This window comes from Amblyomma maculatum, chromosome 1, assembly GCF_055883805.1.
Source record: "Amblyomma maculatum isolate TAMU_Amacu chromosome 1, ASM5588380v1, whole genome shotgun sequence".
NCBI classification, from domain to species: Eukaryota; Metazoa; Arthropoda; class Arachnida; order Ixodida; family Ixodidae; genus Amblyomma; species Amblyomma maculatum.
This window is the reverse complement of record NC_139344.1, coordinates 211393601-211946571: the sequence shown is the minus strand read 5'-3', so window position 1 is coordinate 211946571 and position 552971 is coordinate 211393601. Positions and strand designations below refer to the sequence as shown.

At 46.9% G+C, this 552971-nt stretch overlaps 8 protein-coding genes and 3 long non-coding RNA genes across 15 annotated transcripts; 5 read left to right on the top strand and 6 right to left on the bottom strand.

Moving 5' to 3' along the window:
* The first annotated feature begins 9616 nt into the window (after positions 1 to 9616).
* LOC146205527 (uncharacterized) lies at positions 9617 to 15794 on the top strand. The gene is made up of 3 exons (XR_014704203.1): positions 9617 to 11099; positions 11333 to 11398; positions 15141 to 15794. It is a non-coding gene; the product is annotated as an uncharacterized LOC146205527 (long non-coding RNA).
* LOC146205526 (uncharacterized) lies at positions 15307 to 21154 on the bottom strand. Of its 2 annotated transcripts, XR_014704202.1 has the most exons (4): positions 20739 to 21154; positions 18077 to 18278; positions 17581 to 17700; positions 15307 to 16622 (listed from the first exon to the last, which is right to left on the bottom strand). XR_014704202.1 is itself a non-coding variant. In XM_084590241.1 (3 exons), exons 1-3 carry the CDS (start codon positions 20780 to 20782, stop codon positions 17635 to 17637), a joined length of 312 nt encoding a protein of 103 aa, XP_084446367.1. In that variant the 5' UTR covers positions 20783 to 21154; the 3' UTR covers positions 15307 to 17634. The 2 variants fall into 2 exon arrangements, 1 of the variants encoding a protein (XP_084446367.1); XM_084590241.1 differs by having other exon boundaries at positions 15307 to 17700.
* A 9849-nt stretch (positions 21155 to 31003) lies between these two features.
* Positions 31004 to 32419, top strand: LOC146205525 (uncharacterized). Its single transcript, XM_084607373.1, has one exon. The coding sequence runs from the start codon at positions 31004 to 31006 to the stop codon at positions 32417 to 32419; it is 1416 nt and encodes a 471-aa protein (XP_084463499.1).
* Positions 32420 to 33011: 592 nt separating this feature from the next.
* On the bottom strand, positions 33012 to 34756 carry LOC146205524 (uncharacterized). The gene is made up of 2 exons (XM_084607370.1): positions 34387 to 34756; positions 33012 to 33784 (listed from the first exon to the last, which is right to left on the bottom strand). Exons 1-2 carry the CDS (start codon positions 34754 to 34756, stop codon positions 33012 to 33014), a joined length of 1143 nt encoding a protein of 380 aa, XP_084463496.1.
* Positions 34757 to 48717: 13961 nt separating this feature from the next.
* Positions 48718 to 96159, bottom strand: LOC146205523 (alanine--tRNA ligase, cytoplasmic-like). Of its 2 annotated transcripts, XM_084590239.1 has the most exons (21): positions 96029 to 96159; positions 94042 to 94290; positions 92931 to 93119; positions 91829 to 91974; positions 87275 to 87472; positions 83631 to 83775; positions 79110 to 79249; positions 78164 to 78305; positions 75524 to 75623; positions 75295 to 75419; positions 74653 to 74797; positions 73055 to 73215; positions 69881 to 69997; positions 65305 to 65442; positions 60634 to 60774; positions 58907 to 58983; positions 57330 to 57519; positions 57105 to 57158; positions 56772 to 56894; positions 56493 to 56681; positions 48718 to 48979 (listed from the first exon to the last, which is right to left on the bottom strand). In XM_084590239.1, exons 2-21 carry the CDS (start codon positions 94285 to 94287, stop codon positions 48752 to 48754), a joined length of 2994 nt encoding a protein of 997 aa, XP_084446365.1. In that variant the 5' UTR covers positions 94288 to 94290; positions 96029 to 96159; the 3' UTR covers positions 48718 to 48751. The 2 variants fall into 2 exon arrangements, with proteins under 2 accessions (XP_084446365.1, XP_084446366.1); XM_084590240.1 differs by lacking the exon at positions 92931 to 93119.
* Positions 96160 to 147250: 51091 nt separating this feature from the next.
* On the top strand, positions 147251 to 148941 carry LOC146205522 (uncharacterized). Its single transcript, XM_084586923.1, has 2 exons — positions 147251 to 147557; positions 148473 to 148941. Exons 1-2 carry the CDS (start codon positions 147322 to 147324, stop codon positions 148546 to 148548), a joined length of 312 nt encoding a protein of 103 aa, XP_084443049.1. The 5' UTR covers positions 147251 to 147321; the 3' UTR covers positions 148549 to 148941.
* A 4426-nt stretch (positions 148942 to 153367) lies between these two features.
* On the bottom strand, positions 153368 to 154304 carry LOC146205521 (uncharacterized). Its single transcript, XM_084607362.1, has 2 exons — positions 154120 to 154304; positions 153368 to 153530 (listed from the first exon to the last, which is right to left on the bottom strand). The coding sequence occupies exons 1-2, from the start codon at positions 154302 to 154304 to the stop codon at positions 153368 to 153370; spliced, it is 348 nt and encodes a 115-aa protein (XP_084463488.1).
* A 24313-nt stretch (positions 154305 to 178617) lies between these two features.
* Positions 178618 to 478847, bottom strand: LOC146205520 (LIM domain-binding protein 2-like). Of its 3 annotated transcripts, none has more exons than XM_084590235.1 (13): positions 478709 to 478847; positions 374254 to 374364; positions 317159 to 317610; positions 218307 to 218382; positions 217830 to 217932; positions 216157 to 216329; positions 203434 to 203499; positions 200149 to 200283; positions 198961 to 199050; positions 195492 to 195615; positions 195030 to 195080; positions 193890 to 194029; positions 178618 to 180921 (listed from the first exon to the last, which is right to left on the bottom strand). In XM_084590235.1, the coding sequence occupies exons 2-13, from the start codon at positions 374266 to 374268 to the stop codon at positions 180640 to 180642; spliced, it is 1707 nt and encodes a 568-aa protein (XP_084446361.1). In that variant the 5' UTR covers positions 374269 to 374364; positions 478709 to 478847; the 3' UTR covers positions 178618 to 180639. The 3 variants fall into 3 exon arrangements, with proteins under 3 accessions (XP_084446361.1, XP_084446362.1, XP_084446363.1); XM_084590236.1 differs by having other exon boundaries at positions 200161 to 200283; XM_084590237.1 differs by lacking the exons at positions 195030 to 195080; positions 374254 to 374364; positions 478709 to 478847 and having other exon boundaries at positions 317159 to 317409.
* Positions 478848 to 498091: 19244 nt separating this feature from the next.
* Positions 498092 to 500052, top strand: LOC146205519 (uncharacterized). The gene is made up of 2 exons (XR_014703202.1): positions 498092 to 499491; positions 499963 to 500052. It is a non-coding gene; the product is annotated as an uncharacterized LOC146205519 (long non-coding RNA).
* Positions 500053 to 528341: 28289 nt separating this feature from the next.
* Positions 528342 to 532152, top strand: LOC146205518 (uncharacterized). Its single transcript, XM_084590234.1, has 3 exons — positions 528342 to 528647; positions 529205 to 529278; positions 529534 to 532152. Exons 1-3 carry the CDS (start codon positions 528372 to 528374, stop codon positions 529706 to 529708), a joined length of 525 nt encoding a protein of 174 aa, XP_084446360.1. The 5' UTR covers positions 528342 to 528371; the 3' UTR covers positions 529709 to 532152.
* Positions 532153 to 539312: 7160 nt separating this feature from the next.
* Positions 539313 to 540096, bottom strand: LOC146205517 (uncharacterized). The gene is made up of 2 exons (XR_014703201.1): positions 539876 to 540096; positions 539313 to 539402 (listed from the first exon to the last, which is right to left on the bottom strand). It is a non-coding gene; the product is annotated as an uncharacterized LOC146205517 (long non-coding RNA).
* Between the last annotated feature and the right edge of the window lie 12875 nt (positions 540097 to 552971).

Here is a 552971-nt window from a genome sequence, read left to right as displayed (position 1 = left end):
TACTGTTGTAGAAATGTTAAAAGGAATAGTGTAATCTTTGGATGAGCAGCAATATTTTTTTTAGTTCGTCCTTCGCTCGCATTAAGTAGCTGAAAATCTCACAGAAAACCATTAGGGAACATTTTTTACCATAGCGCATAGACGTTAATAGCGAAAAACAACGAACCTCACGAGTGGAAAGGAGAGAGGGGGGGGGGGGGGGGGGGAGTCTGCGGATATATTAATTTTTATAGTGGCATTTTACTTTATATGAAAAAAAAATTGCATTGATAAACAACTTCTCGCAGAAATGCGCGTGTACACAATTTCTGATCATGTTTTGCATAAAGTATAGGCGCCGCACAGTCAAGCCATTTACTACAAGCAAAGTGACTTTCAAAGACAGTAATGTTTCGCATTCAGCGCTTCACACAGAACAGCGACCTCTTATCACTGTGCGAACGTGCTCATAAGTATTTCATGCAATAATCAAGGTGTACAACAGCAAATGCTAAAAGAATGTTAACTAGAATTCATCAGGAAGAGAAATGTGTGTACTGTTCCTGATTTGACAGCTCTACCAGAAGTTTATGCACTGATAACGGTTAGGTGCAAGCTCACTAACGCAACATAGATGTATTTTTCGCTCGGAGGGGTGATACCACGTTCTTTGCAGATGATCCAGCGCATTATCTTTGCCGCATTATCTGTACACAAAGTGAGAACGCCAATACAAGAGGGAAAAACGATAAGCTTTGAACTGTTTACCGCTATATCTGAAAAAAAAAAAAAAAAAAGAGAGAGAAAAAGGTGCGTCTAGTCATTGTTGCATGCAGATAATCGCAAAGAATGTCGCACTCACCTTGGTGCAGGCTGCACTGACACCAAAGCAACAGGGCTATAAGATTAACATCAGCAACAGAAATCTTATGCAGTGTAGCCAGGAAAGTCCGCAGCGAGGCACGCATTCTACAGCCGTAAGTTAATTAGGCAGACATCGGTCGGCTCGAGCAGCGAGAACAGTGAAATATTTATGAAAACGCACAGTTCCTGCCGACGTATAGAAATATTGACCGACGAACGCAACGATAGAACCGAATATATGCACGGTATACGCGCACTAATACAAAGCCGCTAAAAAGCACCATCTACAAAACAAGTGCCGCGATGAAATGAAGGAAGAAAGGAAACAGAAACAAATAACTGTAAAAAAAGAATGTGAGTATAAAATTAATGCCACAATTATAGGGTACGTCACGGTTTCAAAACGGAAACAAAGATGAAGCAACGCGCATAAGGCTGCGTACATTCGCTGTTTCTGTGGAGCTCATTTTTCTCAACCAAGAAATTGCAACTGCGATACAAACGAAACCAGCAGAGAGTAAAAACAAATAATTGATGTCGGCTCAACTAAGTTAAGCCTGGTTATGCGTAGCGAAAGCTACCGAACGGATTGTTCACAAAGTCAGACTCGAACGTTCTCGTCGCCGATGCACTGGCTACCAACCACGTGGTGTGATCGGCGATTCGGCGCGCCTTCGTGACGTCTTCTCCTTCTTCTTTCGAATTGTTGTTGTTGTTGTTGTTGTTGTTCTCATAATAATGGCGCTTACCCACAAAGGGGATTGACTACAACCAGGCGGTGATTTACAGTTTCTGAGATTTCATTCTGCAGAACTGAGATTAGAAATTTGAGCAAATCCTGTCCAATGACAGTAACAGTTGAGGGTGGTGCACGGGCTTGGTGAAATATGAACTTTAATAATAATAATAATAATAATAATAATAATAATAATAATAATAATAATAATAATAATAATAATAATAATAATAATAATAATAATAATAATAATAAATCTTTATCTAATGTCCGCAGGAACAACCATGTGGTCTTCGTGCTGCAGCACACACAAAAAAATGCACACATAAAAAATGCACAAAAGTGTCACGCCGGAGAAAGAAATCAATGAGTAGCATGTCTTGTATACAGGGTGAGAGAATTGTTGAGCACATCACGAAAGAAAAAAATGATAGAGAGTAAAAAACAACAACAAATAACTGACATTGATTATAGTAGTGTAGAAATATACATAAAATAAACAACCACTCGAGGCGCAACAAATGTGTGGTATCTTTAACACAGGCTAGAAATACAGGGAAATACAATAAAGAAATAGAGTTGAACGCGGGACAGCAAGGTTCGAATATAAAGTTTAAAGTTAAAATATAAATAAGAAACGGATAAAAAGCAGTTCAATATACAAACAGCATTGAACAGGAGAAAAAGCAAAAAGTGAAGTAAATACAATATTTAGGCTAGAAAGTGGAAGTTATATGTGATAAAGTACTGGTTAGAATACAACGCTAAGAACATCCAATATAAATGAACAGAGCAAGTTTTGGAAGATGTCAAGGTGAGGACAAAAATAGTTAAATAACCACTGTGTTCTATCCAGAGGGGAATGGGAATGAAGAGACGGAGAAACTTGAAATGGTCTGAATTCCCTCATGCTCTTTCGCGGAACGCGCAGTAGGATGTACTCTTAAGAGCTGAGGGCACATAATGTGGCCATGAAGGAGTTTGTACAGAAAATTTTATCTACTCTGGCACGACGGCAGTTAAGAGAAGGAAGATTTAGTGCGGTACTCCTGGTGGAGCGAGAGGAGGAAGTTGCGCAACGAAAGGGACATCGAAATATTCGCAAAATATTTTTGCTGTACTCTGTCAACCTTGCTCAAGTTCGATTTGCAAGTGCCATTCCAAACACCCGACGCGTACTGCAAGAGCTGCAAGCATATGGTACAGCTTTAAGAATGGAAGGGGAGTACGCAACTCTCTCGAAAGTCTTTAGACGAATTCGAGTGTGCGCATAGCCCGCTGAGCAATGCATTCAGTATGAGAGGAGAAGTTGAGGGTGTGGTCAAAAAGTACACCAAGATCATTAATTTCATCAAACCTGCCCAACAGCACAGAATTCACAGAATAATGGTAGACAAAGCTGTGCGTTTTACGAATAAATGAGACAACCCTAGTTTTTTGGTAGAATTGAGGGTAAGTCCATTCTTCGCACATTAGTCAGAAAAAGCAGATATAATAATAATAATAATAATAATAATAATAATAATAATAATAATAATAATAATAATAATAATAATAACCAATCAATCTTCATTTAATGTGCGCAGGAACAACCACGTGGTCTTCGTGCTGCAGCCCAAATAAAAAAAGAAAAGAAACAAAAATGAAAATGCACAAACATGTTTACACACACAGAGAGAACACACACACAAAAAAAGAAATAATACATGAAATGAAACTGAGACGAACAGTAACACGGAAAGTAAGCAATCAATGAGTAGCATCACTTATATACACAGTGAGAGAATATTTGAGCACACCAGGAAAGAAAAAAAAAAAAAAAAAAAGAACGGTAGATAGAAGAGAAAAAAAACAACAACAAATAACTGACATTGAATTATTGTAATATAGAAATATACATAAAATAAACAACCATTCGAGGCGCAACAAGTGCATGGTACTTAAAACACAGGCAAGAAATACAGAATAATACAATAAAGAAGTAGAACTGAACAAGGGACAGTAAGATTCGAATATAAAGTTTAAAGTTGAAATATAAGTAAGAAACGGATAAAAAGTAGTTCAAGATACAGACAACAATAATAATAATAATAATAATAATAATAATAATAATAATAATAATAATAATGTTTATTGCCACTTTGTAGATGATACAATATGGTTCAGGCCCGTCATAAGCCAACAAGAGGCTTGAGGGACTGGGCCCGGCAGTTACGGCCAAGACTACAAAAAAGGCAGTAGGTATAGCAACGCTTCTCGCTACACCCAAGCGAGAGCAAAAAGAAAAAAAAAAGAAAAAAAGGTGGAAAAAACAGGTTAACAGCATGAGTATTGAGAAATTCAACTCTAAACCCAGAGTAGACGTCAATATAAATATAAATGAATTAACCAATATATTTGTAAGCATAACTTCACTCTGACAAAAGAATACAAATATCAACAAAGGGCTTCCAGATGCATCTTTAGGCTACGCATAGAAGTTACCGCAAAAATTTCATCCGGTAACTCATTAAAGATTTCAGGTACATAAGCACAGCGCCTTGCTTTCCCGTATCTAGTTACACTCCGTGGTAAATAATAACGTAATGTTTTCCTTAACTTCCGTTCAGGAGTATTAATAATTAAAAAGTCGGAATTCCAAAAATGCCGGTGAACAACGGTCTGCACAAAAAGAGAATGAAATGACGGAAGGCCTAGGAACTGAAAGACGTCCGTGCCGGAAGGTATGTTACAATTGTATGCAATGCTCTTCAACATGTTTTTTAATATACTGTCAATACGGCAATGCCAGCGTGAAGGACATGGCCCAAATGTAGTTATGCCGTATCTGAGAACACTGTACGCGAGTGCATGAATTATAGTTTTTTTTACTGACATCGGCGCCAAAGACTTCATATTGAAGAGTAACCACGTAACTTTCCGTAGCTTAGCACACAGATATGCCAAGTGGTCATGCCAAGATAAGCTGCTGTCAAAAACAACACCGAGATATTTGATCGAGTTAACATATTCTATTGGCTTGCAACAACAGGGGAGGGAATCATGATCATGCAAGAATACTAGTCTATCTATAAGTAGTGTCTTTAAAGGATTTCTGAAACATATCATTTTCGTTTTGTTTATGTTCACCGAGATTCCATTATCGGAAAACCATTTCATGACATAATTAATGTTTTCCTGCAACACATTCACTGCCGTCTCGTAGTTTATATGCTTCGTGAGCAGAACTGTGTCGTCAGCGTACTGAAAAATCAAGCACTTGGATGTTACTGAGCTCAGATCATTTATAAATATATTAAAGAGCAATGGAGATAGAATGGATCCCTGTGGTACACCCGCTTTTACAGGGAGCTTTCCACTGTGTTCCATTTGGCTGTTAATTCTGACTACTTGTGAACGTCCGCATAAGAAATTCTTTAAAACAGCATAAAAAGGACATCGAAAGCCCAGAAGGTACAGTTTCTCTAATAAAATAGTATGATTAACCGTATCAAAGGCTTTCTTAACGTCTAGGAAAAGAGCACAGCTAAACGTATTTTCATCGAAAGCAGCGTACAACTCATCAGCAAATTCCTCAAGCAATAATGTAGTACCTCTTCCCTTAATGAACCCATATTGACGGGTTGAAATGGCACCGAATTTGTCTAAGAAGGAAGTCATACATTCAAATAGGAATTTCTCTAGTATCTGTGATAAAATTGGCAGGATAGAAATCGGTCTGTAGTTGTCGATAGCATTCTTTTGTCCTCCCTTGAACAGCGGTTTTACGATAGCAGTTTTCAAATCTTCAGGTATTACAGCGTTTTCCAAAAACCCATTAATTAAGAAAAGCAGTATGTCCGAGAGAGCGGTAAAATTCCGCTGTATCAGTGCAGCCGATATACCATCTATTCCGGCGGGCTTGTTTTGTCGGAAGCTAAACACTAGCCTGGCAAGATCCTCCTTTGATAGCCTTGGAAGATACGCGGAAGCTGATGAAGAATGTTTTAGAGTACATTTAAAGCTTTGCCGTGTTGCTGCCATTTCGGCCGCTAGCGTAAAATACTTATTGAAATCGTCACCTTTCGACACAAGTTCGTCTACCAAAACGTCCGAACAAGACAGGTTCCCATCGTTTCCCCGAAGGTGTTTAATCAGAGACCACATTTTTGCAGGATTTTTATAAGATCGTTGGAACTGCTGCTGAAAGTACTGCCGTCGTGCGGATCGAATAAGTGCTACAACCCTGTTTCTGGCGGTTCTGTATTCAGAACGAAGGTCATTGTTATTAGGAGCACGTTTAGAGCGTTTCCAAAGCCAATCGCGATTTGCGATTGCCCGCATGATTTCAGAGTTTAACCAGTTGTGATTCCGCCTTTTCTTACGCACTAATTTCCGAGTACACGTTTCTTTCAGCTGGTCAAGTTTATTACAGAACTTAGTGTAAACTAACTCCACCGGTTCGCCTTCAATTAAGAGTGCCCAGCTAAAGGACCCTATCAGCTTATTCAATCTTCTTTCATCTGTAATTGTGACAGCATATTAGCATCCCTGCTACTTGATGCAGTGGTGCCAGGCAGCTTATATTTCGGCGAAAAACGACAGGCAGTGAAATAATGATCTGCTAAGCGCTGTGAAATAAGACATGCGGACAAGGTGTGATGCAGTGCACGAACAGCGATGTGATCAAGGCAAGACCTCACCAGTCGACCGTTCATGAGATCTTCACGCGTAGGGGCATTGATCATGTTTTCTATTCCAAATGCCGAAAGAGACGACAGGTAATCAGAAACAGGAATCTTAGTTGGGCATAAAATGTCAATGTTCAGGTCCCCTGCCACGCAGAACAAGTCATCTGCTTTGTGTTTCAGAAGTGTCTCTTCGAGTTCAATGACAAATCGTGTTATGCTAGCACATGGTGGTCTATACACAGCCAATAATGTAAGGGGCGCATGCAACAGATCTATCTTTAAGGCTAAACATTCCGCATGTGCAAACGAGATGTCGACAACAGAAACATCGTACTTTTGGTTCACAAAGACAGCAATGCCTCCACCACGGCGCACTGCGCGTGTGGCAAACCTAGCACGATAACCATTCACGGTGAACAAATGTAAACAGGATTCCGGTGAATTAATCTCGGTGACAACAAATATGTCCACAAAACCTACCAATTCCTCTGCCAACATCTTGAATTGTTCCCAATACTTGCGAAGACTACGAATATTGAAGTTAACCAACGTGAATTCCTGACCTGTATTTCGGCCAAGGTTTGCCCTAAAAGCAGCAAAGTCTGTAAACTCTAGTGGATTTGTGAAGGATCCGTGATTCATTTTATCTTATCGATATCGGAGTCACAAGTAACTCGAATGAGAGCTGCGGTTTCGTCTTTCTTTGCGAAGATTTTGCCGCCTCTAACCCAAACAAATTTGTAGTGTTCTTTCTTGCCTTTAGTCCTTGCTAGCCAAAACAACCTCCTGTTGCCCTCTGTCAAATTTTCATTGAAGTATAGCTGGTCCGATGATTCCGCATCAGAAAGGCTCTGGAGTTTGCCCCTCGCTGCGAACCAGCGTTCTCGAACAGCAACAGAAGAGAATCGCACCAAGATAGGAGGCGATGATTTCTTGCTTGGAAGACGGTGGACAGCCACCACTTCCCCATTACCAGGCTTTTCCAGTTCAAGTTTCTCGGCCAGCTCGTTAAGGAACTTAATCAGATTTTCACCTCTCTCCATTTCCAAGCCATGAATTTCCATGTTAGCGTTCCTGCTATGCTGCTCGGAGTCGTTAAGCCCTTTCTGCAGTCGCTGAATCAAGATTCCTGAGCGAGCACCTTTTCCTGCAGTTGGCATATTTCTTCATTACGAGCCGAGGCTTCTTCCTTATCAGCTTTAAGTTGTTCGGCCACTGCGTCATACTTGGCAGAAAGGAAGCTTACCGATTCTTCGACATCATGAACCGTTGTACAAAGATTAGTGAATTCTGCTTTTAGCAGAAGCAAAGAATCAACTTTTGCATGAAGCTATGGCATGCATTCGACATTTCGTTTAATGTCTAATCTCTGTCATAAGTGCTGCAAGTACCGTCTTTGCCAAAAGTAACCAGGCTGCTCCAAAGGCTGGCGGAGCAAGCACGCGGCCGTGTGGCGGCGTTGCGCTTGCTGTGGCTTATCGGTGCTCGTCAGCTCCGAGGGTACAACAGCTAACGTAAATTCGCACCCTCACTCTCGCCTGTTGGATGAGAAAAACTAGGCGCGTATGATGTGCGCGCTGCGGTTTCACGCGTGCAAAGCCTGGTTTTGCCCAGCGAGGGCGCTCAGTATAGCGACAGAGCTATTCGCACTTCTCGGCAACTGCGGAAAACAGAAAAGCAGGTGATAGCAGACACCGTGAGGTCTTGTTGTTCGTCTAGGTTTGCCAGACAGTGTCGCCCTGAAATAAGGGTTCCGCGAGCGAGATAAGCATCATGTGCATATAATATGGCTAAGCGTGAGGAAGGTTTCATTTTAGTTTTTTACTCAGACCAAAACGTACCTACAAGCAAATGCAAAAATTTGTTAGAATCAATCATTGCACATATTTTTAAACAGCCACCCCAAGGGGCTAACACAATTTTGCAAGTCTAAAAGAGAGATAAGGTGGCTTGAAAGGGTTCACAAGCTTTCCCATATCTTTGTATCAGAGTTACGACCCTTAATGTGGCGCTACTTAAGGCACCTTGAAGGAAGCATGTTAAAATTTCGAAGTGCGTTATCATTCTTTAATGCACAGGCGCATCAAACACGTAGCAAAGCGCAATTCTGCTAGTGCGTTTCAGCAGCGGATTACAGAACACAAGCACGTATAGTTATACAGCGAGAAACGTGACATTTCTGCCTCAGGCAATTGCCGAGAAGAGCGAATAGCCCTGTCGCTATACTGAGCGCCCTCGCTGGGCACAACCAATCGCAGCCGGCACATGATACGCGCCTAGTTTTTATCATCCAACGGGCGAGAGTGAGGGTGCGAAGTTACGTCAGCTGTTGTACCCTCGGAGCTGACGAACACCGATAAGCCGCAGCGAGCGAAACGCCGCCACACGGCCGCGTGCTTGCTCCGCCAGCCTTTGGAGCAGCCTGGTTACTTTTGGCAAAGACGGTACGTCAGAGCTGTCCGCTGATTCTGTCAGCTGCTGCGAATTTGAGCCACTGCGTTTTTTGCTAGTACGGCAGGTTTTGCACACCCAAACGTCTCTTTTTTGCGGGCCCATCGTACTGAACGTATTTGGAGCGATACCTGAGCAGTTCTGTCCCAAATGATACGGCTCTTTACAGTCCATGCATCTCATAAAACGGCCGTCATCCGGCAATGTATTCTGACAGACAATACACTCCTCGCCCTTATCCATATCAATGCAGCAAAGTTCAGAAATAACACTCAGCAGTCGGTGGCATGAAAAAAGAAAGTAACAAAGGAACCTCTTAAAAACACATGGGTATCAGCGTTCGTTAGGCGGTGGGCGCGCTAACCGGACGGAAGCAGTTGCAGTTCCCGAAGTCCCGCCGCAGCACCGATACCGCTGCCGACTTGTGCAAAAGGAGGAGCAGGGGCGGAGCAGGCACTTTTCCGTTGGGAGATATCTAGCAGTGCACAGCTCTCACGCGCACCAACGTAAACCAGGGTGACCGGCGTGCAGGACAACTCTCAAAGAATGAAGCGGTGGGCGCTGTTACGACCGTGCATCCGCATTTGCGCGCTCTATTGTTCGCCTGTGGGCATGGATAAGTGTTGTGGATATGTGGTGATGGTCCAATGGCTCTAAGTGAGCCTGTTTCCAGGAATCCTGTTTTGTAAGCCTGTTTTGCTTTGTGGACACCCTGCAAATGCCAAATTGACCCTGTCAAGAGAACGTCTGGAAAAACACAAAGAAACGTCCCCCTGCGGGAAATGCAGGAAGTGCTTTCTTTCTTTTGTTCACCCTTCCAGTCGAGAAGCCCTATCGTCCAGTGAGGAATGCCTACTTTCCAAAGGAGACGACAGAGTGACATGTCCGCTGACGGGCGACGTATTACGTCTCCCGGAGACGTACAGACGTAGACGTATCGGACGCCTACTGCGCATGCGTGAAAACTACCGATACGTACAGGCGCTGGAGACGTACTCCGGAGACGTATGCCGCGTGACGTCCAGCTTGCCGTAATCTCGCGAGATCTCACGAGATTTCAGCAGCCAAGCCAAGCGCCGATGGGGTGGTGCTACGAGTGCTTGTAGAGTGCTGCTGTGCGCAACGGGCCACATAGTTCTCCCGTTTTCACATTGGCGTCATCAAATGCTGTAATACCCTTGCCCCGGCCGTGCCAAGAAAACATCATGCGCAAGCGTTTCAGTGTGGCGGACGACCAGCAAGTAGCTCAAGATCGCCACCATCCTGTACACTGTACAGCGCAGGGAGAAGGCGCCGTCGAAAGAAGTTGCAACGATTTCTAGGGATCCGCCGACGGCGAACGAGCGCTCGCTCCGCTGCGCAATAAGGGCGTTCGCAAAGGCCTTTGCAAGCCATCCAGCGTCAGAAAAAAAAAAAAAAAAAAAAAAAAAAAAAATTCTGGTAAGTCACTACTCACTACCTTCTCTGTTCAGACGATCGGACTGGACAGCGGACTGTCCGAGCGGAACAATTAGTTATCATATGTGACGAAAACGGCACTTTCGAGTAGCTCGGAATGGCAGTGACTCGGCGCCTGCCGATCGCGTGCGCTCCGAGTAGGAGTGATGGTGGATGATGCTTTCCCACAATACATACGGCCCGCCCGTCTGAACACCGCCTAGTCGATTGCTGGGGAATAGCAGCGCAAAGTAAAAAGCCACTTAGGTTGTGCGAATTAGATACATGATATTTCAGCATTTTTGCTAAGCATGGCTCGAGTTGCATAATATAATACACGTCGTGTAGCTGCTTTTGTTTACATGTGCATGTAAATGTGCACAGCCACCAGGAGCCACAATAAATGAAAATTGTTTGCAAGATGATTTAATTTATCTTCTCAGACAATTGTCTGGCACCATTAACTAACAGCACATGCTGAATGCAGTGCCAAAGCCAAATACTGCAAGAGGTCATTTATTTTATTATTATTTTTTTTTTTGCCCCAAGCTTATGAACTTGTGTCCCTGTGTCAGCACGTGAAATGAAGTGCGCCAATATTTTATGCTGTTGGACAAAACATTCAGGCACTGGAAGTCCTATTAGCATTTACAAGTCGCAGAGGCTGAACTGGTTTGCTCATTGTGTTATAAAAACACCTGAAACTTAAAAAAGGATCCTTGTTAAGGACCATTGCATTGAATGAAGGCAACAGTGTCTGCGTCGTGGCACTTTTCTAGTGTCCTGGCGCAACTTTCAGCTGCACAATTACATCCTGTATTATGTTGGCAAGTTAATTACCAATCATCTGTGTCTCATATGGTTATTCCCTTTCAGATGAAAATGAGCCTGCAAGTGCCTGAATGACATGGTGCCCAGAGAGACTCATGATGATGAAAGCAATCATTACAACTCCCAGAATAGTAAGCGACAACACTTCTTATATTACTTTCTTCAATGTTCTTGTTGAACACGTTACAGCTATTTACAAAGCACTGCAATGCTCAGTCTTGATTCTCTTACTGCTGTGTACAAGGTCTAGCCAGAGTGCTAAAGTAAGTTCGTGCATGTTGTTATGCACCGGAAAACAGCCCAAGATCTCATGGCTGCAGAAATAATTATTTCTTTCATTTGTTTGCTTGCTTCCATGGCACAGCCACAAGTCTGCACAGTGTGGAGCCGCTGCTGTCAACACCAAGCCTGCAGTCAGTGCCCCTGAGGGGTGAGGACATATTTACGTTATTTTGAGCAGCACCAATTTGTAAAAAGTTTTATTTATCTCAATGCCTTAGCAACTTACTGTAGTTTAAAACTCAAAACTGCTTAGTACAACTGCACTAGAACCTAGTTGTTAGCTTTTGCATTCATGCCAAATCTATGCACGGACCAGCAGCAGCAACAGTGCATTATACAAAATGCAATGGTCTATGAAAGCAGCGATAAATGAAATAAATGAGTAGGAAAACAAATTATTCACAAATTTTCATGTTCATGGTGCACACTCATGAGACCATCGCAATGCTTTGTGTATTGTTATGCTTGTCTCAGACTGTTTTGAACCTACACTCCATTTGGTGGCATGACTGAGTCTTCGGTTTGAGGGAAGAATGACATTTCGAAGATGAGAGAACAAAAACAATAAAATTTGATTGCACTTCTCCAGACTTATGTACATACTTCAAAGGTCTTAACAGCAAAAGGTCAAAAGCAAGTTCATAGCAATGATAGACTATTGAGCCTCTTGCCCAGGGCCAGTATTTTTTTACTCCACAAGAAGCCTTTAAACAATCAATCCAGCCCTCTCACAGAACTTTGGCCAATAAAACACGGCACATCTCTCTGGGTCAATCAGCCAGTCAATCAAACAGTATTGGTAAGCAATGTTCTTGCAGTCATACCTTGGGAACAGGCGAGGAGACATAGAAACTTCCTTTTTCACTTCGATAGCATTGCAATAGTCGAACAAGGAGTCTGTCTGCCAGAAAAACACAGGGCATGTCTGATGTCACATACAGCGGATCAAAACAGCATCTGTAGAACTCAACTAATGGATCAGTGTAATGGTTTTATGGCCATGTCCCTTCTCCCAAACAGCCACCGTATCTTCCTGTGTGGTGTGCCCTCAGGCACCCCTCTCCAGAATGTATTCATCATCGGGCAAAGCGTGGGAAGTTCCCACATGCTTTTTCTTTTTGCGGCTTCACACTTTTGTGTGATGTTTGCCTGGACGTGTGATGCATTTCCAGCTCTTAGGTCATTGCACCATGACCTAAGAGCATAATGTGCATAATCAATGCAAAAGCTCAGAAGTAATATTTTATAGAGACATTTCTACTGCAATTACCCATTTGGTGAATTTTATTTATCCTCAAGAAAAGGATGGCAAAATTATATTGTTTACTCCACCCTCCACTGTGGTCTTAATGCATTGGTTGATGTGAAAAAATGATTCAATTTGTTTTCAATGTGCATCAGAAGGAGCGTTCACTGACATAAAATAACATCAAATACCATGGAAAATCTTTTGCATATGCCAGCAACAGGCAAGTCCTAGTACAGATTGCTGTTTAACGTGACACTTAGTATTCTCTGCGAGCCTACAATTGTAATGTTCCGGCTCTCATTGCTGACAGCACGATTAAAAAGAAAATTTCTTTCTGGGAAAATAACTAGCGTTGTCTTTGAACAATTTATATTAAGTTTGTTTGATTGAAGCCACAACAATAATGTTAACAGGAAGGCTTTGCTTTGCTTTGTCAACGTGTCTGCATCTGTGCCGGTCATAATAGAACAGTTATCTGCATGTGGTGGTGGCAAAACTAATAAATATCCAACAGGCGCAAGATAGGTGTCAACTTATCTGCAAAGATGTCGGCCTGGAGTCCTTGGACATGGGCGACATCAGCTAGTCGGATTAGACCTAGCAGAGTTTCAGGGCGTGAGCTCGACAGTAGTTTCCCAAAATTATTTTTTGTCTCTCGATTTATATTTTAGATTTCTGAACACGCCCATATCATATGTACCAGATCCACCCTATATATGTATGACAAATTTAATGGATATGTTGATGTGGGCAATGATGTCTTTGATGAACACTTTCAACAACAGTGGCCAAAGCAGGCATCCTTGTGAAACACTGTTAGTGACTGTTAGATCGTTCAAATGGTGATTACTCAGGCATGCTATTTGTGTTTATTCTCCTCTCCTTCGGGGCAAGTGCCAAGGGATATACCCTACAACCTGTGTGCAATTCTGTTCACAACTATATAATCACACCAGGTAGATTGCTACAATGAGAATTCACTGCCTTTTCTTTTCCTTTCTTTTTTTTTTTTCATGAAATTCTAGTTTAAGATTCGTAATTATCAAAATACTCAATTGCTTGTCCATGAACCTTTTGTACTTGCTATATACCATGGCCTTTTTACCCGCCGTGGGTATGTGCCATTACCACTAAAGACAGTCATCAATGGGTCTGATACATAGGTCAGGGGTGGAAGCAGGCTCAAGCATTTTGAAGCAGCTTTAGGAGCAGCGAGACAAAAGTTTTGGAGCAGCTTTGGAGCAATGAGACGAGTTTTGGAGCATTTGAATTATGTTTTGAAGCAGGTTCCTAAGGTCCAATGCCTCTGATGATTGTAGTAATTGTTTTTCTCTTTCTGACAGAAAAAGATGAGCTCTTCTTTTTTACGCAAGTTCAATGCCTCTCCAACTTCGCACTCATTTCTGACAAGACAACGGCCAACAACTTGGAACAGACTAGCAGCAAACAAAATGCTTGCTGGTGTGCTTTATAACTGAACACCTAGTGTGACCTTGTGACCTAACGCAGTTGCCTATTCTGACCTGACAGATTCAAATGTCGAGTTTACCACTTCAATGCACTCAAGCAATGCCACTAATTTGGAGCTCAGATTAATGGGCATGACATTTCTGCTCTCTATCTTGTGCATATCCCGTTTTGATCCTATGCCTGTGCTGATAAATTCCTGAGCAGTGGTCAGTAGTGCCTTCAGGAAATGTAGATAGCACTGAAGGGTAGCCTTAGCATTTTTACTTCACTACCTCCTTCCAATAGTTTTATCATTTGCTTGAGCAATGCTGGGGCTCATTTTTTAAATCTTGGCAATAGGCCCTGTATGGCTTTCCAACACTCTTGAGACGCTTCCTAGTGAGTGACATCTTTGGTGTACCAACCCATAACGATTCAAGTATGATTTTGTCTGCCGTAGGCCCGACAAGCTTGTTACTGAAAAAGAGGCTCGATAAGTGCCTGCTTGTTCTTAGACCACAACCATTAGAATAACTCATGTGGTTTTTCCAGTCGGACAAGTTTCCTTCCGAACAACTCGCAGTAGTTTGCGCCTATCTGCTTCGCTTGCTGCTCTTGCTTCTCCCTCCACCGGCGATTCAAAAAGCTGAGAGGAGGTGCTACGGCACATGCACAGTGCATTTTTTTTGCAATTATCTCCAATCGCCAGTGACTCATATTAAATTTACTTGCAAACAAATATTTATTATGCCACATGCTTCCTCCCCTTACAAAAATTTCGTTTGTATTAAGGCCAGTGCTAGATGCGTTATATCTTTGCCACTGGTGCAAAGACATTGTTTGCGTGTTGCACTAAATTTGATGGTAGAACATTAAAACAGCCAGTTTGGAGCAGTTTTGGAGCAATATTGCATTTTGGAGCAGGATAGAGCAGGAAAAGCAGTTTGGGAGCAGAATGGAGCAAATGGAGCGGCAATTCCACCCTCGATAGGTGCATTCACAAGAGGAGACTGCTGCACTTCTGTGCCATGATATAGGGGTATGCCATATGCCCAGACATTTCATGAATAATCATGTGCGTAGTTATTCACTGCAATACCAGCTGGAGAGCAATATTAAACAACCTCCAGCTTTCTCATAACAGCTTTAATTTTACAGTAATTTCTGTGAACACTGCACCTTTTCATTCCAGGAAGGCAGAAGAATACAACACGGATTTTTTATGCAGCACATGGTGAAGAACACTGCCCCGTGTGAAGATGGACATGTGAAGATCAGCTGGTGAAATCTTGGCAATCAGTTGACAAGATGCTGATTGCGCTGATGAAAGAATGAAAGTTATTTATGTTGGCACTATATCACATTGCAGATAGCACCAGTTTATTTTGTCCAAAACTCTCTCGACCATGTTCACTTTGCCAAATAAATCCCAAATACATTTTTGCAACACAAATGCTGTCGGTGTGTTTCTGTTCTTGCATTTTATGGTGCATAAGTAGCTAAGGCTACAGTTTTGCAAATACAGGTCCAAAATTATCTGCAAAGGGCATTACACTAATTTTAAATTGCATATTTTAAGAAATATTTGCACTGTTAGAATTGTAAACATATGCAATGACTCGAAAAAAAAAAATATATGTGCTCTCTCAAGTGAGCCTCAGCTACAACGTTGAAAACACTGTTAGTGGCCTGTGGTCACCACTTCACCAAAAGAAATTCAAAATGTCCCGTCACATAGTGGTAATTGCTAAAAGCATATCATAGGTCAGTGTTTCTCAAATAAGGGCTCACGAAGTGATTTTCAGGGTCCACGAAACCCACAGCTGCAAAAAAAAGAAAAGAAGAATATGCGTGATAGCTTTGGCCTGACTAGACACAGTTTTGCAGGGTTAAAATCTAGGAGATCCAAAGGTGACTTTAGTTTATGAAAAAAAAAAAAAGAGTGCAGAAACAGAGGGAGAGGGCATCTGCGGCATTCGTTGATGCCAACGTTGGTAAAACTCGAGCTCTGGCTACACTACTGGATGGGGCTACAATGCAAAGCGTCTCGGGCATGACGACAACATGACAGCTCAATGAGAGTACAATTAACTCAGTAGTGTACAGAAAACTCTGAATAATGACTCTACCAGCACATGCGATCAATGAATATATGAGCTGTAAATTAGCGGCATGAAGTGAAAAACCATAAAATGGCATCATCACTTTTTGCATCTGGTAGCACAGGTTCTCGCTGAAGCCGTCAGACGGCCTGACAAAGACAAGCTGTCGTGGTTCGCCAAAGCAGATGGCACTTCACACATACAGACACTTTTATAACTCAGATGCCACCTTTCCTTAATCTAGACAATACACAAATGCACACACAACCGTTTGGGTGAAACACTAGAGATGGCCCACGCAGCACAACTCAAGTGCAGCGTTCAGACTGGTGGTCTAGTGCATATTTGCAGTCACAAGCATCTCGTGCCACTAACAATTCGAAGTTAGCATTGGGAACAAGTGAAGCCGTTGGTCCGGAGCGTAGCTGTCGGGTGTTCACCGGTAGACGGTCACGCAGTCAAAGGAGCATGGGAGACAACGCCGAACCAAAGTCATCGCGTCCTTTCAGTTCGCCAAGTAGCGAGATGGCAAACCGAAGCTGTCATATCGCTGCACACTCAGGCAAAAACCCCTGCATTTGAACACGAACACTATCACACGCCACCCTAAACGCCACCACGCACACACCATGTCATGTTGAACACTGTGAGACGAGAACAACGAGAAAGTAGTCATGCACTGCTGCAATCAATCGAGATAAATATTGCAGCATCTCGCATAAAAAAAAAAAATTCATAAAGCTGCATCTCGGCATAACAGCATCAACAAATGAACAGCATAAATCTTTGGGTAGCATTGTTGCATGCAGTGATGCTCATCTCGGAAATGGAGTAACTGTTCTAGAAAACACGGACAACAGAAACAGAAGTGGACATGGACGCACATAGGCTCACAACTGTATTTTACTAACCGAAAGAGGACATATGTACAGCAAGCAAAAGTATAGCGTTGAGCATGCGGTTTTGTGCACTTTATATGTGTCATCTTTACTTAGTAAATCCAGTTGTGAGTCTGCAAGCCTCCTGTCCACTTGTTTCTGATGTCCAAGTTTCCTAGTGCATTTACCCTATTTACAAGATATGCACCACTGCATGCTGCAATTATTGCTGTAAGGAATACAGAGATGAATTCTGTGACTGTTGACAAATGCCTCAACTATGAAGGTCACTGCTTGCCATGCTTGTCTATATTTTACTGAGAAAGTAAGCCTAAAAAAAAAAAAAATGTTCCAAATTTTTTGACCGCAGGACGTAGGCCGACACTTATGTCTGAAAAGGCACAAGGTACTGACTAACTGAGGCAGACACAAGACAAAGTACATAGGCACATGACAACTGTACAAAGACGTTCGGCAGTTCATTGCGCAACTTTATACATGCGCCCTACCTGTTACCATCTCAAAGTTTGGTTCTTGAAATAGTCAATAAAAGCAAAATCCCGTGCTATGCTGCCAAACCCTTCCTCTACAGCTTTCCTAACACTGCTCATTGCCTTGTTGAAGGCAACATGATGAGGCTGCAGTACGGCACCTCCAAACAGCTTGTAGAGTAGAGGCCATCGGGGGTAGGCTGCATCACTATAGATCACATATTTATGACCCATGGTGATCTTCTGCAGGTTCTCAAAGTGCACCGTCTCCTTGAAGATCCCTAAAAGATAGCAAGAATTAAAAATATAACCAATGTGGGTCTACACAGGTGCCTCTGTTCTTTTTGTATAATGAGATGTAATTACAGTTGCCAGTTTTTAGATACAATTTTTTCCTACAAATTTATAAAATGCCACATGCTAACACAATCTTGCATCACATACTTAAGTGCCACGTTTCTTTACAGATGAAAAGCTGTTTTTCATGAGGTGGGTCATTGAGTACCCTTTCCCAAAAACCAACTCAAAAAATATAAAAGTACTTGTGGAATTTTCGCAGCAGAGATGTTAGGCTTTAATTTGGAAATGGACTCCCCTGAATATGAAAAACATATTACAGCTAGTTACTGCAATGAAGACATGACTGAACAGGCTTACCTGCATCGTGACGCCTGCCTTTAAATGGCCCACTGGCAGACTATGGCATTGGTACACATTAGTGCCTGATATTTCTGCACAGGCTCCACTTGTGCCCAGAGAAGTCCTCCCTTTGAGCCACAGAGGGTCGACAAATTTGCCTTGCTGTGCCATGATGAAGCCCCAGCAGTTGAGCACGGGGGCCTTCCTTTGCATGCACCGCCTGAGGAGGAAAAATTGAAGCGGCTGCAAGCAACGATCGCTTATAGAGTCCCTATAAAGTGGTCATGAGAAAATAATCTTTCAGTGTGCACCTTCTTTACTGTGCCGTAGCATAATACTTATTGCATTGCTTTTGGAAGAGTTCACTAGCGTTACCTCGTACAGGCCCATCAATTTTAAGGTGAAAATCTTTAATGGCTCATACTGTCGGCATTCGTTTGTTTGGTCACACTATAGCTGTCAATCAAATGACGTCATGATGATGCCATCAGAAAAAATTTAAATCCTGTTTCCGCTGGGAGCCGAACCTCTATCCCTCGCATCCCCATCCGAGCGCTTTAGCCAACTGTGCAACGCTCGGGATCGTGAAACACACATCAAAATTCTCCTTGTCTACAGTAGCGATGACAATGAAGTTGGAATTAGCAGTGATGACATTAGCAATGATAATGACTGTGCATTTAATTCATAATGATGAGAGCAAACGTGATGCATTGTGTGCACCAGCAACGCTTAGATTTTCACATTTCTGCAGTGTAGATTCCGCAGTGCTCCCGGATTTTTTCAACACTATCATCGACACTTGATTATTATTTTTTTTTTTTTTCAAAGCAAGCGAAATTCAGAAACCTACACTAGTTATTTTCTTCTTCTTCTTCTTTTTTTTTTTTTTTTTTTTTTGTAATTGAAAGACCATATATACATCTCACTTTTGCAAACGGTTTGACACAGTAAGGATATAAATAAAGACCAGGAATTTCACAGAAATCATGTGCCAAATCAAAAATGAGCCAGATTCTACTGATGTGCAGATGGAAATGAGCCAAATCTATTTTATTCTTGACAGCTTTCTTTCTCAGCTTTAGCATGATAGGGTGGACTACTGCAAGTGTAAATTCAATTATTGCTTCTCCATAGCTACTTCCTTATCACTGTCTAGGATATGAAGAGATCACACGAAAATCTGAAGCCAGAAGATAAAAACACTGGGAACATAGGCCTGCAGCAGACGAAGCAGTTTGTGCATAAAGCTCGCAAAATAGCTTATAAAAGACTACATTTAGTTTAGCCTGTTGGCAGCGGCTTTCTGCATTTAGCAACATAAGCAAATAGCCGAAACTGGCAAGAAACGACAATATTTGCCGCTGTCTTGTCGCTTTGCATCCTATGTGCATCTACCATTCCCCGGCAATACAATGGTGCACCGAATTAAAATAGCTCTTCATTAAACACATTCCAACTAATTTCTACCAATAGAAAATAGCCTCACATCTTTGCTTGAAGCAGAAGCCCACTAAGCAGTTATTTGCTCACTTTAGAGCAAATCAGTGCTGCTGATTGTGTGACAATGAATACTACAACTCTTCATCAGCTGTATTCACAATATGATCATTTACAGGTATTATTTTCACAAAGAGACCAGAAACGACTCTGAAACAAATTTCATTCAAAGTAGGGTCAAATATAGATTTTCATATCGATAAGGGCCAAATCCAAAATTGCTTACATTGTTTAAATTATTGCATAAAATTTTATGAAATTTCTGTGTTGAGTATTTCTAATACATGAAGCAAATTAAAAAATAACTTGTGCTGGTAAAAACCTTTTGCGTATTTCTCAGTTTTTGTTTCCGTGGACTTCCCTAATTTAATCAAAAAAAATATTGACTTGTAAGTGTGCTAGTGTTTATGTTGATGACCTTATGCTGTGCTAGTAGGCAAGATAGAAAAGCAGCATAGCACTGGTTGCATTCGGGACGTTAAACAGTTTCACTAAATTTGATGTCGACAAGAGAGCACCTTCCCGAAGCTCTACAACCGAGTTGGAGAGCAGGGGTATATATATATATATATATATATATGCCTTTGCACAAGTGTGCCTAAGTTAATTGACGTAAAAAAAAAAAAAAAAATGAATGATTACAGCAGACGTTCGGTGACTGATGTTTTACAGTAGCCAAAACTGCTCGCCTGCTAGAAACGACACAACGCCGTTACGCGCCAGAGAGCATTGGCCCCATGCAATCATCCCTAGGAGCATGAGCGCTGGTGCCTTTCGACTACAAAATGATAGGGTTTTGACGTAGTTATATCGAGTAGAAGGCTCGGTAGCGTTCATGCACACATGGAAGCTGATGGGGATGATGTGCAATGAGTAGCGCGAGAGTGCGTAGCAGTGTGCACGCGGGATGATACGACATCCCGCCCCGCTTCTCACAAGGAATTTATCTCTTTAATTCCGCTTGAAAGCGGTCGCACAAGTGTTAGACTGTTTTGATAAGCTCTGAACCTCAGGATTAGCGCTAATTCGCATTCAAAGATGACTACTGAAACGCCACAGCCAGTCAGCTTTGCTTTACATGTTTCGGCGGGCATATTTATTTGACACAGAAAGCACTGCTATCAATAATTTGGCTTGTAACCGTCAAGCCACCACAGCCACCACACCATGCGCTACTTACCTCGGAGAATCGCTGAAGAGCTTGCAGATCAAGCCACTTGTCATACCGTAGAGTAGATGACCGAAGTAAAAGTCGAGCTGTGCCAAGGTGCCTCGGAGCTAGAGACTCTCTTTCTAGAATCTAAAAATCCCGTTGAACACTGTGTTGTTGTTGGCGCCGATGTTGAAGGGTACCACGCTCACGTAAGTTCCTTCGAGGCTTTGGAATATCGCGCTCCCGTTGAAATCTATGCATGTCTTCAATTTCATCCCATGATAGGGTGCTTAAAAGCTGCCTGTCGTGAAGGGTGAAGGATGCTGTCGGCATGATGTAACGTAACGTGGGCAGGTTGCACCGATAGCAGGAGCAAATTCTAGCACACGACCGAACACCAGCAAACACGAGCAGTTGTTTCCTTCCTCCATGTGAGCACCAAAACAAACGGATTTAATGCAACTAGGCTTGGATTGTTCAGGCTTGCTGCAGGTGGCAAAGTGGTTAAAAGTGAGCTCAAATTAATAATTATTCAAAACACAGCTAATACGTCAACATGATGACTTCGGGGGATCTGCATGTGACATTTTTGTGACATTATTTGAAGTATTTATTACAAATAACTTCTATCTTTTTTTTTTATTGGATAACCATCATCATCATCTGCATGTACGTCTAGCGATACGTCTTACGTATGGGCGATACGTACAGCTAAAACGTGTTTTGCCCGGTGTCAGCCGAATACGTCTACATCAATTTTCACGCATGCGCAGTAGGCGTCCGATACGTCTACGTCTGTACGTCTCCGGGAGACGTAATACGTCTCCGGTAAGCTAAATCTCTCTTCTGTCAGCTGCTGCGAATTTGAGCCACTGCGTTTTTTGCTAGTACGGCAGGTTTTGCACACCCAAACGTCTCTTTTTTGCGGGCCCATCGTACTGAACGTATTTGGAGCGATACCTGAGCAGTTCTGTCCCAAATGATACGGCTCTTTACAGTCCATGCATCTCATAAAACGGCCGTCATCCGGCAATGTATTCTGACAGACAATACACTCCTCGCCCTTATCCATATCAATGCAGCAAAGTTCAGAAATAACACTCAGCAGTCGGTGGCATGAAAAAAGAAAGTAACAAAGGAACCTCTTAAAAACACATGGGTATCAGCGTTCGTTAGGCGGTGGGCGCGCTAACCGGACGGAAGCAGTTGCAGTTCCCGAAGTCCCGCCGCAGCACCGATACCGCTGCCGACTTGTGCAAAAGGAGGAGCAGGGGCGGAGCAGGCACTTTTCCGTTGGGAGATATCTAGCAGTGCACAGCTCTCACGCGCACCAACGTAAACCAGGGTGACCGGCGTGCAGGACAACTCTCAAAGAATGAAGCGGTGGGCGCTGTTACGACCGTGCATCCGCATTTGCGCGCTCTATTGTTCGCCTGTGGGCATGGATAAGTGTTGTGGATATGTGGTGATGGTCCAATGGCTCTAAGTGAGCCTGTTTCCAGGAATCCTGTTTTGTAAGCCTGTTTTGCTTTGTGGACACCCTGCAAATGCCAAATTGACCCTGTCAAGAGAACGTCTGGAAAAACACAAAGAAACGTCCCCCTGCGGAAAATGCAGGAAGTGCTTTCTTTCTTTTGTTCACCCTTCCAGTCGAGAAGCCCTATCGTCCAGTGAGGAATGCCTACTTTCCAAAGGAGACGACAGAGTGACATGTCCGCTGACGTGCAGGACAAGAAAGGAGCATGACGCATACAGCCATTAAGTGATTTCCCAGGAATGCAGGAAAGATTTGCAATTGTCGAAAACGGACAATGCTGGGAGCGTATGCGGCGCCCACGTGCACTTGGGTTTCTGAGAAGTAAACCCACTTGTCAGAACCAGCCTGTGGTTTCTTTGCTGAAGAATAGAAATGTACCTCCTCTCCTCGCCGTTCCCAAGCTTTTCCCGCCAACAAGTGATCACGCCCAACGAATTAATGCCGGACCAGTCAGTGCTTCAGACCATCAGTGCAGTGATGTGTTCGATTGGATGCCGATATCTGAGGGGCGTGCCCTGGATTTGGTTGGTCAGCATCTTCAGAGAGGGGCTGGACATAGGGGGTTTTAAGGACGCTGCAGAGCACGAAATGTCGCTCTGGGCCCTGGGTAAACGGCTCATCCAGTCGCTTCTCGCTATGAACTCTATACGTTTGCCATTTTGTTAATATACCCTTCTTTTTCATGTAAATAGTCCTGTAAATAAGTTTTCCCAAAGTGCCATTAAACCTGCTTGTACATATTGTACCAACGTCGAAGATTCAATCCTTCATCAACCCCGAGTCTCTGCACGCTACCAAGTGAAGGCCGGGTCGACATAGCCCCAGCGTCACGACAGCGCGCTCACCGGACGAAGCAGTTGCAGTTCCCGAAGTCCCGCCGCAGCACCGATACCGCTGCCGACTTGTGCAAAAGGACGAGCAGGGGCGGAGCAGGCACTTTTCCGTTGGGAGATATATCTAGCAGTGCACAGCTCTCACGCGCACCAACGTAAACCAGGGTGACCGGCGTGCAGGACAACTCTCAAAGAATGAAGCGGTGGGCGCGCTCACCGAACGAAGCAGTTGCAGTTCCCGAAGTCCCGCCGCAGCACCGATACCGCTGCCGACTTGTGCAAAAGGACGAGCAGGGGCGGAGCAGGCACTTTTCCGTTGGGAGATATCTAGCAGTTATAATAATAATAATAATAATAATAATAATAATAATAATAATAATAATAATAATAATAATAATAATAATAATAATAATAATAATAATAATAATAATAATAATAATAATAATAATAATAATAATAATAATCAATCTTTATCTAATGTGCGCAGGAACAACCATGTGGTCTTCGTGCTGCAGCACAAATAAAAAAAAATAAGAAAATGAAAATGCACACACAAGTTTTACACACACAGATAGAACACAAAAGAAGAAATCAATTGCACATGAAATGAAACTGAGACGAAAAGTGTCACGAAAAGAAAAAAATCAATGAGTAGCATGTCTTTTATACACAGTAAGAGAATTGTTGAGCACATCATAAAATAAAAAAAATGATAGAGAGGAAAAAACAACAACAAATAACTGACGTTGATTATAGTAGTGTAGAAATATACATAAAATAAACAACCATTACAGGCTCAACAAGTGCATGGTACCTAAAACACAGGCCAGAAATACAGGAAAATACAATAAAGAAATGGAATTGAACGCGGGACAGTAAGATTCGAAATATAAAGTTTAAAGTTAAAATATAAATCAGAAACGGATAAAATCAGTTCAATATACAGACAGCATTGAACAGGAGAAAAAGCAGAAAGTGAAGTAAATACAATATTTTAGGCTAGAAAGTGGGAGTTATATGTGATAAAGTACTATTTAGAAAACAACGCTACGAACATCCAATATAAATGAACAGAGCAAGTTTTGGAAGATATCAAGGTGAGGGCAAAAAGAGCTAAATAACCACTGCATTCTTCCCAGAGGGGAACGGGAATGAAGAGACGGAGAAACTTTAAATGGTCTGAATTCCCTCATGCTCTTTGCGCAAACGCGCAGTAGGATGTACTCTTAATAGCTGAGGGCACATAATGTGGCCATGAAGGAGTTTGTACAGAAAAATGTATCTACTCTGGCACGACGGCAGTTAAGAAAAGGAAGATTTAGTGGGGTACTCCTGGTGGAGCGAGAGGAGGAAGTTGGGCAACGAAAGCGACATCGAAATATATTCGCAATTTTTTTTTTTTTTGCTGTACTCTGTCATATGTAACACCGAGGTACTTTAGCACACCTGAGGTATCACATTATGCCAGTAAGTTAGTGGGATGTTAACTTGGTGAGCCTGATTAGAAATGGGGAAAACTAACAAGCACATTTATGTAGAGTAAATAACTATAGACACCTATTTTTGGTGGCAATTTTCTTCTTGTTAATGATGCGTAATTACTGTATATCAATCCGCACGTAGTTTTCGTTTACGACCGCTAAATAATTTAACACTGAATTTTCTTTTCTCACCAGTTTCGGTTTCGTTATCCGAGAGATGGCTGTGACGTCAATATGTCTTGATGTTTGGCATGAAAAAAACAGCGATATAATTGGTCATTCTTCACTTGTAATGACTCCTGTCATAGAGGCAGGCTGGCTTTATTGTTATAGTGAATTCAAATGACACAGCAATGATTATATCGCTGTATTTTTATCCCTCGCCTAAACTTGGCTGTGACGTCGCAATCATCGCTCGGCTGTTGAAACCGAAATCGAAACAGATGAGAAACGAAATTCGATTATAAATTATTCAGCAGTCGTAGGCGAATGTGACGTGGTGATCCGTGTACAGTAATGTCCTAGACATCATTACAAATGATAAAACACGGACCCAAAAATGAGGTGTCTTGGTCAAGGGCACCTATAGTATGACTGCAACACCCTGTAAAGGGAATATAAGTCATCCACTGCTGCAAAGAAAGCGATGTCATCAGCATACGCGTATCTACACATCAGGAGTTGTCGGAATAGAACTCAGTAAGAGACTGGAAGAGAATCTCACCTTGGGCCACCCCTCGTGTTTGTCGCAATTTAGGTGAAATACTTAGATGGCATCCTCGAGGCACTGCAGATGAAGTTATATGATATTAGGAAGATAGTGAGAGACCGGAAGGCGTGGCGTGACATGGTCCATAGGGTCACGAAGAGTCGGACACGACTGAACGACTAAACTGAAACTGAGGTGAAATACCCCACGTTGACATCAGTAACATTTCCTGTCAGTCAGGAATGGTGACACCTAAGCAACAAAGTAACCTGGCAAGCCTAGAATTTTCAGTCTACGCAGCAGGGGCCTATGTTCAACACTGCCGTACGCATTATGGATGTCCAGAGTAACAAGTGCAGCATATTGGTGATGACGGCGGGCTAATCGGACACGGCTTTCTAAAGCAGTATGCGCACACCATATTGAGCAGCCCGGCCTAAAACTAATTTGACAGGAACTCTGCATTCCACCTTTCTGTGATGAGGGGCATGAGTCGGACATGCAGCACACGTCCCACCAATTTCACCAGATTCTAAGCTAAAGAAATCGGTCTAATATTATCTAATACTAACCCTTCATGTTGCTTTTCTTTTTAAGAACAGGGACAACTTTTGATAAACGCCAAACATCCGGAATTCATGGGGTCCTAAAATAGTAATTTACAAGCTTCAGTAAATCACTGGGTGATTCGTCAAAAATTAGTTTAATCATCCCAGAGGTGACCCAGTCGGGGTCAGGAGCTCACAATTTGGGGAGCTGATAAGTAGAGACATTAACAAAGTCGTCATACTGATTACCTATTGTGAGGGCACGGGGAACAACCGCTGAAAAGCGACGCTCCAGACCTCTACGTGTTTCTTCTAATGACTCCATTTGACCGAGTTCTTCTCCTCCATCTTATCTCTTCCCTTCTTTTGTGGCTCGAAGCAACTAGTCGCCAGGGTTACGGCGCATGCCATAACCACTACTGCGTATACATCGCTGACTAGCCTAGTGTAGCTTTCACTACTACTCCTTCAGTTAACAGAAGAAACAACATTTTAGAGCCATAAGACGAAGAATGACAAGACAAAGCATGGAGTGACATGGTTGTGTCACCTAATTTCGAATATGGATTAATGTTATAGACAAGTAGAGCTTCATTTGCACACAGGCATAAATAACGACAGTTTCCGATTACTCCTTCTACACTCGCCAAAATTTTACTGATCGCGACAAAGCAATAAATCGCATGCCAATTTTCGCAGCGCAATGTACGTTCACATGTAACACAAAACGGGCCGTGAGGTGGGGCCCGCTGTGGGTCCAATGTGGACAGCCAATGCGGGGTCGTTGTTGGACTGGTGGAACTTAGCAGAACAGCGAACTTGGCGAGCTTGTGAAAGGTTTAGCGTAATGAACAGTGCAAAAGAGCCAGGACGAGGAAAGAACAGACATACGAAGCGCCGTGTGTCTATGTTCCCTCGCTGGCCCTACACTGCCCCGATGCGGGCATACCCGATAACGAAAGTCGGTTATGTGTTTATTAGCCCTTGCAGTCCCGCATACGACCCATGTGGGTTCCACAGGGTCCAGCCCATTTGAACTCGCCCACATATGTTCCTCAAAGCGGGTCTTTGTAGGCAGCTACCCCAGCCTCAGTTGCCCATGTGATCAAGACCCGAAGCGTTCCACCAACTTGTGGTATAGTACATGCATGGGCAAACAAAAGCGGGGCCCGCTTCGGTGGGCTACCTATGTATGGTTCGTTGTCGGTCCCGCGTCGTCCGATGTGGGCAGCACACCAGATATTTTCTGGCACTCTACCAGGGAGGTGCGGACTGCCAGCAATATGCCACTGTTGGGACTCCGCCATCCACATTGCATCGGCGATAATGGAACTAGTGCGAACGGCCCATATGTGGTGCTTGCGTCTGTTAGCAGGCGAAATGCATTTTCAAAACTCAATTTGTGTCTTTAAAAAGAGTTATTTTAGAGCACCACTGATGTGTATCAATGTGAGAGTTAGAAGGTAGATGTATATTGTAGTAGAGTAGGATGCATCCCTACAAGTGTGTGGCCACTTTGCGCAATTTGCGTGGCATGCGAAAGTGAACACGTATATAATTTTATGCAATGAAGTAAAGAATGTTAAATTCATTATATCAACACCTACAATCGCAACTTAGTGAGCCCCAACGCGGTGGCCGGCTCAGTGGTCAGGACGCTTGACTGCTGATCCCAAGGACGCAGGTTTGATCACGGCCACCGGCAGCTGCTTTCCTATTCTATCACTCAGATTAGTTGAGAAATTTTACTCATCGTTTCATACCCCGACTAGGAAGAGGAAATCGTGGCAGGAGAGGAGAAAACCACAGATGACAAATGCGATGCGATCCAGCGTCAGCTGTCAGACGACAAATTCGCATTTTTAATTTTCTTGTGTGTGGTTTTGTGGAAGCTCTAAGGTTAAAACTGCCTTTTAGAGCGTTAGCTTTACTGCGGCGATCATTTGCGGGTTGCACGTTATTCCTGGACCCAGTACCTCATGAGTTCCACAGATGGAGCCACGAGCTTGTGCGCCGCATGTTTAATCTCGCGCTGGGCAGCAAATATCGTCTTCATCATAGTGCCTAGGCACGAGAGCTCTATACTACAGCAGAAACCTCTCACAGCTTGTGTAAAAAAAAACAAAAAAACTGCAACACATTTTTGCCCTGTAGAGTAAACATCGTCGTCTTAATGAAATTCCATCTGCGTCGTTCACTTAACGTAGGTAAATTCTCCATACATAGACATCTCGCTGAAGACAGAGACCGCATCCGTGCCAGACAGGCGAGCATCGAACAAGCCAGACTAGCCCGTTGCAGAGAAGCTTACCAAGCGCGGAGGCGAGACAAGATCGAAGCGGAAAAGCGACTGCGGTTCACTCGTGAAAGCTTTTATGCTTGGGCACAGCAAGCTGGAACGTGCACATCATCATTCAAAAATTTGCTCTTATAAAAAAAAGAGCGCCTCAAATCGTGAAATTTCTCTAAATTCCTACTTCTGCCGATGCATGCACGAACTTAATCCGCAATCAAACCATCCGATACTCGGCACATAAAGTCCTCATCCCATATTCAATCAACTATGTCATAAAACCAATCAGTTAATTTTGGCGTGTCCGTCTTTACTGAAATCTTTGAAAACTCCCTTCTAGCATCTGTCAATTGCTGCCCGTCTCTTCGACAATCAACCGCAGAGCGCGCATGTGCCCATTTATTCCCCGAGGGCAACTGCCAACGTCAATTTCATGGGTATTTAACGAAGAATGCGCTCAGTGCATTTTAGTAGAATGAAGCTGAGCCCTCTTAGCAAGTCGTACAACGTAACATCCCATATGAGTCCACAAGGATGTGTGGTGTAAGGGAAGCGTCAAGTGCGTTAGTGCTTTAATTCGCACTTCAAAGCTGTAACTGTTCGTGCCGACCACACTCAATATATCAACGAGATGACTGACCGGAGATGAAGGGGAGGCTATTAGAACGCATCTCGTTCGCAGGGGAACCCGGACTGCCAGGTCCACCGCATACATGAGCTCAGATTATTTGGCGATACTCTAGATGAGAGTCTATAGGGACACTACAACGGTCGCACAGGCCGATAGGGACCTGTCATCGCAGCAAGAAGGCTGCAGGCTCGTGACGGTTCGCTCACTATATGCCGTCTCGTGGACGTGGCAGTACCCAAATGTCCTACCGTGGGCTGAACTGGTTCGCTTTAACGTTCGCAGGTGTAGCCTCCGCTACGTGGTCTGTGGTCGCCGTCACTTGTGGGCCGCGTGTTATACACCCGTGGTGGAGCCCGCTTGTTTCAAGCCGTAAACGGCTTCTCGCTGGTGTGAGTTTGGCGTATCGCGTGGACGCGTCAGTTCTTAGCAGGCACGCCTTGAGGTCAATCCATGCCTACAAGGGTGAACAAGAAGCCTCATCCGAGCCGAGGTAGCCCTAACCTGGTAGGGCAGGGCTAGGTGGCGTGACCTCATGCCTGTGCTTCCTCCTCTGCACAATAATTGATCTAGGCATTTTGTCAGGATTATGGGGTTCGGGCTAAACCCCAGTGAAAGCGAAGCAGAACACTACAGCGACAAGCGCAGCCACAGCTATTCTGTTCCACCGCTGGTAGAGGGCTGGAAGCTCGCAACACCTCGTTTGGTTTTCTCTTCACTTTGATTGCAAGCGTTCTCCAGAGCTCTGTGCACCACAGCTTTGTCTGAAACCCCGTCTCGGCTGCTCTATTCCACAAGCGACTGGGCGTAGTGCATGTAGTACCGGGGTTTAGCGGACGTGACAAACTTCCTGCATGTCCGAGTCGACGTCAATGGTGTAATATGCAGTCGACAATCAAAATAATCTTCCAGTTCAGATTTTTCTGACATTTTGGTAGTATTGCTTCAAACTTCTTCTTCGTTTCCTTCGTCGTCTTCTTCCCCGACCTCCCCATAATACATTCAGGGTTTGGCTTCCATAGAACCCTGTCTAACTGCCGCCGTGGGTATGTGCAATTTGCTCTCAGGAAACAATAACACGTATTCCCATTTCACAGAGGCCAGAACAACAAACCTCCTACTCACGAAAATGCATACAAAGCCCAACAGAAGAAAGTAAGTAAATGAGTGCTTCTCGGTGTGATCAATCCCACTTGTCGGTATTTGTTATTCTCCAAAAGCACAACCATACTTATAAAAAATTATTTGGTCACTTGTACACAACACGGTCTACTGAAATGGTGAAAACCTAAATGAAGTGACCAAGCGTGAAAAATAAAAACACAAATATCAAACCATTGCAAAAGGGAAAACAAAAAAGTTTTTCAGAGGTGCTTTGTTTTTTGCCTCACAAGTCAGACAGCCGGAGGTGAATGGACTTGCCCAAGACTACAGTGGAACTCAGGACGTGAACTTGCGAAAGATCGCTCACAGCAGTGACAGTTAACCTGTATAAGTACGTCTGTTTAGGCATGTTGGTTATAGCGCATTAACTTAAACCCTCGTATGAATACGATAATACGAATCATTTGCAAACTTAGATACTCGTAACTAGATGTGCCCCTGAAAGGGCGCTGCGGAGTTTAAAGTGTCTTTTCCAAGCATACACCCCTAAGAAAGCTGGGTGCTATACCTCCAGCAGCCAAGGCGGACCGCCCAAGCTATTACGAAACTCGTCGCCTCCCACCATCTTCCCAAAAGTGGAATGCCGCTTCCTGCTCTCAAATTGCCCCATCTCCTTTTCTATTTCACCGCTCCCATAAATGTGGAGACTCTCTCGACTTTGCCCCCTTCCAACGGAAGCAGGTGCGTTGCGTAAAGCGACGGCGCGAATCTGGGGAACGAGCTATAGAGTTCGCGCTCTAAAAATCCAGCCCTTTGAAGCAAAGACGGCCGTCTAAAGAGTGATTACAAACACCGATTCTAGCAGCACGCCAGCTAATTACTGCTTTAGTTGTTCCCCATGTACATGACAAACAAAAAAGTACAACAGACGTAGAAGGAGTTTCTTCTTCCTCCAGAATGTCCGTGCCGCGGACGGAGAAGGTAGTGAAGGATGAAGCGCAGTGTGTCTCGTGAACGCGTGGTGACACGTATCGCAAACGGACCCGTCGCATAAGAGCCCGAGGAGCCCGTGCGCACGGTCGTTCTAGTCTCGTTCTCGCGCGCAGCTCGGTCGGTCTGTCGGCGCCCTGCTTCTTGGAACGTAGCTCCTGCCCCGAAGATGGCCAAGCTCCCGACTCTGCTGCTCCTGGTCGTGGCGGCGGCGGCGGCGGCGGCGGCCGCTGATGCGCCGACTGCGGCGCAGCCTGCGGGTGGGCCCACGCACGACGGCAGTGGCGGCGGACTGCACCGGGCCGGGCTGGCGCAGGCTGGCGAGGCTCCCGGAGCCCTAACGGGGGCACTCCCTCCTGGCCAGCGACACAGCGCAGCCAGCCTGTCAGCTCTGGCGGCGCAGGGGGCTCGAGGCGGTAAGCGCGACGACTACGAGGAAGAGTACGACGATGACGACGACGAAATCATGGACATGTCGGGCGCAGCGAGGCTCAAGAGGGATGAGCACATGGACAAGCTGCAGCCGTTCCTGAGGGACATCGAGAAGCTCTACTCGCGAGGTTTTCGACGCTCGCACGTGCTGCGCAGCAAGAAGGCTCACGACGGCTGGGCGGACATTGTCCACATCCAGCACCATGAAGACCAACAGCTCTTGGCCCCTGACGTCCAAGACAGGAACGCCACCGTGAATGGAGAGCCGCAACCGAACGTCTTCCTGGCAGGCCGCAAGCAGGTCAACATCTCGGCTCTACCCTACCTACTCAAACAACCCACGCTGACTGTTCAAGCCAGGGACCTCAGCCACGACGACAAGGTGTCGTTCTACATGTCCGTGGCGTTCGAAGACCAGGTGGCGTTCCATTGGTACCTGAACGGCCGCCCGCTCGAGGAGTACGACAGCATGCAGATCCTGGACATGAACACAATCGTCGACGCCGGGAACAAGAGCACCCATTCCCGAGTCTCGCAGATCGAAATAGAGCATCTCCTCAAGCTGCCCACAAGCACCGGCAAGTACGAGATCAACTGCACGGCTACCGTTGACTACACTCAGTACAGCCTGAAGTACATAATCGAGCCCCAGCTAACCGACGACTGTCCACCAGCGAACTGCTACGACCGTCACGCCATCTGTCGGAACGGCAAATGCGTCTGCGACTCCCCCTACCCGGTCAGGCTCAGTTCCGTGCACACCACCTGTCGCACAGAGTCGTTCCTGGAGACCCCTTGCCACCATCACGAACAGTGCCAGTACACGACGAACAACAGCGAGTGCCTCGAGCAGGGATGGTGCGCCTGCAAGAGGACCTTCGGGCGAACGCCGCAGCATGTATGCGTCAAGAAGACAGGCGTCAACGCGCGATGCGACACCGACAGCCAGTGTGCAATGTACAATGCCACCTGCATCCTCAGCCATTGCACCTGCAACTCCGACTCCATGGAAGAAAATGACCACTGCATCGTCGTGAGCCGCTCGGTGAACCACCTCCACTCGGCCACCGCTGCCATCAAGCCTCGTCTGGCCGTCGTAGCTCTCGCAGCAGCCGTCGCCCTCGGTGGATTCTGTGGTCTGCTTGCCTCGTGAGCCTGCATCCCCACGCTCAGGAAATAAATTCCCTCTGAAAGTAGTTTCGAGTACTCTCTTGCCGGCAAGCCAGATAGCTTGCGCGCTACCACCGAGCAGCTGCAGCTTCTTGGCAGATATGCATCATTTTGCAGAAGCTAGTTGGAGGTGCTGTACAATGCACATATGTGATGAGAGGTTACGACAGCTGAGAGCACACAAAGGCGTAATACAGCAGCACCATTTATTTTAAAGCTCGCGGCATGCTAAGTATAGACAATTGCTGCGGACGAGCCTTACTTTAGACAGCACCTCAGTGCCCCGAGTACCACGGCTGCGGTAAGTAGAAAGCTGCCTTTATAAAATTCGTCATAGCGGCCGTGCGCAACATGGCATAGCGCCTCTTTGTTGAACACCGACATCTCGAACAGGTGTGACTGCGCAACTTCGCTCCGAGCTATAAAAGGGGTCTCTGAATACGTGTTCCACACAGGTTTATACGCACCACACACACATGTCCCGCACCATCAGCAGCATCGCCTCGAACCGAGGTCCAACCATGTGAGCCCCACTCGTCGCAGTTCCTTCAACGCTGTGACCCACTGGCCGGTCTTTACTGTGCTAACCTTAACAGCGCGGCTAGAACGACAAGCAGCGCCATCGGGGAGTGACTCACTCCCTTGCCGTATGGCAGTATGTTGGCTTCCAAATGCTCGGCCAAATTGACGCAGCGGTCATTGAGCTCCTTCTTATGGCTAAAGCAAGTGCAGTGATTTAGGATGCACGTGGCATCGTAGTCAGCGCACTCCTCTTCCGAGTTGCAGCGCGAACGCGCCCCGACCTTTGGCACACACTTGTGCCCTTCAGTACGACCGTAGCCCTTGAGACAAGCACACCAGCCGTGACTGGTGCATTCGCTGTGTTCGGTGGTGTTTAGGCACTGTTCATCATACATGCAGGGTGTCTCCAGGTACGCCTCGCTGCGGCACGTCACGTGCTTGGACAGAAGGCGAACCTTGTAGTAGCCATCGCAGACGCACGTCGAGTCTTTGCAGACGGCCATGCGTTCGGCGCACTCGGTGCCGGTATCCTGGCACGCGTCGCTCAGTGGCATGGTCACGTCCAGATGCACCGTGGCCAGGTCGTAGTCGGTGAGCGTGGTGCAGTTGAACGTGTACACACCGGTCATGGTGGGCAACCGCGTCACACTTTTGATTAGCACGCTCGACACGCGCCCCTCTGGCACCGTCTCTTCAGAGAGAGAGTCGTAGTCCTCCAGCGGCTTGCCATTTAGCGTCCAGAAAATGGACACCTGGGACTGGTACGCGACGCTGCAGAACAGCTGCACGCTCTTGCCCATATGCACGTCGTAGATGTTCGGTTTGCCTGAGAAGGGAACAATTGTGCTATAGTGAAGGGGAGGCTCCGGTAAAACTGCTCTGCCGATATATTTGCGTATTTATAAAGCTATAGTGCGCAAGAGCCTAAAGTTTACTCAGCCGTAACCTAGTAAAATGTCCATTCTTGAGACCTTTCGCGAGTTAGAGCAGTATTTTTTTTTTTTTAGTAAGCGAAACCAACCGAATACCTCTGTGTCGAGCAAGGAGCTTTGCATGTTCTAATCAACTACTGGTCGTGCATAAACGAACCCTGTCACTGCACAAAATGACTATGCACTGACGGCACTTTCCCTTCCAGCGAAGAAAGGTCACGCCAACGAAAAGATCGAGGAACTTTCGCCTTCAGCACGCACAGGTGGAACACTCAAACGAACATATGACACAGCACTGTAAGGGATCGCATAATTAACAGCCTGTTTCTTACGCAATATGACATCGACTTTGCGCGAAAAAACACACAAAAACTTGTCCATTACACGAGTTCGAAAGAGCAAACTGCAATGCATGCATACTTTCAAGTACGTTCCACAGTTGAAGGTGAACGAAGAGCGCCTGCAAACGGTGTGAGGTCGTATGCGCGATGTGTACCTTTCTCGAATTTCATGTTCTGCGGCCTGTTCTTGGCGGTGAGAATGGAGCCCCCGACGGGCGACCCCAAGCGGTGGTCGGTTCTGCTCCTCGGCGACCGGGACACCCTACCAGCCAAGCTGCCGAACACCGGCAGATCCTCAATCGGCCGAAATGGCACTCGGCGCCGGTGCAGCAGGCCCGATGAAGGCTGTCGTTCGAGGATGTCCCAGACTGATTTGCGCAGCTCCTCAGAGATGCGCGGGTCGTGCTGCCACGACATGTTCTGCAGGAACTGTGACAGCTCAGCTCTGGGTGCCCGGGCCCAGTGGACTCCGCCCGACGAGGCCATCAACAGCGGCAGGAGGACCGAGAATCGCAGCGACAGCATGGCGCGGACGGGCCGCTGCTGGACACTTTTTCTACCTCTCCGTTAACGCAGCGAGGGCGACGAAGAGTCGACCGGCCGAAGGCGCGCGCGCAATTGCTGCTGGCCCCTTGGTGCCGATCCCGCATGCCAGTGCATGGGCTCGTGACGAATTGTAACTAAAGACGCCTGGGAGACCCTTCTGCGAAGCTCAGACCCAAGAGCCCAAAGAGAAATTGTTCGACTGGCCGAAGATGCCGCCGGAGTCCAAGAACTACCGGCCTGCAACTAAGGCGACTGTCCCATTGGTACCATGTAATGCTGTACAGACAGAAGCAAATGGTTTACGCCTCAAAACGACTCAGTTTGAGAGACGCTGTAGTGGAGGACTCTGGAAGCTGGGGTTCTTTAACGTGTACTGGCAGCACAGCACACGGGAGCCTTGCTTTTCGCCTCCGTCGAAAAGCGGCCGGGATTCGACGCCGCGTCTTTGTGCTAAGCAGTCGGGCGCCCTAACCACTGTATCATCACGGTGGGGCGACATACACAAATGTAGAGAGCGTGGTTTCTTAGCTGAACCGAATGTGCGTAACGCGATGGCTCATATTAGCACAGCTTTTTAATTTGCAGTTAGCTCGCAAGGCGTAGAAGCAACTTGAAACATGGGCACTTGTACACGAAGGCAGATAACTAGCAAATGTGTATTCATTATTTACACGATTATTGATTTTACAGGAATTAGGCTGCTGCGCAAAAATTGACAATAAAATGAAAGCGGGAAAATAGATCTTGATGGAACTTTACATAGTTAGACCGAATAGTCGAGTGAAAGCTCTGTCACAAATATGAGGTCATTTCCAAACGTTCTTTAGCTTTTCAGTGACAGAAGTCACAGTGTGTGTCAATTTTGGCTATTATTTTTCGGGTACTTAAGCTGCCTCTCTCACGAGCTTAAGAGATCCGTCTTCAGAAACATTAATTAATGCTTCTCACGACGAATCTCTCCCCTAATGAACTATTTATTTATCACAGTTTGGCACAGTGTTATGATTGGGGTCCCAGCCGAGGTTCAGCAATGCCACCTAGATCGGCCGACGACAGGAACCATGCGGGTCCGACGAGCGGAAGCCACCGAAACTGCCGAGTCAGCGGCGATGATGGCCACCACGTGTTGCGGTGATCAATCACCTCGCCGTGTAGGAAAAGGTGGGTGTGCAGTGACCCGTTACGTATTGTGGCAGGAATACCAGGAAGTCTTCATATGTGTTGACGAAAGCAGAGGCACGCAGATTTTCGCCAAACAGAATTGTGCAGGCGACATTCCGAGAATTAAGTATTGTGGCCTTTGCCAGGGGCGGACTTCCCTGACTGTCTCTTGGTGCTGTATTTCCTCTGCCAGTGCCAGATTGCGATCGCCGCCAAGGAAGTTCACCAAGTGTGCAAAGCTCAAGTACAACTTCCGGCAGTGGGAGGCACCCAGAATGTTCGCCAGTGTCTTACTGATTGGACTGCCCGACATGAACTCCATATAGCTGTAAGAGGAAGGCTTGTATCCACCAGCAGATTTGTTCTTCTCTCTTGAGTTGTACATACTTCACTACAAAAAGTGTACATAAAAGGCGTCTTTTCTTCGACCCTCCTCAATCCCTGGCTGCTCCTGCCTCAATCCTGGACAGTCTGCGATGACTACTTGGCCCCCGAATTCAGATCACATCAACGGTTATATGTCTCTCATATCCTCAAGTTCGCGTTCACGTTTCTCCATATTGGATTGGCAGGATTGGCAGAAGCATGTGGTCGTTCCCATCGTACCCACTCCTGTTTGCAGTACGTGTATAACGTAACTTGGCTTCCGACAGCCGATGTGAAGGACGTGGCTCACTTTCCATCTTGACTGTTTATCTAAGACAATGCAACTGTATATATAGTGCACCATGCGACACACGTCACCATCACGGTTATTTTCTATTCAACTGCCAAACACGTACATACTTTACCCGAAGGTCAAGATGATGACCACGTACCTTAATTGGTGGACAATGGTCACTATGACAGCTCATGACTAGACACGGCACACTATATATATACTCTCTGTAATGCCCCTGAGGGTAAATAAATAAATATAGCACGGTATTGCTATGTTAGTACATAAAAGCTTAAATGAAAAAGCTTCACAGCTCCTCGGCATTTCCAGTTGTTGGCGTAGAGCGCGCTTTAAAATACAGTTGGGGAGGAGGGGGGGGGGGGGGGGGGGGGGTTCTACAGTCGTAATCCCACCTCCCATCTATCTTCAATGCAAAACAAGCAACGATTACGTCAACGTCTCTGCTTTTACTGTGACGCAGCATAAGGAATTACCTGTGATACAAGCCTCATCATAGGCGTTAATAACACGCTAGCACTAACACCTTTGCTCTTTTCTTATTTGGGCAGCAGCTTTCGATCTTGGCGTCTGCAGTCAGCGCCATCCGTTCAAGTAACTTTGCTTGCCTTCCGCGACCTCAGCAAAGTGCCGCGCCATGCGAGTCTTTATTGGAATGCGCAGGCCCGTACAAATTTATTCGCAGAAGTTTCAGGCTAAGTTCCCAATGCAGAAACGGCTGTAGCCAGGTTGTAGCTGTTTAATTTTAACGGCGATTTTAAATCGACGACCTGGAGCAACTTTCCGAATCGACCGGTAAATGAGCATTATTTCTTGGGAACGTGACTAGCACAAAAACCGGCATAAAAGGCGGACCCGCATATAATACGAGGTGTAATTTCGGGATAGCAAAAACGAAAAAAAAAAAAAATGTTTTTATCCGCGTATATGCGAGCGAAGAAAAATCAACAAAAGTATTTATTTGTATTACACATTTTGCGGTTACCTCATGAGGCGTGCGCGCTCCGCGCTTTCGCGTCCAACGCAACCCCGCACCAGGCGTCGAATAGCGACCCTGCATGTATACATGTGCCGGTGCTGGTTCGCTCCTCCCCTTCTTGCGCCGACAAGCTTCATCGGAGAATTTCACGCACCGTGAGGCGAAGAGCAGCTCACGTATCATTCACCTCGCAATCGCAAAAGCTACATGGCACCTTATTATTGTAAAACCGGTATCTTCCAGCTCGGACAGGACGGCAGCACACAAGCTGCCGGCCATCGTGCGCCGCGCTTGCCTGTTGGCGTCTAGCACCGCGCTCAGGCGCCCGGCGTGTGCGCCCAAGAAGTGTTCTCGGATTCGGAGATTCGGGGCTTTCGCGATCGTCGTCCGGTACGTGTATCGCATGCCAAGAGTCCCTTGCTAAATACATCTTTCTGTATAAAATTTTTTCGGTACCTCAAAACGCTTTCGGTATCCCGTATTTCTCAAAAGCGCGACCGACGCGCTCCTTGGCAATACTGGCCGCGAGGATCGTGGGGTCAGCGTGGTGAAACCGAAACCATCGAAAGAGTCAGCCGTCGCCACCGCTAGATAGCGCCTCTTCTCGCTGAATGTCCATCCGGAAGTTGATGCAGGCGCAATCACTGTTCCTGAAGCTCTGAGTTTTAGAGATAACAGAGGCCGGGTTATGGTGGCTAGAAGGGGGAGGTGGCGCCAGCGCCGGCGTATCCGCTGAGAAAGTGCGATCCTCTGGTTCAAGCGCTGCCGCGAAGGCCGCCGTGGCGCTGCGGTCAGCTTGGCGATTCAGTCACGCGATCGCGCGCGTGTGCAGGTTCGCGCGCGGTGTATGGGCGGTGCGGCAGCGTTCCTGTCTGTTCGCGGCTGCCAGCGTGATCTCTCGTTTATGACCAGATGTGTTGCGCTGCTGACATGTTAATGTGAGGGCCTAATTTCGCCGAACAGATGAACTCCAGCGAAAAAAAAAAAAAAATCACAGTACGTCCCTCCCAAGCAAAATTATCCAATTTTATGTTCTTACCAGGCAGCACTTCTATGTTAAGGCCCAGAACTGTAAGCGCAACGCTAAGCAGGGAAGAATGAAAGTGCTGAAACTTAGGAGGGTTCTCTAAGTTGCATGTTTATTCAAGGTCGAATGTAATATATATTTTTTTATTTAACGGGAAGTGATATCCTTGCCTCCCCATTTCTTAGTGCCAAGCGATGGATGCAGTGTTGATAATCAATGTTTAATGTTTTTTTTTTCTTTCCAATGCACAGAAGCATGTGTAAATGTACCTGTTATTTTTAATTACCCTGAATGTTATGATGTGCAGTACATTGCTATTACTACGATGTGCAATAAATTTTTGCTATGCTTCGTTTTGCTTGTTTGGATCCCCAATCACATTTTTTAGGAGTAATGCTGACGCTTCGTATCCTTGAAACTGAAGGAGGTGGAAAACATCGACCAAAGAACAGCCAACCTTTTTTCTTTCATTTATTACCCCTTTTAATTTTCTTCTTACATATTATTTTATGCCTTGGGGCAAACAACGTTGTGGAAAAAAAAATGCGACCGCACGGGGCCGAAACATCCTTCCATCCTCATTCTCTTGAAATAGTGCGTAGTTGGGCGAGTTGGTCAGACATATCTTCAAGGTATACTGCGCGCACACAAAACAAGGAGAAATGTACACAACAAGCGCAACAGCTGCGCTTGTTGTGTACCTTTCTCGTCTTTGTGTTTTGTGTGCGCAGTATACCTTGAAGACTCATTCTCTTGGTCTGTCTTCTACTTTCGACATGCACTATCTCGATCCGACGGGACTCATTCAAGACCTTTCAACTCCTGGAACTGAAAGGATAGATATGCCCGTATTCTACACACCAGAAGTATTGGAGTACCAGCCGATCGATTTTAATTGTTTTGTTTGTTGGGTTTCATGTGCCAAAATTACTCGGGCTATGAGAGACACCGTAGTGGAGGACTCCTAAATTTTGACCACCTGGAGTTCTTTAACTTGTACTACCATCGCACAGGACACGAGCGCCTTGCTTTTCGCATTCAGTGAAAAGCGGTCGCCGCGGCCGGGATGCGATCCCTCATCCTTGGGCACAACAGCCGAACGCCCTAACCACTGCACCACCACGGCTTAAAATTGAATTCTGTAAAACACGTTGTTGGGCTAGTTGGTGCATTGCATGAAGTAAGACTAACCGGCCAAGAAGACTCACACAGGAAAAATCGACACAGAAAGAAAGAGACTGGACTTTCTGTGTCGATTTTTCCTGTGTGCGTCTTCTTGGCCGGTTAGTCTTACTTCATGCAATTGAATTCTGTCAGCCGTAATCAGGTTCGATTCGAGTTTAATGAGCTAAACCATTACCTGCAACAACATCACTGAAAGGCCGACGCGTTGCACACACGGCGGGCATACGTATGTTCAAGTACCGTGGCTGAAGGCGAGCGGCGCGTACCATGCATCGCACTACGGCCAACAGCGCCACCTACACCCGGCTTGAAATGGAGGAGCGGCTTCCGTCCGCCGTTGGCGTCACCTCCCCCTTCTAGCCACCATAGCCGGGTGAATAAACTGGCGGTGGAAACCAGCAAAAAACGACTGGAAGATTAGTGACAAAAGCAGAGAAGTGACATAATGTTAGTAATGTAGGAACAAAAATTTAATAAATAGAATGATGGTTTAGTTAACCATTCTAAATCAATAATTAAGATATAGGGAGAAAAAATGAGCATGATAGCTACTGCTACCACCCCGTTTCAAAGGGGACGCTCCTATATTCCATCCATCCATCCACTCGAATCTGAAACATCGGTAAAGTAGTAGTTAAATCGTTAAATTACTAAATGAAATATACAGAGATAATAAAGTTGGGAGGTATGCAAAGGACGATAGGCAAGGATGTCCGCTATCATTGCTGTTCATGATTTATATGAATATGGAAAAGAGTCTGCAAGAAAACAACCTTGGTTTTAATCACGGATGCAGGAGAAACGCTTCCAGGACTAATGTCCGCAGACGGCATTGTTCTAACAGCCAATAGCCAGGAAGATTTACAAGCATATTGGTTAATAGATGTGAATACGGGGGAGATGCAGTCAGATTTACCTTCAGTGCAATTAAGTCGGATCTGATGATATTCAACAATTTCAATGATAAAAAGCTTACATTACAAGGCAGTGAGGTACCAAGACTGGCAGAATATAACTATCTCAGGGTGTGGATAAACGAAGGATAGGTATACATGGAAAAACATGAAAAGGCCACCAAGGAGAAGGGACAAGGGATGCAGCGATAATGTACTTAGCACAGGGCATTATGGGGGTAAAACAGATATGAAGTACTTAAAGGTATTTGGAAAGGAATGATGGTACCAGGGTACCAGGGCTTACCTTCGGGAACAGTTTTGTGCTTAAAGGGACACTGCAGCACTTTTTGCAAAAGTTGGGCTTTCAGCAGAAAGCCGTAGTTTTTCATGCTGCGAACTCGAATATCAGATTAAAATTAGGCAAAAGAAAGCAGAAATAGCCTTTTTTTTTTTCAGCAGAAATACGCAGCCCGCGCGACGGCACTCACCGCGGGCCGCGCCACCGGCCGGGATTGGCCAGACGTCGCGTGACGACAATCTGAGGACCGGGGATGTTGCCGATGCGGCTCCTTCGCTGCGCTGGGTTGATCGCAGCTCTCTGCGGCTTTGTGAATGTCAATTCGGCATGCCATTTCCACACGAATGAGCATCGGGATTTTTACCGCATGTATGCGTACCAGATATGCCCACAAACGATGCAGCACTTCCGTTGTGGGGAGCGTAGATTTGGCATGAAAACTTGCTTTGGTTACAGTGAGGCATTTTGAAAAGTAGTGTGTGTCATTATTAGCAGAAACTACATGGCCCTCAGCGAAACCTCGGCCCGCATATTCCTGGGAAGGAAGGGCAGCGAGCAATGCCCTAGCCGACTGCCTCCATCTCAGGCCTCCCGCCCCGCCCGAAAGGTCATTGTTGTGAAAAATGAACTCAAAGCTTGGTGTACCAAATCCTGCTTTGAATGCCAGTCGTGATACCTTGGGGAAACGAAGAATTTTATAGAAAAGGTGAAGCAGACACAGCTGCCACCCGACAAACGAACAATAAGCGAGGCGCGGTTTCGGAGCTCTGCAATGCATAAGAGGCATTGACGGGGCCATTGTGCTGGAGACCAAGTGAAATGCGCGCAGAATGCTGCTTGAGTCATACGACATTTAGCAGACGTTGAAAGCATTTCCTTTTTATCGTACTGTCACAATACACGTTTAGTGAATTGACGGCTGACGTATGTTGAAAGCCAAGCTGCAGCCCCGCGCACCCATACCTAAATGAAAAAACCCTGTTCCAAAATGTGTTTTCTTACAAGAGCTTCGTCGTTTTCATTTCCAACTTAATGTGCATCCCCAAACAAGACAGGACTATGTAAAATGACGAAGCAGCAACGGGTGCAAAATCGCAAGGCCATGTATGAACAACTTCGATGATTGAGTGCTTGGACGCACCGAAGGAAACCTCGCTCTTTGCGCTCCTTACCTGAATGCGCCTATACCCAGCTGAGCGGTACATCCATTATCTTCTAATAATGCTCCCGTAAGGGTTCCAAGAACATATCAGGCACGTGCCGTGTTGGAAAAGATCTCGCAGTCTTCATAGCCTAGCTTCGACACAGCAGTGGACTCTTCTTAATCATCTGCTAGTTCGCAAAACTCATCAGCGTGTGCTACCATGATGAGTTGTCCATGTTTAGCACAAAAGCCGTTGCGCGAAGCTTTTGCGCAAAAAAGAAACAAAACAAAAACTGTCACACGCGAATACCCATATGGCGATGCTGTCTGACCGTCCCATCATGAGATTGCAGTCTATGAACGGAACGCAGATGGCTGTCCCGACTGTTTTGTACAAGAAAACAGAAGGAACCGCGTCATGGTTCAGATGCCTTTTTGTCAAAGCCCTATAGAAATTTCATTAGGAACAAACTGCATGTAGTCACAGTTACGAAAATGCTTCGAGTAGAATGTTTCCTTTGGTCGGCTTGAATTTATCTTTCTTCTCAGCAACGCCGCATTGCGCCGCGAGCTTTAAATACAATGGAATATTACATCGTCGCGTCCACAGCTGTTCGTGCATCCGAACACATGCAGAGCAGTGTTGTATCAGAAGCACGACACTAAAAGTTGACGTGTTTTGTATGCCCGCAACGCACGCAAAACGAGGAACAGCGCGCACGCTGCAAACCCCTTCCGTTGTATCTGAATGCCTGTCTCCTCCCGATGACATCACGACGGACGGAGAAGCGGGGTTTCTCTCTCCGCTTTCCTCCTCTGTAGCAGTCGGGCGCGGAGCGGGAAATTTGAATTGCGCGCTTTCAGTCGACGACTGAGCAGGTGTTTTATGCATAATCGAAAAAAATAACTTCACAGGCATGGTCAACAAATAATCTACTTCAAAAGCCTATAGTATTGGTACATTTGAAAACCGCTGCAGTGTCTCATTAAGGGCAGAAATTCAGATGGGGTTAAAAATGAATAAAAGATCTCTGGGAAGGTTAACACATGGAGACAAACTGATCAGTACAGAGAGACATGGGCTGGGCGTCTTTTGAGGCACGAGAGGTTCGGAGCAAAATATTGTACCAAGAAAGTATGTAGGAAGGCAGGACGGAGAAATAAAGAACTTTAAACAATAGGTAAAGAACACAGAGGCTGAAAACTGGAATAATTCAGTGGAAAAGATGACCCTAGACATATATAGAAAATGAAAAACTCTGATTAAGAAGGAAACCTTCAACGGCAACTTAAGAGGCAGCGGCCTTCTCTTTGAAGCTATAATGAGGATGTCTTAGAGCCTGAAGCTACAGAAGGAAGTTTAATGAAGAAGATGAAACTTGTGCTTTTTGCGGTTAGATTCCCAGAAAAAAATTCACATCTTATACTAGAGTGCATCAGTATCCATCCAGATGTCAATGCGGACATTGTTCCTCTGGCCGAGGCCCTGGAGTTTAGAGGTAACAAAGGAAGTGTGAATGAATCGATGGTAGAGGTTAGCACGAGACATTTGGAAGATTGGTGAATAAATAGCAGGGAGGGGACGCGTGGAAGCTAAATCGAAATTAAACAAGGGTATTTAAAGATAACTTGTATCTAAAAGTAAAGTCGTTAATGTTGAAGAGTAATCTAAGGTAAAAAGCATAAAGAAGAAAGGTTGAGCATGGCGATGACCATCACCATGTTTCAAAGGGGACACTCTTAAAATTCATCTGTCCATCCAGCCTGATGCTGATAGCACTGATGAATAACAATGCCGGAACCAAGGATTTAGGCTGAAAATGGTTTTGGGCCCACATATAATACGAGACGGAATCTTACATAAAAAATCGGGGAAAAACCTTGTATTACAGGTGGTTTTTTTTTACCGTCGTGGTACAGTCGGAACGCAGGATCTGAATTCAAATCCGCCAGTAAACACGCTCTTCGGTTTAGCAGAGTGAGAACACTTGCTCTGAATTGCCCACTGAAGTACGACATAACAGGCTGGCTAAAGGTACGTCGGACGGATGTACCCGATACATTTTTCCATTACCTTCAGGTCCAATCAATATTCCTGAGCAAATGTAGCGCACTCAACAGCATGCCGAACTTCAAGAGAAACTTAGTGAGATCAAGGAAAGCATTTTGAATTCTTTTTTTATTTAATCTTTGCAGTAGATATGAATTAGCAGTGTAATATTTTGAGTGAAAGATAAATATGAAGTAGGAAAAACAACATGCCAGTGATGGGATCCAAACTCACAACCTCCAAATATTGAGTCCGGTGCACTTACCAACAGAGCTACAGTGACGGCCGCTTAACCTTCTACTTTTATGGGTATTTACGATGCTTGTAAACTAAGCTTGAGAGTGTTCACCAGCATCGCCCTCGTCCATGCGGCGGCAGATATGAAACCAGGGATTTCCCCAGAAACGGAAATTAAGGGAGATGTCTGAATTTCTAGTGGAAGGGCATGGATGGTAAAATAGGAATGGTAGTCTTTGTTACTTTAAGTGTGAAATGCTTTTAGCCCCCGCTGACGGCAGCCTTGAGGGGACGTCGAAATAAAACCGAGAGCCAACATCCGGGCACCGATTCTCCTTCATCCAGGCACTGATTAATCTTTATTTGGGCACTGAAATGCAAACATCCAGGCACTGAATGAGGTTTCACGAGATGAGTTTGGTCTCTCAGGCTTCCGCACCCTCCCCAAGGATGGCACCACGGTGCCATGCTGCCATGCTTCATGCTGCTGCTGGCTGTCGCAGCATCAGCAACATGAAGAGCATTCAAGCATTTGCAATCAAGTCCGTCACTGTGTTGTGTCGTCAGTTGATGGCGTTTCTCCCTTTAGCAGACGGCTGTATAAACGCTCGGAGAGCACTTCAATGCGTTGCTTCTTTTACGTTCTTCTCATACCGGAGTTTCTTCATGGCCATGTACACATCTGCATTATTCTGCATTTTGCTGCCACGATCGAAGAGCTAATTAAGCCAAGCAGTGGAGCCCGAGGAGAGGTAGGAAACATCTTGCAAAAGATCGCTTTGCAAGTTATAAGCCACGGCAGAAGACTGCCTGTCCCTGCCGACAACGCCATGATTATGTGGCCATTCACAAAGGTGACAAGGCCGCCATGGACAGCAACTGCCTACCTAAAGTTGCAGAATTGCAGGTGACTGCTTCGACATGATAAGAAAAACCTGCAAGAGAGGCCAAGCATCATCATCATCAGCCTGATTATACCCACTGCAGGGCGAAGGCCTCTCCCATATTTCTCCACTTCGCCCGGTTCTGAGGCCAAGTGTGCTGTTCTGTAAAAAGAAAAGCTTGTGGTATGGTGTGCTGTACACTAGAAACATTTCAAGATTATGAATAGCACCAACTTTACTTTACTTTCTTTACTTTCCTCACTCAATTCTACATCTCTGTAAAAGCTTTAGACTGCCTGGTCATCATGACTACATGTAGGCACATAGGCCTGTACAACCTTCATTTTATACTGCTTATTAAGCTAAGTACAATGCCTGCAACCCTCTCATTAATGCTATAGAATTCATCTATATTACCAGCTATATTTTTATTGACAAGGAAGCCTACTCCTAGTACTAGTCTCTCCAGTAAACCTCGATAACACAATACATGTCTGCCCTTCAGTGCAGTACTATATGCCTCATTTGGTGTTCTAACCTCACTAAGCCCTATAAGATCCCATTTCATGCCCTAGTTCTTCTAACAGCACAGATAAGCTATCCTCACTAGCTATGGTTCTAGCAATAAATGTTGCCAGGGCCTGTTTGCAAATGGCGGCCTGTCCAGAGCCAGAGATTCTTAGCACCCTTAGCACTGACACATAGATATAAATTTACGGCTGCTACACACAAGAATTTACTGAACATGTGCAAGCACAGGCCCTTTGCACGTCACATTTACTCAGCAACTAAATTGGCCCTAGCCCTGTTGCTTTGAAGTCAGGGCGACTGTGATATTTGCCATACTTTCTTCTAATATGGAAGTTGTGGTTTCTTCCACCACAAGCCAGCTATGGGTGATGCATCCGTTCATGTGCATGCTAGTCTTTCGGCGTTACAAAACAAAATTCCACATAGTGTATAAAAAAAAAAAAAATAGTGGCTTAGCTCTGGTTAACCCTAGTTGAATTGCAAAAGCAATGGCAGAAGCTTTTGCCTGCTACATTATTCCCCTATCATTCCCTATCCTTTAAAAGTATGACGCGAGAGTGTAAGCTACCAGCCCACATATAAAGTCACGCTTCAACCAAGCCGTATGGACGTGCCTGCGTGTTGTAGAGGTAACGAGAATGCAAACGGTTCTGGCAGGTTGATTCTGATATCACCCTCCCATATGAAAGGAGCAACCCAAGTTGGCAGCTCCTACCCATGGCATAGAGGTAACGTGAACTCAAATGTCATGACAGGCTGATTTTTTTGTGAGGAGACCGTAGCTACGCCTCTTCACGGCGCCTCTTCACTCGAGGTCTCGCTTTGGCTGTCGTAGTATTGCTTTCGCAATAAAAGAAAGTCACGGGTTCAAGGCTGCTGAACTGAATGTGGAGCGAAAGCTTTGGCTGCGGGCAACCAAGCACTGCATCGAACACAACCAGCGTTCCATTGAACGCATCAAATTTCACCGGCGTCTTATGTGGTGCTGGCAAAGGCGTTTATTTCATCTAAATAGGGGGCCACTTAAGCTCCGCCTTTAAGGGTATGATGCGATAGCGTAGGCTGCCAGCCCACATATAAAGCCCCGCTTTAACCAAACCGTATGAATGTGCCTTAGTGGCCTATAGGGGTAACGTGAATACCAGGGTCCTGGCAGGCTGATTCTGACATAACTGTCCCGTGTGAAACGAGAGATCTAAGTTGGCAGCTCCTGCCACGGTGCCACGCCGACGGCTTGAAAACCTACAGTAGTATAGCTTTCGCTACAGATGTTCATTACGAATTAAGGGGGTGCCTTCCAAAAAACAAGGGGGACTGTTCATCCCCCTAGGGTGTGTAGGGAATTCACTGCGTGCAACGTCCTGCATTACTGCGATAAAACATGGCTATATTACTTGCAGTAGTACAGGAGTTTCTATATCCGTGGTTGTACAGGACTGCAATAACTGCGGCAATCGGTCTGGATCCTATTTATAGCAATGAAAAAAGTGGTTGTTTGCCAATTGGAACATAGGGAAGAGGTTGCTATCAGAGTTGGCTGCGTCGACATCTCTGCCAGAATGCAGTGGAAAATGCTCCTCAAAGAAGGCCCTTCAGCCATTGGCAACGACTAATTGTCATAACAATAGCTGTTAATCCCGTTCCATGAATGCACCTGCCATTCACCTACGAAATTTCCGGAGTCCTCCACTACGGCATCTCTCATAGCTTGAGCCGCTTAGAAATGTTAAACCCAGTGGCGTCGTGAGGGGGGTGCGGGAGGTGCGGGAGGTGCAGTCCGCACCGGGTGCAGCGCTCAGAGGGGTTGCAGCTTGGCAGTGAGAGGGAGGAAGGGGCGGGGGGCGAAATGAATTATTGTGGAAAGATGCGAAAAGGCGCACATCGGTGCCACTGACTGGTAAGTGTGATCTTCTCGTAGAACGAATTATTCTGTTGTGAGTGGTTGAACACGCATGCCTTAGTTTAGGCCAGAGACTCCACACAATTTTGACGTTGGACCGGGCCTGTGTACGTGCGTGTACCCTAGAAACACCAGCATTAACCCGATACTCATCACAAGCACCTGCGCGGGAGCGTGTTAGACGACACTTGTCAGCGGCTGCGCCGCTGCATCACCTCTGTGTATATGCAGTTCACTCTCCTTTCCCAAGCGAGGACTCACCGGCAGTCTTTTGTCTTTTTCATTTATCTCCTGTGCCTCTCTCGCTCCTCAGCCCAGTCACGCATGCCTCGCACTTTCAAAACGCCGAAAAGCCCAGGATGCCTGTTGCTCAATGGAATGGCAATTGGTCTGAACACCACGCACCAGATCAAGCATAACAGGTACATACATAAGAATTACTAAAACCTGCGCACTCCTTTACACACAGTGAGTACCTGGGGCTTGCAGTCCAACAAAACTGAGAAATAGGTTCCAAGTGAGCTAATAAGACTCGAAGAGGGCAAGGTGGCAATGCACAGCCCATGCTTGCAGCCAGGCATAACAACAAAATCCGAAAGAAGTTGCAGCACTTCATTTCATGAACTGCACTTCCAGACCTGGTGAATGCAAACTTCCCAAATCAAGCGGGTAGGGGCACCAACGGCAGCTTCTTTCAAGTCTGTCCCCTTCAAGCGCTCTAGGCATTTTTCACTGGCGACAAAATTTGCATTGCACACAGAAACGGCACCATGCAGAATCAGTGGTGTCCATAAAAGCAGGTGGGAAGACACCTTCATTCAATACAAGCCATGTGATGAGGGCAGCACTCTGACCAACAAAATGCATCCAAACCTTCACCATTCCCACCTGCAACCTTTTACATCAATTATGACTAAAAAATGATTTCATGCTTAATAAAAAGCAATAAGGCCGCAGTTCATTGGCAGGTCATTATTTCAGCAACTGAACAACAAACTTTATACTTTCAAAAATGTACATTTGATTGTTTTTGGCTTACTTGCCTACAGTGAGCTTTAGCAAAACGAGCAGCAGCTTCTTCAAGCATCTTGATGTTTAAATCTTCAAACGATGCCTTCACATTGCAGTAAGTCTCAGTAGTGTGTGACTTGGAAGACAGGAACTTCTTTAACACAACATAGGGTCCCACTGCTTTTACCCAAGCTTCTGCTTGAAATGTGCTGGTCAAGAATTCCTGCAAATAAAAAGCGCATAAAAGCATAAGCAAACCTTGACTATGAGAAGGTATGAGCTCCAAAAAGAAGACCCCAAGTCTACTTTTCACTCTTCAGCCCTTTGCTCTCCACTTAACATCCCATAACATGTACAGATCATTGCTTTTTTTCACTACTGGTCATTTCATTTATTTTCCTTAAAGGCCCGGTGAGGGGCATTACATAAGGGGTGGGTATATTATTCTTAGGCGGCAAGTGTTAACACGAAAAATGAGCATGAAGATTGTCAGCGAAGGTCGCGGAGTACATGATGGCAGCAATGTCTCTGGGAAGGTCATTCCTGTCAACAATGGTACGGGGGAAAAATTAGGCTGCAAAAGTAACCATGTGGACACGTGGACGAGAAACCTGGGAAGGATGACAAGTGCGATGAGATATGCGAGTTGGCAGGACGATGTAGGGCGCGCAGGAAAGTGAACTGTGATAAAATTTGTAGAATAAGCAAAGGCTGGCGATGTGACGACGAACTGAGAAGAGTGATAACCCTGATTTATCTTTCAACCCTGACACAGTGATGTCGTAGGAATATGAAGAATGAATGAACCTGGCTGCTCTGTTTTGTACTGCTTCAAGTGCGCTGATAAGGTAAGCATGATGCGGGCTCTAAATAGGTGAGGCATATTCTAATTTGGATCTGACAAGTGTTTTTTATGCTAGCAGTTTTATATGATCGGGGGCATGGCGGAGATGACGTCGTAAGAAACCTAGTGTTCTAATAGCAGTTGAGATAATATTAGTGATGTGTGCACTCCAAGACAAGTCGTTACACAAGGTGACACCTAAATACTTATATGATAGACAAGACTGAAGCTTTTGTACTGTTTTCAATAAGGAAGATATATTTTGCCAATAACTTAATAACTTGCTTTCAGGACACGACCCTGTGGTTGTGAACTAATTTTCAAAAATGCAGGCCATATATCAGACATGCACTGATCCTTGGAGCTAAATTTCTGTTCCCACAATAAACAACACAATTGAGATGCAAGCAGTGAAAAATACACCGTGATTCTGATGCATAACATAAGCTATTTAAGAAAACTGCTAGATACACACACATACAAGCTTCATCTCGATGATACAAACCTGATGGGGTTGCAAACAATGTTCATGTCATCCAAAATGAACAAAATCCGTACGCAGAAGTGCAGGAAATGCACTCACACAAATGTGTTTACAGCTGAGGAGATTTATTTATGTCTCTGTGCCACCGCTCACTGCTCGCAGTAATAGCAGTGAGTATCGTGCAACTAGAGATTGGGCATTGGCAATGCACGAGCTGTGCACCACCAATCATAGCAAACATTGCATGCCTGGCAGTGAAAGCATTGGCAGTGCACAGGTCAGACTTGACATATGAAGGTGCGGCTGTAGCTGGCCTGTTCGTATCATACATAGTGGGGTGGCAGAGTGTTCAGAACATCCGAAACTCTGCATACTGTACACGAGGCACTTCGGCCATGGAATTCACTTCATTTCAAAACTCACACCAACCATGGCCGTATCACTAGATTCGACTGCATATTGTAAAGGAGTGCACCCAGCAAACAAAGGGAGAAGACTAAGTGACGACAGAAGATGGACCTTCAAAGGGATGGGTACATATTTTGCTTCAGTGTACTTAAATTTAAGCAAAAGCCTCATATTTTCAGTAGCACATAATGACCAAGTGAAGGCAGTAAAATTCATTGTACCCTTTATGGCGAACGATCTCCCATCGTTCCCTTTAAAGTCGCCTTTCCCTTGTGGTAGCTACTCTAGCTATCACGAGATGGCGTCGGTGTTTAATATTAACTATCAAAAGATTGTGCTAGCGTAGCAGCAGCAGGAATGCCACCAGAGGCCAGTTGCTGGTGAGGTGAAGCCTCGTGGGACTTTTCCCACCTGCTCGTCCTGTCCGGCCTTGGAGAGTTTCTCCCCTGCCCTAGTGTGGCCGAACATTTGCCCATAACTTTGCTGGTGAGTTGGACGGCTGAGATTCATTAGCGTGTTTTATTGCTAGCTGGCATTGTCGGCGTGCGCTCGGTAGCGCATGCCATCACTGGGTGGGGCCGGTTGGATGGAGAGTCAGTCGCAAATAAGTGAGGAAAACATATTTATCCCCTAAAACCCCACACCTTATAACTTGACTGCAAAGACTATGACATCATGTTATTGGCATCTAAAAAAATATAGGTCAGTTTCACATCACCAGCACTAAAGTCCCTGAAACTTAAAGATTCTAATAATAAACACACTTTGCATTCAAGATTTCTCAAAGTCTCAAAAGACATTCAAACGCCAAATAAAAATTTTAGAGCAAATTTTAGAGCAGGAGAAATGCCAGAATATTGCAATGTGAGATCTGGAGACAAAAAAAATCACCAACATTGTGCAAAAATATTACCTATATTATAAAATATATTGAACATAATAAAGCAAGGAGACTGTCAAGGAATTTTTTTTTTTTTATGTTTGATATCAGTATGGAGTGGCTGTAGCACAGATGGAAGGGAAGCAGCTTAGGTGTTTCCTTTAAAGGGACACTGCAGCACTTTTTGCAAAAATTGGGCTTTAAGCAGAAACCCAGTTTTTCATGCTGCGAACTCAAATATCAGATTTAAATTGGGCAGAAGAAAGCAGAAATAGCCTTTCTTCAGCAGAATACACAGATTGCGCGACGGGGCTCACCGCGGGTCGCGCCTCCACCTGTGACTGGCCAAGACGTCGCGTGATGACATTTTTAGGACCGGGGAAGCAGCTGTTGCGGCTCCTTCGCTGCGCTGTGTGCTGATCACAGCTCTCTGCGGCTTTGTGAACATCATTATGGCATGGGATTTCCAGACGAACGACCATCGGGATTTTCACCGCATGTATCCGTACCAGATGCGCCCCCAAATGATGCAGCACTTCCGTTGTGGAGAGTGTAGGTTTGACATGAAAACTTGCTTTGGTTAGAGAAAGGCATTTTGAAAAGTAGTGTGTGTCATTATTAGCAGAAACTAGATGGCCCTCAGCGAAACCTCGGCGCGCATATTCCTGGGAAGGAAGGGCAGCGAACAATGCCCTAGCCGACTACATCCAACTCAGGCCTCCCGCCTGGCCCGAAGGGTCATTGTTGTGAAAAATGGATCCAAGGCTTGGTGTACCAAATCCTGCTTTGAGTGCCAGTCGCCGTGCCTTGGGGAAATGAAGAATTTTATAGAAAGGGTGAAGCAGTACACGGCTGCCACCAGACAAATAAACAATAGGCGAAGCGCGGTTGGCGAGCTCTGCAATTCATGCGAGGTATTGACGGGGCCATTGTGCTGGAGACCAAGTCAAATGCGCGCAGAAAGCTGCTTGAGTCATAGGACATTTAGCAGACATAGAGAACCTTTCCCTTTTATCGTACTCTCACAATACACACTTAGTGAATGACCGCTGATGTACGTTGAAAGCCAAGCTGCAGCTCCTCCGCACCCATACCTTCATAAGAAAACCATGTTCCGAAATGTGTTTTCTTACGAGAGCCTCGTCATTTTCATTTCTAACTTAATTTGCATCCTAAACAAGACAGGACTATGTGAAATGACAAGGGAGCAACGGGTGCAAAATCACAAGGCCCTATATGAACTTTGTGGGATTTGGGCTTGCCGCGGCTGCCCTTTGCGCGGCCACTGCCCGTTTCCCTGTTGTTCTCCTCTTTCCCTTCCTCCCGCCTTAGGCGGCGGGGAGATGCTCGGACAACTTGTCACTGTCGTCTGAACATCTCCCCGCCGCCTAAGGCGGGAGAAAGGGAAAGAGGAGAACAACAGGGAAGCAGGCAGCGGCCACGCAAAGGGCAGCCGTGGCAAGCCCGAATCGCAGTTTTTGTGTGGAATTTGTGTTTCTGTTAGTGTGCCATCGTCTGTGTGCTTCTGTCCTCATTTAATTTGTTTTCTTATAAAGTCCTTTGGCATAGTTTTTGCAAATGTAGGCAAATATTTAATCGGATAAAATTGTTCTTGGCTGGAACTGAGGCGTAGTGTGTATGGATGTATTCTTTTCTTATTTTTTATGCATGCATGGGGACCTGCCGCGCTTCCGCTGATGGGTAGGAGGGCAATTAAGGAGAGGAGGATGTGGGATTCGGGCTTGCCACGGCTGCCCTTTGCGCGGCCGCTGCCCGCTTCCCTGTTGTTCCCCTCTTTCCCTTTCTCCCGCCTTAGGCGGCGGGGAGATGTTCAGACGACTTGTCACTGTCGTTCAGCCACAGCTCTGCCCTGGCATCCCAGAGGCTGTTCTCATTGGCGCCTTTTGGCGGGAACACGGCACCGCTTCGACGGCCGTGGTCACGCGACCGTCCGAGTGGAGCTCAGGGAGACCCCTTTGAGACATCGCAAGGTGCGTACGCTACTGTTCTTGTCTGCCGGCCTTTGTCCGCGCAGACCAGTGTGTACTCGAGTTCGTCAGCACCAGGTCGTACCTGAGAGCTGCTCGAGCCTGTCGATCGTGATCCAACGATCCGCGACAGGCGTACCTTGCGGTGGTTGCCCACTCTTTCTCAAAGGAACCCTTTGGTCACTGCGAGAGAGAGAGAGATCACAGCACGCCCTTGCGTGCTTGCCGCGCGCATTCTTTGTCACTGCGTACGCGCGCTCCCTCGTGCGCTCCCGAGACATGGTGATTGAGTCTTTGTGTACCGCTGGAGGACAGCGTTGAATAAACGTCTTCTGTGTGACTAGGAGGCTTGTGTGTTGTAGCGAAGCGCTCTCCTCCCTGCGGAGGTTAAGCGCGCGCTGCGGCGTGACAGTGTGCGCGTGGTGACGGCTGATCGGGGCTTCGATCCGCGCGACGCTCGAACCCGCGGTGGTTGGTGGCCTATGACCACGTAGAAAACCACAACTTTGATGATTGCTTGCTTGGATGCATCGAAGGAAACCTCGCTCTCTTACGTGAATGCACCTACACTCGGCTGAGCGGTACACTCCTTATCTTCTAATAATGCTCCCGTAAGGGTTCCACGAACATATCAGGCACGTGCCGTGCTGGAAAGGATCTTGCAAATCCTTCACAACCTAGCTGCGGCACAGCAGTGGGCTCTTCATATTCATCTGCTAGTTCACAAAAATCATCAGCGCGCGCTGCTGATTAGTTGTCCATGTTTAGCACAGAGAGCCGTTGCACGGTGCTTTTGTGCAAAAAAAAAAAAGAGGAAAAAAAAACGAGACACCCAAATGCAACCATGCGCCGATGCTGTACGCCCATCCCATCGTGAGATTGCACTCCATAAACGGATCACAATCAATGCTAAACGCAACGGTTCACATACAAATGAGACCTGAATAGTCAGAAAGTAATGGAACTATACAAGCCCTACCTTCCTTTTCTTCCTTTAATAACCGCGGTTTTAGGAAATGGTGACTGTCCTGACTCTTGTGCAAGAAAATAGAAGGAACTGCGTCATGGTTCAGCCATGCCTTTTTGTCAAAGCCCTATAGAAATCACATTAGGAACAAACTGCATGTATACTTCGCCTCACGAAATATCTGCAGCACTGCGAAAAGCAGAGGAGCCCTTACAATTGTGCTTCTAAGTGCCTCTCGCCCCTGCGCACTATAATAGAGAATTGTGCTCCTACTGTCACCCCCGCCAATTTGGGAGGCGAGAGGAGCGTAGGAGCACAATTGTCTATTGTAGTGCGCGTGATCCTGATCGGACCGGGGTGCCTCTGCCTTTCGCAGTGCTGCAGATATCTTGTGAGACGAAGTATAGTCACTGTCACGAAAATGCTTCGAGTAGAATGTTTCCTTTGGTCGGCTTGAATTTATCTCTCTTCTCAGCATTGCAGCATTGTGCCGAGAGATTTTAACACAATGGAAGATTATATTGTCGCGTCCACAGCTGTTCGTGCATCCTAACACATGCAGAGTTGTGTTGTATCAGGTGCACGCCACTAAGTTGACGTGTTCCGTACGTCCGCAACGCACGCAAGACGAGGAACGGTGCACGCCAAAAGTCCCCTCCGTTGGTTCTGAATACCTCCGGCTCCTCACAGTGACATCACGACGGACAGAGAAGCGAGGTTTCTCTCTCCGCTTTCCTCCTCTGTAGCAGTCACGCGGAGAGCAGGAAATTTAAATTGCACGCTTTCAGTCGGTGATTGCGCAGCCATTTTATGCATAATCGAAAAGATAATTTCACAGACATGATCAAAAAATAATCTACTTCAAAAATCTATAGTATTAGCACATTTGAAAATCGCTGCAGTGTCCCTTTAATAAACTCTGAATGTAAATACGTTCCTATTCAAAACCTTTTTGTCTGGACAAAAGAAAGGAAAAAGTGCTTTTTAATGATATAACTTCTCCCAGTCAAAATACAACTGAATGAATATGCTGCATTCATTAGAAACTAGCAAGTCATGTTCAGGCACAGCAATAGCATAAATGCAGTTGTGCCTATGCTGCATCTACAAGGCTAACAAGAAAACAAAAACAAAAGAAGCCTCCGTCATTGGTGCAACTTTAATGTGTAGCAGTAGGCAGAGCAGAAGTGTCAGCCCTGGTATCAATGCAGAAAATGCCTATATGTATCACTAATCCCACTCGCTATCTCAACTGAAATCACAATCTCCCATTGCGGGTTATTGCAACTTCAATGCACTGTCAAGGTCAATATACCAAAAACGGAACAATTCCTGTGTAGAGGCTTTAAGAATTCCTGGTAGCAATTCCTCATTTATGGGCCTTTTTTTAATACTACTGCCAATGACAAGTGAAATTTCTCTCAAATGGATTACCTCCGGCTTGTGAACGTGCAATGAACTGCATATTGAATTTCGCTGATGTGAAGCGGTGAAACATTGGCCCATGCTAAAACACACCAATGTGACACTTGCGAAACAATGACAATAAAACTGGTGATTACTGCCTAAAGAAGGCATACCAAACACGCAGCTCGCACAGCTATTTTTCGTTCAATCGACTGACCTTAAGAATTCTTTTTATTATTTTTTGAAAGCAGGAAATAGTATAGTTTTTGGCTGCTAGAAGGATTCTTAGCTGATTGCGCTGCCTATTCTCGTTACTCCTCACCAAAGCACTACCAGTACTATCCATAGCCAAGGTTCTCATATGTTTAGCCCTGATGAGTCCTAGTGGCTTTTAAACAGCATCGAGAAACCCAGCCAGTCTTGGCTACCAGCACATGTTGCTTAACATGCATTCAAAGAAATGGACGCTGACATACAACAGCTTATAAATATGTTAAATAGTAATGAACAACTACAGTCTAAGCGGTCCTTAGGTGCTTAGACTTAGGTGCTTGGAGAACCCAAAAAGCACTCCAAGGAGCCCAAAAGTTCTATGGAACCTAGACTCAGAAAACACCTTTGTTTAGGCATAGGCACTAGCACAATGCAATTATTCATGCATGTGCCGATTTGATACTTTAAGTGGTATATCTCCTTGGTGGCAGCTTGCCACTATTGGTGCCCTTCCCTCACTAAAATAAGGAAGTGTTACAGTATACCTGAGGGACGGCACAGTCAATCCGAAGTTCGTCAGGGTGAGTATACACTGCAACAAAGTATGGCTTAGGCATGCATTTCTTGTATGCCAGCTTAGATACAAGGTTTCCATCAGCGCAAAAGTCAAGGCAGGTGACAACAAAGCTTGCACTCTTCGAGTTTTCCAAGGCTTCATTCAAATGAGCTAATACCTGAAAGAGGTGTTCAAAAAAAAAAAGATTGGTCAACTCCAGCAAGTTAATAAAAAAAATAATAAATAACAATTCACAGCCAGAGCGTACCCTTGCTTCTCCAAAACTTCGATTGTACTTTCGAATGATGCTGTCTATAGAACGCTCCAGTTTCAGAAGCTCCGACTCAGCTTTCCTCCGAAGCAGCAGAGATACTTCACGTGCAGCTACAACCTGGTTCAATGCAATAACAAGTCAGAAGGATGAGTACGATTTCTAAAAACGTTGTCCCCAAGCTATATAGAGACACCTAGTACACCCTAAACATTATTCAGCTCTTGATAAACACACGAAATACAAATATAAAATGAAATTTGTTCCGTTGCTTATTGTATTAAGGCACATATGACAACACTTTGGTGAAGAAAAAATGACCTAGCCTACCTTTCGGATATCAACGAGTTTTCTCTTGCAAGCTGCCATTCTGATGTAGTTATCCTAGAATGAAAAGCATAAATAGAGACAACATGCTGCAGCGCACAAGAAAGCCAAGTTTAGTGGTCCAAGTAGGTAGTCATTAGCTTTCTTACAAAGCAGTTAAATACAAAAACATACGCTCGATTTTTGAGGTAACGAGTAGAAAGAAATGATCTTCTGAACAGTACCTACCAAAGGCATGTGGGACAAAGTGTCAACCTCTTCAGCAAGTTCACACATTTGCCTCTGGGTACTCTCATCCTGAGAACGCACAGCAGCAGCCAAGGGTCCAGCCACAGCGGACACAGACCTTACCATGGTGCCCAGGGATTGGTGCGATGTCACCACAATATCACCGAGGTCAGACAAGGATGAGACGTGCCTTGAACCAACGTGAAAAACCACATTAAAAATTCTCAAAACAGCACTGATGTAGTTCATAAGGCCGGGCTCTCATTCCACCCCCCTTATGAATTCTACTTTAGCAGAGATCATAATGTCAAAATGTGTGTGTGTTTGTATAGTTAAGATTTATGCTCAATTGTTCGCGGCTTAATTAATGTTAGCAGAAGAGTTAACCAGACAGGAACACAATCATTTGCTGGCTCATGCTTTATCTCTTGCATAAAGCCTACAATGGGTCGACGAAAGAGTTCATCGTCCGATCATGGAACATACCTTCCAATGTAGAGCTGGCCATTTCTAGTTTCTAGCTAAACTCTGAATATCGTTAACACAAAGAATGTACATTGTAGATCTTTGTAGACAAGATTTTTTTTTACCATCACTAATTATACTTGCAATACAGCACAGCAATTTATTCCTTTGTGTTACTGACACTTTTAAGTTACACCTTTTAATCTCTGCGAATCTACTTTTAATTCCAGAAACTCTCATTGTGAACATTACCTCACTCTTTATTCAATAAAAAACATTTTAAAACCACAACACACTTTATTTATATCCACTAACTCTTGGGTGTTGACGGTTTTTCTCATGAAGCCGAGCTTGGCCACATAGCCAGATAGAGCAAAATGTGGTTAGGTCCAGCTGTAATGGAACCGTTCGAAAGTTATTAACTTGAATTTTACTAAATACTTTTTTACAATAAAAATCTAGGTCACCATATAATTTCCTGTGCGTGATAGGAAAATGCGTGCAAAGAGCATCCATACCACTTAAACCAGTCTACATGGCTTGACCGTAAAGCATTTTTTGCCAACATAATCCCTCAAGACAGGGAGGTGCAAATGTGAGCATATTACTTTTTCATGTGTGCCCATCCACCATGCATCAGCATAAGAAATGGTCGAGATCAAACTTCTTTGTGAATGACCAGTCATTCCCCATTTTAAAAAATTGGTCTCTTTTTCCACCGCATACTTCAAAACGACTCGAAGCGTTCTTCATGCTTCCTATGTTGTGTTGGCAATTTTAATTCAAGAAAGCTGAGTCGGGCTTGCTTTTATGTCGGTATGCAAGCTGAGTGTATTCTATACAACAATAATATATACCGACTCGTATCCCATTTAACTGATCACACCCAGTTTGCAACAGTTTAATAGCCATAAGCCACCAAATGTTTCGGTCCTCTCCAGAGCCTCACACAGCTTTCCTTTTGGGTCCCTCTTTTTCTTGGCGTTTCTTCTCACTGTAAAATTTAGTCATCCCTCAATACAACACCATTTATTTGCAGGCTAATTGATGTTTTACACCACATCTAGAACTCACCCAGACATAGCTCAAAACCATCATAGAAGTGCACTTACGTTCCACAGCAGAGCTCTCGAGAAAAGGGATCTTCATCATCTCCAATGCTTATAACAGAAACAGTGCTGGGATAAGTCTGGATTGAATAGAGTTGGGAAAAAAAAATATACAGGTCCATGTATATAAACTCCCCTGAACATGGCCCAAAACTACTGTTGCCATTCAAAGGCATGTATTGTGATAAATAAAATGTGGCTTAATTATTTCATTTAAATTGAAAATAATATAATGACCCCATTACCAAATTAAATTTAACTCAAAATAAACACAGCACATTTTTAGCAATTCAAACTCACATAATTAGCACTTTTGATTAGTTAAAACAAATTTCATAATTATGTTTGGCCAGGTATGTTTCTAATGCATTTTAAAGACACTTCATTTGTACCATGGTTTCGCTTTATTTAAACCTTTTATCATGCGCTCCAACGGTCCCAACATAGAAAACGGCGACATCCATGTCAAGGTTTGTGTCAGCGCAAACCTTTCCTTTATATATTATCTTTTATTTATTATTTTTATTTTTTATTTACTATTGTTTTACAGCAGTCCTGCTTAGATGTTCAAGACAATGGTGATGCAGTACTGCTAGATGGAACTATAAAATGGTGTGCACTTTTTGCTCAACAGGAAACTACTACGGGTCCTTTTTTTTTTAAATTAAATTAGCTTCGATTTTAAAGGGGTTTTTTATAAGTATTTTTTTTCTTTTTGTAACCATTGCCTTATTTTACTTTCTGACAATTACTTCCAGTCACTGAGGTCCCCGTTAAAGTGGTTTTGCTCAATTGGAAACCCAGTGTAATAATGATAACTTTTTTTCAAACATCCAACCAACTGGAACTGCTGGTTAAGTAAATATATCCATGTTTCCCATCAATAATTTATGTTGTGTTAACATGCTTAGTTATGGCTGCACAGAGATAAGGTTCCAAACTAGTGTGCTGGTGAACACTCTCAAGGTTAGGTTGCAAGCTACATAAATACCCTCAAAAGAAGCAGGTTGCCCAGCTGCCAACGTAGCTTAGTTGGCATGTGGCTTTTCCTTCTACAATGTGATCATTTATTTTTGAGACATTGAATGATTACACTATTATTCCCCTTGACTGACATCACCAACTTACAAAATAAAAATTAGTTTTCTCAGTTTTGTCAACTGCTGACTTCTTTCACATGCATATTTTCATGCACAGACATCCATAAAGCAAATCACATTTCGTCCTGGGTGATCCTGAGGCCCACTTCAGATAATTAAAGCTTAGATTATTCAAACAAAAATTTCTGGCCTCTTGGAGCCTGAATTAATGAGAGTACAGAGTACACCAAGCATAATATTTTAATCCTACACACTGCAGCAGATAGAATAAGACTAATGCCCATAAAAACACACAATATGAGATGCTTAATTTGATTTTTATTTCTTCTTGTGCCATACAATTACCAACATAGGCTGAGCCCATAGCCTTCAGCTACAGGTTCAGACCGTGTTTGATAATTCGCTGATCTACCTTGAACAAGAAAGCTCAATACAGAGGTGTAGCAAGAAATATTTCATTGCTGAAGCTTCAGTAGGCTGAAATGTGTCCATACCATACAGCAAGAAAGAACCCATGCCAACTGGTTAAATTTTAAGAAAAGGGGCTGTGCAGAAAGAAAATAGTGGCAACAGCTAAACCTATGATTAAAGCATAATGAGTTGAAGTATGTAAGCATTATGTAGCCATACCTCATTTGGAACTTTTACCAGCTTTGGAAGAGCCAATGCATCTGCTTGTGGCATAATCCTTCTAGTAACAGTGCAACCAGCCTGAATCACTTCATGGCAGGTATCCTGAACCTTTTCAATCTGTTCATTCGTCAAATTTTTCTGCAAAATAATATGCACAAAGCTCAAGAAGGGGAAAAAAAAAATCAAACAACAACAAATGACATATTCTGCTACATATTAAAAAAAAAGCCAAACTTAACATCAATACATTCTCAATTACAGCCCTCTTGTAGCAATAAAGAGCCTGACCTCCTTTTTCTTTGTTGATCTTTAGAGACATAGCAACAAAAACCATTTTGGTTGGTGATGCACATGCATTGCACAAAGAAAAAGTGAAAGCTGAGAAAATTATAATGAAGGTCTTGTTTGCTGCATTTAGTGCATTGCATGTTCTTGCTTTTGGTAAGGAAAATACCAAATTACAACACTCTGACCTGACCTCTTTGTAATGATATTAAGATGATGCTCCTATGTTGGAAACCCATCAAATGCAAAATATGCTAGTACCATCACAAGCTCAACTTGTTCAAAATTTCTGATGACCACAGATAGACAAATGTCCTCTTCTAAATGTGCAGTGCACATTATGCGATAATTCTTGGTTACAAGACAGATGAAGACTTGATGATTATGAAATAGAGACTGAGAAATAAATTTTGGCCAAGTGGGCCATTTCATTTGCAAATAAAATACCTGCAGTCCCTTTCAACTGATACTGACAAGGCATGATTTAGCAATGAATTCAAATGTCCTTCAGCAGAGAGTACTCTGTCACTGCAGCCTGTATTCAACTTCCTGCAGAAGTGGCCCCCACTCTATAAAGCCTGACTGGCACTGCTTTCATCATTGAAAAGACTACTTACTTCGTGCATAAAATGCAGCCACCACATTAGTTGCAGTAGCTAATAGTTCCGTGACATAGTAGTCATTAAAGGAACAGCTTCTTTTTCACTGAAAATATTGTTAAAGCTATGGCCAACATCAGCTAATTAACAGCTTGGATAACAGAGCAGCTTTCATGTAAACATGGCACCTGACTGCCCAAGACCAATACGCTGGTGAACATAGCAAGAATGCCATAAGTCAGTCACAAAGCATTCTTATTACAAGAAATCAGCTTGGTGTATTCAACCACTGATAAGTTTGTGCCAAGCATGGATTGAACAGCATTGCGCAATTCAATGCAATCAAGCATATATTCCACTTTTCCCTTCTCCCGCAAGGCCCATTCAGTTCTCTTCTTGCGATTCAGTACCTATTGCATTCAACAATAGTCGGGCAAAACTCAAAAATGAAGTGACAAACGTCCCTCGAAAGAGGTCCCCAGCCAATGGTATAGACCAAATGTCATGACATCATGGTTAAAAAGTTGCCAGCCACCTGAAATGCCACATTAGGCAGGTGCAAGGCCATTAGCCAAGGTGCCACAATAATTGATCACTACTGGCTTGAGAGCCCCCTTCAAGTGGTGTTTTCCACTTCGTTCTCGAGTTCGCCAACGCTTGCACTCCTTTTCCTTTGCTGCTGCCTGCTCATTCAACTAGTGTGTCTGGGAGATGGAAATCCAGTTCCAATGGGTTACTATGAGTGCAAACCACAAAACTAACAGAATACAGTTGTGCCTCGTTAATACAACCCCCATTAATATGAATGACTCACATTACAGATAATTTTTCTGGCAACCAAACTTTTTAAATGTATTTATGCCTCGTTAACTTGGAAGCTCATGTCCAGGCCATGGAAAAGGGGAAATATGCATTTTTGTCGCGTTAATATGGACAGTGACGAGAGCAAAATCTGTACCTTCCTAACAAGATGTTTCATTTTCTGCAGTTTGAGTGCAGGCCAGTTGGGGAACGCAATTAGTGATCATCCTTTTCTTTTATGTTTTCATGCTTTACACCGCGAAGTTGCTCAGCAAATGTACCTTACCACTTTTCATACTGCACACAAGAAAGGCTGCGAATAAAACCATCTCAGCAGCTTGTGCAAGGTAGGAAGCCAAATTGAGCTGCTTCCAGCCGAGTGCGCTCTGAATAGTTGTTGTGGAAGCTAACTTGTTTCTTCTTTCATACGCCATTAAGCTATCATAGACTACTAGACACGTCACATTTCACCACATTAGTTCCGGGGCAATGAGCTGGTAGCGCCTAAAATGTCTAATTTCAACATCATTGGCCCCTCTTATGCATGAAAGCTGATATTATTCTTTGACTGCTTTTATTAATAATAATAACAGGTTCACAGGAAAAGAAATGCGCTATATCCATCCCACTTGCTCTGTGGACACCTGAACCGAGCCGTAAAGAAAGGGAGGAAGGTGGGATTGAAAGTGGAATGAGAGAAAGAGGAGCTATACTGGAATTCTACGGAGTAATTTCAACCACCTGGGGATCTTTAACGCGCACTGACAATGCACAGCACACAGACGCCTCTTCGTTTTGCCTCCATCGAAACACAGCTGCTTGTGGTCGGGATTGGATCAGGGCACTCCAAAACAAAAGTTGGGCATCTCATCCACTGCTCCAGCACAACGGGGCAAAGGCACTTAAAAGGCTACATTTTCAGCTCTCGTTGTCCGTCGCAGTTCCGTCCACCAAGGGAGATCATTCTCACAATGTCGACCGGTTACTATCAGAGGACGTTTAGAAACTCTCGTGTGTTATCGTAGAAAGTGTTGTTTAAAAATAATGGCAGGTGAATAAGTGTCAAACTGTTAATAGTAGTCTTTTTAACTTACTATCCCCAATAAAGCATTGCGATGGCACAAAATTGTTAGTCTTGAAAAAATTCTAGCCCGGTTCCTTAGTGGCGCCACCTGACACAGTTAATGTGCACAGCAATTTTGTTTGCATCGCATCAATGCCACCAAATGGCACCACAGGTCTAAAAAGTAACTGCACTAGCGTATGAACAATCATTTTGCCTTTTGCGTATCCCATTCGTAAAGTGCAACCAGTTCTGCTAAGGCGCTAAGAGCTCACATAATGGCGTCATCATTAGTGAAACCTTCCACGAGTGCTGCTGTCGATCGCCACAAAAAAGAAGACTGGATGCTCCCCTAATCATCTGCAGCGACTGTAATGTGACGCCAAGAAATTGCAATGGTTGCCAGCCTTTATGTGCAGACTACTTGAGGTCTCAACTGTTAATAACCCACTTCAAGACACTACTAAAAGTGTATCTTGTCACGTCGATGTAACCAGCGTGAATTACGTGCGTTACTTCAGTTATCTCATGCTGCTACTCACCGTATAGCGCGACAGCACAGCAACAAACATGTGATTAAAACTAAGTTTCCTCACAATCTGTACTTTGTTTATGAGAACAGAACGTGGGCTAGAACGCATGCATTCCTGCAGTGGAATAATCCAGCCATAGCACGGATTAGACCAACATTTTTCTTAAGTTTTTTTTCGCGATTCCTTATTACAGATGGCTCACTTTATGAAGTTTGCTTTCTCGACGCATTTAGCATAAGCAGTGCTGCTGACAACCTTTTTTTCTACAATTTCTTCTCAGCTGAATCTACATAATGTTTCAAAGTATTGAGATTCCCAATCAGGTTAAACGAAAGTACATATTACTTGATGCCTAATTAATACAAGTGAGCTGCATGAATACTCATGCAATTTGCAATGAGCACCAAAACTATGTCTCTAATGAGTAGCAAGTTTTCTGCTTTTTTCACTGAAAATCCCTTCATTTAAAAGCAGCCCTTTTACAACTCACAATGCTATGCAGTTTTAATTCTAAGACAGAAGTGATCCAAAACGGAAACTGGCAAATGTACTACAGCACACTTACTGGATACCACTGCCACTTTTGAGCCTTCCTTATATGCACATTGTATGCTGCACTTAATGAAACTGTTTACTGAAACTATATCACTGCCAAGAATTTTGTGAGAAAATGGTTTGCACATGGCACCATGGAATAGCACATTTTTAGAACTTTAAACTATGGGTAACAAGGTACACTCATGGAAAGAAGTTTGCCCCATGTCAGTTTGTTATAAAAATGTATTACTACCGGACAAAGTAAACATCTTTATTGAAAATCCAGGAAAAATGAAAGGATTTAGTGCTCTATCCACCTGAATTAACAGCAGCTAATTGGGTAGCAAAGTAACACAGAAATATAATATATATATATATATATATATATATATATACCTGCCTCGAATGCAATTACAAGGGTCCTCGTTTACGCGACAATATATACTAAACATCAGACAATATTCAATGAAAATGCCAGAATATCTTTTCTGACATAGCAGTGAGAGTAGTGCTGGATAAAGACAATTCACGATGAAAAATTTCATACAGCACAAAAACCAAGCAAGGACTAGTATGCACACACCAGCTCTGGTATGCATTCGTAGCTAAATAAACACCACAGATATTTTCACACAAGTTTTGCACAAAAGTAGGTCACGTAACTCACTTTCAATAACACCAATAACTCTGTCTATGAAATCCAGCAACTCGACTGGTCTTTTAGCAACAGCAGTGTACAGACATGTAAGTACACCTAATTAAGCCTTAAGTGCCACAATTAAATAATCACATAGCATCATGCTTCACCTATAAGTAACAAATAATAAGTAGTAAGTAATAAAGTTCTCACCTCAGAAACAAAGTCAAACCGCAAGTGCTTGCTATCAACCAATGATGACCTCTGTTCAGTAGAGCCAAGCACCTTTCTTAGCGCAGCATTCAAGCAGTGCGTAGCAGTGTGATTTATCATGCACTGAGTGCGATGTTGCTAAAAAAAAAAAAAGAGAGAGAGAGAGAGAGAGAGAGAGAAAGTAATGTGAAGAAGATAGAGAATGGGAAAAAGCCCCTGAATATGCACTAAGGGTCAGAGGTGCACAAGCACTGAACATAAACAAAAAATAAATGAAATTTTATGCAGCAAACTTGACTGATGAACATCACGAGCAAGTGATATACCTGAGCCAACAAATGCCACCAAGTCTGCCATCACATAACAACAAAGAATGTGCAAAAAATGAAAATAGTTATAAAGCTTAAGAAAGTAACACTATAGTGATTAAGTCACAGCATCAACACTGCATTAAGCCAAAGTTCCAATTATGCAAAAGCTGGCTTCAGGTGAAAAACAGTTAGAAGCTGTGCACGTACAAAAACATGGCATCAGCCACTGGCAGCTTTCAAAAGCTACAGCAATTACCCCGAGAGAACTACCAGCTTGAGGCCTCGCAGATTTAAAAGACTACCAGTAGCATGGAGGAAGAAAAGAACTTAGGAGAGACCCTGACGTCACTTTTTTGAAGCCGGCGCGGCCGCGCCGCAACCAGACGCTGCAATGCCTCTCCTCCTTCTTTACCCTCCGCATTTTCTATCTCCGCGACACTCGTGTACCTCGGGCCCTTAGCAACGCTGTTGCTAGTGGCCCGAGTTTTCATAGCAACAGCAATGCCGTTGCTAATGGCCCGACTTGGCTGACCCTAAATTTTGAAGTCACTTCCGCCACACTTTCTCCAATGCATTGGGAATGGCAAGGGCCTCTCCTAAGTTGTTTCCTTCCTCTATAACTTGTAGGGAAAATTTGTTGATGATGACACTCCTCAATGTGCTCGCTATCAATCCCAAGGCATTCCTCATAATTAACAAAGGTGCATTTCAGAGTCTGTTTAAACCTTTCGTCTCCCGACATTCAAAATGTCGGATAAACGTTACAAGTTACGATTTTGTCGCTAATGCAAAAAGATGGAGAACAGATTTATTAAGAAAAATCGTAAGAGCATAATTAAAGTTCGCTAACTCTAATTATTTCCGCATATCCAAGGACAATAAAATTCCATACAAACTCAATATTCAAGTGCGCATAGTAAATCAAGAGCAAAATTCAAAACTGCTATAACACTTGCCAGAGCAGCATTTCAACCCCATAAATTTTACACTGTTTTGCCATAAGGATTAGCTTTTGCATAGGTTTATCTTTCAGCAGGCTTTGCATGTCTGCTAACTGACACATTGACCTTCCATTGGTACATATCTTTAAAACAGTGAGGAATCATGCCAGCAAATCTTGTAGTTCCATGAACTGAAATGAAAAACATTTACCCTTTTGCACCGTACTGCAGCTCAACAAAATAACAGTGTCTTGTCATGTGTACATAAAAGAAATTATACTCTAACAAATACTTTACCTCTAACTTAGAAAATTAGTAGTTGCACAGAAAAGATGATGATGATGATGGATTTTAATGGTGCATGAGAGCATCTGTAAAGCAAATATGGTGTTGCTGCATTTTAATTTTCACACATGAGCTCAGGGGCAGATTTATAGCTCACTCTTTTAGGGGGTGGTACCATTTGATTCATATATTTTGCGGACCTTTTCATCCAAAGAAATGGGGTGCAGCACGTTTTTCCCCGCCGTAAAACTTCTTGCCTGAGGATAGCGGTGGGGTTGCAAACAGCACTTGCTTAATATTGGTTTATGGTTTATGGGGCTTAATGTCCCAAAGCAACTCAAGCTATGAGAGACGCTATTCAATTCCCACCTCATTTTCACAATTCAAAGCATTTCAACCTCCTGAACATTCTGAAATTACGAAATTTCCTGTTGATTGAAGCCTGTGCCCAAATGTCATGGCATTTCCAAGCAGTACTCACTGGTTACAGCCTTTCAACCTCGTCAACAACTCACTTCCTCACAAAATCTACTTCCACCACGCGGTAAAAGCACATATGCAGTAATGTTAGCCATCGAGAACTCCTATGGAGTTGTCACTAAAGCACTTATATCGTTAGCCATCGAGAACTCCTATGGAGTCGTCACTAAAGCACTTATATCGTCTGTGGTCATGACGATAAGTGACACTACCTGAACAGAAACGGGGCTTATGAAGTGTAAGAAGTGGGTGAGGCTGTGATGTGAGTACACTGTTTCATGGTGATCAGTTCCATCTTCCGGAATTTCCGCTAACCAGAACCTTGAAATTAAAATTTTCAGTCACGGAGCACAAGCAAAAAAGTACACTATAGAAACAAGTACCTATATGTAGCACATTTCCCAAGCTGTCTACAGCCCTACGAAAGGAAAGGGTGACCTGGGCCAATCAGAATGACGTGCACAATATGACTGTATTCCTGCCGCATCCTTACACCATGGTGCACAGGATTGTAGGAACGCATTCATGTACTGACCGGCCCAGGTTGCCCTTACCTTTCTCAGCGCTCCAACTAGCTCTTGTAACGGAGTACAGGACCAAGTCCACGCAACTGCATCTTGCATGAAGTGACCCATCTGCTGGGTCTGTATCCAGAGTTTGCGTCATCATGGAAAGCGTCACTATCTGCGTAACATCGAGTCATCCGACTGGTGAAAGCATCGAAACCGCATGTCACTACCACTTCTGGTTCCGGCGCTTCCACCAATCAGACGACGACGTCAGGGGGATGGTGACACTGTTGATAACAACGCAAACTCAGAATATGAACCCTGTCCTCACAATGTAGTTTTCTTTTGTGTGTTTGGTTCCCAATAAAATACGGGTTCACCGCGGGGCTCACACTGAGACAAAACTGATACATGAAGGCTTTCTGGGCTACATCCCATCAAAAGCGCTGCATTTGCTGCGGCATTCTTCCGACTTATTGCCTTCGGGCATTGTGAGGAAGTGTGGAAGGGCTGGTTCCGTTCACACTGTAACCAAAACTGCCACTCATTGTATGTCCATTTTGTGAGGCTCTTTGCTGCACACTGCTAGCAATGCAATGCGTCATGCCTCACCAGTAACCAACCTCTAATGCCACTTCAGATACCTAGACACCATGTTCACGCCAACATGCAGTACTGGACAGCAGCTTAGGAGTGCCTCAACACTTATTCACTTTGTTTTCTGTAATTCATATAAAGCTTTTTTCACCAAAAACAACTATTTTTTTAAAAAACCTTTACCAAATTTATTAGTCAGCAAAATAAAGTTTTGCTAGCCAATACACGCTCCCTCATTCTAACGTCAGATAGGCCTAAAGGTAAATTAAGTTATGCTGATGATGAACCAAAAACAGTTAGAGAATAATGCGTTTTACTACACATTTGTGCTTTGCTATGAAGTGCTAGTTTTTAATTCAAACAACCAGTATCCATAAAATATTCCAAACTAGTTTTCATTTTTTCTCATTTGTTTTGCAATTGACCTTTTTTCAAGTAGCGCTACTGCGCATGCACGAAGCCTCCTCGGCCACCATTTTCTCCGGGATGCCACGCGGAAATAGGGGGAGGACTTTACTGCACGTGCTTTTCCAGGAAATGACACCCCTCGCTTCATCGATGCGATGAACTGCTGCACAATAATTGCCTGCAGTGCTAGCATCTTCTAGACCTTCGAAACGAACACATTATATTGTCCCCACCTCCCCCAGCTTGCCTCAACAGGGAAGACAGAACCAGGTTCGCCAGCTTCCTGTTGTCATTGTCATGGTTTGACAGGGGGTGGGGAGGAGGGGGGCTAGTGAGTCAAGGTATGCTCACAGATGACTCACGCATCTCTGCACAGACTAGTAGAGACCAGCCCTGCACTCAACTACCGAATGGAAAATAAGCCCACCCCAATACTAGGAACGAATTTCTGCACAAATTCTCAGTAACCCGTACCGTCAATCGTACTTCGCCTGCAAGAGGGGTGCGCTACTGGAAAAAGGTCCATTGCACCCTTAAATGCCTACCACAAGACTGGTGCTTAAAAAACTGCCATCTAATGTTTTTTTATGCCACAATACAGTCTTTCATAAGTAACCTAGTTCCATATTTAGAAAGCATCTATTCCAGTATGCAATTTGCTTTATTTCCAGGTAAAACGTGGGGGGGGCCACATATGTGGGTATGTGTGCAGCACAGTAGATCTGCACACATACCTTCATTGGACTCCAACCAACTTCACCTGCAACAAGTCTAACTAAATATGTAACAGCCTACTCCTGATACCAAAAACAGACAATTCTGACACAGTCTTACCTCTTGTAACCTCACCACAAGCAAGTTAACATATGAAAAGGAAGTGCACAAGATATGTTACCACCAAAAATAGGAATAGAGGCCTAATGACACACAGAGCTGAATAGACGAAAAATGACCAACACTAAAGAACAAAGCACAGCGCTAGCACACAACACATTACCAACAGATAACAAATGAATAAAATAGTAAATTCTAATCGGTTTCTCACTTGGTCAATGCACATTTCTGCCACATCCTCCCTGTGGACTGACCCAGCTGTGACCATTCCTTCGTGAAAGACAAAGCCCCCGCAGTCTTTCACATTCTGAACGGCAACTTCGCCATTCTGAAAAAAAAAATAATAATAATAATAATAAATAATAAGTTATTGTATTGTGTTGGTATGTGTTGGTAACAAGTTTACTTTCACCCTGGACGTTGCCCATGCCAGCTGTGTTGCCTAAATATTAAACTTTTTTTTACATAGTATGGGAATGACATCATTAAAGAAAATCAAAGATAGAAGCGAACAATTCCCCAATTGGGTGGAGTAGCTGCAGCTTCACTACAACCGCATGCTAACTGAGGAAAGCCAATGGGACATGCCCAGGAAAATTAGACATGCCATAATTTTTTTAAATACTACCCATCAGAGCAAGTTAGACCTCAAGAGAGGTCAGGGTGATAGCAATGAGAGTTGCCACATCTGATGACGACTATTCAGATAGCCCCATCTGGCATACACTTCAAGGCAAAATACAGGTAGAACCTTTGTAACGAGCAAATGTCTCAGAGTGATTGATACTAGTAGTATGTGAAACCTCGTTAGAATAAAAGCTCGAAATTCAGCAATCTGAAGTTGTTTTCTTCATATTGTTATGGAGAAGAAAGATGAAGCTGGCAGTGGCGTGGGCAGGAGTGACTGCACTAGGCCCGCCGAAATTTATTAAACGTCTCACAGCCATCGGTCATGTTCTGTTTCCTGTCCTCACTGGCTTGTTGCCCAGCCCATAACAATATTTACCAGTGTTACAGAACTCCCTTCAATTTATCATAAAAAGCACATGTTCTCAGCTTCTATGAAATGATTCTACATGCATTAACGTTTTTCTGCAAATTCATATGTCTGCATATTGGCTATATTTACTGCAAACTGATGACAGAAAGGAGTGAGGCAAGGCTGCATACTGTCGCCCTGCCTATTTAACCTATATGCAGAGTACATCATGAGGAAGGCCGGTCTGGACGGGTCTTCAACTGGAGTGAAGATTGCTGGAAAACGTATCAACAACCTTAGATATGCGGATGATACCACTTTAATGGCAGAAAGTGAAGTGGAACTCAAGAGACTTCTGATGCGCGTACAAGAAGAGAGTGAGAAGTTTGGGCTTAAACTGAACATTAAAAAGACAAAGATCATGGCGTCTTGCCCTATCAAGTCCTGGAGCATCAATGGACAAGAAGTGGAAGCAGTGACAGATTTTCTGTTCTTGGGCTCTAAGATTACCTCGGAAGGAGACTGCAGCCATGAAATTAGAAGACGCCTGCTTCTGGGAAAGAGAGCAATGGTTAGCCTTGACCGCCTAGTAAAGAGCAGAGACATTAGTCTGCCAACCAAGATCCGTATAACTCGTGCTATGGTCTTTCCAGTTGTGATGTATGGATGCGAGAGTTGGACTGTTAAAAAGGCTGACCGCCGAAGAATTGGCGCGTTTGAATTGTGGTGCTGGCGAAGACTCTTGAGAGTTCCTTGGACTGCCAGAAGATCAAATCAGTCGATATTGTCGACCATAAACCCTGACTGCTCATTGGAGGGTCAAATTTTAAAGTTAAAGCTCAGCTACTTTGGTCATTTGATGAGAAGAGAGGAGTCGCTGGAGAAAGATTTGATGTTGGGAAAGGTTGAGGGTCGCCGGAGAAGGGGTAGGCAGCGAACGCGATGGTTAGATGGCGTCCTCGAGGCACTGCAGATGAAGTTATGTGATGTTAGGAAGATAGTGAGAGACTGGAAAGCGTGGCGTGACATGGTCCATAGGGTCACGAAGAGTCGGACACGACTGAACGACTGAACTGACTGACTGATGACAGCTGCCGAGTTTGCACAGCCCGGCAGCAAGCCTTAGTCAAGGTTTTTTCAACGTTTCATCAGTCTTCAGTTCAAGTGATGAGTTCTTTTGCATCCGGTTGCATTCGTCTGTACCGGCCATAGGCACACTCCACACACTCCCCCTTCCACCCAACTGCTGCATCTGAAAGCATTCGGCTGCACCAGCCATCTACACAATGAAGTCGTATTATATGGGTGCCAACAATGAGTGCTCACAACAGCAATGCCAACAATATGGATTTTTGCATAATGAGGCTAGCAAGGTTTTTGCCTGAAAAAAATATTAAGATTTGGGAGCAAAATATAGCTGCACATTACAATCGGAGGCATGTTAAAATCATGCAAATATGGTATATGGTTCCAAGATTTTGCAAACAGTTCGCAGAGAGAATGTGATAAACATTCTCCCCCTTCTTTTTTTTTTCTAGATTCCCTACACTACGTATGTATGTGGCTTCTTGTACTTCTTGTAATGTTTGTTTATGGCGTTGTTAGAAATATCAACAAGTTAAAAATAAGCACATGAGTACCCCTCAGAGAACATGCAACATACTGCTTTTTTTTTTTTTTATGGCAAACAGCAGCCCTATGTTTGTGCCCGACTTTATTCATGAACAAACTTAAGTTATTGCTTGCTTATTGCAAAAATAACTTGTTAGCTTGTTTTTAATTTCTGAACAAAGGCAGGACTTCAATGCACCAACTACAAAATGCTACAAGTAAAAATCGTAAATTGAGGGGTTAAATTTTTTAAAGCCACACATGGGCTATGAAGGATGCCACAATGAAGGGCTCCAAATTAGCTTAGACCATGCAGGCTTTTTTTTTTTTTTTTTTTTCTTGCCTTCCATCTCCATCGAGACGGTGATCACAACCGCAAAATACCACAACTGAATTCCCTGACAACCTAAATCAAGTTCGGCCCAGCCCTTCACACCATTCCCTCCCCGTTACTGAAGCACTTTAACAAAAGTTACCAAGACAATTGTCTGAAAACTAACATTTAGCATCAGCAGCCAGATGATGCTAAAATTTGCGACATTTATAATCACAGTTAAACCCACATTACAGCACTTATTATTAGTTGCATGCAAGTGTCCTTCGAATGTGCTTATGCCATGTTATGGTCGCCAGCATGAGATTTAAGGTCAAACAATATAATTCAAAGAAATGGTTAAAACATCCTGAACGCTGGTTAAGTACAGAGCAGAGAAGCGTAGCAATAGTTATAAACCAAGAAGAAGATACGTTATACATCAGCCAACACTTTAAGAATAACATAAACACTGCAAGTACCTTAGTTTTGATGCGTCCGGTGTCAGAAACTTGGCCACCACTTTCAAAGTAAAAGTTTGTGGCATTGGTTACTATAAGACACTGCTCTCCATGTCTGACAACGTCAACGTCCCGGCCATTAGAAAATATAGCCTTGACAACTGCCTTTAATGACGGGAACTCTGAAATGAAAACTAATGTTACTTGCCTGGACACTGAATGTCATACAATATAGAATGTGTTTCAGGGCCAACCAAGTGCAATGCTTTGAAGCCAATAAAAAAGATGCAGTCACTTACAGAGAAATGAATGTGCCACATTATTAGTGTTGCACCTACGTCTTTACATGTGCCCATTTAAAGTAACCTTTGCAGTAAAATATATGCGCGTTTTGGAAGGTATTTGTTTTTAAAGGTGTAATAATCAAACATGGGTTCTTTTCCAGCAAGTAGTATTAAATAGTTTTTTTTCTTTTTTTATCAGACCCTAACAAGAAAATCATCACATAAGGACACAGTGAGTAAGACAGCTAGGACCAAACCAGCTGACTGATAGCAACTGCATATGAGATTTAAGAAAGTTAAACCAAAACTGCAATGAAGAGGGAGTACAATGTTTCATTCACTGACAATTATTCTGGTTAAATGGATCCCTCACGCCTTACAGACACCAGTGCGTGCAAACGAAAGCTGTTACACCAAGAAAAGAAAAGAACAAAAATGCGCTCCACTTGCCCATTTGACTCGCCAGGAGATAAGATTGGGTGGGCGCATACATTACAGCTTGCACAAAATTGTTGCTTTGCCAAGGCAGGCCACAGCCATGCATTTTGACGAAGCTGCCCTTCAACGTACACACCATAAACAGGCCAGGGGCAACAAACTCAGTAAAGGAAGCTCCGCAATGTTTCTTTGTTGGCAAGCCTAAAAGGCAGACTGGCTTTCCTCAGCCTCGCCCCCTGCTGAGATTTTCATTTTACATTTTTTGGATAAGTGTGTCGACTAGCTTTTCTCTTCTGTCGTTGCCTTCTCGGTGTGGTTTGAACAGCTGCGCTTGCCTCCATGAAAATTTGAAACTGAATGCAAAGTGTCCCCTCTAGTGTTGCTCTAATTCGCCTTTGCTTGCTTTCATGCCTTCATTTCAGTTCCTGTGCTTTGCGAAAAGCTTACAGCATTTCACACATATCATATTTTGGATCAACCTCCCAAGTACAAAGGAACTCGGTGCAAACTGGACGTCCAATCAATCAGAATGGAAAGTGCCCAATCTGGTGTCATCCCGTTTCTCCTGCCAAAAATTGCCACTGCGTTCCGTCACCATCAGGTTGAAATATTCAATTTAGGTCACACAATTTTGCACACTTTTCAAAGGTTCTGAAAGTGTCTCAGAGATTAACTGTCACCTGCACAAAGCCTTGACTATTAAGTTCACAAGTATATAACATGTAAACTTAACTATTCAACAGGGTCTCTAAGTGCGCGAAATGTTCTGATATCTCTCAGGCGAATAGGAGCTTATTTTTTAAATCATGCACTTTTCTTTCTTTCAAAGAGGACACTGCAATTGAAGTGAGGCCCAACAACACTGTTTGATGCAATGCTAAGAATAAAGGCACTTACCATAGTTACCATCACATGGTGTGTAGGAGTAAATGCCTTGAATGTCGGTTGGCACCACACCCAATTCTCTAAGGTGTTCAACGTGACCAGGCAATTCCTGCAACGACTGTTCAACATGTTGTGCCTGGCCAGATGCAGATTTTTCCTGGAACAAACAGACAAGCACAGGTCTCAGCAATGGGCTCTCATGCAAGCATACAGTCGAATGAAGAATTAAAATCTGCCCTCTGAGAGAATTTTAACTGCCTGTCAAATCATGCTGTGATAATTTTGCAGCAATTCAAATTTCAAAACTGCCAGTGCTGCAAAAAAAATTTCAGAATATCATAAATTCATTGTAATGAATTCAGTAACCTCGTATAAAAAATAAATCTTGTACATTACACAAAAATTCCCTACCATATTTCGGTTATCAGTTAGTGACAAATCACAAGGCTATAACCTGCATAGCCCCCTAGTGATCCTATCAATGGTAAGGAGTACAAGGTGCAACATTTGTTAATTCAATACACATAAAAAACATCTCTGACCAGAGCGAAACAAAAAAAAAATGCAGTGCTTATAACAAGAAAATTTTCTTTAGATTTCATTAGGCACAGCAATAACACTGCAAAAAACGAGCGGTCGACTTTATATACCAACCTGAAATTCCTTATACAGCTGAGAGAACAGCTCCCAGTCAACAGACATGCCTCTTTCTACAGCCAGGTCTGCAATCAGGTCCCTCTGAATGCCATATTGAGAATACAATTTCCAAGCAGTGTGTCCTGAAGAAGAAAAAAAATAAATTACATGCATATCTATAGAGGTTTTACAAAACGACAGACCAACTGAATGCAGCAATGATGAATAAAACAAAGCATTGAGATACCAGATATAACATCGCTTGGCTTTGCTTCATTCAAAGCAGCCTCTGCTTTACTCATCTGCCACAGGTACTTGTCTTCTTCAGAATTCACAACACTTTTCACCTGTAAAACCATGAACAGTGCACACTGTTATTTAACAATATGCTTTATAAATTGCAATAAGTAATTTGACAGATGGTACTGTTTTGACAAAAATGTCCAAATAATGATTTGGTTTTATAGGGTTTAATGCTCTCCAAAGCGGCTCAGTTTATGACGCTATATCGAAGGACTCTGGATAATTTTGACCACCTTGGGCTCTTTAACGTGCACTGACGTATCACAGTATGTGAGTTCCTTGATTTTCACCTTCATTGAATAGTGGCTGCCACAGCCAGGATCAAACCAGCATCCTTGGGTCCAGAAGTTATGCACCCTAACTACTGAGTCACTGCAACAATGCACATGAAAACGATGTATGAACTACAAATAAGCAAAAGTATTGCTTGATATAGTATGGACCCTTTGCAAAACTTTGGAAGTCATCTCCTTTGTGCACAGTGCAGGTGCCTTCACCATGGCGGCCAAACCTGTTCTGGGGGCCGAAATTCCATGTAGCAATGGAGACGACTACAGTCGAACCCGGATATATCGAACTCGATATATCCGTTCGATATATCGATAATTCGAGATACAGAAATCGGCTTGAGATGCCACTTACGATTGTGAACAATGATACTGTAACTCACATAATGAACACATAATCATTGGAAAGCGTGATAGCTGCAAACGCCGTTTGAAGCGAACAATGCTAAAAGCCGGTGTCATGATCACAGCTGTCCATGTGCTTTCCGTTGATTCATAAATGCAAGAATGAACGACTCTCGCAAAAAAAAAAAAAAAAACACTTGTTAACGTTTGCAGCCGTCATAGCATACGCTACGTCGCATATTCAGTACAACGGCAAGGATGAACGACTCTCGCAAAAAAAAAAAAAAAAAAAAAAAAAAATCTGCCGCCTCTTAGCGTCCACAGCTGCCGTAGCTTAGACAAGTTCAGCATGACGACACGAGACGCACATGGCATGTCAGCCGCTACGAAGCGTCTGCCACGGGCTGAGCTTGTTGAGCTGCCTTGTCTGTGCATGCGTAGTGCGTGCTGCTGCAAACGAAGACCGGGAAGAGAGAGGAAGGGAAGAGATAAAGCTCGGCAGAAGAGTGGGCACACCCTTGCACTTCGCTCTATCACGTTTTTCCCCTCTCCCGAACACCACGGCTGCATTGATTCCCTCTCTTCCGTGTTCCCTCTTGTTCCCTCGCGCACATGGCTTGCAAATGTCACGTGCTGGTGTGCAGCAAATAATCACCGAAGATGCGCGCGCCTTCGCAGAAAAGGGGCAGCGCCGCCCTAGACCAGCCGTCGCCGAACTGTGCCCTCGCATTCCTTCCGTCCGTGACTTGAAAATGTCACGCAGTAAATGGCTGAGGGTGATGTGATAGTCTTTGGGGAAGGCGCATCGTCCAGTGGGTGATGCGGAGTTCGATATATTGAACGACCAGTACAATTGAGTTCAATATACGATGCAGCTTTCCTATACTTTTACATGAAATTTTGAAGGAAATATTTCGTGAGCTCGATATAACCAAAATTCGATTTATCCGGGTTCGAGATATCCAGGTTCGACTGTATTATGACAATTCCAAGCCATGCCCATCTGCATGCAGTCGTACGCCTTTTGTTGCCGTCGTGACATGACATTGCTTCGCAAGTACCCATTCAAGCCCTTCCAGCACCAAAATTGTGAAGAAGTGGCTGGCCAGGGTGTCATTACCATGGCAGCTGGCTGTGCCACCATGGTGAAGGAGTTTCCACAATGCAAGAAAGTTGACTTACGAAGTTTTGAAAAGGGTCTATCAACAATTTAAGCACACACCACTAGGTGCACAAGCATTGTTGCTGATTAGATATAAAATAAAATATATTGTACAATGCAGAATTCCTGATGGTTGCTTGATGGCAAGAGGGATGAGCTAGAGCATAAATAACCTCGTTCTGTGCCCTAAAAGACTCCTGAGCATTCTGCCTTTACATAAGCTGAAGTACCAGAAGCAAATATGGTAGCTGCAAGGCAATGCTTATCCCTCACAATATGGTCCACTGCTCAGCCCACTAAACCTGTTTCCTCCTCACTGAATAAAACACTATTCCCCAAAAATGTGATTTCACCCTCGCTGGGTCACATCCACTCGTCACATGTGATAATTTAAGAGCTTAAACTCCATGTTACACTCATCACACAGTACCATAAACACTAATAAGGATACAGTAGGAAAGTATAGAAAACAAACAGGTTTGAAAAGCTTGACCATGCAAGATAAACTGAAGTTGCAACTGTCAAGGTAAATTTGGTTTGGTTTGGTTTGTGGGTTAACGTCCCAAAGTGACTGAGGCTATGAGAGACGCCGTAGAGGACTCCGGATATTTCAACCATCTAGGGATCTTTAATGTGCGCTGACATCGCACAGCACACGGACGCCTCCTCGTTTCGCCTCCTTTGAAACAAGACGAAGAGGCGATGTCAGCGCACGTTAAAGATCCCCAGGTTTGTTTAAAAAAGAAAAATGTACTAGCTACCCCAGAATCTATTTTATAAATGTACTTACCAGGTCCACATTTATGCCTGGGTACACATCCCCCAGAAGAGAGGTAACATCATCAACTAAATGTGCCAATGTTCCTCTGTCACACTTCAAATGCCACATAACCGCATGAGATGCTTTGCGAATAATCCTTCTCAATTTGTTTCTAAAGGTAAAGAAAAAGACAAGAGTCCAAAAATGCACATTTTAGTAAACGGCACTGAAAAATACAGTGAACTATCCACAATGGATATGCACACTCAATGAAGGATTTATAGGGGAAAGTGGGGAGGACCGCCACCGCTGAAAGTAACTAATTTTCTGCAGGAAAGTCATGCCACAGCCCATTATTTTTTTGGCAAAGCGAGATTGACAAACGCACTGTGCCAGCAGCATCCCCCCCCCATTTTCAGCAGCCCTCTCAGAGACAACAAAAAACTCACCACTATGTACATTATAGACTCGATCACTGCTGCACCGCTAAACCACAGCAGGTAACTAACATTTTACAATGGCACATAGTACTCTGTAAGAGTTCCCAAAACACCTAACATGTAACCAAAATCTTCCCTGTGCCATGCAGTTGAGCTGCTTGAACTCTAGAAACCTTAGACGGCAACAGAATAAATATCCTCATCACTGTATGAGGCATCCAGCTAGACAGGCAATCCTACCTATGCTAGGCTCACCACCAGGCAGACATCTCCTGTTGCCATTAAAATATATATATCTCTCTCTCTCCAGCTAGACAGGAATGCAACAGCAGACACCTTGCACAGCTTGCTCATGGCTGTCATATGTAAAATGGCTCGGCAACTTTCAAAAAGCACTGTAGTATGTCCTACCCACAGGGAAGTAGCATTAATGAAGGCACATACCAACCAAGTAAACACACAACAAATTTTCGGTTCTGTTTATAGTCATTCATTTCTCCCATAAAAAAACCTGGTCTGCAAATAAAATGGCTCACCCTGCATCTGCATGCTCTGGAAGAACGCCATCAGATATAGCCACTGTAAACATGCGGGCATGATCTACAGCAGTGCGGTAGGCAACGTCTACAGAACAGCTTCTGCCTACAAGGCCACGATAGGGATCCACTCTCGCTTTCTGAAATGACCAGCACTTAATCACAGCTTTATCAAAACAGCTTTTTCAAATTAAATATTCCCACAAATTATAAATAGGCCACAAGCCATGCAAAGAACATGGGAACAAGCTGTACTGTTGTTTAGTGATGTAAACATCACTCATTTGAGCATCAAGGTAGCACACTACACATGTTCCTCAGCTTCTAATGTTATTAAAAGGACCGTCAAATTATGCAAACCGTCAGTGCAAATAAATAAGATGCAAAATGATGCCTACTACAAGAGCTCATATGTCTGACTTTCTTGCACTCCCTTTAGATACTTGTACTGATATATTACATAACAATGACCTCCTACCTTCAAATTTTGCAAAGTTTTACTAGAAATTTCTGCTTTTGGTTCACTGATGTCAGTTAATTCAAAAGCCACATAAAAAGATGCATGGGTCATAACAGGCCGCAACAAAAATCCACTTTTTTATATGCAACATCTATGAGTAAACTCGAGGTGCTTTTTGCGCCATTCAGAAATCAAGGTATACTGCCCTCCAACACAAAGAGGGAAGATAAGATGATAATAGAGGAAGTAAAATTACAAAAAAAAAAAAAAAAAAAAAAGAGCACAAGCAGAGCCAAGCCATGAGAGCAGTACTACGTAAAAGGAAATGCATTTAGGAGAACATTAGTAAAGAAAAGAAAAAGGATTTTTCGAGCAAAAGCACTAAACAGGAGGTTCAGCGCCTAGCCCAATCGTTTAAAGTTTCTACGTCTGCTTTGTGCAGGAATTCACTGAGAAGAGACACAGTTACTGTGCTTTTCTCCCCCCTTCCTTCTTCTCCCCCTCCCCCCCCCTTAAATAAAGAACAAACTAAAGGTATTTATTTCAATTTTTTTTAGTTCAGTTTATAGGGTTAATGTCCCAAAGCGACTTAGGCTATCGGAGACACTAGTGGAGGGCTCCGCAGATTTCGACCCCCTGGAGTTCATTATGTGCACCGATATCAACATGGTACATGAGCACCTTGCAAACTCCGCGTAAATTGCAAATTGCAAGGAAAGAAAAAGCGCAGCATCCTTAACACTTCTCACTGGAGACCTGAGTGCACCGTATGAGCAGGAAAGAAGGTGGGAGGGGAAAGAGAGAAAGAGGCATCATAGTGGAGGGCTACGTATAATTTCCACTACCTAGGGACATTTACACACACCGACATCAGTGCCAGTTTCTCCATGCCAAACCGCTAAGCAAGACCATGCCGAACTTGCTTTTGCACATTTTAATCAGCTTAAGCAGAGATAAACACCGGATAATTTTAAAAAAACTAGCATGTTCACATGCAACCGGGTGAACACCTACACCTTAGAATGTGTAGATCACATGTCTTGAGAAAAACGCACTGGAGATGCAGACAGAATAAATAAATCCAAGCACAAAAAAGGCACCATCTAAATAAAGCATTTCAATATTTCTTAGTGAGATCATTCATATATGGTGATTCACGCAAGCAAACATGCCACAAACAAAAACGCAGTGGCCAGGCAAGGACGTTCTCATGTTCAGGTGCAAGCGTGTTAAGCTGCAGTAACTACACCATGCCAGATGGACATGGAAGAATGATAGCAGTTACATTTATGTACAAATCATACAATGAAGGCAACAGAAGTCCCGTGAGGATCCCGTTAGTCCTATTATATTGCCATAGCATTGCGTGTAGCAATCTCGGCAGTACTTTAGCTTTGGCGTCATTTAACACTACCTCGAAACAAACGTCAAGAAAATGCACATATAACACAAATACAGTTGCCGACCAATTTTTCGGACTTGGAGGGACCTGGGAAACTGTCCGAATAATCGAACAGTTCGAAAAATCCGTGAAGTTGAAAAAAAAAAAAAGCTTTTCTGCAAAAATTCAGCTTTACAAATCACAAACTTCGGTGCTCCCCATGTTTCGTTTATATACCGATAATAAGGAGTAATAGCACAGTGCAATCTGCTACTGTGATCGGCCTCCGTGCGCCGCCCATGAGCACGAGCTCATATGATTTGATATGGTGGGTGTGGCCACCAGTGCGCGCACGCTGACTGATGCAGACACGGGAGCGGCAGGTGTGCGTGTCACTGGGAAACAAGCAACTCACTCAAGATGGCCGCGTGTGCAGTGGTGCTCTGCAGAAGCGGATTATGCTAAGCTGTAACCACTATAACCCTCCAGTTAGAATATCTCGGCCAGTCATGCTTTCGTCATGTCCATGCCACTTCACGACGTACTGTGACGCAGCTCGTGCTGCGAATGAATGCACGCACCATGCGAAGCAATAGGATTCAGTTTCCATGGTTAAGACGGTTTCGAAGACCACGAGATGGATCCCGTGGGAAAAGAGCAAGTGGAATGACAGCTTCCATGAATCGAAAGCCCCGGACCCACCCCTTTTACCACCACGGGTGGCCACGGGCTGAGGCGGACGGTGCTCCCATCCCACTTCAGTCTGAGTGCGCGCTCTTTGTAGGCTGCCGCGATGGAAAGGTCGAGCATTCGCTTATTGCCACTGCCTAAAATGGCAACAATGAACAAAGAGCCAAGCTAGTGTGTCCGAATGACTCTGCGGTTGTGGTTGTTTGCAAAAACAATGTCCGCTTGCGTCTAAGTAATGCCGAAAAAAATGAGCCTTTGGCCAAAAAACTCTCTCCACAGTATTGCTCGAGCCAAATTTGGTCTGAAAAATCGATCGTGAAAATGTACACGCTCCTATGGACCACGTGATGGTTCCTGAATAAAGTCCAAAATATTGTGCAAGTCCGAATTATTGGAGTCCAAAAAATCAGTCGGCTACTGTACTTGATTTCAGAAATGTGTGTGGTTAGTATATGAAGACAAAGAATAAAAATGACAGGACAGGGGCACTTCATTACTTTCTCTAGTAAGCGTACACTTAGTATTTCAAAGATCATCAACCAATAGCTCATGAAAAGTCTAACGAGGTTTTAATTCCCTGCATGCATTTATAAAGCAACAGAGCTTTAATGACCAATGATGTTCCAATTCACCATTACAATAATAGGTAAGCAATAAGGGAACCGCTCTTCCACATAGTGGACACGTTTCAAACAACTGCACTCAATTATGCACCACTCCAGCTGGCATAGCCAGAGTTTGCTTGCTACCAGTGTTGCCTGAAGACTGCCAGTTCAATTTGACATCCAAACATACTGCCAACTATGACACATACAGTATTGCTGTCCCTGCGACACGGCCTGAACATCCTCAGTTTCTCCCTCCTCTTCACTTTCTCTTTTACTTTTCAAATGCTGTGCTGTGAAGCAGAAACAACAATACTTTGTCTGTCACTATGTTTGGACGTTAAATTGTTGGATGTTAAAATGTTTCGACACTGGTAGCAAAGTTTGACAATAGGTTAAGTTACACCAGATAGAATGCTGCCCTCAAAGAATATAAAGTGAAATCTCACTGATAATTTTTTTTTTGTTCCCGGCCTATGCCCTGTAGATGCAATGCCTTTTCATACGGCTAATATGACCACATTTTCATGTGGGTTTGCATAATATGATCGCAAAATATATGTAAGAATCGAATGATTTTCAATTTCTAAGAAACAGCGAATAAGTTTTAGCATGGGCGATATTAGCCCCAGTAATGAGCAACACTGGTGGCAGATGTTTCAGTACTAATTTCGCACACGCTTTTCGCTGATAATTTGCTTTTTTTTTTATATAATTTTTGGTAGTGAGCCCGCAGTTTTGTGCCCTGCTTGTCATAGCGCTGACCTTGGCAGTTTGCCAAGGTGTTGGCCACAGATAACATCTCCGCGTGTTTATTATTTTACCAGATCTCCTGTGGGAGGAAGGGGTAACTTCGCTGCCAACTTCACTGACGCTCTCAGTGAAGTTGGCAGAGGTACTCAGTTTTAGATGGTCTTCGAAGCTTTGTCTCTCTTGAGGGTGCAGAGCTAAGCGATGAAACAAGAACTCATTTCTAGGATTTAAGAAAAGCTTGTGTATGGACACTGAGAAATGATGATGATGAAAACATTTATTGACATTGGCTTAGATTAAGGGAAGGCTGGTCAGGTCCCTAATGACAAGTCCAATGCAAAGTGAAAGATTATTCAAAGTGCGGTAATAAAAGTAAGTTACGTGACAGGTGTATTTAATTGACAGCCTTTTGGGGCCTGTTCTGAATAACACGATTTTCAGACAATACATTTTAATTTTTAATTGCTTGCACCATATCACTGAAATTCCATACAGCAAAAAAGAAATAGTAGTGCACCTTCGTAGCCTCATACACAAGAAAACTGAAAACGCTTCACATTTTCTGGCATAATTTGATAACAAAAGAGCTTTAGCAATGCAATTTCAAACCAAAAAGAAAACTTTCAACTTACCTTTTGCAATGCTTCAATGAGAGGTAAAAATAGGTCTGTGTCATAGTTTGATTTCACATTCTGGAGAAGTGCAGCAAGCCGTTCAAGTCCCATTCCTGTGTCCACATGCTTCTTTGGCAGTGCATGTAAACGGCCACTGGCGTCCCTAAAGAAAGCAATGGTACACTTCTTATATATTCAGGACAATTTGCCTAACTTCTCAGTAAAACCATAGCAGAATACTCCAAAATTGAGGAAAACCCAAAAAATCTATGGCTGCTAACCCTGAAATCAATCCAAACTTTGTATTAACGGTATGCACATTGTAATTGCTTGTGTTTCTGCTTATTTCTTTAAAATGCCGCTGCTGCCAAGCAATCCTCTTGAAATAAATACAGTCCCCGTATGCACAATAGCAGATCTCTGAAACGATTTGCTATAATTCACTCATTTCCCTTAACAGTGTTTAGTGCAAAACACTTTAAAACATTTCCTACTTATACATATATCTCACCACTTGTAACTTAGTCATCTAGTCAATCCGCCTTTTGCGCGAGTTTTCTGCGCATGCGCGAAGTCGTAGCGGCGACCGATGGAAACACATTGAGCGGCGTCGACGGCGTTTCTCGGCGCCGCCAGTGCACGGCGGCTGGCGGCACCAGGCGGCACGGTGGCCGTCACAGGCTTGGCAAAGCAATGCCAACCACATCTGCCGCGTACGGTTGCCACTCTCTAAGCGCGCCAAGATGCAAGACGCGGTTTTTCAGGTTTCCTTCGCCGAGCCGCGGTCAACACGACGTGAAGCTACAATTAGGGCCACCAAGCGTCAATGGCCGACCTTAGCTACCTACTGCGTACTCTCGACTGTGCGAAAAACACTTCGTTACAGGTATGTATGCATCTAAAGGAAATGTGCATAATGAAAAGTATCTACCGGAGTTTGCACCAAGCCTGTAACCCACCAGTGATAGCCGCAATGAGCATTTGTTCAGCGCGTCTGATGGCGATGTATTTTGTCGCTTGTTTTCTTTATGTGCGAAGGGGCCGGGTAGCGCAGATATCACAGGTGGCTGTGTGCGCTAGACCGTAATATTTAGCATGTTTTATCGCGACTGCTGCCTGACTAAAAAGAAAAGAAAAATTGGGCGTTTGTTGTGATGCACCGCCGTTCGCGAGCCGAGTGTTTGAGCTGGTCATGAGGCTCGCGAACGGCAGTGCATTAAAACGCCGTATTTTTTTTCTTGTTAGGCAGTCACGATAAAACATGCTAAATATTACGGCCTAGCGCACAGAGCCGCCTGTGATATCTAAACTACCTAGCCCTTTCGCATAAAGAAAAGAAAGGACAAAATACATCGTCTTCAGGCCCCGGCGCAACTAAAGCAATCACGCACCGAAAAAATCTTCATTGCAGCTATCCCTGGTGCGCTACAGCCTGGGTGAAAACTCCAGTAGGTACTTTTCATCATGCATATTTCGTTTAGATGCATACATACCTGTAGTATCTGTGTTTTTGCCGCTCGGAGCATATGACGCACTTGACACTCTTGCACAACGCACAGTATCTTTTTTTTAAATTAAAGGCTCGCCTTCGTGCAAGCCAAAGCATCCGGATTTTGTTCCTTTGGTGTAACAATCAGATGCACTTCGTTAGGGAGCTTGATAATCGTCGTCTACGTCCAACCGTTTGCAACGGCAAGGAAACCGCCCGGCACCATAAATGAGTCTCCTGGAGGGTTCATGCTCGTTCACTTGCAGAATGGATCGCTCTGGACGTAGAACAGGGTTGGTTCCTGACCGAGATGCGCATCCGATATGTAGGAGATTCACATGTACGTCACCAAGTTGTTAATTCCGCAGAAATCGCGGCGGAGGCAGAAATGAACGTTGGAGATCCTTTCACAACAGAATGACCATTCTCTGTGCACCGAGAACCTTTGCACCACTGCGACCACATCCGTTCTGACTCCTGAGGCCAGAAACCGGCTACAGCTCTGAATCATCCATTGCCAGAAAAATGCAGCGCGTTTCCTGCAGTTGTGCATTCCGGCCGGGACAATGCCCTTTTCACGGGGTGTGTATATGTGCCTCTCTGCCGATCTTCGTGGATGAAATCCTATAGCTGCACGGTTGTAGATGACGCGAGGAGGAAGCGACGCCCATTGCACCATGCCGGCGCCGCGATGACCGCATTGTGCTCGGTAACTCAAGACACCCCGCGCATATGCGCCGCTCAAAGTCACAGGAGACGATTCCACCTAGCTCTGCAGCATCAACAAACCCCTGGCTGCTTTGCCCTTTGAGATCCCTTTCTCTCTCTGCCCCTACGCTCTCCTGTCTGCCGAAAACCTGCACGCTGAGAGCATCTCATTCTGTCACGTCGAACACGGCCCGCGCTACACGCTCTTCACGGCCCGCGCTGCACGCTACACGAAGATAGTATATGCGTACGTGCGTTATGAGTGGATTGTGAAAATGCTCTACCTTCCCCCATACTGCGTGAACATGATATGCTGCAATCACTGTCACTACTTTCCGCTCCGAGGCCAAAAAAGGGGGGAAGCTTTCGCTTTCTACCAGCGTTGGCGTGGCCATTTCATATGGTGCGCTTTCGCGTTGTCTGCTACACTGCCGCTCAATGTGTTTCCCGCCCGCTCCCGCATGATGGCGCCACATCCTCGCGCAAAAGGCGAATTGCCAGCATGTCCTCAGAAGAAGCTACCTCTGTACTACAAACTACTTAAGTCAGCATACGAGATCTTCTCCTCATTCGGTTCCAGGGACCAGATTGACAGCACAATGTCCAAATCTAAAAAGCTTTAACACTGTGCAACACTTGCAGCTGTTTTCTAGACTTTACGCTTTTATTTCTTGGTCTGCCAAATAACATTCTCAACTTCTCAAAGATTATCTAGTCCGTCATTAACAAAAATTCCATTCAGTGGCTTAAAAATTCAGCCTGCTCCTGGCATGTCGGGAGTTCCAAATGGGTTCAATTAAGACACTTTGTTTTTTAAGAATAACATAACTTATATTAATAACACAGCATTAGGTATATAACAAAAATCAGGCTATTGATGTTGATTGAAGGCAGCACAATTTTCATAAAAGTCAATGCCATGAAGGCAGTGCAACGTTTTGTGCATACTAAGCTGACGCCAGCAAACAGCAAATGCATTTAAATGTCACAGAATGCAACCATGTACAGTGCAGTAGAAAAGGCATTATTATGATTAACACAAATGATTAATCCCCTTTATATTTATACTTTCAAGATTTGACTGCATTATGTTGGTCAACAAGGATTCCATGCTTTAATTCTCCTTCTCATTTTATCTATCTTCACTGAGTGTCTAGATATTCAGGGATGGATGTACACTTGTTGACTGCAGGTTTTATGTGGTGCACATAGTACCCATTTGCCTGCTTTTTCTGACAACTTCTTTGACTTCTGGCAGTTCATCTCAACATATTTCTTATTAATTAAGCTAATTTACACACTTCATTATGAGCGTTCTGTTAGTTTACACATATTGCTGCACACACATGCGTGCCGTCTTTTTTCTATGCTAGCACTCTCGAAATAATGCTCTGGAGGCAAACGAAGCAGAATATTTGAATCAAAAATAAAGCTCACAGCTCACAGCTCACGAAAAAACGCTCACCTGTCAAACTCAATAAACACAAGGTTCCACAGTTCCACGACGTCACTATATCCAGCATTAACTCGATGCTCAGCAGAACTCAGGTTTGGCTCAGCTAAATCAATGTGTATTTCTGTGCAAGGACCACATGGTCCAACATCAGCCATCTCCCAAAAGTTATCTTTCATCCCAAATGGAAGCACGTGTGTTTGTGGTACACTGAAAGTTGAAATAAATGAATAAATACATGATACAAGTGAGCCGATAAAAACAAAGGATCCTAAAAACTTCATTTGCAATTGCCGTCCTTCCTTAGAAGTGAGGGCGTGTTGGTTAGACACCGTAAATCAATGAGCATAGAGCAAGAACAAAAACCCGGGGACCACGCTTGTCCTGTTTTGTCGTTGTTCCCGGTTTTTTGTTCCTGCCCTATGCTCTTTGATTTACGATGTCCTTCCTTATAGTGGCAACCATAAACTTATATGTTGGGTGTCAAATAAATAAGGATCCATACAGACACACCCGCCCCAAAAGTACACAAAAACATTTTTCCCATTTTCAGAAAAAAATCATTTTTACATCACCAGGAATAACAAGACATCGCTTAGCACTACTACCCCCATGTGACTAGGCAAAATAAAACATCAAGAGAAAGGCATAAGCTTTGCAAAAAAAAAAGCACATATTTTTGCCTGACAAAAACACACAGGCACTTGTTACCTTAAAGGGCCATTCACCACCATAAGCATGAAAAATTTGTTGCTGTGAGGTATTGCCTTCTGCACGAGCGGCTGCAAACATTTTTCTTCACCCTCCTCCTCCGATTTTAGTGGGAGGCGTACAGTCATGGGCCCGCTTTGACAAGTTTTCTTTTCCTTGCTTTTTGCTATCCGAGCATTTCCTGGATGCAAAGGCAGGCGAACCCCCCCCTCCCCCCAGGTGAACTTTTGTTCATGAGGCTGCCCCAGCTAAATGGGTGGCCAAATGGCCAAAGCGCAGACAAGAGCGCTCTATCCTGCATTTCTTAGATAAGCAGGCTGGTGCACGTACGTATGTCTCTGTGTGTTTGTGCATATCTGTGTTTGTGTACACATTTTCTGTGTTTCAACTTACGCGAGTGTATGAGCGGCACAGCACACTGAATACTCTGAAGCATATATGGACTAAAAAAGAAACTAGAATCCTTCTTTTCGTGTGGTTGTATTTTTGTGCGAAAATGAAAGGAGCAATGGAAATGCATGCAGCAAGCGGCTGACACAATTAGTGAGCTACCCTCCCCCCTTCACACGTCAGTTGGAGAGACAGACCAATGAATGCTGTCCAAGCTGGTATGTCACAGATGGGCCAGCGTGGAGAACAAGAAGGTTGGTTTTCCGAAAGAGAGCACGAGAGAGCTTTGAACAGTATTTCTGCAGCTTTCCACCACCCACATCGGTACAGTATTTTTCAGAGCCTATCTGCGATACCTCAACAAAACACTGGCCTTGCTTGTTTAAAATGTCATACCTTGGTCAGCGACACTTGGGCCTCTGGAAACCGCCTAACTGTAAATTTATTACAGTGCACCGGTGGCTGTAAGGCGTAGTCTCCAAAACACATGAATACAAGCAATTTTTGAGAAGACTCACTCATCAGCCATGTTACAGCCATTCCAATGAAGGAATCTCACCATGCTTCTCTACTGTGCTCCTCTCCCAGTCATTTTTTCTTACCCATCAGGGCAACAAGCCTTCGAAAGTAAAATTCTGCTTTCTCTTCCCTTTTAAAGGAAGGTGTGGAGCATGTTAGCTGTTTATGCCATAGCACTGCATCGTTGTTTTTGGCTCATTTGTTTTTGTTGATAACGGAGTAATTACTTATTGACATCCATCCAAGCACAGTCATACGACTACAAAGGAAAGCTTTACAGCTTCCTCAGAATCTTCAGAGTTAAAGAAGAAGTCACCCTAGTCAGGGGTTTGAATCCAGGAACATCGCCTGTCCAAGGCAGGCAAGGCAGTCGCTCTGCCAACTGAGCTAACCAGTACAGTCTGCAGATCAGATGGTAGGGCAAGAGCAAATTCATTAACTTGAAGTGGGAACAGTGTCGGTCCAATGTTGTAGTCCAAATGGTCCAAAATATTGGACCATTTGTTTTTGTTCTTTTTGACTTTGCTTTCCAGCGTATTTACAAAGGCACTTCCCTATGCTTGTTGCAGTGAAGACAATGTCTCAAGGTTCATTACAATATATATGAAACATGACTGTCAGCAATAAAGAGTAGGACATGTTCATTTTTGTTTTCTTACTCTGTTTTCAATTATAATCTTAAATATAATCTGCTTCCACTTTTGTTTGTATACGCACATTTGTTAGATGTTTTTCTGTTGAAAATTTTGTCATAATGGTTCCATATTCTTTTGTTATTAGTTTCATCCAGTGTATGTGCGTTGTCGCTTACTGCCATTTAGAGGTGCCTGGGCCCAGTCAAGCTGCTTTAATCAGCTTTTAGCCCTTTCATCTCTCTAAGATGTACTCTCTTCCCGGAAAAATAAAGTGAAATTGATATTGAATTGAAATTGACATACACGAGCAGTTTTGATCTGAGACAGTGACTCCACAGCACAACCAAGCAGGAAATAAGTGAGACGAATGATAAACGAACGGCAGAGTATCCACATCATGCAAGAGGCATAATTGGAACAGGAAAAGAAACTAAAACTTGTTTTGATTTTTTACACCAAAATGAACTACACAACAAAAAATAGCAAGAGCAACTATACTTGGGCTATGCCTGTGGACAGCTTTCTGTGGCTCTGCAGCCAAGGTTATGGGGGTGTGGCTTTCCCCACTGCGTTAATACAGCAAGTACTTCAAGCATACCTGGCCTCAGGTACAGTTTCAGTTTCAGTTCTGCCTTTAAGTTGAATCCCTAGTTTTCATGTCACCAACTATGCAGAAATGTGTTTCTTTATCGTGCTGAAGGCCAATGTAAACGAAAATTCACGACTAAGCAACAGCCCAGACGACGTACATCATCAAAGTAAGCGCATAGTAAAAGCTTACAAAGCCAGCCAAGAGATGCAGTAGGTGCAGCCCACATACACTTTGCAGAGTCCCTGAAAGTTTCCACAGACATCAGCATGTACTAACAGTAAAATTCTCTATACTAAAGTTGCAATGGTCAGCACTGTAGCATAATCCTGATGTAATAATAATGTGAATAATTACGTCATGGTATAAAATTCCAGAGCTCGATCCGCAAAATTTCTTGAGAAATTCTATACTTCTGCAAAGTGAGATGGTGCGTGTTGGCTCTGTACCTTTCACTATACAGCCACTGGAGTTTCTCCTCAAGTGTAGATTATGAGATGCCGCCCACCGTTCACTCATGAATCAGAATGAAAGATCAATAAAATGTAATGTTGCTGTGTCATCACAACAAAGCCTTGGGTGCCATAGAGAGAGAGAGAAAATTTGTAACTCCAGAAAAGCATTATAGAGCCCTCATGGTTGGGTCCTCATTCCAGGACTCCCACAGCCTATGCTGCCTGGCTGGCCCGTTCAACTAGCCAAAGCTGGTCTTCCAATTCTCTGCTGGACAACGCAGCCTCTCATTGCTCCGGTGTGGCGTTGGAGATTATGGGTACTGCACCTATTTTCTGACAGGCCTATGCTATGTGACAAAATGTGTGACAAGAGTGGATGAGGTTTCTTGAAAAAAGAGCACAGATGGGCTCCTAATGTTCAGCTGCGTACCTCGCTTGTTTTCATCTTTTATTTGGACTCTATATGTTCCAAGAAAAGATATGCGCCAACTACTCCAACAACATGCATTCAAAGGATTTCTCAAGGAATTTGGTGCCGTTACATAGAGATATTATTCACCAGAAATTTTGCAGCGATGGTCAAAGGACAGCTCCACTCGATTCTGTCCTTGTTAGAAGAAACTGATATTATAGCTCTCTCTGGTCATATTGACATTTGCTGAGCAGTAAACCATGTATTTATTGTCAAGAAAATTTCATTTAAAAATTCTGCCACCATTCAATTAAAAATTGTGCCCTCTACACCAAAAAAGGAATCCAAGATCACCATTTTTAAGTTAATTACTACGTCGCCTGGCACCTGGGATTTGTGCCTTAAATGCTGTGTTAGCGCATGCTGTTTACTTGTGAAATCGGCCAGTGATGGTGACACCTATATTTTACTTTTCTGGCATTTTCTAGCTGAAAACTCCTCTGTTTTTAGACAGAATGGACTCTCTACCATTAGGATGCAGTAATCTATCAATACAGGCCCCTCCAAGGCAAACACAGTAAAAATGTTTTTGCTAATAATGTTATGCCTTTTCCTCTAATAAATGTCATCAAATGTAAAGACTGCACTGCTATGGCTCCCAATACAGGCAAACAGTTATTTAAACCAGTAAAAGGACACTTACATCAAAGAAGATTTTCGAAACAATACAATGGATACCATTTGCAATACTCCACACAAACAATTATGCAACAAAATTTACTTCAGCATAGTTTCTTTCTGAGCACAAATACATCAAGAGCAGGACAACAGCTAATTTCAATATTAGTCGCTTACCCAAGCTCTAGCCACACCTGACGACACTCTTCATCAGGCTGCAAGGCCAAGGCAGGGTCACCAGCAAAATATGTCACATACAGCCTCTCTTTGGGAAGGTGATAAACCTTTGTAAGTAGTTCCCAAGCCATTGCACATGCCTCTTTCTGAAAGGGTGATTCAAAGGTAACTACAGTATTCGAGAAAATATGTTAAAAAGTATTATAAAATAACAGCCTCAATAACCAGGCTACAAAATGCACACAACTCACGGAAATAAAGGTGATAAATTTTCGAAGAAACGAATGTATAATTATTACAGCAGAAAAAATACCCACCTATTGTTTCTCTTTAGTAATTAAAGTGCACAAAACATTTATAAGCCTACTCATGATAATGCACATGAGGCCTAGTAATATTAGAATGTTTGTTTAGCAATGAACTGAAATCACTGAAATGATTAGTTCCAGGTAAAAAGAAAAGGAGCCATAATAGGTAGCATGTAAGACGGCTGCATTCACTTTGAAAAATGAATTTGAAAACGTATGCGAAAGATAAAGAATACAACTGGCATGCAAGTTAGAATATTTTTTTAAAGCAGCCAGAGGCACATGTCTTATGCAGGCAATTTGCACGAAAATAAGCTACAGTGGTTTAGGAAGTTACCTAAGAATCATGGCTGCAAATAAGCAACACAAGGCATTGTTAAACTAAAGCTACAAAATAAAAAACTTTGAATAAGAAAAATTGCATGTGTAACATTAAGAGACAGAAAGTGTGCAGAGTGGGTCAGAGAAATAACTCGAGTGGCATTCTAGTTACTTCAAGTTATTGACATGTAGCTAGCCAAGGACCAGGTTAATTGGAGCGATATGGGAGAGGCCTTCTCCCTGGTATAGCCTGGCTGATGATGAAAAAAAAAAGATACTCTGTGAACTCGCGATCAAAAAAAGAAAACAAACTGTGTTCAACTGCCTTTGAAAACATGCCGATGATAACCCGCTCATTTCTGAGGCTTGAAACAGGATACGTACAAAGAAAGTTTTTTATACACACTATTAGTCAATTTTGAACAGACTTGTAATCAGGTAGCATGCAAACAATTGCATAAAGGTTGCTTTGCCTTAAAGTAGTCTCCAAAGGACCAGCTGCCAAGCATTTCAAAGAAGGTGTGATGTGTAAGGTCCTTCCCTACATCATCCAGGTCATTGTGTTTACCACCAACTCGGATGCACTTTTGGTAGTTTGCAGCCCGCTGCAAGTTACATAAAGGGTTGTTGGGCTCTACTGTGCCCAAAAAAACTTCCTTAAACTGCAAAAAGAAAAGAAAAAGTATTGAATGAGGTTTGTGCCGAAAGGAGAGGATACTTAAAAACCTTCTTCACCGAAATTTGTAAACTTTTTGCACCTGATTTTCTGTCAACTCATACAAATTGGAGTGAGAATGCAAAAAGTACCAGACCCTATAGCACAAAACAAGAATATTAATGCTACATGTTATAATCAAAAACACTAAACCAAACTACAGTTACCCCAAAAGGATGTAGTAGGAGCCCAGTGGCACAATCATAGATGGAGGTGTGCGAATATTCAATGTTTTCAAATAGTGAATTAAATACACTTCTGTTTGTCTTAAAGGAAACAACGCATATTCAAAATTATTTAGAATGAATTGAATATTATCTCAAATTTTCAAATTGTTTTTGAATAACTGGCATGAATTTCAAATAAGGCCTGCTATAGTTTTCTTCAACAACTGTTTAGAAAACTAGCCCTGTTTGGAAGTCACAGAGTATGTGACTACAATCAGTCTGCACCAGACAGAGGGCTCAGCACTACAACAAAATCCATTCGTACGGCTAAGTTTATAACACCAATATGTAGCTGCCAAGGTCACGTGACAGGGCAGGACTCGGGCAGGTTTCACAAACCTTGCCTTGATGCCCAACCTTGGAGCCCATGGTTCACGTGTGGTTCTCGGCCATTTCATTTTGCTCATTAATGCTCAAGCATATCTCAGTGGTTTACTGTAGGTGCAAAGCAGATGATTGAAAATCATCTATGCAACACCATGTCTGATGTTGCATACCTGGGAATAATGATTTGCCCGAAATAAAATGTGGACTTCTTACCAGACTGCAATGGCAAATCAGTTTACACTGTAAATCAAAGAACATGTGATAGCTAAGCAACCGAAAGTTAAAAGAAGCTGTCAAATATAAGGGCAGGCTTACCTGGTTCATGCCCGAACTAGTAAAAAGAACAGATCTATCAGCAGTCGCTGGAACAACAGAACTCGACGGTACAAATTGATGAGCACGGTCCCTAACGAAATAGTCGACGAAAGCCTGGCGAGCTTCACGTGCGCTGAACTTTTTCATTGGACAAGTGCAAAAACTACTAATATTCTTAAACCTCAGCCTTGTCAACTGCATTCCGTAGAATGTCAGTGCCTTCCCCATCTTTCTGGTTGGCATCATCACCTGAAAATAGGAGAATGTTGCAGTCAGGTAAGGTACCTCTTAACGACGCACATAAGAAGATGTGCAACAGTTGCATATTCCATATAGGGGTGGAAGCAGGCTCGAGCATTTTGGAGCAGCTCAGGGAGCAGTCATAATGGCATTTTGGAACAGCTTTGGAGCAATCGAACAAGAGCTTTGAAGCATTCGAATTATGTTTTGGAGCATGTTTCTACAGTGAAACGCCCTTGATAATTTCAGTTTTCTATTCCCGACATACAAAATCTCTCTTTTTATTTCCTTTTATGCGACATTGAGTGCTTTTGCAGACTATGCAAGTACCTCTGACACGACAAATGGCCAATAAAACATGTAATGATGTTTAAAACAGCACAGGCTCACCTAAGCAACTATTTGGAACAGACTTGCAGCAAACGGAATGCTTGCTTATGTACTTCATAACCGAACACCAAGTTTGATCAAAAGCTTTTGCCTATTTTGACTTGATACATTCAAAGTGAGTCTACCATTTCGATGCGCTCAAGCAGCGTAACTAATATGGGCATTTGCATCAATGGCACATTTCCACTATCTTGTGCATGTTCTTTGATCCTACGCCTGTGCTGATAACTTCCCGAGCACTGGCCAGTACTACTGCATTCAGGGAGGACAGATGGTTCTAAAGAATAGCCTTTTCCTCCTTCAGCTTCTTTACTTTCCTGCAGTGCTTCAGTTTTAACAAGTTGGTGATAGGCCCTGAGTGGCCTTTCAACGACCTTGGGAAGTTTTCTAGTAATTGGCACCTTTAGCACTTCAAGCATGCTTTTGTCTGAGGCCTGACATGCTTGTCATTGACAAGGACGCTCGATGGTCAAGTACTTGCTTTTTAAAGCAAGAGCATTAGAAGAACTGTGTACATTTTAACATCTAAAAAGTTTCCTAACGATTCCTGCTATGCCAACTAGGTAGTTAGTGGCTACCTCTTCACTTGCTGCTCTCACCTCTCCACCGGTGATTCAAATGCCTTGAGGATGTGCTATGTCACACGCACAGTGCTTTTTTTTTTTTTTTTTTTTTTTTTTACAATTTCCTTCAATCGTTTGTGGGTCATATTAAATTTACTTGCAAAAAAATAAAAAATTATGCTTTACACTTCCCTAGCTTGCGAACATTTTGATTGAGCCCAGTGCAAGAGATGTTATACCTCAGCCACCAGCGCACTGCTATGTTGACCTAAATGTGATAGTAAAAAATTGCAGCAATCAGTTTGGAGCAGTTTTGGAGCAATATCGTCACTTGGAGCAGGATGGAGCAGGGAAAGCAGTTTGGAGCAGAATGGAGAAATTTGAGCATCGCTTCCACCCCTGTCCATACGAACAACTTAAATCTGCAACTGTCAGTTCTATACACTAAAGGAAACGTGGAAACAGATAAAATATTGGGCGCTCATATAAGAACAAAAGTGAATGGATGAGCGCAAGGTGAAGTCACTGTCACAGCAGACTTGCAGAGATCAGTAAGTAAATACGTATGTACGTTCCATGAGGTGTCTACATGAAACAACACGATTTTGGCTTAATGAGGACGTATGTAATGAGGTGCGACCGAACCTTCAACGCGTACTAATTCCTGTACATCACTAGTAATAACTGCCGTGTTTCTCGCACATTGGTGCGAGGAAAATCCAAACTACTACTACTACTACCGTCGTATGCAGCGTTGTATTTCTTTTTCAACGTTCAGACGGTATGTAACGTACCAATGCTTGCCGCAAGAGTAGCAGTTTCACATCCAATTACAGTAGGTTGAGGAGAAACGGATTCGGCACACTACGAAACCACGCCATCCTGTAGGAAGCCTCGCCATTTCTGCTACAGTTGTCATGGGAACATGAAACGAGCATTAGCGCCCCTAGCGACGCCGCAAGCGAAGCCATGCCAAGCCGCCTCCGAGCAAGCGGCGCGCCCGATTTGAATGTAGTAACTGTAGAATGTACAACGTTTAGAATGTAGTGTTTTTTAATTATAACTCTAAGGGGTAAATCTCTTAAGAACGAAGCGGTGGTTGGGTAGGTTAGCTTTGCTCAGTCATCTGCGAATAACGATGATGCAGCGTCTACGGCAGCGGTGAGGGAGCAGCGAAAAATTGTCTGCTCTTGCGCAGCTTGTTGCAATAGTTAATCAACGGGCACTTTTACACCTTACACCAGTGCGACAGTGTGAAATAAATGTAGCAACGCTGCGTTTATGTAATATTAATGTCACAACGCTACATTTTCTTAAATAAGTGCAGCAAAGCTGCATTTATTTAAAAAAAAAAGGTTACGCGGTGTTATTTGCCGTGAAGTCACGGCTATGCGACGACGTTGGCGAGTGCAGTGACTCGTTCTGTAGGCAAAGGTCAGGGCCGTTCGCATTGGCTGTGCAGCGCTTACTTGTTTTCGAGCGTTATTCGCAATATTCAGTCAAGCTGTGGTGCGGTTGGCTGCGCCGCGTGGCCACCTGCATGCACTACATAACAGATACATATGTCGTCGGTTCGAATCACTACCGCAAACTATCCTCCAACTTGACAAGCAGATGTATGTTAAATGGAAAGCGAAATGGTGTGACACCATCCGGAACTCTGCGCAAAGAACGGCTACGTCACAATTTTTAAACGAGAGCACGTGCGTGTAACTGAGTTAAATAATGTGAGCCTGCAAGAGGTGTTTTTTTTTTTTTTTTTTTCTGCTGACTTTCTCATTGGCCCCGCCGCGGTGCTGCAGGGGTTAGACGCTTGAATTCTGTTCCCGAGGATGCGGGATCAAATTCCGGCCTCGGCGGCAGCTTTTCGATGTAGGCGAAAAGCAAGGCGCCCGTGTGCTGCGCGATGACAGTACGCATTAAGTAACCCCAGGTGGTCGAAATTTCCGGTGTCCTGCACTACGGCGTCTCTCATAGCCTGAGTTGCTTTGGGACGTTAAACACCATAAACCAAACCAAACCGATTTTCTCGTTGCGACCGCAACGCGGACGTCGCCTTTTCTGCGACACGGGACCTCACGCTATCACACAAAGCAGCACCAGTTTCCATAAGTTTCTCGAGGTGGGATAAAGGTGAAAACAATGGGCAGCAGTCGTGGAGAGCACAACCTCTCCGCCGACAGGTCGATCCTCTTTGCGGATAGCGCCGCACTTCTACAGTGAAACCTGATCAGTTCGTTTGCGGCTCGTAATACGTATATATGCATGTGGCCGAATTCTGCTCCGATCACATAATAAAAACTGTCATAAACCTGCCAATCAGCCCCCATTCGTATTGGTCAACAGGTCCGTAGGTCAGAATCGACCAATATAGAGCGCGGCTAGCTGATAGACTTGTGACAGTCTTGTGACAGTTTCGTGATGTGCTTTAAGCGTAATTCGGGCCCTGGCTGCTCTTCGCTCAGGCGATGAATAGGACAAGAACGCCTGCATCTCGTTCACTTTTTGTCGCGCTCTCAACGTGGGAAGTTTATACGCGATATTCGGTGTTCGTGTAATCTCAAGTCGCTCTCAGATCCAATTCACTCGCAGTAGTCCGAGCGTATGTTCGTCAAGAAAAGAACGCAAAAGCTGCTGCCACTATGCGCCTTAGCTAAGGAAGATGTTGCCGAAGCAGTCGGTTTGGCAAGCAGCACGACCCTCTAATTTCTGTCTGGGACAAAAACGGACAAAAACCAGATCAAAGGGACGTGTCAGGAGACGGCTGTTTTGTTCCCTGATCGCCGGCCGAGCGGCCACTTTGTGTGTGTGTGTGTGTGTGTGTGTGTGTGTGTGTGTGTGTGTGTGCGTGTGCGTGTGCGTGTGCGTGTGCGTGTGCGTGTGTGTGTGTGTGTGTGTGTGTGTGTGTGTGTGTGTGTGTGTGTGTGTGTGTGTGTGTGTGTGTGTGTGTGTGTGTGTGTGTGTGTGTGTGTGTGTGTGTGTGTGTGTGTGTGTGTGTGTGTGTGTGTGTGTGTGTGTGTGTGTGTGTGTGTGTGTGTGTGTGTGTGTGTGTGTGTGTGTGTGTGTGTGTGTGTGTGTGTGTGTGTGTGTGTGTGTGTGTGTGTGTGTGTGTGTGTGTGTGTGTCGAAGACACTGGCGCCGTCGAAGACACAGCCGGGGCCATAATTCACGAAACCCGGCGGGCCTGCACCACATGTCGGCAGAAGAGGTTCTTGGAAACCTAGCGGGCACAGCGATGGGCCTAACAAGACGCGGGCGCCCGCCTGCCCTGAAATTCGAGCTTACGAGGGGGCTGCGGGCCAGCACCGGGGACGCGAGGAGGAGCGACACCACCGAACGAGCGCCGCGACTGCCAGGCTCCAAGGGTCCCCGCAAGCGGGGGGCCCCTCTAAAGAAAAAGAGGAACAATTGTGAATGCCTGGAGAGGGAAAGACGGCCAACCGTCCTCGGACAGTAGCTAGCAAGACGCCGAACGAAACGGTCGTCAGTTTGAATTTGTGTAAAGTTTCTTTCATATGTAGCCATTAAATCAGTTTGTTAAGTTTCACCGGAGTTTTATTCTGTGACCGAATTATCTCAACGCAGACACGACGACCACAACGATTAATACGACTGACCATTTCAATTTAGTGAACTTCAACAAGAGACTCGCAAAATATCTGTCCTAGATTTTAGATTGCTATGCACAGCACTTGGTGTCGATTAGCGTGCGAATGTAACTGTCGAAGCTGCTAGCCAGCGAATACTTAAATAAAAAAAAAAAATCAATTCTTCACTCAATGCTTGCGATTCAAACTGATAATCTGGGCATAATTAAGTTATGCTCTCGCGTAGTTTCTAGCACCTGCAAGAGGACAAAATTATGATGATCTCTGAGGCCCGCTGAGTGCCGCACTTGCGAGCGTGCCTTTCACAAATAGAAGCTGTGCCTTATAGTAGACGTGACCACTGAAAGCGGCATACAGAGCTTCCCATGGTGTCACATCTCGCCGTGCTTGAAAGCAAGTGCCAGCTTCGATCCTTTTCCTGAATGCACATTATCTTCGCAACTGGCGAGCCGAGCCAGCACCATAGTAAAAGGCCTGACACGACTCCGACGCAGACCCGACGACGACACCGACGATCGACCAACCCGTCGGCAGACCATGGCGGCAGATCGCAAGCTGTCACTCTAGGCCGACAACGACGCCAGCGCTACTGAAAACATGCAGATGTCTTTCCTGTGTGACATATGTATTAAAGCCCTTGACGCCAACAAAACCCGTTTGCCGACTGTTGGTGGCTGGATCTTTGTGAGCTCTGCCACCGAGCAAAAACATTCTCAAAATGCGAAGCCGATTCTATGCACCATGATTAAGACGAATACCGGGTGTTTCAGCTAGCACTTTAAAAAATTTCTGAAACTATAGGGGGTCCAAAATGGAAATACTTGGTTCACGGCAGACGAAATATGCTGCAATATTCATTTAATTATCTGGTTAATTATATAACAAACACTAATTAAAATTTTAATCATCGCAGTTACGCGTTTAGTCCCAAAGGGGAATTGAAGCCATGAACAAGACGATGCCATAACAGTTTTTAAAACGAATAAAAACAGATTTTCTAAAGCACTGCATTGCGAGGAATTCAATCCGACTATCCGCGCGCAACTGAAATTGGGCGCACGACACACGCAGGCAGCTGCATCCTTCCGTGTTATTTTTCTTTTTCCAAAGCCAATCTAGAGCTGCCGATCATCCTGTCAGCAGCATTTTTAGTTGCATGCTACGGCAAGCCAGTTTCAACGCTATACGTGACACATCCCACAAGAAACAGTTGTCGCATAACTTAATGTGCATCAAGAATTGTGTGCGTGGGCAAACCAGAACTGGCAGAACAAATGGCAGCCGGCCGACCCTGCGAAATCTGCCGAAGGATTTATCCCTGCTACTGCACTGCAATATTTAAAATACGAGCAGTAAATACTCTCATCAAGCTGGGGAGGAAGTACCCAGTCCACAGTTAACAGAACTCCTGTCACTGGATTCGGAAATTTCACGTTGCAAAAAAAAAAAAAAAAAAAAAAAAAAAAGAGAGAAAGAGAGAGAGAGAGAGAGAGAGAGAGAGAGAGAGAGAGAGAGAGGGGGGGGGGAACAGCGTATCAGCTGAAACCATACATACACATTTCGAAGGAGCCTGGTGTACCGCTTACCACAGTAGGCTATGAAACGGGCATATTTTCGAGCCTTCATAGAGGAAAATGTTTTTTTTTTTTTTTTTTTCTATTTACGCTTTTCCATCGCCTCTTGGATGCTTTCAAGTAGTCAAAAAGCATTCAAGGGGCTTGAAATATAAATTTATATTTCAAACCCCACTTTTTTGAGCCCACTGCCGTGAACTCTATCTGGTGGTATTCGGTCTCGGCCCACGATTGGTGATGCGCTGGTTTTGATACGGTCGGATTTATCAAAGCGAATTAAAAATAAAATAAAGCCTCCCCTCCCATGCTGCTTAGCAATAAAGGGACCAAACTACCTATACCTTATGAAATACGGAGCAGCTTTAAACTATAATTTTGCATTCAGAATAATAAAATAAATAAATCGATTAAGGAAACTTGTGTACGCGAACCGATGCACTGCCACACCGCCTCCTAGCAAACGGACGCACGGCTGCTCCAGTTGCAATGCCTCTGCACCTGCGAGCCGGCCGCTTCGGAGAGACCAGCGGGGGACCCCCTTGCCTGCGCCGACGCCGACGCGCGGAACCTGAGCCGTGCGTTGCCTCGGAACTGGACCGTCCGCGGACCATGAGCGCGACCAGGGCACGAGAAGCAATGCGTTCTTTACAGGCGCTCGCGCTTCTCTCTTCCTTCTCTTCCCCTCTCTCCCAAAGCACAATAAAGGTAGTCTCCACCCAGCAACCGAATCGAGAGGTTCCTCGCTCAAGGGGCTCCGACACCCCGAACATAACAGAAACGAAGAGTAATGACAAATGAAGGAAAGTGAGAACAAGAGAAGGCCGATTCGGCGGGAGGTTTCGCAGGTTGCCTCGATAGTCACATAGGAGTTGGGGGGAACCGTCGATAGACTGCTGTCTCGCGAGCGACGCGGCGCCAGCGCTGACCGTCTGTCAACTGTTCGCGTCGGCACAGTGTGACCCTGACGCAGACATCACAAAAACGTGGTGTTGAAAGACTGAATCGGAGTCGTGCCGTGCTAGTGTGACTCTGCAGGGCTGAACGGAGAGTGATGGAAAATTTGAAAGGCTTCTTAAGCATACGGCACTTGCATCAAGAGCAATATGCGAATCTGATTGTTTAGATGAACCAATCAACGATGTACGAACAAGGCGTAGCGTTGTCACAACGTCGAGCAGGAGAACCTGCGACGGTCAGGGCAAGACGCATTTCACGTACACGCGCAAGCACTTGAAAATACTGATTAAATGAAAATATTTTGTCTCTCTCTCTCTCTCCCGTTGCGGAAATAAAGTTTTCACCACCACCATGAAACTATGCTATAAATGGTTGGTCATTCGTAACTTTCCGAGAGAGGCGGAAAAAGTGGAAAGTCAACAAATCTGCAGTCACGTACTTACCAACTGTCTCCGAGCGGTTAGCCAGGTTAGTCGACCTCTCTTCACTGCGGCGTTCGCTTTCGGCAACTTCATTGTCGACATCGTCGTCAGAAAACTCGTATTGAAACACTTGTTCGACCATGTATTCCTCTACATCAGTAACCGGAGCCCAAGAACCAGGCAAAAACCCGCGAACTCGTGCCATGTTAACTGAGGCTTCGGTGCAGTCTACGATAACGGCTAATCAAAAAAACAGTTTTTAAATTGGCGCCGTGGCGCCGTCTGTAGAGTAATCACGAAACGATTACATCGTTTATTTCAGCAGGCACGAACACGGAGGAAGGAAAAAAATCTAGGAGGGAGCGCGCGCAGCCTCCGCAAGCCAACCTCCTCTGACGCCGCTCCCTTCTCTCTCTTGCGCGCAATGATTCTTGGGAATTTATCCAACATAGTTGCCAGACTCAAAAGCAGCAGGGTACATGGTATTTTTTAGTGACTTTGGATGGTCCCCGCCTTCTTACTCGGAAAGCTGTGCTGCCGTCTATAGGCGTTTACATGGAGTTTCCAGACGGCCAGTTAAGCCACCATGGGAGCTCAAAGCATTATGGGCCGGAGAGCTACCGAGTGCAGAACTACAACTTTTGGCCAAAACTAATGCAAAGATAAACGTTGTTCTAGCGTAAATAATGACCTAAGATTGAATATTGTGACTATAAATTACAAAAAGAGAGAGAAACATAATGCCAGTGTGAGATTTATCCAATATAAGCGATGGCTCTTTCTCCTATTGGCTTAGTTTTGAGCAGCACAAATACCAATATTTCGCACTTAATAGGCAAACTTTGAAATAAAAAAATGTTATAAAAATATTTATCGTTGTGCAATCACTTAAGGAAGTTTTTAGTGGCATTTCGGGAAACAGAAACCATTTATTGGCGACGTCTGCTTTTGCGCCTTCGCTACTATGGCTTTCGCGGTCTATGTACGCACCTTCAGATGATGACGATAACGAAAAAGAAACATCGCAGTAACGCCATTCCACGTACTCGAGAAAAACCGACTGTCCCGCAACAAGTAGCACACCGGCCCATGATTCTCAGCGCGCCCATGGTGGCTGAAGTGCAGCGCCCTCAGCTTTCCCTCTAGGGTCCCCGCAGAAAGCCTACCAGAGTGGTCTGCCGTAAGTTGCGCGTTTCGTCGTAACACATAAGTTACTTTGTTTACAATTGTTGCATTGTACTCCGTGTTTATAGACCAACACCGTGTTTACAAACAAAGGGGGCGCTCGCGGCGTCGCAGCCGACTGGGGGCGAAAAATAGGGTTAGCGCTCTTAGGAATACAAAAACCGAAATATTTCAAAACTGTTTTCTCATTTCACAGGGCACCTGAGATGTCGTTATTCGGTACAAAGCAACTATGAACATCCTAGAACAGATCACGAAAGTATGAAATCTCATTACGAGGCGAAGTATTTTTAAAATACCGCGAAACGTATGGGGGTGCAAGTTGGGAGGGCGACCCGTAGAAATACATGTAAAGACAACTTACCGGAACATTTTTCTCATTTCGCAGAACATCAGAAATGGTGGCCGGTCGTTAAACGTTGACCAGCGCTTTGAAGAAGTGTGTGATAAAGTATGGTGCGTCATTGCGGAGGCAGTCTACTTTTAAAACTCCCCGAATAACCTGTGTTATGAATCCAGACACCACCAAAAGGCAAGCTGGGTGTAGCGAATCGCGCAGTTCTGCTTACAGTCTGATATGCTGCCGCATAGGATAAATAAGCTTGATAATACTGTCGCTCCAGTGATACGTGCTAGACAGAATTATATTTAAAAAGCAGTTGTCAAACGCCATACGACAATATGAACCGAACGAGGTTCGCGCATTGCAGCAGACAACAGCGTAGCTGGCGATACCCACCGCGGCCGCCTCCAGCTCCGGAGTAGGGTGCCTCGATGTAGCTGGTATCGAGGCACCCTAGCTCCGGAACGTCTGCTAGCGACAGCGCCGGTGGCGTATTGCCGTCTGCAACTGTGCGCAGTCAGTTTATCGTGCAGTGAACTGTCCCTCAAGTCGTCAGACTTGCAGTACTTGCAAGGGAATGTAGTGTGCCATGCAACATGATGTCGGAGCGGGATACAAGACGTTCACCAAAAAATGATAAGGGTTCAACGCTGCTGAACCGAGTAAATGGTTGCGGTAAGTTGTGTTTACATGTGTTTCTATGGGTCGCCCTCCCAACTCTCACCCGCATACGTTTCGCGGTGTTTTAAAAATACTTCGCCTCGTAATGAGATTTCATACTTTCGTGATCTGTTCTAGGATGTTCATGGTTTCTCTGTACCGAATAACGACATCACAGATGACCCGTGAAATTAGAAAACTGCTTTGGAATATTAAGCTTCCATGTATTCCTATGGGCGCTAAGCCTATTTTTCACCTCCAGTCGGACTACGCTGGCGATAGAAGCGCCACCGCATCGTGCTTACGTCACAGATCGATCTGTGACGTAAGCACGATGTGGTGGCGCTTCTATCGCCAGCGTGGTCTGACTGGGGAAATAGGCTTAGCGCCCATAGGAATACATGGAAGCGAAATATTCCAAAGCAGTTTTCTAATTTCACGGGTCATCTGCGATCTCGTTATTCGGTACAGAGCAACCATGAACGCCCTGGAATAGATCGTGGAAGTGTGAAATCTCATTACCGAGGCGAAGTATTTTTTAAAACACCGCGAAACGTATCGGGGTGCGAGTTGAGAGAGCGACCCATAGAGATACAAGTAACCACAACTTACCGCAGCATTTTGCTCGGTTCAGCAGCGTTGAACCCTTTTCATTTTTTTTTTTTTGGTGAACGTCTTGTACGACGCCCCGATGTCATGTTGCATGACACACTACATTCTCTTGCAAGTAATGAAAGTCTGACGACTTGCGCGACCGCTCACAGCACGATAAACTGACCGCGCACAGTTGCAGACGACCCTGCACCACCCGCTGTCGCTAGCAGACGCTCCGGAGCTGGAGGCGGCCGCGATGGGTATCGCCAGCTGCCAGCTACGCTGTCGTCTGCAGCAATGCGCGAATCGCGTTCGGTTCATATAGTCGTATGGCGTTTGATAACTGCTTTTTAAATGTAATTCTGTCTAGGGCGTATCACTGGAGCGACAGTATTATCAAGCTTATTTACCCTATGCGGCAGCATATCCGACTGTAAGCAAAACTGCGCGATTCGCTACACCCAGCTTGCCTTTTGGCGGTGTCTGGCTTCATAACACAGGTTATTCGGGGAGTTTTAAAAGTAGACTGCCTCCGTAATGACGCACCGTACTTTATCACACACTTCTTGAAAGCGCTGGTCAACGTTTAACGACCAGCCACCACTTCCGATGCTCTGTGAAATGAGAAAAATGTTCCGGTAAGTTGTGTTTACATGTATTTCTACGGGTCGCCCTCCCAACTTGCATCCCCATACGTTTCGCGGTATTTTAAAAATACTTCGCCTCGTTAATGAGATTTCATACTTTCGTCATCTGTTCTAGGATGTTCATAGTTGCTTTGTACTGAATAACGACATCACAGAAGCCCTGTGAAATGAGAAAACTGTTTAGAAATATTTCGGTTCCATGTATTCCTATGGGCGCTGTTACGTTTCTCCACCGAGAAGTGGGACAGCTGACGCGGCCACCGCATAGCAACAGGCAGAACCGCGAGCGGATCGGCCATTTCGACGCCGTTCATCGGCCGCGCAACGCTTCCTCCCGCCGACAAGTCTCAGCGTGTTCCTGCCACGCGCCAAATGTGTGTGCGTGCGTGTGTGTGCACAAGCTGGCCAAGCCTGGAGATCGAGGGAAAGTGCGTCGCCCTCTCCTGTCTGCAGGAGGTGGAGGAGATGAGGTCGGAACACCTGCGATTGAGTCATTCGTCGTGAACCAACATGTTTGGCTCTCCCTTTCCTGTGAGGGTTTACCCTTTCCCTGTGAACTGGAAAAACTATAAAAAGCAGCGGCCGACTCCTCTGAGATAGAGACTACTTTGACGCGCCGTTGGCACGACGCTAGACACCAGCTGTGTGAGAGTGTCTGTAATCTCTCCGGGTCAGCTTCACTGCCCGTTTCTTCCTGATGTTACAGTAAAGGTTGTTTCGTTAAAAAAAACGCCTCGTCTTTGCTGGCACCTTTGATGCCGTCCGCCGTCCACGGAGCCGCCAGGCCAACGCCACCGAGGGGTGCACACCCCAATCCTAACAATTGGTGAACAGCGGTGGGATGACGACGACCAAGCCGTAACCGTGGTTGGAGGGACGAGCCAGGCGATACCGTCGTCCAACAACTGGTGAACAGCGGAAAGCGGAGAGACGAGGACGACCAAGCAGTGACCGTGGTCGGTGAAACGAGCCAGGCCTGACCGAGGTGCAACATCTGGTGGGAAGAGCGGAGATGTCCGATGCGTGACTCGTGAGTCAAAGCAGCTCAGCGGAAAGGCGGGAGCAGTGCAACGAGCCCTGTGTGATGACTGGTTGCCTGCAGCGGAACGACTGCGTTGGATTCTTGGCTGCGAGGTTTGGTGAGTGCGGGACTTTCTTAGTTTTGCCAGGCTTTTGTTAAGTAGAGAACAGAGCTGGTAATTGTGTTGTCGTTGTTGCTGGGTTAAGTGCAGCAAGGCAATAGTGGGCAGTAGAGAAGGCAGCATTCGGAACAGCCATGGGTTTGGATTTGAAGTCGTTGCGCAAACCGAAATTGCTGGAGCTTGCGGAGGAGTTGGGTCTGAATTTGTCAGACAAACTCAGAAAACTAGAAGTGTTAAAGGCTATTCTTGAGTTGGAAGCTGAAGATGACGAGCTTTTGGAATGCCTTGAGATCATTGACGAACGTCAAGAGGATCGTGTGCGTAGGGAACGTCACGAGAAAGAGGACGCCCTCGTAAGGAAACTGATCCAGCTGGAGATTTCAGCACATCGAATGAGCGTGGAAAAGTTTGACGCTTTCAGTGCCATTCAGCGTAACGGTTCGATACCGCGAGACGGTACGCCACCATTCCTCATCGCCGAGGATATGGTAGATTATTTGGCAGACTTTGAGAATGTCTGCAGAAGTAAACGCTTCGAGCGAGATAGTTGGGCGCAGAAGTTGGTAGCTCTTCTTTCCGCTGAAGCGTCGGAAGAAATCAAGCGATTGGTTGGCGACCGCTTGAAAAATTACGATGCACTAAAAGAGTCATTGCTGATACGATATCAGATAACGCCTCAGGATCTTCGGAAGAGATATGAGAGCGAGAAACATTGTAATAAGGCATACTTTGATTTGGCCTATCAGTTGAAAGCCGCTGTAAGCGAATGGCTAGACAGTGCGGAAGTTCCGGAGCAAATCGAACTGGCACCGGAGTGTGAGAAACAGCTTGGGGAAGCGGCCGAGCAACGTGACCGCAGTAGTGAGCCGACCGATTCTCGAACAGAAGAGCATCGTGTTACCTTGGTCGAGCCACTAGCTGAGACGGTTAGCACAGGCTTAATCGGCGAGAAGTCCGAAGTGACGCCGTTAAGCGAGGTGAACTGCATGCCGACCCAAGTAGCTGTAGGAGATACAGTTCCATCAAATGAGTGTGGGGAACTGATAATAGCTGAACCGCCTCTCGAGTTAAATGCAGAAGCTGGTCTAGACCATGGCGGAGATGGAAATCAGCTAGAAAATGAGAAACTTTCAGTTTCCGAAATCAGCTGTGTCGTAGAGCAGGGCGCGCAGAAAAGCGAATTGCCAATCAGGGAAGCTGCGCAACCCGCGAGTTGTGATCAGCCAGGGCAGACCGACGAGGAGTGCGCGTCCGCTGTAGAGAGCGAGACTTGCGACAGCGAACGACCAGAGCAGAGTCAGAATAGTTCGTGCTCCGAAACCACGCTAGGTTGTATTCGCGAAAGCAACCCCAGTGCGAACGCGGACGTGGCACACATGACCCTCACGCAATCCGAAGCGCCCCAGCTGTCGAAGGAGCTTGATCGTGCGCCGGTTAACGCTGAGCGATGCGGCTCATCGGAGGACCCGTGTAACGTGAGTGGCGAGCCAGAGGAAATGCCTAGCTTGAGGGCTGGCATAAGCGGTTGTTCGGATTTGACTGAAAGTGAGTCATGCGATGCAGCCGCGGCGCCGCCAGAGGAAATGCCTAGCTTGAGGGCTGGCGTGAGCAGTTGTCGTTCGGACTTGACGGAAAGTGAGTCATGCGCTGCTGGCCGCGATGCAGACGCGGCGCCGCACTTTGACCACTCAGACGACACCGGTGTCCTACTAGCTCCGGTTACCGCTAGCTTGCCAGAGCTCGCGCCGAAAGAAAGTGGGACTGGAGTGTTCAGGTGCTGCCACCGAAAAACGCGGAAAGGCAGACGCGAGAAAGAATGCTGCCATCGTAAGGAGAGCAAACTCAAACGATTGCAAAAAGAAAGCAGAAGGCTAGTATTCCAGCGCTGCCGACGAAAAACGCGAAAGGCCAGGCGCGAGAAAGAATGCTGCCATCGTAAGGAGAGAAAACTGAAACGGTTGCAAAAAGAAAGCAGAAAGCCTGTGTTTCAGTGCTGCCGCAGAAAAAAGCGGAAAGGCAGGCGAGAGAAAGAATGGAGCAAGTGTAAGCTATCGCGAAAGAGAAAGCGACTATCCCAAAGGCACAAATGCGCCCGTGCCCAGAAAATGCGTGACTGGTGCGCAACACGTAAGGAGAGGGATAGGTTGTTCCGAAATGTGAGTGATTCATGCTCATGTGTTTCTTCGCACAGAAACAGGAAGGTACGGTTGTTCCGAGAAACGGACAGCCGAAGCTTTAGTGAAAAGGGTGATCTCAACGGTAATGCCGATGGCTTAAGTCGGAGCCCATAACGTGAGAAGAAGCCTCAGTTTTCACTTGGTGTTTTTCTTCCTGGCATAGGATTTTGAACATTTGTATTGTATTATCTTTGTTTGAAGTGCTGTTTTGAAAATGCGATTTTCAAATTTGTGGACGCGTTCCAAGTGCTGCTAAGCTGCCCTTTAATGTAGATGGGGGCATAAGAGGGAAATAGTCTGGCAGAACTTAGTGAAGTTTGTGCCGTGCTTGCTGGCTGACCGGTTGAGTTTTTAGCGTGGTTGTGATGCTGTAGGTTGTCAGAAATCTCTCCTGAAGACAAGTTGCAGAGTGCCTTGGAAACCCGGACTTGCCAAGGAATTCTTCAGGCTGACTGGCTCAAGAGAAACAGAGTCGGATGATCCCGGCTAGCAGCAACATCCCGATCCCTCCGGACAGCGGATGCAGTCCCCTGCCCTTCGGGATCTCCCTTCCCCGGCGGGGCAGTCTGTTACGTTTCTCCACCGAGAAGTGGGACAGCTGACGCGGCCACCGCATAGCAACAGGCAGAACCGCGAGCGGATCGGCCATTTCGACGCCGTTCATCGGCCGCGCAACGCTTCCTCCCGCCGACAAGTCTCAGCGTGTTCCTGCCACGCGCCAAATGTGTGTGCGTGCGTGTGTGTGCACAAGCTGGCCAAGCCTGGAGATCGAGGGAAAGTGCGTCGCCCTCTCCTGTCTGCAGGAGGTGGAGGAGATGAGGTCGGAACACCTGTGATTGAGTCATTCGTCGTGAACCAACATGTTTGGCTCTCCCTTTCCTGTGAGGGTTTACCCTTTCCCTGTGAACTGGAAAAACTATAAAAAGCAGCGGCCGACTCCTCTGAGATAGAGACTACTTTGACGCGCCGTTGGCACGACGCTAGACACCAGCTGTGTGAGAGTGTCTGTAATCTCTCCGGGTCAGCTTCACTGCCCGTTTCTTCCTGATGTTACAGTAAAGGTTGTTTCGTTAAAAAAAACGCCTCGTCTTTGCTGGCACCTTTGATGCCGTCCGCCGTCCACGGAGCCGCCAGGCCAACGCTACCGAGGGGCCGCGCGCCGCAGCGGTACGCTACCCAGGCGCTCGCGACCCCAAATGTAACAGCGCTAACCCTATTTTTCACCCCCAGTCGGCTGCGACGCCGCGAGCGCCCCCTTTGTTTGTAAACACGGTGTTGGTCTATAGGCACACTTGTGAGAACTGCAGGTGGCCTTTTCATCTTTGCTTTCGTCAGGGAGACTACGAATTCGACATAACATTGCATGCCTGGGGAGGCTTCAGCGTAACAATGTGTATTTGAGGTCTGCATTTTCTAAATGAATCAAACGATTTTCGTCTCGAACAATTTAGCGAAGTTTCACCTGCCCTGACAAACAAACGTTTCGTTTCTCGATGAGTGCGCATAACAGGATATTCACCGTTAGAGCGACAGCCCCGAGAGGTACATCCGTGTAGTTCTTGCATCCCGGCACGCAGCATTTCATATGGCAGTACTTTTTGTTGGGCTAGTTGGTTTGATTTCATGCTTGCGGGACTCAGCGCACAAAGACAGAGCACACGAACACAGCGGACGACAGGACGAAGCGATGATCAGCGCTTCGTCCCCTTGTCCTTCTTGCTCTAGCGTGCTTCGTCTGATCGCCGAGCCCGCAAGCATTTCATATGGCGCAGCTGAGAGAACCCAGCCATACTTCGCGAAATACACGGGCGCACTGCGCGGCTGCGGCAGCCCCCACGGGATCAGCCCGTCCCATCTACCGCCTGCTCGCAGCGCGCACATCAAGTTTCTAGTGCAGGCGTCGCGTAGCGAAGGCCACGCGAAGGCATTCCTTCAGAACAAAGCGTGCGAAACCGCAACCGAAACCAGCTACCGGCTACCGCTTGCCGTATCACGTGACGGCTAATTTCCCATGATTTTTTTCCATTATATTTTTTATGACTAGGCTTCACTTTTCCGCCGCGGTGCTCCCTCCTGGTTTTTTTCCTCCTCCATGGGCACGAAGCAAACTTGTTGAACTGGGGAGTAAATAGCCCTGAAAAAGTTTTATGCGCTAAATATTGTTAAAGCAGTCGAATATCACCTTCAAAGAGCGTTTGCTCATTCCCCAACTAATCATTGCAGCTTCAACATAAAACAACGGCCCACTCCGAGGCTGGATGGAGCAGGCAATGAAGTGCGCATGCGCAGTACCCGAGGCAGCTAGCGGCCCGAGCGCGTCTCCCTTCCGCTAGTTCCGCTCGCGCGGCGGCTGAATGGGGCTCCGTGTTTATGTTCGTGTCTAGCTCTTGAATTAGTATCGTACGCAAAGGTTGGTCGAAGACGGCTGCCTCCAGCTCGACAGTGGTGTCTGAGAGCGCTTTCAAGGGATTGTCCGGACTGCTGTCCCACACTGCCTTCACAGTCTACGAGGACCCCTGATTGTCGTTGTTGTTGCGATTGTAGGAAGAAGGCAAAGAAAATGCACGGGCCTGCTACTGGCTCTGTAGCATGAGCCACCTCCGCTGCCTTGTGCGGAGAGTAGAGAAAATAGAGAAGAAGAGGAAGAGAGACAGAAAGACGCGCGTCGCAACAGCCGTCGTCCACCACCGAAGCGATGACGGGTGCAATGACGGCCTACAACAGATAAAAATTCGGTGGCTGGGTAGCCCCCGCCGCAAGCGGCTTTGACCTACCCGTCCCAGCTCCGTAGGGCCAGGAACAGCCACCCTTCACAACCTCCCCTGATTGTCGACATGTGGACGCCTGTGTCACGCAAATCTCGCAGTGAAGAGCGATTTGACGCTGCGCGTTATGAAAAACCGCTTAAACCTCACTCCCACTTACTCAATTTTTTTGAGACTCTGAGTAGTGAAGTTTCAATAAGGTGGTTCAGACATTTAGAGCACGTTTTCGTTTTTATTTTTAGTTAAATGTGAAGTTTTTGAATGAAGAGCAACTCGGTAGCTGTGCCCAGGACACGTCAGTCTGGGCGAGGCTTTTGTTTTCTCAGTCAAACAAGGGCTTCATATCAGGCCCGCTAGTGAAACGACTAGATTAATTTATTTATATATTTTTTACTAATTGCTACAGCACCTATTAGGCATTATCGTAGGGGGGTTAGTTTCAAGCATAAAGAAAAAAAAACAGAAAAGCGGAAGCTAATTGCTACAGCACCTATTAGGCATTATCGTAGGGGGGTTAGTTTCAAGCATAAAGGAAAAAAAAACAGAAAAGCGGAAGTAAAAGCATACAATCAGTTCTAAAGCAAAAAAAAAAGTTTTCAAAAGTTTAGGCTGCCCCTGGTTTTACGAGTTGCCTTTCCATTCCTTCACAGAGGTTTGAAGCGGAAGTTTCATTGGCGGCGATGCAGCGATTTCGCCGTGGCACCAATTTCCACCGTGGTTGCACCGCTCTCTCCACTTTCACTCACGCCATCCTCCCTTCCCTTACGGCGCGGTTCAGGTGTCCACAGGAGTGTGACAGATACTGCTTCTTTTCTTTCCTATGAACCAAATAAAAAACGGAAGCAGCCCTGTGTTGTGCGATGTCACCTTGAACAACCTTGAAGGTCAAAAGCATATACTGCGCCTTTCCCTTCTTATAAACCTATAGACCAAGGACGCGGGATCGAATCCCGGCCTCGGCGGTAGCTTTTCGATGGAGGCGAAAAGCAAGGCGCCCGTGTGCTGTGCGATGTCAGTGCACGTTAAAGAACCCCAGGTGGTCGAAATTTCCGGAGTCCTTCACTACGGCGTCTCTCATAGCCTGAGTTGCTTTGGGACGTTAAACCCCACAAACCAACCAACCAACCAACCATTTTAGTTTCGATTCCTGGGTGCAGCCATCTTAGTTCGATGGTGGCGCCCTGTATGAATCAAACTGGGAAAGTCCGCTCCGGCTCCCCTTGACGCCATCTTGGGCTGTGCTGTGCGTGTTGATGCTGCAATGCGGCAGCGTAAAAGTGCTGTTTCGCGGTGCTCGTGAAAACTATCCGACACCTTGGTGCTATTCTGTGTTTTGTTTGAGTGCGCCAGCAAACCGTATACCATCCGTTTGGCATGGTGGCAACTGTTGGAAACCGCACTAGCGCCAGGGCGACTGCGAAGGACTGCGCTCGACTTCCGCAGGCCGAACTCGTCAGAGTTAACTGTGAGGGTGTATCTGTTGTATCTTTCACGGTACATGTATTTTCAATTATATTTTATAATCGTAATGGCAACTGTGCACACAAACACACAGCGAATGAAGCATACGGGCAGCTACCGAACGCGAAATATACAGATACTACGCAAGATGCTTTCCAGTCATCGGCGCATTGATTTAACGTGAAACGCGACCCATTTCATATGGTGTATTTCCTCTCGACAGTGCATATTTATATTCGATGTTGTGCTGCTATGCCCAGCTTTCCGGGACACAGGTCTTTAGTTCGGCAAACTGACACCACGCGGCGTACCACCGTGAACTCCTCCTTTCCCTTTTCTTCTGCCCTTCCCTCCCTCACCTAAGGGAGGGCACGAGTGCCGGCCAGAGCTGCCGGGCTCAGCGGTGGGGCTTTTTTATGGAGACTCTGCACCTCGCACTTATTTTTTTTTTCGCCCCCCCCCCCCTTCTTTTTGGACGCTCGACCACCGACCACCACAACCATAGGACATGCGTGGGCACGGGGAGACGAAGCTCACGCGCGGGCACCAGTCCCTCGCTTTCTCGCCACTCGCATCGTCACGCGGTTGCTCGCCCCAGCAGTCTCCACTGTCCGAGCGGAGCAGCGAGGAAGTCGAGTCGGCAAGAAGGCTGGCACAACGACGATCGCGTCAGCGCTGCACTGGTGCGTTGTATGTACAGTCCCAGCCATAATAATATGGAGCATGCCTCGGCGATAAAAACTCTCGCCACGCGTAGCCTTGCGAATATTAGGAGGTAAATAATGGCATATATTAGTACATGCCGCCGATGCATACACGGGAAAATTGCGTTTCAAAAGGAATAAAAAAAACAATACCAATTACGGCTCCGAAAATTATTCACATTAAATTACAATTACTTTCGATATGTAATTCATTTAGTCTCAGATTACTTTCCAGTTATACATAAAAAAATCAAAACGAAAACTAAGTGAACGAAACTGCAACCGCTCTCCAGATCGCATTTATTACCACTTTATTTAAGAAAAGAACAGTAGAGGCTTTCAAAACGTGCGTGAGGTGTGGAAAACCGCAGTAAGATATTTTCCGTAACGGCAATGAGCCGCCGAATCCATACTGCGCCGCAATATTAAAAATGTAATGCCAATTCAATAATGCCGCTCGATGTCCCAAGAATTCGTCTAATTTCAACTTATAGCTTGAAATTTAGAGGTCACTGTTTCGAATTCCACAGCTTGCATACGATTTTTTTTTCTTCTTTTTATAATAAGTTTTCCAATGACGCTGCATTATTTATTTCGCATTGATGAACTCTACCCCCCCCCCCCAAAAAAAAAAACAAAAAAAAAACACACACACACACACACGCACACCCCTTGTTTTCATTTTTGTAGGAGTAGAGAACGTAAGCAAACAAACGGAAAACGAACAAACAATTAAGGAAGGAAGAGAAGCGGACGCCAGGCACGCGGAGTGCGCGTGGGAAAAAAAAAGAAAAAAGTACAGAAGAAACGAAACTGTTTGGGCGGCCACCAACACACGAAGGGCGCGCGGCGGATGTGTGTGCACACACATTCCTGCGGTGTTCATAGAGGCGATCATTGGGACACCTTTCAATTCGCTCTACACACTTTTTCCACAATATATCGGTATGATATATGCCTCTGTGACTTGAAACAAATTTTTGCAAGTTAGCGCTCGCGTGTATCCTGTCCTTCCTGGCCCTCACCATGGATGTGCGCTTATGATTCCATATCATGTATTACAAGCAAGCCGAAACTGATAGCCTCAAGAAGGCCCCGAGTCCATCCCGGAGCCCCTAACCATTTCATGCTTGCATTTACTGTCGATTATGGGAGAGGCAGATAATTGTAGACGTCATCGTTCACATTTTGTTAATTTTATAAAGTCGAATTCCGTCATAAAAGGCGTGGATATAACAGGTAGTCGGATATAAGAAACACCGTTCACCCAAATGGATGGCTGCCATATGAAATTTATTAATTGCACCTTTGCTTTAACAGACATTCGACGTAAAAGACAGTCGGCTATAAAGGACAAGTTAGCCTTGAATTTTGGTATACTCAGTCTCGCTTGTAACAGACATTTTTACATTAGGTGCGGCACCATCGATCGCCAAGTTCAGTTACAGCTGTAGTGAAAACAAAAAAGAGAGACACGCTTGCGTCATCACGATTAATTACAACCTCAGTAAAAAAAAAAAAAAAAAAAAAAAAAAAAAAAAAAAAAAACGCAAGTCAGTCGCCTATCAAATGACTAAAAGAAGCACCTGCAGTGGGAATGCAACGTAGATGAACTCCTCAGGCTTGCCGCGAGGAGCACAAGCGCGACTGCACATGCGAGTTTCTGCGCGAGCTTACCGGGAGTGCCGTTGGGTTCTCCAATTATTGGAGCTTCCTATCAGGGATATACCGTAGATGTTGTGTCCGCTAGTTAGAAGAATACAGCAGGAATTGTCAATTACGTTGACTTTCAGTATAAACAACAGTCTATCTGAAGAAGGATAGACAATTAGGGATTGCTTCACATTGGAAAGGTACAGCGCAAAAAGACACAAGGCGAAAAGAAGAAGACGGATAGATGTACGCTGACTCGCAACTAAATTTATTGGAAAGAATCACATTTTTATACGTCTTTCAAGCGATTACAAGAAGCCTATAGCACTTGCGCGAAGCCCATTGCAAGGGGTCGAAACATATCACACGTCTAAACACCGGATGACAGATTTTTGGGGGATGTTTTCCTCCCATCTCCCGTGAAGAATAAGGCCAATGTTATGAATTTTCCACGAACGACACCTCCTTATCTACTAATATAACCGAAGGCTGGCTTAAACATTGCGACTGTCTTTTTCGGGTCAAGTAGGCTTCCATCAGCTCTCTTGTTGTTTTATCTCGGTGTCGAAATAAAATCTTAGTGTTCGCAAATAAATTTGGGCAGCAGTTTTTTTTTTCTTTCTCTTTTCATATTTTACACAGTTGGGACAGTTCGTCTTGTGTCCTTTTGCGCTGTACCTTTCCAATATGAACAATCTATCCGGTAAATGCGAAGAAAGTGATCAGCTGGTGTTGCTGACGTAGACACACCGTTGTGACTAGAAAGCAAGACATAGCCAAGCCAAATAAACAATAAATAAATAAATAGATAAATGAATGAACAAGACAAACTGCTCTGGTTGGTATTCCACCATGGTTTCAAATTCACTCAGAAATGCCCTGTTGGCTTTTTATTTATTTTTCATCTCAGTAGCGACATTCACAAGTTTGTTACTCACAGCCGACGTTACCAGTTGACAAACAAGCAAAACTTTCCGAGTGATATTTCTGCTGGTGATGTTTTATAGTTCTGGTTGCTGCTAGCACCTTGGTGGTAAGCTGGCTACATTCACAATAGCGTGGCGCTGTGTTTTTTTTTTTTTTACTTGAGTTCGTGTAATGTTACGAGACACATAACTTTCTCCGTAATTGGGAATCGCTAGCTGCGGTGCCACGTCACATCGCGATGGCACTTTGCAATCGCTGCAAACGCAGTTCGCAAATATATAAGAAAGTTCCGAAGTGTGTTCAGTGTGTGGTGGTCCATTAAGGAAATGCAGTATCTAAATGATAGCGATAATAACGCTTTTGCTAAACGACATACATTTCCTTTTTACGCATTTTACCCATAGGATGCCTAGGTCTAAATAAGGTCTGGTTATAAAATGAGATTGTATATCCTGCTTACAAGGGACCGCTGATATTGGAGATAAAAAACTGCTCCCCAGTGCACGTACCTTATAAAAGGGCTCAACTGCAGTCGTAAGATTTGCAAAAGGAGTCTCCAGGAGGTTGAGAAGTGATGCACCCCGGGAAAGAAGGGCACAGTGACACACAGTGTGCCATGTCTCTCCACGCAGGGCCGTATATTTTCGTTGTGTAATACCAACTAGCCCAAAAGCGCCACTTTAGTAAACTCAGATTAACACCCGAGATCAGAAGCCAAATTAAAGTTTATAAAAATAATTATGCAGTCAATGATGCTGAAAGCAGGGATACCAAGTGTTTGGGGAAGCATCTTCGGGTGAAGGAAATGAGGGCGTCTAACGGACCAATATCAAAAATCATTCAGGGGAGCTGCAGGTTGCCGCTAGTATTCTATAATTGTTTTCACCTGCCTTTGCTGTGGCTGAGTGAACTAGCTGTTTTATCGACGTAATGCTAGTACGCGTTTCGTGTCTGGAACTTAACTTTTCTGATATGAACCAACCATCACGGATAGCTGCGCTCTTCACGAATTTTGTGACGGAGGTGAGACACTCCAGTACAAGCTGAAGAAACAACGTTTTTTTAGACGATGTCTCTCGCTTTGTGTAGGCTGAGCGTTCGTGAAATGAGCTGCCAGCAGTGACAAAAAACACTCTCGAAGTTTTTCGGAAACTTTGGCTTTAGTGGACTGTGGTAGAAACACGATCTTCAAGTTTAAGAACTCAGGTCGCGGAATTGCCGACAGGCCAGAGTAATGATAATCCCCCCATAGACACCACCACCACTGCTCTCGCAAAAAGCTGCACAGAGCACGAGTAGGATTATTCCTTTGTTCTTTTGCATAGTTGTCAAACAGATGCATGTACCCTTGCTTGCGTTCAATTGTTCAATTGTTCAATTTTAATTTAACGGTTCCAACGACAATATAAGCATGTAAACTTAATTCAGTATTCCCCTACGACATTACGTCATTACTATGTTTTGCTGAATCAAACCATGTCGCTTGTATAAATGTAGGCTGCACTTTTCATGACTCCAGTGGTATGTAGTCCTAAATTTACAATACAAGGTTCTTCTGAAGGCTAGAAGTAATTTTGGCACTGTGTAGCTAAGTGTCGTCCGCGGGTCCCTCGGTTGAGGGAAAAGGAGGGGAAACTACTGGGGTCGGGGTACAAATGTCTTTCCTTCCGAGCGCGCCGTCTTTCTTCCCCTTCCTGCCGAGCCGGTCTACAGATGTTCCGGCCTTGAGCGCGAGAAGCATCCAACAAAGGGGGCGAACAGAAAAAAAAAAAAACATAGCCGGAAACCTGCGAGCAGTGTTTCGGAATGTACGCTCGCTGGCACGTGCTAGTTTGTTTTCTCGCGGATCCTAAAGGCTGGTTCACACTGGCGACTCGCGGAGGTCGCGCGACACGATTCGTCACGGAGAGGGCGATTAGTCACGGAGGAGAGAGTCGCTCACTGGCCGATTTCTTGCGACGCGACTTGAAGTCGCAGAACTCCTCAGCCAACCCGTGGCGCTTCTGCCTTCTTCCTTGGGCGGGGAAATTCAAGTGTGCATGCGCGCATGCGCACGAATTACTGCGCTCGCTGTTGTTGGGCCCACATGTCAAGGATCACTGCGAGAGTGAAACGTACTAATTCGGGTTTGTACTCGTACACTTTATCATGTGCTCGACGCTCTGGCATGATGTGATTTCGTGATCTGCTATTGCGCGAGACCGCAAACAACAGCGCGCACACCACCGCCGCTTCCGTCTTCGTTGAACTACAGCGCTTTTGACTGTCGAAACAGCCCTAAACATGAGCATAACCATAAGATCTAGTTCCTCGCTGATAATTGCACATATTCATACCCGAAATGAGTCCGAATTAATCTACCACTAGCGCAGCACCAGAGTCCGTAAAGGCGCGAAAGTTGGCTCTTGGTTCAAATTTCGTTCGGTGAAGGGGTCGTCGTAAAGCGAGTTGCATGCCGGTGTCACGGCCGCTCGATGGAAGCGCCCTGCTACATCACCCGAAACCGGCGGGAGGCGCCTACTTCCAGTCGCCACCGCCGCGGCGCCACCGTTCGGGGACAGCAGCGCGCGGAGAGCTGCCCCTGGCTGCGCTTTGAGGGAGGCGTCGGCGTGGTAGAAGCGCTTTATTTCAAGGATATAAGAGCTCCGCTTCACACAATTTGGCAACAAGAATTAGTATATACTGTCATGTCTAGTGTGACCATGTCAGCACTTAGCGCTTGCTCGGCAGGATGTACACTGGAGTGTACCCCGGGAAACTTATAGTCACGGTGGTTGAAGGCCATTCGAATGGAGAGCTCTCATTACCGTGATGTTGCATCGGATCCAGTTGTTCGTCACAATAAAATGTGACCCGGCTGTGAACAATTCGAAGCTGTTCAGCTGCCATGGTAAATTAATGCATAACCACTTAACTGTGTCGCGAATTCCGTGTCTCATTTTCATACCATTTACTCATTCCTGCATACAGCTTTTATACACAAATTGATGTCAACCTGTTCTAAGCTGCCAGCGCTATCCAATAAAAAAATGTCCTACTATGAGCAACCTCTGTGAAAATGCGACACGTAACCAGCCTTTCTATCTCATTGTGACAAATTTTACGGTGGAAATATGAAGATGTTTATTAGATTAAATCTAGATGATAACCTGGGATCTTCGACTCAGTTGGAGACCTTAAACTTTTTACGCCAGAACGCTATCCGTCATGGTTTCCCGCATTTTGCATGACCGGACAAAGCACGCTTGATAGAGCCGGTCTGCCTCAAGGGGCTACGTATATGCGCCGAAAGTTTTTAATAATATTTTTATTGGCTGCTCGCAAACCCATACAATTTTGCTGGTTCGTAATTTTCAATGGAAGAACGCGCATCGAGTGTTGCTGTTGTGAAACTCTCAGCTGTGATCACAAGAATGTTCACGCGTCAGAGCGCAACTGCAGCCGAGATTCAGCGAGCAGCCAAGTATGCTTATTTAATGGCCACACAGAAAAAGGAAGAAAATTACCAATCGCAGACGGAAAACCTTTCTTGAGAGAGGTTTATGCCATAGCCATACACATCGCTCCACTGTTGAGTTGACATTTCCTGCCCAGCTCGCTATCAGTTGGGGCAGCAACTTAACGATACTTGCATAGCGCCTTAGCATGGGCACTATCATTGTTTTTATAGATTAGCTGCAGGTACTGTGTACAGTGAGAAAACAATGATGAAACCAAAAGTTTACACAGCTTGCTACTTCACCGGACCTCTTCAGACTTCATCATCCTGTTAATGAAGGTGCTCGTAAGCTGACAAAGCTTGATTGCTTCCTTTGCGGGGTACATTAAGCCTCCATTGTCCTTGGTTTTCATTAACCTGTAACTGGTCCAGTTGACTATATTTCCTGCAACAGGCTCTTGCTCGATTGACATGTCGCCTCAAAACCATTACCAAATATCGCATAAATTAAGCAACAACCTGGTAGTGATAAACAAATCTTGGGGTTCTTAAGTCTCCTTGAGGAGCCTCGTTAGAGTGCCCGCACTTTGCTACCTGCTTATTCCGTATCCCGTAATTGCTGCCTCTGTCTCATATCATTAGAATGCAGCCTTAAGCCACCGCATTATATGAAATAGCACCCTACACATAGCGATAGTATAAGGCCCCTCTTTACCGCAGCCGTACGAACGTGCCCTATAGGAGTATAGTGTGCCTGACTTGGGATCTAAGGGTCCCGCTTTCAATAATTCCCATTTCACCCTTACATCTTATTGACTCTCTGGTTTGGCAGCTCCTGCCACATTGAACATGTGATGTGTTCTCATTGCGCCAAAGGTGTCTGGCCATATCACCAACTAAAGTGCCTCTTACCAGAGAGGTTTTTTTCCGGCTGTCTGCCGACAGAGCGGGCGCCATATTTTCTGTGGAACGTGGCTTTTCATTTTATCGCATCGGCTCAAACAGTCTCAACAGTATAAACAAATGTTGTATGCACAGGTTCCTTTACTTGCAAGGCCACTCAGACTAGCGTGGCAAAATTTAGAACAAATTGCATGCTTATATAAAAAAAAACCTTCGTAGCTTTTTCTGATATGTCCTCGCAACATAACCTGCGAGAAAAGCTTCTGGTGCTACCTCATCGTGTTCATCTGCTTCAAAACACATAGTTAAAAATCCTAGTTAACTGGCCAGCTCCCTGGTTAGTTAAGCAACGTGACGGGAACACAGGAAAAGAGGACGACACAACTAGCGCGGTTATGCCGTCTTCTTCTCCTGTGCTCCCGTCGCGTTGTTTGCACGGTAAACCTATAATTAATCACCAACAAGTCCAATTGGGCTTTTTAACCGCAACGCCGCTTTCATTTCAGAGGAAGCGAGTGAATTTCCACTCCTCGCTGCTGTCTTTGCCTGAAGCGAGCTCAGCAGATAAAATTAGAGGGTCTCTTAGATGTCTCTTAAGCGCAGGACGGCGAAAGCCTACTCTTCTCCTATCATTTGCCTCTCATCGTTTGCCACAGTTCGTCATTTCAAGTCGTCGTTTGATATATTGGTCGTTTCTCAGTCATGATGAGTCTGCCTGAGTAGTCATTGTAGCCCCTATCACTCATAACTAAGCAGGTTACTCATTTAGAATCAGCAGTGGTCATTACATGTCGTTTCACATATTGATCATTTCGTTGTCATTAACCGTAATGATGAGTCATGCCTAGCTATTATAGTCATTACCACACATTGCTAAGCACTTTTACTCATTTCTAATCAACTGCGGTCATTACATGTCGTAGTTTGATATACTGGTCATTACAAATCATTTTAGTCATTATTCACCATTATTAGTTATTAGCATTAGTCATTAGTCATTATCTCTATCAATGTCTATAACTTTTATTGATTACCTATCACCATCAATCATTTTCATTCTTAATCTCCCTCCTTGCACGTCCGCTTTTGCGACTGGCAGACCAGTGCACAAATGCGACGCACAGGTAACAGGCACAGCTTCTGCGCATAGATTTTCGTTCCATGGGCCTAGAACGGCTTTCGCCTTAAAAAACAAACGCATCCAGTCTCAACGTTAACGTGCTTGCACACGCGCGCCACAAAAAAAGTTTGCGTTTACCACGCAGACGCGAGGCGAACGCGCTCAGAAAGGAAGCAAACCGCGCTCTCAGAGCCGGCGACCCCGGCGGCGACGTGTCCCCGAACAATGGCGCCCCCAGCAGAAATAGCGGGCGCAACTGTAAACTCCCCAAGGACGCGCTTGCCCATTGACGGCGGCGCGACGCAGCAGGCCGCACCCAGTGCGCTTCCATCGAGCGGCCGTGCCGGTGTAAACACTCGTTGTCGATCGGCGCTTGTCGCGGGTCGCCCCCTCCGTGACGATTCGAGCCGCGCGACCGTTTTGGTCGAAAAGCGACAGTCGCAAATGGTCGCATCGGTCGAAAAGCGACTGCCGCGGGACGATCGGGCACTGCTCGAATTTCCAGTCGCGCGACTACTAGTCGCAAACCATTTCACCAATCAGCGAGGCCCCGGAGTACTCGATCGAGCACCTTCTCAATGCAATTAAAGAATACTCCTACCTTTTCAACAAACGGCACCCGGAATTCAAAGGCAGGGAGAAGGAATATATGGCCTGGGAGGAGATTGGAAAGATGTTCAGACTATCCGGTTAGTACCATGAACTTTTGAGAAATGGGTTTTTCACGCAGGTGCAACATAAGCCTGATGGGAGGAGGGTTAGTGTTTTCGTAGTTTTATTTTTGTCCTTTTTTTGTAAAATGGAGTCTCACATTTCAGCGGGTTCACAGTGGGCGGTGAATTGAATTCTATTTTCAATATTTAGAATCTTGTTCGAATATTGTTTGTTATGGCTGTCGCTGGTCTCAGTGCCTGTTTCCCTCAGGGTTTGCGCACGTTCTCCGGGGTATGTTTTGCGTTCTGGACGAGGTTGGTGCAATGGCTGTACTGCGTGGCCGAGAACGATTCCGTCAGATATATAACGTAGCCCCGACGGACTTTTTTTTGAACTTTGACGTTGGTAACCTTACATGAGCTTCTGGTTTTGCGCGAGTCTGACAGTACACACCCCTTCATGGATCACTGCCTTGTCGTGGCGGAGAGGCTTACGAAACTCGATGAAGTCGTGAGCTCTGCTGTGTAGGGCCACCCAAGATAGACAGGTCACGGCAGAGAGTTCTGACAAAATGTGATTCACTGGAGAAGGTAATGGCAACCCACTCCAGTATTTCCTGCCAAGAAAACCCTATGGCCAGTCACAATACCATTATCGATATGGCGCCGGAAGATGAGCCCCCCAGGTTGGAAGGCGTCCCACATGTTACTGGGGATGAACAAAGGGCGATTCCTAGTAGCTCCAGGACGAATGAAGCGGCTGGGCTAGAGCCAAAAGGACGCTCAGTTGTGGATGTGTCGGGAAGCGACCGGAAAAGACGATGTTGCAAGGAGATACATCAGTAAGATCTATGACTCAAGGTAAACTGGATATCGTCAAGCGAGAAATGGACAGATTGAACATTGATATCTTGGGTATCAGCGAGCTCAAATGGACCGGAATGGGAGAATTTAACTCCGGCGACCATTATGTCTTCTATTGTGGACACGAATCCAAGAGAAGGAATGGGGTCGCTCTCATAGTAAACAGAAGAATGGGCAAAGCAGTGCTGGGGTACAACCCCAAAAACGACCGAATGATTTCACTTCGGATCCAAGGTCACCCTTTCAACATAACAGTTATCCAAGTCTATGCACCGACCACTGCTGCTGAAGAAGCTGACGTTGAGAGATTTTATGCGGACCTACAATGCCTTTTAGACCGCACCCCATCATCAGACGTCGTTTTTCTCATAGGAGACTGGAATGCTAAGGTCGGGAGTGAAGAAATATCCGGAATTACAGGCAAGTTCGGTCTTGGTGAGCCAAATAAAGCTGGGCAGAGGCTAGTAGAGTTCTGTCAAGAAAACAACCTGACCATAGCGAATACTCATTTTCAACAGCACAAGAGGCGCCTGTACACATGGATTTCACCGGACGGTCTGTACAGGAATCAGATCGATTATATTATTTGCCGGCAGAGATGGAGAAGCGCTATACAAGCAGTAAAAACAAGGCCTGGGGCCGATTGTGGCACCGATCATCAGCTTCTTGTTGCCAAAATTAAGCTTCGATTGAGGAAAACGCAGAAAACTAGAAGGCCTTTCAGGTATGATCTGGATCAGATTCCATTAGAATATGCTGTGGAAGTGAGGAATCGATTTCAAGAATTAGATCTGGAAGACAAAGAGCCCGAAGAGATGTGGACTGATGTTCGTGATATAATACAAGAAGTTGCTACTAAGGTAGTTCCAAAGCAAAAGAAATGCAAAAAAGCAAACTGGTTATCTGAAGAGGCTTTGCAAATAGCTGAGGAAAGGAGGATGGCAAAAGGTATGGGGGAAAGAGAAAGGTACAAGGTTCTCAATGCGGATTTTCAGAAAATAGCAAGGAGAGATAAGAATGCCTTCCTGAACATACAGTGTCAAGCAGTTGAGGACAACAGCCAATTAAGGAACACAAGAGCTCTGTATAAGCCAATCAAAGATATCAAAGGAAGCTTCTGTGCTAAGCTGGGCGTGATAAAGGACAAACGAGGCAAGGATCTCACTGAAGCCTCAGAGATAAAGAAGAGGTGGCAGGAATACACAGAAGAACTGTACAAGAAGGACCCGGATGTGCAAACCCAACATAGGACGGTTGTGATTACTGATCTCGAGCCGGGCATCCTGAAGAGTGAAGTTGAATGGGCCTTAGCCAGCCTTGCTAAGAACAAAGCTAGCGGAATTGATGGTATTCCAGCTGAGTTGCTTCAAAACCTCAACCACGACGCTGTTAACACACTGCATACATTATGTCAAAAGATTTGGACAACCCTGCAGTGGCCACAGGATTGGAGGAGGTCAGTTTACATCCCCATTCCAAAGAAAGGCAGTGCCAAAGATTGTTCCAACTAGCGCACGATCGCGCTTATTTCGCATGCTAGCAAGGTGATGCTAAAAATCCTGCAAGGTAGGCTGCAGCAGTATGTGGATCGGGAGCTTCCGGACGTGCAAGCTGGGTTTCGCAAGGGCAGAGGAACTAGAGACCAAATTGCCAACCTTCGCTGGATCATGGAAAAAGCAAGAGAGTTCCAGAAACCCATTTACTTCTGCTTTATTGATTATGCGAAAGCGTTTGACTGCGTAGATCACAGCAGATTGTGGCAAGCTCTCCAAGAGATGGGAGTTCCGATTCACCTCATCTGTCTCCTCAGGAACATTTATGAAGGGCAAGAGGCCACAGTCAGAACTGGGCATGGTCTTACTGATTGGTTTCCGATTGAGAAAGGGATGAGGCAAGGCTGCATACTGTCGCCCTGCCTATTTAACCTATATGCAGAGTGCATCATGAGGAAGGCCGGTCTGGACGAGTCTTCAGCTGGAGTGAAGATTGCTGGAAAACGTATCAACAACCTTAGATATGCGGATGATACCACTTTAATGGCAGAAAGTGAAGTGGAACTCAAGAGACTTCTGATGCGCGTACAAGAAGAGAGTGAGAAGTTTGGGCTTAAACTGAACATTAAAAAGACGAAGATCATGGCGTCTTGCCCTATCAAGTCCTGGAGCATCAATGGACAAGAAGTGGAAGCTGTGACAGATTTTCTGTTCTTGGGCGCCAAGATTACCTCGGAAGGAGACTGCAGCCATGAAATTAGGAGACGCCTGCTTCTGGGAAAGAGAGCAATGGTTAGCCTTGACCGCCTAGTAAAGAGCAGAGACATTAGTCTGCCAACCAAGATCCGTATAACTCGTGCTATGGTCTTTCCAGTTGTGATGTATGGATGTGAGAGTTGGACTGTGAAAAAGGCTGACCGCCGAAGAATTGACGCGTTTGAATTGTGGTGCTGGCGAAGACTCTTAAGAGTTCCTTGGACTGCCAGAAGATCAAATCAGTCGATATTGTCGACCATAAACCCTGACTGCTCATTGGAGGGTCAAATTCTAAAGTTAAAGCTCAGCTACTTTGGTCATCTGATGAGAAGAGAGGAGTCGCTGGAGAAAGATTTGATGTTGGGAAAGGTTGAGGGTCGCCAGAGAAGGGGTAGGCAGCGAACGCGATGGTTAGATGGCATTCTCGAGGCATTGCAGATGAAGCTATGTGATGTTAAGAAGATAGTGAGAGACCGGAAAGCGTGGCGTGACATGGTCCATAGGGTCACGAAGAGTCGGACACGACTGAACGCCTGAACTGAACCTGACAGTACACAAGCTTGAATTCGGCTTTGCATGCACGAGTTGGAATGTTTAGTTGCACATGGTCCTATTTTGAGTCATTCCTGTCATGTTATCGTTATGTTGACAATGTTGTACAGCTTGAAGTGATGGTTGCGTAGTGTTTTGTGAATGTTAGTCGAAGTAACTGTCATGCGAGCGTCATAGAGAACGGAGGAAAGGCGGCAAGGCTCATTGCTGCATCTAGTGCAGTGAGTGTTGTGCTGTCTTTAACGACCGTTTCTGTGCTTATTAACACACGAAGAATTTACGAAGTGGAGCATGAGATCATATTCTGCTTGATTGAGAGCGTAAGTGCGTGGTGAATTCTGAATGTGTGCCTTGAGCTTGCTCTCCACCCTCAACTCTCGCGGTGTGGGTAAAAAGCACTTACACCAGTGTGCGCGCTCATCATTGCCATCAGGCCGGTGCATTCCCAATCTAAAGGGGTCTTGTTCTTGACCAACGAGATTCATGTAGTCGCAAAGTTTCGGATGTCCATGCTGCTTTCCGAGAACCAAACGGGAAAAATAACAGTGAAAAAGGAAAAAGTAAAGCTTTCTAGTGCGGTGCTGTGAGCTCGGCAGGCACAGGAAAGGCAAACTGAGGACTGCCGGCGTATTTTTGGCCGCCATGTGGATGTTGGCCGTCTACGCGGATTTTTCGGTGTGGCGCCCAGGGACCGCTTCAGCGGGAAGCTTTCTTCCATTCTGTTCATTATGCGTTACAGCCTGCCCTGCGAGACTCCCTTATACGATGGTTATCGCGCGTAATTTTTCAGGGCTGTCTTTCCTGACAATTACTACGGCGAAAACCCAGCCATTTTCAAGCGTAAGCAACGTGATCTCAACGCAAATACCTCCATAATATAGCTCGTCAGAGTGCTGTTATTGCTTAGTGAGCTCTACTGGTCTAGTAGATCTCATTACGCCTTAAACGATGCTACATACAGTCTACCTCAGGGGTCTTTTCTAGTATCTTTATTGTTATTAATACATACAAACACTATTGTTCATAAAGTTTCACGCAAAATTCACTTGCACGCACAAGACTGCATCATGTGCAGCCCGACACTCAACGAATACATTTGCGCCATACAGTAAACGATCTAGACAGCTTCCACCAATTGACGCGTCACGGGGAAATGGACGTTCAATTGAAATAAATGCAAATATACTTAATTGACTAAAAAACGCATATCAAGAAGTTCAACATACGGTTTAAATTCCAATCCTTTGGAAAAAGCTTCCGAATCTAAATTAATGGGCGTGCATACTAAAATATGACATTTCATGAAGAACTCATGTCGAATATTTAACTAGCGAAGCATACAGGATATTGAATTTCTCGGCAAAAAAGTTCACACAGCCTGAGATGTAACGAGCTGCTGTACCTCCCACTTATTACAACAATTCTTAATAGTGTCAGCACAGTGTAAGATCCACGTATGGTAACATTATCAGACTCTTAGAACGCACACAGAACCCTGTAGCCGTTTTTTTTTTTTTTTTTTTTTGTTAATGGCTACAAGTTTCAACACAACGTTTCAGCTGTGATGGAATCTTTTGGCTGGGAATTTTATAGTACTGCTATTAGTAGGCGGATCTGCTCTGTTTTGATAAAACTGGGTTTGATAAAGCTATGTAAGCTGCTAAGATCTACTAAGAAACTCCCAGCCAAACTTCTGAAACGCTTTGCTGAAAATTGTAGAACACTGGGTTACGCGGTTTATGCGTTCTAAGATATCTGATAATGTAGCCATACGCGAATCCCACACGGCGCTGACATATTCAACAATCGATGTGTGAGGTGCAGCAGATATTTTACATGTGAGGCTGTGTGAAATTTTCGTCAGGATATTCAATACCATGTGTGCTTTGCTAGTTGCATATTCTATATGAGTTCTCCATGAAATGTACTCTCTAATATACACTCTAGGGCATTTAAATTCGGAAGATTTTTTTTAAAAAATTGGAATTTAAACAGTATGCCGAGCTTCTTGGATTACGTTTTTTAGTCAGGGGAGCATATTTGCATTCATTTCAATTGAGCGTTCATTTCTCCGTGATACGTCATTGGTGATGCTTTCTAGATTGTATAGATTGGTAGAGCTCAGTAAATAACAATAGCACTCTAATGAGTTGTATTATGAGGGCATTTGTTTTCAGCTTACGTTGCTTACGCTTGAAAATGGCGTGGTTTTTCATTGTGGTAATTGTCAGGAAAGACAACTGTAGAAATGACGCGCTGGGACCACCGTTTAAGCGAGTCACGCAGGGCAGGCTGTGAGTAATAATGAAAAAGAAAAAAATGAAACAAAGCTTCCCGCTGAAGATGTCTCTGGGCGCCGCGCCAACAAATCCACGTGTAGCGCCAACATCCACTTGGATACCAAAGATAGGTCGGCATGCCGTCCTCAGTTCGCCTCTTCTGTGCGGCCCGACTGCCCACCACACTGCACTAGAAAAGTTTGCTTCTTCCTTTTTTCGCCATTTATTTTTTTTCCGTTTCTTGCTAGGAAAGTAGCACGGCCATCAGACGCTTTCTTACTGCATGAACCTCACTGGTCAAGAACAAGATACTATTATATTGAGAATACACCGGCTTGATGATGAGCGCCTCGCAGGTGTAAGTGCTTTTTACTCACGCAGCGCAGGTTCGGGGTGAAGCATGCCCAAGGCACACAGTCAGAATTCTCCACGCACTTACACTCTCAATCAAGCGGACAATGTTCGCATGTTCCATGTTTTAAATTCTCTGCGAGTTAGAAAGCACAGCAACGGTCATTGAAGATAGCACAACAGTCGCTGCACTCGCTGCACTCGCTGCACATGGATGCAGTAATGAGTCTTGCCGCCTAGCCTATTACCCGTTCTCAATCACACCCTCTTGGCACTTATTTCGACTTAGTGCTAGCATTTACGAAACACTACGTAGCCAGCACCTCAGGCCTTAAAACGCTGCCAACATGCTGATAACATGAGATGATTATTCAAAATAGAACCGCGTGGATCGAAAACGAGAACTAAACATTCTAACTCTATATGCAAAGCTGAAGTCAAGCTTTGACAGTGTCGGACTCGCGCACGACCAGAAGCTCATGAAAGGTGACCAGCGTCAAACTTCAAGAAAAGTCCGTCGGTGTTCCGTTATATATATGACGGAATCGTTCTCAGCCACGCAGTAAAGCCACTGCACCCACCTCGTCCAGCACGCACTGCACACCATGCAAGGAGCACGTGCGCAAGCCCTGGGGCAAGAAGGTGAGACCAGCGACAGCCATTACAAACAAAATTCGAACAGTACTCTAGATATTGAAAGTAGCAGCCAACTGACCGCCTACTGTGCGCCCACTGAAGAGCAAGACTCTACAAAAAAGAACAAAAGTAAAATAACGAAAACACTGACTCTCGCCCACCAGGTTTACGCCCAACAGTAGGATTCGCTTGAAAAGAAACATGCCCTTCCCAACATGCCCATATTCCGAAACGCTGCTCGCAGGTTTCCCTCTCTCTTTTTTTTTTTTTTTCGCCCCCTCTGCCTCTCGCGCACAAAACCTGAGCGTCTGTAGACCAACCCTGCAGGAACAAGGCGCTCGCAATCCAAGAAAGACAGCGCGCTCGGAAGAAAGGGGCTTTGTACACTCCGACCCCAGTAGCTCCCCCTACATTTCCCAGAAACAAGGGACCCCCGGACGACACTTGAAGAGAGGGAAAATTACTCACGCAGCTTTGGGATTAACTTCACTGTAACCTTGTACTGTAAATTTAGGACTACATATCTCTGGAGTCATGAAAAGTGCAGCCTACATTTATACAAGCGACATGCTTTGATTCGGCGGAACATAGTAAATGACGTAATGTCGTAAGGGAATACTGAATTAAGTTTACATGCTTATGTTGTCGTTGGAACCGTTAAATTAAAATTGAACAATTTAACGCAAGCATCTGTTAAACAACTATGTAAAATAACTAAGGAATCCTACTCGTGCTCTGTGCAGCTTTTTGCGAAAGTTATCCTTACTCTGGTTTGTCGGCAATTCCACGACCTGAGTTCTTAAACTTGAAGATCGTGTTTCTACCACCACACACTGAACACACTTCGCAACTTTCTTATATATTTGCGAACTGCGTTTGCAGCGATTGCAAAGTGCCATCGCGATGTGACGTGGCACCGCAGCTAGCGATTCCCAATTACGGAGAAAGTTATGTGTCTCGTAACATTACACGAACTCAAGCAAAAAAAAAAAAAAGAAAAAAAAAGCGCCACGCTATTGTGAATGTAGCGAGGTTACCACCAAGGTGCTAGAAGCAGCCAGAACTATAAAACAGCACCAGCAGAAATATCACTCGGAAAGTTTTGCATTTTCGTCAGAAGGTGGCATCGGCTTTGAGTAACAAACTTGTAAATGTCGCTACTGAGACAAAAAAATAAATAAAAAGCCAACAGGGCATTTTTGAGTGAAGTTCAAACCATGGTTGTATAGCAATCACAGAAGTTTATTTGTCTTGGCTGGAACAGAACCACTTCTGATATGTTTTGGTCTTGGCTTTGCTATGTCTTGCTTTCTAGTCACAATGGTTTGTTTACGTCAGCAGCACCAGCTGATCGCTTTCTTCGCCTTTACCGGATAGATTGTAGTTTATACTGAAATATTACGTAATTGACCATTCCCGCTGTATTTGTTCTTCTAACTAGCGTACACAGCATCTACGATACGCCCTAATAGGCAGCTCCAATAAAAAAAAAATGCGGTTTAGCTCTAGTTAACTCTAGTTGAATTGCGAAAGCAACGGCGGAAGCTTCTTTTGCCAGCTACATTATTTGCCTATCACGATCTGTAAGTGTAAGGTGCTACATTATTGGGGACGCTTAAGCTCATTCTTTAAGGATATAATGAGCTCTGAGTGAGCTCTGAATTTCACGTTCGAAGTAGAAATTAGACGAATTCTTGGAAAATCGATATTTATGCACTCTATGTACCGTCGTACAGATTCCATATCTGCTCTGATGGCGTTCAACAACATTCACGCACTCCACTCAAAGCGAAAGTTCTTACGCCAAAAAAGTTTTGTACTTGCTACAGAATCAGGTAACAGCGCAAAAAAACATGGACGGGACACAAGAGCAAGAACACACAACGAGAGTTGCTGTGTGTTCTTGCTCTTGTGTTCCGTCCTTGTTTTTTGCGCTGTTACCTGAAGATGCGAGCCTGGCCGGGCTCTGGCTTTCGGGTAAGTCCGAGCTTGTGCAGTGCTCGAAACCCCCCATCCGCGTGGAACAGGGATGCGAACACAGTGCGCGGGTGGCATTCTTCGCTTGCTCTTGTTTCTTGCACATAGTTTTGAATAACGCAATTAGTGCATATAGTTCTGCGCTTGCTTTTCTCCGTGCTATTCTCCTACTAACCTCTTCAGTCCCTTTTATTTACCCCTGACCGCAGCTCAGGTGCTTACGGAGTAAAACAGCAGCTTCTACGGTCGACAAACAATTTTTTTTTTTTCGTGTTTATCCTTCTGTGCAACAGCCGCTTCAGAACCTGCAGCGGCTCCTTTGGAGGCTTTCAGTGCCGTGAGTGAATTGCCGGTGCAATGACTGTCAGTCATCCTGTTTTAAGCAAAGCTTTCCACTGAAAATGTACTCCGCTTTCCGCTAGTAAAAAGCGAACGTTTGGACCGGTCCTCTTTGGGTTGTCGCGACTGCTACTGAACAAACAGATTCTCCCATTGTTCACCACTAGAGCAAAGATGAGGCCGGCCGCTCTCTCCAAACGGTCGTACCCTCTTTCTGCCTGACTATTCTTTGCTCTTGTGGGACCCTAGTCGCCCGCTTAGTGTGAAGAGGGGGACAGAAAGAGAAAGAAATGGGGAGTCTTCTTACTAAAGAAGCCTCGCTGCCTGTATTTTTTGTGCCCGTTGGCTCTGTGCCGGACCAAGCTTTCGCCACTGACTCATTTCCGCTGGCCTGCGCCCCTCGTGGGTCCTACAAAGGAAGAAAGCATTTGCAGCCGAGACAGCCAATAAAACTGACATCTCTTGATTTAAAGTCCAGCTTATTGCTCGCCTGACGAGCCTGAAACATCGGAAGCCCAAGTAAAGAATGCGGGGCCGAAACGTCTGCGCTTGACCTGAAGCTACAGAACTGGCGTACAAACTTCCTCCTTGCAGCTACCAAGAATTCGAGCACGCGACCAGCTGCAGAAAGAGGTCGCGTGCATTTCCTTAACTTCACGAAGGCTATATTAAAAAAAAAGGACAAGAAAAAACGGAGATGTCTGTTTCCGCAAAGTGGGGTTCGGACACTTGGGCCACTGCGGGCAGGGGAATCGCTTTTTTCTTGGAAGCGTATTCGCACATTCTGAGATTCCCTGCTGAACGCATGGTAAAGGGGCTCATCCTCGGGTCTTGGTTCATTCTTTTTTCGCTTTAAAACCCAGCTACGCCCGTCACAGGCACCAGAACAAAGAGCACCATACTGTCGCTTTTTTCTTCCCTGCATCGCCATTCGTTTTATCAGTTTTATGTGACTGACATGGCTGCCTGACTTGGCCTTCCCGATTACATATATTGATGTATGACACCAAGAGTCAGAACAAATGCGCGAAGAGAACGAAGGGTGCAGCATTCGAGTACTTTAAAGGGCAACTACGGTGGTTTTTCGTCATTTTGTGTTTTTGATTGAATTCCATTCCTCGGCATGTCCCGACTACAACGCAAAAAAACGTTTTTCGAAATTCCAATTAGAAGTATTTTTAAAAAGCAAAAACAGCAAATCGAAACCGAAACTGCTTTCACGGCCAGAAACGACGTCCCAGTTGACGAAATGGTGACGTCACACTCAGTATTAGAAAAACACTCGTACGTGCGTTGAATGGTGAAAATAAAGTATGGAAATCATGACGCACTGCATAAAATGTCTGAGGTAGTTCAATATAAGCCCCACAATTTCATAATCACGCGGGAAGTGGGCAGTAACGCCGGTATACTGTTTGTGACGTCAGAAACTCACTGTTGCCCGCAGAAATACTCTCAACTTAGGCCATGAAAACGGCATATTTTAAAGTCGCGTTGCGCGCGAACGGATTATCGCACGGCGCCCAAATTTTGTACAATGCGTCAGGACGGAGACGAAAACCTACAGTAAAATTTTTGCTACAATATTCGAATGCCAAAAAACCTCCGGAGTTGACCTTTAAGTAGGCACGATTTACTGCCAAATTTTTGTGGGTGGAGAGGGCGCTTCATGTACACATACGGAGAAACGAAATGGGACATGTGGCTGAATCGTGCTTTTGGGAGCAGCGAACGTCCAGTGTGTATATTTAGATCCTCTAAAGAAGCATTCTAAGCTACACACGCCTGCCCTCCTTGCTCATAGCGTAGCACAGGCGGCGCACTAAATTTGAGACCAAGAAAACTCTCTCTGGTCTGTGCAGTGGATAAATAAACATATACATATATTAGGCTCCAGGGCCGCGTGAAACACACACACACACACACACACACACACACACACACACACACACACACACACACACACACACACACACACACACACACACACACACACACACACACACACACACACACACACACACACACACACACACACACACACACACACACACACACACACACACACTTGCGATGCCGAAAGCTAAACATTTAAAGTCAGTGCGACTGCGGAGACGTCTCCGGCGAGGAAAATACACCAATCGGGTACAGCAGGACTGAAGATAGAAGAAAGCACTCCTGTCCGGCAAAAAAGGCGCCAAAACTACGCCCGAGGTTATTTAAGACGGCCTGACTCCTTTGTCCGCTTATTCTTGCATGTGATAGTCTGCCGTTCTGTGCCGTTGTTTCTGCACCATCTGGGGAGCTCGAGACACAACATTTGAAACTCTCAAGGATATTGCTACATTGCTTGACATAAGCTGCATTGGCTGTATACAAACCGTGAGCATATTTATATTCAAATTACGTCAACTTTTGCTGACTGATATTCTTTGCTAACCGACGAGAAGTTTGCCTTCCTTTTTTTTTCTTAAAGCATTGCTTCATTTAAGTGTCCTGTCTGTTGTGAAATGTTTTTAGCTACATTCATATTATAGCGACATCTGTAGTGGACTGTTTAGGTTGTATAAGTAACAGCAATACATTGTAATGACGCGGTGATTCTGACTGCACAAATTTTGTTTCCGATTGTTGCGTAGGACAGTGTGTAATAAAATATTTTATGTTCGCACTATATTGCCCTTTTCAAGAGGAACTGCCTTTTTTTAGTAAAGCTAGCAGCTAGCGTAACGGGCGATGCGGTTGACTGTGACGGCATGGACAGAGACCTATCCACTAATTCGAGTGCCTCCTGTAAAGGGTATACAGTAGAACGAAATGTAACTTTCAGAGCTTGACATGTTTGTAAATCATAATTATGCGCGTTTTATTTATAATAAATAATCTATATGTGCACTCATTTTAAACATGTTTGTTTTATTGGCATGAAAAAGTTTAAAAGTTGTGCGTCAAGAACTTTAATTTTTACAAATTTGATTGTGCGGCTAGGTTGATTGTGATTGGCTAATTTGATTGTGCGGCCACGTTGGAAAATGTTTTTCCGCTAAAAGAAGGCCAGGATAATATTCATCACAGTAATACAACAGGCCATAATGTTTTTAAAAGAAATCGAAGATGGTCGAGTGCAAAGTCTAGATGAGTTGGCTTGGAATGACCCCGTAGACTCTACAACCCGCATTGCGCACTGAGCTTTGCGCAGGGACCTCATTAAAGAAGCCGTAACTATTAGTGCAGTGAAATTAGGCAATAAGTTTTTAGTGATTATGAAAGCTGATGTAGAGGATAATATGTGGACAAATTTTAAGAAATACAAAGTATTTTCATTGTCCGAATTGTCAATTGCGCAGCGTTTGTTGAAGTTAGCCCGATCATAACGCTTAATCGGAAACGTTAAATAGGAGCGCTGGCAGTTTGATAGATAAGTTTCATGAAACATAATGCGCATTACTGCTGCTTTGTAGTAACTTTTTTTTTATTTAGATACACAAAATAGCAAAAAAAGAAGTCGTTTCCTTGGGTTGACGTTTCGTTAAAAATGTGACGGTGGCTAAAGGTACGTCGGACGGACCCGATCAATAGTCTTAAAGGCCCACTGTCCACCCTCCGGTCGAAAATATTTTCTTCCCCGGTGACTGTGAGACTTCGCCCCTAGAACGCAAGGCCACAAAATGTTTTTAAAAAGAGTAACTAATAACGCAGTTACAGCCACAGCAATCACCCGATTCTATCATGCCTCTCTCCTTCCGTTCCCTCGCAAAGGTTTTTCACTCTCCTGCGCGAGGTCGTCTAGCCTCCGCAATACAAATTCCCCTTCCTCCTCCGCGTTTGGCGGGAGGTGGGGCGTGGCTCTCCGCGAGCGCGAAAAAAAAAAACGGTCGAGGGAGCGCGCGCCGCTGGATTCAGTCTGGCCGTGGCGAGGGAAAAGCGCGCTGCGAGCGGTAGACACCCATCCTTCTCCCGTCAGTCAGCGAGACGGACCAATGGACATCGTTCCCGGTACGTACGTCATTATCGGGGCCCGTCGGGCCAGCGCAGGAAGCGGTGAAGCTGGCTTCTCAAAGGAGAGCATGAGGGAGCTTTGAATTGTATTTTCGATGCTTTGCGGCGCGCGTGTCGCTGTAGAATTTTGCACAGACTATCTCCGGTACCTGATCGAAACACTGGGCTCCTTTGCTTAAAAGGGCCTTCCCTGGTGGCCCTTTAAGAGCAGAGCTGAAACTTCGGCCCAGTCTTCGGCTAACTATATATTATATAAATCCCGGAATCATTTTGCCGACGTGCTTTTGTTCACGTTTTACGTATTTTTTTGTACCCGTTCTCATTAAGTAACGCACCCTGTCGCCGCCACCTGCCGGTAGATGGCGTGAGTAGTACATGTCCCAGAAAGCTGGGCATAAGTTCGTTTCGCAATCAGTAAGTGGTTGCGACGTGCTCGCAAGTGCGACAACTGGACTCCCGGGAATCACCCGCTGCTGGCAAGCCCACAGACCTGCAAGGGAGCGGCGCTCGTCTTGTATGGCGGCCACATCGTGACTCTTGAGGCGTCGGACTGCAACAGTGCCCGGTGAACAATTTGGTGTTTGTTTATGTATAACTCTCTCGTGTTTCATCTGTGTTGTAAAGCCTCTATGTTATTGAATACCTCTGCACTTGCATGCTTAGCGTTTGTTATTCTGTGAACCTCTCGTCTGTGCATTTCAAGTGATCTTGTGTATTCCTTTGTATCGTCGCTTGCTGTGCATAAATTGTGTTTCGTTTGTTACTTCTAACTCCGATCCTTACTCTGGTTTGAACCGGCGACAGCTGGGCACCAAACGTCCACCCCTTTTTGTCACTACAACGTAGTTTCTGGCTGAGCTTTCCCCGCAGGTCGAGGGCATCTCCTTTGCGACCGGAACTGCTACCCCCACTCACTCTAAGGGTGTCAGGGAGTGTGCGCACCGTTAAGGGCGCATCTTTAATAATACCCTCTAATTATTAACGGGTGACATCGGTGTTTCACCGTTATGTTATAACGCTGTACTACCAGCGTCCACCTGTACTACCAGTGGTTACGGCACTCGACTTCTGTTCCCAAGGACGCGGGATCGAATCCCGGCCTCGGCGGCAGCTTTTCGATGGAGGCGAAAAGCAAGGCGCCCGTGTGCTATGCGATGTCAGTGCACGTTAAAGAACCCCAGGTGGTCGAAATTTCCGGAGTCCTCTACTACGACATCTCTCATAGACTGAGTTGCTTTGGGACGGTAAACCCCAGAAACAACAAACCGCTATAACCACGTAGTGTCGTGAGGAACTTCACAGTAAGCCCACAACACAAAAGAAATCAGCTTATTCTAGTTTTCCAGGCCTTTTTTATGACCTAAAGAATCTGTACCCATTTCCACCTTTTCACGGCCCTGTTGCGTTCAGGGTGCTTCGGGGTGGAAAACCCAGGAGAACAACATAATTTCTCTAGCATCAGCTGAGTGAGTTGGGCCTTGAAATTTGTTCCCTGATTCGAACAGATTGTCTGTAGAACCTCTGTTCGACTGAAGATTTCTTACAGGGCATCACACATAACCTTTGCAGTTAAGGAACGAAGGCATACTGCTTCCGGCCATCTCGTGCATGAATCAACAAGGTACAAAACATATTTGTGACCCCTGCAGATGGCGTATCAAGAGGCCGTATGACATCTACATTGACAACCTGAAAGGAATGTTCAGGCCTATAGTAAATGGAGTGATGGGTATATGTTGTCAGTCGGACGATGGTCTGAGCGGATTTGGCATCCACGACAAGACTGACAGTGCTGCGAAATCTCTCTTCCATGCCGGGCCAATACAAGTTGTACTTTATGCGGGCCTTGGTATTTCTTGGACCCAGGTGTTCGCGCCACGGCAATTCATGCGCCAAGGACAGAACTTCGTTCCGTTTCTCTCGGGGAAGCATCAGTTGTCGCACTTTAGTAGCTGCTATTGAGTCCCAATGGTGTAGCAATCTTTCACTACAGAGCATACCCGTGTTTCCCTGCTTAGAGTCCTCCTATGCCTTTATCATCGGAGAGCAGTGGTGCACGAAACTTTTCCCGCTGGCTAGACAGCGAAACTGACTGTTCTCTCTCGCTTGACTCTGCTTCCACGTGGACCCTCGACATGCAGTGCCTCACAATTCTGATTTGCTGCGTTTTTGTCTGTCGCCCTACTTACTGCAGTACTCGTACTCGTTGTGTGCCGCATCGCTGACAGTCCACCCCTCCGCCAGCTCATCAGTGAGGGCACTACTATGCATATCTTTTGATCTGCGACTGCTCCTGGCCTAGGTATTCCTATAGGGGTTGACCCTAGCTTCTCCTGAATCGAGCTGCCGAAGGCCGACACTATAGCTTCACTGCCCCTGATGGTTCCATCAGCGCCTGTGGCAGTATGCTCTCTGGTATTGCCGTGATTTTACTACCCGTATCAATGACTGCCTCTGTGCAGACGCCTCCACACACAAGGTCTAGAAAGTGGAGCTTTGATGTGGCTGTACTCAAAATTTGCATTGAAGCTTCCACTCCAGGAGTTGTGGGAAACGATCTCCCATCATTCCCTCTAAATTCGGCTTTCCCCTGCGATAGTTACTCTAGCTATCGGTGGTTAACATGCATTAACTATCAATAGATGGCACCAGCGTCGCGGCAGCTGTGGAGCCATGGAAGGCCTCCCCTTCCTGCGCACGTCGGAAAGCCAAGCGGCCCAAGTGGCCCAAGCCTCTTCATCATCGGGAACTCGACGCGAGCGGACGTATCCTCGCGGCACTCCGCACCGCAGTCGGCGGCATTGCGTGACTTTTCCTGCTTGGTCACCCTGTCCGGCGTGGGAGCATATCCCCTTCCCTAGCGTGGGCGAGCATTCGCCCGTAGCCCTGCGGGTGAGTCGGACGACCTAGATTCATTAGCGTGTTTTATTGCTAGCTGGCGTTGTTGTTATTGCAGCAATAAATGCCTGTTTGTTGTCAACACGTGTTGTTACTTTGTTCCCAAGAATACGGCCCGCAGTGGCCGCCGTGCGCTCGGTAGCGCACGCGATCACTGGGTGGGGTCGGCGGTTTGGACTGTCAGACGCGACAGTGCAGTCTTTGGCACGCTGACTGTACTGGCGCCATAATCTGCATGTTTTGCAGCCCGGCCTTTACCCTTAGGCTCCTCAAATGTTTATATGGTCTTTGATAACTCTTTAGGCTTCAGTTAACTCTCCTTCGCGAAGGCACACATGTTCACTGCCCTGCGAGATGAGACAGGCTTGCCTTAATGCGATCGGGCACCATGGACTCTGCGCCTTTTTTGAGTCGACCTTTATAGCCTGGATTCAGTATGTAAGCTGTTTTCACGCAAGATGTAAACTGAGCCTACGTATTTTTTTTTTTTTTTCTCTCTCTTCGTTGCTTTCTCAAACCTCTCAAGGTATTCAGTCGAAGTGAACCGCTGCTTTTACTCCCTTCGAGGTTACGAAGCAGGTATACCGGACTCGCTCTGTTAGTGTCGGTACAATTAAATGCACTCGGCTACTGTACGGCACACTGAAAGTTGTGAACAAGTCCTCCACCTCCTCAAAGCATGGCGCATCAGCATCGCGCATGGCATTTTGTAGCATTTCAGGACTTTCGCATATGCGTTATTGAATCTGGGCTTAAACCTCGCTCATCACTTCTTCCGGACCCAAGCGGTGATAGTCGACAGTTTGACAGCCGCAGCTTCATCTGCTTTAAGGGCAGTCGCTACCGAGATTCAGTTTCACGCATTAAAAGCTTCATTTCCACCTTTAACTCCATACAGCGAATGCCAATCCTCTCTGGCTCGGCTCCTGTCGTTTCTAGGGACAATGTCTGTTTCTGGTCGCCGGTCTGTAACGTGCTGTCCACTTTGTAATCTTTCTGCATAGTCACTGCCTCGTTCTGATCGGTACGAATTTCTACACCGCCCTTTATAGTGATTGCTGCTCCTGGCCAGGATTCGACCGCGATTCCTTCTCAGGATTAGATTCGCTCTTTTTAGCAGCTCATAGTCTCATCTCGAGCATAAGCTTCACAAACCAACCAACATGTCAACTTCAACAAAACGCAAGAAATCCCAATCACCCGGCGCATATCTTTCTGTTGCCTGCCGCCCAGAGCCCGGATGGTTCGTCTGTTCCAACAGCGTCGGTATACCAGCCGATGTGGAGTCGTCCCTAGACGGTTCCTCGCTGCACCGTGTCGGATGCATAGAGCTGATACACAAACTCGGATGGTCGGATGGTCTGTGGTTGGCGCTGCGATGCCTCATCTTGTAATGAGACGTGCCGAAACCTGTTGAGTTGCGCCAGTAAAATTTGTGATGTTCGTTTCCCTTGACAGAAGGTTCCTAGTATAGTATTCTAGTTTACTAAAGTTCCTAGCTAAACACTTCTAGTTTATGGCGCATTCCAATGGGCGGACGGAAGCAGAGGCATCGAGCAGGGAGAAGCAGCACAGTAGCACGCCGAGTGCGGGAATACTTGTTCCGCCACTGGAACGATCCCTGCGCTCCGAGAGCAGTACGACACGTGACCAAGCGTAGTCATGTCATGTGACTTCCCTCACACTCGCGTTTGAAGACGAAGTAGCTGGGACCATACTGGGACTGTTCTACCACTGGATGAAACTGCTCCCACTCTTGTTCTCCCAATGCAAGGCGTCCGCTCGTGTTATATTCGCCCACTGGAATCCGCCATTAATTTTAGTGTAGTTCGGCGGGGAAGGAGAGCAGGAGACGCACTTGAAGATGCTGGGCGCGAGGACATACCGTGGCGCCACCGCTCGGAAGCGCCCGCATGACGAAGTAGGTGGGATAACGCACGTTGAACTGCTTCTGTGGGATGCGTTCCTAGGCAGTTCAGTTGCACGTTAGCATCACGTTTATTTATTTATTTATTTATTTATTTATTTATTTATTTATTTATTTATTTATTTATTTATTTATTTATTTATTTATTTATTTATTTATTTATTTATTTATTTATTTATTATACATCTCGTCTGGGCCTGTATAAGCTTATTTTGAGGTATGAGACCCACTCATTCGACAAGAAAGCACTTCATCGAATCAGAGTTATCGAAGTTGACGAGCTTTACTGCTACGACGACGTGCACCGGCTGCAGCATTTCTGCTGCTATGAAGAAAACAACTGAAGCTACCACACAACCAGTCAGATGTAAGCAGTCATTGCACAGGTAATGAGATTCCTCTGCTAAGCAGAGGACTGTCAGGAGCCCGACAGATGCTGAGCGCCTTCACGCAGCGCCGGCGGAAGCGGCACCGTTTGCCTGCTCCCTTGAACGTATAGTATAGCGAACAAGTTTGACAGTGGGGACGGCATGGATTAATTTTTTAGCAAGTGTGAAGACGTGCGTTCCACGCAGCGAATTCTTGCGCACTGACTATCATCATTGGCACTCTTGGTTAGGGCGGAGATTTGTTTTCCCCGCGCGAATTTTTTTTTTTTTTTTTACGCATATCTCGAATCGAGACATCAGCAGGACAAAAACATATCTTGATCAGCTTGCCCCGCCGCGGTAGTGCAGTGGTAAGACGCCCTACTACTGTGCCGGAGTACCAGGGTTCGATCCCGACCACGGCGGTTGCGTTTCGATGGAGGCGAAACGGAGAGGCGTCCGCGTGCTGCGCGATGTCAGCGCAGGTGGTCGAAATTACTCCGTAGCCCACCACTACGGCACCTCTTTCTCTCTTTCCACTTTCACTCCCACCCTCCTCCCTTCCCTTACGGCGCTGGTCGGGTGTCCACAGAAACACGTGTGACATACTGCGGCTTTCCCTTCTTGCGAACCAATTATTATTGTTATCTCGATCAGCACATCACAACATGCATGTAATGCTCTATCTTTCGTTTAATCACGGACTATGTCATTTGAAATTACTACAGTACTGGAGACGCTGCCTGAGACAACTCACCACGCATACCGCTGCCCGAGGCGGCAGAATCTTCTAGTTCACTTCAGTGAAACTTCCGTGTCAACGCGTTCATTTAAAATAATTTGAGACCTTATCATTTGAGGCAAGCACTCGCAGATTATGACTAGCAGCTTACCAGTATCGCTCAAGAGGAAAGTATACAACAGTTGCATCTCACATATGGGGCTGAAACGTGGAGGCTAACAAAGAGGATTCTACTTAAGTTGATGAACGCACAGAGCGCTATAGAACGAAAAATGGCAGCAGTAACGTTAAGAGATAGGAAGTGAGCAGAGTGGGTCAGAGAAATAACTCAAGTCACCGACATTCTAATGGAAATCAAGAAGAAGAAATGGACATGGGCAGGACATGTAGTGCGAAGAGAGGATAACCGATGGTCGCTTAGGGTAACAAATTGGATTCCAAGAGAGAAGGAAAGTGTAACAGGGGGCGGTAGAAAGTTAGGTGGGCGGTTGAGGTTAAGAAGTTCGCAGGGGTCAAGTGGATGCAGCTAGCACAGAATCGGGTTAATTGGAGGAATGTGGGAGAGGCCTTCGCCCTGCAGTGACGATGATGAGGCAGATGCTATAGCCTTAAAAACTACCGAATTATTATCCACATGCATGTCCTTTGTTTACGTCCTCCATTTAAGACATTCGCCCCGCAGTGCTGGTGTAGTGGTTATAGAGCGCTCGACTGCTGTGCCCAAGGACGCGGAATCGAATCCCGGCCACGGCGGCTGCGTTTCGATGGAGGCGAAACGAGTGGCGTTTGTACGATGTCAGTGCACGTTAAAGATCACCAGGTGGTTGAAATTTCAGGAGTCCTCCACTACAGCGTCTCTCATAGCCTGAGTCGCTTTGGGACATTAAACCCCATAAACCAAAGCAAACCATTTAAGACATTCACTGACTACGAAAACTCTCTCCCACTAATATTGGCTTTTGCTTGACGCTCACAGGTCACGAGTTTGCTGTATCTGCATTACGTAGCCTCAACGGCAAACCATTTGTACGATACTGCAAGCGCACTGCGCAAGGGAAAATGCAACCTGAAGATAAAGATAATCGAACGGAAAAAAAAAAAAAAAAACGGGTAGGACACTAAATGAAACGAATGGTAGCACAGCAGGATATCTTGCGAAACGTTCAAGTCCAGGATTCTAGGAAATAATTTTTAATTGTGAAGTAACTGCGTGATATTGTACAAGCATAATACTGTACGAAGGCATTAATAGCAAAAAGCGGAGATCTGCTGGTGTATTGATCGTTATACAATAGAATCTTACGATATGCGCAAAAATTGCATTCAGAAATAAAGTTCCCGTTGAAAAATGTGCTTGTCCAAAATGTATAGGTATGCATACAACCTCCAGGGGTGACAGTCAATGATAACCACTCCCCTTCAAGTCTGCCTCAAAAGCCGGGTGAACTTGCCCTATCCCCCTCACGTACGCCTCACTCGAAGAGGAAAAAGTGATTTACGCGTACAGGGTCGCCCACTCTTAGTGCGAACACGCGAGCACGTGGCGTTTCTCTTCAAAGCGCCATTGAGTCCTACATGGCCACGGAATGAAGCTGATTGAGTGGTGGGCCATGCGAAACACCACGCTCCGGATCCCTCAATGCCAGCTCTACTTTCTTTCGGTATTGGTCCGGGTTGGACGTAACAGTGCTTAGGAGAGAGCGACCATCTCCTCGCGTATTCGAGTGGACAACCCCTTACATGCGTGCGAGCGTACTCACGGTGAAAGCCATATATATATATATATATATATATATATATATATATATATATATATATATATATATATATATATATATATATATATATATATCTCGCGCATGCGAAAAATTGAGAGAGGCGCCGGCCTTTTGCATCTCCGCAATTCCATATTGCGTTATTCCACGCTGCTTAAACGACTGAACCATGCATGGAATTTCTTTAAAGCGGTGGGCAGTCTTCACTGTCGGGTCAGTACGGAAGAGATGTGATACTAGGAAGAAAAGAATAACGAGGCTTTTTTTTTTTTTTTTTTTTCAAAGAGATTAGCGGAACGAAAACCAAAAGCTTTTCCGCCACTTGAAACTACAGGCGGTCATCCAGAACGCCAAGAAGCCTGCGGTACCATTCGGAGTGCGGTCGCCCTATGCGTCGTTTTGAGTCCGCCAAAAGAAAAACAAGTTTCTTTTTTTCTAACCTCATTTGTTTCCGCTACCTTTTTTTTTTTTCTTTCTTTTCAACTGTCACCTAAGAAGCCCTCATGGTTTCGCCTGTCCCCTGGCGTTTTCCTTGTTTACTCAAGCGGACTACGCTCTGAGACCAATGTCCCGCTCCTTCCTGCGCTACCGCATCCAGGACTCCCGTGGCAGCGTCCATCGTCTTCCACCAGGCCCAGTATAAATGCAGTGCAGGGTTCCGCAGCGCAGTTTACGCAGCTTGGCATCCGAGTCGGTGAGTGGCCCATCTCGTTCTGCGCGTTACACCAATAGCAAATGGCCCTGTATCCGGCAGCCCTTCGGCTTATCTAATCAGATCAGATCAGATGCCGATCCAATACACATCGGAGCTATATATATATATGGTGCTCCTGGTTCGCACGAGTGTGTGTGTGTGTGTGTGTGTGTGTGTGTGTGTGTGTGTGTGTGTGTGTGTGTGTGTGTGTGTGTGTGTGTGTGTGTGTGTGTGTGTGTGTGTGCGTGCGTGTGTGTGTGTGTGTGTGTGTGTGTGTGTGTGTGTGTGTGTGTGTGTGTGTGTGTGTGTGTGTGTGTGTGTGTGTGTGTGTGTGTGTGTGTGTGTGTGTGTGTGTGTGTGTGTGTGTGTGTGTGTGTGTGTGTGTGTGTGTGTGTGTGTGTGTGTGTGTGTGTCAGATGGAGCTTATGGTTGTATGTTGATGAGTATGTGTGCTATAATGAGCCACATTTAAGGGCGTAGTGATTAAGCGAGCAGCAAAGTTCATGTGCACAAGGATCCGGGAGCTGCCCAACGGGAGTAATTAAAGCTGTAGCGTCATACACTTAAAGGCGGAGCTTAATGTCCCCCTAAAACTGCTTGGTGGGAAGGAAGGGGATGGTAGCAAACATTCAAGAAGACTAAGAAGAAGACAAAAAGTATTTTTGTATAGTTTAGTCTGCGATAGTGGCAATAATTTGTCGTTTCTGATTTTTTTCAAATTAGTTACAGGCTTAGGGAAGAACATTGGATTTTATGTAGCAACAAAGTATTCAACATTTTTGAACAAAATTCAAATGTCTTCTATCGCTTCCTGAACAAGAGCGGTCGCTCACGCATAGTGCGGACTCGCTCTTCACGCCAACCGATGATCAGAACGCATCCCAGTGTGTTCACCAACATGTCCCTGCAGTCAGTCGGTTTTCCTTGAAAATTTTTCCGAGATCAGTGCAGAATATGCACTGAAGAAATGCGTAAGCCTGAACGTCGCTGTGTTGTCCGCGAGATATATGCGTCAGCGGGATTCCGCGAGTGACAGATACTGGTCCTTTCCTTTCCTGTAAGCCAATTATAGAAAGCCGGTGAACTTTGATGAGAATTCAAAGGAACGACAAGGGGCGTTCCAATGAGACACGGGACCGGAAGCTGAGAACCGAAACCGAAAGTTGGCTGGTGGCCATTTTGGATCCAAATTACACACCTAATTGACCATAATTAATTACTTAATTAATCCACGTCAACTATTTTATCACTTTCACACCTTTCCTTGACGCTCCATGCTATAGTACCATTCCTTTTCCGATATACCAATTAGTTCCTCTTTTACAGCTCCGACAAGGTCGTGCCCATGCGAAACCGCCTACATAGCTACATACATAATGCTTACGCATTGATAACAGCGTGCTATCTAAGGGTGAGAGCCAGTTTTGGGTTTCATTTACGTGCTTTGGTGCAACCGTCATGCAAAGGCCGCTCCAGCCAGTAATGTTTCACTGTTGAACGCAGCCTGGTTTTCACTCTTGTTATTTTACTGAAGGAGCGTTCGATATAGTGCACGCTGTGACTGGAAAGGCCAGAGCTGTACTTAACGGCTTTTGCGACAGCAGAGAGGAATGTATTGGCCTGTAGCAGAAGTTTAGAGTAAGGTATTTCTGAGAAGAAATACCTTGCGGGACTGAAGGTCAAGCATGCAAAGCGAAGCGGAACTCTGGGTTTTACCTGTTCTAGTATTAGAGCTTCCGCTCTAATAGGCCGAAGGGCGGCCCATATTGAACACCTGGCTTTGCGAGGCTGCTGCGAACAACAGCTCACATGCGGAACAGGAAAGTGTTGAGGCATGAAGATCCTCCGCTTCTGCCCGCAGAGGGGGGGGGGGGGGGGGGGGGGGGGAGAAGAAAAAGGTTGCTCTAAAGGTGAAGCGAAAAGGGATACTGACACCGTGAAAGCGAACCAGATCTGCGCTGAGTTAATTAGCGAGACCATGACTGGAGATTGATAACTAATTAAAAGTTAAGCGTTGCTCGAAACAAGAAAAAGGGCTGCACAGCAACTGGTCAAGCGATCAGAGTTTCGCGAATTGTGTCAACCATATATTGAAGGGTAATATTTTTCTGTATACGTGTACTCAGCCTTACCGAAGCGCACTAGCAAATATTTTAAGCTAAATATGAACAACAGTGCTTTGTATTGTTATGGGGCTCCTGCATGAGTCTAACAGAAATACACCAAATTATTCAAGGAAGCCGGCCAGCAATTTTTAAATTTAGTCTTTTCGTGGTATCAAGCCGGATGCTGCAGCACAATAACATATGTGTGAACAGACAACATAAAAGAGGTGACAGTGTTAGATAATCAGCTGCTTGACTAATTTCAGATGATTGAATTTTTAACTGCCGCAGTCGGGCGCCTGTTTGTAATTTCCAGCCTTTTAATTCTAAATTTTCAGACTGTAATTCGTGGTTGCAATTTCTAGATTTCTAGCAGGCCGCGATCAATAACCATACCAGTTTTTAGAATTTCGAAGGCAAGATTCCCCACTGGGGCTATAGCTCAGTAGAGTTTGGCTATCTAACGGCAAAAGAAGCGCGCTTTTGATAAGGCCATGCTGTACGTAACACCCCCCACGCGGTCAATCAGCGGCGACTGTCCTGACTGCGCTGTGGTGCTTGCCGCTGCTCGTTACTCTGCACCAGCGAGCAGTGACAACGCCCACTACACCGATAGCGTCGGATTTTTCTGCAAAACCGGACATTTAACGTTATCGCCGAGAAAGGGAGGTGGGAGAGGGAAATTTTGCAATTTGTGGGTCGTAGGTGCTGACACACTCATAGATGAGACACGTGGACAATTAAGTGTACAATCAGGCACCTAATTACCTATTATTGAGCTATTCATCACAATATTTATTGCAGTTTCATCTGTTCATAGCCTCATATCGTTTCACAATGCAAAACTTGAGCTTCAAAACATATTCGTTGGCAGTGCTTGTTCAAGGAATATTGACGTCAAATTCAAGTTGTTCTACGTCGATAGACTACTGCAGACTGATGACAAAAAGGCTACTTTTGCCGAAAACGCTAGAAAAGGAGATATAGGTATTGCCAGTACATTAATTTTTCAAGGCAGTTTTTACGCGTGTCCCTGAAGCTATGGGCCAAACTGCCATTCACTTTCAGTTGTTCATTTTTTTTTTTTACGTTACCCATTTTAATCGAGTGGTAAGACAAATATATTCCGTCTCAATTAGATGCAATCATTCACCGCTATAATTGCGCATTTTTTGGCCCAAAAGAAACATCGACGCAGTCAAAAAGAAACTATCTATTTTTACATAGAACAAAAAAAGGATGGCGCTGTCTTCGGTACCAGTTTGGAGACTAAGCACTGCGTCACCGCAGAAGCCAAAATACGCAACGGAAGTGCAGTGCTACCACGTCGTCTGGTTGCGTGTGTGCAGCCTACTATACCGCCACCGGCGAACGGCTGCACGAGTGTCAGCATCCTCAATGCACCAGCGGTGCAGTTCCCACAGGAGGGGCCCTAGCTGGGTCGCCCTGCTGATGCTGCTGCTAGCCTGCGTCCACGAGAGCGAGCAGGGCAAATGGCTCAAGGTGGCCGGTGCTGCAGCGTTGCTGGGGGGCTACAGGAGCATAATCCCCATCCCGATACCCATCCACTACGGCCGAGACGACCACCACCATCACCACCACCACCCCCACCACTACCACCACCACCACCACCCGTAAGCAGCGCAACCACTAGCACCTGACTACCTCGCTTATCTGCTTGATCTTTTATCAAGATTCTCAAACACGCGCTCCGCGGAGCTGTGTGATGAGCCCCACCGGCTCCCGAAATTTCAGACTTTGTTGCGAAAGCACACGCCAGTGTAAAGAATAAACAACAATACGAGCTTGAGACCGCTGCTTTATAGAATTTTATTTGCCTCGAGGAAAAAGAATAACTTGCGCTATGAAAAGGGAAAGTATAGTGCGAGGCAGTTTGGGCTGCGAAAATGCAAGTGGAATAAGCGGAGTGCGGATCAGTGACTGTATACGAGAGAGGTCAATTCGATTGAATGATATACAAGACGTTGAATATCCTAACTTACCGAGGCATACGCACGTAAAAGTGCGATGGCACTGAAATGGAAGTTGCGGAAGGAGTGGAGAATCTACCTCCGGAATTTAAGTAACCATGCATTAGACATCTTGGGTGGAATGTACCGTTAAATGTAGTGGCAAATAACCAACTCCTTTTGCAGATTTCATTGTTTTTGTTTCTTAAAGAAATACTTCCCTGCGGTTGCAGGCCGACATTCATCCCTGTGCGGTGTTTTCCGTTAAACTCATCGCCAGCAGCGATCAGGAATGTGCATTGAAGGCGGCCACGGTTGGCGCGCACGCTAATAAAACAAGCGACATTGAAGAGGATTGTAGTGATTAATTTTCCTAGAAAAATTTGGCGAGGTGAACTTACGGCTACTCACCCGTTATGAGGGTTCTTGTATGAGTGATTCATTTGTAGCGAGTGTTACGCGTTTTCTCTTAAATGCGCTCTCCTTGCCTCTTTCGTTTGCCTTTTCGTTGTACTGCTTTTGATCGACCGTGTACTGAGTGTGTCTCTTGTTTCTTTTGAATTCCCATATGCCACATAGGACGTACCATCATCACCATCATGGACACGGACACGGGCACTACGGCGGTCACGGGGGACACGACGGGTGGTGGTGACACCGTGCTCCAGAGGACGAGTTATACGTCCATCAGGATATGGCTTGGTGCAATCAGCGCACGCTGGCCTCATCTCACCTCGTCAGAGTTGCACGAAAGCTTTTGTAAAAGCGTACATTCATGGTGCAACGTTTCTTATGAATCGAAGGCAGGTGGCTGTACACTGACATACAGTCGGCCCAAGGAAGAACAAAGAACAAAAAAACTGATAAAGTGCATGCGTCAGCTTCGCTTCCTATCTCGAACACGTCGAACAACTACGTGGCAGAAAAGATTCGATATTCTAGATATTCTACATGGAATCGTGAATGGTGAAAGGCAATTCGGCTGCCATGCATGAAGGCCTGAGGAGTGCATGAAGCGCATTCTTTTCCACAGAAGAGCCCCAGTAACTCTGGCAATAAAACTTTCGAATGGATAAAGCCTTCCCAGCGTCTTCTGACTGCCCCCTGTTTCGCATTTATTGTCCAATAAGCGCTGATAATTTTCTATATATTGCGTGCGTGCGCGTCTGTGTGCGATCTCTGTAAGAGTGACTAATATATCCCAGTGAAGTACATGTGTGTGTGGTATTTGGGCGTAAGTTCGTACGTATGGCGCTTGAGCATTTTCCGGTTCATTGTTTCTTTTTCTGCAGACTTTGGCAGCCGGTCCGTCGATTTGGCGTGGAAAAAACCTTGTGCAGGTGTAAGCATGGCTTGAACTTAGTGATAGAGCGAAAGCTGGTGAGTGTTGCAGAGAATTTTACTGCGGACACCTGTATTCATTGTGCCGTCGCCACAACATTCAAACGAACCTTCTGTCCTTGCAACTAGCAACTGGCTGTTGTCGTTGGCCTCTACCAACTACCAAGTCTCCTTCCTCTTCTTCTTGTTGTTCTTCTTTCCTGCTTCAAATCCTGACCCAGCTCTCGGTCTATACCACGTGACAGTTGCTAGGCAACGAAAACGTGATACGGTGCACCGACGGCTTTAAAATCTACCGCAGTGTAGCTTTCGCTACAAAATAGCGCCATCCATCGCGCGAGTAACAAGGAAGACGGAATGAATGTGTTTCAGGGAAGCCCGCCACGAATAAAAAAAGTGCTTTTTAGATTAAAAAAAAAATCTGCTTCTCGGTACAGTAATACAGCATTGGTCGACATCAGAAAGAAGTGGATAACATTAACTATAAATTTATGAACTAATTTTTTTTAAATCGATATTTATTGCCTCAGGGCATAGGGTATGAGATGAAGGATGAATAAATGATTAAATGAATGGAAAAAGGTTGGCTGATTTTATGAAGTCCAGGAGTGAGCGATGATGAGGTCCCTGCGTCCAAGCGACATATGAGGCAGGATTGGTTGCTGAAAGGCCAGCTATCCTCAGGTGTCGGATTCGTATTTTTGAGTGCTGGGCAGTCCCGCAGCAAGTGGTGAATGTCGGCCTCAGCACCTTCGTTTAAACAGATCGGGCACCCTGGGCGGGGATATAAGTGTCGAAAGTATGACTACGTCCTAGTGACAGCTGGTGTGAGGGCAACACCGACCCAGATCCTCCTAAGCGCAACCTCCTCTGCACGGGTGAGACAGCGGGGAAGGGATACCGCACACGGAGGGACAAGTGGACGTGGGCGGCGCCGGAGGTGTTCCTTTCTTGATAAAAAGAGGGTAGCGTCGTCCAGTTCAAGGAGCCGTGGGATTGATGCGTCTTGGTTCACGAGGCGGGTCGCTAAATCAGCTTGACTTTGGGAAGGCAGCAGGTCCCGTGGGACCCACTCAATACGTACTGACTGTGGGATGCGCGCCGCAAGCTGGTGGATGTCTTGGTAAATTTTAGGGCACCGGCTGACACGTCGGAGCAAACGTGCTGCTTGAAGTGCGTCAGTGCGGATGACAACGTGGGCTGCAGGGAGCATTGTTATGGAAGCCACGGAGCAAAGTGCCTCCTGAACTGCCACGAGCTCAGCGCAGAGAGATGTAAGTGGTTCCGAAAGCTGAAACGTAAAGGTCTGATTCAGGCTAGGTCTCCGTGGACAGTAGATTGCTGTTTTGGCTTCACAGCCTTGTAGGCTTCCATCCACGTACACTACAATGGAATCTTGAGGCAGGTGAGCATCTTTCTCTTCAAATTTCTGGCGAAGCAACGATGCCGAGTTGGCAGACGTTGGTCTGCGGATATCAGTTGGCTTGTTGTCTCCTAACTGTACAAATTTCCAGGGAGGGAGAACTGGGGCGCAGGTGGCTGAAGAACAGTATGTGACGTTGCATACGCCCTCAGTGCTTGCGTGGAATGCGACAAAGTGGCCTTGAGTCTGCGAGCATCACGGCGCTGCTGCACCAGTTCATCGATGGTGTTGAGCTGCGCATTCTCCTTTGAATGGTTAGATTTTAAGCACTTACAAGTAAGAGCCCGGTTTTGATTAGGAATTTGTAGGTGGTGATTAGTAAAGGCCATATCATTTTCTGTAATTTTGAGAACGCAATTATCATATGCGCTGTGGCTCAACAAATTAAAGCACTTTCACGCGCTATTTGAAAATTGCGCAGTGTGCGATGAGCTCACACGGCATCGCTCACACGGCGCCCCTACCACGTCACTCCATGGCGTAGCGCCGGGGTTAATCGTGCTTTTGAAATCCTAGAAACTGATATGACTGTTACAAATAGCCAGCTACTATGTGTCAGTCGATTCTTGTTGAAAAACCTTAAGTTAATTAATGTTGAAGATCCTTTCCTAACTAAGAAATCCCAGGAAGCTACTGATGTATGTTTGTAACCAGGTACGCGTCTATATGTAATAATTAAAAGGTCAAATATTAGAGTTTGGTTACCCAACTTCCGTGTACTCGATTCCTCTTTAGACTGTTGTTTGCCAGCAATTATAATGCCGCGAAGGCATTATAAATGTTACCCCGAAAAACATATATTTAAATTTTAGTGGCTGGCTTCCTTGATACACTCCCCTCGTTCGTTTTTCTTACTCGCGCGATGAATGGCATATGAGAAATGATGCGGACTTTATTGATAAGTGCACTTACCGTGACAGGTTTGTGCGCCGAGGATCTTGACATTTCAGGCGGGAAACAGCTCGTCTCTTTTGTTCAAGGCTTCGGACCTGTTTAAATGAGGCGCGGTGTACTACGATGAGCCTCAGGCGGTTTTTTTTTTTTTTTTCCTTTTTTTTGTAGGCCCATTCAGAAAGTGGTGATGTTTCCAAGCTGCACGGTTTTGACAAAGCTCTACCACGAGAATTACACATATGGGCTTCCGGTCAACTTAAACTGACGTGAGCAGCTCGGTGACGTCCGTTCCATCGACATTCTCGAATAATCCATATGCTCTTGCATCTTACGCAGCGGCGTCACGTATAGGAGGACAACAGTACTGCAGCTGCCGGACGAGTTCCATGCGTTACAGAATAGATAGGGTAAGTAGCGACAAGAGGTAAAAGAAGAGGTACCTCGCCTGTATACCACTACAATCTTCCGCGTACTCTGTAGCTGTCGCTGAAACAGCCTCCATTCAGCTAAAGAGGTCTTGAAACGCTCGTTAATAGAAATATAGAGCACCGTATTCAGGTTAATGTAACGCTAGGGTCACTTTTGCCGCAGCGAAACAGGGGAAAAAATGCTGCAAATAAAACATTGCCCCTCGAGGGTTCACTTTTTACTTCTGTAGCGGATAAGACGCTCAAGCTTCGCCTTAATAGTAGACGCAAGGCGTTCTTAACATCGGCATTTCTAACGCTTTCGAACAGCGAAACAATGTAAAACGATTAAATATCTGTATTAATATTAGCTACATTACACGAATATTTGTACGGAAAGAGTAACTGAGCATTGTAAAATCGTGAAGAGCATTGATTGACTAAATAACTGGCAATGGAAGGCGACATCCTGGGTTACTGTTTGTCTGAAATGACCGAAAGCAAGCCCTAAATATTGTAATTCAGGAAGCGAGCGATATACAGATGACCGTGCACTTAGTGACGTCATGCACCCAAGGTTGCCCATATAAATTTCCCGAATTGATGAAACGAAATGGGAAACCTTAAAACTCATTTGAATTGCACCAAGCATCGAAGCGCTTCGAAATTTGGCACAAATGACCACGTCACTAAAGAGAAAATACCGGAAAATTTCCTGTAGAATCCAAGGAGGTGGTAAAAGAAACACCGGTGCATGCCCCTTAAGAACGTGATTTTATTATTAATTCAAAGTGTTGAGAACCTCGAGTTTGGTTTTAAAACTGCAGCTTTTAATAGACACAAATCGAATCTCGACTAGGGGGTCTCAAGACAAATATTTCACCGTCAAGTTACACGTCTAAGAAAATTACCCTTTGCTACTTATGCAGAAAGAGAATTAGGCCTACTCCTCAGGATTTGAGACTGGCGACTGCTATGCATGAGCCACGGCCTCCGACATCGGGTATAAAGGCAGGGTTTGCTGAACTTCCATTTCCATGTATTAGATGGTATGTATGAGCAATATGAAGACTGTCACACGAATGTACCGCGCAGCAGCGCTGAACTGTTTAATACAAACCGCGCATATAGTAGGCCGCGCATAATGAAAGTGTCAAAATCGTGCGTATACTCTGCTTTGGACTAGATGGTTGGACTTATTCGATATGGAGCCAATCTGAAACTATCCGAAAAATTGAGAACATGTTTTACATTTGTTTCGAATAATTTCTTCATGCATTAGACTCGTTGTTTGACCTTGAAGCAGGTTATATATATGTATACTCAGGACAACCGGGCAGTGTAAAACGCAATTTAATATACTTTCCTCCCTGAAACAGCCATTTACAGACTATTGCTTCATTGAGTAGTCAGCGTGCATAATCACTATGTCTATGCTTCTTTGCGTGACCGTGGGCACGCCCATGGTGCTTGTGGACAACTTTGTGCGAGCGTTGATGGACAGGGATTAACTTCTTGTGATGGTGGTGGACGCTGTGAACGCTTTGGTGAGTGTGGTGTCGCTCTTCGTACCTGCGCAAACAAAAACCGTGTCGTTAACACTGCAAAGAAGGATTATAAAACTTAGCTCGGCGTCCTCCTCGATATTATTGAAATGCAACGGAGCTTTTCACTAACGAGACACAATCGATTTCGAAGTAGCACCGACTAATCATTTTCGCGCGGCAAATGTTTGCGACGCGAAAATAGAAGGCTAACGACGATACAGCTTCATGCGTTAAAACCGCTTGGGTATAGAGCATCCTCTTTGTATGAACGCGCAAAGAAGGAAGGCAAATAGGTTGTTTAGTCTAGTTCCTTTATAGTATGTGTTTATTGCCGTAGTTACACTCGAACAGATGGCACATAGCTGATACTTTCAGCCGTATTTTTACTTTCAGTAATTTCATACCATTTTAGTTTTTCACACCCATCCCTGCAAATTGCTAAAGGCTGGTAACACAGACGCAGTGATTAAAGGCAGAAATCGCGAAAGATAACACTTCCTGATGAAGCGAGCCAGATTTTTACAACTTGTGTTAAATGTAGTGTGTGTGTGTGTGTGTGTGGGGGGGGGGGGGGGGGGGCTGCTTGAGAATGAATTTTCGTAGCGTGCACTCACGGCACTGGCAAGAAGTAGTGGACGGGGTAGTAGTGGCGCTCCTCGACAGGTATGGGCAGGAGCATGGGCAGCAACCGGAGTCCCCCGCTGCTGGCGGCAGCCAGAGCCGCCTTGAGCCACTTGCCCTGCAGGCTCAGCGGCACCAGCGCGAACAGCACCAGCGCCCGCAGCCACTGGCCACGCATCATCCACCTGATGTCGCACTGCTAGTCCGCCGCCTGCGAACACACCACACAACACAGACCGATGCTGGCGCAGTGGCACGCGCCACGAAGTATAGTTGAGAAGGGTCTTAAAAGGACAGTATCAAAATACGACGAGTATAAAAATACTGCAGCATACTCTTGCAGATCTCACCATATGGTGGCAATAACGAAGATAGAATTCTGGGTTTAGGCAAGAATTTTCATCTTAAATTGGTCAAGAAAAATCAGGTCTGAGAGGATAGAAGCGCATATTGCTGTGCACTCTTGTTGCGGCTAACATGGCGGAGGCTTCAAGCGTTGGAAGCAAATATAGCACATTATTCATAAACAGCCAACAAAATGTAGCTTGCTTTCTCTCTTTCAATTAATAAGAGCTACTTGCATTATTTAGTCTTGCTTGGTCCTCTTTTGAAATACTTAAAAAAAAAAAAAAGGAATCATACAACCGACGCCGTCGTTGTACGACTGAGGAATGACTGAGGAAAGAAAAATTGTCAAAAAAGTCAGTCCACTGTCCCTGGACTTAACATCCGCATTTCCTGCACTGAAAACAATATTCAAGAGTTTGGCTTTCCTTGTGTATGAGACAGCATTGCTCGCCCAAAGCAAGCGGGGCAGGCACAGAGAAAATGTGCCTTTCAGCGCCATTTATTTACTTCTCGTTTGTACCAGCCATATTGACGTTGGAGTAGTGTTGCGACCTTATAAACCTACTTTAGCTGATGTTGTAATAAATTTCAATCTCGTTTGACACTATATGACCTTCTCGACCAATCCTGGTTGCCGCTGACAGCAACGGCGCCGACACCGGGTTTTCCCCTGAACGGGACCCTTCACGCGTAGAGTTAACACTATCGTTCACAGGGTCCTTATAAGGTGGCGCTGGTGAGCACCCCCAAGGTTCGATTACACGCGAAATAAACACCTACGAAGGTAAAAGATTCAACAGCCGTCGCGGTAGCTCGTGCTTCATCAGTAGGTATATAGAGCACCATATACGCGAAATTTGGAGGTATGTTGTTTCGGACCCACCTGCGGCATCGTTTTTGTTTTTTTTTCTACCTTCTAATCATCAGCCATAAAGGGACTGCGCTATTATATTTCCCCACCAGCACGACAAAATAAAAAAAGAGAATAATAAAAACATCCCTCTACGTTTTCCCTGGTTCCGTTGACCGATGACATATTTGTTACGGCTAGATTTACGCCTTGTTCCTGCCAATCACCGCGTGAGCAGGATGTGGTGAGGTTCCGCAAAACCAATGCACTGTCATCGTCGACAAGCTGGGCTCCCCTGTAATTCATCGTCTATATCTAATATATGAGAATGAAAGATTTATGCAGCTGATTTACACAGTGGTGACGCCTTCGATCGACACCTTATTAGTGAAAAGCGACCACGACATAAAATAAAGACATAAAACCTCGTTCATCGCCAAGTCAAACAACTGAACCTTAGCGCTTTCTAAACAACACTGTGGGTATAGACGGCAGTTTGAGATGTCCGTGCTCACAAACACAATGTTCTTGAGGATCGCCATAGCACAAGAACTCTCAGAAGTGAATAACTTGCGCTGTGGATTCGTAGTCACTGCGACCAAGCCACGTGTTAGTAGGTGTTACCAAAGCTTGGGCAGTAAAACTTGTATCCTTATCCTCTCCACCATATTCTTTCCTGTCTGATATGACTGGTCTACATCGATGGCGTTCAGTGAATGATTGAAATGAATGACCCATCGTCTCCTAAGCGAACGGCAGCGGCCACGCTTGCGGTCGGTGCTGATCCACTTATAAAATTAGGGCCATGCACACACTTCAAATGAAGCTCACCTTGAAATATAAGGGAGAACTTTCAGCTTCGATGCTCACTGTATCCAGAGTACGCCTCGAAAGATAACTCAGCTTTGCGCTCCCCGTCCTTTTATAGACGAAACGAGTGCGGCCCAATTTCTCAACGGACGAGTCCTATTCACCGTTCCCAGTTCTTTGTCTTTCCCTCGTTGAGTGCAGAGAAGGCTCTTCTATAAACGACAAAAGGGACTCTGTCATTTACATTTTTATTTTCAACGAAGAAAGCAGAAGAAAGTTCCGTGGAGAGCACATGTGGTGGCGCCTTCCACGAGGCGATGGTGTGGAAAGCGCTTGAAGACGCTCGCGACCGTGCGACAGCCTCTATGCACGACTGCACACTTCTTCTTATTTTACTGTTGCTTGCACTGTTCTATATTTGGCAGCATCTTTAAAGAGCTGAATGCGTAAAAAAAAAAAAAGTGACAATGACAAAGCGACAAAAGGCCTCCTTCAAAAATAAAGATTTTTTTTTTTGCAGAAAGGCGCATAATGATCCAGGTTGATTACGGCGCTTGTCGGTGCTTGCCTCGTGCTTCGAACAGAACAGGAGGATTACTATTTTGCAAGCTACAGTAGGGTTAGCCTTGCAATCGTCTGGTTGCAGTTGTTTCTCCCATGCTGACACTTAAATAGCAATTAAATACGAGAATTTGTGGTACAGTTCTGTGACCTGGCAGTTGTTTTGCACCATGCACACAAGCACCCATAACTGTCCGAAATAAACGTTTTTACTACTACTACTACTACTACTACTACTACTACTACTACTACTACTACTACTACTACTACTACTACTACTACTACTACTACTACTACTACTTGCCGGTCGGTAGACAAGCTTTCGGAGATACTTTCATACTTTCAAAGCTAGAACGTAGAACAGTAGTCTTCGAATCGAGAGCGTGTGCCCCTGGTTTAACGCTGCAGGAGCGCGCCTAAGCTGCCTTCGCATAGCCAAAGAAAAAAAAAAAGGAAGTGAAAGTCCGCCGCAAAGAAAAGGAAGCGGCCAAGCAGGCGGCCATTCTTGCTGCGACGCCATGGTCAGCGTGAGTGGCAGCCCTGTAAGCACCATCCCGGAGCCATCATGGGAGTTCGGCAGCACTCGTCGACGAGTGTTCACGACTAGCAAGTCGCACGACGGCGAATATGCGGGGCCTCATGTGGAATCCCCACCTGTACTCAACATAAACGAGCAGCTGAGCCGAGGTGAGCCGCCCCCCAACAAGACACCTAGCGGCGAGGTTGACCCACAGGAAGCCAAAACACCTGGACTGTTCCGCCTCCTCAGTCGCATTCAAAACGAGCTCCGAGCACGTTGTGGTCCCAAGCAGGGCGGCCGACGCAGTGTATACGCTTTGGCTATCGGCCGATTCAACAAACTGGCATCATGGATACGCGGGCTGTGGCTGGCGCGCAAGCCGAACATCGACGGACCCGAGATCTACGACATGTACAACACACTGCACTCTGACGAGGAGTGGTCCACCTCGCTAACGGCCGCCGAAATGTCATTGCAGGGAACGACTATATTCAAGGACGTGGCGTTCTGAATTGCCTGGACTTTGTCAGCCATCCTCTCCCAAATCCTCAGAATGAAAGTCAAGAACTGCTTGCTTCCAGTGCCAGCTCAGCATATCGCTAGTTGCAGTTCCAACACGGACGTTTCCAGCTGTGTGCCCCCCCCCCCCCCTTTTTTTTTTTTTCCTGCGCGCGTGAAAAGCTCCGGTGTTGCCTCGGCAATTGGCGGCCGTGAAAACATGAAGTTGTGAGCAGCTGTGACGGCTTGTGAGACAGTAAAAGCTTCTGCCACGAATTCAATGTGTCATGTTTTGATTTCATGAGAGCTTAGTTTACCACACAAGCACAAGCGATCTCTCGGTAACACAGCTTTGCTCACATTGAGAGAGCTTCTGAAACGGCATGTACCACACTTTCAGGGAACTCTTCAAGTTCGATTCGCCCATAAAATTGCGTAAGAGACACTGAAGACGACGAAAAAGTACGCAAGGAAAGCGTAATGCTGCATCAACTGCGTACTTTCTTGATGCTTTGCTTGTCCCGGGCTTCGCGCAGTTTTCTATTGAACATAGATTGCTATTTAACGGACCAGATGCGAGTCTAGGAACTAACAGTCGTTCACTGTGGCCGCAGATAAGGGCGGTACGGACCCCAACCTGAAGGTGGTGGGAGCCGTCAAGGTAGCCATTGTGTTGTGCCTTAGGAGAAGTGGTTGTCTCCCCCTTCCCCTTCCCCCGTCCCTAACCTTCCCCTCAACCCATTCCCCCTGGTCGCCAAGAGTGCCGCCGCAGCTACAGGCCGGCATAAGTCGCGTCCAGTATCCCTTCCCCTACATCATAGTCACCCCCACCGCCCTCTCCCTGTAATAGAGGATGTTATACAGAAAAATGTTTGTGGGCACCGCTTGGGAATGGTTGCCTCGATAGGTGGAACATTACCAGCAGGGTGATCAGATCGCACTGTAGGGCACTAGTTCGCGCTCGTAAAAAGTAAGCTGATCCGCGTTGTATATGAGGCGTGAGAAGGGCAAGGCGACTACAGAGAGCGACTCCGGTAGTACAGAACTTAAAAAGCTGAAATTGATAAAAATCGACCATGATCCGAGGCGTCGCGTATTGCCCCACTGATCAATCGCAACAATACAGGGAGTCCTCCTTTTTTTTTTTTCCTATTTTATTATATCAAACAAGCCAGATGCATCAAAATTCTCGAACTTTTAATTTCGTCTGACGCTTAGTCTTTTGTTTAGGTAACAAGTAAGGCGGACTAGTCCGTTTCTCGTTTGTTCTCAATGTAAACGGCTCAATCGTCCCTGGGATTTCAATTTTCTGGATTGCAGCGGTACGGGTTGCTTGATAACGGGCCAACAGCGAGGACATAAACTGTTTGTGTACTGGTGGCGGAGGATTTATTCCAAGAAGGCGTGGAGTTGCAGCTGCTCATGTAAATTTGTAACTCATGGCTACATGATATTAGGAACGTACTGTTATCAAAGTCATGGAAGGTGTGCCCTCTGAAAGCTGTTTCTGCACTCTATAAAGAGTTGGTAATTAGAAGACGTTAACGAGAAGGCCTTCCACAATCGCTTTTTTTTTATATGTAGGGCCAAGAAAGCCGGCATAACGAAGTACTCCCTAGTGTCCAGGCTCAAGGACTCAGTCGTGATATTATACTCAAGAAAATTGTGGCTTTTGTCCCTCAAAGAACCTTCCGGCATGCGTCTACCCATTCCTATGGCGTCGTTGATATTCCCCGAGGCATGGTAGCGGGACAATGTGGCAGATGAAAAGGGGGCTCACTACGCATTGATCCGACAAACCGCGCGTCGTCTTGAGAATCGGTCGGCGCCGTTGGCTGAAGGGCTTCCTTTGAGAGGTGACCGCCGCTATCATCTTTAATTGCATCCGGTGGAGTCTGTGAAGGAGGCATCTGTAAGTGCCATGACAGTGGATCTCGAGATAGCGCGCTCTGGCCCCGCAGCACTCGAGGGACCACTGCCCCGACCGGAAGAGTTCAGAGTACTATTGGGAAGGGTGTACTACATGATGATGGGTCGACAATAAAACGTGGTACAGTAAAGTAGGGTTAGATTGGCATTGAGACATTCAAATTTTCCAGTAACGCACGGCCTATAGGTGGAAGGTGACCATGCGGAGGTATAAGGAAATTTGTGATATGATGCGGCCTTGTTCTCGAAGCTGTTTTTCAGGCGGATGTTAGTAATATGCTGTTGCTTGTGGACTGCAAGTTCTGTAGGAAAACATTCTTTTACTTCTTTTACTTTATTCCATGTGTCAAGGGAGGGATGAGACATATGTGTTCTGTGAGATGAAGATGGGCCCAAAAATCCAAAATTAAATTATTTAATGATGCTATTTCTTCTCAGAAGCGACAGGTTGGGCTAATTTCTGAATTAAGGACTTTTTTAATGCATGAGTTAGGGAATGTATCGGTTTGAAGTTTTCTCCACACCACCTGTTGTTGTCTGGATAGTGAGCTGGTAGGTGGTGGGTATGGTTTTCTCCCGAGCATGTAGTGTGTAATGTAATCCTGAAATGTGGTGAGGGACTCTCCAAAGGGCTCCAGGTCCAAGGCGACGTCCACAGTTCGGACAGCTTCTACACTGAGCGTATGTATGGGCTGCCTTGTTGCCTTGCTGCCTGGGTTCTCGCGGGTGCTGGTACCCGAATCAGATCAATTTCTCTTATTTTATTTTTTTTTTAGTTGTCCAAGCTTGAGCAGTGTACCGAACGACGCTAGAGATTCTTCCTTTGACATAGTTTTTACAGCATGCTTACAGTCGCTCACAGTGGTGGTTCGAGTGTAGACTATAGACGCTGCGATGGCGATTTCTTACGCGGCAAGGGAGCTGCAGGTTGTGAGGGTTTCCTGTTACTCTTGCCGGTCTTTCTATCTTGAATTGTGAGACCCCGCAAACAGTAACCCTATGCGGGTTGTCTTCATTACGGGCAATGTCTACATATAAAACGCCTTCGTTTTTGCAAACTTCCATGCAAGCTCCCTGCCTTCCGCTTTCGCTGATGGGTAGGAGGGCAATTAAGGAGAGGAGGATGTGGGATTCGGGCTTGCTGCGGCGGCCCTTTGCGCGGCCGCCGCCCGCTCCCCAGTTGTTCTCCTCGTTCCCTTTCTCCCGCCTGAGGCGGCGGAGAGAGGCTCGGACGACTTGTCACTGTCGTTCGGGCCACAGCTGCGCCCTGGCGTCCCAGTGGCTGTTCCCATTGGAGCCTTTTGGCGGGAACATGGCACCGCTTCGATGGCCGCGCTCGCGCGACCCTCCGAGCGGGCCCAGAGAGAGAGACCCCTCCGAGACATCGCAAGGTGCGTACGCAACTGTTCTTGTCTGCCGGCCTTTGTCCGCGCAGACCAGTGTGTACTCGAGTTCTTCTGCTCCGGGTCGTACCTGAAAGCGAAGCTCGAGCCTGTCGATCGTGATCCAACGATCCGCGACAGGCGTGCCTTGCGGTGGTTGCCCACTCTCTCTCAAAGGAACCCTCTGGTCACTGCGAGAGAGAGATCACAGCACGCCCTTGCGTGCTTGCGGCGCGCACTCCGTGTCACTTCGTGCGCGCAGGGGAGCCTTGCTCCTCGCGCGCTCCCTTGACACGGTGACTGAGTATGTGCGTTTGTGTATAGGTGTATGTGCGTTTGTATATATATATATATATATATATATATATATATATATATATATATATATGTGTGTGTGTGTGTGTGTGTGTGTGTGTGTGTGTGTGTGTGTGTGTGTGTGTGTGTGTGTGTGTGTGTGTGTGTGTGTGTGTGTGTGTGTGTGTGTGTGTGTGTGTGTGTGTGTGTGTGTGTGTGTGTGTGTGTGTGTGTGTGTGTGTGTGTGTGTGTGTGTGTGTGCAGGTTGTGAGGGTTTCCTGTTACTCTTGCCGGTCTTTCTATCTTGAATTGTGAGAAGATGGAATTGTGTGCCGCTGGAAGATGGCGTTTCAATAAACGTCTCCTTTGTGAACTTGGAGGCTTGTGTCCTTGCAGCGCAGTGCTCTCCTCCCGGTGGAGGTTGAGTGCGCGCTGCGGTGTTTCAGTGTGCGCGTGGTGACGGCTGATCAGGGGCTTCGGCTCGCGCGACGCTCGAGCCCGCGGTGGTTTGTGGCCTATGTCCACTTATAAACCACAAAATACATGAAACCGAAAGATTTCAAAGCAGTTTTCTCATTTCACGGGGCACCTATGATGCTATTCCGCACAGAGCAACCATGAACACTCTAGAACAAATAGTGAAAGTATGAAATCTCATTACCGAGGCTAAGTATTTTTAAAACACCGCGAAACGTATAGGGGTGCGAGTTGGGAGGGCGACCCATAGAAACACATGTAAACACAACTTGCTGCAACATTTTTCTCGTTTCGCAGAGCGCCAGAAGTGGTAGCCGGTCGTTAAACGTTGTCCACCGCTTTAAAGAAGTGTGTGACAAAGTATGCTGCATCATTGCGGTGGCAGTCTACTTTTAAAACACTTCGTTGTCTAGAATCTGAGTTAGAAATGCATTGCAACAACATTCCGCGTCTGACATCTCTGTAAAGCATATTTATCAATAAATATGTGCGTCGCGTTTCCAGACGAACCCCCACGTCTAGGAAAAGAGTCGCCCAAGCGGCTTTTCTTTTGCGTTTTTTTTTTTTTGTGAACATATTGTACCACGTCCCGGCATCATGTTGTATGGCAGAAGAAAAAAAAAATTACAAGGGCTGGCGGTTTGCACGAGCCGCGTAAGGCAGTAATGATGCCGTCGAGACATGGTTCATTTTGTAAATCGAGAGGAAAAAAAAATTGACCACGATTACATTACTTCCTAATGCAAAATTTGAGCGCAGATCATCAGCTGTTTCGCCTTTTCGATAAATTGAGGCAAATATTTTGAGCAGGACACGTAGGTACAATTACGGACTTTTTTTTTTTATTTTTCACACGTATTCTTTCAAGAAACACTCCACTAACAGTTTTTGGCTGTCATGAAATAAGCTTTGTGGTCTGAGAAATGAAGAGAGCAATCGAGTTATCGGGAGGTTCCGGGAGGCAGCGCGTGGGCCCATAGGAACGTTGCGCGACGAACAGATAGCAGCGACTCGCTGACGCCGCCAGCGAGTGAAGCGAGTGAGAACGGGATGCACGCACCGTGATCCACTAAGCGAGCCGGTGTTTCGGCAACTGGGACGTTTCTGCGCACGTCTCGTCTGTGTGTTCCTTTTTTGTCATTCGTATTACGCGCTGTTTTACCACCATGAACCACCAACTCGCCCAAGAAACATCGCTTCTAGAGCACCCTCGTCGCCACTGAGGAAGGATGGGGGGGCTTCTTTTTCTGCATGGCGGCGACGGTGTTCTATGCAGCACGTTGTCTTGACTCGCTAGCAGCGTCAGCGGCATCAGTCAGTCTCTGCTAGCGCTGCCTCCCCCCCCCCCCCTCCCTCCTTTCCTCGGTTGCTGCGCGCGCTCCTGCCCCCATCGTTCGCCGCTGATCGTGTACCCCCCCACCCCCCCTTCCTGCGAGGCTCCGGTTGCCGAAGCGCCGGCTCGAACTGGGGGCTATAAGGGGGGCTGAACTGGTTACGAGGCCGCCGACGCCGCCACGAAACCCAGGAACGGGCGCCAAAGAGCTGCGCTCTAAAACGCAGAATACCGGGCACAACGCCATTGCGTATTGAAAATATCGATCGTGGCTAAGTAGACGGTATTAAAATTAATGAATATGTAGTTGCGTCGCGATACATGCATGCGGTAAGCAAGTTGTAAGCAAGCATTTTGGCAGGCTCTACAAGGTCTTGAATATTTGGGGGCCGGGTTTTAAAAAATTCCTATGCAAAATCTACTACCCCATTCGAGCTGAAATAAGGTTCACAAAGTAACAAAATATGGTCTACGTTATCTGATAAGTGATTCAACATCGGTACTTACCTAGATTTTCCGGAATCGATGGAAAACTGCTCTCGGTGGCGTGCACAATTTTTGCAGAAGAGAGTCGAGAAGCTGCGGTCTAAGCTGCGGTAAAGTCCTTTGAAAATTATCAAGGGGCTTTAAGCTGCGGTGACATGGTGTGCCATATGTCGAGCGGCGAGGCAACCGCAATCTCCGGCCAAGGCCGGCGCTCTCCCTCGAGACCGCCCGTGCTCCGGCAAGGCCGTTGGCGCGCTTGCTTCGAAGGTGCAGATAGTCTGCTCGTTGAAAATAATGACACAAGGAAGAGTCACCGATTCTCTTACTAAAACCGTAGTGGAAATGCTACATCAGCAGCATTAGAAAAAATAATAAATGTAAACTCGTCGCTTACTCTTTCGCTATGATTCCACTGCCGTCTGCTTTCGACTGTTGGTCTGTTCTGACGACTCTTGTTCTGTTCTCATGCCGAGGGAAGATCGAATTTTTTTGTGTTTACCCTATAACGCATTGTGTGCTGCAGAGATATGCGTTCATTTTCAGCGATAGAAAAGGCGGCAGCTGTGTTGTTGAATCCGGGTCAGTTCGCTGCGTGCGCACAAATTTCAAGGTAAAATTTCGCCGTCCTCCTCCCTCTGAAAGGTCACTGCTAAAATGGAAGAAAATGTTCGAAGAAAGAGGCTGTCTCAAACAGAAAGAAGTGATAAAGGGGGAACACATCGCAGCATTGCAGATGCCCTTGAGGGTGCATTTTCTTCGGACCCGCAGATGTCCTGTACGCGCGCTGCGCTGTTGTTCGGAGTGAGCCTGTCAACGGTAAGTCGCGCGATAAAACGCAAGGGCTTCTATCTGTACAAAATGCAAACTGTGCAATCGCTCTCAGAAGACGACAGAGACCATCGGCTTGAATTATGTCACCCGGAACAGCAAAGAACTCAAGACCGGGGACATCTGAACTTTTTATTATTCACCGATGAAGCCATTTTTCACCTGGATGGAAGAATCAACAAACAGAACACACGGTTTTGATTCAAAATATCGTATGCCTCCAGGGACCTGTATGCCTCGACGGTCAGTGAAGCGACTCGGAGAAAAAATCACATACACTACAATGTTTGTCATGCCCAATAGTGTAAGAACACCGGCGTCAGCCTGGAGAACTTCCAAATGTGTTTCAGACGTAGCAAATGGGTCCGGGTGCACAACGCCGTCAGTGTACAGCTTTTCATTGTAGCGCTGTTTATCTGATTCCGACAAGCTTTTCACGTAGTCCGACATTGCTGCATCACACACTACATTGTCTTGCAAGCACTGAAAGTCTGACGATTTACAGGCCTCTTCACAGCACGATAAACTGACCGCGAACAGTTGCAGACGACTATGCACCACCGGCGCCGTCGCTAGCAGACGCTCCGAACCTGGAGGCGGCTGCGCCGTCGTCTGCTGCAATTCGCGATTCTCGTTCGGTCCATATTGCGTTTGACAGCTGCTTTTTAAATGTAATTCTGTCTAGGCTGTATCACTTGAGCGACAGTATCATTAAGCTAACTTACCCATGCTGAAGCATCAGACTATAAACAAAACTGTGCGATTCTTACCTTCTTTTTCTTTCTTTTATTGCGAAAGCAATACTACGCCAGGTTTCGCCTTTTCGCCGTACCGGAGCCTACCCTTTACGGTCGGTGGTCGGTGGTCGGTTATGTGACAACTGACGTCGTACCAGAGCGAGAGACAGGGTAGCAAGTCGGCTTTTCGAATTGACCTTGCCGTAGCTACACTGCACGGTCGAGCGGCGGCGGTGGTCGATCACGTGACTACTGACGTCATACCAGAGAGAGAGAGACGGAGGACCTAAAACCCCTCAATAAACTAAAAGTGGCGCCGTCTCCTCTCTCCTCCTCCGGCGGCGCCGCTCCTCCTCTCGCATTTCGACCGTAGCTCCACCTAGGGGGTGCGCGACTAGCGCGCGCTCTCCGGAGCAGGCGCCGGTCACAGCTGGCCGCGCGCGCGCCGATCGAGGCGGCCGTGCGACGGTTAAAGCGCTGGCGCCGGGTCTCGCCAGAGAATTTCAGCTTGCATTTTGTCGCTTTGTGTTCAGGTTAAAATATTACTCACTGCTGAAGCACAATTACCGAATGTTGACAAGGATTTCCCGCCAGAATAGTTTCAGCTGTGAGTGTCTTACACCACATGTACGCGATTTCGGCGTTGGTTCAACTCGCCGTCATCTCCGTGTGTCCGTAGCTCGTCACCATTGGCCAAACTCAGCGGCATGTTTTAAAAAAATGTGTAATTAGGCGGCGGACAGGAACAATTTTGCAAAAGTCTGTGTATAGTTTCTTTGCAGCGTTGACTGGACTGCGAGCTGCCGATAAACTTGAGAAGTGTGGCAGCAGTTGTCTTCCATGTATTTTCAACATCAGAATTAACTAGGCGGCGGAAGCTGCAATTATTGTGGTGTCTTTGCAGCTTTGGCTGACTTGTGCGCTACCGGTAAACTTGGGAAGGGTGATAGCAGTTATTTGTTTTTTTTTTTTTTAATATTTGGCGCTGAGACGGTACCGTTTTCCGCTGTCATGGTGTGTCACCATACGTACGATGTCTGCGTTGGTTGAACTCGCCTTCATCACCGTGCTTCTATTCAGCTGCCGGCCAAAGTGCGACATGCTTGAAAAAAAAAAAAAAATAGCTAGCCGGCGGGAACAATTTAGCAGCAGTCCGCGTGGCAGCAGAACACACGGCGATATGTGCCGCGCGCGCGCCGCCCGCACCGCTGGAAAGGAGGAAGCTGCACACCCAGCAGAAAAAAAAAGCGCGCGCGAGCACGTGACGGCGCTCGGCCAATGAGAGGGTCCAACGACGAAGGAGGTGGTGGTGGTGGTAAGAACATTTATTTACACAAGGGCCAGGAGGTATGTTTGGATCGGCCCATAAGGGACCGATCCTTACAAGCACTAGGTGGAGGTCCCTAGTTGGGGACCCCAGTGGCGGTTGCCGCCGCTCGGGCGCGTCCGACTAAGGCTTGTTGGGCCTGTAAGTCGTGGCAGCCGAGCAGGACCGCCTCCCAGTTCTCCCGGGTTGGGTTGGGGATGGGGGGAATAGCCGGGTTGGAGGGGCAGGCCCACACCATGTGATAGATGTCAGAAGACACCGCTCCACAGTGTGTGCAGCTGCCACTAAAGGAGGGGTCAAAATGTTTTAGGGCTGCCGGGCACAGCAATGTATTGGTGAAAAGGCGGAGAAGAAGCCGCTCATCCGCCTTTTTGAGACCTTTGCATGGGCTGGGATAAAGGCGATGACAATTTTGATAGTACGTCGTGATATCTTTGAAGGTGTAGGCCGGATTAAAATCGGGTTCCTGATCGGGTAGGGAGGAGAAAACAGCCCGGTGAGAGAGCGCGCGGGCGGCTGCGTCTGCTGCCTCGTTTCCTGCCAAACCCTGATGAGCAGGGGCCCATATAAGGTAGCGGTGTGCGGGGTCCGTATCCCGTATGCAGTTTAAGTAAATTTTATAGGCTAGTAAGGGAGTCCAGCCTTGTCTGACGTTCCGACAGGCTCCTCGCGAGTCGGTAATTATGTATTTTGAGTCGGAATGAGAGGCCGCGAGAGCAATCGCGCCGGAGAGGAGGCAGGCGGCAAACTTCACATGTTGGCGCTACTTTTAGTTTATAGAGGGGTTTTAGGAGGACCAAGTCGGCTTTTCAGCGCGCCGCAGCTAAAGTGAGCTCACTTTACCGCAGCTACGCTCCACGGCCGGTCTCATCACATGCGAACGGCGGCAAGCGATTGACGTCATACAAGTTGCAACTGGCCTTGCTGCGGTGATGGATGTGTGTGTTGCAGCGTGCGGTATGTATGACGTGCGTTATCGGGGTGTAGAGAATAAAAGTAGCGCCTACTCGCCGGTTTCTTCAGTATAGCTATATGCAAGACTTCGGAAAAAATATGCCTTTCATTTCGTGGGTACACAGGAGATTAGCAATGTGCACCACCACAAGCGAAACACCTTGCGTAGCAAAGCGGACATTGCTTTCGCAATTTCCAGACTTAACTAAAGCTCAGCCACAGCTAATCCTGCCAAGAAAACCCTATGACCAGTCACAATAGCATTAATGATAGGGCGCCGGAAGATGAGCCCCCCAGGTTGGAAGGCATCCCACATGTTACTGGGGATGAACAAAGGGCGATTCCTAGTAGCTCCAGGACGAATGAAGCGGCTGGGCTAAAGCCAAAAGGACGCTCAGTTGTGGATGTGTCAGGATGTGTCGGGAAGCGACCAGAAAGTCCGATGTTGCAAGGATATATATCACATAGCAACGTGGAATGTAAGATCCATGACGCAAGGTAAACTGGATGTCGTCAAGCGAGAAATGGACAGATTGAACATTGATATCTTGGGTATCAGCGAGCTCAAGTAGACCGGAATGGGAAAATTTAATTCCGGCGACCATTATGTCTTTTATTGTGGGCACGAATCCAGAAGAAGGAATGGGGTTACTCTCAAAGTAAACAGAAGAATGGGTAAAGCAGTGCTAGGGTACAGCCCCAAAAACGACCGAATGATTTCACTTCGGATCCAAGGTCACCCTTTCAACATAACAGTTATCCAACTCTATGCACCAACCACTACTGCTGAAGAAGCTGACGTTGAGAGATTTTATGGTGACCTTCAATGCCTTTCAGACCGCACTCTATCATCAGACGTCCTGTTGCTCATAGGAGACTGGAATGCTAAGGTGGAGAGTGAAGAAATATCCGGAATTACAGGCAAGTTTGGTCTTGGTGAGCCAAATGAAGCTGGACAGAGGCTAGTAGAGTTTTGTCAAGAAAGCAATCTGACCATAGTGAATACTCATTTTCAATAGCACAAAAGGCACCTGCACACATGGACTTCACCGGACGGTCTGTGCAGGAATCAGATTGATTATATTCTTTGCCGGCAGAGATGGAGAAGCGCTATACAAGCAGTAAAAACAAGGCCTGGGGCCGATTGTGGCACCGATCATCAGATTCTTGTTGCCAAGTTTAAGCTTCGATTAAGGAAAACGCAGAAAACTAGAAGGCCTTTCAGGTATGATCTGGATCAAATTCCATCAGAATATGCTGTGGAACTGAGGAATCGATTTCAAGAATTAGATCTAGAATACACAGAGCCTGAAGAGATGTGGACTGAAGTTCGTGATATAATACAAGTTGCTACTAAGGTAGTTCCAAAGCAAAAGAAATCCAAGAAAGCACACTGGTTATCTGAAGAGGCTTAGCAAATAGCTGAGGAAAGGAGGATGGCAAAAGTTATGGAGGAAAGAGATAGATAAAGGTTCTCAATGCAGATTTTCAGAAAATAGCAAGGAGAGATAAGAATGCCTTCCTGAACATACAGTGCCAAGCAGTTGAGGACAACAGCCAATTAAGGAACACAAGAGCTCTTGATATCTTGATAAGACAATAAAAGATATCAAAGGAAGCTTCTGTGCTAAGCTGGGCGTGATAAAGGACAAACGAGGCAGGGGCCTCACTGAAGCCTCAGAGAAAAAGAAGAGGTGGCAGGAATACACAAAAGAACTGTACAAGAAGGATCCTGATGTGCAAACCCAACATAAGACGGTTGTGATTACTGATTTCGAGCCGGGCATCCTGAAGAGTGAAGTTCAGTGGGCCTTAGCCAGCCTTGCTAAGAACAAAGCTAGCAGAATTGATGGCATTCCAGCTGAGTTGCTTCAAAACCTCAACCATGACGCTGTTAACATTCTGTATACATTATGTCAGCAAATTTGGACAACCCTGCAGTGGCCACAGGATTGGAGGAGGTCAGTTTACATCCCCATTCCAAAGAAAGGCAATGCCAAAGATTGCTCCAACTACCGCACGATCGCGTTTATATTGCATGCTAGCAAGGTGATGTTGAAAATCCTCCAAGTTAGGCTGCAGCAGTATGTGGATCGGGAGCTTTTGGACGTGCAAGCTGGGTTTCACAACGGCACAGGAACCAGATGAGAGACCAGATTGTCAACCTTCGCTGGATCATGGAAAAAGCAAGAGAGTTCCAGAAACCCATCTACTTCTGCTTTATTGATTATGCGAAAGCGTTTGACTGCGTAGGTCACAGCAGACTGTGGCAAGCTCTCCAAAAGATGGGAGTTCCAATTCACCTCATCTGTCTCCTCAAGAACCTGTATGAAGGACAAGAGGCCACAGTCAGAACTGGGCATGGTCTTACTGATTGGTTTCCGATTGAGAAAGGGATGAGGCAAGGCTGCATACTGTCGCCCTGCCTATTTAACCTATATGCAGAGTGCATCATGAGGAAGGCCGGTCTGGACGAGTCTTCAGCTGGAGTGAAGATTGCTGGAAAACGTATCAACAACCTTAGATATGCGGATGATACCACTTTAATGGCAGAAAGTGAAGTGGAACTCAAGAGACTTCTGATGCGCGTACAAGAAGAGAGTGAGAAGTTTGGGCTTAAACTGAACATTAAAAAGACAAAGATCATGGCATCTTGCCTGGAGCATCAATGGACAAGAAATGGAAGCTGCGACAGATTCTCACTTTTTGGGCTCCAAGATTACCTCGGAAGGAGACTGCAGCCATGAAATTAGGAGACGCCTGCTTCTGGGAAAGAGAGCAATGGTTAGCCTTGACCGCCTAGTAAAGAGCAGAGACATTAGTCTGCCAACCAAGATCCGTATAACTCGTGCTATGGTCTTTCCAGTTGTGATGTATGGATGCGAGAGTTGGACTGTGAAAAAGGCTGACCGCCGAAGAATTGACGCGTTTGAATTGTGGTGCTGGCGAAGACTCTTGAGAGTTCCTTGGACTGCCAGAAGATCAAATCAGTCGATATTGTCGACCATAAACCCTGACTGCTCATTGGGGGGTCAAATTCTAAAGTTAAAGCTCAGCTACTTTGGTCATCTGATGAGAAGAGAGGAGTCACTGGAGAAAGATTTGATGTTGGGAAAGGTTGAGGGTCGCCGGAAAAGGGGTAGGCAGCGAACGCGATGGTTAGATGGCATCCTCGAGGCACTGCAGATGAAGTTATGTGATGTCAGGAAGATAGTGCGAAACCGGAAAGCGTGGCGTGACATGGTCCATATAGGGTCACGAAGAGTCGGACACGATTGAACGACTGAACTGAACTGCTCTTGTGCCTACCACGTTGTCCGTTAAGGCCAGTGCATACTCGAGCTCGACAACTCTGGGTTTTGCGACATACCGATGCTCGAGCTTTTCTAATGGCCTACCCATCTCTGACAGGCGTACCTTGCAGTGACTGCTAACTCTCTCACATGGGTCGTACGGCTGCCGCAAGAGATCTCAGCTCTTCCCACCGCTGCGTGCTGGCAGTCCGATGATCTCTTGTACGAGGTCTTACTGTTCCCACCCCCACTGTGTGTGTGTGAAAAGAACAATGAACTGGAAAAGAAATCCTCCACGTCCAGGCTATTTACAAAGAAGTGGTGGCCAGATAAAACGTCGGGAGGACCCTTATTGACGCCATTGAAGATGTGAAACATATCCACCTGGCTTTCCGCCTTGCGCTTCCTTTCATTGACGAGATGATCCATCACGTACTTTTTGCTCACGACGCCGACATTTTCCAGCTCTTCAAACGCCTTAATTTAGGTGGTGCGGTTTTGGATTTATTTGAGCAGCAGGATCATGCTGCCCTGCCTCTGGATGGCATGGATCATCAGCTTAGCCAGGGTCTGCTGTCCACACTCGGGCTTTGTCTGGCACCTCTTCAGGAATGGAACCAGGGCCATTGCCGGTCACACAGGGTCAATGTCTCCCGGACGTACTCAAAGTTGTTGACGAAGGGCAGGTACGCTTTAGCAAAGGCCTCGTGGTGGGCCAGCACAGCATCACCCACTGACAGGTCCTCCAAGCAGGATCATACCATGTCCTGCAGACACAACTGTAGGCGGCGGTGCACCTCATAGATGGGCGGCAGGTGCACAAAGATGAGCCGCACCTCGACCGAGTCCACCAACGGCTCCCACCGCATCATCACGCAGCTATGGTCCTCCAGGGGGTTCTCGAACAGCTTCAGAATGGTGAATAGGATGTTCAAATATATATGGTTGCTCTCACCTGCAAGATTTGACAGTATTTGTCAGACAAAGATTATTAGTGTCTAAGCCAGAGCATTACGAGGACGTTGTTGTTGTTGTGTCCTCAGATAATAGCACATACCCACGAGGGAAATTGGCCACACGTTAAACCAGTATTACGGGTGTTATGCTGTTAGATATGAGAAAAAAAACTAATACATATAATTATGCAATGACAGAAAAAGGCCGTACTGGTGGTACTCAGCGTGCGCGAAAAAAAAAAAACGGGCGAGGGAGCGCGCGTTGCTGCATTCAGTCCGGCCGTGGCGAGAGAAAAGCCCGCAGCGAGCAGTGGACACAATTAGTGGTGTACGCCCATCATTCACCCGTCAGACAGAGACGGACCAATGGATGTTGTTTTCTACTGCGACGTCAGAGTTGCGGCTCGTAGAGAACGGGAAAGCTGGTTTCCCGGAGGAAGGATGAGAGCTTTAATCTGTATTTTTGCTGCTTTGCGACACGCATATCGCTGTAGCATTTTGCACAGACTATCTCCGGTACCTGATCGAAGGACTGGGCTCCTTTGCTTAAGCGGTCCTTCCCTGGACAGTGACCCTTTAACCGCCCAAATTTAAGCGACAAATGAGCTTTGAAGGATACCGTAGCAGTGCATCCCAGAAATAATTTCAATGACCAATCACCACGTGACAATACTAACAGAGGCCGTTCATGGTTCACGACTCTATACAGTTCCGATCCCACAAAGTTGGCATTACTGGCCCAACCTTTACCCACAGGCCGCCTGCGTTTCGGCAATTAATGTTGACGCATGGACTGTGGTAACTCGACTTGTATGACGCGAGCGCATGCGCCTCTCCCGCTCTCCCACAACAAGTTTGGTGACACTTTTCGAGTATCATTCCGACAGCTCCAGCGAATCATTCTTTGAAGTGTTCCATTCTACTTTCAAACAGGGCTATATATAGTTCGCTCAAACGAGCAGTCGTTCGTGAACTAGTTCCGAAAGTGTAGGCTGATGTAATAATCCTAGATCCCTAAATCAGATTTTCGAATAATATTCCTCACATGCTTGCTTTATATCACCTATGGTAATACAGAGATTTAGGTTACCGCCATCTGTCACCGTGACCCATTACCGCGCATGGGCGGGGCGCACAAGCTAATTGGTTCCGACGGGGCAGGTCTATGCGCCGACATCCAGTAGGTGGCGCCACCTATCGGCGTAAAAGGGATCTGGGCATGCGCAGTGGAACGCGCGAAGGCAGATTACGGTAAACTAAAGCTCTCTAATATTAGAGTTTGTTTACTGTGATCCGCCATCGCACGTTCCACTGTGCATGCCCAGACCCCTTGACGCCGATAGATGGCGCCACGTACTGGATGTCGGCACATAAACCTGCCGCGTCGGGACCAATCAGCTTGTGCGCCCCACCCTGCCCACGCGCGGTAGAGGGTCATGAAGGCGGATCGCGGATCACAGTAAGCTAAATCTCTCTATTAGAGACTTAATTTAGCGCCACCACTTACCTCTACCGCGCGAGCGTCACTACGCATGCGCAGATCACCCCGAGAGCGACAGATGGCGCCATGCTCCTGTCAAATTCCGGCGGACTCCACACGAAGGAACCAATCAGCACGTGCTGTGCTGACTGGGCGCGGTAGTGGTAGACGGCCGCGGTACACTGAGTCTCCATTAGGATGGCTAGAACCAGCCACCAGCTAGTAATATACAAACGGTGACACCAGAGCCATGTAACGATGCCATCATCATCAGCCTGACTATACCAACTGCAGGGCGAAGGCCTCTCCCATATATGTAATGATGCACGTACCCTCAATACAACCAAATATAAATTCTGCAGTCTTTCAAAATGTGTAAAGATAGCAGCACAGCACCACACATCTGCAGAGTTTTACTTCAAGCCAATCACTGATCCTCCATGACCACTTATACCCCAGTCACACGGGCAAGTTTAGTGACACTTTCACGAAGTGCACTTACATAGGAAGAGTGACACTTTCGGTGCTCACTGTCACACGGCAAAATCAAGTGTCATTTTGAAATGACGGCAGTGCCGATGCGGATGCTGCAGCCCTATGTGGAAATTAGTTTTCACAAAAATACCTTAAAATTCAATTTTATTGCAAGCACAATTACCTTAAGCTAATAGTCAGTTTATTTGTGCATTTCAGTACATGGTTTTCACAAAAAAAAAAAAAAAAAGTATCGCGATGTCGCACGCGCTTTTCGCTAACATGCATGGTTACTGCTGTTTACAAGCAAAACCGACCTCGTTTATTATATATAGTTGCGCTACTAACTGCGGTTCAACGTTACTGCGGTTGTCGTGAACGTAGCTTTGCGACTTTGATTTGCATCGTTAACCGGTAGCGACTATACATGGAACGGAGTCACCGGTGTTCGAGCGCGAAAAGTGCACGAGTTGTATGATTCAGAGCAGCGTGCATTTTTCACACGAAATCATCTCCGACGGCGCTTCTATGCAGCCTAAAATGTCCAGCTGCGCAGCACCCACGCACGGCAGCATCGTCTCGTCTTCACAGCGTTTGCTTGGCGTGTAGTTGTAACTCAGTGTCGAAAAATGTCCAGTTTCCGCAGCATCACGAAAGTAGGCGAGAAGTTCGCAGCGTTCACAGCACCGGATGCTACTAGCTTTCCGCTCTATGCCGCCCGTAAGCGCCCGTGAACGGCAGAGCGCGCGGGGCAGGTAGCGCTTGGCCGTGCGCTCCTCCGTGGTCGTCGCTAGGCCTATAGTTTGTTTCGCATCGAAGTATCAGCTGGGCGGCGTTTTCGTATGGCCAGCTTAATCGGATATATGGCTCACTTGTGGCACTGCCTTGAGAGAAATGAGAATAATGAGAGAAACGTGCAATTCAAATCGACGACTCCTTAGGAGCGTAGCTAGCGTATACGTGTACTACAAGGGTGAGCTGCGCCGCGCCGCCGGCGACGATGGCTCTGAAGTAGTGAGCAGAAGTTTGCTTGTATCGCAGCTATTACTCCTGCTAGCGACTCGGTACGGGTCAACGATCCCCAACAAGGATTAATTTCTGACATTCCTTTACTCCAGGGATTATTATTTACGGGAAAAACTAATGCTCGCACACTTTTCTGACGCCGGTGACAGCGGGGCCGGATGCGCCGTAAAGGTGCTAGCTTGGAGCTGGTGGCACTGGCAGCTTGCGGGAGCAAAAGCGGTGTGTCTTCGGCCGGCGCTTGAGCGAAATGCTGCCTGTTAAGTGACGACGTTCTAGAGATTGGGTTACAAATAACTCCAACTTCGTTGATGCAGCTTGAGATACCGCATACCATCGAGGTGCAGCAGCAGACGAACGCCTTCGTCTTAGCGCAAGCACTTAGAGCGAGGGTAGCTGTTCAAGTGTACGCATTGTTTTTAGTTGGTGACAGCTTAAATCCCTTGCCTATTGATAGAAACGCTCATAAAATTACGATAAATATTTCAAAACATTGTAATTCTCAAAAAATGTGTGAGTAATATGAAGTGTCCTGCTGTCGAGACTACACACTCGCCTGCCGGACAAAGTGTAGCGAGTTCCCCAAACTCACTTTGCGCTGAGTGTGTTCGGCAGCGAGTGTCATTAAAGTTCATCGTGTGACACGATGCGAATGACACTAAAGGCGAGTGCACTCGTTGAAAGTGACACTAAACTTGCTCGTCTGACCGGGGTATTACTGGAATATTCAAAACCGCCCAAAAACAGCAGTTGGCCCAGCAGCACTGGATGAAAATGTTATGCAAGTAGCATTAATGCTTGCATGACATAGAAAGCATTACAAAATACTTTTTTTAATATAGCCTGCATGCTATGCTTGAATCATAATTATAAAGCAGACAACAAATATACTTCAGGTACTGGGTGTCAGAACTTTTCCCACTTTTCTTAAGGAAGACATTAGAGTTCACAGTAGTTTGCAACAGAATCTCCAGATCCTGCCTGCGATAGAATGCATGCCGTCCTCATTATCTAGCCAGAAAACTTTGCTTGTTATCCATCAAGTGACTCATGGGGCGCACCTCAGTAATGGATATATAGATGTAGATTTATGGTATTTGTTCAGAAGTGAGTGTAGGAGTTCCATGTTGTGCTGTATTTTGGAGCCCATCTGTCTCCCTCAGTGTTCAGCATTCAAGTTGTGTACATGTTCTTGGAAGATTGCTTTACCAGTTTCAAGAATGTTACATTTATGCTGTCTAAATGCTTACCTATTGTTATAGAAACCTTATTAAAACGTTAGAAAATAAGGGCATTAAGAACATTGAAATAATGTTAGACTGAAACGAAAATGTAACACCACTAATATTTCAGTGCTCAATAAACAGAATCAGCGTTTTGGTGTCCAATTACATTGAACAAGTCATCGAAAGAGGCCAACTGCCCCGACTTCCGATATGGGCAAAGTTCCCTTTTCCCACAACAAGGGCTGCACCGCCGGCCCTGCATGCTTATAACTGCCTTCTCGCCTTGGACAGCTAACAGTCTACAGCAGTTGGCAAGAAAGCGCAAGCTTGCACTCCCGCACTCAGCAGAAATAGACCGCCAATGAAACTAAGGAAAATATAGGCATGCAGGGCTAAATAAGCAAAGAACCAGGTATACATGAAGACTTCCACAGCAAAGATGCTTAACATTACAAGCCAGGCCATTTCTCTGGGCATTAACTTCTTGTACAACTCCAATGCCTTTAAGTGCTTTTAGACCAGACCACTGTGCTCATGGAAGGTGCAGCACAAGGGTTGGACGGATTTGAATGCGAAAGCAGCGAAACCTGGCATGGTCCAGCACGTGGAAGGCTGCCCATGAAAACTCTGAAATAGGCAAAGAATATTTGGATTGATGCCACATTTCTCAATACCTCTGCAGAAAAAAAAATTAGGTTAATTTGGGTAGGCTGAAAATAAGCATACAGTGCTTAGGAGCCCAAAGGTACACAAGTTGTTTCTTTCCCTAAATACACCCGAGAAAGGTTAACATTAGTCTCTTATTTTTTAGCTTTTGTCCATGAACAAAAAAAAAATTGGTAGAGCTAGGCTTCTCGGAGAATGACTTAGCAAATGCTGTTATAGCTTTTGTTTAGCCACACAACCCTGCATTCTGATGTGGCACCACACTCTGATCGCACATTCCTTTGCCCTTGAGATAATCCCTTTCCACAGGAGCCACCCTCTAGCTCCTCTTAGTGGCAACCACATTTGGACTGCAGACTACTGGGCTCTCGGCATAACCTTCCAAACTAGTATACTCCCCGTTACCTCCCACCCTCCCCCAGAAGTGAACAGGACGTTTGCCTTGGTATAGTTCAGTCAGCAAGCATTGCATCACAAGAGAATTAAATAACGGCAGGTGACAGTTTAAATAATTCAGTCAGTAATTGAGGACTTATGCCTATTGCTGTAGGTTCCATAATAGAACACTCAGCTACATGGCTTAACTACTCCTCTACAGTCAGATACAACTCAGGTCTGCAGTAAGTCACACACAATTCCTTAGAAATTAGTCTGCTGCTATGGCTTTTCTGGTCACCTGAACAAAAAGCTCGACAGTTGCATGCCCTCTGGGTTGTTTGGTATAGTCAAAAACCCATTTCGTTTACTGTTCAGCAGAATAATACATATGCCTTGTGCTCCTGCTCATAGCAACAGTTCTTTAATTGTATTCTACCTTTTTTTTTAACTTATATCCTACTCAGTTTTTGCAGTTAGAACTAATGCAAGCTTGCAACACACCCATGAGATCTCCCACATAAAAGTTTACTGGGAGGGTCTAAAGAAGCAAGAAACCAAGTGCTGAAATGTTATTAGCAAGCGAAACAAAGAAATTGCTACCTCAATGTGTTCTTTTGTGTTGACTTCACAAATGTCTTGTATTAAAGGCCTTCAGTTGTATTATAAGCTCCCTTCCAATATTAAGACTTGTGCAACACGAACACTAACAAAAGCTGCAACACATTTTTTTTTTGTTGCTATATTTACTATTTCAAAATATATACCAACATAACCTTTTGTGAACAATATAAAATGTTTAGCACACTCTGGCCACCATCTTGGAGAACAATTAGATTACTTTACTACCCACAAACACTGCAGTAGTCTCCTTCAGCCACATCGCTGGTCCACATAGCTACATAGCTTTCCAGCCACACTGTAAAGTCTGAAAAAAAAATAATGCTGTGCACCTTAATTAAGGCAGCCATTTAATTCTCTTGTGATTCAATGCAGGCTGACTGAACTATGCCAGGCTAACTGATGAACTGGCAAATGGGAGAAAAAAATGGAGATAGGAAGGAGAAAATAGGGAAGAGAGAAGCAAATCACAAAGAAAGCAAATTGAAAGGTAAACTTCGCAGTAGGTCCCTATAAATGAGGAAATGAGCAATAGAACAAACACTACGCAACACCATGAATTCTACTGCCAAAATAGGTTGACAGACAAGTCCTGGTTATGTATAGCCCAGCCATGTCGGAGGAAAATAGAATTCTTATAGCTGAATCAAGGCTCCTGCAGCAGAACGAACCATTTCATTAGATTAAAATAAATCAAAAAGGAAATAATGACAGTATCGGACAATTCTTGCTGGCACAAAAACAATTTGCCTGCTGCTCATGAGAAGAGCAAATGACAAGAGAGCAGCTGCACACGGTGCAACTGCTACTGGCCCATCACCGCTTCCCTCTTCTCTGCTTAATAAATCCAGGCGCAGGCTCCTTTGTGCTGGTCTGCCTACTTCACTAGCTGACTCTGCACATTATGATAGCAACAAGGTGCATAACTAGGAGCTAAGGCATAAAAACCAATTTGGGAGGTACTTGTGGTGCATCACATCACCACGTCCAGCGCAGAATGGTCGAGTAGCCACGGTGTCCAGTAAAAAGAAAGCAAAACAGGATTTCACACAGCTGTTGTAGATGACTGTAATGCATATTTTTGTACAGGGTGTACTACATTGCAAGACGTGGTCTGCCATCACAATCAGGCCCAAAGGTCCTATAAATTCACTGCTGTCCACATACACAATGCCAAGCACTTCAAACCTTTGCTGTTGATGTGAATGCAAGCTCATGTCTTATCTAGGAAAATGAAACACATGATTCACCATGTAAAGCTACTCTGTTAGTATGGCCTATTTTGACTACATTCAGGAGCCCCCACCAAGCCAACATTCAACTTTTATGATCATAGAAATGGTCAGTTTACAATGAAAGTGGTGCAGATAATGAATCATTGGACCACTGTGAGGCAACAAACACAAAAAAGTCCACTGGTGTACATAGTGCAGAGTGAGCCGAAATTGGGTATGGTGATGTAACAAAGGTGAAACACCTTTTGCCAGATTTATTCTCATCTGTCAAATGCACAAGTTACAGAGAAAAATGGTTAATGAGTCTGCGACAACCACTGTATAAACAAAGACTGCCTCTTCGGAACAAAAAACTTTATACAAAACCTTAGGTCTTTCCCGACATAAAGTAGCCGATATGTTGGAAACTAGCAGGTAATCTGCGAAACTTTGCTGCCTAGCGTTGTTTCTTTCCAGGACAGGCCTGCCTGTATAAGAACTAAGTGCAACCATAGTTTCCACTTAACTGTCTGCAAAAATACTTTTAAATAATACACACCCCAACTTTAAAAAACTGTGTGGGGATGGGAGAACAAGAACACCCAGTAGAATGTGCGCTACCATAGCATCTTGTGCAACAGCTTGTGCGTGTTAACTTTAAAAATCCCTATGTGAAGCAAATTAACTAGACACCATGGATAAAATAAACGTGTCCCCAGAACAGGTCTTGTGTTCTTGGCATGTACACACAATAACTTTGAAATATGTGATATTCAGCTAAAGGAAACACAAGACAAGGGCATACTGCCTATTGTCAATCAGTGTGAAAACACGGTGTGCGTCGCATTTTTGACGCCACACTTGCTTGTCAAGCAGTGCGAATACGCTACTTGCTTGTCAAGCAGTGCGAATATATAGTCTGGGGCAAGTAGACACTGTACTTATTGGTACAGGCATTTTCAAACTTCGTTGTCACCAAACACAAGGTAGATGGTGCAATATGATCAGGAAAGATGCCTATTGAAAGCACAAAACGAGAAACAGAAACAGACGAGAGACAGAAACAGAACTGGTCCAGAAGCATAATGTTTTGCTATAAACAAAATGCTACATTATAATAACACTGCAGGACCTATGTAGAAAGCTTAATAGAACCCTATTGAAATATGCCACAGTCAAGAATAACTTAGAAAGGAGCAACTTATGCAAATAATCTGCCACTTATTGCACAATCTAGAAACATCAAAACGGCCAGCTCCCTTCAGTGCAACCATGATTGCAGGTGTCCTCCATTACATCTGCTAAAGAAGCTCAAATGATTCTATGGGTCTTGAGGTCAATGTTGCAGGCAAATTGTCTCTGCACACAAGCAAAGTTTTTAGGACATTCACCTGTATCCTCCATTTTCCCTCCCACTTAAAAAAACAAAAATCTGAAAGCACATGACAATGAGACAGCACCACGCATACTTGAAACAAATGTTGCTCAAAACTGACCTAGAGAAACCAGCACGACTTCAGGCTGGCAGCTCCCCATATTCACCGAGCTGATCGCGATGACCAGGATGGGTGCAGTCACTATACGCACCAGATTCCAGTTTTGCCCTGCTACGAAGCCGCTTGCAAGGCTTTGGTATCACTTCAGCGTCCAGACATTTCAGTCACTGACGCCCAGTGCCAGTAATCTAGCCAGTGCACTCAACGTTTAAAAAAAGAAAATGAGGAAGGGCAACACTGCTATAGCAATAGAGATGATGGATGCAGGCCAGGCCTGCCGTTTTTCCTTCACTTCCGTGAAATGGAAGTGGCACTGTCCAACCATGGGCCCAACATTCACACGTGCTTGGTGCGCCTATTGGCTGATGCTTGGAGATGTCTTCTTGTCCTCAGGGGGTGGCGGTGGGCCCGGAGGTGGGGCAGAAGGGTTGCGCTCAGGTGGTGGTCCTGGCGGCGGGCCCTGCCAGCCAGGCGGTGGCGCTAGGGGGCCGCCACCAAACTCGTCACCTTCTTCAAGACCATTGGCAGCTGCTGCCGAGGCATCATACTGGGTGTTCTCCAGCCGCGTGATGACACGCTCGTCTTCATCGCCAAATTCACCCCCCATTAGAGAGGGCTCTCCTACCACCATCACGTCCTGCAGGGTAGGAAAGAGGCAATTTTCCAGGCAGCTGTCTGTCTAAAATGCTGCGCTAAACTACCTCGAGGAGGTGAGGCAAGCCCTCTAAACCAGTGAAAGCTAGCTGCACGAAGTCATGCTGCTAAGTCAAGAGCAACACAAGGTCCTGATACAGTCAAGTCAGACTATATCGAACCCATTTACATCAAATTACCCTGTATATCGAATGAACAGTGTAATGTTACAATGAGAATATATAGCAAAAAGTATGAATAAATAAAACAAAAATAGCAGCCGCGCGCAGGATATCGAACTTCAAGCAGCGCAAAACCGGCCCAGAAGTTGGCTTTTTCGTGTAGCGGCCACCAACCTTCGCCAGCACCTCGGAAAAAGCTAATTGCTACGATACCTGAAGAATGCCCTTTCTATTCAAGTAACCTACAGGTACAATTGAAAAGCTTGGATGACAAGCAAACTTTGTGGCAAGTGGCTCAAGTCCTGGGACAGAAGGTCTGCTTACTTGTTGATAATTGCTCTGCTCATCATTGCAACGCCAGTATCAGCAGCATCGAGTTTTGTTCCCTTCCGCCGAACACAACATCGGCGCTGCAGCCTTTGGATCAAAGTGCCATTCCTGCACTAAAGGCATGCTACAAAAAGCGCCTTGTGCAACGGCTATTGCTAAACCTTCGCACTGGCTGGGAGTTGAAAACTGACCTCCTGGGTGTAATAACAATGTTGAATGCATCATGGAATGACGTGGAAAAAAAAAAGGAACAATCCAGAATTGCTTGCGTCACTGTGAACTCGGCATTTCCGGAGAGGCTGGCCTGAGCTCATCTGAAAATTGCAATGAACCCCTACACTGTGGTGAACCACTCAAAGAATTTGATTTGTTTAGCCAGCTGTCCAACTTCCCAAGTGCCGTTTGCAATGGGACTGCAGCAACAGACTGTCTCCATCGACGACCATGTTTCAACTATCAGAGAGCTCGCTGACGAAGACAGCATTGCCGATCTGGATAGGCATCTCGCCGGCTACAGTAATTGCGAGAACCCAATGAGTTCTGACCCGCCATCGTCTTCCAATGCACTTCATGCGCTGAGCATCGTTCGCAGCCACTGTGCGTCCATAGACTCAGCTGTTCTCAATCACTTGACAACACTGAGAATGGTGAAGAAAGAGCGCGAGGGATGGGACACAGACACGAGGAAGCACAAACCGTCCCTTGCGCTGTTCCTTCACCATGCAAAACCAACTAGCCTACCAACTCGCTCTTATTAACACTGAGAAGGGCACACTAAGTAATCGGAGACTATTTCTTGCACTAATAATCCTGCGGTACAAGTATTTAAAAAATAAAGAACGCTTTCTATGAGCTGTGGTTTGTACATTGTCAAATGAGTGATGTGCCACGGAAAAGAAAAGTACTTTCCCTGAAACTTAAAGCGAAAGTTATTAAAGAAGTAGCCGGCGAGAAGAAGGTAGCCGACAGGTACGAGATAGTGCCGAGTACGCTTTCATCCATTATGAAGGCGAAGGAAGGCATAATGGGTGCTGTCAGTGACAGCGGCCTCAGTACAAGGAAAAGGCTAAAAGCGGCTACATAGGACGACGTGGAGAAAGCCACATTTACGTGGTTCATGGAAATGCGTGCCAAGAACATGCCTTTGAGTGGTGCCATACTTCAGCAAAAAGCCCTGGACTTCGCATGCGTGCTCGGATGTGACGAATTCAAAGCCAGCAGCGGGTGGCTGCAACATTTTTAACAGTGCCACAATATCGTTGGTAAAGTAATAAGTGGTGAATGTGCAGAGGCGGATACAATCGGAGCCGCAGATTGGCTTCGTGACCACGTTCCGGGCATTCTTGCCAGCTATGACATCGCGGACATCTACAACGCTGATGAAATGCCTTTATTCTACCGCCGTCTGCCAAAGAGGACCCTGGCTCTCAAAATTGAATGTTGCCATGGTGGCAAACAGAGCAAGCAACGACTAAATGTGTTGCTATGTGTGAACATGGACGGAACTGATATATGCAAGCCGCTGGTTATCAGAGTAAGTGGAAGACTGCATTGCCTCAGAGGAAAGAGCATGCCCATCAAGTATGTGAGTAACGCGAAGGCTTGGATAAGATGAGCCCTGTTCAGCGACTGGCTGAAAGAGCTGAATGAAGAAATGGGCAGCAGAGGAGGAAAATCTGCCTTCTCCTGGAGAACTGCTTGGCGCACTATGTTAACATGGAGCTTGCAAACGTCGAGCTGGAATTTTTTCCCGCAAGTTGCACATCTTTGATCCAGCCATTGGATCAAGGCATGATCAAAAAGCCTGAAGTGTGCATACAAGAAGCGCATGATTCAGTGAATTTTACTGAACATGCACCACGAACGGGACACCAAGACTGACGTGTTTATGGGCGCAGTAATGTTGTTTGCGTCCTGGCATTCAACCAGCAAGGAATTGTCAACTGCTCTAGAAAGGCTGGCATTAAAGCAGCGTGAGACTCTTCAGATGCGGAAGACAACGAAGCGCCTGCACAGTCAGATTTTGCTGACACTTGGCAATAGCTATGCGAGGAAGGCGGCGTTGCCGGGGATGTAAGCCTTAAAGACTTCATCACTAGTGATGAATGAGCCATCACAACAGAAGAGCTGGACGACAGCGCAATAACTGAAAGTGTGCAAAAAAAAGCCGCCGTGAAGGATGGGGATGACATAGACCAAGATGCCAAGGAGGCAGTGCAGATGCCTATGATAACGGAAGTGCTCAATGCCATTGAATTTGCGTAGGTATGCTGTCGGCAAAAGCACGAACAAGCGTTGGTAGCAGCAGCCACCTATGAGCGCCATATAATGCCAACGCTCATGAGCATATGTTAGGCAAAAATAACAGACTTCATGACCGCACCATGAAGTGGGTCACCTTATGCATAAATTGTACAATAAAGGTTCCTTATTTTTGAACTCTGCTTCAGATAACTCGCACCAATCTTTCACTCCCCGGTGGCTCAGCGATCAGGGCATTGGACTGCTAATTCCGGTGACGTGGCAGCTGTTTCGATGGAGGCAAAACATATGGGGGCCCATGTACTGTACGAAGTTGGTACATGTTAAACAACTTCAGGTGGTAAAAATTTTTGGAGCCCTCCGTTACGGCATCCCTTATGTTGCTTTGGGACATTAAACACCATAGACCAAACCATCATGCCCTGTCCAATGTTGTCGTAGTCCCTGATCAGTGAATCCCATCCCGCCACACGCATGGTGCACAAAGCCAGCCACGCTGTTTTGCGGAGACCTCTTGCTTGCACATCTCATTCCCATCAGCCCGCGGGAGCCAGTAATGGATCGCAGTATTGCTTGACGCCGTGAATGGAATTCCGCAGTGCCGCTTGGTTTCGTTTTCGGTGATGCCACACCCTTCTAGCAGTTGTTGCAGCAACACTCGAAGCTAGCTCGCGCTAACTTTTCAGTGGAGACATTTACAGTGCAATCCACTTATAACGATATTGAGAAAACGGGAAAATCCGATCGTTATAACCGATTATCGTTATATCTGGACCGGCAAAAAAAAAGTAAAAAAAAACAAAACAAGAGAGCGCACATACATTTGCCCGTGCATGCAGACTTACCTACTTGCCAGCGACGATTCAATCGGATAAAACAAAGCTAGTCACTAAAGAACACTCAACACTTTATTGCTGTACTATATATAAAGGGAATAAATAACTTAATCTCGCTTAAAGAAGTCTGAAATCCGCGCTTGCTTGAGCGGCAGCTGACGCTTGATAATTTCAGTCTGCATAGTCTCCAGTTGTTGCGCGTACATGTGCGGCAGTCCTGTAGCATGGATGAAGCCTATCAGCGACTGGATGGACTGTACGGCACTTCGTGACGACAATGGAGCTGGCGTGGTGGTGTCACTGCCATCGTTGTCCATGGTGCCGTCATCGTCGTCACTATTTTCACCATCGCTCGATGCCGCTTTTTGTCGCTGCTCCTCGGCAATGGCCTCATCGGTAAATTCCTCACACGAAGCAGCAGCGCAGTCAGCGTTTAAAAAGTCTTCCAAGAGCGCGCCGCCGGCATTGTCGGAAGATGCAACATGATCCCATAGTGCACACACATCGGCAGTTTCGGGGAGCAAGTCATCTGTATCTGTCCCTTCTGAGACCGCACAGTCGTGGCGCACGAAGCCTGCTTTTCTAAAGCAGTTCTGGATTGTGGACTGCTTCACTTCGTACCACGCACCATACACAAACCGCACCGCTTCGATCAAGCTCACCTTCAGGTGAGCAGGCCCGGAAGCATCCTCTGGCGATCCCAAACGGTCTATTTTTAAGATCAGCCATTCGAGCATACGACGTCTATAGAGGGCCTTGAAATTGGCAATTACGCCTGCGTCCATGGGCTGCAGACCTGCCGTGGTGTTCGGGGGCAGGAACAGCAACTCGACAGACGTCAGCTTCACGCTGACGCTGTGTGCTGTGCAATTGTCGAGGACTAGAACCACTTTCCTCTTCTTTTGCTCCATTAGGCCGTCAAATTCAAGCAGCCATTCCTGAAACAGGTCGCGAGTCATCCACGCTTTCTTGTTATTCCGATAGCGGACCGGAATGTGTTGGTTCCTGAAGCAGTGGGGCCTCTTCGATTTCCCAATCACAAAAGGCTTCAGACGCTCGCTACCGTCCATGCTGGCGCACAAAAACACAGTCACTCGGACCTTGCTGTGCTTCCCACCGCTGCACGGATCTCCTTTGAGAGCGTGCGTCCTTGAAGGCAGCATTTCGTAGAAAAGCGCTGTCTCGTCCCCATTGAAAATGTCCTTCTGTTCATAGCGCTCCAACAGCTCGGGCAGTTTCGTCGCCAGCCACTCGTCTTTCGCCGACACGTCCAGCGAGGCAGCCTCCCCGACCACGTTTCTATAAACAATGCCGTGGCGATCTTTGAATCTTTGGATCCATCCTCCGCCGGGCTCGAAGTTTTCTCGTCCCAGAAGAAAAGCGAATTTCTTCGCCTTTGCACAAAGAATCGGTCCTGTGATGGGAACATTCTGGTTGCGAGCGTTCAGAAACCACTGGTAGAGAGACTCTTCCACATCACTGTACAAAGGGTCTCTAACCCTCTTTCGCTGGTCGTCGTGGCCGCTGGAGCCGGCTTTCTCGAGGACATCTGCAGCCTTGATTATGGTTGAAACCGTCGACTGCGAAAGCCCATACTTTTTAGTGAGGCTTCCCACCTTGAAGCCTTGCCGAAAATCTTGGTGAATTTGGTGCTTCACCTCGACAGAGATTGCCTTCCGCTTAGTCGGCGCCATCTTCCACGTACAACGGCCAAGGACGCGCTCCCCTTCTCCCCACCTTCTCTCTTCAGCGATTGCGATGATGATGGCGCTCGCTTCCAAAGGCCGTACGCATCGCCTCCTTGCGGATTTCTCCACAACGGTCTATTTGCGGCACTTTTCGCGTCATTCTAATCAAATAATTTTATTTTTCGCAAATATTTATACGAAATTTGCTAGTAAATATTTTCCAGGCGGTCAAAATTCTATCGTTGTATCCGATATATCGCCGATAATCGTATCGTTATATGTGGTTTATTTTTACATAGGGGCAATGGGAAAATTGATAAATCTAAATTATTTGATCGTTATAACCGATATATCGTTATATCTGGTATCGTTATAAGTGGATTACACTGTATCTCCATCTATCAGTCAAGATTTCAAAATATCCGCAATTCGCCGAGAAATGAAATGCACAGCACCGTGGGGAGCGGCTCGGCTCCACAGAAAATTTCGACTTAATATTTTGAGCTATGAGATTTTGAGGTAACCAAGCTTTACCGAACTACTGTTGCCGCTCTATTTGCTTGATGTTTTTTCTAAAATTGCTTGCAATATCGTCGCCAATGCACATGGGCAAAATAAAGCGGAACGGCAGTGTTCTAAGAATGCGCAATTTCATCTGAGGTACTGAAAGACAAAAACCTTGATGCAACGAAGTTCGCAATATAACAGTTTTCTCCTTAAACGTACTACTTTGTTATATCGAGGTCCTACTGTATATCGAATTACACAACATATCAAATGAATTCATGTAATAATTTTGAATATCTGGTTGAATAGTCAAGTATTCATTATTTGACTGAATCCAAATGTTTCATATTCAAAACCTCTAGGTATCGGTCTCGAGCAACTAATATTTATGGAACGCTTGTTTTGCGTGCTCTTAGTTTAACGTACCTCCTCCGGGATGGCACTGCAGCACAAACATTTCCTAGGCATATGTGCTATATACCTGCACGTACACCGTAAGTGCGCGGCATCAGACACTATGCAGGCTCAAGTGTAGTGCCCAGATCAATACTAGCAGTGCCCACGTTACTTTTATATAATGGCAAAGCTCATATGAGAAGTGCACGAGTATTCTCAGCCTTGACCAAAGGATGAGGTAACTTGCAGTATCTATTCTTTCACCCAGAAACGTGACGACTTGCAAGTTCAGGCACTAACACAGGTGACAGGTAGAGGGAGAATCAACTAATATTTAGAGTTGACATATATGTATGCAGCAATAATTTGAAACTGAAAATTCTGTTTCAACTGAAAAGGAAATTGCATTCACTCACTACAGGCAACATGCTCTTTCACACTTCAAAACGGTACTGTGAAAGCAGTGTTACTGAACCTTGTGAGAATGCACTAAGGAGCAGTCACAGCATGACCAGCAGTCACAACACACAGTCTGGTGTTGGCAATGTGAGGTGGTGTGGCCATGAAAGCATGGCTTTGGCTGCAATATACAATATTATTGCTTACAAACAATGTAGGAAATGTTGATGTTTGGAATTTTTCAAGTCAGTGTTTTTGCAGCAAAGTGATTTTTTGAAGTTCAGACTTTTTCAACTGTTCGATCATTCAGCACATTTTTCGTGCCCCACCAAATACGAAAAAGTCAGCTGGTGACTAATTCTGAAGTTACGGCATCACACACTTTTCACTTAGTTTCAAAATTAACCTTGCTCTCACTTCCTGCGGTCTCCCTAGTTTCCCACCATTCAGAGAAAAATTGTGGGTTAAAGCATTTTTCACAGTATTAGCAGCCACATTTTGATATTTTTCTAATATTAATACAGACAACTGCAGGAACAACATAACTATGAAAAAATTTGGGGGGACATTTCCACTATAAAAATACAGGCATATTACATATTCTGGTAGATCTGACTACTTGGTCGCATTAAAGAGTGCAAAAATCATGGTTTAGGCAGGAATTCGTATTTTAAATAGATCAAGAAAGTCAAGTTTCAGCAGATGGTTGCGCCATGCTGAGCCCTCTCGCTGCGGCTGGCCCGGTATCTCTGCAGCGGAGGAAGTGAACACAACCTACCTTTAAATACTATGCTAGGGTATCATAAAGACTTTACTTAAATGCAGCCTGCGGACGACGTCGAATGATATGTCTATCTTTGAGAGGGTGAAACTCCATACCTGGGGCTCAACAGAAACTTTGAGCGAAAACAACTTTCCTTCCCAGCAAACCAAGGGAATAACCAGCTGTAAGAAGAAGCCCAACTTGGACTGACATCGTGCATTACACAGAATTATGGCTGCCGCTGCTAGGATTCAATCATACGTCAGTGCTGAGCAGCTAGCTGAATGCCACAGCCGCTCAGCCACTGTGGCAGGTGCTACTAACATGTTAACTACTTCCGTGACTACAGTGTACACTCACCAACAGATTTTAACGCAACAGCATTAAAGGCCCCATTCTCCAGGAAATCTGGCGCTGGCATTGTGAGCGAGAGATCATGAGCATGCCAGGTGATATGGCCAGGCACTGACTGGCTTGGATGATAATTCGGGCTTCTTCTCCTTTGAGATTCAGTGAGACCCTTGTATCGAAACATGCTACTCTAGGCCAAGCAGGTATATGTACCGGTGCGGACAAAAGTAAACTTAGCATGCTATTTCTTTCATTCTCAAATTTTTCAGAGTTGCATAATTAAAACTGGCCATATCGTGGTATGTGCGAACCGGTAGTAGACGCCAGTGCGCTTTCACCTGGACAAATGCTGTTTTCTTATCTCCAGTGCAGAAGAAGTTATTTTAATTTGAAGAGAAAAGCACGCTCCGTTTATTTATGTCCGCACCTGTACATATGGCTTGATTAAAAAAAATTCGGCAGGGCTCAAAAAATAGCCCGAATAATCGACCGGTCCAAAAAGTTCCTGAATTTAATAGTCACTTCCCTCTGTTTGCAAGTCACGCATTCTGTTTGCAAGTGAAAATAGACACCTTTAGCATACCGTGTACCGTGTCACCAATGCTGGAGTACACATAGCTCAACACACCGTTAGTGCACATTCGCAGATTACCATGAGGGTACCACATGGTGCCAGCTACCAGCAGCTGCGGACATGCGTGCCAGTGCGTGGGGCTCCAGTAGTCCGGTAATGGTAACGCTGCATGCAGCATTCTAAAGGCGTCTAATGTTGGATTGTACCTGCGCCAGGGCCATGCTTTAATGTCCGCTCCACGTGTCTTCGATACGAGACAGCTGCGGCAGCACCAAAATGGCCCGGAACACACCATTGTGCATACCTTGCACCACTGTGTGTGTGCCACGTGAAGCGAGAAGTCTATGCAAGGAGAATGACCATCACAAGAACCGTGAACACCAACTGAGGAAAATCACAGGAAGTAGTGAATGAAGTGAGCACATCTGACTGCAATCAGATAACAATCCGATAACACGAGCGGTATCCGCCACAGAGTTTCTTACACTAACTAGAGGGAAAGCTGAAGGTGCTGCACTTCAGCCACCATGAGCGCGCTAAGAATCATGGGCCGGTGTGCTACTTGATGCGGGACAGTCGGTTTTTCTCGGGTGCACAGAGTGGCGTTACTATGATGTTTTTTCCATCATCATCATCTCGAGGTGCGTACATAGACCGCAAAAGCCGTAGTAGCGAAAGCGCAAAAGCAGACGTCGCCAATAAAAGGTTTCTGTTTCCCGAAATACCACTAGAAACTTGCTTAAGTGATTGCACAACCATAAATATCTCCAAACATTTTTTCTCTTTTCAAAGTGTGCCTATTAAGGGCGAAATATTGGTATTTGTGCTGCTCAAAACTATGCCAATAGGAGAAAGAGCCATCGCTTATATTGGATAAATCTCACACTGACATGCTGTTTCTCTCACTTTTTGAAATTTATAGTCACAATATTGAATGTTAGGACATTTACGGTATAACAACATTTATCTTTGCATTAGTTTTGGCCAAAAGTTGTAGTTTTGCACTCGGTAGCTCTCCGGCCCATGATGCTTTGAGCGCCCAAGGTGGCTGAACTGGTCGTCTGGAAACTCCATGTAAACTCCCATAGATGGCAGCACAGTTATCTCTCTAGGTAAAAGTAAGAAAACTCTATGGCCACGGAGGAAGCGGGAGGGGTGTTGGGGAAGGAGCGCGTGCTGCCCCAGCTGCGGAGCTGGTTAACGGCGATGCGAAATGCAGGAACGGGCGCCAAAGAGCTGCGCTCTAAAGGAACCTCTGCTGTTTGCCGGCAACTACTTTTTTGCGAAAAATTGAGCTTCTGGGCTCCACACAGTCCGAAACATCAGTTATGAATACACACGTTCCTATGGGGTGTGTGAAGGTTGCTCAACAAATTCTGAAATATTGTGCAGGTCTGAATTAAAGTACAGTGAAAGCTCATTAATTCGACCCCCATTAATTCAGAAAATCGAATAGTAATTAGACGTACACACGAGGTCCCCACAATTCTACATAGGAGTCTATGGGGCGAAACTCTCGTTAATTTAAACAAATTTTGCCGTGCGTCAGTTAATTCGACTTCACTCTACAGCCCGTCAAGTAGGTGCGCTGTGAGCAAAAAGAAAAAAGAAAGAAAACTGTCACAAGCGGCGCTACTGTACGGCTGGTAGGCTATCGTATGGTCATCGTCATCAGCAGTGAGAGAGGGCGAGGGAAGTGAGGTTAGCCTTTCTTTGTGCTTTGTTGTAGCGTATTTACTCGCGTAATGCTTGCACCCCTAACATGGGGCGTCAAAAATCATAAATTTTTTTTCCCTCGCATAATCATCGCACCACCAATATTACCACCGAGAGTCGTCTGCTAGTAGTAACAAGCGCCATCTTTGGAGCGCTACTGACCCCAGCTGGCCTCGTGTGCACGCGCTACCAGGCGGTGCTACCGTGCTCGGGTAGATTATGCTCGTCTTTTTAAAATTTTTTTTTTTACCTTCATGATGCTCATAGTCGTCGCCATTTTGCGAGGTGTCCCGGCGTCTCGTTTTCGTTGTTCCTTCGTTCAGTCCGTGTTACTTGCTTTGTTCCACCGTCTACCTTGTTCTTGGTGCCGCATCACGGTGGAGCGGTACGCAAGTTATACAGCAGCTTTTAGGCTGAAAGCATTCGAGTATGCGCTACAGCATAGCAACCACGCTGCCAGCAGGCACTTCGGCGTCAACGAGTTCTACGTAGTACGCTACAGGAGACAGCGATTGCAGTGTCGACACGGACTCGGATAAAGAATAGAACTGTATGGTCTGCTGTGAGCATTATACCACGAAACACGGGGAGTGATGATGAGGCTGCGTGCGGTAAATAAAGTGCTTTAGCAGTTTGTGCTTTTGGCGACCCTGTACTTTTATAACAAGGGTAAGTTCTGCTTGAAAGTAATGTTTTGGTTATATTTATAATAGCTGACCTAAGAATCCCGATTCACATCTATTTAAATTTGCTTATTTGCTTTTAGCGCTCCAAAATATTTGTTCGAAAATTTTCCCCGCATAATTGTTACACCCCCCAACTTAGCATAAATTCTCTGCGAAAAAGGTGCGAGCATTATGCGAGTAAATACGGTATTGCAGCATTCATGTTGGTGTCGTCCGCTTAACCCTATCGACAGAAAGTCCCGTTTCTGCGTGTTGCTGCTACAATCGCGGTTATTTAACCGTAAGGCAACGCCATTTTTGGCAATTGTGCGCTTTGCCAGCGTGTTTACTGCGCTGATTCTGAGTGGGTGCCCAGCAAAGCGGCCAAAGTACCAGCAAAGGACCTAGCGACGAAAGTAGAAATACTGAAGGTTCTCAAGGACGGTGTTTCACGCCGCTATGTGATGGACAAGTATAATGTTAAAAGGACCATCTTGGCCACCTATGTAAAGAATGAAGCAGCATTATGGAGGCATTTGACAGTGAAGCCTACAGTGCCAAAAGAAAACGACTGCGGACGGCGGCCCACCCTGAACTAGAAGAAGCCGTACTGCGATGGATCAGAAACGCACATGAGGCCTACCTCCCTGTGAGTGGGCCACTCATTTGTAACCAGGCCGAAAGGTTCGCCGCGAAAATGAACATTGAAGAGTTCGAAGCTTCTGAAGCTTTGCTTGCTCATTTCAGAAGCCGTCACAATCTGACTTAAAAGTGTGTGTGGCGAAAGAGCTGCCGTGGACAAAGACGCGATTGAGGAGTGGCGTACCATCGGGCTTTGTGAACACCTGGCTGCATTCGAAGCTTGGAATGTATTCAATGCCGACGAGACAGTGTTGTTTTTAAGGCATTCCTAGAACGAACTATCACCTTCAAAGGTGACCCCTACACAGCAGGTAAAAGAAGTAAAGAACGGGTTACTATGCTTATTGCCACCAACATGACCAGAACAAAGCATTTGCCGCTCATAGTCGTCAGAAAGGCACAGAAGCCGAGATGCTTCAAGAATGCGAGGCGCCTTCCAATTGAATATCAAGACAACAGGAAGGTTTGGATGACATCTAGCATGTTCCAATCTTGGCTTCATCAGCTGGACCAGCGTTTTGGAGCTGAAAATGGAAGGTCCTCATGGTTGTGGACAATTGCAGTGCTCACTGCAAGGTTTCAGGCCTGGAATAGATAAAGCTTGCGTTCCTCCCGTCGAATGCTACCGCGGCCCTTCAACCCATAGACCAGGGCGTAATTCAGCATCTAAAATGCAAGTACAAGACACACGTCTTGCAAGGCATGCTTCTGTGTATGGAAGCTGTGAAAAAATATGATATTATGCTTCTTAGCGCTTTGAACATTCTTGCTCATGAATGGGCCCACACTCCTGCAGAAGTCATTGCTAACTGCTTCCAGCACAGTGGTTTTGTACAACCGAACTGCTGTGCAGGGGAACTGCCGACTGAAGCAGCGGACTCAGCCGCAACCACAGAAGACGACAGCTGTTTAGAGGGTGTCTTGCCCTCAGCAGTGCGGTTTGCTGATCATGTGTCGATCGATGATGGTGTCGCCGTTGTCGGTCAGCTGACCGAGGATGAAATAATGGAAGAAGTGATAGGCGCTGACGACGATTCATCGGAAGATGTTGATTGTGAGCAGTTGCCCCAAATGCCGAAGTGCACGGTGAAAGTAGCCGCAGAAGCCTTGTCTGTGATGGAGGACTTCTGTGAACAAACGCCTGACAGTGCGTGTGCCGCGGAGCACCTGGCAGCTGTTAGAGCTATCGTAGTCGCTCAAATTCGCTCAAAAAAGCGGACGAAGATAACAAGTTTCTTTGCCAAATAAAGGTACGTCCTGTTGCAGCAAACAATTTTTTGCTGTTCATTCAATTTTTCAACAATCGGATAATTCGACAATTTTTCCCAGTCCTGTCAGTGTTGAATTAACGAGCTTTTACTGTAGTTTGAAAAACTGGTTGGCCACTTTAGCGTTAACTTGACTGGTCATTCAGAATAACAAGCCATGGATGTAAAAAGGGAGCACTACCATTTTATTGTGTGCAGCCCATGCTCATGAAGTCACCTGTGTGCCAAGACTGCCCTCTGTCTTTGTCTGCTTGCTACACAACAAAATAATCAATGTGGAGTGCATGGCTCGTCGCAGGTAGACATGCAAAACATTTTTTTTTGTGGGGGGTGTCAAGATTTTCGTGTGTCCACCAATCAAGATTTCTACACTGTGTTCTGCTCCTCACTCACCTGTGATGCAAGTGAGAAGTTTGGAGGTCCGGGTGACATGTTCTTTTTCTTGCCCCCAGACCCTGCATTGCTTGCACTGCCGGCATTATTAGCAGCTGACGATTTCCTCTTCCGGCGCTTGCTTGGGGGTCGCTGGGTTTCTGAAAAATGCCATCCCAGAGTCACCTAATCCTTCTCAAAGGTGCCAACAGACAGCAGCAGAGCAGGGCAGTGCACATATAAAGCAGTCCGAAACCAGCACAAAAATGGCAAGCGACAGTCACATGCACCCAGCAACAGCACACACTTCATCCAGTCACTTGCATGCAACGTAGTAGACAGGCACCAAAAACAAGGTGCCAAAGCACACAAAGAAACGAAGGTGTAACGGCTACTAAAGTGCATGCACTCTGGTTGACATGTGCAAACCAGAACCAACATGCAAATGGGTTGAGAAGTTGTGTGGAGTGCCAAACACGTAGAACATAAGAAAAGCAGAGGCCAAAACCCAAAGAGGACGAACAGCTTGAAATGAGCATAACAAAATAATTATAATAAAAATAAAGAACGAAACAAAAAGTGCCATCACCAAAGAGGAAGGATTCAAGAGCTGAGCACAAGGCATCTTCAGCTGGCATGAAATGGACATTCTGATTATACTCGGTACAATGCCTGACAGCACATTTACGCATTGCTGATTTAGTAGCCCTGCAGTCTGAAGTTACACTGTGAAAGAAACTCAGCCGACAATAGACCCAACTAACTAGCATGATTCACTGCTATTTTCTCAAACAATACTAAGTGTCCCTCATCCACAGGCTGCAAATCAGCAAGTGCAGACTTTCACGGAAAATGAAATCACCAGATTAACCCTTCGAATATTTTTACAGAAAGGTTATATACAGCTGACAGATGTATATATCTGTTTGAAAGGATGCTGCATTCAGGTATTTGAAATATCACCTTCCACTTCAACGCCTCAAAGCTGCGAAGTCTTAGACAAAACCTATCCCCATGTGCAGGTGTAAAAAGACAATTTATGCCAGTTTTATCTGATGCCTAGTGTTCACCTCCATGCTGTTAGTAGCCCAGGTAGAGATCTGTTAGGCTCTCAAAGAAACAAGAGACTGGAATATTGACCCACAGTATGAAACCACATACCTATATCTTGAGCTGATTTTAGGTCATTAGGTGCTCCGCGGTGTGCGACACCTGGCAGAGTCAACCAATCAAGTTTATTAACAGGTTTGCTTCTCTCCCTTCATTTCTTCACACTAAGCACTCCTCAATTCATTACAGAGAATCTGCAGCATCTCAGCAATGCAGCTGGAAAACTATTCAACAGTATTTTAAGCTCTCATCCAGTAGCCTGAGCTACCTCCTTTTCAAATGAATCCTTCCAACTGAATATACAAACAAAATAAAGAACTATTATATGGATGCTAGAAGGGAACTAAAAAGACTAATAACAATACAAAATGAAAACAAAAGAAAGCTGAACAGAAAGTTCATTAAAATTAAGATAAAATGACCAAAACTGTGTCCTAAGCATGAGTCTATGCACAGAAGGAAGGGGGTGTGCAACACAGCTATCCTATGCAATGAGAGTACATCGGAGCTTACCTGGTGGAGCAACCATCCTCTGCCACTTCTGGAACAGTGTGGTCTTGAGGCAGTCCCGAGGGCTCAACGCATAAGCTTTATGCCGTGACATCAGCTCTTGCATTGGCTCCAGGATGACACAAAGCTGCACAAAAACACCCGCCAGCTGTCAGTGTAGCCATTTCCACCATAGACAACTGAAACCACAAACTTCAGGGCGAGCATAGTGCAAAACGCAACAATAGTCTTCTAAGCTGTTCCTTGCATTGAGAGTTATCTCATGGGAAATGACAAGGCCCAACTGTCACGCAACTTTTATCGGTCATTCATGACTGCTTTGGACGTTGACAAGAGGCGAGCAGGTTGACGCCTTATTTCTTCACCTATCGAAGACTCAACTGCATGTTGCACCCTTTGCTTATTAATAGCTAAACAAGCAGGGATTCTAGACAAATTTGACTGGCTGGTTACAGGCATATTTAAGCAATAGAACCCAATGTGTAGAATGTTCAGGATTTAGATCTGCTTATACTAATGTGTTGACCGGAGTGCCTCAGAGATCTGTGCTGGGTCCTTTGTTATTTTTAATTTATATCAATAGCGTTGCCAAAAACGTGTATGAAAGTGTAGGTGTGAAATTGTTTGCTGATATTGTTTTCTTCGCAGATAATTAAAAGGCGCTACTTCTGGCGTCAAACTTGAAGCGCACCGCTCTCTAGCGAGGCCAGTTTTCGAGTATGCCTCAATAGTTAAGGACTAGTGCTATAATAAGGACATTATCAAGCTAGAGCGCATCCAGAGTCTTTCAGCCAGGTTTATTTTTTCTGATTACCATTCAATGCCGAGTCAGCTAGTTAGAACCCCTTAAAGTATGCCGTCAGGTCTCTAGGCTGGAATTTTTTTACACGCTGTATAATGAATCTTGTTTGTCACATGATATCTATATTTTTGCTGACCCCCAGAGATCCAGTAGACTGAACCACTCCAAAGTAGTACAGCCATATTTCGCCAAGACCAAGCTTTACCAGAATTCATACTTTTCCCTCAAAACGCATCAGTGGAACCGTTTGCCTCCATCTATTGTTGAGCGCTGTAATGAAAATATGTTTGCTGAACTGTTACCGTAACACATGTAATCCCACTCTTGCTTGGGCAGCGCTGCTGCCTGCAGTATTTGGAAATAAATAAACAGTCAGAAAATCTTATGAACCTAAAAAAAAAAGCTTTTCTGCAAAAAATTGGCTTCAGGAATGCAACTTCGCTGCGATTCGCTTCCGCGCGCCTCCAGTGTGCATGTGCTAATTGGTTCCGTTGCAGTCGCTGTGCGTGTAGCTGGCCAGCACATGGCACACTCAAGGTGATCTGCACATCGTATTTCGCACTATTATACAGTGTGTCCAAGCTAATTGTAGCCAAGGGTTAAAAAATAAAATATTTGAGGTAGGCCAGAAAAACCACTTGTATACAGCTGCCAGCTATCTGGTGCAACACAGGCAATATTTTATTTTGCCATTTTACTGATTATTGCCTTTAGACAATAAATGTGATATGCAAAGTGGGAGAGAATTTTCTTTATTTATTTCCGATAAAAAAAGCCTCACGTGTATCTTTTTTCCAAGCTCTAAAGAAAGCCCGCGAAATACAAAAAATATTGCGTGACTGGCGCATTTGCGCGCTATGATTGCGATGCTCTCGACCGTGGTTTGAGTGAGGAAAATGAGCTGCGGCCGTGGCTTCATGGCCTGCAGCGGCAGGCCGATAAGTCTGCGATGGGTTCTTTGTCCACTTCATGCAGTTGGCACAGTTGACGGTGCAAGTTGCAGCGAGCCAACAGCGCTCACTGCAACGATCGCCAACATATCAGCCTACCGCTGGGACTGGGCTGTAGAGTCACGGCCGCAGCTAATTTCGTTCTCTCAAACCCCAATTGAGAGCACCACAATTGTGGCGTGTGAATGTGTTAGTCACGTGATATTTTTTTTATTATTTTGCAGGCTTTCTTTAGAGCTTGGAAATAAGATACAAGCGGGCCTTTCTTTATCAAACATAAATGGAATGGGCGTTTCCAGAAGGTGCTCTCCATTTGGATTGGAAAAGATTTATTTCGTAAAAATGCAGATGCAGACTGTCCGCTTTAGATGGCCTCCAGTCCATGGCTGGCGGCGACCTTAGTGGCCCACTCGGTGGCCAAGGCTTGAATGCCCGGGTCCGAGCTGACCAGAACGGCCTCCCATCGCTCAAGAGAAGGAATTTGTACTCCAACTTTTTAAATCACATTTATTGTCTAAGGGCAATAGTTCATAAATTAGAAAAAAATATCTTAATTACAAATTAGTTCATTGCAAAATATAAAATTCCCAGTGGTGCACCAAATGGCTGCAAGCTGTATGCAAGTAGATTTTCAGGCATACCTCAAATTTTTTATTTTTTAACCCTTGGCTAAAGTCAGTTTGGTCACCCTGTATAACTGTCTAATATTCTCTACTATCTGAAACTACACACATACTTTCACCATGTCTGCTCCACTTGATACCATTAAGTGCCTCACGGGAGGCATTGTCAATGCCACAATGGATGCTACACATGTATTGTTTTCAAAACGATAGCAGGATCTGTGAGGGCACCTTAATGACAATGAATAATGCATCCTTTTTATCACTATCTACAGTGGCAATGAGGAATAGCCAAGCCTAGTGAAGCCTACACTATCCAGTCAGTCAAAATGAATCCATTTAAATCCAAAATGTCGTCTTTCACAGTTGCAAAGAACTGACTGGTCACAACAGCAATGCCCACCTGTGTCTGATATGTCGAAAAAGCAAACTATCAGTCAGAAAACAACCTCCACAGTATTGCCAGCAGTTACTTTCTTCCCAAAAATTGACAAAATTTATTTAAGGCAGAAGTTTACCTTGACTTTCATAGCAAATTCAATGTGCACCTGACTCCTCTAGTATTTCTGCAGGTTTCTTGTAATGAAAAACCCTTTCCCTTACTGCACTGCTGACTTGTAAAAACAAAGAACAGAACTTCAATAAGAAGCCCGACTAGGGACGGGCAATCGCAGTGCTTGATGTCACCTTACCTTCATCACGGAAAGCTTAGGCTGTTACAACCACTGCACTGTTTACCACCTCCGAGAAAAAGCAAAATGCAACAACTGAGCTCTCAAAACTGCAAACATATTTTTAACACTGCAAATGTATCAAGCGAAAGCACCATCCAAGCCAGTCAAGGTAGAGTAGGTTTGTAGTGAGGAGGTAATTACTCATTAGCATCTTGTCACATAGCTGCACTTTTGTGGATGGCTAATGAGTAATTACGCTCCTATTAGACACTGATATAAGTGAATGCCACTAAGAGTTCAACCAATGTTCTTTAAAACAGCAAAGCAAAAAAAAGAAACTTTTTCGCTGAGTGTGATCATTGAAAACAACTACACAGGCAAAGAGCTCAATGAGCTCATGAATTCTGTCTCATGTTTACATACCCTGAGATAGTTCAAAGTTGAATTCGTCAGGCCTTGTCTTGTAATATTCTTCGACAGCTGCTCCAACATTCCAGGATCTTGCTGCTGAGCCTGGAATAGTAATATACCAACAAGCAATGTAATCCAAATGAACCTCGATGTACAAGCCAAGCAAAGAATCTAATAATTTAAAAGCAGCCAATTTCCCCCTTGCTGTTAAGAACGCGTCTTGCAGTGTATCATAACTGATAAACTGAAAAAAAAAAAAAAAAAAAACTCCCCTTATTATATTCCTGCAAATACAGACTAGCCTTCACAAAATTTTCAGAAGGGCAGTGTAATCAGTAAAAGGAGCTTAACGCAATGTGCAAGCTATGCAATGCATGCATACTTTGCTGTGCAGTATGCATGTTGCTTTCATGCAATTTGTCAAGCCAAGCTTTATACGGTTGCAGCACACTGCAGCAAGTTCTGAGGGTAGTGTTAACCACTTAGTTACACAGCTGACAGCAGCACTGCCTTTCAGCATGCAGAGAATTCTAAGCCTAACTGCTGATGACACATCATGCCCCACATTATTTCGACACTATCAGCATGCAATTTGCCATAAAGAACCAGCACATATGATTACAGCTGCAACAATGCTTTTTTTATGCTGCAAAAGGAAAAGACCTCCCGAACATTCCATTAGCAGGTCATTTATTTGCACAGTGTAAGAAAAAATTAACTGCAGACTGTGAAAAGAGAGTATGAAGCATGCAGTGTCCATTTGCACTTATTATGAATATGCATCATTTTCACAATTATTAGAATTTCCAACTGGAAACCTGGTGGCTGAACAAAATCAGCTGCAAGCTGTATGAAGAAGATAGATCGAATTTGGATCCCAATAAGGTTCGTCAAAAACTAGTTTCACAAAGAGATTATCAATCATGGTCATTCAGTATCCTTTTCATGGATCCAAGATCAATTTCACAGCTTTATGGGGCACACTTAACTTTCTGTGCAGCAAATTGCAACGATGCAACAATATGAGTCAGGAAAAGCAAACAAAGCTGCATGTCTTATCACTTGCTTTCTCAGTGACTCCGAAATACATCATAACACACGCACACACTTTTCAGCCAAGTATACAGTTTGGCTGGATAAGGCCAATAGTAGTGGAAAGACTACACTAAAAGTGTAGAATAAAAAATTTGAGCAACGTACCGCATATCTCACCTGGATGGCAATTAGACTTCTTGGGACCAGCTCTCGATGTGTGCGTGTTGCGAAGTGCCAAGACTTGATTCGCATCAGATCATCGAAAGTGAACTCAAGGATGAGGCGGCCCTCTGTGCAAACCTAATGAAAGGTAGAACGAAATCAGAATATGTGCACAATGCAACATTAACTCCTTCCCTTAAACAATGCAATACAACACAAGAATCAAATGCAATAACAGCGCCCCTAGTTGGCTGCGAATCAGTGTGGTGTAACCTACGCCTAAGCAATGGAAGGGACCTGACTATTGGTTCCGTCTACCGTCCCCCTTCCGCTACCAACCCTGACATTTTCAGGTCACTGTCTGATTTCTTGCTTGGCTTAAAAAATGACTTTCTGTTTGGCGGGGATTTCAATACGCCTGATTTCAAATGGGTTGACTACAAACCTCTTCGTACGAATCAATCTTCATTGTCTTTGGCTTTTTTGTGAATTAATTACTACTAATGATCTATATCAGTACGTCACTGAGCCTACTCGGGAAACTCAGCACTCATCTTCAGTGTTAGATTTACTCTTCTGTAACCGACCATCGGTAGTGCGCGGCACTGTTATCATACCAGGAATAAGTGATCACAGTTGTGTTGTTGCTAATGTTAGGCATTTTCCTTATTTAATTCCAAAAGGTCTCCCTAGGAAAGTCTTTGTTTTTACCAGGGGCGATTATACATCAATGAATAAAGAACTTGCTTCCTTCCTTCCCAATTTTATTACTCTAAGTCAGAGTTTAGACTGCATTTCACTCTGGGAGGTATTCAAAAATAAATTGGGCAGCCTAATTGATAAATACATCCCAACAAAACTTCTTTCTGGTAAGCGGCGCCGCGACAAACCATGGATCACGCGACAAATCAGACGGCTTGTCAGGAAAAAACATCGCCTTCTTCAATCGTATAAAAAGAATCGTTGCCCTGCTGTATTGCAGTCAATTCGGGCCCTTGGCAGTACACTAAAAACTGAAATTAAAGCTCATAAGGATAACTTCTTTAATAATCTGGGTTCTAAACTGCGTAGTAATCCCAAGGAATTGTGGACGTTTCTGAAACACAACGGACGCGAACCAGTCGGAATCCCAAACTTAGACGTCGATGGTGAGTACTAATGGTGATAAAGCCTGCCGCTTTAATGCATATTTTCAGTCTGCCTTTGCGCCAGCGTACATCGGTGAACTTCCGAACACTCGTGAATCTATTACCGAAACCATGCCTGAAATTGTTTTTACTTACCAGGGTGTTTTAAAACTGCTTAATAACATCAGGGCCGCCTCCGCCAGCGGCCCTGATGGTGTACCTACCTTTGTTTTAAAATCATGTGCTAACGAAATTGCTCATTATTTAGTCACCTTGTTCCAAACATCGCTTAACTCGGCATGTTTGCCAAATGACTGGAAAAATGCTAATGTCGTCCCAGTGCATAAAAGCGGTTCGAAAATGTCTGTTGTTAATTACCGACCCATTTCTCTGACTAGCGTGTGTTGTAAAACATTGGAACATATAATTTACAGTGCAGTCATGAAACACCTTGACTCTCATGACTTCTTTACGCCAGTTCAGCATGGCTTTAGAATGGGTTTTTCCTGTACCACCCAGTTACTTGAGTTCAGTAATGATCTGTTTTCCTCTTTTGACCACGGATATCAAATTGATTGTGTATTTCTGGATTTTAAAAAAGCCTTTGATTCTGTACCTCATGTGCTATTATTACATAAGTTACGTTGTCTTGGTCTGCACCCCAATATCCTCGACTGGCTTCATTCATATCTCCAGGACCGCATGCAGCGTGTTGTAATTAACGGTTGTCACTCCGATTCCATAAACGTCTCCTCAGGTGTGCCCCAGGGGTCTGTCCTTGGACCCCTTCTTTTTCTCATTTTTATTAATGATATTGTTCTTGACCTCACCTGCCAAGTTCGGCTATATGCTGACGACTGTGTGCTTTACCATGTTGTGGGAAGTTCTTCTGACGCATTAAAACTTCAGCGAGACTTAAATTTTATACAGTACTGGTGCTCAAAAGGGCAAATGTCTTTGAACATTTCAAAATGCAAACTTGTCTCGTTCACTCGTAAGCGTTCCCCTTTACCGACCTGCTACTCAATAAATAATGTTCCCCTGGAAAAAGTTTCTGAATAAAAGTATCTCGGCGTATATTTCACCTCTAACCTTACGTGGACGAGACAAGTTGAGCATATTACATCGAAAGCCTGCAGAATGTTTAATTTTTTAAAACGTAATTTCAGCAAAGCGCAGTCAAATGTCAAGCAGCTCCTGTATTTCACTTACATAAGGCCAATTCTTGAATATGCATTCCCTGTATGGGATCCCCAGTTTATTTACTTATCAGACATGCTCGAACGCGTCCAAAATAATGCTGCCAGATTTGTGTCTAAATATTATAATTTTTCATCTAGTGTCACGTCTATTAAACATCATCTTGGTTGGGAATCTTTAGCTCACCGCAGAACACATTTCAGACTTCAGATCATGTATCGCATTTATTTTGGAAAGTTCAGCATTGACAAAGACCGGTACCTGCTTCAACCTCACTTTTTGTCTAGACGACTTGATCATCAGTGGAAGATCCGCGAAATAAAATGCCGGACAGATGTGTATAAAACCTCGTTTTTTCCACTGACGATCAATGAGTGGAACCGGCTGCCAGCTGGCATCACTGAGTGTTACACTGAAAATTTATTTCGGGCTTTTTTATCGGATGTGTGACGTGGCGCCCAGTTCTCTTGCGTGTGTTTTCTTCATTACTTTGTTTTTGAGTGTTTTCATCACTTTGTTCGTCGCGCAGTTGCCCCCTTTTGATGCATGTTTTTCATTCTGCATTATCACTTGTGTCATGTTATTTTCTTCATTTTTATGTATTTTATCACTGGCGTTCCCAGCAAGATTACTTGTCATCTCCCCCCCTGCAATAATGCCTTCAGGCGCTGCAGGAACATGTAATAATAAATAAATAAAATCACATGTGCTATAAAACAATGACACCTGTCCCCCCCAGCCCAAGGAAGTGTCGTGAAGTTTAAAAAGCAGCTATAAAAAACAAACATGCAGAGATTGCACAACCTGAAATAAAACAGACCCAAAAAGTTTCAACACACACTTTAAATGGACTGCAAACAAGGGTATGCTTCTATATTAGTCAATAATTAAGCGCATGAGCAAACCACATAGTTCACAAATGCATACTTTTTAACATCTTTATCCTTACAGCAATACTCACAATGACAGCATTGTCTTTGGCAAGTTGCTCCTTCAAAGGATCTGCTGGGTACTGCCCTCCAAGCCCCTATAAAAAGAACCAAGGAATAAAATAAGAAGAATGTACCAAGCATCGAAGCAAAATCTGCAGTCCAGCAAGGCATTCGATAACAGGAGAGTAAAGCAATAAAAGCATACAGTTCATCCAGCTACCTCTACAGAAGAACCCCCACACACCAATGCCCAGCCTCCCTTCCATTACTGCGTCTCAGCTGTAAGGCAACAAATTCCAGTAAACTTTGCCCAAACTGTATGCAAATACTTTGACAAAGTTTTGCTGCCCTTCCCTTCCACCAAAAGGGCGGGAAGCAAGGCCCGCCCTTTAATCAATACCATGGGAGAAAGAAGGAGAGAACACAGAAGCCAAAACACGTGGAGCTGCTGCCATGGCAACGGGATCAATACAGTCAGCTCGCCATGGCAACCCAATCAATTAAAGGGTAGGTCTCCTCTCCAGTCTCCCTTCCCTCACCCAGAGCAGACTCTTCTCCATCTGACCCCCACCTGAGCAACAGGTCACACAGCTGAACCTCCTCCTCGCTCCCACAAATTTGCAAAAGTGCACACCAACTCAAACAAAGAAATCACCTGCAAAAACTGCATTGTACTCGTAGTATGTTTCCAAAGTAAAACAAAGAAGATGGACTACTATAAGCTCCATTATTCAAATAGGTGCTCAAACAAGATGCTCCCACAAAGAAAATGGAGATGTTTCATACCAGATTAAAGCAACCTGTAGCTCAAGCAACAACAAAATTAAAAAGTAAGCAGGAAATATATGATAAATGGCTCCAGTGTAATATCTGTGCTCTAGCTCTTCACACTAGCTTCCTCTTGAAAAACAATACACTTTGCGTTACAAGCAAATAGCATATTCCAATACACAACATGCTGTACATTTGGCATTAGCCTGGTTCAAATAAATGTTTTAGAGCATTTGGATAAAACAAAGGGCATTTGCTGGTGAACCATTCGCAATGGAAACGTGAAACTGGCAACATAAGATACCTTATGATATACGAAATATGCAAAACAATGGGAAGAACATATCCATCAAAAAAGAAGTTATTTTTTCAACTTGCAACTGTTTTCTTACACACCCCTTTGCTGCATGCAAAGCAATTCTTCTCAAGAAAATGTGATATAAAAATATCTGCCCCAGACGTCCCCTCCAACATCAGTGAAGTCTACACAGAAGCCGCTTTTACAATGGCCACTGAAGCATTGCCCATAACTACAGTAGGCCAAACTGCTTCAGATAGTTACAGCTGCCTCACAAGGGCAATGCTGCACAGCACTGTGTTGCCTCACTTCTACCCGGTTTATCTGTGTTATTCGCATTGTTAAACCATGTCTCATTTGTACCCAAACCAAGTTGCCCAGTTTTCTGCCCCCATTTGTACTAAACTAAAGCTCCCATAAATCTCTCCAGAGCATAAAGACAGCAATTTTTTTTTTCATCACAACTTTCCTGAACAATGATAATTTCTTTGGAGCATCGATAAAGCCAATTACATGCATATTTGGAAAAGCGGCAACTGTTTAAAGACCACAATTTTGGCACATGCAATGCGGATTATGTACACTGCCAATGCCACACCAACCCGAGGGCATCACAAGATAAGGACACATTCATAATATCGGAAAACACAGACTGAACAATGATTTTCAATTCGCGGGTGTATGCTGTGTGCCCAGTTCTCAAGATCAGAGAAAAAGCAAAAGCACAGAACTTATTCAACATGATCCTGTATCCGTACAGTTGCATTTCAGGGTACGAAGCCCAACGAGAGCATACTATTTGTGAACTGTAGTAGAATTATGGCCCTGCAGTAGCTATAACAGTGGGGAAAGAAAATGCAATTTTCAGAGACGGCCATTTTTCTATGCTGCCATGAACAGTAGAGCAAAATTAGAATGCAATGTGCATGTCAAGAGCCATGCAGCTACACAGAGAATAACTTCAAGCATGAGAAGGCGGCACTCGGGCAGGAGCGAGTACAGCCTGGTCAGGGCAGGACTCACCTCTGTCATGGTCATTAGTCTAAAGAATTCATACAGCACATGCTATGCACAGACATCACGGCAACATGCCAGCTGCAATGCTCATGTCAATCTGCATACAACAAACAGGATATGCAAAGCACACTTTATTTTTAAGCCGCAAACAAGAGAGTGGCACAAAGATGTTGGAGATTAAAGCAGTATGGCTTGCATTAATGAAGCCTGATCATCATCCTTAGCAAATACGACCAGCAAGATTACCTAATGTAAATCCCTATTAATACCTAGTAGACATTTCTGCTTACAGCTTGCATTATAAATCCTACACCATTACTCCTGACATTTTTAATACTAGCACAAGTTCCAAAATGACTACACAGCATATAAAGATCTTGCCTGTCAAGATGCCTTCATGTAAGACTAGCATAGCTTACTCTGGCAACAAGCTGGAAATGAAAAGAATGTGTGAATTGATTCTGTGAGCACTAAATATGGGGTGTTTTGTCGTCTGGGCTGAAACATTTTGTATCAAGTGAAAAAGTTGCAAGATGTTCATTGAGTATTAAATGTTGTTCCCAGAACCATGTCACCTTTCAGTTCCAATCAACAGATACACCTCCACCCCACGTTTGCTAGCCTCTACAATCCACAATAGAGAATAAGGGCAGCTGTTGACATAAACACACTGCATTGGTGATCCCTGTCAGACATTGTGCATCTTTCTGGCGTTCCTCTTATACACAGCCAGAATCCCAACAGTGTTAATGCTCACACTAGACAGATAAAGCAAAAGAGGCTCCCTTTTCTTCTACAGCAGTATGCAGAGGCTACTACAACAGTGGAACAGGTGACCACATCACCACTAGTGGATGCCAAAAAAAAAAAAAAGTTACGATCCACAGAAACAGAACATCCAAAACTTTGCTTTGGATGCAACACCTTTCGTCAATGCAAAAGTTGCAGTGCAGGAGGCACAACTTTTTTTGAACACCTCTCGCACAGATGTACGGAACACTAGCAAATATATATGGTGTCAAAATTGAAGACTCAATTAAATGATGTATTCTAATAGTAATGCCAACCACAAGAAGTCAGTAAACACCGATGTCTCCGATCCCGAATGAAAGCCCTGCAACCATACCGATTTCTACAAAATACTGAAACACCAACCTATCAATCTATTGAAGTTAGCATCCCCCCCATCTCCCTCACCATAGTTCCTCTCTCTACAAGCGTGACATCTTCAATCCTCTAGAAATATAAAGCTTGCAGGTGATTCCACAGCAAATAGTTCAGCAACAAGACTTCAGCTATCCGTATTAGCTCCCTCCCTCAGCCTTCCTATAAAGCGGCAAGCGAGTTGACAGAAGGCCCATGATAAGCTATTCACTAAAACTAGAAAATGTGCACGAGCAATAGGTGTCCCATCAATCCTCTCCGCAACAAAATTTTTAAGCTACTTTCATTAGCACCAAACATATGGGTGATAAAAAATGATGCTCGCCCTCAACTTGCCTCACTCTGGCGCACCCCACCACACCACCCTGCCCACAGACCTTGGAAGCGTCCAATGAGCGGGCACACCCAGCACGCCCCAGTGATGTCACAGGGGAGGTTTGTGTGTGGGGATCAGTCTCCCAAATCTGCTGCAAGTGGTTGTCAGGACCATCTTTTAAAAATTATTTGTAAATTAGAGGCTCCACACAAGGCACCTAAATTTCACTTGAATACTCTCAAAACCAACTTCATGGATTTTTTGCATTAGAATATTACCTCAAATACCAATTCAGGGGCTCTTTAATGTGAACCAAATGCCAAAGTTCTCCTCAGCTGGATGTATGTTAGGAACATGCTCTGCAAAAAGGTAGCCAGACAAGTTTTTTTTCTCCTTACATTCATCTAACCATTTCATCCAATCTATGCATACTATATAGAAATTCCATTTAAAAAGAAAAAAAAAAAAGTTTCCTTTACACTAACGGAAATTCTAATTTTGAATTGTGCATTTATTCTTATGTAACTGCACAGCCTTTAAGATAGCCGTTTTCCAGCGACTCCTACTGGAGATTCCTTCACATTACCTCTTGTTACCCCTAAGCTCTAAGGCCTAATAAAACAGAGTGACTGTGCCTGAATCGACAAACTGCCACTCCAATAAAATATGTTCAATTGTTTCCAGATGTATTATACAGCATATACATCATATTCCTTGTCAAAATGCCTGTTGTACCTTCTGTATTCTGAGACATATTGCATCAAACAGCAGGAGACTGCCTCTTGAATCATTGAATGATTCCAGATAAGACTCCTCAGTGCCTTTTCTCCATTGCTTAATCTACGTCTCACCCTCTGCATCTTTTACCCAGAATTTAAGTGCCATTTTCCAGTACTGGTTTCATGCCTGCTCACTGATTAGCTTAGTACTCTTCCTCCACCAGCTTGTGAGGAAAGTAGTAGTTAAAAGTAGTGTAGTGAATTTTTTTGCCTTAACAGAGCACGCTTGATATTAGTTTGTAGTATCAATTTCGCAAACCGTTCGAATTGGGTGAATCCCACGTGACCTACTCAGTTCGCAAAGCTCTGAAGATTCTGCAACCCGCCACGCAATCAATGCCACGCTTCCTTAGTATGGATGATGCCACCATCCTCATTACAAAAAAGGAGCACCACCAGCGCCGCACACGCGCTCTTGACCTTCTGTGTGCGGTAACCCCCCCCCCGGCAGTCTTACCCGGTGCTATGGAGGTTACGGGGCGGGGTTGCCCTCACACCTGCTGTAACACGAACATGGCCTCAATACTGATATTTATACCCAAGTCGAGGGTGTCCTGTCTGCCACTCACAAAATAATGAGGAAAGATATTCACCACTTGTGAGTTCGCTCAGCACTGAAGCCGAGAATTCGGCATCTGACAGCAGTGGGCCTTTCGCCGAACAACCCATCTTCTTATAATGCTTAGACGCAGGAGCCTTATCACTCCCTTTTGAACTTTATTAAAACAGCCAACCTCTTTTCCTTAATTTATTACCGCGATAAATTTTCTTTTTACATATTCATTTATGCCCTAAGGCAATAAGCAACGTCCCATCAACATGTTTTGTTAAAGAGAATGTGAAGAAAACATTTACACAGCAAATTTGTGACCAAAAAGGAAAAGAAACAAGTCATCTCTTCCCAGAAACATTACATAAAATTCACAACATAAATTTTCTACATGAAGGACTTGTGAAATACGGCAGAAGATAGTCTTCTATGTACAAAATTTCTTGCGTTATATAACAAAACAAAAACATCAGCACTAGAGAGTATGGTGCTACCATGCAGAACAGTTTGTTGATGTCATACAATTTTCAGGTTCTGTATTTTTCCATTCTTGGGGGCTTACCAGCATTGCATGCATTATAAGTTGTAGAAACATGCCGTTTATGTGGAGCAGCAGCCCATGTCATCGATGCAATCCTGGAAGCTGGAAGCTACAAGCGTACATCTCCGACCCCGGAGGAGGTTTCAAATATCACAGATTTCCCAAAAAAACATTACAAAAAAAAAAAAAAAAAGAATAGCTATCTACTACCCACTGAATGATGCTGGCTCTTCAGCAGGAGGACATGAAAAGAGGAAAATACAAAACCTAGAACCAATGACAGCGAGGTGTTCATGGTGGTAAGCTTAGGTAGGAAAATGTCACATACTTTCACTGCCTATCTCTTTTTGTTCTTCAGTTTCCTCAGGAATTCTTCATACAATATTTTACTCTGTGCTTTCTGAGCTTTGAACAATGCTTAGTCTACAGCCTCCAGTACTGTCTGAATTTTGGTTTTGCATTGAGAACCTCTGTCTCAAGATGAAGCATCCTCCTGGGACTGCACGAAAATTTGTCTCCTATCCAGAAAACTTCTTAAAAACAAACACCCATGAGCAAGGAAGGCACAATCCACTCTTACCAGGTGCCAGCTGTGCACATGAAGTGGCACATGTACGCTCAAAGCTACATACATCAGTGGCTTGCGCCTGTCACCAGCATCAACTACTCATGCGCAATAGAAGCTAGCAGTTTGTCCTTAACCCTTCAAGCTTGGGAGACGACCAAGAAGGAGAGGCGCACATGCAGAGTCACAATGCCAGGAAGGTAACTTTAAAAGGGTTCTGACAAAATAGTTAAACAAACTTATTTCCCCAGCAGATATACCTTACGCTTCCTTGCTGCTTGACACTTGCATGCGACAATGTCTAACAATAATACAGCAACTACTGTTGATGTGACGCAGTTTGTGAAAAGCCATCAAGCTCATAGTTCCACGAAACAACAATGCAGAAATATATTAGCATGACAGCATGAAGGATCCCTTTTCATGAGTTACCTATAAGATAACCTAAACAAATAGAACTGAACAAACATGCCTACAAAAGCAAACCACGCATAATGCAACTGTAGCAAAACACCCAAAACGAGAATACAAGAAGCGCGTACCTAGACACTGTTGTTGCAATGAACCTGGAGACCATAAGGCCAGAGGCCAGAAATGCAAGCCAGCACTACGTGGCAGCGTGGAGCCTAGTGATGAGACCAGTGCGAATGTGCACTGATGTCTAAACTAGTTCACCCACACTTAATAAAACGGACAAAGTGTACCACTTCAACCACCACTCTTTTCCGGGGCAGTATGCGTATTCAGACTGCAGCATCTTAAGGACTGGGACCAAGTTGTTGTTGCTGTTTTCATCCTTCAAACCAAGCAATAAACAGAATACAGCCATGTGGAATTCGTCTACAACCGTTATATAATTTATAATCTAATTTCTTCTTTGTGTTTCAGCTTTATCACCTGAACAATGATGGCTGTAACGTGTAGCTTACGCCTAGGTGACATTTCCACCACCCCCCACCCCCTCCCTTAAAAACCGCAATATAATCGCTCATGCGTAATTTTAGTTTACTACAAGATATAAGCAAGGCTACTTCAAGCGCTGGAATGACAATAAATAACGTATCAGCCATTCATTACCATTTTTCTATCTCATGTGACCTAAACACTAATTTGTCATCACAGCCATCGTTCTGTTGATGAACCTGAAACAACATCAAGAAGGAATTCAAATACACATCACCCCTAGTGGTCACAGGCAAATACATGCCATGGGGTGATTCACATGTACTACTAGTGCGTAATGCATTATTTTAAAGAAGAAAACATGCAAGAAGGAATTTGGTGCCTATACTCTTCTATGAAACTGCAACAATTAAAAAACCATCCATTTCATTCAGAACATGGTTCGGAAAAGAGCGTGAAGTATTTTCTCTTTTGTCACACTTGTAATTACACACATTGTCATATTCACGTAAATACAGCACTTTGTAACCACGCTAGCTGACAGCCTACACAAAACAACTTGACCTTACTTGGCTACAATGGTAAAAAAGGCAGATTTCACACAGCCCGGTTAGTGTTCGAGTGCTGCCCTCTTAGCTCAACTGCATGCCCCAGAAAGCACCAATGCAATTCTTCTGTGATCCACATTCAGTTCCACAAAGAAGATGCAATGTGCTCAGCTAAAAGCTTTCGCTCCCAGCACAGTAGCTGCATAGCATTGTGCATAGAGTACAACGACAATACTGCTGCCCCAGATCCCAGCACGGCCATGAGGAGGCATTATTGCCACTGTGCTATCTATAGTCGCCACTAAAAATGCACAGCTTCAAGTGTCACCATCTTCAGCTGCTAAGGGCTACGCAGATGTGTAAAATTTCAGGAAAACACTAATCAGCACCACTATGAAAATGCATGCTCAATGCATAGCATTTTGCAATTGAAGCATTGTCTACTGGCCAAGCACAAGCAGCCATTGGTGACCCTTAAATATGCCCATTTTTAAGAAAAACACTACGTTCAAAGGAGCGCAATCTGCCCAAACACATGGGTGCATCAGGCTGAAATGCTACAGACTAGACAAACACAGGGAGGCCACCTATGATAGTCAGGTCTGGAACACTTCAATAAAACAAACGGCACCCTGAATATAATACTGATTTTAACTTACAAATGAATTAAAATTCCCAAACACTTTCTCCAATCAGATGAAAGCAACCGAAGTGCAGTTTCTTGGAACAAAATTCCAAATTAAATCCCGAGCAGAACAATCCATGTTGCTGCTGCTCCTAGAATGTTACCAAACCACCTACAACATAGAAATGCCTTAATTCCTCATGGCAGAAAGACCTAGTCATATCTTACCAGTAGGTGGGAGTGGGGGCAGGGGACATAACGACTGCATAAAACATTTCGAGTAACACACACGTGTGAGCAATTCCAATATAATATTCATTTGGCTTAAAAGTACAGCAGATTACAGTTAAAAGGGGACTTAGAAAGCATTTTTTTTTTTTTGCATGGAAGACAATTTTTTATTTTCCCATTTATATGGACCATGCTCATGAACGCAAACTAAATAATAGCTTCTCTATGCACAACAGAAGGCATACACCTTTTGCTGGAAAGATTGCTTGCTCCTTTCTTTTTTAAACACCATTCACACACTTCTTACATTACAGCCCACATGCGGCTGTCGCCAGTAAGACTTATCCAGAATCATGAATAGCCAAGTGCAATGGCAACAGACCAGAAGGGGAAGTTGACCAACCAAATGTGGCAAGAAGACCTGACAAATCAGTACCGTATTTTCCGGTTTATAAGACGCACCCCTCATATTTAGAGGCTTTCAACAAAACATTGGTATATAAGACGCATCCAAATTTATTCAGTTTAGGGCAGTAGGACTTGACAATATATGCTTCCTCGACCATCGCGTGCTATATGCCTGAAAGAAAATTTATGTGCGCGTGCGAATGATAGAAAAAAAGGAAGCAACTCTTATGCACGAAAAAACTCTGTACACAGTCGTCGATTTCTCGCGACAGCGCTCAGGAGTCCTCTCTGCGCTCATAATCACCGCGCTGATCTTTGCTGCGTGCGAGCGCTCTGACGTACATGGCAAAGCACATGCAGGAAGGAGAAAACACACATGCAACAGCCACTAGACAATGTTGTAAATCGTCACTGGAAAAAAGAGTCTGCTCGATCTGGCTTGTCTTGGCAGCGTGGAAAGGGCGAGGAGCAAGGATGTCGCCACATATGGCATGCTGCCAGTGAGACGGCTGTACAATTCTAAGCACTATAACGACTGTAAATATTTTAATCGCAGGCGTCGCTACCATTACCGTTTCGCAATAAAGTTTGCCGATGAACATTCAGCAAAATGAAAAAAAAAAAAAAAAAAACGCACATAAGACGCACCGTTGTACATGACTCACTACCGAACATTTTGTAAAAGAAACCACGTCTTATGCACTGGAAAATATGGCAGTAGTACCGATTTACATATACATAGGAGAAGAAAATACAATGCACAAAATTCCATATGTCACCAGGCAGAACCATAACAAGTACTCCACAATGTTTGGTATAAATGTGGCCTGCAGAATAGAATGAATGACAAGATAGGTTGGGAGACCATATAGGTCCCAAGAGAGAACACTTGACTGCTGGTAACACTCCTATTGAACAGTTTTACAGGTGGACAGTTCACAAACCGAATTACCATGTTTTCCAGCTTTTGCAAAAGGTTTTTCAGCACCCTACTCGTGTAAACCCAAAATGTCACACAAGTTCATTCTGGCAGCCATTTGATGGGTGTTTTGCTATGGTGGAAATATGCACGCCCCTCCACAAATTGTCTTTCTTTAGGTGGCATTTTTTGCTTGCAGCAGCAGACAGCAGACTACAAAATTACTGGGGCACCAGACACAAAGTCTCAAATATTTATCAACAAAGGCTACAACTATTTTTCCTGATCGTACAAGGCCACCACCCACCAAGTTGCAATTGCATGCGCTGAGTGAAATGCCATATAATATGTACTGGCCAGTGAGCACCTTCAAGATTTCCGCCAATATGGAAACCAACAATGACTAACATGTCAGCAAAACAGAACAAAGATTGTTATGTCCCTTATGCGTAAGAAAGAAAAAGAAAGCATTCAAGTGGAGCCTGACAGGCTGCTTGCCAGTGTGCGATGGAAGGGCAAGCGGACGATTTTTTCCATGCCAAATTTCTACAAACGCAGGCCTCTGTGTGCTATGCAATGTTAGTGCATGTTAGAGATCTCCTAGCGATCCAAATTAAATTGGAGCAATCACAGACAAGAGGCAATTTGAGACATTACACACCACCTTTCACACAATGCCTGCGAGACAGACACGGATGTAAATCATACCCACCCAATCTCCTAGGTCATACGCTCATGTGGAACACAAATATGTCACGAAACCAGAAAGCTTACGAACTCTCCTAAAGTTAGGCAATCTCTCTCTAAGCTAACTCAATGGATCAAATTCAGACTTTCACATGCAACAGTGCAGTTCTGATGAGCAAGAGTAGCTGTTCCACAAAAATTTATGCACCTTCTGCACAGGAACCTGCCCGACTCTGCATGTGATCTCACCTAAACAGTACATCATTTGGTGTCTAAGCATCCAATTGTGAAAGTGCACCAGGACAGTCCCAACTTCATGTACAGTGAACAAGCACTTGCTATCTATCCTGCATTTGAGCCACCGTGCTTGCTGTTTTAATAGTGATACAAACACCTTTACTTCAGCAGTGCTCATACTCTGAAGCCTCTATTTCAAAATATCCTGGATATTTATTCCTGAAGAATGCTTCTTCTACAACTCTGAGCCAAGTTAAGTACAATCAAGGATAACTGCACATGAACACACCTAGTATTAGTATTAAGATCTAGTATTACTCACAGCAGCCTAGAAGCAGAATCTGATATGTTATCTCAACACATTTGTAGCTGTTAGTCACTAGTCCGCCACACAGCAAGAGGGCATTTTGAATACACAAGTATGCACAAAATGCTCAGAAAGAAACAAGACTGATGTTCCCGAAGGGTAACAAAAAAATGTGACAGGTTTGCACGCTGCACTTTTTTTTTACAGCACTTCTCCAAATAACAAACTAACACCTAGTGACTTTACTAAGCACAAGATTATATAATATTCACTATAAACATGCATTTTCGACAAAGTGATGATTCACCAGAAACTTGCCAACATAGTTTAACTATCCACCTTATGCAAACATATGTGCACAAACATTCCACGCTGGAGACCAGTCATAAAAAAAAATAATCGGCAAGTGGCCACAACACAGTAGTGTTTATGCCTCTAAATCTGCACTAAATGAAAAGCAATTCTTGCATGACCGCAACAAATGGAAACAAAGTCATAGCAAAGTCAATTTTTTTTAAATGAATATTTAAGAGAATAAATGAAATCCAAACGGGACAAGTTTTAACTGCCTTACTAAGAATGCATTCTTTCTTTAAGGTTAAACAACGGATCCTCGAACTAGATATGTCACCACACAGTCTACAGCTGCAGCAAATGACTGTGAAGGAAGTTACATCATGCTTTTGATCTACCATCTATTGCCAACGTTTTTATAGGCACCCTTAGCCAAACAGCTCTCCCCTAAATATGTGAACTCCCATGGTAATTTAATCATGCAAGTCCAAGAATTATGGCCAAATTTCCCTCAGTCATGTTTAACTAGTAAGTGGTAGTTATCGCTGTACTACTAAACAATCTCATGACAACTGATCTGGGAAACTTGCTGACAAATGACACACTCGTAGCACTGCTGTAACTGGCACATAACGTCAACACAATCAGCCTCTAAACTTTCACCAGGGGTAGATGCACCAAACATGCACAAATGAAATACAAAAAGAAGAGCATGTAGCCAATGATGCTGCCTAAACCCCTGCCCAAAATCATGAACTGAAGGCATGCCCAGATAAAATAACAGGAGAAAATGTGTAGACCCCACTCTGATATGTTGAGCTGTTGCTTTGTTGCCCCACTGCAGAAGCATCACAAGCACTGTGTTTACAATCATTGTGAAAAGACAATGCTTGCGAAGACTTTTTGTGTCCCATGGTGATGCACATGCAAAAGCAAAGCTATGCAGACCAGAAGTCAAGTGCTAGCTCAGTCAGGTTGCCCAGTCAAGTCTCTGCAACCACGGCCGTAATTTCATAGCTCGAGTGGAAGTGCTGTATTCAATGTATAGCACTAATCGCTGCATTACGCTCAATGGTTGTGCTGCCCTGGTCGCATTTCGGCGGAGTGCAAAAATGTAGTTATACAAGATTTATGTGCACAGGCAGAGTTAATGTGGCGCCCTCCATAAATACACACCTCACAAGACAGATGCAGCTTTCCTGTTAAAAAAAATAACAATTCCTATGCAGGGCTCACCAGCAACGCAGTCCCATGAAACAACATCTCTATGTGTGTCTGCACGTCTGGTTTTCTGCTCGTTATTACCACAATGATGTTAGAGCCGCACATAATGCTATCAGGTGCGCACTCCACACTCTGCCCAGCCAGCGGTACAGACTGAATGGATGTGTAAATAAATGGGGGAGAACTGCGTGTGCCCCAAGAAAAACAGTGGCAAATTCGCATCAAAGCACTCACTGCTCATGTCAACAATCATGAATATGCTTCCTTCTAAATTAAGTGTGGTGTGATGTGCTGGCCCAGAGAGATAAATGGCCAACACATGGACAGTAGCTCATGTTGCAATGCATCCCCCCAAAACCAGCACTCACCTTGCTGTATGGAGGTTTCCCATGGTGTGTCACCATGTTGCACTGGTCACAGTCCAGTGTGATGGAAGTGTTGTGAAATGACTCTTTGGGGTGCTTTAGGTTGAAGTACAGGTCCGTTACGCCACCTTCAAATATGCTCCGGAAGTAGCGTGGAATTAGGGTTCGTCCAATAGCTGCATTAGATGATAAAACTAAATGAGAAATGACACTACAAAACTTCAAGAGCAGTGTAACATTACTTCTAAGATAACAAACACTGATCACACAATCAAAACCACCACGCTAATAATGGCCATAACCAGCAAGCAAATAATGGCCATAACCAGCAAGCAACACTCCTACTATTCCACACACAGTAGCTTGTTAACTGCAGGCAGTTCTAACCTTGCAATGTAATGTCAGCTCCCTAACTAAACCGTGTTAGGGATAATGCATCATCCCTTTTGAGTACTGAGTTGGTTTGCTAGCTTATCGGGTTTAGCATCCCTAAGCAACATTAGCTATGCAGGACAGTAGTGCAGGGCTCCGGAAATTTCGACCACCGGACGTTTCTTAACATACATTGACATCGAACATTACAAGATGCTTTGCGTTTTCCCTGCATTGGATCACAGCTGCCATGCCGAGATTGAGCCCATGTTGAGGACAGCATTTTCTTTTCTGTGATACAACAAGACTCATACTACCCATGCTTCACTGTGCACTGATCAACTAAAGCTGCGCAGGTGCAGCTTCCTAAAAAAAAAGAGTATTAATCTAATTTTTGCCACATTTGGCCTCGACACACATCATATAAGCCTTCACCATTCTTCGTCTAAAATTGTGCCTTTGCTTCTATGGCTCCCAGCAAACTACTTCTGACAGCCTCCCGCCTGCTTCCTTCCCTACCTGCGACTTCACACTGGACACTTACGTAGTCACAGGAGAGCAGCAAAGTATGTGCACTGCATGAGCAGTTACTCTTGCTGCCACCTGTTGCTCATCCGAAAAAAATCTGATCCTACCACATAAAAACTTTTGTGAAGCTTCAACAGCAGCTCAGTTCATAAAGCTTTCAAGGCACACACAAGCATAGTATATTACAGCAGAACACTGTCAGTCGAAATGAAGTATTTTCTTGGAACAGGCACTCATGAACAAACCAAGGCCTAAAGCTAGATTATGCAAGGCAATGCAAATTACGCAGGGGGCTAATTCACATCAGACTCCTGAATCTCTATGGCAGATTTTTATTACAGTGCCCATCATCACTGAATGCACTGAATGGCGAGAAGAATTTGATTTGAAAAAGAAACTGTGCCATGTTTACAAGTGCAGACCCATAAAATTGGTCACAGTGTGAGGCTTCCCTCCCTCAATTCCAGAGGCTGTTGCAATCATTGGTGCACACTTAGGCTGGTCACTTTTAACAAATGCAGACATGCATTTGGCCTGAAACATTTGTAACCTCTTACCAAGAAACTGATCAACTTGCTTTCAAATGGCAGGTTTAGAAGTCAGCACCTAGCAGATACCACGACAGTTGCTCTTGCTTTTTTGGCACGGCTTTCTGTGGGTGTTAACCGCAGCACAAATCAGCGAGATTCCCTCGGCTCGCGTGCAGCTGTGCCCTCTGGCGAATACAGTTAGTAGTGTTACAAACTGATAGTCATTGTGCACACTGTCTCACTCACTGTAACGCTTTGGCCCATCCTCCAGGAAGAATGTGAGCGTCAAGGTGGCGTCGTCTTCGAAGAACTCCGTCGCAAACGCATCCCACCACAAGTTGTCGCTTTCCTGTAGCAAAACAAGCGTAACGCAGAAAGCAAAGCAACTGAATTTGGTAGCTTAATGGCTCAAGCGCAAGCTGTTTATCTGGTTTAACAAGTAAAATGATCAAAGCAGGAGTCTCGAAAATGCATTTCCCAAAGAAGTGCGCATTATTACGAAATGGTACAAAATCAGAAGCGTATACAGCTAGCAAATTTTGCAAGCGGGATCCGTCTCGATGCCGTCGTTCTTACATTCAAAAATTAGCCTATGATCCGCGGCATAAACAAAGCATGGTCTACGACCGAAATCAGCGTAAGCTCGGACACATGAAACGCAAAGGCGGAAACAAAAGCCGCCATTCTGCCCTACTACAATGTTGAAAGAAACAGTGCACTTACTTCCGTCCTTTGTTGCAACCGCTTGTTCATCTCGTATATTCTGTAGTCCGGCTGGCCGAAGTATGGCGTGTGTCTTCTGAAATAGGACGAAAACGGCGATGAATAAAATGGGTCTGCCGGCGGACCGCCGGGCATGCTTTGTCCAAACATCGACTTCATTGGAGGGCTTGGCTGGCGAACAAGAACGTTCAAAACGCAGCACACTACACTAATGAAACCATGTAACGTTCAGGAGTTCATGATTGTGCATCAGTTTCTAGGTCTCTTGCGAAGCACTGGTATACGCAGTTTTCTAGACGCAGCACGGTCACCTGCGACGGACGGCATCTCAGTCACTACGCGATGACGCGTCGGGGGAAAAAAATACACGTGGCGAAGACGAACTCAGTAGCTGTAGTGAGGAACGCGGAAAATGTACTAGCGCTGCCGCTATATGGTACGATGCTGTGCCGCTCAATCAACACGGGTATTCCAGCTGGCACGCACGTAGACCGAGAACGAGCAGACACGAAACATGCCGCATCCGTGTAGTCCGCTCGCCGGTTAGGCTTAGAGTCAACATCGTTTCATAAACACTGCGTTGCTGCGACGTCGAACACTCCCGTGTGCCATCACTTTTCTATAGGCTTGCTGCGTCAACAGTGTGCACAATTCAAAACGCCTTCTTCACGAACGCAGCATGCCGCGGGCGCCCCGCAGCATTGAGGCAGCAGGCTAACGCGGCGCGGAGCGCCGCCACCAACTCTACAAATGGCTCGCCCCGAGAGCGTTGTCCAAGCGTCGCGATGCTCGCCGGTTTGTGGAGCGTGCATTGTACTGGTACGGCGTGACCTTGCTCGGGTCCAGGGTCGTACCATTTTGGCCGGCGGGGGTGGCTCTCCGAAAGGGGAGCAGCGCGCGCTCGCGAGCGCTCCCGACGCGCCGCCGCTCGCGCCTGCTGCTGCGGCGGCCGGCGAGCGCGGCATGAGCGCGGTTCGACCGACCGCGAGCGCGCGCGCGCGGCGTATCCGCCTCGTCGCTTCATCACTGTCAGCGCGGCACACTGCGTTGACGCGGAGAGATGCAGTAAACTGCCTACCGCCGAAAAAAAAAAAAAAAAAAGGATAGGCTAAACATGCTTCTACTGGTGCCAAAATGCGGGAAGTTGCTGGATACATATGATCGAAGCGGCTTTGTAACGTTTCCGTGGTGCAGCTCTTATCAACGAGCAAAAAGAGCTGTTTCATGAGGGAGTGCGTACAGCCTAGAGTGGTGTGTATCGGTATGCGTTTTATGGGTAACTTTTCTGTGCAGACAGCCTCAGATGCAAATTCGTCTGAGACTATGGTATTTCTAGAATTGCTGAGGCATGACACTGCATTTTATATTCCCAAGATAACATCAACGGAGAAGTACAACGACCGTTACACACCAGCCTACAATTTGTTCCCCTGAGCTTACGGGAGTTCTGAAAGGTGCCTACTATTCACTACTATTCTGCCGTGCTCGGTTTGATCGATAGCGTAGTTGTATATGTGAAAAGGGCACCACTTTAATATATATATATATATATATATATATATATATATATATATTGCCTGAACTAAACACAATAACAATTTAAGCCCTGTCTCGGTGGCTTGATGAACAGCTGTTCGACTGCTGAACCCAATGACCGGGGTTCGCTCCCGGCCGCAGCGACCGTTTTTCAGTGGAGGGAGGCGCAAGGAAAAGCGATGTCAGTGCGAGTTAAAAGAACCCCAGGCGTCCTTCATAGTCTGATTCACGTTGTGATGTTAAGCCCTGTAAACGAAAAGCTAAATAATGTTAATTTATTTCCGACGCAAATGAAGAGCAAACTAACAAATACGCACCTAGCAGCCTTCGAGCAAAACATGAGCTACATATCTGACCAAAATGGCGCTACTTCTTTCGCCTTTACATACATCTCGTTGACACGCGTCCTAAAGTAAGATACTTCCAAAATAAAGTATTATGATCCGTGCGTATTTGCAGTAGGACAGAAGGAAAGAAAAAAAAAAAATCAGTTGGTAACAATCGGCCATGTAGAGGTGTGCTAATAGTACTTTTCCCGAATCGAACAGGAATAGTGTATACTAAGTGCTTAATCGAACACGAATCGAATATTCATTCGCTACTTGTGCGAATCTTCGTTCAAAACGGGCAATCGTGCGACACACTAAAGCGCCAGTAGATGAGCTGCTGTGAGGTGCTATGTCAAAAAGACACGAAAAAACAACTAAGAGGTCGCACACTCAAGGTCGGTAGTAAGTCTACGATCGTCAAGTTATACGGATGGAAGAATTACCGTTTGCTGCCGATAACGAGAAAGCATAAACAAGAGTCACACCTCAGATGAGACGGATGACAGCCACATATATAAGTCACGGACTCCGCAATCGGGCGCCAAGGTAGGGCTTGTTGCAAAGATTGCCTGAACCCTTTCGCGTCGTCCAGTCATAGATGCCATGTATGAGCATTATAAAAGCCGCCACACGAATGAACAGCATCAATGTGCTGAACCATTCGTGCCGTGAATACTCATCACAGCACGATGGCACGCAGCATCGGTGTGGGCGCCGTTTTTGGAGCAGCTGGATAATGAAATTACGGCAGGACATGTTTGCGGTTCGTGCTAATTATTCGAGAGCTTGAGAACATACTCTATTCGTTTCGAATAAAATTGAACATACACTATTCGATTTGCTGGAACAAATAAGTGGGATCTTCGATTTCCTGAGAAGTAGATACAGTAGCACTGCTTTCGTGGTAAATTAATTCAGCAAGTTTTGTGCATATGCGCTTCTACTGGCTCATTGAATTGCGCGTTTCAAAAGCCACTGTAGTGAAGGGCTCTCGAAATTTTGACCACCTGGGGCCCTTTAACGTGCACTGACCACGTGACTAGGCGAGGGGGTAATAGCTGCTATGCCAGCGCTTGGTTGCTCAATCTCGCCATGGGTTTCAGTGCGTCAACGCTTCGGCGCAGGCATCAGGCTGATGTGTAGCCATGCTTGACAGAGCTTACGCTCCGATAACTAGGTTTAATCAAGCTAAACCCAATTTTTCTCATGCCTCTTCTCGTGCACAAGTGGCAGATTTTAAAAGGAGGAGAAAGGGGGGGGGGGGGGGGGGGGCTATAGCATCGAGAAGTCGACTGGGCTGGATCCCTCTTTGAGGGAGCAATTTTTAATGACCAAGAAATGGATTGGGTATACTACGTATAACCGTAGCCAGCTCCCAAACGGTGCCCACCAAAAGAAGCCACCAAAGGTTCAGGCCTAATAAATAATACATGCGCAGCGTGCGCTTGAAATGATTCCACCTTCAGCCACGAAACAGGTACGCCCAAATCTTTTGAAACATGGTAGGCAAACTATTTTGCTTTTAGACAGAGAGGTCCATGGAATCAGCCTACACTGAAATGTTGTCTATCAGCACGACAGGCGCCTGAAAGGTATAGATGTAAGGACTCGAAAAAAAAAAACAAAAAAATCATTTTTGAGAGAAACTGTTTTGCTGGCTTTTTCCGAGATATCAAAAACAAAAAGAAAAAAAATTTACGGGGAACTTTTGACCAATAAAGCGCGATGAGGCGAAAGCCTCTATCGCGCGGTGGTCCAAAGCCCTCCACTACGGCACCTCTTTCTCTCTGTCTTCACTCCCACCTTCGCGATGACGCGATAGCGTAAGCTACCAGCCAACATATAAAACCCCGCTTCAACCGAGCCGTATGAACGTGCCTGCGTGGCCTATGGATAGCGTAAATGCAAGGGTTTTGGCAGGCTGATTGTGGTATCATCCTACCATATGAAAGGAGAGGCCCGAGTTGGCAGCTCCAGCTGCCAAACGTCCATATCCCTCCAAATAACCCGGTCCTGTGCTAGCTGCATCCACTTGACCTCCGCAAACTTCATCTCATCCGCCCACCTAACTTTCTGCCGCCCCCCCTGCTACGCTTTCCTTCCCTTGGAATCCAACTTGACCATCGGTTATGCTGTCTTCGCATTACGTGTCCTGCACACGCCCACTTAATTCTCCTTGACTTCGATGAATGCCAGTATATCTCGCGTTTGTTCCCTGACCCACTCTGAAACATTACAACGATCTGTACCAGTCAGTTCCGAAGAAAAAAAAAAAAGAATCTATCCGCTAAGCGTCAAACGTGGTAACGATAAACAAAGCGTGATTAAATCAGAATAATCTCCTGTAGTCGGGCGCGTTCAGATGCCTTGCGAGGGTTCCTCCTATTCTTTAGCAATTTCTTTTTCTAAAGCTCAATTGCCTAATCGCCCTGTCATATCCGACCGCCGATAGAAGTCCGATTAGCGAGTGCAATTGAAAACACCTCGAATGCGAGCCTTCGAAGCTCAAAGGCGTTCATATGAGCCAACAGGGACACATCGTTTTGTCAGCGTCCAAGCATCTTCGGACACTGGTGATGCTGCTCAATAGATGTTTCTTAAACGTAGGCTTAATTTTTTGGTCAGATTCCTTCATTATTTTCAGTTTTAGGCACCACGATCCCGAGATCTCACAACTTCGCTAGAATATATCTTCTGGACAGAATGTAATCAGACGGGATATGTGAAACACCGTCGTAAAGAGGCTGAACAGCTAACCTCCGGTGGCCCTCTGCACGCATCTGTATAGCGTTGTGTCGCATGCGCCTTTTTTTTTTTTTTTTGCTTCTTGGAGTGCACATAAAGGTGTCAACCATAAATCTACTACACGCCATCAAGTCGCAGTCTTTTGGGAAAGTATAACTATATACTAGGAAATAAACCATATATTTCCTGAAATCCTTGACAAATATTTCGCGTGTCTTTCGGCGCATCTGGATATATATAGCTGCACATTTCTTCTAGGTATCGTTCCAACGGCTCCAAAATTTCGGTTAAAAAGCATGTTAATATTTTGCGGTAATTTCACATCCCGCTGAAAGTACGCAACACTGCGCCTCTTGTACATCGAAGAGCAGAGAGAAAATGGGTTGGGTTGGTTTTTTTGGCACATAGGCTACTATGGCCATCATGCGCCAAACACTAGGTTGCTGAGCTTCTTTATGAGTGAAAATGAAAAGTTTAGAAAATTACAGCTGATTTAGAATCCCTAACTCTTTTAGAAAACTAAAAACAGATGAAATTTCAACAAGCGGGTTGTCTCCTAATAGTAAACAGGGGTGGAATGGGATGCGTTCATTATAGAATGGAGTAAAATATTTTTTCCTTAACTGTTCAAGTTCTGTGCACGAGATCAAAATGTGGTTCACGGTGAGCTCACCTCCACATTCTTTGCATAATGGTTTTTGCTCTTTTCTCAGTAAGAAATTGTGTGTCAAGTGTGTATGTCCGATTCGAAGACGGCACAAAATCACCTCACTGAAGCGTTTGTTCTGTGTACATGATTTCCATTCTCCTACTATGGGTTTTACTGTGTGTAGTTTATTTTGCTCTTCGTTATTCCATTTTTTCTGCCATTTATCTATCAGGCTTCTTTTTACTAACTTAATACAATCCTTGTAGGGAATTGGTATTTTCTTTATTTTCTTAGTTCGAGCTTGTGCAGCACATGAGTCGGCTACTTCGTTACCATCTATCCCAACATGGCTAGGAACCCAGCAAAAGACTATGGTTTGGCCTTGCGTTGTGATTTTTTCTATGCCGTGAATGATGTTCCCTACTATAGGCTCAACTGCATTTTTGGAATGTAATGCCGTAAGCACACTTAAAGAATCGGTATAGATTATGCTCTTTTCACAGTTCTGTTGCATAATTTTATTTACAGCTACATAGACAGCGTAACATTCTGCAGTAAATATTGAGGCACTGTTAGGTAGCCTTATGACTTTTTCTCTGTTTCCTTGCACGACAGCACATCCAACATAATTTGCTGTTTTTGATCCATCTGTGAAAAATTCTGTGAAGTTCATATACTTCTCTCGTAGTGCTAGGTATTCCTGTAATATGTGTTCGTGTGCTGTTTGATTTTTTCGGAAGGCTGTCAGTGTGAGGTCACATGTAGAGGGGAGGCTGTACCAGGGCGGAAATGGATACTGTCTCTGGGCTACAGTTGGAAGTGCATCCAGTATTCCTAAATCTTGGCATATTTCTTCAAAGCGGAGTAGTAAAGGCCTGATAGCATGGGGTTTGTTTATGAACAGTGTTCTGGAAGGGCACTTTGTAACTAAGGGGAAACAGAGATGTTTTGGTAAAGATCTTATCCTGAGTATGTATTCGCATGTAAGCATGCTCCTCCTGTCGGCTAGGGGTGGTTCATTTGCTTCTACATAGATGCTTTTAATGGGGGATGTTCTGTATGCACCACTAGAGAGACGTAAGCCGAGGTTATGTATTGGGTCTAATCGCTTTAGATATGATGACCTCGCGGAGCCATACACAATACAACCGTAATCTAAACTGGAGCGTACAAGAGAGCGGTAAATGTGTAAGAGGCATGTTCGATCGGATCCCCAGTGCTTCTTTGAGAGAACTTTGAGTATGTTGAGGGACTTAGAAGCTTTCTTCTTAAGGTTAGTTATGTGAGGCAGGAATGTTAATTTTTTATCAAAAGTTATACCTAAAAATTTGTGTTTATTTTTTACTGGCAGTTCAGCTTCATTTAGGTATAAAGTTGGATCTGTCTGTAGGCCTCTCTTCAGTGAAAAAAGAACAGCTACTGTTTTTTGAGGGGAGAATTTAAACCCATTCCTGTCTGCCCATGTAGCTAACTTATTCAATGTTATCTGTATTTGCCTCTCACAGGATGATATGTTGGATGATGTACAGGCAATTTGCAAATCATCAACGTAGAGTGAATACATAACAGACTCTGGGATTGCTTTACTTATACTATTCATTTTTACAACAAACAATGTAGTACTTAAAATACATCCCTGTGGTACGCCATTCTCTTGGATAAATGTTTTTGACATAGTTGTACCTAGACGAACATTAAATGAGCGGTTAGAGAGGAAATCACGCAAGATGTTTAGCATTCTCCCACGGATGCCCAAGTCTGCAAGGTCACGCAATATTCCGAACCTCCATGTTGTGTCGTATGCCTTTTCAAGATCGAAGAAGACCGCTAGACAGTGCTGTCTGTGTATGAATGCTTCTCGGACGGTATTTTCCAGACGGACAAGATGGTCAGTTGTACAACATGCCTTCTTAAAGCCACACTGATGAATATCGAGAAGCTCTTGGGATTCTAGGATAAACATTAATCTAATATTAAGAATACTCTCAAATGATTTTGCCAGACAGCTAGTTAATGATATTGGCCTATAACTGCTGGCCGAAGTTGGTGGTTTGCCATGCTTCAAAAATGGTACAACAAGAGCTTTTTTCCACGCCTCCGGTATCTGTCCTACTACCCATATCTTGTTGAAAAACTTTAGAAGGGCTTCTACAGATGGCTCAGAGAGGTGGGACAACATTTCATAATGTATCTCGTCGGGGCCTGGGGCAGTCTTTTTGCCAGTAGATAGAACTCTATGAATTTCTTGTATTGTGATTAAACTGTTAATCAGTTCGTTGCTGCCACCGCTAGTTGGGAGTTTCTGTTTTTCAGCTGTGATTTTATATCTTAAGAATGATTCTGTGTAGTGGTTAGAGCTAGACACTCTGCAGAAATGCTCACCGAGTATATCTGCCTGCTCCTGCAAGCTAGTTTGCACACCTGGAGGGGTTAGGAGAGGGACTGTGTAGGGGGAGTAGGTACCATCTAGTTTGCGAACTTGTTCCCATACCTTTTTGGATGTGATGGAACTGTTTATAGATGAAACATAGTTTTTCCAAGATGTTTTCTCTGCGCTGCGACGAATATATCTTGCTTTTGCTCTTGCTTTCTTAAAGTTCATTAGGTTCTCGTGCGTTGGGTACCTGCGAAAGACACCCCAGGCTTTATTTTGTTGTTTTTTTGCTTCCTTGCATTCCTGTGTGTACCACAGTTTATGATTTGGTTGTATTTTGCCCGAGGACTGGGGGATAGCAAGGTGAGCAGCAGCAAGGATACGGGTCGTGAAAAGCTCATTTAATTCATCTACACTGAGGCTGTCTGAAAAAATGTTTTCTAAATTGGCTTCTGATTTGAACAATGACCAGTCGGCTAGGTGGAGCTTCCAGCGACGTGGTTTAGAAGGGATGATTGATGGAGAAGATAAAAGCTCAATAACAACAGGTAGATGATCACTTCCATACGGGTTGTCTATCACGTCCCATTTAAAATAATTAAAAATCGATGGCGAGCAGAGGGATAGATCTAAACAGCTCATTTTTCCAGAGCTTGGTGAGCAGTATGTTTGCTTTCCGGTGTTCAGCAAACATATGTTGTTACATAATATAAAATCTTCTAATATGCGGCCTCTAGTATCTGTTAATTCACTGCCCCAAAAAGATGAATGGGCATTAAAATCACCAACTACCAGATAAGGCTCTGGCAGCTGGTCTAAAAGCTCCTCTAAGTCATGGAGATTTACTGGTGAATGAGGTTGAAGATATAAGCAGCATATCGTTATCGTTTTAAAAAGCAAAGTGGTGACAGCTACGGCTTCGTATTTAGTTTTGAGCTTGATTTGTCTGGTTGCAACACCACTCTGGATAACAATAGCGACACCTCCTGATAATCTACCAGACTGCTCCCGGTCACACCGAAAGACTTTATAATTTTTTAGAATGTTTTTATATTCAGGTCCTAGGTTTGTTTCTTGTAAACAGATGACGAATGGAGAGAACGTGTTTAAGAGATCTTTTACATCACTATAGTTGTTAATTAGACCTCGACAGTTCCAGTGAATGAGGAACGCCATATTGGGTGGATTTTGTTGAGAGTTAAAAATTTAGGTTTCGGGTCTCTCAGGGCCCGTTATTCGGGGTTTGTCCCTTTTTTTCTTTTCAAGGGAGTTGTGCCGGCGCAGAAGCGGCGGCGAACTAAGACTAGTGTCCATCGCTTCCTCGGAGGCGCTGGACGTCCGCTGGTCAGCTGCGGGTGCTTGTGTTTCAGGCTTCTTCTGAAGGGAAGCCTTTTGGGCTGGCGGTTGTGAGACCGGTAGGCCCTGTTTTGCAGATGGCAAGGAAGCTTTCGCTGTCCCTGCCTGGGGCGGGGGTGGTCCTGTCTGAGGCATTGCCTGGACAGGAGCCAGATTCAAGCGTGGCGTGTCGCCCCCACGCGCCACCTTGGAGTAGTCTGCCTTCGCTGTAAAAACGAATGGGTTTTTCTTTTTCAGTTTTTCGCGCGCTTCTTTGAAGCTGATGTTTTCTATTGTTTTTATGGCTATGATTTCCTTTTCATTTTTCCAAGTTTGGCATGATCTGGAGTAGGCAGGGTGCTCCCCATCGCAGTTGGCGCAACGTGGCACAGCTGCACAGTTTTCAGAGGTGTGGTCATTTCCAGCACATCTTGCACATTTTGGACGGCCACGACAGCTCTGTGAGCCATGACCGAAGCGTTGACAATTGAAACAGCGTCTGGGGTTGGGGATATAATGTCGCACAGTCACTTTGATATATCCTACTTCAATAGATTCGGGGAGTGTGGAGGTGGCAAAAGTTAGGACAAGGTGCTTAGTGGGTATTTCTTTGTCATCTTTTCTTATTTTTATTCTGTGCACATTGGTTACATGCTGTTCTTTAAGCCCCTCAAGCATTTCTTCTTCTGTGAGGTTCAAGAAATCGCTCTCGGATATAACGCCACGGACAGTATTCAATGATGTGTGCATAGACACTACAATTGGTATGTCCCCAAACGACTCAAGCTTTGGAATGTTGCCATATTGAGTTTTGTCTTTGACTTCAAGCAGGAGGTCCCCACTGCCCAGCTTGGATACTTTGTATCCTGGACCCAGGGCTTGTGTGAGAGACTTGGACACGATGAAGGGAGACACCATGCGGGCTGGCTTTTCTGGTTTTTCACTGTGGATAACGTGGAACTTGGGGAATATTTCTAGTTTTTCATTAAAGAATTGAGAGGTTACTTCGGTCCGCCTTTTCTTTGTTTGGCGATCATTTTGCCTTGAAGAAGCCATAAAGTAAGTATGCTGTTCGGTCACAGTGCCAGCCACCCACCATCGAGCCCAACAAGGGGACGGGGCAGGAGTTAAATAAATAAGTCCTACCCTCGCCAGCTGTACACAGTAACTATAACCTAATATGGGTAACCCAGGGTAGTTACACCACACACGGTTAACCCTAGCCGCCCGGAAGAAGGAAGAATCCAAGAAGAGAGAAGAAGACAGGAGAGCTGTAGGATAGAAGATAGGAAAGTGAAAGATGGAGGGGAGGATAGGAAAAGGCGACTGCCGGTTCCCCCCGGGTGGGTCAGCCCGGAGGTGCCGTCTATGGGAAGCATGGGCCAAAGTGGTGTGTTGCCTCCGCCGAGGGGCCTTAAAGGTCCAAACACTCGGCATCGGCTCAACCACCAGGATCCCCTTTTCCCCAGACACGGCGATGCCACGCACGGCTAAGCGTGGGTGCTCGGGGTCCGTGGTGTCGCACAGTACACGCAAACATCTGCTTTAACAGATGCCCCCTGCGGGGAGCAGAGAGAAAAGTGCAAGCGAAACTTCGCTCAAGCCTTGCTGCTGTGATTACTAACACCTTCAGGCGTTATACGCAACGGACCTATGAGCTATTAATTGACGTCCACAACCTGTAAGCGCCCCCACAGAGAAGAACCTACAGCTGGCTTCAGCGGATGTTCGAAGCATCGTAACGGTGCGTGGTTATAGGCGGCCCCTTGTCGATCACACCTTATACGTCGGCTTCTGTGACTGGCCAGTCAAGTTTCCCGCGAACTCAGCTTCTCATTAGCGGGCGCCATGTACGAACTATACGAAAGAAAATACTTTATTAATTTATGTTTACGTCTGTATGCATGCATAAACTTGAAAAACCGATATTCAGATAAAATGGTCACATGGAAACAAAAGGGTGCCCGCTGTTGATACTCGGCGAATCAAACCGTCAGTGGCAAATGTAGAAAATGAGATATCACGCTGCTTGGCACGCGCTTTTTGCCCCGCTGCACAGTATGTGTGAGCCTGGTTACGGTTTGGAAGGTCTGGAGGGAGACGGGGGAGGGAGGCCTTCAACAATTTTTTATCAATATTGTAATACTTCGTACATTCGTTTATTCGTGCCGTGTTTTCGTTCATGAAGCTTCCACTAACACAAATTTCTTTCTTTCTTTTTATGTTGCCCATAGTGCATGCACTATGCAGAACAACTGCTCTGGATGGCAGTTATGTGCAGTACTACATGCGCATGTTGTTTTTTTCTTTTTTTTTTTTTACTGTTAGCAGGCGCGCTTATGACGGCCTGAACAACGAGAAATCCCGTGTACTAAGCATTCGAGGCAGGCTATATACTTCAGTAGGTAGCCATTAAGAAAAAAAAAAGATGTTGCGGATTCATCTTCGCAAATCGCGGTTCTTGGCGCTTTCATTGAAAGAGAATGCACTGGGGAGGTCATTGGCGTGTTTTGCATATTAACGCCAGCTGATCGTTGCGTCGGGCAGGCCGGGAGGATGTGCAAAGGGGGAGAAAAACGGGAGGTGGCAGGGGAATTAAACAGCGACGGGACAGCACCAGAGGCAGTGGTTAATACGCAGCTCCTGATTAAAAAAAAAAAAAGAAAGAAAAACCTCAGCGCTACAATTACACACTGACAGGCGCAGCGATATATTTAGCGCGTGGGTCATAAGTTCGAATTCGCAGAGGAATGGTAATGCAAAGTGCCTAGCGCTTAGACTTACTGATTGGAAACGCGTCGTAATGGGGAGCAGCTAATTAGTGTCCGCCTGCGCGGGGCTTCCCGCGGCGACGCGAGAAACGTTGCAGCGTCCGCGCCGGCATATAGGACGATATGGGCCGCGGGAGCGCAACAGGCGAGAACCCACTGCCCACCCGCGCGCGCAGTTCGCGTCCCGTCGCCGTAACCAGGCAACCAGGCAAACGGCCAGAGCCCAATGCACGCGCTAAAAGAAACAAGAACCGAATGCTACTGCAGCGGAGGTCGCCTGCCAGTGACATAATCACTTATTTCGGCCTGAAATCCCTGCCGTGCCGGCCAAACGGCGCAAAACGCATCGCAGGTCCAGAACAGTCCTCTCGCAAGTCCCCAACGAACGGTGAAATTCATCCAGAAAGCGTTGGCCAGGGGTCGCACACGCGCTCTGGCCGTCGGCGCCAGAGTTCATGGCGGCGGCGCCGCGTGCTTCGTCACAGGCAGCTGCTCTCGGGAGACGCAGATGGCTGCTGAGCCCCGCGGGGGTGCTAAGCCTCGGCTACGCGGCGGGAGCCAGACCTCGGCTACACGTCGCCGAGGCAACCGAGGCTCGGTCCCGACAGCTCGCGCCACGGAGACCAATCTCTATGGTGGGGCTCGTCCCGCATTTCTTGTTCGTTGTCGCTCCCGATCTCTCCTTTCATTACAGCGCGTAAAACTCCACCGGGATTCTCACGTCCTTCTTCCGACAGACGGACGTATTCATCGATTTCATTTTTATTTTCTCTTTCACAGTTCGAGGTTCCACTTTTCCCTTCGACGTTCCAAGACCTGCACTCGTCGTGGCGAGTGGAATCTACGCGTTTCCCCTTTTACTACGCGCCCATGCCTGAGACCGATGACCGCTTTGGCGGTGCGCGCTGCGTCGAGAATCCAATCCATGCATCAACAGGTGCACACTGCCACACACTGCAGCTCGGAAGCTGACAATTCGACAAAACAGCTTTAAATTGGATGTATCACTAAGGCTGTGGAGCGGGACTTTTCAGGAGCACAGGGATTTTCCGTGCTGATTTTTTCCACCCACAGAGCTTCGATGTTCGGGCCATTCGACACCTAGCTATTCCCGTATGTGTACAGGAAGTTCTATCGGTGGGACAACGAACCGTCCAATTAGTGTGCTTTTTTTAAGCGAGTTTTTGTCCTGATGCATGCGATATTGTGCCCCAAACGCCGAAAGAATTGGTAATAAATAAATCAACCGTTCGGCCCTGCTCTGAAAGAAAAAAAAAAAAAAAAGTCAAACGTAGCTAAACCGAGTAAGAAGTGCGAAAGCTCTTGCGCGCAGATGGTAGATAAACGACGCACAGTGCACTACGCGAGATTGCGTTGCAGTCTGCACGCGGGGAGATCGGCTGAGGCGATAGCAACGATATTTAGACAAGAACGGTAGCTATATCGCCACAGCCGGCTGCCGCGCGTATTGTACTGTAGTGTTTTGTTATATTGTACCCTACAGCCTTAAAGGCAATAAAGCAAAAATAAGCGCAGGTCGTTACGTTCCGGCACGAAATTCCTGGGTTCGAATCCGCCCCACTGCGACAAAGCTTTTTTTTTTTTTCTTTTTTATTGGAAAGCAGTACATAAGAGCTTGGCGATTGTGTTCGGTTCTGAGCCTCCGGATTAGTGCTTTTCTAATGCAACTGAAACACCAGAGGCCCTTTTAAACAGCCCTAGTGGACTGGAAGGTGCACACCTCCCCGCTTGCGAATGGGCGCTTTTTTACTCTCTTCGCTGGTTCCCTCGATCCGCAACTAAGTGCCCGCCCACAGACAGTGGTCGCACCTTTCTTATTCCACAGTAGCCTTTTCCTTACCCTCCTCCCGCACCGGCCACTACGACATGACCTCGCATCAACTAAGGGCTGACTGACTGACCTTGGCGTATGGAAAGAAACTGCGATGCTAAGGGCACCACTCTCTTAACAATCGCATTATGTTATACTATATAGAAACATACGAAAATTTATGTGCTCATATCTGAGCTACCTATTGCCACAAAATGACATGAATAGCTAGAAAAACAAAAAAGTTCGGATAACGCACGCCGCACACTTCCATGCTCGCAGAATTGCTGCCCAATTCTTCACAAAAACACATTTATGCCTAATTATTTACGTTCTTTATCATCCCAATCTGTTTCCGACATGAACAAATAAAATAGGAGGGCGCTTAAGCTCCGCCTTACGAGCAGACGCGATAACGCATTTGACACCGCCTTTTCATTCCGCGAATTTCTGTCATCGAAAGGCTGGCGCAGAATTTGGCCAAAGTGTCAAACTTCTTACTAGATGGTTTAGTTTTGGGAAAGAGGCAGGCGCAGCGTCTCTCAATTCTCGGTGGACACCCTCACTTACAGTGAAAGACATACAAGTGAGGGCATGGTGTTCGTCAAAAACCTAGAGCCCATGGGGTCTGCTTCTGAGCCACAAAGCGCAGTTCTTAATGCACTCTCAGTTCCAACTTTACTGAAGGGTGAGGAGAATTCTGTCCTACCCTCTTCAATGTGAACGACTTCCATGAATGCTAAAGGGGCGCCACTAGACGGATTAGAAACAGACCCCTTCTGCTCTACACTTTTGACAAAGGGTGTACCTAAGTCATCGTTTAGAATGCGTATCGCAAACTAGCCTCCAACTTGACTATATCATGTGGATGCTGAATGGGCAGCGGAATGGTGTCACACTATACACTGAACGCTGCACAAGAAATCGTTGCGTGCAATTTTGAAACGAAATACCGAGCGTATTTTTTCCGACACGTATGGAACTATGCCAAGGCTTTCCAGGGCAGGCAACGGCCTTTCGGCAGACCGAGCTGTATGCGCTATGGATTAAAATCCGAATTATATACTATCTTTCTCTTTTACGTATACCACGCGCGTTCCAGTCACCGGCGGATTCCTCGTTTCAGCAATTGCTTCTTAAACTTTCGAATAAAAAGTACTTTTTTTTGTGAAGCTGACCATTTAGCCTAAACATTATTTTTTACGTGTATTACCATTTGTACCAGCTAGACAAGCAAGTATTTTTTTTTTTTTTCGTGAGTAATACTAAATTCCACCTCTCAGTTCGGAACCTGCTCCCGTTATCCACATTGCTCAGGGTGGTTAAAGAGGCATGACACGAGAAACATAAATACCAGATAGGCCCTGCAGAGGGCTTTTACCACAGCAACAACATACTGGCCTCTTGCTGCAAAAAAAAAAAAAAAAAAAAAAAAAAAAGAAAAGAAAGATTGTGAGGGTTTAAGCATGACTTGAACCTAGTGATAGAGCGAAAGCTGTGAGTGTTGCAAGCGATAGCCTCTGTAACACCGCCTTTTCAATCTGAGGTCTTTTCATAATTTTTCTTATAATTCGTTCATAGGAAAGGAAAGGCGCAGTATCTGTCACACTTGTTTTTGTGGACACCTGAACCGCGCAGTAAGGAATGGGAAAAAGAAAAGTGAAAGTGCAAAAAGAGAAGGAAGTGCTGTAGTGGAGGCTATGGACGCGGCGGTCACGTTTCGATGGAGGCGAAACGCAAAAGGCGCGCGTGTACTGTGCGATGTCAGTGCACGTTAAAGATCCCCAGGTGGTCGAAATTATTCCGTAGGCCTCCACTACGGAGTATCTTCGATCACTTGGGGATCTTTAACATGCACTAACATCGCACAGCACACGCGTGCCTTTTCCGTTTTGCCCCATTGAAATTCGGCCGTGGCTGAATAGCAACGCCGCGTTCTCACGAGGCACCCTTGCTCAGGGCGAGCGCCCAGCTCCTGCTCAATCATCATTACCCTACGTCTTCTTGTGCTGAGCCTTTTCAAAAGGCCATAATGGAATACTGAATACTCTTCCTCAGAGCCAAGGCATACTGCGCGCTTATTCATGGAATATTTTATAACGCCAGTTAATCTACCTTGCTCTTTCTATAACGGGTGCCGTAGCTACATTACACGCAGGGCGTCAAGTAAACACTTTCTAAAGTTACTAATTTTGGGCTTTCGGAATAGCAAGATGTTTTCTGGAATAAGCTCTCAGCAGAATGGACGTAAAGTACTATAAAATCTGCTTTAATTATGCGGCTTAGCTAAAATTCTTTAATTAACAGAGCCGTGTGGTTAGTGCCAGTAGAGAGATTTTGCAGCCCAGAAAAGCGTTTTTTCTTTCTTTCTCTCTCCCCCGCACGAAACCGAACCTAAGCGCATTATACCCTTGTCACACGGGCATGCTTAACCGCGGTTACGATAACCGTAGTTATCGGTAACCGCGGTTACGGTTGTTCACACGGCGGAACCGAACGCGGTTAGCCCGCTAACTACGGTTGGCGCGAACCGAGCTTGGCAACCTCGGTTTCATCGCTCAAACCGTGAACCAGAGTAAATATGGCGGCGTCTCTGAGTGGTACGTGAGTTGTGCCTCCTGCATCTCTGGCATCTCTGGCTGCAGCTACGAGACTTCTGTGGTCGCATGAAGCAACGATGATTTTAATACGGCTGTGGGAGGAGAGGCTCCACGCTTTGCGGGCCTGTACGAGAAACGCACGCATTTATGCGGCGATTGCTGCCGACCTCAACGCTGGCCTGCAAGCCATGGACGAAGGGCCCTATAGCGCATTCACGTGTAGCTGCACAACGTGCATATACCTTGTGGATAAAAAAATTACCGTGTAGTGTTATTAAGTCGTTTATTGTAAGAAATTAATGGCAATTTGGTTGTCTATTTAGAAACCACGTGATCGCTGTCAAACCACCGAACGGTGGGCCTAATCCCCGTGTGGCAGCGGCGAGATGACGGTTTTCTGTAACCACGGTTCTTCCGGCTAACCGTAGTTAAGCATAACCGCAGTTAGCGTGTCCGTCTGACTAGGGTATTAGACGTGCAGCAAGCTCGGTGGGAACGGGACGGGACGCCAGCCGATGACGTGCTGCAGCGGCTAGCGCCAAATTCGAACTGCCTGTCCCGAGTCCTGCACTTTATTTTGATTCGTACGTCACTCTCAAAGATCACGCACTTGGAAGTGGCTGCCCTTTTCCATGCACCAAGCGGAGAAGAAACAACATAATGCGCATGACGTGGCACAACAGCGCTTGCAGCTTCGGAATGGGCGCGCCACTGAGCGATGAAACGTCACCGCAGGCTGTGAAGGATGTTAGTCGAAGGTAATAAAAACGTCTCAAAGCGAGTGTTCTGGTGTTCGTGCCTTATATTTATACTTTGTGTGCGCTGCGGTCCTTCTTCAGTGTCAGCCTGCAGGGCCTTTCTCAGCCAGCGCATATCGTCGCTTTTGCCATCTTCGAGCGCTTGAACAAATTAGCGTCCACAAGCCTGCAGACTGCCTACACCAACGCTCAAGTCACTATAGTGTGCAGCGTGAGCTTTGCAAGTTGGCACAAGCGTACACGGCTTTAAAAACTGCATTTAGCTCGCATGCTGCATCGGCTTCGGATCACTCCACTGCAGGCATGACGGAGTGCAGACCGACTTATCTGACGTTCTCAGAAAAAAAAAAAAAAAAAACTGCATGAGAAACTTGTTGCAAGCAGGGGCAAAGTTGGTTGAAAGATGGCTGAATTCTCTCACACCATTATGCTAGTGGTTTCCAGTGATTGAAATGAAGGCGTGCAAAAAGGTGTGCTTTCGAGTTTTGCCCTCGCTGCCTTTGCAATTCACGATGCCTCCCGTTTTGGAATCAACGATCACGGCTGCAGCTCTGGAGCCTTCTGGAATCGCACTAAAGATTCCTGTCTTTTCTACGCATTCCTGTGGCGTCCTGTGCTCACAGTAAAGGGATTAATCGGTTAACCTACGCGCTGCAGCCGCGACAAGGGGAACGAGCGCCGCTGTGCCAAGTTGCTGCTCGCCAAGTGAGTGCCGAGTATAAGGGCGCCTGAGGTCCACTCCACTTCCGTTCCTAGATAGGGCCGCTTTTTCTTTTTTTCTTCTTTTTTTTCTTTCGCTATGCGTGGAAGGTGGTTTCTGGAATTTCGAAAAATGTTTATGCTGCCCACGGGGATCCCTGCAGGCAGGGATCGATCGATCGAGGTGCGAGCCGTCTGCACGGCGCGCTCTTGTACCCCCTGCTGCAGTGTCAGGAAACGTTGTCCAAGATGCTTTCCTTTAAAAATTTGTGTCAAGTCTGGCACGCATACGCGCATATACTTAAATCGGTATAGAGAAAAAGTAATATATCCAGAATAGCCCCACGCGACGAATGACCTTAATCCAACACTCGCGCCCTTCCTCTCATGCTGTCGCATGAATATCATGTAAAATTCGGTTCCTGTCTGATTCCTCGAAATGCGATTGCACTTGGATTATTGAGTCCAGATTTTCTTTCCTTTGTTTTTTTTCTTTGAGCGGGAAATAAGAGGGAAGGGGGGGCTGCTGGACTTTCGGACGGCTCTCGTGCTCCTCACAGGGAAGCGCGCACGGCGCGCCACGACAGCAAGTTCTATTATTTAAGACAAAATATTCACAGTGAGCAAAAGCAATGTTACGCTAGAGGATAAAAAAAAAAATAATGCAACCAGAGTGCTCGACGCTTAGTGGTTAGTGCACTCGGGTCTCGATACGAAGATTAGTTGTTCCTATCAATAAAACTTTTTTTTTCTCCCGTTTAATTACTTTTATTTTATTGAAATGTAGCCGGGTTATTTCACAGCTCACGAAAGTCCTCTTCCAGCCTTCGTCTTCTCTCCCAGCAACAAGGTCACCGAGTAATACGGTGCTATCCTGTATGACACCTCCACCCGGTTTCGTACAAGTTCATCCTGCACAACAAACCAAGGTATCCAAGGCTGCATGATTTCAAGAACAGAATGAATCCATTTTCAGGATACACAGTGTACCTCCCGTGCCCCATCCTGAGGGACGCCATTTTCTTGCATAAATAACAGGCCTTATGGGTATACCGATGACAGCGACCATACCCCACCTCAGACGCTGAACCACAATGGCTACGAAAACATTGTAATCCGCTTTAACTGTGATTGTCTCCTACAATTCTGGACGAAGGAAACACGGATCGCACGGTAACTCGCTTAACTGACAGGGAAGTCAAACTACAGAAGCATCGGCATGAGTAGGTTAGAGACGGACTCAGGAGAGCCCCAGGAATGTCCCGGTGCGCAGCCTGAGAAAGCCGCGCACCGAATCTAGGGTCAGAAAATTAGAAGGCCGCTAAAGCTTAATGCGCCCTCAGAGTAAACGTGATAAGGCTTTTCATACCACCCTTTCATTCCGGGAATTTGTGGCACTGAGAGACTGGCACAGAGTTTAGCAGTGTTAAACGCCTTTGCAAAATTGTAAAGCTAATCTAAAGGAACGAAAGCACCTGCCGTGGAGGCTCAGTGCTGCCTGTAAACTAGCTCACTTTTGATAATCCGGCCAGTCTGTATTTTTTCTTACCAGCTTCAGGTGAGCTGACTCCTGCTGCGATACCGGGATGAGCACCGCTCTGCTTGCGCTGAGTGTCACGTTCCGCGTTGCGCAACCTGCTGTCGCTTCGGACATGAGGGGGGGGGGGGGGGGGGGGACAATGCGTTCGAACCTATGCCAGTGTTACAGGGCCCGTAAGAAAGCTCTACGAAACGCCTGACCTTCTCGTGGATGAGGAATATACACCGAGCAGTCTGTTGGAACGCCAAAAACAGAGGCTCCTGCAACGGACGCGGTTCTGTCGGCTGCCACGCGGCAGGAAAACGCCAAACAGGCTGCGGAGACGCCAAAAGAAGTAGACGCTATGGAGAGAGTCTTCCAGCTGTCGGTAGCGCCCAAGGAAAAACCTGACAATAGTGATGTGGAACAATCGTAAATTAAGGCAGCCGCCTCGGATGTTCAACCCGAAGAAAATGCGTCTGGTGGTAGCGACAAGTTGCCACCTTCGGCATCGCCACTTCAGGACTCGACGCACACTGATGTCGACATGGCAGTGACAACAAGTGCAGCGGCGAGCATACGAAGAACATGGAGACAACGCTGGCATGCTAGATGAAGCAGGCTGCAGCGGGCCGCCTGTGAAATCAGCTAATAATGTTGAATTCCAATGGAAGATCCGAATCAAGTTTTTCTGCTCCGTTTGGGGCAGCCGTATTCCAATGGCAGAATGGGAGCGAGAGCTGTCTGTTCCAATGACAGATTAGGATCAGGTGTAGATCCCGAATCGCTCCGTGGAGCAGCGATATTTGCTCCGCCGAAATCGGGGGATTTGGCCGGAAGTCCTTATGCGCTTCATCGTTCGCCGCTAAAGGCCAAAAACACCAGTCCACCAGACCGGAGGAGGCCCGAGACGAAGCCGCCTTCGTACAGCGGCGAAGGCCGTGCACTCCTTCGGTGCTTGCAATGATGTAATTTTTTTTTCTTGCAATCGAAAGAGCAGGCCTCCTTCGGTACAATGAGAAACAAAAGGAAAAAGCACTTCAAAGTCAACTGAAATTCTTGTTGGGTATGGAAGTTAAGCAACCTGCTCAGTTCACCAAGGAACTCAGAGAAGTTAGGGGCCAGTTAGAGCTCATTGACACGATAAGGTCGAGATCGGAAAGGCTATGGTTAGGAGAGACGCCAAGCAGACGAGCTATTAGCGATGAAAAGAGCTACGCAATACGCAATGAAATAAAGCGGATCCGGTATGGAGATGACGTGGTTAGTGATAACAGCGTTATGAAGAAAGCATTCGCCGAGTATTACCAAGATCTGTTTGGTAATCCAAGGGCAGTTGAAGGTTCTGGAAACGAATTCCTTAGGCATATGCCAGTTTTGGAAGGAAAAGTTAAAACACGCCATGAAGCACCAATAAGTGTACGCGAATTAGAGGTCGCCATTGAAGGTTTAGGCTCAGGGAAATCGCCTTGCCCTGATGGTTTGGGTGCGGCATATAAAAATAATCAAGTGCATCCATCTTTTCTTACTGCCCATTTGGTTATCATACCTAAAATTGGTGATGCGACGAAACTACTGACTGAGTATTAGCGAGACTGATTATAAAATATTTGTGAAAGTACTTGCTAAAAGGTTTGGTTTGGTTTATGGCGTTTAACGTCGTAAATCAACTCAGGCTATGAGAAACGCCGTAGTGGAGGGCTCCAGAATTTTCAGCTAGCTGGGGTTATTTGACGTACACTAACATCGCGACATGGTCCATAAGGTCACGAAGAGCCGGACACGACTGAACGACTGAACTGAACATCGCACAGCATACGGGCGCCTAGCTTTTCGCCCGTGTGTGTACCGCCCAATCAGTCTCACTAGCTAAAATGATACAAACAAAGATTTGTAAAAAACCATCAGACTTGCGGGAGAAAAGGCCGCAAAATATTCATAATGGTGTGCTAGAATGTTGTGACGCCTTCGCGAGCCGAGCGGCGTTGTATACGTTCTAGCTCGACTTGAAAAAGGCATTTGATTCTAGAATGCGCGAACGTTGGTTACGTAATTATTGACGGACTAAAGATAGCTTACATTTGTTACACGTATAATTGTTAAACAAAAGCGCTATGGGTAGCGTTACTGTGTGGTCATCCGTGAGACAAGGCTGCCCAATGTCACCATCGCTCTTCGCAAACTAGAACCCACTTGTTTATCCATGTTGCATAATATTGTTGAACGAGTCATCGCCTATGCCAGCCGTACTTTATCCCGCGCCGAGACGAACTATTCAACTACTGAAAAGGAATGCCTCGCCATTATTTGGGCTGCTGCGAAATTTCGCCCCTATCTTTATGGTCGCCCATTTAAAGTTGTCACTGACCACCATTCTTTGTGTTGGCTGGCCAACCTGCGTGACCCATGCGGCCGCCTGGCGCGATGGAGCCTTCGCCTACAGGAGTTCGATCTCACTATTGTTTATAAGTCCGGACATAAGCATGAAGATGCTGACACGCTCTCCCGCGCGCCTGTCGAGCTCGCTCCACCAGACACGGATGACGCTGACAGTTTCCTCGGAGCTGTTGATGCTTCAGATATGTCACATCAGCAGCGTGCAGATCCAGATTTACGAGCACTGATTGATTATTTAGAAGGTCAGCCAGCCATCATACCTAAGTGCTTTTCTCGGAGCCTCTCAACTTTCTGCCTGAGAGGTGGTGTGCTTTATAAGCAGAACTCTAGGTCCGAGTCAAGAACCTACCTCCTCGTGGTACCCACAGCTCTGAGAGAGGAAATCCTTTCCGCGTGCCACGATGAACCAACATCTGGCCACTTGGGCTATTCTCGCACACTTGCTAGGATACGACAGACATTCTACTGGCCCAACCTTGCCACTGTTGTTAAGCGCTATGTCAAGAGCTGTCGGCAATGTCAGCATCGGAAGGTTCCGCAATCAAAGCCTGCGGGCCTCCTCATGCCCATAATACCACCACGAGCACCATTTGATCAAGTCGGCATGGACCTTCTCGGTCCTTTCCCTCGGTCCTCTGGTGGCAACCGTTGGATAATCATCGCCACAGACTATCTGACTCGCTATGCCGAGACCAAAGCGTTACCTAGTGGTACAGCGTCTGAAGTTGCCCATTTCTTTGTACACCAGATCATACTACGGCACGGTGCTCCTACCTGTATTATTACTGATAGAGGGACTGCCTTTACTTCAAAAATGATGGCCGAAGTCTTTCATCTCAGTGGTACGGCGCATCGAAAAGCTACTGCTTACCATCCGCAGACCAATGGGCTGACGGAAAGGCTTAATAAGACCATCGCGGATATGCTGGCGATGTGCGTCGACGCCCAGCACAAGACTTGGGATGCGATCGTACCATATGTGACGTTCGCATACAATACGGCAGTCCAAGAGACTACACGTTTCACGCCGTTTCGCCTCGTTTACGGCAGGGAGGTTCGGACGATGCTGGACGCAATGCTCCCTTACCAAACAGATACCGAACTTTGTTCTGACGCCGAGCAGTTTGGCCAAGATGCTGAGCAAGCACGCCAACTAGCACGCGTCCACATCACCCAGCAACAGGACAGGGATTCACGCCGGTACAACCTCCGCCACAGACAAGCTTCCTACAACACCGGGGACCAGGTGTGGGTGTGGACTCCTGTTCGACGCCGCGGCCTTTCAGACAAGCTAATTTGCCGCTACTTCGGACCGTATAAAATCGTGCGACGCATCAGTAACGTCAATTACGAGGTGCTCCCGGATGGATCAGAGCACACAGGCCGTCGGCTACCTCGTCCAGAGACAGTTCATGTCTTGCGACTGAAGCCGTACTTTGCACGGTGACTGACAAACTACATCTACAAACTTTTTTTTTGAGGGGGGGAGGTTGCTTTTGTACGCTTGTGTGCACGTGTAACTGTGTGCGTTACGCTTAAGGAGGGAGGAATGCCAGGGGGCGCTCAGAGTGAAAGACGACGTTGAAGTGAATCGGCTCCGGACTCGCAGGACGTATCTAAACCTTGGACCGTGTGATTCTACCTGTACCGGCTCTGTTAATCTAGCCCCAGTCGCCAACACCGTGACAATATTAATAAAAAAGAAACAAAACATGTTTTCAGCTTCAGTCATACGAAGTGAAAATCTTGTCGTACACAGATGATATGTGTTTTCTGCCAATATTATAACAATATTAAAGAGTACTGCATGTAAGAAAACGGGAAGTGTAATAAATTGGGTAAAATACGCAGGCATCCCGCACGAAGAGTGGCATAGTACGCCGTTATTTTGCGCATGGGGTATGGAAAACTAATCCTACTAAATACCTAGATGTGTTACTTGATTGTTGCCGCGAAAACAGTGTTTGCCCGTGCGACAGTTTGCAACATCTTCCTCGGTGGCCAAAGTATGGGTATATGTTACAAGTATTCTTCATGTCACGTGTTAATGTGCAGGAGATGCGCCGCGTTTTCGCTGTTTTCATTTTGGGTTCAAGCTGGGAACGGTGCAGTCGCACAAACCTTTTCCTGTCGGTCAGCAACGGGGTTCTCTGCATATCACTTGTTTGTTCGGCAAACTGTCTCTCGTTTCATATTTCTGGCGACCAGAAAAACATGTTTTTGCGCACATTCATGCAAGTGCGTCTAAAAAAAAAAAAAATGTTTTGCCAAAGTGTTTTTTGTCGCAGCAATGTTGTACTCGGAGCCTTGAAAGGGTAATTGTCGGAAGTTGTAGCATCATTCCGCATGCTCAATGTACGTTTCTCTGCCAAATGTTTAAGCAATTTGAAACGATGCAAATTATACAGTGACCTAATTATACAAATTATACAGTGAACAAATTATACACTGGCATAGGATGGCGTACACATAGTCATGGCTCAGGGCAAGATGTCCTCAAAAGGGCGAACAAAATGCCAATAAAACCCCCTATAAAATCTTTTTTTCTTTAAACTGCAGACAAACACTTCCTCAGTAAAAGCCCGGCTTCATCAGAAAGGTATCTTTGTTCCCTGGTCAACCAACTGCAGCCTTTTCAAGAAACCTGAAACAATATAACAAGTTTTTATTGAAAGTTGGCACGCTATTTTATTTATTTATTTATTTATTTATTTATTTATTTATTTATTTATTTATTTATTTATTTATTTATTTATTTATTTATTTATTTATTTATTTATTTATACATACTGCAGCCCCTGCTGGGGCTATTGCAGGAGTGGGGTTGAGAAGAGTATATATTGAAATGGAAAGGTACAAAACAAACTTAACATGTTAACACACGAAGTGGATAAGATAGGATACAGACGCTGTGAAACGAAAAAGAAAACGAAGCAACACAGAACTATAATTAAGCAACACGCAATTATATACTTCCCGAGCAGAGAAGGAAAGTGTAGGCCAATGGATGCCAGGAGCGTTAAAAACCACCCATCAAAATTAAATTAGAAAGGTTGAAGTTCTCTTCGTTCAAATAATCGTTGAGGGTGTGCAACAATTCGACAGAAGAACCAGGAGGACGGTAAGTGACACCAATGACGATAGACTGCTTGTTAAGAAACAGTTTACACCAAATGGATTCAATTTCTGAAGGGGCAGGCAGGACTGTGAATTTGAGTTCAGAGCGAAAGAGGAGCGCCACCCTTTGCCATGCTGCCTGTCAGCTCGCACCGCCACGTAACTAGGAGGTGTAAATTCAGAACCATGGCAGCCATGTTTCCGTTACGCCCACCACATGAGGAGAGTAAGAAACAGTTATGGACAGGAAATCAGCATATTTATTTGTTATACTTCTAGCGTTAATGTTCAAAACAAATTTTCATGTGCGTGTTTGGGCAGTCAGGGAGTAGCAGGCGGCGATGACCGTGGTGGTGGCGGCGACGAGGCGGCAGACGGCGAGCCAGTGTGTCCAGGGGAGTAGCTGCGGTCCTTTTACACTGGGAAGTCCTTCAGATAACCCAGAAAAAAAATTTACCAGTCACGCTTCATGGAATTTTCTATCTACCAGTCAAAACTGAAGCACCATACGAAATGATAATGGTTCTGAGCCTATGGGGGTCAAGAATGGAAGTCAATACGGCAGATGAAAATGTTCGCTCTACGCGTGAAGATTTCAACGGTAGTGTGACGTATGTGCAGAACGTTTGCAGCCCGAGCAGCCCCAATTGACTGAGCCTGTTTGCAATGAAGAGGTTGGTTGGTCGGTTTTTAGGGTTTAACGTGCCAAAGCGACTTGGGCTATGAGAGACGCCGTAGAGGACGGCTCCGGAAATTGGCTGCATTGAAGAAGTTTCAGTGTTGTGTGTAAACGGATATTTGGCACGTACATGTATTCTTTGCTGGCTGTACTGCATTTTTGACAAAACAGGCAATAAATTAAAAAAAATTGTGGTGGTTCAGCGATTAAGACGCTCGGCTACTGAAGCTGAGTTCGATTTTTTTTTTTTTTTTTGTGAAAGCACTACACGCTGACTAGCTAAATCACCACCAAAACCTCTCTCAAGTCCTCTTTTGGCCTTGAAGGCCATTCAACAACACCCGGCGTACTCGGAGAAGACGAGGTAGGGCCTCGCGAAGAGCTCAAGGTCATTCGCTGACTCCTGGCGTACTCGGGAATTGCAGCCCGGAGAGTACGGATTCCGGTCTACAACCACCGGAGTTGCCCGTTGACAGACACTGACATCGCACAGCACTCGAGCTCACTTTGCATTTCGCCTCCATCGAAACGGCGTCTCTCATAGCCCGAGTTGCATTGGGACGTTATAACTGCATAAACCAAATCAAACCTCCATCGAAACGCGGCCAGGCTTTCCGTCCGCGTCCTATACGGTGGTGACGCGGTAAAATCCAGGTGAGGCGTCCTGTTTGTGCTCGCGCCGCAACGCAAGGACACGTACGGCTGCCGGCACAGAGCGTGGGGCCCTGCTGCTTTTCTGCCGTAAAAGGCGAGATTTATTGTTTGCGATTATTTTGAAACGATAACTTCACTACGACATAAAGCCAAGGTCTCCGTGCAGATGAATATGGCCTTCAAATGAGCCAGAGGTCAAATCACGAAACACTTGTGGTGTCGCTATCTCACCCCATGGTAGCAAATGTCAAGGTCAAAGTTCAAGGCGGTGGACTATGGCGGGGGCATATGGTTCGGTATCACGTGATAATTGACGTCCGATTGTGACTGAGTATATAAATAGGAGCGCGCCTGGCCATTGCTGCAGCATGGAGCCCGTGGAGAGGGACGCGAAAGAAGCTATCGCGGACACAGGTCTAACCGCAGCTAAACCACCAGCAACTTTTTTTTTTTTTTTTCCATGCCACGGGCTCCAGGTACGACGACACCACGACCTCGGGAGCTGACAAAGTAACCGCAGCCTTAAAAGGACGCAACCTCTAATTAAAGAGCAAAAGTGCCTGTCATAAATAGTGTCTGTACAGCGTAAGTTGGTTCCCCCGCCTTTACTATTGCTAAGTTCCCTCACAAAGCTCTCAGCGCCGCAAGGTATCAACGTTGATGGTCCTGTCTCTCCATGCAGCAGCCAAGAAAGACGTGGCAGTGGTCGCGAGAAGATGAGGGGGCAATCGAGCTGAATCGTGTTTGCAGTTGCGGTGAATGGGGAAGTCGTGGGGAAAGAGGAGGCAGGAAAAAGGATTCAGAAATAATGAAGATAACGTCCCTCAGAACTGCATGCAGAGGCATAACTACATTTCGCCCAAAACGAGCACAGGGTGGACTTTGCTGCTCTTGGTGTTCGTAGGTAGCGCGATCTTTTGTAAACGAGGTACCGGCGAACTGAAGGAGTCGGATTTCGTACAAGCACGCGCTCGTTCAGATGCCGCCCAGTCATATTGTACTGGTTTGAAAAAGTCACGTGCTATGATGTCTATTCTCGCCGTCAGTTCAGGCGCATATCAACGCGGCTGTGCTTACCGAAAGCGTTTTGCGATCGTAAGTGCGATGGTGAAATCAGATTGTTTTCGTAGCAGATAGGCGCTCTGCAGCGGCAGTGATGAGTGACTTCCAAAGATTCCAAATTAGTTCTTACACGCCTGAAGTTCGTCGGGAGAACCCGTTTTTGTCGTAGTGCGACTAATTCCACGTCAACATCGGCTTGGCTGAGTTATTAAGAAAAAAAAAAATAAAAAAAAAAAAACGTTGCTGCCATTAAATCAGCGTTCAGTCAACTTCCGCAATACTTTGCACACAAGCACCGAGCTTAGAGCAATGACTTAGCCGACGACTGCAGCGAGGCATATCTAGCATGCGAAGACGCATTTGCATACACTGTTCGTCATTTCTCATTCGTAGTCACTCGCTTACAATGCCGCATACGAGCGTGGAGAAGCCACCATTTGTCGACAACACGCTGACGAAAGTAAAGCCACCGCTCACGTTTTCTGGAAACCAGCAGAATCACAGAGATACGATTTCGCGCGTGCTCACGTTTTCTGGAAACCAGCAGAATCACAGAGATACGATTTCGCGCGTGAACATGTATCGAACTGAAGTAGGAGCAACCGTTTTTTTTTTATTTTTTTTTATCTGCTATGAATACTGCAGAAACTAAGAAAAAAAAATAAAGGACGAGGGGCGTATGCGCCCTCCGTAATTGTATACAAAATCGCATTAGCTGAGCATAGAATTGCACGAGAAACAATTTACATGATTTTTCGCATCGTACACACCCTTTCGCAAACCGGCGTAGGCACCCCTAAGCGAAAACAGGTAAGTTATACAACGTGTTGGCTACCTTTGGAAGTCGTGGTGGCTTTTATACCCGTATGACTTGTTTCCCCTCCAAAAGGAAAAGTGGTACTCGAGGAAGGTTCGAGCGATAGACGAGCTCTCCGCGATGACGGGCCGAATCGACCAAGGAATCCGTCCGAAAGCTGACACAAAAGAAAAAAAAAAAAACCTATATTTTTATGAAAGCTGGAACAATTAGTGCGAAAACATCGATGCACTTTCCTCCAAAGCGCAAGCCACGACTGCCAAACGTGGTGGCCTATTGTGTGACTGCAGACGCCAGGAACGCATTATGAGCTCTCTACGTCATGGATCGAAACAAGTTCGTGCATCCTAGTTATTTTCGCTGGCATCATGCCGAGACGCGTGGGTCTCATTGTGGCCGCCAATATGACCACCAGATCACAAATAAAAAAACTGACGCAGCATTTCGTTCGTGACGATATACACCAGGCACGCGTCGAACAAATTCCGCTCCTTACTGATTTCTCGTTTTTGTTTTCTTTTTTTTTTTTAACTTTCGACGACACATTACAGTCAATGCAGGGGCGCAGAGGATAAATGATACGCAACGTCTGACGAAACCTTGAGTTCCTTTGTAGTTCAGTGCAGTCCGTGACACGGAGATTATTCGCAATCTTCCGTTATGTGGCATTCCATCAACAGAAAGATGAACGCAGTACACTGCATATATCAGCGTATAATTAAGCTATGAATTTTCATGCACAGTTATCCATGCTAAGCGATCTCTGCATATGCAAGAAAAAAAAATCATCGATTATTAATTCGATTAGAGGCTATCACGACCGTGTTTTGGGGGACCGCACGAGCCCATTCGCAAGCACAAGACCGATAGGCGTTTTAGATGTTGAGTCCGAACACGCTCCACTGCAAGCGACATCTAGTTTAGTGGTTAGTAAACCAGGATTTGCGAACTGGAAAACTAATCTGAGGTAAATTTACACGAACCTAAAAAATAACAGGCGCTAGGCAGAGGTGTGGTTTATATTACCGTAGTAGAGATGTACAGTGGAGTTTAATATAAGCAGTAACGCACGTAGCCATTTACGCTAAGCTGGTGTGCTTCGATAAGCCGCACGCAACAAAAGAGAAAAAAGAAGGAAGCCTTCTTTCTTAACGTTTAGGCTGTGCGAAGGCTGCCCTGAACCCAACGCAATGGCTCATTGGCTGCCGATAACAAGGACCCAGGATCAAATCCCTGCCGCGCGGCGGCAGCTTTACCATGAAGGCGAAGGGGAAAATACTACCGCATGCCATGCGGTATAAGCGTTGGTTAAAGGTTCTAAGGTGGTCGAAATCATTCCGGAGACCTGGCGCCTTTTCCTATGAGAGACGCCATAGCGGAGAGCTCTGGAAATTTGGAACACTTGTGATTCTTTAACGTGGCCCGGGAGACCGAAACTTCCGTCGCCCTCCACTACGGCTTCCACCATAGTCAGTCGCTTTGGGACTTTCAACCCATACAAGCCAACCAGCACCTCATATTTCATTCACTCCTTCAACAATTCCTACACGTAATGGTTGAGGTGTCCACGGAAAAGTGAAGCAGGCAACGTGGTTTTGCTTTCTTTAATATTACTATTCCCTTGCAAATGGATGGCCAATAGCTGCTCAAATGTCAACCCACAAAGGCAAGAAATGAAAGGGAAAGTATATGCTGATAGAGTGTTTATAATATATAGCTAATATATTCTATGCACTGTGTTAAAACGTAACGGGTGTATTGTGCCCCTTGCTCTGAAGATACTTTCGCCAAATCGCGGTCCCCGTTTACGTTAGACACAGATCTTTAGAACAGCGTGGTTGGAACGCACCAGCGTGGGGACATTTATCGAGGAGGAAAAGGTGCCGGGAGCCCCGCTGACGACTGCGTACCGTCGAGTGTTGTCCCCGAATATGACAAAGCAAGGACTGCAATAAAGGAAAAGCGACATGGGCAAAGGCTTTCTGGAACCGCTAGGAAAAAAAAAAGAAAGACAAACAAGGAAACAAAAATGCACACAACGGAGATAACATTTACCACGAAACACAGAGCCGCCTGTGCAGCTGAGGTTAGCGTTAACTTTACTGTTTTGCTGCTGACCTTTAACAGGCAAGACAGGCGGAACAGCCGGCAGTCGACCATGAAAAGAAAAAAACGTGTCAGATTTCCTATATGCTTGTAGCGGCCCCATATGCTTGTCGTGACACTTGTTTCGGGTACCGAATATCTCAAACATTATCAATCCTTCGTATACCACAAAGATCTGTACCATACTTTTTTTTTTTTTTTTTCACCGTTGGTAATAAAGTCGAGTTTAAGGTTAAATTCTTTTGTGACAGTGCACACGTGATATTTCTCACGAAAAAAATAAAAAGTACAAATGTGTCTACATTTCAACGTTGCAAATGGTTAAAAGATTACGGTGCGTTAACAAAAGACTGGCGGAGGCGGTGTCGTCGAACCCAGCACGCAACTCCGCGAGTACAGTGGAGCATCTACTACCAGTGGCCTTCCATTTGCGCTTGCTGAAGGAAGACACCGGGACGCGAAGACAATAGGACGTCGTCGGCAATGACAGCATTAAAATGAGCCGCCATGTTACATCGTCACGGATTCATGACGTAATATAGCCAGGCCGAAAAATGTGGCAGGGCTATTATGCATTTTGCAGCAGTTAAACGAGTCCGAGCTTTTAATTGTTCACAGATGCCTTCGAAATGTCGAAAAAACCGCTCGTCAGCACCGTCTCCACTAACAGCTGCCCAACATGTACGGCGAGTGATTCTCTATGCACGCTATGCTCCGGGCGAATCACGACCGCAGAAGAATAGTTGACCATCCTGGAGTAGTACTTGACCATCACTTCCTATACGGCCCCCGCCTCGGCGGTTAGGGCGCTCGACTACTGAACCCAAGGTCGCGGGACCGAAATCCTGGCCGTGGCGTTCACTTTTATATGGAGACGAAAAACAGTGCCCGTGTGCTGTGCGACGTCAGCGCACGTTAAAGGACCCCAGGTAGTCGAAATTTCCGGGGTCCTCCATGCGGCGTCTCACACAGCCTGTGCCGCTTTGAGACGTTAAACCCTATGAAACAACCAACCTCCTATACGACTATATAACCGAAGTGAGCACATGGCAGTGTAACGGATGAGCCAGCGGGCGTTGCCTAACGGCGCACCCATTCACTAGCATGCGACAGCGCGGACAGAGCACGTGCAACAAACACAGCCGATCGTCCTAACGCGTTTCGCTGAGGCTAGCGCCGCGTCATACAGCGATACGGTTGTCAGCCAAGCACCGACGGCAAAGAAGACATACGTGTGCTGGTTGGAACCGCTGCTGCAGCAAACAAGCTCGAAACCATCCAAGTTACTGGGCAACGGTTAACCAACCAAAAGCGCCAGCACAAGCATACCGCATTGCAACATAGTCGATACGATCTGAAGCCGTCCAGCGCCGTGTCCCATTGTGCGAAGGCTAAAAACGCATGCTTGACACGATGTGCCGTTAGTCTGGTTAAATGGACAGCAAGCTCTGTGCAGCCCCTCGCCTCACAGTTTGCTGCAATAAAAACAGCAAAAAAATTCATTACGCAAAGTGCCGTGTAATGCCGTTTTAAACGGTCGCTAGGGGTCTAGCTGAACGGCTAAAACAATTCGCGCAGATTGCGATATGCAGTTTCGTTTTTCTTGGAGCATAAGTGAATGCGAACGTCTTTATGAGCTAGCCGTTAGGGGGAGGCACGCACGCTATACTCTTAATAGCTCTAGCTTCTACCCTGGGCCAACACAGTGCAGCGGTTCGCTTTTACCGACAGCTTTGAATGGTAAACTTGCCATGGAATCCGTGACGGTTTCACACAAAAATCTAGGTCACGTGGCTCAAGCTCAATGTTTAGCGGTTATGTTCTATATTTATTTTCGTTGCACCTATTTACTCAAAATTAAAAAAAAAGAAAACAGAACGTCAGTAATTCGTGGAAACCGCGTGGCAGCAAGTATAATAATAATAATAATAATAATAATAATAATAATAATAATAATAATAATAATAATAATAATAATAATAATAATAATGATGATGATAAAAAGCGCTTACAGCAATATTTCCGTAAAGCTTCTCTTCAGTATCTCACTCTCTAACGTTTCTTCTTTACGAATGTCATTGAATTCTTAGCGCTTTATTCTTGTCGAGTAGGCAACGGCAGAAAAGGTAATCGCACTGGAGTGAAGCCACAACGCCGAAGTCATCTCGACACGTCGTCCCCTGACTGATAATCCGAGTGATCCCTTGCAGTACGGTCGTCACCGATGGAAGTAACGGGCAGCTTCATTTCAGTGCTGCGCTCACGGTCACGCCGAAGAGGATGCGACCGGTTATCCCACATGCAGTCGCAGCAGAAGTTCGGTGGCACTTTGAGCGACTGTCGCTTAGCGTTCAATCAATGCACCAAATCAATTTCTACTATGATCATGAACGAAAAAAAAAAAATGGCGGGGACGTTCTGTCCTTGTTCGGCAGGTGCGATCGAAACTGCGCGCTCGTTTGCAGAAGAAGCATTCGGCACTTCCCAGGAACGAACGCAGAGTTGCATCATTCGCTCCGTTAATGCTCGCAAATTTGTCGCCAAGGGGACCAGGCTGAGAGAATTCCACGAAAGGTGCGCCTGGCTTGAGAATGTGGATCACTGTAGCTCCGTTGCAGTTACCAGGGAGCGGTGCGCTTTGCTAGTACTTGCTAGCAAATGGTTACGTTGTCCGGGAAGCGCCAGTCTCAAAAGTTGGTGAGCGCGCTGAGCATTTTCAACGCTATAGCAGGACCAGTTTCGTCGGGCGTAAAGAAAAAAAAAAAAGAACTACTACATCTATCATAATCGAGAGCAGGTGTAGCATGAAATGGATTTAATACCGGCGCTATCCAATCGTCTGGCTCCATGGCTCGGCGTATGCACTCCTGATCCTCAAACCAGCCGCGCTGCAATGATACCCCAGGCAGCACATTTCATCGGCCCAATAATGGGGTTTGAGTGGGGATTACTGGCCCACAAGTGGCCCAATGGTGCCATTGAGCTACCAATAATGTGCAGCCACGCTATACCATAATCATTATTGGCCCAGTGAACTTCACCCATATCCGTTATTGGCATTCAACCGGCTAAGAGCGGTCAATAATGCCCATTCATATTGAACAGTTTGCCATTATTGTATACACAATGAGGCAGCCTGGTCATTATTGGCCAACCAGCTGCAATTGTTTGCCAATATCTTCCACACCATGGTATAACCTGGTAAATATTGACCGGTCAATAACAACGGCTTCTCAATATTGAATATATCTAGGCATACAGTGGTCAATATTGTCCAACCAACTTTGGCGGCTTCCTAACATTGTAATATCTTGGTTTCTGGTGGTCGATATTGTCTAATGAGCTTTGATGGCTGACCAGCATTGCACATATCATGGCATAGCTTGGCTAATATTGTCCGGCCATTATGGTTGCCTCGTCAACATTGAATATATCTTGGCATACATTGGTCAATATTGCCCCACCAGCTTTGGTGGCATCCTAACATTGTATATATGTTGGATTATAGCGGTCAATATTGCCTAATGAGGTCTGATGGCTGGCCAGCATTGCACATATAATGACATAAATAGGTTAATATTGTCCGGCCATTATGGTTGTCTTGTCAGCAATAAATAAATCATGGCATATATTGGTCAATAGTGACCCGCCCGTCATGGCGGCCTGCCAACAATGTATACATATGCATTATATTGTTCAATATTGTTCGATGGACTCTGATGGCTAGCCAGCATTGCACCCTAATGGCATAGGTTGGACAATAATGTTCTGCCAATATGATTGGCTTGTCAACATTGCATATATCTTGACATAGATTGGTCAATATTGTCCCATCAGCTTTGATGGCATCCCAACATTGTATATATCATGGTTTCTAGAGGTTGATATTGTCTAACGAGCTTTGATGGCTGGCCACCTTTGCACATTTCAGGCTGCGGCGGCGCTAAAAAACAGTAGAAGCAGCTCTGACCGACAGAGACATTTCTAATGTTTGCATCTCAATATGACAATGTGTTGGGGCTAATTTTGTCGCAACTAAATTTTTCGCTGGCCCGGACGTCAGTTTACGTTCAACTGTAGAAGATATTCATATGCCATACGTGATTTGGGCCACCATATATATAATGTTTATTGGGATTAATGTATAGATTGTCCTAAAATTGTTTGACTGAGCTGACCAGACAAAATGAACAGAAGTGCCCATCACGGAAAATGTAGAATATATTTTTCTGAATACATTTTTGTGATTCGCTAATTGTTGTGGATGACCTGCGATTATACTTGACAATTTTGGTAGAGAACTCTTTTATTTACGACTTTAGGCACGATTAATTGTTATGTAAAATTCTGCATATGATATCTTCAAGACAATTCCTGCAGACTAGAGGCCCGGATGTCGATCACGCTTGGACGTAGCTAACACAGATAGTGTTCCAAACTTTAGCCAAGTGTTTAAAAAATTCTGGCAGCACGTGGAATCTGCACTGCAGAAATTTGCGAAGGCGAGATTAATGATGCTGCATACGGTGCATCACGTATTATTATCGCTATCAACTAAACGCAGCGTCATTACCATTGATTGTGTCATCATTGTCATTATCACTAATTGCAGCGTCATTCTCGTCGCTATCCTCACGGTAGACAATGAGAATTACGTATGGTGCTAGTTTCGCGATCCAGGGTTTAGCGCAGTTGGTTAAAGCGTTAACTAGGCTAGGAATTCGATTCCCGGTGGAGACGATTTGTTTTTCTGATCTCGTCAAAGCAGGATGATTGAAAGTGATTGACACATCAATGCACAGATCCGATGCACAGATATATCCATGCACAGATCTCGAACACATCTCGCGCACAACTCTCGCGCACGGGATTTCGTTCCATGGGCCTATTTATACGCATACGAGTACAAGCATACGCGCACGCTCGAGCACACATCTGATCTGACAAGCAAATATTTAATTGATGCGTGTCCGCGAAAAAAATCCTGCGCAGTCAAGAAACGCAAGGTACTCAAATGCAAAGAACGCAACAGAACGTGTGAGTCGCTTGAACAAACACGTTTTGATTGTAAACGCAGAAACGATCGACGGTGAATCCACATCCTGTAAACGTTTGTCCATGATTGGAAACACGCACGCGTAGCATCATTATTTCCGCCTTTTTTTTACGTGATGGAAAGAAACCCAACATGTTCAAGCTAAGCAGAGGTGGGAGAGATCGATCGCGCTAGCCACTCAAACACGCACTGCATGATTCGCCATTACCCTAGCTGTTTCCGGCATTCAGCATAGGCACCGACTATACCACGCCTCAGTACTAGCTGTTCTTATAGACAGATATGTTGGGCTGCTTTCAGGGCCTTCGAGTTCTAATATCTACTAAACACAAATTCGTACTGCACTCTTTTGCGCTCTGCTGTGGGTTTCAGCAACAGACAGAGACTGAACGAGTTTGGCCATCGGTGCAGCAGCGCATAAAATATTTCAGCTCAAAGAAAAAATACAAGCAACATATATTCTACGTTATGTCTAGGTAATTCACTTGGCAAGAAAACAAATCTGAACTGTCCTGGAATGGTTCGTATTCTAATGCGACGTAAATCGCACACTGCCAAAAAGTAGTGTACATGTAAAAGATAATAAAAAAAATCAACAGCACTGCATGGGGCCAGGCAAACGGAAAAAAATTAAAATTTAAAACAATTACCTACAGTGTAATGAATGCGCGCACATGTGTCGCCATCATATATGGTAACAAAATTGAAATTGCATAATAACAATGTTCTTTACGGCAGTTATTTTTGTTCGAAAGCTGTAATATATGGCTCATAATTATGCATTTGACAACAGCGTTTGACAGCGCTCTCCTAAACATTGTTCAGAAACTATTCTTCAAACATTCATTGCCTTATTATCCAACCATATAATCACCGCACCGAAGGCGTTTCCCTTCAGAGAACTAAATAATTCTATCCCATCATGTCAACCAGGCAGCAAATTGCAATTCATATATATTAAAAGTAATGCGAGTGCGTTACTTTAGCAGTTTTGAGGCATTTTTAGAGAGCACCACTCTCGAAGAATTTAACACATGATTGAGAATTAGGGTTCCTTTGTGAAATATTCTGCCGCTTTCACAAGCGCTGCTTCCGCGGGCTGAAAGATGATTCTACCGCGCTTCTTTCTGAGGACAACCTTGTCCCAAGTTCGTAGATATAGTTTCAATGTTGACCCTTGCTTTCTTTCTATTTTTTCTTTACTGCAAATTTAGTTCTTCAGATCTTAGCTTGTCGAGTATTTTGTATTTCTTGATATGCCCACGCTTAGTTCTACGCGGATTTTTTCTTGCTCTAAATGTCCACCTGATTTGAAAAAAAAAATACAAAGAATAACATGAGAATTTTTAACCTTGAAGTACTCGTAGTTATGGTCGTTTTCGCTTTTCTTTTCCTTAATAGGAATACAGCAAGTATACGGGCTGTTGCATCGCTCAGTTGCGCGTGATGACGTTTCAAGAGCACTCCGTCATGAACAGCGACCTGTGTGCCATCTTTAATAAAAAAAAAATGTCTATTTGTTCGAACCGAGGACGATTCCGTGAAAACTGAAGGTTGTTTTACGTATGTGATTATTATTTGAAACTATGAGGCGAAAAGTATTTTGCATTAACAAAAGTGAAATTATCATTCCACTGAAAATGTTACCGAGCCAACAGTCGAGGCGACCAAAGAGCTCCGAACGCTCTCCTCGTTGTTTTAGCGAAGCCAAGGGCAAAACTCTGCGCATTCCTCCTCACACGCTTGGCGCAAAGAACATATGGTTTCCATTCTTTCGTACTTTTGTCGCCTCTCCGCCCGAGGGCCTTGACTAAAGCAATTCTCCAAACCGCTTTCAACTTCCCGTCTTGTAGCCTTTTCTCCCCGTAAAGCAGTCATCGCGGAAGGGCAGCGACCTTCACTGCCCTCTCTTTCCTCCCGGCTAGGCAGGCGTTGCTCACAATGCCCCCCACTCTACTCCCCCTCACTCTTCCCTTCCTTCCCGCCAACTTTCCTGGCCGGCCGCCTTCTGGGCTCACGTGGTCCTGCGGGACCTCTTTCATTTCTCTCACCCCCTTTCGAGCTTTATGCCTACTCTTTCGACAGATCTCAAGCAAAAAAAAAAAAAAAAAAAAAGAGGAAGAGAAAACACAACCATCCTTCTGCCCCCTTCCAACCGTGCCTCACAACTCGACACAAGCCGCTGATTCAGAGGCGTCTGGTCGGCCACACAATCCCCACCGGCTCGAGCTGCTCTTGCTCCCGCAGCTTTGGACAGCAGAACCGAAAAACCAAGCCTTCTGAAAGTTCCGATTCGTTTTAATGGCCATGCCTGAAAGAGGATATTTGTGAGTACCACCAGCATTTTAAGTTGCTTGTTCATAACTGAGCTCTCTGAGATTATTTCTTGCTTTGTCTCCTTCTAAGATCGCTACTTTTTCTTACCAGGTGTATAAAGCATCAGATCCCTGGGATGTACTTTGCGTGGCAGCATTCATTTTGGATTGTTGCAACTGAGGTCTGCGAATCTGCGCTAGCCGTATGGTAAGATACTTTTTTTTTTTGCATTATTTGGTGCAGTATGTTGTCAGCCTTGATCATCATGTCAATAACCGATATGCTTGCGAGTACGGAAAGTCATTTATTTCGACCGCACCACGCCAGTCAGTTCTGAACTGTATTTTCAGCGCACTATTTTGTATGCATAAACTCTGGTCATAATGACAAAATTTACGGCGCAGAGGTGGCCAATTTGTATCGCAAAAGAAAAACGTGGTCCTGTAAAACATGACGCGTGTTTTGCGGGATTTTCAGGTTACAACTTCATCGCGCGTGTGTTGTGTGTCTGAAGTGGTCAGTTTCTTTTACAAACTATATTCAAAACTCAGAGTTAAGTCTAGCTTTCTGGGACATGATTTTTAGTTGCGAGCGAATATTTAATATTGTAATTTGCCGTTATGAATGCGCTATTGGAATGGTCTAAACGACGCGTAGCTTATTCACGTGTTTGATCTTTCTCTTGCGCTAATTCTGAGTAGTAGAAGTGTCATAAAATAGCCGCTTAAAATAGGTTATTTACAGTTGCTACCATAGTTCTTATACTTTACCACACGTACAAACTTGTTCCCACAACAAACGTGATGCTAAATTACGGATTTCTTTATTTTTTCAGTTCGAGTGTATCATACAAACCCCAAAGCATCTGTGTCGTACGTTGTTTTGGCTGCAGCTTTGACAACTTTTAAACCGTTCTGTTTGCAGTAATGATGCGGTGCACGCTAAATTTAGCAGCCGCGGTCGGAGTGCGACTACCATTTTTTGTGTCTGTTTTTTTCCTTTGTAGATTTTTTTTTAGTTCTTGCGGCAATCTATTCAAAGGAAAGCTATTGATTTGAAACTTCCAGTTATGACGACGTCTTTCTTCTACTGGTGTTCGATCACAAAGGCACTACAAGCATAAGGGGGCAAGCACTGACTACCGTTTAACGAATAGATAACGGCAAATATCATTTTGTTTTGTTTCCAGCGTCAACAACACATCCACATGGGAAGCCGTGTACTGCCAGATGTCGCAACCAATGTAACCAAGTTAATATGGCCGGCCTCACTGAGCATGCAGCTTATTTCAACCTGAGTAAATCAGACAAGAAAGTTGCCTGAGGGCCAACACGTAGTGCTTTATTTTGCATTTTTACTCCACGGTCTAGCTGCACTTCCACTTTCCAAAAGCTTTCTGTCTTAATGAGATTTATGAATGTTGCTTTTATTTCCAGGTGCCATCTGCGAAAGGAAATACATTATGCACGCTGCTCAAGTCCATATCTTTAAAGGCTGCATGGAGCTGCTGCCCCAAAAACCGACCCCAAAAGAAGCTGCGATGAACGCAGCGCCTTCCTCCAACCTGGGACCTGAGAACACCTTGCCAAGGGACGCAAAGACAGTAGGAGCACTGAAGTCTAAGAGTTCTGCCTAAATGTTTCCATGCCCTGTAACACGTGCACACCTAATAAATCATCATGCAGTGAACCTTTCAGCTGTATTATTTTCTTTGCATAGATATCCTCAGCATGCTTTATTTAAATAAAAAGCTGCATGAAAAATATCTGCACTGCATAAGTAGGGGATGGCTTTGCAGGTGCCTATTAGTCATAGCACGAAAAAGCAACTAGCCGGATTGCCAATTGCTCCGGCTGGATGCCAATAATGCAAAACCACTGGGCAAGATTGGATTGGAAATATTGGGTAGCCGATAAATCTGGCTGGATGCCAGTTGTGAATATCCAGTGAATAAGCATGGATACAAGATATTGGATGGCCAGTGAGCTTGGCGGGATGGCCGTGATATAACAACCAGTGAGTGAGCTTGGGTGGAAGATATTGAGTGGCCATTGAGTGCCGTTGAATGCCAGTAAACAAGGTAGTATGCCAATACTGGTTTTGATAGGAGAGCCGATCAAATTGGTTGGCATATATCTTGGCTCTTTGTGCGCCCCGATCAAACGCCAATATTGACCAATATTGGGACCAATATATCCCAATATTGGACCATTGGCGGTCCATTGACGGCGTGCTGCTTGGGACGCCTTCAAATGGCGTGGGGGAGGCCGCCTAGACGGACGGTGATCAACGCAAGCTTAAAATGTAGCATCCAAGAGAGGCATACTAGTGTAAGCGTACACATGTTTACCGGACGCCAGCCGCGCACGCGCGGTGGCCATACCTGGTTGTGCGTTCGCATTTACAACGTCACGTGACGCACAGTGGTGGACGCGCAGTGCTAATGCGATAAATGGGGCAGATGAGAGTATCGCTATCTTCAAAGCGTACACCACGCTCGCGTCTCATTTCTGCTTCGGCATTTGTCTCCTCCGACGGCGCTTTGGTGTGTCTACCGAAAAGTGCGAGTTGTGCGGCTTTTCAATTGTGTGCCACGACACCAGCGCAGAATGGAATAATAAGTTCCTTATTGACGCATGCTCCACCGACAGCTTAGCATGTAGGCCCCAGGGGGTTTGAGGTGTCCACCCAGATATGTGAGGTAGTTTTGCGCCTTCCCACTTTTGCGCCACGAAACCAGAGCTGACACCGACGCATGCGCAATTCCAGCGGCAACGCGCAGCATGTAGACACCGGGGGCTTAACCCTGAAAGTTCGTTTAGCGTTGATCGCCTCCGGCTCGGCGCCGCGTTCTCCTCCGCGGTGCGCGCCAACAACAATGTTATGCAAAAATTATTCATCCCACAAAATGTCAAACTACAGCTGTCCGCAGCCAACGCGACGGCTGGTAAGGGTTGAGGAAAACCGGCACGAAAAAACTAATATAATGATGCCTCAAGAGAATCCAACAGGTTCGATACGGAGTTCGGTCTTCTTATCATTTGATATTCTGCGTCACGCGGCGTTGAACGGTGCTTGAATCGATAAACAAATCTGTTAACTTTTCACTCAGTCACTAAAGTTTAACTCATAGTAATTAGCGATATCTCCAGACAGCAGCTTGATGCTCTAACCCAGTGGTTTGATAACGCTACCACTGTTGCCACCAATGAGATCAGTACTGTTCTATCGTGGCAGCACGAGCGAAATACATCTACCTGTCAGATAATGTAACGCCGACAGCAGAAAGCACCAGGCTAAGGAGGCGCTCACGAAACGCGCGAGCGACGGTCGTCACTGTCCGGAACAAGACAGCAGAGGCGACACCGAAATTCTCGCGTCGAGCATACGTATACGATGTCCCTTTGGCAGATGTTTTAGAGAGTGCGGAATTTCGGTTTCTATGCTAAAGAAGCTCAGGCCCGTCACAAGAAGTTAGAAAAACATTCGGCTACACCAGTGTCAAGAAGTGACGCAGCTCTGCTGGGGACCCTCCCCGCGCTCCAAGCTCCGCCTGGATCCCGAGGCCACAAGCAAATTCTTGAAGAGTACCCATCCCCTGATTCCCCAAGACAACATTCTCATTGGCCAGCAGGAGAGCGTAGTAGCTCTCCGTTACGGCACACGACGTCGTTTGCCGTCTAGAAAGTACCCATGCAGCTATCGCTGCGGGGGAAAATATGTTTCGAGCACGTGCACCGCTTGTCGAATCAGTTTCCCCTCCGGAGGAGCTGTCCGGAACCGAAGGCCTCGGGAGCTGCGTGCACGCACGCAGTGTGCCCACAGCGGCGGCGTGCGCAAGATGTCGGGCGTGGCAGGGCACGTGAGCGCGTGCTCTCTGCTCGCGGCGCTGGTCAATAGGCGCCGCCGACGGCGCGGATGGGCCGCGGGCCACGGCTATTTCAGGACAGCATCGATCTCGGGACTCCTTCCGTCCAGTGGGAGGAAGAAGGGGGCACCCTTCCCCGGTGCCTCCCGCGTCACCCACTGACGTCACGCGTCGCGTAGCAGCTTATTACCCAATCTGCTTAGCCATGCAGTAGCAGCCCCGAGCATGCAAATAACACCGCCGGCTGTGTTTGCTCCGCCACCGCAACTTTTACCTTCCTTGGAGGCGGCGGCGGGGCCGCGTCACCGGCCTGTCACGCTTGACAGGGAAGGCGTGCGGTCACAGGAACAGTTCGGCATGAGCAGGCCGTCTGGTCCCAGTGACCTGGCCTCGTTGGTGCGCGCCGGCGGCGAGACAACGCGCACCACCGCTGGTGACACGCGTCGGAGGCCGGGGGGAGGGTGAAAGGCCGCCTAGTCACTTTGAACCCCTTCGCAATGAGCGTGGATATCGCCCGCATATGAAACGCCGAACCGCGCGGTGCGCCGAACGTGACAGCAATTTGTGAGAAAATAATGAGTCAGTTTCTCCACAAGGCTCGTTTTCCAACCTAAACAACTCGTTCACAGGCTCTCGCATTCTTCCTGGAAGTAATAGCAGGAAACCTGCTAGGAGAGCTGCAGACTGAATTCAGTCGATAGGAACTGACTATACAGTGTGGGAAGGTGAAACAGCTCGAGCCAGTGTCCCGCCAGTACACGGTGAGCGCTGTTGTTGACCGCCATTTGCTCTGAAAACTGCACTCTTCTGACTGGCCAGTATTAGCATAAGAGTCTTTAGACTTCCTAGGTTTCCTGCATCAAGCTCTAACGCCGAGCGAGGGTTCTCAGAATTGCGTGGTGTCAACACAAAGGAGCGCGCTGGAATGTGATGAAATTCAAAGTATGCTTGTATCTATTACAATCACCTGTATACAACTTTTTCTCCAAGGTCGATAACATTTTTTTTCCTCTTTTGCTTCTATAATCTTGTGTGCTTGAATATCTTTTTACACCAATAATCGCCGCGTTCAACGTTTTGCATCATGCAACTAGCCGAAAAACGGCGATTTAAAAAAAAAAAAAAAGAAGTGTATAAACGCTGAAAAACATCCACCGCATTTGCGAAAAATAAACACCGGAAACTTCACGGGCTAAGTATATCACACAACATAGGGATGCAAGTCTAGGCCCATAATGCCTAAAATAAACGCAGTCCTGAGCAGTGGGAGGACCTTCTAGCCAACTCGGACGCGCATCATCAGCTCACGCTGGCGCAGCGAGCCGGAGCCGCAGCTGAGGCCAATGGAATCCTTGATCAAAGACTGCCGATAAATTGCTCCCTCAGCAACTCTTTCCTAACCCACTACCCCCAGCCCCTATATTTCAGTTAATAAAGTTATCAATCAATCTATCTATTTATTTATTTATTGAATCCTCAAAGGCCCCATTTACGGGGTATTACATGAGTCAATCAAATCAATCAAATCTACATTTTTAGCGGCCCAAGCGGCTCACGGCAGAAGTTTCCCAATGGTACAATTTCAGTGCCGCATTGGCACTGCTGGTTGCCTAGGGAAGGTATATGTAACTTCGACAACAATTAAAAAAAATAAGACACGCTTTGCGGCTGGGTGAAACCAGAGGCATACTGAATCCTGTTGCGTAGTGTTCCGCAGAGTTGTTTAACCCTCGCTTAGTGATTTAGCTGATTAATTACGAAAAACGTTAAATATTCACTTTGGGGCGAAGTACGCTTCGATCGTGTTCTTAGAAGGGGGGTAAGAGTTAGCCGAGCCAATTTCCCCTTCAGGGGTAGGAAACTCCGGCTAGTTTCGGTTTCAACGACTTCAGCGCCCCTGGCGACTGCAGGAAACTGATGTTTATCAAGGAATGACTCCTTGTTCACGCACGCAGCGATAAGATGTGGCCTACTTGGTTTGCACGCAGTGTGGCGTAGTGGAACGACTTTCCGTCACTGCAACCTGGTACCTGACCTGTTCAGAATATTTTGTGGAGAGCGTTGCGAATATTCATGAAGTCCTGATCGACTGAGACAACAGCGAAGCAACTGCCGTCCTGTTTGAAAAACTGAAACAAATAAAAATTTCGATTACACACTGCCAGATAGGAGTGCTGCAGTTGTGTGAAATATACTGCGTACTATACCGCATTGTATTATATTGTATTGAATTCTTTATTGTTGAACAGTATTGTATTGAAGTTTTTTGTTATATTGTATCTCCCAGCATCAAAGACAGCAGAGATTAAATACAAAAAACAGCGGTTTGCCGAACTGTCTAAACTGAGCGGCCGACGGAGCAGTCAGCAGCCTTCAAAGTGCGTCAGCACATTCTTCCGGGGCATAGAAAGCGCGCGCTGTGGTATGCGATAAGTGCGACACCGGCAAAACGGACAAAAAAAAAAAAAGGGGGGGGGGGGGAGGGGGAAGGATTGGAAAGCAGTGATTGTGCGCAATTCAAAGCAGCCTTGGTTTTCTTAGCATCCTCGTGCATCGCCGAAATGAGTGGCAGCCTTCACATGAGAACAAGGTCAGCGCGCGCGTTTCATTCAGACAGAGCGCAGTGGGTTAAGTCGTGAGAGCATCAGTGTGATAACGCACATACGGTGCCTCAATGAGCTTTGCATATTTCTTTTTCATAGTTCGCGAGATTCTTTTCAAATCCCGATAAGAAAATGACTGAGGTTTACCTATGCTAAACCTAGTTAGCGAAGCGAAAGCGCGGTTTTGCTTGGTTTTGCTTTGGTTAGGTTTAGGTTTAGACATGGACAGATATCGAGGACGGCGTCAAATACAGGGTGTACATGTGATGCTGTATCTGCCGTCAAGGGTCAATTGGTGCTGCCATATATAGCCACACTCGTGGAAGGTCAAGGCTCGTTGAAGGTCTAGCGCGGCCGAACAGGTTGACCTTGGCTGATACATGGCGTTCACTACCGCAGGAGGCAGGTTACCATAAAACAAACAAAAAAGTGGACATCTCCTGTTACATAACCCTCTCTGCAACTTCAGCCCACTTGGCCCTAAAATTTCTTGCTTCATATCGGTTAAGCTGCGGTAAGACTGAAAATGGTTGTCGAAAGTTAGTTGAGAGAAGTTGTAATAAAAGCTACGGCTATGAAACTTGTTAACATTCTTGAAATTATGTGCAGCTTGCATTCCGGCTACAAACTAATCTAAATTTGGCTTAATATTAAAATATATACATGCTAATGTACGGGCGTGGACAAAAGAAAACTGAGCACGTGGTTGCCCTATAACGCGCAGGCTGGCGAGGGCGAAATAACATACTTCCTCGTGTCCGATAGGGAAGATGCCATGGCGATTTTAACGGAATTGCGCCCGCATTGTCACAACGCTGCGTCCCAGACGCTCGACTGAAATGTCGGAATAAACAGCTGTTTTCGCTCGTCTACCCATCTTCCTCTTCATTGTTCTGGGAAAATTATGACGAAGTATATCAAACGCTGCTGCTTATTCAGTCATTTTACAGACTATAGTCTGTAAAATGACTGCCTTATACTATATTACTGCCTTATATTATTACAGACTATAGTCTGTAAAATAACTGCTTTATACTTTATTACCTTATATTATTACAGACTATAGTCAGTAAAATGAGACCAGACTATAGTCTGGCGTAGCGTTTCCAACTGCGATATTCTCAGTGAAAACGATCTTCTCCCTTACGTGAACTTTACACGATATAAAGTCGGCGACAAAAGTTTGCTCCCTATACTACCGTGCATATCCCGAACATGTATGTGCGACTAATACAAGTTTACCATCCCCCAATTGCAACCTTCGCACCCAGGCCAGTTATCTTTCACTCATTCTCCTACACTCCACAAGCCTTTTCCTGCCAACGGTATAACACCCGTGACTGCGTTCAGCGATGAACGCGCACGTAATGGCGAATGTATCGCAAGGTTCTTACAAATTATCGGTCGAGATACAGTTCACACTATGTGCAGGCAGCAGCTGCATCCGAGACGCGCCTTCGCAGGCGAATGTTCCAGAACTGTTTCAAATGTTCGGCACGTCGCATTCACGCTTAATCTGGATGCGTCGGCAGCCCTCTGGCGGCAAGCCGCCAAAGGCTTTCTGTCTCTCTCTTATTCCACAACTTCGCGGAAGATAATAAAGTGCTCCGACAAGACCGTGCTGGGGCCCGATCGGCCGAACGGTGGGACGAGCGATCGCATCGTCGCGGCGCTTTTCGAAAAGCAGCTCAAAACGCCCTGCGCTTGTAGAGGAACAGCGACAGAGGCGCGTGCGTATACCCAACGCTCCCGTGACGACTGTCGCGCGGAGGCGCGCCACAACTGTTGCCGCCGCGTTCAAGTCGCCGCGACGGCGCCAGCGAACGCCGGCGCGTCACGTCGCGTTGCGACAGCGCAGCACGGAAATATAAAAAGGAAGTAAATAAAGCCGGCAACAATTTTTCAGGGTGTATTCGCTTTCTCTTTCTTCTTGTACTGAACTTGAATTACATTAGCTTTGCATTAGGCGCACCTGAGTGCACCACCGCCAACTTCTTGTCCCGCAGGACAGCTCGAACAACACGAATTCCCGACAAGAATTTATTATGACACTGCAGGCTCGGATGCAGCCGAATGAGTTCCATGAATGACTCATCTTTACAGCAATAATTACAATACTTCAACATAATACGCGAAAGAAAAAAAATCTCTTTGGAGATAACGCAAAAGTGCCCTGGCGCTAACGATTTATTTGCACTACAAACGGATTCGGGGCTCCATTCGATAAATTCCGGGACGTTTTCAGCTAGGGCTCCATCACCTTTTTTTTTTTTTTTTTTTTTTTTTTTTTTTTTTTTTTGCCCATTTGCATCCCGCGGTGACTCTGTTATGGCATTTTGCTGCTGGTGTGCTGAAACGCAACTGCACCGGTTCAACCGAGATATGGACACTTGCATGGCACAAAGAACTTCAGGTAGTGGCAAAGAAATGAAGGGCTTTTCACTATAACGTCCCTCAAAACGTACAGCCTCGCCTCGCGGTGGGCAAAGCTGCATGCAGTTTATGTAGGAAGCACACCTGGCGGAAAGCGTTTTTTTTTTTCTTTTTTTTTTTACGACATACGACGCCAATGGTGACACTGACGCTACTTGTCACAGTGGAAATCTCATATGCAAAAAGCCTCCCCCCAGAAACAACAACAACAACAACAAAAAAAAAAGAAATGGAAAGAAATCAAGGAATCACCCGACGCGAGAATGCTGGAAAGGACCCACTAGACATATATTTCCTCAAATTTCAGAACCATATGCCCACTACGCTTCAGCAGTCGCACCTATCTCGTGGAAGACGCGCTGCGACCGGACGCCCAAGGCGGCTCGCGACACACTGGGGAAAGACAGCGCTACGTCACGCTGGGAGTACGTGCGATGCACTATCTGGTTGGCCTTGGACGCCAGCAGCGTAAACACAACGCATAGATAAGACAAGGCTCGCGACAACACGGTCAAATACGTAGGCGGAGGAGCGTTGAATCAGCGCCTCTAGCTTGGGTGCCACTGCCCTCTTTTCGGCGGTGGGGCACCATTGAAGTAGAGTAAGAGGCAAAGGAAGGACATTACAAATTAAAAAAAAAGTCGCCGTTCTGATCTGGCGGTCAAGGTAACGTTCTAGCTAGAGAGTACACAAAAGCAAACCGCCGCAATTTTGAACCGTTCCGTATATGTAAGATTTCAGTGAAACACGATTGTGAACTTGACACGAGCTAAAAAAAAAAAAAAAAAAAAAAAAGCTCAACAAGACGCGTTTTTTTTTTTTTTTTTTTTTTTTGCTAGTTTGCTGCTGCGTACACCGCCCGTAGATTACGGCACTGGAAACACCAAGCGAAATTTTAGACAAATTCTACTCAGTGGCCATCACATTATTGCAGCATCTGCAGTCACTGCACGCCAAGTTCCAGCCTTGATCCCCAGTTGGAGGTTACCCATCGCTTTGAGCTATACGGTCAGCCTATTTTGTCCGCGCGTACTTTCATAGCGCTGGCACACATATGCAAGCCTTTTCCCTCCAGACATTCCCCAATCATTTCGGCCTAAGGACACTTCGAGAGATGCCGCCGTTTTCGCGTGCCTATAACATGCACGCCAGAGAAAGCATGCAGACAAACAGCACCCTATCTCCCATTTTTTTCACTCTCTTCCAAATTCCTAAACTGAACGAGTAATGACTGCCTGTATAATCAAACCGTCTCATCTTTGCTGAATGTAAAACAACGATGACTTCTCGAAATGCTTGTAGCCGCTTGCCCTGTTGCAGCAACAGAGGAGCAAATGACCAGCAGAATGTCAAAAACAGAGGCGAGGATTGGAGAACAAATAACTGTAGATTATACCCTGATACACCCGCATTAGTGGGCTGTGGTTGGATTTAGACCACGTGGTGCTCCTTAACATGCACTAACATTGCGCGCGGTTTAGACTTCGCCTCAATCGAAATGCGGCAGCGGCGGATAGGATTCGACCCCGCAACTAGCTGGGACTCAGCGGGCTATGCATACATAATTCTAGCCGCGCAATAGGCAACCAACGGCGAAATTATCCTTCGGCTTAACTTATACCTAAATATTTTTTTTTTTCCGCCTCCAAACACGTTTCTTCCAGGCTCGAGCATGTGCATGTTTTCATTTCGTGGGACTGTCATGTGAACCCTCTCATTACCAGCATTTAGGGCGTCAAGCTCGCTTAGCGAGTTTCACTTTGCCAAGCTGCTCTCGCAGCTCTGATGTCAACGAGATCAACCCATTCACGAGACCCTTCACAACGGCGTAAAACGTATCTGCTTTGTCTCATTTATAAAATTTACCGCTACAGTGAGTCTCTTCGTGACACTCTTCTTAATACACCTTCGTACAAAAAATAATTAAAAAAATAAAAACGTCAATTCAAAGGCGGCGTACCGAGCAGCGGCACCAATTCCTACGTTCAAAGTTTACCTTCAGCTCTCACTAACTAGTTTGTGTCGGGCCCAACAAGAATCAATTAAACTAAAAATTATTTTACCCCGTCTTCCAGGTATGAATCCGCCGATACATTAAATAAAAACTGCCGAAGAGTAAAATATTATGGGGGGATACTTCACCTTCGCATCTAAGGGTATGACGCGATAGTGTAGGTTACCACCTGACATATAAAGCCCGCTTTAGCCAATACGTATGAACATGCCTGCATGGCCGAGGGGTAACGTGAATCAAAGTGTCATGCCAGGCTGATTCTGACATCACCCTCATATATAAAAGGAGAGACCCGAGTTGGCACCGCAACCCTACGGCCAGTTAGTGCTCGGCCATGTGAGCTCATGCCTGCCAACGTCTTACTCGCAATTTTTTCATTCACAATGCCAACGCCGGTGCCGGATTTCGGTGAACAGTGTCTATAACGTTAAGATAAAGCTATGCATCACGCGGAAGAAGACAGCACAAGCAGTGCTGTTCTCAGCAAATTTGGCGACGAAGTGCGAGAAAAAGCAATCAATCCGAGTTCAAAAGGGTTCTCCGGCTCAAAAGTTGCATTCTTTGCTGAAAAAAAAAAAAAAAAAATAAAATAAAATAAAATAAAATAAACCAGCTGAACTGCGTTTGCAGACCACTCCTGTTTAATATTCACAGTTTAAGTCTTCAATATTAGGGAAGGAGGGAGGGAAGGGGGGAGAATTGAACGTCTAGCTATAAAGACGCTGTTCAAACTGAAAATGATGCATAACACATCTGCCATTTGCAGAAGCGATAATTTCGCACAGCGGCGTGGATGTATTTGGCACTTTCAGGGCACCTATAAAGCATCCCTCTGGGGAAGCATGGATCATTCCGTGTTTCGCCAGATGTATCCTCAAAGCAAGCGTTCTGTTACAGGCGTAATCAGAACCCCAGCTCACTCTTGCACGAAGAAAAACAATAGTAACAAAGAGCGCGGCTGGAAATCAAACGTAACATAATAGCTGGGCTGAAAAAAGGCAAAGAGCTACGTTTCATGCAAAAATGTCGAAAAAAGCTCACATTCACTTACGAAACGGGAACGACTGAATAAAGCAGGGCGCTTGCAGCGAGAGAGTTTATTAATGTAGAGAAGTAGAGATTTCATGCTTAGCGCCAGGATTACGACACCGGAAATTACTAAAAGCAAAGGAGCCGCATGTGGAGCAAAAGAGACCAATCGACCGTCAGAAATGCAGCGCTTCAACTTTCGACACGTTACTATAAGTGTCACGGGTTGCGCGATGTTCGCGCAGCCCATATTGCGCCCCATACAACATTGGGGAAATACAGCTGGCGATGGATTACGACGGAGAAAAGACAGTTCAGGTTACGGTCCTGTGCGAAACCTTGAAACGGCGAGCTCCAGATCAAAAGCAAAGGAGAAATTCTGAATGCCGTTTTTAGACCCCGCGGTATGCGAAACTCACCGAGTGCCATGAGTCAGCATAAGTTTACGAAGAGAAATTAAGCTCCCGGTCTCCTCATTCCCGCTACTGACTCCGTCGATGCGTGCGATGAGTTTTTCTCGCTGTTCCTTGCCCGCTCTTTAGCGCCACAGACACCCAAGATTGAAACAGAGAGCTCATAACGAATTACGGCGAGGTGGCCGCGCAAGCCTTTCGCGAGCTTTTACTTATCGCTATTCTTGTTCGCTGGTGGAGACATCAAAATACTGCCGCTAAGTTCAAGGCGCTTCAAGCCGCTGATATGCATGCAAGGCACAGATGAATGCTGTACCAAAGTTTTACTTATTTAAGGCACACAAAGCAAGCTTCAGGAATTATGCACAGATATTGCTTTAAATAACACGCGAGATAACTGTGGCGTCATGAGCAAGGCTATAAATTACGCAGGCGCTCCTCCTGTGGCCGATCGTTTTTATTTGCATGTTTTTCGACAGCGACCTGTCAGCGAATCGCCAATCACAGATATCCTCCCGATAGTTCGCGACAAGCGTGTTTGCCCGGCGGCCCACAAGGAGCGGCCCCGCTAGGCCCGGTCATTAAAATGCTTCTCAGGTGTATTGGCCGCTAAAAGCCGAGAAAGTGGCACGCGCGCAACGCTGACGGCCATGAATTGCCGGCCCTTCCGGTCTGCGTCAAAACATCAGCTGCGTAGAGGCGCCACGTGCTCGGCAGACATGACGCTGTCGACAATCACGTCGACCGCTTCCGCCTCCTTTTTTACACCTCTCTAGCGGCCGGCTCCTCTAAACGAACTCTTGAATCAAACTTTCCGTCTTTTTTCCTTTCCCTTTTTTTCTACTCTCCAGGCCAGGTAGCCACATTTCCGTACAGGCAGTACGTTCGACTCGACAGTCGGACACGAAAACGCATCGATCCAGAGAGCTTTCCTTTCCCCGTCAGCCCCCGATGCTGCTGCATACAGTCTCTCCACCGGTCCCCAACCTCTGGGCATCCGTCGTTCCATCTTCCCCGGCGCGATGCGCGAGTGGCAGCGCTTCTTGCGGCCGCCCCCGGCGCGCGGGAGGGTCCACGAGCGCTGCAGCGCCCACGCCCGCGCTAAGGGCCGCTGGGCGAGTCCAAAGCAAGTTTGCGAGCGAGCGCCGGGGGGGAGAAGGGGAGGAGTGAGGAGAACGAGTTCGCGAGGAAGCGGATCGAAGCCGACCTAAAGTTGCAGCAGCACGCGGGCAGCGAAAGAGAGGACAGGAAAGAAGAGGGAGCCACACCGCGGGCGCGTCCACTGTGCGCGGGGGCGGCCGCCAAGAGGCGCTCCCGGCCGGAGCACCACCCTCTCCCGCCGCCGCCCGCGGTCGCAGCGTTGCGCGGAGAGGAGTCGTGCTAGGGTGCTAGTTCTATGAAACTGTAGCTAGCCTCGTGTTCTCTGCCGAACATGACTTCAGCCGGACGTTGGAGGCCTTGGCCCCAGCATGTGCAGTCACATCTACTACTGCAACAGCACGATGCACAGCGGCATTTGCAGAAGCGAGTAATTTGTTCCTAACAAACATTCGCCGTCAAATGACGCAGTGTGAAAGTAGAGGTCCAATAGTAATTAAAGGAAGTATGCGTAAGTAAATGAAAGGGAACGGCAGATAATTCTACATGCCATCCATATGAGACTGCCATATGGCTAGCGGAAAGGCACGGAAAGCAGCGGATCGGATCGATTCCTTGAAAAATCAGCCCTTAACCCTGCGATATATCAGCGACCTTTTCTTGCTAAAGGACACAGAAAAATGAATAAATAAATGCCTGATGTCAAGCTGATGGCTTAGATTGGTTCGTTTTCGTGAACAGCAAGAAAATTTACATAACACGTTGGAAATTGATCTATCGATTCCCAACAGCAACTCATACGATAGGGAAGGGCACGCAACAGGTGAATCACTACGAGATGAACTGCGTTAACAGTATTGTTGTCATAGCGAAACAGGAGTAAAAAGAAGGCTAACGGCGGCCTTGCTGAGAAATTTTCATCGATCTTTTAATATTCAGTGCTCTTGGAACTGCAGTTTAAGCGTTCACGATGACGAGCTAGATGCAGCGACGACGCGATCCGCTCGAAGTGTGGTGCCCAATTACCTTCCTGCTTCTCAAACGCTTAATACCAGAAAAATTTAGGGAATTACATTTGGCGAAGCAAGAAGTCCGTGGCGCAAAGACACGCGAGCATGTTAGTGGTTTGTTTATAACGCCAAATCCAACAGTGTACACTCCACGCAGAAATGGCGCTGCAATGGCCCAAATCATTATTTTCGGAAAGAAGAAGAGGCAAGAGTAAGGGTGAAAAAAAAAAAAGAATGAAAGAAAGAAAAAAATTGACAGAACCAGACACGAATGTTATTACAGCTCTCACAGCACATCAGGAGTTTTTTTTATGACAGTGATATACAATTACAGCTTACAGCAGCATGATATGGAATCCAGATTTCCAGAAAAATATTTCCAAGACTTCACAAGACAGCAAAGGAAACCTTGTTCTGCAGGCTGATCGCCCCAGTATAATACGGTTACTATGAGGTAGTTTGATCAAAAAGTTGAACAGCTTCTACCGCCTAAGGTACGTAGTACAATGAGCAAAGGAAAGCTAACGAGGATGTGTGCTCGCGGCCAAAGAAAAAAAAAAAATCTGATCTGTGAATAAAACTAGCACTTTTAAAAGCTCGGGAACATGGAGGTACGTGATCTATCCGGCTTTAACGAATACTGGGTGAATAATTTAAGAAAAAAAAAAAAAGGCGCTACCCACACGCTGTTTTTTATCGACAGTGAAAATCACAATTTAATGCATGGGGAAAGTCCGCTTCATTGACTAAAAACGCCAGGTGGTGACGGGCGGACCAATGAAAAGGGAAAGGACTGACAGCCAACAGGTATATTTATAGGGAGCCCAAGCTCAAGTTTCGCCGCGCGACGGCAGCGCTGCATTTCTGGCATGGTGGCGAAATGTGAAACGATGGGGCTTCGCCGAAGCAGACGCTCCGCTAGATTCCTGTGCACGCGCGGCGATCGCGTTGCGTCTGGCGGTTATTTGGCGATACAAAAACGCTTCCGCTGATGCGGAACGGATGTACTAACTAGCATTGTGTCATGGGAAGCCACAATAGTAGGCGAAGCACCAAAATTCGGGGCTCACGTGTGAAACTTCGCAGATTCCTGTGGAAGCGTGTCCGTAAGACCTGTTTTTCAACACCATGACAGCGTTCTGAGAACTCTCGCATTCTTTGTGGAAACGAAAAGAGCCAATTTTTCCTTTCTTCGTAAACTCAAAAATGTTGAAAGTTGACAAAGACGGCTTGGAGAGCCATCAAAAAAGTACAGTGGTTAAACACCATGCATAAAAAGTGAAGAGGATGGAAGATTATCCTGCTCGTCGCTCTCCGCGTGTCTAGTTTTGCCGATTTTTTGTGCTCTCTCCCTGCTTTGTGAGTGCTCTGAGAGCAACCAAATCAACAGATGTGACGTCCACAACCGAGACTGATGTGTGAATGTGCCCTAAGTGTCCACAGCTGCCTTTTCATTTTTAGATTGACCAAGAAAATATCTAGGAACGAGGCCTTTTTTTTTTTTTTTTTTTCGGGGGTGGGGGCGGCGTTGGAAAACATGCCTTGCTGAGACGCTTTTACAGATTTTCGCAAATTGGCCAATAAGTGAACCAGTTATTATTATTATTATTATTAACGAAGATATGTCGGAAGTGCAGTACAAAAGTGATCCTAGCTATGGCTCGACTAACACTACTCGCACGGAGCATCCCATTCGCGTCACAAAGTTCGTGAGTGGAAACCAAATATTATCATAAATGAAGCGCAACCATTTAATAAGAACCGAAATAAAACACTGTGTAGTACAAGCTTGGATTTCACCTGCCTTCCGAGCCAGCAAGCCGGTTATATCGCGTGTAGCGCACGGAGCACGCATGTGCTTATGAGATTGCTAGCATTCTTGTCTTTGATGAAACACCTCCTTCGAACTATATAGTTATTCTTCTACTGCGAAATTTCCTTTGCTAACGTCGTAATAATAAAAAGCAAATCCGTATATAGATCGCATGCTACAGGCCAAAACGATGGTCAACGAGCAGGCCACTTTATTCCACAGTACTGATGATACTTTAGCAGTTTTTAAAGATATTATGTACGACAATATAGTTACATAGCGGACTTACCTCGAGATGCATTCCTACCCTTTTGCTAACGTGGGACGCATTCACAATCAATATTTACTCATCCCCGTCTGTCGTCTGCTCTACAGTGCAGACGTGAATAAAAAGTTTCCCGCTTATATTAAAGTATCCTTCATGGAAGTACGCGTCAGGTTGCCCAATCAAGACGGCATACGGTTTGCATGTCGCGGTGCGCCTGCGGGGGCGCGTCAATGCGCGTGCTCGTGCGAGAGAAAGCGCACGGCGCAGGCCGTGAAGGCAGCGAGCGAGCCGGCGGCGTCCAGTAGGTGTTGGTCCAGTGAGTGCCCGCGCGACAAAGCAGCGCAAGACGTCGGCACGTGCGCAGAAGCGAGCGAGCGAAAGGAGAAAACTTGCACGGGATGCCTAGGTGGTGCCGCCGCGTTTATCCCCAGTTTCTATTTTTCTGTCAGAGATGGCGCTCCCTGTCAGGTGCAGCAGCGCCGCTCGACGGTGCTTTGGAAGCCTATACCACGCTGCTATAAATATATCGCATAAGGCGTCAGGGCAGAGAGAGAAAGAGTACGCTACTTCACAGTGAAAATGAATGGAATACACTGCTAAACGACAAGAGTCCCCGATGCGCTTTCGAAAAATGCCCTCCCCCCCCCCCCCCCTACACACACACACACACACACACACAACAACCGCGGATATTTAAGCGCAGCCTAAAACGGCACGTGCTGAAGGCTTTACGGGGTCCTGGTCGTCCAAAGTTAGTCGAGTTGTCAATTGTAAGCTACGTACCTTCGTGAATCATAACATAGCTGCCCCTACGCGAATAACACGCGCTAAATGTCGACGAGTCCACCACGTGTCTATGAGCAGTGGAAACAATAACAAAGCTCATGTAATCCTGTTTACGACCCGTTCAGCAACAAAAAAGCCTTTCTCCTGGCATTGTGCAAACTTCTAAACGCCATGCGGATGAGGACATCAGCCACAGCACAGACTGAGTTTACTTGCAGGCCCAGCAAGCTGATGCAGATGAATGGAGGAAGACAATTACGAAAACGCCTATTCGTGCTCTCCAACATGCAAACCCGTAGTTCACTTATATCCGGGGTGAAGATGTCGTTGGTCGAAGTTCCCTCGAGTACCGCAGCGCATAAAATTGTGACGAAAGGGATTTCAACGCCCCGATAGCGGTAGCCAGTTAACTAGCCAAAACTCCTGAAAGCAAGACGTATGCGTACATGTAGTCTCGCCGATATTAGGCCGCTTTCAATGGATGACTCTCCCATTACGCTGTGAACGAGGGGGCTGTCGGCAGTGAACGTTGTCTCTGCACCCATCGGAGCAAAAACAACCTGCGAGTGGCGCTTTCAAAGCACGAGATGGGAGCAGCGAGTTGACGAGCAGGAGCACCGCCGCTCCGCGGTCGTGCATCGCTCCTTGGCTGTGACGCGGGCGGGCGCGCGCGCGCGTGTGCGCCCGCGCGTGCGTGCGTGCGTGCGTGTTTGTGCGCGCGCCGGTTCGCGCTAGCTCTCGGCAGAAAGCAAACAAACCAATGCGCGAGGAGGAGGACGGAACGCGGCACGGCCGGCGGAAGGGTCTTTTGGAAACAAGGAGCAAACTTTTGTTCGCTTGGAGCGCGCATTTTCTTTTTGCTTTCTGCCGCTTGGCGCCAACAACCCCGCGCTTCTCCGGGTGCCCGGGCAGAAAAACACAGCCAAAAGACGCGGGGGAGACCTCGCCGAGGATGAGGCCCGATAAAGTACGCGACTACAGCGACGCTCGCGCGAAGGCAACGGTGAAAAACGTGCCACAAGCAGCGGCCGCGAACAAGCGGGACAAAGCGCAAAGAAGCGTCCGTCTTCCGCTCGGCGCGCTGTACGCAGCGCTCGTCTTTGTCTCCGCGGGACGCGTGCTGATTTAGCCAACAGCCGATATCAAGCTCCTCGGCGCCCAGCCTCGGAACCTCGCATCGTCCGCCCCACTATCACTGGGCGGCAAATTTAAACGCAGAGCACAAGACGCGCCGTTCGACGGCTAATCAGCCTATTTACAGTAGGGCGGCAATTGCGTTAAACGCGGTCATGGCCATACCCCTTTATGATTAGAGCGTGAATTCCAAGCAAAACCACGGTAGACTTGAATCGTTTTCGTTCCATTTCTCTGCACGTACAACCAACCCACTCTTCCCGGCCCTTCCGCATGCTTTTTTCGGTGCATGCGCGGGGAAACGGCGACACGGGTGAAAAGAATGGCGCCTCGAAAGCAGCCGTCTTTTACGCTTCGTGGGGCGCAGCAAGCCGCAGAAGCACCGTATGCAGCGTGCTTTGTGACCTGCATTAGCCGGTCATTCCGCGCGTGCGCTTCGTCGAGACTACGTCGGGAAAACTCGCTTCCTCCTGCTGGCGCGTGTCAAGACTCCACGCGCAGCAATGGACGGCACATGCAGCACGTAACTAGTCAACACGACGCTGCCCACTGGGCAATTGTCTTCGAAAGGTTCCAACGAGACGTATGATCTAGGCTCACTTCGTGTAATGACGCTCCAAAGCAGGGTATTAGTTGAACGCTTTCCCAATCTTCACAGAAGCGACTCTACTGGCATCGCTGAACAACCTGATATGCGTTATTTTGCATTACGACGGCATCGATTTAATAAATAGCTATCTTAGACCTTGTGTTTGGCGCATGATGGCCTTAGCTGCCTGTGCGCCATCATATTACAAGACGGTTTCACTTCATTATCAAGAAGACTGCAAACGTAAACAGGCTTCTCAGTAGCTGTCAATGAAAAATTCGCGAGCCCAACCATTTGACTTCAGCAAAGGCTGACCAAAAAAGATGCTCAAGCCTAGCTCTATTAAACGCCAATTTTAATTGCAAGGATACTAGATAATGCAAGATACTGTTATGAAAATACTGGAGGAAATTTCCACGCTTCCGATGTTGAGCAATATCTTTCTTTTACAGATTTGGCCTGGAACTGCAAAAGAAGAAAGAAAACGACTAGAGACAAAAAGTTCTCAGAGCTAAAGATGGACGCGATTCATGCATGAGCCAGTGTTTCCGGATTCAAGAGAAATTTGTCGTGATGAATGAAAACATTCCTGGACGATTGGAAAGACGGTAATACGAAAAAAAACTACGAGCTCCCTGGGGGAGATCTGAGGATGTATCGACTGTTATAGCGGAAACAGTAATATGCGGAAAAACTGTGTCCATAAGCAACTTCCCGTTGAAAAATGCGCTTATCCACCATTTTTGGGGTATGGACGTCGAAAAAAGGCGCTGCCACTCGCCACTCACGTTTCTAGACTTTCCACATGTCTGTGCAAGCATGCACCCTCCCCCCCCCCCCCCCCCTCCCCCTCCCCTCACTCTCACTCTCTCTCTCTCTCTCTCTCTCTCTCTCTCACACACACACACACACACACACACACACACGCACGCACACACACACACACGCACGCACGCACGCACGCACACGTGCGTACCTACACACACACACACTTCCTAGTGCCATCTGCTTCATGTGCAAGAATACCCTCGCTCAATATTCCTGCCATCGGGTAAAAAAAAAAGAACGGGGGGGAAGAGGAAATGAGTGTTCATGGCAGTAAACCACGAGTTCAGAGGTGCGTTGTAATCCCCGTAAGCAAAGCCGGCCACGTACTATTTGAACAGAATAATTGCGGGGACATTTAATCTGCGCCTTTAGGGGTGTGGCGAGACAGCGTTAATTACTCCCGCCAGTGGCTCTTCTTGGGGATCCTGGTTCTCGTGCATGCACTTTGCTACCCACTTAATACCTAATATATGAATTTGTGCCTCTGTTATCTTACACATCTCATTAAAATTCGGTAGAAAGCCACCGCGTTACGTGAAAGAGCGCCCGACATAGCTATACAGAGCCGCTTTGACTGTGTACGCACGGGTATGTGTAGTCTAAAATTAGTGTATCGTGTCAGGATCCAAGGGTCTAGCTGGGTTCTATTCCCATCTCAAAGCAGAAGACCTAGCTGGCAACTCCTGCCATCTTATGTGGTCTCGCAAGGTAACACAAACCGCCTATCGATCAGTGTTCGGCCGTGTCACCTGCCAGGTATACAAACTGCTGGAACTGCCAGTGACCTTTCGCTCACAACGCCGATAATGCCAGGTTTTCTGGATCAAAACGGGAACATTAAAGCTATCGAGTAAACAGGATTCGGCCACCCTGGTGCAATACTTGGCCACCACCTCTTACACCACTTAATCTCAGGACCATATTACACGCAGCGCCTGCGTAACAAATGACCAAAGTGGCGGTCGAAATGTGACGCAGAGGTGGACGCTAAGGTCGACTGGATCTATAAACTTGGGAGCCTACTGAAAATGCTGCAGCGTAGCGAGCTATCGAAAGGAAAAATAGTCGGTATAACATTGGGAGCAGGCGGGTCAGGGAACGAACTCGAGTTAACGATATGGGTGGGCATGGTATGTAACGTGAAGGCCGCTAAGGGCAACGCAATGGATTCGAAGCGAGGGCAAGCTCAGGAGCGGGTAGCGGAGAGTCGGGATCGAGGCACCCTAGGCCGGGAGCGCCGGTAAGGTTGGGAAGTCTCCAGAGATAAAGTGAATTAACACAGTTGATGCGGGACAGGATTAATTGGAAGTCACTAGTAGAGGCATTTATCAAAACGTGGACTTTCTTAGGCTGATGACGATAATGATGATGACGGTGAGGATAATGATGATGCACTATTCTAAGGTCTCACTCACCACTACAGGGTTTCGGAACTTGAATAATCGACAAGCGCTTTTACAAATGTAGGTCGAATTGCATGGCGTATCATCATCATCAGCCTGATTATACCCACTGCAGTGCGAAGGCCTTTCCCATATTTCTCCACTTAACCCGGTTCTGTGCTAGCTGCATCCACTTGACCCCTGCGAACTTCTTAATTTCATCCGCCCACCTAACTTTCTGCCGCCCCCTGCTAGCGCTTTCCTTCCCTTGGAATCCAGTTTGTTACCCTAAGCGACCATCGGTTATCCTCTCTTCGCACTACATGTCCTGCCCATGTTCATTTCTTCTTCTTAATTTCCACTAGAATGTCGGTAACTTGAGTTATTTCGCTGACCCACTCTGCACGCTATCTCTTAATGTTACCCCTACCATTTTTCGTTCCATAGCCCTCTGGGTTGTCCTCAACTTAAGTAGAACTCTCTTGGTTAGCCTCCACGTTTCAGCCCCATAGGTGAGTACAGGCAAGATGCAACTGTTGTATACTTTCCTCTTGAGCGATACCGGTAAGCTGCTAGTCATAATCTGCGAGTGCTTGCCAAATGCGCTCCATCCCATCTCGAAAACACCGACAGTAGAGGGATTCAAATAAACACAATATACTTCTCAAGGATAGGCAGCGCTGAATGGAAGATACCTTTGAATCTGTTAGGTTCAAAGCACCACTGGCCCCGCATCTTTATGTGTAATAGACTGAGCAAGTGGAGAAAGCTGCAGACAAATACATACCCAAACCCAGTTCTGTGAACCATATATGGCCGGAAATTGCAGAAAAGTCGTTTAAGCACAAGTACGCATTTGGACATTCTCAGACAACGAGGGACTGAAGAAACCGAACGGCAGCACATAGATGGGGTACCTGACGCTTGCCTGTCAGCACACGTATGTAAACTTTTCTATAAAGAGTTAGTCGTCAACTCTAATTTGATTCGTTTCGTAATTGGTTGCAATGGTTCATTTCTATCTGACACAAACTACTAGGGTGACCAACCCCAGCAGCAAACGTTTTTTTTTTTTTTTTGCTATATCAAACAACCAAGGGGTATCAAAATTTCGTCCTGCGGCTAATATTTTGTTTAGATAAAAAAAGATCAACGTGAGCGGTGTCCGACCATAGAATGCATTCTCTCAGCTCAACGAAGGCGCGGTGTGGTGATTCATTCCACCGCCGCATATATCTTGCTGTACGAACATTTTGTCGCAGCTCCAACCGTAAGCATATATTAAGTTCATGCCACGCGATTCCAATGAAAAGCAATGTATTATTGACATGTGATACATGTAACCAAGAAAAGAAATAATGTATACAAAAACCCGGAGCGGCGCCGTAAAACACGCGTTGGCGGCTCGAAGCCGAGACGACCGTGCGGCGCAAACGGGTTTCGCCGCCGCTGAAAATGAAACCGCCGATTTTGGGCATCGCCCATCGAGCACCGTATAAACTGCTTGGTTCTGGTTTAGCGCCGTCATTGGCCGCTGCCTCTGCCTTTAGGCAAGCAATAGCAATAACAATAGAAGCAACAGCGTGGAGAAAGCTGCAGACAAATACATACCCAAAACCAGTTCTTGTCAACCATATATGGCCGGAAATAAGATCGGACCGATGTTTATTATGTAAGAAAATGGGATCAGATCACGTAATATGCGAACGTGCGAATCACCAAGCAGGGCTAAAAATATAACAAAGGACACCTGGGAAACCCTCCTGCGAAACAGCCCAACGAGAAATCGTTCGACTGGCCGAAGATGCCGCCGGGGTCGAAGAACTACCGGCCTGCAACTAAGGCGACTTTCCCACCTTCGGGGTCTATAACACCCGAAACGCGGGAGTCCCTCTGTTGAACAAATAAACGTTCTCTCTCTCTTTCTTTCTCTGCCGTCAGGTACCAAACTAAGTTGACTTCCACCAGACGACAAACAGGTGTGTATGGTGTGCAGGGTGCTGCCAAGGGGTTATGAGGGACGTTGACGTATGGGCTCCTGATTTATCCCCCCCACCCCGACGACGGTTCTTTTAACGTGCACTGACATCGCAGAGCACGCGGGTGTGTTTGAATTCTGTACCCCAGTGGTTCTGAAACTGGGTTTCGCGAGCCCGGCGTTGGCCCAGCGTGCAATTGAGATGGAAAGTTGGTCTCGTAACTAGTTTTCTGCATTCATGTTTTAAATTCGAAAGCCTGGACTGCAGTGAGAGTTGAGCCTTTAGTTAAAAACTGGTTGCTAAAAGCAAGAAAACAAACAAATAATAAAAAAATTGAACTAAACTACAGAAAAAAAAAAACCCAAAACAGGACGGGTACATTCACAAGCAACACGCATGGGGTTTACATGAGACCGACAAAGTCGGGTCGGGGAGGCCTGTCGGGCTGAAAACCGGCTGTCGGGCTCATGCTAGGGGGTCGAGCTAAACGATCGTCGGGTTGGCTCGACCCTACCCGCTGGGCGAGGGGCATGTATACGCTGACGCGTCAGGCAGGCGCCTCCTCTGTTGGCCCCTGAGCCTTCCTCCTCCTTTTCCTCTTCCTCCTCCTCTCCCGCCTGCGCCTGGTGCCTGGTTCACTTGCTCGACGCACGGTTATAGGGACCCTAGCTAGCATGGTGTAGCAGCGATCTTTGCCCGACAGAAACGAGCTCATGTAAACCCGGACGGGTCGGCATGGCTCAACTCGACAATCGGCTCCTGGACCGGGCGCCCGTTGTATGGCGCCACCGTCGCCTCGGTGGAGTTTTTGAGCCTGTCCCCCTACCCGTCGTTTTGCGGTGTGGCTTTGAGAGCTTTGAGCTGCTTTGAGTAATCGCAAGGAGTATTTTTTGACGGGGAAATCTTGAAAAAGAAAAGGGCCGTTCTCGGCAGGGCGTGCGTGTTTTTTTTTTTTTTTTTGAAACCGCCCGGCCCATGGTATTTCTGTTATATACTCGAAAATGCCGCGCGCGTGATTTCACCATGCGCTAGGAACACCTTCCTTAGTCACTTGTTAAGGCGACTTCGAAGACGGGAATTGCGCCTGCACTGCGCGTCTATCTTATATTAGGTCTAGTCGGAATCTAGTCGGAATCGGATCGGTATTTGATCTGCCTGAAGATCAAATACCGCCGAGCTGTGTAGCCGTGTAGTAGTGGTAGCTGTAATGGTCAGCGTTCATGAAAAATGAAAAAGATGCTGCACCTGCCTGTTTTGGTAATAGCTAGGCTCAAACGATTCAGAGCAGAATAATAGCAAATGACATTCCACTTTCAACCTTGCAACGAGAGCTGGAAAAGGAGAAAAATAAACAAGCAAGGCAAAAGTAGGATCCTATTTATGGTCGGAAAAGCTAACACACATATACTTACAGGACGTCCTGCACAATTACGCTACATAGCTCACTGAACCCGGCCTTGAGACTATCAAACTTAATCATCTTAATATAAGCCAAATGAGTAATACCACAAGGTTGATGACTGGGCACGTTGGTATGGGTTCATACTTAACCAGCCAAAAGACGATACACAGCAAAGAGGAGCACAGGACAAGGCTTGTCCTGTGCTCCTCTTTGCTGTGTATCGTCTTTTGGCTGGTTAAGTATGAGTAATGCCACCTCAGCATCATTTTTACATATACGGCAATGCTCTTGTTGAACACGTCGGAGCTGCTACATATAATTGACTCAGAAAATATTACACTATGCATGCCTTTCTCCAGACAAGCTGCGGAGATTGTGAAAAGAAAAAAAAAATTAAATTTCCTGCTAGCGTTCTCTCAGCGCAGGAAGTTCAATGCGATTGACCGCACCTGCCTTGAACATCTGAAGGCAATAGTCCAATACTGTCAAACTGTTAAATACAATCGAAAAAAAAAAAAAAACAGTGTGATGTGTTGTAAGATAAGCCACCGACAACTAAGAGAGCGTACTATTGTTAAATGAATCCCTCTGATGGCTCGTTCGCTAAGGTGGTCTACTTTCTCAGCGTACCACGAACTTGCGGGGCCCCTAGCTGACCTCGATACCTGATGAGTGTGAGGGGACACGACCATGTATGTAGTTTACTATTTGCACGTAAAGGAATCCGGATAACTGAAAGCCATTCCTTTTACAACTTTGTCACTGCAGCTTGCCGGACTGCTGCTAAATCTGTTTACATTGGCCATACCTAGAAGCAATTTCTGAGAGAGGTAAAACGGTCTTGTCATACTACGCCACAATCAGGAAATCTCACGTTCACTAAAACGCCGATGGGAAACACATGTATTTAGGCGGGGCAGGAAATGGACACTGCTGAGAAAATACGTAAAGCCGTGTCAGGTGCAACGTGAATGCGAAAAAAAAAAAAAAAAACGCTACACGGCCTTCGAAATTAATAAAAAAAAAATGCTACGTTTATGCTCGTTTCCACAAATTAAATTGTTTTTTTTTTTTCATGTTCGACTTTTATATGAAGCCAATAGCAGATTTTGTTACCATGCGGTATTGATTGAGCTGTGAAATGAGTAATTTTATTAGGCGAAATGGACATGCCACAAACAAATGTTAACAAATTCTAGCTCTCAGCGCATTTTCATTGGTTGACAAACGAAAAGAGGAAAAATGACAAGATCATGGCAATAGGAATTGTTCATGTCTCCTATCTGCTCTTTCTGTTAAGAGAAAAAAGTAAATTATCTTTGACTATGTCAGCGAAAGTATCCGCACAAACATTGTCTCTGCCCATCACTGAAGATCGTAACGCAGCCCGAACGACGATGGTGGAGCTGCCTTTTCTTTTTCCAGGCTGGGGTTTTCTTGTACACAGGCGGGGAAATGCTAGCGTTGTAACTTACGCTGTTGGGTTACTTCGATTTCCAATTGTCAATAAAGTGACTACACATGAAGGAATGCGGCTTCGGCTCCGAGACTCTCGTGCCGTCACTCCTGGAGAACAGAAGGCACAGAGCATCCGGTAGCAAGCGGAATTTTAAAAATTCGGCGTTTTCCATGACCACACAGTAACCAAATACGTAGATTTGTGCCTTTGCCTTTCAAAGAACCATGCTTAGGTCACCCGCCACTCATGCTTCTGTGGAAACCCGTAGAAATGAATCGACTTAAAAACGTCCGACGAGTTTGCGTAGCTGCCAATGGAGCCAACAACGCACCACGTTTCGCCAGCCTTGTTCGACCAGACTTCCTTTCACTGGACATATTCACACAATTAACTAACCCAACTTTCTGTTCCCTTGAGGATATATTCAGTCACAACGTCATCTAAACCTTAGGATTTCCAATTTCCACACAAACCAACGACAAACAGTACCCTCCAATGCCCTGGCAATGCGCCGGCCGGGGCCGGCTCATTCCGGCGATTAAGCGATGCGCCGAGAGGCGGCGCCACCCGTTCAGCTGTCCGGTCCCTTGCGTCGGGCTCATGTTGTCAACGTAGAAAGACGGGCTATCTTGGCAAGTAGAATGAATACTTTTTCACGCTTCGGCGTTCGTTCTGCGTCTCCCATTTTGCACTGAAAAAATATGCAACATTGCCTGATTGTTGAAGGAAGCAGGGAGGGGGGTTCCTGGCCCATATTTATGGCTGTCAGTGTTCCTTGAGGCAAAAAAAGTGTGAGAACCCCTGTTATACCGGTCTCTGCGGCAGTGATTCAATCCGGTGAACTTGGACAAATCAGTACAACGTCATAGTCATATAAACCACCGCGGCGGAAGCAGAAGAAAGGTAACGTGAATTCAATGCCATGGCAGGCTGACCGTATACCTACGCCTTTTCACGGCGTAGCCGCGGCCACCCAAGGTCTCGCTTTGCTGTCGGAGTATTGCTTTCGCAATAAAAGAGCGAGGTTGTGTGTGAACTAGCTTTACTGTGAAGAATGCACGAAATTAAGAAGTCAAGACAACGGAACGCATAAGCATGAGCCGCGGCGCAGAAGGGCTCTCTCTACGCACGCTGCTGCGTCTGCAGGCATACCCGAGAAGACAGGCGCGAATAAATTCCAGGGAGGCAGAAATAAAAGTAGGGCGCGCGAAAGAGAGAAAGCACTCAGATCACTTTTGCACAATTAATCAGACAGCCACACCATACTTCTTGCGTACAAGCAAGCAGAAGCGTAAAACCCCCCAACTACAGCTACACGCTATGCTGCATAACACCAACAAATTTAGAAGAGCATCAGTAGAGATTTCGCAATCCGCAGTACGTGCTTCTAGACGCCGCAACAACACCGCACGAGTCAAGGCCTGTTTCTTTGAAATGGGCAGAAGAGAGAGATGAAAGAGGTGGTTTTTCTTTCCACGACGGAGAAACGAGACGTCCCCTTCGGCACTGCAACCGTGCATCGATGAGGCAATCTCAGCGGATCCTAGACCTCCACGAAGAAGGGCCCCGTGTCCCACGCACCTATACCGAGTGCTGCGCAGGTGCGAGCACTCACAGACACTTTTTTCTTTTCGCGTTACAAGGAGCGCTGGCGCTTTCGAGCGGCCAGTATTTATAGCGTCGCCACCCTTTTCGTCACACTCTCCGGCCCCGTGTCTCAATCGTGGCCACGAATGAGGCGCAGCCGCATTGAAGTTACGAGCGAACCTTCGCTGCAAGTTCAACAACGCTGCTACCCTCCCAAATGAACGCGCCAGAGTTCGGCCACGGCAGCGAATGGCAAGCGACGAAGTGTTTGTCATACGGCGCACCCGCAGCCATAAAAACAACAGTTATCGCGTCAAATCGTTAAATAATAATAATAATAATAATAATAATAATAATAATAATAATAATAATAATAATAATAATAATAATAATAATAATAATAATAATAATAATAATAATAATAATAATAATAATGTCGCAACAAAATTTCTCGACATTATATGCGACAAGCGTCTGATGCGTGTTCGTTTACCCGCCCGTTATTGCGAGCCGTTGGCAACGGCTTCACAGAAAGCAGAAAACAAAAATGCCGCATTTACATCAGTATTCGAAAGGCAAGAGTAGCTCAGTAACTTGCGCTCGTAGGTCGCGAAATTACGCACGTTTGAGGCGCGTGTGCGTACACATAACAAGCCACGATCTAGATGTGCGTGCACAAAAGAACACTGACCTACAGCCCGCAGAGAACTGCAACCACAATTTGGGCTAATTAACCACGCAATGAGCCGGCCATTCGTCCCCCCCCCCCCCCTCTTTGTTTTCGTTGTTACGAAATAGGTTAACTACTCGTCTTATGTAGCCGCTGTTCGTTAAATGCGTCCAGGGCGATCAGTCAAGCAGCAGCGCTGCAATCAGCTTTGACATGCGCGCCTTTGCTGCCGCCAAGTCAGTCCCGGCCGGCAATAGGGATCATTGAATGATAATGTCAGAGATCTAAACACGTGTCACCAAACGTGTCTCTTCGAGTTTTATATAACTGTGGGATTCAACGCAGCCCACGTTGACTGTCTCGACCTTTAAAACACACCAGATGCTACAACGAAATGTCACGGAAAATAAGACGTAAGGGAGGGATCTACATGCCTGCAGCCCACTTATTTAACCCTGTAGCTTACGCGGATCGCATTTTAACTTCGTTGTTCTATAACGTGCTGATTCAGTGTGATGCGGTAACCTAAAATTTTGCCGTTTAGCGGCTGGCGTGCCAATTTCTATAACGCTGTATATGCTGTGTATATGCTGTGTATATGCTGTGTATATGCTGTGTATATGCTGTGTATATGCTGTGTATATGCTGTGTATATGCTGTTTGCGAATAAAAGTTGTTTTAATGTATACTATAGCTAACTAGGCCCGGTGTATATTCGTTCGAGTTAAATCATCCTTCGGCAAAAATAATGCACGCGGAATTTGTATAATTTCATAATATACTGCACTCTGAAACACCGATGGAGAAAGCGCTGCTGCCGTCATTATAGCGCAGCGCGTTTTCAAATATGGCTTGCGTGGATTCCTGCACTTTGGGTTATCTGTTAGTATAGTTAGTCCGGATCAGTTCGTTTTTACCTTCGAGATATTGGGCGTATCATATGTGCGATAAGAACAATACTAATATAATTAAATTCTGTCTGGCGCACCTGAATGTATCAAATCGTCGCAGTGTTGCGCAAACTGTACTTATCAACAGGTTTCCCAGGAAATTGTCGCAGAGCAGATGTCAGAGATGAAGAAAATGCGCTGCAGGACTACTTGTAAGGCTGACCAAGGAGTCCAATGCAGTGGTAAACTGCATTGGACTGTGAACGCGCGAAATAACTGTTTTAAATATTCTTTCTTTCCGAGGACAATTACGGAATGGAATAAACATAATAGCGAGACTGTAACTCAGAGTTCTTTACTAATGTTTGAAAAGTGCCTGCAAATTTTATGAATTTGAATGCGTTTATATGCTTGTATTTCGTTTTGACCATTCCGGAGCAGTCCAGGACGCCGTAACGTTGAGCTGCAACTAACTGCCTGCTTCATTCTGTGCAGCCTGTCATCGGGAAAAAAATCCTCAAGCCATCGCCTGAAATCCTGCTTATTGCCTACATCGAGCGTCCACGTGCTGCGCCTGCCAGATACCTGTTGTGCCTGCGCTTTGCTGTTGGACTGTTGGAGGGCCGTCGGCGACACTTTATCATCCGGCAGTCAGCTGCGCTTGCGCAGCTCGAAGGACCATCGACGTCTCAGGAAGGCTATGAAATCCGCTGTCTAGCCCACCCTCAGCACCATTCCGGAGCAGTCCAGGACGCCGTAACGTTGAGCTGCAACTAACTGCCTGCTTCATTCTGTGCAGCCTGTCATCGGGAAAAAAATCCTCAAGCCATCGCCTGAAATCCTGCTTATTGCCTACATCGAGCGTCCACGTGCTGCGTCTGCCAGATACCTGTTGTGCCTGCGCTTTGCTGTTGGACTGTTGGAGGGCCGTCGGCGACACTTTATCATCCGGCAGTCAGCTGCGCTTGCGCAGCTCGAAGGACCATCGACGTCTCAGGAAGGCTATAAAATCCGCTGTCTAGCCCACCCTCAGCACCATTCCGGAGCAGTCCAGGACGCCGTAACGTTGAGCTGCAACTAACTGCCTGCTTCATTCTGTGCAGCCTGTCATCGGGAAAAAAATCCTCAAGCCATCGCCTGAAATCCTGCTTATTGCCTACATCGAGCGTCCACGTGCTGCGTCTGCCAGATACCTGTTGTGCCTGCGCTTTGTTGTTGGACTGTTGGAGGGCCGTCGGCGACACTTTATCATCCGGCAGTCAGCTGCGCTTGCGCAGCTCGAAGGACCATCGACGTCTCAGGAAGGCTATAAAATCCGCTGTCTAGCCCACCCTCAGCACCATTCCGGAGCAGTCCAGGACGCCGTAACGTTGAGCTGCAACTAACTGCCTGCTTCATTCTGTGCAGCCTGTCATCGGGAAAAAAATCCTCAAGCCATCGCCTGAAATCCTGCTTATTGCCTACATCGAGCGTCCACGTGCTGCGTCTGCCAGATACCTGTTGTGCCTGCGCTTTGCTGTTGGACTGTTGGAGGGCCGTCGGCGACACTTTATCATCCGGCAGTCAGCTGCGCTTGCGCAGCTCGAAGGACCATCGACGTCTCAGGAAGGCTATAAAATCCGCTGTCTAGCCCACCCTCAGCACCATTCCGGAGCAGTCCAGGACGCCGTAACGTTGAGCTGCAACTAACTGCCTGCTTCATTCTGTGCAGCCTGTCATCGGGAAAAAAATCCTCAAGCCATCGCCTGAAATCCTGCTTATTGCCTACATCGAGCGTCCACGTGCTGCGTCTGCCAGATACCTGTTGTGCCTGCGCTTTGCTGTTGGACTGTTGGAGGGCCGTCGGCGACACGTTATCATCCGGCAGTCAGCTGCGCTTGCGCAGCTCGAAGGACCATCGACGTCTCAGGAAGGCTATAAAATCCGCTGTCTAGCCCACCCTCAGCACCATTCCGGAGCAGTCCAGGACGCCGTAACGTTGAGCTGCAACTAACTGCCTGCTTCATTCTGTGCAGCCTGTCATCGGGAAAAAAATCCTCAAGCCATCGCCTGAAATCCTGCTTATTGCCTACATCGAGCGTCCACGTGCTGCGTCTGCCAGATACCTGTTGTGCCTGCGCTTTGCTGTTGGACTGTTGGAGGGCCGTCGGCGACACTTTATCATCCGGCAGTCAGCTGCGCTTGCGCAGCTCGAAGGACCATCGACGTCACAGGAAGGCTATAAAATCCGCTGTCTAGCCCACCCTCAGCACCATTCCGGAGCAGTCCAGGACGCCGTAACGTTGAGCTGCAACTAACTGCCTGCTTCATTCTGTGCAGGTACGTGTGTGAGCCTTCTTTTATTTAAGGTGCTTGTTGCTATATAGCGGCTCTTGGACTGCTCCGTCCGTCTGTACATGATACTATGGGAGACAAGGCACCTTCGACTATAAAGGAAGTCGTGAAAGCACTTGCTGACATGTCAGCACACTTTGAGACAAATCAGCTAGAGCTGAAAGAGGCCCTCAAAAAGGTAATTGAAGATGAGCTTGAGCCAGTGCGGAAATCCATGGAGTTCATTAACACAATCTTTGAGGAGCTTAAGGCAGAAATAGCTGAAATGAAAAAGGAACTGATATATGTGAAAGCTGAAAGCGCAGAAATAAAGAAAGACAACGATCGCCTCTCAAAAGAACTAGAAGACGTGAAGAAAGAGGTGATTGACTTGCAGCAGTACAGCAGGAGAAGTAATCTGGAAATCAAAGGGCTTCCTGTAGTCCAGGGTGAAAACCTTGTCGCTACTTTGACAGATATATCACGCCATTTGCAAATTGAAATCAGTGAGAGTGACATTGATGTCGTTCACCGAGTGTCATCGATGAACAAAAAAGAGTCAAATGTGGTGGTCAAATTTCATTCCCATGCCGCTAGAGACAAAATGCTGAAAGCTGCCAAAAAACAAAGACTAAACACTTTTCACCTGGGTTTCAACAGCTCGGAAGAAAAGAGTTCACCAGTCTATGTAAACGAGCATTTGTGCCCAGCAAAAAAAGTGCTGCTGGGCCACGCTTTGAAGGCAAAAAAAGAGAATGGTTGGAAGTATGCCTGGGTCATAGAAGGTAAAATCTTGATGCGCAAGACAGACAACTCGCACGTACTGCAGGTGACGCGAATGGCTGACCTCGCCCAAGTACAGTAATAAATAGGCTACCCTGTGATCGCTGTATCTCCGAATGACTTACACTTCTGCTCAAATCGAAAACAAATGGCTTGGGCGCGGTCAGGTATCTGTGTTACACTGCAACATCCGGAGTGCTAGGAAAAACCTCGATCATTTGGTTGCTTATCTGTCACATTACTCGTATCGTTTTGATGTTATTGCGCTGACAGAAACATGGCTCAAGCAAGGTGAAACTGTTGAAATTCCTGGGTACAATTTTCTCTCGCGACCGCGGGATAGTGTATCACGTGGTGGTGGCCTCGCACTTTTTGTTCGAAAAGGGAAAGACTACTGCTGTAAATGCAATGCTAGTTATGAAGCAGGTGTAGTTGAAACACTGTTCATTGAAATAGAGTGTGGCATCATTATAGGTGTTGTTTACCGCCCACCTAGCGCTTGTCTAAACAAATTCTATTCCGTAATGGAAACTACGCTATTATCACTTGCGACGGGTAAATCGTCTTTGATTGTCTGTGGTGATTTCAACATTGATTTGTTGAAAGATGATTGCCGTGATTACCTCTTGCTGATACAGTTTTTTAACTTGACAAATGTTATAGATGAGCCAACTCGAGTCACTAACCAATCCGCCTCTCTGATTGACCATGTGCTTTGCAACAAGGACATAAATGTGTTTGCTGGTGTGTGCGACATTGCCATCTCAGACCACAATCCCATCTTTATTCTTTATCCCTGTGACCCTTTGCTTTATCCTCCCAAGCAGTTTAAAAAACGTACCACCCGAATCGATTACGCTCAAGTGCGGTCGCTGCTTCAGTGCACAGATTTCGAAGGCGTGCATGATGATGACATAGATATTGAGTATCAATACCTGGTAAGGAAAATCACAGACGTCATTGACCGGTCCACTTACACATACACTAGGCGTAACTACGACCACGGTATATGCCCTTGGATGACAAAAGCTATACTTGAAGTCCTGAAAAAGAAAGATTCATACTATCACAAGTGGAAAAACAATCGGACTAATAGGTATTACTGGGAACAGTTTCGATGCTACAGAAACAAATCGGTCGCCATGATGAGGAACTCAAAGAAACAATACTACACTAATCTAATTATGAGACAGGAAGGAAATTCCAAAAAGATATGGGGAATTGTGAGCGATGTTGTTGGATTAAAGAAAAAAGAACATATCCTTCCAGACTTTATCTCAGAGGAGATGGCTGATACCTTCAATAATAATTTCGTCGATCGAGGAAGAAAACTGGTTAATGGCTTTCCTTCAACGCCTCACCTAGGAAGACCTATTGCAACAAATAATACCTTCGCTTTCCGGGAGATAACTGAAGAAGAAATGAGGTCAGTAGTTAAAACTCTGCGAGAAAACAAAGCTTGTGGTTATGACGGAATACCATCGAAGGTGCTAAAAGACAATATCGACATTCTTTGCACCCCCTTATGCAACATAATTAACCATGCGATGGTTAGCTCTCAGTATCCAATAAGCTTGAAGATTGCGAAAGTTGTGCCAGTCTACAAGACAGGAGATCCCAATGACCCCAGTAGTTACAGACCCATATCTGTGCTTAGTATAATCAATACTGTTTTTGAAAAATTAATATCCTTACAATTGAACAAGTTTCTGCTTGATAATAATGTAATCTGGGCTGAGCAGCATGGCTTTATCTCAGCCAAATCAACAACCACTGCTGTCACATCACTTTCTCACCATATTAACACTGCTCTTCACAAAAATCAAATTGCAATAGTAATATTCCTCGACATAAAAAAGGCATTTGAGTGCGTCTGTCACTCAGAGTTATTGGAAAAATTAAAATCGTGTGGTATTACTAATGCCTCTCTCCAGTTTTTTGATAGCTACCTTTCCGCTAGAAAACAAAAAGTAGTGCTGAGTGACAGACACTCCACACTACTACCCGTGACTTGCGGGGTCCCGCAAGGATCTGTATTGGGTCCTGTTTTGTTTTCCATTTTCGTGAACGACCTACCGCAGGCCGTTCAATTTTCAAAAGTCTTTATGTATGCAGATGACACTGCTCTTTTGTTCACATCTAAGTCACTCTTGGGCCTAGAAAATACGATAACGTCCGAACTGTTTAATGTTTCAGAATGGTTTCGTGCTAATAAACTAACAATAAATGTAGATAAAACTAAATATGTAGTATTCCACTCCAAGAGAAGAAACATTGACCCTAGTACGATTCACATATCTCTAAACAACGATTGTGTTCAGCAAGTTTGTTCTTTCAAATACCTTGGCATCACCTTTGACCAACACTTGCACTGGCAAGAGCAGATAGATAAGCTATCTAAAAAGCTAGCTTTCAGTTGCTACGCGCTTACCAAGGCGAAAAGGTATTTCCCGTACACCATACTACGTTCCCTGTATTTTTCGTTATTTCACTGCCACATCAGCTACTGCTGTGAATCTTGGGGACAAACGTACAAAACTTATCTACTTCCCTTACAGAGACTGCAGAAGAGAGCATTGCGTATAATATACCGCGTATCTTTCAACTGCAGCAACAATAATTTATTTCTAGAAAATCGAGTACTTTCTTTAGAATCCATGCTTAAATACAAAATCTGTGTATTGGTAAATAACATCATTAATACTAGTATTCCTTTGCCACTTGATATTTTCTTGTTGCCATCTCGCAATACAAGACACGCATTAAATGGCAATTTCAACCTTCCTGCCTGCCACAATGTGTACGGAGAACGTTTAGTGCAATTTTCTGGAGCAAAACATTGGAACACGTTGCCTATTAATGTGAAACTTGCAGGTAACTTTAAAATGAGTTGTAAAATGTTCTTTATTAACAGCCAAGAAGAGTTATGATCCCCTCCCCGCCCTCCCCCCCCCCCCCCCCCCCCATTTTTTTTTTGTGTGTGCGCTTGCGTTTTGTATTAATTGCCTATGAATTGCTTGCTGAAAAGTATTTTCCTCCGTGGCTGTTGATTCTTTTTGCTTGTCTGTTTTAGTAGTTTTGGGTGTGTGTGTGTGTGTGTGTGTTTGTATGCGCTCATTACGGCTGCCTGACCAAGTTTATTCTGTACTGGACCGTCTACTAGCCCCGCGGCTATCGGTCCAAATATTCTTTATGTATTTCGTTTGCTACAAATAAAGATCACTTTGATTGATTGATTGATTGTTTTTCCCACCCTGCTATGATCTGTACCAGATCGCAGTACCTATAAATAAAAATAAATAAATAAATAAATAAATAAATAAATAAATAAATAAATAAATAAAGTTCGAATAGATTTCGTGCGCGTGCCTCTACTATACGTGAGCGCCATCTTACTGCTTTCAGACACTGAGGGATTAGACAAATTTTAGCTATTTTTACGTTATCACACAATTTAACTTCTCACTAAATTTAATTAATAAAACAAAGTTAATGTTACCTAATTCGATAACTTGAATTTAATAGGTGAATAAATGTAAACTCAAGCAAGCACAAATGTACAAAGGCAGCCGTTCTAAACTTTCATCTAATTTTTTTTTTTTTTTTTCATTTTTCAGGTACCAAATTGTTACAATCCATGCAGAACTAAGAAGAAATAGGCCCGGGATCACATCCTGTTACCTGCAGCAAGTCGCAGTCATTATCAATCACGGGTGATCGAAACTGCAGTCGCACATAACCCGAAAACGAAGGGACAGAGGCCCCTCAAACCAGGCCCTGCTGCAGCCAATGGCGTCGAGGTTAATCCATGCTTAACCTCCTTGTATTTATCAGCCTCCTAGCTGAGGTTTCAGGTCAGCAGTCGCAAGGGGATTAATCCCGACGTCACGACAATATGTAGACGTGATTGGCTGCAGCCTCATTCGAGGGCATTTAGTTTCAAATTGTATCCGACTACAGTGTCTAAGTTAGCAAAACACTAACGCGAATGACACGACGGCTAAGCGGGTATCATAACTCATCCCTGAGCTGGCCATTCACAATAGCAAGGGAAGGGGATTGCAAACATTAAGAGGGATATTGTCGATGGAAAAATCCATTCAATTTTTTTTGAAGGCAAAGAAACGCGCTGTGCAAACAGCTCCCCCCCCCCCCTCTTCCCCCTCTCCGACGTTACAACCGTTGCCCACAAATTCACACCAGCACGATGGGGTCATAACGAACAGCCACAAAGAGGAACGTCACTGACGGGCAGAAGAATCGTGAGTCCGGACGAAACGATACACTGTCACTTCGGCGTTCGCGCATTCAGCACTACTAGCAGAGATGGGAAACTTCACGAGATTGGACCTCAATTTCAAAATGACCTCAACACTACGGAGGTTGAAGTCGGCGATAGTTCGAAATTTTTTTAGTGAGGCCAGGAAATCGGACCTCAACCACGTGCGTGAGTTTGAGGTTGAGTGAGGTGAGGCTGACGCTCAGCTCGAGGATAACGCCGCGGTGCGCATGTAGTGACGCTCGGTGTTTTTTACCCTTCATTTGGACGACCGGGCGCGTTAACTCGCTCAGCTTTCGGCGCTCCGCCGCAATTGCCGTTCAGCTCGAGCCCATACGAGGACACGCTTCCGTCGATCTGGTCTTCTTGGAAGGAGTGTTTTTTTTTTTTTTTTTTTTTTTTTTTTTTTTTTTTTTTTTACGACACAGACAACTATACTCCCGGCCCTCTGCATTGTAGTTTCGGCTGCTTGCCGTCGGTTCAAAAACCCAGGGGTACACAAATCACATAACTCACAGTGACCCGCAGTAGCTTTCCCTGATGCCGCAAAGAAAGACTACTTTGTCGTACGCATGCCCGCTGGTACCGACGCCATGGCTTTTGCTTTACGTTCGATTAAAAGGACCTCGCTCTACATTACATGGAGACTTAACAGAAACTGGACAAATAGAATTGGGAAAGAACGCGATTGTTGCAGGAAAAAAAAAAGAAAAAGAAGAAAGCACAAAGCCAGGAAAACCTGCACATGACCGTCGGAGCTTGCTTTCGGGGTCCTTCCTTTCAGTTATTGGCAAAACAGCAAAATAGATCACACACGTTGATGCTACCAGCATACTTTTGATAGCGTCTGATACCAAGCTTGAACCGCTGCGGTGGCGTAGCGGTAGAACATCCGCCTCGCATGCAAGAGGACCGGGGTTCAAATCCCGGTGCCGCGCAATTCTCCACCGGATTCAAAAAAAAAAAAAAAAAAAGAAAAAGAAAAGAAAAAAAAAATCCGCGTGTCGATGGAATTGCATAAACAGGTTTGGGGTGCGACCTGATGCCGGTGAACACCTCCGGCAACGCACTCCCTCACCAGAACAGGAGTTGGCCACCCTGGTGCAGTAATTGGCCGCAACCTCCTATGATAAGCTCCATAAAACCCCGGCCCTCAGTCACCAGCGGCTGCGGAACAACTGACCACGGCGGCGGTCAAACCTGTGACGCAGCAGGGGGTGCTAAGAAAGCCTGGCTCCGCTGGACAGGCCGCCATTGGAAACTGACCCTGGCAACGTTTAATGCTAGAACCCTATGTGAAGCTAGTTTAGCAGTGCTCTTACAGGAACTAGAAGGTATGAAATGGGATGTCATAGGGCTTAGTGAGGTTAGGAGGCCGAATGAGGCATATACTGTACTGAAGGATGGGCATGTACTGTGTTATCGAGGTTTACTGGAGAGGCGAGAACTGGGAGTAGGTTTACTTGTCAATAAGTATATAGCGGGTAATATAGATGAATTCTATAGTATTAATGAGAGGGTGGCAGGCATCGTAATTAGGCCTAATAAGCAGTATAAACTGAAGGTTGTACAGGCCTATGCACCTACCTGTAGTTATGATGACCAGGCAGTTGAAAGCTTCTACGAACATGTAGAATCAGCAATGCAAGAAGTAAAGACTCAGTATACTGTACTAATGGGCGACTTCAATGCCAAGGTAGGGAAAAAGCAGGCAGGAAACCAGAGACCAGAAGCCTAGGAATAGCAGGGGGGAGTTACTAGTTGAATTTGCAGAGCGCAATAACTAACGAATCATGAATACCTTCTTAGCAAACGGAAGAACCGCAAATGGACATGGAAAAGTCCGAACGGGGAGACTAAAAATGAAATCGACTTCATGTGTTCAACCCCCGCCATTATGCAAGATGTAGAGGTAATCGGGAAAGTGCGATGCAGTGAGCACAGGATGGTGAGGTCCCGAATTAGCCTAAATCTGAAGAAGGAACGCAACAGATTAGTAAGAAAGGAACCCATCAACGAATTAGCGGTGAGGGGGAGGGCAGAAGAGTTCAGGATCTCGCTACAGAATAGGTATTCAGCTCTAACCGAGGATGGCGACATTACCCTAGAAGCAAGGAACAATAATTTCAGAGATATCATTACTGAGTGCGCGGTAGAAGTAGGCGGTAGGACAGTTAGAGAGGATACCGGTAAGTTGTCTAAGGAGACGAAAGATTTGATTAAGAAACGCCAGAGAATGAAAGCTTCCAATCCAACAGACCGGATCGAATTGGCCGAGATATCAAAGTTAATCAATAAGCGCAAGGTGGCCGATATAAGGAAGTACAACATGGAGAAAATTGAGCATGCTGTAAAGAACGGGGGAAGCCTTAAAGCGGTAAAGAAGAAATTGGGCATAGGCAAAAACCAGATGTATGCGATAAGGGACAAGGCGGGCAACGTCATCACGAATATGGATAAGATAGTCAAAGTAGCCGAGGAGTTCTATACAAATCTCTACAGGGGCCGAATTACGGTTCTCGCTCTAAAGTTATAGAGCGTGACGTCAAAATGACGACGCCGTGACGTCTCGGCGAAACGTCAACGCGTGACGAAAATCGGAATCAACCAATGATCGCCAGGGTGCCGCCCCGGGCCGGTTATTTTCACGGCAACAGGTTTATTCGCACGTCAAGGGGCCGTTTGCTAACTTTTTTTATAGATATAGCGTGTGAATAAATTAAGTAAAGTTTTATATTTTCAAGAAGCCGCATTTAAAGTTCAATGTAATAAAAAAAATCAAGAAGCAGCTACAATTTTGCAATTAAACGCTCTCGTGGGTAGCTTCTTTTGCCGCGAGGGCGCGCTGGCAGAGGTAAACAAATCGTAAAAATGGCGATTTTCAGTACAACAGCTATAGTGCCGGCTTTTGCGCATCGTCTGATGTCAAGGTACTGTGTGATGGTCCTAAATGTGCGGAGAAATCATATCGAAAGCAGTGTAATCGGGGCTTTGTTTATTTTTCTTTAGGAAACAGAAACAAAAGAAAGATCGATCGCGGAGCACAAGCAAAATAAACTTTTATGTTCACACGAACGTCTCACACACAAATGCTTCAGTTAGAACGAGCACGGGGAAAAGCAACGCGGTTGAGCGTACACTACCAACCTCGCTCGTTTTCATTCGTTTTGCACTGTATGTCGCCTTCACCTCCGCCTTTTGCTTTGGGCGCACTGCGCAGCCCAGCCACCCTTCAGCGCCAACTTGGCAGTAGTTGAGTTCAGCCATTTGACGCACGCACTTGCTCACCGTCAGTTATGAGAGGCCGACTACCTGTGGAGACGAAATCCTCCGGAGGCAAAAAAAAAAAAAAAAAAAGATTAAGCACGCATGACAGCCGCACCGTCAAGAGCGGTCGACTGCGAGCTTCATCACAGTTCATCGGCGCAACCATCGCACCACCATTCCGCTTTCGCATTTTCAAGTCGAAATGGGTTTCGGAACAACTCGCCGAAAAAGTAGAACGCATTCTCACACACCGCCCTTCGTCGTTGCTCGCGCCGGCGTTGCCGCTTCAGCGCCGCAGCCACCACTCACACTACTCCACCGCGGACGCCGCCGCCATTTTCGCTCTGTAACTCGCTCTAAAACGTTTTAGACCGTCTCATCGCGCTCTACAAAAATAGTCTAAAACCACGGGCATAATTAGGTGCGCGACGTCATCTGTTTTTTCGCCTCCGCGACGCAATCGCAGCATCCCGTGACGCAACTTTTCAAGATGGCGACGGCGACCAATAGGAGCGGGCGTTTTAGAGCGCTCTCAATTAAGGCCGGAATACATGCGGCGTTTTTTTCCACGATTTTCGCGCGTCAAAAACTGCCGCACCGACGCGACGCCCAGCTCGAGATACATGGAACGACGAAGCGACGCGAGCGCCGCCGCGGATCCCTCGATGCGAAAGCAAATGCACTAGCGAGCGGAAATAACAGCAGAGCGAGGTACGTGAGAGAAGCGACGCTGTTCCTTGTGGTAAAATCGCGAAAGTGCTCATTCTAATGCTACTGCGCTAAATGTAGAAAGCGTACATAGGTGCGCAAGGATTTGGCTCGCTCGAATGAACGAAGATACTTCGGAATGCCCGCTCGGATACCAGCGGCACGGTTTTCTTTTTTATTTTTACAAATTTCACTCCAGGGTGCAAACAAACACACAGCGATCCGAGAGTCGGTCGTATACTCACAAAAAAGCGACATTCCGTGCTTGATTAAGCGTTTATTTTTACGATAATCACATTTCTGCGGCCAAACTGCCCCATTCCTCGTCAGCCATGGCGGCCATGTTGACAGCACCCGCTCAAACCGGAAATGCCAGCTTTCCGCGCTCCTATTGGCTCGCGTCGACAGTCGTTTCCGGTTCGAGAGGACGCCGCGCCGCCCGCGCGTCAAATATCTGACAGGGCCAGATCGGTGGCGGCGCGCGTTTTTTCTGACGCGGGGCGTCGAGTGCGCGCCGTCGGGCGTAAAACGCCGGTTTGACGCGGCAAAAACGCTCCATGTATTCCGGCCTTTAATTGACGCGGCAAAAACGCTCCATGTATTCCGGCCTTTAAAGGCCGGAATACATGGAGCGTTTTTGCCGCGTCAAACCGGCGTTTTACGCCCGACGGCGCGCACTCGACGCCCCGCGTCAGAAAAAACGCGCGCCGCCACCGATCTGGCCCTGCCAGATATTTGACGCGCGGGCGGCGCGGCGTCCTCTCGAACCGGAAACGACTGTCGACGCGAGCCAATAGGAGCGCGGAAAGCTGGCATTTCCGGTTTGAGCGGCCGCTGTCAACATGGCCACCATGGCTGACGAGGTATGGGGCAGTTTGGTCGCAGAAATGTGATTATCGTAAAAATAAACGCTTAATCAAGCACGGAATGTCGCTTTTTTGTGAGTATACGACCTACTCTCGGATCGTTGTGTGTTTGTTTGCTCCCTGGAGTGAAATTTGTAAAAATAAAAAAGAAAACCGTGCCGCTGGTATCCGAGCAAGCATTCCGAAGTATCTTCGTTCATTCGAGCGAGCCAAATCTTGCGTACCTATGTACGCTTTCTACATTTAGCACAGTAGCATTCGAATGAGCACTTTCGGGATTTTACCACAAGGGACAGCGTCGCTTCTCTCACGTACCTCGCTCTGCGGTTATTTCCGCTAGCTGCTGCATTTGCTTTCGCATCGAGGGATCCGCGGCGGCGCTCGCGCCGCTTCGTCGTTCCATGTATCTCGAGCTGGGCGTCGCGTCGGCGCGGCAGTTTTCGACGCGCGATAATCGTGGAAAAAAACGCCGCATGTATTCCGGAGCGGTCCGTAATACGGCCCCAGTAGCCAAAGTAGTCAGGACCGTAATGAGATTGGCGGTAGGGAAAAACATTCAGACGTTCCACCAGCGACGAAGGACGAGGTCAAGAAAGCATTAGAAACTATGAAAAGAGGGAAATCAGCTGGAGAGGATCAGATAACTACGGATTTGCTGAAGGACGGGGGGGATATCGTGCTAGAAAAACTGGCCACCTTGTATACGCAGTGTCTGGTGTCATCGACGGTACCGGAACCATGGAAGAATGCAAACATTATCCTCATTCATAAGAAAGGGGACTCAAAGGACCTTACAAATTACAGACCAATCAGCTTACTGTGTTACGTATAAGGTATTTACTAAGGTAATCGCTAATAGTATCAGGACAACCTTAGACTTCAATCAAGCAAAGGATCAAGAAGGGTTGCGGAAACGGTACTCTACTATCGATCATATCCATACCATCAATCAGGTGATAGAAAAATGCTCGGAATATAACCAGCCCTTATACATAGCATTCATTGATTACGAAAAAGCATTTGACTAAGTTGAAACCTCGGCGGTGATGCAGGCACTGCGAAATCAGGGAGTAGACGAGCCGTACGTGAAAGTGCTGGAATATACATACAGTGGCTACACATCAACCATAGTTCTGCATAAAGAAAGTAACAAAATTCCCATAAAGAAAGGTGTTAGGCAAGGAGACACAATCTCCCCAGTACTATTCACAGCTTGTTTAGAGGTAGTATTCAGAGACTTGGAATGGGAGCAGTTAGGGATAAGGTTAAATGGAGAATACCTCAGTAATCTGCGATTTGCTGATGACATTGCCTTGCTAAGCAAATCGGGGGATGAACTACAAATAATGATTGATGACCTAGACAGGAAAAGTAGAAAGGTAGGCTTGAAAATCAATATGCAGAAGACTAAGGTAATGTTCAACAGCCTCGGGAAGGAACAGCAGTTTACATTAGGTAGCGAAGTACTGGAAGTAGTAGGCGAATATGTCTACTTAGGACAGGTAGTAACCGCAGATCTGGACCATGAAAAGGAAATAAGAAGAATAAGATTGGGATGGAGCGCATTTGGCAAGCACTCGCAGATTATGTCTAGCAGCTTACCGGTATCGTTAAAGAGGAAAGTATATAACAGTTGCATCTTACCTGTACTCACCTATAGCGCTGAAACGTGGAGGCTAACCAAGAGAGTTCTACTTAAGTTGAGGACAACCCAGAGGGCTATGGAACGAAAAATGGTAGGGGTGACATTAAGAGATAGGAAGCGTGCAGAGTGGGTCAGAGAAATAACTCAAGTTACCGACATTCTAGTGGAAATTAAGAAGAAGAAATGAACATGGGCAGGACATGTAGTGCGAAGAGAGGATAACCGATGGTCGCTGAGGGTAACAAACTGGATTCCAAGGGAAGGAAAGCGTAGCAGGGGGCGGCAGAAAGTTAGGTGGGTGGGGGTCAAGTGGATGCAGCTAGCACAGAACCGGGTTAAGTGCAGAAATATGGGAGAGGCTTTCGCCCTGCAGTGGGTATAGTCAGGCTGATGATGATGATGATACCAAGCTTCTTATTTATAAACTACATTCTTGGAATATCGTTAACTCGCTCGCCATGATCAACAGTAAAACAAAAGCCCATATTTTTATTTTTTTATTTATTATTATTTATTTTTTTTTCAGGCCGAGAAACCTACTTACACACGCAGACCATACCTCATCGCGGCATTGCAAATATTCAGATGGCGTCGGTGCTGTGTTGGAAAAAAATGTGTCCTTGAATGCTCATGTAGATGCGCAGTTGAAACTAAAAATTCACGTATCACGGGCATCCTGCGCAAATTGCGATATTTTGCTCCCGTTAGCATTAAACGCCTCATTTCCAATGCCTTGTTTACTTCATTTATTACTGCCACTCAGTGCCGGGTACAACCAGTTTGTCAAATAGTAAATTCACATCATACCAAGAACAAAAAACGGCAATTCGTATAGTTACAAGCGCTGCATACGATAACCACACTGGGCCTATGTTCAAGGAACTGAACATCACACTTCCGGACATTTATAAAACAATGCCCATTAAGCGTTACACTAACGGGAATAAATATAATAAAGCATTTTAGGTAGCATAGCAAACATAACTCGTAAACAACAAGCATGGAATACCCGCAGTACTGAACTGTGGGAAATACCTCGAGCATGCATTACCATGCGTGCTAAAGGCTACGCGTAATATGTTCCCATCGATTCTAAAGAAGTGAAGTGTTTCATAGCCACAATATTTGTTTTGTAAATATTTACGTAGCCCCAATACTTAACACTTTTTTTTACCTTTTTCTGCACTGCACCATAAACTGTATACTTCGTCAAACACTTTGTTTATCTTGAAATTGTCCTTGCTTATTTTGTACAAGACCATTCCATGTCTGATACGTTGCGTTTGTGTCCTCGTTTGTTGCCAATGCCACGTTTAGAGGTCGCGAACCTCGTCAAGCCCAGTTATAGAGGCTTTTTGTTCACGGTCCTCAGCATCTGTAACGTTGATGTTGGAAAAACGAAATGAAATAAAAAAAAAATGAAACTAATCGCACGCTATCTTTGTATATTCCCATTCCGTAAATATGTATTCCCATATTTTTAAGAACAGCCTCTGTTTGGCCTCCTGCTCCTTGTTTCATTCACAAGTGAGCCCGAACAACGGCAACGCCGAAACACTGCAGAAGTGAGATGAACGTACCAGCGTTCCTTATATGACAAGAGTAGCGGTAAAAAATTCAGAAGGATGAGACGGCACAACTTATAAGACGATGCTTGCACTATGGGCAGGAAAGTTGTCTGGGCATGTCAGCAATTGAAAAGCATTTACCAAAGAGAGCTCCTTGCTTCGTTTAGGCCCATTGTACACATGCCGAATCCGAGCGAAACCAAACAATGCAGGAGAAAAGAGGAAGTTAAAGGATTCGCTAACTTCATATTGGAGAGATTTAGCTTGTCGGAGACGTACTAACGTAGACGTATACCGGTTTACCCTACCCCTCCCACGCAAGCGCAGTGGCCGCTATTGCACTAACCCCTGTCGATGCGCGTGCGCAGGAGGGGTCCAGCATACCGGTATACGTCTACGTCAGCACGTCTCCGGCAAGCTAAATCTCTCTATTATCATGTTTCACTGAGACCATTTAAGTAGGGGCTTCTTATTTAGACGCAGAAACACACACACACACACACACACACACACACACACACACACACACACACACACACACACACACACACACACACACACACACACACACACACACACACACACACACACACACACACACACACACACACACACACACACACACACACACACACACACACACACACACACACACACACACACACACACACACACACACACACACAACAAAAAACGGGAAATTTCAGGTGCCGTCTCGTAAGCGCTGAAAACTAGGATTTTTTTTCTTTTAAGCTCTATATTTTTATTTAGATGGACAGACCAATGGGTCGAAAGTTTCAAGGTCAAATCTTAGGGTAATATATTGAAACATTAAAAAAAATCAAGATGTGTGAATGGAACGGGTTACGTGCTAGCTCTGCGGAATGGAATAATGAGTCGATGTTTGGCGCCTTTTAATCTGACGCTTTGGGGGCGAGCAGTGGTCTTCTGTCGTTAGTGCGCGACTTTTGTTTGCACGTTCGTCAACTGCACCCATATTTTTTTCCTTCTCTCGTATCACATCAGTAATGTTTGCGTCCTGCCAGCAGAGAACAGGCCGCACCCCTCACAGTTTGCTTTATCTTCGGCTGCTTTATCCCTCCACCCACCTGTAATGTCAGTTTATTCCCTTCTTTTTTTGTGTGTGAATGTGCTAAAAAACCGCAAGGTAGGCCCTCAGAGCGGAGTTGACACACGGACACCACTGCTTTTGAGGTGCATTGGTTGGTGAAAGTTAGGCAGCGCATCTCATCAGCAAAATCAGATGCATAGAGAGTAACTGTGAAGGGAGGTGCGTGTCCACAGCGGAGAGCGCAGTCCGTAAGTGTTGCGTAGTCGCCATCGTTTTGTTGTCCCTGTCTTTTTTATGTGCGTGTTCTGTTACGGGCTTCGCAGAATGCACGCGCAGTGCATGGGGCTACTCAGTCAAAAAAAAAATCAATGGGTCCAATTGGGACGACCAGTCAGATTGAATTGGTTCTGCCAACCCCAAATGGTTTGTCCAATGGGTCCTGGCCAACCCAACTGGTTTCTTCACTCCCAATTGGGAAGTCCAATGGGATTCTTCAATCCCAATTGGGATGTCCAGTTGGTTTCTTCACTCCCAATGTGAATCCCAGTTGGTTTCGTGACTCCCAATTGAGAGTCACGAAACCCATTGGGATTCACATTGGTTCTAATTGGTCCAAAGGAAACATTCCCAATTGGCAAAGTCAAAGCAGTGATACCCTTGACTGAGATATGCACATATATACATACCTCTATAAAAAGGCAACAGTGAAAATTTTAAGTTCTTATAAAAAGTATATGCCACTTAACCTTATTGATTGATTTTATTGTGCCCACTGTAAGTGCTGGCGTAATTAAATAAGTTAACTCTGAATAACAGAGATATGTCACTGGTCCCAGCCCCAGGTTCAACGAATGGAGTATACAATCGCTACAAAGTATACTGTGGATATATACATTTAATCTGTGTTACGTGTGTGATGCATGTTTGTCTCTCATGATTTCTGTAAAAACTTGTAATTTAATTCCACTTGTATAAAAGTAGGCTCCCCTGCAACTTCTCGACAGAAAACATTGAAATTGAATCTCCATTCTTTTTTTTTTTTTTTTCAGTTATGTGAGTTCAAAATTATTTGGGCTCAATGGGTATGCCATTTGAGTTGTGAACCATTTGGTCTTCATGGGTGACCAATTATTTCCAATTGGAAGCACCAATTCATATCAAATGGTCAGGCCCAATGGGTGGTGAAAACACAATTGGTTTTTGACTAATTCATTTCAGTTGGGAAATTCCCAATTGGGCCTATTAATTTTTTTTTGACTGGGTAAGCAACTTCAAAGGCGCCGGCTTGCGATTCAATTTTTTTTTTTGAAGGAAAACAAGCGAATGTCCCGTGGAAGCTTTCTCAGACCGATTGGCGAAACGGTGCCCACAATACCGTTCGGACACAGGTGCAGGGGACACAGGGTGACATGGCAGAAGCTGCCGTTTAGGGCTTTTCCTTTGACATGGGTTGTTCAGATGCAGGGTGATGCAGGACTTCGTATCTATGTCGGGTGGTCTTTCATATAATGTGCTAGCCTACAACTGTGTGCTGATGAATACGTGTGAAATAATACCGGCATAAATTAGGGGCTAGTGATTAAGCAAGCAGTGAACTACGTGCACGAGAACGATTAATCTGCAAGGAGAACCGCAGACGGGAGACACAACGCTGTCGTGTCATATCCTCAAATGCTGGGCTTAAGCGCCACCGCAATATTTTTGCTTTTATCCGAGCCGATGTTTCTTGCTGTATAAGATTAGCAGTCAACTACAACCCACACATGACAAAGCTATTTGGCTTGCCTATATCACATGATTATCTACGAATGAATTTCTACATTTAGCTACGGTTTAACTTGATACATCAACATATTTTTTTTAGAGGGGGGGGGGGGGGGGGGGGGGCAAGCGCACGATCCATCTCAAACACAAAATCTGACTTCGAGGTAAGACCGCCCGAGTGGCCGCTGGAAAAGAGAGGAGAGGGAGCTCAGGGGACCTCAACCTCATTGTCGACGATGAGTGAGGTAGCCATAACTCTTTTTGCGTGTTTGAGGTAAAGTCGAGGTTTTTGAGTTCAAATGCCCACCTCTGATCAGCAGCGGACTGGCATATGCTGCTCACTTGGACTGCGGACATACCGCGGAGCGCATGCGTCACAGATTCGCTGCCCCGCAGCCCTCTCTTTCTCCGTGTTCGCTCAGCAGCGAACAGCGAGCCCTCGCGTCTCGCCTCAAGCCAACTCAAGCGTATGCCCCCGCCTCTCTTTCCTTCCCCGCCACTATAAGGAAGAGGAAACACCTTTCCTTCTTTCCATCTTCCCAACGGCCCAACACTCCGAAACTCAGGCAGTCGGGCCAGGTCAGGCACGCCAAACACGTCGTGGACGGGTAGCGCCACCTTTCGAAGCTTTCCGCACTCTGTGTACTGGCTCCGCATTTTAGCGTGCCGCGAGTAGAGGGCGCCACAAAACACTGAGCTGTAAAGCCCCTCAATAATTTGAAAGTAGCGACACTCTCCTCCACTCCGGCGTTTTCCTCCTCGAATATCCTCGCCCGCCGGCTGCGCGCACTGCACACGGCACGCTTTTTTGGGCAGCGCTCTCTCGCCGTCCGGGCAGTTGGCTGGCCCATGCGCGCGCTATTAAGTTCGCGCTTTTTCCACACTCTGTTATTGAATAAAATCACGAGTAAGATACGCGACACGTTTGACTACCACGAGCCACATAAGTTAGCGTCTCGTACGCGCAATGAAAGGGCCAATAAAGAGCGCTTGCGGCACGAACAAAACCACTTGCTGCATACATCTCACAATCCTTTTGACTTTTCCATACCGTCTGTCTCAACACGGCATAGTATATGAAGCTTAATATTTACAATATATTTGAACATTCCAGAATATTTTCAGCATAGCAATTGTTAGTTAAATTTGGATTCACCTCGAACTAATTTTCGCGGAAGTACAGTTTATGAAGTTGCTCACGAGTGGAGTTTTAGTAGTGGGATGTTTGCTGGGAACAAGCTGGGATATTTGCTTTGATGGCCGTCCAAAAAATTTTCATTAACGTTCAGGAGCTTGGCACCGCGCAGTGCACATGCAACGGCTTAATCGATTTTGTAGTTGAGAATTTGCACGGCGACTTTAAAACGAATATGAACTTTTTTCTATTAAGCATGAGACGCCTTTTGGTCCCGCTGTCGGCGACATTGAGGTGGTGTCGAGCCGAAATCGAGAGCCAAAGATCCAAGCACCGATTTCCCGTCATCCAAGGAAAGTGTCCGCACCCCAAAGCCCTCTCGACCACCGAAATTTGGATTCGACTTCACTGAATTCGCCATACCCAAATTATAAGTTAGACATCGATTTTGGCCACATTCGGATGAGGTCAAATTCAGAGAGTTCCTGGGGCTGCATTTTGTGGGAGGTCCCGAAATTTGGACGTAACTACTGAATTCGCCATATTCAAGTTAAGTTAGACACCAATTTTCGCCAGATACGGACAAGGTCAAATTTTAAGGGTTTAAAGAGAAATGTTTGATGTGCTGATATATAGTTTTGCGGACACGTTCTGTGGACGAGTTCTCTACACGCTTTCCTGCGACATAAGCCTATTAATGCTTAATAATCTCCCTCATTGCACGCGCTATCGTTGAAAAGCGAGAACTAGGTTCAGAAACTAAAGTGGGTATTGTATGCGAATGTATGCGCATTGTATGCATCAGCCGTCGCTATTATAGCACGTTGAGCGGAACCATGAAGTGAAAACAATAACACGCATAACGACGCAAAATGATCAGTGAATTAAGTGAGATTGGCAGATTAGTGATGCGCTTGCATGCAGTATCAGTATACACAGTCGCTTGAACCCCGCAGAGATGGGCAGTCTTCGTCGGCGTAAAGTTCTTGCGGCCGATATTGTGCAGCCCCGTTTTTCTTCTGTGTCTTTCTTAACGCTCGGAATCGCGAAAAGAACAAAGCCTTTTTCACTCTGGCACTGAAATGCGCAGCAACTGGGCGTAGTGCTGCACTAAAGGAGCGCGAATAACGCGAAGGGCAAGCCCGCAACGTCAAGGAGCTCGGTCGTAGCAGCGGCGGCTGCCCATAAAATGTCGCCGACGAAAAATAAAAACACAAAAAGAGCGAACTTATCGCGCGCTTTTCTCGAAGACCGCCCGCGGAGCCGCCCGCGGAGCCAATCACCGTCCGATGGGAGAGGTGAGAGAGGAGAATCGGCGAGGGTGCGCGGCGCGGCGGCATAGTTCACAGAAAGTCGCTACTTTCAAATTATCAAGGGACTTTACTGAGCTGGGGCGCCGCGGCGCAACATGTAGGCTCCCTACGGAGCTGAAAAGTAACGTAACTCGTTGCCCCGCCGGGGTGGTGCAGTGGTAAGACGCCGACCACTGTGCCGGAGTTTCCGGGTTCGAACCCGACAACGGCGGCTGCATTTCGATCGAGGCGAAACGAAGTGGCGCCCGTATGCTGTGCAATGTCAGCGCACGTTAAAGATTCCACAGGTGGTCGAAATTACTTCGTAGCCCTCCACTACGGCTTCCCTTTCTCTTTTTCCACTTTTCCTCCCACTTTCCTCCCTTCCCTTACGGCGCGGTTCAGGTGTCCACAGAGCAAGTGTGACAGATACTGCGCCTTTCCCTTCCTGCAAAGCAATAACGTAGTGGAGTAAGGTGCCTCGTTTAGAGCTAGTGTTCAAGTGTTCTGGAAATATAGAACACTGGAAATAGAGCTGTGCACGGGCTCGCGGGCGGCCCGAAAGCCCGTTCCCGGCCCGTCCCGCGGGCCGGGCTGGGGCCGCTCGGAACATAGCTCGGAAGCCCTGTGCCTCGGGCTCGGGCCGGGCCCGGCGTTACCCGCCCCTACCCGGCGTTACCCGCCTCCTCGCCGTGAACGGCTCTTCGCTGGGCTATGAGTTTCGAGTCCCGAATCTAAAAGCATCCGCTGTGCTTGATCTTCCTCTTGTTTCTCACCGCAGGTATCGCAGGCAATGCAGTAGCGGCGCCTTGCCGGCGCCGTGAAAAGCCCACGTGAAACGCACACGGTGAGCCAGACGAGCTCATCGAGCACTTCGCCACAGAATCGCTTGTTTAGATTTAGAGCTAGCGCACTTTTAGCTAGCAAAGGAGCCGTTTACCCAGAAACTTGCTTTCCTTGCTAAGAACGTCTTAATTATTCTAGCCACAAATCACAGCACGAAAAGAAACTTCAGCGCTACTGGATGCACTATCCAGGAACGCCGCAAATGCCTCAAGCCTTCGTCAATGCAGAACTTGTTTTTGAATAATAATTATGCAATAACGCTGATTATACAGGTAAAGCAGGACAGTATTGATCTAAAATTGTTATTCACAAAACTGAAATGATGTTCGACATCCTGTGATCAGCAATTCAGGTTAGGTAAAAAAAGGGTGTCTGAAAGGTGTGACGTAGCGTACAACGTGCATCTCTATTGTCTTACTCTCGCCACATCGCTATCATTGCACTACGACCCTACCACATCCAAAGCCTCATCGTATGAGCCATACCTGCTCTCCTCGCTCTCCGTCGCAGTGCACGCTGCGCACGCTCAGATAAAAAATAAAAAATGGCCCCTCAATAAACTAGTTCAGTGCGAGGCTTTAAAGAAATGCAATCGTCCGCAGCGCCAACGCAACCAATCTGCCGTATTACCACGGCCGGTCTTGAGGGGAACGCTCTCCTTTCGAGAGCGGCCGTAGTGCTCAACTACGTGAGCCATGGCCTCCGCGATAAAATGCCAGTGCTTCCTTTCGGCGTTGACCATGCAAACCTGTCCGGACCGACACGCCCGTGGCTTCGCAACGCAAAGACCTCTCATAAATAGCTTTCGCTGCGAAGAATGACTGGGAGGTAGAACTTAGAATTGTAAACGTATTCTTCGCCTGATGAAATTCGCTATACAGCTTTCATTTGGCTTGGACTATGCGGTTAAAAACGCGAACTTTTTCATTGCTCTGTGATCTCATTTTTATCTTATCTGTTTTCGCTGCGGCTCACTTGCGAAAGACCAGTGAAAACAACTGAGGCCAGACAGAAAGGCGAGGCTTCGCAAGCTCGCCGCACCGAAATAAGCCGGGCCATTCAAACGCGTAAAATGCACATGCCCCACGGCGCGAAGTCATCGCACCGCGAGCCCAGTGGGCGCTTCGCAGCAGTGGAGAGCGGTAAGCTGGCTCGGCCGTGCGGGCGTGGGCGGCTAGCGGACTATTTTACCTCACTGCTATTCCATTACCGCTACCGTTGCAGACCCTGCTAAAGTCAGCGCATGCGCTTCATGTGCGCAACACGCGCTCAGCTAGCTCCTGAAGACAGCGGTAACAGTATGTGGGATTTAGAGTGGTTCAGTACGTGTTGCGCAGTGAGCGTTACGTACCCACAACCCACGTACGGTATATTCCAATAGCTAGCGCAGCATAATGTGCATAACAATAGCGCCGCAGCCAGATCAGTGAGGGTGAGAAGCTGCAGCAGCTCCCCCTCCAGAATAACAATCTCCAGGCACAACATGGCGGGACGAACTAAGGAGAGTCCTATAATTTTAACACAATGGAATAGTCGAGGCTTTAAATAAAAGACTAAGAGAGCGGATCTTAGGATGCACCTTTCCACGTACGAGCATACTCCGGCAGTGGTGGCCGCACAGGAGCCAGGCGGGAACGCGAGACTCACAAACTACAAAACGTTCCAACTCGACTCCCTAACATGCATCTTCGTGCACAAGAATTTCACAGCAAATTTGATAGATCTGGAATTACAAGTCAGCTTTTCATACGTGATGGTGACTCTCCTGCCCATAAAAAAGGATGATCCGCCGCTCCACATCCTGAACGTGCACTGCCCACCGAAAGCAAAAAAAAAAAAAAAAAAAAAAAAAAAAAGTAACCTTCTCCACACTCCTGAGTAGGCCTGCAGGGAAGCGGGACGAGATCCGTTACTAGTGTTAGGAGATTTCAATGCGCAGAGACTCTCATGGGGCTACAACCGAGAGGACATACGAGGACAGAAGCTAGCGGAGGCAGCGTCCACATTAGGCCTAACCCTACACACCGTCCCGGCGTACCACACGCGAATTGGGAACTCGGCGCAGAGGGACACTTGTCCGGACTTAACTTTTTCAAAAAACGCGAGGCGAGTGGAGTGGACGAATACGGAGGAAACATTCGGTAGCGACCACTGTTTGATACACAACGATCCGCACTAAATCCTACCAGACCGACGGGGCAGACTAGGATGCCGCACTGGGCAAAATTCAGAAAAGAATATGTTAGTTCTATCCAGGAGCAGGGATACCAAGCCTGGACCAAACAGCTGCTGACCAGTCTCCGTTCGACGGAAACGCGGGTAAAGCTCTCCGAGGCGGTGACGGATGTGGACACCCACCTCCTCCACCTCTGGGAAGCCAGACGCAGCATGGTTAAAAGATGGCGCAGGCAGAAACATAACCGCAAGCTAAAAACCCGGATCGCGGCGATAACAAAAGAGGCGGCAGAATACGCGGCGCAACTCGCGGACGCTAACTGGGTAGAGAGGTGCAACGCGGCAGCTATAGGCAGGTGTCTGGCAAAAACACATGGCGTCTCTTCCGAGCTCTCATAGATCCAAACCAGACGCGCACCGAGTCGCAGAAACACCTGCAGAGAGCAATACACGCATTTCAAGGAAATACGGCCCAGCTAGCGCTGAAGCTCCGAGACCAGTACTTGAGCGCGACCCAAGACCCAATGGGAGAAGCTTACAGGTACATTGGAGACGAAAATGTTGAGCTAGATGAACCTTTCAAACTATACGAGCTCAAGGCAGCCCTAGCGAGAATGAAACGCGGGACCGCACCAGGAAGGGATGGGATCACGGTAAAACTCCTAGCAAACCTACTAGAGCACGCGTACCAATCCCTTCTAGAACACTTCAATTCGATCTGGACGGGCGAAGTTCCTCTTCCCACCGAATGGAAGACGGCACTCATAACTTTCATCCCAAAGGCAGGCAAAGCCATAGATACGGACCTCAGGCCCATTTCTCTCACGTCGTGCGTGGGCAAATTGATGGAAACAATGGTCAGAGACAGACTTTCCGAGTATCTTGAAAATAAGCGAGTCTTCGCCGACTCGATGTATGGCTTCAGGCCAAATAAATCGGCTCAGGACGTCCTGCTACAGCTTAGCAGAGAAGTATTAAATCCGATAGAACATCCGAACGGGGATAAGATAGTGCTGGCCCTAGATCTGAAGGGAGCCTTCGATAATGTGATGCACGAGGCCCTGACACACCTTTCGGAGACGGAGTGTGGAAAGAACGCGTTCGAGTATATAAAACGCTTCCTCTCAGACAGACAGGCCTACGTGCGGATCCAGAACGCAGACCATGGTCCCTTTCTATTAGGCACGAGAGGTACACCACAGGGAGCGGTGCTATCCCCGCTGCTTTTCAATATGGCGATGAAAAATCTCCCGGTCCACCTGGAGAAAGTCTCGGGTGTGCAGTACGCGCTGTACGCGGACGACATCTCCATATGGGACACGCGGGGCTCTCTCGGAGAAATGGAGGCCAGCTTGCAGGAGGCAGCCACCGTTGTGAATGAGTACGCGAAAAAATGCGGCTTTCAGTGCTCAACAAAAAAATCCGAATTTGTCCATATTCGTCCCCCCAAAAAATGCACAGACAAGATAGAATTGCGACTTGGATCAGAACCAATACCCGAGAGAGAGGAAATGAGAGTACTGAGCCTTTTCATTCACCAGCGTAAGCTAGCGACGACCACGCTCGACAAACTAAAAAAGGTGGGAGACCAGGTGCAAAGATGCTCTACGACTGGCAAATGCCTTTAAGCAGAATCCTGTACTCGACCCCCTATCTCCACCTCAAGAAACACGACGAGAACATCCTCGAGGTGATCACGCGCAAAATAGCGAAGAAGGCCCTCGACCTCCCTATAACCATGTCGAACCTGAGACTCCAAGGTCTGGGTATGACGAACTCGTTCGAGGAGCTGAGAGAAGCCCACCTCACGAGCCAATACACGCGACTATCGCAGACACCGTCGGGGCGTCGCCTATTAACCCGTCTACACATACAACACACGACTGTAACCGAGGAAAGAGTAAGGCTTCCCCAGGAGTGGTGATACGCCCTGCACGTAAAACCACTCCCCACTAATATGTCCAAGGACGACCACGAGGGTAGGCGCATGGCCAGGCATGGCCAGGGCAGAGGCCTTAGCTCATCACTACGAAGAGAAACCCGGAGTGTACTATGTGGACGCGTCCGGCCCGCACCAAGGCGGGTAGTACACGGCGGCAGTGATCCCCGAGTCCGAAACGGTAAATGGGCTCACATTTAAAGCCCGAAGCGTAACACAGGCAGAGGAAGTCGCCATCGCGTTAGCAGCAACACACTCTGATTCCAAAACAATCATAACGGACTCGCGAGGGGCGTGTAGGAACCTTCAACAGGGCTGGGTCCCGTACCTGGCCTACCGGCTACTAAAAAACAGCTCGGACCTGACCTACAGACTACTGCAAAACAGCTCGTACGTGGAAAGTCCATCCCGCCGCTTCATAGTCTGGGCTCCGGCCCATTCTGGGCTAGGAGGAAACGAGGCAGCAGATGCCGCCGCCCGCGCGCTTTCTAACCGGGCAACCTCGTCTCCTTCCTCCTCAGAAGAATTCACACCAGCCTACACTTTCAGAGAAATTACGCAGCTGTACCAAAACAGACACAATATTTACCCCCACCCGTGTAAAGGGTTAACAAGAGCGGAGGAACGCGTGTTTCTTCGCCTCCTTACGAATACCATGATGTGCCCGGCGTCACTTAAACACTTTGGCAGTGCCTTCTTCGGGGAGTGCCCGCACTGCGGGGAAATGTCCTCGGACCTTTTCCACATGGTGTGGGCGTGCCCCTCCAACCCTGCCTTTGCACCTAACCAAAACACCACCCGGGAGGACTGGGAGGCGACCCTACTCGCCTGCTCCGACCTGAAATCCCAAAAGGCCTTGGTCAAACGAGCAATGGCGGCAGCGGAAGCCACTGGGGTCCCGTACTAGGGACTCCACCTAGTGTTTGTGAGGGAAAGGGCACTAAGCCTGACCCCAGAGCAACCTTCATGTAACTATATTTTATTAAACGTTTTAGCGCCGTCTCGAGTCCTTCAATGGAACGAGTGCTTCATCGCAGCGGTCTCTGCAGTAAGCTTCAATCCTTCTATGGGCGCGAGATGGCGCCAATGCTGCAAAATTTGATTTCATTCGACGCTGCTACAGACAGTGAGGATTTAATGATCAATTTTGACCGAGTGACGTGAATCACAAATCCAAAGGTAGCCTGAAACGAAAGTTACCACTAAATTACACCTCTGTGCAAAATTTGAGCGCCAAGAAGGAAAGGTTAGGCTGGGAGGATGTTTTTTTTTTTATTTGCTTAATACTCGATGCGACGCAGCTCCAGTGTGTAGTAAAAGACGCAAGCAGCCCTCAAGTAACTTAAAACTTTATTTACATAAAGAAAAGCTTACTACAGTAAACTATAGCGCCAAGGCACGGGAAACTTAACAGTTTGGTGACCCTATAGGGTCACGACGAAATACGTCAGCAAGAAGTCGCAACGTTCGCGCAGTACGTCAATGGAAGACAGCATGCGCTTCGTTCTTGGCGCATGGTTTGCGATTCGTGTACACTGTGACGGATCAGCAAGTTGGTTGTAAGCGTTTACTTCTCGCAGCAGCGCCAAATATAGTTTGCCGTACAAAAACGCACGCGCGGCGCGATTGCAGCTCGACATGCTACCACATTCGAAAGTGTCTCGCGCTTTCTCGTTCCCAACGACAGCAACACACAAACCATTTAACGTACGCATACAAAGGTCGGCGTTTCTGTGTACATACGCAGCGCATACACGATATATGCAAGAATAGAGCTGCGTATACGATGCACGCTTAGTTAACAGCACGCAGGCCGCCTGCGTACGCAAAGGCCTTGTGTATATGTTTACGTACGCGTAGTACCAGAGCGAAGATGGCTGCCGGTACACGCTATGCTTAGACATGCAAAAGCCCACGTCATCACACCGTGCTATGCGGTTATCTATCAAGGCCCGATTCAGTTGCTTCGTTGGATGAACCGAAAATTATGCGATAGCAGAATGGCAGAATCATGTAGCTGCATACAGAAGGGAGTGCTGGATGCCAACGACGTGTTGGCATTCATAAACGAGTGCTCAGACGGCCGTGTTCCGAGCTAAAGCCGCGTAGCGGACGGCAGTTTCTTCCTATTTGCTATTATAAGACTCGCCAGCGACAAGTATAGCTGCCCCTCGACGCTGCTATCCACCGAAAGTCGGCGGACAATAATGTGAAGTGAATAAAGGAGCGAGAGACATAAGCTCATAAAATCTCCAAAGGTTGGTTGGTTTGTGGGGTTTAACGTCCCAAAGCAACTCAGGCTATGAAACACGCCGTAGGGGAGGACACCAGAAATTTAGACTACCTGGGGTTTTTTAACGTGCACTGACATCGCACAGCACACGGGCGCCTTGCTTTTCGCCTCCATCGAAAAGCTGCCGCCGAGGCCGGGATTCGATCCCGCGTCTTTGGGAACAGTAGTCGAGCGCCGTAACCACTGCGCCACCCCGGCGGGGTAATCTCCAAAGGTACTACGCAGCTAGCTGTGGCGGAGAGGCTTCGTTTCGACAGCGTTACAGCAGCGCACCCGCCTCTATGCATCCGTGTCTTCTATGACCATGTGGCAGAATTAACTTGCGTCCCTGCAGTACGACGTCATCGCATTGGAGTGGAACGTAAGTAGCCTTAATTTTCTAGGGATCGTTAACGGCAGAGTGCTAATTCATTCAAGGAAAAAAAGCTGTATTCTACTAGGCGCGCCACTGTGGCACAGCGAGAGAGATATCCTTATTACACCATGGAGTGTAATAGGGACAGCTGCACCATTCTGCCGATTCCTTAACAATTACTAGCTGTTATATAGTTACACTGAAGGGAATAACAGCGCAGAGACGAGGGGCAAAAGGAAGGCAAGACAGTAATAGGGACAGCTGCACCATTCTGCCGATTCCTTAACAATTACTGGCTGTTATATAGTTACACTGAAGGGAATAACAGAGCAGAGACGAGGGGCAAAAAAGGAAGACAAGAGTGGCGCTGTCTTGCCTTCCTTCTTTGCCCCTCGTCTCTACGCCGTTATTCCCCTCAGTATGTGCCAACTAGCTCAACTCACCGTTTTATAGTTACACATGTAACGACTGTTTTGAAACGCACCATTAGGTTTTGTGGTACGTCACAGGTGACACGAGCAGCGTGTAAAAAAATAAAAAATAGTCGGGATTTTCAGTTCGTTCTAAGTTTCTTAAGTTGGTTTTGTTTTTGTGGAAAGCCGCAGTATCTGGCTCACTTCCCAGTGGAGACGTACTTACACTTACAATGAACGGCATACACAAATGTCGTTGGTTCGAATCTCTCTCGCACTCCCAACTTGACTGGCAGATGTACATTAAATTGGAAACGAAATGGCAAGACGCCGCCCTGAACGCGGCACCAATAATGATCGCGTCACAATTTAGATACGAAATCATGCGATATTTTTGTTGCCACATCAAGTCTACATTTCCTGCACATGCCACTCATGCGTCGAGTAAGAACTTTCTCATTTCCGGCTCTTAGGTAATAAATCGGTCGTCTCAGACCATTCCGCGACAATTTGGGATCGCGGTTACGAAAACAAATTTTAACAAAACCGAAAAAAAAAAAAAAGACTTTCGAAATAAGACTTCCCGTTTTGTTACAGTAATCATAGGCGTCCACACCGTGCCTTTATATGAGAAACGTTCGCGGGCTGCGGCTGCACGTAATATTTTTTTTCTTTGCGCAGTCACACAAAGCAGGTCAAAGAAAAGCATGGAAGTATCATGAAGGAGAGAAAAGTTCTCTATTTGTCCATGTAAACACCGGCTGACTGCTTAGCAAAGCAAAACATTTTTTTTTTTTTTTCCCAGCGAATCACTATCCCGTAAGCTTTTTTCTATGACTGTACATCAGTGAGTGAACGTTAAATATAGCCGCTTTAATATCTCCATCCCAAAGGAATCACGTTCATCTGATACCAATTAAACTATGTTCATTATAAGATTAACCTTGACGACGAGAACAGTGGTACGGAGCCCACCCAGGCACAAAGAGCAAAGACCACATCGGCCCCTTTCAAAGCTTCTGTAGTTCTTCACGCCTGTGTACTGTGTTCTCGCTCCTTCCTGTGTTAGCGCTGTTCCATGATCGTAAACCGACAGGCTCAACTCTCCACTCTCTTGCACTGACATCTCAGAGGAGATTCGAGCCAGCAAAGGTCGTGCTGCACTGAAAGTGTAGGAATCGTCAGAGCTAATCAGCAACCGACTCCACATCGGATTTGCGACCAATGACGGTTCTCGCCGAATCTTTCAACTAATCCATAGCCTAGGTTCTCCCATTTTTATTTTTCTTCGCGTTAAACTATAAGACAGTGTCATAGTCTCACAATCACCCTTTCTCGCCGGAGTCAGCATTGCTTTGAGCATTCTCTTCTTTCTTCTTTTTCTTTTAGAGGACAGTAGCGGAGTGGATTCTGCTTCCTAACGAAGAAATTCTACACCTCTCTACGACGCAATTCATCTGAAGCCCCAGCGTTATATAATGACAGCTTTTCTGTTGTATTGCATTGCTGACCTTCACGTGGTTCTGACTTCATTCACACTACCAAGCTGGCGCTCGTTATTTTTTAGTGAAAGTTACACTTTACGCTGATACACATTTCAGTAACCTTTTTTTCGGTCGTTGTACTTCCGGAATATTTTGTATTTGTACTTGTACCTTCTTTTGCAGTATTGCAGCATTAGTCTGTAATTAAATAAACGCGGCACATAAACCACAGTAACAGAGGTAAGACCCATTGAAGTCTACAGCGTTCGAAGTGGAAGCAAACCAAACAGACACTTGAACCTGACGAACCTGCTTACTATATGTGTACAGGCCTCGTGCAAATCTCTATTCAGTCAGTGGCACTATCACCTGAGCTAAGATAAACCAGTTAACCCTCTAACTATAGCAGTGCAAATCGAATGCCATAGCTTCCAGGATCGAATATTAAACTGTCCGTTAATAAAAAGATCGAATATTATACTTAGTTTCAAAAGCAGCACTACGAAGGGTAATTGCGATCTGAGCAAAACATGGCGGTGCGCACTATACATGATTGTGGCCCTGCCGCTTTCTTATACCGCAGTTGGCCGGTGCGTAGGAACAGTCATGTAGTGCGTGTCATTCTGATTGGCCCAGCTTTCGTAGCAGTGCAAAAAGCCCGCGAAATGGAGTATGGTGCACGCTTGATGAACAACTGCAAAGTTAATTGAAAAGTTTAAGTATACCCATACACATCCTTCATGCAAATGCAGCAAACTAGCACCCAATCACCCTTAAATAGTGCATTAGTGGTATCGCAGTGCTGAGCAGCCAGATGATCTCTTTCAAGACCCCACTCATTTCCCACTTTCCTCAACGGAATTTGCGAATTCATTTCCGAGTAAAAATGTTGAATCTTCGCTGCTGCGCTGTGAACAAGTCAGAAAATTTTGGTTAACTGTTTTCGTTCCCTCTTATTTGACACCCGTGGAGTTCACCACATTCACATTACGTCGCCTGCTCAGGCATTTTTGACGATATCTTACAGCAAAGCATTCGGCGGTCGAGCAGCGGCAAAGAAGGCTTTAAAGTGATCTGAGCACCGTCACTGAAGTCGGTGAAAGTATTCGCGCGCTGTTTACACCACCACGGAAAACAACGACCATTCGCCCAAGTATTCTTCAGTCAGCCCAGCACACACAGCTCACTGACCAAATTTTGACGCGGCAACATTAAAGGCCCAATTCGCCAGAAAATATGGCGTCAGCGTTGTGAGCGAAGAATCGAGGGAATGGCTCCAGCAGCTGACATGGCAGGGTGCCGATTGGTCGTAAGATGTGCGACGTCACGAGACCACGTGACACTGACGACTTGGCAGGATCTGCCGCCATCTCGGGCTTTTCAATTCAGATGGGAGGGTGCACGGGGAATCGAAGATTCCATTACCCTGGTCCTTTGCATTTCGAGTGAGACATGCTGTTTACTGATGCTATACCCTTCGGCCACGCAGGCCCGCTCATACGCTTGGTTAAGCGGGGCTTTATTTAGGATAGTATTTCATATAATCTGCATGGTAGCTTACGACTGCATGCTCGAGAGTATGCGTGCGTTAACAGAGGCAAAAATTAAGGGATCAGTAATTAAGCGAGTGGCGAAGTGCACATACGCCAATGAGGATAGTCAAGGGGAACCATGGACGGGTGCGTTTAGTGCCGTTGTCGCGTCCAGAGGACGTATCCACCAAATCCAGAGGATCGCGCGCGTGGAGTTGCGCCTTCGCTTCCAGCCGAGTAAATCGCAGTGCAATTTGGGCGTATGAGCGGAACACTGCCTCCCATAACGAGAATGACCGGATCAGCTATTTGTTATCTGTAGCGTAATCCTTTCAGAACCTGGTCATGATTATTCGGGCTAAAGGTTGCTTGCCACTGTTCGTAACAGCAGGCTTGTGAAGTTAAGCCAATGAAAGGCACGTGCTCAACGAAAAAACGCGCAACAAGACGCTAGCCTAGGTCATTCTCGTTCGCTGGGAGGAACGTATGGAATATGCTTGCACCGAAGGCCCTCTCACCCGTGTTCGAGGGGTCGACCGTCGGGCATGGTGTGCGGTGGCCCCGCCATGGGGTGCGGGGGACCCGGGTGAGGCGGCGGAGGGGGTCCGTGGTGCGGAGGCGGGGGTCCGTGGTGCATAGCTGGCCCATGGCCCATAAGCGCCGGATGGTGATGAGGCGGCGCGGGCCCCTTCCAGCTGCCGTCGGGCTCCATGCCCGGTCCGTGCGGCGGAGGGGGCCCGTGCGGCGGCGGCGCCGGGGGTCCGTGGGGCGGCGGGGGCCCATGCGCGGGGCTGTGCGCCGGCCCGTGCGGAGGTCCGTGCGCCGCGGGGCCCGGCCCGGGCGGCCCGTGTCCCGGCCCGTGCGCGGGGCCGTGCGCCGGCGCCTGCGCCACTAGGCCCGGCCCGCCGCCGGAACCCGTCGGGCTGTTGCGCACGCAGTGCCGCGGGCTCACTGTGCCGGTGGCCAGTTCCTGGAAAACGAGCGAAAAGTGCACGTGAGTATACGAGGACACTTGGCATCCGCACGAGCGACACTGGCACGGACAGCCGCCTTCATGCGACTGCCAAGGCTCTAGCCACTATGTCTGAATTCATGAGCTGGATTGGAAGAAGAGTAATTCCAGCCTACACAGCAAAAACGAAACCAGCTTCTGGTTGCGAAGAACATGTAATTTATAAAGAAACTTTTCATTTCATCGGGTCTCAGTGGGTTCGATTGTCCCTTAATCCCAAAGGAGCTCAAAGCACCGGTTAGTTGGCAAGACGCGAACGCTTGACGGGACAACAGAAAGCGCTGCCTATGTTTGTATTGCGAAACGTACGGGGAATACGTGCGTTTGTCTTTCAAGCAACGAGGCGAAATATATTACAGAAGCTAAACTGCTTGCAAAGCTGGTACAGCGACCATGTGTTAGGTGCCTGTCGTGAGAACGAGCAGGCAGAGTGTGAAGTTCGGTGAACTTTGTAATACGCCATTCGGTCTCCAGCATAGAGTATACGACACGAGGTGGCTGCTCAATGTGCACCTGTCCCCAGTCATGGCGATTACCAATTTGGTGGAACCGCCGACGCAACACGGAGGTGAATGTCATTTCTGTGATCAGTGGACGGTTTTTTATTTTATGTACCTCGTTTCGCTACGCGCGCGTCATTCCCTCCGCTCATCTGCTTATTATTGTGAGGAAGCAGGTGTACGCTGGCTCACCAGTGCGCGATGAGGCGCCAATGGGTCGTTTGAGCTTGGGGTGCTCAGAAGTGGCACTGAGCGTTTGACCCCTCATCGACAGCATCCTTCCTTCCTTTTTTTTTTTTTTTTAATAAAGAACCTCCAGCTATTGTTCCTGCGACATACGTTGGTCCCCTATGCACGTGGGTGGAAAAGAAAACGTAGGGAAAAGCAGATGTTCGGAATGCAGTGACGTCAATGCTGTTCGTAAGTTTGCTTGGGACCTCTCCTTTCCCAAGTTTTTGATTTATTATCCCTTCCCCAGTCTTTGATTAGCTGACAGAAACTTTTTCCTTTCCATAATCGTCGATTGGTGAGAAGTGTTGCCTTATTGCTTATTGGTTGCCGTCCCCGCCAAGGCCGGAGACAGAGGGCTCAAAAGTAAGCGCTCTGGGTAAAACCAGGGGCTGATTTCGTCTGATCAACGGTTCAGTCATGTAAATAGTTTTCCCTTGCTTTTTCTTGTTTTATTTATGTGTAAATAAATAGTTAACCTTTCTGTCGTGCCATCAAGTATGTGAATGTTTGCCAGCCCGAACCGTCATTATATAAAGAAGATCGATGTCCTCATCAACAAGTGAGAAACTCGCTCAGCACAGCAACATGATGCTAGAAAGCAGCCCAGCTCAGCCGACCTCACTAATATTTTCCGGCGCCGCTATATGTAGGAATAAAGTGCTATTTTATTCAATTCTAGTTAATAAAGTCTCGCTCTGAGAGAACACAGGACAGTAGAACTGGGCAAAAACTCTGATTTCGAACGCTTGGCCCGCGCGTAAAGTACGAGTCTCCGGCGTAAGAGTACGCCTTAGGCAGCGCTAACTGAGCACGATCCCTCTTCATCGCATGCCCCGCATAACCTCCTCTCTACGCTATGCTTCCACTTTTCCCTCTAACGCCGCTACCCTCCTCACTCTGCAGCCACCTTCTTCGTCTATCAACCTTCCGCTTCCACTTTAGTCACTTTTGGGCCTCTCGTAGCTTCCCCGCCATGTTGCGTATTCTTCAGCCCTATTCGTCATAACCTGGCTGGTTACGCTGACGAGATGGGAGACACAAGCGTGACACATGCATTTGCGATCACCAGAGTACGGTGCTGGAATATCACGCACTATAGGGGCACCCTAGCGACCAGTGCAACCAATACTTTACCCGCATGTGAGCCTATCAAACTCCTCCGCGCTTGTTATAGTTTGCTTTAAGAACGTCATTGCCAGGCTACGGGTTCTTGCGGCAGCTTCGATACCCGGCTCCGGGGTCGCATTTTTCAACAATTCCCTTGCGGATGCAGGCTCAGCTCCACTAGTGGAGGAGGAGGTATACACAGCTAGCTCACTTGTCATATTTTAAATGTTACAGGCAGCAGTGGCCAGTAGTGGATCAAATGCAGTAAATGGAGAATGAAATTAAGCTGAACGTGGTGTAAAAGGTAAACGAAGATTTGGGAGATAACTACACGCACTATTAATTGCACAGAGCAACGATTTAATCAGATTTCATTCATGCTAGTACCTCAGACGAGCTCGAGAGCTCGTGACAATTCGTTAACAAAAGTTAATTGCGTGATTCATGACGTATTATCACGCCCTCACGTGATGTTATCAATTTTTATTTGTAAGCCAGCTACAAGTTCTGCTTTGTAAACAACTTTTAATGTCAATAGCTTTTCCCACTTTTCGAAGACAAACTCTGCTGAAAACGATTTTACGACCAAAATTTGATTAATGAGAATTGCTACGGAGATGAAAACTACCGTCATTCTAATGATTCCGACATGGCCAGGAGTGGGTTTATTGGCGACTCTTGCAGAGAGGGAGAGGGGGCGGGCGAGGGCTAAGGTAGAAGTGTTACTATATAGTAACTCTGGGCAAAGGGGGTTCTTCCAACCAAAGGAAAAAAATAGAAAAAATTGCCCCTTGCTTTCAAAACATGCCCTGCGTCTCACCCTGAAAAAAATAGTGGCCACTCTGTGGCTTAACCATTGGGAGCACCTCGCTCGGGGTGACAAACCATCACTTCCTCCTTTTTAACGTTTACTGAATGCACTATTGTGTACAGGCGATTGAGCAGAAAAGCAGTAGAGTTAACGCGCTACAGTTGGTCGACTTGGACTACCGCCACCACGACCGCGGATTCGAACTGGGACGCGGCGGGCGCCGCTATGTGCCGCCGTTCTAAACTTCCGCGCGGTTCGATGAGTTGTAGCGCCGTCGCGATAGATGGCGTCACAAGCTTTACCGTTGATCGACCCTTTTTCTCGACGTTGCTTTCACTCCATGAATCTTCAGCTCTTCGATAGGTGGCGCGGCAAACGAAAATCTGAGGGACTCAAGCCGCGGGAGTCAAACAGCGAATTCGAACACGAGGCTCTCTGGAGGTATAATGCATCTGGTCATTATAGGCAAAAACAGGTTTTGATCTGTAACGAGAGGAGCGTCTAAAAGATATGCTAGTCATCTGATGCAGCTGGCATGCTTTCCACAGCTAAAAAATTGTGTTCACGAAATGTTATATAAAAGACTGCGCACATAATAAAATTCAAGGAATGGGACAATGGTGATAGCGATCCAATAAGGCGGTTTTGGTAGGAGTGGAGCTTGTCTATACTCTGTCACCTTATTTTAAATCTGAGCACGCGCACTACTCATGTCACTGGTTGCAGACCTGACCGGCCCTTTTGTTTTCCTTTCCACGTGTTCACGGTTCCTCTGACACCCGACATATGCGTTTCGATGTGACGTTTTTACAAAGGAGAGAATATAATTTGGACAGCTTGCAATTTTTTATGCAGCTGGCCCGGTTTTCTAAAGTGCCTTCGGCAGGCGACATGGCCGTGCAATGATTGGTAGTCGTGTTTTGTGACGTCACGAGGCCACATGGCATCGCCCACTTGGCAAGAGCTCTGCAAACTTGGGCAGCTCCTTTGCGATGGGAATGGAACTCGCCGGGTCCTTTAGAACAACGATTAATGCACGGCACGCTACTCCCAGGACATGCAGGCACGTTCTATGTCAGGTGGCCTTTCACACAATGTCGCCGACTTCGTCAACTCCCATTCGTGCGCACACACCACTACCGCATTGCCTTATCAAGATTGGTTAAGCGGACCCCAAAGTTTATAGTGCGCTACCAAGCAGGTCCAAATTCCTTAAAGTTCAAACCAAGCAAAGCCAGGGAGAATTAAAATTTAAAGAAAATACAAAACCAGTGAGAACTGGAGTAGCGAACGATAATTCGTGATTCGCTCCGAGCTAAAAACTGCCGTGAATATCCCCCTCCCTTCCCTCTGAACAAAAGAAAGAGTGAAATATTACTTCAAATGAGGGGATAAAGCATGCGGGCGCCGGGTTGGCAAAATACGTTAGCAGCGATGAACTGAACACATTGCTGACGGCTGAGTGCCACAAAGAAGGCTGCGCCTGCCTGGCAGTTAAAAAAAAAAAAAAAAAAAAGAGGGCATACGCGGGTCAGTTGGAAGCCTTTTGTTCACTTGTGCGTTCCAAACATCACGATAAGATAAAGATTATGAATTGTGGAATTCGCTTATTATTCCTAAACTGGACTGAATTAATTTCGGCGAAACGATGTGCTCCTTAACACACACTAAAATCTCAGTACACAGAAGTCTTCTCGCGTGGAGACTATATGGAATGTGGCCCGTTTGCACCTGCAGTGTCGCGCTGCCTCCTTCCATTACGGCGCTATATGGCCGGCGTGTAGGCAGCTGAGGACGTTTAAATTTCAGCAGCGAACGACGCGTTTGAGCATAAAAATTTATTACGAAATGATACCACCTCAGCAGCACACAACCGTCTTTTTTGTTGATCTCATTTCAGTGCTGCCAATGCCAAACTGCGATTTGTGAAGCATCGGAAAATGGACAATGGAGCACTATGCTGCGGCGCACGCTGTACACTGTCTACGAAGCAGCCAGTTTCAAAGCATAATTAAACTGTAAACTAATTACGGCTAACATGTCACAGATGTCTTTATCTGATCACCATTTAACTACTTACGGCTAACATGTCGCAGATGCCTTTCTCTGATCACTATTTGAAGCTGCTCAGTACGAAAAATCTCCACCATGCGCGTTTTTATTTGGACCAGTGATTACGAAGTATTCGTGCAATGCAATGAACCGCTGTAAATATCATGACGCGTTTTAGCATCAACGACCCAACAACAATACCACCTTCTTCATTTTACTGCCATATGTAACACATTGCCTTTCGTAACTGTTTACCGAAATGCGCTGGCCAGCCATCACAGGTTCTGAAATTGCAAACGAGTCTTGCATACGTTCACAACGAACGAAAACTTGAGCGAATAGTATGATATGACTCTGGGCTCGCTACAGCACTGCCTTGGACGATTTTGCAGGCGCCTTGCCGAACAGATTTTATTCCCCCAGTTTCGTTTTCTTTTCAACAGTTGCGCTGTCCAACACAGTCGTCGAAATCTTCTGTCTCTCACTGGCCTTCGCTTTTTTCACTGGCGATAGAATTAGGCGAATTTGAGCAAGTACCCTGCCAAAAGAGCTTGGCGAGAATTGTTTTTGAAGTGTTTCGCGTACGTTTGATAGCCACAATTCTAGGACTAAATGGCCGACCGTCCGCGATACGTTTGTTTTCACTGAAACCACGTTTGTAGTCAGCACTCACGTGTTGGAGGGACAGTAGCACAGAGACATGCATTCTGGCCCTGTTTTTTGGCAAATGGAACGGAGCCCCGACAACTGTCAACACTGGAGGTGCCAGGTGGAACACCTTCAATGGGCTCACATGCAGGAAACGCTACATGCATGAACAAGGGCAGCCGCATACTACATACAGCGAGCCACTGGAAGTTCATTTGACGAGTTAAAGAAGCGTAGGTGATACTCTGTCCATAAAGCGGAAGTTGCTTAGCAAATGTTTTCACACCAGCAGTATAAAATGCCTGCGCACAAACCTTCGATGTTTTTTTGTTTTTTTTGCTACTCCAACTCTGCAAAGCTTTTTTGGTGTCTCCCCATTCTAAGGAAGTTCATTTAAGCACCAAAAGCAACGTCATGCCTGCGTGAGCTTCGAAAGCTGGTGAAAAGGCCAGCGGTGCTTTTCAAGGACATTTTTGATAAGATTGTCTTGTCAGGAATGTTCTACCGCCAGCCGTGTTTTAAGTGTCGCGCCCTATCACTGCATTACATACTGAACATGAAAATATACTCACTTCACTTTTTGAGCCGTTCCTGAAGGTACTTCTTTCAAGACGCGAAGGCTATATAGCAGCGCAGTTCCGGCGGCCGCATTTCAATGCCATTATATGCTAAAACAGCTCCTTGAGAGATTACATTCAGTAGCGATAGGAGACTACAGACGCATCCCCGATGAATCAGCTCCGCTCTGACACTTCAATTGCTTTGACCCCTTTAGAGCTTTGACATCATCATCGTTAACTGTTTGTTTTTGTTTTTTTTTTTTGTTTTTTGTTTTTTGTGGGGTTTAACGTCCCAAAGCAACTCAGGCTATGAGAGACGCCGTAGTGGAGGACTCCGGAAATTTCGACCACCTGGGGTTCTTTAACGTGCACTGACATCGCACAGCACACGGGCGCCTTGTTTTTCGCCTCCACCGAAAAGCTGCCGCCGAGGCCGGGATTCGATCCCGCGTCTTTGGGAACAGTAGTCGAGCGCCGTAACCACTGCGCCACCCCGGCGGGGTCATCGTTAACTGTTCATTCCTTTTTGGAGCAGTTTGGATGAATATAGCCTAGTTTAGGTGGATTGAACCAGAGTGGAGCTGCAAACCTGGTTAGGACCAGACTGGACCGATTGGAGCAAGGTTGGCAGCCCTCTCTCTTCGTTCTGGCTCCGCGAGCTAACGGCCACGTCGAAAGATATAACCGCATGATAACCCCGGCAGCATCAAGCTTGACGGAAGATGCAAATGTAAGGGCTGGATTCTGTGTTGCCTCAGGTGATGTGACCATGTGGAAAATAAAAAATACGCTCCACAGAGCTACTAAAACCACGCCGTCCGGACTGCTCTTCAACTTAGACCTAGGGCATCAAAGGAGACAGTGTGGAAGACTCCCTAGCCGGAACATTTGATCCTGAAATCGAAATAAGGCACTCCGTGGCACAGAAAAACCTAAAGGAGCAACGTAACGTGCATGAACGGTACAACAGTAAGCGGATGAAAGTACAGCCCCCCAGATGTGCTAGCAAAGAGAGATGCGGAAGCAAGCGGGGAGAAAAATTCAAATTACCGTAACATGTGCGAGAAGGGCTTCCCAACAGACCCCACTGCATTGGGAACGTGCCTAAGACGCTACAGAAACGGTATTGCACTGGTTGACAAGCTGAAACTTTGGGAGCGAGAAATCAACAAGATGACATTCGGACAGGGACAGTCGGTGGGATATGACGGCCGAATGCGAAACCAGCTCTTTCCATCAAACGAAGATGCTCTCCTGATGGCGAGCCAGCACAACCCGAGACGCCAGCTAGCAGAGAGAGAGAGAGAGATATGTGAAAAGGAAGCGCACCCGCTCAGTGCCGGAAGTGAGACAGTAGGCTCGGGTATTGGACACGAAGGATGCAAGGCGACATGTTAATAACCCTCCGCTCTTATAGGACTTTCAACCGCGGTCGTAAGAAAGAATGCGGAAGTAACGAGCACGGCGAGACAATTACACCGTTGGACTTACAGAGTGCACATATACAAGGCAGGTCACTCTCTAAAGCGTCGTTGTGTCCGTCCTGACATCACATCGAAGCAACTTGTCAGGCACAGTCAGCATATATGTCAGCACTATCAGCAAGAGGGCGACCACGCGCTCGCCCCTTCGCACTAGTGGACGTTTCGGGACCTGGCTCCGCTACTCGAGACAAGCAGCGAGTGCAGATCGGAGGCTCCACTACAGGGTTCGTCACCTAGCATAACGCCTTCTAAAAGCTGTCACCTCTTCAAAGAAGTTTTGCGCGTGTCATGTAACTAGACCGACAACGTTGCAACCGCGCCATGCCACCGTTAACTTGAAGCCAAGCGCAAGCGTCACGAAAAAGTGGCATGTGCTTTCGCGACGGTTCAGCGACACTTCCACCGCAGTTGTCATGATGCAAGCAGCATGATGCCACAAACAGCAAATACTCTAGATCTATCGCAACTGTACACAGCTTTCCGACATGAAGGCGACATGGCAGGATGGCCTATGGGCCTGTTGCGCTGCAGCTTTGGCCGTACACGTGGCGCCATCTGAGAGGCGCCGTCGAGAAAGGCGGCTGTTTGGATCCGCCGCCATGGGTAGCACCGACGCCGTGCTCCGATTCCTTCCTGGTTCCCCGTGAGAATAACAAAATAAACACCGACTGAAATAAGAGCCTCTGCTTACTGCTGTCTTTAAAGGTCATTTCCAACTTTATATTGCACCTAGTGCTTTTCATTTCGGCTGCGCATTTCCCACGTTTTTCTTTTTTTTTTGTTTGTTTGTTTGTTTGTTTTGCCATGATTGCTCTTAGGTCTCTGTCAGGCACGACCGATCGCTTGTTTGTATCGAGCGCGCGGCACGCGATTTTTTTTTTTTTTACCTTTGGACTCAGCTAGACCTCTCAGAGCTGTACTATATGCATGCATGCTTGGAACCAGCGCCCGGTAGGTCTTCGTACACGGCCTGTGTTGTAGAGAGCTCGCAGCCTTCCTGCCCATTGTGTTTTTTTTTTTTTTTTCAATGACTTCCTAATGATAGTTTCCAGCTGTTCTCGGCGCTCGCTTTTGGGAAGCCTAGCCTGACATGACATCGAGAGCGAAGCACACTGTAGGAGTGCACTCTTCTGGCTTGCCACGCGTTCATGGCTCGCAGCAAGGAGAAAGAGAAAACGCCTTTTAAAACAACAGCTCGGTTTACTGATGTGTTTATGGGTGTCATAGACTGATAGTTATAAGAATACCGCCGAAAAGCAACTGAAAATCAAGTTTTCTTTTCGGTTTCGTTGGAAATCATACGAATGGCACTCGGCCCAGGTGCAACTGGCATCCGTGATATTGCGTGGGTTTGCCGATAACTACATACAACAAAACCGAATGACATATGTGGTGAAGAGACGCGGAATGGACCAAATGAAACTCACCTCCAAGCTGACGTAGAAGGAGCTTTTCGTTTGGGCAGCACATTTTTCGAAGCTATCCGAGGGCCCCTCTGCATTGTGAGGTTCCTCACGCACTCCATACACACCATACATACATGCGCACTCCATACATATATGCGGAGCTTGCTGAGCCATGGCTGTTTTTCCGCGCAATGCACTGTCACAAGTCACCATTCGTTTCGACGCACCGAGTAGAAAATAAAAACGACGGCAGAACTCCCGAGCGCCGAAAAAGCACGCATGGCCCGACGCCCTAGGGCACGTCTCCAGATACAAGCTGTGCTTGTCCCGTCCTGTGGAAGAGCTTTTTTTTTCTTGTTTCTTTTTTTTTTTTCTTAAGAGCCTTTCCCAGCTGTAATCGGCTCTCGCTTCTGGGGGGTCTAGCATGCCGTCTTCACATACATTGCCACCGAGGGGAAAAGCCAGTGCTGCGCATTGTACACTTGCTTAGTTCTTGCGTTATTTATCTCCTTCCTTATTGCCCGGGTTTCGAATGCCTAATTAAAAAAAAACAAAAAAACACGAAGACCCGCCACCAGAAGCGTTCGTGCATTGATGATGCACTGCCACCTGGTGTGTCCTAACTTGCACTGACATCGCACAGCACACGGGCGCCTTGCTTTTCGCCTCCATCGAAAAATGGCCGCCAAGTCGAAATTCGATCCCGCTTTCTTGGGCACAGCTAGTAGTCGAACGCCTTAACCACTGCGCCACCCCGGTTCATATTGCGACAACTGCTCATAATAGTACCATTATAGTATCACATATATAAACTAAAATATAGCAAGTATCGCGTTCTGAAATAAACACCGAAAAAGGTGCGCTAAATTTTGGAGAAAAAAATTCCCACCCCCAAAGATGACTCCGTATTTTTCAACGTTGTCGAGATGGATATGAACAGGCTATGATTAGGATATGGAACGCTTTCGCCTAGTCATTATCGCCGCTTGATTTTAAATAACTTGCATCATGCTGAGACATTTTTTTTTTTTCAATCTTATCAATATGGGTGTGAAACCATCCGCTTTTAAAACTGTAGGGGGGGGGGGGGGGGTGTCACTGCTTCACAAAATCTGCTCACTCTTGCGTGACTTTCCGCAACTTGACTCAAAATTCCATTGCACCGCATCAAAATGGGTACGAAACGAAACAGTTTTCGGACATCAATAAGATTATCATTAAGACGGGCAGGCCTCCTTGTGCCAGGTATGGTGCCCTCTGACCTGTTGCGACTATAACGAGGTTTCACGTTTTTGGTGGTGATGATTAAATTTATATGGCGTAAAGGTATAATACCTTTGGGCAAAGTTCACCATGGCATAAGGCACATTTCGTCCACACAAGGTGGAGGTCAAATACTCATTTCCCAAGCATTTCGCCCCAGGAAAGCAAAGCAAGATGCCGAGGGAAAGCTTGCTCCCACTGTGTCACCTGTCGGTACACGGAAGCACTGGAAATCAAACCAACCTTTCAGTTGGTTCGCATCAAGCTTTGTGACTGAATTGAGTTGGCTTGGAGAGATTAACATTTTCAACCATTACTCAAAGGGTGTTCGGCATTATCCAAAAGATGAGTGCAACAAGGAGTCAACCGACTATCGGCTGCCAAGCATGTTGATGCGTGCTTCTTATCATGAAAGACCGCAGCCCTCCGTCAGTGATCAGATGGTTGCAGAGGCCGAAGGTCGTACCTCGTCGCGAAGAGTGCGGCAGCCAAGGCGTCCAAACAGGCTACAATTAGCCTAACCAAATTTACGAAAGCGTTCACCAAGGTTCTTATGACAAGTTTCGTTATCGGCCGCTAGAGCGGAAGCTGCATTGCTCCCTCGGCTGCTCTCCTCGATTAGCATGCACCCATTTATCCTGATACACAGTGTCGCCACAGTGTTCACGAAATATTCTACATGGAGCGATACCAGCGAAGCACAACCCCCCAGAAATATATTTCGGTAAAGACAATCAGTTGTACCAACAACACAAGCACCGCATAAATCATGCGCCGAAAGTGCGCGGTTCATCAACTGCCCGGAACGTCTGCGGAGTTGTGGCCCCGTAGGTGTGCCGAGATGCCAACTTCCACTTCACTCGTTAACGACAGCCATAAAATAATACAGTGGTTAGTAACATTAACTAGAAATACAAGGTACAGGATTCATGATATAACAATAATTAAAGAAAAAAAAAACAATGTATCAACATTAAGAAAGACAGCGGCTCAAGAACAACTTGGAGGGGGATAAAAAGAAGACAACACACACACAAACGCGGCAACTCAGTACTTGAAATGTGCTGTTATTAACTGCCTGAATTTATTTGGTTCTAGTTCAGTAACTATGAGATCTGGTAAGTCATTCCACAATGCACTAGGTAAAAAAAAAAAAAAATATTAAGTGAGTTTGTGGAGCGTATCAAAGGAAATGCACGCGGACTGATAAAGGGGCGCTTGGTAAGGGGTTAACGACCCGAGTTGCCAGAGTGACCAGCTGGCAGCTGAGCAGACAGCGCACGGCAAAGGCGTGATCGCCGCATGGGTCCTCACACTCGCTTTGAATGTGAACCAGACAAACAAGCTCCTCTCGAGGCTCCCGAGTGCCGTTGCAATAGACCACGCACCAAGAAATGGACAGTATTCACAGCAGCTGCCGACGATGACGGTGGTTCCTCTCCTTCTGACGCGTTCATTTCTTCTTTTAAGAGCGCGTTTAAAAACACGGAAGGCCATCGCTAAACCGTAGACGAAATCATGTCCGTTCCTAGACCACAAGAACGCCTACTGTCCTACGCACTGCCTCTTTGGAATGCCAGGAAAGAAGATCAAATAGAAGCAAGCAGGGAAATCTGGGAACACCGGCTACCTAACATGGCGACCGCGACACTCTCGGTATTCCCAGCCGAGTTCACGCAATTGTACACCGCGCACCATTTCAAAGCAGCGGGCGAGGTTGAGGAAGAGGGACCGGGATAAGGGGAGACGAGGACCTAAAAGAAAAAGAAAAGAAGGCGGGAGGGGGAGAAAGAAAACATGGGCCGGGCGAGAAAATATAACGAGCGAGGCCTCGCCAGAGAAGGGGAGCCCGAGGCGACACGCCGGCCCGCCTTTATTTCCCCCGCTCCCGGACCCCTGGCGGACCATCCGCGAAACTCGGGAACGACTGGCTCCGCGCGATATCAAAGGCGGCGAGCACAAAGTGAGAATACGGGAACGCCACGGGGCAAGCGAGGACACGGGACGAGAAAGCGGCGAGACATAAATAACGAAAACAGGACCGCCTCTGCCGACCCCCCTTCCTGCCGCTCGAGCTTCCGCTGGATGGCGCCCCACAAAAGAATTCTCTCAACCGCCTCGGCCCCTTCGGCGGCTAGTCCCAGCGAACAGCGGAGCGGAAAAAGGGCAAACATATAAGTAGACGCCGCTACAAAACGCCTAACCCTCTTCCCCCCCCCCCCCACCCTCCTCCCAATAAAAAAAAAAAAAAAAAAAAAACGAGAGAACACCGGATGGGGAGCGGGGAGGGAGAGAAAAAAAAAAGATGTCGGGAAGGGGGCGGGAGATGAATCAGGATTAAAGGAAAGACAAGAAACGCGCCAGCCGGGAGGGCGAAGAAGAAAGGGCCGGTCGTTTTCGAGAAGAGCGGCGAGCCGAAAGCCGCACCACAAGCCCCACTGATTGCGAGCGTGAGCAATGCAGCGACAATTTTTCGGCCGACGCGACAATTTTCCCGCTGGACATGCAGGAGGAGCACTCTGGGGCCCGGCGAGAACCGGGCAAACGTCGGTAGGAGCGTCTCATCCAGATTCGCCCTGCGGAGACGACGCCAAGATAACAGTACCGCGTTCTGCGTCAGCGTAGTTTGTTGCGCTTGCATGCGCAAATTATTTCAAATGGAAAACTGCAATTTCAATGGGAGCAAAAGAGAGACGAGACGAGGGCCACTGTCGTACGATTCCGTATCTCACTGGAATGACATGGTACAAGAGACGGCGGCACGTGATGTAACGTGCGGACAGCAGCGACGTAATAGTCTCGCTACCTCTCACTCGATCTACTCGGAGCAAGCTGCCAGAAGCAGTACGTACATCGTCAGCGAATGATTCTGCGCCGACTGCTAGAAGAGTGCACTAATTCAGAGCTGCCCTCTATAAAATCTCACTATACCGAGGCGCGGGTTCATTGTAATGACAGTTCATGACAGCCGTTTGTAGCTGCCTATTGTTAGGGGCAAGTTTAGGTTCCTTGTGAAGTTAGGCTAGGTTTCAGGCAATCTAAGGCCAAGTTCTATGCAGAAGCGTTAAAATTAAAGGGTAAAGATTCATTGTGCCAGTTCGGGACAGTTTATAGTAGGTTTAATTAGGTCCAGATTAATTAGTTTCGGTTTAAGGTGCGGTTATGCTCCAGAAAAGGCGTTAACAATTCACGGTTCTGTGAAGTGACGTGCAGGCTTCGTTGACGTAAGCTTTGGTCAGCGATCCCGAAAAAAAAATGGTAGTCTTTTTTCCTGGTCAATGCAAAACTGGTTGCCTTTTCTCCGGAATTCATGTCGGAGACCACACGACTACACCGCATGCAGTGCACCTTCCCGCAATTTGTTGGGAATTAGCATGTTAACCATCCGTTACCAGCCAATAGAATTGTCATTCGCTGAAATTTGCTACTTTGCTTACATCTTGGGAATTGCAATGCGAAGAGTAGAGCTCCGACTCCAACACGGAAAATACACCCGTAGCATGCAATGCGGGGTGATTAGCGTTAGCTTTGCTTACATCTTGGGAATTGCAATGCGAAGAGTAGAGCTCCGACTCCAACACGGAAAATACACCCGTAGCATGCAATGCGGGGTGATTAGCGTTAGCTGGTCCACATTGAGTATTTTGCGATTAATTGCATTTGCTCTGAGCGCTGCTGCTACGTATGAGCGTGCGGCGCTTTATTCACGTTTTGCGAGGGATACAACGAGTGCTTTTGCGGTGCATAAGAATGTTTTGTCTCGAACTTGATAATTTTGTCGTGCATGAGCACTTGCGGGCAGCGTCCAGAGTGCTGGTGGTCATCAGCCACACGCTTTGTGTGTGTGTGTGTGTGTGTGTGTGTGTGTGTGTGTGTGTGTGTGTGTGTGTGTGTGTGTGTGTGTGTGTGTGTGTGTGTGTGTGTGTGTGTGTGTGTGTGTGTGTGTGTGTGTGTGTGTGTGTGTGTGTGTGTGTGTGTGTGTGTGTGTGTGTGTGTGTGTGTGTGTGTGTGTGTGTGTGTGTGTGTGTGTGTGTGTGTGTGTGTGTGTGTGTGTGTGTGTGTGTGTGTGTGTGTGTGTGTGTGTGTGTGTGTGTGTGTGTGTGTGTGTGTGTGTGTGTGTGTGTGTGTGTGTGTGTGTGTGTGTGTGTGTGTGTGTGTGTGTGTGTGTGTGTGTGTGTGTGTGTGTGTGTGTGTGTGTGTGTGTGTGTGTGTGTGTGTGTGTGTGTGTGTGTGTGTGTGTGTGTGTGTGTGTGTGTGTGTGTGTGTGTGTGTGTGTGTGTGTGTGTGTGTGTGTGTGTGTGTGTGTGTGTGTGTGTGTGTGTGTGTGTGTGTGTGTGTGTGTGTGTGTGTGTGTGTGTGTGTGTGTGTGTGTGTGTGTGTGTGTGTGTGTGTGTGTGTGTGTGTGTGTGTGTGTGTGTGTGTGTGTGTGTGTGTGTGTGTGTGTGTGTGTGTGTGTGTGTGTGTGTGTGTGTGTGTGTGTGTGTGTGTGTGTGTGTGTGTGTGTGTGTGTGTGTGTGTGTGTGTGTGTGTGTGTGTGTGTGTGATCAAGCCTTTACCGCACGTGCAGTGCTAGGAGCCCGGGACATCGCATTGGTTGCATTCATGGCCTTCCCACAACCTATCTGGCGTTCCAGGTCACTGCTGGGGGCTGCTATATACTGCACAGGGGTGTGATGAGGGGAGTTCAAAATTGTTTGGCGGCGTCATCTGTCGACCCTGCACACTCCTTCTGATGATGAGTAAATTGGCGCGGGCTATGGGCACAGATTATCACGTGGTCGCGGACGCTTGACGTCGCGACTGCCTCTGCCTGGAAACACCGGCCATCGGCACTAGCTCAAGTTTCCGTCACACAGTGCATGCCAACGCATTGCGCCTCATCAGTTAGATTGATCGTGCCTGATTTCTTTACCCAGGTAACCGCTAAGACATCTCTCTCTCTCATTTACTAGCCACGGTAAGCGATTTCGGCAATGCGGCGGTGGCCTAGGAATTCCGAAGCTAGTGCGGAACCTCATAGTGGCGGTGGTGCCGTGTTACTTGAAAGATAGCGGTGAACCTAGTTTGTCTGTGTTAGCGAGTGACAAAGGCGATATCACGGAATGTGAAGGTAACGAAGGTGACAAGACCATCACTTTCCTACAACGGAGATTGTACAGAGATGGCTCGACAGTATAGTTAATGGTTGATTGCAGCGGGCGAGCAGGAGCACTCAAGAGCACTTCCAAAAGTGCTCGCACAAAAGCGGATACCTCCCAGTAGGAGGACAAAAGTTGGAGCACTTTCATCAGATCAGGCGTGGTTTCACTGCATCGAGAGCAGTCCAGGCAACTGCCTTGCATGTTTGTTTTTTTTTTTTCTTCCGGCGAAGGTGAAAATGGCGGCTACGAAGTGTCGGTGTTCGGCTAACTGCGCGCAATTATATAATCGATGCTGTTACCTCGGTTGCCACTGCTGACATGGGGTCGCACTGCTCTCGGAGCACGATTATCATTCCAGTGGAAATATGCACTGCCTCGCTTGGAGTACTACTGCTGCTCCTCACTGCCCGTCTCTGTTCCCGTCCGCCCGATATAACGCGCCAACTGGATTCAGGATAGGCATCAGGTTTGGTGTAATTCTTACAGGGTTAAATTTTGGAGGTCCAGGAGGGCCAAGGAAATTTTGGGGTCGCCCATGCGAATTTGAAGATAACCACTGAACAGGCTATACTTGATTGCGTTAGACATCGATTTTGGCCTAATTCTGGCGAGGTCAAACTTTAGGGGTCCAGGTGGAAAACTTTTGTGAATGGGCCATCCGAATTTGGATGATGATGAACAATATTTATTGATACGAACGAGTAGGCCATACTCGATACCAAATTGGGTCAAATTATCTGGCTATTCCTGCGTACACGCTCTGACCACAGCTCCAGCCGAACTTAATTCAATTAATTAACTAACCAATCATTTAAACGCTCCATTGACGTAACAGATTATTCCTACTATTTACCATATATGACGTTAATCAACTGTTGTATTGATTATCCGTGCAATTGATGATTGACGATTCGAACTCTTGATGAGGCCAACCATGAGCCAAGAAATGCTTTCGCATTAGAAAGCGCCAAGCAGTATTTAGTGTGGTGAATTACTTTGTAGCGTGCTCTGGCCTCAGTCCAGTTTCAGCGCGTGTTTTGTAGAAAGTGTTCGGAACGTGGTAGGAGAAATGAATGCCTGTGGCTGAGGCGGTGTCCTTTCCTTACGGCGCGGTTCAGGTGTTCACCGAGAACAGTGACAAATACTACGCTTTTACTTCCCTGTAAACACCCCGCCGGGGTGGCGCAGTGGTTACGGCGCTCGACTACTGTTCCCAAGGATGCGGGATCGAATCCCGGCCTCTGCGGCCGCTTTTCGATAGAGGCGAAAAGCAAGGCGCCCGTGTGCTGTGCGATGTCAGTGCACATTAAAGAACCCCAGGTGGTCGAAATTTCCGGAGTCCTCCACTACGGCGTCTCTCATAGCCTGAGTCGCTTTGGGACGTTAAATCCCTAAAACCAACCAACTTTCCTGTAAACCAGCCTACAAATGAAGTCAAGTGTCCAAGAGAACACGAGACATACAGCGCCTTCCTTTCTCCAAAAACCTACTTTAGTAGAGTGCACGTTAAACATCCCCAGGTGGTAGAAATTACTCCGTAGCCCTCCACTACGGCTCCACTTTATCTCTTTCCACTTTCACTCCCACCTTCCTCCCTTCCCTTATAGCTGTCCACAGAAACAAGTGTGACAGATACCGCGCCTTTCCCTTCCTGTGAACCAATTATTGTTATAATTATTACTTTAAAAATGTATGAAACATTCTTGAAATGAAAAGGCGGCGTTAAAGATGCTATCGTATCTACTTTCAGGTGTTCACCGAGAACTGTCATAAATACTTCGCCTTTACTTTCCTGTAAACCAGTTTACAGTCTCCACAGAAAAGTGAGACTGATACTGCGCCTTCCTTTCCCCAAAGCCTAACTCGAGAAAAAAAAAAGTGAAACATTCTTGAAATGAAAAGGGGGTGTTTAAAGGTTCTATCGTGTCTACCCTTATAGCGATGCTTAAGCGTACTTCTAGTTCCCCCGCCTACTCACGGCGTGGTTGAGGTGTCAATACAGTAGTGAGGCAGTATAGAGAGTTTTAATGGTCATTGTTATAGATATGTGTACAAAATTATTTTAAATATCGCACAGTTGTCTATTGTTGTTTTCTTGTTTTTAAACACAGCCCATTGGTTTTCTGTCACCGTTTTAACTATTCCATGCGAGCGCAGGAAAAAAAAAATCGGCAACTGCTTAGGTGTGATAACGCGAAAGCATGAACACGATCAAAGATCACAGAAGCCAGTTCACAGTTGGTGCCCAGTTCACAGAAGCCTTACAGCACCGACACGGCCGCCACTCCCGTGCTTATGCAAGCACTCACAGGCGTAATCTTAAGAACGCACACGTTTCTTGAAAACACATATGTCGACCCGGCGTTGCGGCTGTAGGGGACGCGCCGCCGCGCGCGGAAGAAGCACCACAGCCTGCCACTCGACTCCCCCCAGCTACGCGCCTCGCTCCACGGACACCCGAGACCCCACATGCCCTCGCAGCATGATTCGAAGGGCTGCATCTCTCCCTTTCTGCGTGCTCCCGCTCTTCTGGTCGTTGTCGGCGGTCCCCCGAAACTGGACGCCGCCGACGGGTCTTTCGATCAACGGGGCGACAAAGCTTTCGTCATTAAAAAAAAAAAAAGAACAACTTCTGCTACGCATCGGAAATATTAGATCATATATCCACCAATTTGTGCATCTGCATAACAATATCATACAATGTCCCATAGTCGCCTCCAAATTAAAAGCCATCCCAGAAAGCTGGACACCTCAAGTCTGAGCACTTCACGGTGGCTACTGGACAGCACTGTCAGGTGCAACGAAGGGGCAGATAACTCACAAAAGAGGCTTAACGCCACGGTTCATCCGATTAAGCCGTAGTTAATCCATTTTCATCTGTCATCCTGCGCGATGTCACACTCGCAGACAAGGGGACCGGCCACGACGCCCTGATAGCCGGTCGACGTCATTGGCTGCAAGACCGCATCTGAGAAACATTTTAAGCGAGCTGTATCTGACTTCATACATTGAACCGTTCCACCAGAAATGACGTAAATGCTGTGTGCGCACAGCGGCCTCGACCGACGGGAGGATATCCACCTTTCAGTCAGCGACGTCTACACGAATCCGATATGAGCAAGCCGAGTCAGACGTCGAATATAGCCCAGGCGGGCCGAGCTCGAGTGGACTGATAGGAGCGGGCGCTCGCGACTGCCGCGGCAATGGCTCGAAGTCAGCCCGGCTTCCGCTTCCGCCAGCGCGCGCTCGCGCCTCGATGACAAAGGGGCGGCAGCATCCGCCGTGTAGTGATCCTGACACCAGCGCCAGCCTATACTTGCGCTCATAACTTTGTTTCAAGTGAGAGGAGAACGCGGGAGGAAGCCTCCTGGGCATCGTTCATCACCGCTAGTGCGGCAAACAGGGCAGGAAGCACGGGCCTTCGGTAACACGTTAAACTGGCGGCGTCAAGTTTCGTTCTCTTCTAGCAGACTGCGCTTTTGGGTGTTTTTTAATCCCAGAGTCGAGTCTCCAGCTTCAGCGTTATGGCCTGCACTCTAAGGTTAAGACAAGACTGGCGATCGTTTGTGCCTTCAAAGTTTAAAACTGAGGTGTTCAGTGCAATAGCCGCGCTACACGATATCGTGCTGAACGCCACTGGGGGCTTAATGACAAACTTTAACGTCAAGCGCGCGGTGGTCCGTGCACAGATTCTGTATAGTATTGGCGTTACTGCCATTCGCAACCTACCGAGTTTGCCACAACTCATTCCCCATAAAATATGTACTCTTGCCCCCACTGGTATGTTTTGCGAGAGTAATGGACAGCCCACGCTTGTAGCAGGTAAACTGCTTACCTCTATCTCCCTCTACTTTTTAGTGGGAACGCTCTAATCCTAAGGTTCAGAGCCTAGTAAAATCGTCTAACGCTCGCATGTCCGAGAGGCAAAGCAACAGTAAAACGAGAGACAATAGAAAGAAAAAACCGTCACATTGGAAGCGAGTACGGAACCAACTGCCCCTCTGTGACGATGTGCACTGCACAGCGTAGTCATCAACTTCTAAACAGAACACAAAGCCATAAGACGACCAAGCTAAACACATGTTGTCGCACGTCTACTCGGTTTAATTCGGTTAAAACACTACCACATGCTTCGGCAACGACATACAGTTGCTGACGAGCCTTACCATTCAGGTAATAAAAAAAAAGTGCCACAGATAATAAAGACATTTAGCAGAGCGTTTTTACGGCCAGCGGAGCTGAGCGGATCAGCGGATACACCAGCAGAGCGTCACGCGAGAAAAAAGTTTTCGGTCGACGTCCGAGCTGATAAAATCGGCGCGCTCTGCTTCGATATTACTCTGGCGCGCCTGCGCCTTGCGTATGGCGTATGGCTTCGCTAGGGAGGGCTCCCAGAGGGCGTAAAAATCGCTCCGTAAACCAGCTGGCCGCCTCAGCGATCTGCGCATGCGCAGTGGCGTCTCCACTCACCCGCTCAGCTCCGCTGGCAGCAGAAACGCTCAGATAGTTATCTAATTGCGTTCTTTCTCGCACTAATAGTGAAGCGTTCTCCTGAGTGGTGAATAGCGACGTCTCTCTCTAGGAAGAAATCGTAGAGACGGCAGCCTACATAGTAGATTTTAGCGGTGGAATTAAGAAAGCTCCCTACTATCCACTCCATCCCCCTCAACCGAGAAATTTTTTTAAAGAAAACCATGCTAACGGCTATTTTATCGACCAAAAAAGCCCTAAGAAATAGATGGTTCAGATGGGACAGGTAAGACCACCGCCTTCCCCATCTTCCAAGGAGCGAGCCACTTGGAATACTTGTCTAAACATCACTGAACGGCACAAAAGTTTACGTCACTGCAACATCCTGGCGATATGCAACGAAAGTAAATGACCACTGCACTTTCAGGGCTCAGCGAGTACGATGACGCTGGCTGCTGCGCCGTCACCGCCATCTTTCGGCGGTCCGAACCAACGTTACTAGAACAAACTTCTAGTAACGTTGGTCCGAACCGCAGCAGTCCGCACGCACGCGTACGCATCGGTCAACGCCGCGACGCGGTCGGCGGCAGACGAGGCAGAGGAGCGCTCCCGAGCGTCTCCCTAATGAGGCGCGCTGCCCGGTTCGCCAATCAAGGCGCGAGCAACCAGTGCACACACACGCGCGCCGGCAGCGGTGGCAAAGCAGAGGGGAGAGCCTCCGGCGGACCGGTTCTCCAGACCGCTCCAGACTACGGGGCGCTGGTGAGCTGCGCACTTCCTGCCCGAGGGTTCTCGGCGGCCAGCTGCTGCAGCCATCAAACCCCCCCCATTCTTCCTCTCTTCACAAGTGTACCTCCTCCAGGGGCAGCCGCTGCAGGGACAGTGTAGCAACTTGCAGGAAGTAGCCCACTATCGCCAAGTTTTGAGTAGCTGAAAGCCTCGCCCGCCATATGCGTTCACAGCATCGATGCGTTCTCCGTAATACATCACGCACGCAAAAAAAAAAAAAAAAAAAAAAAAAAAAAAAAAAAAAAAAAAAAGTGAGGATTGTATACTGCTGTGAAAGGGGGATACGCGGGGTTTAATGATGGCGAATCGGTTCCTGCACGGTGCCTATGGTTAGAGCGGTTGCACTTGAGAGTAGAGCACTGCACGGGCTTGATTTTGCGGCCCGGGCCCGTCGTTTGAAGCCCGGGCCCATGGCTGCAAGCTCGGGCCCGGCCCTGGGCCCGCGCTGACATAAAGCAGGCCTGAACTGGGCCCACGCTAAAAAGACTCGGTCCGGCCTAGGCCCAGCAGTCAGTCTGCGCGGACTCCTTACAAATGTGCAGTTAATGCAAAAAAAAAAAAAAAAGAAGAAAAAGAAACCGCTTACCTCTTATTTTATTCCACCATAAATGACCTAGTCTTGATCGACGTCGCAACTTATATATAAGAGAGTCCACATCCCAAATAACGCGGAACAAAGCGTCTAAGCACATGGAAGAAAAAAGATTTTCAAAAGACTGCATGAAGTATTCCTTTTTTATCGAAAGAGCGCGAGATTGCACTACCAAGGCTCTTATTTGGGCTTGTTGGTTGCTAGAGCAGACGTGTTGGCTATCGCACGAGGAACCGTCCACGTCTTCCAAGTGTGCTAGCCACAATGTCCGAAGCGAGGTTGCAATAAACTTGCCAATAATATTGTTTAGGCTAAGAGCCCTGAGTAACGCTCTCTGTTGTCTCAATTGCTGGATCCGCGATAGTAGGTATGCTTTTCGCATTTTTTTCTATTGGTCATGACTGTATTTCGCGTGTAATTTTTTTTTTTAATTTACTACTGTGAGTATACATTTGATCTAAGCAAAGCACTTCATTCTTAGCTCTGCATAGGACTGATAGTATTGCTGTCAAATAAATAACACTGCTTAAATGGTACATAACAAATCAAGATGGGAGAAAAATGTTACAAAAAATATTTTTCTGGGCAGAGGAGGGCATTTAAAGTACCGACAGAAGCAATGCTTGGTCAAGAAATTTCTTGCATGTCATTTAAGTTAAAGCTATTGCACTCATGTACGTTTAAAAGCTATGGATTATTAAACATTGCCCCTTATTATCAATTAGCTGTTGAAGCAATTATTTGCTTAATAACACACAGACTGTCCACGGTCACTAGGCCACTGGAACCTGTGTGATAACGGACAGGAAAAACTCTCCGCGTTGGTAAGGAGGCGGAAGGGGAAAAAAAAACAAAAGCAAAAAAAAAAAAACGCCTGTTTATTGTGCATCATTATATGGGTTTGAATAACCGAAGATTTCTAATGTAGTACTCTTATTGAATGGTGTTTCTCATAGCGTAGGGATTTTTTGTTTTTTTTTTTTTTCGGGAAGGGGGGGGGGGGGGGACTTCCCGCCGAGCAGTCTATTAAAGGTCATTTTCCAGTGGCTCGGCTTCAAATGTCCACTCGTTGGCGGTAACACGAAACACAAATGGTACAAGAGTGCGCTAGATCTGACATGTGCTCACTGATGGCTAAAAAATCCGAAGCTAGCGGTGGTGTGCACTTCACTCATTAAGCGCTTGCTCACGTAAACAAGCCGTGTGTCATGCGTTGAATCGCTCCTAAGATCTGCACTGTAGTAGAACACTTGCAGGGTTTTGCGCATTTGCTTGTGTTTTTGAATGCCGAGAGCCATTATAACGAGCCCCTCGTTTCACCTTCATTTATCTCCTTGTGCACAACCAAAGTTACTTGAACAATTAAACCACCGAGTGCAGCTGATTTAACTCGGTCAACAAGTGAGCTTTCTCTCATGCGGCATTAAGAAATGTACTATTAGTGATTTATTCACAAACCACTTCAATGATTTTAGTGCAGGGTTTTCTTCATTTCCGAAAGTAGCCGTACACAGCTAGCCCCAGCCCGACCTGGGCCCGCCACCCAGCCCGTACCCGGCCCAGCCCGCAACTTCCCGCTACCATTTCACTTTAAAACTTGACGCGAGGCTGCAGCATGTAAAAAACAAAGAACAGAAGATGTTCCAGTTGCCAGTGAACTTATACTGGTGAACGCAGTATTTGGCGCCTGCTCGGAGCCAGAATATCATGGTATCATTGAAGACTGGCGAATAGAGCTGAACTTGAAACGCGGGCAACGTAGCGCGCTATGGAAAGGAAAATGACAGATGCGGAATCGGGAGGCAGGAAGAGAGTAGGCTGAACCGAGGGAGCAAAGGCGAGCTATAGTGATCTTCTGTATACAGTTAGACGTGAGTCAGATACAACACAAGAACGGATTCGCTAATTTCCCTTGAATGAAACCCTCCACAAAATGACGCAGATCGACTGCCCCGGCTGCGTGCTATTTTAGAAACCTTGAATCTGGCACCATGACATAGCATACTTGCACCGGCAGTCATCACATAACACGGAGTAATAGGATTACTTGCAACGTCACGACAATCTCGATGTCACTGGCGGGCGGGGAGAAAGAAAGGAAGGGGGGGGGGGGGGAAGGGGACTCTCTTCAGCAGTCGACGCTTGCGGCTTGCGTTGTATCCGAATATACTCGAAATAAATGAAAAGAATCAAATGCGAAAGAAAGGTAAGCGATGCTCGGGACTCCGGCGTTTTTTCAACCTGCAATGATTTGACTAAACCTTTCACGTTCTCCCCTGTTATACTTATATGTCATTTGAACAAACTTCGCAGCTTTCGTATGTTTTCTTGCAGGTCTCACTCATAGTAGCCAGATTAGCCAGTCAATGTGCACACAATAGGTTTTGTGGCCGTATCAATGAGGTCATCTTGGCTGGTACCTGGTGACGTTAGGTGGTTGGTCGAAGCCAACTTTCGGTTTCGGTTACTTGGTTTTTGCTCTATTACGATATTTCTTTTTGGTGCTTTTAAAACAAGTTTTGTACCGGAGAGAAGGCGCTCTAAGGAATGTGATCTGATTATAAATTCAAGATGTAAAAAAAAAAAAAAAGTCAGCTGACGCTGAGGCAGCGCTCGATTACGAGCGTTGCTCTAGAAATCTACTTTTGGTTTCTTTTTTTCGTTGTTGCGTTAACCGATCTAGCAGCGATGTAACGAGTTGTGTAATACATGCTTCGGAATGATGACACGACACGTTTACATGTATGCAGCGAGAAGAGAGGAGTGCGGTCGTTTAGATGCGTTCGATTCAACCGTGGTTCTCTGCACCGCCGTAACTGGTTCGCGGTGCACTGCACCAAAGAACTAGATTCACAGCGTTCCCTGGGCCACCGTCGGCGACTGATTTTGGTGCAGCCGTGGTGCCGCTCTTGTGTGAAGAACCGCGGCACCCTCCGAGGAGGAGGTGCATAAAAGTTGTGCACGTGTTGACGGCGCTAGCAGACGACACGCGCTGCCGATGAGATGCTTGTAAACATCAATGGTCCACTTAAGGGTATTTTTCCCCATCGTCGACGGATCCGGCGTCATTCTCCGCGAAAATGGCGAGTTCCTCTATAAGGTCTCCCGCGACAATCTGAAAAGCCACCAGAGTTCAAAGCTGAAATATTTAGCAACAGCGCTTCAGTTGTACGGGATTTCGGTTAACTGCGGTCTGTCCGAACCAGTCGGCCTCGGTCTGAACCACGAAGTAGTAACTGCTTTCCCGCGAAAGAAAGCACGGGGTCGGGTCCCTTATCCTCACTGTCGGAGGAGTCCAGAAATTTCTTTAAATGACTTTGGCGATGTTGTCGTCCATGACCTCGCGAAGCACGAAAATAGATGCGCCGCGATAACTTAGCTCGCGACCAACGGGAACTGGCGAGCAGACGACAAGGCGCGATTGAAAAATGCCGCACCAGTGGTATGTGGCGCTGCTGACGCGCTGAACCTGAACCACGGAACTGCAACTGAACCACGCCGGCACCTGACTGGCACCGTCGGAACACATTCAGAATTTTTGCCGAGAACCAGTTCTGAGTCGAACAAACCTATAATATATACACCCGGCAGGGGCAGACTACGCGCAAAGCCGTCTGGAGGATGGATAGATTGATGTTATCTGTTATATAAATAGCGCCATCCGGTGAACAGAGTCTGCAGTGATCTGGCATACCAAACCTGTTTATATCCGGATCACATGGTGTAATGTCCACCTTCGCTATATCCGGTACACGCACTCCTTCGTTATCCAAAATGAAAGCTGCGAGCCAATTTTAGATAGCAATGTGCACAGCGAGAAACGACGAATCGTTTGACACCACCCGGAACGTTCTGCAACAAACGGTTCGGCTGCAATGGCCGTTGAAGGTACTCGGGAGGAACGGTTTGGGACAACAAAGGTCGCCAATGCGAATCCTCCCCCCAGACTAGGCTCCGACGCAGCTAGCAGTTTTGTGCTCCGTGACCTGCTGAACTGTTTGACACAACCCCGAACCTTCTGCGCCAAACGGATGGCCCACAAAGTTTGTACAATTAAATGTTGGTACTAAGGGGTCAAACCTTGATGTAAACCAAACTGGGCTACATATTGTCGTGTAAACGAGGACCATTGCAGTCTTCAGTGAAACGAAAGTTTAGGGGTGAATTGCGGCGCTGAAGCACCGTCGCTACGCGTTTGTTGTTGCTATTTGACTTTCGTGTATTCACGTGGTAGAGTTGGTACTGCCGTGGTCGTTTGATATATATATATATATATATATATATATATATATATATATATATATATATATATATATATATATATATATATATATATATATATATATATATATATATATATATATATATATATATATATATATATATAGTTGTCGCTACGCGACGGCCACGCTGGGTTGCCATTTTGAAGGTATGGCTCACATGACCTTGGATTGCGGAAAACATGGTCTTGATGAACGTAACCAGTGGAGCTAATCACACTAAAACTTGGAGTTGCCGTTTAAAGGAACATTGAGCAGAAAAATGAAGTCGGCTTGTATCAAAAAAATACCAGCGCCTATCACAAAAACACCACTCTTACTGAAAGCAAATCTCTTACAAAGCAAAAAAGCGCAGGAACAGAAATACAGGTACCGCTCGCACCACCTAGTCTCGCAAGTACGGGCACCAGGGCTGCCAGGTATCCCGGAGGAGTGCTATAATCTGCATTACGGTTACACGTCCGAATTGTGAAGTAAATTTTGTTCCGAAACCGGATGCGCACTTTTATCATGCCAAGAAGACCGCCAAGAGGAGGAGAATACATTTATTGACAATGAAATGATTTGGGAAGGGAGGTGCGTATGGTTGTGGAGCTGAGTGGCAGACCCTACTCCGGGACGCCATTGGCCGCCGCCGCTGCCCGAGCTCTATGGACCAGGGGACGGCCAAAAAAAATTTCTTTGTTCAATTGGCGACACAAATATTTACTTTAAAATTTCTGAACTATTTTACCCCTTTTCTAATACAAGGAAAAGGAAAGAAGGCAATAGGACCTTTAACTCTCGAGACAGCAATGACATCATCGCCTGCACAATGGCAGTGCAACTGAAGGTCGCGAGCGTCAAATTCGACGCCAGCAGAGAAAGAAGCGCGAACATCCGCGCGATCTCCTTGCGCGAGAGGCAACATGTGCACAGTGCGTCCGTGCGTGATATAGTGTTACAGACAGCACAGAAAGAAAGAGCAATAACTGTCAATGGCCTCCGCATTGTATACAGAGTTCGCGCCTGCACTTACAACGCTGTTGCTACTTGTTGCAATTACGCAAGAGATAAAGAAAGTGATGGGTAAGCCCGGACACAAGCGCAGGTCCAATGTCCCTCTTGCTCACGAATCGAAGTAACCCAGGACCAAAAATTGACTGACGAGAGCACATACTGCTGAAAACATGAATGCCCGAAAATATTTTTTAGGAAGTTAATAAACCAGGAGTCGCATCCAAAATGGTCATTTTCCATACATAAAACAAAACTGAAAGCGACCAGTGTTTTAAAGAAGAATAAAATAGCTTTGTCAAAGAGTAGGGGGTACAACGCCGGAGTCGAAACCACTTTGCGGAGCATCAGGTTCGGAAAGGGAAAAAAGTGGACAGTCAGCAAACAGTGAAAGCCTGGCGGAATGCGAGTACTACTGGCGGTTGCGACGACATCTGCTACCTGCCTGCAGCAGGCGCCGTATTGTAACGCTTGTCGCTCTCGATAACGTTCTTCAGTGTCTATGTGTCATCTTCCTCTCTCGCCGTTTTCTGCGTTGCCTTGTGTAAGGCAGCTGGGGTTACACCTAAGCGCTTTCGGCGCACATGCCAAAGAAGGAGATCTTTTTCAAATGGACAATGGTTGCGACGGGTCGCGGGTGCGAGCCGGAGAGCGGATACGGCCCTCTTCTCCCAGCGACCTTTGCGATACGGCGAGCGCCAGCAGATAATGTTCCGTCCCCAAAATATACAGCCAAAGCCGATTGTAGATTTCAGGAGGGGGAAGCGCAGCATTATTTCGGCGCTGAGATACCCACAAGTGCGGTGAACAAATAGGAGTCCAACCGCGCCCTCCAACGGTGTGTGCCTGTGCACCTCATTTTCTATCTTTGCTTCTGCTACACTTCTGCCGAATAGTGCTGTTCTGCTGTTGTGCAATGACGTAACGGAACTGAAGAGAACGCCCGAGAGTCGACGTGAGAAGATCTAGCGGGCGCATTTTGTAGCGCCTTGCAATATTGTGCATAAGCGCAATGCTTGCTTGGCGCCACAGCACAGTTTCGTTCGGTACCACGAGACAGTTTGCTGGCCACCATGCGATGACGAGCGCTTGCACGCCACTTAACCTGTGCCTATAACGCTACTTAATACTTGACTACTGCGTGATTTTTGTGTGCGCTTTTAATAATTCGAGAAAAAAAAAATATTTGACTTAGTTCGTTACGGCGTATCGTTTTGCACTGCGGTTTAGCAGGAAACTTGTATTGCCGTTTCATTGGTTTACTCCCTTTCTACAACTGCTCCTTGCATATTCTTGCCAGCATAGTAAGAAACAACAAAGACACACGCAGGCCATCTTGCCTAAGACGGCGCATTCCGATAACCTAACCTGGAGGTCATAACAACGACGTTTGAAATACCAGTCAAGAAAATTATGTACTATGTGGCCCGGAAGCGGTGGCCGTAGGTTTCTTCCTACGCGAACTTGTTCTTTCGAGACCCCCCAGCCACACTTCCGGAGACTCACTACCATTTGGTACGCACTGGCTTGCAGAATGTGCTAAGCGAAACTTGTCGTCCGAAGCAGCAAAACTTTCAAACCTAATATTGCGCCGTCATGACAAGCCCCGCCGGGGTGGTGCAGTGGTAAGGCGCCCGACTACTGTGCCGAAGCACCCGGGTTCGAACCCGACCGCGGCCGCTGCGTTTCGATGGAGGCGAAACGAAGAGGCGTCCGGGTGTGCTAAGTCAGCGCACGTTAAAGATCCCCGGTTGTCGAAATTACTCCGTAGCGTTCCACTACAGCTTCTCTTTCTCTCATTCCTCTTTCACTCACATCTTCCTGCCTTCCCTTACGGCGTGGTTTAGGTGTCCACAGAAACAAGTGTGACAGATACTGCGCCTTCCCTTTCCATGAACCAATTATTATTATTATTATTGACAAGGACCACAGAATTAGCGCCGAACAAGGCGGCTCGCAAACCTGCCTGATCCGCGCTCATAGCATTCCCCTGAGTCACTGGACTGACCGTATACACTTCTGTTATAGAGGCAACGCAGTGCAACTGGTAGCTCCCGATCTGACAATACCGCGAAGCGCACATAAGACGCTGCGTGCGCCATGCCGAGGAGCAAAGATTCAAGTAGATTCAGTGAGAAGAGGGCGCTGTACGATGACCGAAGATTCGAAATGTCAGGGAAGCTGAATATATTAAACGAGGAAAGTGATCACCGCATAGGCTCAGTATGCAAGCGAGCTTGCACCTCTCTTCCCAAGTCATATCATCGCAAATAAATGTCTTCTCCTCCTTCTTACAGACGTTGAGACGAGACCTATGAGACTGCGAGTGCACAACCGAAATGGCGAGAGCCGGAGAACACGGTCTTTTCCATAGACGGGGGAAAAAAAAATCGAAAGATATGTGTTTTCCGGTCCCTGCTTCATTCTCGCGCAATTAAAATATTCATAACCAATTAGGAAGGACAAATAAGCTATAAATAGTGCTACGTCACACGGGTGAAGCAAGAGGTCCTTCCTTCCTTCCTTTCCCTTCCCCTTCCTTCCTTTTAACAGAGCAGGAAGCCTTCCGAGTTCATTTTGTGTGCCTCAGATCGCAAGCACAGGTGTTTTCTGCTCGCAACGCTGCTATGCCTTAGCGTGTTCTGAACAAAACACTTCCGGACTGTGCTTACTGAGTAGTAGCTCATCCGTCAGAGACGCCACCGGCTTTTCTTATTCTGTCTGCCCGCGTCGGCTTGAGACGACTCTGTCACTCTGACCGTCGCGAATACCACAGCCCCAAGCTGCGAAAACTCGCACATTCTGCAAGTGAGCCTACTAGGAGAGACCCAGCGCCGGCCCCACTCCGCGCGAAGTTTCTCCGCAGCCGACGTGTCAAACGCACCGCGGGTGGGAGGCAGGGCTTTTCTCTGACGCACTGTCACTCCAGCCGCCGACAACAATTACGCTCGCGACCTTTTGGCGCGCAACGCCAATCGCTCTTGCGGCGAGGCTTGCTCCGCGAACACGCCGGCTGACGAACTGACGGCGTGGACGGCACGCCGGCCGACGAACCGACACCGCCAAGACACCTGCCGAGACGGCGCGGTTCTTCTCATAGGTGCGCGTGCGGTGCGAGCATATACACGCAACGAGGCCGTCGCGCGCGCTCGCTGAGCCCGGGCCTTCGGGAGGTGGGGCCCCGGCGCTGTCGTCGCGCATGCGGCGGCCGCGAGCGATCGATTTCCCCGAGCCAGACGTGATTCCCGCGAGTGGCGATACCTCGGCCCGCTAACACGGCCGGCCTCTCGACCGCGCTCAAGTGGGGGAAGCCGCAGCGGGCAGCCGGCTAATTGCTCGGCGCCAATTAAGCGGCCGCCGCTCGCTGCAGATGCGTGCCGCGCTCCGTAATACACGTGTGCACGCCCCTGGGTCCCGTGAGAAATGCGGGGAGACGCAGCGAATCCCCACCCCTCCCCCCGAGACGCGGACGCCCCCGCACGCACGCACGACATCCCGCTGCGCGGCGGCGGCCCCGCGTCAGCTTTGGCACGCCCGTTGCGTCGATTGACGGCCTGCACGGAAGCATGAGCAGATTTCCTCCACAGTAGCACGCGAGCGCAGCCTCGCACAAGGCGCCAAAGCGAATGCTGCGAGGCGGCCAGGAGCGAAATGCCGCGATTGCAGAACTCTGAACAAAATATAAGATTTAGTATGACAAACAAAACTTCCACCAGCCCGGCTATCGAAGGCTACTGTAAAACCCTGCGCACTTGAGCGAACCGCTGTGTTTTGGGTGGAACTAGAATTTTTTAGCAATAGCTTCCAACCAGAACGGGCCGTCTCTCTCTGTGAAATAATGCGCGCGCGCACACACACACACACACACACACACACACACACACACACACACACACACACACACACACACACACACACACACACACACACACACACACACACACACACACACACACACACACACACACACACACACACACACACACACACACACACACACACACACACACACACACGCGCGCGCGCGCGCCTATGTGGTTGAAACTTTCAGGTGAAGCCACGCGCCAATTCATCGTTAGAACTGATGCTTGGGCGAGTTGGTATGCCATTTTGAAGAACAGCGCAACTTGGACAAGGACGGAAAGAAGACATACACGGACAGGCGCTGACTTTCAACTGATATTTATTGCTCGGGACGTGGTAATATGTATATCAGGCCACAAAAGCGATACACACTTGATTATGCACTGGAAAACACATCTGATGCCACCACGTCACTTCCCTGTAGCTAGACATCTTATTTCCTTGGCTGACAACGCCAAAGACGGGCTGCTGACACAGGCGTCATTTGACCAAGCAATTTGTGCGGCTTCAATAATTTCACGGGCTATGTTGTCCCGATGCCTATTTAACACTTTTGTTTTTTGGAAATATGGCTGGCAATCTTTACTTTTACAATCTCTGCAATGAATGCCGAGATGCCCTTTAACGGAGTTAAAAGCATTGTTATTGAGTTCTCTTAGGCGCTCGTTAACGCATCTGCCCGTGTCCGTTTCAGAATCAATTCTTGCATGTTTAAGCAAAACCAAAAAGAAGGAACAGGCCGATTCCGGCAAGGAAAAACAAAAGACAACAGTCGTTCCCTATATCCACAAATTTACCCAGAGGCTAAAGAAGATAAACGACCGAGCTAATGTCAGTTGTTTTCTCGGCTACTGAAAAGCTTGGTAAATTGTGCAAGCTTGTTAACGCTGAATATATACGAGAAAAGTGCACTATAAAACATAAAAATCAATTTGTTGCATGCAAAGATGGTGTTATCTACTCCATCCCATTATCTTGCGGCAAACAGTACGTCGGCCAGACGGGCAGATGCCTTAAAGAGCGCCTAAGAGAACACAATAATAATGTTTTTAACTCCGTTAAAGGGCATCTTGGCATTCATTGCAGAAATTGTAAAAGTAAAGACTTTCCAAAAAAATAAGTGTTAAATAGGCATCGGGACAAGATAGCCCGTGAAATTATTGAAGCCGCACAAATTGCTTGGTCAAATGACGCCTGTGTCAGCAGCCCTTCCTTGGCGTTGTCAGCCAAGGAAATAAGATATCTAGCTACAGGGAAGTAACGTGGTGGCATCAAATGTGTTTTCCAGTGCATAATCAAGTTTGTATCAATTCTGTGTTTTCTTTTGTTGTTTGGTGCCTGATATACATATTACCACGTTCCGAGCAATAAACATCAGTTGAAAGTCAGCGCCTGTCCGTGCATGTCTTTCTTCCGTCCTTGTCCAAGTCGCGCTGTTCAAAACCCAATTCATCGGTTCACAGTGGTCGCCTTTGGAATCCTGCATACCACCTCACGGCCTATTCTAGTTCTACTAAGGCTTGGGGACCTACCCTAATGAATCTGGATGAGGTCAGGTTCTGGAACTGAATGAAGGCGACCAGCAATAGTCGATGCACCGGCCACAAAGATGGCGGATCAAGGAGAGAGAGTTCATCGCGGGTCAAAATCTTTTACTGCGTTACCAAGGCGATGTGGGACTTCTTTGCTGTTGCTTTTCGAGTAGAACGCAGCGTCAAGGTAAAGTTCTAGCTCATTTTAGTTAAGGGAACCACGGCACGCAGTGTGTGCAGCCAACACACTAGAAAATCGGCTACGTTTATTTGTTTCCGGCTTCGAAATTCCCCACCTAGCTTTCACACAAGTGCCACGCAGGACGCACAACTTCTTTTTCAGTGAGATGCTCTCGTGAGAAACTTCCGCCTGCGCAGTAACCGGATGCGGTTCAACCGGAAGCGGTGGCCTTATGTCTAAAAATGCATAGAATAACATCATGGGGTACCTAATCGAAAGTTAAGTCGACCTTGATCATAGCAACAGTCCAGAATGCAACGAGCGACGTGAGTGTTTATAAACATAGATCGACTCACGTTTGATGGTCTCCGACGATGTCTGTAAAGGTCGGTGTGTCCACGCGGTAACGTAAAGGTCACTGTGAAGCGCTAGCCTCCGGTCGCAGTGGTTCCTGGCGTATACACAAAAGGGGCTTGTTGGCACTGAGGTATTCGCGCGGTGGAAGGTAAACGGCACCTACGGAGGCCGTTGGAGTGACAGGCGTAACAGAGGGCTGATGAGCCGGGGTTGGAACGAGGAGGCCCGTGTACTGCTTGGAAGGGGTCCGTTGCGTGTCGTTTCAGAAACAATGACGCGCTCGCGAGGGCGAAGGCCACTGACGGTGCTTATTTTGGTAAAGCCGGCGGGCCAAGAAGAATGGCGTCAAGAAGTACGGGAAGGATGCATCGAAACGACAACTTCAAATTAGCACTGACAACCGTGGCGCTGAAGTGACCAGGTGCGGTATCGACGCACAGGTGACATGGGGCGAAAGGAAAGGTTGCGTCCTCGTGTTTGTTTTCGCCCTCTTTCTGTAAAGATAGAGCACTGCCGTTCGCATGTTATTACTCTTTTAATACTCATTTTGCTTGCACTGATGTCTCGGGAGTGAGTTTGTGCGGTAGGAAGGTGGCAGTGGTTTATTATTAAACAATCAAAAAGAAGAAAAAGAGTGTTGCCGGCCGCTGCTATCTAAAATCTGAAGCGCCCGAGCTGCAGCCGGCGGGAAACAAAAGGGGATAGGGAGATGATAGCAAGGGGAAGTACCAGAGGGGGGCGATGGCGAGAAAGGACAGAGGGAGCTTTGTGCAGCAAGTAACTATCATGCTGATGCTTGCTGCAACTGGTTACGATTCGACTGTCGGTTGGGTCTCGAGGCATATTAAAACTGAGCCCGAGAGCGCAGTCGCGAGTTCTGAGCTATGGATTAGCGCGTCATCTTCGGCTAGACCGAGGTAACCAGATCCCTGTTTTGTGTATAAAGTTCTGTTAATCTTTTTGCTATCTGATCAAATGTAGTCTACCATATTTCAATTATCGTCGGTCTACCTCACCGCCCCCGAAGGACCAGACCTAAAATTCACCATGTCCTTTATCACCGTTTGTAGTTTTTGGCAAGTATTTTCATCCAAAATATTATCTACATTGGTAAGACTTGTTCGTCGATATGATTTGACGCTGCGTAATTTTTTCATGTGATCTATCTTTGGAATTAGCACTGTATGAGATGCTGGGAAGGATAGAGGCGTCACTCTCAGCTCGTTTGCTTCATTAAAGACCGTTTGGAACACTGGCGCCAGCCAACCTTTAAATGATTTGTAAAAAGGCGGCGCTAAGCCCGTCCGGACCAGGAGACTTTCCGAGATTTAGATACTCAATAGCACCACTAACTGCTGGCGTCGTAATAGAGTCTTCTAAAAATTCTTTGGTCCTATCGTGAATAAATGGCAGTAATGACATATACTCCGTCTTGAAGCGTTCGGCATCAAATACACGTTTCCAGAGAACAGCCCACTGTAATATTCAAAGAAAGCTTCTCTCGTCATTCGTAACGTATCTTTTCGATACGAGTTCAACCAGATTTCGTCGTGCGTGCCGCTTTTCTGAGCTTGACACCCTTTTCGTCGGCGTTTCTCCCCTTATCAAGTGCCCGGATCTTACTCCAAAAAGGGCACCGCGATATCGCTCGGCATCTAACGGTTCAAGCGTGTGCTTGAGCGCGCCGATATCGTCTATGAACGAACCCGGGTTCTTGCACTCTCCGCTGATTAGGCACTGCAAGTTTCCGCGCAATGAATTTTGTCCAGCTCGTTTCTCTCTCGCCACTACAGTGCCTCGGTCCACTGCCTTCATTTTCAGTTCTCGTTCAAAACACCCCCACCTTGCCTCCCACTGTTCTCATATTTACTGAAGGTCTTTCTACGTCGGACACAAAGGCTTCGTTTTCCAATTAGTTCGAGTTTACTTTCCATATCTGCAAGTAGAATTTCTTTCCATTATTTTCCTTTGATAAAAGTTTAATAATAATAATAATAATAATAATAATAATAATAATAATAATAATAATAATAATAATAATAATAATAATAATAATAATAATAATAATAATAATAATAATAATAATAATAATATTATTATTATTATTATTATTATTATTATTACCGAGAGTGAACTGGTGTCAGTGATCACTAAATGATACTGGACGCACCTGATGCACCATACATAAAGGTGCCAGGTCAATCTAAGTAGCTATAGCTTCCTGGAAATGTGTGTACTGAACCATTCGCCCCGCTAAAAAGCATTCCGCCACATCTTCTAGACCACTCGTTTATCAAAGAAAGTTTTTCTGTACTGCTGGGACGATATTTTTCTTTGGGATGTCTTGCAACGGACGCTGAAAAAGGAACTTCCCCTGAACCCACTCGGTATCCGGTTCCTCCCTGCAGCCAATGATAATGGCACACATTTCGACCTTATCTTACTTCCTTTGCAGAGCATATAAAAAAACACAGAACGCCCGTTGAGCATGGTGACGTTGATGCCTGTTCAGGACGTCAGTTCTTTATAGAAGCCATCCGGAATTATGTAAATGAGCAAAAAGTGCAGAAATGTGTGCCAGAATGGCCAGCGCGCATTGAACTGCTAACAAATATCAATTTTTTAACCGAACACGTTAGCCGAAGACAGGCTCATGATTTTACTATTTTTTGTGTGTCACTTTGTGTCGTTTCTTTATGTTGTGTCTGTATGAATAGTTCGGTAATAAAGAAAATAAAATAAGCGGTGGCCTTGTGGTAGAGCCTCAGCCTCTCATTCGGGGGGTACCAGGTTCGGTCCCTGGTGCCACTGGGTACCCACCAGGTTTTCGATGGTACAAGATTTCCCTCGACCTGTTGTTCGGCTATTGGGGGTGAAATGCTTGGGAAATGAGTCATGGAGCAAAAAAGGATAAGAAAAAAGGCCCATAAATGGACTTCTGACGCACGAGGCGTACTTGGTTGGCCGATGGTGGAAAGAATCGCTGGCACATCGGCGCAACTTTAAAAAACGTTGAAGCATTTCACACTAGAAACGCCGAGCACCAGGCCGGGGGAAATATTGTACCCACTGAAACACGGTGGGTACCCGGCGGCACCAGGGATCGAACCTGGTACCTCCACGAACATCAGATGGATGCTCAAGGCTACCGCTACGGTCCACCAGAAGCTAACAGCGATTTTACGTGATCATCATACCTTCGATTGGGACAAGCACTCAAGTAAGCCTGGAGGTACGATCTCGCCATTGGCGGGTTTCCCTCATGAGCCTATGCAAATTATAGACAAGTCTAGGGTGCCTATAATGCCTGAGCCAAGGAGGCCTATTAGAAGGCAGCAATTCAGCAACAGACACTTCGACTGCGTAAACGTTTCAGACATCAGGTGTTCACAACAAGCAGTATCCAAGTCTCAAATGGTCCAGTCGTGTTGATAAACAAACGAACTGCTGCGCTCTGAAAACAATACAGGGCCATATTTTCAACGATCCATTTCTTTTCGCGGTGCGGGGGTCATAACGAAAGGTATACCAGGTGCTTAATTACGCACCGATCCCACCACAAGAACAGCCAATTAGCCCCCCTTTTATTGATCGACATGATTGATTTATAGGAGCGGGGCTATATATTAGCTGATCAGTTTGTGACACATTAGTGAGTTTGAGATGTGATCGTTGGGTAATTCGACTCCAGATGGAAAAGAAAACGGCCAATCACGGTTATTTAACCCGATCCGCACTGCGGCGGCTCATCGCGCAACTGTCGCCTTATTTGCCAAGAGGTTAACTATATAACTGAAGATCGACTACCTCGGTTCGCTGGTGCTTGCGCAGTTACACAGGAAGGAACTGAGCCACGACATCAGGGTGCTTGAGGGAGAACGCAACGCGAAAAAGCTCGTCAGGAGTGTACCTCCCTCAGTCGTCGGCGCCGGTCTGCCAGTGCGATATGTGCGCGGGACACGTTCCATGTAAGAAGCACAGCAATATGGGCGTGTTTGTGTCCTGACTAGTGTAAACCTTGCTCGCAAGTGCGTTTTTTTTTTCCCCTGAAAAATCGCGCAATGTGGGAAAAGCACGCGGCCCCGTCCTCGAAATTCGCACCATCAAGGGGCACAAGAGGCGGGCGCGATAAACAAAAGCATAGCAGCGCGAATTTGACAACATGACCGCGTGGGTTTTGCACGGTGAGTGCGTTCGCGCGTAAGAGAAGACCAGTGCGAACACTTCCAAGGTTGTGACGACTGCTGACAGAAGACCAATGAATGCAAGATTAAAAATATTTTGTTAGAAAACACCGCCCCTAAGTTCTCTTTTCTCTCTCTCTCTTTTTTTTTTTTTGGCGAGAATTGATTTTATCGCACAGGCACCCAGGCTCTGTGGTGCTATTGGTTAGGCCTACTGTTCAACTGATTCGTAACCGGTCGCCTTCGTTCTTGTCTGGCACTGCTTGCACCGCGGCCTGCGAGTAAAGGCATTTGTTAGATGGCCTACATGCTTAGAAGCTTTTATAGCCAGCATGCCGCCGAAATCGACTGTAATGCTCCGCTAGATAACTTCTACGCCATACTCGAGCGCAGAGAGACTGGGACGTGGCTGACACTGCTGTGCAAACGCTTAAGAATGTCGATAGTCAGCTAAAGCAAAGTCTTTTCTTTCTTTTCTTTTGCAAAATTTCATCTTTTCAAGGGCCTATCAGCCGCATATTTCGACACATTTTCGGCAGCACAGGTAGTTTATTATTAATAATAATCTGTTAAAACAATGCACGAGAATGATAGCACAGGTCAACTGATGTATCACGCGCACATCCCTGCACTCCCAGGTTCGGAGACAGACTGCAAACATAAAAAGGGCGAAACTGCCTTTTGTCCTCAGACACCTTGCTCAATGGGCTTCACGTGAATTGTGCAGCAGCTGAATGCAGATCATGCGTTTATTTCGTTGTGCTGTGTGCACATGCGACTTCAGCTTCAGCCTGCCCACTTGGAGAAGCCTATCCCCTGGAGTCCTGCTCCTGCTTACCTATAGGACCCAGCAGTATTTATTCTTTTAGAGCGAGAGCAGTATCTCTTACGGCTCATGAGGGTTCTGTCCCCTTGGAGAAACTTCAGGGAAGCCGCTGAAGCTTGTCCGAGTGCGCAGTATAGTATCTGGCATTACGTCACAGCGCGGAGAGACGGAGATGTAAAAGGCGGTAGCGGGCATGGCGTCAAGTCATACCAGTTCTACCGGCTACACGTATACCCAGTGCTGCTACCGTCCCGATTCACTACGATGAAGTCGCAGCAGGAGGAAAAAAGCCACGCGATGTAACGAATAATTACACCTTGGGTCTACTATCGCTATAAACCGTAATGTTCGCTGAAAGTTAACATTAATCTAAACTGATTAACGTGGAAACTAGGCGTGTTGGTACATCCGGCGTGATCGTCAATGCTTGCGCAAATAGGTCAGCTCTTTTTCAGAAAGAGCGATAGAAGCGGAACTAACACATGCTTCTCCCCGACTGCATATCAGCTCCGATTCCAAGATTTCTCGCGGTACACGTTGTTTGTTCTTTTTTCTAATAACAGTGCTAGCAAGATCCGGGGAACAGTCCTCACAAATAAGGCAGTGGGTAGCCAGAAAACCTTCAACATCTTTTCCGTAACGGGCATTTTTTTACGTTGTTGGCGTGTTCTCTCAACCTGTCGTTCACGCATCTTCCACATTTGGCCGACATAAGTTTTTCCACAGTTTAACAGAATTTCGTAGACTACGCCTTCTGCGCATTCAACGAAGGGTCGCCGGTGCTTCTTGCTTCAGTTCCTTTGCTTCGTTGTCTCTGTATTAGTCATCTCGCACAGCTTTGACAGCTTGTGAGGAGTTATTCTAACTATATGTTAGATGTTAATCTAAACTATACAGCGCCGCTTAACCGGTATCTTTCTACATTTCAATCAACCAATTCTCACTTCTAGCAGGGACACCAAGCCACAAGTGTCAAATGCACGAAATAACGCCGACGGGGCTTTGGACGGGGGATTTGGTGCGCTCGCGAGAGCTTTAGAATAGGGGGTTGCCGCATCTAGGTCAACTTGCACCGCCTTTTTGCTCGAAAAATGACACGCAAAAATTTAATTTCCACCCTTATTTACGCAGAAAAACATGAAGCAGACATACATAATGCAAAAAACGTCTCATGTGAAAGTCAGTCGCAACCGATCTCTTTTTTACGTCAACCACAAAACTGTTAACAACTCACGCTTCCTGATGTTCTGTCGCCATGGCGACGAAACAATCCTTACTAATTAAATCTGTCAGCTATCCGAATCCAGAAAGAATCTTACCATTTGCGACGTTTTATCGCTGCAGTTATGTGGCACGGTTATCTTGAGAAAAAAATAAATAAAAACCGCGCGCCATATTCATTTGCCGCGAACGCGCGGCACAATGAAAATACACCCACGAATTCGCGATGAGACAACGCTTCGCCCAACGCCGCCATATTGTCCGGCTCTATCCGTCGTTTGAGGCACGTTATTTCGCCAGCTACCTAACTCGAAAACTAACGCGTTCTGCGCGTTACCACTGGCGCCCGCTATTAGCCTATCCCCATGACCGACAGGGCCACCTTATTCGAAAACTCTATAAATGCGTGAGCTCTCAACTACACAAAACAAATTACTTTGGAAGGGGAATTAAATTACATCACGCGCCGCTAGCGGAACAATTACACGAATGTAATTAAATTGCATAAGCGATTACTGCTTACAAAAAGTAATCGATTATTTCCGTAGAGTAATGCAACTGCTCTTAAATTACTTCTTGATTTTTATGCATAGAAAAGCTAAGCAGAGTATGAAGGAAACAACTTCTGTCGCGACGCGCTCATTTTTTCACCTCCTCGCCAAAATTCCATCCAACAATCCCCGCCATCCTATATCCTAATGTACGCGCCATTACTGACAGGATAAGGCAACGGCAATAAAACCACGAAAAGAGAAACACGATCGAACACTCGTCACTTTCACTGTTCGCAAGGCACAAACAAGCGGCCACCGCATTGCTGCCAGGACTTGTCTCCAAAATTAAGCCCTGACGTTCGACAAACAAATAGCATCGCTAGGACTCACCAGCCTGGTTAAGCGTATAGTCTTGAAGCGAGAATGTGCTCGCGTCATAGGTATAGAAACAGTTGTACTGCTTTATAGTTACGCAAGAGCACTTAGCTTACGCAAGCAAACCACTTATTCACTCGGACCACGGCAGCACTTGAACGCGGCGTAAGGCTATGGCGACTACGAGTTGGAACGCAGCTGTACTTGAGCGAAAATGCTGCTGACATGTGTTTGCAAGCTGTCTCGAGACGGAAGACTTCGAACAGGACCTGCACCGGAACACAGCCAAATGCTTAACAGACAGTTCGTATAGTGTACTAGTGCCATACTATCTGGGCCTGTGAACGCTCGATCGGCTATGATTTGAGTTGTCGGATAAAACCAACGAGACGCGTTTGTATGCTTCCTTTAGAATACGCGCAAACACCAGCGAAAACAGAAAAAAGTGGTGCGCTAACAATGAAGTGCGCGCCGAAAATCCACGGTGTGACAGCTGGGTGATTCCACGAGAGACCAAACTGCTTACATATTTCAAGCTTTTTTTTTTAATTAGCTCGGTTGCTTGATATATTATGCACATATTGTTCAGTAGGATAAGAGTTAAAGTTAGTTTTGTGAGAAAGCTAGTATTTTGCAGCAGTAAAAAACGACAATGTAAACGAACGACGTCGTGTTAGAGTTGCAATGCCCAGCGATATAACGTATACATTTTGCCTGCTGATAGGAAAAGCGAGAAAAACAATTAGGGGGACACTAAAGCTCCGCCGTTAAAGGTTATTGCGCGATAGCGTTTCACACACACGGACATGTTTCTTTTTTCTTCACCGTTTTAAGCTATTGAAATTTTTATCTTTTTGTTTCTTTGATTTTTACTTTCTTCCTTTTCCCTTTTATTTATTTTTTGTTATTTTATTGTTTACGCCTACACTTAGCTACAGCAAACATTGGCATTCTGAGCAGTTTGAAAAAATACAAGAAGCATTCAAATGTGTCAATTATTTACATTAATTAATTGATAAATTACATTCTAAATTTTCTTAACATTATCAAGCATTGTTTTGTTTTTCATTCTGAGCATTTTGATACCTCTGAACAGTCCTACCCAAATTTTTTCATTTATTTAATTCATCAATTAATTAATTACAATGATTTAATTAAGCCGTCATCGCCTAGTATGAATACATGACTGAAGGGAAACAGCCACACCTGTGAAAATAAAAGTTGAGGGGATGAATTCTGCGCCTCTTTCTGCTGTGGCATGCTGCGCCTTCTTTTTCTTTTCTCATAGGCGTTTCACCTTAGAATACATTTTGGCTTTTTCTTTTTGCCCCCGATCATTCAATGTTCTTTTTTAAAGTATACCTATGCTGTGGCAAGCATTTGCATACCTTTTCCAAGCTTCCTGTTCACTTGGGAAAAGCAGGTCGTCCTTTCGTTAAGAACATCTGAAAAGAGCCTTGACTAGAAAGTGGAAGTGTAAAACCTCTCGAGCAAGCACATATTGGAGAATTGAATTAGCATATGGGTAACATTTTTAGCAGTGTGCTTGCTGTGTTTGCGCCTTCATTCAGTTTCCAGTTTTGACAGCATTGTTGACACAGTATAATGCAATAACTTCTTTCGTATTATTTTCACTTTCGCCTAAAGACTTTGTTTGTCAAATGGTGAGAAAAAATAGGGGCGTTTTTTTTTTTTTTCGAAGTTTCTTTCGGTGTTTCTCGTTCTTCCCTTTGATATACGACAAATAACTTTAGTATACATTTTTGTTCCTTGAGTGCTGATCTATTGCGCGATTTTGGAAGATGTGACGTATAGCCGTGAAGGAAAAAAAAAAATACTGGAAATTATCTCACTTCTGCCTTGTCGCGTATTTGACATTTTTTTCTAGAAAGCGGCGATTTCCTCATAGCGTCGTCGGTAATATGCCTGCCATGCTCTGGTTAACCTTTGGTAATTGACTGGCAATTGTATTAATCGTGGCTTGTATATACCGATTCGTAGGAGATTGCAAAGTGGCGAAAAAGCGCTATGCGTGAAAACTTTGCCTCTACCCCGACGTAGTCATAATGGTTAAGGCGAAAGCCTGTAATGGCTCATGACTCGCCAGCGTGTCCATGTGTTCGCGAGATTCCGCCAGACTGTGACGTCATCACCTGGTGACATCATTACCAGATCAGGAACTGATGTCATGCTGACGTAACATCCGGTCAATAGACGACTCACGCATATACGAAGTTGGCCCCGCCGGGCGTCCGATCCAGGCGTCCGTGAGGCGCCTTTCATTTGCCGCTTCCCCGAATGCCGCACCACACAGCATACAGATTTCGCGGGATTCCACTTGTCAGTCATCCTGATGACGTCATCAGCGCTTTAGCCAACTGCGCCTGGACCGTGACACGCGCATCATAATTCTCCTTGCCTGCAATGAGGATGATAGTAGCGAAATTCCGCGAGTGACAGATACGGCGCCTTTCCTTTCCTGTAAACCAATTACAGAACGCCGGTGCACTTTGATGCGTTCAGCGCAACGCTGGTTGCGCTCGACAAGGGGCGCGCGACGTACCGTGTGCAGCAGCAACGCTCAGGCTTTAGCATTTCTTCACTGCAATTTCTCCATTGTTCTCAGAATATTTTACCCCGAATATTAGCATAGTCACTTAACAAATTTCACTATTGGCCTAATGATCAAAGTGTGCATAACATGAAAGTAACCGAGTAAATTAAAATCTGAAGTATTTAGTATACAGTTTGATTTCCTCGTGGAATCACCCAGCTGTCGCTTCCTTCTGAGCCTTTTCTGGTGGTGGTGGTAGTAGTTTATTAATAAATAATCAAAAAGAAGGAAAAAGCGTGTTGCGGGCTGCGGCAACTGGTATCTAAAATCTGAAGCACAAGAGCGGCGGCCGGCGAGACAGAAAAGGGGATAGGGAGAGGATATCTCTCTCTGCAAAACTGTAGAAACGAAGGTCTCCGCCACTTTGCCCGATTAACACAACAACAAGACGGTATCGAGCAAAACGCTGGTTAACTGACTTTACACGAGGCACATATGAATCCGCTGCGCCACGCAAGCGACAGCCGAATGTTTCGTTCCCCAGGCCACAGCACGCACTTCGCCGTTATGTCAATTTCGGCGTAAGCCGGGAGAAGTGAGCTCTCGCAGTGAGCATGCATCGAGAATACTATACGAGGCGGTTCGCTGGCTGCAGCTGGCGAACACGACGGAGTTTCCTTCCGAAGCGTCGGAGTGACTCAAATGTTTTCTTTCTTTTTCCAACCACGAACCGGAAGCGGCGCGCACCTAAATGTATCTGAATGGTAATGGGCGGTCACAGCGCACGTTACATATACAGGCGTCTCTTCGCGTGCATGCGCTGGATCAGGTGGAGGCTATATAGCGCAGTGGGGCCGAGCCTTGTCGGCAGTCACTAATGCTGAGACAGCGTTTTTCACTAACCGTCGAATAGTGGAGCTAAGACGTTCTATAAGGAGAGGAAATGCCCTTCGTCCTTTATAGTTGATCGCGAATCGTTTCTGGTGAGCGACGGCAAATAACAAAGAAATGGGCGAACGCGTTGTCTACAACGGCTTACACCTAAGGAGGAGGAGGAGGAAGTAAGCAAGTGAAAGTGCTCACCGCATTCAAGTTGAATGTATTTCTGGATCTTATTGTTTCACACTCGATACCTTCAGTGCCAAGGTTATTTTCAGTATTTAAAATAAATTAGGCTGAGCGTGCCGAATCTACACTCGGACTAACGCAAGCGACAGTGGAAGGCTGCGGGTCATTTTTGACCACCTTGAGCCACTGAAAATTTCCGCTCAAGCTATAACAGGGAAGCGCTTCGCTGAATAAACTTACACTACGGTGTCCGTTCGCAAAGGGCCCGGCTATATTTCATACCTCAGAAACCTACGGTTCGAAAATCCCCTACGTTATTTGCCTTCTGCTAGAGGAGGTGTTCCACTGTCCATGCATCACCGAGTGGACTTGAGGGAGGTCGCCACTCAGACATTCTTGATGTCCTGCCAGCCGCCTGAGCTCACACTTTTTTGGGGTCACGGGCGCAGAAATGCAGGACGGCGTTCGGCGCGAGAACTGCCAGCGGTAGCAAATTTAATTTCTGCTGCTGCTATAGACCGCACCACTCTCCGCGCGCCAGCACTCATGGATTCCGCGTTTACGTCATAGTTTGTGCAATTTTTCCCATCTACGTAATAGGGGAAACCGAGTTTGATTAAAACCAGTGAACAAAAAAAAAAAAACAAAAAACAAAAAAGAAAACCATCTACTTTCGAATCGAAATAGCAATGCAAGCATCTTTCGCTGTCGCACAAGCGAAAACAAAGCCACGAGGTGCCCAACTATTGGATTTTGCTACCATACAAATTGTGACAGAGGTGTCGTCAGTGTCCCTTTAATTTGAGCCTCCATTATCCCACACACATATTTATTATCACACAGCAGTAAGCTACCAAATTCAGGCGATATAGATATAAAGCACCCACTTAAACCAATCCGTATATAAGCGTGCCTGCATGCGCAGCCTATACGAGCCGTGTGTCTGAGTCGCACCATTACCATCGTCGTTAAATTTATTATATTATTAGTATTAACTAGCACCATCACTAATCACCATACTTGCATTGCCTACCAATGATTTCGCACGACATCAATGTTCATACAGCTCGTTGACGGGACAAACTAACGAAAAGTGATCCAAAGAAAGCGCATGCGTGTGTCCCTTTCATTCCCATCCAATCGTCGCACTAGCAGCCTCATTGTTCAAGTGAGCACACAGGGAAAAATACAAGAGACACTGCAAAAAAAAAAAAAAAAGAAAGCCTACAGGTGATTATTCATTTTTACGCTGTTATTCAACGCGACATCAATTAGGAAGCAATAATCAGTTTGAAAGCAGAATAAGAGGCAAACTAGATGACGCCGGAAGGGTAAAAAAACACTACCTCCGCTTGTCACGTTCAGCACTTTACGAACCTTTCCTTCCTCCATGTTACGAACCGAGCTACGCGGCTGCTGTCCACTCTTTAATTTGAGTGTGGAGCCTAACCATAAGCTGTGTGGAGCCTAACCATAAGAGTGTTCGCCAATACCACCCTCGAACGCGCCCGCCCTAAGGCTGTATTCCAAAAGGCTTCATTACTGATCTCCGATTTCTGATCCATATAGTTTTTCTGCATTGATCACTGCAGTTTGGTGAACAAGCCGCAGATTTCAAGTGGTCGTGTAGTGAGCAGCTCTGAGTCACTGGTGACCGCACCTCGGAAGTGGTGCATCATGACGCAGCCAGTAGTTCGCCGGTGCGTGCCTCAAGTGGCGGGCGGCTACCTTCTCATTTCTGAGACTGGACGGTTGCTGCTTTTGTCTGTCGCTGGCGCCTCGCTGACGTGATGGCATATGAAATGGAAAAGGGGTATCCATTTCAAACGGATCCTTATAGACTATACGGCCCCTAGTTGTCAATTAAGCCCCTGCGGAAACTGCACTGTGAGCATTAGCAGTGCAGCGACGTTTTTTGATATATTTACTTTTTGTTACTTTTTAATGTGTTTATATTATAGTATTTCAGTTTGATTTCATTATTTGTTATTTCGTTTTTATTCTTATTTACCGCTGTCATTAATTACCATCGTCGTTAATTTTATTATATTATTAGTATTAACTACTACCATCCCTCATTACTATTTTACATAGCCTACCAATGATTTCGCACGAGTAATTGGTTTACAGGAAAGGAAAGGCGCAGTATCTGTCACACTTTCTCTGTGGACACCTCTACTACACCGCACTAAGGTTCGCATACATAGTCGTGGCTTCATTTTTTGCGTCCACGGTATGGCTTCACCAAACATAGCCTAGTAACGCTTTTCCATTAAAAAGAAAAGAAATCCCGTGTTCTGTTCAAAGTTTTCCCGCTTTAGACGAATTGAAGTGGCGTACATGTGCAGTGCGATGTCAGCGCACGTTAAAGATTCCCCGCAGCCCTCTGCTACGGTACCCCTTTCTCTCTTTCCACATTATCTCCCACCTTTCTCTCTCCCCTTACGGCGCGGTGCAGGTGTCCACAGAAACAAATGTGACAGATACTGCGCCTTTACTCTCCTATGTATCAATTATTATTATTATTATTATTATTATTATTAAGTAGGTACAGTACGTCAGTACATACGGCTAACTGCGTCCACAACATTCACCCCAGAGGAAACGGACAATGCGCGTTCGCGCAGTTCCAGCGCTACATGGCAGACAGAATAGAGCCTGCCTTCTCGGTCTCGGTCACTGGAGCTCGGTTTGCAGCGCAGCACCTGCCGCCGCATAGCAAACCAGGGCTCGCGGCGAACGTCTCTTCCAGGGGGTGGCGAGGCGCGAGACTGCAGGTCAGTGCCGGGGGCAGCCAGGCCGATATTTTCCGCTGCGTGGCGACGGCCATTCCCGCGCGGCCAGCAGGTGGGGCCGCCGCCGCCGCAGCAGCAGCAGCAGCACCAGCCGGTACAAGGTATATGTACAATGGTAGCGAAGGCTGGGCCCAAAAACGGTCCAGTGCGACAGCAGCACAGCCACTTTGGGGGGGCCAAAACACTTAGATAATGAAATTCAAAAGCACAAATAAAAACGCTATAAAACAACATAACGAAATACACATTTTAATGCCACGTTTTATAAAATAGGTAAACTATTTTAGCAAAATATTACTCCCCATTTTTAATTTTTTGCAACGTTCTTGTTACGCCCCCTGTTGATGAGTGTGCGGTGCATTTGCAGCTTGACTTTGCAGGCCTTGTTTCGGCACCCAGCCACAGTGGCCGCGGGAGCTCACGAAGCGGTTTCTTATCGCCAGTCTCGAAATGCCCCTTTTGCGAAGTTTTCGTCGTCCTTGCGCGTCGCGTCTCTGTCACCGTTTTGTAAAATTTGCACCCCGCCGCACCGCTGCGGCAGTTTTCTCGGTTTTTGTCGTTTCCTTCGACGTGCGGCCAGTGCGGTCTTTTTCCGTCTTTGCACGCTTCGCGCTGTTCTTTTGAAGCGCTTAGCGCTTTATTTCAAGATGAGCTTGCGGCGTGTGAAGAAACGGTGCGCCGTGGCACATTGCGACAGCATGGACAGTGGCGTCGGTGTCAAGCTACACCGCTTCCCGCTGGACTTTCACAGGTGAGCTGTTGTCAGTGTCGTCTGCTACAAGGCGTCTGCTCTAGGTATGCTCCGAATGCTTTCGTTGGGCTGTTTCTTCTGTTTCTGTTTGTTTGGGCTTCTGTTTCTGTAACCAGTTCGTGCGCACGTGGCTTCATTTTTTCGGTGATATTTATGTAATACACTACAGGGCACACACTTTAAGTGCTGAGCTGTGCGAAGGAGGCCCCCCAGGCCCACCATTTGTCTGATTTATGGTGAGTTTCATGCAGCCGGCTATCACCAGCGTTAACTTGATACCGGGCTCTCAGGAGCAACCACGCGCATGCCACTGACCGGAAGGCCAATTTAAAACCAATTGTGCTGCCTGACAAGTCTGAGCACAACACTGTATAGTTTTCCAACACCGCGAAGCCAATTTGACCCTCGCAACTGGTAGTATCAAAATTCAGCCACGTGTATATGCGCGGCCTTGAGGGTGCTTTAACTGAATTCACTCAGGAGTTACTGCCTGTCTTCTTATTGCTGTCCTGCATATGCATGACCGTTAGGGTAACTTTAAACGCACTTCATTCTCGTCAATCTTAACCATAGAAAAGTATAGCTACCCGCATGCCATGAGGACGAGCGTACGTAACCGCACTCTTAGGCGCTGAGAGCTTGGGGCGAGCATTTACTACCATAGTTCAGATATAATGGAAATATAATGTACTGCAGTTAGCATTGACAGGAATAATGACGCATTGGCGTTTGGAGTATGCAGTATTCCTTACGGCGCAATTGTGAATAACGTGCACGTTGCATCACGTCCAGGTGCCGAGCGTGAGCGTGGGTGCTACCACAACGTCAGCCTGGAGAAGAAGACACCATGACAGCTGCGAGACTTGCGGGGTTTTTTTTCAAGCACTTCGAACCGTCTGCGTATCTGTCGTCAAAAAAGCTGCGACCCGTGTTGATGCGCCTACTTATGTCATGTCATGTTTGCCTCAATTGAAGCAGCACTGTCTTCTATGCTTTTCAATTTCCTACCTGGCAACGTTCGTGGAACTGCAGGGCTTTTTTCTATCCGCACTGTGACCATTAAGATGAATAGCCAGCTTAAAGAAACTACTGCTTGAACTGCCTGTGACGTGTATTTTTTGTTGGTGTGCTTTATCACTGTATTTGTTTGGTTGCTGTAATAAAGCATGAACATGAAAACCATACTTGCCGTGCACTGTATTGCAAACTGTGCACTTGAGCCTGTGCTTTGTGCATCATACCTTGTACTCAAAAGTAGTAGCACCAGTATTTCCACAAAGGTTTCCCCTACGAATCATGCATGATTGCATTCTTAGCCAGCCAAGATAAGCCAGCGTCTGAAAGTGTTGCTGCCTTTCTATGCTGCCTTCTTTGCCAGTAACTTTCATTGGGTTCCGAATTGCACATTACCAAGGCCATAACTAGCAGGAACTCGAGCACATTTGACTGGAAAAGGTTGGTGCGCACTGAAAGGCAACCTTCATGAGATACCGGCTTGAAAAGGCGGGTTCTTTAAAAAGACCACTTTAAAATTCGCTCTAAAAACATACGTATGCGTGACGTCATTCAACGTCACTCATACGTAGTTGCCCCCCAATATGGCGGTGCCCATGAGCCGCCATTTTTTGGACCAATGGGAGCCTATGGAACCTTCGCTACCATTGTACATATACCTTGGCCGGTATATCAGAAGGCGCGTTCCACCATCTCATCGCCTCGGACCGCCGCTTTCCCCGGCGGCGGTGGCCGGGCGGTAATAGCCGCTTTTCCTTCTCCCGAGGCCCCCATTGATCAGCGGCGCGCGCGGGGGCAGCTCCTAATTAGCGGGGCCGCGGCCTGAGTCCCCAGGAGCGCGAGGCCCCGATGCATCATCGGCAGAGCCGCGCGGCCGATCAAAGCGGACCCGGCGCGCCCACACCAGACGCGCCGTCATGCGGCGCCGGCGGCAGCGGCAGACCAAAAAGGCTCCGTGATGGGCAGCTGCCGCCTGCGCGCAGACCGATCGCCAGAAAGAACGGCGTGGTTTAAATTTCGCTCGTATGAGGTGAATGCGTGTACTCGCTGCAAGGGGGCTGTAGCGTCTCAGCGACTCGACTAACGAGTGACCGGCGCGTGATCCGGTAAAAGAAATTAACTACGCGCTCAGTTGATTTGGAATCGCTTTCCGGGAGTAATTTTCTTGTTCCAGACGCGCCGGAAAAACCAACTCAATGGAAAAGCAAGTGAAAAACAGAAGGCGTTCTTTATCGTTATCGTTTGAACTCGGATGGTGGTTTTACAGAGTTGCCACTGCGTTCTACCCGAATGAAAGATTCCTCTCGCAGAACCATTCGGCCCATAAATGTCCGCACATTACAAGAGGCGTTGCAATACGCCAAGAGAACGCATTCTGAGGAGTCGGCTAGGCTTAAACACCTCTTTTTCTCCACCACCTCGTAGACGCCTGCAACCCTTCGCCACGCTACCACGTTTCCATCAGGATGCGGTTTCGAATCACTCCGTACGCCTCACGGATACAGCTGACCAAGCAGTTTGCAAAACTTTCGTTTATTGGAAAACGTTAACAGGGAACCTGTCACACGACACACGCAGCACGAATGGCAGTAACGAGCACGTTTAATCAATTCGATGCTTCCTCCACCCGATGAAAAAAAGAAAATATTGAGCGCAGAATCGCGCGCGCCCCGGCATGGTCTCTAATTAAGGCTTCCCCTGGCGTATACCGTCTGTAGTCAGACACTGCGTTTGCCGTAGTTACCCTGCAGCCGCTCGCTTTATGGATTGCCACTGACGACAACGCGTGACAGAGGCTGGCCTTGTAACTAGAGATTTAGAGGCTCCTTCCAGTTTGCCGCATATAAAGCAGAGAGCTGTCAAGTTACTTCTTTGCACAAATCGAGGAAGGCACATAAGCTCACCAAATCAGCTAGTGTTTTTGTGAACTAGACCGTGAGGACAAGCTCGCGGGGTCCATGTATGAGCCGTAAGCAGCGCAAGGGAGGCGCTACTTTTCTAATTTATTACCTCTGGGCATAGCTTAGCTGCACGCGCCCTTCCTTGGACATGTTGGCACGCTGACACCTTCAGATACAGCGCTCATACGAGGCGATGACGTAGCAACGAAAAATAACTCAAGGCACAACGTGTCCAATCAATTTGCTTAAAATCTTTTTATCCACTTCCACTTCTTGGTTGCAATTTTTTGTTCTCTACGAAACTGCGCTCCGTGCAGCAGCAGCAGTCGCTGGAAAAAAAAAAAAAAGAAAGAGAGAGAGAGAGAGAGATGGTTCCGTACGTTGTTCAAGTACCAGCCATTGAGCACCCTAAACAAGCGACACAGTGCTGGTAACATGTCGTGTTACACATCTCGGCGCAACAGGCCGCGTTGGTGTGACGTTACCGCATGCAAATGCTTCGGTGCATGCATGTTTGAATAGGCTTTCTACTGCGGAGCGCATAAACATGATTATGTGTTTCCAACGCATGCACAGGGTCCCAGCGCGCGACGCAATGGTGTGAGCAGCTACAACGAACACGGTGATTTACGCGGCAAGAGAAACCGTAGTGAATAACGCGACCTATATGTTGCGCGGAAATGCTTGATCAAACAATGCTGCACGGTTTCCATCCACCGAAAGCGAAGGCATTGTTGTAGTGTAAGTGCGAATAGAGGTAAACGGAGAACGAAGTGCACTGACAACGAAGTGCAGTGTATGTATTCCGTCGCTCCGCTAGACGTTGGAAACTTACTGTTCGCTTCTCTAGTATAGCATACTCCTAGAATGGAAATTCTAGCAGCTGCTTGCATACAAGATGCAGTCGAAAGCAATGCAAGTCAACGCACCGTGCCTTATCACAGCGAGTACCACTGACAATGGTCGTCCACTAACCTAATCATGGCTTAATTTAAATTAGCACCTTTGTGAACAGCACAGCGGAGCGTATAGGTGCCTCCTTCCCTTCTGGAAAAGCCGTTCCTGGCTGTTAATTGCTATCAGCGCGTATTCAACCCTGCCGGCACTTTCGCCGCCTTTGCGAAAAGCAATCAGGATGCCCATACCGCTTCTTAATTATGCCATCACATGACTTATTAGACTTCTAGCACAGGGCGTATACCGCCACCGCAGCCGCGTAAAGCGTAATAGAGTCGAACTCTGAGCTAGTTGGTCACACATCTCTTGCTATGGCACGCTACATGGCAATATCGGACAAGTCTGGCAATAATCTCGCTGTGCACTGCAAAGACTGCGTTGGTTGTAGAGACCAAAAATGTCCGGCTGACCTTCACAATGTTAAGGTTATGAAAAGGATGGAGGACAAGTTAGCAAGGGAAGTTTTTGAAGCATATGCAATCTGTGACTTGGGAGACCAATGTGTCAGTATGCCATCAGCGGTTTTGTTGAAGAAGGAAGTAGAATTTTTGCGCAAACCGGCAGGATGTTAAAGACAAGGAGGAAGTTGGCTGCAGACGTGAAGTGAAGGAAGAAGATGAGCGGTTTCTAGTTAATATAGTTGTCAGTGCAGTGCGTGCCTCTTACGCTTTGTGTTGTTACCTGCTCTGCTGCCTTCTTCTAAGAGAGGCGTAAAGCGTGGTGCCGCTGCGCAGGTCGCCCACGTGCCAAATGTCGGCCATCTGCAGGTGCACATCCGTCGCCCCGAGACGGTGTATACGTATCAGTGGCGGTATGCATCATGCTAAAAAGAACTGTAAATTATGGATAATTATGAACTTTAACGTCTAGATGCGACACGCGAGCTACCGGGGGCGCCGCAGTCGAGATCTCCAGCGAGGCGCGCGTGTCGAGGCACCCCACCCGGTGTTCTTGGGTTGCATACGGGTGCCTTTCGCCGCGTTTTCTGTGCGACTTTGGTGCGCGCGCACGCACGCACACAAAGAAACAAGCCTCTACAAGTCAATTACTATCCATACCGATCACGCATGCCCAAGTCACGAACGTACACACAGCCGGCGAGGACCCGAGGCAGCAGGATTGACGTCGCTCCTTCAGCTCCACATTTTCAGGGGTGACGGCAGCGTTGTTACGTTTCGAAAATACGGTATGTGAATTTACTACGCACACCCCACGCTCCGCTCTATAAGAGCAAATTCAAGTATTCTTGTGACGGAGGCTACTGTCCTGTTGGCCATAGCCACGGCAGAGACGGAGGGCGGCATTCGTTATGGATTCCACTCAGCGGCTGCTGCTGCTCGTATAGCCGTGCGCCTGGGCAGAACTGCACCACGTAGAGCTATCGAGAAATCGATACAGCAGCCAACAACGATGCACCATAAGCTCGAGTTACGAATGCATACATAGAGTGGCCTTTTTACCAACTCTTCCGTGAAGCCGCCCGGCAGTAGAGAAAGAAGATGAGGCGGGGCGGTGCAAACCTCCGATGCAGCAGCTCTAAACGATAGCGCAATATTAAAAGTGAAATAAACTCAGCAGCACTCCACGCGCAATCATCAGCGCAATAAAGGGAGCGTGAAACTGCGGCCCACGCCGACAACTAAGGAGAAGGCGTCTTGCGCAACGCTATGCCAAAGCTCCACGCCCCGACTTCAGATATCGAGTGCTTGCGCGTTCGAGCGGCGCGAACGGCACGCGCAAGGAAAATTTAAGTGCTTGAAAACGGTGTTCTCCGAAACGGGAGACAACCAACGCTTCACTGTTTCCACGAATTGCGCCAGCCTACTTTTCACTAAGGCATACCGAAATGTGGCTGGTGCCAGGAGTCATGCAGTGCAAGCATGCCCGATACTAGCCGCCATGTTTAAATATCCGCAGTCTCCAGGCAGGTGACATATGTTTTTTCAGTTTATTGGGGCGAATTCTAGCGGTCGAATCGAGAACGCAATATCCGCGGCGTTTTTCCTTGATTCGCGCCCGAAAATGCGCACGTTCGATTTCGCTCCAAGGTCCCTCTTCGTTAGTGAATTCGAAGAGCCACGCTTTAGAAATCTGGCGACAGAACGTACGATTTTTCTGAGCCAGTCAACCTGAATGTTTCTTAACCACGCAGCAAAACGGGAAGTCGCTTCACGCGTTGCGCAGAGACATTTGGCTTTAGACGAGCACATTGTAAAGAAATTTAATCGAAAAATACCGGAATTTTCCGGAAGCTGTCCAGCCACAAATTTTCTGTTCATCTACGCTTTCTGTTCTTAATTTTTCTTTCCTTTTCCAGCTTTTCACAGTTTACAACTAGCAGAAAATTGCTGTAAATTGACAGAAATGATCTGCGATGCTACTTTTTTTTTGTTTTTTGTTTTGTTTGTTTACTTTTCTGTGCCAAGTAGCACAAAGTGGGCTATGAAGAGGGGGCCCGCACTGGACCCATGGGTGCAGCCCATACGGGCCCCGTGAGAGACTTGCAACTCGTGTCCACAGGGTCCCCGCGTGGGCTGCCCAATTTCACCACGAGCGGTCCCAATTCATACCCGTGTGGGCAGTCCAAATAAGGCTGCCCGCATTTGGCCTAAATATCCGAATGTGGGCAGCATCAAAATCACTAATGGGTTCTACTTATGAACAGGCGGGTGCCGCCCCACTGGTCACTGATGTAGGTTAATCCTTCCAATACGAGAATAATACCGGCCGTTGCTTTACGGAGGACAGCCCGATTTAGGCTGGTCCACGCGTGTCGCCCTCATGGGTTCATTGGCGTTTTCGAGGCTGCCCAGGTCACATTAACCATCAAGTGTGAAATATTGAGCACTATTTCTTTACCTGGTATTCTATACTAAGCAGCATAAGAGCAATTTATTCCCAACCCTTTCATAATATGGGTTGGCCCACAATGCCCCCTAAATGTTGGCCTGGAAATTTATGTCGGCACTCTGTGTCGAATAATAATCACGCAGGGTCGATCCGGAGGTAGTTCAGTACATAATCGTAAAGCGGAACAGTTACTGCTGCATATTTTCTGCCAATACTGCGGAATTAACATAGTTGCCTAGTCAAAAAGATAGTCTTTAGTAACGGCATAGTATGCTTAGAAGAATTTAGAGAAACCTCCCTAAGAGGCAATTACCGGCGCGTATAATATCAATTGCATAAATAAAGTGGCATTCTTAAAATAGAATGAAGAAGTTTCCGTGGTAAGAACGGCTGTGGCCAATTTGGGGCCCACTGCGGCCTTACCGTGCACACAATCAAAATATATGTTGTATTTGCCTGCCAGTACCCCCAAAAAGCCATATGAGGGAAGCGTGGGGGCATGCCCGCTTTTCAGCCCGGCCGCGACCCATGCTGCACCTATTCGGCTTTTGAGCCCATCTTCTATCTGCTTTACGCCCACATTTGCGTCGCATCTGCCCTAAAGTGCCCCGCAACAGACCGATGTGGGAAGAAGAGCGTATGACCACTTTCCAACACCGCAACATCCTATGCAGAAACTATCCAGATTTTTTTTTTCTTTTTTGTGGGCAGCCCCATTCGGGCTAGCCCAGGAGTTTTCTGCATGAAGTCCAGTGGACAGTTCCGTCAGACCTTCCCTCGGGTACCGCTCAAGGGACTCACGTGGGCAACGTGCGGGCATGCCCGTTTTTAGCCCCGCCATGGCTCATGCGGGACCTATTCAGCTTTTTAGTGGGCAGCGCCCCATTTAGGTTAGCCCAGGCTCTTTCTACATAAAGCCCAAATTTGCTTTGAATCTGCCCTAAAATTCGCCACAAGGGACTCTTGAGGGCCAGATGTGGGAATATGTGCTCAGGTCGCCCTAGCCACGTCTATACGATGCCCGAATGGGAAAAACAGGGGCTAGCCCAAATTGGGCTTAGCATGACATGAGGACTAAACTCTTTCCACGCATTTACGTCTCGTTAATATGGAAAGTCGATGTCCGGACAATGCACAAGGAGAAAATGCACAGATACCATTAGGGCCCATGTATTTTTATCGCGTTAATATGGACAGTCATGAAAACAAAATCGTTACACTGCTTCAAAGAGGATTTCCCTTCAGGATTTATAGTTGACAGGCACTCCATGAACGTAGTGCCAATGACTGATTAATTGCCCCTTTTTCGCTTATGGTTTCATATTTTACACTGCGAAGTTTTCAGTACATGCACGTTACGATTTTTTTTTTTTTTTTTTTTTGTAATGCATGAATTCACTTGAGCAAAACTCGGACAGCAGCTTCCGCCTTGTAGAAAGCTGGATTCAGCAACTTTCAGCCGACTGAATCCTGATATGTAGCAGGGGTTCATGGGAGAAATTTGTAGAAGTAAAGTAATTTATTCTTGAAACTCCATCGAGAACAATATGCAACTGCATCACAATATTTTTAAGTACATCGCATTTGAAGCATAACGGTGATTCAGATATGTGCATGTAGCTCATAATTGCTAACTTCGCAAAGAGAAAAAGGGTCAATGAAGAGGTTGTAGATATTCTATAAAAAAAAAAAAAAAAAAATGTTAGCTACGTTGTTTCAAAACTAGCATTTACGTAAAGTGATTTTTTTTCCAGCCGAAAACGACGCCTGGCGCAATAAAAATAAACTTCCCCGTGATTGTGGTGTCACTTTGAAGCCTCGAGACGCGTCCGAGACAACAAAATCCGCTTTTCTGGGCGTGCTCTCTACGATGAAGCTGGTTATACGCACTTAGGGAATGATTTAAAATACCAGCTGGTCACGTGACTTCATTTTTTTTTGAAGGCCTATAAATAGGGTGGCGTAAGTCGTAGCGTGATGAAAACAACGTAGCCAGCAGTTTTTCGAAATCTACAACTTTTGTATGACACTTCTTTTCTCAAGGCGATAATTAGAACAGGTAATTAGTCCTTATTAATAAAGTACCTTCGATGAACAAAAAAAATATTGAAGATTACCACAGGCGGCTCTGGACAGCTCTGAACTGGTTTCACTGGGCTGGGGCCCACCATATTTTTTAAAGCCTTGGTCCGAGTTAGCTGGGACACCCCGTATATTCATTCTTGTTATTTCACATGTTCTTCTGCCTATAGAAAACGATATTGCGCAAAGCTCTAATTTCTCTCGATGAACAGCATTTTTAAGGCGGAAGTCTTACTAACCCCATCACACGAATATCTGCCCGTCGGTGCGAGCAATACTCGATGGCATCCATAATGTTAGCCTTGCAACAGCCGTTCTCCAGCCACCGGAACTGCGAGTGGAGCAACGGCATGCAGAACAGTGTGCATCAGGGAGCCAATATCTCTCCTCGTTTGGTCCACTATACATGCTCATAGCCACCAATAACAAACCTAAATATGGCGCCGTTACCTCTATTTCGTATCGAAATTGTTACGCAGACGTTCTTCGGTCACCACCTTCTTGGTTGTTGCAAAATTTCGCTTCCAATTTAGCATGAATCTACTACTCAAGTAGCAATCAGCGATACTAAATTGAACAGACGACAAATGTACCTGTAAATATTTGCGTTCTAACCGAGGCTTCGGCTGGAAAACAAAAAATTATCGCTTTTTTTTTTTTCTGTCATTGGCGTACAACACATATTCTGTACACAGGAACAGAAATTTTCGTTAAATATACCTCACGCACACATTTTTTAGACATGTGTGTAGTCGCAGAGGTGAGGTGGCCTAACATGTCGCAGCGCAGACCTGCGATCCCCTCATTCGGCTGCGACAGATTATGGCTCGGAGTGCAACCTTCATATCTGCAACCGCCACCATTTGCAGAGCTATACTGGCTGACGCGCCCGTCCTGAGGTTTCAATCTGGTATCGCTCACTATGAAGGTACAGGGGACGTGACATGAGCATCGGAAGAGTAAGAACAACCACTTCTCTCACTTCTCAGGGCTCTGGAAAGTCGGGAGGCCAGCTGCGCAGCTTAGGAAGAGACGGGTGTTGCGATGGCTGCTATACCTTTGACAAACTGCGCGTCGCAAGGGGCTTGTAGCCGGGGTCATAGCACGCGGCAAGCGCCACAGCCGCGCCCGATGCACCCGTTGAGAAGTCGCATGCCTCAGCGTGCGCGCGGGAAAGCAAAATCTGCAGGCAGCAGCAGCAGCGGCGGCGGGGCAAAAATCTGCCCGCGCACGCGGCGGGCGAGAGAACGGCGGCGCCTACTCACCGGTCTTAATCGCATTCCTCGCTAAGCAGAAGAGGAAGCGGCGGGTGGCGACTGGCCGCCTCGGGGCTCATGGCGGGCATCGTCCGGCCGGCCTCCCGGGACGCCGCATGCCTGCGCCACACGGGGGCAACGGGTCAGCCGCGTACTTTGCGCCACGCGTGTCCTGGGGTTGGTGCACACCCTTTTTGTCAGGGGCGCGCAGCGGCGGCTGCTACCGCGCCGGCTGTCCGCCGCCCAACGCCATGAGAGAGCACTCTTACCCCCAGTCACGCTTCTGCCGATTAATTGCGCCAGAGAAGCCTCGTTGCTTCCCGCGAGTCTGCTGTGCCAGCTCAAAGAACCATCCCCCTTGGCTCAATGATTCTGATGAATGGTTCACAACGAGCAACCCAAAAGGCCTAATATTTTACAGGGAAAAACTTCTACAGCAAGCACTTGGGGTCGAAAACAGCATTTTGCAGTTGTTAGATTACAATGAGAGCAGCAAATTTTGAGGCAGGCGGCGGCCTAAGTATCAGAACTACAGCTCTTTTCTTGCTACGCACCTGGAAACAGCGAGACAAACAAAACAACGACACCATACCAACCGAAGAAGTGAGTCAACAACCCCTCCCGCACAGACGTCGTATTAGCAGACATAAAACAACCATTTTTACGCGCACGTCTGCCGAGAGCAATAATGAGTGCATGGTAGACATGCGGCTCCCTTGTGTGCGTCGTATGTGGCTACAGCCACCTCAGCGAATGTCCGTTAAACTAGAGTTACCTTAGCTGTTGTCAGCCTTTACTGGGTGTAAATGCCGCATACCTAAGTCTGTGTTCATGTCATCAGCTTTAGAGAACGTGAGAAAGAATAAAGAAAAAAAAAAGCTTGCGCGTCGGAAACAAGTTTACAGACATAACGTTAAATTGCGTGCAACAGCGCACTCTCCTGCTGGCCATACTAGTGACGAAAAGTCCTGAGAACATTTACCGTAAATAGAAATCAGTTTCGTCGCACTGAACACGCGGTCATACTTGGATTATATTCCGATTTATTGCTACCAACGCTCATACGAGGTCATTGTCGAATTTGGCTTCATGACCACGGAGGCAGTAGAAACAGCGAACACTGGTATCTGTGATGTGTCACGAAGCATGAAATCACTAGTAACATCGCATCGAAGCAGATAAAGAGTTGCAGGGCCCTTAAAAAAGTTCACAGCGTTAAAAAGCAGTAGCTTAGGTGTAACGCTTGGATTAAGGCCAGTAAGGCGTGCGAGAGAGCGCACGTTGAGTCGCAGATACGGGTTCCTGTAAAGACGGCACTGTTGCATTTCAGCCATTACCCCTTGCAAATACAGCGTGCGTTGGATCACCTTACCACGGAATTACACGCACACACACGCACGCACACACACGTGCGCGCGCACACGCACACACACACACACACACACACACACACACACACACACACACACACACACACACACACACACACACACACACACACACACACACACACACACACACACACACACACACACACACACACACGCGCGCGCACACGCGCACACGCGCACGCACGCACGCACACTAAAACAGCAGTAAAAACAAACGCCCTATTCTCGTTCCAGTAGCCAAATGCGATTTGCGCACAGACTGCAGAAGGGATTTCTGGAACATGGCTATAAACCACAACGTCGCGATCTGGAAAATCTGGGAGTTGTTTAGGAAACGTTTGAACAGGATTTATACAAGGTGAGTCCAAGTCGAAAAACTGCGCTCTTATAACATGTTCTTGGACGCAATATCCGCTTCCAAAGAGCGGTCTCCACCTGTTGTAATGTGTAGGGCTCTTTCTGCAACATGGCAAAGAGAAAGAAGAGTGGTGCTAACAGCATTTGCCAGGAACGTGTGCAAACATGCCTTGCCCTTTCGAGGCCGCGGAATACCCGAGGCTCGGTCGGCCGACACTCGCACAAACCATGAGTTAGAAAACAGAAAATAATAATAATAATAATAAATAAATAAATAAAAATAAAAATAAAGCCGAATTAGACCATCATGGGCCAAGAAAGCTCCGCTCGACCGAACTTTTTATCTAAGATGACGGATGTGAGCGAGCCGATTTGAATGGTCAAGAATCGGTATATATTTATTTATTTCAGATACCTCAAGGGCCCTTGGGTGAGGGCTTTACATATATAACGATAATTTTTCTTTCATTTAGTTCCGTTCCTACACTGTAAAATGTTTTTGTTGAAAAATACAGTAATTTTCTGGCAGCTGCCTTGCTAGAAATTTTCTGTTCTGCTATGTTTTCTGTTTTTAATTGTTTTGTGATTTTACAGTTTCTTCTGTTTACAGCAGATAGCAAAGTTTTGTAAATGACAAATTTTATGTTATACGGAGTTTTCTGCTTTTTTTTTTGTCGCAGTTAAAAGAATGATAGAAATATATCTTTTTCTTCTTACTCGTCTTTCATTTCACATGTTTTTATGCCTGTAGTAACCATAAAATTGCGTTAAGCGGCATTTCTTCAATGAAACCATTTTTAAGGCGGAAGCCTTGTTAACTATACATCTCACGAGTACCTCTCGGTGCTGGCAATACTCCATGGCACCCATAAAGTTGGCCGCGCAACAGCCGCTGTCTAGCCACCGAAAAGAGACAAGTGGAAAATTGCATAACATATACCACTGTAGCAGGGAGCCAACCAACAACAGACCTCAATGTGGCGCCACTAGTTACCTTCTTTCGAATCGAAATTGTTACGCAGCGAATCGTAGGACAGCACCTTCGGGGTTGTCATACCATTACGCTTTCTATTCGGAATTTACCTACTATTTAAGTGAACATCAGTTTGCGGTCAAAATAGAACAGACCACATAAATATATCGAATTGTTTGCCTTCCAATCAATGTTTCGGCTGGAAAACAGAAAATTACTGCTTTTTTCGTGAACATATTTCGGTCAATGAAGTGGAACAGATATTCTCTGTACGGGGACAGAAATTTTATTTCGAAATACCTATAATTTCACATTTTTTACAGTGTATCGTTGTCGTTACACCGAGGAGCCAATAGAGAAATCAGTACGGGAAGGGAAGTTCTCGCCGTCCATCTTGTCACAGGGTCGCAGGAACGTCCACGAATAGACGATACTAAAGAAGAATGCACGAAATAATAAACACAGGTATAAAGGGTGAGGCCGGCTTGACAGGGGATTAATCGTGCGGGTGTTCCTGCCAGTACGCAATAACTAGACCAGGTGCAAAAAAAAACAAAAACATGACCGCTGCGCCACCACAAGTGCGCTAGGTGGGCTGCATGAACCTCCTGTGACATGTACAGCCTTTGTCAAAAGTTTAGAGCCCAGAGGGTTTGCTTTTAAGCCTTATATTATGACTTCTTTAACAATTGTGGAAGCCCTAGCCATGGGAGAGGGTAGGACGAAAAATCTTATTGCCTTCAGCAAGTTTGAAAACCTGGAAATACATTACGAGCCACATACGAATATAAAGGGTGTACTCTCACATCGCCTGTCAGCAGTGAAGTAGAATCTATACAGCTGGCGTCAGCAAAAAAGAGACTACAAACTACCCAAGCTCTTTGCGCCTTAGAATGGCTTGTGAATGACCGGCACTTCTGTAATCCGCTCGCCGAGCTATCACGACTACCTACATCCAAAGGCTTGAAACGCTCACAAATCGTTCGGACGCCGAAATACTTAGAAAGTTATCTGGGAAGCAAGCCTGGATACTACAGGACACACAGAAAAAAAAAAATATCATGAACTTGGATTTACTCTTAACATGGGCGTTATCCGCGCGGTCTGAAACTGAAATGTTACTACAAATGCTAAGACGCGAGAGCACGCTGCGCTTCACATTTATTCCGCATGCCCAAGCCGCGATATTTATCAAGCTGTTAGCTCCAATCCCACGGCTTCGCTGGTACCCATATTTACTCAAAAGTGCGTGTATATCAGGGATTTAGCACTGGTGCTATAACCGCAACGGGACGCTGAAAGCATGTGTTATCGCAGTTGCGCATACCGCCTATACCCTATATAAGTCACTACATTATGTCTGACAAAAATAAAAGAAAAGAATCGATATCCTCAGACTAACCCAGTCGAATACTATACAAAACTCTATACAATGCAAAAAAAAAAAAAAAAAAATCTGCGCTTAAGCGAGCTAGATAATGGAGCTACGGAGGATAGTCCCAGTAAACAGGCTTAGTGCATAGTCAAGGCGACAAGTCCTATCAACCCGAACTATTCAATGCCGGACCGAACAGCATACGGAGGAAAAGTGAGCTTTTCTTAGGGAAAAAAAAAAAAAAAAAGGCTCTTGCAGCGAGGTGAAACAAGACTAGCAAGAAAGACGAAAGGGTCCGGCGACAAACTTCAGCGTCGTACAAAGGCAATAAAATCGGAAAAGACAGCTCAGAAGAGGAGACCAAGCTTCGGTTCGAGCTTTCTTCCGACCACGGTTGTTTGCGACGGCGTGAAACGAAAACAAATTTGAAACAGAAAATAATAAAAAAAATGGCTATGTAACGCGACACCGTGCAGACTTGCGAGCGCAGCTCGTCTTGCCATCAGAGCAGAGCGCCACGAAGCCCCGCTGAAAATCGCCTTCACCGGCACCGCGCCGGCCCTGTCGTCGTTAATAGACGGAATAACGGTTTTCGGTTTCCGTACGAAGTGGTGAGGAGGAAACCCCGCGCTAAAAATGGCGATGGACGACAAGGCAACCCGACACGGCCACTGGCTCGAAATTCTTTCCAGTGGAAAAAGTAACCATGCTAGGGGCCCAATTTTATGGCTTCGTTCTCTATTTTGATCTTCAGTAACCCGTCATCCCTCCCCGGTGGCGTAGGCCGCAGCGAACGACACAGATGACAGAAGGAAGGAATACGAATCGAGGTGTTACAAAACTAGACTCCAGAAAGAGGAATATTCGAGAGGGAGCGTTGCCCCGCATATTTTAGTAAGCAGCTTGACTGCGTGCTTTAGACTACACCCCACACGGACAGGATTAACCCGGTTAGCGTAATCGTGGTTATACGGCGGACCAAACCGTGGTTATCGCGAACCGAGCTTGGGACCTCGGACGCGTACAAGCGGGTCTGCTTCAACAATGTACGCATTTACCCACCACTATATCACGTTTAAAGACCTACGCTTAGAGTAGGCGGTGCCACCTAACGTCTTCGGTTACGGCAGCGACAGCGTATACACTCAAGCTTCGTCCTGTGTCTGCAGAATCGTTTACGTGGCTCGTTGTTGAGCGGAAGGTCAAAAAATGCGCGGTCTTAGCTTTATCATAAAAGTACACAAGTTCGCAACGCTCCCAGCACGGGATCCCGCGAGCTACGTTACACTCACTGCAGCGGTGGAGCGCGCGAGCGCGAGGGACGGCGCCGCGTGCAATCCCCTAGTAGTCGTCGCTAGGCCTAAATTGTTTCGCTTCGAAGTCGCGGTGGTCGGCGCTTTGGAACTGAACAACGCTGTCGTAAATGGTCTACTCATGAAACTGGCTTATTGTGAAACCTGTTCTGCCATAGTAAAAGAACGATATGCCTCGCAGGGTTGGCGCAGTGCTTACGGCGCTCGACTGTTCCCAAGGAAGCGGGATCAAATCTCGACCTCGGCGACCGCTTTTCGACGGAGGCGAAAAGCAAGGCGCCAGTGTATTGTGCGATGCCAGTGCACGTTAAGGAACCCTAGGTGGTCGAACTTTCTGGAGTCCTCCACTACGGCGTCTCTCATAGCCTGAGTCGCTTTGGGACGTTAAATCCAACAAACAAACAAACAAACAAACAAACAAACAAACAAACAAACAAACAAACAAACAAACAAACAAAATAACGATATGATTAACTTTGGCGACGCATTAATCGCAGAGCTAGCACAAGTTGAGCGGATGAGCCGCAACGCTCCGGTGGCAGCTGGCTTGAGCAGAAATTTGCTTGTATCGCAGTTATCGCTCCTACCAGCAATTTGTCGCTGGTCAGCAATTCTCAAGAGTAATTCATTCTTGACGAGGGGCCACCGCGGCGGTGTTTACGGCGGTCGAGGAGGTGCTGCCATCGTGCGGTGCTTGGCCGCGCTGTTGACACCTTGTCGGACGGCACTGCGGAAACCACGTGTTTGGAAATGCAGCTTCGTTCCGCTGATCACATTGTCGGTTCAGTTGTTGTACATAATGGGCAATGACCGCTGCAACCGAGAACGACGGCGAGCTGTGTAATAACTGCAAACCGCAATTGGCGCTCAACCGTGGTTAAGTTCGGTAACCTCGGTTAAGCGCAACCGTGGTTAAACCGGCAGTGTAACTAGGGCTGTGTCAGAAGCGCTAGTACTAATAAGCCGTTCGCCCAGCGACGCCAGAAATGCATCTTCAGTGGGAGTGTAGGGAGGAAAAAAACGTTTTTATTTTTATTTAATGCTTCTGTACTTGAAGAGCACTCGCTCAAAATATGTCTTCTAAAGGTGTGGGGTATTCATTTCTTAAGAATAAACTACGCCACAACTAACCCCCCAAGTTAAGTTAACCTACAAAATATGTACTCATAGATATCAATGCGCAGATCATTCAATATTTTTACAACGGTGTACTTACTACCTGCCACAATAATTCGTTCTCAAAGAAGGCTGTTCACATCAGCCATAGCAAAACTGTATACATTCAGTCAAGAGTTTCACTTTCCCTGCGACCGAAGGCATTTAAGGTTAACTATAGAAAATACAAGTCACGCTTAGCAGTTTTTAGAATAAGGGCGAAAAGTATTTTGGAGCCGGAAAAACATCACTTGTAAACAGGCGCCATTTTCAACAGGTTAATATTAAGTTTTGCAAGACTGACAAGTTTCCCGGGGACATGGAGAAAATAGGAATATTCCATCTCGCGGGTGCCTGAAGAACTTCAGCGCAATACGTGCACGCACTACAGGGTAAAATAAACAAACAAACAAAAAAAAAAGGAAATCGACTAGCGCTACAACGACGCAGTAGCAGGAGACTTGAAAACCGCTCTATTCATTTACACCAGGAGCATCGAAATTACGCTTAGTACATAATAAGCACAAAAAAAAAGCAGTTTTTTTAGCTGCTAAAAACTATCACACAGTAACGGCACAGCACAATGTAAGTGGCTGCCACAATTGTCATGCCTACAGAATTATTTTTCAAAACGTCTACATCCACTGATATGCAAAGGAAAAACAAAGGAAGTGCAGATTTGCCACTGGTTATCGCCGCCATACAAATTGATATAAAGGAAAAATTTGCCAGCAACAGAAAAATTCAATGGAAACTTCGTTACACAAACCAGGCATGTATAGCAAAAAAAAAAAAAAAAACGACAAGAATGAGCCACGCGTAAAGCCACCCTAAGTGTGCACTAAACACACAAAAAAAAAAAAAAAAAAAAAAAAAGATTAGCTGTGGTTTAGCTTGTGGTTAAACCTGGAGTTTCGCGAGAGCTATCTGCATGGCTACGCTTATAGGTTCGACTTGAAAGACATGGCTTTTGCACATAGTAGTTTACTCTATTGGTTTCAGCTTTATTCCATAGAGGGCACTTTTGACTACTGAAGTGTAAGCTGAAGTGCGATGAGGCGCAAGCGTCTGTTGCACGGCGGTCCGAAGTCCTCCACTACGGCACCTCTTCCTCTGTTTTCGCTCCCACCTTCGCGATGACGCGATAGCGTAAGCTACAAGGCAACATATAAAGCCCGCTTTAACCGAACCGTATGAACGTGCCTGCGTGGCCTATGGATAACGCGAATGCAAGGGTCTTTCTTGGCAGGCTGATTGTGATATCACCCTCCCATGTAAAAGGAGAGACCCGAGTTGTCAGCGCCTGCAAAAAGTAATGTCAGGAAGCCCTACGTCCAGTTAGTGCTCGGCCATGTCAGCTGCCAGCTACCGCTTCGCACGACCTCTTCTAACGATTGCTAGGAAATGGCTCAAGGTCACTGCGACCACGACGAAAGTGCAATCACGGCGAGGAGGCGAAGCGGCTGTCATAGTGTAGGCCTCGCTAATATATATATATATATACATAAGAGAGATATCGACAGAGGGGGGAGAAAGAGAGAGAGAGAGAGAGAGAGCGATCAGTATTCCCACTATCAACGCTGTACTATCGTCACCTGTGGTTTTCCTTTTTCTTCCAAGCCAGGTAATGCGACTGGCCACAACCAAGACAGGTCGCAAGGTCTTGGAAGATTTAAACATTTGCTTTCCGCAACAGGTGGCTGGGAGACAAAGTATACCTACAGATAGAAAGAGCAAATTTCTTACGCTTCCGCTGCCCCAAAAAACATGCACCCGCATCAAGATAGACGAGTGGCGAGGAGCTAAGTGCTATTCAAGAGATGGAGCCTTCTTCGTGGATGCTGCGGGTCCTGTGGAAGGGGTATGAACCATTTCAGTGGTGTACCAAATGATGGTCGTGGACGGCTTTCAGTTCGTAACGGGGAAACGCTGGCTATGGAGGAAGTGGCGATAGCTCTAGCCGCGACGCACTCGATCCGCACTAAAATACATTGTTAGAGAGGGGGCTTAAGAAACTATATGCGTGGTAGAATCCCGCCGCTAGCCTGCAAAATTTAAAGTCAATACAATGTAGGATTTCAGCTGCACGGAAGGAGCTGATATGGGTACCAGGTCACCAGGGAGCTGAAAGAAATGAACGCGCACACGCTTCGGCCCGAGCTTTTCTTCCCCGTATTCCTTCTACGTCCGCCTTGCCGGGGTGGTGCAGTGGTAAGACGGCCGACTACTGTGCCGGAGTACCCGAGTTCGAACCCGACCTCGGCGGATGCGTTTCGATGGAGGCGAAACGGAGTGGCGTCCGTGCGCTGCGTGATGTCAGTGCACGTTAAAGAACCCCAGGTGGTCGAAATTTCCGGAGTCCTCCACTACGGCGTCTCTCATAGCCTGAGTCGCTTTGGGACGTTAAACCCCACAAACCAAACCAAACCTTCTACGTTCTCCCTTCCTGATTTAGGATCCTCCTCTCCATTAACAACATATACAGATATACTACAGCCTTTGCGCCTTGAAAGTCACACAACCGAGCACCGCTAAGTGTTTTATTAAATCAGAAGAGTGTCACATTCGAAGGCTACAAACAATTTCATTTAATAATCCAGCTACGCTTCACGCCTATGAGCCCGAGTCCTTTTCACCTCAGCGCAAATTTTAAGGCCAGAAGGCAAACTTACACCATCTCGTATGGGCTTGCCAGCAAAGCAACAATCTTGACATAATAAATCAGCCAACGTGGGAAGGCTGGGAGGCGGCCCTGTCCAGCTCGGACCTCGAGGAACAACGAGAAAAAAAAAAAAAAAAAAAACACGGACGGCGGCTTTTACCAACGGTGTCTCGGAATAGGGATCCGATCAGCCTGCCATTAACCTAAGTCCTTGTTGCACTCAATAAACGTTTTCATCATCATCATCATCATCCGAGAGGAAGGGACGTGTCTGTCGAGAAATACTGACCTCTTCACACTGCTTACTTTACGGGGATGAAGCGATGTTCAATCTCAACCATCCCTTATGCAAAGGTTGGCCATGGTGTCAAACATTTTTATACGGCGTTGTCAGCAGAGCGCACGAAGATTCCAAAAGGTCACCACAAGTCGCACGGAAAACAGCCTTCGTACAGGCAACGTATAAAATTACTGGAAATACCACGCGAAACATTTTATAAGCGATGTGGACGGAAGCCTTTATGAAGAACCGATATTATACAAGAAGTCGCTACAGTGGTCCCTGCGTTAAATTCCAAGGAGATGAATGGGTCTTATTAATTGCATCTGCCAGGAGCCTCAAAGTTCGTGCCGTGACAAGAATCACAGCTGTGAATCTCTACCTGCGACAAGCTTTTTGACCAGATCATTTGGTTCTTCTGAATGCATTTTAAGCACTGTCCACAGGCGCTGCTTTTTCTCCTTCAAATAACCACTCTTTCGCCCATTCTCGACAATGCACGAATTACAATCGCTGGCTTCTAGCACACGCGTGTCTACTCACTTAATATTTACGCAATTTTGCCTGACTTGTGTTCTAGCCAAAATAATCTAAGGTTGTCATCATCGCCAGTAAAACCGCCATCTTTCTATTTCTGCAGGTTTTCTCCCCAGCACGTTGCACATGACTACCAAAAATAATGCACTTCCCCAATAAGCATTTTTCAATCACGGAAATAACTGGAACTCCTATCTATTGGTGCTTTTCACGACATACAGAGGGGGGCTTCTCAATCGACCCAACATGACGGCGCTAAGGAGTGCTCATGTCACCTCAGATAGAAGCGCGCTTGTTTCAAAACTTCACGGTAAACCCGTACTTCTTCGTCGGTAGTGGTATAGCCTCGTGTGAGCAACAAATGCTCTCGGCGTCTTTTTTTTTGTTTTTTTTTTTTTGTTTTTCGAAGAGTTTGCCACAAGGCATAAGTTGAGAAAGGGGGAATGGATGCAGGAGATAGAAGGTTAAAAGAAGGAGTGAAGTCCAGTTGTGCTTATGTATTCGAGAAGGTTGGCAGTATAGCGATTGTCCATTGTCCATTTCTCATAATCACTATCGCGATTCCACCGCAGGCCCACCTTCATGATTATCCGTTGCCTAATGGGCGTCGTTGATGGACACGTCCACAAAAAGTGACGCACATCGCAGACGTCAGGTGGAGTCTCACAGTGAGGGCACCTGTCAGTCACTGGTAGATCTTTTTCCCGCCATCGATGTCGAACAGATGGGGTCAGAGCCGCCCCTGCCCGGATCCGGCGCACTGTCACCTCCTCCTGCCGAGTAAGGCTACGGGGGAGAGGGTGCGAACACGGAGGAATGAGAGCGCGTGTTCGCTGGCGTTTGAAACCGCTCTGTGTGCGACAGCGCAGTGCTATACAAGTAATACGGAGAGATCTTCGAGTGGTCTGATAAGAACAGAGCAGATGAGAGAAGAGAGAAGGGTGGCCAAGGAATATATGACGGCGCACGCTGGATAGAATTTTAAGGCGAAAGCCTCACTCGGCTCATAGGTGGCGTCCGCAAAATGTGTCCACAGAAAATGGCGCGCGCGCGCGCGCGCGCACACACACACACACACACACACACACACACACACACACACACACACACACACACACACACACACACACACACACACACACACACACACACACACACACACACACACACACACACACACACACACACACACACACACACACACACACACACACACACACGTTGGAGGCCTTGCGAAAGGGACTCAAACCAACGACGTATGTATCCTCATTTGTATGCCGTTCATTGTAGAAAAACCGAGAACGGAGGCAGACGCATTAATGCGCATTTCTTTCCCTTAAAATAACAATATAATAATCGGTTTACAGGAAATGAAAGACGCAGTATTTGTCACACTTGCTCCGTGGACACCTGAACCACGCCGTAAGGGAAGGGATGAAGGTCGGAGTGAAAGGTGAAATAGAGAAAGAGGAGCCGAAAGAGGAGCCGGAATAATTTCGACCACCTGGGGATCTCTAACGAGCACTAACATCGCGCAGCACACGGACGCCTATCCTTTTCGCCTCCATCTAAACGCAGCCGCCAGCGGTGTGGTTCGAACCCAGATACTCCGGCACAGCAGTCGGGCATCTTCACCACTGCGCCACTAGCGAGCGAGGGTATAAACCCATAATTAAGATAAAGTGCAAAAAAATTCATACTTAAATGGGACCGAAATAAAACCATTACGTTACTCCGCATTCGGTAGCGATGCACCATAGCACCCCACACGCATGCCCCTCAGAAGGTTGGCATTAAAGATACAGTCCCGCACACTCTTGACGCTTGAAATGTGGATGTTGATTATGTATGTTCAGCGACTATAGTTAGGAAACAGTGACGCATGTTTACACAAGCATTTCCAGTCTAATCACCTTTTATAGGCTCTGTGCCTGATGTCAACTGCACTGCCATGATCCCGCAAGCATTCCTCGACACCGTAGAAAGTCAGTGTATGGCTAACACCAGATAACTCTTAGTGGTTCTTCTACCCTGTTGCAGTGGCGATGTAAGAGCCCTCCTAGGACATTTTCACAAGAGAACACTGACAAAGAGCGAACCGATCACACAACAGAGCAAACGCGGCTCCACGCGGGCCTATCCTTAAAGCAGTTCGTGGCGCCGCCGCAGCATGGCGTCGACTTCGTTAAAATTCTAGGTTCCTGGTGCAGGGTTAAAATCCATGGCAGTGGTTAGTTTCCTTTTTTTTCCCCTTAGCGCTACAACTACGAGCGCGTCAAATGCAAGGGGGAAGCCTCATTTCAGTACGGACAGTAAAGACAAGCTTCTGATTGGCTTTCGCGGAGTACGAGGAATACACTATTTAATCACATTGTTAGTTGTGCCCCGTGAAAAGCTGGCTGTAAAGCGTCTGTCGCAAGTAAAAGTTCCCACAGGACAATATGGTAGGCGGAAAGCAACAGCCATCAACATTCGAAGGTACAGTGTGAGCTTGGGGGTATCCCCGACGACCGACCTCATTTTGGTCGAAAGCGGAGCGGCTAGGTGTTTCTGTTAGACGACGGGCAGTACTTTGTTGAGAAAAAACACGCTCAGTCGGCCCCGAGGTCTTGCCAGCACCACGGGCAGCGGAAGAGGGCTCCGACCCCTGGCCCCAGAGAGCGGGGAGGTCTGCTGGAAACGCGACCGCGGAGGGCGCAGCAGAGCGCGTCCAGGCGACCGACGCCGTCGCGAGGCGGGCGAGGCAACCGCGCGATCAATCGCGTGCGGGCGAACGCCGCCGAGGACAAGAGAGCCGTGGGCCGGCGTGGAGCCGGTGGCGGCCCGCAGCGGGCCTCGGAGGGGCGTCCTGGGGCGACCATCGATCGCGCGCCGAGGCAGGTGCAGGTAATGGCCGGGTGCGGGGCGGCGGCGCCCCGCTAATGTGCACTTGGCGCTGGCGGGGCCCGCCCTCGCGCTTCCGCTCCAGCGGCTCCCCTTCCACGCGGCAGGGGGCCGCCTCGGGGTCACGTCCGCGGGCACACGACTGGCCGCCGCGTATTTGCGCAGCCCCGCGTGTTATTGCCGGCCTCCATTACTGACAGCCTCGTTCGCACGCTGTCGGAAGTCAACCTCGCCAGCGCCTCATGAATAGCACGCTTCTCGCCCGCCAAGGCGCCTCATTTCGCGTCTCGGAGAAAAGGAAGGGCGCTTGCAACCCGAGACGACGCCTCTCCTCCCCGAGCCCAAACTCCCGCTGACGGCAGCCAGCCAGCCACGGATTTCGGGCTCTGGAAGGGTACACTTCTCGAGCCACGGGATCTGCGTTCCGAGCTTCGGCACTGTCGGGCTCATTCGGAGCTCAAGCCAGGAGTAGCGAATTTTATACGCGCATAACTTTTTGAAGAGAAAAACAACGCACATAGAAACCTGAATTACTCCACGAGCTTAAAAGTAACAGCTCGAAAAAAGAATACACTGAGTGCGTTGTCACAAGATTTCAACACCTTGGAAATTCTATATCGGCTAGAGTCTTCCATTGGTTGGTCTTGGCTCTTCTTCTAATGCTTCTATCCTTATTTATGTTCAAGAGTAGTTAGTCTCTTTTTTTTTTTTTTTTCAGTTTTAAAGAAGTTTTACTTTTCACATTCCTTTCATTTATTATACTAAAAATCCCCTCTACTGATCTACAGTGGTGCACTAGCTCTGCTTTCCCATTTAGCCCCGCGTAGCATAAAGTGCGGAACGGCATTCCCCAAAAGTGCACTTAAATTGTGCCCTTGACATGGGTATGTCTCTCTTGCAGAGTGCGTATATATATACGGATGGAGGTATCCTATCCCGTCGGTTCGAACCGCAGCCACAAACATCGAACTTAACTAGCAGATGGGCTGCTAAATGGGGAGCAGAATGGCATGACGTCACACTGAACGTTGCATGAAGATCGGCTACTCCACATTTTGATACTAAAAAGGGTATATCTGGCGGCATCTGGAGGTCGATTAGTGATGTTCTGCGAGCACATGGTGCGCACCCTGCCTCAGTTGTGCATGCTGTCGTCCCATTCGCCGCACCGATGGCTCCGCAACAGCTGGAGTCACGGCTACTATAGCAACCAGCGAGACATTTGCTAGGCCCTGACGACCTCGTGAATGCTTTCGCACTAATATTCGGCTGGTTTGAGCGCCCTAGCGTGACAAATGCACTTATTTAGTCATGCGAATATGAAAAAAGTAGTGAAGCCATTTTTAAATATTCGATACTTTTTCTTTCTTTTTTTTTTTTTTTTTTTTTTTTTTAACGTGAAGAAGATATAGATTTGGTGCTTGGTGCGCACGGCTTCGAGTAAACTACGGGAGAACGCGTTATTCTCGTCACGGTCAAGTGCGTCGCGCAAGTGACCGACCAAATCGAAATGAAATCTTGCATACGCTGAATGAAAGAGCGTCAGCAATTCTTTCTGCGTTATTTCTCACACTCCTGTTGAATTTGATCGCTCGTTATTTTTTCCGGTGTCTCAGTGGCTGTGGCGTTCGGCTTCTGACCCCGCGGTATCGGGATCAAATCCTGGTCACATTTCGAAGTGGGCGAAATGCGAAAATGCATTGCAGCTTCGGGACATTAAACCCCGCATACTGCTACAGCGCCACAACTTTTTTCTGCATTTGGACGTCATGCCGCCACAACCCGGCCCATGCAGGCTTCTTTTGCGCGGTCGCGCTGGGGTTGCACTGCCTTGTAGACTGCAGGGCCGCATTGCCACCGCATAAGCTGGACACAGCGCTACGACATGTGCGGAATAGCGTATATGCCAACTCCGCCTCCACAGTTTTGTGTGCTACCAACACGGTGCCGGCCGGGGAGTACTTTGTAGCAAGCTCGTCAGCGAAGCTGAGCCGTCATCGACCGTGATTGTTATACTTGCCTTGACTAATCCCTAATATATTACCGTATACCTTGTCGCGATGATACTTCACATGCACCAAACGATTCCCAGAATCGAGATGGCTCTAGCGGCAACACATGTGCTCCTAATTGTATGCGTCTATAGTGAGGCAAGCTCACAACACACATATTACTCTATCCCACCGTTCGGTATAGTCACAGCGCTGCTTCACGCATATATATATATATATATATATATATATATATATATATATATATATATATATATATATATATATATATATAATAGGGAGTGTTCTGAGCGGGAGAGTTTGGAGGAAACTGGCCTAGGGTGCTTGCCCGAAGCGACCCGTTGGTCATGGTGTTGTAGTAGGACGGAACGTGGTAGATGGTCCGACGGGAGCAGTAAACTGTTTGAAGACAGAAGAGTGGGGACATGAGAGAGCTGGGCTGATTTGGCGAGGGAGTCTGCAGCTTTATTTCCAAGGGGGCGCCAGTGGAGGGTTCATTTCAGCCTGTTCTTCTTGAGGGTGATTATTCGGCGTGCGCAGGAGACTGTGGTTCTAAGGGTGAATAGGTTCTAAGTCAGAAATTACAGCTACCGGGCAGTAGGCGTTAATTCTCCTAACAGGTCGAAAGGTGCAGTTGGGGTCTTTCGGCAGAGTGGGGGGGGGGGGGGGGGGGGGGGCGTAAACAAAAGGCGATACTGCTTACAAAAGACAAGGAGGGAGGAGACCGTGCTGCACTCCTGCTATCGCGGAGTCCGAAGCCATCCGCGTACGTGAACAAGTGGTCGTGAAGTGTGTCGTGAAGGGAGTTTGGTGCAAGCAGAAAGGCGCACTGTGGTTCGTAACGTTTGGAGAGCTGCTCCGGTAGAAGAGACTCATGTCCAAAAGGATAGAGTCAGGAGAAGGTGGGAGTATTTGGTAAGTGAAGGATATCCCATGAGGTCTCAGGTGAGCAATATTCCAATGCCTAAGGAAGGACGAGCCCGAAATGTTGACACGATTAAGTGTGTGACCACCTGGAGCTATTAAAGATGATTGCATTTAAAGATTATTGCATGAGAAAACTGGGGAGGGGGGGCATACATTTTTTTCTCCGCAAGAGTGAGCCCGATGGGACATGACTTTAAAAAGGTTCGTACTGCACGGCGATGGGCAATGTTGTTAGTTTGAGGTAACGGCCAGCTGGAAGAGGGGGAGAAGATTGAGGAGTCGATGTAGCTGCAGCCTCTACAAACCGACTTTCCCACTCTTGAAGCCATTATTAGAGATAACTACAGGCCTCCTAGCGTTTTTTGGACTTTGCAAGCATGATGGTCTTTAACAGCGGGTTACCGCGTGAGACGGTCATCAATATTTAGGTCGATATAGATACCGTTGAGCTTACAGGTATGTTGGAGGCCGTTGAGAGAAAGGGTGTCTGTAGAGCGACGGGTTCTGGCTTTTGGTGGACTGGAAATGGTACTGCATGCATAATCAGGTTGCACAGGCAGAGAGACGCATGGATGTGAGCTCCACTGTGACGTTGTCGATTACAGTTTGGAGAGAGTTGGAGACGAAGGAAATTCTTCCTGCGTCCTTAGAAGACCTTAGAGCGAAGTCGTCTGCATATATCGATATAAAAACTGGGCAGGGGAGATCGGTGGGTAAATGGCAGGAGAAAGTCTATACTTAGAACGATTAAAGAGGAAGGGACTGAATACACACCCTCTAGGAAATCGAGTGGGTATATAAATTCAGGCCGTTGCCAACGCGGGCTCGGGAGTGTGGCCGAAAAGGAACGAGCAGGGGAAAGAGCGGGGGCGCCGGTGATAACCATGCTTCCGGGATATGGCTGCCGGCCGAGTGTGAGAGTTGATCAAAGGCGCGTTTAGTGTCTGAAAGGATATGAAGAGCAAGGTTAGGCCTCTCACAAGCCTGCGCCCAGCAATTTCTGACACCTGGCATGGAATTGGCTGTGGATCTGGTGCGTGTTGAGCCAGCCTTCCTCACGGAGGATGTTGCGGGCGGTGGCGACCAATTCAAGTCGTGTAAAACAGATACCTTGCATGCGACAAAAGTTAAGGACACAGGTCCATAAGAGGATATACCAGACGGACACTCCTTTGGTTTTAATATATGAAAGACAATGACAGAACGCAAAAACTCGGGGGCACTATCAGATCAAACGGACGTGGTTAAAGGTATATATATCCAGTAGACGGCACTTTTGCGGGGCGCCGAGATTTGTTGACATTTCTTGACACCTCTCACCTCACCGCGCCTGGTGGACAGAGCCAACAAGAAAGCCAGCAGCGACCGACAAAGAACTCTGTTGAGAAAGTAAACATTCCGAAATCTGGTGGCAATAATACCCGTAGTGGGCATGACTAATCTGATGATGACCACGCCCGCTATTACTTCAGCCCAGGTGTGGGCGAAACATCACGGATCTGTGTAAATAATATCGATTTGAGAACGACGTGATGGTCACCTCGAGTGCTTTCCTCAATGTAGGAGTGCCGAATATGCAGCGGATATGGCCGTGTGATCTAAGTGTTGTCCCACTGTGCATGATGCATGGGACAGACTTACTCTCTGTACATATCTGTTCCATGTCATTTTTCATCATTTCTGATTCACCAATGACGAGCCGCCTACCCACTTCATTTCCGTGATATAATTTCGCCATTTCAGCCTTTATTAACCGTTCTGAGTACGAATAGTACAAGACGCAGACCCAGCTTTCAGCTATGATAGCTCTTAAGTATATTGCAGATCTTGCTAGGTTACCCATCGAATTCAAAATTATAAGCTCCGCGCCGTCAGATGTTTCGCTGACCGACCGAATGATGAACGCTACTTTGGCAAGGAGGAGGAGGAGTAAAGACATTTGCAGATAAAATAGCAGAGATGAAAGTGGCCCTCACTTGTCCTAATATAACTATCAGTAACGCACAAAGCACGAATGTAACCCTCCACGAATTATTCGATATTAGCACAAATCACGTTCTTTCAAACGTCTAGGGGCGATTTAAGCCCAGCAGCCGCCCTTTTATCATGCGCTGCAGATCCAACTCAAATCCCCATAGAACACGTGTCGTACCCTCTTCAGAGTCCATCGACCACACGCCGGGCCGAAAGTGTCGGAAACTGCAGAGGTGTCGTCGCTGCTACGGTACAAAGGCGAACACTCGCTGTTCGACGTTCTGAGTTTTTTCCTCTCACCAGCAGTGATTGCTAGAGCGTTCCATGGTCTACACTACAAAGGAACTACTGGCGTGCGTCTGTAGCCGTGCTGTGTTTCCGCCGCACCTCCTGAGCGGTGTCGCAAGCCCCTCTCAACCCGGCCTTGCTCGAGAGTCCAGTGAAGAGAGCCCACGTGCTTCCGTCGAAGCACTTAGCGACACACGGGCTGCGCGGCGAAGCTTGTTTTCCTTTCATCACGGCTCAATACGAGCGCGCACAGAACTCCGGCGAGCGATACAGGCACCAAACGGGGAAGGCAAGACCAGAGACCTCTCGTACGGCGAGCGCTGGGCCATCAATAGAAGGATGATCGTCTTAGCGGAGTGCAGACATCTCACCCCCCACCAAAAAAAAGGAAGAAAAGAAAAAACCTCCGCGCTCGCGGACCCGTTTCATCAGGCGTGGACGTTCGCTCAAACTTTCCTCTGTTCCATAGTATGGCGTCGCTTTTTGCAGCCAGTGACACGGGACAGTCGGGTGCGCACCTTCTCTCAAGTATTCTTCGTTTTTTGCAGATAGATCAGATGCCCATTCACTGAAGCAGCTTAAGCACCCATGGCCACTATACTTTTCAATAAACGGCCACTGCTAGAATCATTTACAGGGTCATGCCCACGCTCCTGCGAACACCTATATACAGACATTCAGGGAGGCGTACAGGCACCCAATTAAATACAAGACAACTAGGCACATCTGAGTTTACCAGTCGGAAACCACTGTAAACAACGAATTCGCGCTCGTAACTTGCGAGGTGAATTAATCTCTCAGGAAAGCGACGGTATAGCAGTCTGGTCGCAACACTTTGCAGGGTAAATAAATGAATAAAGGAAGAGCTAAAAAAACGCCGTTCTTGGATTCAATACACGCACTGCAGAAAAAAGGCGAACCACGCACACCCGCACCAACAAAATGAGAAAATTACACGAGAACCGAAGTGCTAGAGCGCCTAATTCGCATTCGGACTAAGTGAGCTGAATTGTCCGATACATATTTTTTTTTTTTCTTTTTAGCACGACAGTATTCTAACGCACCATCTGATAACCTTAGGGGTGCCTCCGTGGATCGGCGGTAAAAAAGAAAAAAAAAAATCGTTCGAAATTCGGCAGAGCGCAGCCATGGCAGAGGGCAGCTGGTAAGGCACCGCGGACGCAGCGGAAATGGCCAGGAGCTGAAACTGAACGCCGTCGACCCGATATACTTGGAGAAGGTTGGTTGATTGGTTTGTGGGGTTTAACGTCCCAAAGCGACTCAGGCTATGAGAGACGCCGCAGTGGAGGGCTCTGGAAATTTCTACCACCTGGGGTTCTTTAACGTGCACTGGCATCGCACAGCACACGGGCACCTTGCTTTTCGCCTCCGCAGGGCGCACGTGAAGCTGAGGTGCGCATTATGCCGCAGACTGATGCGCCAGATAGATATATGTGCATGCTTACTGAGACGGTAACCGAACAGCAAAAACTAAGAGATTAAAATATTGCTAAATACATCTGCAAAATCCGATGCTTACTATAAATGCGGGATATCGGTGCCATCACCTAACAGCCGACTAAAAGTTTCGACAAGTTTAGTGGGCATATCTGTAAAAAAAAAGAAAAAAAAAAGCGCAGTTAGGCTACACTAGCAATAATAGTGCGAAATGTCCCAGTGGTTGGCGTATATACCGAAAGACTAAAGCCGCGTTCAGACTACGTGCGCAACACACGTATCGTTCGTAAGGATCGTAAGCGTAAGCGCAAAAAATGTAACGTGTCTGTTCAGATTGCTGTTGCATTGAGCGTAAAATCCGCGACTTTTACGGCTAGCACAGATACGTCTGTTACGCGCGACCAATGCGCACAGCCGTTTCGGATTTTACTTTCCGGTCACGGGGCTTCCGGTCCTCCCAGATTTCGCGCACAAACCAGCTAGTAGGCGACATCATCCAACGCTCCTACTGTGCTGCAGTGTTTCGGCTCGCCGGTGTTATTGGTGTTGTGTCAGTGATTGCGTCTGTCCGCAGCTTGATCATGTGCAGTGCGAAATCTTCTTCGCTGTGGAATTATCAGCCTCTCATAAAAAAAAAAAAAAAAGTTCAGCAGAGGCCGGCTCTCTGCTACCAGTAGCTGAAATCGCACAGAGAGAAGTGCAAAACGATACCTGGCCGCAAATTGCCAGTGCGCTGAGTCAAAGCAGTAAGTGGTTTTTAAATCCCTTTTTTCATGTGCGAATAAGCTCTCAACAAGCAAATGCTTCCTCTAGTTTAGAAAAGTGAGGTTATGGAGACTGGGGATGCCCCATCCCAGTGCATTCTCGCAGCCCATCGGCTCCGTTGACAAGTGGGGGAACAGTTGGTCTGCAGCGAAAGGCCGATGCGGGACGACGTTGCGGTCGGGGCGCAGAACGGAGCTGGAGCGGACTCAAAGTTTGAAAGAAGTTCACCGTAAAAGAGACAAAGAAAACAGTCTTCCGAGGGAGGACGAGGTTCCGCGGACGTTCTCGTGTCTGCCGCGCGCCCCGGCTCATTGTTTGGAGTCAGTAGTAAGACCTTTGAGTCACCGCCCCGGCCCGTCTTCAAGATCGCTCCGGGGCACTGGTAAAATCGCAAGCGGGGATGCAGGCGGACTTTGCTCCTCTGACCGAGTGTTGCGGGGTGGCGGCATCAGACGTTTGCAAAAAGAGTATTGGGGAAGCGCGAGGACGGAAGCTGGCGTGCAAGACCACTGTCGGACCATGCGGACAGGCATACGCTATCGAAGATTTGGCAAACCCATATTCTTCTATCATTCGTCGTCTACGTAGATTGAGCGCACAGACGATGATAAGCTCATTTTGAGCTCTAAGAGCCCCTACCTCCGCTATCAGCCGCTTGCTAAATGACGCCATGTTGAGAGCGCTGATTGTCCGGTCGTTAAGAACGTAGCGGTGGCGTAGCGGTAGAACATCCGCCTCGCATGCAGGAGGACCGGGGTTCAAATCCCGGTGCCTTGCAATTCTCCACCGGATTAAAAAACGAAAAAGAAATCAGCGTGTCGATGGAATTGCATAAACAGGTTTGGGGTGCGACCTGATGCCGGTGAACACCTCCGGCAACGCACTCCCTCACTAGAACTGGAGTTGGCCACCCTGGTGCAGTAATTGGCCGCAACCTCTCATGATAAGCTCCACAAAACCCCGGCCCTCAGTCACCAGCGGTTGCGGAACAACTAACAACGGCGGCGGTCAGACCTGTGACGCAGCAGGGGGTGCTAAGAAAGCCTGGCTCCGCTGGACAGGCCGCCATTGGAAACTGACCCTGGCAACGTTTAATGCTAGAACCCTAGCTAGTGAAGCTAGTTTAGCAGAGGTCTTACAGGAACTAGAAGGTATGAAATGGGATGTCATAGGGCTTAGTGAGGTTAGGAGGCCGAATGAGGCATATACTGTACTGAAGGATGGGCATGTACTGTGTTATCGAGGTTTACCGGAGAGGCGAGAACTAGGAGTAGGTTTTCTTGTCAATAAGTATATAGCGGGTAATATCGATGAATTCTATAGTATTAATGAGAGGGTGGCAGGCATCGTAATTAGGCTTAATAAGCGGTATAAACTGAAGGTTGTACAGGCCTATGCACCTACATGTAGTTATGATGACCAGGCAGTTGAAAGCTTCTACGAAGATGTAGAATCGGCAATGCGAAAAGTAAAGACGCAGTATACTGTACTAATGGGCGACTTCAATGCTAAGGTAGGGAAAAAGCAGGCAGGAGACAAGGCAGTAGGTGACTATGGCATTGGCTCTAGGAATAGCAGGGGGGAGTTATTAGTTGAGTTTGCAGAGCGCAATAACTTACGAATCGTGAATACCTTCTTCAGCAAACGGAAGAACCGGAAATGGACATGGAAAAGTCCGAACGGGGAGACTAAAAATGAAATCGACTTCATAATGTGTTCAACCCCCGCCATTATGCAAGATGTAGAGGTAATCGGGAAAGTGCGATGCAGTGACCACAGGATGGTGAGGTCCCGAATTAGCCTAAATCTGAAGAAGCAACGCAACAGATTAGTAAGAAAGAAACCCATCAACGAATTAGCGGTGAGGGGGAGGGCAGAAGAGTTCAGGATCTTGCTACAGAATAGGCATTCAGCTCTAACCGAGGATGGCGACATTACCCTAGAAGCAAGGAACAATAATTTCAGAGATATCATTACTGAGTGCGCGGTAGAAGTAGGCGGTAGGACAGTTAGAGATGATACCGGTAAGCTAAGGAGACGAAATATTTGATTAAGAAACGCCAGAGTATGAAAGCTTCCAATCCAACAGACCAGATCGAATTGGCCGAGATATCAAAGCTAATCAATAAGCGCAAGGTGGCCGATATAAGGAAGTATAACATGGAGAAAATTGAGCATGCTGTAAAGGACGGGGGAAGCCTTAAAGCGGTAAAGAAGAAATTGGGCATAGGCAAAAACCAGATGTATGCGATAAGGGACAAGGCGGGCAACGTCATCACGAATATGGATAAGACGGTCAAAGTAGCCGAGGAGTTCTATACAAATCTCGACAGTAGCCAAAGTAGTCAGGACCGTAATGAGATTGGCGGTAGGGAAAAACATTCAGACGTTCCACCAGTGACGAAGGACGAGGTCAAGAAAACATTAGAAACTATGAAAAGGGGGAAATCAGCTGGAGAGGATCAGATAACTACGGATTTGCTGAAGGACGGGGGGGGGGGGGGGGATATCGTGTTAGAAAAACTGGCCACCTTGTATACGCAGTGCCTGGTGTCATCGACGGTACCGGAACCATGGAAGAATGCAAACATTATCCTCATTCATAAGAAAGGGGACTCTAAGGACCTTAAAAATTACAGACCAATCAGCTTACTGTCTGTTATGTATAAGGTATTTACTAAGGTAATCGCTAATAGAATCAGGACAACCTTAGACTTCAGTCAAGCAAAGGATCAAGCAGGGTTTCGGAAACGGTACTCTACTATCGATTATATCCATACCATCAATCAGGTGATAGAAAAATGCTCGGAATATAACCAGCCCTTATACATAGCATTCATTGATTACGAAAAAGCATTTGACTCAGTTGAAACCCCGGCGGTGATGCAGGCATTGCGAAATCAGGAGGTAGACGAGCCGTACGTGAAAGTGCTGGAAGATATATACAGTGGCTGCACAGCAACCATAGTTCTGCATAAAGAAAGTAACAAAATTCCCATAAAGAAAGGTGTTAGGCAAGGAGACACAATCTCCCCAGTACTATTCACAGCTTGCTTCACAGCTGGAAGTATTCAGAGACTTGGAATGGGAGCAGTTAGGGATAAGGGTAGATGGAGAATACCTCAGTAATCTGCGATTTGCTGATGACATTGCCTTGCTAAGCAACTCGGGAGATGAACTACAAATAATGATTGATGACCTAGACAGGAAAAGTAGAAAGGTAGGCTTGAAAATCAATATGCAGAAGACTAAGGTAATGTTCAACAGCCTCGGGAAGGAACAGCAGTTTACATTAGGTAGCAAAGTACTGGAAGTAGTAGGCGAACATGTCTACTTAGGACAGGTAGTAACCGCAGATCCGGGCCATGAAAAGGAAATAACAAGAAGAATAAGATTGGGATGGAGCGCATTTGGCAAGCACTCGCAGATTATGTCTAGCAGCTTACCGGTATCGCTAAAGAGGAAAGTATATAACAATTGCATCTTACCTGTACTCACCTATGGCGCTGAAACGTGGAGGCTAACCAAGAGAGTTCTACTTAAGTTGAGGACAACCCAGAGGGCTATGGAACGAAAAATGGTAGGGGTAACATTAAGAGATAAGAAGCGTGCAGAGTGGGTCAGAGTGGGTCAGAGAAATAACTCAAGTTACCGACATTCTAGTGGAAATTAAGAAGAAGAAATGGACGTGGGCAGGACATGTAGTGCGAAGAGAGGATAACCGATGGTCGCTGAGGGTAACAAACTGGATTCCAAGGGAAGGAAAGCGTAGCAGGGGGCGGCAGAAAGTTAGGTGGGCGGATGAGATTAAGAAGTTCGCAGGGGTCAAGTGGATGCAGCTAGCACAGAACCGGGTTAAGTGGAGAAATATGGGAGAGGCCTTCGCCCTGCAGTGGGTATAGTCCGGCTGATGATGATGATGATGAAAGAACGTATCTTAGCGAACGGCCCAGTGTGAACATGCGCGGTCGCAAGCTACGTAAACGGGAGTTCCAGCCGCTATGCGCACTGCGATAAATACAATACTTACGACGGATGCGCACGTAGTCTGAACACGGCTTAAGGTTCAGATCCTGTTCGATGCAGTAAATGCTTCCCGTTTTTTTTTTTCGTTTTTTTTTTTTCTTAATAAGCACTCGATAACTTTTTCCAGCCTTCCTTCTCTCTTTCAGAACTGCGGACCAGCGAGTAATACAGGGTCAACCTGTGCGAGAGGTCCACCAGGTTTCGTACATGTTCATCTTGCACAATAAACCGATAGCCTGTATAAGTTTCAAAGCAGATTTTCCTATAGGGAAGCGCTTGCCGAGGCATGCCCCATGCAAATTCGACTTCCCTGCTGCTCCGCGCTTGTAAAGAGAGGAACGTCAAAAACGAAACTATGTGGGCTGACATGCAAAGTGCGTAGCTGTGATCACGAAGCGCCGAACAGAAACATATTGAAATGAAACTAGCCACCTATGGCGCCGCCAAGCACAGGTGGTTTTCTTTTTTTTTTTTCCTTCTGACTGTCTTCTTGCGGCTTCTCTGCGTGATAAAAGTTTGCGTGCAGTTTCAAAACAAAATTTACTTTGCAATTCAGGCATGTAACAGGAATGCGCACTAGTCAGCCTCCGGGATCCCTTGCACGCCAAAGGCTTGCGAGACTTGCGTACTTGCGAGAAGGGGCTGTGGCGGCGATACCCGTATTTCTGTTCTCGCCCTCTTCCACCTTATGGGAGCTTTGTTTTCAGTAAAAGCGGTGTTTTAGTGATTAGTGGTGTTTTGTGATTTATTAATTGAACAAAGCGCTGGCTTACTTCGCCCCTTTCGGTGCGTTTACCTCGGAAACGCCGAATATACTCAGAACTGTAAGATCATCACCTCGACAGAGCAACGCGAGCTGGCGCTTTCTTCTCTTCTTCAGCTCGTATTCCAAGGTGTCCACTGAGAAGTGAGACAGTAGCATACTGCGTCTTTTTCTTCCTCCCGGATGCGCCACGGTCGAGCGGCGCATGTTGGCACCATCTCTTGATTAGAGAGTTTTAGCCTAGTGCGATCCATCACCGTGACCGACTACCGCTTGCCGCCAGTGCGTGCGCAGATTGGTCCCGACGCAGGTGGCCGGTCTGTGTGCCGACTTCCTTGTGGCGCCATCAGGTGCCGTCAAGACAATCTGGGCATGCGCAATGGAATGCGCGGTGGCGGATGATGGTAACGGAACGCGGATCGCTTGTCACGTGTCCTTCCCCCCTGTCAGATCCCAGCTGAACCTTCCATCCAGACATAGCATGCATTTTCTTTTAAGATGAAAAGCCTTACTTGCTTCATGACTCATGAGTGGCACCAGCTTATAGTGTGAGCAGTACGATACCAAAAATATCACTTGATTTCATGTCAAATTTGTGACACAACGGTTCGACGACATAGGTGCCTAAAACTGCGACGCTACCGCTCACTTACAGCGTCTCGAGTGATGGCATACGATTTCGCGTTGCACGTGCCATATACGCCTTGCGCTCTTTCTGCCTACCTGTGTTTATTTTTCCTGTGTGTGTCCTTCTGTGCGCAACTTGTTTCTGCAATAGTATGCACCACCTCGCCCAACAAGAAGTCTTCTAAACATATACGTCTCTTGGTCTAGTCTCTGACTCGCTCGCTACAGGGATTCCAACCGTCGACCTATGTGCGTTTAATGGTGCGCTTTTCCTCGACTTTCGTTTAACAACTGTGACGCCACCGTTCGTCATAGAGCGTTCCGGCGGTGTCATTCGAGTTCTCGTTGTACACGGCATACGGCTACCAGTAAAGTTGATGGCTAGGCGTTCTAGCCAACAACACAAACTCACGATGAAACATTCACGCTTTTGCCTTCACAGCATATTATATATATATATATAATTCTAGGCACTATAGTAAAGGTATAGCCGGTGCCGAGTGGTCAATCCGCGACGTGAGCTGGACGGTGCGAATTCTACGCGCCAAGAAGGTTTTGCGAGAAGAGTTCGTGTACTATGAATGGGCGGGTTGACACTCGGCACCGGCTAACCTTTAGTCACCGCCGACAACAGCTGCCAAAGACCTTAGGCTTTGTTGGAACTAAAGGCCTTGTTGGAGCGGAAACTCGGTGTCGGCCATCCATGTCATGACATGTAATTATTAATCATTAAATTAAAGTGGGTTATGTTGGGTCGAAATGGGAGCTGTGACGGTAATTTTCATTTAGAGACTGTTTTTAATTTTTTAGCACCCCAGTTGCGCTTCGCCTGGGATCCACTCGGTTTCTATGCATATGAGACAGCTCGTGACGACACGCGTGATTAATACGTTAACCTCAAAGACGCGTTTTTTTGTTGTTGTTTTGCGAATATGTTAAATATGTTTGCATCCGTCGGAAAGTAAGAGTTAGCTGACCTAGCAGGAGGAAACAAAAATTACCGAGACTTCGAAAACAGCAGCGAGTGAAAATGTGTGTACATTCTTTGTTGGGAGGACGTTTCTACCTTACAATACTTGATTGGCAGAGTTAAAAATGAACCTGCCTAGTTGGTTGTTTCCCCTAGCGGGGACATACGGATTTAAAAAACAAACGGCTTGGGCGCAACCCTCAGAAGGTCGCTTTACAAACGACTGATTCGTAATCAGCCTTCTCGCTTGCATCTGCGTTTACTGCTTGTTAATAAACAGTTGACCTTCCCCAAAGTTGTGCCCGGGCAATGTAATCGAACAACATTGAACTTACGAGGATGCTCATCAGCGTATTTTCGACAGCACTGTCCAAAGGGAAACCCATTCATCTCTTTCGGTTACCCCAACTGTGACTACGAAAGTGCAAAGGAGCCCACACACACGCACGCCCCAATATAGCTGATCAGCTAATTCCCGTCGTGACGAGGAAAGAAATACGCCACGTGTAGTATGCGTCACGCTGCATGAAGCAAATCAAATGGTGCGATTTAATTTAAATAGCGGCAAAACGTCCTTACCACAACAAACTGATGCCTCAGTAATTACATTTAGTAGTTCACTTACGCCCTGCCGCTGTGGTTCAGTGGTAGGGCGCTCGACTACTGAGCCCAAGGACGCGGGGTCGAATCCCGGAGGCAGCGGCTGCTTTCCGATGGAGGCGAAAAGCAAAGCGCCCTTGTACTGTGCGATGCCAGTGCACGTTATAGAGCCCCACGTGGCCAAAATTTCCGGAGCTATTCACTACGGCGTCTCTCATAGCCTGCGTCACTGTGTGATGTTAAACCCTCATAAACCAAACCAATAGTTCACTTATGATGATTGTTGTTGTAAAGTGTCGAAAAATGGCGACAGACGAAAGCCTCAACGAGACACTCGCCGCACGGCAACAGTCGCGAACGCCGCCAATCCGCGATACGCGAAACTGCACATAAAGCTTCTCGAACATATTTTACGCGCTTCTCTTTGTTGATCGCAGGGCCCTGCTGTAAACCGCCTGCTAATACTGGCCACCTATCTGTTCAACTGCCTACTCTCGGCAACCTATTGTGAAATAATAAATACTAAATATTGCTTAATATAGCTCACGGGACCATGTATGTACGTGCCAAACCTGACATGCTCATAGTGACGCACAGTTTTGGCTAGCTTTGTTACGCCGAGACATTCCAGCCAAAAAGCTGGCAGGAAATTAAAGCAGCCCAGAGAGAGAGAGAGAGAGAGAGAGAAAGAGAGACAGAGAGAGAGACAAGTCACTGACGTGATAAATTGTCCACGCCTGGCGTCAGAGCAGTTAAATGAGGCGCCCACAGTCTTTTTCTTTGCCACCGACGTCGCGTTCTCCGCGTGTGCGCAATGTGTCAAATGACTTTCATTAGACGACGCTAACGTACTCGAACCGTTCGAAGCCTCAAGGAGGATTACGAGGGATTAGCGCCAGCGTCTCCGACGACGAGGTTAATCGTCGTGGTCGTCCCTCTTATCGGCGGTAGAGGGTGGCGATGCTCCAGGGCACCCTCTGCGTGGCCACGTTCCAACCGCGCGCGAGGCTCAGACCTGTGCAAACGCGTCAGCGTTGCCGGCAATATGGCTCGGCTCCGCGCAGTCTCAATCTCCCGAAAAAAAAAAAAAAAAATAGAGGAAGGTTTCCGCTCCCCGTTAATATTGGATGAGGTCACAAAAGAAGTCTACGGCGACACACATGACATGCGGGCGCTTGTAAGCAGCTGGGCTCCCAAAAACATAACCGTCAGCCAGGGTTAAGATTATCTCCTGGCCAAATGCTCACGTGAATGGAGATCATTGGGCGCTGGTCGCATTTAAAAATTTAATCGTGGCTTAAGACCGTCAAATCCATGTGGAAGCGTTAGATCGAAGGTCAAAGGTGAATCCAAAGATAAAAGCTCATTTCCACCATGGTATAAGACATCCACCCTGGTGACCCCGAGTAGGCAGTAGGTGTACTAGAGAAGAGAGGATAACCGATGGTCGCTTAGGGTAACAAACTGGATTCCAAGGGAAGGAAAGCGTAGCAGGGGGCGGCAGAAAGTTAGGTGGGCGGATGAGATTAAGAATTTCGCAGGGGTCAAGTGGATGCAGCTAGCACAGAACCGGGTTAAGTGGAGAAATATGGGAGAGGCCTTCGCCCTGCAGTGGGTATAGTCAGGCTGATGATGATGTGCTACGTCATGCATGACTTGGGTTGAATGTTGCCAAGACACCTACCTGCCACCCTCAAAGTCAAGTTCGCACATGATTCGTGACCGGACTTGACGGTGTGAAGTATATACTGCTTCCGGACTAAAATCACAGACCATCTCGCCGTCGCCAGTAGATATGCAAACATGAAATTAATTGGAGGAAAGGCTGACCGCGCTCTGGGGCGTCTCATTTGTGCTTCGGTATACGTCACTCTGACCGCGCGTTTCAGGTGTCCACCAATAATTGATAGTTTTGCGCCTTTTCAGCTTCGCGAAAGTTTGTCTAAGTACGATACCTTCGTGTTGATAACGTGTTTGAGGTAACTAGGCTGAGACAGAAGGTCCAAGAATTTGCTCGGCCCTGGTGTCCGTATCAATGCTTTCGCAACAAAATATCGGGAGGAACGATGGTAGTACCCATGCGAAAGCGTTGCTTATGGCGGCCGATGGTCAGCCCGCCGCACTCATAGCGGCGAAGTGCGGCCGGGGCAGGTGTCGCCATGATAACACCCTACGCGGCACATTGCAATTTCGCCACCCTAAGTTAATTATGACTCATCTGTGTTACCTCTAATTACTGCTAGGATAACGCAGCATTTTGGAAACTACATTTGCGTCAGCCAATGACGGGGCGACTTCCCAAACACCTCTACACGTGACAAGCGCTACTATAATATTTGGGGAGCAGCGGTAACTATATAAGGTCACAATGTGCCAAAACGCTTGGTAATGGTATGCAGTAGTTTAGTAATTTAGTATTGGGGCCTAATATCATGCACCATCGGTTCGCGCGAATGTTCAAAGAATATCCGGTCAGGTCAAACGGTTGTAGCATGAAATTGCACAGAATAACGGTAACGGTCTTCAAAGACGAAGTGCTCCTGAGATAGGATTATAAAAAAATTGTTGGTAAAGGGATGGAGAGGCCGAATGCTGAGAGACGCCGAAAAGGCATGCCCTCGATTGCTGCTGGCGCTTCTCTTACAACCACGCAAAGGGAAAGCGAAGCTCTATCGTAGGAAACGCAATAGATGCAAATCTGGTAGAGCCTTAAAGTCACGATTCACGAATGAGAAACTGCAATCGCGGATTTGGGCCTGGCAGGAATGCATTTTTTTTCCTCATTACCGCGAATTCACTCAAGTGGGAAAATACCATGCTGCTGAATTACCACTACCACGGGCGTTTACCGCTTCTCGCACACGTAATAGAGAGATTTAGCTTACCGTGATCCGCGATCCGCCACCGTAACCCGCTACCGTGCGTGGGCTGATTGGTCCCGACGCGGCAGGTCTATGTGCCGACATCCCGTATGTGGCGTTATCTATCGGCGTCAGGGGGTTCTGGGCATGCGCAGTGGAACGCGCGGTGGCGGATCACGGCAGCGGATCGCGGAGCAAGTTTGACGGCAAAGCCGCGTTCGTTTCATACGCGGAGCGAATTCGGTAGTAAAGCACTCCGCGCGGGTCAGGTTTCGCGTGGTGTGTTCAAATGTCGCCGGCTTTCATTTTTGACGATTACGAAGGGAACCTTGTCGGAAGCTTCCTAGTCTATTTTGAGCTCGACGCCTTTTATATTCACATGAGAAGTTAAAATCGTGTTTAAAAAGCTATTACTATTAACGCAGGCGTGCGTGAGTGAGTGAGCGTGTGTATGTGCGTATGTGCACGCGCTTAGAACACGAACGGTTTTTCTGCAGAGGTGACAGGAAACGCGATGCTGGAGCGATATTTTTCGTTTTGGACGAAATGCGAAAGCACGCATTCTCTACAGGTCAGCCGAATGAGTGGTGCCATTGTCTGAATGAGCCAAGAAAAACCCACGCGGAAGCCTATTCTTTGCCCTCTTCCTGCGTCATTTCCAGCGTACACCGGCGCAGACAAGTTAGGCTGGCGTCCTCATTCATTACGCGCCATTGTGCGCTGCACAAACGCTTGCCCAAACGCAGCTGCGACGTCCTCCCTCGTCCGCAAACACTCGTGGGAATATCGGAGCCACTGTCGCGACGTCTTTGGCTCCGCCAATAATGCCGTGGCTGCAGACCTCCACTAGAACGGAAATAGGGGCTCATTAAGAGTCGGGGAGTGAAAACCTTCGCGACACTGCCCTTTCTAAGGGGCGAAAAACCCGCGAACACCGCAAGAATTTCGCTTGGTGGCGTTTTCGCTGCGTATGCGACGGTGGAAGCTAGCGGGAAGCTCAGAGTAAAATATTATATGAGGAACGCCTGAGGAGATTGGACAGTAGCAGATGGGCAGCTAAAGTATTTAAATACCTATATCTAAACAGCGTTGACTCACAATGGAGGAAAAGAACTAGGAAACTAAGTATGCTGGTCACAAGGACAAAGAAGTAAAGAGCGTTAAGCAACAGGTGAAAAACACAGAAGGTAAAAATTGGATAAATTCCATGGATAAGAAACAGTGTGGAATTATACCGAAAGTGGAAAAGGCAGATCAGGAGGGAAGATTTCTTTGATAACTCAAAAGGCAGTGCCCTACTTTTTGAAGCTAGATCAGGGTGCCTTACGACACGCAGCTACAAATAGAAATTTAACAATGAAGATGACGCATGTGCTGTATGTGGTAACTCCAGTGAAACAATTGACCATATTATACTCGAATGTAATGGTATCCATCCGAAAGTCATGCAGGCGCAGTCACTGTTCCTGAAGCTCTGGGGATTAGAGATACCAGTGGTCGGGAGAATAAACCGGCGGTGGAAGCTAGCAAAAAACGACTGGAAGATTGGTGGCTTAAAAGCAGAAAAGTGACATAATGTTAATAATGTAGAAACAAAAATTCAATAAATAGAATGATGGTATAGTTAACCAAAACAATACTTAAGATATAGGGAGAAAAATGAGCATACGGCTACCACCCCGTTTCAAAGGGGACGCTCCTATATTCCATCTATCCATCCATCAGACGGCAAATGTGCATGTTTGCTCCCGATCTATAGCTCCGTCTGGGGGGTAAACTCGAGCCAATCGGGGCGCGGAAGTGCTTCTTGTTATTTCATGCTCTCTGCTCTTCGCATTTACGTCCAGTCCTGCAGGATGCCGCTGCCACCGGCTTACTTCCTATCTGAGCACATCTCTCTCTCTCTCTCTCTGTTTATTTTTTTTTTTTTTTACCAACCGAACAATAACTGTTTATCCGGCATGAATATTCACGTCAATCAAAGCAACTAAATCTAAGCTCCAAGCTAGCACAGGCTCTTGCAGCTTTCTGTGCGCTGTTCGACAAATGGACCGACGCAGACAACAGCGCGACGGCCTCTCAAATAAAGTGTGCGCAAGTTTTTCCTCTGAGCAATGACTTAAGGACAAGCTCGTTTTGAGGCTAGAAAGTAAGCCGTGATTCGGAGTCATTTACGAGATCCGGAAACGAGTAAATATGATCCGACGATCCTCGCCGCCAAGGCTTCTGGCGGCGCTTTTGTACAATGAATAGATTCGACAGTGTACGGACAACATTGAGAACGACTCCAAATGCGTGGCTCATAAAAAGTTATCGTCTTCGAAGGCTAACGTCAAGGAAAAGCTTACGAATGATATACAAGGTTTTGAATAATTAGACTTTCTGCCTTTTCTTAAAGTACGGACAGCAGCTTCTACGCAACAAGTCGTTTACGTAAATTGTAAATTTGTTATGCGGTCCAGCGAGAAAACTGTTACATTTAAATCAATAATTAATTAGTTTAATTAAATGACTATGCACTGCAGTTAGCATGCATGTTGATGTTTAGGACTTGTAGGCAGTGGCAATTGAAGACTGTTCCATTCTGTAGAATTGTAATACTGCGCGCGCTTGTGTTCTGAGTTACATACATGATACAAGTATACATTTTAGCCCCAATGGATCTAATTACTCATGTGACCGCGGCACACAACAAGAAGCTCCTCCCTGGTGTGACGCAGTTGTCGCGTTTGACGTTTCGCCTGATAAGAACGTAGAGTTACAGGCGACAGTGAGAACTGCAGAAGTGCAAGATGCCGGGCTAGTTGGTACTGCATAATGAAATAAAACAGCGCAAGGAACGGGACGAAACACGAAGGAAAGGAGACAGACACAGGCGCTGACTAACAACCGAATCTGGGCAAAACCTGATACCCACATTTCAATCGCTGCACAATTCTTGCTAGAGGACGGGATAGGATATCCAGGGAAATCGCAGAAGCGTTCGAAATCCACAGCGCAAAGGAGCAATGTGTGAGTACTAAGTAGTGCACCCTCCCTGTGCTTGTCGCAAAAAGAATTGGAATTTTTCAGAGGCAGGGTAAATGTTTAATCTTTTTCATGAATGCCCCTCTCCGCTACTTTTGTTAATCACCTTGTGCCACGATTTTAGTCCCGTGTTTTTGTTTTTTTTTACCGTTATATTTTAATGCTTTTACTTGCCTTTTTGGCTATGTACATATCTGTTTTTACCGGTTTTACTTTCCGTCCCGGCCTCTTACACCGTGGTTTTTATCGCTTTTAGTCTTTTCGGCCTTTCACCTTTTTATCGTTTTTACTCTTGGACGTGACTACACTGTTTCGGTGATTGTGCAGGATCGCATTTAGCCACACCCCTTTCTTTGTACCTTATATATGTGTCCTGCTTCGGAATAAAATTTCAGTTAGTCAGCGCCTGTGTCTTTGTCTCCTTTCCTTCGTGTTTCGTCCCGTTCCTTGCGCTGTTTTATTTCACTAGACAGTGAGAACGCCTCGTTCTTGGCCAGACAGCTACAGCTGGATACAGGTAAAAAAAAAAAAAAAGCGGCACCCAGCTATCAAAGGACCCCTCAAAGGACTCAGGCTTTGTGAAAAGCCATAGTGGAAGGCTCCGAAATTTCCACTTTTAACGAGTGCTGACATCTGACTCAGTACATGGACGCCTTGCTTTTCGCCTCCATTGAAAAGCAGCCGCCGTGACCGGTATTCGATTCCGCGATTATGTATGTATGTATGTATGTATGTATGTATGTATGTATGTATGTATGTATGTATGTATGTATGTATGTATGTATGTATGTATGTATGTATGTATGTATGTATGTATGTATGTGTGTGTGTGTGTGTGTATGTATGTGTGTGTGTGTGTGTGTATGTATGTATGTATGTATGTATGTATGTATGTATGTATGTATGTATGTATGTATGTATGTATGTATGTATGTGTGTGTGTGTGTGTGTGTATGTATGTGTGTGTGTGTGTGTGTGTGTGTGTGTATGTATGTATGTATGTATGTATGTATGTATGTATGTATGTATGTAAAATACATGTAAAATGTAAAATACAGCGCTATGTAAAATACCTGCTCTGATAACGCATCTTCGCCTTATCTTCTGCACTTGCAACTGCCACGTATATTTTTTATCCGCAAAGAGAAAACATTATCCAATTCATCGCAAGCACGCGTATGGTGACGATGACAGAAGTGCATGCTGTGAACGTTATGAAGTTGTTCCCTTAATAGCATTTTATTATTTTTCTTTTGTTTCACAAATGCGGGAGCAGAAAGCTTGTTCCTGAAAGTTCTCGTGCTGGAGCAGCGCGCATTGTCTCGTCGCCAGCAGGGCACCCTTGCCAAACACCGCACCTAACTCGAGCCGTTTAACAAAGGCAGCCACAAGGTCGTTTCGCGAACCACAGGCGCATTCATGACCGGAACCGCCTTTCCGCACAGTCTGGGAGAACTAGCGGCAAGCACGGCGAGGCAGCCGGCGCGCAGACAGGCGTGCGAGAAGAGTCGCGCCAGGCCCTGGAAGGGAAACCGGGCGCTTCTGAAAAAGTTGCCTCGCTAGGAAGGACAGCGTCGGGACCATTGTCAGCGACAGGGGCGGCCCAATTTACGACACACGGCCAACCCAGCGAGAGCCGGCAATCGAGCGTCTGGGTCCGGTCAAACCACCACCTCGGGGGCGACGAGGGGGGGGGGGGGGGACCCGGGGTGCGACAGGGGGCTGAAAGCAGGCGAGGGTCGCCCACGGAGCAGCCAACCGCGCGCGAAAAAGAAGCATGCTTGTTTATGCGGCCACGCGCGCCCGGCGTCTGGCAGCGCGAAACGGCGGCCTGGAAACAGATCAATAGCAAGCGGCCCGCTGCGCAAAGTGGCCCGCCGAGATAGCTGCTCCAGAAGTGCGAGCCAGCGGCGGGCTGCTTGCTGGCTCGCGGGCGAGACACGCTGCTCGCTGGCCGGGGGAATTGCAGTGGGACTCCCGCACACGGGCGGCGCGGCCGCCGCCGGGGCGACAAACGCCCGCTGCCCCCTCCCCGCCTCGGCCGCCGCCACCTACAGGGGCGGCAGCCTCGCTACGGCAGGCGGCTGCACAAAACCCGCCATCCGCCGCCGCCGTCGAGGGGCGAAGAGAGAGAGAGAAAAAAAAAAAAAATGTCCAAAGGGGAAGCAGAGGGATTTACGTAGGGGAAAAGGAAAGGCCCGATCAATACGCTCCGCGGGCCCTCCTCTTTCGCGGGGAGCGCTCAAGAGTTTCGAGTTGATTTTTTTCATCCCCCTCAGAAAGGAAAAGAAATGCCAGGCAAAAAGAAAGGTTCGGAAGGGAGAAAAGGAAAGAAAGCAGCGTTGCCGCTGGATGGTGTTCCCTGGGGAAGCTGGGACAGGCAGAGTGAGTGCACTGATGGAGTTCGTTATACAGACCGTGTTTCGTTATAAAAAAGAGCGAAAGAGCTCGCGTGTGGCCTGATCTGAGTTATGTACCTGCTCTTGGAACGTGGTGCGTAGAAAAAAAAAAGGAGTGGAAAAGAAGGGAACGAGGCGCACTTGGAATGCGAAGAGCAAAAGCACGACGGAGGAACCCAAAACTGGAACATGTAGGAATATTAATCAAGAATGAGGGAGCCAGAGAAAACGTACGAGCTTTGCAAGATGTTTGCAGGCACTCTTTCGAATTCTAAACTGTCACTTTTCTTTAGCCGTATGTTTTAATTTGTTGCCGAGCGCCTGTACTTCACGTGGCGAAAAAGTACGTGGTAGAAGAAACCGTAAGGAAACGCTACCGAGACTCATCTTTCGTTCCAAACGCACGCATAACGAGTGCGGATGAAGAAACGAAAAAGGCTTACAGATATCTCTGAAGGTAACGGTTTTGAAGCGCGTGTAAAGAAGATAAACGCGCTCCATGAGTCACAATATTAATAACAGTAACAATATAACGTAAAGCTCAGAATGTCGAACTGTCAGCATGAGCACACTTTGGAAAGCATGATTTTTCCGCTCGCCGCGATTTGTACGGCTAGGTGAAATTGCAAGCGTCGGAAGCACGTGCATTTCCGCTGAATGCACCATGACAAAGCTAGCTACTAGAGGAAATATTTCCGCGTCTTAAACGAAATGACATCGTCCGATCATCAGTACTTGCTAAAACTACGCAGTTTCCAGAACAAATTGCGCCATAGTAGTCGAAAAGTGTCGCATAATGCAAAACTCTCCTTGTTGTTAGTGAATAAAAGATCAGATCAGAAGCCTGGGTAAGGTTCATCGTGAAAACATGCGCCTCAAAAAAGAAAAGAAAAAAAGAGCACTACTTAAAAAAAAAAAAAAAAAGCCAGTATATGAGCAGACATTACTACCTCTCTTTGAAAGCTACTAGCTCGTTACTAGCTATTTACGACCGAAGAAGCAGCGACAGCTAGTAAGCGCGGCCATTACTAATTCACGTAGTTGACGTAGTGACGATTGCCATTTGAACAAGAAAATATGCAGAGTACCAGAGTTGCCAAGAACAGTTCTATAGAATATTCAGCGTACGAAGTAATTGCAAATATTTGAATAACGTTGCTGTGCGAAGTAAAATATTTGGTTTGCTAAGCCGGAAAATAACTTCCCAAGTAAGAGACACAAAAGGAAATATATGATTAGTACTCGTAAAGAGTATCTGCTCCTGCGTTTTTGCTGCTCCCTTAAAAACAAAAACAACAACATTCTTTACCGTTTTGCTACCTCTGGTCGCTGATTATTGCCTAACTTACTAGTAAGCGTTTATTCACTGGTTAAAAGAATGCTATAGAAAACAAATGACGTAGGCGGTATTGTGAATAGCTTCGTTTTCTAATATATTTTCGCGGTGTCGTGCGCCCAAGCAGATTTACTGTTTGTGCAGATCCGTGTTCATTATTCTCAACTTCTCAGGGCCACTGACCCTTGACCTTTGCAAGATTGACGGAGTATACACAAACGTGAAAGTAATATCCGTACGTACACAGTGAGCGTGCTGCGTTTCTTGTGCTGCTTTTCGTGTTTCCTGTAGCTGACGCTAGGAGTAGCTCGGTGATGCCAATGTCTTGTGCATTTTAAAGTGTTCATTCCCACAGTTCATGACTCATCCTAAGTACGCGCTCTGAGGCAGCACGGTCTATGCTGACGCCTCTCATTAGCATCGGCGAAGTCAAATTTAATGTCAAACTTTCTATTTTTATTGCGCTAAAATCAATGCATCGCGCACAGTCGGGGCCAGGAGTCTTAAAAGACGCATTTCGCCGAATTCCACGCCAGTAGTACGAGCACCGTCAGGTGTCGTCCGCATGCAGTGCGGAACTGTTTGGAACTTAGTTCGGTCGAAAAAGACATTTGACCTCGTCTGTACACCGTGCCTTGAGCACACAAGAAAGCACATGTGTAGAACAGTTGCTGCTTTTCGAAGTATCAAAAACTATACTTCAGACAGCATGGCTGTTCATGTCACAAGGACCTGCCGAAAGTGTTACTTGTTCTGCTCAAAAGCTAATGCTTAGGCTCTGGTAAGTTCTTGACCTAGTAACAGTTACTATCATGCTGTTTACAAGCTGCGGTAACTAAGAATCTAGCAATATAAGTGACAAGCTGTCACTATATGAAAGAGCACTGAACAAGAGTAGAGAGAGAGAGAGAGTGAGAGAAGGGAGCCTCATTTCGCAAGTCGAGCCAACGTTTCGACAAGTAGACTCGTCTTCAACAAGACCACATGTCGAAACGTTGGCTCGACTTGTGCTATTTCATACCATGCAGCCACCTTCTTTCTCTCGTTCTAAGCTGTCACCATGGTTGCCTTAGTAATTACCACGTTTTTCTGTTTTTTGTTTTGTTCTAAGCGTGCATATCTTGGAAGGTGCACATTTAGCAAGACAGAGAATGCATTCCTTTCTCCCATTGGGTGTTTCGCTGCAGTTTGCATAACGCACGAAAACACCAGGGGCCACATCTCCTAAACCGCATAGAATACCTATTCCAAGGGTTTGGGCGGATATTCTAAACTTTCAAAGTAACGAATCGAATATCCCCCTAGTCGATTCGCTGTACAATTAAAATACTGCATTTTCAGAATCACTCGAAACGAATTAAGCATGCTCTCAAGTTTCCGAACAGTTATCGAACAAGCGGCCCGAAGTTTGAATAACGGTCGGCAAAGGGTGTTACCAGAACAGGGTCCACTCCGAGGCAACTCATGCTGCCGTGAAAAGCCTGCGCGCTAAGAGGTGTATACAGCACCACGATGCGGCTCATGCAGGAACAATGGGGAAGAGTTCAGGAAGGTTTAGCAAACCATACCTTTATGCCCAATATCGGAATCCAGAATTCGAACAAAGCTATCACACCTGTCATCATCTACCGAGATGAGCGCTAGTTTACAAGCTGTAGACACCAGCAGCATGCGGTAATTCTCCCAAACTTATGACATGACGGTCATTGAGTTAACACGCTGACTTCGTCTTGCGTACGTCCTACGGATCGAGGCCCGTACGTGGTGCATTTTAACAGCCATAGCTGAAGCTCTATAAATTAGAGCGCCGTAGTGCAATGCCGTCACTAGCCTTTGCGGTGTCTTGCGATTATTGATTTTGTACGAACATTCGCTCAAACACTGGCCTCCATGAAAATATTTAATTCGAATTCGATTCGGTGCTTAGCATCACTGTTCGTACTCGAATCGGTTTCGAAAAAGGTACCCTTCGTACGCCCCTAAACTGCACCAGGCCATAGCTTCGGGTGACGCAGCGCAACGACACGAGGCCTAGACGAAAGGGGGGGACAAACGCAGGCCTCGTGCCATTGCGCTGCATCACCTGAAGCTATATGTCTGACCAACTAGACCATCAGTTCATGTTGTCCATCAGACGACCAAGGATTGGTTTTGGCGTGCTTATGGGGTTTAACGTTCCAAAGCCACTCTTACTATGAGAGGAGCTGTAGTAGAAAGCTCCGGAGTTCTTAACGTGCACGTATATCGCACAGTACATAGGCGCCGCGCTTTTCGCCTCCATCGAAAAGCAGCATCCGCGGTAGGGATCGTACCCGGGTCCCCTCGGCTCAGTAGTCGAGAACATCGACCACTGAGCCACTACGACGGGGTGCCACCAGACCAATGCGTTTTTTTTTTTCGCAATATTTGCGCGCCACCGACTGAAGTAGCGTAGTGCAGAGATATAATGCAGGCCATGCAACCTTCGTCCGTGAAAAAAAAAAAAAAAAAGAGAAAGAAGTCAGTTCATGAAAATCTCCTTTGTGTGCACGCGCGCTGATCTTTACGAAGAACAGCGAGTAGACCCCCCCCCCCCCCCCTTTTTTTTTCTAGGCACAATAAAAGGAGAATCTGACTTTACGCTTCGACGCTTCGTATGGAACGCGTCTGTCATTCTTTTGCTTGCATAGCGGCACTTCGTGGCAATAAAATGTGCAGTTGCTAGGCTGCGCTCCGTAACGTTTCCTTTTCGCGCATGGTCCTGTCGCCCGCTGTGTGGTCGGCCAACACGCCTAACCATCTTGCCATTGTGTTTCAGCCCTAAAAAAACCCACGCATGTGAGACACGTACACAGAGCAGTGACGTCTTTGGGTTTAGCATGCCACGTGGTAGCAGACAATAGCAACTGCGGCTGAGACAGTCATTAATGGGCAAGGGTACAAACAATCACAGCGGCTCCGGCCGACTGCTGGTTAGCAAACCAGTAATGTAGGATTTTTTTGCGTGGGAGCATATTACAGCAGCGATGGTGTCGAGGCTGCCAGTTTGAGACTCGCGCGTGCGCCCTTTACGGCCTAACGTGCGCTGACGGCGCTGGCCGCGTCGCCTACTACGCTACCCGCGGGGAATGAATGATTTTGAGCGAAAATATCTCTTTTTTTATGAGCGCGGCAAGAACTGGCAGTCCTACTCCCCTGGCTAAATGCGTCGCGTGTCATGAGCACTATACTCAATCAATCAATCAATCAATCAATCAATCAATTAATTAATCAATCAATCAATCAATCAATCAATCAATCAATCAATCAATGCGTTTATTTTCACATACTATGTACAGCGAAAAAGGGTAACAGGAGAAAAAGCTGCTTTTATTGCAGCTTGACTGAGCTCCAGTCACCCAAACATACTCGTATTTACTTTCCCTCCGCTGAGTACCATGTTGGTGATTTCGAAAGTTATGGTTTGGTTTGGTTTTTGGGGTTTAACGTCCCAAAGCAACTCAGGCTATGAGAGACGCCGTAGTGGAGGACACCGGAAATTTCGACCACCTGGGGTTCTTTAACGCGCACCGACATCGCACAGCACACGGGTGCCTTAACTGCTTTTCGCCTCCATCGAAAAACAGCCGCCGCGGCCGGGATTCGATTCCGCACCATTAGGCGCAGCAGTCGAGTGCCCTAACCACTGCGCCACCGCGGCGGGACATTTCGAAACAACAGGCCAGCTGATGTATCAGCCTTTCATTGAAGAAATCCTTGTCTCAGACTGAAATTTGTGGGATTCGGGCTTGCTGCGGCTGCCCTTTTCGCGGCCGCCGCCCGCTTCCCAGTTGTTCTCCCCGTTCCCTTTCTCCCGCCTGAGGCGGCGGAGAGGGGTTCGAACGACTTGTCACTGTCGTTCGGGCCACAGATCCGCCCTGGCGTCCCAGTGGCTGTTCTCATTGGCGCCTTTTGGCGGCAACACGGCACCGCTTCGACAGCCGCGCTCGCGCGACTGTCCGAGCGGAGCCCAGAGAGAGACCCCTCCGAGACATCGCAAGGTGCGTACGCAACTGTTCTTGTCTGCCGGCCTTTGTCCGCGCAGACCAGTGTGTACTCGAGTTCGTCTGCTCCGGGTCTTACCTGAGAGCGAAGCTCGAGCCTGTCGATCGTGATCCAACGATCCGCGACAGGCGTACCTTGCGGTGGTTGCCCAATCTCTCTCAAGGGAACCCTTTGGTTACTGCGAGAGAGAGATCACAGCACGCCCTTGCGTGCTTGCGGCGCGCACTCCGTGTCACTTCGTGCGCGCAGGGGAGCCTAGCTCCTCGCGCGCTCTCTTGACACGGTGACTGCGTATGTGTGTGTATGTGCGTTTTGTATATATATGTGTGTGTGTGTGTGTACGTGTGTGTATGTGCGTTTTGTATATATATGTGTGTGTGTGTGTGTACGTGTGTGTATGTGCGTTTGTAAATATGTGTGTGTGTGTATGTGCGTTTGTAAATGTGTGTGTGTGTATGTGCGTTTGTAAATGTGTGTGTGCGTGTGTGTGTGTGTGTGTGTGTGTGTGTGTGTGTGTGTGTGTGTGTGTGTGTGCCGCTGGAGGATGGCGTTTCAATAAACGTCTCCTTTGTGAACTTGGAGGTTGGTGTCCTTGCAGCGAAGTGCTCTCCTCCCGGTGGAGGTTGAGTGCGCGCTGCAGTGTTTCAGTGCGCGCGCGGTGACGGCTGATCGGGGCTTCGGCTCGCGCGACGCTCGAACCCGCGGTGGTTGGTGGCCTACGACCACGTAGAAACCACAACTGGCGCCCCAGGCCACCAACCACCGCGGGTTCGAGCGTCGCGCGAGCCGAAGCCCCGATCAGCCGTCACCGCGCGCGCACTGAAACACTGCAGCGCGCACTCAACCTCCACCGGGAGGAGAGCACTTCGCTGCAAGGACACCAACCTCCAAGTTCACAAAGGAGACGTTTATTGAAACGCCATCCTCCAGCGGCACACACACACGCACACACATACACATATTTACAAACGCACATACACACACGCACGCAGTCACCGTGTCAAGGGAGCGCGCGAGGAGCAAGGCTCCCCTGCGCGCACAAGTGACACGGAGTGCGCGCCGCCAGCACGCAAGGGCGTGCTGTGATCTCTCTCGCAGTGACCAAAGGGTTCCTTTGAGAGAGGGTGGGCAACCACCGCAAGGTACGCCTGTCGCGGATCGTTGGATCACGATCGACAGGCTCGAGCTTCGCTCTCAGGTACGACCCGGAGCAGACGAACTCGAGTACACACTGGTCTGCGCGGACAAAGGCCGGCAGACAAGAACAGTTGCGTACGCACCTTGCGATGTCTCGGAGGGGTTTCTCTCTGAGCTCTGCTCGGACAGTCGCGCGAGAGCGGCTGTCGAAGCGGTGCCCTGTTCCCGCCAAAAGGCGCCAATGGTAACAGCCACTGGGACGCCAGGGCGGAGCTGTGGCCCGAACGACAGTGACAAGTCGTCCGAGCCTCTCTCCGCCGCCTCAGGCGGGAGAAAGGGAACGAGGAGAACAACTGGGGAGCGGGCGGCGGCCGCGCAAATGGCAGCCGCAGCAAGTCCGAATCCCACAAATTGCATGCACTTCAAGACAATCCAGCAAACATGTTGGGAGCAGAGAACTTCTGCAGGGCTGCCAGAAGAAAAGGAATACATGACGTCACACGACAAGCCCAGGCGAAGGTGGTAGCCAGGCGAGAGTGTGCGTTCGTCTCGATACGGGCCGTAATTAGGAAGACCACATTAACCTGGAGGAAATAAATGCTTCGCCCTCTGTGGACTAAAAAAAGGAAAAAAAAAAAAAAACGAACATCAGAAAATAAATACGAATGAACCAGCGGATAACAGGTGCAGCAACAACTTAACCTTCCTTCTCGCACTATGGGGCGGGCCGATGGCGCGTGTAAATACGTTTTGAGTCGACGAGCGCAACTCTATGCATGGCGCTACGTTTAACGTCCACGCGTGGTTTTGACAGAACTGAGAGGCGGGTGCCTGACTGTGCGCAAATAGACATCTCCAACCTGCGACTTCGTACCTGTCTTTTAGCAGCCACACATGCGACGAAGGGGCGCTTCGGCCGCTGCGTCACCGCATAAATATCGGGCTGGGATTTTGTGCTCAAGGAAATGCTCACCCAGTTCGCGTGAGCGCGGCGGGACACAGCCGCGGAGAGAAATGAGGGGGCGCCCGCCCAGGCCAGCGCGCCTGAGTGTGTCCAGTCAGGCTACGGTTAATCCGCGGAATGACAAGATGATTGCGCCAAGCCGGACGCCTGGGCCACTGAACTGGCGCCGACGGAAGCAGCCCTCCGGAACGGCGCCTCCTCGCCACGGCCCAGCGGACGCCGCCGCCACCGCCTCGGGCCGACCCGCAGCAGCGCCGGACTTGCCGCCAAAACCGGCCGCCCCTCCACGACACGAAGGTTCTCGCCGATGGGCTCGAAAAAAAAAAAAAAAAGAGGGCGACGCAATCGCGTGCGCGACGGGATGTCGAACTTTCCCAAACGGCGCACATATGGCGACGCCAAAGCCGAGTCTGCAAGTTCCCTTATCGGAAGATGGATTTCACGACTTAAATTTGACAACCCGCAGGCTCTAACCGATCAATAGTGCGTGCAGTCTAAACAAAGCTCATTATGAGGCAGTTACACCGAAGGTTTCTCGCTCGTACGAGGCTTGCGCCTCGAAAAAGCGATAAACAGCCGCCAGCGAATTGCAAGAGTAGTCTTCGAGATCATGGACAGCCGTCCACAGGCCTACTACGTGCACCGACGATCTCCGTGAAGCCGCGCGCTGAAGCACGCCAGCAGGACGGTTTAGAATTCGGCTACTTTAGTGCTGACTCCTTCCCACTATGCCAACCAAGACTTGTATCTACTCTCGCCGGATACGACGCATCGCGCTGCGGTGGGGCGCTCACAGCCTTGGCACTCAATAACCTTGTGACCGGCGCTCGCGTTATGTATGAGTATATATACTGCTCGATATTCCGGCGACAGCACACTAAAATCACATCATTCACATCATTCACAACGTAAGCCAGAGCAGACGCCGAAGCTGACCACATTCGCGAGCCTCACCAGTACCGGAAGACTGTATCGTGTGCATTCCCCTCGGATCAGTGCCACAAGCACAAACTACCGCTTTACCATGAACGCTGCGAATTGACACATATTTTCAACTGTTCTCGCACGCTCGAATCACATCAAGATGCGCCAAGTATGTTCGCCTTTCGCAACATGACTCAAAAGTTACCGCAAACATTCAAAACTGCCGTCTTATACGAACCATCATCTCGTGGTACTGACAAAAAATATGTGCTGTTGCTACTGCACCGACCTTCGAAATGCCAGCGGAAAAGGCCTCTACACTCGGAGACAATACTTTGTCCTAATGCTGCCAGAGGTAGGCAGGAAAGGGAAAGGTATAGGCGTTTTGTCTTCGTGTAGTGGAGAGGAGGCTATCAGCCTTAACGACCTCGCACCGTCTCTTCAACTTCCCTTATCACCCCTCGACACCTCTAGCCTGAACAACGATCAGCATACTCACTCTTACACCTGGTTCCACATAAGCTTCAGCTAAAAATGAATCTGAAGTGAAATTTTTGAAAACGTTATATTCATAAGTGGAAATTGAATGAACTGTAGATTAAGATCCTACCCTTGGCACAAAGACAGAGGACCCTCGTTTTCCCTTCTTGTATAGCCTCGGCTTCATAGTCACCAGAAGTTGTCCAATGCACAGTGTATCAAGATGCGAAGTGTGCAGACATGCAGAACAGATAGTAGCATTCACTGGTGGCAAAAATTGATCTGAACCCGCCGCAGTGACTTAGTGGCTGTGGATTTCGGCTGCTATGCCCAAGGTGGCTGATCCGAAACCACGGCCACGATGGCTGCATTTCAAATTGAGGCGAAATGCGAAAAACACTATTAATTGTCAGTGCGCGTTAAAGAACCACAAGTGGGTGAAAAAAAAAATAAAAAAATTTAACGAATACGGCTGCGAGTTGGCGGTACTCGAGATTTCATTCTCAACGCTGTCCATATACTAGCATATTAAAAGTACTAGAGCATCGATGGGCTCTGCTCATATTAATCTTGCCCGTTGTTCTTGAGTTTCACGGGCAGAGACAGTTTATTTTTCATTTTTAAAGCCCAACCATACTGTATGTTGAGAGGTTGAGGTTGTTGCTGACTAAAGGTAGGATTAGCCTAGCGGGTTATGCCAGCAATTGCTCCACCGTGGCGCCACTTCATAATAAATAGTGCTCACAAGTCAGTCGCACATAATCACACGTAACAGACAACAGTCGCTACTCCTGTCACCACCTGGATTCTAGATCAGAGTCCTGCAGGGAATTTAAAAGAAGGCTGAAACCTCCTTTCTGCAAGGCCACGGTTTCCGCAAGGGTAGGCAATGTCTTGAAACGAACTGTGGGAGACTCCTGTTTTCTTGAGGGAAGCGAAAAAAAATTTTTTTTTTTTCGCGCTGTACCCTGGACAGCACATAATTAATGTTCTATATCCCCGCACACAGGGCACATGTGGAACACAGCGGAGACGTTGCCAAACCCCTCTTATACGTCCACGCAGGGGTACGAGCAGAGCCCGTGCGAATGCAATTATAGAAAAGTGGCTTGGGATCTTTCCAGTCCTTTGGCAACACACGGCTTGTAGGGTGAACTCCAAAAGGAAATGAAATGCGTGTGGACTGTTCCTCTTAAGAGCATTTTGGTGTCTTGAGGAACTCTCCTTGGTGGGTGTGCCGAGAGCGCTTGATCGGCTAGGCTGTCCGCCACCTCATTGCCTATGACACTTATATGTGAGGGAACCATTTGGAAACGTACAAAAAAGTATCGGCTCTGCAGAGTATGCACCAAGCGCAGACAGCTAAGGGACAAGTCATCAATAGGGAGCTGCGCTCTAACCTTTCAAGGGCGGATTTAGAATCCGTCAGAATCACAACAGGTTGAGCCTTACATGACAGTAGCTTGCGTAAAGCCGCCTCAATGGCAACGCTTTCCGTCGTTGTATAGGACACAGTAAAGCGCGCGGACCATGAATTATTCAATAATGGAATGTGAAAAGCTGCTCTGCTAGCTCCTCTGACCTTGTCCACAGAACCGTCAGTCCATTGTCCTAACCTAGCTGTTATACGCAAGTGGCACGGATGGAGACCATCTTATTAAAGCGATAGCCTTACTAGCCATATTAGTAATTACGCAAAAACTCCGTCTGTAATCAGTGTTGTCAAAACTCGATGCCTTTGTTCAACTTGCCACCGAAGCGCCGAGTGGGGCGACGGCATGCGCAACAGATACAGCTGTGGGATTTGATTGATTGATAAACTTTATTGGGGAAAATTAGGGGTTAGGGGTAGTGGGTAGTGGGTTAGGAAAGAGCCGTGGTCGGCAGTCTTCTGCCTAGGAGTCCGTTGGCCTCAGCAGCGGCTCTGGCTCGCTGCACCAGCATGAGCTGATGCTGCGCGTCTCCGAGTCGGCTGAAGGTCCTCCCACTGCTCAGGAACAGGGCTATCTATTTTAGGCATTATTGGGGCTTGCCATACATCCCCATGTTGTGTAGTAGAGTGTAGCAGAGTCTCCGCACCAGACACATTCGCTTTGGTATTGTGTTGGCCAACTGTGGGAGGGCCCCTTTCCACTTTGTCGCCTCTAGCGCATCATTTGCTCGTACTCCAATAACGGACCTCCGTGTGGCACCAGATTTCCCCTCTTTCGCATAAGAATGTGACGCAAGCGGTCCTTATGCAGCGTTCCGGGTGGTATCACACCTTTTCGCTTCCCAACTGGCACCTGTTAGTCTAGTTTGCAACACGGATTCCAACCTCACTACACTACGTGACCTAGCCCTGCAGGCGTTGTCAAAGGAGGAGGATGAGTGGCCAGGACGCCGTCAGATAAGCAGGAAAAGTACTGAGGGCATCACGCTACGGTCACACAGGTGTGGGAATCTGGGCGTAGCGGCTGCGTGCCGCGCGAGCGAGCTTCCGCCTTCATACACGTAGGCAGTCCGAAATGTCTCAGCTGATTTCTTCTTTTTTTTTTTTTCCAATCTTTGCACCGACATATTGCATGCCCATTTAATACGAGTTTACATATCACCAAGGAGTAAATATATCCGAAAAAAAAAATTATCCGCAGGAAAACTCCACGCATTATCAAGACTTCTTTGAACGGGTATGACTATACTGGTAAGTTGCTATTCTTATTCTCCTACCTATTTCGCTCTCGTGACCCGGACCTGCAGTCCCTACCTGCGCAAGGTAGATGCGCCCGTTACCTCTTCTGATACCTTGCTGTCCATCTTAAATAAACTGTTATTCTTTCCCATACTCGTGAAAAATAGTTTTTTTTTTTTTTTATTCTTTTGGGATGCTCAGGTCCTCAAACATACGCTGCACTCCCTCCTCGGAGTCACTCAGCAGACCAGCAGATCGCCGATTACTGAAGTGTTCCTCAATTAACTTTTATCCATAGTCTTTCCAACCACACTCGCTGAGCGACTTCTCTAAACACACGGCAGCGTGTCTATACTAGAGATCCAATGGTTTTGGAGGATTGGATTGCAATCTGACGCTGTCATCTCAAAAAGCGATGCCAACTCGGCCTAGTTATGTGGTTTTGTGACACCAAAAAGCCCGACGACCAGTCGGTGCATGATCATGTCACTTGCCAATTACCACATGCCAGAATTGTTCCAGTGATTTTCCGCTCCCAATGGTGACGCCGACAACGAATTTTCTAGAAGACAGGCCCTTTAATACTACCGCACTAAAATCTCGCGAGCGCCAAGAGAGGCGAGAATCGTACAGCAAGCAAAAAAAAAAAAAAAGACACCATCATCCTACCCCCGGTTACGTGCACCGCTGTCCGCTGGCCCAAAGCCTCTCATGGAGGAAGTAAATAACCCAGGAGAGGCCCTGACACCACAATTTTTGAAGCCGGAAGTGAGAATTCGCACATGCCCCTTGAATGCCGAGGAAGAGCAGGCGATCTTGCTTTTCGCCGGGCGGCTGGCAGCTTCCGCACCGGCAAGGCGAAAATCTATCAGATACAGGCAATGCCACTGCGATGCGCAGCTGTTGCGCGCCTGCGAGCCGCTAAACGCATTTCCGCATGTGCTATTTTCAAACAGGCTCGCAACGCTGGGGGAAACAACCTGACAGCAACAATACGTGTCAAAACAGAATTGCGAAGCTGTAGCGCTAAGCCTCATCAGCTAAAGCAATCGCGGGCTTCCGAAACAACCGTTTACGTAAAGACTAAACAGGCTACTAAACGCGTTAAACGCTCCTAGACGATAGGAATAAAAGCCCCCCAAGCTTCGAAGCTCGCGGTCTTGTAGTGTTTCGCGGATGCTACACACTTGATCCGGCTACAAATCCAGATACGTGGGATGCAGACGCCGCTGTCATTAATGCACATTGTTCGCGCCAGGGATTACCACACTTCCTTGCACAGAAGCATGTGACATCCAGCATGTAAGAGCGAGTTGGCGGCCTAGTTGGTTCTGCATTCTTAAGGAACAGCGCAATTGACTGACAAGACACAAGAAAAAGCGCATTTGTGTGTACTCCTCGTTCTTCTTTTTCATGTCAGCGCCTCTGCGTGTGTCCTCCCCGTTCTATCACAATCAGCATGCTTTGTGTAATGCATCTCGGATGGCTGGGGTAGAACAAAATATTCTATAGTCCTCTTTGGCTGGGACATCTACTATGCTCCCCTTCCTCCATGATTTTTTCCACTGACATCTGACCCCAGCCAGTCCCGGCGGCTTCATTTTGGCGAACACGTCGGGTGGTGCCGAAAGCCCTCATGCAGTACACGTGAAAAGGATCTCATTGGCAACCCAAAAACTGAGAGAGGCAGAAGCATACTTATTAAAAAAAAAAAAAAATAAGAATAAGGCTTCCATCCACGGTTAAGATCGCACAGCAGCCGTGCAAGTCTCCTCACGGAAAAGGAAGCATGGAAGCGTGCGACCAACAGCGACGCAGTGCCATCGACAATCGAACGACAAGCATGCGACAAGCGCGGCGCGCACTGGTAAGTGTGTTCCTGACGTGGCCATAATTACCTCGGCCGTTGGCGCCGCGAGTGCGAGCATGCTGCTCTTGCAGCATGCCGAACTGCATCAGGGCGTAAGCGAGCCATTCAATCGAAGCCGTTCGCGCCTGGCGCCGTGAAAATAGAGTTTCGATCGTGTCCCCAAACGCCGCGACCCCGGCGCCGCGACGGAGATGCCCCCCTCCCCGGACACTGCGACCGCAGAGAGGGCGGCCTCCAGATAAATCACGTTTCAAACCTCGCGGCAGAAAAATAAAACAAAACGAAGAAATATCGGCTGCAGGTAAGGGAGCTTCGATGGGAAGGAAGGCGGGCAAAGAGAGCGCCGTCTGCCGCCAACGGCAGCTCGATGACCCTGTCGAGCCGCGGCGGCGCTGGGGGCGACGCCTTTACCTGACTGCCGCCGATACGAAAGCAATTGCTTCGGCCCCCGCGCCCTGCATCACACCGCACGCGGCTCTTCTCCCTAGCAGCGCATTCTCTCCGGGCCCGAGTGCGCGGCCCTCAGACTCCAGCGCGAGTCGGTCGTGCTGGCGCGCTTCCTGGCGCGCTTCCTGGCGCGTGCCATGCTGATGCCGTGGTTAGATTTCGAGGTTAAACGTCTCACACGTCAGACTGCAGAAATATTTTCTGTAACAAAACAGCGACAGCAGTTAGTTCCACAGCACTACGCTTCGCGGAGCAGTGGCGTGTCCCCAGAGGGGAGAAAGGCGCGACGCTTGAAGGAGCGCGTCTTTTCGGTTATCTCCTCACCATTGCAGAGCGCGTCGTTCGCTGCGAGGACATGACACGCACGTCACATCATATGCGCTGTGAGAGGAGATATGGATGCAGCCAAGTTCGAGGCGATCTGGACGCTGCACGTAAGCGGCGAGATAAAAGCTCAGACAGAGCTCTCGGTATGCTAAACTCGCTTCAATACGAGATCAGACGCATTTTGGCGACCGCAGAGCTCTCATTGTAATCTTCCGATAACATAAGCATAACTGTGATCATTATAGGCGAACCCCGCTTATCACTCGTCACATGTACCGCTGGGATAAGCGCTCGTTAATTTTGTGGCGTGGAGAGGAAGTGGGTAGTGATACCAAAAACATTACGTGATTTTGTATCAAATTCTTCTGCGTATCAATACCATTCTTTCTGCAGAGTTCGGGATGGTGTCATACCATTTCGCTTCCCATTTAGCACCCATATGGTATAGTTAAGTCGCAGTCTATCAGTTTGCGATAGGGATTAGAACCGACGACATACGTATCTCCAGTTGTGACGTCACCATTCATCGTACAGCGATACGATTTCGCGTTGCACGCAGCATACGCCTCTTAAGCTCCGATGGCAGGATACCAACCGGCGATATCTATACGTTTAAGGCTCCGTCACTAACTGAGACGGCATGAGACGGAGGATTTATGGCTTACCGACGGCGGAACTAATCACTGGTATGTCAGCGCAATGGTTTGGTCCGAAACCGTTTTCCCAGGCATTTCACACCTCAAGAGCCGAGCACCAGGCCGGGATAGATCTTGTACTGATTGGAAAACCGATGGATGCCCGGCGACACCAGGTATCGAACCTGGTACCTCCTTAATACGAGGCGAATCTGTTTAAACCCAGAACAGTGCCGGTCTATCCGGTATGAGCGCTTAATGGACCCTAAAAACCTGTTTCGTCCCGACATCAGTTCGCTTGGCGCATACATGACCTGCACAAACCTGCAATATCCGGTATGATTGCATACTGGATTTTTGTTAGGATACAGGAACAAAAGAAAAAAAGAACTGCCCTTTCCAGCGTTCTGCATGCTGCGTCAACTCCGAAAAGGCAGCGGTCTCTATCCGTGATAAAAATTCGTCTGCTTGCGTCCGCGTAGTGCCTTTGCAACTGATTTCAACATGGCTTCGACTTAAGGTTTGCTGGTTATAACTGCACAGGACACCACAGCTGCACTGAACTAACGGCCCACTGCAAGCATCAGAGGTGATGCAGCACAGACACTGGTCATGTCTCCGACACCATGTGGACACTACTACAACACAAGGCACAGCAGAAGATGTCGATTTAGTTTGTTTTCTAAAGTCCTAAGGAATTGCGCTAAACGACAGCGCACAGTAAGAAGACTGGAATTAAGCTCATCCCGTTTTCTTACTGTACATATTCATTTAGAACTTTTCCACGTGACTGTAAAGGTGCAAGGCTGAGAATTCTTGCAAATCTGCAAATGGACAATTTGTATTTGATCCTTCATGAGCACCGACGGGTGACTGATTTTGGAAGCACCGCGCACAAAAAGGCGGAACGAAGGAAAGGGCACGAACGCTAACTGAAGCGAAATCGGAAGACTCCTCTCCTCGGTGAGCATTCCTCGTGTTCTATGTTTTACTGTGCGCGGTGTTTCCCGATGGGCTCGGCTGCGGTACGAAGAAGACGAAGACGGCTGGGTGGCAGGCCGTTCTTTTCGCTTTTCGTGGTGCTTGAATTTTATATGAACTGCCGGGCCTCTTGGCATCAATGTTACTAGGCGGGGACCGGTAAGACCTGAACGACACCCTGAGTGGCCTTTGGTCAGTGCCTTTGAATCAATTTTTCCCCTTCTGCTCTCCGACGGCTGGCGAGTTGGGCCTACCGGCTGCTTGAGGCCATGACCGACCAGGCTGCTCCAGGCAGGCCACCGCCTCCGTGCGACGCGTCCTCCTGTCAGGCGGCTTCTAACATCGTCGCGGACCTGACCTCCTACAACCCCGACGTTACACCTCCTGGTAAGCTTCCGGAGTCCGACCCTGCCTCCCCATCTGCCAGTCTCCATTTGGAACGCGACATTTCTAAGTTGCCGGGAACCCTGGACCTTCCGCCGCGGTCAACTGTGGACTCGGAGTCGCCGAAGTACAACAGCTTGGAACTTGGAACGGACGCTGACGCCATGAGGGTCCATGAGCAGATCGTTGCGGCTATTCTGGACAGGGATAGCAAGATTGGTCCCTCAACCAGGGTAGTCCTCTTGCCTCTTGTTTGTGCCCTGTACCGCCACACTGCGCACTTCTTCGCGTGTGCTGTCGCCGAAATGAACCATTCCCAAACACTTCGGACCTCTTTGGCTGCACGAGATCATGAACTGAGTGTCCTCCGAACGCGGCTTGCTGGGGTGACTACCAAGGACACCACGGCTGCGGTGCACCTTTCCGGCGGAAGACAACAGCCCCAGGTCTCTAGGACATATGCTGCTGTAATGAGTGGCTCTTCAATAACTGCTCTACAGGCTGACGCAGCCATTGCAGCCCCTACTGCGACCTCTGACTCGTGTGAGTATCCTGCTTCCGGAGATTCCTGCATCAATCCCCAGCCGCACCAGATGGTTTTAACTTCTGCTGCATCTTCGGACCACGTCGGCAATGAAGTGGTGGCTCTTCTCAAGGCAAACATTGATCCCGAAGTCGAGGGAATCGGGGCTGTTACTCTGCGGGCCTCCCGTCGCGCCCTGACGGTTACCTCCAGGGATCCCGAGGACCTCTATCGCCTCAAGTCTGCCATCTCGCGGATCGAGGCCACGCGGACCTCCGTCAACGTCCGAATCCCCAAGCAGCGGAATCCGCACGTTCGATTGACGGGAGTTGACCCTGATATCAGGCCGGAGGAGCTTATCTCTGCACTCAACCATCGCAACCCGACTCTTCATCTGGACCCCTCTTCCTGCAAGGTCAGGCTATCTTTTCTACAACGCTCCGGACAGTTCGTTCACGTCATTGAAACAGACCCCCCAGCTTTTGCCCGTCTCTGCAAGGCACGTCGAGTAATCATAGGGTGGACTTCCGTCGACGTGTGCGAGGACCTGCATGTACCTCTGTGCACATTTTGTGCACAGTATGGGTACGCTTTGAAAAAGTGTAAGCTTAGGAATGACCCTTCGAAGGCGCGTTGCACCCGTTGTGCGGGGCCGCATGCCTTGGCAGCTTGCCCGAGTTCCATCCGGGATCCTAACGTTAAGTGTGCCCCTTGTGCTGCCGCCGGTCGCCCATCAAATCATCATGCGGGACACGTGTCATGTTCTATTTTCAATGAACTCTCGGACAAGATCCGCGCGCGAACTAAATATGGGCCGTGCACGGAACACACGCACAGTGAAAATGGCACACAATAAGAAGACGCATCGGTCTGCAGCCTCGGGCATCACAGTTTGGCAATGGAACTGCCGTAGCTTCAGACGGAAAAGGGCATCCCTACAACTCTACATTCAGAACCACGCAACTACTCCGGATGTCATAGCCATTCAGGAAACAGGCTGCTCGCCCACTTTGACCGGATACAATACCACCTCCCTATCTGCACGCACTGCAATTCTCGTCAAAAACACTCTCACGGCCATAGACCATACACTCAGCAATCAAGTAATTGAGCATACGCTCACTGAAATACTGCCGCCTACACCAGATGCCCCCAGCCTTTTCATAACGAACGTTTACGACCCACCCCGAGCCAAAGGACACGGCTTCCTCACATTTCTATCCGACATCAAACGCATATCTGGTTCACATACACTGATAGTAGGTGATTTCAACGCTGGACACACAGCCTGGGGATACCTTAAAAACACTCCCAAGGGCACACGTCTGTACAACGCATTTATGCAACTCTCTCTCACCCTCATCACGGACCCCAACGCCCCTACCCGAATCGGCACTAGCACCGCCAGAGACACCACCCCAGACATTACACTGACCAACATTCGCTCTCCCATTTTCTACAACGTACTACCAGACACACTGGGCAGCGACCATTATATTATCCAAACTCAAGTGCAATATGGCGCAAAACAGTTCACATCCAAGAGCCAGCGTCTCACTAATTGGAAAGAATTTCGTGAGCAATTAGCGGTAGTCACTTCCGAGGACAGCAATCTCCCACTGGACGCCTGGGTAGATAAGCTTCAGTCTGCACTCAAACGCACCACTAAAAACATCAAAATCACTCCGCAAGCACCTCAAATCGACCCTCATCTTCTGCATCTTTGGGAGGCAAGGCGAAGCCTCGTTAGGAGATGGAAAAGACAACGACACAACAGAAAACTCCGCCTCCGTATCGCACATATTACCACTGAGGCCATAGAGTATGCATCCAATCTGGCAAACTCGAACTGGCGAAACCTCTGCAATAGCCTTCAGGGTACTTTAGGCACGCGAAAAACTTGGAATATTCTCCGAACCCTGCTCGACCCCACAGCCACCAAACAACAGACAGCCATCAACACGCACCGCCTCATTCACACTACAGCACAACAAGGCACAGACATCCTTCAATACCTCACACAGCGATACATTTCGCCCCCGCTCCCACCTTCTTCCACGCCCCCATCCCCTCCCCCACCTAACCCAAGGCTAGATGAGGACATAACCACCGCGGAGGTACGGTCCACCCTTGCCCATATCACTCGTAGCACCGCACCAGGGCCAGACCAAATTACATACAAACTCCTTCGAAACCTTGATGATACATCTCTTTCTCAACTCACAGCTTACTACAACCAACATTGGAGGGAGGGTACTTTACCAGCCTCTTGGAAACATGCTGCAATCAACTTCATTCCTAAGCCCGGAAAACCCCTTTCCTTAGACAACCTACGCCCCATTTCTCTCACAAGTTGTCTTGGCAAACTCTATGAACATGTAATCGTTAGACGGCTTCAACCTGAACTCGAATCTACCGGTTTTTTTGCTCACTCTCAATTCGGCTTCCGCCCACATCTCTGTACCCACGACATTCTACTGCACCTGAAAGAGACCATCCTAAACAATACCCTCCATAAACATGCCACACGGGCTATACTTGCACTTGATATACAAAAGGCATTTGACAACGTGAGCTATGACCACATTCTGTCTACCCTTGCCACAACTAACTGCGGGCTACGCATCTGGCGCTACGTTGAGGCATTCCTAACGAAACGCACGGCTCATATCACACTCGGGTCCTACACCTCCCCGACCATCTATTTACCCAACCGAGGCACACCGCAGGGCTCAGTCCTCTCACCCATCCTCTTTAACATCGCCCTAACTCCCTTAGCCCGGATACTCGAGACTATACCTGACCTTCAGCACGCAATATACGCAGACGACATCACACTATGGACTACTAAGGGTTGCCCTGGCCAAGTTGAACAAACTTTGCAATTCGCTACAGATGCCATCCACACATATACAAAGGCTATAGGTCTTGCGTGTGCACCGCAGAAATCTGAGCTCCTAGTCATCAAGCCTTCCCCACGTGCCCCAACCATCACCGTACTCCTTGACAACGCTCCGATTCCCAAAGTACCACGGCTCCGACTGCTAGGTCTCCACATTCAATAGGACACTAGAGCCACCTACACCATACACCTCCTGCAGCGCCAAATCAACCAGATAACACATCTCATTCGTCGCATTTCAAGCCGCAATCATGGCCTCAAGGAAAAAGACACTTTAAGACTCGTAGATGCCCTTATCGTTAGTCGACTAGCTTACCACCTCCCCTACCATCACATCACCAAAACCCAACTCAATAAACTTAACGTCCTACACCGCTCAGCCGTTAAAGCAGCCCTCCATTTACCTCGTCATACCAGTACAATTCGGCTCCTTCAATTAGGCATTCATAACAATGTTGAGGAGATCACAGAGGCGCACCTCTCCAGCCAGCAACGTCGACTCCGCACAACATCTACAGGCACTCATCTCTTGCGCTCAATGGGCTACAATACCCCTGATCCCTCACCTCATACTCATATACCCATCCCTCCGCATCTGCGGAGCCTCCTCGAGCTCAAACCCCTCCCACAAAATATGGATCCCGAACACCACAAAGGTCGTCGCGCAGCCCGTGCCTCATATTTTTCCAAACAGTACTCCACACGCCAAGACATCATCTACACGGACGCTTCACACAATCCGGACATTCCTCACATCTGCACTGCTGTATTCACGGACATTCGCCGCTCAACATTCAATGCCGCCTCCATCCACTGCACTAGCATCGCCGAAGCCGAATGCTTGGCCATTACACTTGCAATTGCACACATCAGTCAGTTGCAGACTCAGCACACCACAATATGCACAGACTCCCAAACAGCATACAGATATCTACTGCGAGGAACCCTCCCACACTCATCTGCTAAAATATTATCTACTCTACCTACCCCTCCCGATACCATCACCATCACATGGGTTCCTGGGCATGAGGACATCCTCGGAAATGAGCGCGCTCATGCGTTTGCCCGAGAACTAAGCTTCCGGGCGCCGGTGGATGTCCTCCCCAAACCATTATACACCACCATCGAACCTCTTGACTACACTACAATTGTTCAGTACTATCGTCGCTGCCGTGCCACGTTCCCGCCACCACATCCCACGCTTTCTCACATCGACAGCACGTACTGGCGACAACTCCAAACACATTCGTTTCCATCTCCTCAATTTGCCCACATATTTCACCCCACGGACTTCCCACCGTACTGCACCACATGCAACGCCACCCCACCCACCCTCTACCATTACTTATGGGAATGCCCACATCCAATCCGCGTTCCTCCCGTCAAACACCCCACCCCCTCCTCCTGGGAGGCTGCCCTTCTAGCCACGCAACCTGCAGATCAGTTACGGCTGGTCGAGCGAGCTAAGCTAGAAGGAACAGCCAGAGGGCTCCTGGACTAAGAGGTCCTCCTGGGAGTGTTTACATTTTTTTTTAATAAAGTTTTTTCCTCCTCCTCCTCCTCCTTCCCGATGGGTATTACCAGCTGGCCCAAAGTCTTAAGTCACCGCTCAATTAAATTCACGAGCACATACGCTCTCTTGGCTCGCACCTTTCATCTGTGAGCGCTGTGGCATAATGAGGACGAGAGGCTTTCAGGAGGTTGTTAACAGAGCAAATCACATCCGGCCGGCGCAGCCCGTTTCAAGGAATTGCGTTCAGTGCAAGATAAGCAGAGCAAGCGAACAAAATAAAGGCGCTTGTAAACGCGGACATGTATTACACGTAGTACACATGCAGTACAGTGGATTGGATCAGATTGGATTGCAGAGGAGCAGGCTGCCGAGTGCAAGATGGCACACATGCTTTCGCTACGTATATCCTGGCCTAGCTGAGCTAAGCCACGGCCATTTTTTTTTTTTTCCGCTGATGGTGGTTCGAATTGCCCACGGGGGCGTTTTTTTTTTTTTTTTTTTTTTTTGAGTATCGAAAGGTTATTCTCCGGCCGCTTTGAAAGGAATTGGCGCTAGCGTCTTAATGGGGGACAATGGCTTCTGAAGTTAGACCAGGTTCGGCGAAGAAGAGCAGACTTAAGATACTTATTCCTTATAAGCGCAACTGCATCCTGGTGTGCATCCAGCAGCACGCGAGGCCTACTTATACATTTTGCAGCGCCAGTTTCCCCCGGCGAGCCAAATTCGAATCTGGAATCCTTCATAGACACGTTATCAGTGTTCATTGAGTGGCGGCATGATGGAATTCTTCACTCCGCGAGCCATCTATCGCTGATCACCATACGTGGCTCAAATATTTTCGCTTTTTCTCTTTGCGTCGCCTTTTGATGATACTGCAGACGCGACGGAAAAGAAGGGTTCCTCAACCAACCGCAATTGAAAACCACGGCCTGTGCTTTTTCCTCGGGAATGCAGTGCAAAATGTCTGCAGCTTAGCAGATTTTGCGAAGAGCATTGCTGGCACGTACGCAGAGGGTCACAGACGCGAGTTGGAAGAAATCTGGTCATCTTTGATCCGGAACGAGCTAGTCTTACGTGCGCGACGGAAACACGGGGCCGCAAGCGAGCCAGGGCAAAACCGGATATCGCAAAGGTCCACGCAGAGCGGCCGGGAAACGCCAAGAAATTTCCCTTTGGGCCCGAAAAGGCTCCCCTTCACAGCAAAGAGACAGAGCGAGGGAAATATACGACGTGAAGGCAAAGTCAGCCGGCACGTATAATTACAGATAAGCACAGGAATTACACCGCGGTCGAGGCTCCGAGAGACTTGGCGTAACGAGAGGCAACCCACAGTACGTGTTTCCGGACTTGCGAGATAAGCAGCCAGAAACGTCTACGCGCGCACACACTTTCAAAAGAAACTGACCGCAGTTCTGTCCGATCACGTCCAAAGCAGAAACTGGTCCTGGTTATAAGCGTGCGTCCAGACCCCCTTTCTTTTTGCTCTTTTTTTTTTTTTCTCTCTGTGCGCACCACCTGCTTCGATCTCCCGGTGCAGCACATGCAGTAGAGTCGTTCCCAATGTCGAAGCCGGGCGCTTCTAGCAGCCGTTCGTCAAACCGCTGGTTACAGCCTGGCGAGCCGATATGATCAAGTCCGGCGGGAAGGACGTCTCGCACAGCAGAGGCGCCGCGACCCGTACGGATCTACATGCCGCACACGGCGGCGCAAACTACGAGTCGCTGAGAGAAGAGCCTTTCGCGAAGTGATAGAAGAAAATGGATGTATACGTCGAACCGCTTCCGAGCACGCGCGATCCGCGGGGTGGGCTCGGCGCGGACACGTCTCCGCCTCCCGCCTTGGGCGCCGCCGGTGCCTGTTTCACATGCGCGCGGCGTCCTCGCCATTCGCAAGGTCCGCCATTCATTTCTCCCCGACTCCGCGGTCACTGTCGCCTCCGCCAGCCGGCTTCTGTGAGCGCCGCTCCAGGAGGCTCAGCCGATCGCGCGTCCGGAGCAGCATGTAACGACTGCGCCCATGTGGGCTTGGACGTATGGCACATTCCGCAATGGACGCTGCCACGCGGTCTTCCGCGGCGTTAACCAGCAGGGCTTACCCAAGCCATCAGCCGGCTTCGAGATGAATCATTCTATGGACGTTCGTTTCACTCTGGAACGAGTACTGGTGAAGTATTGGATTGAAGTGAGTAATGAAGTGAGTATTACTCAAGTCGCCAGGGTGGAGAAATCACTCGAGAAGGAAGAAGCTGCCAATGGCGTACCTTCGTATCCACGAGCACAGTTCGGTTAGAAAGCTACCTACCTCTTTGAAATGGTGAATTATTCCATGACGGCTTATTCCAGCAATCACCTTTCCACGCCGTGACCGTCCACTTAGTGAAACGCAGGGACTGCTACTCTTACCACTAAGCACGTAGTGGAAGAGAAACACTTATAACCAACCAACCAAATTATTTATTAGAACCCGACGTTTCGGGACCAACTCGGTCCCTTAGGAAGGAACCGAGTTGGTCCCGAAACGTCGGGTTCGAATAAATAATTTGGTTGGTGATAAGTGTGTCTTCTATTTCAAGTACCCAACCAGGCGGAGTTCCGCCGAAGATGTTCTTGTTCAAGCACGTAGTGGTTTGTATCAGCGGCATAAAGTAACAGAATGGAATGCCGTGAGTAGACATCGCCACAGAATGTGATTAAACTATGCTTCAAGGACTCATACGCTCACCAGCTGAGCATGATTTAAGTTATTTTTTTTTTTATCTAACGGCTTTTTTTGTAGTTCTTGTCTCGCTTTAGTGCTTGCTTCCTTATTATTATGCTTCCTTTGCATGCTGTTTCAAACTATATTATCTCTGCATTTTGATTTGTCATTATTTTCTCCGGATCAAGTCGCATCCGTACCTAGGCATCACTAACGCCTGCATCTCCCCCCCTCCACATTAAATAGTCCCTCTTGGAGAGCCTCTCGGGTTATTCTGCAGAAATAAATAATAAATGCATTCTCCATAGCATGGTGATACATGTGCCGTAGTAAAATGAAAAACCGCTCTGGTACGGGAATCAAATTCCTCGACAATGTGGGAGAACCAGACCGTAAAGCAAGGTCTAGCGAGGCAGAATCGGTACAGCGGTTACCGACACAACCAGACGCGCTCATGATTATCTGCGACGCGTCGGCAGCGATCGCAGAACCGTTTGCATTTAGTAACAATTAAATATCCGCTTGCTACGAGCCAATATTACGGGTATTCAGCACACTGCTTCTTGGAGGAAGCTCCAGCCGCACCTTCTTGCGATTTGCATCGACTCCACGTCTAGACGTACTACACAGTAATCGTAAAGTAGAGTAGGTTTGTAAACATGGAACATACATCGATACTCAGCGGTTAGAACAATGCTTTGATCTGTTCGCTTGCAGCAAGTGCATCTAGCTGCTTCCGCTCCAACAGTACGGCTGCGAGCGGAGGCCGATGCGCGAGCCAGACGAACCATCCTGTCTGAAAGGAAAGCCAACAAAAATTAAAGTTTCAGGCTCTGTTTCGCCTCGCAAAATCTGTGCTTTGCCGACTGCTGCAACTTTGAAGAGCATTAAAGCCAGTTTTGTGGATATTCGCACCAGAATGAAACCATTTGGTGCTAAAATTCATGAATACCGAGTGCGAGAAATTTAAACCAAGGGACAAAGACAGGAAAGTCTTTTTGTTTACTCAGAGATGTAGGAGGAAAGTTGCCCTGCGTGCCCTAGGGTTGCATAATTGGACATGAGGCGGAGATAGCGCGCGCTCTTGATAGTGGTCGGCAGACACAGGCGCAAACAGCTGCTCCTCAGGAAATACCGTCGTCGGGCCACGCACACACCGCGGGAGCGGTAAAAAAGGGGGGAGGGTGGAGCCGTGTCGTCGAAGCGGGGCCTGCAATATTCGTGGTGGCAGAATGCGGGTTGGCCAGTTGCAGGTGTTTGGTTTGGTTTGGTTTGTGGGGTTTAACGTCCCAAAGCGACTCAGGCTACGAGAGACGCCGTAGTGGAAGTCTCCGGAGTAATTTCGACCACCTGGGGTTCTTTAACGTGCACTGACATCGCAAAGCACACGGGCGCCTTGCTTTTCGCCTCCATCGAAAAGCGGCCGCCGAGGTGCCACTTAAATAATTATCATCCATTTTAAGTCCTAAAGATAAACCCCAGCTTTCGGGACTATAAGCCCCCTTCCCCTCCAGGGCCTTTTCAGTTCTTAACAAACAAAAATCTCAAAAAAGCAAGGGATTTAGTCTTTCGTAGCTTGATCGAAAACGCCAAGTCGTGCTCGGCGGCCGGACTCCACAACCACTGATCCATCGCGGCGGACTAGCATTGAAAGTGAGTTTCTACAGGAAAGCTTTTTCTCAGGTAGACACGAGCATCCACAATCACGCATCCAAGCTGTTTGTGGCTTTCCACGTCACCCCCAGGTGCTGCTAGCGGGTTCCAAGCAGCTTTATTTATAGGAAGCGAAAACGGTGACCTGTTTTAGTGAATGTTTCTTTACATGAAGTTTATATAGAACCCTCCAGCATCGGCGTTTAAAAATACGAAAAAAAAAAAAAAATCCGCGCATTGAATTCTCCCATATTCTACTAAGCGCTTCCAACAAATAAGCAGCACTCGAGCCATGCAAGAAAATAAAGAGGCCAGAACTAACCACACACTTTTGTGCGGCACTTAAAAGTATAAATATAAAAACAGCGCGACTTATACCATTATGCACGAAAGGCTCAAAACTAAGGACCTACAACTTCAGAGGAAAACACAGCAATGTCCCTATATGGGCAAGGTTCATATTTTTGCCGAACGCATCGGATACGCACAACATAGAGTCACACCGTATATCGCATAAATCCACCCCGACGGCCTCATTGCACTGCAGACGCGTACCATTTGCATACCCTTCAAAATTAAATCACGATCGATCGCCACTCCGGAAAAAACAACAGCAACTAAAACACAGAGTTAAATAATAAAATTGCAAGAAACTGAACGAACGCTCATATAGCTCGTATATTCCACCAATGCCAATGTGACTTAGTGACAGTCGTGAGGTGATGTCTTTATGAAACTAAATTTAGGTAATCTGCTTGCTGTGCATATGTTTTTTTTTTAACAAAAAAAAAAAAAAAAAGACATGCACAGCAAGCCTTGCGCTGCCGATTTTTTTTTTCTTCCTATTTTGCCCGCTTGCAAAAATCGCCGACAGAACGTTTTCGAAAACACACCGTACGGTGCTCGCATCTAACTGAGGCATCAACGCACTTCCACCTTTCGCCCCATCTCTTTCGTTCTTAGGATGACCAGACAGATAAATATTCTGCGCATGCACCAGCTTTTCGCAGCGTATTGCCGACATACAGAACCACTCCAAAGGTACGGTACAGAAAAACACCATATCGGCAAAGATAACATTACCTCCTCTTCAGATCAAAAAAAAAAAAAAACTAGCAGAGATAAACCAAACTTTGAACACACTAATCAAAGTACGTTCTCTCCCCCTAAAACACAGCGCTCGATAACACTACAATGGGCAATACAATCCACGGGGTTTTCCACACGGTAGCAAAGAACTCAGCAGACCGGCAAATTGAACTCCGGGATGAAACTTCATAAAGTGAAGTGTAACTCAGATGGAGGAATGTCGTAGACAGATTTTCTTCGGTGAAATGCGTACAAGAGACGAGATTTCTCAGTGAATTGACGCTACCGGTACTGAAAAAAAAAAAAACAAAAAACAAAATCACGATATCACTAGGTCAAGCCCTTCATTTCCCTTCAGCCGACAAAAATGTCTGAAGTCCAGGCAATCCACACTGACGATTGGCAGATCTCAGGGCACAGCTCAGCAATGCCAGGTAAGTTTTTGCCCAAAAATTTATCGACTTTATCGAATGACTGATTTAAACACAAAGAAAACAGACGAGGAAGCGAAAAGAAGTTGTTCGAACTGCCACGAGCGAAAATTGTCATTTTGTCGCGAAGTGTGCATTTCACAAAATACCGTCCACTGCACGTCGGAATTCTGAGACCGTAGAGAAAGCGAAACGGTCAGCCAAGTCCGGAAGCGTTCAGTGCTGATAACATAGGCCAACACCGTGTTTACAAGCATAGGGGGCGCTCGCAGACGTCGGCGGCCAACTGGGGGCAGCCGTAATCGCCCGCACTGTCCTCTACCACAGTGTGCGATTTGCTTTCATTCGCTAATCACGCCGCTTGAGAAATCATTATTAGGCAGGAAATCTTGCCCAAGCGGCAACATGTGGGATTCCTAGAGAAACTATGATTCGGAGTAACCGAGAAAGAGCCTGTTGGGAGTACTTTGATCGCAAAGTTTAAAAAAAAAAAAAAAATGTAGCTTCGAAATGATCTTGCATACAGCGTTGGCCAACTCTTAATGAACGGCAGCCTTCACGGGTGCCCTGTGAAAAGCGATAACATTATAGAAAGCTTTGTTTACATGCGCTCCTACGGGTCACGCTTTTGCCTGATACACCCAGCCATCCACGCGCACGTGTCGTAGTGTTTTAAAAGCGAAACGACGCTTCATACTTTCACAACTTACTCTAGCACGTCCTCTGCTTTTCTTCACGAAGGTACGACGTCATATGCGCAAGAAGACTATACTTTGAAAGCTTTCGTTTCCGCGCCGTAATCCCAGCCGTCGCAAGCAGTGCCACCGCACCTAGGCAATATTTTGTGTTCGGGAAAGATGGTTAACTTATGGCGGCATTTGCACGCACTGCGCAGAGACGAGACACGTAGACACTCGATGAAGCTTAACAAGGGACAAGGAAAGACGACCAGCACGCTATGGGCGCCCGCAAATGCTTCCATTGGTCAGATATCGGGGTTGGCGTCTTGGAAACACACAGAGCAGATGACGGATCTAACATCTGTGTTGTCGGGGCTTATGCGACCGATTCGTGTAGTAGTAGTAGTAGTAGTAGTAGTGTGTGGTTATTTTATTATTTATTCAAAAGGAAGGAAAAGGTGTTTGCCAGCCAGGGTATCTGCTATCTGAAGCACCTGAACTGGGGCGACGGAAATAAAGGGATAGCGAGGAAGCGGTAGACGAAATCAAAGAGGTGAGCGATAGGGAGAAAGGACAGGGTAGGTAAAATACATTATATATATATATATATATATATATATATATATATATATATATATATATATATATATATATATATATATATATATACATACATTATGGCACAGTGCGCAGTAGTTTGCTAGAGGCCCACCCACAGGTGTCTCAGTTCACTTCGTGTAGTACAGATATTCTGGTTTCTGGAGCGCAAGAACTCCATTTTTCAGTTTCGCGACCTCTGGAGCGGCAAGAACGTTAGGGAAGCCCTTGTTAAGGATGGCGACAACGAGCCGGGCACGGGAGCTGCCGCTTTCGACCATCAAGGCAAGGAGTCCCGACCGAAAGAGGTGGAGTGGTCAAGAACGGCGACAGCGAGACGCGACTTGAGGCAGCAACCCAGACGAGCCGAAGAAGAACGCGGTGTTTGACTGCGGTAAACGAGCGGACCATCGGGGACAAAAGGCTCAAAGGGATCAGCACCGCCCGGTACCACCAAGGCAACCGCGCGGGCAGTGTCCCTTCTCAGTAGCCGGACGGGGGGACAAAAGGAACGTCTCCAGCAACGTTTCCCCTTCCTCTTGCCGACGGCGCGCGTCGGCACCTTTGACACAGGTGTACGCAGAACATGAGGCGCCGGCAGACACCGAGCGCTTCTTGTGCCGCCTTCATTACCGCCATTACGGCTTCCTCATCGCACCAAGTACGAACCTCATTCCTCTCCTGTGGCGAAAGATTACTTTCTCTCCGAATACAGAGACAAGTCTTCCCTTCCCCATCCCTCCCCCCCCCCCCCCCCACCCCTAACACGCACACACACCGCCAACTCACAGCGGGAGAGGCTAGAGATTGGCGCAAACTACAAACACATTTCCCAACCTGCATAAGCGTAATATCATTTTTCCTGATCAATATGACGGTGTCTGCCCTTGGTGTGGCGAGACCCCAACCACATACCAAGTCACTTGGGGATGCTTCGGCGACAAATCCCGCGGTTTACAAAACTCCTGGGAGACCTCCCTGCTGAGCTCAGATTTGGAGACCCAGAGAAAAATGGTGCTCTAGGCCAAGCCGCAGCGGTGGTCATTGGGATCTTGAAATAAGGATTCCACCCGAAATGTACAATCTCGTTTTGCTCTTCTTCTTCTTTGCTTTTTTGGCAAATAAAAGTTTTCAACTACAACATCGGAGGCGTGTCACTAGGAGTGAGAGACGGTGCAAGTGTGTGATAGTGCAGTGATTAAGGCCTCAGCTACGGGCCAGCCCTTCACCTAGGGAGACTAGGGGAAGACAAACTATAATAAACTGCAAGTGTGTCCGTGCATTGGTGTTCTCGATTCTCGGTTCCTTGTACTTACTCTTTCTTTTTGTTCTAATTCTTGGTTCTTTCCTCATACATCCAATGCAAATAAACCAGTTTTCTTCGTCCTTCATCTCCGTACCTCCTGCACTCGCCAGCAGTTCTCTCCTGGATAGAACGGGCGTCAAAGGATCCATCAAGCGCGGTACCCGAACCCCACATCTAACTCCCTGCTACGTCGAGCCCCACTACGGTCACTCGCGCAACGAATGGAAGACTTCAGGAGAAAAGAAAAAAAAAAAAAGAAAAAAAAAAAAAAAAACTTTACGCACATCTAGAAAACACCTGTGTAATGTACCGTAATAAGTCATTTCGTTTTGCCCCGACCCTGAACCTCGTTTCCGTCCCCAACTCGTCGGCGCCGGAAAAGCCAAAAGTCGTCCAGACACAACACCCGACCAAACCTCGGCGGAAATCATCGGTAGTGATAGAGTTGGGGTCTGAATCCTTGATCGACAGAACCTCGTGTTGTGCTTACCCGATGCTTTCCACTCTCGCCGGAATGCAGAGTTAAGTGCCTCTTCATCATCATCAGCCGGACTAACCCCTCTCACTGAAGGGCAAATGCCTCTCCCATATTCCTCCAAATAACCCGGTCATGTGACAGCTGCATCCGCTTGACCTCCGCAAACTTCCTTATCTCACCCGCTCACTTAACTTTCTGCCGTCCCCAGCTACGCTTCCCTTCTCTTGGAATCCAATTTGTTACTGTTACCGAACTGTCCCATGGAACGCTTGGAAATCGTTACCTCTGTAGCAGCTGGATCGCGGCTCCGGTAATTAGTAAGCACTGATGCTTAGGCAAGTTGGTATGTCATTTTGAAGAATTAATTAATTAACGTAGCTCGCACTAAATATATATTGGAAATGCACGAATGACTGATGCTTAGTGCGAAAAAGGAAATCTAAATACCCCCCTCCCTTCCCTCACCATATGAAATAGTTCAGTAACCACGGCCGCATGAGTTATAAACTTTACGACACAACTTTACTCGGAACCTGCTCATACGCGACTCGCTCAGCGATGTCGCAAGCCCCGAACCGCCAATGACCGCTCAAGGAACGGACGTTAAGAAAAGAGCCGTTTGAAATCAATGTAGCCCTGAAGAACACACAAGTGTTTCTGCCGTGCCTTCAAAACGACGTAGAAATGCGACAGCAGAACACTGAAGCTTCGTTCGACAACTCGAGCAACATTTCCCACGCTTCTATATTTTCGCCCCATGCATTGCGGCATTTTCTCACGCTGAAATTCCTTGCTTCAGAGATGTTCGGGCACGACTTTATGTTGTGGTACGTAGGCGCAGTTAGCTTTCGAGGTCAAGTGCCTTATACAGGCCCATGGCAGCTGCCCGATTACGCTCCCAGGAAAACTCCACCAAATGGTTTCACACAAAACCTCTATCCCCATCACAACACAGCCGACGATGTACAGTACACAGGCTCCAAGTTTAGATCCCCGAGCAGTACGACTGCGTCGCACGACAAAGACAAAGGCTTCGCGGACAAAACTCGCGCGCAAGCGGGCGGACGCCGCGAAGACGGATGGCAGCCGTGACCCTTGACCGTGCCACGGCCGCCAGTCATGGCGCGTGCCGGAACTACGGCGCAGCAGCGCTCCGCCAGACGGCGCTAGCGAAGCTTGCCGCGCGATGGGTCTGCGGAAATTCGCGCTCCAGGTCAAACGCTAGGCAGCCGCTAACACCAATCATACCAAACGAGATCTCTCTGCTTCGACATGTACTCTTCGTCGCGGGATCAAATCACACGCGTAGAGGCTACAGCCTCGTCCTGCGCGAAAAAGCTACATGACCACCCTCGCTTCCCTGCTCCTACATCGCTATAGAATGCCACAATAGGAGTCTCTTCGCACATTATGAATGACTTTTTTTTTCTCGGATATACAGTTGAAATGAAAACTATCCGACAAGAGGATAAAATAAGGAGCAACCGAGAACTGCGACTGCAGTCATAGTGGGGAAACAACACGCTGAATGAAAATATCACCGATCACATAAGGCTGTATACCATGAATTACTGCAAGAATAATTCTTTTGTTACTCCGAGAAAAAGAAAAGTTAGTGGAGACAATAATAGAGAGTTTTAGTTTACCGTGATCCGCAACCGCGCGTTCCACTGCGCATGCCCAGATCCCCTTGACGCCGACAGATGGCGCCACATACTGGATGTCTGCACATAGACCTGTCGCGTTAAGACCAATCAGTTTGCGCGCCCCGCTCACGCGCGGTAGAGGGTCACGGATCGCGGCTCACGGTAAGCTAAATCTCTCTATTGAGTTTACCGTGAGCCGCGATCCGCCACCGTGGCTCTCTACCGCGCGTGGGCGGGGCGGTCAAGCTGATTAGTCCCGACGCGGCAGGTCTGTGTGCAGACATCCGGTATGTGGCGCCATCTGTCGGCGTCAAGGGGGGCCTGGGCATGCGCAGTGGAACGCGCGGTGGCGGATCCCAGTAGCGGATCGCGGATCACGGTAAGCTAAAACTCTCTATTTTCTCTAATGTAGCATCCGAAGAACACCGCGGAAACTGCTCCGAAGGCGTTGTACGCTGTGCTTATGTCAGTCTCTACACAGTCGTTTGAACAGTCGTTTGAACGCCCTTCTATTGGCATTAGCAACGCAATCGCCAGTTTGTCATCTAAAAATAACGTCCTTACAGTTAACAACTGACAGAAGTTTGTGCTTATGATCAATCGATTCATAAATAGAGAGCTGGCAGACAGACAAAAAAGAAAAACCTTGCTCCGCACAACATGCTTCTGTACAACATAGGCCGGTACGCTACCATTGCTCAGCAGACTTTTTTTAGGTACCGTTTTTTATGCAAGTTTTATCGCGGTCTTCAATACATAGAACAAAAAAAAAAAGAAAAAGAAACTGCCCACGGACCGAAATGTACCCTCGTTATCGAAGTATACGTAAGGGGAGCTCTCTCCAAATACAGGAATATAAGCAAATATACCAAGTCGGCGCATAACGACTGTGACGCGGGTTGATCAGCAAGAAAGCAACAGAATCCGCGCCCCTTCACTGCTCCACTCTCGCCTCATTATTCCAGACCCATAAGCTTGCCAGCGGCGCTACGCGATGCGACAAGCACAGGCCTCGACACTTGGGCCGTCGATCCGCCAAAAGCGCGCCAGTGTTACCTCATTGTCGTCCGCCCGGCCCCGCGGTGGTGGCGACGGCAGACTGCGTGCGCGCCTGCTCTGTTCCGGGCGAGCACGGAAAACCGCCCCGGCAGCAGTCGATCCATCACCGCGATTCGCAAAAGGCGAGCTCGCAACGCAAGAAGGCTTATTGCGCCGCGACGGCCAGATTTCGCAGGCCCACGCGTGCGAGGCGATAAATTCAGGCCCTGCCAGGAACACGGCCGCGCCAAGCGCAAAGTGCCCGTATATGCGGCGCGCTTCTGCTCCCGCGGGGAAAAGAATGATGGCCGCCCGCGGCCTGCGGCGGGCCCCTATCACCGGCGGCCAGCGAAGGAGGGTCGCGGCTGGCCGTGTCACGCCGCAGTCAGCATGTCGGCAGGACGCGCTGGACGACGACGACACCCTCCGGCCCGAGAGATATCGACCGCCGCGCGGTCGACCTGGACTGCGCTCGAGTGCAGCGCCGACCACAGCACCACAAGTCTCAGAGACGCCTCCACTCACATCTTGAGGCACACAGCGGGAGAAGACCAAAAGTTTCGCAAGAAAAATGCACCGCATGCAATAAAAATGGGCACGGAATATGAAGCGTTCGGCAAATTGTTGCTCTTCACCCAAAGGAACATCGCCGAGTCTCAGCAAGGCGTTGAACCGAGTACAAGGTTTCGGGCTCGATCGACAACGGGCTCAGCAGCACTTTGACAGAGAAGGCCCACGCCGGGTAGAGAGAGACAAACATTTATTCGGAGCAGGCGTGAAATATTCAGCCGGAAAATGTTTCAGAGTCACACACCCGCGGCGGCCTGCACAACCTGCGGTATAGTCCATGCCTATGAATGTGTCAAAACTACTTTCTCGAATGCTACAGCAGACTAAGGGCGGCAAGAATTTCCTTGTAACAGTTGATGCACCGTCTGAGCGATAGCCAAATGAACTTGTACTGCCGTGAGAAACAAGATCCGGCTAATTGAAATATCGTTATACAAAATCGGACAATACGACGCCACCGGACGCAAAATGACAGCTGGGTTGCTGTCATTTTCCGCAATAAAGTAAAAACAGCTGCCTCATTACAGCTCCGTCAGAACGTGGGGAATGAAGGGCCCTGGTTATACGGAAGCATTTCTTCATGTAGCCGATGAGAGCGCTGTAATCATGATGCAACATGTAGGCTTCCTAAACGTACACGCGCATTGAATCCGCTGTTACGTGGTACCTTTTTAAAACTTCGCGTGCTTTAATTTTTGCCGAATAAATAGGGCTACGCCAATGCCTCGCCGAAAACACTCGGGTCGGAAGATCTTCGTTGCGATCGATAACTTTCCTATTCACACTTGATAGTTTGGAGCGATGTTTAAAAAGTAATTTATCAATAGAGACATTTAGGATACCGCGATCCGTTACCCCGACCGTCACCGCGCATTCTACTGCGCGTGCCCAGATCCCGCTGACGCCGGTAGTTGGCGCCACATGCTGGAAGTCAGTTTCAACTCCGGCCGCAGCGTGCCCGTATTATACACTGTGCGGTGTCAGTGCACGCTAAAGAACCCCATGTGGTCGGATTTTCCGGAGCCCTCCACCGCGGCACCCTCCATAACATGGTTCGCTTTGGTACATCATCATCATCATCATCATCAGCCTGATTATACCCACTGCAGGGCGAAGGCCTCTCCCATATTTCTCCACTTAACCCGGTTCTGTGCTAGCTGCATCCACTTGGCCCCTGCGAACTTCTTAATCTCATCCGCCCACCTAACTTTCTGCCGCCCCCTGCTACGCTTTCCTTCCCTTGGAATCCAGTTTGTTACCATAAGCGACCATCGGTTATCCTCTCTTCGCACTACATGTCCTGCCCATGTCCATTTCTTCTTAATTTCCACTAGAATGTCGCTAACTTGAGTTATTCCTCTGACCCACTCTGCACGCTTCCTATCTCTTAATGTTACCCCTACCATTTTTCGTTCCATAGCCCTCTGAGTTGTCCTCAACTGAAGTAGAACTCTCTTGGTTAGCCTCCACGTTTCAGCCCCATAGGTGAGTACAGGCAAGATGCAACTGTTGTATACTTTCCTCTTGAGCGATACCGGTAAGCTGCTAGTCATAATCTGCAAGTGCTTGCCAAATGCGCTCCATGCCATTCTTATTCTTCTTGTTATTTCCTTTTCATGGTCCGGATCTGCGGTTACTACCTGTCCTAAGTAGACATATTCGCCTACTACTTCCAGTATTTCGCTACCTAATGTAAACTGCTGTTCCTTCCCGAGGCTGTTGAACATTACATTAATCTTCTGCACATTGATTTTCAAGCCTACCTTTCTACTTTTCCTCTCTAGGTCATCAATCAAACACGCTTTGGTACGGGAAACCCTACATACTAAACCGAACCAATATACGTCTACACTATTAACGTGCCTTCGTTCTTTATCCTCATCATATTCTTCATCTGACTCTCATTACAACGCACAACTTCTACTCGTATAGAGCTAAGCAGAAGACAGTACTATACGGAGGAGCCATTCGCACTGTTTGTCATCACGGAAGGACTGCGGTGGTTTAGCAATATTCACGCATTTCTAAAAGTTGCTACCGCATATTGCTTCCGAAGTCTTCGGTCAGGAAGTTTGGGGCGGAAACACATGCCGTGGTACAGCGCTTCGACACAAAGGGTCAACGTTACATTCGCACAAAGTGCTTCATGACCAAAATTGACATTTCACGCGTTTATACACCTACAGCGTGTACATAAACTGCGCATTTGTGTTCAGCTTCAATACGCTACTTCTGTACACGAATTCCGTGGATGTTGGCTTAGCCTTTGCAACAACGCGCCCCCATGTCAAGACCAACAGCAAGCAGCACATGAAGGACATCGGAACGCACCCAGAATAGCTACAGGCTCAGCAAACAGGAGCACACGACAGGCGTCCTTCGATGTGTCGGCAAAACAAACGAGTCACCAAACAGTGCGACTGCTTTCCGGCAAACTAGAAACACGATATTAAGGCAAACACGTGTACAGCCGCACGTTACGCGGCATTTGCCTTTGTAGCGGTTCAGGAGGCGATGACGAAAAGGCCACAGGCCATTTGACGAACGCAACGCAGTCTTCCCTAATCGACAGTGCCTCTCAAATCCAATCAAGCGCAGCATTATAACGCTTGCTTTGCCGGCGTAAGCGCAGAAACGCTTCGCTCTAGCGAATTCGCTAATGAGACTCGTTTGTGCGCGCACGTCACAGCCACACAGAAGGCGGACAACGGCAAAGGACGAGAACGGATATGGCAAAACACGAAAACTGGCTAATGGGGAGGGGGCAACGGAAGCGTTCATGGGCAGCACGAGAGGGACATGGGCAGAAGATTTTTTAAATAAACAAGAGCGAAAGAGAAAAAAAGAAAAACGTCTGCCAAAGTTAATGTGCACATTATGTGCTGTGTGCTATTAGATCCGGCTCTCTTTTTTTTTTTTTGTTGTTGCTCTCTACAATGCGACATTATTATAATATCTGCATTTGAGAAGTCACCTATGTTACCCTAACCTTGCACTAACCCTGACTATGTGTGCCTGTCAAGGCTCACAGATAAGCTAAGATTGCTCATTAAATAAAAAGGGTAAACGTTACCCCCTACTTAACGAGGCAGTGCACACACGGATACATTTACTAAAATTAATAGTGACATATTGGAGTTGATATTTACAAGGCTGCACCACGTTGTAGCTGGCCTACGGTACTTCGCAAGGTACACATAAAAGAGTGTTCATCAAAAAAACAAACAAAAAAAAAAGCACTCTTCTTTCCTCGCCTTTCACGGAAATACAGATTTCTTCACTTAAACCTCTCTTTTAATTTGACGAAGACCTACAAGAAGGCAAAGTACAGAGACCACAGATCGAGAATACCATCAATCTTGGTCGACTTAATTCGTGATCAATAAGTGCTCGGTACCATTTCGACGCTGACTCGCGCCCATTACGAAGTATTTCATTCATCGATGGATGGTTTTCATAACAGCGAAAGAGAAAAGGGTGATAATCTTTCATCGTGTAAGAAATCTTGTTGTATGAGGAATCCACTTGCGGTCTAATTTATGGGTTAGGTCAGTAAGTGGACACTGTTTGCTAGCTATGAGCTCCGACGTCACAGGTGGCAGCTGCCAATGACACATAAGTTAAAGGATGAGTCGTGCAATCATTTGTCCAAAGAGGGTGCAGCGGCCAACACAGACGAGGGTTGCGGTGCGTTGAGCCAATGTTGAAACAATGATAGCCTCGAAGCGCGGCACGGAAAAACCATGAGTAAGTTCAGCTACGGCGCAGAAATTGTAAGCGTTGTATTTACAGCTTCTTTATACCAGATGACTGCGAGCACCGCTTCCAGTTTCTGCGCAGCGTACGGCCTACTGCGCTTTGATGGCACCACCCTCGCTTATTCGCGGCCAATATAATACTGAGTGCGGTGACTGACGCGACGCCGTCTCAGGGCCGGTTCGGTGAATCGGTGGGCCATTCGCGCATCTCCGGGAGGTCCTAGCCTAGCAGGAAGTTTCAAGCACCGAGGTAATTCAACTGGAGATGTTCATATCTGGCAGGAGACACCACTTTTTCATAAAAACATCAAAGAACCTAGTGAGGGATTCAACTATTTGACCAATACAGGGTGTTTCAGGGAAGACTTTATGTAATTAAAAAAAAAAATAGCGAGTTCAAGATGAAAAAAAAAATATTTGCAGGAACAAAATCTTTACAGCGGCGGGCACAATATGCTACAGGACTCCTCCGATTATCTAGCTAATTAACTGAAAGCCACTAATTAACATATTAATTATCTCAATTGAGTGGTTAGTCCCAATGCGCAATGGGGAGTTCGAAGACGTGAACCAGACAATGTCGTAACAGTTTTTGAAATGAAGAAAAACTCACTATCTCCAGTCCTGCAGCGCGAGTAAGTCCGTCGCTTGCTCCGTACGAAACCGAAGCTGAGTGCAAGAGACGGGCAGGAAACTGGGCACAGAAGCGACATCCGGTGATCACTTGATGCAGTGGCAAAGGCGCTCAGTTCGAACTGTCCCGCTATATACTGTGACGTATAAGGCGCTTGATTTAGCTTCGTTGCTCTCAAAAATAGCCACCATGATGCTGGCAATGACTAGTCTTGTCCCCTTGCACCAAGCTGCGAGGCAAAAGAATGTACACAAAGTGGCGCTTTACCGCTTTAAATTTGAACTGAGAGCCGTTGCCACTGCTCACGTCATCACCGGACGTCACTTGTGTACAGAGCTTCCTGCGCATCTCTCGCGCTCAGTTTCGGTTTCGTACGAGAAAAAGCGACATTTCCTTGCACTATATAGGCCGTTAGAAAATCATTTTTTTTTTCGTTTCAAAACTAATATGGTATCGTCTTGCCCAAAGCTTCGAATTGCCCATTGAGAGTAATCACCCAACTGCAATAATTAAAGTTAATTAGTGTGGTTTGTTAATTAGCTGAATAATTATAGCTTTTACAGAATATTGTGTTTTTTTTTTTCTATTTTGAACCCACTATTTTTAAAATCACTGGGTATTACCTGAAACGCCCTCTATATGAAGGCAGAAGAACAACTTGGCGAAACCGTGAGAATTCACGCCTTCGTGCGCGAGTTTCACCCGTGACTTGCCGAACTGCAAATGACATAATGCGAAAACACAGATACCACGAAGGGCCGGCCCGTGCGCGACCGATCAGGGGAGCCAACATGACGATAGGCAAGGTGCCGACCGACCCCTAATCGATAGTCCGTAGCATTGACTATCGATTACTGGGTGCAGATAGATTCAAGAGGAAAAAATAAAAAAACTTTCTCCATTGCCTCACGCGAAATTCACCTTACTCTTCCAGAGGATGAAGCACACATGTCCTCTTGCATTTCAGTGCTTTTTATTTACCTGCTATCTTCGAACTTTTTTTCCCGTGAACCAACGTTCCATAAACTTTTGCGACTTTACAAGTAGCCTAGCGAACCCTGCCGCAGAATAGCAAACTATCTTGTCGTGGCACGAATCATGGATAGGATAAGAACGAAGTGAAGAAGAGACATGCGTCAGCTGCCGCCTCGTATTTCTGCTCTCAAATGCATGAGAAGAGGAAAATAAACGAAACGAACCGGGTGAGGATCAAGCAAGATCGAAAGCTAAATGGCCGAATAAATTAGCGAGCGGAGAAGAGCATTTCGCAAGAGAGGTCGATTACGAAACAGACTGTTTCGCTGCGCTTTATCCGCGCAGCCCGCTTTGCAAACTGCCTTCACCGCCGCCAGCAAGCGCCGGGAAGTTCCGCCTGACGACTGCAGTCGACGCAGAAGCGAAAACGGGAGGGGACGCGGAAAGCAAACACACGACGGCACAGAACACAGACATGCAGCTGGTCACACTTCACAGCGCCATGGTCAAGGCGAAAGTATAGCGATTCGCACTTCCTAAGAACGCGGCAAAGTTGAAAATTTCATGCAGAGTTCAAATAGTTCTTTCACAGCAGGAACTTTCCGCTCTACGCCAGCGCCGCGGCAGCTGCTTTGGGAGCCTCATGGGGAGAAAGCCGCTTTTGCCACCTCAAAGCCTTCTGGTTTAGTTTTCATCGGCAGCTTATCCGATCATGCCGATGGCCGTAGTGCAGTCTTTGATGGCAGTGCTTACGATGCGATGTGGCTGCGTGCTCTGCGGGGAGTTGTAAATATGTATTTTCGCGAGCGCAGATACATATCCTTTTCCCTTTTTTAATATATTGGGCAGTGCTCGTATCCGAAGAAATTCGGGAGTCTCCAGAGCAAATCGGGAGGGTTGGCAGGTATGTTTAAAGCCATAAAAATTTGTTCGGAACGGTTTGGTTTGGTTTGTGGGGCTTAACGTCTCAAAGCGACTCGGGTTATGAGAAGTGCAGTAGTGGAAGGATCCGGAAATTTAGACCATCTGGGGTTCTTTAAAGCGAGTTCGAAACGGGCTGAATATGAGCATGCGCGGTTACACTAATACACATAAAATCGCATCGTCTTTCGAGCTCTCTCTCTCTCTCTCTTTTCTTTTTATTTTTTATAGTACAGCGGCGTTAGCAATTGCTTTACCATTCCGGAGCACGCAGCTCGAGCGTTCTCGACAAATGTTTAGCCTTGTGGACATGAGCCTGCAATACGTGAAAAAACCCTGTAAGCATATACTTAGGGTCTTCAAACATCTCCATCCACTAGAGCTATTTCCAATCGACTAAAAAAAAAAAATGAATAATGAAAAGGTACTTACTTTCCCATGTAGGGTAACGGCGCGCGATCGCGAAGTTCTTGAAACGAGGGCGCTATTTCGCAGCGTCCAATCGAATGTAACGAACGTTCCAGCAACGTTGGAGCGGGTAGCGGATATACGTGTGGGCGCAGCCCACCTGTGCTCACGAGTGCTGCGCTTCGCGGTGTACTAGAAAAAATGCGCATAGAGAGGCCGTTGCCGTCCGCAAATGGTGTGCCGCTCTCGCTCAAGCTCACCGCCATATGAGTGACCCCACGGATCACGCTGTCAACAAAGCACACAGCTTAGGACAGCGGCTCGAGAATAGCGTCGCGTGCAACGAACTCGTGAGCGGCGTGTCAATCTGCCCCTGGTTTGTCGAACATGTGGCAGCGGCAAACAGCAGCTAGGCCGACGGCAGTGTCACAACGATGTTTCGGGACGTGGACTACAGCGACAGACACGGCGTCGACACGCGTGCATACATTTCGTTTTTCGACGAAACGGACCGGTTTGTAAGCGAACGCATGCATGGCCCGATGGACAACATGGTGGTTTGCGAGCCCAGGACGGGTCCCGCAGTAAACTGAGGGAAGACGCGCGGAAGAAGCCGGTTTCCCATTCATATGTGTACATTGGATCTCGTATGAAAGAACCGTAAGAGGAGGTCTCTGTCGTAACCAGTAACTTCACCTGCGGAACGTCATGTGCTATCGACAGCCCGTCCTGTTAGCGAAACTCTTCACCTGGCACTTAGACCAGGAGAGGGCGGGCATTTCAAAATGTCTTCCAAGTTCCTTCTTGACCTTGCTTTCTTATGTATCTGCAAGCCAAAAATATTCAGCTCCTTGGTGCACGGGACCATGCTGTCCAGATTGCGGTGCTACAGCTGAACTTCGATAGCACACATACGCTAGCTTTGTCATGACTCGCAATCGAGCGCAGAAGGCATAAATTTTAGAAAGAATGTGATGTGCAAGCACTACGCAGGCATATCCTCGCAGTCAGCGATAGTTCAGCGTCGTGCCTCGTCTGTGCTTTCTCGTCTCCTGTCCGTATCCCCGCCGAGATTAGCGAAGTTCCGAGGAGGGGCAACTATAGAGCAAAAAGCAGGTCAAGCGCCGTGTCGCCAATCACAGTCTTTTTTTCTCGTCTTGCGCCTGTTAAAGCGTGAGCATTTCCTTAAATTTATTTACTTATTTATTATTTGCAATACTGCTAGCCCCAAGGTAGGAGCCGTGGCAGGGTGGGAATGACAACAGTGAACATCAAGATAGCAAAAACAATAATAAAATAATTTCAAAAAGGATAAAACACATGAAGCCGTAGACACATGAATAGAATTACAAAACAAAAAAGTGATTGTAAATGACAATGACTAAATTTCACACACTACGTTCAATGAACGCCTGAAATTGCTGGATGTCTTCCACCTCAAACCACGCACCATCGAGGTCGTTCCACTCTACAACCGTACGAGGGAAGAATGAATACTTAGACATTATTTTTCGTTTGAAAAGGAAGCAAAGTAAAGGGATTTCTGCGTCTCGTAGCATAACCAGAAGAAAGTGACAAATTCATGAGTGCTGCTACTTAATTTGCCTTTTACAACTTTAATAAGGAAACGCAAGCGTGCTATCTTAGTTCTGTTTGATAATGCAATCAAACTAGCTGTTCTATCCCCGAGTTCCGTAACCGACGTTTTGCCATATTGATTGAAGATAAACCTGACTGCTTTCGTTTGTACTCTTGCCCCTTTATTAATATGAACTAAAGTAAACGGATCCCAAATTATGTCGCCGTATTCAAGAAGAGGTAACACGAGAGATTTATACGCTAGCAGCTTAACATCATTTGACGAGTTACGGAGACATCGCTTCAAGTAATGTAATTTTGTCACGGATTTATTAACAATCTGTGTAATACGATGGTCCCAACGCAAATCGTGAGTTATGTGAAGACCTAGGTACTTGTATTCAGAAGCTCGGACAAGTTGGTTACCGTGAGCTGAATAGCCAAAAGTCAGTGGACGCTTCTTATTTGTCAAAGTTAAAACAACACTTTTGGCATAGTTTACACACATCTGCCAGGTATCACACCACTTCAGAAGCCGATTGAGGTCAGTGCTCAACTTGACATAATCTTCATGTGAATTGATAACAGAATACAATACACAGTCGTCAGCATATAACCGGAGCTTTGCGCCACAACCATCAACAATGTAGTTAATAAAAATCGAAAAAGTAAAGGTACCAATACTGATCCTTGGGGTACCCCGGATTCAACTGGCGAAAATTTAGAAGGAAGTTCTCTATAAAAAAACATATTGGTGTCTAGATGTCAGGGACGCTTGAAACCAGTTACAGAGTATAGAATTGTTTAATATGCTACGAAGTTTAATTAGTAGTTTCGAGTGAGAGGTCTTCTCAAATGCTTTAGCCAAGTCCAAAAACAATGAGTCTATTTGACTTCGGTCGTTTATAGCAGATGCAAAATCATGAATTGCTTCAACAAGTTGGGTCACAGTCGAGAAACTCCTCCTAAAACCGTGCTGAGCTGGTGAAAGAATAGAATGAGTATTAAGAAATAAGCTAACGTGTTTATGAATGATATGCTCCAATAACTTACTGCAGGTACAGGGTCGATAATTTGAGATGAGTCGCTTGTTTCCGCTTTTATGTAACGGCTTTATTTTTGACAGTTTCCAGTCTTCGGGCGAAGTACTTGACGAGAGGGATGAGTTGAAGATAACTGTCAGAAATGTCGACGACCATTCAGCGTACCTCTTCAAAAAGAAATTGGGTATTTCATCTGGCCCAGGGGATTTTATCTCGTCTAAATTCAACAAAAGGTTAAACACGCCCGGTTCAGTTATTTCCAAGTCATCAATGGCAGGCAGGCTATCAAATCCAGCAAAATGAGGTGTGCATGAGTTATCACGTGTGAAGACCGATTTGAAATGTTCATTGAAAGCGTCTGAGATTTCTGCTTCATCGTATAGTGACCGATTGTTTATCACAAAAGTGTCAGCGCGAGATGGTTTTGGTGATATGAATCGCCAGAACTTAGCAGGAGATTCATTTAGTGACCATTGTAAAAATTGTTCCGTGCTTGATGAATTTTATTCTTTAGCTTCGTGTACAAAAGCCTAATTCATCACCTATGCTTTTATTGTTGGGTTTCTTCTTTTGTTTTTTAAGACGATTAACTTTCGTATTTAAATGAATTACACCTCTCGTGATCCATGGATTAGTCATGTTTGTTTTCCTAAGTTTAAAGGGAACGAACACCTGAATACAGGCAAGTACAGTGTTCTTGAATTTCAACCACATTGAGTTGACGTCATCAGAATTGTTATTAGCGCCAAATAGAAGTTAACCAAATGATAGCTCTAATCTATCTATAATGCTAACGTCATCTGAAGAAGAAAAAAAACTGGCACACGAGCTACATTAGTTGACCTTGTTTGTTTAATCGAGCTAAAGTGAACTAAGACAGCTTTATGGTCCGAAATGCCATCAACAACCTCGCACTGAATTTCACCGGGAATGTTGCCACGTACAAAAACCACATCTAGGACCGACTTACTGTTACCCTGAATACGTGTGTAATCTCTGACCAACTGATTTAAATCGAAACAATCCTTAACTGCACCGAACTCGAACAGCTCCCTGTCATGCCACTGACATCCTAGCCTCGGCAGCTTGTAGGGCAGCAGTCGATAATTTTTCGAACACACTGACGGCACTCGAACCACCGTTTTAGTTTAGCGAAAATTTACACTCGCGGTATCCGTGATTTTCGTGTATGCACCATTATTGCCCGAGACGTCGTGCACTCTGCCCAAGGTAGCCATCAACACAGGAAGGGCACTAATAGCGCAACTGGTTGATATCCGCTGGACGAAAGCATGTGCAAGCGGCGGTAGCACTGAACAAAATAAAGATGGCGCTAGCGCTCTGCATATAATTTCATGTAAGAAACAACTGGAAGAAATAACGTTGAGATTTTTTGGCGCTATGGTTCGGTGCCGCAGTCGTACGTTAGGTAGTGTGTCATGCTATACGTATAGCTGTGGAGTTTCCAGTCATTTTCTCCAGCCCGATGACTTAGAAGTGTGGAAGTAGCTGAAATGACACGTGCGCCGCCGTCTTCGCAAAGGATCAACAAATTCAAAAGGCCGAGGCGCAGCGTCCACGGGTGAAGAAATAAGCGCAGTCGCTACTGATCACCGTCGACCGCAAAACTCTCAAAACTTTTCCGAAGCGGGCGTTGAGTGCCTCGGCCATCAGCTGGCAAAGATGAAGGCAGAAAGGCAGCCCTCGGGGTTTGTCCGGGCAGCTAGGGCGTCGCACGTAAGGGGCACGAGCCGGAGCCCGCCCCGAGGAAGCCGGGCGGCGGAAACTGTCTCCGCCAGCGTGGGCCCAACGAGAGCCGCCGGAGCTGATGCTACTGCGCGGGACGGCGGCGATAGCAGCGCGCGCGCGATCTCGGGAGGAGAGCGGCGGTCGGAGACCGCAGGATCCGCGCGAAGAGGAGGGCGCGCAGCCCCCCGCCACGACCACGCTGCCGGCGGCGGCCGAGCGCGGCAGCGGCGCTGGATAACGAGAGCGCCGGCGGCAGCTCAGCATGCGCGCCCTCCAGTTCGAGACACGGGGCTTAGTTTCCAAGCCTCCAGCATCGATCGCTGTTCACGGCCCACACGCTTCAAAAAAGCCAAGAGCCAGCGCGCAGAACGAAAGAGCGGGGCGGCTCCGGAATCATTCTAGCGCCAACGCGCACCACGCTACTCCTCTTTTCTTTTTCTTTTCGTTCCACTCTTTTTACCCTGCCCGCCCTCCTCGTGCAAGAGCACTGGGTTCCTGCAGCAAAACGCAGCCCGGCCGCACTGAAAAAGCGTCTCTCTGACCCGGGGGCTCCCGGCGAGAACCCGCCATCGTGAGCAGAAAGTTGGCCCCTCGAATCCTGTCGGCCTGTTCGATTTCCGGCACTCGAGACGAAGGACTCTGCGGCTGGGCTCACTCCGAGGATATCGCGTCTCGCCAGAAACCGCTCGTTACGCTCGCTAGCCTGCAGGCATAGCTATGCAAGCCGTCGTAAAAAAATAAGCGAAACGGGCAAGGCGATCAAAAGTCCGGCGATCACCTCTGCGATGGCGAATGAGGGGAGGAAAGCCGACTACAGGAGAAGAAAAAAAAAATAAAATGAAGAGACGCATCAGCCGCGTGCAGGTGATTTGGGAGAGCAAGCAAGCTAGCCGGCCGGCCAGTACGGGACACCGACCAAAACCTGTCCGCTCGGAAGCTGGCCGCGCACAGAACGGGCCGATGCGCAAAGCGCGCCAATGTTTCCTTGCAAAGTGTGGTCGCAGTTAATGGAATCCGGCTTGTCTTTTTAACTTTTTTTCTCTCCCTCTTTCTCAAATGACGGCATATGAATCAGGCAAATTTGTAGCGGACAAGTCTAAGAAAAAACAAAAATGATGCAACCCGACAGTGTCGCTCTTTTTTGTAGGTTTCTCCACATGATATAGCCCCGTAGTGGCTACGCGACTTTGGCGTTCGCACGCTGATCCCACGTTGAATGGTTCGATCCCGGCCCCGGTGGCCGTAATCTGACAGATGTAAAATACAAGATCGACTGTCTGCTGCGTGACGTCCGAGCGCACTAAAGCAGCCACAATGGTCGAAGTTAATCAGGAGCCCTGGCGCCTTTGTAGCTTTTATGCGACACCCCGCAATGTTACGGAACTCGAATGCTGAACCCAAGAAACCAGGCCGCCATTTCGATGGAGGCGAAAAGTAAGGCGCCCGTGTGCTGTGCGATGTCAGTGCACCAGGTGGTCGAAATTTTCGGAACCCTTCCGATACGGCGTCCCGCATTGCTTAGTCGTTTTGGGGCGCTAAACCCTACAAGCCTAACCACAATGTGGTCGGGTCTTATGAGAGGAAAGAGATGAGACACTCTCCCTGCCTCAGTCTCAGATGCGCTAATGGTGAGCGCTCACGGCTGCTGATGATCAGTGCACGCACCAAGGGGAGTGTTAGGATCATAGTCGTCGTAAGCAGGGATGACACCTACATCCAGAGCTCGTCTTGAAATGCAAGAGTTCTGAATAGGTGTCAAGGACAAAAATTCATTCCGTACACGGTGGAAAACTGACATGGCAACGAAAGGAAATAAAATCCTTGCAGAAGTCTCGAAACCCTCCTGTACCCGGCGGGTGAAGGAACCTCTCCGGAGAAACAGGTATCACGGCCCTAAGCAGAGCGCCCAGCGCATCCAGCTCCTCCTCTCATGTGCCAGCGTCCGCTGCTCACATCACAGACCGTGCCCTGTCGTCAGGAAAATTATGCGCGCTCTGTTCGGCTGAGAGCGAACGAGCAAAGGAGGAGCTCGCGCCGCCACACACGGAGACCCGTTCAAAGCCAAGCCCGGCGTTCTTGGTATCAAATTAACACCGCTGGCTTAACATTTCCTGGAAACCGCAGTCTTTGCGCGGTCGGCGTCGGCGCAAAGGAGGAAACCACGGCAAAGAATAAATAAATAAAAGCAAAAAAAGAAAACGAACATGAAGCCCAATGACAGTGTCCTGGGTGGTGCACAGTTCGGAACCGACGGCTGGACTGCAAAATTGAGAGCGAGAAGAGGATTCAAACACACGGCTGCCGTTTTCAGACAATTCTTGGCGCTAGCTTCAGAAAAGAGAACCCAGGATTCCTTTTGAAGCAATCCTTTGCAGCAATTTCCGCACTTAAAGAGCTACGCGGCGCGACACGTCGCAAACCTCTCTGGAACGACTTCCTTCACTCAAAACACGTGTACTATATTAACCACAAAACGATGCGAAACGAGTTCCAGGTTCCACGCGGTAGGAAAGAAACGTTAACCACAGATTACGCCACTCTGACTGCACAAATGCAGCCCTTACAGTCCACGCATACGAAAAAAAAATTCTCCGAAATAAACAAATGTTAAATAAAATTACCGATTCATTTCAATTCAAGTAGTTCTCTGTGGTAACACTGTAAGAGACTCAACTTTCTGGATGGCTTTTCACACAAACCACATCCCGTTTTATCATGGACGCTGCCATTTTGTGTAGGTGGCGCCATCTAGCAGGTTAAGTTGAGAACAACCGTCATGCTGGCATGTGAGGTCGCATCTGCGAAACAGGAGACAAGTAGACCCCAACGACATTTTGGAGCTTTCGCATTCCTGCTTTATTGGAATTTTTGTGACTGCTTCTGAAGCAATCCTTTTGGATTCCATGCACTAGAAAGTTGTCTTTATGAACAATTCTTTTATAGCCTATTTTAAGGAATGGCTGTTGTTCCCATGACCACATTCACATTTATCATAGGCAGCAAAAGCTTGTGGGATGAGTGTTTTCAGAAAATATTGTAGCGCTGTTTCACTAAGTAATAAGTTGACAATCACTTATTAGGGCACGTTGTCTTCAAGCAGGACATGCATATTCCTTCATACAACCAGGTAGCATCTCGTAAATTTTGCCGCAAATAATATCATCCACTTCTTGGTCAGTGGCTGCTTGTTGCACAGGTATTCATTCAGTTCTCTTCTCCACAAACACAGCGTTCGAGTGAGAGTTGCAACTGGAACAGCTACCTTACAGCGACACGCACGCATACCACCGCTGTTCATCCTTTTATCTGCTAATCATCTGTCTTCGGTTGTCATCCTATTGTCTATTCGAACAACAAAGTACAAAAAAAAAGATATTGCTAACCGCTACTCTTGTCAGCACCTGAGCTGCGGCCGGCGGAAATGAAACGAACAGGGTGGAGACAGGGGAAGGGAAGAAGGGGGCGAAAGGAAGAAAAGACAAAGGTGGAGCATGTAAAAAATAAGAGTCCAAAATATAAAAACTGTAAGGATAGTGCACCGCCCAAACGCTTTGTGTATAAAAGACTGCGTAGCGCATGCACTTTCTGCCCAAAGCACGAACTCCGGAGATTGTTCAAGCAAGACTGTGACGTCACCGCCCTGGAGACCAATCAGCTAGCGGCGCCAAATTCGAAAGGGCCTCCTGGTCCACGCAACGTCACAGGTCAAATATTCGAATCGACGCCAAATTGCTCGAGTCTACCTGTAGGCAAATAAAAGTAACAGCTAGAAGGCAAATTTGGTTAATTTTGAGTGGAAATCGAACCAGGGCCTCCGGTTTGCTTAAGGGCACGCTACCCACAAGCTACGAAGGCTTGTTCTAGGTGCCTTTCGTAACTTCTTTCAGAGGACCAGTGAGAGAGCAAAGGCGCGCACGAAACGTGATCAGCCACGGATCGAAGTACCCAATGCCGACCGGACTTCATCGCTCTTTCGTACACATGCAAGCCGAAGCACCGGAAGCCAGGCGCCCTAGGAGGTGACGAATCTTCAAGGTCAAGACCATCTAGTGGCAGCTGAAGCGGATCAGTGTCCGCTGGGGATACGTGCTGGGACAAGGCCACCGACTTCGCATTTCGCGGAAAGCAGCGTAGCTATCGCCATGGTCCGACGCACGGCGTCAGCGTGTCGCGGTCACAGTCAGCCTAAACTACTCTGAGCAGCTGGCTTACCTCTGGTGCAATCACCTCATGGTCACGTTGAGAGGACGAGCGACGCCCCGCGAGACTTCCTTTATCCCTTTCACGCTGACCCAGAACATTTCTACAATGGGAAACGAGACTGTCTCCACGTGTGGAAGCAGGAGCAAGCCACCTAGTGCGCAGGAGCCGTTCACGGGGACCTCCTCTCAAGAAAGGTCTTGCCGGAGGCGTGTCAGCGAGCGCGTTGTGTGTGCGAAAGTGCGCGAGAGGGAAAGTGAAGCGAGAGCTAGGGCCACCTCGGCTGGCCCGCCCCCTTCTAGGGGCTTTAGGGAACCGAAGCCGTACACAACTCGGGCACGAAAGCTACCGGATCAGTTGATCACGTCCGTCGGATTTGTAATTATTGTACTGTGATAGTCAGCACTTCAGCCATCGACAGGCACCAGTGCGTTGTGCGACGAAGACTAAGAAGAAGTACGCTGGGCTCACCGTTGCAAGGTCCTCTCCTCACAGCTCTCCATCTGAGCGTCAATAAACGCCCTATTACAATTGGTGGAGGTGCTGGGTATCGATCCCCGTACCTCTCGCTAGACGACATGCTCCGTCGTGGTGTCATTCGGCCATCCCACAGTCCCTGGGCGTCTCCAGTTGTGTTGGTACCTAAGAAAGATGGCTCCTTCCGGTTCTGTGTCGACTACCGCCGGCTCAACAAGATCACGCGCAAGGACGTCTATCCTCTGCCACGCATCGATGACGCACTGGACTGCTTGCAGGGCGCCGAGTTTTTCTCCTCGTTGGATTTACGATCTGGCTACTGGCAGGTGCCAATGGATGACGCTGACCGCTCTAAAACTGCCTTCATCACACCAGATGGATTATATGAATTCAACGTCATGCCCTTTGGGCTTTGCAACGCCCCGGCCACATTTGAACGCCTCATGGACACTGTGCTTCGTGGATTCGAGTGGCGAACCTGTCTTTGCTATCTCGATGATATCGTAGTCTTTTCTACCGATTTTCAATCCCACCTGCTGCGACTGAAGGACGTTCTCACTTGTCTCGCTACCGCCGGCCTCCAACTGAATCTGAAGAAGTGCCGCTTTGCTGCTCGCCGACTAACTATTCTAGGTCATGTCGTTTTTAAGGATGGCATTCTTCCCGATCCCACCAAACTTCGTGCAGTTGCCGAATTCCCACGCCCAAAATCACTGAAGCAGCTACGAAGTTCCATCGGCCTGTGCTCCTACTTTCGCCGCTTCATCATAAATTTCGCCTCTATTATTGCTCCTCTCATCCAGCTCCTCTCCGGTAGCTCCGACCTCTCCGCATGGACACCTGCTTGTGATGACTTCAACACTTTACGCCGTCTTTTGGTTTCGCCTCCCATCCTCCGCCACTTCGACCCGAATGCACCAACTGAGATTCACACTGACGCTAGCGGTATTGGGATAGGCGCCGTTCTCACCCAACGCAAACCTGGTATCCGAGACTATGTGGTGGCGTACGCAAGCCGCACCTTGACCAAGGCAGAGTCCAATTATTCTGTTACGGAAAGAGAATGCTTGGCCATTATTTGGGCCATCGGCAAATTCCGTCCGTATGTCTATGGCCGACCATTCTATATGGTCACTGATCATCACGCTCTGTGCTGGCTGGCGTCCCTCAAGGACCCGTTCGGCCGCCTTGCTCGCTGGGCTCTTCGCCTCCAAGAGTATGACATTCGTGTCATATATCGCTCAGGCCTCAAGCATACTGACGCGGACGCTCTTTCGCGTTCACCGCTGCCTCCCTCTTCGTTGTCTGATGAGATCTGCGCCTACGATTTGTCTTCGCTTGCCACTATCGACATGGCCACGGAACAGCGGCGCGACCCGTGGATATCTACACTTCTGGACTTTCTTTCAAGTCACTCTCCAGGTCGTTTGTCTAGGGCGCTTGCCCGCCAAGCTCACCATTTTTCAATTCGTGACGGGCTGCTCTATCGCCGCAATTATCTTCACGACGGAAGGAAGTGGCTTTTAGTCATCCCCTGTCATCTCCGCCCCGAAATTTGTGCTGCTTTCCATACTGATCCCCAGTGCGCCCACGGCGGAGTATTGAAAACCTACACGTGTTTGCGTCTACGCTTCTTCTGGCGTGGAATGTACCGCTTTGTCCGCCATTTTGTCCGTTCTTGCCAGTCTTGCCAACGCCGAAAAACTCCTCTCAAGTCTCCTGCTTCGCTGCAGCCGTTGCCCTGTCCTGCCCGTCCGTTTGATCGTGTCGGCATAGATGTATACGGTCCCCTTCCTACAACTTCAGCTGGCAACCGCTGGATCATCGTGGCAGTGGATCATCTGACCCGCTAAACTGAGACATCATCATTGCCCTCTGCTTCCGCACGCGACGTGGCTGCCTTTATTCTGAAAAACCTGGTTCTTCGCCATGGTGCCCCTCGCGAACTGCTCAGTGACCGCGGACGCGTTTTGTTATCAGACGCTCTTGAGGCTCTCCTGAAAGAATGCCGCACCATACACCGCACCGCTACCTCGTACCACCCTCAGACGAATGGACTGACAGAACGTTTCAACCGCACTCTCGGTGACATGCTGGCTATGTACGTGAACACCGACCATTCCAATTGGGACCAAGTTCTACCGTTTGTTACTTACGCATATAACACCGCGGCACAGACCACTACTGGATTCTCTCCATTCTTTCTCCTTTACGGGCGCGAGCCACCCTGTACTATGGGCACACTTTTTCCCTACCGCCCTGACGTTTCCGAATCTTCCCCGCTATCCGATGCCGTCACGTACGCAGAACAATGCCGTCAGCTCGCCCGCTCTCTCACAACAGAAAATCAGTGGCAACAAAAATACCTCCGTGATACCGGTGAAGCTTCGTCATATCTCCCGAACTCTCTGGTGTGGCTCTGGGTGCCCTCTACAACCCCTAGCCTTTCAAAGAAGTTTCTTGCTCGCTACCACGGGCCATATAGGGTCCTCCAGCAAACATCTGCAGTCAACTACGTAGTTGAGCCCGTCACGCCCTCCGCGGACTTGCGTCGCCGTGGTCGTGAAACAGTTCACGTGAACCGATTGAAGCCATTCTATGACCCTGCTGGGCTTTCCGCGCCATAAGTCGCCAGGATGGCTTCTTTTTTTTACCCGGGGGGAAAATGTACTGTGATAGTCAGCACTTCAGCCATCGACAGGCACCAGTGCGTTGTGCGACGAAGACAAAAAAGAAGTACGCTGGGCTCACCGTTGCAAGGTCCTCTCCTCACAGCTCTCCATCTGAGCGTTAAACGCCCTATTACATTATGTAAATAAATCCAGTCTTCCTTCAAACTTCTTCACTCAGCGGCACTCCTGTCCTGGCTGAGTTGGTCGTCGTCTTGGCCAAAAAGGGTTCGAGAAGCACCAGCACCTGACATAGTACCAAATGGTGGCAGCGGTGGGATTTTGAAGCGTCTCGACCCCCTCCACTTCTAACAATGCCCAGAAACGGCGTGCCATGGCCAACGCGGAAAGGACGTCTACCTTCCCTTGCTGCCGCGTTTGAACCGAGAAATCAGCGTTTCTGCGAGGTCCGAAGCTTAGGGGGAGTGCGACAATAACACGGCTGGAGAAAATGGCAACCAGCTGGGCTTAAAAGAAAGAAAAAAGCAATTATGAGGATGCTCAAGCTTGGCCTTAAGAGTAGACGCGACAGTGCCGTTAACATCGCCTTCTCATTCCGCGACTTTTGTATATATACATTATTTTTTGTTGAAGTTAGTCTTCGGAAAAAAGAACGCGCAGATATGTCCTCTTCTCGGTGGACACCTACACTAATTTGAGGTACATAAGTCGCTGGTTCCAATCCCCATCGGAAATTGGCATCAAGCTTGACTAGTAAAGTAAATGGATGCTATATGGGAAACGAAACGGTATGACACCACACTGAACGCCGCACTAAGAACGATAGCGTCAAAGCTTTGATAGTAAATCACATGCGTATTCTGGGTCACGGCAACGCCACATCGTGAGGGGTCGACGCTGTCTTAATACCAAACGTTTCCCTCGCGCCGAACACGCGCTGACGAAATCAGCTACCATTTGTGGCCCACATGAAGGGACGCGCCGCATGCGTACACGGAGGAGGAGGAACTTACGCGCGAAAAGCGTGAACATTTTATCACCATCATTCTCCGCATCTCTGGCCGCGCGCCAAGCCTTTTAAAAACATGGCCGCTGCGGCAGTGACCCTGCTGTCATGACGTCAGGCACAAGATAATAGACGTGCTTCAATTTGTATTTTCCTATCTTTTTTTCCCCGCAATATCGAGCCTTTCATGGCTCAAGACGCTGCCTATATACATCATGGGAAGCGACAAGATATACTTGTGCTAAGCTGTGGGCCGGAGGAGCAACGCGAAAGTTGCTGTTGGTCAGCGGTCCCTCGGATATTGCACGTCAAGCGCAAATGCGCTTTCCAGACACAGTTCCACCTGGAAAGCAAACTACCAGCCCTTCTGTGGCTAATCGCACCGTGCGTATACGGCAGGTAGCTAGCACAGGGCATGTGCGGGGAAGAGAATAAAACGCCAGCAACTCGGCATATTACACGCTGTTGGTCATCCTGGGTCGCTGCGCCTGACAATCGACCTATTGTGTACAGTGTCGACGAAGGTTACATGGTTTTACGCGGAATAGACTGTGGGAAAAATAAGGAAATCCGACACCAATATTGTTTCTCCTATACGAGCCCACCAACATACAAGCGCTGATAATAAAGTTTTTCCAATACAATCCGAGACGAAGGACAGTTCCGGATTAAAAGCATGCAACTTTACGAATCCGAAAGAAAAAAAGCGACATGCCCGAATTTCCTAGGAATACACCGTGCGTGCCGAACGAATATTCGCGTGCCCCAGTATTTAAGGAACTAAGCTAAAATGCCGTATTTTACGCTCCTTCTCTGACGTCGAATCACTGAAGGAGACACTGTAGGGACCCCAAACTGGGTTCAGTATACTGGACTCACGTTTTCTCCCATCGTTAGCGACTGAGTTACGTAAAACGCCATAATCCAACTGTTAATTCGCCTCGCCGCGGTGGCGCAGTGGTTAGAGCCGTCCTACAGCTGACCTTGTGAACGCGGGTTCGAACCCGACCACGTTCCGATCAAGGCGAAACACAACGCTCCTCCAGATGGTCAAAATTTGCGGAGCACTCCACTACGGCGTCTCGGCCTTCAGTCACTTTCGGACGTAAAACCCTATAAATCAAATCAAATAAGCCATTAATTCGTCACAGACGTGGCTAACGGAGAGGTACAAGGGCTACTAAAACCTCCACCAGGACCAGTTCTGTTCGAAGATCCATCGAAGCGGCTACAACGTTCGACTCATGGAGCACGACGTCGCGAGTCCAATTCCAGGCCGCAACGACAGCATTTTGATGCAGCCGAAATCAAACAGCGAAAAAGAAGAGCACATGTACCGCAATTTCTGTACACGTTAAAAAACATCGGATGGTCCATACTATTCTCTATCCTCCTCATTTCTTTCCTACTGAAAAGCACACCTTGTGCTTCTACCACGCGTTCCAACGCGTGCTCTAAACCCGCTCTATGCCGGTTCCAGCATTCTGGCGACCTCCCTCGCCCCTCGGGGATTGGCGCTCTCAACGAGCCAATCAGCTCTTGCGCCCCCCATAGGTCCGCGCGCCGGTCATTCGGCCGCCGGCTCTTCCGCACTTCGTGCGTGCGCTCCTGGAGCGACTCTGCTCTTCTCCTTGTCTTTGCCCTCTTTGCCACTACCACCCCTTCCTTTCTTTAATACCCATTCCCCGCGTGGTGCAACGGCGGTGATTCCCTCAACAGAGGAGACAGTTGAAAGCACCACGTTACCCCCCTTCCTACCATCCCAAACCAGAACATCAATCCTCCTCCTCCTCCTCCTCGGATGGTCCATATTTATCTATCCCGTGCGGCAATACCCAGAAATAACTAACTTCACAGGTCAAGGTGCCGGCGGTTCAGCTGCGTGTTGCGGCGGTTAGATTTCGGCGCGAACGACGTGCGAAAGATACCAACGTCGCCATGAGTAAAAGAGGCGCACGCCCTTGCGTTGCCCGCTCGTCCTCGAGTGACGAATTGCTAAACTTGCTGAGTTCAAGCTTGCTGCTTCGTCGCCCTTGAATCCCGTGTACCAACACAAAGTAGCAAATTGGGCAGTCATACTTAGCGCGTCCGCGCCATCTTTTCTTCTCTTCACCTGCCACTCCTTTCCCCCGAACACCGTAATGTCTACAACATAGTAACGTAACACAGGCTACGCCTACTTGTAGCTTCTTTTCTTTCTTCAAAGCCTAACCTAAGCAGCCCGCACTGGAGTACCATATCCGTTCCATATATTCCGTTGTGTCTATAGAACCCGTGCTACCAGACATGACAGTGACTGAATCAGAGTAATGTATAGTAAATGTAAATTAATTATATTTAAAGGTAATTGGTACCTAATGTTATGAATGATTACTCGGATCTGGTAATTCAGCAATGCAATGAATTACTTTAGGGTAGTGATTCAGCAGCAAAATAAATTAATTCCTTTCGAAATTACTTTTACTAAAGTGCACCACTGCTCTTTCTATATACAACATGGTATAGGGGGCCTCGGGAGCAGGGATGACACGCGAAAGGCCTGGGCCAGTGTAAAGGATATGCAGAAAGAGATAGAAATAAGTAGAACTGTGCGTCTGAGACCTATGGTGTCCTGTATCGCAACCATTCCCAAAGCAGCAAGTTGAAAGGCTTCAAGGGGCCGATGAAAGGACAGATAGTGCGAGACAGCCGGGGTTCGGAACTAGCTGAGGGCGCGCAGTGGCACTCCCTACTAGGGTGCCTCGATGTAGCGCGCCTTCGTACGGCGGCGCTGGTATCGAGGTACCCTACTCCCTACTTCGTCGGCTAGGGTGTGCCACGGCCGGTCTCGAAGGAGCGCGCGCTCTCTCCCTCGAGACCGGCCGTGGGTGTGCACAGCGTTGGCTGGTCACAGTCGTCGCCACGATGCGAGAGAGGGGTGTAAGGACGGAGAGACCGCAGGAAAGGCCCACGGCGAGAACATTACTGAGCGCAAGCTCCAGTGGTCGATTCCAGTGATGCAAAAAGCAATAAATAAAACCTGCTTCGGGGGCTTCAGACGGTGCAGACAGCTCCAGGCCAGCAGGAAACTAGGCTCGCCCCTAGTTTCTGTCTTGAGAGCAATGAAAGGGACGAGCGTTCGACCGTTCTCCTGTTTTTGTTGTTTTGTTGCCGTTGTCGTATCTTTGTAACAGCGCGTGCTGTAGGAAGGGGGGAAGGAACAGTTGTTTGGGACGGAATTTAGAGGGACGACATAGGGGAGAAAACCTGGGCCAGGGGACGCTGCGCCGCTCTGTGCGTCAGCGCCCTCCATGGAGACCCCATCAAAATCTACGCGCAGCCCGGCCGCGTCGTCTGCTAGCCGCCGCATAGAAAAGCATGTTGTCGCTGCTCCGCGCTGCTTTCTAGCACGTGTTTGCGCGCGCGCGCTCGGTTTTTTCTCTCCTCCTCCGACCGCATTGTGGCCACCGTCGCGCTCTAACAATGAGGGGGGAAAAAGAAAGAAAGAAACGAACTAGAATGAAAAAAATGACGGCGCACTTTTTTCGCGAAGCTTGTGTGGAAACGGTAACGGGATGGTTGTGGGCCTTCCTTTCTTTTTTTTTTTTTTTTTTTTTTTTGGGGGGGGGGGGGGATATCTCGTACTGTTCGTGTGTCGTAATTCTCTAACTGGCGGTGCCGAATCAGCCATCGTGGAACCGAGTCGGCCTCAAGAAACAGATATTCGTCATTAATGCGATCACTTTACGTCAATCATCCTATCCTCATATGCGATCCTGCTTCGGGAGCTCAAAACTGCGCGTTCGCTATAGGAGATAACTGAACTAGGAATTGCGCAGCGTAACAGTGGAATTAAGAAGACAAAGGTTTCCGTGGAGAGATGTCCCCGTCTGCATGGAAAGTCGTCAGACATTTCCTCGCTGTTCGTCTCGTGGAGAGGAAACTGCTGCAAAAATGGCATACCTCGGCTTCTGTAGAGTGACCCAAGTCGTTAGGAACCCCTCATCGTTAAAGGTAGATAGGTCATTGATTTCGAACTGCAGCGCCGCAGCAGCGAACTTCCCCTGGCCGGTGTCGGCAGGAACCAAAGGGTAAGGCGGCATGCTTTGTGCCTTTGTAGGGAACGCATCCTAAACGCGCCGAAAACAGGCCCCACGGCGCCGGCAGCACTGCCTAAAACGTTTGTCCCCAAAGAGCTGAATAGGCCCCTTTCAAGTGACCAGTCACAAAGGGAAAGGAAGGAGCACTCGTCTCTGTGTACAAGCCTAGCGGTTATTCTCAACCAGAAGGCTGGACCCTTCATTCTGTGAACATGGACAGAGGCATCAAGAGGTGCCGCCTCAAGTCCTTCAAGATACCTGTCGTTTGCCTCCCGCCTTCAAGTAGCGAATTCGCGTTCTTTTTTTTTTTTTTTTTTTTTTTTGTCTGAGCCTGCCAACAAGCGCTCTTTGAAAACAATGTCCGGCGATCAATTAATCATAATTTCTTGCTTTCGAAAGCACCGATAAAAAACATGCCTCCAGCCAGCCTCTATGTCAGCCGGGGCACAGAAAAAAGCAAAATTAAGAAATCCCACTGGCAAAGAGCGCCGGCTTTGCGCGCGAAGACGCCCCCCAACCCCCCTCGTCCTCACTCTCCTTCTCCCGCTCCGCGTGCACGCGCGGCTGAACGCAGCACGCGCTCCCGAGCGAGCAGGCTGCGCAGACTCCGCAGACAGCCGCGCGCAGCGCGGGCGCGAATGCGCGTAGGTTTTGTAGTTCCTCTCCGCTCCGCTGGAAACCGAGCGCTGGCGTCGCGGAGAAAACTCCAGCTTTGGTTCCCTATAAGAATGTCTGCGCAGCCTCTGGAGGGAGGCTGTTTCGTTTAAGTTTACTTAGTTTTTATATGGATGAAACTAGAAAGTAATTTAAATGTAATTATATTACTGAACATAAATAACTGCAATGTAATTAATTTGGGAGCACTACAACTAGTAATGTAATTTAATTACAGTTTTGTTATTTGCAGCAAAGTAATTAGTAATGTAAGTAAATTCGTTTTCAAAAGCAATTTTGCCATGTATGCGTGCTACCCTACAACAGACCTGTCAACAGCATTTTTTTTTTTCTTTATTCCAGATGTCTGCCACTAGGCATAGCCGCACTAGCCCTCTGCTGCTCAGGCACCATGTGATGGCAGACTTTTCCGCAACCTCCGTTAGCAAGTATCCAGTTTACGTCGGCCGTCAACGCATACCTGTCTGCAATAGTCCCTGTTTATGGTGAGTGCGCCTGCGTGCGTATGTGCGTCGAGCGCTCCGGAGTCAGCTGACAACTAACCCCTGTGACATACAACATGGTCTTCCTTTTTTGTTGTTTCGCTCCTTTCTCCGCACTGCGTGTCCATAAGGCGCATCGACATAGCCTTACAAACCAGAGGTGCCCGTTGACAGAACGTGCAACCGCCATGGAAACATTTCAAAGCGCGCACCAGAACGTCTGCCAGCCCAAGTCAAACCAGTGATTTTGCGCCGGCAGGCTTGTTGAGAGGTGCGCTAAATGTGGCACTGACCTCTTCTTTTCGAAAATAAACGGCGACGATGCACGTTAGCCGCCTATCAGCATTTTTAACTCTATGCATGACGAGGCATGCAGGTTTCGGGCGGTGTGGCTTTTATTCATTGCAGCCCATCATAGTGTAGCAAATAAAGCTTCTTAATCACCAAAATAACAATATATGTCTTACTTACAAAAAATATTTAATCAGAAAAAATTTTGCAGACGTACCCACACAATCAATCAAATACAAATACTAAATATTGACTGAAAACCCCACATAAAAATAAAATATAGAATACGTTTTATCCGCTACACTGCTGGTGGCCCGAATTGGTTCAGAACGTGTCCGGTACAATCAGAGAGGCTCGGAAAGAGGCAGATCTCCTCGGTAACCGAGGAAGAGAGACTACAGACAGCCACCTATCGATAGTCCGGGCTGAGCGGAGCAGTCACCTCTGTCCGAACTAAAGGCCGAACAGATGTCCTTTTTCCATACTTTAATCTATAATGTCAAGTGTTGACGTTGCAGAACCACGAGGTAGCTACTAAGCATGGTCGCTGCAAGATGAGGACGCCACCTTAGACCACTTTAGGTCGCTCCGCGTTGACAGGTTTAGAGTAAAGATTAAAAAAATAAACTGTTATATGGCCGACGAAGAAACCTAATCCAAAACTGGAGCACACTTCTTTCGAAACCTACTGGGTGGTGCAATTGTCACGAGAATGCGCTATCGTTAATAGTGAACGATTGAATAGTCGCGGTAGGGAAATGGCTCAGAGAGAGGAGCACAGAAGATACAATTAGCACTGGAGGCAAGCGTTACACGACTGGCGGTTGACCGTGCCGGAAAATAAGAAAGAGGCAATATAATATGCATGTCCACGCGCCTACACACACACACTTTCTCTCTCAATTTGCTGGCGCACGCTGTGGAACCTGCAGTTGGTGCCTGCCGTTCAGAAGGAAAGAGGTCAGGCCAGGCGGGTAATTTGACGACCTCCTTTATATTGCGACAGCAAAGCGAACTTTTGCTCGGGTCGAGTTATTTTCAGCTGCCAAGGCATATACACACCACGAAACGCAAGCTCCCACGGATATCCAAGGAAACAGATACGTTACAAAACGGAAGGAGAAAAAAAAAAAAAAGAATGAGAACGGAATAACTGAGCCGGCGGTTGGGACGGCTTCTGCCTCGGAACTTCGGAAACGCAATACAGTAGCTTCAAAAACGAGCAACAGTGGCGACGGCACCGAGAAAAATCAGAATGGACGCACGTACAGCACAATTAACATTAAAGCAGAGACAGCAGTGGACGAATATAATGAGGAAATCAGCGCTCAATCGGTACATTTAGTCATGTATACGCACGCTGCCGGACATAACTCGCGTATCCTTAATAGAAGGCGTCGACATTTTACGGGCTCGCTCGAAATATTTTCACAGTGCTCCTGGTAAGTATTCATTTTTTCGGAAACAAGAGCAGAAAAGAACCGCAATTCTACATGGTCTCGGGATCCGAAGCAGCTCTTCGCCTGCAAGAGCGGAGCGTACGAGATCGATTAAGGTTACCGAGGTCCTCCAAAAGAGCACGATAATCCGCGTGCATACGCGTTCTTAAATTTCACCGCGTTGTAATGGTGAGGCTGCTGCCCAAAATTAAACCCCGGCGACAAAATAAACAAAAAACAAAGGAGAGAGAGGGGGGGGGAGGGGTCTCAAAATATTATATATATATATATATATTTTAGGAAAATCAGAGGAGGCGTCCTTTTAACATAATCCTTCTGCGACGGTCATGGTGAGTATTACTCGCTTTCCCCTTGTTTTAACTGAAGCCGATTTTGAGTGAAAAGTTCGGTTGTAGTGAGGTCAACTTATTGACTACGAAATTCATATCCGGATAGGACAAACTGTAAGGAAGGGAGTAAATGTTCGTAAGGCGCTGCGAGGCATTTTCTAGATGGCACGGTTTTTTTAATGGCACGGTCCGCTTTCACTCATGGCTGATTATAAAAGTGTGCAGTATGTGTTAACCGGTAAGTTTAGTCAGACATTTCGTGATGGTATAGCATAGTTCAGTTGATTTTTTTTTTTTAGTGCGAATGCTGATGTTTTTTCTTTTTTTTTTTCACACGTGCTGAAACATTAAAATTTAAAAAGCTTTAAATTTTTCATATTCGGCTTCATTATAGCCCAATAATTATCCTAATAACTGACGCTACGTCTTCAAGCGCTTCGCCTGCCTCAGGGCGAACGTGCGGCGTGCAGTTGGCGGCGCTTGGTGGCAGTTGAATGGAATAGCCCGTCGGCGTTCGTTAAAGGTATATCCATTCCGTGCCCAATTGACCAAACGAAAAGTGTTGAGAGTTGCCTCACTCAGCAGTTCAGTTAACATATCCATATGAAGACACTGCACCGTGAATGGACAACGGACAGACAGGCATCAACATTTCTCGAATGTTTGCAAGGTAGTTACGAGGCTGGAAGAAAAAAAAAAAAGAAAGACGAAATGAAAGCAGAGAACCCAAAACGACAACGCAACAGTAAACGAACTAGAAGAAAGCAAAGATAAGCGGCTGCCTGCATTGTCATCACCTGCCGCCGTTCTCTGCCAGAGGGGGCACTGCCGACTGGAAGTCGTCAGCGTTATCAGTAAAACTCGCAACTGAGACGACAAGCTCCTCGGTGAGACATGCCATGCGTATACAGCGTTCACCACTTGGAGGAGCGGAGTTCTCGTTGGTGTAGCCTGGCAAAGCAGGACGCGTTGGTGGTTCCCCAGGCACAGCAGACCAGCAGTTCAAATACGGCTTCGAGCACCGCTCTCTTGTCCGCAGAGACACGCACCCAGCCTCAGTCTTTGCATACGACATGGGATCGCATATAACAAAAAAAAAAAAAAAAGAAGACAGCTATGCAACGTTTCTCTTTTCCCACTTCCCGTGGGCTCAGCATGAGCCGCACGCGTAGTTTCGCTCGCTCTGCGGACCGTGCTTTGCGACCATGCAGCAGCGCGGCGCCCTGCGCGACAGCACTCGGGGCTGGTCCCGGTCACCGCCACATACCCGAGCGGATTATCCGCTGCGCCCGCTAAACGAGCGCGTGATGGCCAATGGCTCCTCCGGCGCAGAATGGAGCAACGAGGCGTCCTTGGCGTGTGCGGTGCATTCATCGCGTTCATTAGCGCCGCTCGCCTATAGGAAACGCCCTCCGTAGTGAGAAATCGCGACGCTGCGGCGAACGCTGGAGCCATTACGCGAAGGTAGCCACGAAAGTTGTATGCACTCACTAAAGCTGCTTGAAGCTTAATATAAATTAAGCGTCGGCGTCGAAGGCACAACTGACCACAATTCGTGGCTGAGCGGGTCTCGATATAGCTAACAATGGGATATACAAATGCGCCAAACAGTAGTGAGTCGTACCTCCTGGCAAACTGATCTGGGACTGTGCCGTCTCATTAGTTCGCACCGGTTGCACAGTTTTCGGGACGGCTGAGTGGGCCTTGTCAAACTGCATATCCACACCTTTTAGCTCAGGCGGCAGACCAGAAGCTTCTGGCAAATAAACTGAACTGAATTCGGCGGGACGGATCATACAGCTTTCGACCCGGGCAGCAGTGTGGTAGCTGTTCACAACCTCGAGCTTCGTATGATGTGTTAGGCAACCAAGTTTTAGGCAGGAAATATCCGCGGTTAACGCCATCGTTGAGGCATTTCTGGACGAAAAACGTGTCTGTGACAGCTTTAGCCGCTGCTGCCCAATGCTGCGTGATTGGCTACTCACAGTCATGCGTGCAATAACGCTTCGACCTTGAATGGCTTCACTGTATTCATTTTTTCCTAGTCCAATGGAACCACTTGGAATCGAGCAACTGAAGGTATGTCGCAGTGTCGCGCAAGTATCCCGGCTATAGAAGGGTTTGCTTCTTTTAAATTTGTGCAACTATGAATGAAAATTACCTTCTTGTTGCTACACGTGCGCACGGCAAAATTTTAAAAGCAAGATACTGCCGCGCACAAGCTTTCTTCCGCAAAGATCCTTCGTCCTAACTTGTCCGAGGAGTAAAAAGCGGACGCAAAGTACCAATCAGCATATATTGCAACGGCCATCACGGGCCGTATTTCCGGACCTACCCTATTCTTAGGCGCGCTTGTAAGCGCAAATCGTAATTAGCCGGTCAACTACTAGCCACCATCTAGTTAGCAGTCGTGATTGGAAAGTGCAGAAGAATCACCAACGAAATTTCCTAAATAAACACGCACGAACTGACGCGTGTATCTGGAACCGCGGGAGTTTCGATCGATTTCAGTCTGCAGAATTCCCTCGGAACTGTTTTAACGGTATACAAGCAGGCAGGAGCCCGCCAGAATAGCTGCCGCCGCATTCCACGGCAGGGACGTTATCTCGCAGGATCCTGCGAAGCCAATAGATGGGTCGCTTGGTGCTCGAAAGCCACAGGCACCTATACAATGTTCAGCGCTTGTGCTAACTAGTTAGTATGCAAGTGAGAAATGGAAATCAACGCGGCCCCGCTCGAAGCTTGGGTGGCTGTTGTGATACCCCTGGAATCAAGAAGGGCTGAAAAGGCAACCGTAACCTGGCTGCCACGCTGAGCTACGTGGCCCCAATTATCCCTGTCCTGTCGGGTATAGGCACTAATGTTCCATGTAGTAACCGAAAAGTCCCTTATTTCATGACATTTTTTTTTTCTCCAATATAGCTTGAAAACTCCCTCAATCTGTAAAAAAGTGAGATATGGCTTTTGGAATTCTTAAAACCCCTTAAAAGCTCCCTTTCCACAAAATTCACTGACAGAAGGGCGTAGCGGCTGTCATCACCACGACACCGCAATTCTCGCGCTCGCGAGCCCAGAACCCGGAGAGCTCTCGCGGACTGCAAACATTATGGAAGCTTCGCTCCTCAATTTCGCTACGCCGGTGCCCGCCGTTGAGTGCAATAAGTGTGGCCGCGGCTCATGAAACGATAAAATTCCCCGAACGGAAAACCACTACTGGCCGTGCTCCTTTGAGGAAACCGAATGCATGATCGCAGTTGCGTCACTGTATCACGCCGACGCGAACTACATCGCGGTGCTTTCGCAATCTTCAGTCGAATGTGGCTCACACAGTCTCCCTTTACTCGAACGCTCTCGCCGATTCATGGGACACTGTGAAAAGCGCGGTTGTGTGTTTTGCATACTGCAAGACAGTGCAAAGCAGACGCAGTCCGCATCCAATCGCTTCGACAAACGGCGTTTATGAACAAAAGAAAAGTGGTTTTAAATCGTGCAAATGAGCGTCGGCCGCTGAAGTTGATGCAACAGCATATCCTTGTCTACAAGAACTCGACACCATGTGGGTAGAGTTGATTATACGGAAGAAACAGTGTTTTGATAAGGACCCGACTAGACTTTCGTCCTGTTCATGTAAACGTCGATGCTGAGCAAGAAACTTTGGACGTGTTTTCTTCCGTGTTCGGAACATATACATAGGCAACGAGTTTCAGATCAGCCCCACTTTCTTAAAGAAGAAGCAGTAGGAAAGGCAGAAGGACGGCTGATTGGGCGAGTTGGTGAACCATGACGGACAGTAATATAAGTGCGCAACAGAAACTTGACGTTTTTGACGTCTTTGTCACGTTTTTGATGCGCACTTATATTACTGTAGGAAAGGTGTCTGGCGAGAATAAAATTTTCAAATGAACGAAAAAAAAAAAAAAAGAACGCGTGCATGACGTTACGCCGCTCTCCGAAACGAAACTTCGCCGAGAGAGGCCGAATTTCTGCTTCAATTTAATTGATCCTTGTCGCACGAACTCTTTCGATACTCATTAGCTCGATCTGCATTCAATGTCACACGGCAACTTCCAAGCGGAATCTAGGCCGAGTCTGCTTGGCTCGAAGCCGCTTCCTCAAGCACTCTTGATGTTTCAAGCACATTCGATAGCAGGCATCGACACTTTCTACGTCAGCACACGAAGAAAACTTCTCAATGGTCATTCAAAACGCCCGTGTGGCGCCGAGTGCTGCAATCCTTCTTGAAAACCTCAATCCAGATAATACCTATAATCGACTGTTTTTTGGCGTCCTTGTAAATTGACCTAGAGTCAAAGTGCCGCCCTGGACTAATTACAATGTGAAGTAATTCTGAGAATATCGAATAGCACTGCCAGTGGTCCACTTTAAAGGCAAAGAATGCAAGCAGTTGATAACGCGCACAAGTCTGCTGCCATGTTCGGCGAGACGACACTTCGTCCGGAACCTACCTTCAGAATATTATTAACTGTGTAGAAGGCGCAGCAAACAAGTGGAGAGAAAATGATGGTCTTGGTTATGAGATGAATACTCTTGTACGCATACGGAGGGAGTTGTTGGCTCCCTTCGTATGCGTAAAAGAGTATCAATGCAGAAATCAAAGCGAATCTAGGCTAATGACTTGATTATTATAAAAAAGAACAGGGCAGCGTGGCACTCGCAGGCAAAAAAAAAAAAAAAAGAAGAAAAAAAGAAAGAAACCATGGACACCAACTCGCTCAAAACTCTAGCTTTCATACATCGTCTGACATTGTCAGCTCATAAGCAGTGCTCGGCTTTTCCCCGCTAGGTTCCAGGAACATAGTCTGCAGACGTCTCTGTATACGTCCAGCGTATCTATGCGGCTCCGCTGGCGTACGCGCTGTCTCGGAAATCCTCGCTAAGATCTCACTCACTCGCTGCGCAACACTTGCGGTGCACCCTTCGGGCGACACATGCGTACAAAACGCGCTTACAACAAAGTCGGCGGTCCGAAGTGCGCATGCGCGAAGTTATTCGCCGAGTTCCGCGCACATGTTCACGAAGTTCCGTTTTCTCACACAGCGCACTAACGGGTACAGACCATCGTGCAACATTAACGGGGATATCACGCGACGGTAGAAGACCGCGCATGAGTTCGTTGGCAGAAAATTAACAAGCCACCGCAACGTTTAGATATAGAAACCCGCTTCCAGTCGCAGCTCTATTGGGAGAAAAACGGCTTCCCGCGGTGCTTATAACGGGAGCGTTTGAGACAGGGGTGTCAAAAAAAAAGGGCAATGCACCATTGCAACTACATCGGCCTACGCCTGTCAGTATACTGATCGTTACCACAAAGTGGACGAAACCTGGATGCATGGCACATGACATCGCTCCGCTCACTCTAGATGTCAAGTGGTATTCGCGCTCGCGTCGCAGCGCCCGCCATGCCGTGCTGTCCTTCATAGCGGTCTTCAGAACCTTCAGTTTTCGCGAAGAACACCGAAGATCCAATGCGACTGGGAAATCCCACAAATGCGGACTCGAATGAGTGTCAGGAAGGAAGCCCGAATGACATCACTCGAGCGTGCCTGCATGGTCACACGGGCTCTACAGCGGTTGCTGCGGCAACGATGCGTACTGTGCCCCTTTCTGAACGCAAACAAGGCGCTCAAACGACGCCGGTGACGTCATGTGGACACCTTCTACTGACAGGAAATTACGCAGGAGGCTTCTCACACTGTCACACAAAATTATGCTCAACTTGGGCGGAATTGGCGTAGTACAGTTACGGATAGGGCAGCTAAGGCTACGAAGCCAGGTCATACGCACCGCGGTAGCTCAGTGGCTAGCTGCGCTCGACTGCTGGTCCCGCGGACATATGTTTGATCACAGTCGCAGCGGCCGTTTTTCGATGGAAGCGAAAAGCAATTCGCCCGGTACTGTACGATGTCAGTGCACGTTAAAGAGCCTCGGATGGTCAAAATGCCCGGGGCCCTCCACTACGGCGTCCTTCATAGCCCGAGTCTCTTTTTGGATGTTACCAAATAATTTAGCCATACAAGAAAAAAGCGGTACACGGAGCATACAAGGAAGTTTCAAATCGCGATTGGACACAACGTAACCTTCAAATCACCGCTTGAACATTTGAAGGCGAAAAAGAAATAAAGTATGACGCTGGCTATGAGCACAAAATGGAACTGGCAAAGGTCGAGATACAATAATACTCTGCTGCAGTACGTTCGGCTACAGCCCCACGTCTTTGTCACTCTTGAAGGTCAATCTCGAGCGTTTTGTCGTTACCTCTCACAACAGTCAACTGCCCACATCACAGCGTTTGATAACCAGAATTACCGCCATATGCCACGATACTTGAAAAAGTGTCCTCGCACAAAGTGGTCCAAAACTAAACTCGTGTTCCGGCCTGGTCTCCGTTGTGGCTTTCTGCTGATTGCAGTAATAAACGATCCGAAGCGAAAAGGCTGGAAGCACGCAACCGAATAATAACTGCCGCCGAAATTTCGCAGTCAGTCGTCCAGAGAACGCCGCATGACAGCGCGTCAGCGGGTCTAACCAGGCACCCCACAACAGCGTGCTCGTAGCAACAATGCAACTGAAGCAGTCAGAGCACCTTTGCCTGGCCTGGCGTTCACTTGAAAAGCTAGACGATAACGAACTTCAGGGTGCCAGGCTTAAAAATCAATGCGGGTCGACAGACCTGAAGAAGCAGTGAATGATAGCTTGCGTTTGGCTAATCGTAGTGTGGTACGCATGCCGCACGTGGGCGAAAGTTTCGGGCATGGTAGCATGCCCAACTTGCATGCGCTATCTGCCTTTTCTGCGCTAGGCTTTTTTGAGCTAAACTTTTTCTCGAATAGGTTTCTGGTAAATTGCGCTTATGTCCTGTGATGTTCCATGTCGTAACCGAAAATTCCCTCAATTAGGTCCGAAATCCCCTACCTCGGGTTCATGTTCCTCGAGGCAGCTTGAAAACTGCGCCAGTTTAATAATAATAAAAAAAAGTTAGAAAAATTCGCTCCTTTTAAAGCTCCCTGAAACTATGCAAAAAGCAGTTTCGGCAAATTTTGCCCCCCCCCCCCCCCCCGTCTCAAGTTTCCTGAAAAATTAATTCAAACATAAACAGGAAACATTCCCCACATTACCGTCATTCGACCAGTTTGATGTTCTTTGCGCTGAAATGCCATGCCGCTTTGTGTTCCTTCGTTCAGATGCTATTTCAAAACTATCACCTACACGTCCCTAATTTCAGTCACCTGAGACCCACGGAGTAGTAATTCTTGCCTGAAGACGGTCGTGAGAGTGCACAAGCCAGTTTTCACGGCAAATTGTCATATGACTTTATGTAGCCAAACCGAGGCGAGTGCTAGAATTTCAACGCGAAATTTCTCCTGGCTATCGGGAGAATGGACACTGCCTACCAGTTATGAACAAGGACTTGTTGACACACCGTGCTGGGTAAACGGAACGCTACAAGAATTTTGCAAGCGTTCGTTTCCGCAACGCCGTCTAATTGCGACACTGAGGTTTTGCTTTAACGCCGCGGCAGCACCGTTTGCAGAGGCGGCTAGTGTAGTTCGAGACTGTTAGAGTAAATGAACCGGTTTTAGATATTAAAAACCGGATGACGTGTTCTTATATGTTATCAGATGAACTGAAACAAGTAATGTGTAGCCTGTGGTTCATGATCGGTGTCTCTGCTACTACAAATCCGCATGTTCAGGGTCAGTTGCTAAATTCACTGCTTGCCAAGGAAAACCAGGCAGCTCGCGCCACCCGTGGTACCAACAGCTCCGCAAGACGTATCCTACGTTCTGTGGTCGCATCCTATGGTCCAACCCCCCCCCCCCCCCCCCCTCATGCGCGAGTTTCCTGTACTTTGTAATAATCAGTTAGCACTACTTAGCTCAAACATATACAATGACACGCAACAGGAAGAAAGTTATGACAACGCTGCGAATATGTATCGCTTCGTTTCTTGATAGAGAAACTTACAGCAAAGCCACAAATATATTATTTCTTTGGTGGAACCTTTATCCGAAACTGCCACCGCAAAAAGCATTTCAACATAACTTACGAGGTGTAGAAATCTCCATGGACGATGAGCATAATTTTCCCACGCTTCAGTATACTCTTGAAAGGTACGCTTCATTTTGGTGCCGCTACTAGCGAACTCCACAGCTTTGGACATGACACTGTGCGAAGACTGGAGAACGGTATTGCCGTTGAAGGAGTGCTAACCGAATTATACTAACTTCGCCAAGCGGATTAGCGTGGCAGATAAATGAAAGGCCTGTCAAAAACACGCCACGAAAAGTTTCTCAAGTTGAGGCAGGAACCAGAGAAAGTTTTCGTTGACGTCAAAAGGCCCATCGGCAAAGCATGACAGCGTCGAAGTTGAAAAGAGGTGACGCTCTTGCTCTCTTGCGGCGCTGCCATGGCTTAAGAGCCGGGCTATTCAGACAGGTGGTAACCTTCCCGGTGTGTACGAGGCGCGTCGGATACCCCCCTCTCCCTCAAGAAAGTGCGCCTATACAAAAGTGCCGGCCTTCCAAACAACGCGCACCACCTGGCACTTCGCAGACTCACGTAAAAAAGAAGACAAAACAAGTTGACATGTTCGTTCCCTCCCGCCCCTTTATTTTGTTTCCTACTTTTTCCTCCGTCACGCTCACGCGTTTCTGCTATCGCCGCGCGGCTTGCCTTCTCGGCCGACCGACGCCACCAAAATCGCAGCGGCTGCTGCGTGCGGCCGCTGCTGCTGCTATCGGAGCGTTCGCTCTTTGTGCGGCCGGTCGCAAACACTTGGCGATTACACAACACGTAGAGTGTGCACACACGCGCAACACTTACCTGTACTCGGGCTGACGACCGGAGCGGGCAGGCTGGCGCGGGAAGCTCGCCGTGGAGCAGGCTGCCGGCGATCCTGCGCACTGTCAGCGCGTCGGTGTGCGTCCGCGAGGCGTCGGCCGAATGCAAAGCAGCAGCAGCGCGTCGCGAAGTGTGAGTCAGCCCGCGCGCAGGGGCCGAGTCGGGCGAAGCGGCGAAGCCCAGCGGTAGCCCAAACTGCCGCCGCTACTGGTGTTTGAATAGGAGCCCCATTGTGAGGCGCGAGGCATGCTGGGAACGGCGGTGGCGGCACCTGACGAGCCCCCCAGTTTCTAAAGCTGCCCAGTTTATGCGCTCGCGGCGGCGCGGCCGTCTCTTCGCATGCTGGCTCCCCGGTCGGCAGACGCCGCCGCCGCTGCTTCTGCTGCTGCTGAACGGCCCGCCGCCGGCGTTATGCGTTGATCCGGCGGTGGTCGGGCGATGGACAGACATATCGATTTTTCCCTTTCAACTCGCGTCTGCTTGATCACGTCGTCTCACGCCGCAGATTTCGGTGCGCGCCTCGCTCGAATATTCTCATTCAGTCTTTGACGTTGCGCGGAGGAGTCTATAGGAATGCCCAGCATTTTTCAATATGCCACGGAGGACCTGGACCTTGCCATTTTTTAAGTGAACTGCGTATGGAACGAGGTCCAAAAAATGTGGTGGCTATTATGGTGCATGCATTCTGGTGACACCTTTAATAACTCTCCATGGAAACGCGGCCACACTCTACCTAGGATAGCTCTTCACTTCTTGTCTTTACATCAATTGCATAAAAATTTAAAAATAACATCAATTCTGTTTGCTTCTTTGTGCGCTTTGTAGTTGCTTCAGAGGTCTTTGTTTATCTGGCTTTGAAAAATGACCGCGGAGAAATTCTTTCTTCGTGCTCCGTAAGAGCCCGAAAAGGGATGTTCGGGAAGAAGTGAAAAAGATTCCATGAAAAAAGGGGTGGAGGGGGGGTCCAACCCTTCGGTCTCGCCCCTTTAGGACCTCCTGTGAATCGAGGAGTAGGAGCAGAATAAAACTTTTGGTATGAGGCCAGTACACAGGGTGTTGCGCATAACTTGATTAAGAAAGTAAACTACTCCGCAGCTTGATGAAACCAAAGATGACTTGCCGTCATGTAGCTCCTCAGATTATCGTTTCTTTTTGCGTGTTCCAATGACTCCTTCACTAAGATGAATAGTGCAAAATGCTGAATATTCATTATAGGGCCAAGTGCGTTGCAGAGGAGGTTTAGAAACAACCAATCCAGTTTTTTGCTATCAATGTACCTCTGACGTGGCTTTTTTCTTTTTATTGAGGGAGGGGGGGGGGGGGGGGAAATCTGAAGAAAGCTCAAGAAATATTTAAAAATTACTATGTGACTGCGCTCATGCGCTACCTGCGCGTGACATTGGGTGCGAGCTTCACCACGAGAGTAGGTAGCGTCGACCTAGAGGAGAAGCAAGTGGGATCACGTGACTCCTCTTACTGCTGTTGAAGCATGAACTGGATTGTTTCAAATCTTGAAGTCGCATTTTCTTGGTAGTTTCGCTTGTTAACGAGTGCCCGGATAGCGCATTTCGACCTTGCTTTGCCGCTTGGCTTGCTGCAGTTTAGTAAGCTTTTGCCGTGGCCCGTTGCTGCTCTGTACCTCAATGCCATATACTTATACGCGACAGAACCCGACGTAAGCTACCGTTTCTACTCGAAAATAAGGAAAGGGAAGTTGGTTAAACAATCTGCGAATGGGCAAAGAGCCCGTGGTCTTTCTCATGAGCAAACATTTCAGCAAGATTTCACCTGTGGAGTTGACGCTAAATAGTTCGGTGAGTAGGTCCGAACGACTGGCGCACGTGTTTACGTTCTTGAGCTTATCACTTTTGAAGCTAACGAAGAATAATTGCTGGCGGGATGGAAAAGATGCTGGCTTCTTCATGGATCAGTAACTTCGCTAGAGCAAGGAAGGTCGTCCGAAAGCAGGGAGGTATCAAATTTCTTCTCAATGGAAGCATTGATGCCCGACTACGAAAGTTTCACTGAAATGACTTAAACGATTTTGCAGCCACACGCGGAAGTGTGCTGATGGGTCATCCTAGGCACCTTCAGCGGCACTGAAGTAGTAACATCAAATGACCGCGAAATCAAATAAACAAGAGCAAAGACAATACAAGTCGTGATCTGCTGAGTTGAGGGTCAACAAATCTACTCTGCGCTGGGAAAACAAACATCCGCCCGGCCGAAGACCGCGAGTGTCAACGTTCGCAGTCAGTGCACAAGAATTCACAGCCTGGCACCCACCTCGGCACAGTTGCATCAGAAGATTCAGCCCCTTCGTCATCGGTGTCCAACTTTCCTACTCCACAACGTTTCAGGAAGCAGTCGATCGGCGCCGCTTCGGCGGACACTGTCCGAAATCGCTCCACATCATCCAGGCAATAGTTGTTGGGTTGTTTGGTTTGGTTTCATGCTTGCACGACCCAGCACACAAAAACGAAGCACAAGAGCAAGAAGTACGACCAAGACGAAGCTCTGAACTAACAACTTTTATTTCGAAAACGAGGCAGATCAGTATTTAAGAAGCGCCTTATCAGGCCACTTGACCCCGGCAGTCATAAACGGGAATCAAGAACCAAGTGAAATATGGCATACACTTCGGGCACGGTGAATGGAGGGCAGGAACGCGAATATCTAAAGAAAAGAAACACATGAAACACAAAGCACAAAATGATAAGGTATCTATATATGCCTGAAACCAACTCTGGTAAAAATTGAGCAAAATACCTAAACGTGCACGGCAAGAAGGTCAACCAAAGCACACAAGGCAATTAAATCAAACCTGTCAGCAGGTTGGTTGGTTCATAGGAAGGGAAAGGCGCAGTATCTGTCACACTTGCTTTGTGGACACCTGAACCGCGCCGTAAGGGAAGGGATGAAGGTGGGAGTGAAAGTGGATAGAGAGAAAGGGGGGCCGTAGTGGAGGGCTACGGAGTAATTTCGACCACCTGGGGATCTTTAACGTGCGCTGACATCGCAGCAGGAAGTAAGAAAAAAGGTCGCTAAAAAAGTGACAGTAAGCGTGTGTGTGTGGTTCTGTTTGAGAGTAGCCCGAAATTATTCAATAGTTAACTAGGAGTTCGTAAATTATCTCCAGTTTCGTCGTGAAGGTCATCTGAATTGCTGTTGAAAAAATTACAGCCGATTCAGCTTAGTGAGCCAAATGCGAAGTACGAGCTAGCACGACACGTTCCACTTAGGGCTGTATGGTTTCAAGCTCAGGCTTCAAGCAAAGATCGGCGTGTTCGGGAACCGCGGTGACGTCAAGGTGACTGGCGACGTCAGTGGCAGCGCACTAAAATTCTGGGGCCGTTTAAAGTACCAAGTTTAAGATACCCCGCTGGGGTGGCTTAGTGGTTACGGCGCTCGACTACTGTTCCCAAGGACGCGGGATCGAATCCCGGCCTCGGCGGCCGCTTTTCGTTGGAGGCGAAAAGCAAGGTGCCCGTGTATTGTGCGATGTCAGTGCACGGGTTGAAATTTCAGGAGTCCTCCACTACGGTGTCTCTCATAGCCTGAGTCGCTTTGGGACGTTAAACCCCACAAACCAAACCATACAAAGTTCAAGAGGAAAATGCAAAAGCCGTGTGTTTGGATCCACCGAGCACTATGGAAGTTGCTGGAGACGAGAACATGTAATGCACAGCGTGCGAGTGTGGCAGCTAAAGACGCGGGGTGAATTCGGCTGCGGCCATAGTGCTCTCGTCCAGTGGCCAACAAAGCTGACTCTGTTCGCGGCGCCGCGAGATCGAAATTAATTTTGCGGCGAAGTCGTGGCCATATTTATTATTGCGATAGCAGTCTAGGGCTCTCATTCCGAAGGTAAGTCATTGTTTGTGTTTGTGTGAAGCCAGCTGGAACGCCTAAAATAAATAAAATGAACATGACCACACTGAATGTGGTAAGCGTAAACACGTGCTGTGTCTCTGTTAAGTGTAAGATGGCAATACACTGCCAAAAGGTTTGTGTGACATGATGCTACAGCCAGCATCAGGTGATATTTGCCAAGTTGAAAGAGGCAGTGATCTCGAAGTTTCACACGGAGCCGTTGACATTACGCATCCAGTGGTTTATGGGTGCCCGACAAATGCCTCGCGATCGAAGATTTCCGGTCGTACGGAATGCGAGTACAAAAACCACCGCAGGCAACAATGGCCGATGAACTTGCGGTAGAAGATGAAAAGAGCAAAATAAAGAATGAATTGCTGCGAAATCAAGTAAAGTCGCAGGCCTCTCTAACCAGGCTACGCTGTCGTATTCCGCCCCTAAATTTCTATACCCACAGGTCTGGTTTGGCGCTTTCTCCTGTCTGCGCATTCTGCGGGGAACCGGAAACAATAGATCATTTCTTGATATTTTGCCGCCGTTTTACCATGATCAGAAAACGGTATGTAGAGAAGCCGTTACAACAGCTGGGTCTTAATTTGAGCAACCAAATTTTATTATCGTTCGATGCCACCATGCTTGGGTACAGCCATAGGCTTGTTTTTAACGCCATTCAAAACTTCTTAATAGAAACAAAACGTCTACCTTGCTAATATGCTTTGAATTTTTAATCTGTACATATAAATCTTAGTATTCTCCTACTGCGTGCGTTAGTAATTATACTCTTTTTTTTATTTTGGTTCTTCATATTTACATTTCATTCTCTATTCCCTAGCATTTATTTTTATTTATTTTTGAGATGTAGTTATGCATCTCAAAATCTAATATCTCTGTCTGCACCCCAATTCTTGGCCGATCCCCTTGTGTGGGTATGTGCCATCAAATTAGAGGAGAACAACAACAACAACAACAACAACAACAACAACAACAACAACAACAACAACAACAACAACAACAACAACAACAACAACAACAACAACAATAAAGTCGCAGCTTGTTAACGGGTCGAGGGGTATAGTGTGTTTGCGGCGGTTTGTGATGCCTCGGGCTTCGACTTTCCTCGATGCAGTGCGTACTGGACAAACGTACGCACTGCACCTAGGAAAGTCGAAGGATTAAAAAAAACACGAACAAGACTGTCGCTGAGGGGTTAAGCGTTCAATGGAAACTCTAGCTTAACCAGGCGCCCCTTTTGAACACCTGAATCAACAACCCTTTGGCACGGCATCGCGTACCGGTCAGCTATACCTTCTTCACAATTAGTTATGCACGCGAGAAGAGCGAACGACGCACGCGTAGGGAAACGAGAGAACACAAAAAGTGCCTACTGACAACAGGAATGACGACTGAATGCATTCAAACACTGTGAACACTGTACAAAGCTGCGCGCCGGAAAGACATCTGTGGCCGGAAGGGGAGACGGCTCTGGCGCCACCGCAGCCGGCAACAATACAACAGTCAGCGAGCCTCCGTCGGGCATTTAGTTTTGCCAGGAGTGAGTTAGCTAACGTCAAGTATATTCCAAAATGGCAAACCGAAAGAGGCTGATGTGAAAGATGGAGAGTGTACAAGGTCAAAGATCTCCAAATTTGTGAGGAGTTCGGCATTGATTTGGGCTCAACAAGACGAAAAAAAAAAAAAAAATTAGTTATGGTTTAGCTCTGGTTAACCCTAGTTGAATTGCGAAAGCAACGGCGAAAGCTTCTTTTGCCTGCTACATTATTCCTCTATCACGCCCTATCAGTGTAAGGTGCTACATTATTGGGGACACTTAAGGTCATCCTTATGACGCGAGAGCGTCGGTAAGCCATATACCAGCCCACATATAAATGAGAAGGGTTCAATGCTGCTGAACCGAATGTGGAGAGAAAGCATTAGCTGCGGGTGACCGAGCGTTCTTCGTCTTTTTGTTGTCTTCTTCAGCTTCCTCTTAGTATTCGTCTTCTTCATCTTTTCCGTCTTCTTCTTCGTCTTTATATTCTTTATATTCTTTGTCTTCTTCTTCGTCTTCGTCTTCGCGACTGTTCAAGGTCAAACATGGCCCTTCCCGGGACTACGTGACGGGCCGAAACCTGGTGTAGTATTGCAAGATCATACGGGCTAAGGACATAGCGGTTGAGGAAGCCAATGAGGCCTGGGATTATATTCAAGATAGAGAAAAAGAGAGAAAGTAAACTTTAATTGTTTAACGGAATAGCGTGGGTGGTTTCCTCAGTCCAGGATATCATTGGCCTGGGTTGTCTCCCGGGCCCTGGTGAGCAGGCTGCGCTGCTCAGAGAGACCCGTGTGGGCCAGCTCTGCCTCCCACTCCGCTTGGCTGAGTGCTCGAGCTTTATATTTCTGTAATTGCTCTTTGCAGTTCCATATCAAGTGAAGGATGTCCGAGACTTCACCGCATGCAGTGCATGTGTTATTTTTTATTTTTTCGGGCCAGATGTTGTGGTACTCTCAGCCAAGCGGAGAGAAAAAGAAAGATGGAGAACGCCAAAGGCTGGAACGGCAAAAGTACGGCAAAAGCGCGATGAAAGAGAAAAGCTGTTCGCCCGCGTAAATAAATTCGTGCAGTTGAACCTTTCAGCACATCAAATGTGCGTTCATTAAATGTCATTAAAGGTAACGGTTCGAGACCGCGAGACTATCTACAACCGTTCGTCATCGCCGAGAATGTGACAGAGCATTTGGCAGATTTCGAGCGTACGTGTCCGCAGAAGGAAGTACTTTGAGCGAGATAGTTGGGCACAGAAGTTGGTAGCTCTTCTCTCCGCTGAAGCGTCGGAAAAAATCAAGCGTCTGTTAGAAGACGGCTTGGAAAACTACAATGAACTGAAAGGTTCATTACTATTCGGATACTTTTAGAAAAACCGCACCAGCTCTAACTTGGATTTGGCATATCAGGTGAAAGTCGCTGTAACAGATTGACTAGACAGTGAGGAAGTTCGGAGCAAATTGAACTTGCACCAGAGAGTGAAATACAGCTTGGGAAAGCGGCCGAGCAACGCGACCGCAGCAGCGAGCCGACCGAGCCTCGAATAGATAAGTCTCGAGTTACCTTGGTCGAGTGGCCGGCCCGAAAGCCCGGTACAGCCCGCGGGACGTGCTCGGGCCGCTCCGAAGCCCTCTGCTTCGGATTAGGGCCGGGCCGGACACCCCTATCCCGAGCACATGCAGCTTATTTAAAAGCAGGAATATGGCCATGGTGCGACATGCGTCTTGAATGAACAGCCTTTTCACGCGTCCTTCCAATGTGAGAGCTTCGAGTTTTCTCTCAGTGTTGACCCTTCTTTCCTCCACGCCTCTTCGCTATGAACGGATGCTCGCAAACCTTTAATGACCTCGCAGAGGTGCCGCTTCTGGGCTTTCGAGTTTCGCGTCCCCGCTTCGGTGTTTAGGTATCCGTTTCGAGATTCGCGCCACGCTGTCGTCTCCCGCGCTTCTCTGTTGTGGCTTGCCCCTCCCTGGCTTCGACATGGTGTCGGTTGAAGCACGACAGAAGCTCAAAGCATTCGCGGTGCTTGAGTCCTCCTCTTTCTCGGTGCAGGCAATGTAGGGGCGTCGCCTTGCCAGCACCGTGAAGAGCACACGGAGCTCACCGAGTACATGGCCATAGAAATCAGCCGCTTGTTCAGAATTAAAGCTAACAGGAGAAGCACAGAATCCGCTTACCTAACACTTGCTTTCGTTGATAACAACGTCCTAGTCATTACAGCCCCAAGTTACAGCACCGAAATAAACGTCAAATTGATAACACGGCCGCAAATGTCTCAAGCTTTCATCAATCTAATGCTTTCGTAATAGGCTAAAATTATAATTCTACGTATGTGCTGTACCTTTATATATTTTTACACATGAGAACTGAACATTTCAAGATCGGAAATAAATTCATCGTCCTGAAATTATGCTTTTCTGTATCGTCGCTTCAACCGCAATTTAGCCTTTTCAATGTTGGACCGGGCTCGGGCTCAAAATTTTGGCCCATACACACTTCCAGAGCAACCTAGAAATGAAACTGTCGGTGCCGGCTTCATCGGCGAAGGAACCATGGCATCGTCAGGCGAGGTGAACTGCACGCCGACCTATGCAACTGAAAGTGATCCGGCTTCAGCAAATGATAGTGGGGAACTGACAGAAATTAAACCGCCTGTCGACTCAAAACCGGAAATTGCAGAGCATGGCGATGGAGTCGGGCTAGGAGACGACAAAATTGCAATTTCCGAAATCAGCGTCGTTATAGAGCATGACACGCAAAAAAATGAAGTGGTTTGCGCAGCCCCACGTGCTTTGATCAGCGAGGGCAGACTCATGATATGTACGCGGACGCTGTAGAGAGCCACACTTGTCAAGTCGACAGTGAGCGACTACAAAGGAGTCAGGATCCTTAGTGCCCTGGTGCGCTGACGTGGCCTATATGGTCCTTACATAATCCAAAGCGCCTCAGCTGTAGAAAAAAACTTGGTCTGGCGTCGGTCAGTGCAGAGCGATGCGGCACACGGGCGGATCAAGGTAGAGTGGCGAGCCGGCAAGGGGAAAGAAGTGTTCGAGGGCCGGCATGAACGAGCCTTGTTTGGATGTGACTGGGTGTGAGGCATGCGCTGCTAGTCGCGATGCACACGCGGCTAGGGCGCCGCACATTGGTCCGGTTACCGCCAGCAGCTGGCAAGAGCTGGCCGCAGTTGAAAAAGAAAACGAAGAGAGCTGCATGACAGCGTTCACCTCAGTCGATAACATAGATTATTCAGTGCCTGTTGCTCTCGAAGGGATTTTGTCTTTTGTGTGGTTTATGGCCTTTTCTTTTTACTTTTTTGGTCGGATCCGGGAAACCTCGTCGACCACTCGTTACAAAGGGTATGACCCAATCATCATCACCATCATCATCATGTATAACCAAGGCGCTGGTTAACAGTAGAAAACTGACTCAAGGACAGTAATGCTAGGTATAGCACCAAAGTACGCTTAGAGACGTTGAGGCAGAGAGTAGACTTGAGCCAGCTAGGCTGTGCGTCGTGCTTACAGGTATTTTGTGACAATGCTGACGATAATTCGAGGAAATTGAAGCGTTGGCCTGGTGCAAAGCAGCGACACCAGCTGCTAAAAGAAAGAAAGCGAGCAAGAAAGTGCTACCGCCGAAAAGAGCAGAAAGGCAGTCGCAAGATAGCATACGGTCATCGAAAGGAGAGTAAACTCAAACTACCACGAAAGGAAAAGAAGCAGCGATTCCAATGGCAGAAATATGCGGCAGTACTCAGAAAAAGTATGACTGGTGCGCAAAGCGCAAGGAGAGGGACAGGTCATTGAGCAAAGCGAGTAAGTCCTTCACACACAAAATGGAAGGAAAGGTTTATTTATTTATTTATTTATTTGTTTATTTAACTTTAATTGCCAAAGCATTTCAGAGGGGGAGTGGGGTTACAAAATGAGCACGCGGTGAGTGCTATAGGACCGTGAACATTTGTTACGGAGCACTTTAGATATATCAGTATTATAGACAAAACTGAAAAAATGGTAGAATCAATAATAACAAACCATTTAAAAAACAAGATCTAACATTAGCAACACACACCAAAGAATTAAAAGAGAAATAAATATGGTGAGTTCAAATCGGCTAGTTAACACGTACAAAAAACAACACGGTACACAGCTAATGAAAATGGAGTAAAAATTGAAAATCAGCTGCTCAAGTAGGTCGTTTTTTGATAGCAGAACTCGTAAGCAAGACCTAAACGCGGATCTAAAAGTATAAACGCACACAGAATAGGCGCTTTATCGATTAGTCTGCAGCGTCGACAAGCATAAAAGCAGATAAAGCTTTCCTGTAAAGGGCGTAATCATTGATGCATGCTATATCAGCCGAGAGGTGGTTCCAGTTGTTGCATTACGTGGTAAAAATGAGTAAAATAATCTGCATGGTTCAGAGAAACGGACAGCCGGAGCTGCGACGGAACGGGCAGATGCAAGAGAACCGTCCGAATGAAGCTGTTCTGCCGTTTGTTCGAAGGGAGCTAAATGCAAACTCGGACGATTTGAGTCGTGCGCTCGAGACACTGGTTCTTGCAACCGGGGTTCCGGCCGAGGTTCGCGCAGATTCTCCAGCAGCAGAAGAAACGGACCGAGCGGACGCCGGCGAGCGACCGCCACCAAAGTCACCGAGGCGGCGGCGACGGTGGCTGGGACATCCTTTGTCTCTTGCTGCGGCGGGGGGCGCCGACGACGGCGTCAATAGTATAGACCTTTCCTTATTTCGAGGAATAGGAGGCACGTCGCCGAGCAGCACTGACCCCGCTCGCCGAATTCTCGAGGCAGGCTAGTGACCTTCTGTGAAGTACTGCGGGGGAGATGACCTCCGCCAACGGACGACTTCTCGGGCTGTTTCGCTTTGGTGCAGAATCTCCACCGCCAACACAAGATCGTCATCGACGTCCGAGAAGTGGCCCTCGTCACCGAAAGATGTGCGAGCACCACCTTCGACAGTGGGCGGCACCTCGAGTGATCTCTCTTGTTCCCCACTTATTGGACTGTACAGATTGAACTTGTTTCCCCAGTTATAGGGAAGTGGGAATAAAAGATCCTATTTAAGCAGCGGAAGTTGTCTCCGCGGAGAGCTCCGTCTTTCTTCCTTCAACTTTGTGGTGATTGTGTTCCCGGAGTGACGCGAAGCCGGAGCTGCTGTTTTGCTAGCTGGAGACCCCCCGCGGGTTCACTGCGAGAGGGAGGGGACGGCAGGCGCGCTGCTGACCCCTCCCGAAGGGAGCTCTTCCCAGAGCTGTTGCCATACTATCCGCCCTACAGCCACAGCCCTTAGTCTGTGTTTAAGCGGCGAAGCGCTCAGCGCTTTTAGTCGCATGTCTGCGTCCGTGTGCTTGGACTACAATAAGCTCCAGTAGGCACTCATGGTTCGCTTCCGTATGACAGAAGAAGGATTCAGAGAAAAATTCAGATCTGCTAGTCCCCGGAACGAGTAAACGTGTTCACAGTTCGTGACGCGCCTACAGAACTTCCTAGACAGATGGATAGAGCTGTCGGACACAAAGAAATAGTACGCTGATCTCTCTGACCTGATTCTAAGGGAACAATTCTTGCTTAACTGCGCCACTCCGCTACAAATGTATTTGAAAGAAAAGAAGGACATATCCTTTGGGGAAACAGTAGCAAGGGAAGAAAAGTATGTGGAGGTTCATGGCCGGTCGAACTTGGAAAGTGAAACACCCCGAAAGACAAGGCAGAAAACGCCATCTCCAAGACTACCGAGAGAAAGGGAACGCTGCTTCAATTATCGAACGCGAAGAGCAGCGATGAAAAGAAATGTTTTATTTGTGCGCGCAAGGGACACCGCACCGAAATTGCCGGGCCCCCACCTCCGACGGATCGGGACCGACCAAGAAATACCACAAATACGGCAAGCCAGGTTGTCCAAGCTGGAGATGCTGGACAAATGGGGCCTCAAAATGCAGAGAGAAAATCGGGAGTCCGCCGCAGTATGCATTGAGAATGGGTATACCTAGAATTTAAGGATGGAGGGAAGATCCCCGTCATCAACGCCGGTTTCACCAGTAAGGAATGCGCAGCCAGGGAATGCTTACTTGTCGGGGCCGGCATGATTGGGGGCCGGACTGTCCGAGTCCTGAGACACAGGCTGCAACACGGTGGTGGTAGGGAAGGACTTGGTACGGAAAGAAGATATCACCGATGAGAAGTCTCCAGTCTACTTACTTGACCGCTCGGTCTTAATGCTCCCAGAAGCTTGGGTCGATGTCAGTGTATGGAGAGTCCCCTATATGATTTGGTGCTGGGAAATGTGGAAGGTGCTAGGCCAGCGGACGACCCCGATCCAAACTGGCACAAGAAAAAAAAAAAAAGCGAGACTACGAAGTCCACTGAAGTAAAAGTTGGAGAGTTAGCGCCTGACACCGAGAGCACCTCACTCATTTCGGATGCCACTGAAGCTTGCCCGGTAATAACTAGAGCACAGGCATGCAAGGATAAAACGCTGAAAAAGCTTAAAGTCCTGCAAGGCCTATACTGTATACCGCGACGAGTTGGTTCAAGAGAAAGGGAATGAAGCGATCCTACGCTTGTGCTTCGGTCTCGTTAGCGCGCCGCAAGCGAACAAGGGAAAGGGTCACCAGTTTTTCATTGCTAACAGCGTCCTTCAGAGAATATACGTCGCCGAGTCCGGCGGATACACTCAAGCTGTGCCCCAAAAGTACAGATCAGCTATTCTCAAGCTGGCACATGATGGGTTGATGGGAGGCCACCAAGGCGTGAAGAAAACTCTACTGAAGCTGCAGACAGAATTCTTCTGGCCCTCAATGCAGGCCGACGCTGTCGTGTTAGCCCAGGCAGGGGGGGGGGGGGGGGGGGGCGCCGTTGCACCCGCGCCGGAACGCTGCCAGAGAAAGCAGTCCAGACACCGAGCTCCCAAGCGACGAAATGAACCCCCGTTTATTCTCGCACTCCGCTTTTATACACTTGCGCCACACTTGCGCCTCAGATACACTAGCGCCACTATCGCAGTCGCAGCTGCCAGCCAAGCCGAGCCAAACCAAAACAGATGATAACAGCACATCCCCCTTTTCAAGCACTATTAACTTTACATGCACACACTTCAAAATAACATTGGAACACACCCAAGAAAACACGACAGAACACAGTCACTCCAGCATCAGTCGTCCACGCCCAGCCTTATGGGTTTGCGAACAACTCTTCCAAATCTGGTCGTAGTTACAATTCTAGCTTGAGAATCGCCACCGTCAGTCTCCGTCTGAGTTAGAGGCACCAAAGCTTCCGAAGCTTCGTCAAATTGGTTGTCTACTCCAGTTACCAATCCGGCCCTGCTGGGCTGTTCCTGACTATCCGGAAATTCGTAGTTCCCGCTATCTACCCGGTCTTTTGGGAGGCGGTTAAGCATTCTCCTGTTTCGACGGACTTCAACCCCGTTTTCAGTTTGAACACGGTATGAACGCGGCTGTGGTGCTGCTCCGAGCACTGTACCTTTGGTACGGAGATCAGTCACCCACACCACATCACCTGCTTCCAGCTTTGGGAGATTTTTAGACCGGTGACGTCGGTCGAAGTGGCGGCTTTGCTCCTTTCTTACTTTACGGTCCTTGGCTGCCGCTTCTTGCAGACAGCATTGTCCCGGATTGCGGTGCGAAGGCAGCATTGGGACTCTCGTCCTAAGCCTTCTACCCATCAGTATCTCCGCTGGGCTGACGTTCAGAACACCAGGTGTGGCCCTATAAGCCAGCAAGGCTAAGTAAGGGTCGTCCGATTTTAGAATGAGATTCTTAACCGTCTTTACCATACGTTCGACTTCCCCGTTTCCCTGGGGGTGCCTCGGACTCGAGGTGACATGACGGAAGCCATACAGTTTTGCAAATTTCTCGAACTCGGCACTGACAAATTGGGGACCATTGTCGGTCACCACACACTCGGGAATGCCATGTCTCGCAAAAATGCTTTTCATTCGGCTTATCACGGTAGCAGACTTTGTTGACGGAAGAATGGCAATCTCTGGGTATCGCGAAAGATAGTCTACTACGACAAGATATTGCTGTCCCTGAATTTGAAACAGATCGACCCCTACTCTCTCCCAAGGAAAAGAGAGCGTTGGCGATGCAATCATCGGTTCGATCTGTTCTGGCGCATGCCTCGCGCAAACGCTGCACTGTTTCACGAATGACGCTATCTCAGTGCTAAGTCCCGGCCACCAGACAGAACCTTTAGCCACACTGCGGCATCGCGAGATGCCTTGGTGACCGTCATGCAGTTTGCTTAGCGCTTCCTTGCGAAGGGTCTGAGGAATGATAAGCCTCATACCTTTGAGCAGAAACCCGTTCACCAAAGTAATGCATGCACGTTCCTGCCAGTATGGCAGAAGATAACAGGGAACATTTTGTTTCCTGGGCCACCCTTTTTTGCACACTGTGCGCAAGCTTCGACACACTTCGTCTTTTGCTTGACCTTCTTTTACTCTTTTCAAGAAATCGTCGCCTGTTTCTAAACCCAGTAAACAAGCTTTCGAGTAAGCGGTTACCTCTGAGACAGTTAAACAGCTTTCCACTTTCGTACGAGCTAACGGCGAACGTGAAAGAGTATCAGCAGTGGTTAGCGATTTGCCTGGTACATATAATACAGAAAAACTGTATCGCATCAGGCGCAGACGAAAACGTTGAATTCTTGGGGGCATAGCGTCGATTGCCATGTGACCCAACAGCGACACCAAGGGCTTGTGGTCAGTTTCAAAAACAACTTCCAGACCACGTATATACTCATCAAACCTTTCCGCTGCCCACGTCAACGCCAGCGCCTCCTTTTCGATCTGGGAGTACCGTTGCTCGGTTTTGGTGAGCGAACGAGAAGCGAATGCAACTGGTCTACGTTGCCCGTCTTTTTGCTTTTGAAACAAAACTGCTCCCAGACCAAAAGACGATGCGTCAGCTGAAAGAGTGGTTTGTAGCGAAGCGTCGTACAAAGCCATGCATTGCGCTGAACAAATGAGCTCTTTGAGTTCTTGGAACGCTTTTTCCTGATTGCTGTCCCAGACCCAGTCCCTATCCTTGTGCAAAAGAACACGCATGGGAGCAGTCACTTGGGTTAAATGTGGCAGGAAGCGGCCCAAATGATTCGCCATGCCCAAAATGCTTCTAAGCTCAGTAACGTTTCTGGGTGCTCTCAAATCTTTTATAGCACTGACCTTCGCTGGGTCAGGATGAATACCTTCCTCATTCAAAATGTGACCCAAAAAACGCACTTGCCTAACCCCGAATAAGCATTTCTCTTTGTTTAATGTCACATTTGCCCTTGCTAGGCGTGTGATCACGTTACTTAAACGCTCATCGTGTTGAGCTTTGCTTTCGCCAAACACTAGGACATCGTCCATGAAATTAACGACCCCCGGCAGGCCACCTAGTATCTCAGACATTCTCTTTTGGAAGTATTCCGGAGCGGAGGTAATTCCAAAGGGTAGTCGCGTGAAACAGTATCTACCGAAGGGTGTTAAGAACGTGGTTAGCTCTTCCGAGTCTTTACTGAGTCGCACCTGGTGGAAGCCTGAGTTGGCATCGAGCTTTGAAAACCATTTCGCTCCCGACAGTGACCCTAGAGCTTGATCCACAGTTGGTAACGTAAATCGCTCTCGAACTACGCATTTGTTCAATTTAGTGAGGTCTACGCAAACTCTCAGGTCTCCTGAGGGCTTCACTACCGGAACTATTCCGGCGCACCATTCGGTGGGCCCATCCACTTTCCTGATTATGCCTAAACGCTCCATTTTATCTATTTCGCGCTTCAGGGACTCCCTCAGGGGAATTGGTACCCTGCGTGGAGCGCTTATGGCATGCGGGATAGCGCCAGCTTGTAGCCTGATGGTGTACTGCCCTGGCATCGTACCTAGACCGCGGAACATTTCTGGAAAACGCGTCTCGTACTGCAGGTTTCCCGAGTCGACCACGTCTGCAAATTTCACGATACCTAAGGCCTCAAGTGCAGGTAATCCTAGAAGGACGTCGCGTAACGGACTGACAACGTAGCATGTTTGATACACAGTTTTCTCTTTCCATGCGATCTCTGCTACGAATTTGCCTAGTACGTTAAGCTTACTGCCTCCTGCACCTAGTAAGATTTCATCGGTTTTTACCAGTCGGGACGGTAATCCCGGAAACGTTGCTGGTAATACTGACACTTCAGCACCTGAGTCAACCTTTGCAAAAATGGGCACAGAATTAATGCGCACCTGAACAAATCGCGCTTTTCTGCATGCATCTAATGATCCCACGAAAGTCTCTCCAGTTTCCTGGTTGACCGCTGAGACGCGTAGCTGTCCAGTTTCCTGGTTGACCGCTGAGACGCGTACCTTTCGTTGAGCGGAAGCCGTTGCTTTCTTCAAGCAGGCCTTTGCGAAATGTCCCTTCTTGCCACAGTGAAGACACTTGGCAGCTCTGGCTGGGCACATTGTCCTGGGGTGGACGTCGCCACTGCAGAAAGGACACCGCACCTCCGGCGTTCGTTGCCCATGCTGCCGCACCTCCGGCGTTCGTTGCCCATGGAGACGTCCCTTGTGCCTCTGTTGAACCACCGCGTCCACATTGGGGTCCTGGTCACGAATTTTCGATGACTGATGGCTGTGTTGTCCTCGTAGAGTACTTTGCTGCTGTTGGACGCTTTCCTTTAAGCGAGCCTTCGACAGCGCCGAAGCCAGCGTTAGCTGAGAATCCATTTGCAAAGCTTCCGAGAGCTTTGCGTCGCGGAGCCCGACAACCAGTCTGTCTCGGATCATTCGTTCTTTTAGTTCACCGTAGTCGCAACGTTCCGCCAAGCCGTGTAGCGCAGTGACGAACTGGTCTACCGACTCTCCTGGCATTTGTACGCGTCTGTGGAAACAGGCGCTTTCGTACACGATGTTCCTCTCTTTTACAAAGTGCCCGTCGAACGTTTTCTTTACGGTTTCATACACTCTAAGAAAAAAGGGTGTGCGAAAGGGGTAAAAAGGGCATAGCATGGTCCTTTACCCCCTTTAGAAGGCCTTGGGGGTAACTTTGCACCTGCTGGAAGCAGGTCCCTATTCACTTACCCCCTCTTAGAAAACTTGCACCCTACTGCAACCCTACTTACCCTCTCTACCAGCGTTTGTGTGCTTGTGTGTGTGTTCGTGCCCCTTAGACAGCAGTGTTAATAGTTTGGGCACATGTCACGATGGGGCGCTGGTTCAGCATTCTGTCCCATCATGTCTCGTTCCTGCACCGTCGCTTTCAGAGAGGGGACGCCTTTTGTGCCACCTTCGCCACCGTTTTTCTCTCGCAGCGTTTGTGTCCCTCTCCATGTTTACTCTCCCCAGTCAGGAACTGCAAGCTGCAGGTGTGTCCTGGTTTCTATGGGGGGACGTAATGACTGCAAAACTGCTTCTAAATTCTAATGAAACAGCAGATACTTTTGTTTTGCTTGTGGGAGTAATGCTCTGGCAGTGCACAGCCTGTTTCAGGCTTATAGTGGAGCCACTCCGACTGCATAGCGAACTGTCACGGGCCGTTCTGCAAACGTATTTCCTAAGCTGCTTCAAGGAAAGAAAAGGCACAGTATCTGTCAGACTAATTGGTAGAATCCTGAACCACACCGTAAGGGGAAGCTTGAGAATCTTCGAAGGAAGGTGGATTAAAAGAAAAGAGAGAAAGAGGTGTTGGTTGTGTTCAGCAACAAAATTATGCACATATTTGATTTTACCTGAAGCGCATACAGCTCGTTCGGCCGACAAGGCATCGCCATTGCCATGGTCGTCGCCGAAACTCGCAACTCGTGGAAAAATATATGCTCTGTTTTATATTAAAATCTTGATAAAATCGATTCCTTATACAGCTTTCAGGGTGGTGTCATGCCCTTTTCGCGTCACATTTAGCATTCATCTGCTAGTCATGTTGAAGGTTAGTTTGCGACAGAGATTGGAACCAACGATCTATGTACAGCTGCCGAAATCTTAACTGACGTTCGTGACGGCAGTACTTTCTGTAATTCTGAGTGTTACAGAGCAGCTAACCTGCGAAAAGTCAAGTATAAGAAATAGCTCACCAAGCTGTTGCGTAATCTTGATCATCTGGCAAGTATTGTCCTTATTAAGGCGCAGGAGCATAGAAAAGGAGGTCGTCATGCGCACGCCAGTTAAAGATTTGGGCGGCTCTACCTCCGTTTTTATGCCTTTCATTTTAAAGCTCGCCGTTCACCGAGAAGTGAGGCAGATAGAGCACCTTCCGTTCCTCCAAACAAAGCAAACTAAAGGCGTTAATCACATTGCCAAACTCTGCGTCTCTTAACGGCTAGAATTCGCGGAATGAAAACGCCGTGTTAAAGGCGCTATCGCGTCTACAGCTTTGGTGTCATGCTGGCTTGAAATTATTTAATTTTATAGCGTTAACTAGAGGCAGGCTGGTGGGCAGCTGAAAGCTGTGACACTCGAGGACAAACTTCATCAAAAGTTGAGTCTTTCTACTAGTTTTTTGTTGAATGCGACCAGCTACACTGAAAATAAGGATTTCTTCACCCTCATTTACTGTACCGCGGAAAGTATGTCAGTCGGACATTCTTAGTTTACAAAAGGACACACACACACGTATGTATAATATATATATATATATATATATATATATATATATATATATATATATATATATATATATATATATATATATATATATATATATATATATATATATATGCTTAAACTGACCATTAAAAATACAAAGATCATGGCGTCTGCCCCTATCAAGTCCTGGAGCATCAAGGGACAAGAAGTGGAAGCTGTGACAGATTTTCTCTTCTTGGGCTCCAAGATTACCCCGGAAAGAGACTGCAGCCATGAAATTGGGAGACGCCTGCTTCTGGGCAAGAGAGCCATGGCTAGCCTTGACCGCCTTGTAAAGAGCAGAGACATTACACTGCCAACCAAGATCCGTATAACTCGTGCTATGGTCTTTCCAGTGGTGATGTATGGATGCGAGAGTTGGACTGTGAAGAAGGCTGACCGCCGAAGAACTGACGCGTTTGAATTGGGGTGCTGGCGGAGACTCTTGAAAGTTCTTTGGACGGCCAGGAGATCAAATCAGTCGATATTGTCGACCATAAACCCTGACTGTTCATTGGAGGGTCAAATTCTAAAGTTAAAGCTCAGCTACTTTGATCATCTGATGAGAAGAGAGGAGTCGCTGGAGAAAGATTTGATGTTGGGAAAGTTTGAGGGTCACCGGAGAAGGGATAGGCAGCGAACGCGATGGTTGGATGGCATCCTCGAGGCGCTGCAGATGAAGTTATGTGATCTTAGGAAGATAGTGGGAGACCGGAAAGCGTGGCGTAATATGGTCCATTATATATATATATAGCCGGAAAGCGTGGCGTAATATGGTCCATATATATATATATATATAGCTCAAAATTTCGGGCAGAAATGACATTTTGTCGATGGTATGGTTCTTGCCTGATTCGATCAGAAGTTGGATGTTCCCATCGTATGCGGCGGCAATGCCGGTGCTATTGCTGAGGCAGTGGCTTGTCTTGCATCGCAGCCGCCGCATATTATGGGAACATTCGACTTCTGATCGAATCAGGCAAGTACGCCAAACAACTTTATTATTAAAAATACCAACGGCAAAATTCCATTTCTGTGCGAAATTTTAGCTGCGAGGATTTTGCGGTTTAGTTTGGAGGAGCATTCTACAGCGCGCTGGTAATTGTGCAACGCCCTGTGTATTCCTGGGTCTCCTCTTTTAGAGAGTTTTTATGTTTCTGCAAACGACCTACCTGCCTGTCTGTCCTATAAATGCACTTTTGCACCGGGGCCGTCGGAATGCGGTAAATAACTCGTCTTGCCTCGACCAAGGTTTTCATTTGCTTGATCTTACTATTCTACACACATGCTCTCTTCTTCATTCATTTTTTTTTTAATTTTCAAAAATAGGCTAATCAGTTTGGAAAGTGAAGAAAACAGAATGCGTACACCGTGTCGTATTGCACTGTATTAATATTGCAGGAGACGTTATTTTTGCATGTCATCATTCATAATTTTTTCATTCGTTCCGATTTCAGCAGGTTCTTTTAATTTTAAGGTGTACAAACTGCCCCAAGAGCTAGCTCTATTGTTCTTAGTTTACCAGGGTTCCTTTTTTTCGCAGTGCTTCGGCGTGTTTCGTACTTGCTGCACCAGGCTGTCGGGTGGTTCCAATCGCCACTTCTCCGGCGCTTTTGTGATGAAACACGACGCATGCATGTTTTCCGCCACGCCGCACACCAGGCACTTCGCGTTTTTCAATGCAGCACACACGTGTTTGCAGCAGCATTGTGCGACACGATGCCTTCGAGCATAAGTTGAGTGGAAAACTTACAAAAGACCAGCTAGCAGGCTGCGGAGCCACGTACAACCTGTGATACTTGCACGTGGTCACTTCTCCTTTCTAGTTCCGAGAATTCAGGAAACTGGGCATTGATTCCTTCGCTCGCCGTATGACACAGCGCAAAGGTGACGCACGCTCTTTTGTCCTGATAAGCTTGCCCCTTCAGTGAACATCAGAATTTTGGACACTGAATCTCAAGCGCCAATGATGGAGGTGGGGTAAGGAACAATCAGAAGAACCTGCTGCTCCCCGGAACTCTTTTCTTCACAGCATGAAGTCATTTTTCGCCGGACTTTCGGAAACCAGTTTGGCTGTAGCTTCCACAGTGCCTAGGCGGGGTACACAATACTTCATTGTGAACAATATGACAGGTCCCAGGGAGCCCAAAATGCGTGCCTCTTTTTGACGGCGAGCACATGGTGGCTCTGAACACATACTCTTCTCAAGACTCCGTGGGATCACGAGTCATTCCAGCAGAAGCGATGTCCTGTTCGGACGCGGAAGCATCGAGTGGTCTCAGTCTTATGCCTATGGGCTGCACTGCCCTTGAGTTGTAAATATTTGTATCATACTCAACATACAAATAGATATGTGCGAGCAAAGTCCTTCGTTGTCACTGCAGGGAACTACCCCCTGTAAAGACGTAATCTTAAATTAACTGACGCGGCAGAATTCTGTTAAGGGCACAGTTCACGACGACTATGCAATCAGCGACGACGTGGAGCTCGGATAAAGCAAGAGGTACGCATCTTCTAGTGCTGCAACAGTCTTGGGCTGCCCAAAAGCAGCAGCGGAGGAGAGATCACGTTAGCAGATTCGCTGGGCCAGCGTTGAGAACAACTATGGACTTGAAAGGTTGCTGCTGCTGCGGTGGCGCCATGTACCAGCTTCGGACTCCATTACGCATGTCAATGATGGGCGACAGCAGCAGGTGCGGCGGCAGCGGTCAACGTAAACCGGCGCATGGTGCTTGTAAGTTCCATTTTTCAAACTTTTTGCTGCCCTTATTGTGGGTTTAAGCCGGTACTTGTTTAATCAGCATGCATCGCAATAGTGAGCACAGTGTTAAGTCCGAGGTTCGAGTGGTCCCAATCTCTATGATCTATATCTCTATATACTGCTTGGAAAACAGGCCGGCACCACTACTGCGAAAGAATTTGTGCAGAAAAAATAGGAGCGATCTTCGGTAACCCGCCCCGTCAGATGTTCCTCGCTTGGCGGCCACAAGAAGGGTGCGGTGCTGGAAAAATGTTCTCCATGCAAGAGAAAGCGCTTGCTGTATCTGCAGCCGCGATGCGGTTCCAACACACTTCCATTTTTTTTTTTTTTGCCGCGCCGCCGCAGTTTAGTCGTCGAGGTGTTTCGATCGCTTGCATGTGTATACATTGTGAATGTGTCTATTCCCTCCACATCTCATTTTTCTCTCGTTTTTCTCTCACACAGGTTCCCTCGGAGTATGGATTCAACCACGACGATGACAAAAGACTGCTCGGTTATCCTGCCATTTTCAAACGCAATAAAAAGTAAACCCTGCCTTCCGTTCTCATGTACTAATATCGGTGTGCAAACTGCACCCTGAATGGCTACATGGCCCGTCACAAATATGTCGCTCTAGCCCGAAGAAACCAACATTGCGGAAGCGAGGGCGTCTGTGACCGGCTGACGAAGACATACATATTTTCACCAAACGTTTTTCTTCTGTATAGGGCGTATGTTAAGGCTGTCTAATGTTGCAGCGGAGGCAGCATTACCACACATATGCCAAACGGAGTCGCTTGCGTTGCAAATAAAGAAAATGTATGTCTCGTATCGCTTCGATAGCGGCGATGTCTTGTGACTAAGTCACAATCAGTCGAAGTGCGGTTGTTTTCAAATTACTAGCGTACCAGTGTGCGCCTAGACTATATTTAGAAGGGCGCAAACATACCCTTCGAAGGAAAAGAACATTATTTTAAATGGGTGTAAAAAACACTATAATATGAATTTATTTTATTCCTCTGGGTGGTAATATTACCCTTCCAAACAAAGCATAAATATGAACGTAAAAGTGCAAAGTTACGCCCATTCATAGGGTGCAAAGATGCACTTATGGGGTGCTGTAGTAAGCTCATTACGCTGGCATAAATGCAGACCCTGTGAGGGTAAGTTTACGCCTTATGATTAGGCATAAGCTTATTCCAGCTGGGAGCAAACATGCACCCGATTTTAGAGGATATTTTTGCACTTTCATGGCCTAACCTTTAGTCCTTCTGAGAAAGGGTAACGTTACTCCCCAGTAGCATATACTTGCACTTCACCATATGGCATAACGTTAGCCTCGTTGTAGCGTAAACTTTACACCAGACACACTTAAGCCCCCGTCGAGGGTGTAACTTTGCACCCAAAGGGGCTCCCCAGTGCGTCAGTGGACTTACCCCCCTAAAGGGGTAAGATCACACCTTTTTTTCTTAGAGTGTAGTTCTTGGCGTCTTCGTCAGATAGTGAAAACGTCTTGAATATGTCACGAGCTTGCCTCCCCATTGTGTACAACAGCGTTCGTACCTGAGCCTCCCCGGAGCATTCGTTGAGTCCCGTTGCATATCGGAAGTCGTCGAAATGTTCGATCCACGCCGGCCACTCTGACGTGCGGTCGAAGTCCAGCGGTGGCGGTTGCTGCAGTCCATGCAGCCGCATTGAAGGCGTCTTCGACATCGTGGATGTAAGGTGCCTGGCTCAGTGGGAAGATTCTTGACCATCTGACATCATGTCGTAGACGGCCACTTCTGACACCATGTCGTGTTAGCCCAGGCAGGGGGGGGGGGGCGCCGTTGCACCCGCGCCGGAACGCTGCCAGAGAAAGCAGTCCAGACACCGAGCTCCCAAGCGACGAAATGAACCCCCGTTTATTCTCGCACTCCGCTTTTATACACTTGCGCCACACTTGCGCCTCAGATACACTAGCGCCACTATCGCAGTCGCAGCTGCCAGCCAAGCCGAGCCAAACCAAAACAGATGATAACAGCACAGACGCTAAGCGGTTCGTTGCATCTTGCGATCTGTGCCAACGCACAACTTCGAAGGGTCACACCACACGAGCGCCTTTGCTCCGAGTTCCCGTCATTGAGACCCTGTTTCAGAGGGTGGCGATCGACATTGTTGGCCTACCCAACCCGAAATCCGCTCAAGGCAATCGGTACATCCTGACCATGGTGGACTATGCCACTCGGTGCCCTGGTGCAGTCGCGCTTCCTAGCATCGAAACCAAAAGGTTAGTCGATGCTCTTGACAAATATTTTCCCGTGTAGGAGCGCCCAGAGAGGTCCTCATTAACAGGGGCACTAATTTTACATCCGAACTAACGAAAGAGGTTAGCCGTTTGTTGTCAGTAAAACAGCTGCATACCTCTCCGTATACCATCCGATCGCGAACGGCCTAGTCGAATGGTTTAACGGCACGCTTAAACAAGTGCTGAAGCGCATGTGTCAAGAGAGGCCGACCGATTGGGATCGCTACCTAGCTCCACTCTTGTTCGCATACAAGGAAATACCCCAAAAAAGCCTCGGCTTTTCTCCATTCGAACTCTTATATGGCCGAAATGTGTGTGGACCTCTGGCTGTACTTAAGAGAGCTTCGGGCTAATGCAACCATCCCTGACGAGTTGCGAACTACGTACGAGTATGTGCTTGCTCTATATGACAGACTGGAGAATACCTGTGAACTTGCCCACGAACAGCTGCAGTACGCATGAGAGTGTTACAGCCGCTACTACGACATCAAGAGCCGCAAATTCTCACTCAAATCGAGAGAGCAGGTTCTTATTCTTCTTCCCACAGAGCACAATAAGCTGCTTTTGCAATGGAAGGGGCATTTTTCGGTCATCAGCCGTAGGGGCGATGTCGACTATGAAATGGATGTGGGCAATGCCGCAAAAATATTCCATATCAACATTCTAAAGAAATACCAGCAAAGGAAAGACACCATCGTGGCAGCCGTCGGTGCAGTAATTTCGGCAGAAGAAGACACAGACGCTGGAGAAATAGACCTTTCTAAGTCCTCCCAGACACAGTCTATCAAGCATGTACACACTTCTGAGAGACTGACCAGCGTAGAGCTGATTACATGAGCCGCTGATCGATGATCAGTGACTTGTGACATGTGCTCAGGACATGACTGCTGTTGTGCCGGTGTGGTTATCACACAGTAGCCCACCGTCAACAGGGTTGTGCCAAGGAGTTGGTTGCGTAGCGCTCGTCACCCGTTTCGTGAACGAGGGCTGTCAGCTCCCTGGGCGGTAACGATGAATCCGAGTCGGCGTTGGTGAGATGAAGAAAAAGCTTTATACACTATTTACAGGCATTTACACAACGAGTTCGGCTCTGGGGCCGAAAGCTAACATAGCCATACGCGACTGCTCTCGCGCAGCGACGGCCGGGGAGATTCCGCCGCGTCCGCTCTCTCAGGGGGCGAACTGCTCCCGATGGAGGCTAGTGATGAACTCCCACTCGGAGTCTCGAACAGAAGCACTTGAGTCTCCGTAACCGAGAACCGTTGACGCTCAAATGGTCCAATCCGATGGCAGCACTTTCGCAGGTCCAATGGGAGAGCTTCAAATATGCCGCGGGGCGAGACGGGGTCCACCGCCAGGACCACGGCGCCGTGCTGTCTGGACGCTCAGCTCATGTTGAAACACGTCGCTTCTCTCCCTTTGGCACGGCTCGCCTCCAGTGCACTGATGCTTTGCAGAGAAGTATCTGGATTTTGTGAAGGAGTCGTTCGCCGAAGAAGTGCGGCGTCCGGCTGAATTTCTGGGCGGCTTTGGCCGGGCACAACACTGCAGAACTAGAGCGTTGCGCTGTGTGGATTCTGATCAGTGCGTATATGGTGCGCGGCATGAACCATAGTGAGTCGCGAACGATCTTCCGTGCATCGGACGGACCCAATCCACTGCATCCCTCTGCGGGGAGCAATAACGTCGTTCACCAAGATTCGGCTCTTACGGATGTCTAGAATATTCAGAGACAATATTATTCAGTAGGGGACAGAGTCACAAGCTGCCTCACATATACAGCGGAAATTACGGGATCTCCTGCCTCACATATAGAGTGGAACTTACGGGAACTCCCCGTTCCTCCGAGCATGCTTTGACATGAATCCCAGGGCAGCGACCGACAAGCGTGCGTCTTCGACGTTGGGCCGTAGCGCAAACAGCCGAGAGTATAAAAAGGCAGACCGCAGCACGCCCGTGGTGGTGCGTTCTGGGAAGATTCAGTCTTCCGGGCCTCTCTCGCGGTGGGTTGAGACGGGAGAACCGGAGCGCGGACGGTCCGCGGGCGTCAGCGCTACCCGCGCCCCACGTGACGTCGACGTCACTGCTCTGAGCTACGGCGAACGAGTGGCGTGGCCGTCTGGGGCCCCGGATCGCGGTGCGGATTGAATATGCCAAGCGCCTTTTGCAGTCCGCGCGGACCGAGATTGTTTTTGCTGTTTTTTTCTTTATCGTTGCTACGTCCTCGTTGCTATGTACGTCACGTGGGCTAACTTGTTTGGCTAGCAATCCGGAATTAAGTCGGCTTTGAGCCATGCCGTGCCTTTTTTTTGCGCGCTTTTCGTCTCGTATTCAGTTCGAGCGGGGTATTGCTTCCACCTGTTGTACATGCGCTGCGTCATATTCACCAGAACGAGGGGAGCCGCCTGTTCGACGGCTGGATGCCGTCGTAACGACGCATTTCCTCAACTTGAGTATGGCCTGGATGTCTCGGGGCGACACGGTAGGGGCTTTGACGAAGCGGTCGGGTGTGCTCATCCGTGATGATGCAGTGCTTTGCCAACGGAATTTGTCGCGCCTTCGAAACTGAAGAAAATCACTCGGTGTAGCTTTCAAGAAGAGAGCGAATCCGGTCTTGTCTGCCTTGGAGTAGCGCTGCGTTGATGTCGAACATGGGCTGCTTGGCTCGGTTGGGTGCCTCGTCTTCAGGTTGGCTGGGGATGGCGAATACATCTCAGGTGTCCGCTATTCGAGGAAAGCGATCGTCGTGCCGTTGTTCAGGTGCCGGTATTCTTCGGTGAAGTCCATGACCTGTCCTTGAGCTTGTCCATTAAGGAAATGAGCGATGCCTCTTGCGACTCCCAGTACACGCTCTAAAAGCAACTCGGTGTTTCCTTCGAGGACACCTTCAGCAGTTTCGATATCGCTGGTAACCACGAAGACTACAATGCTTGATCGGGGCGGTACGCTTAATATTTTTTTGAGCACGTTTAGAGCGACGTGTTGTGTCCAAGTCGTCTTAGAAGGTATGACTTTGTCCGTTGAGAGCTTTATGAGCTTGGATCGGAGATCGATGATCGCCCTATGTTCATAGAAAGTCCATGCCCAAAATTACGTCGCGCGAACACTTCTGTAGAACCACAAAGCTCTTGGGGTAAGTGCGTCCACTTACGGTTACTCTTGCAGTGCATCGCTCAATGAGGTTACCATCTGCGGTGTGGATCAGCGGGCCATTCCAAGAGGTCGCTACTTTCCTGAGCTGGGAGGCAAACGGTCCACTGATGACTGAATAGTCGGCTCCGGTGTCCACTAACATCGAGATCAACTTCTAGATTCCTTGTTTGTGTCATCGTATTAAAAGGCATAAAGGCTTCGGTGTTCGATCTATACTTCGCCGTGTGCGAAGACCGCGGCCGTGGCTCACCGTTGTCATGTCGCTGGGCGGCGGCGTCAACTTGGAATCTGGGCACGTGATCGTCAAGGGCGTTTTCATAAGAAGCGTCGACGTAATTACTCGTCGTCGGCGGCGAAGGATCTTCGTTAGTTTGCCGTGTAGCAACCTCACCTAAAGGTTGCTGCCTTTAGCTTCCCCTACGGGGGCTAGGAGACCTTCCTCGAACGTAACTGCGGCCCGGCGACGCAAATCGGGCGCTGTACGGCGAAGGAGAGCGGTACCGAAGTCTTGGTGACTCTGCCCTGCGCAAGTAGTGTTCGATTTCTTCTGGTCGTTCGCCAGGACGGGGTCGTGGCGTAAAATGTGGCCAGGCTCACCGCAGGGGAAGCATAGAAGGCGGTTGTTTGCAGCCCTCCAGGTGTCGCACTTCCTAAGGTGGGAGGATCTTTTGTAAGCTTGGCGGACGGGGGGCCAAGGGGCTGCGTTCAGGAACAGCCTGGTCGTGTCGAGGAGGCTTGGAGGGTCACGGCGGAAAGAATTTCGGCGTAATGCATGTAGCATAGTTCATTGTTGTTGCTTGGGTGGGAGCTGTCGGAACCGTCGCTTGAGGAACAACGCCCAGTGCCTGCTGGACTTCAATACTTTCTTCTCAGATATTTATAAAGAACTGAGTATTGTTTTTAGGTGGTGTAAATGAAAATCGAATATGCTGTTTTTTTTTTAATTCGAAGCAAAAATATCCATTGTTTATATTTTTGAATTTTGACCAGCTTTGAAGTCATATTGAGAATGAACAGACAGCTCCAGAGCTGATTTTAAGAAAAATCGAAGATCATGTTTTTTTTAATTGGAACCAAAGTTGTCCCCTTTTAATAATAATAAATAATAATTGGTTCACAGGAAGGGAAAGGCGCAGTATCTGTCACACTTCTTTCTGTGGACACCTGAACCGCGCCGTAAGAGAAGGAATGAAGGTGCTGTTTTCGAAATTTGGCCAAAATTGATGTGTTGTGGAGAAAATATCTAACAGTCTAGAGCCTCAAATTTTCTCAGAAATTAAGATAATTGCATCAATATTCAAGACAAAAGGTTTTAGCGACACCAACGTAATTATTCATGTCATAATATAGGATTGAAAATCGTCTTTTTTTCAGCCGGCTGCTTCTGGAGCAAAGTTCGCGATGTTTTAGTAAAGCAAGTGCGACAAGAAAGAATATTTTAATAACTCCTTTTAAAGTAAAAGTTTTGTAGATTTGTTTATTAAATATAGTGAACTCCAAATTTTAGTGTGCAAGCAGCAGAACTCCATACCTGCAACTTTTTGAAATGGGAAAAACACCTTTTTCCACCTCTAGCGATATACGATTTTTTTCCGAGAAAACTACTGCATATCTTGCAAAACTAAGGTTTATTCTTTTGTGTCGAGACATTTGCCCACTACACATAAAAAATTCATTGAAAACAAAAATGTTCGTGGAACCTTGATTACCGTTCTTACCTGAACACACCTTGTTCCTTCGTTGGCGTCGGGTCCATTTTCGATGCTCGCACTGATATTCTTCCGCGTCTGCTTTTCGATATTCGGATGCGCGCGCCGTTACAACAAAGATGACACAAGAGACTTCTCAATATTTAATTATTTACCTACAGGACAAGGAGCGTTACTGAGCAGAGTGGTCACAAATGTACTAATAAACTGTACAAATATGCATTTTCTCATCATCGAACAAAATTTATACAGTTCACTTATACAGTACATTTCGAGAATCTTGTAGTCCATGGTCGTCTCCTGTGGTCCTAGCTGAAAAGAAGGATGGGTCAATACGCTTTTGTGTTGTCTATAGCCTCCTCAAGCCCTACTACAAAACTCTTGTCTCCTCCCAGGGAGTCGCCAGGATGGCGACTCCTTGACGTAACCCAGCGCTGCGGCACTCCTCATAATCGCTTGACTCCGGCGTGCATCTCTCGCGCTAAAGCTGCCTGCGGCTGGTTGTTCTGTTCCGTTGCGTCTGAAGTGCTTCCGGCGTTAGCTGTCGTACATAGCCAATAAATCCCCTCTTAAAGTGTTACATGTCTAAAGAGTTTCGAAAAATGGTAGTACAGATAACTGAAAATTTTCACCGAGAAGGTGGTTCCATTCGCGACATGCTAGGGAAGATAAATGACTAAGAAAATATTTTAGTGCTACAAGTATTAATACCGGATCTGTGAATGTGACGAATGCGAAGGGAATGATAGAAATGCTCAAGAATTAGTTCGCTCTGCAGAAAGGGATGACGATGAAATAAAGATGAGCGCGAAATTCTACGACGAGACAATAAATACGGAAGGTCACGGCTGCTTTTCATGGTTTTCATACAAGGGGTTCCAGTCAGCATATCACCAGATCAGAGGTCAAATTTCAAGAATTTGATGTGCAGCACAAACGAAGCAAATTTTTGAGATAAAGCTGGTGCTAGCTTAGGATGTTTCTTTTACCGTAGCTGTGGTGTAGACGTTGATGGCAGGCCTACGATTGATACTGGCGCGAATCCACCCTGCCGTATTTACAAGGCCGTCCTTTTGAAGGAGGTCTTTCGGCACTCGCCAACCTTTGTCATTCAGTTTTGCTCGAAACCTGCTGTTTGAGTGCAGGTGATGATCAAACCTGCCAATGAAGGCGGCACAAAAGGGAGAAAATCAGTACCTCTTCCAAAGAGACAGGCTCGGCATACTTATTACAGTATGACCTGTAAAGCGCTGGTGTAAACGCACAATTCGCAACAGACTGTCGAACAAGTATGGCTGGTATATGTTCGTGCTTTATTATGTCAACCACACAAGTACAATGATAAAGCATACCAGCAAAATGTGCAACAAAGCCAGCAAAGTTACCAATGCGCATACGTAAAATCGACTACACAAGCTGACGGGAGCTCACGTGTGAAAGCTCCGAGGGAAACAATGTAGTCTGACACTGACGCAGGGTCCTCGCTGTACGGCACGTGCATCGTCCTTTGCATACCGCGAGCTCAGTTTTATAAGCGCCGAGCGTTTTGGAAGAAACGAAAAGCGTGCCACAAGGACTTAAAAAAAAATTTGGAAGCATCCCCAAGTGGCAATGACTGAGAAGTAATTGCATACAATACGAAAATAATAATAATAATTGGTTCACAGGAAGGGAAGGCGCAGTATCTGCCACACTTGTTTCCGTGGACACCTGACCCGCGCCCTAAGGGAAGGGATGAAGGTGGGAGTAAAGTGGAAAGAGAGAAAGTGGTTTCGTAGAGGAGGGCTACGGAATAATTTCGACCCCCTGGGGATCTTTAACGTGCACTGACATCGCATAGCACACGGACGCCACTTCGTTTCGCCTCCATCGAAACGCAGCCGCCGACGGTCGTGATCGAACCCAGGTACTCCGGCACAGTAGTCGGGCGTCTTACAACTGCATCACCGCGGTGGGACAGGAAAGGAAAGGCGCAGTATCTGTCACTCGCGGAATCCCGCTATCATCCTCACGGCAGACAAGGGGAATTATGATGAGCGTTCACGATCCGGGGCACGGGCCGCATGGCTCAGTTGGTTAAAGGGATGGAGGTTCGATTCCCGGTGGAGAAAATATTTATTGAAGTGAAAAGGTTCACTATGAAGGTCAGAGCTGAGCTTCGCGTATGCCGTATGCCGTATGTGGTATGCTGTATGCGGTAAGCCGCGACCGAGTGACGTCACAGCCAAGGCCAGCTGCGCAGCCCTCTCGCCAGGCTCTGCCGGCGTTGCAGATGCCCATAGGAACCCATGCATTTGGAGGACATCGAAACTATCATTAACCATCACTTACTAGCTAAGGAGTGTTTAAATAACACCACTCAGACATTAACTAGTACTCGAAAAGTGCAAGTCATGGTTAACTAACACTAACCAATAGTAATGGTTAGACGTTTCAAGACGTCCATAGCTGTCCCATGATGACGTCATCATGACGTCACACCCGGTCGTGTATAACAACCGAAAGTTACAATGACGTCACATCCGGTCATGACGTCATGACTGGCGGTGGTGTCACCAGGAGATTCACGCATATACGAAGCTGACCCCGCCGGGTGTTCCATCCCTGTGTCCGTGCGGCATTTGGCGCTTCCTCGGACGCCGCACCACAGAGCTTATATAGAAATAGACTAAAAAATAGTTTTTTTTTGTACGCAAGCCTGCCATAATGCATATTATAGAAACTCATGTAAATGGTTTTCCGTAAGGAACCGGAGCAGGCTCCCACTCTTAGCGTTGTCGGTGAGCCATTTAGAAAAGTCCTCTTCCCTTGTTGTGGTTAGTCCCACTTCGCGCAGAATCTGTGTCCTTGACACCCTTGTCACTCAATTAGGGTGACGTCAAGGATGTGACGTCACCCATCTGCCGTCAGCTATGAGGACCAAGTGGGAACGAGTGCGCTCCAACACCGCCGGGCAGCGCTTCTTGCCTTCCGCTAGTGAGAGATGCTGCGCCTTTCCTTTCCTGTAAACGAATTGTAGAACGCCGGCGGACTTAGACGCGCTCGACATTGAGGCCAAGGAGAGTTTAGCTGCTGGCGAACGGCGCAGAAGACTGGAAAAATTAACTTCTTCTGATCCCGAGGTAGTCACAGCATGCTTTTCGCTACGTATATCCAGACATAGCAGAACTAAGCCATCTTTCATTTTTTATTGTAAACTTCACGTTCGTTCATGGTCGATGACATCACCAGGTCATGACGTCCCAATCCCGCTATATTCCGCGGGATCTCGCAAAGAAATGACACTTCTCGCGAACGGACGACAGTATGAGCCATTAAAGGCTTTCTCCTTAAGATATTAGGAAAAATGTAGCGTGATCAAAATAGAGATGGAGAGGAAACAATTCACATCCTTTTTGGTGAGACAAACACGCTTTCCATTCCCCAAAAACCAAACCAACTAAACACGTTTCTTTGTTAACTCTGTGCCAACCTATCGACGCCAAAACTTTGCGGGGGAAAAAAAAAAAGGCGGTGTTAAAGGGACTATCGTTTCTCCTCTTAAGAAGCTTAAGCATCTACTTTTCGACCGTGCACATACTAAAAAAAGCCACATAGTCACAGTAAGCAAATAGAATAACAGCACTACGTAACTAGAGTAATGTAGTGTAGATGTTTGTAGATACCAATGCTAACCTTAATATTACTTACTCAACTACCTATGCATTTGTTATCTATCTGGTAAGCCTATGCGCGTCTAATAGGAGCTCATGGATATTTAATTGAAACATTTCGCGATGAGAAGCGCAGATACATACACGCTCTGAATACTGTTAGCTACTTTTTCTAATAACGAGCAACTTTTTACATTTATGAACGGAGTGCCTCGATGAGCGCGTCCCACTCCGCCAGGAAAGGGATTGAGGCACCCTAATGAAAGCATCGTCAGGCTGCTTGACGAGCGGGACATATTTGCTGCTACCTATGGAGCTGACAGCACCCTCCGGTCGAAAATATTTTCTTCTCCGGTGACTGTGAGACTTCGCCCCTAGAATGCAAGGCCGCAAAATGTTTTTGAAAAGAGTAACTAATAACGCAGTTACAGCCACCGCAATCACCCGATTCTGTCGTGTTTCTCTTCTTCCGTTCCCTCGCAAATGTTTTTCACTGTCCTGCCCGAGGTCGTCTAGCCTCCGCAAGACAAATTCCCCTTCCTCCTCCGCGTTTGGCGGGAGGTAGGGCGTGGCACTCCGCGTGCGCGAAAAAAAAAAAAGAAAAAAAAAAAAGAAACGGGCGAGGGAGCGCGCGCCGCTGGATTCAGTCTACGCGTGGCGAGGGAAAAGCGCGCAACGAGCGGTAGACACCCATCCTTCACCCTCAGACAGCGAGACGGACCAATGGACGTCATTCTCGACAAATACATCATTGCTGCGGCTCGACGGGCCAGCACAGGAAACGGGAAAGCTGGCTTCCCGAAGGAGAGCATGAGAGAGCTTTGATTTGTATTTTCGTTGCTTTGCGGCGCTAGTGTGACTAGCATTTTGCACAGACTACCTCCGGTACCTGATCGAAACACTGGGCTCCTTCGCTTAAAAGGTCCTTCCCTGGACAGTGGCCCTTTAAGTTTTTGGGACGGAGGCACTAATCTGGGTCTTCAGAGCGTAGCAAAATCGTCTAACGTTCGTGTGTCCACTTCGTGTAGGTTTCCACAGAGAAGTAAGTGGTGCATGTACCGAGTACAGCGTTTCTATTTCCCCACAAAGAAATCAACTGAATACTTTTAGTTTAGTTCATTAGATTTAAAGTCCCAAAGTACCAGCATAGATACGCCGCTATCCAGAAAAGCAATGCGTCATTCTCAAGTATTGGTTGCAGTTTTAATAACAGGTTTTGGTGGGAAACGCAGCCAAAAGCTTTCTCAAAATCTAAAAAGATATCTATTTGGCTCTGGTCTATCTATAGGTGCTGCGAAATCATGTACTGCCTCTAGTAGTGCTGATATCCCCTGTTACCTGACACCGTTGATACACCTTGCGGAAACCGTGCTGCCGGAAATCTATGAAATCGTGTTTTTCAAGATAAGTGGATATGTGTTTAAAGATGATATGTTCCATAACTTTGCCGCATGTGCACAAAAGTGAAATTGGTATATAAGACGTAAGAAGTGATTTGTTTTCTTATTTGGGTATCGGTGTGATTTTAGCTTACTTCCAATCGTTAGGAAGTGCTGCTTATGACAGACATTTTCTAAATATGATAGATAGATAGATACTTAGCGCACCATTTTGCATACCTGAAGAGAAAGGCATTAGGTATCCCATCAATTCCTTTAGTTTTTTTAGCATCAATATTAAGAGGGATAGAACGCCTTCTTCAGGTATACATATATTTCATTTCATTTATTTTCCTTAAAGGCCCGGTGAGGGGCATTACATAAGGGGTAGGTACATTATTCGTAGGCGGCAAGTGTTAATACGATGAAAAATGAGCATGAAGATTGTCAGCGAAGTTCGCGGAGCACATGATGGCTGCGATGTCTCTGGGAAGGTCGTTCCAGTCAACAATGGTACGGGGGAAAAATGAGGCTGCAAAAGTAACCGTGTGGACACGTGGGCGAAAAACCTGGGAAGGATGACAATTAAGTGCGATGAGATATGCGAGTTGGCGGGACGATGTAAGGCGCGCAGGAAAGTGAACTGTGATAAAATTTGTAGAATAAGCAAAGGCTGGCGATGCGACGACGAACTGAGAGGAGTGATAACCCTGATTTATTTTTCAACCCTGACACACTGATGTCGTAGGAATATGAAGAATGAATGAACCTGGCTGCTCTGTTTTGTACTGCTTCAAGTGCGTTGATAAGGTAAGCATGATGCGGGCTCCAAATAGGTGAGGCATATTCAAATTTGGATCTGACAAGTGTTTTGTATGCTAGCAGTTTTACATGGCGGAGATGACATCGTAAGTAACCTGGTGTTCTATTAGCAGTTGAGATAATATTAGTGATGTGTGCACTCCAGGACAAGTCGTTACACAAGGTGACACCTAAATACTTATATGATAGACAAGACTGTACAGGGATGTTACTAATTACGTATGGGAAATCAAGCGGATTATGGCGGTGGTGAAGAGATGCGTTTAAATTTATGTGGGTTAAGTTCCATTAACCAAACGTCACACCATTCCTGAATGCGGTTAAGGTCATCCTGGAGAGAAGTTTGGTCAATAATAGTAGTAACTGAGCGGTAAATGACGCAGTCATCTGCAAACATGCGAATTTTAGAATTGGTGTTGTCTGGTAAGTCATTAATATAAATTAAAAAGAGAAGAGGGCCGAGTACAGAGCCTTGAGGGACACCAGATGTTACAGGAATGGGGTTTGAATTGTGATCGTTAATAGTTACAAACTGTGCGATTAGTGAGGAATTCTTCTATCCATTTTAAAGTATCGGTAGGCAAGTGCAAGTATGATAGTTTTAGTAGTAATCGTTTGTGTGGTACCTTGTCGAACGCTTTTGCATAATCTAGAAAGATGACATCGGTCTGCAGGTTACTGTCAAGATTACCATGCAAATCATGAAGAAAAATAGCAAGCTGTGTTTCACATTAACCTTTTCTAAAACCGTGTTGTGACAGATGAAAAAAGTTGTTAGAGTCGAGGAAGCTCATGATGTTTGTGTAAATGACGTGTTCCATGAGTTTTCAGGGTACGTTTGAAAGAGAAATGGGTCGGTAATTTAGCGGTGATTTTTTTCTGCCTGATTTGAAGACTGGAACGACCTTACCACTTTTCCAGTCGTCTGGCATTCGTCCCGATGAGAGTGACTGCGAGAAAGGTAAGCATAAAAATTCGCCAGAAATATCCCTGGTATTCTTTAGGAGCTTCGAGTTAATATTGTCAATACTGGATGAAGATGAAAGTTTCATAGTTTCTACTAAGGGCGAAATACCTGATAAGAAAATGACTCGTGGCTTGGCACAACCTGTTTGTGAATGTAGCATCGAAAAAGGCATTTCAGTCTCGTTAGTAAATAAAGATGCGAAGGCAGCACTGAAGATGGTGGCACACTCGGCTTCAGTGAAGACTGCACCTGACTCATCTGAGAGTGTTATCTCAGTTGCATGATGTGGGTTTATGACTTGCCAAAATTTTCTCGGGTTACTTTATAACAGATTGGCCCAAGTCTGAGTAGAAGAACGTGTGTTTGGCGTAACGAATAGCGGAGAGATGTGATTTTTCGGCTTCGTGATACTTTGCCCATGCCCAATTCGTATCGTGAAACCTGGCTGAACGGTAAAGACGCTTCTTCTTGTTTTCTAAACGCTTAAGTGTTTTATTAAACCACGGCTTATGGGAATTCTCCTGAAAACTGAAGAGGGGGATGAACTGATTGGTTAGAATTTCTAGTTCATTTTTGAACAACGACCAATTTTCTTGAATAGACTGAGAATGAAAACGTGACGCAAAAACTGGAAAAAAAAACGCATTGAGCTCATTATTAATCATGTCATAATTTCCTTTGTCATAAATGCGAATAGTATTATTGAGTTTCCGTCGGCGCGTTGGTTTGAGGACAATATGTAATTAGCATGAATAACTTTGTGATCGCTGATTTCAGGCAGATAAATAATCGGCTGAACACTGTCTGGGTGATTTGTTAATGAGAGATCTAGGATATTCGCGCAATTATCAGTTATGCGGGTAGGTTCTAGTATAACTTGAGTGAGGTTCATGTTATTGCAGAAATCTAAGATTTCCCTTGATGCGCTATTATTACCTATTGGTGTGGTATGGTTTTGCAAATCAATATTCGGAAAATTAAACCGAATATTATCGGAGGTGTCGTGTTATGACTGCAAACTGCGGTTTCGTGTCATCATCATCTGTATATATGGAGCAGAAAAACTAATTGAAAGAATGTTATTTGAGATTTGTCAGTGACAGTTACATCTGCAATGAACATATATCGGGGAATGGGTCTTTGTTGCCAAAACTAAGCAGGGGATGAAAGAAGAAAGTTTTTCATCGTTATATTGTGCTACTTATATTTTGCTGTTTTTATCGATCTCTTGAGCTGTTGGCGCATGCCGGTAAGTTTCAGAACGTTGGCCGCAGAGGGGCACTGCCGGATTTTTTTTTCTTATCTTTTTCATTTTCTGTTTTAGGCGTACAATTTCTTTGGTGATCCAGGGATTAGTGTTGTGTACAAATTTGCAACTGCGTTGCCCATACTCATCCAAACATTTCAAAGCAAGATTTTTAAAGATTAAGCATAAGCTGTTGACAGAGCATGAATCAGACTCATATCAAGAAATAAAATATGAAAAGGAGCTATCTAGTGTATCCGAAACCGCAACGTCATCAGCACGTGCGAAGTTCGGAAATACACGCTTTTCTTTCTTGTTCGTAATGGTGATGAGGTGTAAGTTCAAGCATACCATCTTGTAATTCGATATGCCGTCCATAACTTGCAGTTTTGGTTCACGACGAAGCAATTCACCCGATAGAAAAAATAAATCTAAAATAGAGGCGGTACCGTTTGGAACATGTGGGCTGCCTGACATATCTGGTATTGAGTCCGTCGTTGTTAAAATCTGCTTGAAGGAGCTTAATTTAATTATAGGGGTATTTTATAGGTCTCCTAGCGCTGACACTACCTTCTTTTATCAAATGAATTGCTTTTTATGCGATTACTCAAAATATTTCAACATTCCAACATATTTCATCATTTTGGCGACTTGCTGTGTTGCGGTGGATAGCAACTTAATGACGGGGGTATCTTTCCGTTTGCTCTGGAGCCATAAGCCGAGGATGCGGATTTGTCGGATCTCTCTGACTTGGACGCCGTGTAGGAGTACCTGAATATCTCCTGGGGACCTGTAGTTACGCTCTTCTATGAGGATGATTTTTTACTTTTCACGTGCACAGCGGAGTCCACACTGGGCGGCCGCCTCTTCGACGCAGGTGGCAGCATGCTGCAGAGTTTCAATTACTTTAGGGCAGTAATTTCGCGACACTTCTTATGGCGAGAACCTAATCGAGCGCAAGCTGTCTATTTCTTGGACCACAGAAGCAGTAAATGACCTGTCTCGCAGACTTTAAACTGTGTAGCAAGCTCGCTCTAAGGCACTGGGTTCACCGCTCGTTTCGACGTTGAGTGAAAGCGACGAGTGTTCGATCATGCTTCTGTTTCCGTCGTTATTTGGAACGGCGCTTGCTGTAGCAGAAAAGAGGGAGGAAATAGGACGAAAGAATGCATGCCTCGGGCGTCTACTTATTAGCGTTTTGTGTCAGGAAAGGCAAAATATAATTTGAGAGTAATTGAATTATTGTGCGGAAATAATTGTAATGTAGTGTCAATACTGTCTGGGAGTAGTAATTGGTAATGCACTTTGATTACATTCTCGCGATATTTAGCAAAGTAATCAGTAGTGTAATTTGTTCTTTTTCAAAACTAATTTTGCCAAGCATGACATGGCATAGAGCATATATGTTGTCTAAGTGTGGTTCATAGTGTGTGGTAGTCTGCGGATGTGAGACATTAAAAGTGTTCAATTGTTAGCCTGGCGCGCCCATTTTCATCTTATAATCTATACAACATAGTGTCACTGTCCTATATCTGTTGTAACTGTTTTGATACTCTGTTTTGTTGCAATGCGTTAACTGTATGGCTTAGTCCTCATTGAACCTAGGACAAGTAAGAAACCTCATGTTCCCGCATTTCGTATATCATCGTGCCACTTCTGCGATGTATTTGATACTTCTTCGCTCTTTTGTATTTGGTTGGAGTGCTGCTGTTCATTTCGGGGCTTTAAATCCTGTCAGTATCATGGAAGCTTTTTCCTTTCGACGTGCCCTCTCGCCATCGAGTAAATACACTTCAACTTCGATGCTGTGGAAGCAGAGTTCCTGATGGGAGGCCAGGTCGTTCTAAAAATTGAGCCCTGTGAAAGGGGCAGCCAAATAACAAATGGTCTCCAAATGCATGAAAATCGCTTCTTATTTCAGTACCAACTCATCTTCTAGAACATCAGGACCCTGTGATTTTTACTGGGGCCGTGACGGCCTCATGTTGCGGCCAGGAAGAAAATCCCTTGAATATTATTTTGACCAAAAGTGTGCGTGAACTGACTGAAGCGATACTACTACAGGAACTCCTAAATGAGTCACTACAGGACAGAATACTCTCTAGCCAAGTAAACGTAATGGCTCGGGAAAGTAGCAATGACTACTAAAACTCAGTTTTATCGGCGGCAGCCGGCTCATTGGATCCCGAAATCGCTAAACGACCTTATGAATATGCTCATCATTTATCGCCGAAAGATGTTGAAGAAGTGGATATTCAACCGAGCAGCACAGCCAAGAGCGACGTGGATAAGCCGCAGAGTCGGAAGCACTGGAAGATAATAGGCACGAAAATTTCGAACGGACGACAGAGCTATAGAGCATAAGCTTATTGTGCATCCCCATGAGTGGAATGTGTAGAATTCGAAATCCCAATCGATAACGCTTAAATCGTCACAGTCGCGTGTATTATAATTCCATGTACAAAAACCATGAACGTTGCCCATTTTCTTAACATTCTTCCAAGTTTTATTCTTAAACTCTTGCGTTTAGCGTTATACTTGGACTTGTATTTTTCCATGAATGGCATGAACTCGATTTAATTGTGTGATTATCAACCTAAGAATACCGTTTTCAGATGCCTTTTAGATCGCCTCTTAGTTTCAATTCTTTGCTAATAGAAAGAGAGAGCGTGTGCAGGTAATGTTTTTAATGTCCATTGTAATATAATCTCCCATGGAGCAAGTTTATCGTCAACAGATGCAATGGAGGTGGATTGCCCTGCTGTTATTGTATATGCAATGCGTACTTCCAGTGCGGACAGAGATGTGGTTGAACTCATCTGCGATGTGCTTCTGTGGCAGTGCGCAGAAATCTCGGCGTCAACAACACGTATGGACGTACGAAAATGCATGAGGGTCTAGAGACGTCGAAAAAAAAAAAAAAGCCTTCAAAATGGTGAGCGAATGTGACGGCTGGCTGGAACAACAGGTTCTCATTGCGCGTGCTGTCGAGAGTCACCGACCTCTCCGCAGTTTTGCCAACTCATGTCCATTTTGGCCGAAAACCGGCGGTGAAGAAGGGTCAACGAACAACACGCTGGATTGCGGGGATGACGCGCTGACGACGGCTACACCGGCGCTTTTGCGGGGATGGGGAGTGTTCGAAGAGCAGGAAGAAGGCCGCAGAAGGACGTTGTGGCAGAGGAGCGAGGGGAGGCAGACTAGCAGACGCGAAGATCGGTCGCTCGTCCTGCCGTCACCATATTGAGCCCGCCGTGAAAACCGTCATCTGCACCACCTATGGTCATCTTCAATCTTAAACACCGGACCACCATAGTGGCGTCCAGACGCCGCCTCAAGCCTCAGGACCGTCAGGTGTGCGGGGGCACCCAGTGCCCGACTAGATCTGTTCCTGGCCGTATTTGTTGTATTATTACTACTCCGCTTACCGGTATCTTACCGGTATCGCTCAAGAGGAAAGTATACAACAGTTGCATCTTGCCTGTACTCACCTATGGGGCTGAAACGTGGAGGCTAACCAAGAGAGTTCTACTTAAGTTGAGGACAACCCAGAAGGCTATGGAACGAAAAATGGTAGGGGTAACATTAAGAGATAGAAAGCGTGCAGAGTGGGTCAGAGAAATAACTCAAGTTACTGACATTCTAGCCGAAATTAAGAAGAAGAAATGGGCATGGGCAGGACATGTAGTGCGAAGAGAGGATAACCGATGGTCGCTTAGGGTAACAAACTTGATTCCAAGGGAAGGAAAGCGCAGCAGGGGCGGCAGAAAGTTATTCGGGGCGGATGAGATTAAGAAGTTCGCAGGGGTCAAGTGGATGCAGCTAGCACAGAACCGGGTTAAGTGGAGAAATATGGGAGAGGCCTTCGCCCTGCAGTGGGTATAATCAGGCTGCTGCTGATGATGATGATGATGATGATACTGCTCCGAATTCCAGCAAGATCCCTATGAACAAAGCGTAACAGGTGTGCACATAACAATGACTTGAAAAGTTCAGAGCCCAGGGGTTTTCTTCTAACTCGTAATGCATACCTAGACTATCTGCAGAGTTCCAAATCTTCTGAAGGTAAAAAGGGGTTTGGCCCTGCCACTGTATATAAGACCTGCCCTCTCCAACGGGCAGGTCTTTTACAATTGCTAAAGAGTCACACCACAACGTTTAAAAGCAACCGTGCTGGGCTCTAAACTTTTTGCAATGGGTGTTGGTGGTATAGGTTTGAAAACGATTGTTTTTGGCTTAACAATAAAAGCATACATTCCATATTTCGTGCTATCACCTGAGCGTGACAATCTGCTAACCAAACTGCAAACATGGCGTTGGTCAGGTGTCAGTAACCTGTTCTCTCTCTTCTACTCAGTATATAAAAAAACACGTATCAGCGTGTTAAATGCCACCATGGTTGGGTTTAATGTATGAATGCCACATCGGTTTTCCTGAAGAGAGCAAGCTTTCAGGGAGGTCTGAACGAAACATCGGCTTCGGCCGTGGCGTTGAGTTTGCCAGTGGCCGTATATCGGGTGTTCTTTTATTTTTATGAGGTCCAAAACTAAAAAAAAAAAAAAAAGTAACTGACTTTAGGATAATTTTAGCCCTTGGGCTATATTGGAGCTACGGCGGACACCAGGTAAGATGCGGAAGGCTTCAATTAGTTTGCTAATTAACTCAGTACGTTAATTAAGTTTTTGAATTTTCATTTTAGGGAGTATGTTGTATTTGCAGAATTGGAACTCGTCCTCGAAATAGTATAGCTGTGATGATGATGATGAAATCGTTTATTTAGAGCCACAGCAGTTTATACAAGAAGTCTAATCGAGTCCTTTGTTCGGGACTAAGTTGGTGAAAGCCGCTGTCTGTGCTCTTTCGACGAGGCCTCGTTGTTCCTCGAAATCCGACCTGGACAGCGCCGCCTGCTAGCCCTCCTCATACCACATGGTATAAGTTTGCCTCCTGGCCACAAAATTTGCACTGTTAATGAAAGGAAGCTTTGATGGATAATCAAAATACGTAGATTGTATTAGAGCGTGGCACTCTTCTGATTTATTAAGACCCTTAGAAGGCCTCGGGAAGGTTTGTCTTTCAAGAGGCTAATACTGTAATATCTCGGAATATGTTGCCAACGGAGAGGGGGGAGCCTAAATCAGTAAGGGAGGACATAGAAGGATTCCGGGGAAGAAAAGCTCGGGCATCTTGTGCGCACTTGTTTCCTTCAACTCTCTGGTGACTTGGCGCCCATATCAGCTCCTTCCGTGCAAATGAAGTCCTACACTGAGTCATAATTTGGCAAGCTGGCGGCGTGATTCTGTAACGCATATATATAGTTGCTATAAGCCGCCTGGGAATCTGTCAGAATGCATTTCGATGCGGAGTGCGTCGCGGCGAGGGCTATCACCACATCTTCTAGAGCCAGTTCTTCCTCATTACAAATTGAAAGCCTATCCCCAACCTGCATTTGGTGCACCACTGAGATTTCTGATATTCCCTCTACAGGAGCCGCAGCATCCACGAAGTAGGCCCCTTCTTCCCTCGAATAGCACTCGTTCATCCTTTTGCCCCTCGCCACTCGTCTGGCATGATGATACCCCGGGTGCATGTTTTTGGGAAGCGGAAGCGTAAGGAGTTTGTTCTTTCATTCTTTCGACGTATCATGTCACGCTGCCACTTGTCGCGGGAAGCAAATCTTTAAATCTTTCAAGACCCTGCGGCTTATCTTGGGTGTGGCCAGTTGCATTACCTGGCTTATATGATGGGCGCCGCTAATTAATTTATCAGCCGTATTGCGTACCCTCAGTTTTAAGAAGGCTCCGTAGATGTCTTCATGGGTAGCCCGAGCGCTTTCCTATAAGCCATTTGAATGATCATGTCCAAGTGGTTTAAATCTAACTCATACGAAGGTACGGTGTCACGTACACTATCCTGCAGATGATAACGGTCTGTATTATTCTAAAGGCATCCTCTTCTTACATACCATTCTTTTTGTTTGTGATCCGAGGTATGATACAAATGACTTGCCCGCACACCATTCGGAGCTTGGCGATTGCTGCTGCGTTCAAGTCCTTTTTGATAAGCAGCCCCCAAACCCTATACCGTCTCCACCTCGGGGATAGTTGTGTCGTGGTTGCCAGCGGTGCAGTATCCCCCTTCCCGCGCAGGACGAGGAGCTCCGACTTGTCCGGTGAAAACGGACTCAGACCTCACCATTATCAAGAACATTCACACTTCCAGTTGGACAAATCTCGGTGAAAATCTGGGCACTGATCACTCAATACTGAGCACATCTATTTCAACCGCCAAAGTCAGACGCTGGCCCAAATACCGACAGCAAACCCAATCAGAAGCGCCCATTCACTCCATCAGTGACTGGTGTGACACCGTACGGCAAGCCCACAAGGAAGCCACATCAGTAGTATAATGCACCCTAGAGGTGCCAGGCGTGGACAGACACCTCCTCAAACTCTGGGAAACCAGTCGATCCGCAGATGGAAAAGACAGCGTCTAAACCGCGTTTTGAGACTACGCATCGCCGCAATAACGGCAGAAGCCCAAGAGTACGCCGACAAGCTCTCCCAACAGAACCGGCAGGACTTCTGTGAATCCTTAAGGGGCACATTGGGAACCTTCCGCACTTGAGCAATTCTCCGCAGCCTATAGTTGATCCCACAACTTCCAAATCCGTCTCAAATCGAACACTCAAAAAGATAACACATCTTTTTCCCGGAGATGATGAAGCCCTGCAAGACGCCTTCAAAGCCAAATACATCGGCTCCTATGTCCTGCCGAGCACGCTACAGTACACAGGCGCACCAAATGAAAAACTAGACGCACCCATCACCACCGCCGAAGTCTACGCTGCTGCAAGATCAGCCATACGCAATACAGCAGCTGGAGCAGACAAAATTACCAACGAAATTATTCGTAACCTGAGAAAGGTCCAGATTCGAGCACCCACGGCATACATAAATGACACCCTGTGGGAAAAAGATGAAATACCAGCCGAGTGAAAACACTGAGATAATAACCATTCCCAAACCACGCAAACCATCTAGCCTGGAGGCCTTGAGACCCATCTCTTCCACCTCCTGTCTGAGAAAACTGTAAAGAAAGCGTCATACAAACGTGCCTCCAAAATTTCATAGAAGATAAGGATATCTTAGCCCCCCACCCCTAATGACAGGTTTCCGAAAGGGCCTCTCCACGCAAGACGCCTTTCTTCTCCTCTAAGAAGAAGTCCTTCAGAACATTCCACGAGGCGAAGAACACAGCATCATGGCTCTAGATTTAAAAGGCGCCTACGAAAATGTCTCCCATGACACCATTCTTAGGGAGCTAAGCGCTATGGGATGCGGTACAAAGACTCATAAAGGCCTTTCTTACTGGCCGTACAGCAACAACTGGTATAGGCGACGTGCGCTCCGGGACAGTACAGATGCCAAACAAAGGCACCCCCCAAGGCTCAATTATTTCCCCACTACCTTTAATCATCGCCATGATCAGTATGGCCAGAGCTCTCGGGGAAATCCCAAATATTAATGCGGAAGCCTTTAATGGCTCATACTGTCATGGACAAAGCGTGTCCCGCTGTTGCGGCGGCTGTCGCGTGGCGTTCCTTGGCGCGAGTTCAAGTGTGGGATTGCAGATGGCAGGAACGTACGCTATACAAGATGAGACTTCTGGAGGAAAGGCGCAGTATCTGTTACACTTTCTCCGACAAGTGTGCGTTTGGATGGTGCTCCATCGCTCCCGTCGCGTGGCGTTCCTTGGCGCGCGTTCAAGTGTGGGAATGCACATGGCAGGAACACTAGACAAGATGAGACTTCTCAGGCTTTCGCCTTTCACTACTTTAGTCGCTAAAGTCACTCGTAATTTTTTGGATACACGATCTACGCATATGATATCACCAGCTGGACGAATCGAGGCTCCCTTGCCACTAAAGAGGGAACCCTGCAAGCAGCGGCTACGTGCGTAGAATCTCAAGCCACCAAATGTGGTCTCCGCTGCGCGCCGGAGAAGTCACAAATAATTCTCATACAGGGATATGCCTAAAAGTCCCCGGGAACCATCGAGGTCCTACTCGAGGGCACCAAAATCAATGAGGTTCTGCTCATATATTAGGACTATGAATTCAAAGTAACAGGAAGGCAACACAAACCCTGAAGAGCCTTCAAACCACATCTCATCAGGTTGCTCGCATGATCAGGCGGGTTACTCGAAATCGCAAAGCATGCGGGAGGAGGACACCACCCACCTGGTACAGGCCCTGGTGATGAGCCGCCTCTCGAACGGACTACCATACCTCACCCTGCTCAAAGCAAATATGAGCAAAGCAAATGCAATCACCCGCATGGCTGATAAACACGCATTGGGCCTATCCATGTACACATCCAACGACAGCCTTGAAGACCTCGGGCTGACCAACACCTTTGCCGAAGTACAAGAGGCGACTCTTACCTCACAGAAGGAAAGGCTTTTTACCACCAGGGCTGGAGGGACTATTCTGGAAAGCATTGACACACCAATGGACCTCCAGAAAGTCCAGGACACACAAGACATCGATCCCACTCTTCGATGTCGCATTTATGTGTCCCCACTGCCAAAGTAACATGCAGAAAGGAACGGCCGAAGAAAGGCTCGAGTCGACTACTTGCGTCGAACTCACGGACATACAAAAAACGCAGTCTACGCTGACGCTGATACCCAAACTCAGCTCACACCGTGGCGGTATAGTGTTTCAGGGAAATCACCAGCGTCTCTATTCCAACAAGTAACCCACCTGCATGGTTAGATGGCATCCTCGAGGCACTGCAGATGAAGTTATGTGATGTTAGGAAGATAGTGAGAGACCGGGAAGCGTGGCGTGACATGGTCCATAGGGTCACGAAGAGTCGGACACGACTGAACGACTGCACTGAACTGAACCCACCTGCAGCCGAAACAGCCGCAATAGCGCTGGCCATACAGCATGGAGACACTTCGGGACAGGACCTCAATATAGTAACAGACTCAAAGTCGGCCTGTGGGCTCTTCCTCTGTACACCCAAAATCCACCAGCAAGCATCACATATCACTTGGACTCCCGGTCACGAGGGTCTTGAGGGTAACGAGGCTGCGGATGGCTTAGCTCGAGGATACACAAACCGAGCAAGCAACCTTCCCGACCTTATCCCCCTACCCCCTTCATATGGCGAAAGACTACTTTCTCTCCGAATACAGAGACAAGCCCTCCGCACCGCCAACTCACCGCGGGAAAAGCTAGAGGTTGGCGCAAACTACAAACACTTTCCCCAACCTGCATAAGCTTAACATCATTTTTCATGATCAATATAACGACGTCTGCCTTTGGTGTGGCGAGACCCTAACCTCATACCACGTCACTTGAAGATGCTTCGACGACAAACCCCGTGGCTTGGACACACAAAACGTCGAGGAACAGTGGGAGACCTCCCTGCTGAACTCAAATTTGGAGACCCAGAGAAAAATGGTTGTCCAGGCCAGAGCCAAACCGGTGGTCATTGGGATTCTGAAATAAGGATTCCCCCTGAAATGTATAATCTCTGTAGCTGTTTTTCTATTCTTCTTTTCATTTTCTCTCTTCCTTGTTTTTTATATATTATTTATTTTATTTTATTTTTTGTAAATAGAGATTTTCAACAACTTGGAGGGCCTCTTCCCTCTGTCACAAGTTGACCCCCCTAGCTCATATGGTTATGTCATTTGCGTAAAGAGCGTGGCTGATTTCCCTTACGACATTAAGTTTTTCCGACAAGTGCATTAGGGTAACGTTGAAGAGCAAGGGATGCCTCAGGGAGCGGTCCGCTCCCTGAGGCATCCCCTTTGTGCCCATCGGCTCGGATCTCATCGTCAATCTTTATGTGCACTTGTCTATCTTGCAAGAAAGCCTTGATGTAATTAAATATACGTTTTCCACAGTGTGTACCTTGTAGACTTTCTAGAATCTTGGAGTGATTCGGATTGTCGAATGTCCGAAAAGAAAAATTAGAGCCGCTAGAAAAGATGAAAAAAATTGTACCGGGCGTTACAAGGCCCAAAGATATCACCTTGATAGGCGGTTTCACCCAATAATACAGCGCCAGCGGCGTGTCCGGCGTATATCGCTCTATGTATACACTCTATGTATGTGTATGTCACAGGCGCTGTGCTACAGTACCCTGTCATGATGGCATTTGTGGGCCTTGTAACGTGCGCCAAAATTTATTTCAATAAGATTTGTTTACGCGGCTATAATTTTTGGAGGACGAGTTAAAATTTGCATATACAGCATACCTCCATAAATGAAAATTTTAAAAGTTTATAATGTAATTTCTTAATTAATGAACTGACTGAAACAGTTTGCCTCTTAACTGGTGTCCTCCGTAACTCCGAATGTAGCCTCAGGGCTAATATATATATAAAGCCAGTTGTCTTTGTCTTTCTATTACATCGTGCTCTGTTGTATGTTCTAACTTCAATCTCGCTGACTCTGCTGTTCTACTCTAAGCACCTTTCATGCGTGTTCTTCCTTCAGCGTGCTCGATTTTTTTGCGCTTTAGCATCCAATATTAATACTTACCAACAAGTCCAACTTTCTGCTCTCCTCCACACCGATTTGTTAGTGACTAAATTTGTTGATAAAACAGTGCCTCCACCCAAGTAAAACAAACAAAAAACTGAGAAACATATTGAGAAAAACATAGCGTAATCAAGATAGAGACAGAAAGAAAACACTTCACATCCTCTTTGGTGAAATAAATATGCGCCTTCCATTCCATAAAAAAAAAAAAAAAAAAAAAAAAAAACATACCAACTAAAGACGTTTCTCTGTTAACTCTGTGCCAACCTCTCGACGCCAAAAATTTGCGGAATGAAAAGGCGGTGTTAAAAGGGACACCGTCGTTTGTGGGACTACTTTTCAAAGGTTTGCTGCTGTTAGATGGTACGCGGCCACCTCACCCACATACTTCGGGTTCGGGCCAGAGCCAGCCGAGGGTATAGTCAGCATGCACTGCGCGCCTGCGCTCCGGAGGAAGCAAGAGCACAAGTTATAGGCACAAATATTTAATGCCAGAAAGCTGTATCACAAACACTCCACTCATACCCCAGACCTCAGTACAAACCCATAGTCCTGACACAAGTCCTGGGAGCGGGGCCGCGCGCACAATGCAAATGCTATACTCACGCGTCCGCGGTGGAGCTAAGATTTGATTGATTGATTTATAGGAAAGGCGCGGTAACTGTCTCACTTGTTTTCTGGGGACACCTCAACCGCGCCGTAAGGGAAGGGGGAAGGTGGGAGTGAAAGTGGAAAGAGAGAAAGAGGAGCTGTAGTGGAGGGCTACGGAGTAATTTCGACCACCTGGTGATCTTTAACGTGCGCTGACATCGCCCAGCACACGGACGCCTGTTCGTTTCGCTTCCATCGAAACGCAGCCGCCGAGGTCGGGTTCGAACCCGGGTACTCCGGCACAGTAGCCGGGCGTCTTACCACTGCACCACCCCGGCGAGGCGCGTGGAGCTAAGGGCGCTCGCAGGCTTCACACACGGCGAGTGAGGATGAGGGATAATAAAAATTACGAGGGACTTTAGCGACTAAAGTAGTGAAAAACGAATGCCTGAGAAGTCTCATCTTGTCTAACGTTCCTGCCAATTGCAATCCTACCCTGAACGCGCCCCAAGGAACGCCATGCGACAGGAGCGATGGCGTACCATCCAAACGCACATTTGTCGGAGAAAGTGTGACAGATACTGCGCCTTTCCTCCAGAAGTCTAATCTTGTGTAGTGTTCCTGCCATCTGCAATCCCACACTTGAACGCGCGCCAAGGAACGCCACGCGACAGGAGCGATGGCGTACCATCCAAACGCACACTTGTCGGAGAAAGTGTGACAGATACTGCGCCTTTCCTCCAGAAGTCTCGTCTTATCTAGCGTTCCTGCCATCTGCAATCCCACACTTGAACACGCGCCAATGAACGCCACGCGACAGGAGCGATGGTGTATCATCCAAGCGCACATTTTTCGAAGAGAATGTGACAGGTAATGCGTTTTTCCTCCAGAAGTCTCATGTTGTCTAGCGTTCCAGCTGTCCAATCCCACACTTGAACGCGCGTCAAGGAACGCCACGCGACAGCCGCCGCAAAAACGGGACACGACACTATGAGCCATTAAAGGCTTTCGCCTTTAAAAAAATTGGTTCAAACTCACGGGAAAGGGAAGGCGCAGTATCTGTCATACTTGTTCCGTGGACACCCGAACCCCACCGTAAGGTGAGGGAGGGAGGGGAGAGTGAAAGTGAATAGAAAAAAAGAGGAGCGATAGTGGAGGGCTAGGGAGTAATTTCGACCACCTGAGGATCTTTAACGTCCGCTGACATCGCACAGCACACGGACGCCTCTTCGTTTCGCCTCCATCGAGACGCAGCCGCCGGTGGTCAGGATCAAACCCAGGTACTCCGGCACAGTAGTCGGGCATCTCGACGACACAGGTCGCACGTCGATGGCTCAACTCGCGCCGCCACCGGCACTGGCTGGCAGTGACGGAGAACCGTGCTAAATCGAGCCCTTCGGACTCAGAAGCATCGGCTACACGCCTGCGCCGCACAGGCGAGCGCCGGGCTCCTTTCGGGTCGAGCATACAATGTGCGCACGCCTCCACAACACGCGGCGCTCCAGCCGAAGTCGGGGAATCCGGAGGGAAAAACGTGCGCACCTCCTCCTGCGCAAGACGATGGCGGTCTTCCAGTTCCGCGCGCGGCCTCGCGTCGAGCCAAATCCTCTGGTCGAGCTTATTACGTCACCAGGAGGTGGCCCAATCGGGACGCGAGACCGACGCGGGAAGAGTTCTCTGAAGAGCTCCCTTCAGGAGGGGGTCAGCAGCGCGTCTGCCGTCCCCTCCCTCTCGCAGTGAGTCCACAGGGGTCTCTAGCTAGCAAAATGCCCCGCCGGGGTGGCACAGTGGTATGACGCCCGACTCCGACCTCGGCGGCTGCGTTTCGATGGAGGCGAAACGAAGTGGCGTCCGTGTGCTGTGCGATGTCAGCGCACGTTAAAGATCCCCAGGTGGTCGAAATTACTCCGTAGCCCTCCACTACGGCTCCTCTTTCTCTCTTTCCACTTTAACTCCCACCTTCCTCCCTTCCCTCACGGTGCGGTTCAGGTGTCCACAGAAAACGAGTGAGACAGTTACAGCGCCTTTCCCTTCCAGTGAACCAATTATAGCTAGCAAAACAGCAGCTCCGGCTCGATGTTTCGCGTCGCTCCGGGATCACAACCCCTACACGTTACACACACATAAAATGTCACATAGTCACAGCAAGAAAATTGAATAACAGCACTACGTAACTAGAGTAATACAGTGTAGATGTTTGCAGGTATAAATGCTAACTTTAATATTACTCACCAAACTACTTAATGCATTTGTGATCTATCTTGCAAGCCTATGCGCGTTTAATAGCATAAAGTTCTTGCAGCTCACGGGTATTTAATTGACACATTTCGCAATGCTTCTCTCATGCTATTGTGTGTAAAAACTAGCAACCTTTTACATTTATGAACGGAGTGCCTCGATGAGCGCGGCCTCCTCTGTCGGGAAATGGTTTGAGCCACCCTCATGAAAGTTCAGCGCTTATAGGTGGCGCGGTTGTATCACTGTCGTGGCGAGCGCAGGCGTGATGGAGGTTTCATGGAAGCGTGCACGTATGAAGGAGCGCGCAGCTTCCGGCCCGGTTGTCTCGCTTGAAACTATTCTGTCACTGGCAAATGAAACGCAGAGGTGCGTCGTGGAAGGTGAGGCAGCATTCATTGCTGCACATGTGATATGCTGCGGCATCAAAACGATGACGGACTCCGACCTTTGTGTTGAGGCACTCTGCCTACAAACAAGTGCGCTCAAAGGCCAACCACACACCGTGACCGTGGAGATCTGCCGCAAAAGCAGTGCCATAAAGGTAAGCAACTGTAGTGAAATTTTTCTTAGCTCGCGTGCAACGTACGTTTCTTGTAGTCCCCGTCCGTGCGCACTGCCGTACGGACGCTTGAAATGCGGCAGATGTAAATAAACTAGCATTGCTTGTTTGCGTGGTAACACGAGCACAGTCCAGCCGTTTTGACTGATCTAACTTCCGTCGCACAAGTAACGAAAGTCGCGTGCAACATTTAAACACGTTTTTAAGCGGTCGTGCATGCGCGTTGAAGACACGGACGAACAAGGAACACGACGTGTTCTCGTCCGTGCTTGAATCGCGCAGGTACGACCCGTTGGAATGAAACAGCTTGCCCAAGCCAAACTATTAGTTAACACGCATTTCTTTTTAGAAGCTTGCAGACATCTACTGCTATTGAATTTCAGCTAAAGCTTATTTAAATGATTCTAGCTTACTTGGGCGTAACACATGGCTCCAGAAACATTCATATTCTAATCACTGCACTTGATCACCTCCCATCCGATGAAATCATTTGCTGCTCTCTGAACGCTTTCCCGATTGTCTTGCGTTGTATATTTCAGGGAAAATGCACGTGCATGGCTGGCCTCTCAGGCTCCTGCAAACATCTGTTTGTCACCCTGATATATCTGAATAGGTAAGATCTCAAGCAAGATTGCTACCATTTGCTACTCATCAAATTGAAGCATGCATTTTCGGTATGAGCTGCATAAATATATATTTCCTTCTGTTAAATCCTTCACGCTGAAACACTGGCTCAAAATGGAGTGCACATGTATTCAGTTGTAGATTTCTGCTAATTTGCTTACTTACTACAGCTTGTTTTCACTTTAGTACAGAGAACACAGTGTAGAGAAATGGTTGTGAACTGCTATTTTATTCCCATATTCAGGACAAGTGAAGGCAGTCTGGACATGCTGTCCTGCACAGACACCCAGCAACAATGGGGACGACTCAGTGCTTCAGTCCTTTATGAACCGTGGCCAGTCCGCACCTTCTGCCATGTGGAACAGCCTACAGAGAACTGCTTTCCAGGGAAGTTCAGTACAGTATACAGCAGAAGCTGATTGAAGCAGCACCTAATTCTGCACTGGCCAAGCACAGAAGCAGGAAGCGGAAGCCGACAATAGCTGTGGTTAATGACTGACACAGTGTTTTTGCCACGCTACATTAATTCCGTGCTAAGGGATTACACTGACTTTGTCTTCTTTGAATGCATCCAAAAGGAAACAACACTTGTGCTTAAAAGGTTTTCTTTCAGCATGTTAACACAGCATGAAAAAAAATTTTATGATGCTAATGTGTCCGTAAGCCACTACAGGGCTAAAGAGATTTGTCCATCCACAGTGACACAGTCATGCACACTGTGGCAAACAGAGCAAAAAAAAAAAGAGGATTACCAGCAGTATTTGCCGGGAACTATACACTTTTCAGGAAACTGAAAAGCATACATGGGCAGCAAAACTACAGAGGCTATACTGCCATAGTTTTAGAGGAAATGAGGCAACCGCCTATGGCAAAAAAAAGGAACCTCTTGCTCTGAGAGAATATGAAAGGTTACAAGGAACAAAAGTGAGCAGGCTAGGGCTTGTTGCTCCTCCAGAAGTGCCGTGGCTGGGATACAGCCTTTACTATTTAATTTTTATATCAGTGATATAACGAGCATCACCTCGGTTGCAAAGTTTGTCATATATGCCGATGACGCCACCTTGTTGTTTTGTAGTCACAGTTACAATTGCCTAGAAAATGACATAAACAAAACTCTCAGCGATTTATATTTATGGAGCACATCAAATTTCCTGCAACTAAACAGCAAAAAAACTAAGGCAGTAATTTTCACCCCAAGACAGTCTACAACGACAAAGGGTATAAACCTATCTATTGGTCACTGAACAATAGAGGGGGTTGATACAATTAAAACACTTGGTGTGTATTTCCATAAACATATGTTCTGAGATGTCCATGTTAATAACGTGATTTCTCGAATTTCAAAGACCAAGGGTATACTAGCTAAATTCAAATATTTCTTACCGCCTGCTGTTAAACTTCATTTGTTTAATTCATTATTTATGTCCAATGTAAATTACTGTTTTCTTGTTCGGGGTAACACTACATTCACAAATTTAAATCAAATTCTCATTCTACAAAAGAAAGCCATTCGACTCACTGCAGGTGCAGAACCAAATACACACACCAGAAGCCTTTTTACGGAGTTTAAAATACTTCCCATACATAATTTTACTCTTTCACCTTGGCCAGAAGGTACAAGCAAGGTCTACATAACAATGAGGCCCTTATCACATTCATTGCAAATTTAGGTTTAAGGGAGGGTAGGTCTACATCCCGGTCACCAGAAATTTGGAAAGTTCCTTTTTTACACACAACCTTTAGCCGTCAAATGTTGGAATTTTCACTTCCATCGTTACTTAATTATCTCCACACTCACAATATAATTGTAGAACATGTTAGTATGTCAACGTTGAAGACTTTTTTTGCATCATAAGAGAGATGGTGCCTTCATTAAGAATTGTATAATGATGACTATTTCTTTATCCTTTTTTTTTGTCCATACTGTATATATGTACTGTGTTCATTACACTGATTGAGCAATTTTTTAACATGCAAATGAAGCTTTTTTATTTTATTATGTTTGCTTCAGTTCATGCAATATCCTTGCACATTTATTTTTTTCTATAAAAGGTTGTCCTGCAGATCATGCACTGTTTATCTAAACATTTGTGACTGCTGTATGCTGTATTGCACGACCGCTGTATGCCTTGTGCACAGGGCTTGAACCTCGTCAAGTGAAGTGTTTTTCAGTTTTCTTCGAGCCCCTGCCGCTTTGACGGAAATAAATTGAATTGAATGGGACAGCTATGCATGGGGGCAAAAAGATTTTAATTGAGGTGAAGTGCCCCGTGCTTGGCAAGTCGCAAAGCATTGCGTCTCTGATACAGGACAAGAAGCTAGGTTTCATGGTTATGGACGGGCAAAACTACAGGCTGAGGACCTCCCACAGCTAATATTCGCAAATTCAGCTAGGGCTCCTGCTTCTTCGTGCAGACATCAGCCATTTATTCTTGTATTCAGAAGTGGTTGATTGTCGAAGTGAAAAGAGACCTACAGCACATGCGAGACCTGCTGGGTCGACTACAGTATGTATACTTTAAGAAAGTGCTTGCCAAGCTTGTACACATCGGTAAGGTACAATAGCAACCTATTTATTCTTGTTCATTTCAACAAGCTGCAGGTTCAGTGAAGGGTCCTTACAGGAGGGGCATCATGAGAACAAGAAAGCATGAGAATTGCAGAGTAGTACAAAGCACAGCTAGTCAATGAACGGCCAGTTGTAAAGCATCAAGGTATCATGGTACCTGGTTCTACTTGGTTATGTTGCAGGGAAACACTGAAAATGGTTGTTCCAGCAAAGTGTGTTGTTAGTTATTACTGGTGCTGCTTATGTACAGTACAATTGTTTGTAAGGCAATAAATACCTGTCATGTTTACAGAAGTCTTTTCGATCTAAAGTGTACATTCATAATGATAAACTGTGTAAACAACAGCACAAATTCATTCCACAAATGGCAACGAGCAATACACATGGCAAAATGGGCACTAACTCTAAGTAAATTATTTTCCTGGACATAGACCTGCAACATGCATTGAAACATAAGCTGTAAAGTGATAAAATAGCCATTTGCTGCCTTAAAAAACAATAAAAGTTTTAAAGGTTCATTAAAGGCCTGACAATTTCATTTTTGGGTTGGAATTACAGCACGTTCAGAATGCATGGGAATGTTACACGCAGCTTCTGCACAGTAGGATTGAAGGTTGGAGGGGCGGTTTGGCCTCATGATGAAAAAACAGCACATAAGATGACAGATTTTCAATTCTGATGGCTCGACTGCTGACCCCAAGGACGCAGGTTCGACGCAGCGGCCGCTTTTTGATGGAGGCAAAAAGCAAAGCACCCGTCTGCTGGGCAATGCCAGTGCATGCTCAAGAACCCCAGGTGGTTGAAATTTCCTAAGCCCTCCACTATGGCGTCCCTCATAGCCTGAGATGCTTTGGGACGATAAACTGCATAAATGAAATCATTTATATCTGATGGTCTATAAATTTTATGCAGCTCAGGAAAGGAAGTTGAGAGGCTTTGCAGTGGACTAAAGAAATTTGTCATCAGCCAGTATTGGAGCCCAGAGATTAGTAATTGCGCAAGCCACAGTGAAAAGGTGATCAGCATGTTGCAACATCTCCCACATTATTGTGGACCTGAAAAACTTGAAGACCTTGATTCTTTGAATGGCTCTTTGTACGTGAACACGAGCCCTAGCTATCTCAACTGTTTTGGTGGCCTCATTAGGCTGAAGAGATGCGTTTAAATTTATGTGGGTTAAGTTCCATTAACCAAACGTCACACCATTCCTGAATGCGGTTAAGGTCATCCTGGAGAGAAGTTTTGTCAATAATAGTAGTAACTGAGCGGTAAATGACGCAGTCATCTGCAAACATGCGAATTTTAGAATTGGTGTTGTCTGGTAAGTCATTAATATAAATTAAAAAGAGAAGGGGGCCGAGTACAGAGCCTTGAGGGACACCAGATGTTACAGGAATGGGGTTTGAATTGTGATCGTTAATAGTTACAAACTGTGCGATTAGTGAGGAATTCTTCTATCCATTTTAAAGTATCGGTAGGCAAGTGCAAGTATGATAGTTTTAGTAGTAATCGTTTGTGTGGTACCTTGTCGAATGCTTTTGCATAATCTAGAAAGATGACATCGGTCTGCAGGTTACTGTCAAGATTACCATGCAAATCATGAAGAAAAATAGCAAGCTGTGTTTCACATTAACCTTTTCTAAAACCGTGTTGTGACAGATGAAAAAAGTTGTTAGAGTCGAGGAAGCTCATGATGTTTGTGTAAATGACGTGTTCCATGAGTTTTCAGGGTACGTTTGAAAGAGAAATGGGTCGGTAATTTAGCGGTGATTTTTTTCTGCCTGATTTGAAGACTGGAACGACCTTACCACTTTTCCAGTCGTCTGGCATTCGTCCCGATGAGAGTGACTGCGAGAAAGGTAAGCATAAAAGTTCGCCAGAAATATCCCTGGTATTCTTTAGGAGCTTCGAGTTAATATTGTCAATACTGGATGAAGATGAAAGTTTCATAGTTTCTATTAAGGACGAAATACCTGATAAGAAAATGACTGGTGGCTTGGCACAACCTGTTTGTGAATGTAGCATCGAAAAAGGCATTTCAGTCTTGTTAGTAAATAAAGATGCGAAGGCAGCACTGAAGATGGTGGCACACTCGGCTTCAGTGAAGACTGCACCTGACTCATCTGAGAGTGTTATCTCAGTTGCATGATGTGGGTTTATGACTTGCCAAAATTTTCTCGGGTTACTTTATAACAGATTGGCCCAAGTCTGAGTAGAAGAACGTGTGTTTGGCGTAACGAATAGCGGAGAGATGTGATTTTTCGGCTTCGTGATACTTTGCCCATGCCCAATTCGTATCGTGAAACCTGGCTGAATGGTAAAGACGCTTCTTCTTGTTTACTAAACGCTTAAGTGTTTTATTAAACCACGGCTTATGGGAATTCTCCTGAAAACTGAAGAGGGGGATGAACTGATTGGTTAGAATTTCTAGTTTATTTTTGAACAACGACCAATTTTCTTGAATAGACTGAGAATGAAAACGTGACGCAAAAACTGGAAAAAAACGCATTGAGCTCATTATTAATCATGTCATAATTTCCTTTGTCATAAAGGCGAATAGTTTTATTGAGTTTCCGTCGGCGCGTTGGTTTGAGGACAATATGTAATTAGCATGAATAACTTTGTGATCGCTGATTTCAGGCAGATAAGTAATCGGCTGAACACTGTCTGGGTGATTTGTTAATGAGAGATCTAGGATATTCGCGCAATTATCAGTTATGCGGGTAGGTTCTAGTATAACTTGAGTGAGGTTCATGTTATTGCAGAAATCTAAGATTTCCCTTGATGCGCTATTATTACCTATTGGTGTGGTATGGTTTTGCAAATCAATATTCGGAAAATTAAACCGAATATTATCGGAGGTGTCGTGTTATGACTGCAAACTGCAGTTTCGTGTCATCATCATCTGTATATATGGAGCAGAAAAACTAATTGAAAGAATGTTATTTGAGATTTGTCAGTGACAGTTACATCTGCAATGAACATATATCGGGGAATGGGTCTTTGTTGCCAAAACTAAGCAGGGGATGAAAGAAGAAAGTTTTTCATCGTTATATTGTGCTAGTTATATTTTGCTGTTTTTATCGATCTCTTGAGCTGTTGGCGCATGCCGGTAAGTTTCAGAACGTTGGCCGCAGAGGGGCACTGCCGGATTTTTTTTTTCTTATCTTTTTCATTTTCTGTTTTAGGCGTACAATTTCTTTGGTGATCCAGGGATTAGTGTTGTGTACAAATTTGCAACTGCGTTGCCCATACTCATCCAAACATTTCAAAGCAAGATTTTTAAAGATTAAGCATAAACTGTTGACAGAGCATGAATCAGACTCATATCAAGAAATAAAATATGAAAAGGAGCTATCTAGTGTATCCGAAACCGCAACGTCATCAGCACGTGCGAAGTTCGGAAATACACGCTTTTCTTTCTTGTTCGTAATGGTGATGAGGTGTAAGTTCAAGCATACCATCTTGTAATTCGATATGCCGTCCATAACTTGCAGTTTTGGTTCACGACGAAGCAATTCACCCGATACAAAAAATAAATCTAAAATAGAGGCGGTACCGTTTTGAACGTGTGGGCTGCCTGACATATCTGGTATTGAGTCCGTCGTTGTTAAAATCTGCTTGAAGGAGCTTAATTTAATTATAGGGGTATTTTATAGGTCTCCTAGCGCTGACACTACCTTCTTTTATCAAATGAATTGCTTTTTATGCGATTACTCAAAATATTTCAACATTCCAACATATTTCATCATTTTGACGACTTGCTGTGTTGCGGTGGATAGCAACTTAATGACGGGGGTATCTTTCCGTTTGCTCTGGAGCCATAAGCCGAGGATGCGGATTTGTCGGATCTCTCTGACTTGGACGCCGTGTAGGAGTACCTGAATATCTCCTGGGGACCTGTAGTTACGCTCTTCTATGAGGATGATTTTTTACTTTTCACGTGCACAGCGGAGTCCACACTGGGCGGCCGCCTCTTCGACGCAGGTGGCAGCATGCTGCAGAGTTTCAATTACTTTAGGGCAGTAATTTCGCGACACTTCTTATGGCGAGAACCTAATCGAGCGCAAGCTGTCTATTTCTTGGACCACAGAAGCAGTAAATGACCTGTCTCGCAGACTTTAAACTGTGTAGCAAGCTCGCTCCAAGGCACTGGGTTCACCGCTCGTTTCGACGTTGAGTGAAAGCGACGAGTGTTCGATCATGCTTCTGTTTCCGTCGTTATTTGGAACGGCGCTTGCTGTAGCAGAAAAGAGGGAGGAAATAGCACGAAAGAATGCATGCCTCGGGCGTCTACTTATTCGCGTTTTGTGTCAGGAAAGGCAAAATATAATTTGAGAGTAATTGAATTATTGTGCGGAAATAATTGTAATGTAGTGTCAATACTGTCTGGGAGTAGTAATTGGTAATGCACTTTGATTACATTCTCGCGATATTTAGCAAAGTAATCAGTAGTGTAATTTGTTCTTTTTCAAAACTAATTTTGCCAAACATGACATGGCATAGAGCATATATGTTGTCTAAGTGTGGTTCATAGTGTGTGGTAGTCTGCGGATGTGAGACATTAAAAGTGTTCAATTGTTTGCCTGGCGCGCCCATTTTCATCTTATAATCTATACAACATAGTGTCACTGTCCTATATCTGTTGTTACTGTTTTGATACTCTGTTTTGTTGCAATGCGTTAACTGTATGGCTTAGTCCTCATTGAACCTAGGACAAGTAAGAAACCTCATGTTCCCGCATTTCGTATATCATCGTGCCACTTCTGCGATGTATTTGATACTTCTTCGCTCTTTTGTATTTGGTTGGAGTGCTGCTGTTCATTTCGGGGCTTTAAATCCTGTCAGTATCATGGAAGCTTTTTCCTTTCGACGTGCCCTCTCGCCATCGAGTAAATACACTTCAACTTCGAAGCTGTGGAAGCAGAGTTCCTGATGGGAGGCCAGGTCGTTCTAAAAATTGAGCCCTGTGAAAGGGGCAGCCAAATAACAAATGGTCTCCAAATGCATGAAAATCGCTTCTTATTTCAGTACCAACTCATCTTCTAGAACATCACGACCCTGTGATTTTTACTGGGGCCGTGACGGCCTCATGTTGCGGCCAGGAAGAAAATCCCTTGAATATTATTTTGACCAAAAGTGTGCGTGAACTGACTGAAGCGATACTACTACAGGAACTCCTAAATGAGTCACTACAGGACAGAATACTCTCTGGCCAAGTAAACGTAATGGCTCGGGAAAGTAGCAATGACTACTAAAACTCAGTTTTATCGGCGGCAGCCGGCTCATTGGATCCCGAAATCGCTAAACAACCTTATGAATATGCTCATCATTTATCGCCGAAAGATGTTGAAGAAGTGGATATTCAACCGAGCAGCACAGCCAAGAGCGACGTGGATAAGCCGCAGAGTCGGAAGCACTGGAAGATAATAGGCACGAAAATTTCAAACGGACGACAGAGCTATAGAGCATAAGCTCATTGTGCATCCCCATGAGTGGAATGTGTAGAATCCGAAATCCCAATCGATAAAGCTTAAATCGCCACAGTCGCGTGTATTATAATTCCATGTACAAAAACCATGAACGTTGCCCATTTTCTTAACATTCTTCCAAGTTTTATTCTTAAACTCTTGCGTTTAGCGTTATACTTGGACTTGTATTTTTCCATGAATGGCATGAACTCGATTTAATTGTGTGATTATCAACCTAAGAATACCGTTTTCAGATGCCTTTTAGATCGCCTCTTAGTTTCAATTCTTTGCTAACAGAAAGAGAGAGCGTGTGCAGGTAATGTTTTTAATGCCCATTGTAATATAATCTCCCATGGAGCAAGTTTATCGTCAACAGATGCAATGGAGGTGGATTGCCCTGCTGTTATTGTATATGCAATGCGTACTTCCAGTGCGGACAGAGATGTGGTTGAACTCATCTGCGATGTGCTTCTGTGGCAGTGCGCAGAAATCTCGGCGTCAACAACACGTATGGACGTACGAAAATGCATGAGGGTCTAGAGACGTCGAAAAAAAAAAAAAAAAAGCCTTCAAAATGGTGAGCGAATGTGACGGCTGGCTGGAACAACAGGTTCTCATTGCGCGTGCTGTCGAGAGTCACCGACCTCTCCGCAGTTTTGCCAACTCATGTCCATTTTGGCCGAAAACCGGCGGTGAAGAAGGGTCAACGAACAACACGCTGGATTGCGGGGATGACGCGCTGACGACGGCTACACCGGCGTCTTTGCAGGGATGGGGAGTGTTCGAAGAGCAGGAAGAAGGCCGCAGAAGGACGTTGTGGCAGAGGAGCGAGGGGAGGCAGACCAGCAGACGCGAAGATCGGTCGCTCGTCCTGCCGTCACCATATTGAGCCCGCCGTGAAAACCGTCATCTGCACCACCTATGGTCATCTTCAATCTTAAACACCGGACCACCATAGTGGCGTCCAGACGCCGCCTCAAGCCTCAGGACCGTCAGGTGTGCGGGGGCACCCAGTGCCCGACTAGATCTGTTCCTGGCCGTATTTGTTGTATTATTACACTCTAAGAAAAAAAGGTGTGATCTTACCCCTTTAGGGGGGTAAGTCCACTGACGCACTGGGGAGCCCCTTTGGGTGCAAAGTTACACCCTCGACGGGGGCTTAAGTGTGTCTGGTGTAAAGTTTACGCTACAACGAGGCTAACGTTATGCCATATGGTGAAGTGCAAGTATATGCTACTGGGGAGTAACGTTACCCTTTCTCAGAAGGACTAAAGGTTAGGCCATGAAAGTGCAAAAATATCCTCTAAAATCGGGTGCATGTTTGCTCCCAGCTGGAATAAGCTTATGCCTAATCATAAGGCGTAAACTTACCCTCACAGGGTCTGCATTTATGCCAGCGTAATGAGCTTACTACAGCACCCCATAAGTGCATCTTTGCACCTTATGAATGGGCGTAACTTTGCACTTTTACGTTCATATTTATGCTTTGTTTGGAAGGGTAATATTACCACCCAGAGAAATAAAATAAATTCATATTATAGTGTTTTTTACACCCATTTAAAATAATGTTCTTTTCCTTCGAAGGGTATGTTTGCGCCCTTCTAAATATAGTCTAGGCGCACACTGGTACGCTAGTAATTTGAAAACAACCGCACTTCGACTGATTGTGCACTTAGTCACAAGACATCGCCGCTATCGAAGCGATACGAGACATACATTTCCTTTATTTGCAACGCAAGCGACTCCGTTTGGCATATGTGTGGTAATGCTGCCTCCGCTGCAACATTAGACAGCCTTAACATACGCTCTATACAGAAGAAAAACGTTTGGTGAAAATATGTATGATGTCTTCGTCAGCCGGTCACAGACGCCCTCGCTTCCGCAATGTTGGTTTCTTCGTGCTAGAGCGACATATTTGTGACGGGCCATGTAGCCATTCAGGGTGCAGTTTGCACACCGATATTAGTACATGAGAACGGAAGGCAGGGTTTACTTTTTATTGCGTTTGAAAATGGCAGGATAACCGAGCAGTCTTTTGTCATCGTCGTGGTTGAATCCATACTCCGAGGGAACCTGTGTGAGAGAAAAACGAGAGAAAAATGAGATGTGGAGGGAATAGACACATTCACAATGTATACACATGCAAGCGATCGAAACACCTCGGCGACTAAACTGCGGCGGCGCGGCAAAAAAAAAAAAAAAATGGAAGTGTGTTGGAACCGCATCGCGGCTGCAGATACAGCAAGCGCTTTCTCTTGCATGGAGAACATTTTTCCAGCACCGCACCCTTCTTGTGGCCGCCAAGCGAGGAACATCTGACGGGGCGGGTTACCGAAGATCGCTCCTATTTTTTCTGCACAAATTCTTTCGCAGTAGTGGTGCCGGCCTGTTTTCCAAGCAGTATATAGAGATATAGATCATAGAGATTGGGACCACTCGAACCTCGGACTTAACACTGTGCTCACTATTGCGATGCATGCTGATTACACGAGTACCGGCTTAAACCCACAATAAGGGCAGCAAAAAGTTTGAAAAATGGAACTTACAAGCACCATGCGCCGGTTTACGTTGACCGCTGCCGCCGCACCTGCTGCTGTCGCCCATCATTGACATGCGTAATGGAGTCCGAAGCTGGTACATGGCGCCACCGCAGCAGCAGCAACCTTTCAAGTCCATAGTTGTTCTCAACGCTGGCCCAGCGAATCTGCTAACGTGATCTCTCCTCCGCTGCTGCTTTTGGGCAGCCCAAGACTGTTGCAGCACTAGAAGATGCGTACCTCTTGCTTTATCCGAGCTCCACGTCGTCGCTGATTGCATAGTCGTCGTGAACTGTGTCCTTAACAGAATTCTGCCGCGTCAGTTAATTTAAGATTACGTTTTTACAGGGGGTAGTTCCCTGCAGTGACAACGAAGGACTTTGCTCGCACATATCTATTTGTATGTTGAGTATGATACAAATATTTACAACTCAAGGGCAGTGCAGCCCATAGGCATAAGGCTGAGACCACTCGATGCTTCCGCGTCCGAACAGGACATCGCTTCTGCTGGAATGACTCGTGATCCCACGGAGTCTTGAGAAGAGTATGTGTTCAGAGCCACCATGTGCTCGCCGTCAAAAAGAGGCACGCATTTTGGGCTCCCTGGGACCTGTCATATTGTTCACAATGAAGTATTGTGTACCCCGCCTAGGCACTGTGGAAGCTACAGCCAAACTGGTTTCCGAAAGTCCGGCGAAAAATGACTTCATGCTGTGAAGAAAAGAGTTCCGGGGAGCAGCAGGTTCTTCTGATTGTTCCTTACCCCACCTCCATCATTGGCGCTTGAGATTCAGTGTCCAAAATTCTGATGTTCACTGAAGGGGCAAGCTTATCAGGACAAAAGAGCGTGCGTCACCTTTGCGCTGTGTCATACGGCGAGCGAAGGAATCAATGCCCAGTTTCCTGAATTCTCGGAACTAGAAAGGAGAAGTGACCACGTGCAAGTATCACAGGTTGTACGTGGCTCCGCAGCCTGCTAGCTGGTCTTTTGTAAGTTTTCCACTCAACTTATGCTCGAAGGCATCGTGTCGCACAATGCTGCTGCAAACACGTGTGTGCTGCATTGAAAAACGCGAAGTGCCTGGTGTGCGGCGTGGCGGAAAACATGCATGCGTCGTGTTTCATCACAAAAACGCCGGAGAAGTGGCGATTGGAACCACCCGACAGCCTGGTGCAGCAAGTACGAAACACGCCGAAGCACTGCGAAAAAAAGGAGCCCTGGTAAACTAAGAACAATAGAGCTAGCTCTTGGGGCAGTTTGTACACCTTAAAATTAAAAGAACCTGCTGAAATCGGAACGAATGAAAAAATTATGAATGATGACATGCAAAAATAACGTCTCCTGCAATATTAATACAGTGCAATACGACACGGTGTACGCATTCTGTTTTCTTCACTTTCCAAACTGATTAGCCTATTTTTGAAAATTAAAAAAAAAATGAATGAAGAAGAGAGCATGTGTGTAGAACAGTAAGATCAAGCAAATGAAAACCTTGGTCGAGGCAAGACGAGTTATTTGCCGCATTCCGACGGCCCGTGGAAAAGTGCATTTATAGGACAGACAGGCAGGTAGGTCGTTTGCAGAAACATAAAAACTCTCTAAAAGAGGAGACCCAGGAATATACAGGGTGTTGCACAATTACCAGCGCAGCGCGCTGTAGAATGCTCCTCCAAACTAAACCGCAAAATCCTCGCAGCTAAAATTTCGCACAGAAATGGAATTTTGCCGTTGGTATTTTTAATAATAAAGTTGTTTGGCGTACTTGCCTGATTCGATCAGAAGTCGAATGTTCCCATAATATGCGGCGGCTGCGATGCAAGACAAGCCACTGCCTCAGCGATAGCATCGGCATTGCCGCCGCATACAATGGGAACATCCAACTTCTGATCGAATCAGGCAAGAACCATACCATCGACAAAATGCCATTTCTGCCCGAAATTTTGAGCTATATATATATATGGACCATATTACGCCACGCTTTCCGGCTATATATATATATATATATATATATATATATATATATATATATATATATAATGGACCATATTACGCCACGCTTTCCGGTCTCCCACTATCTTCCTAAGATCACATAACTTCATCTGCAGCGCCTCGAGGATGCCATCCAACCATCGCGTTCGCCGCCTATCCCTTCTCCGGTGACCCTCAAACTTTCCCAACATCAAATCTTTCTCCAGCGACTCCTCTCTTCTCATCAGATGACCAAAGTAGCTGAGCTTTAACTTTAGAATTTGACCCTCCAATGAGCAGTCAGGGTTTATGGTCGACAATATCGACTGATTTGATCTCCTGGCCGTCCAAAGAACTTTCAAGAGTCTCCGCCAGCACCACAATTCAAACGCGTCAGTTCTTCGGCGGTCAGCCTTCTTCACAGTCCAACTCTCGCATCCATACATCACCACTGGAAAGACCATAGCACGAGTTATACGGATCTTGGTTGGCAGTGTAATGTCTCTGCTCTTTACAAGGCGGTCAAGGCTAGCCATGGCTCTCTTGCCCAGAAGCAGGCGTCTCCCAATTTCATGGCTGCAGTCTCTTTCCGGGGTAATCTTGGAGCCCAAGAAGAGAAAATCTGTCACAGCTTCCACTTCTTGTCCCTTGATGCTCCAGGACTTGATAGGGGCAGACGCCATGATCTTTGTCTTTTTAATGGTCAGTTTAAGCATATATATATATATATATATATATATATATATATATATATATATATATATATATATATATATATATATATATATATATATATATATATATATATATATATATATGTATATATTATACATACGTGTGTGTGTGTCCTTTTGTAAACTAAGAATGTCCGACTGACATACTTTCCGCGGTACAGTAAATGAGGGTGAAGAAATCCTTATTTTCAGTGTAGCTGGTCGCACTCAACAAAAAACTAGTAGAAAGACTCAACTTTTGATGAAGTTTGTCCTCGAGTGTCACAGCTTTCAGCTGCCCACCAGCCTGCCTCTAGTTAACGCTATAAAATTAAATAATTTCAAGCCAGCATGACACCAAAGCTGTAGACGCGATAGCGCCTTTAACACGGCGTTTTCATTCCGCGAATTCTAGCCGTTAAGAGACGCAGAGTTTGGCAATGTGATTAACGCCTTTAGTTTGCTTTGTTTGGAGGAACGGAAGGTGCTCTATCTGCCTCACTTCTCGGTGAACGGTGAGCTTTAAAATGAAAGGCATAAAAACGGAGGTAGAGCCGCCCAAATCTTTAACTGGCGTGCGCATGACGACCTCCTTTTCTATGCTCCTGCGCCTTAATAAGGACAATACTTGCCAGATGATCAAGATTACGCAACAGCTTGGTGAGCTATTTCTTATACTTGACTTTTCGCAGGTTAGCTGCTCTGTAACACTCAGAATTACAGAAAGTACTGCCGTCACGAACGTCAGTTAAGATTTCGGCAGCTGTACATAGGTCGTTGGTTCCAATCTCTGTCGCAAACTAACCTTCAACATGACTAGCAGATGGATGCTAAATGTGACGCGAAAAGGGCATGACACCACCCTGAAAGCTGTATAAGGAATCGATTATATCAAGATTTTAATATAAAACAGAGCATATATTTTTCCACGAGTTGCGAGTTTCGGCGACGACCATGGCAATGGCGATGCCTTGTCGGCCGAACGAGCTGTATGCGCTTCAGGTAAAATCAAATATGTGCATAATTTTGTTGCTGAACACAACCAACACCTCTTTCTCTCTTTTCTTTTAATCCACCTTCCTTCGAAGATTCTCAAGCTTCCCCTTACGGTGTGGTTCAGGATTCTACCAATTAGTGTGACAGATACTGTGCCTTTTCTTTCCTTTAAGCAGCTTAGGAAATACGTTTGCAGAACGGCCCGTGACAGTTCGCTATGCAGTCGGAGTGGCTCCACTATAAGCCTGAAACAGGCTGTGCACTGCCAGAGCATTACTCCCACAAGCAAAACAAAAGTATCTGCTGTTTCATTAGAATTTAGAAGCAGTTTTGCAGTCATTACGTCCCCCCATAGAAACCAGGACACACCTGCAGCTTGCAGTTCCTGACTGGGGAGAGTAAACATGGAGAGGGACACAAACGCTGCGAGAGAAAAACGGTGGCGAAGGTGGCACAAAAGGCGTCCCCTCTCTGAAAGCGACGGTGCAGGAACGAGACATGATGGGACAGAATGCTGAACCAGCGCCCCATCCTGACATGTGCCCAAACTATTCACACTGCTGTCTAAGGGGCACGAACACACACACAAACACACAAACGCTGGTAGAGAGGGTAAGTAGGGTTGCAGTAGGGTGCAAGTTTTCTAAGAGGGGGTAAGTGAATAGGGACCTGCTTCCAGCAGGTGCAAAGTTACCCCCAAGGCCTTCTAAAGGGGGTAAAGGACCATGCTATGCCCTTTTTACCCCTTTCGCACACCCTTTTTTCTTAGAGTGTACTACTCCGCTTACCGGTATCTTACCGGTATCGCTCAAGAGGAAAGTATACAACAGTTGCATCTTGCCTGTACTCACCTATGGGGCTGAAACGTGGAGGCTAACCAAGAGAATTCTACTTAAGTTGAGGACAACCCAGAAGGCTATGGAACGAAAAATGGTAGGGGTAACATTAAGAGATAGAAAGCGTGCAGAGTGGGTCAGAGAAATAACTCAAGTTACTGACATTCTAGCCGAAATTAAGAAGAAGAAATGGGCATGGGCAGGACATGTAGTGCGAAGAGAGGATAACCGATGGTCGCTTAGGGTAACAAACTTGATTCCAAGGGAAGGAAAGCGCAGCAGGGGCGGCAGAAAGTTAGTTGGGGCGGATGAGATTAAGAAGTTCGCAGGGGTCAAGTGGATGCAGCTAGCACAGAACCGGGTTAAGTGGAGAAATATGGGAGAGGCCTTCGCCCTGCAGTGGGTATAATCGGGCTGCTGCTGCTGCTGATGATGATGATACTGCTCCGCATTCCAGCAAGATCCCTATGAACAAAGCGTAACAGGTGTGCACATAACAATGACTTGAAAAGTTCAGAGCCCAGGGGTTTTCTTCTAACTCGTAATGCATACCTAGACTATCTACAGAGTTCCAAATCTTCTGAAGGTAAAAAGGGGTTTGGCCCTGCCACTGTATATAAGACCTGCCCTCTCCAACGGGCAGGTCTTTTACAATTGCTAAAGAGTCACACCACAACGTTTAAAAGCAACCGTGCTGGGCTCTAAACTTTTTGCAATGGGTGTTGGTGGTATAGGTTTGAAAACGATTGTTTTTGGCTTAACAATAAAAGCATACATTCCATATTTCGTGCTATCACCTGAGCGTGACAATCTGCTAACCAAACTGCAAACATGGCGTTGGTCAGGTGTCAGTAACCTGTTCTCTCTCTTCTACTCAGTATATAAAAAAACACGTATCAGCGTGTTAAATGCCACCATGGTTAGGTTTAATGTATGAATGCCACATCGGTTTTCCTGAAGAGAGCAAGCTTTCAGGGAGGTCTGAACGAAACATCGACTTCGGCCGTGGCGTTGAGTTTGCCAGTGGCCGTATATCGGGTGTTCTTTTATTTTTATGAGGTCCAAAACTAAAAAAAAAAAAAAAAGTAACTGACTTTAGGATAATTTTAGCCCTTGGGCTATATTGGAGCTACGGCGGACACCAGGTAAGATGCGGAAGGCTTCAATTAGTTTGCTAATTAACTCAGTACGTTAATTAACTTTTTGAATTTTCATTTTAGCGAGTATGTTGTATTTGCAGAATTGGAACTCGTCCTCGAAATAGTATAGCTGTGATGATGATGATGAAATCGTTTATTTAGAGCCACAGCAGTTTATACAAGAAGTCTAATCGAGTCCTTTGTTCGGGACTAAGTTGGTGAAAGCCGCTGTCTGTGCTCTTTCGACGAGGCCTCGTTGTTCCTCGAAATCCGACCTGGACAGCGCCGCCTGCTAGCCCTCCTCATACCACATGGTATAAGTTTGCCTCCTGGCCACAAAATTTGCACTGTTAATGAAAGGAAGCTTTGATGGATAATCAAAATACGTAGATTGTATTAGAGCGTGGCACTCTTCTGATTTATTAAGACCCTTAGAAGGCCTCGGGAAGGTTTGTCTTTCAAGAGGCTAATACTGTAATATCTCGGAATATGTTGCCAACGGAGAGGGGGGAGCCTAAATCAGTAAGGGAGGACATAGAAGGATTCCGGGGAAGAAAAGCTCGGGCATCTTGTGCGCACTTGTTTCCTTCAACTCCCTGGTGACTTGGCGCCCATATCAGCTCCTTCCGTGCAAATGAAGTCCTACACTGAGTCAGAATTTGGCAAGCTGGCGGCGTGATTCTGTAACGCATATATATAGTTGCTATAAGCCGCCTGGGAATCTGTCAGAATGCATTTCGATGCGGAGTGCGTCGCGGCGAGGGCTATCACCACATCTTCTAGAGCCAGTTCTTCCTCATTACAAATTGAAAGCCTATCCCCAACCTGCATTTGGTGCACCACTGAGATTGTTGATATTCCCTCTACAGGAGCCGCAGCATCCACGAAGTAGGCCCCTTCTTCCCTCGAATAGCACTCGTTCATCCTTTTGCCCCTCGCCACTCGTCTGGCATGATGATACCCCGGGTGCATGTTTTTGGGAAGCGGAAGCGTAAGGAGTTTGTTCTTTCATTCTTTCGACGTATCATGTCACGCTGCCACTTGTCGCGGGAAGCAAATCTTTAAATCTTTCAAGACCCTGCGGCTTATCTTGGGTGTGGCCAGTTGCATTACCTGGCTTGTATGATGGGCGCCGCTAATTAATTTATCAGCCGTATTGCGTACCCTCAGTTTTAAGAAAGCTCCGTAGATGTCTTCATGGGTAGCCCGAGCACTTTCCTATAAGCCATTTGAATGATCATGTCCAAGTGGTTTAAATCTAACTCATACGAAGGTACGGTGTCACGTACACTATCCTGCAGATGATAACGGTCTGTATTATTCTAAAGGCATCCTCTTCTTACATACCATTCTTTTTGTTTGTGATCCGAGGTATGATACAAATGACTTGCCCGCACACCATTCGGAGCTTGGCGATTGCTGCTGCGTTCAAGTCCTTTTTGATAAGCAGCCCCCAAACCCTATACCGTCTCCACCTCGGGGATAGTTGTGTCGTGGTTGCCAGCGGTGCAGTATCCCCCTTCCCGCGCAGGACGAGGAGCTCCGACTTGTCCGGTGAAAACGGACTCAGACCTCACCATTATCAAGAACATTCACACTTCCAGTTGGACAAATCTCGGTGAAAATCTGGGCACTGATCACTCAATACTGAGCACATCTATTTCAACCGCCAAAGTCAGACGCTGGCCCAAATACCGACAGCAAACCCAATCAGAAGCGCCCATTCACTCCATCAGTGACTGGTGTGACACCGTACGGCAAGCCCACAAGGAAGCCACATCAGTAGTATAATGCACCCTAGAGGTGCCAGGCGTGGACAGACACCTCCTCAAACTCTGGGAAACCAGTCGAATGAAAGTCTGCAGATGGAAAAGACAGCGTCTAAACCGCGTTTTGAGACTACGCATCGCCGCAATAACGGCAGAAGCCCAAGAGTACGCCGACAAGCTCTCCCAACAGAACCGGCAGGACTTCTGTGAATCCTTAAGGGGTACATTGGGAACCTTCCGCACTTGAGCAATTCTCCGCAGCCTATAGTTGATCCCACAACTTCCAAATCCGTCTCAAATCGAACACTCAAAAAGATAACACATCTTTTTCCCGGAGATGATGAAGCCCTGCAAGACGCCTTCAAAGCCAAACACATCGGCTCCTATGTCCTGCCGAGCACGCTACAGTACACAGGCGCACCAAATGAAAAACTAGACGCACCCATCACCACCGCCGAAGTCTACGCTGCTGCAAGATCAGCCATACGCAATACAGCAGCTGGAGCAGACAAAATTACCAACTAAATTATTCGTAACCTGAGAAAGGTCCAGATTCGAGCACCCACGGCATACATAAATGACACCCTGTGGGAAAAAGATGAATTACCAGCCGAGTGAAAACACTGAGATAATAACCATTCCCAAACCACGCAAACCATCTAGCCTGGAGGCCTTGAGACCCATCTCTTCCACCTCCTGTCTGAGAAAACTGTAAAGAAAGCGTCATACAAACGTGCCTCCAAAATTTCATAGAAGATAAGGATATCTTAGCCCCCCACCCCTAATGACAGGTTTCCGAAAGGGCCTCTCCACGCAAGACGCCTTTCTTCTCCTCTAAGAAGAAGTCCTTCAGAACATTCCACGAGGCGAAGAACACTGCATCATGGCTCTAGATTTAAAAGGCGCCTACGAAAATGTCTCCCATGACACCATTCTTAGGGAGCTAAGCGCTATGGGATGCGGTACAAAGACTCATAAAGGCCTTTCTTACTGGCCGTACAGCAACAACTGGTATAGGCGACGTGCGCTCCGGGACAGAACAGATGCCAAACAAAGGCACCCCCCAAGGCTCAATTATTTCCCCACTACCTTTAATCATCGCCATGATCAGTATGGCCAGAGCTCTCGGGGAAATCCCAAATATTAATGCGGAAGCCTTTAATGGCTCATACTGTCATGGACAAAGCGTGTCCCGCTGTTGCGGCGGCTGTCGCGTGGCGTTCCTTGGCGCGCGTTCAAGTGTGGGATTGCAGATGGCAGGAACGTACGCTATACAAGATGAGACTTCTGGAGGAAAGGCGCAGTATCTGTCACACTTTCTCCGACAAGTGTGCGTTTGGATGGTGCTCCATCGCTCCCGTCGCGTGGCGTTCCTTGGCGCGCGTTCAAGTGTGGGAATGCACATGGCAGGAACACTAGACAAGATGAGACTTCTCAGGCTTTCGCCTTTCACTACTTTAGTCGCTAAAGTCACTCGTAATTTTTTGGATACACGATCTACGCATATGATATCACCAGCTGGACGAATCGAGGCTCCCTTGCCACTAAAGAGGGAACCCTGCAAGCAGCGGCTACGTGCGTAGAATCTCAAGCCACCAAATGTGGTCTCCGCTGCGCGCCGGAGAAGTCACAAATAATTCGCATACAGGGATATGCCTAAAAGATCCCGGGAACCATCGAGGTCCTACTCGAGGGCACCAAAATCAATGAGGTTCTGCTCATATATTAGGACTATGAATCCAAAGTAACAGGAAGGCAACACAAACCCTGAAGAGCCTTCAAACCACATCTCATCAGGTTGCTCGCATGATCAGGCGGGTTACTCGAAATCGCAAAGCATGCGGGAGGAGGACACCACCCACCTGGTACAGGCCCTGGTGATGAGCCGCCTCTCGAACGGACTACCATACCTCACCCTGCTCAAAGCAAATATGAGCAAAGCAAATGCAATCACCCGCATGGCTGATAAACACGCATCCGGCCTATCCATGTACACATCCAACGACAGCCTTGAAGACCTCGGGCTGACCAACACCTTTGCCGAAGTACAAGAGGCGATTCTTACCTCAGAAGGAAAGGCTTTTTACCACCAGGGCTGGAGGGACTATTCTGGAAAGCATTGACACACCAATGGACCTCCAGAAAGTCCAGGACACACAAGACATCGATCCCACTCTTCGATGTCGCATTTATGTGTCCCCACTGCCAAAGTAACATGCAGAAAGGAACGGCCGAAGAAAGGCTCGAGTCGACTACTTGCGTCGAACTCACGGACATACAAAAAACGCAGTCTACGCTGACGCTGATACCCAAACTCAGCTCACACCGTGGCGGTATAGTGTTTCAGGGAAATCACCAGCGTCTCTATTCCAACAAGTAACCCACCTGCATGGTTAGATGGCATCCTCGAGGCACTGCAGATGAAGTTATGTGATGTTAGGAAGATAGTGAGAGACCGGGAAGCGTGGCGTGACATGGTCCATAGGGTCACGAAGAGTCGGACACGACTGAACGACTGCACTGAACTGAACCCACCTGCAGCCGAAACAGCCGCAATAGCGCTGGCCATACAGCATGGAGACACTTCGGGACAGGACCTCAATATAGTAACAGACTCAAAGTCGGCCTGTGGGCTCTTCCTCTGTACACCCAAAATCCACCAGCAAGCATCACATATCACTTGGACTCCCGGTCACGAGGGTCTTGAGGGTAACGAGGCTGCGGATGGCTTAGCTCGAGGATACACAAACCGAGCAAGCAACCTTCCCGACCTTATCCCCCTACCCCCTTCATATGGCGAAAGACTACTTTCTCTCCGAATACAGAGACAAGCCCTCCGCACCGCCAACTCACCGCGGGAAAAGCTAGAGGTTGGCGCAAACCACAAACACTTTCCCCAACCTGCATAAGCTTAACATCATTTTTCATGATCAATATAACGACGTCTGCCTTTGGTGTGGCGAGACCCTAACCTCATACCACGTCACTTGAAGATGCTTCGACGACAAACCCCGTGGCTTGGACACACAAAACGTCGAGGAACAGTGGGAGACCTCCCTGCTGAACTCAAATTTGGAGACCCAGAGAAAAATGGTTGTCCAGGCCAGAGCCAAACCGGTGGTCATTGGGATTCTGAAATAAGGATTCCCCCTGAAATGTATAATCTCTGTAGCTGTTTTTCTATTCTTCTTTTCATTTTCTCTCTTCCTTGTTTTTTATATATTATTTATTTTATTTTATTTTTTGTAAATAGAGATTTTCAACAACTTGGAGGGCCTCTTCCCTCTGTCACAAGTTGACCCCCCTACCTCATATGGTTATGTCATTTGCGTAAAGAGCGTGGCTGATTTCCCTTACGACATTAAGTTTTTCCGACAAGTGCATTAGGGTAACGTTGAAGAGCAAGGGATGCCTCAGGGAGCGGTCCGCTCCCTGAGGCATCCCCTTTGTGCCCATCGGCTCGGATCTCATCGTCAATCTTTATGTGCACTTGTCTATCTTGCAAGAAAGCCTTGATGTAATTAAATATACGTTTTCCACAGTGTGTACCTTGTAGACTTTCTAGAATCTTGGAGTGATTCGGATTGTCGAATGTCCGAAAAGAAAAATTAGAGCCGCTAGAAAAGATGAAAAAAATTGTACCGGGCGTTACAAGGCCCACAGATATCACCTTGATAGGCGGTTTCACCCAATAATACAGCGCCAGCGGCGTGTCCGGCGTATATCGCTCTATGTATACACTCTATGTATGTTTATGTCACAGGCGCTGTGCTACAGTACCCTGTCATGATGGCATTTGTGGGCCTTGTAACGTGCGCCAAAATTTATTTCAATAAGATTTGTTTACGCGGCTATAATTTTTGGAGGACGAGTTAAAATTTGCATATACAGCATACCTCTATAAATGAAAATTTTAAAAGTTTATAATGTAATTTCTTAATTAATGAACTGACTGAAACAGTTTGCCTCTTAACTGGTGTCCTCCGTAACTCCGAATGTAGCCTCAGGGCTAAAATATATATAAAGCCAGTTGTCTTTGTCTTTCTATTACATCGTGCTCTGTTGTATGTTCTAACTTCAATCTCGCTGACTCTGCTGTTCTACTCTAAGCACCTTTCATGCGTGTTCTTCCTTCAGCGTGCTCGATTTTTTTGCGCTTTAGCATCCAATATTAATACTTACCAACAAGTCCAACTTTCTGCTCTCCTCCACACCGATTTGTTAGTGACTAAATTTGTTGATAAAACAGTGCCACCACCCAAGTAAAACAAACAAAAAAACTGAGAAACATATTGAGAAAAACATAGCGTAATCAAGATAGAGACAGAAAGAAAACACTTCACATCCTCTTTGGTGAAATAAATATGCGCCTTCCATTCCATAAAAAAAAAAAAAAAAAAAAAAAAAAAAAAACATACCAACTAAAGACGTTTCTCTGTTAACTCTGTGCCAACCTCTCGACGCCAAAAATTTGCGGAATGAAAAGGCGATGTTAAAAGGGACACCGTCGTTTGTGGGACTACTTTTCAAAGGTTTGCTGCTGTTAGATGGTACGCGGCCACCTCACCCACATACTTCGGGTTCGGGCCAGAGCCAGCCGAGGGTATAGTCAGCATGCACTGCGCGCCTGCGCTCCGGAGGAAGCAAGAGCACAAGTTATAGGCACAAATATTTAATGCCAGAAAGCTGTATCACAAACACTGCACTCATACCCCAGACCTCAGTACAAACCCATAGTCCTGACACAAGTCCTGGGAGCGGGGCCGCGCGCACAATGCAAATGCTATACTCACGCGTCCGCGGTGGAGCTAAGATTTGATTGATTGATTTATAGGAAAGGCGCGGTAACTGTCTCACTTGTTTTCTGGGGACACCTCAACCGCGCCGTAAGGGAAGGGGGAAGGTGGGAGTGAAAGTGGAAAGAGAGAAAGAGGAGCTGTAGTGGAGGGCTACGGAGTAATTTCGACCACCTGGTGATCTTTAACGTGCGCTGACATCGCCCAGCACACGGACGCCTGTTCGTTTCGCTTCCATCGAAACGCAGCCGCCGAAGTCGGGTTCGAACCCGGGTACTCCGGCACAGTAGCCGGGCGTCTTACCACTGCACCACCCCGGCGAGGCGCGTGGAGCTAAGGGCGCTCGCAGGCTTCACACACGGCGAGTGAGGATGAGGGATAATAAAAATTACGAGGGACTTTAGCGACTAAAGTAGTGAAAAACGAATGCCTGAGAAGTCTCATCTTGTCTAACGTTCCTGCCAATTGCAATCCTACCCTGAACGCGCCCCAAGGAACGCCATGCGACAGGAGCGATGGCGTACCATCAAAACGCACATTTGTCGGAGAAAGTGTGACAGATACTGCGCCTTTCCTCCAGAAGTCTAATCTTGTGTAGTGTTCCTGCCATCTGCAATCCCACACTTGAACGCGCGCCAAGGAACGCCACGCGACAGGAGCGATGGCGTACCATCCAAACGCACACTTGTCGGAGAAAGTGTGACAGATACTGCGCCTTTCCTCCAGAAGTCTCGTCTTATCTAGCGTTCCTGCCATCTGCAATCCCGCACTTGAACACGCGCCAATGAACGCCACGCGACAGGAGCGATGGTGTATCATCCAAGCGCACATTTTTCGAAGAGAATGTGACAGATAATGCGTTTTTCCTCCAGAAGTCTCATGTTGTC

Coding starts and splice junctions, on each gene's coding strand:
- LOC146205526 (XM_084590241.1), bottom strand. CDS start 20,782: ATGACAAGTGGCTTGATCTGCAAGCTCTTCAGCGATTCTCCGAG. Junction 18,279..20,738: donor CTCTTCAGCGATTCTCCGAG/GTAAGTAGCGCA, acceptor TTTCCTCCTCAG/GCGGTGCATGCAAAGGAAGG. Junction 17,701..18,076: donor AGGCAGGCGTCACGATGCAG/GTAAGCCTGTTC, acceptor GCTATCTTTTAG/GGATCTTCAAGGAGACGGTG.
- LOC146205525 (XM_084607373.1), top strand. CDS start 31,004: ATGGCCAAGCTCCCGACTCTGCTGCTCCTGGTCGTGGCGGCGGCGGCG.
- LOC146205524 (XM_084607370.1), bottom strand. CDS start 34,756: ATGCTGTCGCTGCGATTCTCGGTCCTCCTGCCGCTGTTGATGGCCTCG. Junction 33,785..34,386: donor GAACATGAAATTCGAGAAAG/GTACACATCGCG, acceptor TTCCCTTCTCAG/GCAAACCGAACATCTACGAC.
- LOC146205523 (XM_084590239.1), bottom strand. CDS start 94,287: ATGATGCCAACCAGAAAGATGGGGAAGGCACTGACATTCTACGGAATG. Junction 69,998..73,054: donor CCGGACGCATCAAAACTAAG/GTACTTGCAGTG, acceptor TTTTTTTTTCAG/AATGGCGAAGTTGCCGTTCA. Junction 48,980..56,492: donor TTGACTGTGCCGTCCCTCAG/GTATACTGTAAC, acceptor TTTTATTTGCAG/GAATTCTTGACCAGCACATT.
- LOC146205522 (XM_084586923.1), top strand. CDS start 147,322: ATGCACCAGCGGTGCAGTTCCCACAGGAGGGGCCCTAGCTGGGTCGCC. Junction 147,558..148,472: donor TACCACCACCACCACCACCC/GTAAGCAGCGCA, acceptor TATGCCACATAG/GACGTACCATCATCACCATC.
- LOC146205521 (XM_084607362.1), bottom strand. CDS start 154,304: ATGCGTGGCCAGTGGCTGCGGGCGCTGGTGCTGTTCGCGCTGGTGCCG. Junction 153,531..154,119: donor CACTACTTCTTGCCAGTGCC/GTGAGTGCACGC, acceptor TTGTTTGCGCAG/GTACGAAGAGCGACACCACA.
- LOC146205520 (XM_084590235.1), bottom strand. Junction 218,383..317,158: donor GGTCGACCCCTCGAACACGG/GTGAGAGGGCCT, acceptor GTCCTATTTCAG/AAGACACACGCCATACTTCG. Junction 217,933..218,306: donor GGTTGCAACAAAGGACGGAA/GTAAGTGCACTG, acceptor GTTTTGCTACAG/GAAAGCGACAACTTGTGGTG.
- LOC146205518 (XM_084590234.1), top strand. CDS start 528,372: ATGGAGGTTTCATGGAAGCGTGCACGTATGAAGGAGCGCGCAGCTTCC. Junction 528,648..529,204: donor GCAAAAGCAGTGCCATAAAG/GTAAGCAACTGT, acceptor TGTATATTTCAG/GGAAAATGCACGTGCATGGC. Junction 529,279..529,533: donor ACCCTGATATATCTGAATAG/GTAAGATCTCAA, acceptor TCCCATATTCAG/GACAAGTGAAGGCAGTCTGG.